The following is a 565,177-nucleotide window of genomic DNA, read 5'->3' as shown; positions in this document are numbered from 1 at the left end:
AATTTATAAGGAAAAAAAAGCAAAAGAGAGAGTGTGTGTGGCATTCTTGTAATTTGTAAGAGAGAGAGAGAGTTGGTAAGAAAGAGAATAGCATTCTTGAAATTTGAAAGAAAAAACAAGAGAGAGAGAGTTGGTAGGAGAGAGTGACATTCTTGTAATTTGAAAGAAAAGGAAAAGCAAAAGAGAGAGAGTTGGTAGAGAGTGGCATTCTTGAAATTTGAAAGGAAAAAAAATTAAATTTACTGTTAGATTCTATTTCTTGCCTTCCCAGGCCTTTTTTTCATACACATTCCAACTTAATGTATTTATATTGATAATATTTTATTATTTTATTAATATTAGGGTGATGGGTTTTTTGTCATGAGTTCTTTTTTCCATTTCTCTCTCTCTAGATCTCTCTCTACTAATATAATTTATAATAGTGTACAATTTTATTGATGCAATATATGGTTTGTTTAATTAAAGTTGACAATGGTTATTTCTTGTATTAAAAAAAAAGAAAATAAGAAAAATTCAAAAAAGAAGAAAAATAGATAAATAGTTTTGCTGAAAGGAGAGGCATGGTGACATGGCATGACCCAGCCAACTCTGTAACCGTTTACAAGAACTAATCTCGTACTCTCACTCCCCATTTATGGGAACATAAAATTCTCACTAGTCACTAGACTCACTACCACTCCTTTTGCGAGAAGGAAAAGGAAACACATTTTCTCAAACAGCTACACGTTAATGGAGATCATATTCAATCAATACAAAACTGATTTAAGAAGAAAGAAAATGTTGTGAGTTTCATGCCCTCCCTCTTCGTCCATAATGTAATTTTTGTTTTCCAATCCTATCCTTAAAAATTTTTTAAATTTGTTCTCTACTAACCATCATCATAGTTGAACCTTCTACAACTCTAGCCAAACTGTTGAGTCCTTATTTTTAAATTTTTGGCCATTTTAAACACAATAAGATGGTTGTACATCAAATCCAAATTTGACAAAATAATCCATTGTTTTTGCATTAAGGTAGACTTGAGCTCACCATTTCCATTAGGAGTAAAAATAGACGATGGAGAAGAAAGATTTTGGTGGTAATGTTTCAAATATGAAATATGCTATTTTTGTGGCTTCATGAATAATGAGGTAAAAAGTTGAAAATGCTTAGCAATGAAGCATAATAGGGTGCTCACGGTTTGGTTAATTGAATTGAGTTTTTGGAAAATCAGTAACTGATACCAAACTGAAGCCAATCCATTAACTAGTTGGTCAATTTGATTAACTATCGATTCAGATCATCAATTTTTTTATATTTATACTATATATAATAAATAATATATAAATGTAATAAAGAAATTCCAAAATAATATATTGATAATATAAAATATATAATATACCTAAATATACATGTAATATATATAAATATATGTTTGTCTGTCGGTTAAGTTTTTTGGTTTTAATGATCACCCCTACGCATAAAGGAAGACTAGAGAGAGGAGTTCGCTTATTGGCCATGGATTTTGGCTCCTACCAACAAGCCAAGCCAAACCTTTTCTTGTGGAAATTAATGACCCATTAATAGCATAAGCTTGAGGATTGTGGCATGGGTTACAACTGACACTTAAATTATATATATAGTATACTTGAATAACATGTGACTCAAGGTTGGTGATTGAGATGATAAATGAATTGCAAGAATCTCAATTAGTAGTGAAGTCATTGGTTAAAGAATGTTAAAATCTTGCCAAACAGTTCAAAGGATGGGTAACACAACTTGAGTACAAAGAAGCAAATCAGTTTGTTGATCAGCTAACCTAGTCATAGAAGTAGATGAATATGAAGAATGGTATAATGAACCTCCTCATTCATTAATTCCTTCGCTCCAAAATGACTTAATAGGTCGATTGTCCCTTGACTTATGTTATAGATATTATCAACACCCAATTTTTGCTTGGTCTCTTCACCCTACCTCTTTGTACCCTCTTCTTAGACCATGAAAACTTAGAAACACAACCAAATTGACTTGAGATTTTTCAAAACCCAAAATACCATCCTTTGACATAATCTACAAGACAAATAAGAACATTTAGATTAACATCAATGCCCGATCAGACACCACCCCTAGACTTGAAAAACTATAACTTCGCTACACATCAATTTTCATGACTAAACTCCAAATATTCAACGTTCATCATGCCAACTCCCTTTCTAACATTCCAATCTATATGATATTCAAACTATAACTTCTCAAAATCAAATCCAACACACCCATCACTTCAAGATCACTAGGAAGCAATCAACTAGAGAATCCCACCATAAATCTACAATGATCAACTATAAAAATATCAAGAATCCATTATGATGTCCCTAAAAAATTACCAAGATCGGCCGTATCTTTCTCATATCAAAACCATCCACTTGACTCCTCACCCTAATCCATGCCTACCTACCAAATTATAGCTCAAAATTCCCCCGTTTAACCCCCTATCAAGTCTATATCATATTTTAATAAATTTCATTAATTAGAACTTGTCATTCATCATCCCAACTTCATATGACTAATCAGATATTACCACCATGTTTAGAGACCCAAAAAACCTTAGTACATTAAATTTCATGACCAAACACCTCCATTTGACCGTTGAAAAAATAAGATTCTATTTTATGCACTTTCGTTGATTGAAAAACTATAAGCTAAGGCTATGATTTGAATTAAAATAGTCAATCTACACATTTTATCAAAGATCTATCACTTTCATTAGATTCAGGACGTTCAAATAAGCCAATCCACCAAATTTCATCCCACGATTCTCGCATTTGACCCTTTATCAAACAAAGATTATATTTCAGTAAATCTCATTTATCAGAACTTATCAGTCATAGATCGCCATAATTTCAACTCAATTAGACATCACCACTATATTAGGAGACACAAAAATCCGCAACGCATAAAATTTCATAACCAAATTCATCCGTTTGACGGTTAAACTAGAAAGATACAATTTTAACGCATCATATTAAATTTTCACATCATTTGTCCCAACTTTAAGCCTCAAAAGGATGATGGCTGATGGCAAACCCATTCTTGACCCATTAGAACACTTGGAAGAAGGAAATAGAGCTTAATAGTCCCAAAATGCCCCAAAACCCCTAAGATATCTCTACTTAAAACAAATAAAAGACAAAATAACATTTAAAAATTTCTCAAATTTACATATTTTACCACTAATAACCCTAAATACGAGACTGCCATGACAAGCATGCCCAAAGCTCCCATTGGACGCGCAAAACCCATGAAAAACACCCCAAAAAAAAAAAAAAAAAACGTTTCACCAAATAGGAAAGCTTAACTAGGCATCTATTTTTTTTCAAAAATCTTTGCATATTTGTGTGAAAAACCTCAGTTGAATCCCATGCATTATAGTTGAACTAATTCAAACTTGACCTCCCCTCCCAGTCTCTATAAATACTGATCTAATTCGAGCTCAAAGGGGAGAAGGGAGGAAACCTGAGGGAATCCCCTAGAGAGAGAGGGAGAGAAAGAAAAGAGCCTTCTCCTAGCCTATATATTGCCTCCTGTTAACCCGAAATTCGGAGGTACTCTGAACCTTAAATTTCAAACCTGCCTCCTCCATTTTCAAGCTGAAATTGTTGCAATCAGAAGTACTCCCTAGCTCAATAACCCATTTGAACTTCATTTTATCTCATCCTAATTGCTGGAAAACTTTTGACAAAATATATATGAAATGTAAGTTTTTTTTTTTTAGTTCTTCTTAGTTGATTGAGGTTCTGAAATTTTGGAGAACTATTGTTTGCAATTTCTTATTGCTGAGAATAGAGGCAGAGATGTGGGGGTCTTAGGGAAGTCAGTACCTAAGACCTAATAACATCATCTGAAAATTGGTCTTAGAAGAAGTTGAAAGCATGTTCCTCCAGATTTAAGAAATTCCTTCAACCATTTCTGTTTTTCTCCGAAAGAAACTAAGCATAAACAACTCCTGTATTGGGATGTTACAGTAGCTTAGAGAGAGGGGTGCCCAATACCTTCCCTCTCCCAATCCTTGGGACCCATAATCTCTTGGTTGTATGCATTTTCCATGGAAAATGGAATCACTATCAAAGACTTAAATTGAGTTTTTTAAATCTAAAAATGAAGGTCCATTTCCTCTAAAAAATTGGTGGCGACTCCACATTTTTTAGCCGACCATGATCTTCCCAGAGTTCAAAGCTGGCAACTCCACTAGGGACATTGAGGACCTTTATAGAGAGATGTTTGGGTTAGGGTTCAATGACTAAGCCCGATTCTCAGCCAAAACCTGCTTAATGACAGCACAATATGAGGGAGGTTTTTGGTGATAGGTCTGCCATGACTTATAGCAGGCTACAGGGGTGGCAAACACAAATCGCAAGGCTGCGATTCTGCTGTAACCTTCTTTATCAGGGGGATGGTCTCGCTTAAATGTTGCTTCACCTATTCAGTTCTAATCCTAACTTGATCGGTGAGCCAATTCTTCCCATTCCCCTACTTATACTGCCAAAAACATACCTCCTTCCATGTTTATTTTTTTTTTGATCAGCATTTCTTTTTCAACTCTTGAACAACAATGAAGCCCACCGACTATTGTATTGGTTTGCATTATAATTTTCTGATCAGCAATGTTGAAAATTTTATCAAACTAATAAAAGAATGAATTTTATATATGCAATGAAGTGCCAGTCAAAACCCTTGGTTTAGGCTCGTAGTTTGCCCCAACCTATTTTTTGGTCATTACATTACCCTAGGAACCCTTATTTTCCTAATGAGTGATCCAAGCAATTAGCTGATCTATACCCTAGGAACCCTTGTTTTCCCTAGGCAAACACTAATTCTTTTATGGTGTTCGTAAGCTTCCATGGCCCTTTATTTCATAATGTCTATTAACTTTTGCAATTATTTGTATTACTTTTCTTTATTGGAAGTTGATATTTTGAAATACCAGTGCTTTGTTATTATACAAAGTAGTATTAATTTATTAGATGAAGATCTTACATTATAAGAACAAATTTTGAATTCTAATAGGTCAATAAAGTTTCAGATATAAGGTATGGAAATCGTATGACTCCTCAGTCCTTGATTGCACAAAATAGCATGGGCATGTTAGGTAGCTAGCCCATTGCACTTGACTAAATTTCGGATTTCCATTGTTTTACAAGCACAAGGCAAAAAAACAGGTGCAAAGGGCATTTGCACCTGTGCACAAAGCACAATATGAGTCACACACCTTTTTGGCAAGGCACAAATATTCTAAAATGTTTAAAAAGAAAAGGCACAGAAAGTATACAATTCAAAATAAACTAAGAAAATATTAAAAATATTATTAATTAAAAAAGCAACTTCAATTTTAAAGTAAACATTTTAAAAATCTTATTAGCTAAAATTAAAATGCGTAACCATAGCATATAAAACATATTCAAATATGTCAAACTCTCAATTTCTTTATTTCTTTACTAATTTACTATTTCAAATAGATAATATGATCTTAAACATTATTTCATTACTAATTCTATGAGCCACTTTTGTACCAAGTCCTTTGAGATAAGCCAAACATCTATGTTAGGTCTTAAATTCTTAATTCCTACAAATAAATGGTTTTAAAATTTCAAACATCTTTTTAAAAATTTCTTTTATTATAAAGAATGAACGAACATCGTTAGCAAATAGGGGATTCTAGCATACCCTAGAATGTGCCTTGCTCATAAGCCTAAAATCCCTAGATTTCCTACACTTCATTGCACTTCCATTTAGTTTGTCTGTGACATGTGTCTTTAGGGATGGCAATTTTCCTTGTAAAACCGGGGCCCCACCCTGCCCTGCCCCGAACGGGGCAGGTTTTCCCGACCCTAGACAAGGACAGGGAAAATGTTTTTTTCTTGAACCGGGTACGGGGTGGGGACGGGTTTTGCATATAATTCCCCGAACCTGCCCCCGAACTCGAAGGTAAATTAGTAAAATATCTCTAAGTTTAATATTAATATTTAAAATATTTCTAAGTTTTCCCTAAATTCTTAAAATCCTAAGATCCCATAATTTTATTTTTGAATTACCCCTAAAGCACTATAATTCAATTCTAAAATACCCCCAAATTCCTATATCTTATGTATAAATTGTTCATAAAATAGATAATTTTTAAATAATTGCCTTGGAGTGGGAAAAATTCAAGGATTCCCCGTTCCCGATGGGGAATCGATGCCCCGCCCCGAACCTACCCCGCCACCGGAAACGGGATGAGTACAGGGCAAAGTATATTGACTTTGGGGCGGGGACGAGGAGGGGGTGTCCCGCCCCAAATCCGCCCTGTTACCATCCTAATGAGTCTCATAAGTGTCTAGTTTAAGGAAATTCATAGAAAACATGTCGATAAAAACATGAAACAATAACATTATTCATTTATTGATAAATGTTTATGTATATAAATATGATTGGAGATAAGAGCATACACTATCTAATAAATTGATCATTCAACACCAACAAAAAGAATACAAAGGAAATCCTTACAGAATCTATCTTGAATGATCACTTCTCAAACAATAAATTGATCATTTTTTTTTTGTTTTTAATAAATGAATGCAATTTTATTAATCAAAGAAAGAGTGTACAAACAACTAAGAGTTGGCACGATGTTGGAGTTGAGCATTAAGCAAATAAACACATTAGCTTAAATTACAATTATAAGGTAGCCCAAAAAAGGTCACCCCTTGTTTAGCCAACGAATCAACATTGCATTTGCCGACCTTCTAACCCACTAAAACCTAGGTACCATATTTCTTGTCAACCAATTAACTTTCCTCAAAATATTCCTGTAACCCCAAAAAACATTTCTAAAATTTCCAACTAGACCACTACCTTAGAGTCCCCTCAACTATCAAGTTTTCCACTCCAAGTTGACTAGCAACTTGTATGCCTTGTACTGCTGCTAGTATCTTGGCCCTTATAGAATCACCAACACCATATGTCTTGAGAATAAAGATAGGATGTTGTCATCCTTATCTCTCAGAATCCCTTCTATGCTTGAGGGCCCTAGATTACCTTGTCTGTTTCTGTTAAAATTCAGTTTTACCATTCCTTCTAGAGGGGGCTCTCATTCTACTTGTAGTCTATTCTTTGTGGAGGCTATGAATGCCACCACTGCTCAAATTCTCTTTAAATCATCAAAAGAGTAATCCACAAACAATTCTGAACTTTTCATCCAAGAGGTTGTCTTTGTCATTATATACTCCTTTACTTCAGTGAGACTTCTTTCATTTTCTTGAAAAATTCTAGCATTCATTTCCTCCCATAAAATCCACAAATTAGCAGATTTTATACATTTTCACATTAGTTTCCCTCTTTTTGTCAATCTCCCAAAGGTAGACAGAATAAAAAGCATATTTACTTTAGGGGGCAAATTCCACCTGCACCCAAATAATAATAAATTTATCAAATATTAATTAATAAAAATTATTGTAATATATAGGATCACATATATAAGAGCATCCAACATACCTTCAACCCAAGACGCAAATTAAAGATGAAAGCTTGGATCTAAGTCACTGGTGTATGAAATTTCATTAAGTTGAAGCTAGAACACCTTTCACCTAGAAAGAATGAAGATCCAACGATCTTCTCTCAAACAAGTCGGTGATTTCTTTCATGTAATCAAATAAAAGAAAGGCTCTGAAAAAAATACTCTTCCACCATTTCAATGTAGCAAATGAGAGCAAATCTTCACAAAAACTCTACTTGCCCTCTTTCTCTTCAATCCAAACCGTATTCTTGAACTTTCTCATTAGTTGAAGAGAAGGATAAGATGATGAAGTTATTTTGGTGCTGAAAAAAGGAAAGGATTATCTTCTTGTCGAATAAAGAGAATATAGTGGCCCCCACTTTATTTTAGTGATGATCTAAACTAAAATTGGTTGGAGCAGTTCAATTCCGACTAAAGACAAAAACTGTTGGGCTAGTCCAAAGAGTATGCCTAGGTTTTTTTTTTTTGTGTTTTTAGTTTGAGGCGGTGGTCTAGAGATGACCGCCCCCTTAGGTATGCCTAAGCTAGTGCTCCTTTTGACCGTTGGCTCTAAACCGCTGGATTAACCCAAATTTCTTGTAGTGTTGGGAGGATGATGCTGGATCTTTGCTAGCAATCCCCCCCGCTCTTCATCCAACCCCCATTGAAAATTATAGAGACATGCAACTTAAATATAATCAGTTTAGGTAAGCTGAGTATTGGATCTTTTGATGAATGCTAATCTGTTTTAACTCAAAATAAAGACAAATAGAAATTCTAACTAAATTAATCATATGGCCTACAAATGGAATTGTGGAGAAATTTGTGTGCTTATGAAGAAGCATTGTGGCAAAGACATCTCATCCATAGGCTATCTTATTTATTCTACCACTGGAGTTTGTGAATATGTATTGTGGCACAATCATCAAATTCTCTCCAAGTTGACTAATTCTCATTATTGTTCAAATATCCATGAGGATTGTTCTTACTTCTTACCTTGACTTCCATGTAATCATTTGGTGATGATTGTAGGATCTAGGGAAGGTTCCTACTTAGTTTAGCATAAGACATTCCTATGAACACACTGCAGTGGAAAGCATCTAATTGCAAATTATTTATTACTTCATTTTATTCAAGATATCAGTCGTTCTTAAATTCTGATATACAATATAAATAATAGTCAGTACCGCCAACAAGATTTTAGCCAAGATCATTCTTCATAAATTACATAGGATATCAAATACGCTAGCATTAGAATTTGTATTAATATGTTTTAAATCAGAAGAAAAATTATAACAGGATTACCTCATCAAGAAAAAGAACATCCGTTACTAATATTGATAAAGTGATCTTTAATGCCAAGAGAGAAAAACAAGGAGAAAAAATAAAGAGAGAGAGTTTTTACCTGTGTAAGAATTTCTATGGATTTCATCATTAAATAAAAGAAACTATAGTCGTATTATTCTCTCTTCTATACATTCTAAACTTAGAGTCATGTAGTGCAAACTTTAGTTATATCTATTTCTCATGCATGTATGTGAAATGGATAATTAAGAAAGACCAAAAACGAAAACACAAACACACACACACATAGACAAGTAGACACACAAACCCCATAGAGAGAGAGTCAGCTAGATTGGGTTGAAGGAGATTGAACTCTGTTCTTCTTAAATGCACCACTAGTGTCCAAGGTTCAAAATTTCAATACGTATCGGGCCGTATCGGAGCCTTCCCGATATGCCCCTATAGGGGGTGTTTCGGATCAGATTTGAAAAAAATTTAAAAAGAAAGAGAGAAGAAAAGTACCGATAAGGGCGTATCAGGCTTTATCGATATTTTGAACCTTGCTAGTGGCTGTACTATCATATTGCAAGAAGTACTTAAAAAAGGAACTGGAAATCAAGAGCTGATGAAAAAGTCCGTACTTAGTAAAACCCATTTAATATTTTGGTTCATTTGATTGTACATTTACCGATTACTGCTGCTCAAAATCTAATCAAAGAATAAAAAAACAAACTCCATAGCATCAAAGACCTCAAACTGTTTCTTGCTCCTCTATCTCCTCCTCTGAAGCTTTGCATCTAGTTAAAGGTCTGTAATAAGCAACACCAAAGCCTTTGTCCACTGACCTATGTACTAAAATGAAAATGACAGTAAAAGCCCTTCTTACTTTCAACATTTTGCATCGATAGACAAATATCAAATCCTGATGGTGGTGATAGGGCAGATGGAGGATAGGGTTTCCTAGCATTCAAAGTTTGGTGGAGGAAGAATGACAGAGAAGAAAGGGGCAGAAAGCAGGTTGTTCGAAAGAGAACGAATGAGATTTGTTGGGGAAAGAGAGAATTAGAAGGATAGAAATGGGTTGAGAGAGAGAGAGTTCACAGCAAAGAGAGGGCGCCTGCACAAAAAATCCCGTTGTAGAGAGTAACAAACTATTCCAGTCAGGAATTCCTAGTTTCAGGAACCAGTACAGCAAATATCAGGACAAGAAATCAAGAAGAAAGTCAAACAATTAATCCTCAAGAAATGATTACAGGAAACCAGGACAGCAAATATCATCAGAAGTTTCCACAATACTTTTAACAATCAAGACTAATGCTCCTTACGATTTGAAATTCAATACAAAGTCTCTTTCTGACCATAAACATTGATATCTTACCGTTGCAGTGAAAACCACAGAATGAAGGGTGAAATAAGCCTGATTTATTATATACACATCAATTTACTTGTATCTCACTACAAGCAGGATCTAGTTTAACTATTCCTCTTACAACCATATTTGTCCTCACTTGTTTGACATTGTCCCACTCACCAATTGATGCATAACAATTTGACATTAATATATAATTCCCACTATGTCTTGGCTCTAATTCAGTTAAGTAATTCATGATTCGCTTTGCTAGACTGATGTTACCCTGGTTTTTACATGCTCCAAGCAACATACGGTACACAATCACATCCGGGTTTATTGGCATTTTCTCCACAAACTCAAAAGCATCGTCAAGCAGCCCTGCTCTACATAGAAGATCTACCATACATCCATAGTGCTCCATCCATGGTGTTATGCTGTAGTCCTCTATCATGGATTTGAAACATTTACGCCCCTCATCCACCAAACCAGCATGACTACATGCAGATAAGATGCTAAGGAAGACGATGCAGTCTGGTCTGAAACCCTCCCTTTGCATCTGAGAGAACCGAAGAAGAGCAGGTATCCCCTTACCATGCAGTGCTAGACCATGTATTATAGTGGTCCAAGATACTATAGTTTTCTTCTCCATCTGCTCAAAAATTTGACAAGCTTTCTTGATGTTACCACATTTGGCATGCATGTCCATGAGAACGTTTTCCATACAAACATTCTCTTTCTTAAATCCATTTTTCTCAACATAATTATCAATCCAGTCCCCCGGCTCAAACCTTCCCAACTTAGAGCACATAGAAACAATACCCAACATGGTAATTTCATCAGGTCGTACTTTTGCACGCTCCATTTCTTTAAACAGAGCCAAAGCACCATCTGGGAAGTTACTATTGCTATAACCGTTTATGATTGAAGTCCACGAAATCACATTTTTCATAGGCATTCTTTGGAAAAGCTGATGAGCATTGAACAAACACCTGCACTTCGAGTACATGTCTATCAAGGCATTGGCAACGAATACATCAACATCAATGAGGTTTCTAAGAACATAACAATGCAGCATTTTCCCTTCTCTCAGCGCTATCAAAGAAGAACAAGCTGAAAGAATACTAACAACAGCCACCCCATTTGGTCTGATGCTGTCATTGATCATAGCACAGGCAACCGAGAGTGCCTTGTACAGGTAGCTCCTGTGAGCATAAGCGGCAATAAGAGCATTCCAGAGAACTGAATCTCTATGAGGGCTTTCATCAAATACCTGTTGTGCAGATTCAGGGTTACCAGAGACACCATAAAAATGGAGGAGGGCAGTCCGCGTAATTATTTCAGACAAAAAACCCATTTTGAAAACTTGACTATGAATCTCTTCTCCTTCCCGCATCCCTAATATTAGTCTACAAGCCTTGATGGCAAACATAAGGCTGTAACTGTCCACCTTCAAACCTTTCCTTCTCACATGGGCATATACCAGAATAGCTTCTTTGGGAGATTCTCCCTCCAAGTAACCTCTAATGATGGCATTCCATGTATAAATATCAAGTCCTTCAATTTGTTCAGCGATGAGACGGGCGATACATGTGGTTTCTACAAGGGGATTTGAGGCAAAAGAGACTACAAGCTTTGAGGCAGCAGGGAGATGGTGAATAAGTCCTGTGGATATCATTTGTGCATGTATTTGGCTGAGTTGGTCCTTGTCCCTGCATTTTTGCAAGAAGGAGAGAATATCCAAAGAAGGGTATTTGGTGGTTGGTACAACTGGGCGGAGCTGAGACTGGCTAGGTTTACATTGATGAGTGAGACATTTAATGACATTGGCATTTGAAGGGTTAAGATACGGACGATTTAGTGGCATTTACTTGCGAAGGTCCAAGTTAAAATTCAGAGAAGCTGAGAGAGTTATAGACGGCATCCTATCATTCCAACCAACAATTAAAAAGGTGAATACTACCAGACATTCATCCAAAATACGGTTTAAATGGTAACGATGGGAAAGCTGATTTATTACATCGAATTGACAATTAGCTTTGTCATCCTTTGGAATTTAAATTTTGTAAGAACTGACAGTAGATCTTGTACCCAATCACGACCCTGTGGCAAATGACAAACACAATAAGTACATTTAAAGAAAAATGTTCAGAATTGATTTGTGACAGATCATATTTGGCCAAACCAAATGAACACCGCTAGTGGCTCACTTTGGGAGTAAATATGGAGTACTAAAAAAAGGCACGGGTTAAATAAATAGGGTAAATTTGGAATGGGAGAGGGAAGGGGTTAGGTAACTCATGGGGCCAAGTCACACAAGGGAAGTCTAAAACAGATGCAAGTGGATAAGATTTGTTGGAAATGAAATTCCTTTTTAACAGTGTCTAAATCAGCAATGTAATTAACAAATGAGAAACAATAAGTAATAGCTAATGAGTAAAATAATCAAATACCACAAGTAAAATAGTACAGCAAAATTTTTAACGTGAAAAACCTCTCCAATGTGAAGAGTAAAAACCACGGGGCACTAACCCAGAAAATTTTCCATTATCAATAAGATAAATGAGAATTACAACCTCTCTAGTTCCAATTATAGACTAGCAACTTCAATAGACAAGAACCTTTCTTGGAATTACAAAATAATAATCAAACAAGATATATTTTAATCAATAAACATGAATAGGGTAAGTATGGAATGGAAAAGGAAGGGGTTAGGCAGCCCTCTCCATTTCTGGTAGATGGGGCCAAGTCACACAAGGGAAGTTTAAAACAAATGCAAGTGAATAAGATTTGTTGGAAATGAAATTCCTTCTTAACAGTGTAATGGAGAGGGAAGGGGTTAGGCAGCCCTTTCCATTTCTGGTAGATGGGGTCAAGTCACACAAGGGAAGTCTAAAACAAATGCAAGTGAATAAGATTTGTTGGAAATGAAATTCCTTCTTAACAGTGTAATGGAGAGGGAAGGGGTTAGGCAGCCCTCTCCATTTCTGGTAGATGGGGCCAAGTCACACAAGGGAAGTCTAAAACAAATGCAAGTGAATAAGATTTGTTGGAAATGAAATTCCTTCTTAACAATGTGTAAATCAGAAATGTAATTAACAAATGAGAAACAACAAGTAATAGCTAATGAGTAAACTAATCAAACACCATAAGTAAAATAGCACACCAGAATTTTTAACATGAAAAACCTCTCCAATGCGAAGAGTAAAAACCACGGGGCACTAACCCAGAAAATTTTCCATTATCAATAAGATAAATGAGAATTACAACCTCTCTAGTTCTAATTAGAGACTAGCAACTTCAAGAGACAAAAACCTTTCTTGGATATACAAAATAATAATCAAACAAGATATATTTCAACCAATAAACACGAGAAAGATCTCACCTAACAAACTGCCCAAACCCTCTCCAAGACTATTATTGAAGAGCCAAGAAAACCCACCAAAATCCTTGATGGAACAAGTGTAAAACAACAGTCACAATGGTTGATTGAATGTGCACTTGTTCACATACTAAGAAGCTTGAATCTCTTTTTATTCTCTTGTAAAAGATGAACATTTTCTTCCCACTCTCTTCTCTTTTTTCTTCTCAAAGAGGATACCAATGTGAGAATCAAGAATTTCAAGGGACTCTTCTCACCAAGACAAAATAAGGCTTGTTGGAAAAGCCAAAGGATAGTCGAGAGTGGGTCCCACCATCCACTAATCATGAAATAAGACAAGACAATTTGTTTCATTTTCACTAATGAGAGAACATCAAGAGCCTCAACATTATTTGTCTTTCTTACCAACTTTCTCAAGTTATGTGTTAGGCAGGAGACTCTAATGCATGAGTGGTTCCCACCTCCACATGAGTGGTCCCCACCTACACACAGGAGTGTGTAACTCCTAAGCCTGCAATGCTTCTACAAAGCTCACATTTTTCCCTTGGTAATGCTTTGATCATCATATCCAAACCATTCTTGTCGGTATGGATCTTTTCTAGTTGCACTAGCTTTTTCTCCAACACATTTCTAATCCAACGATATCTCCCATAAATGTGTTTGAATTTAGAATGAAAGCTGGAAAATTTTCTTAAGTGAATGGTACTTTGACTATTACAATGGACAATACACCAATCTTGCTGCAAATCAAGTTCTTGTAAGAACCTCTTCATCCACAACATCTCCTTACAAGCTTCAGTCACCACAATGTATTCAGCTTCTGTGGTAGATAATGCAACATATTTTTGCAATTTAGATTGCCATGAAATACCTCCCTCGGCAAAGGTAAATAGATAACCTGATGTGAAATTTCTAGAATCAATATATCCTGTCATGCCTGCATCTGTAAAGATTTCTAGCATTGGCTTACCATATCCAAAACTCAAACATACTTTAGAGGAATCCCAGAGATACCTGAAAATCCATTTCACTATTTTCCAATGTTCCTTTCTAGGATTAGCAAGCAACCTAATAACAACACCAACAACATGTGCAATGTCTGGTCTTATACAAACCATAACATACAACAAGCTACTAACTACTAAAGCATAAGGAACTTTCTTCATTTCTTCTTTTTCTTTTCCATTTGTAGGACTTTGTTTTGAGCTCAATTTAAAATGACCTACAAGATGAGACCCAACCAATTCTACCTTGTTCATATTGAACCTTTCAAGCACCTTTTCAATGTATCTCTCTTGTGACAACCACAACTTTTTGGTTTTTCTATCATGAAAGACATGGTTTTTAAAACCGACCCGGAGACCGAACTGGTCAGGGGTCCGGTTATCGGGTTGAACAATCCGACTATTCGACCCGAACAGTCGGCCTGTTTTGATAAAAAAATATAAAAAATTAAAAAATTAAAAAAATGGTCAAAGCTGTTCGAATGGTTCGAACATTTAATTGCCTAGTTCAGTGGTTTGCTGACCAAAATCAACATTTTTTAAGTAAATCCAATTCTGGGGTGAAAACGAAACCGGTCACTTTACCGGTTCCTGGTTTTTCCGGTCCGATTTGGTTTTGAAAACCATGATAAAAGATCTTCATGCCTAAGATTTGCTTTATTGGTCTTATGTTTTTCATAGAAAAAGACTTGCTCAATTCTTTCTTTAACCTGTCAATTTTATTAGCATCATGACCAACAAGCAACATATCATCAACATAAAGTAAAAGGATAATAAAATCGCCACTTGAAATTTCTTAACAAACACACAATGATCTGAAGTTGTTCTTGTGTGCTCATGATCCATCATAAATGGGTCAAACTTTTTGTACCTGGAGCTTGTTTCAACCCATACAAACTTTTCTTGAGTTTGCATACCATGTGTTCTTTCCCTTTTACTTTGAATCCGTTTGGTTGCTCCGTGTAAATCTCTTACTCCAAATTACAATGGAGAAATGTCATGTTCACATCTAATTGCTCAACTTCCAGGTCCAAACTTGCAACCAACCCCAATACAACACATACTGATGACATTTTCACAATGAGAGAAAAAATATCATCAAAGTCAACACCCTTCTTTTGCCCAAAACCTTTCACAACTAGCCTTAACTTGTATCTTGGTTGTGAATTTTTGTTTTCAGCCTTCAATTTAAACACCCACTTGTTCTTGAGTGCTTTCTTGCCTTTAAGCAATTTCATCAAATCAAATGTGTGATTCTCATGCAAGTAATTCATCTCTTCTTGCATGGTTTTTAACCACTCAACTTTGTGTTCACTAGATAACACATTTTCATAGCTTTCTGGTTCTCCTTCATTGATAAGCATAACAAATTCTTCAGGTGGGTACCTCCTTGCTGGTTGCCTCTCTCTAGTGGACCTTCTTACTAGTGGCATGTTTGGTAAATCTTGAGGGGGTTGCTCCCCCTTCTCATCATGCTATATGTGATCATCATCACTTACATTTTCTTGATTTTCTTTTTCTTCTCTTGCATCACAATGCACAACTTGAGGAGGAATTAGATCTAACTCAATTAGATCACTAGAACAAGGTTGTGGCTGTTCAACGTTGCCAATGTTTTCAATGGTTTAGTCTTCAAAGAAGACCACATCTTAGCTTCTAACAACTTTCCTCTCAATAAGATCCCATAACCTGTAGCTGAACTTCTCATCTGCATATCCCAAGAAAATGCATTACTTGGATTTGTCATCAAGCTTGGATCTGTTCTCTTTTAGAACATGCACAAATGCCTCTTAAGTGTTTATTGAAAACATCTTTTCCTGTCCACACTCTTTCCAGAACATTAACATTCAAGGGGGATGATGGAGATAAATCGATCAAATAACATGCCATGGACATTGCTTCTCCCCAAAAACTTTTTGGTAATTTTGTATGAGACAATATACATCTAATTCTTTCAACAATAGTGCGGTTCATCTTTTCAGCCACACCATTTTATTGTGATGTCTTGAGAATGGACTGTTCATGCTTAATGCCATGAATTCTACAATATTCCTCAAATGGACCAATGTATTCTGCACCATTATTCATACAAATACATTTGAGAGACTTTCCCGTCTCCCCTTTAACTTTGGCATGAAATTATTTAAATGTTTCTAAGACATCATCTTTGTGTTTCATTGCATATGCCTACACTTTTCTAGATGCATCATCTATGAAAGTGACAAAATAAGAGGCACCACCAACAGTTTTGAATTTCATAGGACCATACACGTCGGAATGAATCAATTCCAACACATCAGATTTTCTTTTGAAAGAATTTTTCTAAAACAAAACTTTATGTTGCTTGCCAACTAAACAATGAACACATTGAGTTAAAGGTGTATCTGTCATGTTGGGGAGGAGTTATTTCTATGTGAGAATTTGTAGGCCTTTTTCACTCATGTGGCCTAGCAATGTGTGCCATAAATCTATAGACACCTATTCAACTATGTTCATCTCACTCTTGCAAACATGTGTTTAAGTCTTGTAAAGAGTATAACACCTTCTTCCTCTTGCCACTAAAATAGAGCCTTTGGTAAGCTTCTAACACCTATTATTAAAGTGATTAGAATACCCTTCATCTAATTTTTCTAACGAAATTAGGTTGAATCGAAGGTCTGAAACATGTATCACATCCTTGAGAATCAATTTACAACCAGAATTTGACTTCATGTGTACATCACCAATCCCCACAATTTTTTATGTACCACTATTTCCCATCTTAACTACACCAAAATCACTAGATTTGTATGAAGTAAAGAAATTTTTCCTTAGGGTAGCATGGTAGGAGGCATTGGTATCAATTACCCAATTCATGTCATGACATGTGATATTAATGCAAGATTCTTCATAACCTGAGAATGATTAACTCTCCATCGAAAGCAAGTGTAGTGGTTTCTTTTTTTTCTTTTTCTTCACCCTTTTCTTTGTGTTCTTTCTTTAGTTTTCTGCAATTCTTCTTCATATGTCCCGACTTTTTACAATAGTAACATGTAATCCCCTTTCTGGACTTGGACTTTCCCTTGGACTATCACCCCTGATTTTCTACAACAAGTGTTTCACTTTGGGTTGAACCGGATGTCTTTTTTCTAGTTTCTTCATTCAATAAAGTTGTTGTAACTTGACTCATTGTGAAAACCCCATCGGATGCAGAGTTACTTAGAGACACCACCAATGTCTTCTAACTATCCGGCAAAGAGCTAAGCAACAACAAGGCTTGCAATTCATCATCTAACACCATTCTCATGGAGGAGAGCTGATTTACAATGCTTTTCATTTCATTTAAATGCTCCGCAATTGATATACCTTCCTTGAACTTCAAGTTCACAAGCTTTCTCATTAAGAAAGCTTTGTTTCTCATTGTTTTTCTTTCATATGAACTTTTTCCAAAGAGAGTGTGTTGAAGTTTCTGTAGAAATATGGTGAAAGACACTATCTTCTATCCATTGTCTAAGTACCCCCATAGCTTTTCTATCAAGTTTCTTCCATTCCTCAATGGACATCCCTTTTGGTTTGGATTCTTTTCCTTCAATAGGTCCATATAAGTCCCTACAATACAACAAGTCTTCCAATATCGGTTTCCAAATGGTCTAATTTTTTCCGTTCAGCATAACCATTCGATTTGTACCAACATCCATGATTTACACACCCCAAATTACTTCAAACAAAGCTCTGATACTACTTTGTTGGGAATGAGACACTTCTTAACAGTGTGTAAACACTATAAGAAAAGAGACCTGTAGCTATGGATAAAACCGTAGCTATAAATCTGAAAAACCGTCGCAGGCTATAGGCAATAGCTACGGTTTATGTCTGTGGCTAAAGCCAACTTCAATAATTATATGTGAAGTTTTATGATTTACACACCTAAAATTACTTCAAACAAAGCTATGATACCACTTTGTTGGGAATGAGACACTTCTTAACAGTGTGTAAACACTATAAGAAAAGAGACCTGTAGCTATGGACAAAACCATAGCTATAAATCTGAAAAACCATCGCAATGGCTATCGACAATAGCTACGGTTTATGTCCGTAGCTAAAGCCTACTTCAATAATCATATGTGAAGTTTTATCTACGATTTTCTAGGTAACCGTGGCTAAAAATTTGACACTATAGCTACGGTTTGCTTTACAACCATAGCTAATTGTTCATCTATAGGTACAGTTTCTAAATGCCTATTAGATCTATGGCTACGGTTATGAAATGACAGTAGATAAAAATATGAATCTATAGCTATAATCTACTTTGACCGTAGCTACAATTTAAAAACTATAACTATTTAGGTTGTCTGCTACTAAAATAAATACCTATAGCTACGGTATAAGCAGCCTGTAGCAAAAAACATGAATCATAGCTACCGTTTTTAACTATTTGTAGCTAAAATTGTTGATATATAATTGATGGCATTTTTTTTCCTGTACCAAATACAAGCACAATATATTCCATTCATAATAAAAGATGAAACTTGAATGCAAAGTCCAATAAAAGATTTTATAATGAAAAAATGAATTGTATCTCAAGGTGTTTTAATACATCCATGTGTTTAAAATCTATTACAAATTCAAGGTTCTTGAATACATGAAACTTAATCTGCCCCCCCCCCCCCACCCAAAAAAAAATGACTTGTAAAATTTGATTAAATTGGTGTTTAGTTGCGCATGTGAAGTATCTCCTTTAGCATGTTTGACCTATAAGAAAATACGAGAAAATAAGTTAGAAATCACATTTTTAGAGATATAAAATCATGTATGAAAATATAATTATTAACTATGCAATATAAACTTACCTACTTCATTCCAAGCCTAATGTTTAAACAAATTAGAAATACAAGGATTGAGTATCAACCACAAATTATGCATTGAGCAGAGGTGGCAATGTGTATTAATTTCTATTTTTCCAACGAATAATTAAAATCAAGTAGAGGACTTAAAAGCAACAACCAGAGGTGGACTCTTTGAGTGCACAAATGAGTGAAATGCAAAAAGAAAATAAACAATTGACATTTAGTTTTCCTTTGTGAAAATTCTACACTTACATAATTACATGGTATGAAGTATGCAAGGCAGAAGTATGAAATCAGTGGCTGATTAGCAAATCAGGGAGAGAAGGCTAACTTGATTTGACCTAAGCGGTGAATGAGTGAAAGTAGTGGGGCAGAGCAGCACCAGTTCCTTAAGTCTTAGTCGGAGCTTTCATTCTCTGTTTCAAGAAGGGAAACCACACAATGAGTTTTGGGTCTCAATCATACATCAATCAAAAGTGCCAGTTAGTACCAGCTGCTTTGTCTCTCTAACTTCAATTCTTTTCTGCCACCCTATAACAAACAATCTATACAACCATCTTTTGAATTGTAGAATGTAGATTAAGGCCTCATGAAGAAATTCTTTGAATTTTATAGCAACAAAATCTAACCTGAGCCCCATGCTCCCAGAAATTCAATTGCTCCAATCTAGATAACTAAGGTAGATGCTCTAACACTAACTAAATGCCCAAGAGGAATTGCATGAAGCAATGTTGCAGTCCACACGTGAAGCCTTGCACAACCACTGAGATTCTCCAAGCATGATGGAGTTGGGCCTTAATCAAGTATCCTACATCTACCTGCTTTAATCCTTTTTTTTTTATTATTATTTTTAATTTTTTTTTTTGGGGGGGGGGGAGGGGGGGTTAAAATCATCACAAGAACCTTGCAATCAAATCAAATAATTCTGGCCCATCACATTCTGCCCACATACCAACAACTTTAGTGCTATTTCTTTTGTCGTTCAAATCAATGGATGAGTCATGAGACACAACCACTCTTCGGCAGCATCCAAGAGTTCAAACTTGGCCATTGCGTATGGCACAAGCTTTTACCAAAAGCTGTTTGTTGAATTGCACCGCCAATAACTTCATTCCCCACTAGTGTTTTGCTTTTACCTTCCTCAAAATCACCCAAAGTAGAGCTATTGAGCCCATCTATATATTTTGTCCTTTTCTTTTCAAGTGTTGTTCCGTGATTTGCATGCCAACCTCTTGGCCTGTAAAGGGTCCTTTCCTAAAGCCCAATGAGGCTCACACATGCTAGCCTCTTGGTCTGTCAAGGCATATTGTGGTTTGATCCAATGTGGTCTTTTTGTTAGCCTGTGGGCGATGGTGGTCCACTACTCCACAAAATTCTCTCTTGAGGAACTAACAAGGTATCAATGAGATGGATGGGCTGTTGAGGAACTAACAAGTGAAGATGCAGGTTTGTGTGTTTTATGATTCCATAAATGCTGCTATAGGTTTGAGTATCAAACTACAATCTTTAATTTAAGTAGTTTTTTATAAGAGTTTGTGTGTTTATCCATTTATAGAAGTCCCAACCCAATAAAAATGCAGAGAGTGTGTGTTTATCTATTCAAAATTCAATATTTCAACTTTCCAGAGTGAGTTTGTTTTAACTTCACAAATACTACGTGGATGAAGAAGGTAAAAAATAAAATCAGAGAGTACGTCTTTATCCTCATGAGCAAAGCTCAACACAACTAACTACTGTTTAGAGGTTTAGAATTAGGATCATATTAGATTATTGGCATAACCCATTTATTTTCAAAACATCCCCTATTTGGTCCTACCCTTCCCCTTTAATCACAAACTGACAAAACTAAATTGCACATAACCCATTTATTTGCAAAACATCCCCTATTTGGTTTTATCATTTTTCTTGTGATTTAAGGAAATAAGGCCCATGACACTCCTTGCCAATAACACTAGCATTTCTCTTTAATGAAATATACTTCATTACAATAGCAAGCAAGCCAATTAGGTGGGATATGCAAGTATTTTCTTATTAGAAAGTCATTATTGTTCACTTAGTTGCTTGCAGTGGAAAGGAGAAGAAAAAAAAGAGATTAGCTTTTGGAAAGGGTGAATCCAGCTGTTGTGAAAACCATGCCATCTTATGAAGACTATTCCTAGCTTGTGTACATTGTGTAAGTTGGAATCAATCTTATTCTGTAGATGCCTAGGCTGGTAAATGTGGACTTTGTCTCTACGTTGAGTAGTTTTTTAGGATTGTCTCTACGTTGGTTTTCTAATATTTTGTTCATTCCTTTGGTACAACTTCATCTCAAATTATTGGAATGGAATTTGCCTCATATCACTTTGGGTTACCAAAGTGATATTCATCTATTCTTGGTACTATGTTACCTAGATCTTTCTAATACTCCCCTAAACCTACAACGATAAGCAAAGCCACAATTTTAAATTTAAAGAACATAATTCACATGGTGACAAGCGAATCTCTCACTTAAACCTAGAGTACTTGAAAATAGTAATCAATTTTTTTTATTAGAAGATAGTCTTCTTATGGTATCTTTGAAGGGCTGCCTACCCTCAAAAACAATTGATACTAAATTTGCTGCACCACTTGGAGTGAATGACAATCAACTTAAGCCATTATCCTGAAATACAAATAATACAAAGCTGGATTCCACACATGACGATGGGATCATTCTTGAACTGGGAAGCAAGAGTTAATAAATGTCAAAAGCAATTTGGCCAACTGATCACCCTCTTAAATTTCTCTCTTATTGTGGATAATTGATCCAAGGTGTGGGAAGTGGTTAGTTTGGGGTAAAGGTAACTCATGATCATCAATCTTAATTGACCTCCATCAATACACTCTTTTTACTAAAACTACAAAACATGTATTATGTCTATTAGTCCAACTTATCTTAAAGTCTTTTGATCTTAAACATTTCTTTGTTGTTCTAGCTTTGCATTTAGCTAAACTTTAGTCTTATCAATCAAAGTTTTATTGTTACCGATTAATAACTGATTAATAGAGAAGTACCACAAAGTTACCAATACCTCTATAACTAGTGGAAAGGTTTTGCCAAGTCCTGGTTTAACTAGTAGTTTGTCTAATTTATTTGAAATGCTAAGCATTTCTTGTCTTCCTCTATGTTGATTCAGATTTCAGAATAGCTGGAATTTGTAGTTGTGGTTGGCTAAGATTTTTTTTTCTCCTTGTCATTGCAATAATCCATTAATTTATTGAGTATAAGAAACAACATAGTAATTAGTAAATTCTATTAACTATTTTAGTTATATTCAAGTTTTCTTTGTTTGATCTGCCTTTGCATCTCTTATGTGGTCTGGTTTTAATTGAAATTCCCCTTCTAGAGGTCTTCCCAAAACAGAATTTTAATCTCAGAATAAACATCATATTAAATAAGATTGAGAAAGCAAGGGAGATTACCATGAATTTCCACGGGGAAGCCAACATGGTGCAAGGAGATAAGCCAACATCCCAACCATTTATCTATTTGCCATGAATGCTAATCACAGCTTGATGCCATAGTCTCTTCCATTGGGAGTCTCATAGCCACTTGCCTAACAGGGTGATATTCTTTTTCCTTACATTATATCCTCTGCCATATTTTTTCCTTTCTTTTTCAGATCTAGCCATAGGGGACAGAGAGAATAGATAAAATGGAGTCTATTTTTAAAATACTCAGTAGTTTTCCTTTTTTTATTAATAATTCTAAGAGGGAGAAAAGAACAGAGATAGGAAGGGAAGTAGAGAGAAATGACGAAAGTGATCAAAACTTCCCCAAACTAGCACATACAAGAGCATGACCCCAACACCCAAAGAACACCATGAGCTGTGGGTAGACCTCCGATATAAATTCTGTCAATGAACATCCTTTCATGCAAGTGAATCAACAAGAATGTTTGTTGTATCTTTGGACCCTATTGAATGAAAAGATCAAGCTAATGTCCAATGACCTATCTTCCTAGTTGTGATTTTGCAGCTACCAACAGCCCAAAGCCCCATTTCTTCTCATCAAGCCAATGATTGTTTGAGTCTTATTCCTAACTCCAACTTTGTGTATCTCGTAAGTCACCCAATCATCGAAGCCTTTGAATAAAGAAAGAAGCTCAGTCTGCGTTGAGTCTCCAAAACCAGATTGATCTCTTCAAAATTGAGATTGTTGTTGTCTTTTCCCTTTTTAGTTTCCCAAGTACAGGGGTTTCAATTCTTGATGAAATGGTAACTAAGTAAAGGTAAAAATAACGTTTTTTTTTTTTACAATTTAAGAGTGTCATGCTTTTGGGTAACTAAATGAGAGTAACTAACCATATAGGACATGTGTAACACTAGATAATCCCTTTAAATTTGGTTTAGCCAACTGAATAAATAAGGCTCTTAGATGGCTAACATTTCTTGGTAGGTCTTATTATCTTATCTCTTTGAGGGTCCATATATCAAAACAACAAAGTATCTAGTTCACTTTACATAACTAACACAGTAACACTTTCAATGATATTTTCCTGTTTCTTGCTACATCAGTGATTTATTGGTTATAGTTGGCTTTTCCGAGCTTATCATCACTTATTCAGTTACAAACTACCAAGACAAACAAACTTCCTGATGAAAAGAGCAAAGGAAACCCCCCCCCCCCCAAAAAAAAAAACTCTATTGTTTTTAAATTACTAAAATATGTGGCTATAATTATAGGGTTTGACTATACATACATACATATATATATATATATATATATATATGTATGTATGTATGTATGTATGTATATATGTCAAAATACTCAGCTGATAATGAAAAATAATACAACCCAATCAACCATCATATCAAAAAAGTAATAACCAATCAAGTGGATTTTTATCATGGTTTTCGAATCACTATTGACCCAGATGGTCGGACCGTTGCAGCACAGCCCAACGTGATTATATGGGCTGATGGGCCATGTCGGGCCTGGGGTTTCAGGTTAGTGGGCCGGGTCAGCATGGCCTGCTCTGTCGTATCATGGCACTTGTGGTCCGTGGGTTGGTATGGCCGGTGGCACAACCCATATATATATATATATTCATATATATATAATACATAGTATATAATATATTATATAAATTATAATTATAATAATATATAGTATATAAAATATTAATAAAATAAATATTTTTTTATTATACTATTTTATTTAATTATTATATATATAAGAAATTGTATACATCAAAATTCATATAAAATTAAAATTTGAAGTTTTTTTTTTCAATTTTTTAAAAGAAATAACTTTAGCCCAGTGAACAACCCGACCTAACCCAAGGCTATGATATAACACATTGTCTCAACACTATTTACAACACGAAACGAAAACGATATATACTATACTCAATACTCCCACAAGGCTACAAGCTTCCATTGGTGTCCCCTTTGACCACCTCCTTATATTTATAATTGGGATTTGTTCTCATAGAGTGCACTTCACACCAGCCTCATTGCACATCCCATCATGAATGGGGATCATCTCCCCATGAATAACAACAAACAAGTATAAAAGATGTTTCCGATGTGCGGTTGGTGTGAGACACACTCTGTGAAGAAAAAATCTAGACTCTTATGGTCAAGATTCAAAGGATCAATACTCTTGATATTGAAAAAAGAGAGTATTGAGGATCAAGCATGAAATAGTACAATATTCCTTTTTTTTAGTTTAACAATTTGCAAACTTCTATCTACACTTGGTTACTAATGTTTAAATGAAGCGTATTCTACATGATACATTCTGATAATTTTGAACTTGCTTATAGGATTTGTTTGAAAATTTTGTCGATTCTCCCAACAAAATAATTAAGACAGATCAAATGTTTACAATGTCATTTCAATTGATGCACTAATCAATGTCTTACTTGTAGCCGATCTTATGGTAACTTCTAAGTTCCACTATGATAGCACATATCTCCTTAAGCTCTAATTCTTTGTTGTTTTCTCAAATAGAAAATTTGGAACTTCAACAATTAAATGTGGAATAAAGTTATTCTTCATTCATCAATATGTAAGAACATCTGGAACCAAAATTTTAATTTTCTTTTAAATAATCAACATTTAAATTTCACTATTTTACAAGTTACTTTGTTATGCTTTTAAGTTAACAAACTTCCAAATTTTACATGAAAAATTAGTAAAATGTTAATACTTAGATATAGGGATTCCCACATTCAATTCCAAAGTGCATTGGTAATTATATATGCTTTTTTTTTTATTTACTAGTTATCGAATATAACCACCATAATTTAGAGGATTGGACTTGTAGCCATATATAGATAAGACTGCACTTACTTTATCTTCCAAAACTCCACAGTCCAGTCCTAGTTAGATGATGTAAAAAGTGACCCCACCACAATTCAATATTTTGCCACCTCACTCTAAAGCCTAGTTCATATGGATAAAACAATCATCGAAGCTGTAATGTTGCACCATCATGTGTTAGTAATTTTTCTCGTAGATGGGAAAGTTATTTGTCTAAATATGTGAAGGGTAATATGCCCAAGTAATTTTTCTCATAGATGAGAAAGTTATTTGCCTAAATATGTGAAGGGTAATATGCCCAAGTAATTGAACTACTCAGAATTTGTTCTTTTTCGTTGAACCCACTAATACCAAAACATTAACGCGGGTGAATTGGTCAACTCTCACACTAGCATTGACCAACTTACTCACCCATGTTTACTAAAAAATGGACAAGGCCTAAGTAATATAACTTGTAAAAATTTCATATATATATGCATTATATCATAGGCATATTGCCTTGCTAAAAATATTAGATAGAAGCATTGAGTTTACCACAATAATAATAATAGATGAACTCATTAGAATGAAAAAATATACTCTAAACAACCTTAGCTTATACCTAAGATGTGAAAATAGAAAGTAATAATTGAATGGTTAAAATACGTTCTCAATGCCAGCATGATATCATCTCCATCCTCTATATTTCCCTTTGAAAATCCATTTTTTGTTTTCTATTGTGTACAACAAAGAATCAATTTGTTGAGGTGAGCGTTTCAATTTTCTTTATAACCATGAATCATCACATCTCATGAGGTATCCTAGTTGGTTTTCCACTTAATTCCTCTCTGATTAATTTCAAAATATCCATGACCTGTGTCTGGACAAACATCACATACTAGAATCCAATATATGACTGCAAACAACAAATAAAATTATAAAGAAATGGTGTAAAAATTCCAACTAATGAAGATTCTACCACATTAGGCATTTGGATTTACTCATATAATCTATATGGCCTTAAAGCCCATTTTAAGGAAAATTTCCTTAAACTTCTAATGAAGCCAATTCTCCAAAAAAACTCTGTTGACTCAAGAGGTACACAAAACAAAGTTCACCTCCTTTAATCCTTTTGATTCCTACCAACTATGCCCATGCACTCACATTCTCTCGTCATGTCAACTATATAGGGAAATTGGTTACTTATTTTTATATTCTATTTTAAACCACAATGAACAATAACCAAACTTCAATCCATTGGTTAGCCAACTCCTAGTCCAGCAAAGCAAACTGAGCAATGCCAAAAAATAATACATAATGGGTTAGGTAGTCCTAGGTAAACACTAAAAATAATCCGAAGCACCTCTTGGTCCAAATTAACATGAACAAAGAGCTCATATGTGGTAGAGGTGGATCCAGAACAAGACTATGGTTGCACAAGGGCTCTGTTTGGCCTCTGGGTGCAACTATGCATATTATGCAAAGCATGCATTATACTACCAATATACAATGATTGCAATAGGATGGGATTTCTATAATGAAATTATGATTGGGATTTGATAGAATGTTATAGAAAACTTTTTTTGAGGCCTTCCTAAACCACCTTACAATAATCCATTAGATCAAGAAAACCCTAAATAGGACTTGAGCATCTTGATTCTAAAGAAACTACCAAAAACCACGGTTACATTGTTGTTAAATGAAAATCATCCATCGAAACATAGTTACTGAAAATGAAAACATCAATAAAACATCATTTTATTCTAATACTCGCTTCAACTCAGCAAAGTCTCATCCCAACTATTTGGGATTGATTATGATAGCACAGTTTTTGCTATTCAACCTCATCAAAGGCCATATCATCTATTAAATGATGAGTTTACAAATCCTTTCATACTACATTTAGCTTACATTATTTTCGACTTAGTTCTTATTTCCTTGACATGCATCCATTTTGAACCAACGTGGCTATAGTGTTTTTTTTCTGAAACAACTATTCTTCAAGAACCTTAATTGTATCGTCATACCTAATGGGATTAGAAAACCTTTTTTAGTGACAAAACCTACCATGTTATATAAACCCGTTCACATGTTTTCCCTAGAATACCATGTGAAGAGGCCTTTACTCTCCCTAAACTTCCCTTTCAACTTCACCCTTGCTAATCTCTTGGGGATGAAGTTAAACTAGTTCACAAGTACATTTATTTCCTATTTTAATTTTTTTTTGTTTCAATCATTCATTTCAAAGTTTCTTAACATGTCTCATAAGCTTGATCTCATGAAAATTCATCTTACTTTGTATATAACCTTGTTTTTTTGTTATAATAAGCATAAACATGATATTCTGTGTTCATCTTGTTTTTGTGACCTCCATTATTATATTTAAAGGTTTATTTTTCTGTAATAAATTCACCTCTTCAATAGATTAGGAACATCAATTTGCCTTAACTTTTCAACATTAATTTGCATTTGTTAGTTATGTTGTTTGAGTCTTTACTCATTGTATTGCTTGATTATTAGTTGTAAGAGCCATGTCACTATGACCTATATAAGATATTAAAATTCCAAAACTTAATTCAGGCATTCAATCCCAAAAATTTAATAGGTTTCCACTAAAAGGTGTTCAACACAAAATGAGGGCATAAAGCTACATGTTTGGTTACCTAGGTTGTTACAAAAGAAATGGAAAATTTTAAAAGAAAACAAAAGAAGATAGGGAAAAATAGCTTATAAAAAAAATCAAAGCAATAACCAATTTTTTTTAGTTTGGTTTTTTCTCAATTTTTGATTTTTTATGAGCACCCCTACACACAGGGCAACATCCATGCTGGCCCATGTGCATGGAATGTGGGCCGGCCCCATGTGTATAGAACACTGGGGACTAGTATGTAGACGCATTTGTTTTTTCACTTCATGGGGCTACACAACAGGGCGTAGCCCATTCCCTTTCCCTTAACCCCCCCAAACCCCTGGTGGCAACAGGATTTGATCTCAAGTCTCTATTCCGACGAGTTAGAGAACCTACCAACTGAGCCACCATCAGTTGGCATATGTAGACGCATTTGTGTTTCCAACAAATCCCGTCTATGTAGAGGTTGGATTAGTCCACTTATTGTCAAGATATTTTCAAATACCATTGGTGTTGGTGTTGTTACGATTTAGGGATGCCAATGATTTGAACGGATCCAATCCATTTCTACTTCTGTTTTGCGAGTATTTAGGGAGAATGACCGATACCCCTAGTGTCAGAATTTGTAGGTTTAAAGTGCATTTGGGTAGGTGCCAGCTCGGAATTGATGCCAATTCACGGGCGGGTATGGGTGCATAGAGTGATTTTTTCATCGTTTTGAATGTTTATAGCTATGCAGTGGGAATCGGATTTCTGCATTGGGTGTATCTATACTTCTCTGGAGTATTTATTACTAGTAGCTTAAGTGGCTGAATTGAAAAGTTTATTACTGTCTTTTAGGCTATATTTGGTTTAAAGAAAAATGTAGGGAAACCTATACAAGGTTTGTAAAGGCTTCCCTACACTTCCCTTCCTTTCCCTACCTTTTCCTTCAAACCAAATACAGCCTTAGTGAATAAGACTTTAAAGGAAGTCAGGGAATCTTTAATAGCTAAAGGTGAAGTTGAATAGATTATTATAATCTAAAATGTTTTATTAATCAAACAAACAGAGTTGGGAATGAGGTCTGTTTTGACCGATTAAAACCTGAACCAATTACTCACAGTTTACCTGTAATAATTTCATATGTTTTAAATTTTCATTTTATAGGGGATGTAAAATATTTTGAGAAGAGAGATCAATAATTATGGTTCAAGTTGGGTTGAGGAATTGTTAAATTTTGAATAGATTCGAGTCTTAACCTGAGCCCAATATAGTAGAGATTTTTTAAATTGGACAATCCAACTTGCACCTCTTACATTTATTATCGAACTAGTTAGGACCCGTGTGATGCATGGGAATTGTTAAAAGAAATTAAGGGAAAAAGAACCTTAGATTAAGTAGAAAAATTGATTATACATGTTGCTGATGTATCACGGCATTTTGATCGACTTGACCTAGAGACAAAAATGGTTCAGCCTTCCGAAATTCTAGATTCATTACTTACAAACTCTATAAGGTCTAGGCCAGGACTATATTTAGGTGCTTTTTATCAAGACCATCTAAAGTTCACATGTTATTTTCTTTCTTTTAACACATAGGGTTGTCTATGGTGAGATTGAATTGGCAAAACTTGAGAGCTGTTTTATGGATTGTCAAGATTCAAAGTATCGATAAAATATGACCAGTGTCAATACGAAGATCAGTAGTTTTAAATGAAGTTTTAAATGAAGGTGCAGAATATAATCATCATTATAGCCTTGTCCTAATCATGAGTTCTGCTATATGAATTCTACTCCACCATTGCATTCATTGTTATATTCATTATTAAATTATGGGCCATTAAATCATTTCTTATTATAACTCACATCCTCTTTCGGTTTGCTGTTGCTGATTCTTTTACCCCTCAATTTGTAATAGATCTGTCATGGATGTTATGGATGCAAATGGATTGGATTATATTTGACTTGAAGTATATATAAGTCTGATCGATAGAAAATTCATATGATCCAAATTTAAATTCGAATCTGTTAGATTCTCTAACTTCTTATACGAATGTGATGCATGGGAAAGCCTGATATTTAATATGATAATAAAGGGATTAAGTGGAAATGCAAACCCTTCTTTGACTTGCACAAACTGGGGTCCTTATCTACCCCATCCTAATAAACCTGTCTTGAAGTTTGCCAAAAAATCACTTTAGACCCTAAAGAATTAAAAGGGCAAATTATGCCCCAAACTATGATGGAAAGGTTACTTTGAGGCAAAAATTGATAACATTGCAGACATCATTTATGAATCCATTAAATAATACAAGTATGCTTATATGACACTATTCAAGTTTGAAAAAGCCACTTTCATTGTTAAAAAAAAATCTATTAGTTAAAAAATAAATAAATTTTAGGATAAATTATATATAGGTATCCTATACTTTGGAGTAATGGCACTTAAGGGCTTAAACTTTGAGAAATATAAACACAAGCCTAGCCATTAACATTCCATCAGCTATATTGAAGCATGTGATGTCATGTGCCCTTCAGACATTTTAAAATCCCAAAAGTACTTTCTTCTTCAACCTCTAGTTCAACCAAGCAATTATGGTTGATTGAGCTTTCATTCTCTCTCTTCCTTCTTCTTCTTCTTCTTCTTCTTCTTCTCCTTCTTCTTACAAAACTTATTTCTAGCATTCCTATCTTGTTCTTCTTTTTTGTCCCTTGTTGCATCGTACAATGTCCCTGATGAGACAGATTGGTGATGGTGCTAGAAAACCTTGTACCTCGGTGGTTGCAACTCTTCCCTAGAAGATTATGATCCTAACCCTTCTGTCCCCGAACAGAAATACCAAAGATGGTGTTGCAATATGCAATGGAACGAGCGGAGAGTCATGCCAAGTGTTAGACAGATTTGTATGCCCTTAGCTTCAATCAGTTTTGATGTACTTTTGATATTTAATGTAAATGAATAAAGTACATGTTTGATTCATGTTGTGTGGTATGCTTCTATGTAAGACTCTAAAACTAAACACTTAATGAGACTTGTGTTAGTTTTAAATGTTCACAACCGTTGGATAAGTCTGGGGAGATTTATCCTGCCAAGGCTAACACTGGTGTGCTGCCAACTGTTGGGTGGCTTGCCTCAGCCACCAGGGTGAGACCCAAGGCACACGCAATGTAGGATTACTTGAACCCTTGAACCAGATTAGATTTTCAGTATTGCCCTGGACCTTGGAGATTGATGGGCAAAACTGAAAAGTTACACTGACCCGTAGACCCGATTATGGTACTGCACTAGGTGTCGGATTGGCCTATCTTTGATATGCCAATCAGTGAGATCCTTAGCGGGGGTCAAAACCTGCGTATGTTGAGACAGTTTGAGAATTCATCTGAGTGGGTGATCATAGTGACGGGATCAGCCCCTTTGTCGGACAAAGGTAATGATCGATGATGCACTCTCTCTGATGAAAACCAAACTGCCGGCAGTTGATTTCAATCGTTGGAATTTTGTTTTGGAAAATTTATATATATGATATATACTTATATATGGTTTCAAAATGTTTGCAAATAGTTTTAATTCTCGGGATCCATGTGAATAGAGAGTGCAACACTGTTCCTTGCAGCCGAGGGAGAGGTCCTCTCTTGTCGGGCAGTGCTTGATCATTATGGGCTGAGAGGTTAAGTGTAAGGCCATTTATGATAATACCTGATGGGCTAATCTTGCATCTACCCATAATCCCTAGGTTTTTATAAGATGGCTTGGCCCTGACACCACTTAGTGTAAGTGTTGGGCCCACAGGGTCCATGTGATGGGCTCAAGGGGTTCACTGGGCTTTCCAGTGAATTCGGCTAGGCCTTATAACAGAGGCTGGGCCGAACCCATGTGGCTGATGTGTAGATCAATGCTTGGGTCCCACGCCATACAAAGAAACCCAACTAGGCAACAATTTGGAAGACTATTGAGCACTTAATACATAATGGGCCTAAAGCCCATTTCGATCTGGGCTGATTTGATCAGTCACTTAAAGGGGTGGATATGAGATTAGGTTAATCCCAAAAGCTGATCTAATATGCAAATAAGATTAAGAGGAGTCCTAATCCAAATACCGATTTGGATAAGGGCAACTCCTAATATGATTAGGAGGTTTTCTTAATCACTAAGAAGGAGGAAAACTCTAATTCGAATTACTTGAATTCAAATCCTAAAGGTTTTTTAGCAGATCATCCTGCATTCTTGAGATAAGATTTCAAATAACCCTAGAGAAGAAAATAGCAGTTCGCCACCTTCTTCTCTAGCATTCTCCTCTAGCAGCCGCTGCCACCTTTTCTGCCGGTTCGGGTTCTCAGTTAGAGAAAATCAAGAAAGGTTCTTGATTGTTCGTGTGGTGCTCACAGTCTTCCATCGAGTTCTTCAGAAGAACCTGGTTCGTGGGACGAACACTGCTGGTTCGACTCCATCATCACTGTGTCATCTTCAGTGGGAGCTGACCTTGGGATCTTCTTTGGGCATGAACACCAACGTTGGGAGATACTAGTTCTCTGGATCAGGTATAATCCCTCCCTTCTCTTTTGGTTCAAATCTGGTATGGATTGGTTTAAGTAGGACCCTTGAATTTTGATTCTAAAATCAAGGAATGCGATTCACAGTTGGAAGAAAGGTAGGAAATTTTTGAAATTCGCCCACCCATTCCGCAACAGTTTTGGCGTCCATACGATGGATCCTACCATTCCTTTCACCAAGTAGCTAGGTCAGTCGGAAATGTAGTAATGAGCGAGAGAGAGCTGCATGGGTTGATATACTGTTTGAAGATCTCTATGAGGACACCATTTTGCAACTCATGCAACAACACTCTCAACCCAACTAGCAACTAGACCTGTTCATGGGCCGGGTGGCCCGACGGGCCGGCATCGGGCCACCCAGCCCCCGGATGGGCTTGAACACCTATATAGGCCTGCAGGCTTAACCTCGGGCCAAAAAGCCCGACCCGCAATAAATTTGAGCCGGGCTTGGGATTTTCCAAAATAGTCCGGCCCGAGCCCGGCCCGGCCCAACCTATAAATAAACCTAAAAACCCTAATTGAATACCCCTCTTTTTTTCACCCCCTTCCCTTCTTTTTTCAACCGAATTCTTCTTCTCCACATCCTCTTTCCCTTCTTTATATATATATATATATATATATATATATATATATATATATATATATATATTTAATATAAATAAATTTTGAATTTATATATTTTTTAATGTAAATAAATTCTGATTTATATTGATTATTGAATGGAAAAAATTTTTAATTTTTTTTATTAGGTTGGGCTTCAGGCTCGGGCTCAGGCTTCGGGCTTTTTATTAGGGCCGGGCTCGGGCTCAGGCCTAACATATTTCTGTTAATGAGAGTAACCCATGAACGGGTCTACTAGCAACTGAGCAGTGTTCTCATCGGTGATGCCATGAAAAAAATGTTCATCACCGGTGGAAGTACGTAGTTTACAAGGATTCTCCACCACCTTCAACACTGCAACTGTACAACTGTTGGTGAGAGTGCTCAATGATTTTCTATAATAACTATTTGATTAGTTCTTTTCTTCATGGTTTCCTAGAGAAATGGTGAACAATAATTAGAAAATTACACATCTTTTAATGAAAACCAACTCTACATGCATTTGCTCTCATTTTCTTGAAAGTTAACAAAAGAAAGAAGACAAACCAAATTACTTAGACATAGACTGCATGCTCTATAAATCTATGGAAACTGCAACCTTCCCCTCTTCAACTTTTTGTGATCCCGTCGACCTCGCCAAGATCACAAATGAAGCACCTCCCAGAACGCTATTTAAACACCTTAGAATCACCACTTAGGCCTTAAATTCCAAAGATGGCAGTCCATTCTCCAACAGAAATTAACTAAGAGGTAACTACTCTGCCCCATATGAATTGCACAATAAAGTCCCATTTGCTTTTTAGTAAGTTACTTACATGGGTATAAGTGGTCTGATCGGTTCCTAAGAAATACTTATCCAGGTAAGTGCATTTATCCATGCTCTTTTATTTCCTAGGTAAATAAGTCAATGACCATTTTAACCATAAAAATCTATTATTAAAATGGGTAATTTTGTCAGTGTTGGCAACTTTCACTCTAGGTGGAAAAGTTATTTATCCGCCGGGAGATGGGTAGCGGGTAAGTGATATCGAGGAAAATAAATTCTTCCTGATCCTCACATAAATCTGAAAAAAGGACATGGATTTCTTGGTCAATGGGAAGCAAAATCCCCTCTCAAAATACCAAAAACGAACACCCCCTAGAGCCCATAAGCTCTAGGGGCGGAGACTTATTTGGCATCTCAAAATTGGGGTCCATATTCTTCCACATCGTTTAATCAACCCATTTGAAATCATAGAGCCCATAAGCTCTGCAGCAAACAGAGTTCCTTTATGCACAATCCTAAACCCATTAGGCTGCATTTGGAAATTATAAAAATAATAGTGTAAATGCAAATATGTAGAGTGTAAAATGGTTCATATAAATTGCAAAGTTGGGTTAGTTTTCCACTGACAAATTTACCTTCTTACCAAACTGACTTTTAGCTGTAATGGATGCAAATATGAATTTCAATAAAGCATATATATATATATATATATATCAAAAACTCACTTGAATGCAAATTTACTTTTTTCTTATTGATGTACTTTTACATCTTATTATCAATGTAAATATGCACTAGTCTGTCATTTGTCAATGCATAAATGTAATGTTGCTGAATACAGGCAAAAATGAACCAGAGTGCAAATTTACCCTGAATTGAGATTTACACTCCATTTGCATCATTTCCAAACGCAACCTTAAGAACATTATATGCTCTTGATTCAAACACATGGCTCTTTGGACAGCTTGTGAAGATCAGAGGAAGATTCAACAATAGCGTAGCCACTGTTGAGGCTAAAAGGTACAAGAGAATGAAGCTTGCTATTAATCTAACGACAAGAGTCAAGAGGGAAAAATCAAGCTCATTGAGTGCGAAATTAGATCAAATGACCATGTCTCCGAGAAAGTTTGCACTAACACCAATCCATTCCTCCATTAGAACCTTGAACGAAAACTATGGATCGGCATAGTTATCCATTATCTCCATGCTTTCAAGAATTCCATTATCTCCATGCTTTCAAAAATTCCAATACCTGAAGATGATGATGAAAATTTATCTTTGGAAATTGGAATCTCCAGGGGGGAGAGAGAGAGACTAACCATAATGTAAATCCAAGGTACTTAGTTGGCACATTTCAGAAGCTTAGGTAGTTGATTGAGACATTTTGAAGTTTGGGGACAAATTTATACTAGGCCCAAAGTACAGGGTATTAATGTCATTTACCCTTTTTTAAAATTGCACGGAAAGGTAGGAAAACTGTTACAAACCTTGTATAAGTTCCCGTCTTTCCCTTACTTTTCCCTAACCTTAGCTCCACCCTAGGAGTGGACTGAACTATAAAAATCCCCTTTAGTTTAGTAAAGGCCCAAAATTTTTTTGAACGGGATTCTAGCTTAAGACTATAGGTACAAAAAGCAAAGTTGGGTAGCAATTGGTGTACTTGCTATGGTTTAAGCATAAGGAAAGGCATTTCCTAAAGTAAAGAAAGACTTATTGAAACACACTCAGGACTAGACCAAAAGCTATTACTACTTATTTTGATTGGTTTGAATTAACCAATAACAATTCGATAGCTCCTTTCATCAAAGAAAAAAATCCCAATAAGAAAAAGAAATTTGCATAGAGAGAAAGACATAGTAGGTGTTTGGCATCAATATCGTTGCTTCAAAGCCATTTTTAGAAAACGGTGTTGTATGGATGAGGGTCTGCTGCACTGTTTTCTCAGAAAAGGGCTCATTTTTTGTTTGGCATTGATGCTACCACATAGGATATTTTTTAGGGAAACATCATTGGTTTTATTTGGTACCAATGTTGTATAACCGTTTTCAGCATTAGTCTACATTATCCAATGCTTCAGATGATACCACATTGGTGCCACGTCATTGTACCATTGGCAGCAACAATTCCAAAAAGGAGAAAACACTAAATTTGACGTTGTCTCAAACCACGCTTTCTCGATTCCCAAGGCATGGTCTAGGGCAAGGATTTTTTTGGAAAAACAGAACCAAACGTCACACCATTTTTATCCTAATGTGGTGCCTATGAGGCACTGTTTTCTAGGGCATCAACATTAATGCCATACATGGCAATAATGAGAAGAGAAGAATTTTGGAAAAAAAATAAGGGAGAGAATTTAGGAGAGATAAAAAGGAGAGAGAGAGAGAGAGAGAGAGAAAGAGAGAGAGGTAATGATCAATGAATGACAAGTAGGGGTGTAAACGAATCAAATTCAAATCGAATAAGGGAATATCCTAATTCGAATATGATTAGAAAATTTGATATCCAACAAATAATGAAAATTAATATTCAAATTTGAATTCAATTAAGTATTACAATATTTCATTTGATTTGAATTCGAGCAATTAATTATTTTAGGTAATTAATGAATATTTTATTTATATAAAGTATATAAATATATAAATTATTTATATAATTTAATTATTATATATAAATTATATAAAACACTTAAATATTTTATATATTTAAGTGTAAGAATTAATAATTGATAGAATTCGGATATTTATCAAATCGAATAAGGTCATATCTGAATTTTAATCCGATTAACTACTTGATATAGAAAATCTGAATTTAACCGATTAGATATTCAAATTATCTGAATTCAATATCAAATCTCGAATTCAAAAATACCATTAACACCCCTAATGACAAGCCTTTAGGCGTATCTAGATTTGGATTTCACTTTGGATTGAATACATCTTGGATCCAACCACTATTGAATTAAGATTAGATTGGATTTTATATATTGGACCAAATCGGATCCATTGATCCAAGCTTACTCACGACAAGGTAAAGAAAGGTAGAAGGCAACAAGTTCATGAGGATTATTGTTGTGGTAACACTTATAAAGAAGGAATGGTGGGTCGCATGGTGCCCGGATTAAGAAGAAAGATGGCCGACGTCATTCACTGGGGAGGGGCCTACAAGTATGCACAAGCAAAAACACTAAACCATTCTATATGCATGGAAATCTCGAGTTTAGATTCAGTGGACCCCTGGGTTCACGGGGTGCGTGAATCCTCCGATGAGAGGTGCGCACGTCATCCTCTATCAGTCTAACAGATCCGTTATGTTAAAAGTCATGTTAACGTAAGTTAGCCCGGTTCAACTTCATTTCGTTTTCATTTTCAGCCAGTTGAACGCACCTTCTGAAACAAAAACCCGATTGAAACCCCCCTCTTTCATTTTTAACATATCCCCATTTCATTTTCACCCAGCACTAGCTCAGGAGCAAGCGACCACCGGCGGGCGATTTCAGTGAGCCTGACAACATACACAAATACAGAAGCTTCCTTCTCATCAGTCCCTTCTTTCTCTCTCCTCTACCCTCTCTTCCCTCGTCCAAGAAGAATCATCGGCGTCAGCGTATTACTGTTAATCTTTTCGATGTGCATCGATGATAGTCTTGCGGGTGTCTTCACCTCCAAAGTCGAAGAACATATCGGAGACTAGTATATCCATTGGAGGTGAAAGTCACTCGCTAGATCTTCGTCGATTCCCTCTACAACGACTCACTCCAGAAGTTTGGTGAAAGCAATCTGCGAATTCAAAGCGTAGAGATGGACGAAAGATTTTACTGAAGTTTCTGTTTTGCCTGGGTAGGATCTACATGTTGTTAAATGTCAATGGATAATGTTCAATCAAATGCCTATAATTCTTCGAATTATTTTCTGTACTTAATGCTCCCGTATTGTTTGACCCATTGTCCCTGAGAATGACGTTAATTTTTTTTCTGAAGTATTTAAATGGTTCATAGATTTATCCATTTAAATGGATCAAAGTCCACCATTCCACCATTGGATGGGTTACCGAAGAGATCATCCCGGAAATTTCAAAAGTAATGATGTATTGGAACTGAAAATTTTGATGTATTCAGATGCAGAATGGAAAAATAATTGTTTTCAGAGAAATAATTGATTGCAATCCAAAAAATAGTGGTTAAATATTCAAAAGGTGATCACAATATTCTAACCATTTTGATTTTCATTACATTTATCTTATGAGGCCTATTAAAAGGTCTATGACTCTCGCCAATATTTTGCTGACTTCATTGATCTACTCTTCAGGCTCCATTAGTGCGCGGCAAATGGCTTTTTAAGATTTGAACTCTTGAATGAAAGTGAGGGTAGCGGTATTGGGTATTTGGAGGCCTATTAAACCGGCGGTGGAATCACCCTGGGTTCTCCAATTCAGTTCCAATAAATCATTACATTTGAAATTTCCGGGATGATCTCTTGGGGAACCCATCCAATGGTAGACTTTGATCTATTTAGATGGATAAATCTATGAACCATATAGAATTCAAGTTAAAATTCTCCCATTTTAGCTTTAATTTTCTTAAACTACTAGAAATTGAAAAGGAGAGAATGATAAGGTCCTTGTCCAAAAGCATTTGACAAAGTTATTTATTATTATATAATCTTTGGCATTTTTAACTGTTTTTCCACCATAAAAAAATTGTAAAATCTCAAAACAGTCTGATTAATTTTTTGGAATAGAAGGAACTGTAACCGGTTCAATCACTGGTCCCATTCATTCACCCAAGCCTTTGAGTTATCTCTAATTCAGAAAATGAGATGTATTACACCAACAATCACAAATATAGAATTAGGAACCTTGGGCCCACCTCATGATGCACGATCTGAAAGCTCCCTTGGACATTGTTCGCGTGACAAGCTGGATCAAATTGTAAAACAGAGATCAGAGAGACCAGGGTGGATGACCCGGGGAGATTGCTCTGATGCTTAATTATGTTAGCATTCTTGTTGTGATTGCGAATTAAAAGCTTGAATGCTAGAGAGCTAGAATGTAAATAATCATGTGTACCTTTGCCCTGGAGGGGTTGATGCCCTTATATAGTTGAGCTGTCGTGGGTCTCATGGAACGATTCCGAGATCTTCGGCCTAAGTAGATGAGATCAGTTTCCGCTTTAGACGAGGAGTAACGTATCGGTCAATAAAGTCTATCATTACCGCCAGATCCGGGCGGGGAGAGATAAGGCCTACCATTACGCAGCGTGATCCTGGGAGGTTTGAAGTCCGCTGAGAAGCTTTTGGAGTCGGTTATGTGTCACTTCGGTTCTTGGGCCCCGAACTGGCTTAGGTGTTGAGGTGCCTCTATATCGAGGTGACTCTATGCCGAAGTGACCGAACACCCGAGCTCTGAAAACTGTTGACTAGGCTCCTCTTGCTGAGTTGTCATCCTACTAGTAGATCGCGTCCACGTAACCTTTACTTACTAGGTCGTGCCAAATTACCCCTCATCAATTGCCCCCTACTCCTCATGCCAGGGGTCCTGACCCGGCGTGGGGAGTTCATGACGAGCCCAGGTGGATTTGGCACGATGTCTAGGAGGTACGGAGGGCGGACCTTTGGTTGGACCTGTTCGATCGTTTGGTCAACCAGGAAGTGACCCAGATTGCATATCAGGTACATGCGGACATCAAGCCGATTTTAAACTCTGCAAACGTCAAAATGTGCCACTCACTGATTTGAACCTCGAGTAGTGTGTAGCCAGTTTTCCTAGGAGCCATTGGATCGCACAGATCTTGGCCATTGATCCCTGGATATAATGGTTATAAATAGGGGCTGAAGGGCCCATTTTGTTTGCCACAAACCACAAATCTAAAGTCCTTGAGGTTGCATTCAAGTATCCCAGCTCGATTATCAGCTATTCCCGAGTCCGAGGTCATCTTGCTTTCTTCAGTCTTCTTTGGTGAGTTCGTCTTCCTTTGCTTTCGATTCCATTGTCCTTTCCATTAGCATGTCTAATTTTAGCTTAAATAGCCTTTTAGATGGGAGCGGTGAATCTGTCGGGGCCAAGGTGGGCACTTCAACACAGATCGCAGAGCCTCGTCTTGCCGAGGTGGGCACTTCGGCACATGATGTAGACTCCAGCCCATCCGAGGTGGACTCACCTCGACGAGAGCGAGAAGCCTCTGGAAAATCGGCCTCCACCTCACACTGAGGTCGCCTACTGGATAGCTTTGGCCTGTCTACAATGACAACAAACAGGCTCGTCTTTAGTAGCTCGGTACAGACTCCCTAATAACTTAGTATACAGTATGCCCTTAGGCAACTTTCCTTGGGATCACGGTCATGACAAGATCGTGGTCTTCGAGGAGTAGCTCATAGCTGGGCTATGTCTTCCACTCCACCCTTTCATAGTCGAACTCATTAAGTTTTTTGATATTTCCATAAACTAGATACATCTGAACTCCATCCACAACATCGTAGGTACCATTTCCCTTTTCCACGATTATAACCGACCTCTAGACCTCGACATCTTTTCTTCAATCCTCTCCATCAAGTAGAACTCGGCTTGTGTTCTACCTGAGCACAGGTGAAGTTATTACATGTCTCCTCATCCCGGGTACAAGCAATTGCATGAGCTCCCAAACAAAGTCCCGGCCTGGAAGAGATGTTACTTCGTGGTCCGTAACATTGAGGGGTGGTCATTCCCGATTCACTGGAGCCATCCAGGACCCCGTCGTCACATTGAACCCAAAAACACAGGAGGAAGTCCGATCTTAGGCGAAGCTCGGCCTAAAGTTCAAAAACTTCGTGACCGAGGAGAAGCACGTAAAAGCCAATCTAAGTCCTCTGGTAGGTTGCCAACTGTTGTACTTGTTTTCTTTGTTTTGTTTTACTTTGATGTTGCATCTAACTCGGTTCATCATCTTTTTGCAGCTACCATGACTGACATTCCCACCAACGAGCTTGCCTCCAATAAGGCTTGCCTCCAAACTGAGACCACCACCTCCAATGCCGACGCCACCGTCCTTGAGCACCCACTAGTCGTCGAACAGCCTCCCGTGATTGACTTGGTTAAGGAGGACCAAGGCAAGGCTACCCCATCTCGCATGCCCAAAGAAACCACATCTTCAGAGCCCCAGCACATATAGGCAACCACCACTCCGTTGAGTAGCGACGCTTTTGCTCGGAGCATTTTGACATCAAAGTTTGGTCTCCTCAAGAGCAAAGATGTGGTATTTTTCTAGGAGGTTGCTCGCTGGGCTGACTTGTTGGTCGCTCAGCTCGGGGCCAGAGTGGCAATGCATTGCATGGTGGTACATACTTATCATTCAGGCTACTTTATACTTAGATTTTCTTCATACTTATACTTGGTTTATTCTTTTGGCAGGTGAACTCCTCGATCCATGCCTTGGCCTACTAGTCCGTTGTGAACTTAAAGCGAGCTCTCGAAGCCGAGCAGTCCTCTTGAAGTGTCCACTCCAGCTCAACTTAGTTAGCAATGAAATCAACCAGCTGAAAAATGATGCGCAAGCCAAGAAGGAGTAGTTGACTTTGTTGATGGCGGAGAAGAAAGAGCTAGAGGCGGAGAAGAAGCAGCTAGAGGAGCGTGAGGTGACTTTGAAGAGAGAGAATGAGAACCTTGATGCGCTGGTGAAGGAGCGGACTGAAATTTTGCTCCTAGTGATGGAGGATGCCAAGGTCAAGGCTGTCGAGGAATACAAGTCTTCGGCAAAATATCGTGAGAAGCTGATCAAGGCCAAGATAGCGGACTATCGCAAGGGATTTAAGTTCAGCAGATGGTTGACCCGGCATGAATTTCCCTACCTCGACCTCAATGCCATCACAACATCCAAGATCACCAAGGAGATGGCCATCAAAGACGCTAAGGACCTAAACTCCGAGGAGGAGAGTGACGACGACCTTTTCGACGATGAGACAGCGGGTGAGGGAGAGGGAGCTATTGCCACCAAGAACCACATGGAGACAGATCTGCCCGCTGACACCTCTGCTGGGGATGAGGAGCCCTGAACTGACTAATGCCTCTTTTTTTGGACCACCTTTGTAAATACTCAATGTCCCAAGTCTCCGAGCTCGACTAAATAGTTGTAATCTTTTTGTTGTTGTTGGTTTTTTTTATGTACTCGAAGCGCTTTTTCAATGGAATATAAGTATTTTCCAAAACTCTTTGTGTGAAAAAAAATTTCTAAGTATAGATTACTCCCGAGTTGGCGAGCTAAACCAAATAGGAGCAAAATTTTTCGAAGTGTAGATTACTCCCAAGCTGGTGAGCTCGACTCGAATAGGAATAATCTAATTGTTATTGTACGTCGAGGTGAACAGACATTGTAGAGTACATGCCCAACCTGTTTGTGCCCGGGTTACTTCGCCTTGCCCATGCCAAAGCGACTGAGTTTTAATGAGCCCATGCCGAAGAGGCGACCGGGTCTTGAGCTACCTAAGCCGAAGAGGCGACTAGGACTTCTCTACCCCTACCGGAGAGGCGATTGGGTCTTATATCATGTCGAGGTCTGTTGTCAGCTTGACACCATAGCCCTTAGGCTTCTAGGAGTGACTTAAGGTCCTCTCTCCAATTCGTTGTCCATAGGATCTGTACCAACTCAATGATCCTATGGACTTAGTCATTTTTGTTTGCATTGAGGTTTACAAATAGTATCTCCTTAGGTTGTCAATGCTCCAAGCTCAAGGTACTTGTTTCCCTTCCATGGTCTCGAGCTCATACGTTCCTTCTCTGAACACCCGTCTCACCCGGTAAGGTCCTTCCCAATTCAAACCGAGCTTACCCATGCTGGGCTCAGGTACCATGACGTTACGGAGGACCAGGTCGCCGACTCGAAATAGTCACTTCCTGACCCAGGCATTATAATATTGAGCTACTCGCTACTGGTAAGCTGCAGTTCGAATGTGGGCCAGATCGCGTACCTCATCAACAAGGTCCAAGTTAGTTTTGAGCTCATCGTTGTTTATCTCTTCATTGTAAGCTTCGAGCCGCAACGTCGGTACTTCAATCTCTATCGAGATCATGGCTTCCGTCCTATATGTGAGGTTGAAGGGTGTCTCGCCGATCATGGTCTTGATGGTAGTCCGATAGTCCCAAAGGACACTATGTAGCTCGTCCACCCACAACCCTTTAGCTTGCACAAGATGAGCTTTCAATCTGCGGATGATAGCCTTGTTTGTCACTTTGGCTTGTCCATTTGCTTGTGGATGCACTACCGAAGTGAAGTTTTGCTTAATCCCCATCTCAGTGCACCGGTTCTGGAATTTGATGTCCTCGAATTGCTTCCCGTTATTCGAAATCAAGACTTTGGGCAATCCGAAATGGCACACGACGCTTTTCCAGAAGAAATTTTGCACATTCTGGGTTGTAATGCTTACCAACGGTTCGACTTCCACCCACTTCGTGAAGTAATCCACTGCCATGACCTAGAACTTTCTCGTCTCGGTTTCCGATGAGAGGATTAAGGATGTCGATTCTCCACTGTGCGAAGGGCCACGGGATAGTAAGATACTTCAAATCGGCAATAGGTTGATGGAAGATGTTGGCATGCCTCTAACATCTGTCGCATTTGTTGACGAGCTCAAGTGCGTCTGCCTTCATTGTGGGCCAATAGTAGCCCTGCCTTAATGCTTTTTGGGCGAGTGCTTTGCCCCCCAAATGTCCACATAATCCTTCATTGATATCGCGAAGTACGAACTCAGCTTCTGAGGATCGCAGGCAACATAGGTAGGGGAGCGTGAAGGATCTCCTGTACAGTCGTCCATCTATAAGGATGTATCGGGCTTATTGATACTCTACCCTCCGAGCTGCATTAAGTTCTGCTGGTAGGGTCCCGTGGAGCAGATAGTCAACGAGCGGGTCAATCTAGCTCAGTTCCTTTTGCAACACAGGAGCAACCTCTTCTACCCCCCCCAAGAATGCTAGGCCGAGACAGGTCCTCTATGTACACAATTCGCATGGTTTGTCACTGGTACTTGCTAGTCGAGACAAGGTGTCAGCCTCAGCATTCTCGGACCTTGGAATTTGCTTATGAAACAAGAGTTGAAGCCTGGTAGGATATCCCTGACTTTGGTTAAATAGGTCACCATAGTTGAGTCGCATGCTTCATAGTCACCATTAACTTGGTTAACTACCAGCTGTGAGTCACTACACACGATGAGAAGTTTTGTATCAATTTCCTTCACTAAGTTTAGCTCGGCAATTAGTGCTTCATACTCTGCCTTGTTGTTCGACTCCTCGAATATGAACCAGAGAGTGTACTCCAACTTCACCTCACTTGGGCCATATAGTATCAGTCCTACACCGCTTCCTCGCTTGTTGGAAGATCCAGGGCTCCTCATCCCAGATCGATACTGCTCTGACCGGGACCGGTGCTGCGCTGGTTGATGTCTCTGACACGTTATCAGGCTCAACCAGTGTGCTGAACATACATTTTGCTATGAAGGCCGCCAAAAATTGGGCTTTGATCGTTGGCCATGGCTCGAACCGGATGTCGTATTCGCTAAGTTCAATGGACCACTTCGTCAATCTCCCTAACACCTCAGGCCTAAGTAGGATGTGCCTCAGAGGTCTATAAGTAAGGATGACGATGGTATGGGCTTGGAAGTATGGGCGTAATTTCCGAGTTGCTACTATTAGCACATACGCCAGTTTCTCGATGTCGGGATATCTGGTTTTTGCATCCTACAACACTTTACTTACATAGTAGACGAGTTGTTGGACCCGGTCTACTTCTCTAATTAGTACTGAGTTGACCACCTCATCACTCGTAGAGAGATACAACTTCAACTCATCTCCTTCCTTAGCTCGGGTTTAGACCTGTTCATGGGCCGGGTAGTCTGACGGTCCGGCCCAGCTCGGCCTGACCCCCAGACGGGCTTGCACATGAACTTTAGCCCGCAGGCTTGACCTCGGGCCTAAAAGCCCGAGATTGACTATTTTATGAGCCAGGCTCAGGATTTGTCACAAAAGCCCGGCCTGATTCGACATTTTGTATTTTATTGTAAACCTTAGCCGATTAACCTTTCCTATTCCCTCTTTTCATCTTTTATCGTTCTCTCCTCATTCTCACTCTCAATAATCGGTGCTAATCCAAGCAAGTAATCACTGTTCTCAGTCTCAGAAGTGATAGGCAAGCTCAGGCACCGGTCATCTCTCTCTAGCGGTGAGTCTTTTCTCTCTCTCTCTCTCTCTCTCTCTCGTCTCTCTAACAGTTCTTACTCGCATGGACTCGCATATTCTCAGGATTCAAGAACCAGCAAACTCAGGCACCAGCACCAGCCGCGCCCCTAGTGAACTTAGTCGCCCCTCTCTCTGGTGGTGAATCTTCTCTCTCTCTCCACCATTCCTCTCTCTCTTGTCTCTCTCGTAGTTCTCATTCTCATGCATTGTTGCATATTCTCAGGAACCAATGAACTCAAGCATCGGTGATGGCAAACTCAGGCATCGGCGCCAGCCGCACCACTAGTGAACTCAGTCGCCTTGCATTTCATCCTCTGTTAGGCTGAGCTTCAGGCTCGGGCCCGAGCTTCGGGCTTTTTATGAGGGTCGGGCTCAAGCCCGAGTTGTAGGCCCATTGGTCGGGTCGGGCTTAGGATCGGGCCTAAAAAAATCTTGTTAATGAAGAGCAAAAGCCTGGCCCTGCCCGACCCATGAACAGGTCTTGTTGGATTAAAATCGGGGCAGTACTTAGGTACCTTTTCAACTCATCAAATGTGAGATGGCACTCTTCAGTCCATTCGAAAGTTTCATTCTTAATTGCCTTAAAAAAGGGGAGGCACTGACCTGCCAATTTAGACATAAATTGGTTTAGGGTAGCTACTCGGTTAGTTAGTCGTTATACCTCCTTGATTTTCTAGGGTGTTTGCATTTCTAAGATAGCCTTGATTTTATCCGGATTACCTTTGATGCCACATCGGTTCACTATGTAACTGAGGAACTTGCCCGACATGACCCCAAAGACACACTTATTTGGGTTTAACTTCATATTATATTTCCTTAAATTTTGAAAAACATCATCTAAATCATCAATTAAAGATCTAGAAAATTGGGTCTTCAGGACCATGTCATCAACATAGCATTCCACTTTATTGCCAATCAAAGGTTCAAAATTTTTGTTTACAAGTTGCTGGGTTGCTCCAGCGTTTTTCAAGCCAAAGGGCATAACTTTATAATAGTACAACACAAGTTCGGTTACAAAAGCTGTTTTATCTTGGTCGGTTGTGCCCATCCTAATTTGGTTGTAGCCGAAGTAAGCGTCCATAAAACTCAGCAACTCATGCCCTGAGGTCGCGCCTATCAGGTGGTCTATTCTTGGCAGGGGAAGCAATCCTTTGGGCAGGCTCTGTTCAAGTCGGTGTAGTCGACGCACATGCACCACTAGCTTTCTTTACAAGCATGGGGTTGGCAACCAAGCTCGAGTAATGGACCTCCCTGACGAAGTCTACAGCGATGAGCTTCCCGACCTCCTTAAGACTACTCTCCACCGCTCTAGGGTGAGGCCGCATTTTCTTTGTCTAACTGGCTTTACTAATGGGTCCACATTAAGTTTATGAGCTATCACACTAGGGTCGATTCCAAGCATTTCTGTTGCAGACCAGGCGAAAACATATAAATTATTAAGCAAGAAACTTACTAGTTATGTTCGGAGTGGTTCGCTTATCAATGCACTGATCTAGAGAGTCTTGATCGGCTCAGTCTCAAAAACTAGTATGTGGACTATCTCTTCCATCAGGGCAGCTTGCTCCTCGGTGTAGTCTGTTGGTTGATCTAATTTGACATCTTCTGCCGGTTTTGCCTTTCCCTTGAGGGCAGCCACGTAGCACTTGCGAGATTCAAGTTGATCGCCTCGTATGACCCCTACTTCGTAATCTGTCGGAAACTTCATCACAAGATAGTAAGTCAATACTATCGTGCGTAAAGCATGTGTAATGGGTCGACCTATAATTGCATTGTAAGGGAATGGAGTTGCGACCAACAAGAAGGTGTGCTCAAACTGTACAATATTCAGCCATGTGCCTGCCTCCACTAGTACTGTGATCCAACCTATAGGCCTAACTTCTTTTTCGTTGAACCCTACTAGTGGGGTATCCGTTGGTTTTAGATCGCTCTGTTGCATTTGTAACTTGTCAATAGTTCCTTTGAAGAGGATATCAACCGAACTATTTGAGTCCACCAAGATCCGCTTCACCTCGAAGTCATTGATGATCAACTTTACAACTAGGGCGTCTTCATGAGGATATTGAATCCCACGAGAATCATCCTCGGTAAAATAAATGGGTTCTTCGATCAGAGTCACTTGGGTGGGTTCTCTGCCACGTGCTCTAGTTCTTGGACTAAAGTCTGTCCTACTGCTGCTATACACCCTGCTACAATGAATCCTCTAGTGATCATATTGACCACCCCGCGGATCGGTCTTTCTTCTGGTAGCGAGTGAGGTGGCTACTCGTTCTGCCTGCTAGTTTTTGAGGCGTATTTCTTCCAATGTCCCTGTCAGTCCCCCTGTCTTTTCTCCTCATGCAAAATGTACTTCTTTAAGTACCCGCGATGGATGAGTTCTTTGATTTCATCGCGGAGGTTTTTGTAGTTCTCCATGCTGTGACCATGGTCCCGATGAAAGTGACAATAAATATTCAAGTTCCTAGTCGTTGGGTCTCCCTGTAGCCTGGGTGGTCATCTAACGATGGAGGAGTCTTTAATGGCCATCAAGATCTCTCCTCGCTTTGCATTAAGGGGAGTATAGTTGGTTCTCTCTACTGGTGGGGTTCTGGAATGCCGATTCATCCTGTAACTTCATGAGGGGCACTTGCTCTTTTTCCTTTTCTGCTTGTTGCTCGTTCCTTCTTCTTCTCTCTTTCTCTTTTCACCTTGCTGGTTGTCGGTCTTCTGGTTTATTTCCTCTTTTATGCTGATGAATTGATTGGCCAGCCTGAGGAACTCGGTGATGTTCTTTGGCTTGTTTGCCACGACATGCCACTTGAACTCCTTATGAGTAATTCCTTTATGTGCAGCGGTGAGGCATATTGTTGGATCAAGGGCTAGTATTTGCAGGCATGTCTCGTTGAAGCGCTTGATGTAGCTTCGAATTGATTCTCCTTCCCTCTGCACCACGTTCAGAAAGCTCTCTTGCGACTTCAGGCACTTCTTACTAGTGATGAAGTGGGTTGTAAACATGTCTGCAAACTGTGCCCAACTTCTGATGGAACCCGGCGCAAGGTTTCTATACTAGGTCCGAACTACTCCTCTGAATGTGGTGGAGAAATCCATGCACATGCAAGCCTCGTCGGTCCTGGTGAGATGCATTTGGGATTGGAATGCGTCTACATGATCGTTGGGGTCAAAAGACCATCATACTTGTCTAGTGATGGTACTTTGACCAGGAGCTCAGGTGACAGGGGGATGGCTAACTCAATAGAGCAGGTGTTGTTCTCGTGGCCACCAAGCTTATCTCCTCTCTTACTCGGCCTTGATCTACTGGATGGTTGGGCTTTGCTAGTGGGTTGTTCCTTGTTGAGGAACGGCGAGTCTTTGTGATATCACAATTGCTGCTTCTTTGGTGGTTCAGCGTTTGTACTGCCAGCCTCAGTGTTGTCAAGTATCTCAATCTTGCTCCGAATGGTGGGGCGAGGTGGTTCTTCTTGCCACTTCTTCTTCGCCGCGTGTACTGTGCTGGTTGTTGCGGGGAACCAAGGGGTCTCCTCTCAAGCTTGCGCCTTAGGCCCCGAGCAGACAATCTACATCATCTTGATGCGGAAAATGTTGACTGCACCTCTCGGGTTGGCTGGGTTCGGGCCTCTCCTTTGAGTTCTCTCTTCTGGAGGTCGGGGGAGTACGCCGATCACTTGCTATATCCCATGGCGGGGTCCATCCCGAGGGAGGGGCCGGTACCTGTGTCACCACAGGGAGGAGACTGGCGGACGTTCTAATGAGCCCAGTGCTAGTTCTGAGTCTGCCCTTGATGTTGATTTGTCAACTGGTTTGGTTGCAGTAGTGGGAACTGTTGCGGGTACTGTTGATAGAAATAGTACTACTGAAATTGCTGGAATTGGTGGATTTTTTGCATTTGAATCTGCATCATTTGGATGCTCTGGACGAGGTCGTTAAATTAGGAGTACCCAACCCCAAGGGGAATCATAGAAGGCTCCGAGAATGTGGCTTTCAGTTGGGGGAGCAGGACACTCACCTATTGGGTAGTGTGTGGCACAGACAATGATGGAACCCCGGAGACAGTCAAGGGGATGGTGAACTGGCCGATGGTCATTGAGGGACCTTGGGGAGTGACTATTTGCTGTTCTTGCCCCCCCCCCCCCCCCCCCCGAGTGTTCATGTCGCTTTTTCTGTTGTGGCTGGAAGATGCCATTGAGATTGAGATTGGGATTGAGATTGTGACTAGGATTAGGATGACCTTTCGATCATTTCCCACAGACAGCGCCAATTGATGATGCACGATCTGAAAGCTCCTAGTTGGAAGGTTGCCTAGACGTTGTTCGAATAGTGAACTGGATCAAACTACAAAATAGAGATCAGAGAGACCGGAGTGGATGACCCGGTGAGGTCGCTCCAATGCTTAATTTAGTATTCTTGTTGTGGTTGCGAGATAAAAGTTTGAATGCTAAAGAGCTAGAATGTAAATAATCGCACGTACCTTTGTCCTAGAGGGGTTGATGCCCTTATATAGTTGAGTTGCCATGGGTCTCACGAAACGATTATGGGATCTTCGGCCTGAGTAGATGAGATTTATTTCCGCTTTAAGCGGGGAGTAATGTATCAATCAATGAAGTCTATCGTTATTGCTCGATCTGGGCAAGGAGAGGATATGGCATGTCGTTACGCGATGTGATCTCGGGGGGTTCAGAGTCCGTTAAGAAGCTTCTAGAGTCGATTACATGTCACTTCGGTTCCTGGGCCTCGAACTAGCTTAGGTGCCAAGGTGACTCTATACTAAGGTGGCTTTGTACCGAGGTGAACGAACACCCGAGCTCTAAAAACTATTAACTAGACTCCTCTTGTTGAGTTGTCATCCTACTAGCTGATCAAGTCCACGTGACCTTTACTTCCTAGGTGGTGAAAAAAAAAAATTAACGTCATTCTCAGGGACAATGGATCAAACAATACCAATGCGTACATTATCCATTGACATTTAACAACATGTAGATCCCACCAGGCAAAACAGAACCTCAGTAAGAGCTTTCGTCCATCTCTACGCTTTGACTTCGTCGATTGCTTTCACCAAACTTCTGGAGTAAGTCGTTGTAGAGGGAATCGATGAAGATCTAGTGGGTGGCCTTCACCTCCAATGGAATATGAGTCTCTGATATGTTCTTCAACTCTGAAGGTGAGGACACCCTCAAGACCATCATCGGTGCACATCGAGAAGAGTAACAGTAATACGCTGACGCCGATGATTCTTCTTGGACGAGGGAAGAGATGGTAGAAGAGAGTAGAGATAAAGAGAGAGAAAGAAGGGACTGATGAGAAGGAAGCTTCTGTGTTTGTGTAGGTTGCCAGGCTCGTTGAAATCGCCCACCGGTGGTCGCTTGATCGGGAGCTAATGCTCGGTGAAAATGAAATGGGGAATAACTGAATAAGTTAAAAATGAAAGAGGGAGCTTTCAATTGGGTTTTGTTTTAGATGGTAGATTGAACCGGGCTGAAAATGAAAACGAAATAGAATTGAACCAGGCAAATTTACGTTATAATGACTGTTAACGTAATGGATCTGTTAGACTGACAGAGGGCGACGTGCGCGCCTCTTATTGGAGCCTCCGTGAACCAGGGGTCCACTGAATCCGGACTCGACAAATCTCGTAATACATTAAAACATCTTCCCATAATTTTAGGTTGCATATGATAGAGATATTCCCAATTTACAGCTGAATGATATGTGCCCAAGGATTTTGCTTGCAGCAGGAGATCCGGGCTCACAAGTATCATACAAAAGGAGTGTGTCAATTCATTACTGAAACCATTTCCATTTGGCATATCGGGTCTAGCTTCTACTTATGAATAATTTTAAGCTTTTTTTGGTGGATAAGCATAAACTGCATTTTATTGGCTTTTGGCCAATGCTTATTGCGCATAAAGTAGAGACCACATTTTTAAAATTTATGATTCTCTTAAAATGCCATTAATGCCTTCAAACTTAAGTAGTTTTAAATGACTATTAACACCTTTAACATTTTTAAATGTCTAAATTAACCCTCCAATTATTTGTTAGTACTTCAAAATGTCTAACATAGTAACATGTCCAAAACATACTTCCGAAACCCAACTTCCTTTGTTTTCTATTTGAATTTAACTATTTACATTAAAAAAATATCTAGATGTGATTCACTATTTATAGATAATTTTTAAGGATTATAGCTGATATGGGCAATTTTGAATCTTATTGTCAATAAAAATAATCTTTTTAACATACTTTCTATAATACAGTATTTTTTTTTAAATATAAAAAAAAGGATAAAAACAATGTTTATCTCCTTCCTCCTTTAGACCACCGAACAAATCTCCCCACCTTTGGTCTCTATCTTTCCCTTTCCTCTTACTTTCGATGGCCATGAAAGAACTTCATCGCTACTTCTTGAACCCTTGGCCTTCCTTTGGATTCCGTCGAAGCTTTAATTGCAAATTGGCTCTTTAAGCGGAGAAGATCTTCCTGATCCATAAGAAGGTGTAGGCCTTCTAACTCTATGACAAGCTTCCGAGAGTTGCCCTTATCAACTATAATCCCCAAAGAAAGCCCAATATATGAACAAAAGCCACGAATAACATAAACAGGAGGCACACCTATCTGTGATTTATCCTCTCACCATCAATCCTCCCTCTTCTCGCTACAGGATGTCTTGACACAACACAATCAATTGGCGCAACATCAGTTGCGAAACCGATCCTAGGAGAGCACCAAACATCATGGACAACTACAGCAGTTGGATTCCCCATATACGTCTCCGTGACATGATGGCTTTTCATCTTCTGTGTATTCCTATGCTTCTTTTTCCTCATCTTCTTCACTTACCAATCTGCTGAAGACGGAATAGCCTCCGGTGCTGATACCTGTGAAGTGGATGTGCATCCAGGTCCTTTGAATGTCGTAGATGTAAAGCTCTTCTTTTTATCCTTCAATGTCGAAGACATGTCGAAACCCTTCTTCTTCTTGTTATTGTTGGAGGTGAATGTGGATAGGAATAGAGAAGAAATGGAGGTTTTACCGCGAGGGGACTGATTGGTAGAAGATATTTGTGGGTTTGGATATGGAGCTATAATGGGTTGGTTCTTGGGTCTCTTGAATCTAATCTGCTTTGCTCTTGTTGGGTTTTCTGCAATAACAACCATCATAATTAAAGTAGAGATAGAGATAGAGATAGAGAGAGAGAGTAGAGGAGAATAGTGAAGAGTGTCTAATTAGTTTAGTTGCCCTTATCAGCTATAATCTCTAATTTTTAAGTAATGGGATTAAGTCCTCTCTCAAACACCGCCTTATCCCCACATACAATTATGGAGAATGGCCAATTTTCCATAGTATTCAATCATAAATGAATTCTGAAGCAATCTCAACGAGGAAGTTAAATCAGTATATATGCTTTGGAGATGAAATAAATAAGAAATGTATATTTTAATAGGAAAACATACAATTAGGGAAATTGCTATAAATCCTACAAATAAATAAGAAATGTATATTTTAATGATGCATATGATGAAATACATTACAATTAATATATTAGAATACACAGACACACACAGACACACACACACACACACACACACATATATATATATATATATATATATATATATATATATATATATATATATATATATATATATATATATATATATATATATATCAAACAATTTTATTTAGAAATACATTAGATTATTAAATATTTTGTAAACAATTTTTTATTTTTTAAATTATAAATATATTGTTATTTTATGTAAGTTTATATATATATATATATATATATATATATATATATATATATATATATATATTAAAGAGATAGAGGTGGTCTCCCCTTTCTACCACCAGTTTCAAGTCAACGGTTTGATCGTCCGGTTCAAATGGACGGCTCATTCTGACAACAAAAATTACAAGCAAAAAATTGAATGTATGAGGTCTATTAAGTATCATACATGCTATGCCATTTGAGCATGGGATTCATATGACCCAAAAATGGAACCGTTATGATCATTGGTTTTCGGGTTGACGGTTCAAACCGATGGCCCATTCTGACAAAAAAAAATTAAAAATAATAAACGGCCAAAAACCATTGAACGGGTCAACGGTTTGACTGCCCGGGTCAATGTGTCATTGATCAATTCAACTATTTTTAGCTAGGGACCAGGATTTGGATAAAACTAAACTAATTGCCTGGACAGTTCCCAATTAAAAATAAATAAAAAATGGTCAAAAACCATTAAACGGGTCAACGGGTTGATAGTTCAACATTCAATGGCTTTTTGCGAAGGACTAAGATTGGGGTAAAGTAGAATTGGTTGCTTGGATGGTTCTCGGGCTGAAATGTCTATCTGTCTAGGTCAACAACGGTTCAAAAACCATGTTTTTTTGTATTTTTAGATTTTCACTATTCAAAGATTTCTTATACTGTTTGTTTTATTTGAGTACGTGTAGTATGTTCCTTTTTTTTCATTTTCTACTTTTGTTATTTTTTTTTTTTTTTGTATTTGGTCTTCTTTTTCAAGATCCTCCAAAATGATCTAGGGTTTACCACAACTATATTTCTTCCCTTTTGTTTTTTCTTTGGGTTTTCTTATGCAATGTTTTTTTTTTCTATTTTCTTACAAGACGATCTACTTTTTCTCTTTCTTTGATTGCACTTATATTTAGCTTCATCTCAAAGTGGATTTTTGGACTCGATTTTTTGCTTTTTCCTTGGTTTTTTCAATTTGATGGATTTACCGCCAATTTTTTTTGTGTTTAAGGTCACTTTTGATTTATCTTTTAAGTTTTTTGAATCCCTTGCAATGTCCATCATTCCCATGACTATAATTACAAAATTATTTCATCTAATTATTGACATCTATAAAATGGAACCATTCTGGCCACCGGTTTTCAGGTCGACGATTTGATTGTCTGATTCAAACAGATGGTCCATTCTGACAATAAAATTTAAAAAATAAAAAATGGCCAGAAACTGTTGAACGAGTCGATCGCCTGGGTCAATGGATTGTTGGTTGGTTCAATGATTTTTTGCCAAGGACTGAGTTTGGGGTAAAATGGAACTGGTTGCCTGGACAGTTCTCGGGCCGAACAATCCTATTGTCCAGGTCAACTGGGTGTTCTTGCTGTAAAACAAAGGATAACTATGAAATAGAATTCAGAACTATCACTGAATGATTGTATATAAAAATGATTTGCTACAATAACATTTGAAAAATAAATAGATGATGTTCATTTTTAAGTCTTTATATAAGTTTGAAGACTTGAATAATTATAATTGCAAATTTTAATAATTGTCTTTTTTAATATAAATGTTGCAATTCCAGCATTCCGAAGGAGGGACCCTCGGATAGTTTTTATTTGTATAAATTTACTTATCGTGATTGATCATTCTTATCAATCATGATTACTAGAATAATCATTTATTTGGATGTACTTTTTTTTTAATAAATACTTTCATTTGGATGTACTCTCCAATCTCCGATAATTATTATTCATTAATATCACGATTGATTATGTTGCTGATATGTTAATGATTTATTTTATCTTTTTAAGGCAGCAAGATGCTCTCTACGTTTTTAACCAATAAAATTATCATGTATATTGTCTATAAAATTTATTCTTTCGAACATAATATAACAAAAATTATAAAAAATCACAAAACCTTTATGTAATCAGTTGGGTCTGAATTGGTTCGAAACAGCATGAACCGGTCTCGATCCTACGGTAATCACTTAACGACTGAACCACGGAAGCAGAACCAATATAATCCGTTCAATGTTCTTTCGGGTAGATCCGACCCATCGTTAACAGCCTCACATATTAATTATGTTAAGACATCTCTCCCGTCAGTTTGACGTTAACGGAAAAGGATGACGTCATGCTGTATAAATACAACAAAATTCCAATTTTGCATGGGATCAGAACCCTGAGCGTCATCAGGATATGGCTGGTGAGCGAGGTGGGCGAAAACTAGTTAAAGATGAAGAATTCCATAACTCACTAGAATTTCTCAGATGAAATTGTTCCGGAGCATGAACAAATCCTTCCCCTTGGTCTTCTTGCATACTAGCTTTTGAGTCCTGAATTGGACTCGTCATAATTCTCAGTCTCGGACATGTCGATGTAATTGAAGTTGGCTCAAAATCCTAGCTTCTGAGTTCTGACTTCTCTGAGGGAAAATGCCGATGAAGCAAGAGATTTGACAAGATACCTGAAGTCCCCAAATTCTCGGGCAATCTCCTCCAAGAGCTGAGTCACAGAGAGTTGCAGTCTAGAAAGCCAATGAAGCAATGTAGCATAAAATGTGATGGGGAGGACATCGAAAAGTGAATCAATAGAATAAGTATCTTAGAAGGGCTGAGACCCAGATCCGACAACTCAACGAGGAGGGAATCTCACTGGGTTTCACATCTCTCACCGACTCAGCTGATCCAATGCAGCAATTTTCATCCTCAGTTTCAACCCCTGGCAACTTCTCCCTAAACCCACCATATTTTGATGGCATTTCCTCCAATTCAGAAGGCAAAATGATTAACACAGTACAATGCACTGCCCCATGAATACTTCAACTCCCCATCTTCCTCCATCGCGGCCTCAATCTTCTCCTCTGCCCGAACTTTGCGTCGAGAGTAGAGACCTCCCTGGGCGCATATACAACATCTGGTCAGCTGCCCCAATCGCCTTAGCCAACGCAACTATGGAGGTCATTGCGAAAGCACAAAATGGCTGAGCGATGGATATTGGCAGGGTTGGATGGGTGGGAAGCCCGGCGGGGTTCACGGGTGAGGGGGTTTAGAGTGGGAGGATAAGATGGTAGACATGAATGAAGGTTTGGGAGGAGCAATCGAGGAAACAGGGTTGTTTTGAAACAGAGAAACAGAAACAGCATTGTTTGGAGTAAATAGAAGGTCCAGATTTCGTGGATTGAATATTCTGAAAATTACAGTGCAAATCCGTGTCAGGTGGCAGTGCTTCTTCATGCTCATGTCCGGCGTTGGAAGCAGGGGGAGAAAGAAGAAAGAAGACCAAGGGAGAGAAAAAACAAAAAATAAGAATGAAGAGATAACGGGAGTCCAGACTTAACGGCGGTTGGACTCTAAACCGAATTTCATTTTTATCTAAACGCTCTTGGGTTACACGACCCGAGTTCAAGGTTTCGTTCTTCGCAGTTCGCATAGACTAAGAGAACCCTCTCCCAGGACCGCACCAGTGTGAGTTCCGGCAACCAGAGCCGGCGGCGGTAAGACAAACGCACCGGCGGTGGCAACCAGAACCGGCGGTAAGGTCGTGTTCACCGACAGCGCTCGCTTACAGAGAGAGAATAGACAGATATAAAGGGTAGGAAACGAGGAAACTGTGCGCGGAGTGGTTTTGTTCTGAGTGGCCAAACCCCTAATCTCATCATCTGGAACTATCTTGATTTCAGGTTCAGACAGAGAGGTAGTGTGTTCACTTTTTCTTTTTCAAGTGCTTGCTTGATTTGTTTACATGTTCTCTTTACTAAAATTAAAAATTTATCGTCGGTCTTGGATTTTCATGAATTGTTATTTGTAATTTCATTGGCGTTTCTAGTGGTTGGCTGTGTTGAGGTTTTGCAAGAGGTCGGCATTCCTATCCAGGTTATTTGGATCGATAATCTGTTTTAAAGCACGCGTTCGTTTGCATTTGCTGGAACTAGGGATACTCATATCATGTCTAGAGTGATACAGTGGTACGATTTATAGATTAGAACAATGTGGTGTTTCCCCTGATCGCTTGTGAACCATTCTGTGGATGCAATCACATTTTCTCTGATTATGGGAACAATAGCTCGAACCAGCGGATTAAAGGCAAAAACCATTACTTATTCTTCTTCTTCATTGACAACAAAGATTTTATAAAAGGGATGGCAAAGATATAAAATAATTCCTAATTGAGAACATATTTCTGTTTCATTTTCTTTCTTTCTTTCTTTTTTGATAAGTGGAACATAGTATTGTATCATGAAAATTTACCATCAAATATATAAGCTTGAATCTGTTCTTGAAGGTTTTGCAACTCATAGAATACACCATCAGAATTTTCTCCGATTATTCTGTAGTGAATTGAGCAGAGCAATTGCGTGAAGATATTATTCTGTATGACATAATAGAATGTATTTCAAATACCAAAACATTGCTTCACCTTAACATTATGCATTTCAAGCCTGAGTACCTGAAAAGTATGGCCATAACACTTAAAATTTAATGGTATGACCAAGAAGAAAACTTAAATGTCCATCCTCATTGAACCTAAAAGCTACTCATGAATTCAATGCTATTATATGTGAAAGACATTGATTTTTATAGGAAACAACAGATTTTTATTGCTTTTAGAAAGTTAAACTTTTAATTGCAATGTTTAAATGCCTTGCATTCCCTTTAGGTAGTTAGCTTCGGCTAACCCCCTCACCCATTACATATTTCTTTCATTTGGTATGATACCCCAATACATTTGATTTTTGTATATCCTAGATTTTGCTAAACCATCAGCTAGGTGCTTAGATGACCTTGGAGCAGAAATTATGCTATTTCTTTTGTTGTTGATTGTTTATAATTACAAAAGAATGTGAAACTTTTTGTTACAGGGTAATTTGTAGGATTTTGAAATGAGCACTCAAGATGAGGATTGCATTAGACCATGTAATGAAGATGAAGATCGTACAAATGCTGAGTGCCAATCTGTTCATGATGAGAAAGAGAGTAAAATAGAAGAACCAAAATTGGGAATGCTATTTAAAACATTGGATGATGCATATTATTTTTATAATGAATATGCCAGAAGGTTTGGGTTTAGCACTAGAAAGAGCAAAGCACATAAAACAAAAAGTGGAATAACAAGAGATAAGATATTCTGTTGTTCTGCCCAAGGTTTTCGTGAAGAAGATAGACGAAGACTTAATGTAAGGCATCGTGACAATACAAGAACTGGTTGTAAGGCACACATGCTTGTTGTATTGCAAGAAAATGGCCAATACTGCATAACTCGATTTGAAAAGGAACATAATCATGAGATTGTAACTCCAAGTATGTCACACATGTTAAGGTCACATAAAAGAATGGCAATGGCCCAAACTGCTCAGGCCAATCTTGCAACTAAGTTAGAGGTAGCTTCAAAACCAATTATGGAATCTATGGCCAATCAAGTTGGAGTAGATGATTTGGGGTTCCCTCGTTATAATTATTTACGTACAAAGAGGGAGAAAGATATGGAAATAGGAGGTGCGGGAGCCATTTTAAAATTTTTTGAGAAATTACAAATGGAGAATTCTTCATCTTTCCACTCCATACAACTTGATGCTGCAGACCGAATAACAAATGCCTTTTGGGCAGATTCAAGAATGGTAGTTGACTACCATTATTTTGGGGATGTTGTTTGCTTTGACACTTCCTTCAGAATCAACCAAGATGAACGACCATTTGCATCGTTTGTTGGTGTTAGTCATCATAGACAAATTGTGATTTTTGGGGCTGCATTACTTTATGATGAGACCATTGAATCTTTTAAGTGGGTTTTTGAATCATTTCTAAATGCAATGGGTGGAAAAATGCCGAAAACAATCTTGACAGATCAATGTGAAGTGATGGAAAAGGCAATAAAACACGTTTTCCCAAAGGTTAACCATCGCCTTTGTGTTTGGCACATTTATCAGAGTGCAGCCAAACATTTATCTCATGTTTTCTGTGTTTCTAAGACTTTTGAGAAAGATTTTAGTAAGGTGATATATGATTGTGAAGAAGAAGATGAATTTCTCACAACATGGGAAGAGATGCTTTGTAAATATGATCTGAAAGAAAATACATGGTTGAAAGGGTTGTTTGAAGCGAAAGAGAAGTGGTCATTAGTCTATGGAAGGAACCATTTTTCTGCCAACATGGAAAGTACACAAAGGAATGAGAGCATGAATGGTTCATTGAGAGGTTACTTAAAATCATCATCGGATTTATCTTGTTTTTTTACCAATTTTGAAGAAGCAGTAAAAGACAAGCGTCAAAAAGAATTGGAAATGGACTTCAAGATGATTCAAAGCAAGCCACATTTAAATACACCTGTGCCTATGCTACAACATGCTGCAGAGATTTATACTCCCACACTTTTTAGGGAATTTGAGAAGGAGTATCTAAGTTCTTTACAATGTCTTATCAAGAGTAAAATTGAGATTGAAGCGGTGATTAATTACAAGGTAAGCATGTACGGTAACCATCATGAACATGTTGTGACATTTTCATCACCAACGTTAGTTTTATGTACTTGTAAAAAATTTGAGTTTGTTGGATTACTTTGTGCTCATGGGTTAAGAGTGCTTTTTGACAATCAAGTAATGCAACTTCCATCTCAGTATTTTTTAAAAAGATGGTCAAGAGATGCAAAAAATGGAAGTGCAATAGATTATCATGGTTGTGCAATTAAACTTGATCCAAATCGTGGGTATACTATGAGGGCCTCTGAATTGGTGAGAATTTCACGAGATATATCAAATCGAGCTGCAGAAAATGAAAAAGCATATTTGTATGCATTGAATGGCTTTCAAAAGATTCGTAGTGGGGTGGAGAAGATAATAAAAGAGGAAGTTTCAAATAGTGCAGAAACTGCTCTTTCTAACAATCTTGGAGATGCTTCAGATGTATGTCCACAACATGCTAGTCAACTTGGATCTTGTCATATGGTTGATAATTTACAAGGTGAGGGAGACAATGGGGAAGAAGAAAATGCAGCAGTAGCATCTGATAATGCCACAAACGTGGTGAAAGGACATGCAAGGAAGGATAAAAGTGACAAAATTGGCGTTGGTAGTGATAGAACAAAGAAACCTTTTGAGAAAAGAAAGAAAAGTAAAAATAATTCCCAACCTGAGCCACAAATCCCAGCTACTACAACCATGGAAGTTCAACCTTCATCTCAACCTGTTGTGGTATTATATCAAATCATACTTTATTTTGATTCTTTTTCTATTACATTTTTAATTATTTATTCTTTTACACTCTTGTTGAATAGGAATTAACTGGTGTTCATGCCAATATGGCACATAGTCTCGATCTTAATCGGTTTGCTAGTATATATCAACAGCATATAATGAATACCAACACACCTCAGTTGAGAATGACAGGGTTGCTACATGTAAGTTCTAACAATTCTGTATATTCTTTTTTTTTTTTCTATTTTAAATAACATTAGAGTTTTCCTTAATGGGTGCTGTATTTTTTTTGCAGGCTTCAATAGCTTCAGGCACAGTTGATGGTAGTAGTCAGATGAACCAGGTATGGGATTAAACATCAAAATAGTTATAAAATGTTAAATATTAGTAGCAGGGGTTGTTATATTTTAACTTTTTGTTATTTTTTGTAGGGATCTGTTATGAATGCACCACAATACTTTTTTGGCATAAATCACAATCAAGATTGCCAACCAACTTCTCAAGATAGATAGCAAGATCATTTCAAGTGACAAACTTGCCTACAGAGGAGAAACTGGTTTCATTTAACCCCAAAGTTACTGTGAACACTTCCCAAGGTTTCTGTTCATACTAATGATTTGGTTCTAATTTTCTGTTCATGTTAATGATTTATATTTCTTAGTATATTAGTCTTATTGGAGCATTTAGATGGATCATATACTAACACTTGGCATATATTGGTTGCTGCAGGAGATAGAAACTTGTTCCTTTGACAAGTATTTGTGAGCTTGGTTCTTTACTCTTACCCATATGAATCTCAGTGTGGTCATAATGGGTGAGCAAGTGGGTTTATTACTATGTTTATGGATGAATCTGGCAAGGGATTTTGTTTCTATCAAGGCACACAATTCAGTTCATAGCTATATTTTGGTTAAATCATTTCCAGTACTTGTAACAGATCACTTCTTACTGGCTCTGTAGATGATCTTCTTCATGTGGCCAAACCTTTACCTCATGTTCCCTTTCTGTATAGTTTGCAAACTTTCGTTGCTGCAGTTTTGTGGATGATCTGTAACAAGGCTCCTTGGATGATCTGTTTCCCTGTTCTATATCAAGGCTCCGTATACGATCTTCTTCATGTGCCAAACCTTCACCTCATGTTCCCTTTTCTGTATCTAAGTCTGCAAAATGTCGTTACTGCAGTTTTGTGGACCAATGGGGTGGAGTGTTTCTTGGGGGAAGCAGGGGAGGAATGGAGTACAGTGGTGGAACTTGGGAAAGGATTCATGTAGATATTTGTTGAAAATGGGCAACAGTAGCAAATAGTTCTTCAAGAATTAGACTGGATCCCTCTGTCTAGGTACCTCCTGTTGAGATTTTATCAACTGAAATTTGATGGTAGCGGTCATGGTAATCCAGGTCCCTTGGGTCTTTGGGGGAGGGGTTAGAGAAAAGGATGGTCTGTGTTGCTTTGTTTTTGGGTCCAGTGGTAGAAGGGGTTCAATTAGAGCTGAATTCCTTGCTGTAATTCCAGGATTGAGATTAGCAAGAGCCGAGAGGCTAGATTTTATCAACTGAAATTTGATTGTAGGCGATCATGGTAATCCAAGTTCCTTGGGTCTTTTTATTTTTTTTTTGGGGGGGGGGGAGGGGTTAAGAAAAGGATGGTCAATGTGTTGCTTTGTTTTTGGGTCCAGTGGTAGAAGGGGTTCAATTAGAGCTGGATTCCTTGCCGTAATTCCAGGATTGAGATTAGCAAGAGCCAAGAGGCTGGAATATGAACAAGTTGGTTGTGGAAGGGGATTCCAAGTTGGTGGTGGGATGGTTGATCAAACTGGAGTCTGTCATTTGGGCCTATAGAGAGGAAATAAATACGTGTAAATGGTGAACCAGTAACATGACTTTGAGAATACAATGGGCTGGAAAATCATCCAACAGATGAGGGGAACTCTGGCCAAGCAAGGGGTCAACGGAGATCAATTTAATTTGGCTCAGTTGTAATCTGTTTTTTCTTCTCTGTTTTTAAGTGAGAGGTTGCATCTCGAACCTAAGGGAATCTTGTACTGATTGTATATATCACTGAACTTCAATAAATTTTTTTGCTGTGCCCTATCAAAAAAAAAGTTGGGCTTAAGCTTGAGTTCAGTTGAACTACTCTAATGCATACTCATGATGGATGGAATAAGAAGGTTTATGAAAATGATGTCATTTCATGAAAAACTCTTACATTAGTGAAATTTGTCAAATGATGTGGCTTATGCTATGGTTATTTGAATACCAGACCAGCTCAGACATAAAATATGTATTGTCTAATTTGCTACTGTTGAGGGCAATTCAGTCACATCTATTTATTGTGGTATAACTATAAACAACAGCTGTTTGAAAGGGAATGTTTGGCATGCTTTTCAAAGGGACTTGGAAACTCCTTTGAGGATACTTTTGAATTACTTTACATCTTAAGGCCACCGGTGGAACAGTGGAGCTCAGGGTAGCATTTGGGAAGTGGTTCTGTAACAACTTAGAAATATGAAATAGAAACCATCAGTAGAAGTGATCAATTAAACCCAACTTACCTCTAAATGCACTAGAGATCACTCTTCTAGCCATTGACTACAGTTCCAAACTTCTGTCTAGTCTAGCAATCTTTATCACTCCTGAGTTTTATCTGGTTGGGTAGGGTCTGATCCATTCCAATTTTGAATCAATCAAAGTAATATAGAAGGGAGAAAACAAAAACACAATAAAGAGTTTGTTGTGTAGTCCATATATGTGGGCTGCCTTGTTAAACCATCTACTTTTAAGTAATACAATTGCTGAAATACTCATTGAGAAGACTAAATAGATATAAAAGTAAATAAAAGAAATATAAACTATTTATGAAGGTTCATGGATAATAAATTATTCCAATGTTGATTCCAATTTTGTGGTCATTCCAATGGTTCTTTTTTTTTATCAATAACTGTGAATTGTATTAAAATTATTAAAATGAAAAGTTACAGAGCAAGGGAGCTAAACAGTCTTAGCTCCCAAGAACAACCATTGAACACCAAAAAAACGATTACAATACAGCCCAAAATATAGAATTTCTGTTCACCCCTTGTCTAGCTAGACCATCTTCCAATGAGTTCGCACTTCTTTTTACCCATTTGTATTGAATTTCCATGTCCTTAGTCAGCCATTTAAATTTCCTCTTTTCATTGCTGTAATTCCCAAGTCTAGAGTTATTCTCTTTTAGCCAGTTTACCACCACTTCAGAATCTCCTTCTATGATCAGCTTGTTAGTTTGCATATCCTTGATCCTTTGTACCCCTTCAAGAGCTGCAAGTATCTCAACCCTCAAGGAATTTCCCACCCCGATTGGTTCAGAAAACATAGCTAACAAATTCCCCTATTCATCTCTTATTACTCCCCCTATTCCGGATGGCACTGGATTACCCATGCTGCCGTCAAAGTTCAGTTTAGTAAAGCCATGAGGTGGAGGGGGCCGACAAGAGTTTGAGGCCTTCTTTATTGGAGCAAGTTCTGCTTCTCCTTCCATTTTCTTTGCAACTCGTCAACTGAGAATTCTGCAAACAAAGCCAAGGTTTTTAGCCAGTGTATAACCCTAATATGGATGACCTCCAAAGTTACTTCCAAACTTCTCTCCTTATCTGAGAAGATCCGAGAATTTCTCTCCTCCCACATAATCCAATAGACTGCTGCCCTCATACTCCTCCACATAATCTTGGCCCTTTTTGTTGGCCAATTTGGCATAGAATTGAATAAGCTTTGCACATTTGAAGGGGGAGGGGGGGTCCACCTGCACCCAAACAGAGAAGTACACCATTCCCAAATGACTTTAGTAAACCGACAGGAAATTAGTAAGTGATATCCAAATTCACCATCAGCTTTACAGAGAACACACTAGTGAAGACAGAAACAACTATTGGGTATTTTTCTTTGAAGTAAATCTGTAGTATTAACTCTTTCCAGAAAGGCTTCCCAATAGAAATTCCCAACCTTAGGAGGTATAGGATGACACCACACCTCTTTAATAGGGAATGACAAGCCAGAGGAGGAAGATTGTGTTAGAGCTTTAAAAAAAGAGGCACAAGTGAAAGAACCCGAGGGAGTGAGAGTCCAAATTCTACTGTCTGCCTTTGTTGGCTCTAGGAAAACCCCTTCAAGAATGGATAACAAGGATAAAATACAATCAAGCTCTGTGTCCTTGATATCTCTTCTCAGGCCCAAGTTCCAGCTGACCCCAGAAGCAGAATTAGAAGGAAAAAGGAAAGAGAAAATCAATTCTTTTTTAAATGTGGAAAGAGCAAAAAGGCTCGGGAATTGGTCTTTTAAGGGAGAATCCCCGATCCAAACATGTTCCCAAAAATTAATTAGATTGCCTGGATGCAAGTCATACCTGATCCATGGATAGAACAAAGGCAGAATAGCTTGAATAACTTTCCTGGGAGATGCTCTTGTAGTCCTTGCCAGAATCCCATAATCCCAACCATTGTCTACAACCCCATGAATACTACCCACTATCAAAACCTTTTATCTGGCTTTGTGGGATCCAGATAAACTTTTTCAAGGGTATTCTACTACTCAACATGTGGGTTAGGCTCACAATTTCATCATCCCTTGAACCTCTCCGAAAACTGAAATCCCAAACTGGTGTCAACGAAGATTCCAAGGGGGAATAGAATTTTGACACAAGCTCTTTCTTATATCGAGAGATAGTGAATAAGAACGGAAAGAGGTCCTTCAAAGGAGCCTCTTCGACCCAAATATCTTCCCAAAGAAGAACTGAATTACTAGTACACTCATCATACCTGAGAAAATTGTAAAGTTGAGGGAGAACACTGTGAATTTCCTTCCAAGGGGTTTCCAAAGTTGTTCACCAAGAAACTCCAACATCCCATCCATTCTCCAATTGACCATGAATACTTCCTATCACCTCATGCCACAGTCTCTCTCTCTCTCTCTCTCTTTAATGGCCATCTCCATAACTATTTCCCCAATAATGTCGTATTCCTTTGCATTAAGTTCACTATTCCCAAACCTCCCTCTTCTTTACTTCTACAAGTCACCTCCCACTTCACCAGATGATCCTTTCTACTCTCTCCCAGTTCCCATAGGAAATCCCTCATCAACTTTTCTAGCTTCTTAGATTCCCTAGAGGGATTCTAAAGACTGACAAGAAGTAGGTTAGTAGGTTAGACATGATGACTCTAGTCAAGGTAATCCTACCCCCCACAGAAATATAATCCTTCTTCCACGTAGCCAATCACTTCTTGAACTTCTTTAATATTGAATACTAGAAACTACTTTCCCTAGGGTTTTCCCTTCAAGGAAGTTCTAGGTAGGTCATCAACCAAGTTACTACAAAGCACTCTAAACACCCTATAGTCGTATTCACCTCTCTATTATCCAAATTTATCCCTGCCACACTACTCTTTTCAAGGTTAACTCTCATATTGGACATACTTTCAAACATTTTCACTAGTCTTTAGATTTCTTGCCTTCTCAAGGTCCCCTTCACTGGAAACTAGAATATCATCTACAAATTGAAGATGGGTAACTAGCACTCCAACCCTGCCTACTTTTCATCCACTTATTAAATTCTCACTATCAACCTTTGAAATTATTCTACTTAACACATCAACTAACAAGGTGAAAAGGAAAGGCAAGAGAGGGTCCCCTTGCCTTAAACCCCTACAAGCTGGAAAAAAATCATTTACCACTCCATTAATCAAGATAGAGAAGTGATTGGAACTAACACAACCATGAATCCACTAACACCACCCTTCTCCAAACCCACACTTTCTTAGGACTTGTAAGCGGAATTGTCAATCTGCCAAATCATAGGCCTTTTCCAGATCTATCTTGCAAACAAAGCCCTTCTTAGATCTTCTCATTTCTCTCCAAGCATTCATTAGCTACTAAGGTTTGGTTAGTGATTTGTCTCCCTTGTACAAAAAGCCCCTTGGTATTTGTTGATTAAGGAGGGAAGAACATCTTTAATCCTCAAGGACAATACCTTAGCTAAAATTTTGTAAATACTGGTCATCGGGCTTATTGGTCTAAAATCCTTAGGGAGGATAGCATCAACCTTCTTAGGGATTAAAGCGAAGAAAGTAGCATTGACTCCTGGGCTTACTATATGATTATTTGCAAACTCTCTAAACACCTCACAAAGATCCTCTTTCAAAATCTCCCAATAGTCTTGATAAAAGGCCATTGTAAAACCATCTGGGCCCAATGCCTTAGATCTATTCATTAAAAATACTACCCTTCGAATCTCAGCTTCTTCAAAGCTTCTTTCCAACCAGGGTGCTTTTTCATCTCCCAAGTTTGGCCAATCCAATCCTTCTAACGGTAGCCTCTCATGCAAAGGTCTTCCATAAAAAGATTTGAAATGGTTGGCAAAGGTTCTAGCTATTTCCTCCTGATTTGTAATTACCTCCCCGTCTACTTCTAATTTGGCTATATAAAGTTTTTCCTTCAATGTCATTGGCCAAATCATGAAAAATCTAGTGTTCCCATCGCCTTCCTTAATCCATTGATGCCTTGTTTTTTGTCTCCAGCAAATCCCCTCCCTTAGCAACACATCTTCTAGGTCCTTCAACTGTCTTCTTTGCTCTCTCTTGTTCATTCAACAACCCTTGGGACTTCTCATCCAAAACCTCAATTTGAGTGATAAGGTTCAACTTTAGTTTCTCCACTCTTCTGAAATGGTCTCTATTCCACTCCTAAAGTTTGGATCTTAACCCCCATAGCTCTTGTGGAATCTCATTCCCTTCCTTCTTGCCCTGCTTAGCTCTTCATAGGGGTGGTAATGTTGACCCCAACCCATTTGATCTACCCGCTTAAATATCCACCCATACCCACCCATTATAGTAGAGGGTCAAGATGGGCCAAATGACCCATTAGGGTTAGGTTGGGGTTGGGTCAAGGGTACCCAGGAGGGTTAGAGCAAAGGGTTAGGATGGGTTGGGTCGAGGGTCAAGGTGGGTTGGGTTGAGTTTCATTATAGGGTTTGTAGTCTATTACTCTTAGGGTTCGAAAATCAAAACTTCTAACCTTTGAAGGCTTCTCAACTACGGTGTTTCTCCTTCGCCATTCTCAAATGTTTAGGATTTGAAACCTTTCACCTTCGTCAGTCTCAGGTAATGATCAGAGCTTAAAGATTCACTTGATCGCCACCTCTATTCTCCTCCTCCCCCCTCTTCTCAACCACAATGTTTCACCTCCACCATTCTCAAACGTTTAGGGTTTAAAACCTTTCACCTTTGCCAGTCTTAGGTAATAACTAAAGCTTGAAGATTCGCTTGATCATTGCCTCTCTTCTCCTCTTTTGCTCTCTTAGACATCGACACGCTGCTTGGTTCAGTTAGGGATCAGTCAAGATTGAAGTTGCTAAGGGTTAGGGTTTGGAAGCTCAAAGCTTCACTCAATTGTCGCTCCCTACTCTCCTCTTCCACCTTTGTTCATCGATCACCGCCTTTGTTCACCAATCACCACCAATGTTTGATTACCACCTCTATACCACCAACGACCCTTGCCTCTAGTTTACTAATTTGTCCAATTTTTATTTGATTCTTTGCCGGTTTTTCTGTAACTTCCATAATTTTTTGTTTTTTCCATTCTCTGTAAGTAAGGCTTTGGACGGTGCTTTGGACGTTGGATTTTTGCTTGGTGGAAGAACATCCTCCTCCTCCTTGGCTCCTCCCAATTTTGCATTTTCTACAATTTGTTCTATAATTTTTTGCAAAAATTTCTGCATTTTCTATATTTTTGCATTTTTCAATTTTTGATATTTTTTACATTTTGTGCATTTCTGTATTTTTATTTACAATTTTCTATTAATTTCTGCATTTTTGCAATTTATTTTGTACTTTCTGAATTTTGGCTCAAATATATATATTTTTGAATTTTTTTATCATTGTTTTCCTGAAATTCTACTTTGGTGTATGTATATTAAATTATTAAATTTTTATTAATTTCTGTATTTTTCTGCAATCTATGCATTTTTATATGAAATATATGTTTTCTTATCATTTTTATGCAATATCTGATTTTTGTCTGAAATATATATATGTTTTGAATTTTTTTGTAATAAATTTTTATCATTATGTATTTTTCCTACAATATTTGACTTTTTAGTTAAAATATATAATTTTTATCATTTCATCTACTTTTTATAATTTCTTTTTTTGGCTGAAAAATATTTAATAAAATCTGCATTTATAGGTGAGGGTATGGGTGAGGATGGGTAAGTGGGTCAATATGGGTGGATGAGGGTCAGGGTGTGTTCTGACCCATAAACTAAGATTGGTGATGGGTGATGGTGGGTTGGTGGGTCAATATGGGTGGGCTGGTATTCAACCATTACCAACCCAACCCAACCCACCCATTTGCCATCCCTATCTCTTCATTCCACCATTCCTTCACTTTAGCCTAAAACTTTGGATGTGTTAACCACATATTTTCAAATTAATGGTCTAGGGCCACTGTTAAAGGATTCTACACCCAACTTAATTGGCCAATGGTCAGGTGTGACCCTAGGCAAGGCTCTAGAGACCAGGTTACCCAATAGTTTTCCCAAGCTAAATTGAAGAGAAACCTATCTAGTTTCAAGCACAAAGGATTTTCCTGGAGGTTAGACCAAGTTAGTCTATGTTATAATAGTGGGATCTCCTTCAATTCACATTCTTCTATAAAATCATTAATCCCCTCCCACACACCAAGGACCATCCCATAAACCTTTAATTGCAAACAGCTCCTCCCACATTTGATTTCCATCTCTATAGGTGTTAGGGCCATACACATTAGTTACTACCCAAGTGAACTCATCCTTCCAAACCATCACAATTCCCCCCAAGGCTCTGCAAGATGGAGCTGAAGACCAGCTCACTCCCTTGGATCTCCAAAAACTTCTGACCCATCTTGCATTTATCTCAGACAACTTCGTCTCTTGTAGCATCACAATGTCAGGATTTTCCTTCCTAAGAAGATCTGTTATTACTCCTCTCTTCCTTGCACTTCCGAGGCCTCTCACATTCCAACTTAGGATTTTCATCATCACTTCTCTTTCAAGACCCTTCTTTCACCAAACTCCTATCCTTACCTAGATTTCTTCCTCCTATCTCCCCTTCCACTAAACTCTAGATCCTCCTCAATATCTGAAAGCATACTTTCCACCTTGGTTCTTTTTTTTCTTTTTGTTTTCCTTCTTTTTCTAAATTTTCCCATGGTATTTTTGCATCTTTTCCTTCCCCTCATTATGACCAATCTCCTTTATATTCTTCTCACTCATTGGAAGCGACTCTAACCCTTTGCCCTCATTTTCTCCTTCAGCCCCTGCCTACTTCCTGGCCAACTCCTCCTTTCTCATACTTCAAAATAACCCTCCCTAAGTCTTAGCTCCTCAAAATCTGAGCAAATTTACCTCCAAATGGTTTCTATCTCCTCTTCCATTTCCTTCTCTAACCTCAAATTCAGCCTTTTCTTTATCTTCCTCTCTATGGGACCTTCCTTACCAACCTCTAACTTATCACCACCCCCATTGTGATGAGATGCTGGGGAATCTGCAGAAGGCTCAACACAAGTCAATGCCATAAACTGAAAGGACACACATACCTTGGTGAAGACAAAACTAGGTAGAACTGGAAGGGCCTTGGGTTTAGGACTTCACTACTGAGGCTGAAAGCATCCCCCTAGTCAGACATTGTGGTGAGGTGGAATGGGTTAGATCGACAGTCCCTTCTAATCTCGAAGTGATCAGACCCTGTCTCTGTATCTCTCCTCCTAGCGTACTTTCACTGAACCCAGGGGAATCTTGTCTTTCTGAGCCAATCCCTGAACGGCGCTACTCTCTTTGATTAGCCCCCTCAACAAAGGATGGTATAACTTGCACAGCATCAGAAGCCAACATTTCAACTTTTCTACCTTTCACAACTTCGCCGTCACCAGATTTATCTTCTTCTAGGAACAAGTCAGTACTGAAGCTATCTTCATCCAATATAACCGCCTTATCCTGCAGATCGACACTGCCAAGACTAGCTGTGTCCTCCATGTCTGAATCTTCACTGGAAACCTTGTCATACTGTAGAAATAGTTAGTAGACACAAGTGTGAGGTTCCATACCCACACTTAGGCAGGAGTGTGTGTGGTTCCATACCCACACCTAGTTATTTTAATTCTTTTTTAAGTTGGGTCAGCTGGCCTTATCCATGTTATGTTTTGTTTTATTAGGACTAGAACTTGTCTTTTTATCTCCTATTCTTGTAAGGAAACTAAACTATATAATGAAATTTATGGGGCGGCAGAATCATCAACCGAACCCTTTTTTCTCCTCTCTTCTCTTCCCTCCCTCTTCCCTTCTTCTCTTCGAAGCTTAGTTCTTTTCTTTCTAAATTGTAGTAAGACATAAATCGACTAGCTTTCTTCAAGTTGGTATCAGAGCTATTGGTGAGAAAAACTAGGGTTCTCATGTAAGCCTGATCTGATCGGCTACATGAAAATCTATTAGATCAAGTCCTCTGCAGCAGCCGCGTGGTTCTTGGAGGTTACTGGAGTACTGAAGACTGCCCAAGTAAGTAAAAGATTCTTGGAGAATGATCTGATGACCAGGAAGAATCAGAGATCAGTTTCGATCAAGGTAGGGTTTTAAACCAAAGAGAACGATCAGAATTCTGAGAGAAAGAGTTCAGATTTGATCAAGGTTAAGGTTTCAAACCAAAGAAGACTACCAGAGTTCTTTTTACTGAGAAAGGTACAACCTTTAAGGTAACTCGATCAAGATTTCTTTTATGATCAGATTTCTTTACTGAAAAAGGTGCAACCTTTAAGGTAATTCGATCTTAGATAAATTTCTTTTAGCAGAAGCATAATAAATCTGAGATCACCTTGCTGTCTTTTAAAGAATCAATATTCTTTGCTGAAATCAGTTTCTGGATTGTTATTCTCTGGTGTTTCTGATTAAAGTTACAGTTCTGATTCTTATTCTTTGCTGAAATAAGTTTCAGGACTGTTATTCTCTGGTGTTTTTTATTAAAGTTACAGTTTTGAGAAGGAACTGCCGATTGAAATCAAGTTCTTATTCTTATTCTTTGCTGAGATCAGCTTCTGGATTGTTGTTAAAAGTTTTCTTGGTATTTCAGTAGAAAATTAGTTTTCGTCTTGGAGTTTTATGATCTACTTAGCATGGAAAAGGTTGGAAGTGAGGTGAAAACTCAAGGGGAAGTTTTTGCGACTGGTAACATGACTGAAAATTCGTTCCAGATTACCACTGTTAGGTTTGGTGGAACAAATTACTTGGAACGGGCCCAAAAGTGTGATATGAACTTGGAGTCTCTATCCAAAGTAATCAAAGATGGTAATTCATGGAGTTTGACAACCTCCTTGAGGAATAAATCAGCAATAAGTGAGGCATCCATTGTCTTCCTACATGCCATGAAGTGAGCCATTTTTGAAAATCGGTCTACGACCACCATTATAGAATCTACCTATCGCTGGGTACGTGGCAACCCACGAACGAAGTCCATAGATATATCTGCCCAAGGTCCTTTAGGAATTGGGAGGGGCATGTATAATCCAACATTAGTTACTATTCACTTAGAAGCTAGGCATATGTGACTATGCTCCACAAACCTTGTGATGTCTCTCGTCATCTTGGGCCAAAAGTAACTTGTTGAGATGAGATAAATTGTTTCGTCTCATCCAAAATGTATACAAACCATTGTGAATCTCTTTGACGATTTTTAGCCGCCATAAGCAATCAGGTATACATATGCGGGTCTCCTTGAATAGGAAGCCATCATATATCACAAAGTCTGTCCTACTATTTGCTTGCACTTCCTCTATGATACCAATAAAAGGGTTAGTGAAAAATAATTCACGAAAAGTATCAAACCCCGGTACCTGTGCTCAGAACGTGGATAACATGGCTCTCCTTAGGCTGAGCGCATCCGCAACTTGATTGTGCACACCTGACTTGTGTTTCAGCACAAACGAATATTCTTGGAGGTATCATACCTATTTAGCACGCCCTGCACTCAACTTATGTTGGATATCCCTTAATGGTGGTAATCCTGCCGGTAAATCTTCGGGAAACACATCACTAAATTCATCAAGCAAAGGCCTCACCTCCTCTGGAGCCTCCACACCTTTCAGCTCAAGCCCCTTGTTAATTAAAGCATACGCAACACTGGTCTCTTTTAAGGCACTTGTGAATTCAGTGATGGCAAAAAGGCTAAAACCCTCCTTGGGTTTCGGTTCAGTCTCTTGTGATGGACATAAGGTCAGCCTTTTCTCTTTAAACTCAAAAGAGTAGGTATTCTTTCGTCCATCATGGACTATGTAGCAGTCAAATTGCTACGGGCACCCAAGTAGCAAATGGAAGGCATCCATATATACAACATCACACCACACACGATTACTATAATTGTTGCCAATAGAAAAGCTCACTAGACACCGTTGTATGACTGAAACATCATTCTTTCTTTTTAGCCATGCAAGCTTGTAGGGGTAAGGGTGTTGTTGAGTTTTTAGGTTCAGATTGTGGACGACTACTTCTACTATAACATTCTCACAATTCCCACTATCAATTATAAGGCTTGCAACTTTCCCACCCATAGTACACGTGGTGTAGAAAATATTATTTCTTAGCCAATCCGATGATTCATCCCTAAGAGTTAGGAATTATCGCTGCATCACCAAGGCCTCTCCCACATCCCCATACACCATTTCTCCCTCAAAGGTTTTTTCATTATAAGAGTCAAACACGGGTGGGGCTGAACAGTCAAATGCTTCTAATTGGGTTTCACTCTCATCTTCTACAAACATTGCCCCTTTTCTTTTATCACCCCTCACACATTCAATAGATCTATGGCCTAGTTCACCACACTTAAAAACACTTCTGTCTAGGTGGACCCACCTGGTTTTGATTAGGTCCACGCCCTTGGTTTTTGGTTCTGCCCACGGGGCTATGGCTGAATTAGAGGCGGGTTAGGATTATTACGTGGGGGGTGGTCTAGCCACATCAGTTTGGGTTCGGCCCAATTGGTTATGTTGGTTGCTTTGCTTTTTTATGGTTAGAGCATGTTGATGTGCCATAAAAACATCATAGCAGTCAAATAGGTCTAATATATCCCAGATATTTGGTCTCAACCCACCTATATACCTAGCCACCAATTGGTCTTCGGTTTCAACTAATTCATTCCGGGCCACTAACAGATGAAACTTCTTTGTATATTCATCTACTGTATCAGTTCCTTGCTTTAGATTTTGCAATTCTTGATAAAGTAAACGAATATAATTATGGGATAGAAACTCCGACCTCATCTTTGCCTTGAGTTTCCCCCATGTCTTAATCTTTTCCTTGTCTCTTCTCTGTTGCATAACCTTCAATTGATGCCACCATGCTATTGCACGTCCTCTAAATTGAGTGGTTATTAAGGATACAATCTTATTTTTCAGAACTTCTTTGAATTCAAGGATTTCTTCTACCACGAAGAGTCAATCCATGAATTCTTCTGAAGTCATGCCTCCTTGGAATTTCGAGATCTCAACCTTGAGATCTTCTTGCCACCATCTCTGGTCACCACCCGCAACTACAGCCAATTTAGTTGCTTGTCTTGACGATGAAAGGGAACGTGTGGAGATACTTGCGTTGGAGTCGTTGTCCCCTGTTTTTGACCGGAAACGCAGCAATTTCACCTCCTTAGAAAGTGCCTCGACTTGTCTTCTCAACTCCACTATCTCTCCTTGTGTTTTGTTTTTGGGTTCCTACTTCATGATGTGAGCTACTTGTTTCTTCTTAGAAGTTGTTACAATCCATTTGCCCCATGTTGGTAGTATGGGATGCTAATGTGAGGTATCCCACATCGGTAGAATGGGATGCTATTGTGGGGTATATATGTGCTTGGGTTCCTTCCCTCTAACAGCTAGCTTTTAGGGGTGAGTTCTCCTAAGTTACGTATAAAATGGTATCAAAGCCTACACTATGCCTCCCAGTTGCAATCGTGCGGCGCAGGTGGTGATGTCGATATTGCAGTGTTTGGCTGGGACTAGGTGGACTAGTGCAAAGCCAGCCCGCGTGAGCGCCAGGACTGCGGAAGTGAGGTGGGATGTTACGATCCATTTGTCCCATGTTGGTAGTATGGGATGCTAATGTGAGGTATCCCACATCGGTAGAATGGGATGCTGTTGTGGGTTATATATGTGCTTGGGTTCCCTCCCTCTAACAGCTAGCTTTTAGGGGTGAGTTCTCCTAAGGTACATAACAGGAGCCATAATCCAAAGAAGGATCAACTTGAGCTCTGATACCAACTGACGTAGTACGGAAAGGAAACACGTGAGAAAAGCTTCAAAGAAAAGAGTAGAAGTCAAATTTTAGGAAGAAGAATTCTTCACTAAATAATTAAGAGAAAATTGATAACAAGAGAACTTCCTTAGTCTTCCCCTAGCTATATAGGTATACACCCTTATGACTCCTATTCCTAATCTGAAAACACTCCATAATAGAATCCTACTTAAAACTCCTTAAAAAGAAAATCCTAATCTAAGAAAACACTCCAAAATAGAATCCTACTAAAATCCTTCAAAAGGAAAGCCCTAATTGAATATAACTTCGAAATAATGCTAACTTGGTAAAACGAACTAAGATAGAAATCCTATGACGATGCTATGTCGGTAAATATTTATTAAGCTAGGTCGGTGGCGTTATCTCTGCTTCTTATGTGCCTTGGAATGGTCCCAACTTGCATAGAACTTATCGACCTTCTCCTGTACTGCATCACATCTCTAGCTAATTAGTATACTGGTTTAGATTTTGGTCATCCATCCACATCTGTTTTTCTACTATTTAAAGGTGGGTTTTGTGGAAATGTAATGGACCAAAAATAAACTTGCCTATGTTCAAGATATATGGGCATCTATACTCTCATTTTCAAGATGCTTTTTATTTTATTGTAATCTTCGATTTATATTTTCAAGGGAAATATTATAAATTGGCAGATCTGTAACTTAGATTTGCAAAAGTATAAAAAATGTTGTGCAAAAGGGTTCAATCCTAGGGAAGTAATACAACTATGTTTTGAAGGCCTTTTTTAGCCTGTTTTCTTCCATCTTGTCTTTTTTTTTTTCACACTACACAATGGTTTAGAGACAGGGCATTATTCTAGGCTTTCTTCTTCCTCATGTTTGCATCCATCTCCCCCTTCTTTAGCCAATGCCATCAATCGCTTCTCTTAGAATTTCCTACCCTTTTTTTGTGTTTTCTAAGGCCCTGTTTGGATAGACTTTTATAAAGTATTTTCATACTTTTGAAAGTACATAAGTACGAAAAGTACGATATAGTGTTTGTATCATACTTCATGCTTTTGGCAAAATAGTACTTTCGTTTTCATGCGAACAGGTGGTCACTGTGACCAACTTCCAATACAACTCTCAGCCCTACTCCAATCACCGCTACTGGAGTTACACCGCCGTCGCCGGTCTCAGCCACCAAACCACCGGAAACCGTCACCAGAAGCATGGATGAACATGCTTTTAACAAACAGGAAATGATTCTTTTGTTTCAGAAAGCATACTTAACAAAAATTTTTACCAAAACGGTTTTCAAAGAAAATACACCAAAGTAAAAACATTTTTTGTACTTTGGTACTGTTAAAAGTACAAAAGTATAAGTCTACCCAAACAGCGCCTAAAATTTTAGCATATTTTCAAAATCTGCAGGGGTGACTAGTACTCAAGTAAGATCATATGAAAAATTTTAAATGTAGGACTTTGATTTTTGTTCATTTCACTCCTGTCTTCCTTTTCTATTGTTTGACATAGGTGCTGATGGATTTTATTTAGAGTTATCTGATGAACTTCAGTGTTAGTGTTTTTTTTTTTCCTTTTAACTTTAAAAGATCAACTAGGTTATATTTGTACATTTTACAGCAGTTGATAGGCTTATGTTTAGATCTCAAATTTTCATTATGAGAAGGTTCTTTCTTTCTTTCTTTCTTTGTTTTTCCTTTTTTATAGTTGTTAGGTGGCTTTTATATATATTTTTTTATGTTGTATTATTATAAAAATCATTGGTGGCCATTCTCAAAAAATTGTTTGTTGAGGTTGCTGAAAAAGATTCAATATCCGACTGAAATTTCTTATTTGCAGAGTGGAATAACTCTATTTTGATCTATTAGGAGCAATATTGTCCGTAGTGAAGTAGAATCTCCTAGGATTAGCACCAATGGGAGCCATTCTATATTAAAATATTATATGTATATATATATATATATATATATATATATATATCATTTCTTGTGATACCTAAAGGTATAAATGATAATATTAAAACAGAATAAATATTTTTTTTAAATGAGGTTGATCCATGCTACGGTCATGACTGCTGGTAAATGTGCAAAACAAATATTTTTATATAAATTTGACCTTCGCTGGCAGTCCTGACCACTGGTAAATGTGCGAAATACATATTTTTGTTAAATAAGTTGACCTATGCTGGCAATCAAGACTGCTGCAGTAACATTTTTTTACCGGTGGTTCTGACATGACCACAGGTATAGTTCATAATCTAAGACATTGGTCCTGAGAAGACTGCTGACTTAGGATTTGGCTGGGCTTCCAAACTTTATGCCAAGGTTCCTGGCTACCTGACCCTTTCCTATTAGTCTTTGAGGGGGCATGCAGGAGATGCTAGGGTGAAGACTTCCTTAATGTACCATTTTAATGTCTTCTAATGAAAAGCTTCAGTTATTGATAAAAAAAGACTGCCTGTATGTGACTCTAGAATGGAAAAATTCAGACCAAGTGAAGAATTACAGTACTCTGATTCTCAAACTCTCCAATATCTTATGGATCTCTTCCAATAATAATGGTCTATGAGTCTCCCTCCATACAACTCTCTGAAAACCGAGAGAGAGAGAGAGAATGATTTGAGGACTCACAATTTATCAATGGAAGGATATAGTGGAATGTTGAAACAGGATATACCGAGTTGGCTTCATATGATTAGAATAAGTCTTTGTTGATATTTCATTGGTATTCTAATGGTACATGTATCGGTGGTTATCTATGCTCCACACCTCCAGTGTATGCATGATTCTGCATAGCGACTTATTTTATCTTTTAATGTTTTAATTAATACCCAACAGTTGAAACTTTTCAGGCAGCTTAGCAAGAAAAATATATTCCTAGATTTGTTGCTACTCACAGGCCTTTTGTTCTTTTATGTGTGCCATCACATCATGTCTTTAACTTTATTTGCTTAGCAAGGATGTGCAAGTTATGGAATTCAATAATTCATATAAATAGTTATTTTTTTTTTCTTTTTTTCTTTTTCTTTTTCTTCATGGGGCTACAGAACAGGGGTAGCCCATCCCCCTGGCTCATAACCCCACCAACACTGGTGATGGCAGGATTTGATCCCTACCATCTGCTACAATCAAACCTTACCATCTGAGCCAGTTGGTACTGCCGAATTCACCATCATAACATGAAACAGGGATTTTTCATTCAATTATCTCAGTGGTTCCACTCTAGGAATACTTGGAAAAGCTTACAGGTAAGATATTTAAGCAGAAAACTTCCTTGCTATGAAGTTCACCATAGGTTCAACTTGCCAATGTCAGCATCTCACTTGAAACAATATTTATATCATGAACATTGTGTTCTGAGTAGCTGAGACTATATTGATTGTTTTTACTTCTTGGACCTTTGGTTGTGGTCTATTAACATTTTCATTGTTTGCAATGGCTGTTTCCCAAAAATTCAAAAAAAAAAAAAAAAAAAAAAAACAAAAATGGCTGCTTCCTGAAAGAAGCCCGATGGAGTCTTACACTTACAGAGTCTCTACTCAAACAATTTCTGAAAACATACGACTTTATTAAGAAGAATAAGATACGAAGGTTAGAGAATGATAATGGAGAAGCGAGAGGGCAGTTTCCTTCCAGGGAGATGTTGGAGAAGTGAGGTGGTGGTTGAGGCGAAGAAATTTGTCTTAGAAGAAACCAAGAAGGTAAAAGTCGAAGCCAGCTAGTTCTGAAATTCAGGGAAGAAGGAAGAGCTTCCATTTACCTAATTGGAGAAGCAGTACAATGGCTGAAAGAATTCATCAGTGGGGCTCTGTTCACCATTAAGTAGGATAGTTGGCAAAACACATTGGAACTTCCAAGAAGAAGTTCCTTCCAGGGAGATGTTGGAGAAGTGAGGTGGTGGTTGAGGCGAAGAAATTTGTCTTAGAAGAAACCAAGAAGGTAAAAGTCAAAGCCAGCTGGTTCTGAAATTCAGGGAAGAAGGAAGAGCTTCCATTTACCTAATTGGAGAAGCAGTACAATGGCTGAAAGAATTCATCAGTGGGGCTCTGTTCACCATTAAGTAGGATAGTTGGCAAAGCACATTGGAACTTCCAAGAAGAAGGTATCAGATGATTCTGAAATACAACCAGAAAGGTTGGTTCATGGAGGTTTCATAATTTTTTGGTAGCAACAGAAAACAACTTATCTGTCTTCTAGAAGGAAAACAAGGTTGGGGATGGAGACCGACGGCACAAAAGTTACAAGACTTCCTGTCGTATAAAGAAGGTGAAGAAGCCAACTGTAAAATCCCCGAAGTCAACCAAGAACCCTCAGAAGTCATCTGACAGCTTTCATAAGGAAGGAGCGTCTGAGAACTGTGTGAGAGAGGAAGTCCAGCAGCACTTTTTAGTGGCTAGCCTAAGTAAGGTTCAGAGGTTGGTCTTGGAAAATGATAAAGGAGGTTGGGAACGTAGATTGATTTTAAAGGCTGGGAAGAAGGTATATAACTGGAATGTGATTGCAGATGCTATCATGGGGAACCCGAGGTAAACTCTAGTCTCAGTGTTTCCTTTTGATGACAGAAGAGCCATTCTGGGTAAAAGGGTTGAAGACGGTAAATTTTACAATAATGGAGACTGAACTCGGGGTAGTTTTAATAGAAAATTGGTTGTTATCCTGCAACAAAATGGAAGCAGAAGTTGGAGCTTTTGAGATAAAATTGTTTGGCTTACCATCCATACTGTGGAAGAAAACCTCCATTGAAAGAATTGTTAAAGCTCTGAGGGTGTTCTTTTAGAGTTCGATGTAGCTAATTTTCGGGCGGTGAAGATTAAGATCACCTGAGTAAAGCCAGACTCTTCCTCATTCGATTGACATCCTAGTCGATGGCCTCTGGAGCAAAGAGCAAACATGGAGAGGTGGGCTAGAAGTTGAATATGAAGCTGACCTGGCAGCTAAGAGTAAACGTGGTGGCAGAGGACTAGGAGAGGAGAGGAAACAAGAATTAAATGACTTGTTTAATATGAAAGGGGAACAATCGAGCATCGGGGCCCAATTTGAGGAGTCTGGATCTCCTGCCCACGAGAACTCTGCCCGTGCATGGAGAACATCTCATCCTCTGCATAGTATTATGCAGGGGGAGATGTTCTCAATTCACGGGGGTAGTGTATTGTGGGTAGGCATGGGTAGAGTTCTTGTGGGCAGGAGATCCGGAGTCCAATTTGAGGTGGACCTTGAAAAAGGTATGGACCCAACTACTTCAAATTTAGTGGGTGGTGTTGTAGGTCAGGGTGTGGGCCCAGTTAGAAACTATGGAGGGTCTGAGCAAGTGGGATTGTGTGACTCGTTACTTGGCTGATAGTAACCCACCTCTATCATCGTCCCATTGTGATTGAATTACTCATTCAAAGTAATGCCATTGAAAAATAAAGAGATTGTGGGTTTTACATGCTTTATATGTTTGATTTTATTTTTAATTTCTCATTTGGATATGCTTTACATCTTATATTTATGTATTTTAATTTTAGATAGTAGGTTTTTAAAACATTTATTTAAAATTTAAGTTTATATTTTTAGTAATATTATGTTTAATAATTTTTTGATATTTTTGCATTTTTTTGGCATTTTTTATTTTTTTTAATTATTTACCATTTTTTTAATTTTTGTGCCTTGCTTAAAAAGGCACATACTTCGCCTTGTGCCTCAAGCGCAAATTGAGGCGCTTTTAAAACAGAGTGGGTGATTAACCTAAAGAAGATCGTAGTTGTTTTTAAAAAGACAGTAAAAAAATAATTAGGATAAAAGTTGTCTTGTGGGCTTGAATATGGAAGAAAGAGAAGTTGCCAAAGGGGCTGAAATCTGGGGTTGTTGAATGGCCGATGAACTAACTATATGGGTTTACCTTCGAGGGATAATTGATAATCCAAGAGGCTACAATTTTTGGAATCCTATAATTGAGAGAATTACTAAACAAATTGGCCTCTTGAAAAATAAATTATTTGTCCTTGCCAATGTATTTTCTTTGAATGTTTAAAATTCCGGTCGAGGTTAGTAAGATTAGAAAAAGTGATGAGAGGTTTCTTGTGGTAACTACTAAAGGAGAAAAAGGATCATAATGTTGGTTGGGAAATGGGTAGAAGTAAAAGTTTGGAGGGTGTTTGAGAAATATTCAAGAAAAGGTACGTGTCTCTGCTTGCTAAATGATTTTGGAGATTGCCAATTGATAGGGATAAGTTGGGGAGTAAAGGTAACTCTAAGTATGCAAGAAGTTAATGATTGGGGTGCTGCAGTTTTGGTAAGGGCTACAAAAGCTTCTCCCTAGAAGTGTAATCCTTCCTTGTTACCACGTTTAATCACTATTCTAGTAATCTTGTAAAGTTTTAGGATCATATTTGGTTGGGCACCTCACCACTAAAAGAACAATTTCCCTCTCTTTATGCAAATTTTAACCGGAAGAATGAGCCTATTGCTTCTTTGTGGTCTCTTCCAATTCTAGTTCAAGGTTTGATTGGGATTTGGGGTTTAGAAAAGGTTTGTGTGATTGTGAATTGGCCAATGCTCTTTCCTTGATCCAAAGTCTTGAAGGGGTTTTTGAATTTGAACTCTTCAAGAGGTGATAGTAGAATTTGGACTCTTTCCCTATCAAGATCTTTTACTTGTGCCTCTTTCTTTGTGTTCTTGACCTAGACGAGTTATAGTTTGGGCATATGTTTTTCGGTAAAAGAGGTTTGGAGCAAGCCAATTCTGCCTAAGATTGAAGGTTTCTACTAGGAAGTGTTTCTAAAAAGAATTAACACCTATGATTAGGGCAGCAAATGGATTGGATCGGATTAGGTAAGGGCATATCCGATCTGATCCATTAAGAAAATCTGATTGATCTGGATCCAATAAGGATTTGTCGGATTTTCAAAAGCATTATTCAAATTCAAATTTGAATGTATTATTAGATATTTGATTTGATTAGAATTATACTTATACTATGTAACTAGTAGGGACTCGTGTGATGCACGGGAAAATCTGAAAGATTTAATAATTTTGTTTTTCATTTAATGTTGATTTATTAAAAATAATCATTGTTAATTGAATATGAACAAATATTTTTTAATAAATTTAGTTTTATTAATAATTTTTATTCTTTTTATTATTTTTAAATGAAATTTTGATTAATTTTAAATAAATAAAAATAATTATAAAAGCTAACATTTTTATTAATTTCATTAATAATTAACAATTATATAGTAATGACAACGGGATGGGTTCAGGGAAGGGCACCCCATCCCTTTCCCTGCCCCACAGTCAAGACACTTTACCCCATCCCTGCCCCGTCCCTAGTGTCACACGAGTTCAGGGCAAGGTAAACCATTCCTCAATGTCGGGTGAGTTCAAGGGCAAGGCACCCCACTCCTCATCAATGATGGAGAATCCTCGAATTTCTCTGCCCTGCCCCCAGTATTGGGCAAGTTCAAGTAGAGGCCTAAATTAAGTCGTATTGGGTTAGCATGACACGAACTACATGTGGCCCACACAAAGTGCGAGTTGTGCCATGCTGGCCCATGAGGCGTCCCAGGCCATGCCTCCCTCCTCTAGGATAATTTGGGGGGTCGGTTCGGCATGGCCCACGACTCGGGCCCGCATAGGCCCGTGTCATGTCGTGGGTTAGACCTTGGGCCAGGCCATGCCGCACACCAAGCCAAGCTCAAGGCAAGGCACCCACTCCTTGTCCAAGGTTTTTAAAATTGGACCAGATAGGGAACCATTCTAGGGTCGAACAATCTGACTATTCAGTCCGAACGGATGACCCACTATGACAAAAGAAATAAAAAATTAGAAAAATAAAAAAAAAGGCAAAAAACTGTTGTCCGGATTGATTGTTCGACCACGTAGGTCAGTGGTTCGCTAACCAAATAAACGGTTTTTGGACAAAAAACAGTTTTGAGGTGAAACGGTGTCCGTTTCCCAATTTTTTCAATCTAACCATCTAGTTCGATTCAATTTTGAAAACATTGTCCCCATCAACCCAATATTCAATTTGATGATAGAAATGATCAAAAGGATATATTGAGTATCAACCACATGGTAAATTTCTAAAAGTATATTAAATTGTCTTTAATATTTAAAAATGTAATTTTATGAAAATTTTAAAAATTTTATTGTATTTGTGTAATTTTGAAAATGTATTCAAATTTATTTAAATTTTTATTAAATAATTTATTTTCTTTTTAAATAGTTTACTTCCAGAATTATACTAATTTATCTTATAATTTCTAATATAAACTTACTACTAATTTTCTTTTTCCAATACTATTCTAATTTATTTTAATAATTTGTGTAATTATTTGTTCAAATTATAGTTTTCCATTTCCCATAGTCATTTATCTTTAATAATTTGCAATGAAAATTACATAAATTTTCAATGATTTTCCAAAATCTATCAAATGTAATAGATTTTCCTAAAATTTACAAAATATTCTAATAATTTTTAATAATAATTTAATACATTTTAAATAAACTTTCAAATACTTTATATATTTTAATTTCAAAAATGTTATTTTATGAAAATGTAGTTTTATGAAAATTTTTGAAAATTTTATTACATTTATGTAACTATGGGGATTTATTAAAATTTTTAAAATTGTTATTAAATATGTATTTTATTTGGTAGTTTACTAACAAAATTACACAATTTATCTTTTATTTTTTAATATAAATTAATCAATAATTTCATTTTCTAACATAATAATATTTTGTTCCCCCATTTGTATTTGGTTATTAATTATAACAATAACAATAACTAAAGTTTTATACTTTTTGATCATTGTTCAATATAATTCTCAATTTTATAGAAATTACTTAAAGAGTTTTTCAATTTCTATAAAATGTTGTTAATGAGTTAATTAATAACAATATTTATTAATTTTTGGTAATTTACTAGACGTACTAATAAGAATATTTAAATTTTGGTAATTTACTAACCGTATTTATTAACTTTTTGGGGGATGTATTTTAGGAATTAATTAGGGAGTGGGGCAACATGATACTTTCCTATTGGTTTAAATGAGATACCTTAGGAGACAGATCATAGGAATATTTTTAGGTAGTAGGGTGACATGGCTTAATGGGAGTGGTGGGAAGGGGAGAGGAGAGAAAGTCAAAGAAAATGCAAGGTTGGGACCCATGCTTTGTTAAGCGAAAGTTAAACAATAGAAATACATAAGAGTATATAATTGTTTTATATTTTAATTGTTTAGTAAACAATCCAATCAAACTCAATCCAAGTTGGTTAGTTTTCTCGTATTTCATATCGACTTTGGTTTAATAAATATATTAATATTTTATATTTTAAATTTAATTTTTAATACAGGAAAGTTGAAAAATTCTCATATTTGTTAGTGTAAAATATTTTATATCATAGATATAATTTTTGTAATTTATTTTTTAATAATATCATTGTAATTTATGAAATTTAATATTAATTTTTTAATTTAAATCTTTTGAACAAACAAACTAAACCAAAAATATACCAAAATTGATACAACCTGAGTTGGTGGGTTTTCGCTAATGGTCAATCGATTTCGAGTGACAAATTGCGGACTTGAACAGATCGATTTGGTTGGCGAAACAGCGTACAACTAAACTGAACCAATCATTGAACACTCATAATTTCAACTAAATTTATAGTCTAATCTCCAATAGATAACAATAGTTTAATATCCAGTAATTATTGAAAAATTATAACAAATGTACAGAATCATTGAAAATAAGTTTATAATGAAAATATAATAGATATATAATAAAAATACAATAATTATAAAAATATAATAAGTATTGAAAATATACTAAATTAGTCAATAAATAGTGCAATCTTAAATAATAGTTTAATCTCTATTAAGTATTAATCTATAAATTATAAAAAATATATATAATTAATAAAAAAAAATTTATAACAAAAATATAATAAATACGATATATTAAATTTCAAAAGTTAAACAATAGTTTTGAATCTCCAATAATTATTGATATTTTTCTATTAAATAACAAAAATAAAAATACATTTATTAATAATTATTGAAAGCGTATTTATAAAAAACAATGAATAATTACTGAAAATAAAATAAATATTAATTATAGTATATATAAATATATAATGAATATACACTATTATTTTGGAATTATTACTAATAAATATAATTTTGTTGATAGTTATTTTCTATAATTATTAATTGATATAAGTGAAATTAGTTATTTACAATATTATTTAGTTATTGAAATAATATTGTTATTTAAATTCTTTAAATATTAAATTATTATTAATATGAATATTATGAATTCTATTATAATTACTTTTGTACTTTGAAGAACTTTTTAAAATTTATTACATAATTTTGTTATTTTAAATATTTAAAATTTTGCTATTTTAAATATTTAAAATTTTGTCATATTAAATATTTCTTTATTTAAAATCTAGTTGGAATGACTCTATCCAACGAATATATGGCATTGTCCCAATCAAAGGTATCTATTTCCATTTCCAGAATTAAAAGAAAAAAATCGCCAACTGTACCTTCATTTTATTAATTTCATTACTAACAAACCACAAAACTTTTGAAATGAACAAACAGTTATAGCACTTAGCAGTGAAGTATGTTTATGCTTTGTATCTGGTATGCTTGAGCATCTCTAGTAATCTCAGTGCACATGCAAACATTTGAGGTGATGTTTTAAAGATTGCCTGTAATGCAAAAATGAAGGGTGCTAATGGTTCCTGAATGTAAAAGAATTATAAACACTGGGGTTTCTCTAACACACATAGCAGAAGTCAGTAGCTATGATGAGTGATTTAAGCACAAACATTAATTTGACCAAGTTGATCTAAGACTCAACATTAAGTTTATGGTCCGAAATGGCACAAATATGTCTGAAATTCTGCATATTAGAATCCTATACAGATTGGATCTTTTGAGATTGCCAAGTTGGTTCAAACCCCAACCTTGTGTTTCTGCTCTGAAAGGGGATCGGGCTCAAATCTCCTACAAATTGGATTATGGTTCCAAAAGCTGTAATCAACTTAAGACACATCCAAAATCTTTTCAAATTTCAGCAATACCACATCACATGATATAATAGAATAAGAAGGGGATTACTCAATAATAATGATACCATCCTGCTCTAAAACAAACAACTAGCATAGATGTCGAATTTTGATCTTAACAGGGAATCAAAATGTATAAAAGAATTTGTTGGGGAAAGCCATCTTGCAAGATCCTATTATTCCTATGTTCCTACCTACCTTTTGTCCCAAACCTTGTTAACAACAGAAGGGTGGACAGACAGCGGCAACTCTGGAAGAACATAGGAAAAGGTGACCTGGCTCCATTGAGGAATATCTGTACTGAATTTCCAGATTCTTTCAACCTGTTCCTTCACTGCATTATAATAAACTATAACTGACGGAAGATTTGATGGCTCTGGAAAGTCCATCCTAAAGAACAACATTCCTGGGTGACATTCATCAAACCATATTGGTGTGGCGCGAACGTAGCCATTGGGAAAAGGAAGAATAACACCACCGGCGAATAGCTTTATCATGAACCTACATATTTGCTTCAGAGGTATTGCTGTAATAAGGGTCCGTGTAAGCTTCCATTGACCGTAACTGCCATTTTTGTAGTCCTCAAGCATCCACAAGTTAAGGTAGGTCCTAAGTTCATTACAGTGAATAAATAGAAGACACCCACGAAACTTAGCTAAGAAACCATCACACCTGGTAATTCGGAGAGAACTCAAATTGGGTATCGGTAGATAGAATATGCACTCTTCCTTGACATCATAGGCAAGAATGCTTCCCGATTGACATAACCAATGAAGTGCTCCGTTCAGCTGAATTGCAGCAGGCATAATCGAGCTCAGTCCCAGCAGAACATCGGATGACAGAGGAGGAGACACATCAAACACTAATACCTTCCATTCCCAATTCACTGAAGAAAATGCCTCCACAACTATAGGCTTTCCTTGTGCTCCTGTAAGATTATCAACATGAACAACATAGTAATTCCCCTCAATTTCGTCCACAAAAAACCCAGTATGCACCACCAAATTTCCATGCCGCGTTTTGGGTACTGGAAGAATGACCCATTGCTTAGTAATGGGGTTACAAACACAATACAATGGGTAGTAGACGAAGGGACGAGACAGACTGCTGCTGCAGAGCATCAGTCCATGTCGAGTACCAACACATACAAGGACCCGGTAAGGAAGGAAATCCAGGGCATGAACTCGAATTCTAGAACCAAAAAATTGAGAAAAACAAACATATTCCAAACGCTTTGCATTGTAATCGACTGTATTCTGGAAAAACAATCCAACAAACCGTTCTCCCGGAAACTTGAACCGTCGACGAAGTCTATATTCCCGAACAAACTTCGGGTCGTTGATCAGATGGAACCAACTCTTGCTTACGCATTTCAATCGAGTAACATCGTTGCCGGGAAGTAGAAACAGAATCTTCCAAATGATACCAATACCCAGATCAATTGGAGATTGGAATCTTGAGGTACTCATTTTCTTGCTTTCTTGAATCACAACCGATTGCTGATCAAAAACTAGGAGAACGATGCAAAGAATTCAAGAAGCGAGATATAGCAAAATATTATTACATTCAATTACGCAAGAACATCGCTCGACTGTCTTCATTTAAGTTCTTGGGCGAAACAAGAACACCGCTCGGTTGTTGGCTTTCGATTTGTATTCTCACTCTTGAATGGACGAAGAACAGAACCGTTTGAGAGTATGTTTGTTTCCAGCGCGGGAATTATAGGTACCCTGTACGGCTGTACTTTACTTTGGGTGTCATGACGGCCTAAACTTTCACGTGCGACATTTTACCATCCTGAACTTTAATACCTTACACGTGAGTCCAAATCCGGATTTCCTACTAACCATAAGGGGGTGGGAGGGGAAGATACCTCACGTGTAAACTGTTGCACATAGGATTGAGGTCACATCAAAATGGAATAAGTATCACCAAGTGATTGGGTTAGTAGTAAAGGCAGCAGAATGGGGTTAGTAGGAAATCCACATTGCCAATTTTATTAAAATTAAGGTAAATTTCTTAAACTACCCTTATGGTTTATGGTTGAGTTAATTGACAAAGTGTATCATTATTGTTTGAAAATTGACTCATACTACCCCTATCATTTCAAACAATTGTCTAAACATTATCAAGGTCATTAAACATGGATGAAGATGTAATATGACTATCTTACCCTTAATTCAAACCCCTTCCTCTGATGGGAGTTGTGCCCGCTGTTGCCCCATTGCGAGCAATTGAGCGACTATGGCATCTTGGTTGGCGGTGACAGAACCATTGCCGGAGACACCATTGACTGATGGGAACTAACACATTCCCCCAACAAATGAGTATATGGTTTGCTTCTTGTTCAAATTCTGCACAGAGATGTGGCAGTGGTGAAGTCAGACGATACTCTGGCTGTTGATGAAGTCGAATCAAGAGAACCAATCTTCGTAGTTGCTGCATTGTCACCGGTGCCTTAGTTTAAAACCTTCCCCTCAATCTTCATTGTGGTTACAAGAAACCGCCACTCGAAAATTTTCACCAACGGATCTCGGATTCTCAAATGGCAAAAAGCAATGCTCTTCATCATTGTCATCATCATCAGATGAAGATGAAGTTGAGAAGCATTGTGTCACTGCCACCGACATTGTGCCACTAAACTGGGCTATGAATCTTGCTTGGGTCTTTGGATTGCACGTGAGGGGTACTCTCACAAGGGAAAAGCACCAATAGCAGCGATAAGCGATCGCGGTAGTGCTTAGTCCCAACCTTCGCAAAACTCAGGTGATCTGAAACCCATTTCTTCACCCTCTCCCTCTCGTTCTTTTCTTCGGTGTCACAAGGGAAAGCACCAACAACAACTGCAAGTGGTGGCGGTGGTGCTCAGTCCCAACCTTCGCAAAACTTCGGTGATCTGAAACCCATATTAGAAATGATCTTCTTGCCCGCCACTCGAAAATCTTCATCAATCAATCTCTAATTCTCAAATGGTGAAAAGGATTGATCTTCATCATTGTCATCATAATTGGATGAAGATGAAGTCGAGACCGGTGTTATGTTGCTACCACCGACGTTGTGCCGCTGAATTGGACTTAGAATCTTGCTTGTAATAGGGTCTTTGGGTCGCACATGAGGGGTGTTGGTGGCGATGCTTAGTCTCTTCACCCTCTCCCTCTTGTTCACTTATTCGATGTCATAGGGGAAAGAACCAACAACAACGAAAAGTGGTGGCGGTGGTGTTCAGTCCCAACCTTTGCAAAACTCCAGTGATCTGAAACCTAGATTAGAAATGATCTTCTTGCTCGCCACTCGGTGTTGTGTTGTTGCCACCGGCGTTGTGCCACTGAACTAGGCTTTGGATCTTGCTTGTAATAGGGTCTTTGGATTGCACATGAGGGGTGCTGGCAATGATGCTCAGTCCCAACCTTCGCAAAACTCGAGTGATATGGAATCCAAATTAGAAACGATCTTCTTGTATTGTTTAGATTTCATATGCACATTTATCGTCTTGTATTGTTCAGAAACCCAAATTGTTTGGTGATGGAGGTTCGATCCAAATCGCTGCTAAGGAAAATAGGGGAGGTGAGGTTGAAGAAGAAGATAAAGAAGGAGAGAGAGATGTTGATCCCCGCTCAATGCCCAGCGTTGAGAGGCCATTTATGGTCGGTGTCAAAGCTGAAACCTAGATTCATCCCAAGTAGAGCGTGCGGCAACAACGGACACAACTCCAGTCAGAGGAAGGCATTATCGGTCAGAGGAAGGGGATGAGGGAGGGGTAATATTGGGTTTTAAAAGAATTTTAAACGTCATTTATACGGGTTCTAACGAAATATTAACGGATGTTAATGGTAAGGGTAGAGCTAGTCAATTGTCAGAAACAGTAGGGGTAACACCAATCAATTTTTAAACAGGGTATACTTAGTCAATTAGCTAAACCATAACAGTAGTTTAAGAAATTTACCTTAAAATTAATGAAAATTACAAAAAATGTCCATATTTAGATTTTTTTTCACTATTTTTTGTTGTTCATTTTAAATGCTTTTATTTATTTATTTATTTATTGTTTAAAGAAGCATGTAAATGATTTAATATGGAAAGAAAAAAATAAAATAAAAGTTCAGTGAGTAAAAGAGTATCTAAATATAGGCACTTTTTTAATTTTGCCCTTATTGTAATGTCAATTTTAAGAGAGTTAAACTTAAATGTATATTTCTGAAATTCAAAGTACTAAAATGGAGTTCGGATCTGCTGACCAAACTCACTAAAATGTCCCACTAAAAAGTTCACCCTTAAAAAAGAAAAAAAAAAGTTCAGACCCTTGAATGCTACTATTTCCAAAGAAAAAGTATGTATTTATAATTTACTCTTTTTTTGTAAATGAGTCCAAATTGGCCAGGCCTAAATAAATTGGACCCACCTGAACTAGATATGAAACTTAGGTGGCATTTGATAAATTTGAAATCTGAAAAGTTAAAAAGACATCAAAAGTGTTTGAAATCTAAAAAGAGACAGTTGCTTTTCGACTTTTTAGAGGCTCTAAATAAAAAATGTTGTTTGTGTTGGATCAAACCTTCAGCATCTAAAATTCATTGATTTTACTATTTTACCCCTAAAATAGATTATTTGGTAATTTTGAGTTCAATTTGCATTATTTCATAAAAATAATTTATTAAATTCAAAATAATATTAAAAAATAAGGGGTCTGTTGCCGTTGTACGACGGGGATTCCAGCCTACTGTACTTGGGGATGACTGTGGCTACCGGGGCGACGACCTACTGTTTGCCGGAGGACTCCGTCAAGTTTGGTTGGTGACTGTTTGTGGTTACAGCCCCTTCTGGATTCCTCTCATTGTTAGAGAAATATGATTCTAGCGAGCGTCGCAGCTCCCGGACGTCGTCTTTGACCTCACGAACCTCTGCGCTGGTTTCCATGAGCCTATGCTCCAGTTCGTGGACCCTGGATGATAGCTGCTCCAGAGCTCTCATGACGGTTGGATATGATACCAAGTTGTTATGGGCCCAGGCGTAGGATCTCGTCACAGGTCGGTCCACGAGGAAAACCCTCTGTGTTCCCTTGTTCCTCCCTACTCTTGATGGACCTATCTAGGCGCCCTAATGGTGATTTGCTCAAGAGATCACCTAACTCTCTTTTACTCTCTTTCTTGACTGAATATTCGATATCCTCATTCAATAATGGTGTCTCCTTAAATAGGAGATTACAAGAGTCCTAATCTTAGGGAGTCTCCTTGCTGAATAGGGAGACTTCCAATTCTATCTTGCTAAGGATAAGATAAGCTAATCCTAATATGATAATAAAATAAACTAATCCTAATCTGATAACAAGATAAACTAATCATAATCTGATAATAAGATAAATTAATCCTAATCTGACAACTTACTAACAATATAAGATAAGAGCATTAGAATAAGATAAGAACAAACAAGATGATCTAATCTAATCTGGCGGTGGGTCAAGTTCCTGTCGTTGCCGGTGGCGATGGTACGTCTTTCCGAGGAATGAGTTCATAACACCCTTTCTCAAACAAAGAAGTAGAGGATAATTTTAGTCCAAGAAAAGTTTCAGATTTTATGTATTTTATGTAATAATATATCCAACATTTTCTATAAATTTCTTGTATTTTTTATTTTTATTTTATTTTTTGTTTTTTATTTTTAATCGAATGTAGATAGAAAATTCCAAATATGATTACATCATCCAAATATGTGATAATGAGATCGAGTTTTGAAGTTTCAAGCAATGTTTTGAAAACTTACCTAGAAACAAAAACGGTCAAGGCACTATTTTTCGGTTCCATGATTTAACCATTGGGTTAAATTGTTTGATCCATGGTATCATAAATAAATTAAAAATAAAAATACTTATAAATAATAAAACAATACCATAAAAGTTAAATAAAATATAAAAAAAAAAACATCGCCGGTAATGGAGGTATGACAGTGTTGGGTTCACACTAGTGGTCGCTATTGATTGTTGGTAGTTTGTAAATGGTGGTTGCCACTACAAAACCATGCACTCAACGATGACTCAAACTCAAAGTGAAAATTGAGAAATGAAAACCTTACATTTGTCAAAGGGGAGAATGAAAATGATTTACCTTCGAACCCCAATCACAATTATCAATTCGATGGAGACACCGGTGGGATTTCTTTTATTTTTTTATTTTTTTAATGTAGAAAACATAAAACATATAACCCGTTAATCGTTGTGTGGATCGAATGGTTTAACGGTTTGATTGCTCAGGCCAGTGGTTTTTTGACATTTCCAACATTTTTTTTTTTAAGAAAAGAGGTTTATAGTATAACTAGAACCAGAGACCTGAACGATTCCCAATTTTTCGATTCAATCGTCCAATCCGGTCCCGTTTTGAAAGCATTGGTTTCAAGTATCATTGACAACAAGGACTAAATTCAAAATTAAGTCCATAGTCTTATTCACATTTTTAATAATAGTTTAAATATAGAAGAATAGATGCATTCAATTTTTTTTACAATTTTTTATATTTTTGTGTGTAAAAATAATTTAATATATCACAGTTGCAGATTTTTTGTATTTTTATATTTTAGTATTTATTTATATCATTAAAGGTTAACACATTTAACCCAAGGTTGAACTATTTATTATTAATTTTTATATTTCATTTTTGGTTAGTTCTAAATTATGTATTTCATTTTTATTATCAATAAAAATAATTATTATTTATCCCACTTATTTTTTAATTTGATTAATAAAACATCTTAAATGTGTCTAATTATTTCTAAATTTATGTTGTAATATTCTATATTTATTTTCATTTTAAAAAAATTATTACTTACTTATGACTTCGTAGGTTAATCAATTTGATTTGGAAGGTTGAATTGCCAAGCCACCACTTGGATAAAAATGAATTTATTTTTTGAGTCAATTTTTAAAATATATGAATTTATATTATCAAAAATATTGCATAGATCTAATTAGTAGTATTTATTAGTTAAAAATAACTTAAAAATATAGGACTTAATAAGATAAAATGGGATTTAATACCTTAAGTACAAGACTTAATGGGAGGGGATTAAATGAGGTGGAAAGTAATGATTAAAGTGACATTTTCACCCCTTACAATTAGGAGTGAATTTGAGCTGAGCCAAGCCGAATACTCGAGACTCGAGATTGGCTCGGCTCGAGCTCGAATTGAGGAAAAGTATCTTATAAAAAAAATTATATATATAAAATATTTTTATTTGATATTTAAAAAATTAAGAATTATAATAATTAGTTATTACTATATATAAAAATAAAATTAAAAACTATTATTATTATATGTAGTTATTCGAGCTCGGCTCACAAGCCTTATGAGCCAAGCTATATTAGGCTCAAGTTGGACTCAATTATTAGACAAGCCTGTAAATTGGGCTCGAACTCGGCTTAAAGTTTGGTTGAAATAGAACCGAACAAAGCTCAAATAGCTCGTGAAGAGGTCGGCTCGTGGCCACCCCTACTTACAATTAGAGGGTAATTTTATAATAAAAGTTGAGATTAAAGTTATAATAAAATTACTTTTATATCTTTTCTCAAATAATAAAATAGAGGTAATTTTAGTCTAAAAAAATTTCATATCATTCACATTTTTATATATAGTATAAATATACATATTGTGAGTAATTACGTGACAAATTTCCGGACTTGGGCGTCGGTTTTGTGTTCAAACCCGGCCCGGCCAACGAACACACACGTAAGCCTACTTCACACGCAAACCGTGGATGCCTCAAGCGGTGAAGCCCATCAGCCGTCAGGGCCGTCCTAACTCCCAACTACTGACCAAGCAAAAGTAAGTACTTTCCATGTCATCGATCCGCTCCAAAGTAGATAAATAAATCAAATCCGTCGTTTTCCATCCAACCGCCGAAAATGCCTATCACATGGATCGGTGCTCTCAAATCCCGCCAACCCAAAATTTTGAAAAGACTATAAATTCTCATCATCTAATGCTTCTCTTCATCAATCTGTCCCTCTCGCAGCCTCGTTCTGTTTCTCCTGTTTTCCTCAGGATTCCTTCGTCTGCAACTCAGCAGCAACCATGTCTGGCCGTGGAAAGGGTGGTAAGGGATTGGGCAAAGGAGGTGCAAAGCGTCATCGTAAGGTGCTGAGGGATAACATTCAGGGTATCACCAAGCCGGCCATTAGACGTCTGGCGAGGCGTGGTGGTGTGAAGCGTATCAGTGGTTTGATCTACGAGGAGACTCGCGGAGTTCTCAAGATCTTCTTGGAGAACGTCATCCGAGACGCAGTCACTTACACTGAACACGCTCGCCGGAAGACTGTGACCGCCATGGATGTCGTCTACGCTCTCAAACGACAGGGCAGGACCCTCTACGGCTTCGGTGGTTGATCCTGCAATGTCTCCATTGCTCCACAAATCTACAACATCTTCGTGCCAGTCTTTTGTTCTTCTTGTACTTGTAAATTTGGAATTCTAATGATATTGTATTTAGACTCAACGAATATGCTCACATTTAAGACGTGATTTCAATGGGAAGTTGCTTTTCCTATACTATTGTTTCTTGATCTCATCTGCCCTGGAAATCCTACCCTGTAGCGAGTTTTTTTTTCAAATGTATTTTAATTTTCTCGGCTTGTTTTAGCACTTGGGAATTGGGATCTCTCGTGTAAGTGCAATTGCTGCTGTTGTCTAGTTCCTTACAGTTTTGCAGTTGTTACTGTCTTCGTCCAGAAGCTTGAAATCCCTCCAGGAAAATAATTGGAGGAAACAAAAGTCTAACCCTAATCCTGACTGTAGTTTTTGATTTAATTGTTCTCTGGTCTGTAATTATTGCTTTGATGTTTTGTATGCAATCTGAGAGTCGGCGGAAATTCTGGTCTCCTTCCAATTCTGCATTTTGGTGTTGTGCATCGTCCTCTTTGTTGCAATGGTAATTAGGGTGGCACCTCATCACAATTGCTTGAAGTTGCTCTTCTCCATTGGTGCTTTTTTCATCACCCTCGTGGAGTTGCGGTAGGAGTTAAACCGCTGTTGAGTGTAATTTGAAAGGCACAGATGCCCTTAAGTGTCATTTAATTTTTTTATCAACCACTAAACGTGACAAAAAATTAACATTACCAAATCTTTTCTTCTTTCATTAAGAAAAGCTCACATTTGAATGGGCATTCAGCGATCTCAACTTTCTTGAATTGAAGAGACAGATTTGGGATTGTTCTTTGTTTTTTTCAGTACTTAAATGGTTGATAATGAAAATTAGATGACACTTGAATTACATTTATATCTTTAAAATGCTAATTAAAATTTGGTTAATAGTAAGTTAATAGCATGTATTGAATTGTTGCAATTTAAAGTTTGGGGACCAATGTGACACTACTCTCAAAGTATAAGATACTAATTAGGAATTTTCCCTATTTTTTATTTTTTTCCACTGGGATGTTCTGGGGTTAGGTTGGGTTGATTTGAGTCATTTTCTTCAACCAATTTGACATGGCTAGTTTACTCATTAATTAAATCAAAACCGACTAAGCCTGAAGCAAAACCCATGCCAAATATGAAGGGTTAGCTTTACTAATTTAGTTGGTTTTTATATATATTTTAAATGAAAATATCTATTTATATTTAAATTTATTTCTTTTTAGTTTTTATGCAAAATCAAGATTTATATTTTAATTGATTAATTTTTTATACAAAACCTTTTTTTTTTGTCAATATATATTTAAATTTATACAAAACTTAATTAAATATTGTACCATTGTGGCATTGTAAATTGTCTTCCTCTTCCTTTGCCTTTGTATTCATGCCAACCATTTTAATGGATCAATGGTTCTCGACTGTGAAAGCAAACAAAAATGTTGGCCATGAGGGATACTGTCTCAAACATTGTCGGTTCGACGATGGCTGGGGTGGACAAGACCAAAGAGCATGTTCGTTTGTTCCTTTTTCTATCTATGCTGTCTGATTGAGTCGAATTGGTTTAGTCGGTTCGGTCGATTTGACATTTAATGTGAACACCCTATTTCCCACAACAGTTATTCGTGCATATTGTGTGCATTTCTAACCAAGTTTAGTCCTTGAAATTGTTGGCATGCGAAATAATACATAATTGTTTCATTTCATTGCACTTGATCTCCATCGTCTGAGCATTCTGTAGTCATTTCGTAGCAGAACTTTTTAGGTACATTTGAAATGTAAACGTAACCAAATATACCTGTAATCCTCTATCGGTTACAATTCGCTGGAATCCATTTAACCTCAGGTGCAACATCGACCATAACATATCTGGAGCCAAATACATCATAAAAAGTTTTAGATTCGCATACCTAGCCCAGGTTGGAGAAAAATGCAAAATAAAAATAAAATAAACGAAAATGAAAGAAACTTAAACAATGGTCGGGTGGTCGCCGGTGAGCCTTTCCTTCTGATTAAAAAATTTAAATGTGAAAAGAAGAGATGAGAAGGAGATCAAATCCGCCCCCATAAAATTATCCCTTACAACGTCCCACAGTACATTCTCTTCGGATGATGGCATATCATTTTTAATATTATCGTCAGGAATTGTTTCTAATACACGGTGAAAATATATTATAGGACTTTGTGAGGAACAATCTTGTGGGGGTCTGATTTGAGCTCATGAGGATGAAAGAGGAGGGGGTGGAGGATTCACGCAAAGGGTTACAGGAATAGAAAGGAAACGGAGGGCACGTGGTCTTAAGAAGTAACGGGACATGCCGTTAGCGCCGCACGAAATCAAAGTGAGAAGCGTGTGATAGGACACATGGCGAGGGTTTATTGTGTGAAACGTTTTTGAAAGTTCAAATCAGCCCCTTACAAGAGTGCCTCCCACAACGTCTCACAGTATATCCTTGCCCCTTACATGGCGAGGGTTTATTGTGTGAAACGTTGTGGGGGGCATTTTGTTCGGACTGATTTAGTGTCGTTTTTGGATCCTTTCTCGCCGCCTTAAAAGTTAAAAAAATTAAAAAGTACATATTTCCACGTCATGGATCCATTCGAAAATTTCAAAGTAAATCATCTCCGTCGATTTTCCATCCAACCACCGAAAGTTCCTGTCACAAGGATCGACCCCCTCAAAACCCGCCAATCCAAAATTTGAAAAGACTTGTATTAAACTCCCATCATCTCATCCCTCTCCTCCATCGCCAAGTCTCTCCCGTTCGAAGGTTCTCTGGCTTCTCTCACAGTCTCACGGTTTCTTCGTCCGAAACTCAGCAGCAACAATGTCTGGTCGCGGAAAGGGTGGTAAGGGATTGGGCAAAGGAGGCGCAAAGCGTCACCGTAAGGTGCTGAGGGATAACATTCAAGGAATCACGAAGCCGGCCATTAGGCGTCTGGCCAGGCGTGGTGGAGTTAAGCGTATCAGCGGATTGATCTACGAGGAGACTCGCGGGGTCCTCAAGGTCTTCCTGGAAAACGTCATCCGTGACGCAGTCACCTATACTGAACACGCTCGCCGGAAGACTGTGACCGCCATGGATGTCGTCTACGCCCTCAAGCGACAGGGCAGGACCCTCTACGGCTTTGGTGGTTGATCATACGATGACTCCGCTGCGCAACAAAGCTGCAACATCTTCGTGCCAGTCTTTTTTCTCTTCTTATTCTTGTAAATTTGGAATTCCAAGGATTTTATTATGTCGACTCAATGAATATGTTCGCATTTTAATTCATGATTTCAATGAGAAGTTGGCTTTTCCTACTACTGGATCTTCATCTCGGTCTTCTCTGATTTCTGAGAATGTGCATCTTCTTTTGTAATGTGCTCGGCTTCTTTACCCTAATGTTCCCGTATAGATGATTGAACCCATTCAGCTCATTTTAGATTTTTAGTAAATGTTTTTAAACGAATGTGCAACTATCTGTTTTAATTCTCACTGTAACTGCAAATAAAGAGCTTTCGCCTCAACCCATTTTAGATTTCCCGAACAATACAGGATCTGGTGCACTTCTTCTGTTGTCTTGTTCGTTCTGGTTTGTAGTTGATTATATCTTCGCACTAGTTTAAAATTTCTCTCTAACTGAACAATGAGCGGAGTAGGAAAGAAAACCTAGCCCTAACCCTAAGTGTAGTCTTTGATTTAATTGTTCTCTGATTCAGTCCATAATTATCCACTTGATGAGTTGTCTGCAATCTGAGAGTAAACGACGTTGCTTGGCGCCCTACAATTCGGCATCTTGGTGATGTGCATCCATCTTCTTTCGTTCCAATGTTTATGGTCGGGTGGCACCTCAATTTCAAGAAGGCGCTCTTCTTGAGTGGAGCTCTCGTCATTGCCCGCGTGGAGTTGCGGTGGGTGTTCATCTCACTCCTTAGAACCTTGCCTTAAATTTCTGATTTTTTTTGAGTGACTTCAATTTCCGATTTGGTTTCTTCTTTATCAGTTTCTTTAACCAGTTATAGTTAGTGAATTTTCTCGAGGCTCTTCTGCTATGAAGAATCATGGAATTGGTCAAGTCTCATCTGTAACTGCTAGGGGATTTTAAAAATTGTGTCATTCGGATGCTTCGTGTCTGCTTTTTGCCTAATGGGTCAATTCTGAAGTTGGTTTTAGATTCAGGGAGATGGAATTGATCAGAGATGACCTGTTCGAATGACACACGACTATATCTGCTCACCGAAGGAATTGGGGTGAGATTGGATTTCATTTGGGTGCTTTACTCTGACCGAATTGCTGATTGCTGGTGTATTGGTAATTGGTTCTGGTCTGATGGCCATATGCTATGTGTCACGGATACAATGGATCATGGCTTCTCTAAGATTGATGAGAAGATCGTTTGTTTTGCTTTTGCCTATTTCCCTGTTTTGGAGTGAGTGGTCTTGTTACAGGTTCTATTTCCATGTGATCACCTTGTATGTTTTTGCTTGGATGCTAATTCTGGTAAGCTCAATGTTAAATACAGAAGAGGAGAAGCTGAACAATATGATGCACGATGTTTCTAGTAAAGAACTCTATACAAAACTTTGGCAGCAGTCTGGTCTATGGTGGTCCACTCCTGCTGTTTGATATCCAGTATTTGACCTGGAACCGTGGGGCTCTGTATTGTTGATGGAATGCATTATGATGGAGCTTTTATTAAGTTGTTATTCATATCATGCTCAATGAATTGCTTGTGGAATTTTAGCAACAGATTTGAAGTTATGTGCATCAATCTCTCCCAAATTATTCTTCCCTTCTTTCTCCCCTAATAATTTTGTACCTCTCATCTCTCTTTTCTATCTCCTCTCTCTTTTTGGTTCTCTTTCCTTCTCTTTCATCCATTTTCTCTCCTCTATACCTCTCTTTCATTCGTTTCTCTTTCTTCTCTCTATAATCCATTTATCTCTCCTCTTATTTCTTTTCTCCCTCATTCAGTTCTCTTGATTCTCTCTCCTTTGTCTTCTTTTTCTCTCTAACCTTTTAAGACTAGTTGTATTTGGGTTGAACCAATGTACCACTAAGTCAGCCCTGAGTCTATTCATGTGGAACTGTTGGTTGTTGGGGTTGTTGCACCCCCCCCCCCCCCACACACACACACACATTTTAACATTTTAAATGGCTCCGGGAGTCTTGCTTTTGAGTTTGCACTTCTATTGGAAGTTACTTGTTCTGACTTGTAATTTGAGTATGAATGAACGAAATTCTCCTTTTATGGCTTAAAGAAACCAATGAAACTTTAAAACAGCCCAGGCTGTTCTTTACCAAACCACCAAAGTTTTCTCCATGCATTTGCAAAGGTTCAAATATTCAGAAGGTCAACAGGGGTTGATTAAGTTGAGTTGGAAACCCATGTACACCTTAGAATTATGGGTTACTAATGGATCTAGGTGGTTTGTATAGGCTGGCTCTCAACCCACATCATTTCCCACTCCTAGATGAAAAGATGGTAGGTAGATGGACATGGTTTTAGGGGTGAGGTGCCAATTGGATCAGTTTTGGTTCTCATTCCAAACCTCATCCTTTGGCTGTGTTTGGTTGCAATGCAAATAAATTTGCACTGATGCAAAACCATGGCAGTGCAAATGATTTGAGTGTAAGTTCTGACCATTTTTATTTCAAATTTTAGCTTATTTTGTTTGATTGCAGTACAAATAAAGTAAATTTGCTCAGCAGTACACTCCCATGCATTTGTACTAGTAAAAATAAATTTGGTCAGCAAGCAAACACAACCTTTTTTCACTAGTCCAAAAAATGATACTATCAAAATAAATTAGTACTATGAATCCAGCATGACCTTTGATTAATACCTATTCTTAGTGAATGCTATATTTTCATATTTTTTAATGGTATCATGTCATAAATATTTATCATGTTGTGTATAAATAATTTTATTGAGAGTAAAGTTTGGTGTTGAAAAAATGTACAACTATTATCAGGTTTCTAACAAAATGAGATTTACGAAAAAATGTACATGCCTTGATTGTTTTTTTTTTTATCAACAACACTTTCATTAATTCATCAATAGAAGATTTACAAAAGGAAGACAAACACGCTTATCTTTCAAGAGTAACAAAGAACCTCAAGAAAAGGAAAAAAGAAAGAGAAAAGAAAGAAAGTACACTAAAGTTACAGCTTGGCCCAAAATAGTGAATCCCTTTCTACCCCTTGTTTAGCTAAACCGTCAGGTAGGGAATTAATCGATCTTTTAACCCAACGTATGTTAATTTCCATCTCCCGCACCAGCCACTTCTACCCCTTGTTTAGCTAAACCGTCAGGTAGGGAATTAGCCAATCTTTTAACCCAACGTATCTTAACTTCCATCTCCTGCACCAGCCACTTAAATTTTCTCATCTCTTATTGTACTTCCATAAGCCATTGTGATCTTTAAGTAGCCACCCTATCACCACCTCTGAATCTCCTTTAATTAAGAGTTTCCTGATGTTCAACTCCTTAGCATTTTGGACTCCTTCCATAACTGCAAATATCTCAATTCTAAGGGAGTCACTCACTCCAATTGGGCCTGAGAACATGGCAAAAATGACCCCGTTTCTATCCCTAAAAATACTCTCAATCCCCGATTGTCTCAGATTTTCCCTACTACACCCATCAAAGTTTAGTTTCACGAATCCACTAGGTGGAGGGGTCCAAGTCACACTCATTACTGACTTAGTTTGTGTGCAACTTGCAATTTAACCCCACTTCCTCAACATGTCATCCACAGTGTAATCTATGAAAAGCTCCAAAGATTTCAACCACTATATCGCCTTAATATGAATGATGGCCCTCAGATCTGCTGCTCCTCTCTGAGCTTCTGAGAATATCCTAGAGTTTCTTTCTTTCCAAACTGTCCAACATACTGCAGCCCTTAGTCATCTCCACATTGTCCTTCCCCTTTTCATTTGCCACTTGAAAAAAGAAGGGTAAAGAAGGCTTTACAAATCTGATGGGGGTTCCAACAACAACCAAATAGGGACAAAGCCCATTCCCAAATTGACCTAGCAAAATGGCAAGACACCAGTAGGTGAAAACTAGTCTCCCCATCCGCTTTACAGAGGACACACCACTGAGGTGACAAACAAGTATTGAGTCTCTTCTTTTGGAGTAAATCACCAGTGTTGATTCTTTTCAGATAGACTTCCCAACAAAAACTACCAATCCTAGGAGGTATTGCTTTGCACCAAACCTCATCAATAGGAAAATGAGGGACTGTAGGACTGGTGGACTGACTTAAGACTTTGAAGAAATAAGCACAAGTAAAAATGCCATTGGGAGAAGGTGTCCAAATTCTAGAGTCCGCTCTAGTGGGGTCTAAGACAATGTTGTCAAGAATTGCAATAAGGCTCAAAATGATGTCAAAGTCTGAGTCCCTCAAATCCCTTCTTAGACCCAAGTTGTACCCAATCCCAGAAATGGAAGAGGACGGGGTGGTAAAAGACGAGATTGGCTCATTTTTCAAATAAGAAAGAACAAACAAAGAAGGAAATTGATCCTTTAGAGGGGCACTCCCCACTAGGTTTGTTTCCAAAATTTTATGGAATTACCATAATTCAAATCATACTTGATATTATAGGAGAAAACTAGAAGTAGGTCATGAACGGTTTTCTAAGGAGAATTGCTTGTAGTCCTAGCTCTGATTCTAACATCTCATCCATTATGCTCTAGCCCATGAATACTTGCCATTATTCTAACCCAAAGCTTCTCCTTCTCCATTGGGAATTTCCACAACCACTTTCCCAATAGAGTCGTATTCCTTCTCCTAATATTCCCAAGCCCCAAGCCACCACATGTCTTACTCCTACAACTATCTCCCAACTCACTCTATGATCCCTCTTTTCCTCTCCTGGTTCCCACAGAAAATCTCTCATTAATTTCTCCAATGTACTAGCAACCTTGATTGTGGTTGCAAGAACTTACTTTGACAAATTCCCTCTTGCTCGATTCATTACATACCTAGGTTGTGTAACATGGTCCACTCTCTTATTCAATTTGCTATTTCAAACTTGGGTTCTTATGCATCAGATGTGGTTCCCTTTTTTTCGAGGCCTTCCTTGCTTAATATGTATATGAACTTTAAGTGTTTTTTTCTTTGTAATAAGCTTGTTTTTTTTTTTTTGTCAGATGCTATTACATGATCTAGACTGATTAACAATCATATATTGCTGATAGGCTAGTTGATGAACTTGCTAATTAGAGTCCCAGTTTATATACTGTATATTTAGATCACCAAAACATGCTAATAGATATATTTTATGAAGCAGAATGATTTCCTCCCACGTGCCATAAATTTGCTTCCTGTGCAAAAGAGTTATCAGTTCTTGTGTGTCTGACTGTAGCAAAAAAGGATTTGAGCTCCTGCTCCTTCGCGTTTAAGAGTCCCCCATAGATTGCTTTAATTTCAGATTCTCTGCTTCCCTCTACCTTCATTCGATAACCATTTGTAGAAACAAGTTCGCCTGAACTAGTAAATGCACCAATGTTAACAGTTGCAGCTGATGTAGTTGGGTTGTAAGAGTCATCACTATGTATATATTTGGAGATTGACCCTTGGCTCCGTCAGAATTCAGAACCTTTTGATGCAACCATCTCAACTGTAAGAATTATCACTATTCCAACTCTTGAACTGCTGATATATAGGTCTAATATTGATGAGGCTCTATTTTTTCAAATATCTTTTTATTCCTGCTCACCCAAATGTGTCTAAACCTTTTTGTAGTTTGAAAAATGGAAACCACTCAACCATCTAGTAATAGTTTGATACAAATTTTCTAGGTTGAACCCCATCTTTGCTACAAGCCAAATTGCTCGAGAAATTAATCAATGAACAAAGATATATGCTCTTGTGTCTTCTTCATTGCCATAGAAGATACATGAGCTATGCTTTATTATGGCTGAAGGGGAAATCCATCATATGGATGGTTGAACCATGCTGGATGGTAGGGTGAAATTTCAAATTTTTTTTTTCCAAGAATTGCCTTCCCAGTTTTAGAAAAACTGTATTTTTCAATGATCATTCTTGCACCAAAATGGATCAGATCTGAAACCAAAAGAAAGGGAAAATAATACTTGATACAGAATCCACATGTGCAGTTCCCAAAGTGGTAGTTCACACCCAAAGAAGGTACCAAGACCAGTTTGAATTGAAACCGGTTCAGCAACGCAGTCCTTCAACAAGAACTACAATTCAACAATTTGGATCAAGCAAGGGGTGTGAACACGAATTAGATCTAATGTTTTATTGCAAAAATTAGATATCAAAACTGATCCCTATCAGTCCAAGAACTGGAGGCTGAACTAGGGTTTGGGCGGCAAGAGCAAAAGGAGAGAATTGAGAGTAGATGAGATGTTTGGAATAGTTTGCCCCCTCCTCCTCTTATAAGCCTTGAGGATCAACACTCCTAGTCCAATTAGGAGGAGTCTTTGATCCAAATCTTTATTTGGATCTGGACTCTTTAAGCGGATAAAACTTATCCTCTTATTCTATTGCTGATCTAAACCCATATCCATACCCATATTTTCCCATGTCACGTGACTGTTTAAGTTGTCATGTGACATCCTGATTAACCCAATTAATCATGGGTCTTAGGCCCATTAAGCAAGTGGCTCACGTCCCCAATTAGTTGCTGGCCAATTTGGCTCCCTTTGTATGGCATAGGACCCTAACAATGACTTCACATAAGCCTATATGTGTTTGGCCCATCTTCTATGAAAAAGTCTGGCCGAATTCACTGATAAGCAAAGTGAACCCATGAGTCCATCAGTATGGGCTCTTAATGGGCCCAATATTTACATTAAATAGTCATTGAATCTAGCCATCCTATTAAGGCCCAAGGACCATGGACTTAAGTGAAATATAGCCCATCAGGTAAAACAACCCTAAATGGTCTCTTGCACTTAACGTCTCAGCCCTTAATGATCAAACACTACCCGATAGGGAAGGACCTCTCCCCTAGCTGCAAGGTGCAGTGTTGCACTCTTTGCTTGAATGGACCCATCAGAGAGAGTGTAGTCCCAATCATTCACTTTGTCCGACAAAGGGGCTGATCGTGTCACTATGATCACCCACTCGAGTGAATTCTCAAACTGCCCCAACATACCTAGGATTTGACCCCCAAAGGATTTCACTGATTGGCATATCAAAGACAACACAATCTAACACCCAATGCAGTACCATAATCGAGTCTAGGGGTTAGGTGTAATTTTCCAGTTTTGCCCTCCAAGGTCCAGGGCATAATTGGAAAATTGTTCGAATTTAGTATTTCAAACAAACACACACTACATGTACTTCGAGTCTAACCCTGTCAGCTGAGACAAGCTACACCAACCTACTTGGTAGCATATTAGTGTCAGCTTTGGCAGGATAAACTTCCCCAAGTCTATCCAATGGCTAATAACATTCTAAACTAACATGAGTCTCATAAATGTTAAGTTTAAGGGTAATTACACATAAACACACCAAATATAACATGAATCAATTATGTATTTTATTCATTTATATGTATATCAATTTGATTAGAACTAAGGGCATACACTGTTTGACAATGGCCCCATTTGGTTCATTGGAATAGGGGTTTGAAATCGGAATCGAAATGGGTTTTGGTTGGGTGGAATTGGAATCCCATTCCCATTCCTACTGGAATGGCATTCCCCTGTTTGAAGGAATGACCATTCCCTGCCCTCCCTTGGGGAATCAAATCCCATTCCTACTGATTCCAATTCCCATTACCATTCCATTCATGTATGAACCAAATAGGCTATGGGAATGGGCGATTCTGATTCCGACTATGAACCAAATGGACCCTATGTTTTTGGATTTCAATTTAACTCCTGTAGGCAGAGCTTTCCAGAGTAATTTCTAGAGAATTACTTGGTGAAAACAATCAAGGATGAAAGAATAAACTCCACACTGAGTGTTTGGAGTTTGTGTATTTATATCATTTGTTGTTTGTTACAACTGATCTGATTTCACAAGATAAGGAGTCAATGTACAATAAGGAGTCTGAGTACAAAGGATTCTAAGCAGATAAGATTGAGAAATGAGGGGAAGATACTTACATGGGGCTGTCCTTGAGTTGGGATTCACCATGTGCAACCGTTGCAACTTTACTCTTTAACACCCTCCCTCGAGCTCACTATGGGAGAGGAAATACAGAGCTTGAAACTGATGAAGGGAAAATGTGGGCTAGCTAAGGGCTTATTGAAAATATTTGCAAGCTAATCCTTGGTAGAAATGAATTTAACATTGAAAGCTTGCTTCTGAACTTGGTTACAAAGTGCACATCAATCTCAATGTGTTTGGTGAGAGGATGAGTGATGAAGACACTAAGAGTTCATTTGGTTTGTAGTTGGAATTGAAATCCTTCGAAATCAGAATCGAAATTGTTCATTCCCATAGTTTGTTTGGTTTAGACAAGAATGGGATTTGGAATTGGAATCAACAGGAATAGGATTTCATTCCCAAGGGAGGGGCAGGGAATGGTCATTCCTTCATACGGGGGAATGCCATTCCAACAAGAATGGGAATGGGATTCTGATTCCGCCCAACAAAATAGTTGGAATTAGAATAGCCCATTCCAATTCCAATTCCAGACCCTATTCCTATGAACCAAACAGGGTCTAAGCTCATGAAAGAGAAAGCGAAGCCAAACAAGCTTAGACCTGGCCATGGTGATGCATTGATACTCAAATTTAATGCTAGAAAGAGAGATTGTCGCTTGCTTGTGAGATCACTATGAAATGAGATCATTCTCCATAAAAACACAAAAACTCACCATGTGATTTGTGGTCATTTGGGAAACCATCCCAGTTTTCCATTAAAGAAGGCATGAAGTCGTAATGAAGAACAAGGAGTGATACAAGGTTGTAGTCAAGAATAATCTTTAGATAGCACAAGATGTGTTTAACAGTGATCCAATGTGTTTTAGATGGAGCATGGAGGAACTGGCACACTTGTTTGTAGTGAATGAGAATATATTGAAGTGAGCACCCACCATATTGTGATATCTAGTGACATCATCCAAAGTACTTCCATCAAAATGAGAGAGAGGTAGAGGGTGACATAGGAGTGGACATTGGATGAACACCATCTAAAGAGAGCCATTAAAGGAGATCCAAAGCATACTTGCACTATGATATAAAGAGGTCGGGGGATGTACATATGGCTTGTATACCAAGAAAGTAAATTAGTGGCTCAAACTCCTTTAGAGCGAAAGAAGAGCACATGGCCTTCATAGGAGAAGGGAAGAATGTAAATGGTATAATCTCCTTGGTAAGAAAAAAAGACAAAACAATGACGTATCAGATTTGGAAGATGGAGAAGTTGAACTTAGCAAAGAAAGAACTTGGAGTACCAAGCTTGTGGTGCTTGCTTCAAGCCATAGAAGGATTTTCAAAGATGACAAACAAAGTGAGGCCATTAGGGGCCAACAAATCCCAGTGGTTGAGACATGAATTCATTCTCATGAAGGTCACCACGTTAAAAGTTGTTTTATTCATCTAGTTGGTGAATTGTCCAACCACAAGAGATGAAAAAATGAGAATTGTTGACCTTATGTGTTTCGTTGATAACAAATTCATTGAAGGTACTAATGGTGTGGTTTAAGTATACAACTATCTTAAGTAAGCTTTTCTAAGCCTAAATTCAAAGAAAGCATGTGTGCTATCATAAATGAAGAAATGAAAGACTAGATTGGCATGTTTTGAAGTTTGGGGACCAAAGTGATACTAGGCCCAAAGTACAAGGTACTAATCTAGCCCCGTTAATGATTAATGCACATGAGCATATTTGTAACAACTCCGAATCAGGCACCAATACATGGTTATAACAAAAATATATATTATAAATGAATATATGCATTATATATAAATGGATATACTTAAAATATATAACATATAGTATATTATTTATTATTTATAATATAACCTAGTAAAATGGCATGTACGATGCACATGATATTTGATATTGATGATGATGTTTGACTATGCTTTTATGTCTTGAGCACATGTGAAAGCTTACATATTACTTAAGTCTGAAAATAATTGTATAATACATAAGAAAAGACTTCTCACAAAATGCCAAATCAATGATAAAACAAGAATTTTCTCAAGTCTTAAAACATGGTAGTTGCACATGCATCATATTGAAAATCAATGCACTAAATCAATAATATAATTGCCTTTAACAACATTACATGCAAACAAGGTTCAAAATATTGATATGCCCAATACGTCGATAAACGCATATTGGGAAGTATAAGTAGTTTCTTTAGTTTTTTTTTTTTTAATCTAGTTTAGAGGGCTGGTTTAAGGTCTGTCCACCCCCTGAACCGATCAAAACCCTGATACACCCTCTATAGGGGCATATAGGGCCGATATGTATCAATATTTTGAACTTTGCATATTGATTCAATTCATTCCAATGAAACACAAAATTCACATAGAATTGATAGAAATGCCACTCTTAACCAATCTCCTTTTTTTGGGATTGTCTAAAATCTATGAAAATAATTATTATTAATGGCTAGAAGTTGTTAGATATATATCTCAATCATCCCGGCCCTATTTAACCAATTAGACATCACTATTGTGTTCTGAAACCCAAAAAACCCCGAAATGTTAAATTTCATGATTGGATTCATCTATTTGACCATTAAACTAGAAAGATATAATTTCGAAACACCAGATTAAATTGCCACATCATCTGTCCCAACCTGAAGCCTCAAAAGGGTAATGAATGATGTCAAATCCATTCTTGACTCATTAAAACATGTGGCCCAATGAAACAAAGCCTAATAGACCCAAAAATCCACAAAACCCCAAGGTAACCCTACTTAAAACCAAGAAAAGAGAAAATAGCATTTAAAAGTTCATCAAATTTACACTTTGTACCACTAACAATCCTAAATACAAAACTGCCATGACAGACACATCCTGATCTTCTATTAAACGCACAAAACCCATGAAAACCACCCCCAAATCAAAGAAAATGTTTCACAAAATAGGAAAGTTTGACTAGCATTTATTTATTTTTTAAAGAATCTTTGGTTTTTTGCATGAAATACCTCTTTTGAATCCCAACCATTGTAGTTGAACAAATTCTAACCTAACCCCCTCCCTTTCTCTATAAATATTGATATAATTCGAGCTCAAGAGAGAAGAAGATGGAGGAAACTTGAGGGAGGTCCTGGCGGGAAGACAGGGGGGAGAGAGAGAGAGAGAATGAGGAGGGGTATTTTTGACTTTAGGCCACATCTGAAATGCGTTTGAGCGCATTAAGTGACGAGCCTGAGTCTTAAAATTTCAGATCCGAAAAAACTTTTCAGATGCAACACTAAACAAATGTGGCATTTGAAAAGCAACATTTTCAGATTCAGATGTCTGAAAATTGCAATCAAACGCCAACTTAAGTTACTAATTTTAAGACGTTCAATTAATTTTGCCATGACTAAGTCTATAGAAAAGTTACTAAACCAACTTGAGGTATGACAAAATTGTATGGGTTACTGGTCTTGTTCCTTTTGTTGAACACCTTACTTACACACTGTACTTGATAAAATATCAAATTAATATTTTTTTGAAAAGAGTTTGAAAATAAAATTATATAATGACATGAGACATTTTCGTATTCTCTTAAGTTTTTCTCCCCCTCAGATCAACATATACTTAAGAGTCTAATTTTATTAAATATTAACCAAGAATTCGTGAATAAACTTATTATGTATTCCCTATCACCATTCATGTCAAGGGCGGGCTTCAAGAATCATTATCGTCGTTAGCATGGAAGATTTACGTAGCTTCTAATTATAAGTCCTAGAAGAAAGAAAAATTCCATCTAGTTGTACTATTACAATGCTTACAACAAAGATAAAATATATTAGTTCGATCTGAGCAAAAAAGAATGAAACGAGTAGTTTTAAAATAGAAATGAAAGATAAATATAAAAATTAATAAATTAATATAGGGGTTGAAAATAGCTGAATTGAATCAAGTAAAAACCTTAAAAAAACAAGATTTATGGTGAAGGGAGGGAAGGGGGTACATCAATGAAAGTTGAGTAGTTGACGGATAAAACTTAATAAAGGAAACTAAACATTGAGGTATGAAGTTTTGAATCAAGAATGCCATTCATATAAAGGAAATTAAACATCAATATCAAGTTCATACTTTTAATTAATTGATCATTCTTGGGATGAATCTGGTCCAGATTTGTTGTAAGAAAAAAGTTGTATTGCCTTTTTTTGCATAGTTATCTATTAAAATATTGAGAAGAATGCGCCAAACTTTAACCAATCCATACTTTCACACATACTAGAGCAATTGTGGTAGACTAAGCATAATATCCACCAAATTGCTCACACGCAACCCAGAAAATTAAGTTTTGTTTCATCTTACAAAGGAAGAAGATGATGCACAATGTTTTATTTTAAAGGGTAATTTTGATATTTTCAAAAATTTTAAGTCATACATGATATCACGTGATAGATATAATTGATGTCCAATTAATGACAGGTAAGTTGGCATATTTTGAAAGTTTAGGTATTGGAATTAGGGGTGGACTTGAATTGAGCCGAGGTGAGTCGAATACCTTGCTATACGAGCTCGGCTCGCCAAAATAGTGTTAGGGTCGAACTTGATTCGTGCTAAGAGACATGAGCTCGAATTCGGCTTGGTTCAAAGTTTGCAAGTTTGAACTCGGTTCACCTTGAGCTTGACTACAAGCCAAGTTTCTTATAAAAACTAAAAATTGTACATATAAAAATATTTACATACAAAAAATAAGAATTATAAAAATTATTTACTATTATACATAAAAATAAAAATATTATATATAAAATCATATAAAATAAAGATTATTTTATATATATATATATAATACATACATACATACCACCCCTAGAATGACACATTTTGAAGTTTAGGGACTAAAGTGAGACTAGGCCCAAAGTATATGGTACTAATCTTTGATTTTCCATAACAAAAAAAATATTCCGACTAGGGGTGGCAAGTTCTCATCCCATACGTTAAATCCACCCATTATGTAACCCAACCAATCCACCCAATTACTTAAATGGGTTGGAAATGGGTTGAATCACCCATTGGATCAATTTAAGTGGGTTGGGTCGGGTCATGGATATCTATTGGGTTAACCACTAATGGTATAAGTGTGAATTTCTTAGCCATTTTTCTTTAATTTTCTTTATTTGAGTGAAACAATTTATAATTAATGCATTTTTCTAATTAATTATTGATTAAAATTAGTTTTAGTTAAAGTCAACACAATTCACCCAAATCAACATGAATTCAAATTCAATCAAATGGTTCAATGGCATAATCTAGTTTGGATAAGTTGGTTCACTCATACCTGATTGGAACTAACCTAGATCCAATCAAATTCATTCAACTGCCCAATTTGGATTGATTTTATTTTGGCCCAAATGGTCCAACTGTGCCCAACCTAAATCAACCCAAACAACCCAATAATCTAGGCTGACCCAATTTGGACCAACTAGATCCAACACTATGTTAGATTCTTTAGGCACATCCTAACTCGACTGATTTGGACCGGTCTGGGCCAGACTAACTCAACCCAAGTCTGGGTGGCATGGTTGATCCATCTCAAACCGATTTTAGTTAGTCGACCTGGTCCCAAATATGAACCCATGTCAACCCGATTTAGATTGGTTCGGATTAAATCAACCTAGTTTGAATGTAAATGGACCCGATTTAGATTGGTATGATCTGAATCCGAATAGTTTGACCAAGCCCAAAACCCAAACCTACTCAAATAACTCTAAGTGATTAATTGGTTTTTATTTTCTTTGTGTAAATGATAACCACTATTACCATTAAACCATGACCAACTTATTTGTTAAAGGGAGTTGGCTTTTAGTTTTGAGTTCAAATCTGTCCCCCACATAGTGTGCCACAAAATCATCGCACAATACATCCCAATTGTGTATTGAGAACATCTTCCAATTACAACTATAGGAGATGTTCTCAATGCACACTAAGATGTGCATGTAAGAAGATTTTGGACGCATTGTGTGGGGGCAAATGTGAACTCTTTAGGTTTAAGTACCATAACCTAAGTTGTTACAAGGTTATGAATTACCCGGACTGTGAGTCAAGACAGAATTGAAGTTCAACCCAATCCCAACCCACATCACATACATGGTGAGATGTGAATATTGGTAATGTGTTGATGCAACTTTTGAATTTTTGTTCTCCATCACTACTAGACTGTTCCCTCGAATTCGGATCTGCTAAAGCTAAACACTCCCATACGGCTGCAGTGACTGGTTGGGATGAGCTGAAATTAGCCTCCACGAAATAGTTTCCCACAACGTCCCACAGCCCATCTCTGCCGCATTTTGGGAACATCTCTCCACGACAATATCAATAATGATGAGGCATCATTGAGAGATGTTTCTAATGTATGGCGGGGATGTGCTGTGGGACGTTTTGGAGCCTGATTTGAACTCGGTTGGGATGTGGTGCGAGCGTTGTACTGATAGCTCTTGACGAATTGTAACCAGCTTCTCATACCGCGCTCCTTGTACCGACCTCACATCCACATCCACTATTGGGAACATCTCATCTTCCGTATCCGATGTGCGCGTGTGACGCGCTGTGAGGTCTGCGTGCGGAGCAGATCATTCGTGCAAAATGTACATACTTTCCACGTCATGGATCCATTTGAAAATTTCTAAGTAAATTATCTCCGTCGATTTTCCATCCAACCGCCAAAAGTTCCTTTCACATGGATCGACTCCGTCAAAAACCCGCCAACCCAAAATTTGAAAAGCCTTTATTAACTCCCGTCCTCTCATCCCTCATCGTTATTCTCTTTTTTGTCCGAAGACTCTCTCGCTCTGTCTTCCGCTTCTCTCAGTGTATTTTCGTCTGCAACTCAGCAGCAACAATGTCTGGTCGTGGAAAGGGTGGTAAGGGATTGGGCAAAGGAGGCGCAAAGCGTCATCGTAAGGTTCTGAGAGATAACATTCAGGGCATCACCAAGCCGGCCATTAGACGTCTGGCGAGGCGTGGTGGAGTGAAGCGTATCAGTGGTTTGATCTATGAGGAGACTCGAGGCGTCCTCAAAATCTTCTTGGAGAACGTCATCCGCGACGCGGTCACCTACACTGAACACGCTCGACGGAAGACTGTCACCGCTATGGATGTCGTCTATGCCCTCAAGCGACAGGGTAGGACCCTCTACGGCTTCGGTGGTTGATCATGGAACATCTTCGCTTTGCAAGAATTCTTCTGCATCTTTATGCCAGTCTTTTGCTCCTCCTGTACTTGTAAATTTGCAGTTCCAAGGATCTTTTTATGTAGACTCAACGAATATGTTGGCATTTTAAGTTACCATTTCAATGAGAATTTGGCTTTTCCTACTAGTTTCTCTTGGTCTCATTTATTCTGAAGATTTTCCTTTGCGAGTTTTTTTTGCTAACGTGCGCATCTTCTGTTCCAATTTGCTCGGCTTGTTTACCATGGTATCCCTGAATATTGTTTTACTTTGAATACTAATTACTCTTTTGGCAAAATTTGGGGCATTATCAATAATAAGCTCGTCTCACATTCCAATGTGAGTTCATCGTCTCCGCGAGAAAGATCTCTTTTCGGTGTGCGCCGATACTGTCTTCCTATTGAAGTTTGAAGTCCCTCCACTAGAAAAATAGAGGAGGAATCAAAACCTAACCGTAACCCTAGCTCTACTTGTAGCTTTTCTTTTAATTGTTCGCTGGTCCTGTCTTTGACTATTGGCGCAGTCCAATCCGGTATACTCGCTTCTTTTGCGCTTGAGAATCGAGTTTCTTGTATTTATTTTCTTTTTTTTTTTTCTTTTTTTTTTTTTTTTTGAGAAAAGGTAAGGTATTTCTTTTCTTCATGTCATTGTTTGGAATGTAGAACCAATTAAATTTAGTGATTTCTCTTCAAACTCTTTGATTTGTGAAGAATCATGGAGTTGGTATGCTTGTGACTGCTAGGGGGTTTAAATTGGGTCGGTTTGATACTTTGATCTTCTTAATGGCCTGGGTTCTGGATTTTTGTCACTAGGGAATCATAGACATAACTAGTTGTTCTATCGCTGCTGAAGTTGATTTTAGATCCGAGGGAGATAGAATCTATCAGAGATAACCTGTTTAAACATGTGACCAGGCCTTAATTGAAGGAATTGGAGTGCGATTGGATTTAATTTGGGCACCCTACACTATGAATCTGACTGAACTTCTGATGAAATTTAAGCATAATTGAAAATGGGGGTACGGCCTGTGACAAGTGGCATGTCACGGTTGCAATGGATTATGGTATTTGTCTAAGATTGATGTGGAGATTATTTGTCTCACTTCTGCCTATTTCTATGGATTTTGAAATGCATGGATTTGTTAAAGATTCTATTAACATCAGATCAACCCATATGCTTTAGCTTGGAATGTCAACTCTGGTAAGCTCAATGTTAAATGTAGAGAAGGGAAAGAAGATGAACAATATGATGTAGGGTTCAAGTGTTCAACTGTGATACTGGAAAGAAGAGGAAAGATACAACTCTGGTGATGAGTCATGATCAGAACCTTCAAGAGTGCCTGGATATACAGCTTTGTCTGGTGAGTCAGACTGTTAAAGTGTTAGTCCTAAATATCATTCTGAAACTAGTACATAAGCTACAATTTTTCTGGATTCTGGCTTTTAGTTAGGGGCTCAAAATGCTTCAACATATTGTTGATATTCCCAAACAGTTTATTTATATGATTATTTATCTCTTGTTTGAACAATAAGAAAGAAGGGAGAAGCCCAATGGGGCTGATAACGCCTCTTGTCACATTTGCCTTAAAAAGATTTCAGTCATTTGCATTTAGCCTATTTAGGAGTTTTTAGCAGGTGACCATTTGTGTATAACCATTGGCTTCTATAAATTTATTGGAGTAGGTTCTGGTATTTGGCTAAGCGAGACCTGCTTCTCGGGTATCTTCCATGTAAGGAACTGAAGGTGAGAAAATATGAACTTCCATGCTACAGAATGGTGAACTACCAATATCATGCATTTTTACTACCAAAATACGTCTTTCTATCTTAGGCTTTTTGGGTCCATTGTACCTAATGACAAGTTCTGTTCTCTGCCAAGGATTTCAAGAGCGGTGCTTTCAATGCAGTGTACTTCACAAGAGATAGGCCTTTTACCTCCCAGGCAACTCTAAGCCTTGTCCCAACTAGACTTGAATGTTTTACTATTCTGTTTTGTTTAGTGCTATATTGAAGGAAGTAATTTGAAATTCCTAGTGTTCAACTGTAGGGGTGGATTCTAGCCGAGCCGAATATTACTAGGTTTGAGCTTGCTCGAAACTATTCTACAAGGCTCGAGCTCAGTTCGAGCCAGAACCTTGAGCTCGAGCTCCACTCGAGTCAAAAGTTCATAAGCTCGAGCTTGGCTCGGCTCGGTTTGTTTTATATTTTATAAAAATATTTTACTATATATTTTATTATAAAAATATTTGATAAAAATAAAAGTCATATATAAAAAACTTTTTTATTTTATATTTAAAAATTAAGAATTATAATAATTTTATTATATATATAAATATATAAATATATATTCAAGCCAGCTCGTGAGCCTTATGAGCCGAGCTCTAATAGGCTCAAGCTCGGGTCGTTTAATAATTGAGCCACTATATTGGACTTGAACTCGACTGAAACCGAACTGAACTTGAACAGCTCGTAAAAAACTCAGCTCGTTGCCACCTCTATTCGACTATCTAGTAGTCAACCTATTAGTCAAATGAGGTTTGATGGTCAAACTAACCACTTCACTAACTACGTTAATATTCATCATGTTGTCACTTGGGATGACAAAGCAACAACTAGGTTGACTTCTTGAGTAACAATCAATCGACCTATTCAACCATAAGGTTATCTTAAAACTTTATTTTTTTGCATATTAAAAATAGTACTATACATGTTTTTATTTGGGTACATTTATTTTAGTTGCTTTAAGCATTTGTGATGTAGATTGTTGGTTTTCTTTTTTTTTTTTTTATCAGTAAAGTAGAATTTTGTTGAGAAAACAAAAAATGATGCTTTTATAAAGTATTTACATGTTTCTATACATAAGTAGAGGTCCAACCGTAACATAACATTTTAACGTGTTTCCTCTCCCCTACTCAACCAAGGGTGGATAAGCTGTGGTTCAGACAATGACTTTGAGGAGGAGAGTCCAGACAACATTTCAAGTTTCAGAAGTTTGGAAGATGAAGGATCTCAAGAGGATCATGACAGGGAGTCCCTAAACTTGGACTACCTATTCCATGGAGATATGGTGGGAGAACAAGAAGGGAACGAGGAGGCAGGGATGCACAACACAGAGGCTGAAAACAGAGCGAATCACATTCAAAGAGGTGGTGGTGGTGGGGTGGGGGGGGAGGGAATTCTGGTGCCCAGAACTGGAAAAGCCTCTCCCAAGTGCTAGTGTTGTACGGAAAACCAAGGTGTTAGCTTACGTTAACCCAAAACTGAACAAGAATACATCACAGAATGGTAAACATTCGGGTAAGGGGAGTAGTCTTTGTGAAAACAAAATGACGGGGAATTTTTCCCTCCAAGACGAGGAGACAGAAAACTCCGACTTTGACATACAAGGCTTGATAACCAATTGTCCTCCTATGATCCCAAATTCCTTTGCTCAGCTGAACCCAGGTAACCGTACTAACCCTGTTCCTTTAGTTTTGCTACTGATGCGGCTTTTGTTTCCCTATTTCCAGATTCCATTCCTAGTCCAGTCTAAGAAGTCCATGAGAATGAGGCCACACTGAGTTCTCAGGGAAAGAAGGGGGGAGAGGTGAGGATGGAGGAAACATTAAGGGAAGAAAGAATATGGGGAATCATTGAGAGTATAATGGGTGAAGTCAAGAAATGTGAGCTACAAAGGAGAGATACGAATGGGTCTGAATTGGTGTGCAATGGGGAAAATGAGGTTAGAATGGAGGAGATGACTAATTAAGGAGAGAACAAAAATGAAAGAGGGAAGGAGACTAGGAGGGAAGATTAGATAGCTGAATTTGTTGGAAAGCTGGGGTGTAAACTGAAGAATCCAAATGACTTATAAACATTTCTAATAAAAAGAAAGGAGGAGAGCAAGATTAAGAAAAGAAATTGAGTGAAGTGCAGAGATTAAAAAGAGATATCAAGGGGGATAAGAAGTTTGGGTGAGAGGGGATAGAAGGAATGGATTCAAATAGATATCTGGTGGTTCTTTAGGGTTAAATTCTAAAGTTGATATGAGAACCCTAAGCTGGAATATGAGGCGTTTGGGTAGTGCATGGAAGAGAGCAACTATCAAAGAAGTGATTAGGAAGTTCAACCCAGATGTGGTGTTAATCCAGGAGTCCAAGAGAATGGACTTTGATAGCAGATGGGCAAAAAATGTCTGGAGATCTAAGGGGATAAATTGGGTGATTACTCCATCTTGGGGAGCCTTGGGTGAGATCATTACATTGTGGAAGGAAGATGTGGTGGTAGGTCTGGAGCAACTGATAGGGGATCATTCAATTTCTATGAAATTCAGGCAAGTGGAAGATGGCTGTGAATGGGTACTAACAAACGTATGTGGCCCTAGTGACTATAGGAAGAGGAAGAGATTATGGGAAGAATTGAATGATACTAGGGGCCTATGGAAAGGACCTTAGTGTGTGTAGGGGGGGATTTTAATGTAGTGAGAATCACAGAGGAAACCAACAATCCCAGACAGAGAGTGACAATCATCATGAGAAATTTCAATCAATTTGTGGATACTTTTGAGCTTAAGGAATTCCCGATCCAAATCAATATTTACACTTGGTCCAACCTTCAATCTAAACAGATTGGGAGGAGCATTGGGGGAACCTAAATTCTAGGGCACTCCCTAGACTCACTTAAGACCATTGGCCTATAGTGTTGTGTAAGGACTTAAGAGGAGGTGAACCCGCTCCCTTTAGGTTTGAGAATATGTGGTTAATCCATTCGGGATTCATAGAGAATATTAGAGAATGATGGGAACAATACAACCCGTTAGTTGAATGGGATGGGATGAGATTCCACAAGAAGATTCAATTCCTAAAATCTCAAATAAAGGAGTGGAACCGTCTGGAATTTGGAAGAGTGGAGGAAAGAAAGAAGCTTCTAATGGAGCAGATTGAGGAATTGGACTTGAAGGAGGAAAGGGGTTCCTTTGGAGAAGAAGACAGAGAATTGAAATGGAGGGCTAGAAAGCAGTTCGAGGATCTTTTATTGTAGGAAGAGATAAGTTGGAGACAAAAGTCTAGATGTAAATGGTTAAAGGAAAGAGACAAAAACACTAGATTTTTTGACTCTATGACAAATAGTAGAAGAAGGAAGAATATCATTTCTAAGCTAGAAGTTGATGGAGTTGTTCTTTCCCATCCAACAGAAATAGTAGAGGCTTTTGCAACCCATTTTAAATCAATTTTTCAAAGGCCTCTAAATGAGAGGATTTGGGTGGAGGGGCTGGAATGACCAACTCTTAGTTTAGAAACTAGAGTGGGGTTAGAGAAGAACTTTGACTTAGAAGAGATAAAGGAAATAATGTTTTCAATGGATAGGACGGATGCTCCAGGCCCAGATGGATTCACAATGGCATTTTATCAGGATTGTTGGGATATTATGAAGGACCTAGTGTTGGTTTTTGAGGAGTTTCACATAAATGGGGTCATTAATCCGGGCTTAAATTCCACATTCATTGCATTGTTCCCTAAGAAGAAAGAAGCATCACAACCAAGGGATTTTGGACTAATTAGTTTGGTGAATAGTTTGTACAAGATAATTACAAAGTCTTGTCTCTAAGAATTAAAAAAGTTCTTCTAGCCATTATCACACCCAACCAAGGAGCTTTTGTGAAGGGAAGGCATATCACTAATCAATTTTTGATTACAAATGAGAGCTTAGAGAACTTTATGAAATCCAAGAAAAAGGGAGTGGTTTGCAAACTAGACTTAGAGAAGGCTTATGACCTATTTGACTGGTCCTTCTTGATAGAGGTAATGAGAAGTTTTGGCCTTGGAGACAGATGGTGTAGATGGATATAGGGTTGTATTAGGAGTTGCCATTACTCGATATTGGTGAATGGAACTGCGATGGATTTCTTTCTGGTCATGAGAGGAATAAGACAATGTGATCTATTCTCCCCATTTCTCTTTACTCTGATTGTAGACGTCCTAGGGGAGACTGATACATAGAACTGATTCTAGGGACTAAATAAGAGGATGGAGAGTTGGAAGGGGGGAAGTACCACTTACACATTTGTAGCTTGCAGATGACGCAATCTTGTTTTGTGAGGGTGGGGATCTAAATTGGATCAGAAACAATACAACTCTTTGAGCAAATGTCTAATCTTAAAGTGAACTTTGATAAGAGTTGTGTGGTGAGAGTGAATTTAGAGGAAAGGGAAGTAAGTGATTGTGCATGTGTGTTAGGGTGTGCTATCTCGGAGTGGCCTATCACTTATTTGGGCCTCCCCCTAGGAGATAACCTAGGAATGAAAGCTTTTGGAACCTGGTAGTAGAGAGATTTGAGAAAATGCTTGCTTCTTGGTGAAAAAATTAATGAGGGATTTTTATGGGAACTAGGAGTGGAGAAGAAAGACCATAGGGTGAGGTGGGAAGTGGTAAATAAGAGCAAGAAGCTAGGGGGGCTTGGAATTGGAAATATCAAGAAAAGGAACATGGCATTATTGGGGAAATGGTTGTGGAGATTCTGGTTGGAAAGGGACAAATCGTGGACGAAGATTGTGGCTATCATACATGAACTGGATGAGAATGACTAGGATCCTAGAATTTTGGCAAGGACTACTGCCGCATCCCTGTGGAAAGCCATTCATGATCTGCTTCTAGTTTTCTCCCCTTGGATTAGATACGATTTGAACTCCAGTAATCGAATAAAATTCTGGGAGCAAATTTGAGTTGGGAACCTACCCCTAGAGACTAATTTCCCTCATTGTTTGCTTTGTTAAATTTGAAAAATGAACCCATTTCGTCATTCTTAGTTCCTTCTGATTCTTCTTTTAGGTTTGGGTGGAATCTGGGGTTGAGAAGGGCAATAAGGGATACAAATTTGGGGTGTATCTCGTCTTTGCTAACCTTCCTTGGAAATGTTTTCTTGAACTCTAGTAAGGGAGACACCAGAATCTGGACCCCTTCCTCATCTAACACTTTCTCTTGTGCTTCATTTTTTGAGACATTATTTCAACCTACTACTCCGCTTAGGTTGTCATTCCCTATTAAAGAGATTTGGAACAAAACCATTCCTCCTCGGGTTGGTAGTTTTTGTTGGAAAATTTTCCTTGAAAGAGTTAACACAAACAACTTGCTTCAAAGAAAGAGGCCCAACTACTATTTACTTCCCAATAGGTGTATTCTTTGTAAAGCTGATGGGGAACAAGTTGTCACATTATGGTTACTTGTCTAGTTATTAAGACTGTTTGGGAGTGGGTATTTTCCCTTTTTGGGTAAACTTGGAATCCCCCTGTGAGTGTGCAATGCTTGTTCTCTCCTTCATTCTTTAGATGGCCTAAGAAAAGGGGGAAGGTTAGTGGAGAAGCATTAGGGCTATAGTGTGTTGGTCAACATGGGAAGAAAGAAATTCATGAATTTTTTCAGATAAGGAAAGAACAACAAAAAACCTAATAGACTTGATACATTCAAGGGTTGCTCACTTGCTGAAATCAATGGGGATATTCTCTGAATTCTCTATGGCAAACTTGCTGAGAAAATGAAAAGATGTTGTTACTGCTGCTCTGCATAAAAGGACCTATAGCCCCTCTTGGATCCCCCCTCCCACCGGATTCATAAAATTGAATTTTGATGGATGTAGCTTAAGGAATCCGGGGCCTTCTAGGATAGGGGGTGTTTTCAAGAATGAGGAGGGGTATATTATTGCCATGTTCTTTGGGCCAATCGGAGAGGGTGACTCTCTTAGGGCCAAAATTCTAGCAGTTCTTGGAGGAATCCAAAGAGCAAGAGAATTAAGCATTAGATGTTTAGTGATTGAAGGGGACTCGGAGGAGGTGATTAGGTGGCTGAAAGGAGATATCAGTGGCTTGTGGAGTTACAACAATGAGAAGACAAAATTTAATTCGCTGAGTAAGGACTTAGAGGTGCAATACAACTGGGTGAAGAGAAGTTCTAACTCAATGGCTGATGGATTAGCTAAGCAAGGGGTGGCTAAGGATTCTTTATTTTGGGTACATTTTTAGTATCTTCTTTGTCATCTTGATCCTAAGCTTTTTGTTATTAAATAAAAAAAAACACTTATTTTTAAGCACTCCAAAACTTGGTGTAAGTGCAATTAACATTATATTTTTGTCTATATTTGCGACCATTGAGTGGTCACCTATAAGAGTGGTTTGAGCCTTTTCGTAGGTGCTTAGGCTGGTTTGTATTAGCTTTAGACATTATGTAGTTGTTGGGCAAATGTGCTAACAATTGGAGATTTTCAAGTAGGGGAATCATGGAGTTACCAGAAAAAATTTTAGGGAGTCATGGACCAATTATTTTACATCTTCAAATTCAATAGGTTGATTACATTCTTATTCTTATGTTATTGGAGGTTTTGTAAGTTTTTTTTTTTTTTTTTTTGGGAGGGGGAAGCATGTCTTGAACCTTAGAGCTATACTAACAAGTTTCGTGATTCCGTTTATGCAAAAGTGTGATGATTTGAATAGACAGTAGGGAGGTGGGAGGGAATTATTAGAAAATTGTGCTTCTTCACTTGACTGTATTGGAGGCTTCCTTTTATCTACTTGGGTCTGCTGAGGGGCAAAAGAATATGTTGTGTCAACATGGCAACTTGTTTTGGATAGAATTGATTGAAGGTTGGTGGTCTAGAAATGTAGATATATGTATTTGGGTAGTCAAGTCATGCTAATTAAGAGTGTGTGGGCAAACTTATTTAACTTTTATTGTTAAAAATTCTAGCTGCAGCATAGAAAAAATAAATGATTTAGAGGAACTTTCTATGGGAAAGATGTGTTGGGAGCCATTTGGTTAACTTGGATTGGGTGCATAGACATAAGAAGATGAGTTTGTTTGGTTTTAGAATCAGAGCTTTTAGTAAGCAGCTCTTCGGTTAAATGGTTATGGAGTTTTGGGTTGGGGAGGGAGGTTCTGTGGAGGGAGAATATTTTGAGTGGGATTCAAGGGAAGTCTTGATGTCATTTGAGGTTTTTGCTAAATTTAAAGTACGCGAGCCTTGCCCAAGGCTGTGAGTCCATTTGGGAGGGCTTATGCAGTGAGTGAGCTATGTTGACAAAGTTGCGTCCCAGAAGCTACTTATGATAGTTTCACTAGAAAGTCGATTTTTTGGGTTCATTTAAGCCTGATTTTGGCTTTCCAGATTTATACCAAACAGCGATTCACAACTTTCTAGGTTTGCATTGCCAGAAGCTTCTGCGTGAAAGTGCACCCAAATAGGCACTTTATAGGCTTAGTTCTAAATTAAGAACCATTAGTCAATAAATCAATAATTTACCATGTGGTTTAGTGTTTTAAATATATAGAAGACCTTTATTTGATTTGGAGCTTGAGGATTGCATTTCTTTGCTATGTGGACTTAGAAGATGAACAAGTTCTCCTTTGGTAGAAAGAGTGCTACAATGGTTGTGTGGCACATTACAAGGATTGAGCGTGGAAGGGATCAGAAGACATTAGAAGGAGGTAATGGATAGACTGGATCTAGTCCTAATAGCCATTGCATTTGTACATTATGAACATCTCACTGGGGAAAACAAGACGTTCCCGATACATGACCGCAAAGGCTATTGGGACCTGATTTGAACTCAGTAGTGGAAAGAAGAGAAGGTTCATGGATAAAGTTGCAGCCCAAAGTCTAATGAATATTAAGTATAAGAAAGGGGGAAAGTGGTGGAAATAGATTGACCAGAAAGAGACAGTTGCAAAAGGAGTTGATTGGCAGTATATTGGAAAAACATGAACCTTGCCTGATGGAAAATTTAGCTAGAAATTTTGTCATCTAATTTTGAAGGTGGAAGTAAAAAGCCGAGGAGAGATGGAAAGGAATAGTGAACCAAACAGTGCAAGAGACGCCATTGTTGCATGAATTGGAATTTTCAACAAAAAGTGTGGTAGAGAAATGGATAGGCAACAAAATCTAGCTTATAACTAATAAACATTATATCAGGGTTTTGTCTGAAAGTTTATAAAAGAATCAAAGAGTATAGAACAAGACCAATGTAGGAAAAAGAGAAATCAGCAGGTAGGGATGGGGAGGATGAGTTTGATTCTTGGAAGGATGAAGAGATAATGTTCGATGAAAGTCACAAAACACATGAAGTGGAGGGCACAATTGATGTAGAAACATTGGCAAATACTGAGGAAAAAGCTAGGAAATTTTTGGGCCTGTGCTTTATAGGAGGGGAGGAATTTGCAAGGACAAAGTTAAGGGAACTGGAAGATAAACACGGCAGACCTTTGAAGTTCAAGGAAAATAATCTGGATCATGAGACAGTTTTCAGCTTTGAAAGAAGCAAAAACAATCAAAACAAATTGGGTGCAGGTGCAGGGGAAGGGGATGAGAATTATAGGAATGATGATATGGTTGCTAAATTAGAGAAGATCAAAGATAACTCGTTTGATCAAAACAAGTTTGAGAAGATTTCTAATGCAGTAAGAAGGTTTGTAATTAAATGAAATCATCACTCTATTAAAAGTTTTTAAAGTTTTTGCCAGATTGAAGTAGGGTGTTTTTTTGGGGTAGGGCCAAGTAAGAAAGTGAAGAAATTTAACAAAGAGGAACAAAGAGATTTATTTTCAAGTGTCTGAACTAGTTGATTAGTTGAGTAAGTTGGCAGGAGTCTTTGTAGGTCTCGATCTTGGTTGTGGTGAATTGAGAAATTTTCTATCATATTTTTTTTCCTGTATTTTGGGCTATGGAAGATTGATCTAGAAGAGGGAGGTGGGCCCAAAGTTGTTTTTGATGATTATTTATCACCTCTCTTTAAACTGTAATGGTCAGTTTACAATTGCATTACATTTCTATTATATGAAACCAGGTAGAAATTTTTGACACTAGGGGGGTTTGGGAAATCCTGTTCTCCACAGGGTGGAAGTATTTGCTAACTTGCTTGAAGCATCTATCGAGTATCAACTTTATTTCTTTTTATATTTATAGGTCAAACCAATTAAACTTGATTGGGTTCAAGGGTGTTGAAGTTTTGTGACATCAATAGCTATCGAAAACTACAACCGAAGGCCGAAGCTGATGTCAAGGTTGACAATGGGGCAATTTTGAGGGAGAAATGATTGTTAAGGCTTACTTTGGAAGGAGTACAAATACAAATGTGTACAATACAAATATATAAAAAATAATGCAAAATACAAGGTTTTGCATTCTATAAATTTGTATTCGTACTCCTTCCAAACTAAGCCTAATACATAAAAAAATGTGGAATAAAATGGTGTTATGGGTTTGTTAAAATGGAAACTGGAAAGCCAAACTAAGAATGGAAACCTAGAAATTATTAGAGAAGTAGAAGTGAAAGAGAAAATGAGAGGGATAAGAAATATCTGATTGCACTAGAAATAGAGTTGTGTTGTAAAGCATTGTAGATGATGTCATTTATGGTGCAAGATGTAGGATTTTGGTAAAGTAGCCATTTACTTTACGAAAACGATCACATTTGGAAATCAGGAGATCAACAAGATCAACTGAGTTGTGTACAAAATTCTGATGCACGATTGTTTATTTGTGTTTCTTTTAAACTTTTAATTTAAGACACAAGTACAATTAACCCCTACACATGATAAATCACCTCTAAGAACAAGAAGCAATAAAAGTTGTTTTAACCACAATTGACTTTCACAAAAATCAATTGAGGTGGCATCACTTTTGGTTGAATTAGTCTCTAACTAAAAAGTTGTCCTTATATGATGCTGACATGGCAGTATTTTTTGAGAAAGTGGCTACACTATCAAAGACCTATTTTTTTGTTAAGAAAATCCAGTTCATCCTAACCAAGATCTCATTTGGCTAGGATCAAGCTTTTTTTATTTTTATTTTTTTAAAATACTCTACAACCCAATGCAGAATTCTAAATGACAGCCCCCCTAGTCTACCTGTGAGAATTTTGCATCAATTCACGGTCAGGATGCATCCCCTGTACGGTGGGGCTACAAAATCTGGACCTGGATTGATCAGTCAATCTCCCTTTTTTTTGGGTACTTGTGTTCTTGGGGATAGACAATAGGGGTAGCCCATCCCCACACTCTGGCTTAGACCAAGCTTGGGTAATAGCCTATATGTTCCAAGAAAGAAATATGAAGAGTGTTCAAGTCTGTTAAAATCATAGAATTCTTTTTTGCTTGAATCTAGAATCATAGGATTGCCTAATGGGAAATGGACATAGAAAATATTGTAGCTGGATCTGGTTAGGGCCTTAGACACAGGCTTGGATTTGGCTTACTAAGGTGCCAATTGATAAATCTGAAATCTGAAGTCTAAAAAGTTTAAAAAAATATTAAAAATGTCTAGAATATGAAAAGAGACATAGATGCTTTTTTACTTTTTAGAGGCCTCTGAATATATAAGCTTGTTTGTGTTGGACCAAACATTTAACATCTAAAATTCCTAGATTTTACTATTTTACCCTTATAATAGACAACTTAGTAACTTTGAGCTCAATTTGTATTATTCATATAGCATCATTTATCAAATTCAACTCTAAACTCTCTTTTATTCTCCTCTCTCCCCTTCTTCTCCTTTTTCCAAATGCCTAGATTTGTTGTTCGTCTTCTTCCTCTTGTCATTGAATAGAGAGTCGCGAGGAACTATGGTGGTAGATTTAGTCAGTTTGCTTCTATCGGCCAATCCCAACAACACCAGTTTCTCTTCCCGGAATCGCACTTGCAAGGGAGGACGTTCGAAGCTAAGGTGGATCGGCCAATCCCAAAAACCCTAGATATAGTGGGGAAAATCAAATCAATAAGGAGATTTGATTTGAAGAATAGGGAGTAGAATGGAGATTTGAGTTTCAAAGCCTAAAGAAAATAGTAGAAAACAAGAGGTAAAATGAGGGACAATGCGGGGCATTTACAAAATTGTAGAGGCCTATTTTTGTCTTTTAATACGGTCTAAAATGCATCTAACCTCGTTAAGAGGCCGACCGACCTCTTTCGATTTCATATCTGAAATGGGGTTTCAAACCTATAACTAGATTGGATTCCAAACATGCATAGCATCTAAAAAGCAACATTTTCAGACTTTAGAGGCCTGAAAAGAATTATCAAATGCACCCCAAGTCAATATACTCCTACTTTACTCTTTCTTTATTGTTTCTTATCTTCATATTTAAGTTTAGGGAAAATTCCCGATTAGTATCCTGTACTTTGAGCCTGGTGCCATTTTGGTCCCCAAACTTTAAAATGTAATAATTTAATACCTAAACTTTCAAAATGAGTCAATCCAGTACTTGTTGTTAATCGACCTGTTAAGTGGCATTTGAAAAGACACAAATGCCTTTCGAATGTCATCTAATTCCCTTTATCAAATGTTGATAAAAAATGAACAGTCCCAAATCTTTGCCTCTTCTATTCAAGAAAGTTGGGGTCACCAGAATGCCCAATAAGACGTGACCACAACTTTTTTTAATAGAGAAGGCAAGGATTTGGTACTATTCATTTTTTGTCAATGTTTGAATGGTTGGTAAAGAGAATTAGACAATATTCAAAGAGAATATGTATCTTTTCAAATGCCACTTAAGTTTATTTTTAGAACTTGCTCTCTTGTCAATTTTGACAAGTAGCATGGCAATTTTAATATTCTTTAGGGGTGATTGAGCTTCTATTAGAACCGATTTGTTGGCAATGCTACTTCTCTGATGGAAAAAGCATGTAGCTTGTAGAGGAATAAGGAAGAAAGTAATAAAGTGAGAACGGAGAGAGTGAGAGACTATTTCTTTTTTTCCTTTTAACCAGCAAAATGACACAAAGTAACATTCTATCCAAGGATCAAGGGCAGTGATGAGTGTTGACACAAAATGACACAAAGTTACTTGTGACACGGACTTGCTAGTTTACCTTTCCTGAGCCCTAAGTGCTTGTTGCCTGTTGTTGGGGAACAAAATCATGTAGATTGGGCTGGGCAACCTGTTTTACAAATGAACATGCCAGTGTTTGGGTTTTCCTATGAGCTTTAAGTATTACCATGAAGGTAGTGAACATTATTTACATAAGCTACATTGGTTTGGGGTGGAAAATGGAACCGGGGTAAATTTTATACCCCGGTTTGATATAATTGGCATTTGGTAAACATGTAATTTTACACCAAAAATCGTTGTAAAATTATATTTTAAAATTTATTTATATTGATAATCGAAGTAATAAATACATCAAAATTATCAGTGTAAAAGTTTACCACTCTTTCTTCTTCTTCTTCTTCTTCTTCTTCTTATCTCTCACTCTCTCTCTCTCTTCTTCTCCTTTCTTCTTCTTCTTCTTCCCCCCTTTTTTTCTTTCCGTCACCGCCGTTGCAACCAGTTGCAATGGCAAATCTAAACCCACCTTTGAAGAGAGAGCTGGAGAGGATCCATAACAGAAATCGTCTTCGAGCAGTACCCCAACCTCGTCTTCCAAAGGGAGAGTTGGAGAGGACCCAGATATGAACCGCTGCTTCCAGTTGAAAGTTGGTTTGTTCAAAAGGGAGAGGACTAGAAAACAAACATCATCTCTCTCTCTCTGATGAATCTCCAGCTGCAACAAACCGGAAAGTAGGGTAACCTCCATTTACGTTGATGTAACCAAACAGGACGAGTGTAAATGGGCACTGGTCGGCCCGTATTTTACACTCTCACCAAACTATTGTGTCTCAACTTCATTGGTGTAAAAATGCATTCACACTGGAAACAAATGCAGCCATAGTGAATTTTTTTTTTCAACCAAGTATTGCTAATATCACGTTAAAAACTCCATTCTCTTCAAGACAGATCCAGTACTTCAAACCCATCCATAACCCTTTCCAACATTTCTTGAAACCCTTTTGGAAGAACAATCATATGGGGCAATAAGGTGAGCCACCCATCATATGCCCTAATTCAAAAAGTTTTGCTTCAAATTCAGATCCAAGGTTCAAAATATTGATACATCCGATATGCCTGTATGTTGGACAGTATTGATAGTTTTTTTTTTTAGTTTTTTTTTTAGTTTTTTTTTAAATCTGGTTCAAATAGGCCAGTTTAAGATCTATCCACCCCGTGAACCAATTGAAACCTCAGGGGTATATCAGAAAGCTTCTAATACAATACATATCAATTGATACAACCCGATATGTATCAATAGTTTAAACCTTGTTTGAACCTGCCAATAAAACATGTCCCAATACCCTACAACGAGATCCCAGTTGTTCTGGCCGCTCCTTTTGTGACCGGGTTGGTTTGGTGGTAAGAGCTTAATGTTGAGATGAAACAAGATAATTTCTTTTTAGATTAAGGTTTAAAAATTCTATGGGCCATTTGGAAGGCTAGATTTAGGTTGGTTTTTGAGAGAAAGCCTTTTTCACCCACTTCAGATTAGAGGTGTAAAGTGGGCCATGTTGGGCTGGCCCAGCATGACCCAGCACGGCTCGTGGACGGCCTGCCCTAAAGGTGGACCATGCTGTGCTGGCCCACGGGTTGCCACTGGCTTTGTCGTCCTCCTTGGTGGAAATTTTGGGGGTCAGCCCAGCATGGCCCACGGCCCAGGCCCATGCAAACTCGTGCCATGCCAGGCTGGGCCACAGGGCGGGCTTTGGGCCAGGGCCAAACCGAGATAGACTCACTGAATCTAAATGGATCAAATCAAATGTCATATCAGGGATTCAAGATCATTGGATCAGGATTTAGGAAACAGGATAGAAAACGAATAATAAATTAATAACAAATTTATGATTACCCAATAACCCAAAGAATAAATAAATAAAAGTATAAAACAATTCAAATAGGAATTTAAAAATCTTATTTCATTTAAATTTGAATGAATAATGATACAAATTACAAAGCATACAATTATACAAATATTGAAATTATGAAATATACAATGGTTGGATACTTCATAAACTTCATACTTGGATAGTTGGATGAATGAAATGTAAAAATGGAATAAATTAATAAAATATAAAAAATATAATATAGAATTATAGACTATATAGACTATATAGTTACAAATTGAAAATACAAAACTACATTAATAGAAAATAAATTAAATTAAATTAAAACAAAATTTATAATAATTTGACAAAATAAAAAATTGTGGGTTATTTGTTAAAATTTACAATTTAAAGAAAATTTACGTATATATTATGATGAAAGCATTCACACACACTTTCATCATCTCCTTCAAGTGAAAAACCAAATTTCCGGTGTATGTAGTACTGCAGTACTGTAGTAATTTAGTATCATGTCCTCCTTTGTCTTGTAATTATAAAGTTGTAATCTATATTCTGCGTCATGATTAATAATTGCATCTAGCCAACCCTGGTAGGCTGGTACAGTGGTAGTGTTGTAGTGTGCACTAAAACAATTAAATAAGACTCCAATGGAAATATAGCCTATAGACACCGGCAGAGTTATTAGATCATGGATCACGTGCCATGGCGGGATTGGCGGCGAGAAATGTTCTCCAAGACTCTGACTTCTCCCAATATTTTTAAAATTTATTTTCCATTATTTCAAAAATTCATTTAAATTGTGGGTTATTTCTTCTTCCTTCTCGTTTGTGAGAAAATGTTTAGTCAAATGGCCAGTACTACCCTTGCTACAATAGCTAAAGTCTTTTCTACATTTTTGGCAAACTACTCTTTTCCCCTTCCCCTCAACATCCTCTATTTTAAATATTCTCCAAATTAGGCTACTAAACTTGGGGTTTTGGGAAGAGTTGGCCATTTTTTTCAAATTCTAAAAAAATAAAATTAATTTAATTGAACTTACCCCAGAATCCCGTATTGCCGATTCAAAATCCCAACTTGATTTTAATGGTTAAAACCTTTCAACGTGACAACGTCCAAGGATCCAAGCCTCCCAAATTGCTAAATTGGAGAATCAGACAATTAGCCAATTAGACTATGAAACTATTAGAGTTCACTCAGATGGCAGAGAATGTATGAGAGACTGAAAGAGACTGAGAGAGGAAAAATTGAAGAAATTAAGAGAATAAATTAATAAGAGAATCGTTGAATTAGTGTGATGAGAATGGTGGAGGATAGGGCTCTTTATAGAAATTGAACATAATTCAATTGCCCAAAATACCAAAAAAAAATTATCTATTATTTAGTTATTGGGAGGGATATTTTGGTCATTATAAAGTTACTTATAACTTTACCCAAAATGTCCTGTCATTTTTTCAACCCTCCATAATCAAAATATAGAAATACCACCCTAATATGACTGTTTAGAGTGGGATTTATCAAAATGGCTCAAAATATTACCCCTGTGCAAGAAATAGGAAATAGACTATCTTGTTGAGAGTGGGATTTGAACCCACGCCCTTTCGGACCAGAACCTTAATCTGGCGCCTTAGACCAACTCGGCCATCTCAACTTTTGTTGCGTTCTTTTTCACAAGCAACTTCAATTTTTTTTATCCCTGTAAAATAGACTATCTTATTGAGAGTGGGATTTGAACCCACGCCCTTTCAGACAAGAACCTTAATCTGGCGCCTTAGACCAACTCGGCCATCTTAACTTTTGTTGCTTCTACAAGCAATTTCAATTTATTTTAGGTGTTACTAGAATCCCAAGGACTGATGAATTCATAAACCATCTATAGTCCTTCCAAACATAAGGTAATCCTTCTGGAAGAAATCATATGGGGCAATAAGGTGAACCAACCATCATATGCCCTAGTGCAAGCAGTTTTGCTTGGAATCCAGACCCAAGGTTCAAAGTATCAACACATATGTTTGCATATTAGGCAGTATTGATAGCTTTTTTTTTTTTTAATCTAGTTCAGAAGGATTGATTTAAGGTCTGTCCATCCTCTGAACCAATCGAAACCCCGATATACTTATGTAGGAGCATATCAAGAATCTCCTAATACAATACGTATCAAGCGATACATGCCGATATGTATCAATACTTTAAACCCTATCTGAACTTACTGCCAATAAAACATATTCCAAAACCCTTTTGTGACCGGGTTGATTTGGTGGTAAGACTTTGATGTTGAGATGAAACAAAACTTTTTAGATGAAGGTTTAAAAATTCGGGGCCATTTGGAAGGCTAGATTTAGATTGGTTTTTGAGAGAACCTTTCTCACCCACTTCAGCTCATGTAGCCCAAGCTAAATCAAATTGGCTCAAAATGTTTATCCCTCTGCAGGAGAATGGAAAAAGGTTATCTTTGTTGAGAGTGGGATTTGAACCCACGCCCTTTCGGACCAGAACCTTAATCTGGCGCCTTAGACCAACTCGGCCATCTCAACTTCTTTTGTTTGGTGTTTTACAAGAAATTTCAAATTATTTTAGATGTTACTGGAAGTGAATTCTAGGGAGCTTGACGACGAAGTAGAGATGTTTGGGCAGAAGGAAATTGAGCCAATCGAGTTAAAAAAAAACAAAAAAACAATTTATACATCTGCTGCAGCCTTTGAAGTTTGAACCAGAGAACAATAAAAGGTGGGTCGTGAGATGAAACCCTTGTCAAGCTCTCGAGAAAATGAAGGATTGGACTGGGTGCCTTCTATTACAGCATTAGTCCATCCTAGGCTCCTTTGGCTTTTAACTTTGGGTCCAACTGGTAAATCAGCTTGGCCTAGAGTTGCACAGAGCAAAATTCATTGTGAACTCTTGGAATTATGGGCTTCTGCGATTTATAAGTTGCTTACAAGTGGATGTGGCTTCATACGAGAAATAAAAGTTACACATAATAATAGAATCAACATCATAAATTAATCAGTCTAAAACATGGAAATTCTGGAACTTGAAGTTGCTTACAAAGTGGTTGAGGCTTCATACCAGAGATTCAAATTACACAGAAAACAAGAATATCAAGAGATCATGCATTAACCTGTGAACTCTGGGAACCTGAAGCAATTTTCAAGAACCCAGCCGATGACATCATCACACCGGGCAACCAAAATTGCTCAAACATAAACGATTTCATGCCATGAGAGAACATTCAGAAGACATTGGGATCCAAAATGCGGTTTAACAGAAATATTTTCAGGATCCCAAGTCCTTTTAGGAATATATAGGATCCCTGTTACAATGGAAGAACATGGAGACTCTGTGACCAACTGAATCTAAGACACTTCCAGGTTTAATCGTATTGGATCTCATTTCTAATAAGGAAAATCGCATCTTGTCTATGATCGCAGTTGAGGATTTTTGGTCTTAACCGTGAATCAATCACTAATTGAAGCGTGCCCTGAAAGGGATCAAATTTCCAAACAGGATCTTGTATTTCTTCATTTCAAAACAAGACTACCAGAACAAGAAAAATATGCTTAAACTTCTTGTATACAGATAGAGAAACATATATTAGAGAACAGCAGGGGAATCCTGTAGAGAACGCATTAAGCCCTCTCCCCTCTAATTCTTCGTGCAAGCTGAATGTCCTTGGGCATAATTGTGACTCTCTTGGCGTGAATAGCACAAAGGTTGGTGTCTTCAAACAACCCAACCAGATAAGCCTCGGCGGCTTCCTGTAAGGCAGAAACTGCGCTGCTCTGGAACCTAAGGTCAGTCTTAAAGTCCTGAGCGATCTCACGAACGAGCCTCTGGAATGGAAGCTTTCGAATCAAAAGCTCGGTACTCTTTTGGTACTTCCTGATTTCCCTCAGAGCCACCGTCCCAGGTCTGAACCTGTGGGGCTTCTTCACCCCGCCGGTCGCCGGAGCCGACTTCCTGGCGGCCTTGGTTGCTAATTGCTTCCTTGGGGCCTTCCCTCCAGTCGATTTTCTTGCTGTTTGCTTGGTTCTTGCCATTGCCAACGAAAGATACAGAGAAAAGATGAAGAAATTAGGGTTTGTATCAGGTGAATGAGTGAGAGAATGAAAATCTGAAGCGAGTGATCAAGGCGATGAGAGGAGGGAATTGTTATATAGGCGGGGAGTGAAATTTTTGAAACATTGGTGAAAGTGGCGCCAGTGCTTTCAGGCCGTTGGATTTGAACTGGCACTACTGGTCAGGATTCGTTTTCTTCGAAGCACACGGATCATGATCCGGGACTTAAGACTTCTCCCTCTTTTCGGGTTTGGGCTTTAGGCCTTTGGGAATTGGGATTGAATTCACATATGTCCTGGCGCCCCACAAAAGACCCACAGAACGCAGATGTGATATCTTTGGGACTTGCCACTTGTTCTACTGTCAGAGGATCAGAACCTACAATTTGATAGGTCCTACATGAGAGAAGGGAGATCAAATCAGCCCCCACAATGATCCACAGCACATCCTGTTGTGTATTGAGAACATCTTCGGATGATAATATCAGAAATGATATGTTATCATTAGAAAATGTTCTTAATACATGGTGGGGATGGAGTTCAAATCAACCCCACAACATCCCACAGCACACTCTCATCGTGTATTGGGAACATCTCTCAATGGGGATGTGCACAGAAATACAAAATTAGACTGGTATCAAGAATAACAAAGAAATGTACATTATATTCTTTCAGAAAATATCTTGCCACGTGGTTAGATTTTAAAATAAACCACATGGGTAGACAATTTTAATATTAAAAAATAAACTTCAATTTTTGTAGAAAACAGAAATAAAAAGTAAACCCTAGGCTGACACATGGACTAGAGAGATTGTATACATGGTTAATTCAATACTTCCGTCTTGGTAGGTTGAAAATAGAGTGTTAGGCATGCTGCTGTTAAGAGATCGGACTCACAAAGGGTGCCTCACACGCACATCCTACCATGTATTGGGAACATCTCCTGTACTTTTAAGTTATTATTCATGGGAGATGTTATCAATGCATGGTGGATGTGCATGTAAGACGTGCAAGTGTGAGGAGCAATCCCGTCTCTCCTGTTAAGTAGCCCGTACCTCACACCGACCACACAGCATGTTCCGATTGCATATGAGAGACCTTTCCCATACTTATATTTATTATTTATGGGGAGATATTCCCAATATAAGGTGGGGTGTGGCTGTGAGGTCAGTGTGAGGCGTGATCAGTGAAGAATAGATCCCAATTCCCTTAGCAGTAGATATGTCATGTCATTGGTGATTGCAGCTATCTTTAAAGAGACCGGATCTGCTCCTCACACAGGGTGCCTCACATGCACATCCTATCATGCATTGAGAACACCTCCCATACTTATAAGTTATTATTCATGGGAGATATTCCCAATGCACGGTGGATGTGCCTATAAGGCGCCCCTGTGTGAGAAGCAGATCCCGTTCCATCTTTAAACTCTTGTAATTTACCTTGATTAGCACAGATAGTTTGAAACTGAGTACGAGTGCTCTTTCCTAGCCAAATCCACAAATTTCTTAGGTTTGGACATGAATTTTGTGTGGGCTTGGCCTGGCCCCTCTTAGACTTAAAAAACCGTTGATTGGGCTTAGGCCCAATTTTTTAGGCTTGGAACATACATATTGAAAACTTGTAGGTCTAGAATCCCAGTTTGTGAAAGGAAGACCCAAGCTTATATCTCAGGTTCTTTATTAATAATTTAATTATAATGCACCCATAACAAAACTGTCCTACTATAAATAAAAGACCCTTTCTTTACCCAAAGAATAAAAAATAAAAAGAAAAAGAGACCACCTTCGCTTCCTTAAAACCCCACTTTGCCTCTATAACGTCCTACTTCAAAAATTATTAAAAATAAATAAAAAAACAACTAAATGAAATTCCAAGAAGAAAGCAATATGCAAACAAAATAAAATAAGATCAAAGAAAAAGAAGTGTTATCCAAAGGAAGCCAAATTCAAGATAATAATGCCAAGCCAATCGACTGATTATAAACGGCAGGTCAATATATGTAACTCAATGTTCAAAGAAACCAAATTAGGTAACTAAAAAATCAAGGTATGAGAACAATGACTTTATAATAGGACAAATCCACTTTTAATGAGCCAATTCTCTTTTTTAACTTATTGTAAATATTTATAAGTTAAATTTTAAAGATAAGAACTCAAGAAGCCCTTTTTTTTTTTACTAAAAATACTTATTTGGTGACTCAACCCATTGGATAGGGATTAGGGAGAGATTCTATAAGGCTATGTTTGGTTAAGGGAAGATTTTGGTTAGATAGGAAAGTAAGGAATGAGATACGACAAGAAAGAGAAAATGGGTGGAAATTTTTCATGTTCCATCATTTATAGTTGCAAAAGGGAAAATAGTGGAAACATCAATCCCAATAACATACAATTAACTAATTAAGATATTTTTTTGATAGTTAGTATTTTATTTTATTTTATTAATTAATTAGTTATTTCCATATTTTCTTGTTACTTTTAAAATTTTTAATTAATTAATATTTTCTATTAATTGTTTATTTTAATTTATTTAATTCAATTATTAACAAATCGTTAGTCTAATATTAACTCTTAAAAATACAACATAGGTGTTTTTTTTTTAATGTTAAACAAGTTTGTTCCACCATTTCAACTTTTTATGTCAAACAAGTTTGTAATTCATTTCTCAAGAATTGAAAAATGTAACCTCACCTTTTTCCCATCCCATCTCATGACATCCAAAAAAACAAACATTGGTAGGGAAGAATAATTGAGAATATTCCTTTTTTACACTTCCTGTAACACAAATTAAACACAACCTAATATAAGGAATATAATACAGTAGAGAAGGTATTTGGCACGAGATCAGATTGGTGCCCCAAAAGTGTCCCACATGTACATCGCAGCATGCACTGGGAACATCTCCCGTACTTATCATGGAAAGATGTTTCCAATACATGAGTGGATGGTGTTGTGCGATGTTCGTGGGACGCCCTCTGTGGGGCGCCAATCTGATCTCATTTGGCACTGCATGCTTGCTGAGTTCACCTTCAGTCAGGGCAAAGCCGATTCAAGCACCCTTTACTGCCTTGCATTGAGAATACCTCCATGCTTGTATGCTTAATTTTATGAAGAGATATTCCCAATACAAGGGTGAAAATGGCTGTTAAAACGGTGTGGGCACAGCTTTGCCCTAATAGAAGCCGATCTCACGCTTGCCTTGTTAAATTAGCCTCTACTTTTTATAATCTCAATAATTTTAATCAATTTGAATTTTGAAAGAAAAATGCAAATGCACAATTCTAATAATTAAAGCTAAGGTAAAAAGAAACACAATGAGTAGAGAGTTCATTTAATTATATTTAACTAAGGTTCTCTCAAACCATATTTAATCCCAAGTCTCTGCTTAACCCACCAACCTTAGTGCCAAAAGATTTCATCCCAAATCTCTGTTATACGAGCCGAAGATCACACTAATTGAGCCTTAGTTGGTGGCTAACCAAACTTTTGGACCACTATTTGGCCTTGTTCATTTTTTAAGAACCTATTTTTCTGACAAGTGCATTTATTCATGTTCTTTTTTTGTTTAATTTGTTTAGGTAAATATATCTTTTTTTTTAATTTTTTAGGTAAATATATCTTATGGGGGGCATTTTTTTTACTATTTTAATTTTATTTTTCATTTACCCTCTATTTGGGAAATTCAGTTTACCCCAAATCTATCACTTACCTAATTAAATGATGACTATCAAAATCAATTTTGCCATAGATCCCACATATTTCTTAACTAAGAATAAGAATATGGATAAGTTGGTTAATGGGAGCCACAATTGCATTGACCAACTCCCCCCTCCAAATCCCCAAAACAAATGGGGCCTTTATGTTTAACATGAACCATTGGTTGGCCAAAAGGAGTTGCAAAGGTGTTTAATGCAAGTATCAACAAATGGGTAACAAAAGGCTACAACTATTTTTCTATACAAAAAAAAGGCACAACTATTTATGGTCTTGAGCAGTGTTTTTAACCCATCGTGGACCTAGCTGGTTGAATCATTCGAACCATCATTCAGCTAAGATTTTGGATCCAGTTTGAGTAAAACATGAAGGGAGGCAAAAAATGTTGACTTAATGAAAAACCATCCAATCTAGACGGTTGACTGTTGACCAGTTTGACCTGGTGGCTAAGTCATGGGTTGCACACTAAGTGTGTATGCAAAGTTTGGGAGGCCATAACTTTGCACTCCGATGCCTGATTGAGGTGATTGTTTTTTTTTTTATTATTTTGAGTAACTTCTCGAGATCTATATGTCCCAAGGGGTCGTCGATGCCTTGCCTTGCTACTTTTTTCCAAAACACCATCTTTTTAGTATCAAATTACAATTTTTAATATTTTTTACAAAAAAAAAATAAGAGAATTAAAAAACTTAATTAAATATAAAATAATACATATATTACATATAGAACATAATTATATATTATTTGTTGATAAAATACATGTTTATACATACCTACACACGCAAATACATGTTCATGTATTGCTAATGTGGTACAGTCTGACCCATTTGACCCAAATGGTTGAACTGGTAACTTGTGACCCATAGACAAAAATGATTTGGCCTCAGGTTGGTTTTTAAAACACTGGTCTTGAGAAGGATGGACTGAATATAACAAACCTTCCATAGACAAAAATGATTTGTGTGTGTACGTGTGTGTTTGCATTTGTATTTTTTCCCCTTTTTACGTGAAATAGCTATTCTCAAACTTAAACACGAAATTTCACGCTTGTTAGCCCAATATTTTACCCATTTGTTGGTGGCTTCCAACGGCATAAAACATAACATTATAATTGGTATTGATGAACAAAAAAAATGCGTTTATTCTTGGAAGACTTAAGTGGCAAAAACATGATTAGGAGAGAAAGCAGTAATGTTTGCTTGGTGTCATTTGCCTATTGCTTCATCTCTTAGAGTTAAAGAAAATACCAGTTGAACTGCTTCCCTTGTTGTTGAGACTGAAACCCACTAAAATTCAGCATGTGAGAATGAATCCATGACCGATTCATTTGGGGAGCTGAGAGCTGAGATCTGAAGGGGATCCATAGTATGCCAATTCACGGGGGAACTCAAAAGGGCAAAAAAAAGGCCCAATTTCGGTCTCAGAGGCAAACCCCTTGTTGTTTATTGTGGCTTGTTTTCTTTGTTCTTGCTTTCCATGTGTACATTTGTCATCCATCTTTGATGAGAAACTAAGAAGAAAGCCAAAACTCTTCATCGTCCATGTCCTCTGCTATTTTAGAAGCCCAAAAAATGGAGCAGATAGAATTTGAAAATCATGAAAAATTTGGAATGGGTTTTGAAGTTATGGGTGATGGTGGTTGCTACATTGTCCAAGTTGGTCCCCCTTTTCTTTTCCAATCCTTCTTTTTCTTCCCCCCTTTTGCTGGTCTTGAACAAGATTATTCTTGTTTTGTTCATAGAAAAATCAATGGGAATGGTAGCATGGTAAATTTACAAAAGCCGTTAATATTCTAACAATAGATTTCTAATGGGGGGCTCTCTAGGGCTATATTTGGTTTGAAATAAAAGGTAAGGAAAGGAAGGGAAACATAGGGAAATCTTGTAAGGGTTTCCCTACATTTCCCTTTCATTCCCTACTTTTTCCATCAAATTAAACACAGACTGAGGTTTTAAAGAGTGAAGATGAATTTAAAAGAAATGGGAAAATTAAAGGTAAATTTCTTAAATTATTCTTGTGCTTTAGCTAATTGACTAAATTTACCCTTACTGTATATATTGTCTTAAAGTACCCTTAAATTTTTCGATGATTATCTAAAACCTCCCTCACAATTATCTGACAATCAATTAATCCCATCGACCAACGGTTTTTTGCTTTAATTTTTTAAATGTTTGTAAAAGTGAGCCCTCTCAGTCCTAGGAGCGACAAGTGTAAATATCTCATCAAATAATCGCAAGTTTTTCATTTTTTAAAATATAAATATATTTATTTATTTAGAAATTGCTCAGTTGTTATCATTAATTTTTCTCGTCAATATTACATTTGTCAGTTCTTTTCATTAATTTGGCCAAAACGTAAAAAAGAACCAGTACAAATACAATGGGATCTTCAATCGGATCCTATGCATCTGATTTAAATTTGTGATTGATGTTTAAGAGAGAGAGACAGAAGAATATCTATTATTTCAAAATTTATATCGCATCAATTATAAATGTTGGCAACAAATAAAGAAAAACTCATAGGATGTATTATAGATTTTGCCGAATTACAATTTTTGAAAAATTTTTAGATATTTCAATTAGATAAACTGAGCAAATTAATTTAATATAATTTAATTAGTTATCTTCATTTATTTATGTTAACTTAATAATTTGAATATGATAAAATTAAATAATTTATTAACTCAGTTAATCTAATTAAATATTTAAATTACATTAATTACTTAAAAAAAAAATTACAATCACAACTGATAACTTTAAAGTAATTAATAAATTCTTTAAAAAATACATTAAGTGAAATTAAGTAGCTTAATGTGCTTTTAAATGATAATGTTCCTTAGCTCAAAATAGGCTATAATAGAGATATTGGAATTATTATTATTATTATTGGATTATCTATTTTTAATTAATTTGTTTGTAAGATAATATATCTAGAGATGTAAAACTGGTCGTATTGGGCATGACACAATGGTATGCCATGCTGTCGATGATCCGCATGCCGGCACAACCCAACACGACCCATATATATATATATATATATTATATAATATATTAATATATATCATTTTATTTTCAATTTTATTATATTATTTCATTTTATCATTATATATATAAACAATTGTATACATCAATGTATTGTAGATTTTGCCAAATTATAATTTTCAAAACTTCTTTAGATATTTCAATTAGATAAACTAAACAAATTAATCTAATATAATTTAACTAGTTATCTTAATTTATTTATGTTAACTTAATTAATTGAACATGATAAATTAAATAATTTATTAACTCAGTTAATCTAATTACATATTTGAATTACATTAATTACTTAAAAATTAAAAAATAATTTTACAATTACAACTAATAGCTTTAAAGTAATTAATAAATTCTTTTAAAAAAATACATTAAGTGAAATTAAGTAGCTTAATGTGCTTTTAAAGGATAACTAGTGGTGGACCCTGTGTTGCAGGGACTATGAGAAGATAAAGTAATTTTCAAATAAATAATTTTATGGGTGGACTACTTAAATGTGAGTTTGGCTTCGGTCCGTACAAAGCCCGTTCGAACAACATTTATAGCCTTGCATTGAGAATATTTTTGTACTTATGTGCTTTATTTCATTGGGAGATATTCCTAGTGTTAGGTTGGAAGAGGTGCTCGAACAATGTATGGGCTTGCAATGACTGAAGTCGAACTCCTTAAATGTACCCTTAACTTTCAAACTCTACTTATATATACCTTGTTGATCAGCCCCATTAATACCTCGCTTGCCAATATTACCCTTACAACTAAAAACCAAAACCAAGATGGGCTTTTGGTAACAATATTCTAAAACATGTTTGTACTTTTATCTTATTTGTGTTTTCCTGAGCGCTGCATTCATATTTTTGGCCAATTCTATTGCTAAAAAACATTGAATTAAGGGACTTATAGAAGACTTTTTTGTTGGGGTCATAGCAAAACTTGGAGACAACAAAAGCATCTAATGATCGACTAGAATGGATGATTGAATTGCCAATTTTTCACAACAATAAAATATCGAAGGTCAAGACATCAAGCAAAACCATATAAAGGAAGAGAAAATGAAGAGATTGAAGGTTTTGAGGAAGAGGGTAAGTGTGAGTTACGAGATTTCTTCTTGATTTCATTGATGAGGAATTCACCCATCATAGAGTGAGAGAAACACTCGCATAGAGGCGAAAGGAAAACTCACACATCACTGAGTGAGAGAGAAATTGGAATATTAATAAACCTGTATAGCAGTAATTTTAATAATTTGTGCATTCATTGTTATTTAAGCATTTACTAATAACTAGTAATTAAGCACGTGTTGCACGTGAGATATTTCTCTTCATATTAATTACTTGAATTGTACAAATAAAATTTGAAAATTAACAAAAGTAATAATATGATTAGAAATAAATTTAAATGCTTGTAGTAATGTGTGCATGCATTGCATGTGGAAATCTTAAATTACAATAACAATTACTATTATTATTATTATTAAATTTTCTATTCCATTTGTCATAAATAAAAATAATTTTTATTTTAACAATTATTTTATTTAATATGACAAATATATAACATTAGAAATATTTAACCTACCACCTAAAAAGAAAAATAGTTTGATTTCTTGGTCAACACTAAATTTTGTATTACATTTCCATCATTGATAAAATTATTTCTTATGTATAATACATATTTTTTTCAATATAATGAATGTATAACATTAGAAATGTACCCAATATTTTTATCTTTTATAAATATATAGCAACAAAAAAGTGCCCCAATTTTTTTTTCTAATTTTTTCTTTATTTTTGTGATTCTTTGTATTTTTTATTTCTAAATATTTTCTTATTTGATTATGACATCATTTCATTTCTGGGATGATTTTAGATTTGACATTCCATTTTCATCAATAATAAAATTACTTATTAAATATAATAATTATTTTTGTTTAGTATAATGAATATATAATATTAGAGATATACCCAATTCTTTTTTTTATATTGTGATATTTTATTTATTTTTAATTATTATTTAATTATAGCATTATTAGTTAACTCATTGACTCAAATGGTTAAATTGCTTATCCACCACCAAGAGGGAAGAAAATGGTTTTGTTTTCAAATAACTTTTCAAAATATTTATTTTTATGCTATTAAAGTTAATATTATGGATTTAATTAGTAGAATTTAATGATGAGATTTTAAATATATGATTTGATGAGAGAATATACCTTAAATATTAGATTTAATGAGAGATAATATGAAAAATAGTTTTATTTCCAATTGGTTTTAAATTTTATATTCTATTTCCATCATCAATTAAAGCATTTCTTATTTATCATACTTATTATTGTTTAATATGTTGAATATATTTTGATAAAAGTGTCCCCATTTTTTTATATATTTTTTTTTGCATTTCATCTATTTTTGAATTTTATTATTTATTTGTGGAAACATGGATTGACCCATTTGACTCAAAATGGTTTAATTTCTTACCACCACCCAACACTATATTTTTAGGTATATTTTAAAAGTATAAGTTTTTATGTTATTGAAATTACTAATTTATAAAGTACGGATTTAATTAATAGAATTTAATGACGAGAATAAACAAAAATGCCTTAAATATATGATTCAATGAAGGTAAATGCAAGTCAATAACTTAAATGTTGGATTTAATGAGATATAATTCAATACATTGAATATCTTAATATTACCTTTTTCAACTCATTTAATATCAATAACTGATTACCCTAATTTCCCTCTTGTTTTATAAATAAATTTAAATATGGAGGGGTAAGCTTTATCTTGAGAAAATTCCAGAAATATTTTTATGGTTATTCATGCCTTTTAAAGTAGTATAGATAATAAGTGTTCTAAAAACTGATCCAAAGGCTGAACCATTTTTGCCTTCAGTTTGAGGATCAACAGTTCAACTGTCTGGATCAAACTGGTTAACCACAATACATTAGCAACATGTATAATCAATTGCTCTATCGATTATAGGGTTCTTTTTCCCTCAATTTCTCTTAACAATGCCCGTGTATCACACGTTCCCACAATAAAAAAACTTTATACTTACAATACCGAAGGAACTAAGAAGGCTTGAGGACTAATGGGTTAGTAAATTGGAATTCTCGCAATGACTTCTTTGGAAGGTAAACTTAGAGGCCGAGGATGACTTCAATCACTTGTGGGCTTGGGCCAATCCATGCATTCTTCTTCAATCAGTCACAAATTGTAGTAATAGTATGTTAAGAGCAATGGTTTGACGCTTTTGAGGTTTCTTTTGGGTTCATAGATTTAGGGACCCAATTCTCACTTACGATTGGTTGGGCATTTCATTAATTTTAGGGCGTTAAGATTCATCGCTATTAGGTGCTTTAGGAATGGATTTGAATCCAGGTTATCATCAAAAGACTTATTAATTATGGACAGAATATTGCAGCTTCAATAAAAAAGGCATGGATCATTAGATCATATATATAAAAATGTAAATTAAATACACCTGGCAAATATTTTGGACGGAAAAAAATTATGATTGCCCCATCAAATGAGTCTAGATCTACTGATCACATCACAGCTACACATTGGGAATCATGTGTGATTGAGTGAGTTGAATTTGGTAGTGTAAAATTACTGTACATTTTATTTTCTCAAGTGGAATGTAAAAACATGCATAGAATAAATGGATAGAAGATTGAAAATGAGAAATTCCATTACCTTTTTGTCTGCACTCTTCATAGAATAATAGAAGAATAGAACCATGACTTTACTGGATCTTCGTGTCGTCCATTATAATATTGGGGATGTGGGATATCTTGTTTCACTCCTCTCCTATCTCCTTTTGGCAACTTTTCTTCAAAGCTGGACAGTGCCAGATGCTCAATTCTTGTATCATGGTGAGATGTTGTAGTTCTTCAGGTTCAGGCAGAGAAGCTATGAATTTCCACGATCTGACTTTTAATGTTCGGAGCACTGCCAGATTTTTCAATCCTCTGGGAAGTGACCCAGCACGCGATCCACCAGAACCAGAAAGAGTCAACAACTTGATGCTGTTAATTGGTTGTAATGATTCTAAAATATGGATGTCCCCTGTTTTCTCCTCTATCTCCAACTCCTCAAGGTCTTCTGGAAGGCATGATGAAGATGAGGATGCTAGTTGTGGACAGTTTTCTATAACTAATGCCCTTAGTGGTGCTGCAGCTGACATGTGAACCAATGCTTTCAACGAAGAGCAATATCGAAATTTCAAGGTACGAAGACATGGCATAAAGGTAATGGCGGTAGTAGTAGTAGTAGTCGTCTCTCCACCTTCCTCTTGTATTCTAAGGCTCCATTCCTCTAAGCTTGGCATATCTGAGATTGAGATATAATCCAACTTGGGGAACAATAACATTTTATTCTTCTCTTCATCATTTCCTTCACTCGCATAAGTGGCAGTTCGACCTGTATTATTAGTATTGATCAATCCAAAGAATTCCAGATTCATGCACTTAACCTCATTCCATTTCCGCAATGCAATCTCTTTAAGGGATGGCAGTTTTCCCAGAGAAGGTGGCAATTTCTTACAATTTTTAAAATTAAAAAGCTGTAGACAGACAAGATTAGGCAACGCAAGTGATTCATCCAGTTTGGTAACTTACTACCAATGTATCCATATATTCCCAATGTCTCCAAGCACTGAGGTGGTTCCAGAGCTTCGAGTACACCCTCCATTCTCTCCACTGTGTCATCATCTTTATAACTATCTTCATTGAAGGATAGCCATAAATGACAGAAATGTTGCTTCTTCTTCAAATCGGCCATGCTAGCCTCATTCTTGTTTGATACTTTGCCCAGCTCTTTTATTTCTAAGTTCCCTTTGAGGTTGTTGAGGTCATTCAATTCTTCAATTTTACATCCACCATCAGAGCCCTCATCACTTACAACAAACTTGGATAATGTATGCAATGAGCACAATCTCCCAATACCTTGTGGTAAGTGTTTTAGATTAGTAGTATCTTCAATTCCAAGATATCTCATTTGTGTCAATTTTCCAATCCCTTTGGGCAATTTCTTCAATTGTTGACAGTGATCAAGATTTAGACTCTGCAAATTGTATACATCACAAATGGTTTCTGGCAATTCTTTTAATTCTAGCTGATTAGACAAATCTAGGAATCTTAGATGCATCAACATTCCCACCTCCCATGGTATTTCCTTAATGTCCCCTATTTCCAGTCTTAGTGCCCTTAGGCAAGTCAAATGATGGAATAAATCGGGTAATGATATTTCAACACGAAAAGGGGACAAAGATAGTGTTCGTAGTTTCTCTGCTTTGCAAATCACTAGAGGATGAGCAGGCTTTGTAGACTCGGGATATGATGCCAATTTTAAGCTTAGATGACGAGCTTTGTTAAAGTTGAACAAGTCTTGTGCATTAATGTTATCATTGATCTCCATTTCTATTGCATAGCATTCATCTTTTGTGAGAAACTGTGCAAAAGCATGCACAATATCATGCATCTTGCACTGTTCTATGTTGCCATTTTCATCTCTCACAAAATCCTGAAAAAATGCACGATTGGCCAGCTCATCAAAATAGTCTTCACCTAACAACTCTGGTGTTCTTCCCATATGATGATGACTGGTATTAGTACTCTTGAGGAATCCTTGTGCCATCCACAACTTGATGAGGGTATCCTTTTCCATCACATAATCTTTAGGAAACACAGCACAAAATGCAAAGCATCGTTTTAAGTGGGGAGGCAAGTCGTAATAGCTCAGTAATACAGCTCCATTAAAATCATCTTGTTTAGCTTCTAGTAATTCCCATGTATTACTTTCTAACACATGTTTCCACTCGTGTTCAAATGGCTTTTTGTTGCGGAAAAGACCACCTAAAGTCTTTGCAGAAAGAGGTAAGCCTTGACATTTCTTTGCAATTTTCTTGCCTACCTCTTCCAGTTTTGCACATTCTTCTTCTGTCCTCCCATCAAAAGCTATACGACTCAACAACATCCAGCAGTTTTCGTCTGATAGCATACCAAGACGATGACTGTATGTTGTGCCCCTCATCTCTGCAACATTCTGCTTTCGTGTGGTGACCACAATTCTACTTCCTAGTGAACCTTGATTCAGGGAAATTTTCAAGTCCTCCCATTCTGATTCTTTGTCAGACCACACGTCATCCAGAACAAGTAGATAAAGCTTTCCCTGTAAGGAGTTTGTGAGTTTCTGGTGCAACACTTGCCATTCAGTATCACCTCTGAAATTGATATTTCCTTCTACAGCTTCAACTATTGTTTTGGCAATCTTGGCCTTATCGAAAGGCTCAGAGACACATACCCAAATTCTCACTTGGAAATGAGTTGTGATTTTATGATCGTTGTAGATTAGCTTTGCAAGGGTTGTCTTGCCTGAGCCCCCCATACCATAAATAGAGATGACGGGGACTGGATGAAGGCCTATTTCATGTTGTCGACTGCTCTGATTACTCACCAACTTACTTATTATCTCTTCCTTCTCTACATCACGACCAACTATTTCTGATACATCTACTTGAGAACTTGTTGATCTAGCTCGCCCTACAATCTCGTTTATTCTCCTCCTATTACTAGTAGCAGTTTAAGTAAGCTGGTAATTAACTCTGTCAGTTGCAATTGTAGCAAGTCTTTTCCTGATCTTCTTCATCTTAATACCCATGTTATGGCGCAAATGTATGGGATTGAAACAAAAGAAAGGAGGGAACAGGTAAGTGTTGCTTACCTTCTTCATCAAGCTAATGCAAGAAGCATTATCATATCTCTTATTCAATCGTGATATCTGATGTTTGGTATTCCACTCGTCCAGCAGGTCATCAATGTCATAAGTTGCATCTTTGATATTTACTAACCATTCTTTCACAGCTTGGTTGCTGACTTGCTTTTCCTCTGCATCCTCAATCACAGCCTGAATTGTCCGAAATGTGTTAGACAGTCTATTTACTTCATCTCCAACACTTGAAATCAGTCTGCACTCTTCTCGGAGCTGTTCAAGGCCCATGAAGGCCAATTGATCCAAGGCAGTAGAGACCAGGAATTCAGCCATGCTTTCTGATCGATCAAGATGTGAACAAGGAAGAACGTTAAGGGAGAAGTTTAACAGAGCAGAAGGTCCGAACTTGTGAATGGAAGAAAATTAGACCTTGGTGAGTCGGCACAACAAATGGGAGTGTAAAAGGGACGTCAACACGGACGGACGCTGAGAATTCAACACGCCGTCGTGTTCCGCGTGGGACATCCATAATAACTCCAAAACCATAAGTCTAAAATTCATTTTTGATAGATAAAGTCTTTTAAAAAGAGTAAAAAAGAATTGTTTAATGATAGAGTCTTTGGAATTTGGAACGGAGTTCAGGTAAGCATGTGATACTGGTTTCCAATACGGGACCGGATCTGTTCCTCACACGGTGGATGTGCCTGTGAAGCGCCCATGTGTGAGGAGCATATCCCGATCCAGTTGATACTTGGTTGTTGGGTCGGATTCAGATGGGTCTGATTCGTTTACTAAAGACCCTAATCCAATCCGAAATCTGATATCAGACTTGGATCGCATTCAGTTTTAATCAAAATCTTGTTTGAAATGAAAAACAAAATGTTTTAAAAAATTATATATATAATTATGTTACATATACTACTAAATAATAATAATTATAATTAATAATAATAATAATTTATTCAATTATTTAGATACATGTAATATTTAGGGAAATTTTCTAATAGGTACCTTGTAATTTAGGTTGAGTGCCAATTTAGTACCCAAACTTTAAAATGCAACAATCTAGTATTCGAATTTTCGTTTTGCAACAATCTAGTATTAGGTGTTAACTCACTGTTAAATGTTATAGGAAAAGACACAAATGCCCCTTAAATTTCATCTACTTTTTTATTGTTCACCGCCACTATTGATCATTTCCTTAGTTGAACACCGCCATTGTTTCCCACCATTATCTGAAGACAAAAAATCAAAACAGAGCTAATAGAATTGTCTTTTGCTGCATTGTCGAGTTCAAGTTAGGACATAACCCAAATGCTTCATTAAAAACCAGAACAAAAGACAAACACACCAGAAACACAGATGAATTCATCAAAGACACATAAGAAAAAACCAAAGAAAAACTGAGCTAAGAAACAGAACTAAACACCATAACTAACCATAGAGCTGGCTACCATGGTTTGGACTTGTGCCCTAACAATCAACATTACATATAAACAACAATCATTTGCCACGGATACAGTGTTAGTGATAGAGGCCCATCTCATTATGGAGACCCATCTCACCATATGGGCCACAGTTCATAGGAAGCAAGAATTCAAGAGTCCAAGATCATTCAAGAATTCAAGATCACTCAAGAATTCAAGAATCTAAGATAATATAAGAAACCAAGAGTTCAAGATAATCCAAGATTCATACCAAAATTAGGATAACCCATGCATGGATAAGATCTAGGAAGATCGGACGGTGGAGATCAAGTCAAAGAAGATTTCGATCCAAGCAAGGCAACATCAAGAAGAGTTCAATACTAGCTACAAAATGTTTAGATCAACTACAAATTTTCTTTCCAAGTTATTCTACAATTTCCAGATGTATTATAAATATTGTTATTTCAAAGCTAATAAACACAATTCAGTTTTTGCCAACTTTTCTCTCTCCTTTAAGAGATTCACGTATAGCTTCGCTACGAAGCAGGTGTTCGCACAGTGCTTGCATAGCCAGCCCGGTTTAGTGCTTCCACGCTGCATCAGTTAGACGAATGTCATAGGAAACCAAGATCAGTAATGCCAAAGCGATGAGATTCAACATGGCCGCTATGCCACTATGAAACTCCTCCTCCTCTATAAGAATGAGACCGTGAAACTCATATGCCTGTACCTTTGCAAAGCTACAGAGAGAGAGAAGAGCCCCAAGATAAGATAAGAGAAATAGAGAGAGAGAGACCTGATCACAGTGGTGAAGTCTACTTCTTTTCTAGTTATGGAGGAGGAATTCGCTCTGAAGAAACATCAGATGACCTTATCACATTCAGCTACCTTCATTTGTTTTGACCACAGGTAGGACTGGGAACATTATTAGAGTTGAAGCGGGAAGTAGAACATTTGGATCAGTAGGTACATCTCGTTGTTATTTAGAAACACCAGAAGAAGTTGAGGGTGTAGACAGGAATGGAGATGAAACTGAGGAGAAAACAACAAAGACCACCAGCCCACCGCCTAACACCGAGTATAGGGTTGTCGTCCTCATGCTCGGAGACAATGAGCCAACATTCATCACAAATCCTGTTTCTTCAGCCAACATCAGTAGCAGTTATGAACAGTTTTAATAGTTACTTCTGCTCCATCGCTGGGAATCTATGAGCCAAAGAAAGAGATCTAGAGCTTTTAATTAATTCGAGATCTATTAATTAATTCGAGATCTAGAGCTTTTAATTAATTCGAGGGCATTTTAATTACCTAAAGAAAAATAACCCAGTTTATCTATATTTTTTAAGGATAATTTTGATATTTTTAAAATTCTTAAATGAGGTCAAGTGATATACATAACTACAGTAGATGCTAGATTGGTGCAAAATGAAACTTCAGATATTAAATTATTGTCACATTTTAAAGTTAGAACACTAAATTGACATTCAGCATAAAATATAGAATACCGATCTAGAATTTTCCTAACATTTATTCAAAATATGTCTAAAATGATCATCTCGGCAAGGTTTCATTCAAAACCCTACCGAAATGCCATTTTACATTTGCTTGCCCTTTTTTCTTATCATTAAAGGGCAAAGTCTGAAACATGGGAATGGGAAAACAAAGAAAGAAAGACCGACTGCCAACCTCTGACAGTGAACAACGAACTATGATTCTGTGAACAGAGAAAGAGCAACACCAAATAGAGAAAGAAAGGTCAATGCCGTCCATTTGTTCGTTTGTCAGCAATTTTTCATAGTCACGGGCCTAACCGTTGTTTTCTCCTTATAGAGACAGAGGTATATGTCCTCATTCTCTCTCCTCTCTTGCCTATAGTTTCATAGGATACCAATAGTGCCCTTTTCCCCTTCGGTTTCTTTTGAGAAAAAGACGGACCCCTCCCCATTAGCTAGTTGAGCTAGTATATCATTACTGTTTAAAATTTGACTAATGCTCCGCTCCTCTTATTATTTTTGACAATTGACTAAATCTACCTTTACCTTTAACCTCCGTTAATATTCCGTTAAAACCCATGAACACGTGACGTCACATGTTTAATTTTTTTAAACCCAATTCTACCCTTATTCTCTTCCTCCAGACCGGGCACACCCTTCCTCCTCCTCCTTCCCGGTCTCTATCAAAACCAGATCATCTTCCTCCCATAGTCATTAATCCTGACTTCCGAAGCTTATTATCCCTCTCCCATGTCTGCCAGAGCACCGACTGGGCACCACCTAAGCAACAATGAAAGCTTCAGTACAGACGAGACAAGAGGAAGAGGGGGAGTTGATCACACAAAAAAAAGAAAGATTCTGTACAGACGAGACGAGATGGAGAGGGGGAGTGCTCTTAGTAGGGGATTTAGTTTATGGGGTTTAGGGTTTTTTATCACGATTGCAAGGATTTGATTCAGTTGTCTTCGAGCAAGAGAACAGAGAAGCTTTGCAAGCATGCTAATTTTTTTGCAGCTTAAAATGTAAAGCTGAAGAAAAAGTGGAACCCATTAGATGATGGATCTCCATCTCTAAAATCAGAAACCAAGAAATGACAAAAGCCAACGCACATTTATGAAAAGGCCATTAAGCTCCGCCGTTGCTTTGCTGTGTGTTTTGGTCGGGCCAAGTGACGAAGAGCAGTGGAGGATCTGTCGGCTTTCGAAGAGCTTCAGTAAGACGAACAGGGGAGATCCGCCGCTTGGTCTGGCCAAAACACACAGGAAAAAAAGAGAAGGGCAGATCCGCCACTGTTCTCCACCGGTGGTTGCCGCTGTGCAGAGTAGTGGCGGATCTGTCGGCTTTCGGAGAGCTTCAGCAAGATAAACAGGGGAGATCTGCTGCTGCTCAATCTTCCGCTTGGTTTGGCCATAACGCATAGGAAGAAAAAGAAAAGGGCAGATCCTCTGATGTTCTCCGCCGATGGTTGCTGCTATGAAGAGCAGTGGTGGATCTGCTGGCTTTCAGAGAGCTTCAGCAAGACAAACAGGGGAGATCCGCCGTTGCTCGATCTGCCGCTTGGTCTGGCCAAAACGCACAGGAAAGAAAAGGGCAGCTTCGCCGGTGGTTGCTACTATTGCTGGAGAAGGGCAGATCTGCCGCTGTTCTTCGCCGGTGGTTGCCACTGTTGCCGGAGATGTTAGGATTAGATCTTCTGTTAAAGACAAGGTCCTGTTTCTGTCGTTTCCAGCACAACGATCACAGGGGTTCACATCACTGAGTTGTCTTTAATTTCACTGGAAGAAGAACAAGAGGTGGGAATGAAATGGTAGAAAGCGGTGCTGCTGATGGTACAGGGAAGCCATTAAATGGCGCCCATAGGGAAGTCATGAAATGTTGGAAAGCTGTCCTCCACTCGCAGCAACCGCTGTGGATAGAAGGCGCTCCTCCCTCTTCTCTTTCGACAGATGGGGTGTGTCCAAGAGTAGTTAATTAAAATCAGGGACAAAAATGTAATTTAATATAGGGGTAAAATGGGTATTTATACCAAGCTTGGAGTAATTCCAATAGGTGACAAAATAAAAAAAAGTAGACTAAGATGGTTTGGTCGAATCCAAATTTGTTGACAACAACACATTGTTCACCATGTTCATCCTGCTAACATTAGGAATATTAGTGATATAAAGTAAAAGAGATATTCCCAATGTGTGGTTAGGCGAATATGGTAAGCAAGTGATGTGGTTAGCATATCTGAACTTGGTTTGGTCGTGTGAATAGAAAACCACCAGAAGCTCTAGTTAGAAGAAGTGATTTGCTACAAATAAATAGAGTTAGAAGAGCTAGGGGTAGACTAAAAAGGACATAGACAAAAATAGTAAGAAATGATTTAAGCACTAATAACAATGGATATGATTTTAACAGATTGATAAAATAGGATTCATGTAGTTGACCCCGTCTAATTGGGATAAGGCATAGATAATGATGATGATGATTCTATAAAACTTACACATAGTAACATAGTAACATGTCCCATACCAAGATGAAAATCCTAGGAAAATATTTACAAATTATATTTTTTCAAATAAATTATTTACCTAAATAATATTAGCTTGCAAAACTATTCCAAACAACATTAAAACGATAGGGATCAATTTCAAGCTTCTCATTAAAGAGGACATCTACTAGGATATTCTCTTTGTTTGAGAAAGTAATAGATCCCTTCACATTGGCGACTCACTTGATTAATTCATTACTGCTGCATCATACCTAGGTATTGGCCTAAAAAGGGTCTTACTACTAGTTGGCATATTAAGGGCACACAATTCTAGGATCTAGTAAAATTCCAATATTAGGTCTAGGGATTACATGCAACAATACAGTTCCCTACTAATCATAAAGTCCAAGGGTTATCTAGAAATGGTTCATTTCAGTGTTTCTATAACGCCTCTATGCCTTCCTAGGGCTAGGGTCTAACCCTAACAGTTCACTGACTAAGAACATGTTTGGTTTGTATATTGAAGAAGATACCTCAGGTCTATATAGAACAAGGGTTATACACAAAAACATATCTAAGTAACTAAACTATGAAATACTATTTATTCATGATAAAATAGAGTATACAATAGATATTAGATACTAAGGGCATACATTGTTAAACAAAGACCATTGTTGATAGCTGGATTTAATGTCCAACTTACAAACTAGAACTTAACAAAGTATAATCATTTACAATTAGACCTTAACTTAGGGGTACACGAAACTGCCGTAGCAAAGGTAAAGTAGATCACTCCCCAATATGAGACAAATGTAAACAAGACATGGCCAAACAATGAGTCGAAACAGTTAAATTTCTATAAACAAATGTAAATGAATCTTGCATACATGTTTGGTTCCGTGGCAGTTTCTTAAGGGGGCGTTTATCAAATAAATGTTTATTTAAATGTTTTTTCCCTTTTATTGTGAGACATTTTAAGGGAATTTCAAAAAAACACCCCATAAAGTTACTTTCTATATCACCATTAATAAACGTTTCTTGAGCTTTGTCTGTTTAGTGGGCATTTCAAGAAACATTTCTTGATACTTGAGTACCATTAAATCGATGTATCAGTCCAAATTACTTATGCTTGCCAATAATATCTGAATTTGAGATCCAATGGTAGATATTCTATGAAAATCAAATCTAATGGTCAAAATCACTCATATATGTCCTGAAAGTGTAAAATTGATATCCAATAGTATGCAAATTACTTACAATTGAACATTGACCTTGGGTTGGTTTATTTACAATTGAATTAAAGTATCAATAATTCCATTGCTTGGTTCCTTTATTCAAGTTCCAACATTAGTAATCCTTTTGGAGGAAATTTAAACAGTCAAAGGAAAGCCCATTTAGCTTGATACAAATATGTACTTTGTAAATACATACAAATTGAATCAGAAAACAAGACTTTTTTTTTGCAATAAATAGAAATAGAATAGTTTATATTTTACTATTTTTAGTATTCCAAGAATAAAATTTTATGTAGACAAACACCATAAGTTTTCTAGAAGTTTGTTATGTAACCTCAAAATAATTTCTCTCTCAACTTCCCTCACAATTTCAAAATCAATCAAAAAAGAATGAATTAAAATTTTAATTCTACTAATTAAATTTTAGATTCTACTTCACTACAAAATGAACCTAAATAATTGAATTTGAAAGTTGAGAAATTGGCCCTCCAAACTCAATAATCCAATTTTAGATTCTACTAATTAAATTTTTGTACACGCACCATTATGATGGAATATTTTTTAGCTCAACCTATATCATCCCAAGAATTAAAAATTTCAATCCAACGGTTTTTTATCTTTAGGATTAGGATGATATGGTGAAAACTGGACTTGTCCTCCCAAAAAAGAACACGTTCACGAGCCATCCACTTAAAAGTAAACAAGCATACCCCACCAATCATGGGCATTGTCCCATCTGACAAATGACACCAATCCGACTGTTGAAACCTGAAAGAATTGCAACCTAGAAAGTTGCTCCCTTGGCGAATGTACCTTGCGGCAATGGCGTGGCAGAATAGGAGAGGTCGACGGCTGGTGAATGTATCACTGAGCCGATGGAGGAAGTATCACAAGTGATTGAACGGTTAGGGTTTCTGGACTGGATTTGGTTTTATTGTGATTTTTGATGGTTTGCAATGCATTAGATGGCCACCACATCAGCTTCCACGTTGATGCCACATAGGATCTGCGTTTCAAGAAATGCCAGGCCATTGGAGGAAGTAAGAATTTGTTGCTTCCCGTATCGGCTCTAGACACAAAATTCGAGGCAATTATGTTTCTTTGAACCAAATAGTGGTTCAACCCTTAATAAACACCCATACCCAATGGCACAGACATGCCAATGCTTTTTCAAAAAATGCCCACAGAACCAAACATACCTTGAATGTCAACCATTGAAAGTTCACCAACAAGTTTATGAATTTGTGGCTAATCATAATGGAATACTGAAGACTAACCACATCATTTATCTATTGATTGCATAGAATAATTAGAAATTAACATTAGAGTTTGCTACATAAAAAAACATAAGAAAGGTCTTGATGTGAACTTGTTTGAGTAAAATAGGGGTTTTGAAATGAGTTTCTTAAATAAAATAGGAATCTCTTTGTTATACAATGCATGCCCTCAACTTCAATCAATTGATAGAATTCTAACTTTTGTTTATTAAATGAAATCAGATCATTATTATTTCATGTGTATTTAGACATATTTCTATGTATTAACTCTTAAACTAAACATTTATGAGATTTATGCTAGTTTAAAATATTCTTAGTTGTTTAATAAACTTGGGGAGTTTATCATGTCAGGATTGATACCGATGCATTGTCAATTTGGTATAGCAATTTGTCTCAAGAATTAGTTGTCAACAATTGATTTCAATGTGTTTTGAAATTTATTTGCAAAATATATTTATAAGTAGTTTATTTTTTGAAAAATTTTGAAAAAGGTTTTAGTCTCAGGATTCATCTGACTATAGAGTGTGGCATTGCATTTTTTAGCCAAGTAAGAAATCATTACCTATGAACTGTGTAAAAATATTATGGGCTGAGAGGTTAGGAGAAAAATACCCTTTGGCCAGAAGCCTAATGGGCTTATTTTTCATATTAATTTATTAGCTTTGAGCTAATAGAATGACTGAAACCAAAGTCTAGTTGTGTTTAAGTGTTGGGCCTATTCTAAGCCCATTTCAATTGGATTAGAAGCTCACTAGTACATCTAATGAATTCAGCCCCTAAACTAAACAGATGTAGACGCTATGTCTATGATTAAAACACTTCAACACAAGGGGCTTTGGGTAAATAGGGATGAAGAATAGGGATGGATAAGTAGGTAGGCAACTTGTTGTCCACCAAAGAATGACGAAGAAATTAGAAAGAAACAGAAGAGAGGGTAAAGGACAAAGAGACAAATAATCTAGAAGAGGAACAAGAGAGAGGGGGTAAGAGAATATTTACTAACAATGTTCCAGATAGATTGGTAAAATTAAACACACCAAAAGAAACTCCACGATAGTCTAAAAATTTTAGAAAAACTCAAATACCGTAGCATACTAAGATAATTAAACAACTTATGGTAATACCAAAAACACGCAAAACAATCAAATTTTGAGCCTTTGAAAAAGAAAAAAAAAGAAAAAGTAAATAATTTGCACCTCAACTTTTCAAAATTCTAAAATTCAACATAGGTAAACACATATTGAAGAAGTATGATATAATGAGGTGACAAGGGAAGATTTTGCCCCATTCCAAGAGAACTTGTAGTGAATTAATGGTTCACGGTCATTATACATTTTGACCGTTGGACATACTAGCAAACATTGAGCTCCCAGTGTCCACCAAAGTTAGTCCAACTATGACAATTGAGGCTTTTCTCTCTCCACCATTTGTATTTACTCCTATAGCTATTAAGGCAACAAGCTCCCTCTTAGAATTATTCATCACATTTCTTCTATTCTTTCTAAATTGCACTAAATATATACTTCTTGGATTGAAGGGAGTAGAGGTGTAGGCCCATGGGCTATGTCGCCCTCCCTAGTGAAATTTTTGAAGGTCAACTCGGCATGGCCCACAGTCCAGGCTTATGCCGTGCTACGGGCCTGGGTCGGGTTAGGATATAAGTCGTGTAGGGCTGGGCCAAACCGGGCTAGACTGTGCTTTTTTGCCTTTTTTGTTTTTGAAAATTTTGATTCATTTTCTAAGTAAAAGTGTAAAACTAAAATATTTAACTTTCCTTTGAACATTGGAAATTGGGAACTATTTAAAAAATTATGAAATGAGAAATCTATGTTATCTAACACATAAAGGAAAAAAAAAACTTAACCAAATTGAAATAATAATGACGGAATAACAAATTGGAAGAAAAATAGGAATTTTATTTTATTTAAATTTGAACGATACAAATTACAAATACAATGATTGGACCATTGGATACTTGGATGAATGAAATATGAAAATGGAATGAATTAATAAAATATAAAAAATACAATATAGTTACAAATTGAAAATATAAAATTATATTGTTAAAAAAATAAAAATCAAATAAATTAAATAAAATTTACAATAATTCGAAAAAAAATTCTATACAAGTAGTCAACTTCATGAATCATGACTTTCATCATTTGCTTTAAGTGAAATCATAGTTGTCAAGGTGTCGCCTAGGCAATTAGGTGCCCTTGGCTGGGCGCCTCACCCAAACGCCTTGACTTTTAGCAACTAGGCACCCTTCTAGGCGACAAAAATGACAAGGTAGGCGCCTTTTATAATATCATTTATATTGTTGTATCTTATTAATGTATGTGTTAATACATTTTATTACATGCTATATATATATATATATATCAATTATACTTTGTTTGAGTGTTTTACTATTGAAATTTAAAAGATCAAAGGGTTTTGAGAAGAGAAGAAGAAAGAAAGAAAGAAAGAAAGAAAGAAAAGAAAGAGGAAAGAAAGAATAGAATAATAAAGCTATCTTTTCTATTTTCTCTCTCTCTAATTAAATAAAACAAAAACTCCATCCTTTTTTTTTTCTATTTTACTTTCCATCTTGAATATTTATCATATAAAGTTGATAACCATCTTTAGTTGCTAATTAATATGAATTTTCTCTATTAAATATTTATTATAGTAGTATTATTTTTGAAAATAATGAAATTAATATATGTAAAAGATTTTTATCTTTTAGATGTGATGATTTACCACATTTTTAGAGGAAATTTAATGTTTTTAATAAAGAGAATTGCTATTTTTTCAATTAACATACATGCAGAATGGTATATAAAACTAGGAAACTAGCCAAAAGTCAGATCTTTATATTATAATTTTTTTATCACCTAGATGCCCTAGTGTTGCCCAGAATTGCATAGACACCTTGAAAATTGTGGGTGAAATATCCAGTTATGTATCATGCCCTCCTTTGTCTTGTAATCTATCTTCTGCATCTAACCAATCCTTGAAGAAAAACACATCTCTATGTTTTCATCGTTCATGCAACTTCTCTTGTTGTCCAACACCCTGGTACCTGTACTAAAACAAAACTCCGATGAAACTATAGACACCAGAGAGATTAGTAGATTACGTGCCATGGCGGCGAGAACTGGATAATTTTTTGAATGTTCATTCCACCAAGTTAAAATATCAAAATTATTTGTTCCCTCACTTAAATTAGAAAAATTTATTTGTAAATAAAAATTATGTTCAGCAAATGAACTTGTTATAAAAGTAGCAGATTTCTGCTTTCTACTTATTAAATAAAAAAGTTTTTCTCTTCTACTAGTGGGCTCAAGATCAGAAGTAGAAGATATTGTACAAGTTATAGGAATATTTCCTACAACATAAGATTCATATAAATTGTACATTTCAAATAACAAATTATTAATTTCTTCTTTTTTATTTCCTATATCAATATTCATATTTTCACAATATGATTCAAGTAGAATATGTAAACCATCTTTCCTAATCCTAGGGTCTAATATTGTAGCTAAACAATAAAGGGGAGAAACATTCTCCTAATATTTTTAAAATTTATTTTCCATTATTTCAACAATACATTGAAATTGTGGATTATTTCTATATTTTGCAAAAAAAAATCACTAATTGCCATTAATTGATAAGGTAAATCTCTTATACAAACTGTCATTTCCCGATCTTTTTCAACTATCATATCATTTGCCATTTTTGAATTATAAAAATCAGTAACAATTTGTTTATGAGAAATACAACTTTCTAACATAGCATATGTAGAATTCCACCTATATTTTACATTTAATATAAAATGTTTATATTTTAATATATATAATATAATTTCTAATTTTAGAAATATGAGTAGAAATAGTATTAAGGCATCTTGAGTACATAAATTTAAGATGTGATATGCACATCTAATATGAAATAATTTACCTTTTAAACATGGTCTTAATTGAGATTTTAAAATATTTGTTGAATAATCATTATTGCTGGCATTATCAAAACTAATAGAAAATAATTTATTTTCCATAAGCATGCAAAGTATTTATAATACTTTAGCAATAGCTAGGCCAGCATGTAGCCCTTCAAGCCTATTAAAACCTAACATTGTTTTATTCAAAAGCCAATTTTCATCAATGAAATGGTCGGTAACACAAATATAACTTATATTAAATTCAGAAGTCCAAACATCCGAAGTAATTGCAATTTTAGAATTAAGATTTGATAATAAAGAAATTAAATTTTGTTTATATGAATAAAAATTTTTTAAAGCAACCGACCTAATAGTATTTCTAGAAACTTTTTTATATTGTGGGTTTACAGAATTACACAACGATTTTTCAAGTTTTGGATCTTTAGCTAATATAAATGGTTGTTCTACATGTGCAATATACTTAGATAATTCCTGTATCATTTTTTCTTGTGAATATTTAAAAGTACCAAAACTACTGCCCTCCCAATTTGTGTTTGAGTTGTTTCTCTCCCTTCATCTTCTTCCTTCTCATGTGTGAGTAGATGTCTGCTCAAATGACCTGTACCACCCTTGCTACAATAACTAAAATCTTTCTTACATTTTTGGCAAATTACCATTTTCCCCTTCCCTTCAATATCCTCTACTTTGAAAATTTTCCAAACTGGGCTACTCAATTTAGAGGCCTTCCTTTTTTCCCTAGTATCAGTACCGAGGGTGAAAGTTCCACTTCCATCGATATCGATTGCATTAGTGCTAATACTATCATGATGTGATTGAATATCATCAATGGTGAACATGTTGGGGAATTGGTTTTCGGAAGAGACAACCATTTTTCTTAATTCTAAAAAGATAAAAATAAATCTAATTCAACTTACCCAGATTGTTGATTCAAAGTCCCAACTTGATTTCAATAGTTGAAGCCTTTCAACGTCTAAGCCTCCAAAATTGAGATACTTGAGCTGGTTGAGCAAGCCTTATTCTTGTTGAAAGTTGAAACTTCAATAAATTTGAGACTTGAGAATTGGAGAATGGAGAATTAGATACTCAACTAATTAGAATTACTCAGATTGTAGAGAATTGAGAATGTATGAATATGAAAGAGAGAGAGAGAGAGAAGAGATTAAGACAATTGTTGAATTGGTGTGATGAGATTGGTGGAGGATAGGGCTATTTATAGGAATTGAGCATAATCCAATTGCCCAAAATACCAAAAAAACTAGTTGTTATTTAGTTGTTGGGAGGGGTATTTTGGTCATTGTAAAGTTATTTATAACTTTACATAAAAGCCCCCCTAAGTTGGTTGTTATATAGTTGTTGATGTGCACTTATGTCATTTTTTCTCCCCCATAAGCAAAATACATGAATACCCCCTAATATGGTTGTTTATGACTGCTGGGGGGGGGGGGCAACGACTATATTTTAGACGAGTCGCGTTTGGCCCACTACAGGCCCTGTGGGCCATGCAATGTTGGCCCATGACGAGCCTTGTTGTGGGCTGGGCCGTGTTGGCACGACATGAACATTCGTGCCATGTCGTGCCGACCCATGGACCTCGAACCCTTGGCCCGGCATGGCACAGACCTTCATGCTGGGCCTAGCACAGCCTATGGGCCATCATGCCATACTGAGCTGAGCTGTGCCGGGCCGCGGGCAGCCTAACCCCGATTTACACCTCTAGAAGGGAGATCTTTACTTCCTAAGATATGATTTGCACCTTTAATAAGATCCACACATAGGATTCAACACTAAAAGGAAAGCAATCATTTATTGTTGGGAAACTAACAATTTATAGGCTTTGGCATTTGCGTCATATTTCCATTCCATACCCTGATAATGATTTAACTCCTAAATTGAATTTAGATTAGAATAGTATACTAAGAGACTTCTTTCCCCCTATTTAGATGTTGAAGATGTAGCTTGCAGTTGATAAATTTTTACATAATGCTTCTGTTCTGGATACGTGGATTTTGCTTGTTCCCAGATTTCAAATGTTGTTTTATCCCACATGAAGGCTTTCCTTACCAATGGGAAGCAACAAAAAACTCAGCATGCAATCGTTACAAATAAAAGGACTTGTCTTGGCACATGGCCAAGAAATAGAGGGAAGAGAGTATGTAGGACTGTTCTTAGATTAGTTTGATGTAGTTTTCTTGTGATCGAACTAGAAATCAACAAGAAATAAGTAGAAAAACTAGATTGATTTGTCTTTAGGCCCACAATATTTGCTCTGATACCATGTTTTCTTGATTAAAAATAAGAACATGAGAAAAAGAAGAGGACGGAAGAGAGAAACAATGGTTAAAGAGTCATAAGATGTGTTGGTGACCAACTCTTCTATTTATATCAAGGCCACATAACTTAACAATAAAAAGAATGTAAAAAGACTATAGTGCCCCTATGACACATATTACATAAACATTAGCATATTTAACAAAGGTCAAGTCCAAGTTCAGTGTTTCTTAAAAACATCCATTGATTGTATTTGGGGTATAATCCTAGTAGACCAGACAAGTTGCTCTACTTGCCAGCACATCAGTGCCAACCTTGTTAGGATATACTTTTTAAATTTATCGAATGGTTGAGAACTTTCTAAACTAATAGAAATCTCATAAGCATCCAGTTTAAAAAGTAATTCATAGAAACACACCAATTTGAAACATAAAACAATGGTGTACTAATATTATTAATACATATAAGTTAGTGTACATAAATCTGATTGAAGCTAAGGGCATACATTGTCTAATAAGAGGTCACTTCACTCGACAATAGTTTGACACCAAACCATGGCTAGCCAAGGACTCATTAGCAAGAACCTAACAATCTAGTGCCTTATCAAGGATAAAAAAGGAACAAGCAAAATATAATATTTTCTTGCTTGCCATATAGGCAGCTTCATTAATTAGCTTGACGATCAATGAAAGCAAAATGAACTTGCAAGTTATTACACCTACGTAGAATGTCCTGAAGCTCAAACCATGTTTTAGGCTTGCAATCAAGCTTTGAAGATGGGCATGAGACAAAGAGACTAATTACAACTTTCCACCATTACCAAGGAGATGTTAAGGATTTTCATCAACTTTGTACCTTTCTTGATTGCCACTGCTTCATGCATAAAAGAAACTTTCTTGATTGCCACCACTCCAGTCCCTCAAAACCAAATCAAAGAACCACAACCCTCTTTCAAAAATCCCACATCTAAATCAAGCTTGAACATCCCCAGCCTTAGATTCCAAAAAATTCTTTTCATCAACTCTTGTCACTCTACCAAGAATTGTTCGAAGTTGATGGATCTTTTCTTTTCGTCTTTACCCAATACCTATTAGTATTAAAAATAATTGAACATAGCTTAGGACAACCATTATTAAATACAACATCGTTTTGAGACTTTCAGATGAACCAAAGCATGCAAGCTGAAAAGTCTAGCAGATTGGTCTTTAGATTCATTCTTCTCAAGCCCAAAGAAATCCTTTAACACAATGAACCCATTAGCTCCACCACATAGAGAAGGAAGAGAAAATGTTAATTATGATTGTGTTGAGATTTGGAAGTGAGTATTGTAACAAGTGAATCAAATTTATGTCACAACTTCTAATTTGCACAACAAGGGAGAGTGGATTTCATTAGTCTAGTCTAAGGTTGCATCTTTCAGCTATTTAGGCGGTTCTATCCTAACATGAATATTTTTTTTCCTTGTATTTGAAAATGCCATATAAACATCAAAACAATAAGGTGTTCTTTAACATATGTTTTTTCAAAAAAAAAAAAGAACATATTTATAGTTTGATTTAGAAAAGTAACCTTATTTTCAAAACCAACAACTAGATGATTTGTAAAACAAAGACATCTGTGTATGACATACACCCCAATATCTCATATAGACTCTCATACAAGTACTTCTTTAAATCCCCTTTACATAGTCACATTTCATGGATTTGGGTACAATGTATAAATAAAAAAATAAAAATAAAAAATATTAATTAATATCAATTTGTTTGGAAACTATATCTAAATATTATAAGCTTCATGTTACATAATATCAAACCACTAGAGAGAAACATGTTTTTAAAACCAGCACAACTAGGGAAATGTGGTTGAGATGTAGTTGCAATCTATTGATTAATTTGAAACTTTAATGCAGCTTTGAGTTCGAAAGAGTACAATTTAGGAATTTTGAGATGCTCTGGCTATTGACGGGAAGGGGAAGGGGAATAAAATAAAATCATGTCATTTCTGGGTGCATAGTGACTGTATGTGACTTGAGTTTCTTAGTATTTTTGTATATTTATTCTATGAAGTGTGATGAAAACACTGAGTAAATGGAAAGGGAATTGAATGGGGGGGGGATTTCAGTTACCTTTCTATGCGCAATCTGCATAGAATAGACTTTGCTCCATCATAATTTATTGGATCTTTCTACCATTGATTTTAATATTGGGGATGTGGGATATCTTCCACTCTTCTCCTACCTCCTTTTGGCAATGTTTCTCCAAATTGGGACAGCTATTGATGCTCAATTTTTGTAGTGTGGTGAGATGTTGTAGATCCTCAAGTAGAGATGTGATGTATCCCCAAAATTCAATTTCTAATGTTTGGAGCATTGTGGGATTATTTAAACCTTTAGGGAGTGACCTAACATATGAGACATAACCACCATTAAGAGTCAATGACTTGATATTGTTAATTGGTGGTAATGATTCTAAAATGCGAATGTCCCCTATTTTCTCCTCTATCCTCAACTCTTCAAGGTCTTGTGGAAGGGATAATGAAGATGATGCCAATTTAGGACAATTCTTTATAACTAATTCCCTTAGTGGTGGAACAGTCGAGTTGTGAACCAATGCATTCATGGGGGAGCAATAGTGGAGATGCAAAGTATGAAGACATGGCATAAAGGTAATATTAGTCTCTCCGCTTTCCTCTTGTATTCCCAAATTCCATTCTTCTAGGCTTGGCATGTCATAGATTGAGATCTTTTCCAACTTGGGGAACAATACCTTCTTCTCTCCATCATCGCTTGCAGTGCAAGTGACAGCCACACCAGTATTATTGAGTCCAAAAAATTCAAAATTCATGTATATAACCTCTTTCCAACCACCTATTTCAATCTCTTTAAGGGATGGTAGTTTCCCCAAAGAAAGATGGCAATTGCTTACAATTTTGAAAATTATTTAGGCACAAAATGACTAGATTAGACAACAATACTTGGTTCATCCAATTTGGTAACTTAGTTCCAATGTATTCACATATTCTCAATGTCTCCAAGTATGATGGTGGTTTGAGAGCTTCGAGTACACCCTCCATACTCCTTCACCATATCGTCTTCCTTGTAATAACCTCCACCAAACCATAACTCTAGATGACGGAGATGTTGCTTCTTCAAATTGGCCATGCTAGCCTCATTCTTGTTTGCTACTTTTCCCAAGTCTTCTATATGCAGCGACCCTTGGAGGTTGTTGAGATCTTTCAATTCCTCAATTTCACATCCCATTCCTACTCCACTAAAACAATTATTGCCAACAATAAACTTGCATAATGTATGCAGGGAGCTTAATCTCCCAATTCCTTGTGGTAAGTATTTTAGTTGAGGAGTTTTTTTAATTCCAAGATGTCCCAGTTGAGTCAATTGTCTGATCCCTTGGGGTAGCTTTTGTAGTTTTACACAATGATAGAGGTCCAAAGTTTGCAAATTGTATAAATCACATATAGTTTATGGCAGTTCCTTCAGTTCACTTTGATCAGACAAATCTAGGTATCTTAGATGCATCAATTTTTCCACTTCCATTGGTAATTCTTTAATGTTCTCTGTTCCCAGATGCAATGCCCTTAGACAAGTCAAACAATGGAATAAGTTAGACATGGATATTTCCACCTTTGAAGAGGATAATAATAGTGTTCTTAGTTTCTTTGCTTCATATATGACTGAAGGAATAGGCTTTGTAGACCGATGATCCAATGCCAATTGTAATCTCAAGTGACGGGCTTTGTGAAAGTTGAAGTTTTGACCATCGCCATGGTTGATCTCCATTGTTATTGCATAACTTTCATCTTTTGTGAGAAATTATGCAAACTAATGCACAACATCATGCATCTTGCACCATATTATGTTATTGCCATCATCATCTCTTTTGAAATCTTGAAAAAAATGCACGCATGGCCAATTCTTCAAAATACTCATCACCTATCAACTCTGGTGCTTTTCCAGTAGTACTAGTACTACTAAGGAAGCCTTGTGCCATCCACAACTTGATGAGTGTATCCTTCTTGATCTTATAATCTTCTAGAAAGATAGCACAGAATGAAAAGCATCGTTTCAAGTGGGGAGGCAAGTCGTAATAGCTTAGTAACACAGCACCATTAAAAATATTTTGTTTAACTTCTGGTAAATCCCACATACAGCTTTCTAATACACTTTCCCACTCTTGTTCAAGTGGCTTTTTGTTGCGGAGTAGACCACCTATGGTCTTTGCAAAAAGGGGTAAACCTTGGCACTTCTTTGCAATTTTTTTGCCTACCTCTTCCAGTTTTGCACAATCTTCTTCTGTCCTCCCATCTAAAGCTATATGACTCAACAACCACCAACAGTTTTCATCAGAGAGCATACCAAGAGGATGACTGTATGTCATGCCCCTCATCTTTGCAACACTCTCCTTTCGTGTAGTGACCACAATTCTACTTCCTTGTGAACCATGATTGAAGGAAATCTTCAAATCATTCCAGTCTGTTTCTTTGTTAGTCCACACATCATCCAGAACAAGCAAATAAAGCTTCCCCTTTAAGGAGTTTGTCAACTGTTGATGCAATTCTTGCCATTCAATACCATCTCTAAAACTGGCATTTTCGTCTACAACTTTAACTATTGATTTGGCGATTTTGTCCTAGTCAAAAGGATGGGACACACATACCCAAATCCTCATTGGAAATGAGTTATGACCTTATCGTCATTGTAGATTATCTGTGCAAGGGTTGTCTTGCCAGAGCCCCCAATACCAAAAATAGAGATGATGGGGATTGTATGATGAGGGCCTATTTCCAGTTGTTGATTGCTCTCTCTTACTAACTTACTAATTATTTCTTTCTTCTCCACATCTCGACCAACAATTTTTGATGCATCTACTTGAGAGCTTGTTCTAGATCGTTTTGGGTTCTCGTCTATTCTCCTCCTAGTTGTAGTAGTTTCTGTAAGCTGTTTTCTCTCTTTGTCAATAGCAATTTTGTCAAGCCATTCCCTTATCTTCTTCATTCTATAACCCATGTTATAGCGCAAAGGTACTGGGTTGAAACAAAAGCAAGGAGGGGTCAAGTAGGTCTGACATACCTTCTTCATCTGGCTAAAGAAAACGCTGCCACCTCCGTTCCTCACCTGTGATACAAGGGCCTTAGTGATCCATTTGTCCAATAGGTCGTCTGTGTCATAAGCCAGGTCCTTGAGATCCTGTAACCAAGCCTTCACTGATTTGTTGGTCACTTGCATCTCCTCGGCGTCCTCCAAAATAGTCTGGATTTTGGTGAATGTATTGGACAGCTGTTGAGCGTCTTCTTTGAAGTTCCAAAGCAGTGTAAACTCTCGTTGGAACTGATCCAAGGTCATTGATCCCAATTGCTTCAAAACAATAGAGACCAGCAATTCTACCATACTTGTTTACTTTACTTAGTAGATCGATGGCACAAGTAAGGCAAGACCGTGTTCCAATGCACAAGAAGTGAGATCTACGATTTTCTATTTGATGTGTTTTAACCACCCTGTTCCGTGTGAGGACCACCTAAATTAATCCTTGAATTTTTTTCCCTTTCACACACACCCCATTAATAAAATCCCTTTTTTGGCCAAATCAATGGGTGTGGGAATTGATTTTATGTGAATGCTGAAACAAACCAGTTAACACTATACCAACGAGAGCCATCCCTCAATTGATGATCCTTGAAACTGGACTATCCAAATCGATACACGCGTTTCTGTGTATCTTTTACTTGCATTAGAAGATATGGATGTTTTTATAAGGAGTGATTACATTCGATTTTCTAATAGAAAAGAAACTGAATTTTTGAATTGATTGTGGGTGAATTTTAAAAGTCGGCTCCATGTTTAAGTTTTGATTGAGGGTGAATTCTAAGAAATTACAGAATTCTAAGGAGTCAGAAAGTATTGTGTTCTATAATATAGATTCTTTTAGATAAGTATATATTATAGATTGGGGTCATAATTTCTCTCTCTCTCTATAGTTCTATCTTTACAAGGCAATGACAAACCCCTGCCCTGTTCTCTCAGTTCCCACTCACTACCTCAAACATCCAAGGCAAAGAAACGAAAATGCAAGGAAGTCCCACAGAAGGGAGACAAAATTAATGCGGACACCGATTCCTTTAATTAGGGCTGTAACAACTCTCATAAAGTTCGATACTTGATTTCACATTATATCCTCTTATCACAGATTTGATGTTAGAACAGAGGTGAATTGGGGGAGGAAATCCAAGTATTCAAGAAACAGAGTCCAAGTATCAAGTAGGATCTGCGATTTTAGTTTAGGTCAGAATTCTGAATTCCATTGCAGATATATAACAATTTAAAATTTTAAACATGTTCACATGTAACACTAATATCCGCCCATCCATTGGCATCAAACACCTGCCACAACTGTACGGTGTAATTAAGATTTATAGGATAGGCTGAATAGTAAAAACCCCTTTTTTTATATATTTTAACACACTTTGTTCCGCATGGGGACAACCTGTTTTCTTCTCTTTGAGTCATAATAGCTGGGAGTCATAATTTCTGTCTTATTTTCTATCAGAAAAAAAAAGAAAAAATACGGATAGGCCTAATGCAGATTTCTGATTTTCACTACAAAATTATAAACATTCAGAAGATCAAAAAACCATACTCTGTGCACCCATACCTGCCCATGAATAGACATCAATTCTGAGCTGACACCTACCCCAAATGTGTTTTGAGCTTACAAATTCTGCCCCTGGGGTTATTTGTCATTCTCCAAAAAAATTCCCTCTCATTCTCACTCGCTACCTCGAACATTCATGGCAAAGAAACAAAACTACAAGGAAAGTCCCACAGAAGAAACACAAAATTAACGCGGACTCTGATTCCTTTAATTGCGCTGTCAATAACTCTTATAAAGCTCGGTTCTCGAACAACTCCCGTAAAGTTCGACCCTGATTCCATATTCTACCATCTTCGTCATAGATTTGACGTTACAACTTGTATCCAATTAATAATTGGATGTATTTATCCCCCATCGGTTTCAGTTAAAACTCGATCTTTTGTGAGAAAGACCCTTTACTTTCACATTTCTATAACGATCCATTTCCATTAAATTGAATGGTAGAAGAAATTAATTTACAAAAATATCCACGGGATAAACTTCTATAAAATGAAAATTACAAAAAAAATTATCATAAACGATGTAGGTACTTATAGCTTGGGCCAATGGCACGCACACGCATGGCAGAAGGCGGTGCGTAGAGTAGATCCAATGAGAGCGCGCGTAGAGCAGAGGCCGATGTGCGACATAGGGCCAATAGCACAAATGCACGCGGTGTACTCGAATGGCTGTGCCCTCAGAGGCGGACCACATCTTGGCCATCCACATCCTCTTACCTCCAGGCGGTTTCAAGTATAAATAGGGGTGACACCCCAAGGTGAGCATCTAGACTCTTTACTGCTAAGGACTTCCTTGCTTCCCTTGTGGCCTCGTTTGAGCATCCCAACCTCAGGCCTCGTCCACCTCTCATCCCACTCATACTAACTTGACCGTCGGAATCCCCGCCTTGGGCCAGTACTTAGAGCCTCTAACGTTCTCTCTCTTTCTCTCTCTACAGGTATGACCTACCAGCCCTCGGCCATAACGGACCTCGGACTGGGCTCAGGAACTTCCTCGCCCTGGACCACCTCAAGAGACATTGTCCTCAAAAAAGTTATGGTGACTGAGCCTGGTATTGGCAAACTCGGCCCCAATTGGGAAAGTCCCTACAGAATCAAGCAAGTCATTAGCCCCGACACATTTCGGCTTGAATATTTGAATGGAAGACCAGTCCCTCAGACATGGAACTCAGAGAATCTTCGAGTGTATTATCAATGAATGCACTCCTTGGTGACCAAGTAATGAATAAAGTGCAAAGTCCCCCCCCCCCCCCCCCAAGCTCCAACTTTTAGTGTATAAGTTCTTACTTCGCTAACTGCCAGGACCCCTCGGCCACACAACCAACCGACGCATACAAGCAAGTGTGGCACATAATTGTTCTTGATGATCTGGGAATTAAATTGCCACAAGCACCAATAATTTGATGTGGCAACATTGGAACAACCTTTTTGGCTTCTAATCCTATCTTTCATGCCAAAACACGACATGTAGAAGTTGGCTTCCACTTCTTACAGGATTTGGTACTTAGCAGAAGAATTGATGTGCAGTTTGTGTCCTCGGGAGATCAAGTAGAAAATGTTTGAGTGGTTCGCATTTTCAGTAGTCAAAGCTCAAGCTGTATGTTCTATTAGACCGTTCGCTTGAAGGGGGCGTGTTAGATGACACATGCATGAGGATGCAAATTGCTTCCAGTTTTTAAAACCAACCAGCTCCAAATCGACAAGATTAGGGAACAGCATTGGGTTCATCCAATTTGGGAACTTGCTACCAATGTAAGACCCTATTTTCAATTTCTTCAGGTTTGAAGGTCGTTCGAGAGCTTCGACTAGACACTTCCTTCTCTCTTTCGCCATGTCATAAGCTGCATCTTTCACAGCTTTGTCATTGACTTGCTTTTCCTCTGCATCCTCAAGCAAAGCCTGAATCGTCTCAAATGTGTTAGAGAGTTTCTGTGCTTCGTCCCCAACACCTGCAATCAGTCTACAATCCTCTCGGAGCTGTTCAGCGCCCATGGAGGTCAGTTGTTTCAAGGCAGCAGATACCAGTAATTCTGCCATATTTTCTGATCGATCAAGATGCGAGCAGGGAGGAACATCAGGGGAGATTCGGGAGAAGTTAAACAAAACAGAGCAACAGAAGCTCCAAACTGCTGTGCCTTTTCTTTCTTTTATAGCTGAACTCTAGACAATGCAACGGATCGTTGAATATTTGGAAAAACTTAAACCTTGGTGGACTAATTAGAGTTGGAAGATTTTCTTTATAGAAATGAACACATTTTATCAATTTCTGATATAAAAAAAAAATGCTAATCCAACGGTAACGGTAATCGTGTCGAATTCGGATAACGTCCCGCTACACCTAAACACGATTGGATTACACCTAAACACTGTAATCTCATGTTGGGCTCAGATCACTAGACCAGATTCAGATTAAATCTAGGTTTTGCTTGAAATGAAAAACAAAAAGGTAGAAAAAATAATTACTTTTTAACTAATACATATATAATAAATTTATATAAATATAAATATTGAATTTATCAATGCTACCAGCAACACACGATATCTGAAAAAGAAAAGAAAAAAAAACTTGTGACCAATCAAGCAACCATTATCATAAAATGTTAATAAATCAGATGGTATTTATCAAAATTCATGGGTGGATTGATTAAATTAACATGAATCTAATTATTAATGGAATGCAATTTCTAACATGAAACGGAAATAAAAGAATTGAATATTAAATTGGGTTTTATACTTTTCAGTGTTTTCAAGTTCATTAAAAGCCTGAGTAGGAATTGGAAGTAATATGGAGGGAGTGCACATGATTCGCTTGTGTGTAATATTTGGAGTGCTGTCACATGGACAGACAATTTTTATTGTAGAATCTGATCAGAAATTGTTGCATGTGCGATCCATAATGTCTCACATCATAACATTATGTAGATATTCCCAATGTATGATAAGATGTGTATATGAAAATAGATTCGATCTCCGTCCTCCTCATAACTTAGCAAATATATGATTATAATCGCGGCCATGTGAGGTTCCTTGATAAAAAAAAATTACTATATAAACTTAATATTTAAAACCCCAGGGATGATTAATACAATTTGTTTTGATTATTAAATGGATAGACATTTGAGATCGATCTACATGCTAACTGAGAAAAGTAATTTATAATGTCAATGCAGCAAAAGCGACCCATGACCTCCCTCTAACCATAAACTAATGATTCTCGTAACTTATTTAAATCCAAATTAAAGCAATAAAAAATGTTATTAAAACATTATCGATCCTGACGATTTACAAATTCAAATTTGGAGCAATAAAAACTGTTCTTCTCGCGTGATCTCTTGATTCCTTAAAAGGATAATCAATCGGTGCTAACGCCTTTGAATTCATAAAATCCAAAGCAATTGAAAGTAAGTGTTAATAAAACCCAATGAACACTGGAAATGGTATTCCTCACATGATATCTTGATTCTTGGCCATTCGAAACATAGTCAATTGGACTGTCAAAGCTTTGGATTCATTAAATGCCGTTGTACAACATCGAATATGCTACGAATCAGATTATTATGAAAACACTTTAGTTTGGACAATTTTGAAAAGCTTTCCAACAGATTCATTGTTAAGTATATATCTTGCATGATCAGTTTGTGCATGCAATTCTTTATTTCTTCTCCCAATCAACTTTGAGACGAGACACTATAAGACCAAATAGCATGTGTTCCTACATACTTGCATATAAACTTGCTTCTAATCCTAAGTTTTGAAAACTTAAAAAATAAAACAAGTGTTGCTGCCAGTAATTATATTTCCTTTAGCCGAGGGCTGGTAGGTTCAAGGGCTGATGTGTCTGAAGGCACGGCGTTAGTGCATGTTTTCCGGTGGGGTGGCAACAAACATTGTCACTTGGTGGTTGTCGTATGCAACATGGCGGAAATGACAGGTGAGAAGAGAGAGAGACAGAGACAGAGACACAAACATGACGTTGGTGCTTGCTTGCCGGCGAGGCGGCGACAGACATTGTTGCTTGGTGGTTGGAGTATGCCGCACAACGGAAATGATAGGCGAGAAGAGAGAGAGACATAGACAAAGACATGACGTTGGTGCTTGCTTGTCAGCAAGGTAACGACCGGCGTTGCCGCTTGGTGGTTGATGCAGGTCGCATGGTGGAGATGACAAGCAAGGAGAGAGACACAGAGACACAGACTCACTCACTCACAGAGAAGAGAAAGGCAGAGACAGAGACACTAGGGGAGAGGTTATCAGTTGGAGGATGACTGACGCCAGAGAAAAGAAATGGGAACTGTGGTTGGTGCCAGCTACCGAATTGGCCACATGGGATTGGGGAATATGAAGACTCGAAGAGAGACTAAGAGAATGAGAAATGGCAGGTATTAGGTTTAGGGTGGCACCAAGCAATGGAGGAAGAACTCTCGGCCTTGACTCATACTTATATGTGGGACCTCACCACTATTCTGCCTGGTAAGCATGTTGTAGGCTGTAAGTGGGTGTACACTATTAAGTATTTACCTGATAGGAGTGTTGAGAGGTTAAAAGCTCAATTGGTTGCCAAGGGTTATTCATAACTGTATGGTATTGATTACACAAACACCTTCTCCCATTTTGCCAAAATTGTCTCTATTCGTGTTCCGATCTCCCTTGTTGCTATGTATGATTTGCCCTTGTTTCAGTTTGACATCAAAAACACCTTTTTACATGGTGATCTCCTTGAGGAAGTATACATGGAGCAACCACTAGGGTTTGTTGCTTAGGGGGAGGGTGATAAGGTATGCTTACTTAAGAAGTCTATTTATGGGCTTAAACAATCCCCTTGTGCACGGTTTGGTAGATTCAGTGAAGTGGTGAAGAAATTTGGCATGAAACAGTGTTAGATTGACCATTCAACATTCAACTATGAGTCCAACGTTGGGAAGATTTTATTGGTGGTATGTGTATATGATATTGTTATCACTAGTAGTGATAGGCCAGGGATTGACAGGTTGAAGATTTACTTGCATGATCACTTCCAAACAAAGGATCTTGGCAAATTAAGATACTTCTTAGGGTTAGAAGTAATGAGGTTTGAGAATGGTATTAATCTGTGCCAAAGGAAATATGTTCTAGATCTAGTAGAGGAAACATGTTTGTTAGGTGCCAGACCAACTGAAACACCCATGGAACTGAATGCCAAGTTGAGTAATGATGAAGGTGAGAAGTTTGAACATCTTGGAAGGTATAGAAGGTTGGTAGGTAAGTTGAATTACCTAACCATCACTTGGCTCGATATCTCATTTGTAGTCAGTGTAGTGAGTCAATTTATGCAGAATCCTCAAATTCCACATTGGGAGAAGGTTCTAAGGATTATACGATACTTGAAGAGAGCTCCAAGTCATTGTTTGTTATATAAGAGTGGAGGAAGTCTTGAGATAAAGGGATACATAGATGTTGACTAGACCGGTTCCATATTTGATAAAACATCTTATACAGGGTATTGCAGTTTTCTTGTTGTAAGAAGCAGACAGTGGTAACAAGAAGCAGTGTAGAGGCTGAATATAGAGCCATGGCACACACAACATATGAACTAGTGTTGTTGAAGCATCTCCTAGAGGAAATGGGGTACTCGATTGACACTCCTATGAAGCTATATTGCGATATTCAAGTTGCAGTTCATATCTCTAATCCAGTGTCTCATGAAAGAACAAAGCATATAGAAGTTGATTGCCTCTTTCTACGTGAGAATGTGCTTAATGGAGTGATAAGTACAACATATGTGAACATAGGAAATCAATGGGCATATCTGTTTACCAAAGGGTTGAGTCGAGGAAGAGTGGACTACATATGTAACAAGTTGGGACTATATGACATACTCACCAGTTTGAGGGGCTGTGTTAGAGTCGGTTGTGGAGGGGTAGTATAGGCTTTGTACATTAAGTTATATGTTGGATGTAATTACAATTAGATCTTAAGTTAGTTGATGTGTCTCTCACTTAAGTGAGGGCATAACAATAATTCTGACTTGTTTAAAAAGGTATAAATAAAGTCTATCCAGCTAGAGAGATAATTCTTTCTTCTCTAGTTCGACCTGAACATTTTTCTCTTCTCTTCTATTCTCCCTATTGTTTCTATATGTTCTTCAACTTCAATTTTCTTACGTGCTTAATTTTCAATATCTCTTACATTTTTGTCATAAGATGGTTGCCCTTAGAGTCAAATCCACATTTTCATGCTTGTTATCTCAAAATTTTACCATAATTAATGGCCCCTATCTATAAAAAATCTACAATCCAAAAATTAAATAATAATAATAATAATAATAATAATAATGGCCCCTAAATAATAATAATAATAATAATAATAATAATAATAATAAGGGATCTTTTGTTTTTCTAGGGTTTCTTTATTTTGGTATTTGAAATAGATGACTTGAGAAAGATTTCTTCATTTCATCAAAAACTGATTAATTTATACAAACTCTCAAAGGGGCAAAAGGAAGGAGGAGACATCAATCCAAGTGAGATGTTGGAAACATGTTGTGTAGAAGGAGAGGAAAATAGAAGATAGAAAAGGCAGCTATGGTAACTAGTTTTCTGGTAGCTCCTACTAATAGATCTGCTAGAGCCTAGAAATACTAGAAGGAAGAAAAAATGTGCTAGAGGGAAAAAGTAGGGGTTGCAGGAGGTTTCTGTATATAAGAGTTGGATAAGCAAGTTAGTGGTTTGGTAGTAGGTGCAAAATTGTTTTGTGAGAATAGATGTGGTGGGCATGGATCAAATATTTTAATGCCTTCATTTGGTAGTGTTTTTCTTGTTATGTTTTTGAACTCTTGAGTTCAATTAGTATTTTGTGGGTTGAATATATATAGCATTTATATGCAGCAGGTTTAACCGAATAAAATTGAAATATTGAATTCTCAAAATACTCATGGTTGGAAATTCCTTTGAACAGCTCACGGCTGAGAGCCATGAGTGCAATGTTACAACAGCCCACCCACTTTTCAAACCGCCTACATCACCGTTCACCACTATAGGTATTGTGCTGAATAGATGACTAAACCGAAAATTGTTGTCCATGTTCAATATAGAGCATTAGAAGAGTCTTTTTTAATGATGAATCCCTCAAATTTACATAAATCAATTGACCTTTTTGTGAAAACTGATACACTCAAGTTTTATTGGTTTGGGTTGATTTTTTTAATTTGGTCAGACGATTCAAAAGACTTAAATTTAAAAATTTAATTTAATTTTAAAAATTATAGTATAATTATTAACAGTATAATTTTAAAAAGACTTAAATTTCATATTAAAAATTATATTTAAAATATGAAATATTGATATAATCCATGGTTAGGTCGTTCGATTTTGGTCGGTTTACAAATGGACAAAGTGAAATTGATCCAACTTGGTCGAATTAGGAAAATTTTGAACCAAATCTGACCTAAAATACTAGAAAACCAACCAACTCAAGTAGAGTTGATCGGGTTGGCCGGTTTCATCAAGTTGATGAATAAACCTAACTGAATTTGATTATTGTTATTTTTGTATTATAAAAAATTAATTAAAAGTAGTATATAAAATATGAATAATTATTAATTATTTAAAAAGTTGAAAATATAAAACAATTGTATACTCTTATGTGTTTCTAGTAAGGTCATTTATTAGAATGCACCTTACAGTTTTAATTTTACTACAACATCTCATATATTTTACAACTTATTTACTAAATCAATCTTTCATAAATGAGTGTTTGTTTTGCCATTAGGCCCATGATTTTTTATTTCAAAAATACATTTAACACTTTTTTGTACATAAAACAAAATTGACCAAATATAGCCAAGGGAGTAGTTGTTCGTGTCTTATTAAGGGAAAAAATGGTATTTTTATTTTTATTTTCTTTTGATTAAATTTATTTAAATGAGAATTAGGGTCAATACTGTCATTTTCCACTATCATCTAATGGAAGAATGATTAAATCCATTGCAAATTATAAATAGTGTTTTAGTAAAATACTAACTATAGGGTATATTTTAGTAAATCCATGAAATTATAAGAGGTATTTTAGTAAGTGACCCTTTCTATTATTTAGCTTTTGCTTAATAAATCTTGTGCATCACACGGGTCCCCACTAGTCAATCATAATATTGTTTATAACCGCTTCCTCCTCATCTACAACTTCTACACATGCTTTTTCTCTTATTGAAGCTCCATCCACTACATCACCATCTGACTCTCTTGAACCACCCATTTTTCCTACAAACACAGTATCATCCTCTCCCCTCTCTCCGAACACACTCGCTTGAATCCATCATGCATGCTGTTACCCGATCCCAAGTTCGGACATGCACCGCCTCCTTAGCCACACATTACCCCTTCCTCATTCCTTAGTTTCCCACTTTGCTTCTCTTCCCACAGAACCATCTTGCTTTTCCCAAGTTGTTAAGTACCCTGAATGGCATGAGGCCATGAGTCTTGAATTTAATGCTCTAATGAAAAATGGAACTTGGGATCTCATTCCAATAATGACCCATATGAACATTGTTAGGTCAAAATGGTTGTATCATCTCAAATACAATGTTTATGGATCATTGCAAAAATGTAAGGACCGGTTGATAGCTCAGGGAGTTAATCAACAACATGGGGTTGATGTTGGTGATACCTTCAGACCTGTAGTTAAATTTACTACTATATGGGTTGTTCTCAGCATTTGCACTCACTCGACACAAGCCCATTAAGCAATTAGATATCTCCATTACTTTTTTACATGGAGATCTCGTTGAAGATGTTTACTTGAAGAAACCCTAGGGCTTTGCTGACCCTCAATTTCTCAATCATGTATGTTAGTTAAGAAGAGATCTCTACGGTCTTAAAGAAACTCCAAGGGCTTGGTTTCATAAGCTTTATACTGAATTAATTGACATGGGTTTTCATTTCAGCTCAAGCCAATTCTTCTTTATCTTTATATCGACACAATGATGTTACTATTTATCTCTTAGTGTATGTCGATGACATTCTTGTTACCAACAATTCTTCTACAACACTTTCTTAGGTGACAGAGTGTGTTGTTGTAGCCTATGCTATAAAAAATCTTGGGCCCTTGCACTGTTTTCTAGGCCTCAAAATTTATCAGTCACCAGAAACTCTCCAGCTTTCTCAGAAGAAATATATAATGCATGGATTTTCTACTTTGCTACTAACCGTCAGCATCCAAACTTGATGGCTTTCCACACTCAAATCCTTCAAAATACAGTACGAACCTTGTAATATGCCACCCTCAATCGGCCTGGGATCTCTTTTGCAGTCAATAAAGCTTTTCAATTTATCCAACAACCTACCGATCTCCACTAGAGATATGTTAAGCATATTCTCAGATATTTTTGAAAGTATTGGTTCTGTCCTCGAACTCGCCACCTCCTCTTCACTCTTATTGACTACCTACTGTGATGCTGACCGGGCCAGGATGATCGATCGTAGATCTACCGGAGGACACGTTTTCTTCCTTGGTGCTAATCCAATTTCTTGCATGGCATGCTAATAAATAGGTCATCGAGGCGCGCTCAACAATTGAGGCTAAATTCTGTGCTCTTGTCGGCACCATTGCTGAAGTTGTATGGCTACAAACTCTACTTTCTAATCTAGGTGTTTCCCTTCCTTCACTGCCCATCATTTGGCGTGCCTCGATGACCTATTTATTAGCATGCCAATCTCATCCGTCATCCGTCATGCTCGAACTATACATATCAAGGTTTTTCATTTCATCAGGGATCGGGTTGTTCACGGAAAGTTGTCTATCCAGCATATAAGTTCAAAAGATCAAATTACTGATATCTTCATCAAAAACTCACTTAATGTCGTTTCTCATCCATTGATTTTGGAGGGGGGTGGGGGGGTGTTAGCATAGAAGAATCCTATCAGGACTCTTGCGATAAGGAATAAGCTTGTATAGGATAAACATGTTGTACAGATAGAGTCTAAGCCATAGTTGAACTGTGATAGTATATTAGCATTAGGAAAGCTCTTTTGTACTATATAAATACTGTATACTTAATGAATAGATCATCAATCTCTTCTTCATTCAACATATTCTAATATGGGGAAAAGGAACCTTGGTTGCAAATTGAAATTTGATGTCTCATGTATTAACCAGAAAATTTTCATAGTAATGGTATTGAGGTTAGAACCTTGGGTGTGTTTGGTTGTAATGCAATTTTATTTGCATTAGTATTATACAAATGCATGGGAGTGCAAATGAAGAAAATGCAAATTTTCATTTAATTTTGTTTTGGATTTTACTTTATTTTACTTCATGTCTTAGTTTACTTCATTTTTACTGCAATCAAACAACATAAGCGAAAATTTGACACAAAAATAAGCCAGAATTTACAATCAAACCATTTGTACTGTCATAGTTTTGCATCAGTACAAATTTATTTGCATTGCAACCAAACACAGTCTTGTTCTTTAAAAACACAGCATCATTTTGAACCAACAAAAGAAACCATGTCAATGCCAATGTAGTAAAAGAAAAATATGTATGTTTTTTCCACGTTCTCAATGCGTAGATATCAAGCCCAGCTTGAACAATGTTGTGAAAAGCCATTAGACTCATCTACGAATCTCATCGGAATGCTGGACCCAAACCAAATGCAATGTCTTGTGTGACAAAAAGATCATGGGAGATAATATTCCAATTTCAAAATTGAGTTATGTAGTAAACTCACATTGACCTGACTCTATCTGGTTAGGGTCAGATCAGCCTTAATTGAGTCTTGGGTTCGTTTTGGGTTGAGGCTAATCCATGCCGGACCCGACCAGTTGACATCATAGTAATGAAACATTTATAACTATTGCCTTAGTTGGTTATTAATATGTGTGTGGTGGGGTGGGCCTTATTCCATTTAGTTGGGTTGGCTTACGGTAACTTTATGAGCAAAAGTGCAAAACCCGTAAAGAACCTAACCCATTGGCTATTAATATCTTTCAATGATGGCATCATCTAACTAAGAAACAGTCTCTAGTATTTATCGTATGTTGGGTGGCTTACACCACTAATCTCATTTAGGTTGCATTAATTATCTTCTTTTTTATGTTAAAAACTCCTTAAAATAAAAAATATCAAATACAGCCTTGGGAATTTTAATTTTAAGATATAATTAAATGTCACACCTCAAACTATGAAGTTCTCCATCATTGTTGATGAAGGGTGATTTGGCCCGACCTCATAAATGCGTGACACGTTTACGTGACTCGACATGAATAACAACTTGACATGAGCAGATCGATACGTGGACATGACTCAACGTAGCTGACGACTCAGCAAGTATCAGCTCGCCTCAGAATGAGCTCGGGTACAATGATGTCCCGAGCTGAAGGTACTTCGGGTTGAGTCCATCCCAGTTCGCGGACTAAAACAACCAAGTTCACGACAGTCTAGATCCAAGCAAATGAGCCACCTCAGGCAGAATCACCTCGACATGCCACCAGCAGCTCGACACAAGTAGCTCACCACAAGGTAGCTTGCTATAGGGTTCATTATCAAGTAGCCCCGATTCCCGCGAGAAGCTTCCTGTCTATTGTACCTGTCAACCTTGAAAGCTGCACCCACGTCCCTTGCCTGGCGGCATAGCATATGCCAACTTTGAAGACTGCACTCATTGTCTCTCACCTAGCGGCATCGTGCTTGCCAACCACGGAGGTTGTCTCCTGCCCAAGGAGAAACCTCCCAAGCCTCATCCTGTAGCGGGAGAGAGCTAGTAGCTCCCACCGCCTTGCGGCGACAAGGCTGATCAGAAGACACTCACCCCGCCAAGGCCGGTCCGCCCCAGCACGCACAACCAGAAACCTCATTGACAAGCAACCAATTCGAAGTCCTAGCCGTGAGCTCTGAATGAGATCCTTCAGTTCGCGAAAGTCAGTACCAGCCTGATTCTCACCAGGCCAAGACTCGGCCTGATAGCACTAAAGCAAGCAACACCAACACGGATTTATCCAAGAGGCAATGAAGGCGGCGTCCTAAGGTGCGCTGTGCGATAATTCCTGAACAGCTCACAGAGCCTAGCCAACCCAAGCAACCCAAAGGTAAGACGGGAGTGAGCCCGGGTGTCGCGGAGACCACCCCTCTTCTCTCGGTGCCATCTCCCCTCTCTCCTGACCTCCTGATAGCTCCCATGCCAAAAGACTTTAAGGCACCTCCTCTAGACAAGTACGACGGGTCATTTGACCCAAACGATCATGTGGACTCCTTGCAGTCCCAGATGCACCTCATCAGAGCCAGTGAAGCCTGCATGTGTGTCGCATTCTCTACAACCTTCAGAGGAGTAGCGCACACATGGTATCGAAATCTCCCATCCGAAGCAATCCAGAGCTGGGCGTAGTTCTTACAAGCCTTCACTTTACACTTTGTTACTAACAAGAAGTGTCTGAGGTCGTAGGAAAGCCTTCTTAGCATAGTCTAGAAAGAGGGAGAATCCATCCGGAGCTACATCAAACGCTTCAACGACACCTGCCTCTTGATCCCAAACCTGGACCCTACGGTGAGACTTGTCGCAACAAAGAGAGGAGCCACTCATCGAGAGTTCAAGTGGCACGTAGTGGTGAACAAGCCCAAGGACATCACTTCTTTCCTAAAGCTCGTCGACCAATTCATTGAGACTAAAGAGTAAATGAACCAAAAGGTTGGAGCTCCAACGGAGAAAAGGAGAGACGATGACAGGGCACACCATGGAAGCGGCAAGAGGAAGAAGAGCAAGTCCCCAACCAGGGGAGATGGCAAGTCAGGTTGGCACCTCCGAACTCCTCCAACTGAAAGGACAAGTTACACCCCTCTCAACACGAAGCGAGGGGAAATTCTAATAACGATTAAAGACGCTCCGTTTGTAAGGTGGCCACCCCGGATGAAGGGGGACCCCGCTACCAGGAGTAAGAATGCATATTGTCATTTCCGTAAGGATCACGGTCATAGCACCGAAAATTATAAAATCCTTCGCGACAAGATTGAGGAACTTATCCGTCGTAGATACATAAAAAACTTTGTACAGAAGAGTAATACAAGTCAGGCATATTGACAAGGGGAGCAAAGGAGAGATGCTCCCGAGTCCAGTAACCGACAGAATGAGCAAAGACCACCACTCGAAGGAAGGCCAGTCTGCGGAGTGATTAACACGATTACTGGCTGATCCATCGTTGCGGGCTGCACCTCGGCAGTTGGGATGACCTCGGTCTGTGAATTGGAGCGTGAAGGACAGAATCCGCCGAAGTGTCCACGGCCTGTGAACCCCATATCCTTTACCGAGGATGATGCACGAGGGGTCTAGTATCCCCACGATGACGCGCTGGTCATAAGGATGAAGATCAATGACTTTGAAGTCAGGCACATCTTGGTGGATTCAGGAAGCTCGGTTGACATCCTGTTTAGGAGCACCTTCGACAAGCTGCAGCTCAGAGAGAGCAACCTCCAGCCTGCAAGTACCCCCTTAGTAGGCTTCAGTGGAGAAGAGGTAAGGCCCCTTGGCCGGATCTCGTTGCCCATGGAGATTGGAACATGACCAGCATTGTGAGGTTTGAGCACGCCTTCCTAGTAGTTGCGACGCCTTACCCATACATTGCCATCATAGGACAGAACATCACCCACGCACTTCGTAAAGTGGTATCAACCTACTACCTGACAATGAAGTTCCCCACGGACTTCGGGATAGGGGTAGCCCGGGGTGACCAGCTCGAGTCCCGGAAGTGTTACGTCGCAGCCCTCAAAGGGAAGGCCAAGCTAGCAGAAAGCGTTGAGCTCGAACGACCTGTAGAGTATCCTGAAGAGCGAGCTACACCAACCGAGGGAATGGCTCTCGTCCCGACTTTAGAAGATGATCTGACCAGGACACTCCAGATCGGGGTCAAAGAACCTCTTCGAACTCAACTGGTAAGTTTACTACTAAAAAATTTAGATGTATTTGCAAAGTCCGCGGTAGAAATGCCTGGCATAGACTAAAGAGTAATAACTCACAAGTTAAACATTGATCCCCTAGTCAGGCCCATTAGACAAAAGAAATGCAACCTTCCCCCAGAACGCTGGAGGATAGTCGATGAGGTCGGGAAAATTCTTGCAATCGACTTCATCAGGGAGGTCCATTACCCGAGCTGGGTGGCTAACCCCGTTCTAGTAAAGAAGGCCAACAGTAAATGACACATATGCGTCGACTATACCAACCTGAATCGGGCCTGCCCAAAGGACTGTTTTCCGCTCTCCAAGATTGACCGTGGAGTGGATGCGACCTCAGGGTATGAGTTGTTGAATTTCCTGGATGCATACTTGGGCTACAACCAAATCAAGATGGACCCCGCTGATGAAGAAAAAATGGCTTTCATTACTGAACTAGGCCTGTATTGCTATAAGATCATGCCCTTTGGGCTAAAAAATGCCAGGGCAACCTACCAAAGACTTGTGAATGGAATTTTTTAGTCGTTGATCGACGACAAAGTTGAATGTTATCTAGATGACATGGTCGTCAAAACCCAATTTTTGAACTATTTAATAAGTGAATTGTAGTGTGTATTTGAAGTCCTACGCAAGTATAATATGAAACTAAATCCTAACAAATGTGTCTTTGGTGTCACCTAGGGAAAATTCCTAGGTTACATAGTTAGCCGACGTGGCATCGAAGCTAACCCTAAAAAGATAAAGGCTATCTTGGACATGAAGCCCCCTCGCAAGTTGAAAGAGGTCTAGAGGATGAATGGTCGTATGGCCGCCCTGAGCCGCTTCATGTCCAAGTCAACAGACTGTTGCCTAATATTTTTTAAGGCAATTAAGAAAAGCAAAGAATTTGAATGGACCAAAGAATGCCAGTTCACCTTTGATGAACTAAAGAAGTACCTGACCAGCATCCCAGTTTTGTCCTGACCTGAGGAGGGTGATGTTTTAAAGTTGTACCTCTCTGTGAGCGACGAGGTGGTTAGCTCGATACTAATAAAGGAAGTAGATCGGGTCCAAAGACCTATCTACTACGTGAGCAAAGTTTTGTAGAGAGCCGAAACTAAGTACCCAGAGATCGAGAAGTTGGCGTATGTGCTAATCACAACAGCTCGAAAGCTTCAGCCATACTTTCAAGCCCACACAATCATCGTTCTTACCAACCAACCCCTGAGGCAGGTCTTGCTCAAGCCTGAGGGATCTGGAAGATTGACGAAGTGGGCTATAGAACTTAGAGAGTGCGACGTCAGGTACGAGCCCCAAACAACAATTAAGTCCCAAGCCTTGGCCGACTTTGTAGTGGAATGCACTTTCATCACTACAACCTCCGAATTGATGGAGATTGAGCACGTGAAGGAAGCCTCAACCAGCGCGGAACCAGTCCCGGTTAGAATGAAGTTGACCTGGGATGAAGAGCCCTAGATCCTTCACGTAGACGGTTCGTCGAACCAACAAGGAAGCAGGGCTGGAGTCATCCTGTACGGACCAGGCAGAGCAAAACTGGAGTATGCACTCCGGTTCGAGTATGCAACATCCAACAATGAGGTGGAATACGAAGCACTGATAGTTGGGTTCATGCTAGCAAGCGAAGTACAAGCGAAACACCTTGTCATCTACAATGACTCATAGCTCGTAGTCAACCAGATAACTAGCGATTACAAAGCTCGCGACCCCACCATGGACGCCTATCTAGCCAAGGCCAGGGAAGTTCAATGCGGCTTCCAATCGTACTTCATCAAACAAATTCCAAGATCCGAGAATACTGAGGCCAACACATTATCCCGGTTAGCCAGCACAAGCAGCAACTCCATGAGGACTGTGTTTATATCCATCATCAACCCGCTATCGACCTGAAGTACCTCACCAACCCATGGCCCTTCGCACAGTGGAGAATTGACATTCTCGGACCATTCCCACCAGTGACAGGACAAAAGAAATTCCTAGTGGTAGCAGTGGATTACTTTACAAAATGGGTGGAGGCGGAGCCTCTAGCGAAAATCACAACTCAAACTGTACAAAACTTTTTTCTGGAAGAATGCAGTATATCACTTCAGACTACCCCGAGTACTTATCTCTAACAATGGCAAACAGTTCGAAGATATCAAGTTTCAAGACTGGTACACCAAGATGGGGATACAACAGAACTTTACTTTGGTAGCACACCCTTAAGAAAACATGCAAGCCGAATTCAAAAACGGAGCCATACTTCATGGACTGAAAGCTCGCTTAGCCCGAGCCAAAAGACTATGGGTAAATGAGTTGCCCAGTGTACTATGGGTCTATCGAACCACCGTCAAAACCGCCACAGGTGAAACCCTCTTCAACCTCACCTACGGCACGGAGGCGGTAATCTCGACCGAAATCGAGGTACCTACATTACGCCTGGAAGTATACGACAAAGAAGTGAACAATAATGAGCTATGCACCAACCTCGACTTGATAGAAGAGGTATGGGACCTCGCGTATATCCAGACCGCAGCCTAGCAACAAAAAGTAGCTCGATACTATAACAATCGGGTCAGGAAGTGATACTTTCGTGTCAACGACCTGGTCCTTCGGAAAGTAATGGTGCCTGAGCCCGGCGTGGGTAAGCTCGAACCGAACTGGGAAGGTCCCTACCGAGTGAAACGAGTGCTCAGGGAAAATACGTACGAGCTCGAAATGTCGAAAGGAAAGCAAGTACCTCGGGCTTGGAACATCAGCAATCTAAGGCAGTACTACATGTGACCGTTGAACCAAGGGAGCGTACTGAGAGTCGCTCCCAGAAAGCCTAGGAGTAGACGAGTCGCCCCCAGAGTCTAAGGATTGACGAACTCGTCACGATATAAGTCATAGTCACCTCCTTGATATGGGCACCTAATCCCTAGTCTTCTCCTCGGCATGGGCACCTAAGTCTCAGTCGCCTCCTTGAAATGGGCACCTAAGTCTCAATCACCTCCTCGGCATGGGCACCTAAGTCTTAGTCGCCTCCTTGGCATGGGCACCTAAGTCTCAGTCGCCTCCTCGGCATGGGCACCTAAGCCCTAGTCGCCTCCTCGGCATTGGAACCTAAGTTCCAATCGCCTCCTCGGCATGGGCACCTTAGTCTCAGTCGCCTCTACAACATGGGCAAAGCTTAGGAGTCGACTTTGAGTCGCTCCCAGAACCCAAGGGCCAAGGCGACGAACTGATAAAAACCTCGGCATTGTACAAACTCCAGTCACCTCTACGGCACAGGCAAAGCTTAGGAGTGGACTCCAAGTCGCTCCCCGAGCCTAAGGGCTACAACACCGAACTAACGGAAACTCCGACAACACATAAGACCTCGTTGCCTCGAATCGGTGTAGACAGCTCGGGCACGAACCCTACGATGCCTACACCACCTTGGCAATGATCGTCGTCCAGGTCCGTCAAGGGACCAATATTCGAACTGGCTCGTATGCAGACGACTCGAGCTAAATAACTTAGAAAATTTCCACTAAGGTTACCCTTACTCGCTACCAAGCTCGGTAACCTTATAATTCAGGGTAACTCGTGCAATCCGGAACAACGATCCCTACTTCAGGTACCCTCACTTGTTTCCAGCTTGGTAGCTCGACAGCCCGGGTAACCTATACTTGTACCACTTAGATAAAAAAGAATCACTCTAGGAAAAAACAACATTTCATTAAGTTTCCAAGATCTTTTTACAAGAAAATCGGGCTCAACAGCACGGGAAAGTACATTCATAATCCAAAAAGGAAAAGAACAGAAAGACATCATACGGGGGGATCCACCACTTCCACCTCGTCGTTACCTTCCTCTTCTGATGAGTCGGGCTCCTCGTTTGCTGCATCTGTTGCCTCCAGAGCTAGGCCCTTCATCGTGATAGCCCTGAGGTCGAGGTCAAGAAACTTCTTCCGAACCAGGTGTCTACAGAGCTTGAACCCGGAGCGGTAAGAACTTGTGTCATACTTGACCTAGAGATCGCAGAACTCCGAAGACTCCTTCAAGCAATCTACAGCCTTGACCCTCTCCTCTAAACGAGCCTCCTCAACAACGATGTCAAAGTCCCGAGCTCGCTCCTGGATCATGGCTTCGAAGCTCTGAATCTTCTATTGGAGTTGTGCCCTCTCCTCGGCCATCTTCGCGGACAACTCCTCCTCCCTCGCGGTCATAGCGGAGACCTGCTTTCTGAGTTTGGCGTTCTCCTCGGTCAGTGAAGAGATTTGTCCCTCTTGCTCCTGGATCAGCACCTTCTGGGCTTCATTCCCCTTCTTCGCCTGAAGTACTTCACCCCGAGTTAAGCCTAGCTCGCGATGGAGGTTTCATGCCTTCACCTTAGCGTCCCGAGCCCGGCTAGACTAGATTGTGGACTGACATGCCAGTGTGTGAAGTGCAAAGTTCACCTGTCAAAGGAAAATTGAGGTCAAAGAGAGAGAGAGAGAGAGAGAGAGAGAGAGAGAGAAGAAAGAAGGGAGAAGGAAGAAAAAGAACGAAGTACTTACGATCATGCAGTGAGTGGTGGCCAGCCCCAAAAGCCGCTTTGGGACTATATCAGTCCACCGTGCGACCTCATCCGGGAAGACCGCGCCCCGGCTCTTCCGCACCGTGAGCACATGGTTTGTGATGCTCTCTCCTTTGGTAGCGAGAGCGAACTTTGACTCGACAGCGACAAGAGGCTCCTTTGAAGATGACTCAGGTACATCCTCCGGTCCCTGAGGACTAACTCCTCCTTACCCCTGTCTATAATTTCCACCTCGGGGACCGCGGGTTGAGCCTCCTTGGTGGGGAGCTCGGTAGGAACTGGCTCTGCGACCTGGGCCTCGGATGCCCTGAATGTTGAAGCTTCGCCCAGACGTAACCTTTTCGCCGCTCTCTTCTTCCCCTTCTGGGAACTCATCAAAAGACTTTGTGCATCAACCTCTGGCATCATAGCTGTAGGAAGGCAAAAGAAAAGTTAGCACGGGCTATCAAAACCTCAAAATTGTGAGAGAAAACCCAAAGTGACCTACTAGGACTTAAACCAGCCTGCACGAGCTTATCTTTGGTGAGGTAGTCCACGTAGATAAGGCCGAGCTTTGCCCAGGACTGAAACGCCTCCCTCGTCTCCAGGTCCAGCCTAACACTATAGTCCTGGATGGCAGCCCTCTAGTGAGTTGGAAAAGGCCATCCCCTGGGGTTACGGACCATGAAGTAGTCCCATTTCCAGGCTGGGATTTTATTTATCTATGGTAACGCTGAAGTGTTTTAGGACCTCTACGATCAACGGGTGCAATGGAAGACGGAGGCCAACCACGAGCTGTTCAAATATCACAATCTCATTGTGATTGTGCTCCCAAGGAAAATTGCCCCTTGGGAGACTGTAGGAAAGCTCCCTCGGGAGGTTGTACCGAAGTACTAGAGTCCGAAGCCTGTCTGGGGTCATCGAAGAAGGACCAAAATTGTCTGGCTCCCGACCTCAAGGAGAAGCGGATGCTAGGTTACCAGAGGCCTCTCGATCCTTCGGGGGAGACTGACCCCTTGGGAAGACCGTGGGCTACCCTTGAGCCCGAAGTAGCCTCATCTTGTCTACTGACCTGGGCCGAGGTACCCACCTTGGCCTCATCCAAAAGGCTATCAAAACTAGAAGACATAACCAAACTGAATTGAAGGAAAGCAAAGAGATTCACCAAAGAAAGACGACCGGACTAGAGAAGAGATGAAAACTGGAAAGACCCGAGCTAACAAAGCTAGAGCGTGGCCTTAAGTCGAAGGCAAGAGCTTTTGATGTGAAAAATGAGTCTCGGAACCCCCTATTTATAGCCACTGTATCAAAGCAACAACGGTCCAGATCAAAGCAATCTGATAGCTCACAAGAAAACTGGTTGCACGACCCTCAAGACCAAAGACAATTTAGCACGTTTTTTGGTGTTCATGGGACTTATAGTTCGTGTGACGTCCGCGCGTAAGCCACATGTGATCTGATGGGGTGGCCTAAACTCCGAGCCAAATCCATTTGTCGCATCATGAAATCCCCGGGCCAGGTTAGGATCCCTAGCTCGGGGAGTGGGGGCAATTGATGAAGGGTGATTTGGCCCAACCTCATAAATGGGTGACACGTGTACGTGACTCAACATGAATAACAACTCGACATGAGTAGATCGGCACGTGGACATGACTCAACAAGTATCAACTCGCCTTTTAATGAGCTCGGGTACAATAATGTCCCGAGCTGAAGGTACTTCGGGTTGAATCCATCCCAGTTCGTGGACTAAAACAACCAAGTTCATGACAGTCTAGACCCAAGCAAATGAGCCACCTCGGAGACGACTCACCTCGAGCAGAATCACTTAGGCATGCCACCAACAGCTCGACACAAGTAGCTTGCCACAAGGTAGCTCACTACAGGGTTCGTTATCAAGTAGCCCTGAGTCCTGCGAAAAGCTTCCTCTCTATCATACCTGTCAACCCTGAAAGCTGCACCCACGTCCCTTGCCTAGTGATGTAGCATCTACCAACTCTGAGGACTGCACTCATTGTCTCTCACCTGGCGGCGTCGTGCCTGCCAACCACGGAGGTTGTCTCCTACTTGGCAGGACCGTAACCTACAACGGTCGCATTGGCCCACCTACTCCCTAGTCCTGACGACGATAGCCAATCACTCCGAGACGTTGCCTAACAATAGATTGACAGAGATTTGGAATCAGTCCCCTCAAACCTGCTAGAGCATTAGTATGTAAAGACTTCAACCCCCCCCCAGGGGCCAAGGTATCGCATATTCACCACTCCCTAGCTTTCTCATCTTCTTGCAAACTCATTTTCTTCCAGGTTGCAACTAAGTACTAACTTAAGCATCAGAGTGTTCCCGCTGGGTGAGCAACCCCAGGTTCCTTCATCTCTCTTCATGTAGGAATTTCTTTCCCGTCGCCAGCTAGGAGCTTAGTCGCTTCCTGCTAGGAGTGGCCGGATTGTGCATCCTCAATTGTCATTTTAAATTGATGGGCCATCAATAAGATCAATTACCTGATTGTGGTCACAGAAACCTGGCTTTGGATCTATATTCCTTAATGGTTTCCGATAGTCATTTAATATAATCGTGATATTGGTAAATGAATAGTTCAGTTTGATCTAGAAAAAGATTCCATGTTTATCAAAACCAACAAAAATAAAACAAAAATATCTATGTATGGCTTATATCCCAATATCTCATATAAACCCTACGAAGCTCCTTTACTAACCAAAAACATAAATTAAAGAATATGGGTATGATGAGGGGTAATTTGGCCTGACCTATCAACACTCGGACACATGGAAGTGATTTGTTGACTAGATGACAATTCATTGTTCTTCGCCACTTTAACAGGGTAGGTCAACTAAGGTACTTTGGGTACTTCGGCCAAGATCGAGTTCCGAGTAGTTCGTGATGGTCTGACCTGCCAAGGTGACACATAGCCAACTTCTAAAAGCTAGCCGGTTGTATCTGACCTCTCTGGGATCATGCCATACGTCTACAAACCTTATCCTTATCTCGCCCCGATCGGATGAACTCAATAAGCTTTGTTAGCTCACACAGAGTCCTCTTCCGAGTGCAAAACAAATTCCTATTAGCACGGGCCGGGGATCTTGGAGGTGTTTTGTAAGACCTATGGCAGCTCACTCATATAAGGGCATCAACCTCAACATTATAGGGTATGCGTGATTATTTGCTCACTAGCCTTCTAGAATACAAACTTTCAGCTCACATACCAAATTATTAACTTAAGTATCGGAGCACCCACATCGGGTAAGCCACCTCGAGTTCTCTGAGCGTTATTCTCTTGCAATTTGACCGGCCAACAAAGCAGACCGACGTCCAATCTACCCTCCAATTAGGAGCATTCAGATTGTGCACCATCAGGGTAAAATGTAAAATAAATAAATAAATAAATATATATATATATATTTATATGAATTAAAAATTAATATCCATTTGTTAGGAAACCCCTTAATATTTTAAGCATTGCATATGTTACATAATATGAAACCACTAGACAAGATTGTGTTTTTAAAACCATAAATTCAAGAAGGCATTTCTATTATTGCCATTGAAAAGAAAAATACAAGATAACCGAAAACTTGTTTCATGTGGTTTTGTTCATGTGTTTTAAACCATTGAGTAGTTTATGTAAAACAAGATTGAAATGTAATTACAATTTATTTATTATTTGAAATTTTATTTTACTCTAATTTAGAGTTGAAAAGACGACCGTTTTGGTTCGCAGGAGTAGGGTTCTAGAATTGGACTGTTTGGTTGGAAAGAATTAAAATTCCATTTTCATTCTTGTTGGAATAGAATGCCAAATAATAAAAAATAGAATATTTTTATTAGTGATGAAAATAAAATGCCAAATAATAAAAAATACAAAGAAATACAAAAAAAAAAGATAGAGAAAATTTTGGGCACATCTAATGCTATATATTTATAAAAAAATAAAATATTGGGTATATTTCTAATATTCAGCATTCATTATATTGAACAAAAATAAGTTTTATATACAAGAAATAATTTTATCTATGATGGAAATGTAATACAAAATTTAATGTCAACCTAGAAATCAAGAAATTTTTATTTTTAGATGGTGGGTTAGTGGTTTGAGTCAAATGATACCATAGGCAAACAAAAATTTAAGTGTAATAAGTAAAAAATATTATATATAATGTAAATTAAATATATAATTTAAACGGAAAATTATTGTCAATGTCAATTGTACATTTAAAATTAAGATGTAGATTGGTCTAAAAAGCAACAAAACTCTGACAACTGGCTCTACATTTCAAATTATAAAACCCCCCTCTGCCATGTTATCCTTATGTGGTTGTTGCCAACATGAGACTCTTAGTCCATGTTGGATACAACAAAAAACCTATACTAAAAATAGGTTTTCAGTTTCTCTCCCACTCCCACTCCCTTTGTCTTTCAATCTCCCTCCCTTCTCTCTCACTCTCACAGTCATCTCTCGATCTCCCACTCTCTCAACTTTGGTCTATAGCCAAATCAAAAATCTCTCTCTCACCCCCTCTCTCTCTCTATTGTTCTCCCTCAATCTTTCTCATTCTTCTCCTTCACTCTCCCTCTTGGTCAATATCTCCTTCTCCCTCAATCTCTTCCATTCTCTAGTTGGTGTAAAGATCTCATTATTACTTGAAAAAGGTGAAGAAAAGTAAAGAAAAAATGTATTATATATGCTTTTTATTATATAAAATGTATTTTTATTATATAATACATTATCAAGTCGGGTTCAGGCTTAGGTCGGCTTTTATGAGAAAACTCGAGTCCGGCCCGAAAAAAAGTTGGACCCGATATTTTAGGCCCAAGCCCAAGCCTACGGGTCTAAAATCTTGTCCAAGCCCAACTTTGATCGCACTAGCCTGTCAGGCTACCCGACCCATAAAAATATCTAATTAAGAGTCCCATGTTTGCAATAGCCACATAAGCTTCCGATGACATGGCAAGGGATTTTATAATTTGAAATGTAGAGCCGGTTGTTAGAGCTTTGTTGGTTTATGAACCAACTTGTAGACTAATTTTAAATGTACAGCTGGCTCTGATTATAATTTTCCCTAATTTAAAAGAAAAGCTATTTTCTTATCTAGATGATGGGTCAATGATCTAATTTTTCAAAGAAACCCATGATGTCATATAATTGAATAATAAATATTTAGTTTATTTTTAATCATATTGTTACTTTTGTTAATTTTCAATTTATATCTTAACTATAATATATCTAAAATTCAGGCAATTAATATGAAGAAAATTTTCTCACGTGCAAAACATATGCTTAATTGCTTGTTCCATCAAATGAGACAATGCCATTTCACCGGGCACTAGGAATAGGTATGGGATTCCAATTCCAGATCCCCTTATTCCCACAAAGTAAAAAAGAAGTGGGTCGGGTATTTCGGGGGGAGTGTTGGCTGTTATCAATAGTGAATAGGTGTTTGTGTTATAAAGGATATGATTAGAAGCTAAAAATGATCAAAGAGGAGAGTTATGTGAAATTATTTTGTGCATCATTCCCATTATAGTTGGGACAATGTTTATGGTGAGCATGTAATTTCTTGTTCTCTATTTTTGTGTTTTTTATTATTAAAGGTGTCAATTGGACTGGATTTGGTCCAACCCAATCCAGTTCAATGTTAGTCCCCTTACAAATGGATTGACCCAATCCATTCCAAATCTAATACAAACCAAATCCAATCCAATCCATTAAAATGTAAGTGGATTGGATTGGATCCAATCCAAACCGAATGAAATATAAAAAATTATATAAAAAATAGAATACGTAAAAATTTACAAAAATATCTTAAAATGAAGAAAATCTGAAGATTACTAAAATATACCCTTTTGGCATTGAAAAAGCACTTTCATAAGTGCTTTCATAGAAGTGCTTTCAAAAAAATGATTTCATAAAAGTTCTTTTGTAGAAGTACGTTTACAGAAATGCTTTCATAAAAGTACTTTTGTAGAAGTGATTTTATTAAAGTGCTTTTATAAATATGCATTCTGTAAAAGTACTTTCATAAAAGTACTTTTACACAAGTGCTTTCGTAACAATACTTTTCATAAAATTAGTTTTATAGAAGTGTTTTTGTAAAAATGGTTTCATAAAAGCACTTTAATGAAAGTGATTTGAAAATTTTAAAATCCTATTTTTCCCCTCCCATGTTCTTAATATGAAACCTTGTTTTGAAAATTTAGAACTATAATTTCAAACTAGACATGACAGGAACAGAGCATCATAGTGAACGAATCTTATTTGAATAAGTGAATGCATCTTCTTAGAATTACACCATTGAAGCTCAAAATTACCAAAGAAGAAAAGTTCTTTCCTAAATCAATAATTAAAAAATCAACACCACAAAAAAAAATGAAGGGTAAAGAAAATCTGAATCTCCACCATTGAGTGCACTCCATTACCCATAAAAAATCCACATTCACTCTATTTCATATTCAAATTCATTATTGCAAACTTAAACAGCAATAAAAACATTTTTATCCAAATTATGCCATTGATAACTGAACTAAAATCACAAAGATTGAGAGAGGAGTGACTTCCAGAGAAGTGACACTTTGGAATGATAGTCCTATGGTAGAAAAGGCCCCAACTACTGGATGAAAAACAGAGAAACTAATCAGTTTAAACTGACCTAAATGTAGCTGCAGAGTTGCACCTGCACTCGCGGGTACCATGGTAAAAGAATGAGGAAGAAAAGAAGAAAGGTAGACTACCTTTCCCTACCTTTTCTTTCAAACCAAACACAGCTTTACTGTTCTTCATTTTAACCCAATTTTACTAGGAAGGGAATACCCCTGTACTTTGACCTCTGCAAAAACCTTCATGCATGTTTTCAGTAAAGATGCAAATGTGTAATGCTTTTTAAGATGAAGATTGTTTTATTTAAGTGGGTTTCATTATTCACTTCATCAAGTAAACAATAAAGGTCAAGTTCAGATTGAACTTAAACCTCCCCTGTTAGTATAAATGTCATATTTGAGGAATCTACAAAGTGAATAATAGTGTTCACTAACAGGGTTTAGTTATAATTTCATTGTTTCCATTGCAGGACGGTTAACAGAAAGGGAGTGTTTGTTTATTTAGGCTGTGTTTGGTTTGAAGAAAAAAGTAGGGAAAGAAAAGAAAAGGTAGGAAAACCTTTACAAACCAAACATGAGGGAATGTTTACTATAGATTTTCCTATCTTTCTTTTCCTTTCCTCACATTTTCCTTCAAACCAAACATAACCTTATTTGAAAACCTTTGCAAAAGAATTGATTCTTATGTTGTGGTTGTGCAGTGCAATGTATTTTTTATTTCAAAAAACTGAGGGTGTGTTTGGTTCATAATCAGAATGGGAATCAGAATTGGAATGGTCCGTTTGGTTCAGATAGGAATGGGAATGAGAATTAAAATCAACAAGAATGAGATTTCATTCCCAAGGGAGGGGCAAGGAATGGCCATTCCCTCAAATGGGGGAATGCCATTCCAGCAGAAATGGGAATGGGATTCCAATTCCACCCAACCAAACAGCAGGAATGAACCATTCCAATTCCGATTCCAGATTCCTATTCTCGAAAACCAAACGGGGCCTGAAATCAGAATACAAATACAAATACGTACTGTGCAAATACATACAAAATAATGCAAAATATAAGGTTTTGTGCTCTACATATTTGCATTTGTACTCCTTTCAAACTGAGCCTAAATTTCTGATTTCAAAAACATGCTTCCCCTCTAATATTTTGATATTAGATAGGAATTCTGATCAAATGGATGTTTAGATAATCTTTCTTTTCGGAAGGAGTGCAAATATAAATCTATAGAGTGCAAAATCTTATATTTTGTATTTGTATTGTATATATTTGTATTTATATTATTTTCAGGCTAAGTCTTATTTTTTTATGAGCAAATTTTTTAAAATACCCCTATGATTTAGGAAATTGGCTAGCTGTACCCTACGATTTATATATTGTCTCAAACTACCCTCAAGTTTTTTGATAGTTGACTACCACTATCCCGACCGTTGGCATCTTTAAATGTTTCATTACAATCCTTTTATGATCAATTTTAGCCTTCTTTAGCTGGAAGAGTCTCATTTTTGGGTACTTCTTTTTTGGGTTACCATATTATCCACCTTGCTGTTGATCAGAGACTGCAGAAGCAGAAGCAAGAAGTGTGGACGAAGTCATCCTCCAATGTGGAAGCTCACTTCTTTGAAGAGGTTGGGATACACAGGCATGGGTTATTCAGGAACGGAGGTTTGGATGCCAGTAACTGCACATAGGCCTGGGTTATTCAAGAAACTATTTTCGTAAGCCATGTTGTCGAACTCGGTTGGAATCTCCCGTCGGTTATTGGAAGTGGTGGCCATGTTGTCGAAGAAAAGCTGCAACCTTTCAGGCTTAGGCCCCGTTTGATGCATTTTTCCATGTGAGCTGTCAGCTGTTTAAGTGCCCAATAACTCATATTTTAATCTTTTTTTATTTGATTGGAAAAATATTTTGCAGCTAAAAAAGATGTCCCAAAAAGACACGCAAATCCATTTTAATATTTTTAAGAAGTTTCAAATAAAGCTTTTTGATTTTTTTTGTCGTGTGAAGATATGTCTTAATTAAACGGCCTTTAACTGTTAAGATCTTAATGTAAAAGCTCGCATCATCTTTTGGCTGTCAGATTTGTCAGAAAACCTTTTAAAAAAGACTTGCCAAATGACACTTTAACAAACCTTTTTGTTTATTATCACTCAAAAATTAGAATCCTAGGTTTTCTTTCACATTTTTTGCATTAAATTCACTAATCGGTTCAGCCCAGCCATTCGTCGAGTCGTTGAAGCAGGAAATTGCAAAATTTTTTGGGAATTTATTTACCATTTTCCCTTTCTATCTCTTTACGTAGAATACTTCAGTATTGCTTCTTCTCTTTATAAGTTTTTTGAACTCACCCCGGTTTGATTCAGCCGTGTCATGGATTAATATCTGAGAATGCGGGATTTTAATTAGTACCTGCACATGGATTTTGTTTACAATTTTATTGTTATAAAACAAATCACCTTTTTGTAGAGTCAAGAATCTAAAGCATGATTTGGGGTTAATAAACAATGAGTTAAAAAAATAAAAAATTGATGGTTGTTCCTTGGGAATTAGCAGAGGAGAAAAAGATAGGAAGAAACAACAGTGCTAATGTTAATTTGATTAAAGGAGTCGTGCAAGATTTTTTTATTTTTATTTTTTTTGAAAAAGAAGGCAATAACATGGTTCCATTCCATTAACCTCTGAGTAGCCCCGTTTTGGAAGCCGGAATCTTCTTGGACCAGACCCAATGCATTGAGATATCTATAATCTTTTTAGTATTTTAATCTTGTTGGCTGATGGTTTCCAATTTTAGATTTGAAATATAATTCGGTTGGGTTTTATTTTAAAATTTTGAGAAATAGTGAAAAATAAATTTGATATTTTACTTTTTTTTTCCATCAATATTTAACAACGATGACAATTGCTAAAATACTTGAAAGTACCAAGACAATATGTAAGCAGAGTTAATTAATCAATATTTAACAACGATGGCAATATAGAGATTTTGGAGTATATATATATCACGCACCATAGTCCATTATCAAATCTCAATGAAGTGAAACATGTTTTTGTTTTTTGCCTTGAGAATTGGGCTATTTTTTAGCTGATCTGACATTTAAAAAACAATCATGTTGAAAAACACTCGCTTAAAAAGCTCAAGAAGTAACACTCGAGTAAGAGTAAGATGGTTAGAACTTGGAAGTCATAATATCAATGCTGACTTTCTATGTAATGGTTGATCTTCTATGCATAAGGAATCCCTACCAGAACCAAATAGAACCCAAAATGTATTCAATTGGGGTTATCTCAAAAAGAAAAAGTTTTAAAAAGACAATAAAAAAGTGAGGCTAGTTCCTTGATGAATTTTAGCAGAAAAAGAGGTGAATAAGACAAATTGAGACAGAACAATTGCCCAGAAGGGCATAAACTACAATCTACATGTAAATCCTACCATGTAGAGGATCTGGACTCCAGAAAAAGGATGGCTATTTGATCAAACCGAGAAATACCTTCTCCATAAACAAAACAGAACAAAATTCACTCACTCTTGGAAGGGGAACGGGGTTAAGTCTGTGATGCCCATCTTGAAGGCTTAACAAGAAAAATAAGAGCATTCAGCAAAACACTAGAAGGAAGAAAACTGAAATTCTTATCATATCCAAGATAATAATCTGTGTTGATATTACAATGTTTCAATTATGCCACAAGAATCAAGTTTGAAACATCAAACCCTAAATACATTCACCGATATCAGCATTGCCGAAGCTCTTTACTTCAGCATTGCGATACTCTATCCTCTATAAAACTTCTCCGTGATCATATCTGAAGCCATGAATGCTCCAGCTGATCTCTGCAAAACTAGTACCTCAATACAAGGACCCAAATAATTAATCCCATCCCTTCCCTCCTAATATCTATGTTCAAAAAGAAACTCTTTTCCATCCTTACAGCCTTTGTCTTCTAGACAAAAAATATATACTTAATTTTTCTTCCCTGTAGTTGTTTTGCTTAGTATCATTGTGTTCTATGACTCAAATTGCTTGCCTTCAAAGGTCTGTCCCAAGCTCCAATCTTTGGGTGCAACATTGTAAGACACAACAGTGACCCCATCACTAGTGGTGACTTCAAATGACAGTGGCTGGTTTTTCAAATCAGCAGTTACATGCCAGTTTTGCCCCCAATTCCTCCCCATTGGAAGCCACCCTGTTCTTGACCCCTTAATTTTCACAGCCACTACATCACCAGCACCAGCAACATTACTGATCAGCACCGAATAGAAGTAACCCGATCCATCAATCCGGAACCGGATCCCACCCTCCTTTCTGCACTTCATCCTGAAACCACCAAAACCAGTAATGCTTAAAGATCAGAACCCTTAATTCTATCAACATTTTTTTTTTCTAAGCTTAACTAAGAACAGTACAGAAAACTTTTTCCTCTGAGGGGGGACACTTGATAACTGCTAAAATTGGTAGTGAAAATACTGAAAGAATCCAAACCCAAACATTCCTTGAATTAATCACCTCAATGCCTGTTCTTATATGCTGAACGAGGCATTTTTCAAATTTAGAGATTTTCAGCTCAATCAAACACCACCAAAATCCAAGTATATAAATTAAGTAAATAAAATATCCATAAAAATAAAATAAAACATATTTTGATAATGAAAAAGTATAAAAATGAAAAAAAAAATAGAAACACTTCAAAATGGTTCCATATTTGCAATGAAAATTGAGAACCGTCCATTACAAAGATGACAAAATGGTTCTAGAAAAGGACAAAAAAAAAATCCACTTAATGAATGATTAATGACCTCTGACATCATCCGGCATTCAGCTCAGCTTTTCGTTTTTACAGCTATGCTGTTTGTACTTTTTCTTACCAAAAGTAGGCCCGATTCCGTGATGGTAAAGGCTTCAGTCGTCCACTGTCTTTCGATTCTTCCCGGCTAAGACTATCAAGGGCAGGTTGATCAATCCACGCCACAGTGACCAAAATACCCTTGAGTCATTGTATCTGAATGGGATAAAAGAGTACTTTGGTCAAAGAATGTGGACCCCAGCAATGTACTTAATTCCTTTTCTTTCCCGTCGGCAACCGGTGTACTTATTCTGATCCAAGGGATGATTGATTTTTGGCACTGTTGGTTCACCGTAAATAAAGAATAGTAAAATCTCTGAATTTCCTGGAAAGTTCAAAGATGCCTCGTGCAGAAAGGGCCCACCAATTTAAAACAGTAGGATTTCAATGACAGAGCCATCTATACCGAGGAACCGAGTTAATGATGACTGATGGACGTGGAGACAATTGGCTCATTTCCAGTTAAAAGGAGAGAACCACTTGTTGAAGACTTAAATTACTAGAATACCCCCAAGTCAACAATATAATAAGTCATTATAAAGGGTATTTTCGTCAGATAAAAGAATAACTACGGTGTCCCTCCAGCCCCACGCTAACGAGGAGACAATAAACAGGTCGAGTACACTTTTCTCGTTCAATGCGCACGCTCCAGGCTCCAGCGACCGACCGGAGCCGGACGCGGATAGACGAGGTCGGGGTAGAGTTATCTTTGTTACCAAACGGGAAAAAGTTTCAGAAAAGCAAAGCATGGGGAGATCAATGATGCGTAGATGCACATACTTTCCGACAGAACAGAACAGAAGTTCGAAGGCGTGATCGTTAGACCCTATGAAGCATCAACGGGCAACCGAGACAGCCGGTTTAATATTATTTTTTGCTTTCTGTGACTAATGAGTCCTAACTTCTACGGTCGCTCCGGTCGGATCTCGATCCACGGTTCTAATCAACCAAGCAGATACAGTGATCAAAGTAACCCCTTTATCCCATTCAGGATCTCAGCCCGACCCCCAAGTGGCGGCGATTGGCGAATCACCGCCAAAATTGAAGCGTTATAGAAGGGTATTCTGGTAATTTGAACTCAAGCAACCGACATGTGGCGAAAAACACGGGTCTGATTGGTCCAAGAGTCTAACAAGTATCAATAATAAAAAAAGTACGCGCACGATAACGACCCTACGCACTCCTACCGGCGTAAGTTAGCAAAAGAAAACGAAAGAATCCAACACCGAAGGCAGTGGTGCAAGTTAGCAAACAGAGGAGACAAAGAAGGAAGAGAAGAGACGGACTGAGGGAGAGGTGCGGTCTGCGGTGTGTACCTGCGATACTGAATGGGCATATTGGCAGCTTTCCAGATAGCGATCTTCTCGAAGGCCTCGATGGGGAGGACGAAGTGTTTGTTGGGAGGATTGCAGTGGCCGCCACCGTCGGACGGCAGGCCGTAGTTGGGGGCGCAGAAGTTGGTGGCGGTGACAATGATGGAAGTCCCCGGGATGCACCACCGCAGGTCTTCGACGCAGCGGAGCTCGAAACAGGCGCCGCAGATCTGGCCGCGCTCGAAGAGGACGGTGCTCAGCCCGACGGTGGCCATGCCGTAGCCGCTCTTGACCAGGTCCCCGTAGCCGCAGGCTCCTCCGACGTCGTCCCTAGGGTCGGACGCGGCGTAGTAGGTGGCGCGAGCGGATCTCCACTCGGTCATTGTGGATGGAGAGGAGGAGTATGAACGTGGGGATGCAGAAGAGTAGACGGCATCAGCTACTCTCCATGACAGGACCACTGCGTATAGAAATGGTAATGTGTGAATGAGTTTTGCTGACATTTTTGTTTGTGCTCTGTTTCCCTGCTCTTTCTTGTTTTAGTGGTTTCTGTATTTTGTGTGTTTCAGAGAGAGAGAGAGAGGGGCAAGCACTAGGGTCTAGGGACTATAGGAAGCTTCGAATCGTGGGTTTTGAGGTTGATTTAGTGGATGGGCTTGGATACTTGGGCTTATAGCTTTTGGTCCACTGGATTGACCGATTATTCTATTATAATTATAAAGGCTTATCAGTATTATAAGGCGGTTAAATGGGTAGGACGAGGTGGACGAACCTGATTTGACCCGACAACATCACAGCTGGTCTGGTACTAAGTACTAAGAAACTACAAACCTGCTCAGCCCACTAGCTGGATATCGACCCTGCTTCACGTACCTGATATTTAGATGCTGGAACAAGATTGGCTGATTGGTAAGGTTTGCAGATGGGTGTAGGGGAGATTGGGATTGAATCCTCTTGCACTGAACTGAGCAAGGATTAGATGGGATCCGTATTTTTACAGCGGGTTGTGGAACGAATGATACAGTGTCCATGAATTTATCATCGGATCCACATCAACATTTGAAGAAAGATCAGTGATTTTTTTTCTGTTTGGTTGGCTGATTATGCCGATTTTTGAGAAATCAGCAAAAAAAATCAATCCTTAAAATCGGCCTGGGTGAGGGACCATCATAACATTCGATGATTTCCCGATTTTCAGGCGATTCTGAATTTTGTTGGGTGAGGTGGCATCCTATGTATGGGCGAGGTGTGCTTTTATGCTTAAAAATCAATATTAAACATTCTCAAAAGTGATATTTAAAATATCGGTTGATATAAAGGAAATGATACCAAATCACAAATTAAAAGATAATTTTTGGAAAATGATTGATTTCAGTAATCATCGATTTTAAAAAAATCAGGTGTGAGGTGTATCATCACGGATGCCAAACATCACCCTTATTCTTGGTTCTACAGCCCACTGAACAACCATCATGTTCAGTTAATCCGAATTCACCTGCACTGAATTGGGGTTTATAAATTTGGGAGATGAAATACCCCTGTTGTGGAGCTTTATAGAGCAAAAATAATAAGAGTAAATCTCTTAAATTACCTTTATTGTTTGCGAAATTGACAAATTGTATCTTTACTGTTTACATATTGTCTTAAGCTACCCTTAAGTTTTCTGATAATTGACAAGCTGGTAAACACTAACGAAAAAAATGAAATATTGAATTTGTCATTCATTATTCATCAAAATTTCAAAATAAAACCTAACTCATGAAAAACCCCTGATTTCCAATTTTTTTCAAATACAAACAAGAGTTTTGCAAAGAGGAACACCATACTCCTGTCCCACCCATTTACAAGGAACTTACAGAGTGGAGCCAGCCCATATCGTTCTTCGCCATCATGGGTTTCCTTGGTGAAGATCTTCATGTGCACCATGCAACGCATTAACCTGTGCAGATGTCGACCGGTTGCACAAGAATTTGAGCCCCCAGTTCAGAGAGCGTATGGTCCTCCACGAATCAAATCTTCAACCCAGTTACATATACTTTGATAAATGCTTTTGGCATCAAACTGTGTGAGCCTCCAGCGAACTTTGACCCATCAACCAAATCTCCCTTACATTCAAAAATATCCTTAAGAACATTTTGGCTCAAAAGAGTGTAATGAGGGCCCCTCGTCTCCGTGACTCTATACCTTACTGGCGATGGCGTCCATATTGACCCCTGTCTCCGTCTATCTATGCAGATATGTTGATTCACCTAGCACTTGAAAAGACCAAATCTTCCATACATTTAAAAATATCTTGAAGAACATTTTTGGCTCAAAAGATTGTAATGAGGGCCCTTCATCTCCTGCGATTGCAGGGATTCGGTTGTTCGTTCCTTTCCTTCTTTTGGAGCATCGATCAAATCAAAGTGGGGGCCTTGATCGGTACTTTACTAGTGGCATGTTTGTTCACCAATCGTACAGGTGAGAGGTTTAATTTCTTGCAAAATATCTATTCAATTATTTGATCTAATCTCTTTATTCTCTTTGAATCCTATATGGGTGTATGTGAGTTGTATTGCAGGGGTCTCTAGGGCTCTTAGCGATTCCATTGGCACTGCTAGTTCTTAACGATACCAAAATCACCACCACCAGTGCAACTTTCAACAGCGGCAGTGAACAATAAGGGTATTGTAGAAATTTTAAAGTGATATCACATGTAAATGGAGCATGATGGAAAATTAATGACAATGGGAGTTTTAGACAATTGTCAGAAAATTTAAGGATAGCTTAAGACAATATGTAAATAGTAAAGATATATTTTGTTAATTTCATAAACAGTAGGGGTATTTTAAGATATTTATCCTAATAATAATAATAATAATAATAATAATAATAATAATAATAATAATAATAATAATAATAAATACATAGGAGTACAAACAGACCCAATACAACTTTCTGATTTCCACTGCAGAGCTATAAACATTCAAAATGTCAAAAACCACCACTTTACACACCAATACCCATCCGTGAATTAGCACCAATTCCGAACTGGCACCCACCCCAATTGTAATTTAAGCCTAAAAACTCCCTAATAAATAAAACTTTGTTTGGTTTTATTTTATGCTTACATTGCATCACACAGTAATAGTAATCAGTGTAGGTGGGTCCCAAATAAAATATTCCAAGTATATAATGTAAAATGATATCTGAAAATTTCTTTAACAATCAATTAGTATGATATCATAAATGTGATAGTCAATCAGGTGTTATTTATCAAAATTCAAAGGTGGGTTTGATAGACAATGTCTATGACATTCTTACTAATAATTATCTATTTTACTGTCATTCTTATTAAGATTATAGTATCAATAAAAGAAGCTTTAAGTTCTTATTAACATAGATAATCATGCATCAATAAAATCGGGTCAGACATGATTATTATCCAGATTAATTAATTGTGACGGTTCTGGGTCTATTTTGCCCCGATTAATAAAATTGGTCGAGTCTGGTACACCCTGTTGCAAAGCAGACCCGACCCATTGATAGTCCTCTAACCCTATATGTGGTCCCTATTTTGTAACAAGGGAAAATTAAAATAAAAGAAATGAGGTTTGTTTGGATGGTTATGGGAAGTTAAATGATGTGGACTCCACTTTATAAGAAAGACAATGTAAAGAGAAGGAAGGTTATTTGTTTGGGAGTAGTGAAATATGAAATAAAGTGATGTGGTCATTTATATGACATAAAATTAAGGAAGAATGTGATGCAAATTCTGCATCAGTTTTTGAGAAATTTATACCACTTCAGGTTAGCTCCGCAATCACAGCCTTAGCTATGGCATATTAAGTAGGGCTGGCAATCTTGACCCCAATCCAATTTTACAATTTATATGGACCAATTTACACTCTACATATTTGCATTACACACTCTATATGCTGCAGCCTGCAGCTTTAGTTACATTCATGTCATGGATAATTGGATAGCCAACCAACAAGCATGTGATTACACAAAAAGACTTGAAAGCATCTGGGCTTGGCTCTAGTTGTTTAAGATGATTTGATAATAATGCTTTGCTTGTCGTGAAAATGTACATTTTACAAAGACTTTGGAGGAAATTTACTTGCCTTTCATCTTTCCGTTTAGAAACCTTGTGTAAGTGCAATAACTCGACTAACCAAAGGTGGAGGTAGTATAGAAACAGCTGACTGAATTTCCTGATAGATTGCAACCATGCAAGAGCAGAATTATGATAGAGTATAGATTATAAGAGACATAACATGATGGACTTGAGGCCAATACCACCTTAGACAGGCCCACTGACTCATTGATCTGGACTGTTATATCAGAGGAAGCCACCCCTTTGATGTGGCACAAGCCCATGACCAACTTGAGGATTTTCTGATTTTCTCCTCTCATTTTACAGGTAAAACTTGGAGTCTAAATGTAATAAACTAACATAAAAAAGGAAATAAAACAGATAATCAGCGGTTACATAGGGATTGGAATATACCACAATCAAGAAGCTTTCACTCTAACTGTCTAAAGAAACAAATCTGTGGGATGCATGGCTGGAGAGGTAGGCCCATGATGAATACAGAAATAAATTTAGCAATCTAATAGAGACTCAAGTGCACAAAGTGGATTAGATGAATAGCTTGGTTCTCGAACTTATCTGCGTATTTAAGTATCTGCAAATTAATCAAAATACATAAAGAAAAGAGAAACAATTAAGAGACCAAGAATTCAAAGGTTTCCTTATTACATCAAAGATACAAAATACAAAAGGGTTCAATTATCTGGTTCAAAGATTTGACCTCAGACAAATGAGTATGACCATAATCTCTTGCACCACCTACTGTGATTGAATTGTCAAAAAGGTGCTCCACATGAGAAGGAAAGGAAAACTGTTTTGAGTATACGATCTTGGCATTTATAGTGTTCTAAGTATATAGTCACAAGGGGACCAGGATGTACATTTTTCATGGTAGCAACTGTGGACATGCATTTCATTTAATAGTCATCCATTGTTATTTACAACCTAAGGGTGTGTTTGTATAGACTTTTGTTTTTGTGTTTTAAAAAGACTAAGAGCAGAAGCTTGCATTTGGACTTTGACTGTGTACTTTGCAATGTGAAGCCCATTTGCTAACATGGGTTTTTAGAACAAGCCCGAATCTCTTGCCTACGTTTATTGCAGTTACACATGAAGAATATCTCATCCTCTACATAATATTATGTAGGGGGAGATGTTCCCAATTCATGGGGTGGTGTATTATGGGTAGGCGCGGGTAAGATTCTCGTGAACAAGAGATGCAGATAACATGCTTCTTACAATAAAAAGTATGAGTAGGAATTCGGATACAGTGATCAACTTCCATACTTTGACATCAGACCACACATGTATTAACCATTCAGAAATGCAATTTGGAAATCTCTAAAAGCCACAAGGTACAGACATAATATGACATTATTTCTGTACTTTCAAAACTCCATGTGTCCTTTACAAGTTTGCCTCGTGACATCTCTAATTATGCCACATGTCATGCAACTATGCATTTTTCTATTTAGTTGATCTTTCTGCCATATGGGCATATCTTTGAGGTTTAGAAGCTTTGAAGGTAAACCAAAGAGTGGCATATGACCCACACATAACATGTTGGCTTTGGACTTTTGCACTTAGTGAATTACTTTAAAAAAGTTTACACAAACAGTACTTAATATGACCACATTAACATTCCAATATTGTTTAGCTTACATGACAATGTGATTGCTTTTGGGTGTTACTTTTTTATTTGTCAGCAACACAAAAATCGATTCATTAAATTAAAATGAAGATATACAACAATAAGTTGTGGGCAGAAACTTTTGGGTGTTACTTTTTCTTTCTTTTCATTTCTCTTTTTACATCCTAACAATCAACTTCTCTAGATCTCTGAAGTTTCTCTTCCCGTGCCCGTTTGTGTCTGAGGATCCAGAAGCTTAGATATCATAGTGAGTTTTACAAGATGGTAAATAATCAGGAATCAGTGTTACAAGATGCTAAACATCCCTACAAGGTTGTTTGTAATCTTAAAATGATCTTAAAGATTGCTTTTATCGTTTGGATGGCAGTGCTGAAAACGCTTGACAAAAGACAATCTAATTAAATGAGGTCTGGATATATCTGATACCATCTCATGCTTTGTAATTGCAATGAGCAGTCTGTTAATCACTTTTTTTTTTATTATTTTAAACGTTTATTTATGCATTTTTACTTTAAACGTTTTCTTTTTTTCTTTTTTTTTTGCTTTAAGCATTTCCTGTTTTTGTTGTTTGGTTGAGCTTTACTTTAAATGTTTTTTTTTTTATTTTTAATTTTCACCTCAGATTAATGCTCATTAAAATGTGACACATCAGCATTTGGTTTCAAAAAACACTGGGGCATTGAAAGAAATGAAAATTTGACATTTCCCCAAATGCTCCATGCACAAAAATCATGAAACCAAACAATTGTTTCATTTTGCTTCATATGCAATAAACGCCAACACATATATGATATTGATATAGCGACATTCTTGCAATAAACACCAATGGAACCAAACACATAGATGGTCTTTTTTTCCTTAGACTGTACATTGGTTGTCTCCTAGGTTTGTAAATAAAACCCCTTGGAAAACAGGTAATTGGAGGCGATTTGGACTCTTTGGGAAGATATGGTCTTTCTTTCTATTTTATCAATTTTTTATAAAATGGTCCCATAAAATGATAAAGGATGGATTGGAGATTTTGAAATATTTATACATACACATGACCGTCCATGAGAAGTTAACTAGCAGAATGCCAAAAGGGGTAAAGCGGTGGAATTTAAAAGTTCAGGGTGGGTCTTTATTTCAAATGAAAGTTGTGGGGGTAAATTTTGACTAACCAAAGTAGATGGTGGTAGATTGAAATTCACCCTACAAAAATAAGGCCATTTTTTTGGGTTAAAGAGGATTTATTGAAGGGTTAAATTAACTACCCTAACAAATATAAGGCCATTTCTTACAATTACGAAATTCTACCTAAATAACCCCCTAGATGCTATTGAAAATTGGTTTCTTGGGAGACAATAGATATTTGCATAAAATATTAAAGAAAAAACAAAAAGAATTCAGATGCAATCCTCAACCTTAAATTGCAGAAACAAAGGAATGAACAGAGTGGCACACTTTTAATTCAAGCAAAGGTTGCATTATAATAGAAAATAGTAAAAGATAAACCTGGCACACTTATAAAGCTCTGAGGGATACGATATGCAAGAGAGATTAGTTAAGACTTGACAAGAGCTGCCCAGAGAAAGCTTCTAAATCTTGTATAGGTTTTCCTATCTATTCCTCCAATAACATGATTAAAGGTTAGACACTTGGCACCCATATATTAAGACAATTTTCCTTACAAGAATTTACAATTTCATATTAAGACAAATTCAAATTTGTCTTTATGCAAGTGTCGTGTGTTAGTTGAAGTAAATGAGGAGTGGGAAGTTTCCGCTCTCATTCAGTTTATACATAGAACTAAATGTTTTGAAATCTAACCCACTTTGCAACTCAAATAATTTTCGAAACTTTGTGAACTTTATGAACTTTGGGAACTCAGAGAACGTTGGAAACTCACAAATCTGAGGGAATTGTGCAACTCTTCAACTCAGAGAAAACTAGGAATCAAATTCATTCAACCCTGTAATCTGAATCGGGTCAGTTTAATTTCTGTTTAAATTTTGAGTTTGTGACTTAAAAAAAAAATAGGAAGTGTGCATTTACTTTTCAGTCGTTTGCTCTGTTTAATGTCTGATAATACTAAAATACTTAGACTTTTATTTATTTCAGTTTTGTAGTTTTGTAGTTATTTGTAGAAGGATCAAGTTTCTTCCTTTTTAACATCATGTTAGGTTTCCTCTTTCAGAGAGCTATGAGGATTATAAATACAAGAATTCAGAAAACGAGTTAAAAAAAAAAAAAAAAAACTGAACAGAAAACAAAATGAGCGACGACAGAGAAATTTTCAGTTGTATTTATATTAGTTTTCTTTCATTTTTTAGTTTTTCATTTAATTCATCTCTACTTATTTTATATTTTTTTATTATATTTTGTTGAAATGGGTGATAAAGCACCCATCTTTGAAATGGCGAAGTCTAATGCTTTCGTCACTCTAACAAGCGAACGAAATGAGAAGCGGGTAAAGAAGATGACGTTATGGGTTATCCGGGTCGGATGTATTACCCATCTGGACAAATACCATGCAGACCCAGTTTATTAATTGCATATTAATACGGGTAAACGAGCCGGATTAATAATTAACAATACTGTCAAAAATTACTGTTAATAATTGACACATGGTTGATTAAGTATTAATAATAATTGCCATACAACAAATGTTATTTCCGGAATTAATTAACAGAAAATATTATTTCAGGAATTAATTATTATATAAACACATGTTATTATAATTAGTGTTAACTAATATTGTAATAATTATTAACACATGTGATTATATTTTTATAAATTAATGTAATTACTGTAAAAGTTAATTATTATGTTAGTAATTATTGTATATTTTTCAGGGAAAAAGTTAAAAATTGAAAATGATAACTAATTATTTTGAAACCTGAAATTTCAAAATAATTATTGAAAATTTCTGAAATTTGTTAATGGTTATTGAAATTACTTATTTTAATTATTGTCATGAGTAATTATTTTCAAAATTTAACATTTTTTAGAAATTAATATAATTAATTAATTACCAATTAATAAATCCAGAATAGGTTGATTTTAAATATTGTTTTGAAATCTGAAATTATTGAAAATAAAAAATATTAATATCAAAATACAAAAAATTAAAATAATTAATGTGAGAATTAGTTAGAATAGTTCTAGTAATTAGTGAAATTAGTAGTTTTAAGTTCTGAAAATTCTGATGATAATTGGTTTTAAATATTGTTTTGAAATCTGAAATTATTGAAAATAAAAAATATTAATATCAAAATACAAAAAATTAAAATAATTATTGTGAGAATTAGTTAGAATAGTTCTGATAATTGGTGAAATTAGTAGTTTTAAGTTTTGAAAATTCTGATGATAATTGGTTTTAAATATTGTTTTGAAATCTGAAATTATTGAAAATAAAAATACTAAAATCAAAATATAAAAAATCAAAATAATTACTGTAAATTGCTGTATGTTGCACTGTTAAATAATAAATGCATTAATTTTAATGTATTTATAGTAATTTATAGTTAATTATCATAAATATTAAGTGTATTTTATAAAATACTGTTAATTACCATTTAAAATACCATTAATAATTAATACAATGGTATTTGTTCAATGCAACTTTCTGTTAATTAATAAACACCAAAATTATAGATAAGCACAGAAAATTGTAAATAAATAAAAAATACAGGAAATTTTATAGATGGTAGAAAATAGAAAAATGTAAAAATAAATTAACTATGTAACAAAAACAGACATTATAAAACCATCTAATATATATATATATATATTAAAATTTTCAATTATTCATAATTCTTTTACTAAATGAATTACAAAAATTATTACTTCATTAAATATGTATATATATTATTTTTAATTACTGTTAAATGTAATTAAATGTATTTTTTGGTAATTAAATTTACTTTTATGATATTTATAGCTTACATTATAATTACTGTTAAAAATCATTGAGTTACAATTATAAAAATATATTAACTTTACAAATAGTAATGTCTTTAAATAAAAAATAATTACTATTAATTGTTATATGATGCAATGTTAATTATTGAAGTAATATTAATTAATGATTTATAATTAATTAATTGCATTTATTAATTACTATTAATAATTAATTAAATCTATTAATTATTGATATTTAACACTACCTGCATTTTTCAAAAAGAGATGAACCTTATTTGATATCTAGCAAAACAAAACCTCCCATATTTAGAATAGAAAACACAACACCATCTATAGGTTTCGTACACATTTTCAAAAATTTGCTTTGTGAACTAGGAATTTCAAAGAAAGAACTCAAAGAACTTTCAAGGTGTCTGCCAAACTCTCTAGTTGTAGTCTCCCACTTGAAAGAAGTTAGACAACTCTCCAAATTCAGTAGTCTACTAATAAAAAAATTCTGCAACAAGTCTGCTACTCGGAGAACTCTCAAGTTAGTAAATTCTCTATTTTTTACTTATTTCAATATCTGATTATAGTTGTTTCAATAACTTTATAGTAGTTCTCTATTATTTCAATCCATGTTTTAATGATCCCTAACTATCGACAATCATTTTTACCCAACTGTAGCGGCCTAGTGTTAATAGTATAGATTTGGTTTATGCTTTGCCATCAGGTTACATAAACTGTTGCGTCCATTTGACATTTTATTTCAATAGATGTTATAATGACCACCAACCAAGGACAAACATTTATGACCAACGATTGTTCCAATCTATTGATAGGATAGAGTTCATACTCATTCGACAGTTTATAAATAAGGTCATGACCAGTTGATGATGTATTTTCTTCTTCACTTTTTGTTATACCTTTTCTTCTTCATTTATTAATTTTTTCATTCTAGCCCCCTACAGTCAGACATGTGGCCCATCTACATTCAAATAACTGTCATTCCAAAGATTTAAACAAAATGGACACGTGTAATGGTAGTTCAAGAATAGAGCCCACTAACATGCAGAGTGGAGCCCACCACCATGTAGAGTTGTGAGAAGTGGGAAGTTCCCACTTTCAATCCTTTCCTAAAAAAGGGAAACTGTGCTATTAATTACTATTAACTACTAAACTAGTTAATCAATTCCAGCTATTGATTACTAATAATAATTATTGTTAACTACTTCTAATTAATTAATTGCATTTATTAATTACTAATAATAATTGTTGTTAATTACTAATTAATTACTATTAGCTACTTCTAATTAATTAATTCCAGCTATTAATTACTAGTTACTTAATTGCTGATAATAATTAATTAGTGATAATTATAATAATTACTGATAATTTGTTACTGAGAATATTGCTCATTATTAATTCTAAATGATAATTAATAAATATTTTCATAATGGTAATTAATAATTTGCAAATAATCATTTTATATTTAGATTAACTCATATTAATTATTGTGAAAATAAATATTTAATTTTAATTATTTATGTTATAATTATTATCAAAAATTATAATTCATACATTTATATGAAATAATTAATTATGTTATAATAATTAATATAATTATATTATTATTATCAATAATTATAATTAATTATTACTAATGCTAATGATGATAATTGTTACTTCAGAATGTTAATTAATTAATGATAATTAATAAGAATTTTAATAATGTTAATTATTAATTGAGATATAATCATTTCATATTAATATTAGTTCATATTAAATATTTTATAAATATATAATTAGTGTTACTTATTTACATTGTTATTATTACAAGTAATTATAATTAATACTATTATTATTCTCCAATAAATACTTCATTTAGTGAAAGTTAAATTATAAAACTTTCAATTATTCAATATTGTTAAACTTAAAGAATTATAAAAGCAAATATTATTTTATGAATTAACTAAAAATCATAATTATAACAAATTAATTACTTCATAAAAATGGAAATAATAATAATAATAATAATAATAATAATAATAATAATAATAATAATAATAATAATAATAATATACTTATTAATACTACTGATTTCATAATTATTAATATACTATTAATCTATTAATAATACTGATTATTATTAAAGAAATGTTAATAGCAAAATTTAATTACTTAAAATAATTTTCTGAAATTACCAGTATTAATTCAGATAGATAATTAATTATTAATTTTAATTTCTTAAAATCATTATTTACTGAATAATTTTAATTACTCTTTGATTTAACGACCTTATTTTTGAATAATTGGTTTTTTATGTTCAATTTTTTTTTTGCAAAAATCCAAATAATTTTTCATTTGCAATGCTAACCATTTTATTTTTCTCTTATTCAGTTTTCCAAAAGGTGAAGATAAATAAATTAATGATATTTACCTATTTTTATCAAATTATGTCTTTATCAAGATGTTGTCATTCATGATGACGATGATGATGAGTCAACTTTTTGAAAGAGAGGGGTACTAATAATAATTAATTTCTAATTAATTATTTTAGCTATTAATTACTACTAATAATAACTCATTGATAATAATTTCTTATAATAATTATTGCTAATACATAGTTATTGACAATTTTTCTCATTATTAATTCGGAATGATAATTAATAATGATTTTCATAATGGTAATTAATAATTTGGAAGTAATCATTTAATATTTATATTACCTCATATTAATTATTTTGAAAATAAATATTTAATGTTAATTATTTATAGTAGAATTATTATAAAAAATTATAATTCATATATTTATATAAAATAATTAATTATATTATTATCAATAATTATAATTAATACTTATATGAATTAATATAAGTATATTATTATAATTATCAATAATTATAATTAATTACTGATTATAATTACTTACTAATAATTAATTCCTTAAAAATCTATGAGTATTCTAATTGACTTGAATTTGACACATCAACATGCCCAAAATTATAATTTCAACCTACATTTTATATTTTTGTCTCCCAATTCTCATAATTCAAACATACCATTAGGTTATGTATAGGTTTCCCTACCTTTTTTCTAAAGATAAATTCTAGCCAGTCTACGTGCACCGTGGGGAGCTTAGAGTTAAAATCCGTAACGATGATTGACCAAAAGAAGTGTTGCCACCTAATTTGGAGGTGACTTCCATACTCAGGATGGTCCCATTATTCTCTTTTCCTTCATGTTTCTTCTGTTGGATGGGCTTTGGAGTCCTGACTATACTATCAATTGATTATAGCCATACATGATGATGATTTGATTGTAGTAATATATTTTTCATCTCTTACTTCAGAGGATGGATGCATCTATAATTGTTGTTTGGCATGGATTGTTTTTCTTAGCAGCTCTTTGAATGATTTTTTTCCTTCTTTGCCTCTTTGAAGGGGTATCATTTAAATGCCTTTTATCCATTCATATGTCCCTAAATATTAATCAGTATTAGTGATATTGTTGTAAACATCCATCTAATTTTACCATTTTATAAATAGATTAATGATTTCAAAGTTACTAATACTTTTTTGGGGGTGAATTGCTCAATAGGACATTGATTTTTCAAATTAAATGATACTGTAGTTGCCCCTTAGTATGGGTCATTGTCTAGATAAAATATGGTAAGTCTCTTAAATCAAATAAAGAGCCAACCCTAAATGTCTATTATAAATAATTAAAAAAATGATATAATTCAAATTAAATCAAATAGTTACTTGCTGAAAATTACCGGATTAAGTAAATAATAATAACAATCAATTATTTATAGAAATAATTAATAGTAATAACAATCATCAAATACTTAATTAAGTAAATAATAAAAAATGAAATAACAATCATCAGTTATTATTAATGTTTATTCAAAGCATGCCCCATAATAATTACTGAATACAGTAATTAAAACTTAAATAAGAATCAATATTTATTAACAATCATTAAAATTGTTAAGCCAAATCATTAATGTTTATTCTTAAATGCAAAATATGAATTAACAAATCTATTATATAATAATTATACTCGATTGGAAAAAATTATTTTAAGTAAATATTTAAATAATTACAAATTTAGTTATTATTATCGCTATATTACAAAAATTTTAAATTAAATAATAAAGTAAATTAATAATAATAATTAGAATGGTTAAATTAAAGTAATAAATGGTTCAAGTTGAATTTAATGACCCGTATAATTTTACAGGTTTGACATGTAAGGGTCAATTTATATGGACCCATAGACTGTATAGATGTCTAAAAAAATGACAGTTTATAAATAATAATAAAAAGTTGTATTAAAAATCATTAATATTTATTCATATATATATATATATATATATAACTTCCCCGTACTTAATACGGGGTCATTCACTAGTTTAGAAGAGTAAACTGACGAATTCCATCTTACATCTAACTGGGTTCTTTGTTGGTTGTGTCACTGTTTTACTAACTCAAAAATTGGATTTCACTCAAGGGCAGTTTTTCCAATTTATCGTTGACCTGACTGGTTGGACAGGTGACCGATTACAGTACTGGTTTGGGTCAACCTTCAGTTCACTATTTAAAAAATAAATAAATAAACAAAACTGTTAATTCAAAAATAAATAAATAAATAAAACTGTTTATTCGATCAATAAATAAAACTGTTTATTCAATCAACTTCAGCTCATTGGGCTGGTTTTAAGTCACCAGGCCCAACCCTAATAATTGGCTTAAGGCCGGAACCTGGATCGAGTCTTAGATCAAGCTTGATATATCCTCGGGCTTAGGCTGGGCTCAGGTTGGTCAATTAGGCTTAGACAATGACAGGCCTATTAGTATTACACCCAAATATTAAGAAGTTGCATGAACCTACTTATTATCAATAATTAAATTTTTAATAAAAAAATTTATATTTTGCATATATGTATGCATGCATGTGTATATTTATGCACAGGGGTATTAATTAGACTGGATTTGGTCTAATGCGATCCACTTCAATATGAATCCATTACAAATGGATCAGGTCTAATCCAATCTGATGAATACCTTGGGTCATTTTGGATTGGTCCAATTCAATGTTTGGACTGTTCAATTTGTTTAAATTGGTTTTAATTTAGATTTGTTCCAATCCAAACCTGGTTCATTGACACCTATATTCTTATTTTCTATCAATGGACTGTATATTGGTCCAATCTGACCCAATTCAGTATAAATCCATTACAGATGGATCAGGTCCAATCCAATTCAATATATACTTTGGACCATTATGTCTGGATTAGCCCAATTCAATATGTCTTATTGGTCTAATCAATCTATCAAAATTGATTTTGATTTGGATGGGGTCCAACCCAAAACCGACTTGGGAGTTGGGATACTAGGCCCAGCCCAGCCAAAAGAAAATTAGGACAATCCGGGGTTTTAGGCCCAGGCCTAGCCCAAGAACTGAAAAATTAAGTTGTCGTGTTGACATCCAAATCCAATTGCATGGATGATTGAACCGATGATCATTGACCCGGAGGAGAAAACGGTTCAACCTCTAGACTGGGTTTTGAAACACTACTCAACAGATCATTGAGTTGAGTTGAGTGGGAGTTTCCCCTTTCCACAGTTGATTCAGGAAGTGGACGAGATTTTGTTGACCAAATTGAGTGAAGTAGGCCTAGTTCCAAGAGAACTCCATGAATTAGAACGTGGGTTTGCTAGAAATACCATGATGATATAGCCTCTAGGAGCCTCATATCTAACTACACCAAACATCTGTCTCCAATCAACAAAGGAAAAGGAAAAGGAAAAGGTCAAGGCCTCCTTCCCTCGTCCCACATAAATGCCAGATTTGAGGCTCCAATGAGCAGAACCACATGTCACCATTTATCCTGGGTTTGATGCTGTGTGCTACTTACTTGTTAGCTTCAGACTCCAGACATTGGTGAATTAGCCTAGCCCAGTGATTTATCAGGTCCATAGTGCCACAATGCATATGGCATACAGGTCCTATCAGTCAGTGAGAACATGGAAGCATAGGTAGGTATCCATCATGCTTCATGCCAACAAGATTCATGCATCTTCAGACTTCGGATACCAGACAACATAAGGAACCAGGAACTCCTCACATTGGAAGGGTCAACCATGAGGATTTTCAGGTTTCAGATACTATCTTGGTCTCATTTTGCTCTAATAACTGCTGCATGCCCAGTTCTTTTGAAGGCTGGAATAGATTAGGGCTGCAAATGAATCAGTTTGGACCGAATATAAGATAGACCAAATTTGAGTTGTTTATATTCCAATTCAAGTCGGGTTTGGATTGCAATCTGAGGTTGAATATCATTAATAAAATAAAATAAAAATGATCAAAATATTGTATACTATCAAGATAATATACCTTTAAATTGAATGGAATTGGATTATATTGGATCAAACAGGGGTGGATTCATATTCATACCAATTTATATGGATCAATTTTGGATCACCCTCGACCCGACTGAATTCAAATCGAATTCAGACAAACAGATATCATTTGCAGCCCTATAATAGATTGATGACTAAGAGAGTGACCTAATGTTAGGAAGCTGAAATAAGGGTTGGCCAGACGCCAACTGGTTTTTGAGACCTTACCAGTCCAAGCTCGGTGGGTAACTGGGTTGGGCCAGCCATGTTAACAAAACCAGGTCACATGCAGCACACAGAGAGCGACGAGAGGGAGAATTTGGAAAAAGCGTTTTCAGTTTTTGGCCACAGAATGCTAAGGAGCAGTGTGTGACTCTTAAGTTGCCAAGTTTGCATGCTGGAAGCAAAATACATGACCAATTTCTCATGTCGTGGGCCAAAACAATGTTTCCTGCAATAAAATCAGCCTTGTCAAATCATAGCTTCTGTCTATTTTTGGTTTTGATGCTGAGAATTAATTCTTTATGCTGTATTTGGTTGCAGTGTAAATTTACTTGCACTGATATAAAATTATGGCATTGCAAATGTTTAAGTGTAATTTTTGTTTTTGTTTGATTGCACTACAGATGAAGTAAAATATGACCTAAGTTAGAATAAAGTAAAATCCAAAACAAAATTAAACCAAATTTTGCATTTTTTTTTTCATTTGCATTCTCATACAGTTGTACTAATACAAATAAAATTGTACTGCAACCAAACACAACCTTAGCTCTTACTTGAATTTGTTGTTATGAGCAATAAAGCATGGCTGAGCATTTGCCAAAACCTTATATCATGGATTAGGTAGGATAATGTTCTGAACATGTAACAGAAAAATTTGGTCACAACTCCCCAGTGATCTCCAACTCATCTGACCTAAACTTTTGTAACTGGAATTAGTATCTGTCTGATCATTTTCAGTTAGTAGAACTAAATTTTGGAACGTGGGATCTCCTGTGCACGAGAACTCTATCCACGTCTACTCATAATACATTATTCCCCTGAATTGACAACATCTCCCCCTGCATACTATAAAGGAGGATGAGATATTCTCCATATGTAATTGCAATGTTATATGAGCAGTTCTTGTGGGCAAGAGATCTGGACTCAAATTTTGGAAGATGAACATCTAAAAGTGGAACTGGCTAAACACCACCGTATATCCTAGAAAAATCATGTGGACCCAAATATTTATACGTTTTAGATACTATTTATATATATTATAATTAATTTATATTTTTTTTATTGCATGTGTATTCTGTTTAATATGACATTTTAAGTTGAAGTTTTATTTTGTATTATATCTAACAGTTAAAACCTTTTCTATCTAAATCATATAATTCTTAATTTATATTTGCTATCTTTTTGTAATAGAAACTAATGTATGAATGTTTAAATGAATATTCTCATGTTCAACTTTTTTCTTAGAACCAAGTGAAAGCAAATAAAAAAGAATTTGGAAATTTTCTTACTTTTATAGTATTAATAATTTCTATTTTACCTGTTTTTTATATTTGATTTAAAGAAAATCACACCTACTGTTTTTATATTGTAGATTGGTAGGTCCCATTGTCACGTGTCATGAGTGAACATATGAATGCATCGAGATGATATTCTAACATGTACATAAAGTGACACATTAGTATTATAATATTCAATAAGAAATAGAAAAGTCAAAAGAATTTTTTTCTTTTTGGATTGAGATAAATATTATGAGAGATCTTTTGGTCTAACCAAATAAATTATAAATAATCAAATTTTATTAAAATTTGAAGAATATAATAGATTATTATTAGAAGAGATTTGAGCAATGTACGGGCTGGTGTAAAAAAGATGCTCATATTTATTATATAATTTTTAAATTAAAAAAGTACAAAATTTAGAAGGGTTGAAAAGCAATATGAAGAGTCTGGTGTGGACAGTATATATATATATATATATATATATATATATATATATATATATATATATATATATATATATATATATATATATATAATGTTGCGCAGTTGAAGCATACACCTTGCCAACTTGAGATATGAAGCGGTGAGGGGGATGAGGCATGGCTGTTTTTGGCTCCACCTTGCCTCAGCTTCTTCTAAAAACACTGATTGTAGCTGCAAGGGGGATTCTCTGATTTGAGAATTTCAACAATATCATGCTTGAGTTAAGGTTTGAGCTCATTGAAAATTTAATAAAATTTCAATCCAGTCCAACCCAAGTTGGTGCTCTACTTGTAAGAGGGCTCAGGGATCATACACACTTGTGTAACTCCTGAGTCCATTTAGGTATGACCTGTTTATGGAAGTTCATTAACCCTCTCTACTTGAACGAAGTGGGATGGTTCTCGGGGCGATGTCCTATAATCTTGTAGTCTTACTGCTTCGACTTGTTTTTCTATACACGCTTGCCAAAGCCTGCTTAGTTCAAGATTAAACTTGGTACACAGAAGAATAGAGATTTTTTATTAAGTATAGTTCCAGAAATTAAACTTCAGGAGAAAAAATAAAATAAAATAAGATAGCTGACATTAATATTGAAGATTACAGATATCGATACTGAGGAAAAAAAAAGATTAGAGAAACAAATAGAGGGGAAAAAGGGAAAAAAATTGCAGGTACCCAGACCTCTGACAAGAGTTTATACTTTGCACAGTTATGGAAAGGAAAAAAACCGAGATTTACAAAGCAGCAGAGGTGGTTGCTTGAACCCTATGTTTCCCCCCATTTCCATCTTAACTCATGACCATCCAACTGCTGAAACTACAATAATCCAGAGACACTTCTCCTGGACCAGCTCCCAAACTGTTAAAAGGAAAAATGTCCTGTGTAGATAGAATATATGGTTAGAGACCACAAGAAAATGCCTACAAACACAGCCGAATCCTTTGTGTCTCCCTTTCTTCTCCAATGATCCCTGATGATTGAGCATCTCTTTCTGTCAAACATCTTTTATATGGCACAAAACCCTTTGTGCACTTGTTAGGGATGGGTTTGAGCACAGAGAAAGCTGATGTTTCACTTGGTTTCAATAGAAAAACAGAGGCTGGTTCTTTCTTAACATCCTCAGAAGAAGGCTCTTGATTTTGAAAGTCAACAACATCCTCATTCTTCTCACCTACCCCAGCATCATTAGTTGAGGAAGTATTGGAACCAGTGCGAGACTCTTCCCTGTTAATGTCCTTTTTCGAAGTTTCTTCCAAACAAGTATCAGGATATGTTTGTATTGAGTTGAGGTTGAAGGATGGCATCACAGGATATGGAAGACCTCCATACAAGGCCCACCAAGGTAGAGTAGAAGAAGTGGCTTCTACTAGATTTGGGTCTTCTTTTTGGAATGGCATGCAGTAAAACATTGGGGGAGCTCCACAAGGCCATGGACTCCAAGCACTTCTGCTTGCCTCCATGGAGAAGTTTATCTGTGTAGAGTTCTGTTGTGGTGTTTTGCCGGGTTTCTCATCATTCTTGTCACTGTCCTTGCAGCTTTCAGAGGGCGGTGTTTTTCTACTCCCAAGATTTGAAGAAGATGGCCTGTTGGAATCAGTAACCATCACTGTCCGCCCAAAGAGCTTAAGACTTATCATGGATGCTTCAGAGGTTGCGCCTTCTTTATCACATGCATCGTCTTTGGAACCCCAATCAACTTTCTGGAAATTAAGATTGACAAACAAGAAAGAAAAATGAAAGACGTATTATCAGGACACCACTTTCCAAAGATCATTATAAGGAGGTAAATAATACAAAACTACTAGGGAGTTCTTACCGTGGAAAATTGATCTTGTGGGCTTGAGGTAGCAGTTACTGGGACTGATGATGGATACCCACTATCTTCCTCCACCGATGAAGTGGATGGCAGGTTTCCATTCTCTTGTTCGGCAAGCACCAAGCTGCCAGGATTTGCATCGGCAGCAGATGAAACTGGTGATGGACTATCATTGTGTGGATTTGAAGCTACAGATCCAATTGTATCTGAAACAACTGTAGATAAAACTGATTTTGGAGACTGATTTGCTTCTGAAGTTGATAAATTAGGAGATCTGGACCTTTCTGGTTGCTCTGGAACTGAGATCCCCTTCTGAAGCGAGTGGACCAGTTTGCGAGGATAAGGATGCATGGGTTTCCTCTTCGGCCGAGGAGGAGGAATCTCAATTGGCTTCACAGAGCTTGCATTGCTTCCAGTTGACTCCCGGACCACCTGGACCATGAAGATACAACAGAGAGATGAGAGACAAATATACCAATTCTTAAAGAGTTAAACCCGCATAAGAACGCTTTGCACGCCTTGGGGTTATGATTGATTAACTTACTTTAAGGATCTGAGGAACAATTATGGTAGAAAATAGGTACTGGAAAAGGGCATTTAACCTTGGAGAAAAATTTCTGGGCATGGCTTCGAATCTGAACAGCAGTCTTTGTGCCCACATGTTCTGCAGAAATAGAGTGATTCCAACTTGAGATAGACAGGAAAGAAGGATAACAGTTGCAGGGGATATAAAATTCTTGAGCAGGAAACTAATCCAGAGAATAACAAATCCTGTAGAAGCTTACCTTCTATACGGCGCCAAGCACGGCCATACAACTTTAAAGCTTCCAGGAACTTCTTATGCTCCTCCTCCGTCCATCTTTCTCGCTGTTTGGTAATTGTGTAAGGCTTCCTGACCTATTGAAGCAGAAAATAGAATAACAAAGAAACAAAGGAACATTAAGTAAATAACTTTAGATACAGTACTTCAAATGCAGTAGATTTTGTAGGGCATATGAAGATTAAAACCTTGGGTGGAAATTCATCTCCACATGAATAGATCTCCTTTAGTTGGACTCCATTCAATGATTGTGCACCCACATCCAAACAAGTCTGGCTCCTTGCCATGGTAACTGTATTTGAAGTTGAGCATCCACTATTGTCCTAAATACAAGGCAAAATGAGTAATCCAGTAAGAAACTCTATATGCCATTAGACCAGCAAGAATTCTATTGAATTTAAACAAGGCTGTTAGCAATGCCACATCAGACTACTGAATTCAAAGCAACTGAATTAAAGATTCCTTATCATTAGAAAAATCCGTTAATAGATCTCCACCTATGGCTATGATTATCATAAAACTAATGGACCCCAAATTTCAAACTTTCACTATCCTTCTGCCATAACTCATGAAATTCCATCCCGCAAGCCCCCCCAAAAAAGCTGGAAATGGAAAAGCAGCAAGTTCCCAGTTGCAAAATCTAAAACATCATTTTATTTTGTTTAAACTTCATTTAATATGCATCTAAAATATTCATAAAGACTAAGGCAACTATAATAGGAAACAACGGATTTAGAAGCAAATCTGTACAAAACAATGGATTAATGTAACTCTTATCCTAATTTTGGGACAATAATGAGGTTGCCGACTGTTACGTGAAAAGGGTATAAGCATACATTTCCAAATGTTGCAAACAATCACTCCTTGACCATATCTACCTAGATTCCAAAGTACATGCTAAATTTAAGCATTTAACTAGAAACAACTGAAAGTATGAGAATTTCAAGACTGCATACCTGAACAGTCATTGCAGCAGAGACCTCGGATCCCGCCAGTACTGAAGATAACCTTCTTGTCCCACAGAAGTTCTAGTGTCTTCGTTACCCAACTTGAATCAATGGAAAAAGTTCTGAAAAAAGTTATCTTTCTTCTAAACCTTTTACTCTTATATTCCCTTCCACAGATTCCACGGAATCGCAACACAATGTGCAAAGAAAAGCTCAACGCTTCCAAACTTACAGATTGGTTGCAGAAATCTTTACTCGGCAAAGAAATTCTTTACAATTAAACAGGGAAACCGAAAAACCACTTTCCCACCACAATCAGTGGACCAAAACCACAGAAGGTCCAAAGCACAAAAAATTAGGTTCCTTTCTTCTGTTAATTTTTTCCGAAATCACAGAACCAGAGAACACCTTATTCATCTTTAACATTGATCTACAAAAAAAACGACTTCACCACTTCCTTGTATCAAATTTCCTCCCAGTTAAACTTCCCACAAACCCTATAAATGAACAATTTCACCAATCGATCAAAATAAACCCGTGTCCTGTCACCAGAATCCCACCTCCAAACATTCCAGTGATTAACTTCACCAGAACCCCTTCCTAGAACAGCAGAAACCAACAAAAGCACTGATTTCCACCGCAAAATTTTAAAGAGAACACAAGCAACAGAAAAAAATCTTACAAGCAGAAAAAACACAGAAAAAGAGAACTATGAATCAAACTTAGCTTCGCAACTCATAACGACATTCCACCCCAACCAAGGAAAAAAAGACAGAACCCGACTCTCCAAACGAGCTTTTCTTCCAAGAAAGCCACACTAGACGAATCGATCTTCAGAAGCAGCACTGAACACAGCAAAATGTTCTTCCAAAACACCCCAAAATCATTCCTCCTTCCTTCGATCCATCCCCCCAAATTCGCCAAAAACCCAAAGCCACGTTCCTGAATGCTCCACCAGGAAAAAGAGAAAGAGAAGTGAAGAAGCGAGACTGTGACAGAGAGAAGAAGCAAGAGGAAGAACAGGAACAAGAGAAAACCAGAGAGAAAGAGAGAGAGGGATAGAGAGCAGAGAAAACAGAAAACAGAAAACGGAGACAAATGAAACTTGGCTTTAGAGGAAAAAAAGAAAGCAGGGGGTGCCACGTCAGAGATGAATTTTTTATTTAAGAAAAACTCATAGAAATTTCGAGAAATACATGGAATCTTGTGGCTCACGTCGCACTGGTCTACCCGACACGTGGCGTCCCGTTGTCGTGTCCCCCGCTTTTTATTTCCGAGCTTTTTATTTTTGTGGGAGGCAGCGTTCTTAGACCGGATAAATCCCCCGATTAATCTCCATTTATTTAATATTTCTTGCTTTAATCCATTAAAAAAAATCTAAAATATCTCCAGCCTCTAAAAAAAATAAAAGAACCCGCGAGAGCGAAAGTTCATTGGCCCCGATTAAAAGCGAGCCCCTTTCTTCTACGCTTTTCTCCACGTCAGCAGCACTCGCCGCCCATATTTATCGAGACGCCACGCGTATTTTAGCGGGAGCCCGGAGACCCTTTTGGAGAGAGAAAGTGAGGAGAGAGAAAGAGATATGGATGGTTATGGACCACTCGAATGGGCTGAATGGGAATTAAGAAATCAGAAAAATCGAGAGCCACATGTTTTTAGGGTTTGGGGAAGGAAGAAGCGCATGTGAGGTTGATTTTAATAAAGCGCTTACGGAGCTTGCCAGGTGTCCTCAGGGTGGAAGGTTCCAGTCAAAAATAACTAAATAAATAATTAATGAAAGGCGGATAATTTTCTAAGATATTCCAATTTCGTCTCAATTGGTGGACTCTACTGTTATCATCTCCTTTTGTCGCTTTGGGCTTTTATCCGCTGCACCCGCCGGATACGGTATTAAGACCCACAAAATATAATAAACCTTGCGATTAGAGATGTTGGCTTGGTCGAAGGCTTTGGTTATCGCATTAGTTAAAGGTTGGGAGTTAGGACAGTAGGTAGTGTCCTAAGCCCTAACTCCTAGCTTATTTGGTTTGATACGTCAGTGCGTGAATGGACGGTGATGGCCCACCACCCAAGTGGGTCCTACTGGGTAGATCTACTGCTCTCTCCACGAAGCCCTTTTTACTAATTTTATTGTCTTTTGTAAGGACAAAGAAAAAGGTGTACCTAAACCGCCGGATTTGGATAAGGAGAGAATTTGATCGTTGGATTGGAACCTAAGTCATGACAGCGTGTATGGCAGGAACTGTTGGAAATCTGGGGCAGCCCTAGAGATATTTATGTTTTTATAATGTTGATAGTATAAATGTAGATCTACGGCGTAAGGTACCACTATTATGAAGCTATTTAGCTGGAGTTGAACAGTGTGGTGAGACGTCAGCAGATTTTTTAGATGCTAGAGATTTCGGTATAGCGCTTGTGCACAGTATGATATAGAAATTACTTTTGTCTGTTTGCCAAGAAAAATAATTAATTATTTATTAATTTTGCAAAAATTAAAGATTCCGAACTAGTGACTTTCAGTTGGCTGTGGGACCCAGTGGCACTTTTCCTTTTAAAAGGGCAACGTGACGCTAATATGTAGCTCGGTTCGTGGTTGGCGTAAGAGAGCGAAGATGAGTGAGCCCACGTGGGGAGCTTCTATTGGCCGTGCGAGTTGGCAAGATATTAACGCAATAATAATTTTAAATTCTTGACGCCACTAGAATTGCAACACTTGGGCCTAAGTGGTTGGTGGGGTGCGGTGAGTGTGGGTCCCAGCTTTGACAATAACTTCAACCGCATTTTGTAGTGGATCTAGCCAATGCTTACATGTGGCCAGCAATGGATTGGTAATGGCTTATAGACCATAACCCGCCACGTACCCAATAACCGATATATCCCATCCTGATGGTGGGGCCCACAGTCAACACTGACATGGCGCAAATTTATTGCGGAGTTGTGCGGTTTTAGGATTTTCAAACCGAGCAACGTGCGGGATTGGATCAGTACTGCACGCGAAACGCGCTACAGACAACTTGATCTCCCTGTTGCTGTTTATGAGGTAGGGAAACAGCACCAACCCAAACCCGAACTGATTATATGAAGAGGGTATATGGAAATGGAACCGAACCTGACACATGCCAAATGTACTAATATCTAAGGGTGTCAATTAGACTGGATTTGGTTCGATCCGATTCAGTATAATGTGAATTCATTACAAATGGACCAGATTCAATTCAATCTAATAAATATTTTAGATTAATCCAATTCAAACATTTGGACCGTTCAATCTGTTTAAATTTGTTTAAATTTACGTTAATTTTAATTTAAATTTGGTCCATTAACAACTAGATTCTTATCTTCCATCAATAGATCAAGTATTGACTCAATCCAACCCAATCTAATATACATTCATTATGGATGGACCAGATCCAATCTAATACAATCAATACTTTAGACCGAACCGACTAGTCCAATTTAATATATCTTATTGGTCTGTCTAATCCATCCAAATTGATTTTAGTTTAGAAGGGATAATCCAAAACCGGCCCATTGACACCCCTGTATTAAATCTCTGTGTTTACTGCATGGGCTCAATCATTTTAATCCAAACCTGATGAAGGATGACTACACTCTAACCTGATAGTCCCATGAATCCGACCCACCGGCATCCCTGTGTCTACTGCACTTGAGAGCAAGATTTATTTGTTTTTTATCTGCTAAGTACACAATTGCGATGCAAGTATGCAACCAAGGTTCAAAATATGTTACGTGATTGATTCAAAGGGGCGAAATACATAGAAAAAAACGTAAGTCAGAAGACTATTTTGATATTTTCCATAGAATATGGCCATTTAACCTAAGGTGGCGTTTGGTTCTATCAGCTTTTTGAAAAATAGTAACAAAAGCATTAATGTATACTATTTGATTAAATGTTTTTTTCAAAAAAGATAAAAAAAAGTTATTGCCGTTTTCTCAAAAATAGACCCATCTAACAAAAGCCATTTTCCGGTATAATGGCTGACATAGTTCTAACGTGATACCATTTCCTAAGAAAATGGCAATGGAACCAAATAGCATCATGATTCATGAAACATGAATTGTTGTTTTTTCCAGAAGACAAAACACCACTGCATTGAAAATTAAATACAATAGAACCAAACACCTCCTAAGCCTTTGTATTTGGTGTATTAATGACCCTAAACCAATACGTATAGATTGATACAGATACATTTCAACATTTTAAACCTTAATATACCAACTCAGAGGTGTCTCAATTGGTATATTAATTGCTTCGCTATAGCATAAATGCGGATTCTACTTCTGCAACCACCGACTTTGGGGAAGAAGTAAAGAACAGGAGGCTAGCATGAATGATTGAGTGGCGGTGGGGCCAAATGAGTAATATTATGAGAAGGGTGATGTTGCAAGGAGACCTTGTACATACAAAGTCATTATCAGATAGTACATGGAAATCCTGTTGTCTGTATGAATTTGTAAAGATGCCTCTAGTTTGCACCATGCTTAATGGTAGCATTGGTCTTATATTTGTCAAAATATCTGGCAAAGACCAGGTGTCAAACACTATAAGGCGTGTGAGGAAAAGTTGATAACGATATTGATTGTAACTAGCGTTTCTATTAATTAAAACAAAAATTCATTTATGCAAGATTAGAATTAATGATTTTATTAGGAGAACCCGCTGGCTGTATTGGAGATTTGAAAACCAAACCCGTTTTTTTTGGGCCATGATTCGTAGGAAAGAAAAAAATAAGAGAGAAAGAGACTTGACAAATTTTGTACAATTTTTTAAGAATTTTTTTCTTTTTTTTTTTCATTTTCTATCAAATCAAGCACAGCCTTAAACTTAGCTGTGTAAGTTGGGCCCCAACATTTGTGGGGCCTATTCAAATTTTAACAAATGCCTAACGGGAAACTGCCAAGGGCCGGGTAGGTCGGACTTGGGTAGGGTTGTCAACGGATTGGGTCTACTGACCTGATGGAACTGAACTGATCGAGCCAATTATGTTGATTCTGATTTTGTGGTTTTGTTCCTTTTAATAATTGGGTCGAGACTGGTTCTTATTGTTCTGAACTAATATATAAATGCCTCCTTTTGTTTAGCTTTTGTTATATTTTATATCCAAAAAGGATACATTTCATAGTTTGTGTATGATAATTTTGGTTAAAATATTTGTTTCATCAATATGTCATTTTCATTAAGATTATATTGTCAAAATAAAAAGTTCTAAATTATTATTATCATAGGTAATTATAAAACTCAGGTATATTCAGGTCTAATAAAATCTGACGACCCAATTCTCCAAATTAATAAATGGGACAATTTTGGGTCTGTCATATAGAACTGATTAATAATCCATTCCGAACTGGTAAAGTGTGTGTTCAATCAGACCTAATCCATTGATAGCTCTAGATTTGGGGGGATTTTTATTTATAAAGCTACACAACAGCTAGAGGTTAAGGAAGAGGAGAGATATATAGAAAGGTTTTTTCTTTGAAATTTCAATTTCAATTATATTTTTGGCTATAAATTATGGGAACAAATTTATGTGCATGGATAAGGCTGCTGCATACATGGGCTGCTCCAATTTCTACTTTCATTACAATGACGAACCTTTTAATGATGTTAGTAATAAGTGAGAAATTAATTCATTGCTCATATATCATTTTCATGCTTTTAAAACAAAAAATCAATCTGTTCTATCATATGAGACTAATCCATTGCCCTACGAGATCACTTCAGTGGCCTTTATATTTTTGTTGATTTGAGATTTGATACATTATTTAATGGTCCAGATTAGTTGAAATCTCACCTATCAGAAAGAGAGAGAGATTAATTGAAATCTGAGTATCACTTAGGGCATGTTTGGAATCAATGTGGTTTTTTCAGAAAACAATAACATTCAGTGCCTTGAAGGAGACTCGGTGTGAAAATCGTGCCTATTTGGTTAGATATATTTTTCCATAAAACATTTTCTTAGATCATGTCTTGAAAATTGGGACATGGTCAAAGTTAAGAAGGATAGGCTCTTGACCCTACAGCCAGTGAAGCGGTTACTCTGATTAAACTTCAAAATCCATGGTCAGATCCGAAACACAAACGCATATGGTGATGTACACCCAATGGGAGATATACAGTGAAATCCACGCACTACATTATCTCTTTAATGAAAATGCTAGCTCCTTTTGTGCTAAGTAGGGCTGTAAAGGGATCGGATTTGGCATTATCGGAATCTGATTCCAAATTCATTTGGATGTAAATAATTCGGGTTGGATTCAGATTTATCTGACTTTAATTCTTCTGGTTGTCTTAAATAATAAAAATAAAATAAAAAAGTTAAAAGTCTGTTTCGTTCATAATTGGAATCGGAATCAGAATCGAAATGTTTTAGAATCAGAATCGGAATGATATATTCCCATAATCTGTTTGGTTCAGATAGGAATTGGAATGGAAATAAAAATCAGCAGGAATGGAATTCTATTCCCAAGGAAGGGGCAGTCTAGGCAGGGAATGGACATTCCCTCAAATGAGAGAATGCCATTCCAGCAGGAATGGTCTGAATCAGAATAGCCCATTCTGATTCCGATTCCAAACCTCTATTCCGGTGAACCAAATGGGACTGTTACTTTTTAAGTTATAATAATAATAATAATAACAATAAATTAATATAAATATGAAATATTGAATTTATATATATATATATAGTAGTCTGTTGACAACCCTAGTGCTAAGAACTTGATCTATAAGGTAATTTAGAGCTATTCTTAGGTTTTTTGAAGTATTCTCCATGCAATATAATTAGCCTTATAACTACAAGGTGCCAACTGATTGGTTGGTAAGGTCTCCGACTGATTACATGGGATTGAATCCCACTTGCATCAGGATTGGGAGTTATGGGGTTGGGAGATAGACTATCCCCTTTGTATAACCCCATCAAAAGAAACATAAATAAAAAAAACTACTAAAATGGCCTTACAACAGTTTTGTACTCTTTGAATTTAATGCCGCAAGGTGTATGTATGGTTCGGTTTGCTATTCAGGCTCAGTTTGGAAGAAGTATAAATACAAATATGTAGAATGCAAAATTTTATAGTTTGTATTATTTTGTATGTATTTGTAAATATGTAAATACATACATAGAGAATGCAAATATGAAAAGAATATAAATACAAATATGTACAATATAAATACATACAAATACAACTTATTCAAAAGAAATACAAATACAAATATAGAGAATGCAAAGCCTTGTATTTATTCTCTCTCTAAACTGAGACATAGCATTGAATATTGGAAACAAATGAATAAAATTGTGTTGATAAAATATAAGTGAATAATTTTGACTACAACTATGATTGCTAAAGTCCAAGCATTAAATGTTTAAAAAAGTTAGGGGTGTCGAATGGGATTAATTCTTGGAAACAGTGGCAGAGGCCTGCGGAATAGACCCTTAAAATTAATACCGATGGGCCATCAAAGGCTTGTGTGTAGGTATTGGATTGGTTGCTAGAGAGTACCATGAAGGAAACTACATCCATAACAGAGTTGAGTTTTTTGTATCTCACCTCAGTCTCATCAGGAGGTAGAGACTATAGCACCAGAAGAGGTTAGGTATCAGGCTGTATGGGTGTCCTGTTTTGATAGAAAGTGATGCGGAAGCAATTCTCACTTGTCTGCTGAACCGGTTGGTTCACCCGCTTGGAGGATTTCGTCTATAGATCTGTAATTGAGGATGCTCTAAATCCTTTAGTTGTAATTGAGGAAGCTATATAAAAGAATACATTTTCGTAATGCTTTTCCCATTGTATGAAACAACCCTACGGGCTGGTATCAGAATAGATATGTTGGTTTGGTACCTCATCTAAATTTGCTAAATTGGTTGAAAGCTAAGTACCTAATTTAGATGGTTGAGATTAAATGATTGATCTTAGGAGACCATTTTGATGTTTCAAATCTTTGGCTTATATATATATCAATAGAAGTCTTGGTATGGCCATGATTAAATCTTTACTCTTAGGCAAGCACTTTTATAGCCTGGATATTTTGGTAGCTTTGTATGTTGTTTGGATAGTTCAAGGATTAAAATATCAATATGATAGGAGCATCTCATATTGATGTTGGTGTACCTAGATACACTTGGACACACTGATATATAATTTTTTTTTAAAACATTTAAATAATGTCTTTAAAATCAGATTACACGGGGAACCGTTCTGGGGACTGGTTCTCAGGTCGAATGGTCCAATTGTCCAATCTGATTGAATGGCCTGTTCTAACGAAGAAATTTAAAAACAAAAATGGCCCAAAACCATTGTCTGAGTTGATGGTTCAACCGCCTGGGTCAGTAGTTTGCTGATCAAATCAATGGCTTTTGGCTAAAAAAAGAGTTTTGGGGTAAAATAAAACCGATCAAGAAACCGATTCCCAAATTTTCTGGTCCTACTGTCAGATCTGGTCCAGTTTGAAAACACTGCATTTAAAAGGTAGGTCATAGTTCTCTACAACTCTGCCCCAACCCCCTAGTCGTTATAAAATAAAAGCAAAAATATTAAAGGATTAAGTACACTCTAACCCAATGCAGAATTTTGAATTACAGCCCCATAATCTACTAATAGCCCCCTATAAACTGCATCCTGCCAATGGATTTGATTTCAATCCACAGTCAGGATTCATCACCTGTTGGGGCTAAAAAATTCTAAGCTGAATTGATCAGTCATTCTCCCAAATATTAAAAGGGGTGACCCGGTGAGCATTGACCATATGATGTACACCACTTTGATAGATAAGACAAAATCTCGGTACATTTGGATGGGACTGATATATTTTGATAGTTCAAATTTTGTACATCACTTTATATGCATTAAATGCTTTTTTCAGAAAACTTAATCAAAACATTGGTACATTGCTTTGGATGGCCTTTTTTTTTACCTCACCATTTTGATAGCCTAGATTTTTTGTATATAGGTTTTGTAGATGTCCTAAATTAGTTGAATTGTAGAATATTTTTTGGATGGTTGAGATTATTATACTAATTTTAGCCAAATATAACCTTAATTTGTGTTGATAAGTCTTAAAAATTGCACAAAACCCCAAATCGTAGCCAGTATTTTGGGCTTACAAGAGTTTTGATTTTAGCTTATGTTCTGATAATAAAGGAAAATTACGATTAAAATGCTTTTTATTACACTTGTAAATGCGCATGTGCTTTGCATGTGGTAATTCTACATGATGATAAAGATGGTAATAATGTATCAAAAAGTTAAAATAAATATGCATTTCAATTTTTATATGTTTTTTGCTTTTATTATTAATCGGATGCATATTGCAAAATCCAAATATAATTATATAAACATTTCATCTAAATATTTAATAATTGAATTGAGTTGCGAAATCTCAAGCATCATTAACAGCTCTACCTACTTGGTTAGATTCTTCTTTTTATAATATTTTATTTTTTTATGTTTTTTCTATTCATATATCAAAGAAATGTAAAATTGAAATAGAGGGAGGTAAAAAGTAATAATTCAATTTATAATTTAAACCTCACAGTTAAATAGAGACTAAATTCAAAAATTCCGATATGTTACACTTACTTTTTGTTTAATATGATAATTAATTAATATTATACATGTGTCTGAATGTTTTTTTGCAACATTTATGTATTTTATATTTTATTAATTTTTTTATTTAGTTATGACATTAAATGTTAACACATTTGACCCAAAAGTTGAACTATTGATCTTTGTCAAATAGTAAAGTAATTTTATTTTTGGTCAAGTTCTAAAGCATGTATATCATTTTCGTTATCAATAAAAATCATCCTCGTTTATTACACTTACTTTTTTAATTTTATTAATAACATATCATTAATAAGCCTAATTTTTTCTATATTTTTATAAATTTCTATTTATATTTTTATTTTAAAAATTTTATTACCTAACTATGACTATATAGGTTTATCAATTTGATTCGGATGGTTGAATTGGTTAGACACCACTTAATAAAGAATGGTTTTGTTTTTGCGTCAATTTTAAAATATATGGATTCATACTGTTAAAAATATCGATACAACTTAAATAACTTATTGGTGAAAAATAACTTAAATATAAGATTTAATAAGAAAAATGGAAGCTAATACCTTTAAGTATAAGATTTAATGAAAGGGGATTAAATGAGGTGGAAAGTAATTATTGAAATTACAATTTCAACCCTTACAATTAGAGATATAACAAATAAATTAATATGGGAATTTTAGTAGCCATCAAAAGTTGACATTAAAGTTGTAATAAAATGACTTTCATACCTTTTATCAAACAAAGAAATAGAATGTAATTTTAGTAAAAAAAAAATCAACTCTACATCAACACTTCTATATATAGTATAGATGTAAATCTTTTTTCTTTTGTTCATTTATCAAAAAACTGTAAGATTTAAATAAAATGAATTGAATGAGGTGAAAAGCAATAGTTCAAGTGACAAGTTAAACCTTATAATTAAATAAAGACTAAATTAAAAAATGAATATTTTAGCCAATGTTTTAAAAATCGGACCAGATCGGATAGTCGAACTATTTGGCCCAAGGAATGGTCAGGTCATCGGTTCTGTTTTGACCATGAACCGCTATTTTACAAAAAAAGAAAAAAAAAGAAAACCATTGAAATGGTTAGGGAACAATTGATCCGAACAGTTTAATTGTTAAAATGTTCGACACGGTTAACGATTCTCGCATTGCTTTCAAACTAATTCAATTTTTTTATTTATTTTAAAATAGAATTTGGAAAATAAAAAAATGATAAAAGAAACTTTCATATCTCAAAATCTTGTTTGATTATTCCCAATAGTCAAAATTAGTTAGGGTTTTTAGTTATTCCATTTTAATTTTGAGTTTTCTTATATCTGTGATTCTTTTTAAGTTGTAACAACAAAAAAATTGCAACTCCAATGAAAAAATTGAAAAATTAATGCAAGAGATGAGAGATTAAACATCGATCTTATATAGATCTGAGATACTCCAATGAAGCAAATGATATAGGATTCAGGAGAGACTTAAAGAGATTAAGAAGAGGACAAGTGGTGTTGTAGCTGCAATGATAATGAATAAGGAGATAGCCACCGCTGTCAATTCCTTCTTCTTCTTCTTAGGGCAAACATTTTTGCAACAATGCTCGATGAACATGGTAACAACCACCTCTAGCGATGCTTTCTTCTCTTCTTCTTCTTCTCTTTCTTTTTTTCTCACTTTTCAACTTTAACAAGGTGTCTCCTTCTTAGGGGTGATCATTTCAGCTCGTCCTAACTAGGAAATTCCAGGTTTGGGCCCACATGTATATATATACATTATTTTACATTATTTTATATATTTTATTTATATATATATATTATAATATAATATGTATAATTTATATCATATAATAATATTTAATATAATGTAATGTATAAAATAAGTTTATATGCATGTTATATGTCATTTAATATAAAATATTATATATGTATGTAATGTTTTATATATGAAAGACATAGACTCGGCCCAATCCAGGCCCGTATATACCTAGGATAGGGCTTTTATTTCAAACTTGGAACTTCAGGCTAGATTGGGCTCGGGCCTAGGCTATAACCATTATCATAAGTGCAAACCCGGACCGGCTAGGCCCCACCCATGATCAACCCTACTCCTTCTCAAAGTCTCACAATCCCCTCTCATAATAATGTGTATATATATGGTGGACTTTAACCTAATCCTTACCTAATGGTCAAAATAGAATGTTACATTGTATTTTACATCTTACCAGTTTAACATGCTCAAACCGGATGGTTGAACCATTGACTCTAAAACCATAAGCCAAAGTGGTTCTATTTGGGTTAGTTTTTAAAGCCTTGATTTTAGTAAAAGAAAGTTCCATAATCTTATTTATATTTTTAATGGTTGTGTAAATATAGAATTAATATGTGTTCAAAAATTTCTATAATTTTTTTTTTGCGTTTTTGTGTGTAAGAATAATTTTAATATGCCACACTTAATTTTTTTTATTATGATAAATACATGATATTATACATGTGTCTATTTTTTTTTACAAAATTTATGTATTTTTATGTTTTATTAGTTTTCATTATTTATTTATGACATTAAAGGTTAACAAAATTAAATTATGTATTTCATTTTCATTATTAATAAAAACAATTCTTATTTATGTACTTATTTTTTTAATTTTATCAATAAAATATCATTAATGTGCCTAATTTTTCTACATTTTTATAATTTTCTATATTTATTTCTATTTTAAAAATTTTATTACCTATCTATGACTTCATATATTGACCAATTTGATTCAGATGGTTGAATTGCTTAGCCACCACTTGAATAAAGAATGAGTTTGTTTTTAAGTCTGTTTTAAAACATATGAGTTTATATTGTTAAAATATTGACATAGATCTAATTACTAGCATTTATTTATGAAAAATAAATTAAAATATAAGGTTTAATAAAAGAAAATGGAATTAAATACCTTAAGTACAAAACTTAATGAAAATTGATTAAATGAGGTGGAAAGTAATAATTGAAGTTACATTTTCAACCCTTACAATTAAAGATGGAATAAATACACAAATATGATCATTATTGTAGCCATTAAAGTTGACATTAAATATATAATAAATTTACTTTTATACCATCTCTCAAACAAAGAACTATAGAGTAATTTTAGTCAAAAAAAATTTCACACTACATTTACACTTTTATATATAGTATAGATTTTTGTTTATCACAACTTAAAAGTTAAAAAGTAAAACTTATCCAAACATAGTCTAATTTGTCTTCTAAGGTAGACAAAGGCATGTTTGGATCTTTGAAATGTCGCACCTGATCAATAAATATGAAGTTGTGCAAGGTCCGATGTGGTGAAGAAATCCATTTCCATGGAACCAATGTAAACATGACATGTGGCATAATAGAGAGTTTTAAGCACTAAAAGTGCACTAATCAGTACCTATTGCCTAGTGGGATCATCGTGGAGCACAAGTGGATGGAACATTCTAGAAGTTAGGGTTGGACAAGAGCCCTATGGGATAAATTGAGAGATGCCATTTAGGGTTGGACAATGAGTGTTGCAGTGTTGCAAAATAACACTACAACACTCATTGTTTTGTTTTTTATGGATAAATTAATTATTAATTAAGGCCTTATTTGAGGCATTTTTCGTGTAGGTTATTGGTTATTTATAAGCCTATGCATTGGTCTTTTCTCATTTGATTGGGGAAAGATCTATCCATCAAAAGATGATGCCTGGAAAAGAAGCATGAAGCCCATTTTGAGCTATTTTCGGGAAACTTGAAATGTAATTTTTCGATTCGGGAAACTTAAAACTTTGAAATGCAAATCTTAAACATTTAAAATGTCAGAAACTCCTATTTTATACACCAATGCCTGCCTGCGATATATGGAGTTCACATTGAGAGATTGGTCGATTGTGGGTCCAATGTAATTTATGACTGGTATAGAACATGATTATTGGTTTTATAACCTGCTAAACAGCTATTGCATTCAAATTAATCGTATCTCAAGTTGTTACAAGGTTAAATTGTCATTTTAGAGAAAAGGATGAGATTTAGGCCCTGTTTGCTTTTCGGTAAGTTATTTATTCGGGTAAATGCACTTATCCAAGTAAGTGTTTTCCAAGAAAGACTTAGTCAGGTAAGTCATTTACCCATGTTCTTTTATTTTCCATGTAAATAAAGCAATGGCTATTCTAGTAAAAAAAATCCATTATTACAAGAGGCATTTTTGTCCCATTCAAATGTTGGTAACTTTCTTCCAAGGTGGAAGAAGGAGATGGGTATACTTACTCCGACAAGCGATGCCCAGAAAAATAAACTTTACTGGTCCCCACATAAACATGAAAAAAGAAAAGAGATTGTTGGTCTAATCAAAATCCCGTTGAGCAAGTTTCCCCTTTCAAAATCCAAAAATCGAATGCCCCCTTATTAACAAAATCCAAATGCTGAGTTGTTAGGATATTAAGTTACTTAGGTTTTCGCTTTCATTTTATGACTACGAATCTACATGTACTGCAATTGTGGGACACTCGTCTTACAAAGTTGTTTCTCGATTCTTCCCAAAACGGTTGATCAATTCAATTCATTGTCAAATTTCAAGGCCTTCCATATGCAACGACCAAAACATATCAGTTGCGGGTATGTCTAATAATAGTATGGATCACTAACTTGATTTCTTTTGATTGGGTTTGGAAGCCCATTTTCAATATCTTGCTCGTAACAGATTTGAAGTCGCTTTCAACTTCTGTCTGTTTTCTCTCGTCATTTTGTTTTTCTATGTAAGTTGCAAGTCCCAAAGGTTGGTGAATATTGATCCCTTGTCCTTTAAAATCTTGTCCTCAACTTACATTTGTGACACAAGACACATTGTAAGTCTAGCCATTAGCATTCCATTAGTCATCTAGAGTTACTTTGGCATATTTTAGACCATTTTGCTCTTTCCTTTATGGAGTCTCAAAAACATTGATTCTTGCCTCTTTCCCATTTTTATCCATTAATCATGTCCATTTTTATGGTTTTACAATTTTATTCTCCCATCTTCAAAATATGAATGGTTCTTTTAGTAAATTTATCATTCATTGTAATGTCGGTTAATAGACTTTGACTTGAGTGTTGATTTTTGAATGTATTGAGCAATGTTTTAAAACCCGACTTCAAGTCAAAACTAGTTTGGCCACCGGTTTCTGGGTCAGCAATTCGATTATTTGGTTCAAATCAATGTTCTATTTCAATTTAAAAAATGAAAAAAAATAATTAAAATAAAAATAATAACAAACCACCATTCAGGTGAAACAAGTCAACAATTCAATCACCAGGGTCAGTAGGTTGTTGATCAAATCAATGGTTTTTTACCAATGACCAAGTTACGGGTGAAACATAATCAATTTCTTAGATGGTTTTTGGGACGAACAATCCAGCCGTCCAAATCAATGACAGTTCGAAAACCATCACTCCTCACTAGCCCCAAACTAAAGCCGTACAAGATGACTAATAAAGATTTATATTTCTTGACAAGATGTTTACATCCATCAAACATGCAAACTATATTTTGTCACTGTATTAGGGAAGGCAACAAATGTGCAGACAATCTTGCCATTATGGGGATTGATGATAGCAGGTTTGGCATGTTTGAAGGTAGTTCTCATCTTTGGAATGTTCTCCATGTTGTTTATGGACGAGTACATGAGAATACATGGTTTTTAAAACTGACTCTGAGACCGAATCGGTTACCGGGTTGAATGGTCTAACTATTCAAACCGAATGCTCGGCCCATTCTAACAAAAAAATAAAAAATAAAAATAAATAAATAAATAAATAACGGTCAAAACCGTTCAAATGTTTCAAACAGTTAATCACTTGGTTCAACAGTTCACTGACCAAAATCAACGGTTTTTGGGAAAATCCGGTTTTTGGGAAAACGAAGCTGGTCACCTGATCGGTTCTCAGTTTTTTTTATCTGACCATCTAGTCTGGCCCAGTTTTGAAAACCATGTGGGAATACCTACTCTTCTTATTGGTTGATTCTTTGTTCTTTTGTGTATGTTTGTAATACTTATTTCTTTGTTGGGTAGGGTTGAGTGTGCTAAGAGAGAGTTTTGTTCTACTCTCTAGGTTTGGGGCAAGGTGGGCTACATTCTCTCCTATATTTATTTTATTTTCTTGATTTTTGACAATGATTAATAAAATGGATAAATTACAAAGACCTTCTGGGTTTTACCTTTTCTTTAAATTATAAAATCATCTTATCTTTTTAACACCTAACAGCTTAGCGCTTATGAGATCCACCTCTCTCTTTCTCCTATCTTCACTGGAAACCCCTCTTTCATTTTTTAAGTTAAATATGGCAATAAAAATTGGCTCATAACTTTCTCCATTGCCAACACAACCTAGAACCTCCACAAAACAATAGCCACCACCTACTTCATTTGCAAGAATGTCGTACCCTTTCCTAAGCCTATCTTGAGTCATTACTTGGAATACTAGGTAAGTGTACTGATCCCTCCCCATGAAGATCCATTTTTTCTTGACTTTGTCTTTCTAGCCACTGTTTTGGTCAGAAATACAACCAGTCTAAGCCCCACAAAGCCTCCATCATTCCCCTAATTAAAAGAATTATAGAAAAGGGAAAAGACGATTTTTCTTATTCTCTCTATCCTACTTGGGAAAATATGGCTTAGATGCTTAGTTGCAATGAAATTTATCTTTGTTTGGATTTGGTAGAATTTCTCATGTTGGGATAGGTTGCAGTGATGAGTATCAAAAGTTCATTTAGGTGGAAGAAAAAAGACCCCAAAACAGGGGAAATGATGGAAGATAGAATTTGAGAAATCGATCAAAATGTCTAGGGTGGTATGAACAAAGCTATGCTAATTTCAGGAATTGATCTTTGTCCCTCTCGATTTTGTTTGATTAATTAATCGTTTTTTTTTTCTTTTACAAATTCTCATACAATGCAACGAGGGTCTAAAAAACATAACATGAACTTAGAAAATGATCTATTTAAGATTGAAGAAAGTAATCTATTTTGTTCGACTAGTCATCTTGATGTTCTCAACAATTAGATTTTTTTTTTCATGCAGGGATTCACGGCATTCAAAATATTGTTCCTTTAATTTTACAGATGCCTATATAAACTATGTAGAAGCATAAGCGGTTAGCAAATTTTCTTTTGATCAGATGTCAGTGGTTAAGGGATTTTAGTTCTAATAAGGAAACGTGAACCAGTAATAGACTATGTCAGTATTTGAGTTAAAAAAACTGAGGTCATAACATGTCCTACAGCAGACTCTGTCATCACGTTGTTCCTAGGAATGTCAGTGTCTTCCACAGTCACACTCTGATCACCTTTGATGTTAGTGGTGTCAACGTATCCCTTTTGATGTTGCTTTGAAAGTAGGAAGAATGAATGGAGGAAGCTTCATAGCTTTTGGTCGATTATCTACAAATACCCATTATTTAATAGTGAAAATTTTATTCCTTATATTTTGATATTCGCTCACGCTAATCTTAAATATTATATCTATCCACATAAGGTCATACCATATATTGTCATATACCCACAACGTCACAACTATCTTTACTAACTAGACCAGCTCTCTCGTTTTGGGTCACCACCGACTGCACCATAGCAGTTGGACTACCTTCATGGGTCTCTCCAAGCACTAGGTTTTCTACAAGACTGCATTGTGGTAACATCTTTGGGTAAAATGGGTTTATCTACAAGCTTGTTAGAGACTAGGAACACATCCCCATATGTGATCCACTTCTTTTCCAGTGATAATCAAGGTATTTTTGGCTCAGTTAGGTTTTAAGAGAAAATGGCAAGAAAAAGAAAATAGAAAATTTTAAAGGGCTATTTTAGTATTTTCTGTCATTTGACTTAATGGCTAATGGGTTCTTTGTCTAATGACTAAAGTTTAGGGTGGTCTTTATTGCAAATTAAAGAATAGGGGGTCTTTGTCACTAACCCCATGGTATAGGGGGTCTTTGTAATATACCCAAATAAAATTTTAGAGGCCTACCCATCCAAGTGGAGTAATGTTTGGGGGCAAAACAAAAATGTTTACATCCACCACCGGAGATGATCAAAATAACACATTAATGGTTGAAAGGTAGTAAAAAGCCCACCAAAATTACATTGCTTTCTCAATACTAAAGCTATGTTTTTTCGTTGTCATCAAACTCTTTCTACACTAGTTCTACTAGAGGCCTAAAAAGCGAAGAAATTTAAAACAATTAGGGTTATTATCTGAAACTCTCCTCCACTTTTTCCCATTTCACTTAAATTTACCTTGACATTTCAAAAGACTCATGACACCCGTGTTAGAGAACTTTTGTTATCTAAAATTTATCAAAAACTTTTCTTCGAGGTCACTAATGAGGGGTGATTTGGCCCTCCAATGACCTAGTGACACATGGCATTTGTCCTCACTGCATGACATTTCAGCACCACATGGACAATCACAAATCTCACTAAGTCAAGAAGGCACACCTTGGAACTAGTCTGAGCACCACGCGTACAGCTCGAGCACCTTGAAAGAGCGGCTAGCAGCACCTCATCCAGGGTTGAGTTGTTGCTGGCCTAATTGTGGTCCAAGTGGCGACCTACGTGACGTGTTTGTCGACCTCCTCTACGTGCACCTTATCACTCTCGAGTCCTCTGGAAGTTAGCCTCCACATTGTTCGCTCTAGAGGCAATCAGATAAGTCCTTATTGCTTCACACGGAAGCCTAGTCTGTGCACAAAACTACCTCCAAGGATGGCAAACTGGTGAACCACATCCTCCTAGAGAGCTCTAACGCGCTGCGTGAAGCTCACGGTGATCGACATTATAAATGCCTCTCTTTTAACCTCACGAGGTACGCACATTTTTGCTCTTAAAAAGTTTACTATCTCTCTTGCTTATTAAATTATTGAACTCTTTGCTGACTTAATCATTGGAGTGCCCACCCTGGGTAAAGCAACTCGAACACTCTCGTCTCTTTCTTTGCAGATTATCTAGGAAACCTACTCAATTCGACATCTAAGCTATCTGCTAGCAAGGAGCACTAGGTCGCACATCATCAATTGGCATCATTTGTGGGAACTCGCTACAAAAAGATAAAGTTCTCACCCATTCTCTAGGTTCTAGATTAATGACTTCACCAAGCAACAACAATTGAACCAAGGAAACCCTTGTAGGAGAGTAGAATAAAAAAGACCAACCCAAACAAGCTTTAGCGGTCTTGACTAGACAAAATCTCCTAGCCTTGGTTGTGAAACCACTCCTATAGTTCGAGCCGCCTATGACTCTTGTAGGAGTGGACGACCAGCAATTCCAGGAGTTGATGCAGTACAACCATGGCACCAACCTATGAATGTAGAATTGAGAGGGGAGCCTTGCCATGATGGTATGGTCTCAGGTTCGCTTGCAACAACATGACAACCCACTGACTTGCAACGTGATTAACATGATCACTGGTGGGATGGAAGTAACAGGTTCTAGTACTCTGACTAGTTGAACTTTAGTTTGCAAGCTAAGTCGTAAGGGAGAAAACCTACCAAAAGGACAAAGAGTAGAAGAGGAGATCTACTTCACCAAAGACGACACACATGGGATCCACTACCCTCATAATGATGTCCTCATAATTAAGCTCTTGATCCATGACTACGAGGTAAAAGGGATACTAGTCGATTTTGGTAGCTCGATAGACATCATGTTCCTTAAAGCCTTTGAGCAAATGGAACTATAGAGGAAAGACCTAATGCTAGCCAATGTGCCCCTTGTTGGTTTTGGCAGTGAAGTGACCCGAGCTCTTGGGCAGATCAACCTGTCCGTGATGGCAGGGACCACACCAAATAGGACGAGGTTTCAACATGAATTCCTAGTATTGGAAACAATGTAACCTTACAATGCTATTTTGGGCCCACCAATCCTACATGCCCTCAAAGCGGTGTTATCAACATACCACCTCACAATGAAGTTCCCCACCAACCACGAAATAGTAGTGCACGACAACATGCTCGAGTCTTGGAAGTGCTATGTTTCGGTATTAAGGGACAAAGGGAAGAATGTATAGATGGACCTAGAACTGCTCCCAGAAAATGACGATGAAACAACTTACCCTAGTGTCAATTTTTGATACCGACACCATGAAGATAGTCCAAATCAATTTTCGGCTTAAGGAACCTCTATGCTTCGAACTGGTGAGATTCTTAAAGTTGAATATTGATGTTTTTGCATGGTTGGCTTCTAGCATGCCCAGCATAGACCCCTCTATGATAACCCATAGACTGAATGTAAACCACTTAGTCAGACTGATAAAATAGAGGAAAATAAACTTCACCCAGCAAAGGTAGAGAATAGTAGATGAGGAGGTTGGGAAGCTAATTCATGAGAGATGTTGAATATCCGAGCTAGATTACTAACCCAATTTTTGTGAATATGACCAACGACATGTCGTACATGTGCATTGACTACACTGACCTCAACAAAGCCCAACAAAGGATAGTTTCCCATTTCCTAGGATAGATAGCCTGGTAGATGTGACTTCAAGGTTCAAGTTGTTGAGCTTCATGGATGTCTACTCTGGTTATAGCTGAATCTAAATGGATTCTACCGACCAAGAAAAATGTCCTTTGTCACTAAGGCATGTATTTACTATTACAAGGCTATGCCCTTTGGCCTAAAGAATGTTGGGTTGACCTACTAGTGTCTCATTAAAAAAAAAAATTCTCCCCTTTGATTGGTGACCAAGTTGAGGTGTATGTAAATGACATGGTTGCAAAGACTAAATCGTCTAAAGCTCTAATTGCTGACCTGACCAGTGTCTTTAACATACTTAGAAAATTTAATTCAAAACTCAACAATTCGGTGTCATGTTGGGCAAGTTCCTTAGATACATAGTGAACCGACAAGGCATTGAGGCCAACCTAGAAGAATCCACGTAGTTCTAGACATGTGACCTCCTAGGTTAATAAAAGAAGTACAAAGGCTAATAGGTCAGATAGCCACCCTGAACCAATTTGTCTAAGTCAGCTAGGCAGTGCCTTCTATTCTTCAAGGCCATAAAGAAAACCAAGGCTTTGAATGGACTGAAGAATGTTAGCTCGCATTTGATGAGCTGAAAACATACCTTAAATCCCCACCTTTTCTAACTAAGCCAGAACCTAGAGACAAGTTAAAACACTACCTCTTTGCAAGTGACGAGGTAGTCAACTCAGTTTTAATACGAGAGGTGGACAGAGTCCAACGACCGGTTTATTACATTTGTAAGGCCCTACATGCCACCAAGACTCAATATCCTAACATAGAAAAACTGGCATTTGTCTTGGTGTTAGTGGCTTGGAAGCTGCACCCTTATTTTTAGGCCCATACCATAATCATCATAACCGATCGACCTCTAAGTCAAGTTCTTTAGAAGCCCAAGGTCTTGGGGAGGTTGATGAAATGGGTAATCGAGCTCAATGAATACGATATTCGGTTTGAGCAACGCCCAATGAACAAGGTGCAAGTCCCAGTTGACTTCATTTACGAGTTCACATTCAGCACACCGACTCTTGATGTTGTAGAGCCTGTGACCACTTCGGAGGCTACTACTAGTGCAACACCCAACCCTACCTGGGACGAGGAGACCTAGATCCTCCATGTGGATGGATCTTCCAACCAACACGAAAGTGGAGTTGGACTAATCCTCTATGGACCAAGCGGAATGAAACTGGAATACGCTCTCCAATTTGTGTTTCGAGCATCAAACAATGAGGTTGAGTACGAGGCACTCATTATGGGCCTCTCTTTGGCAAAAGAGGTCGGTGCAAAGCACATCATTGCGTGTAGTCACTCACAACTAGTGGTGAACCAAGTGAATGAATAGATGAGGCCTAGGAGCCCACCATGTTGGCTTACTTGGCCAAGGTTAGAGAGCTCTTGCCAAACTTCTGCTCGTGGTACATCTAGCAGATCCCGAGGTTTGAGAACGCCAAGGCCAACACACTCTCCAAGTTGGCCGATGTGATGGAAATAATTAGGAGGACATCTACATTGAAGAATTGCCATACCCAAGCATCGAGAGGGCAATAGAAGTGGTAGCCCCATATTGGTAGTAGAACCGAGCTAGATGAATCCACTCATTGAATATCTGCACAATGAGACCCTACCAACTGACCGTAACACGGTACGGAGGGTAAAGTGGTAGTCAGCTCACTATGTTCTCATAGGCTAGCTCACAAGATCCATGAAGGTCTTTGTAGCAAGCACTTGAGGGGTAGAGCATTAGTCCAAAAGGCATTGTGACAAGATTATTATTAGCCAACAATGAAGTCAGACATATTGGAGTTAATTTTAAAGTGTGATAGGTGTCAACAGCATGCTAACATACCACTCCAGCCCGTCGCTGACCTGAGGTACCTGACTAACATGTGGCCATTCACATAGTAGGGGATAGACATACTCGGTCTCTTCCCACCTGTGGCTAGCCAAAGAAGGTTCTTAGTGGTCAGAGTGGATTATTTCATTAAGTGGGTAGAAGTTGTGCCATTGGTATCCATCATAGACCACAACGTCCAAAACTTCTTCTAGAGGAACATCATGTATTACTTTGGACTTCCAAAGGTGCTGATATCAAACAATGGGAAGCAGTTAGAAGACATTAAGTTCTAGAACTATAGCATCGAGATGGGCATTCAATAGAACTTCACTGTAGTGGATCATCCCTAGGCGAATGGATAGGTTGAAGTGACAAATAGGGAAATACTACAAGGACTTAAAGCTCGACTCTCCAGAGCTAAGAGTCTATGAGTGGAAGAGCTACCTAGTTTCTTGTGGGCATACCGCACGCCAACTTTCTTGAGATTGAGGTGACATCCTTACAATCGAAAATCTATGATGAAGAGGCTAACGATGATGAGCTATAGATAAATATTGACTTGGTGGAAGTGGCCCGAGACTTAGCTCGGTACCATAATGCCCAAGTTAAGAGATGTTGGTTTCGAGTTGGCACTTGGTAATCAGGAAGGTTATGGTATTTGCACCTGGCTCGGGAAAGCTGAGACCAAACTAGAAAGGCCCTTATAGGGTCACCAAAGTGATAGGACATGGGACCTATGAGCTTGAAACCTTCGAAGGGAGGTAGGTCCCCCGTGCATGGAACATCGATAATTTATGAAGATGCAACATTTGAGGCTCATTGCAACTTCAACCTTTGTGGAACTAGACCTTGGACAACCATGCTTCCGCCTAACGACCACCTACTTTGGTGACCAAGTCAAGTCGACTTACACACCTTGGCTAAAGAGTAAAGGGAAAGCCAAATTGCTTTTTCAACTCTAAGGCACCCCTAAGCCAACATCAAAACATGTTAGCAATAGGTGATCGATCCATGCAGGTCGGCCCCCATCTAAGCAACTCGACAACATTTTGACTTCACCCAAATTTTAACAAGCCAATTCGCTCTAAGCATTGTGGCCTATGTGTACGTCAAACACTTTGGCTGATGTTTTCTAACTTAGCCAATTTATAGAAAGCCATTTTGCTTTCTACACCTTGGTCAAAACAACCTGGAACCTTGGTAGATGTGCAAACTTGGCCAACTTCTTACTCATCTTCCTCGTCAGCACCCATGCTAACATCATTCTTGTCACCCTCTCTGTTATCCTCCACCTCATTTTTAGGCTCCACATTGACCTCATTAGATACCCCTTCGAGGACCGGCTTAAGGGATGCTTGCACCGAAGTCTGTGTAAGTGGAGTGACTTGAGGAAGTAGTGGCATAGTTTAAAGTTGTTCTTAAGGGCAGGCACAACGAACTCCACTCTTGAGGTATTCGAGAAAATGACAAAACTCCTTGATGGCTACATCCCTGGTACGATGGATGCCCTTAGAGTTCACTCCTACACCCCAATGGTTAAGATGGCAAAAGTCCTTTATAGTGCTACACTCAACTGCTAGACTCTTCTGGATTGGGGGGGGGGGGGGTAAACATGATCAATGCCTAAAAATTGGTTGAACTAGTCATTCTGGGCCAATGTTCCACAATGAGCTACTCCCTTCGCTGAACCAATCTTGAGTCGGGAGTGGGTGCAATTGATGAGGGGTGATTTTTCCCTCCAGTGACCTAGCGACATGTGGCATCCATCATCACTACATGACACCTCAGCACCAAATAGACAATCACGAATCTCGCTAAGTCAAGGAGGTGTACCCTAAAACTAGTCCGAGCACCTCGTATACAGCTCAAGCACCTTGAAAGTGCAACTAACAACACCTCATCCAGGTCGACCTATTGTACCTCAGTATTGGTCCAAAGGACATCGGCATGAGGAATGACCTCCCTCGAAGACTTGCCGACCTAACTGAGGTCCAAGTGGGTAATCTGCATGACGTGTTCACTGACCTCCTTTGTGTGCACCTTATCACTCCTGAGTTTTCTGAAAGTCAGCTCCCACACCGTCTGCTCTGGAGGCAACCAGATAAGGCCTTATCACTTCACACGGAAGCTTAGTCCATGTGCAAACCACCTTTGAGGACAACAGATCGGTGAGCTGTGTCTTGGAGATCTCAGACGCACTACGTGAAGATCATAGTGACCGACGCGTATATAAATGCCTCTCCTTCAACCTCACGAGGTACACACGATTTAGTTCTCAAAAAGTCTACTATCTCTCTTGCTTACTAAATTGTTGAACTCTTCACCAACTTAAACATCGGAATATCCACCCCGAGTAAAGCAACCCAGACACAATAATCTCTTTCTTTGCAGCTCAGCTAGGCAACCTACTTAGTTCAATGTTCGAGCTGTCTACTAATAGGAAGCACTAGATCATGCATCATTAGTCACCATTATTAACCATTAACAAAAATCGCCCAGTTTGGCCAATAATTGTTTTTAATGACAAAACTTACCCTGACCATCTGTTAAATAATTATTAAAAAGAGAAAATAGGTAAAAAACAAAAATATTTCTTCTTTTCTCCTCTTCCAACCCTAAACTCCAAACCCATTTCTATGATGAGATGAACCCTCTGAATCTCATATGGAGGGGCAGTTTAATAAATTTCACCATCAGCACAATTTTCATTCATGGCGAACTCAAGGAAGGGGTAGAATAGTAAATTTATGAAAAATGTTCATCTCCTCTTTGACAGGGAACTAGGGTCTATGGAAAAATGCTTATTTTCCTTCAAACCAAACATAGTTTAAGAGAAATGTGAAAAGTGAAGGTGGAGCTTGATAAGTTGATAATGGTAGTAACGGAGGAATAATCTATGAAAAATCCAAAATTGCTCACAAGAACAATATTACTAACTTTTTTTCTTGTATTACAAGAAAATTCCAAGTAATGGTAGTACAGGTTTGTAAATTTGAAACCGCACAAAAGTTCTATCAAGCAACTTTAACAGTTTAGGTTGATTAGTATTTGCTAAATTTTTGCCTTTAGAGTGCAACTTTAACAGTTTAGGGTTGGAATTTTGTCAAAATTTCAATAAATCCGATCCAAAGCCTGAAAACATAAAATGTTAATTTGAATCAACCCGAATTTCACCCTTAAGATTCAAAGGGGTTGAATTTTGGAAAAGCCCAAATTTCTATATTATGATCTTATGAACAATTTTTCTATATCATTATATAAATGAATATTATGTGGAAGCCAATTAGAACATGTTTGGTTTTGTGGGCATTTATTAAAAAAATGCCACCACATCAGTGTTATTTAGGCAATGACAATTATTATGAATGAAACCATTGTTTGGTTTCAATATTTATTAAATAAACATTAAAAATTAGAAAAACTTGAATTAATATGCATAAGCCTTATGGGAAACATCAAATTCTGGTTTCTCCCAACATCCTAAGATGAGTTTATGAGGTGTTGATTGAGATGCCCAATAAAACAACAACAGAATAATAATAAGATAATACTAAAATAAAAATGATATTTTTTAATAAAAATATTTATCTAAAAGCATCCACTATAAACGCCCACAGAACCAAGTGCTATCAAAAGAATCATGAAGTCCTTGTGGCTTTGCACAAGATTCATTTTCACATGGTGCATGGCCGTTGGATTCCATATTCTTGCACAATTCATTATCATAGTACGATTAGTCTTATCTAAACATCTGGCAGAGGTCACGTGGCAGACTTTACAAGATGAATGAGGAAAAGCTAATAAAGTGTTGATTGTAACTAGCATGACAGCGAAATTGATTGTAATTATCATTAATTTGAATAAGCCCGTGGTATCTTGGTCCTTTGGAGATAGGGGTGTGAATTGGAATGGATTTGGTCCAATCCTATCCGGTTTAATGTGAATTCATTATAAATGAATTAAGTTTAATCCAATCCATTGAATATTATGAATCGTTTTGGATCGGTTCAATTCAATGTCTGGACTATCCATTCTATTCAAATTCATTTTGATTTAGATTAGTTTCAATCCAAATCTAGTCCATTGATACTTATATTCTTATCTTATATTAATGGACCAAATATTGGTTTAATCTAATCTAATCCAATATAAATTTATTATAGATGAATCAGGTCCAATCCAATCTAATAAATATTTTGGACTGAATTGGTCCAATCTAATATGTCTTCTTGGTTTGTTAATCCGTCCAAATTGATTTTGGACGGGATGGGTTCCAATCCAAAACCGGTCCATTGACACCCTTACTTGGAAAGCTTCAATTTATATTTGGCATCCATGTTCCATTTACCTATACTCCATTCTCTTGAAAATCTAGACTAGACTAGAAAGATAGAGAAGGATAGTTTGTTAGCTCAAGAGGATAATTAAAATTTCAAGAAAAGATAAAATCTAGATTTTGATAACTATATGCTTGCAAATGTGTTAGTTCTGTCATATTAATTAGGTACAAGTACCTTGGGCAATCATGCCTTTTATTTTGTTGAGATTAATCTCATTTAAGTTTGTTATTCATTAAGGCTATGTTTGGTTTAAAGAAAAAAGTAGGGAAAGGCAGAGAAATCTTTACAAACCTTGTATGGATTTTTCTACCTTTCATTTTCCTTTCCCTACTTTTTCCTTCAAACCAAACACAGCCTTAGAAAAATAAATTAAGTTGAAGGGTTCCACTATGATACAGAAAAGATATGATATCTAAAAAACGTCTGACCAATCAATTGGAATCATAGACTTGATAGTGAATCAGGTGTTATTTATCAAAATTCATGGATGAGTTTTTGATTGATGGAAACTCTTTCCATATCATAGATTTTCCCCAAATTTAATTTTGTTATTGATGACTTTATGTCATATACAAGGATGTGACCCACATCATCCAACGTCTTTATAGAGAGCCTCTTATTTGAATTAAGAAACTGAATTAGAAAAATATAGGTCCAACATCATTCAATGTAAGTAGTTTTTTTTTTTTTTAATAATGGTGACTATATTCTTTTGGAAGTTGAGTTAATAATTCTCACCTTCTATGTGAGAGTGAAAAAACCATATTTTTGTTATGACCAAAGTGGCTGAAATGGAGGAATTTTTACTTAGGGGGTGTTTGTTAAAACTGAACATTGTCTCTAAAAAGCAAAAAGGATTTGAATGTGGTTCTAGACTACTCTAGATATTCAAATTATACTTTTCCACTTTTATACATTTGAATGCAATTAAACTATTTTAAGAAAAAGTCCATTTACAAATTTAATTAACCCTCTAAAATTTGAGGAGACACAACAGTATAACGTTAAAACATGGAAGTAAGGTCAACACTCACCAATTTACACATTGCTGTTGTCAGCTCTCTAAATGCAAAAGGAAATTTAGTAGAAAGAAAAGGGTTTTGAATAAGAAGATTAAAGAGTGGTGTTTGTGTCAAAAGTATACTTTTTAGGGTTAATTTTGAGGAAATTTATTTAAAAAGCCTCTTGGCACATTCAAAGAAGAAGTGGCCTTTTAAGTAGCTAAGTGGCAATCTTACAATCAAGTTTTTTTTCTTCTTTTTTTTTTTTCTCAATGGTTACACCAAATGAGTTGGGACCTTTTAAAATCTCAGACTTCAAATGTCATTTCAGTTTGAACATTTGATAATGTTCAAATGGAGTTTGACATTAGGTTGGATCATTATCTCTGAAAAGTGATAATAAGACTAATTTGGTAAAAAGTGATTCATATGTGGATTGGTTCAAACAAATTTTAAATGACTCGTAATGACTAGATGATTTAGGGCTGAAAATGGTATCTGTTGGTCTAAATTCGAATTTGAATTGGATCTGATTTCAATTATTTATTTATTTGTTTGATTAATTAATCTATTTATGATTATGTCAAATATGTATAAGCCCTTATCTGATATTCCGTCCAATATAATTATATTTAAGAATATGCTCTTATATCTGCATAAGATTTGTATTGTGTATATTAGCAAAGGTATTTGAATTGTTATATGTTTAATATATAGTCATTCGAGTCTTGTGAAAATTATTTTCAATTCATTTATGATCAGTTTTACTATTTTAGTTCATTGTATTGACATTTTATCTTAGTTTATTATTCTTTAATAATAATTATCCAATATCAGTTTGAGTTTGATCATAATCTAATCTAAAATCAATGGACGAGATTCAATTTGAATCTAAATATTGACAAGTCAAATTAGATCAATCCCTTTGCAGCCCTAATCAATTAGACGACTAGGGATTCAGGCCCACCCTTTGTTGTGCCCATGAAGATAAACTATATTAAACATCAAACATTAGCTGGATTGAATTCACTTTTGCTCCTTGAAAAAAGAAAGTTCAATTTTGTTCCGTAGAAAGTAACAAAACAGATTTGCTCCTCACAGAGTATGCCTCACACCAATTTCACAGTATATCGCAGTCTTACATTGGAGACATCCTCCCATGAACAATAAAATCAAGTATGGGGGATGTTCTTAACACACGGTTGATAACACTGTAAGGTTAGTGTGAGTAGCACTAACAAATCCGGGTTAAAATGAAAGTCCCTCTCATCCTAATAATACTCTGGATTGGCCACCACCGTCACCATCATTGATAAACGTCAGATCTTTCTCCTCCCCCTTCCCTCATTTTTTTCTTTTCTTTTTTTTCCTTTCTCTCCTTTATTTGTTTTCCTCTTTTCTTTCATTCCTTTCCGTTCTTTCTTTTTCAACCGACAATCACTCATAAAAGACTAAGACTAACAATATCTGCCCTATTAGTGTAGGGGTATTTTTGTCTTTATACCTTGATTGATGTTGTTGATCTGTAATGTTGTGTTGAAACATGTGCTTTTAACTTAAGTAAGGGCACATAGGTCTTTTCAGTCATGTTTAATAATAGTATAAATACTTAATGGCTGACTAGGAGAAGTCAAGTTGACTCTTTCAGTTCGAACCAGAATTCTCTCCTTTCTTTCTCCCTTTCTCTTTTTCTTTATCACTTTTTCTTCTTCTACATAATTGAACTTAGTCAGGCCGAACTCTAAGGCAGACCTGAATTATAACATGGTATCAGAGCCAAGTTAAATCTGCCTTAGTTTCTGCTTGCCTAGGGTTCATTCTCTACGCACCCTATCTAGAGTTTTCCTCTTTTTTTTTTGTGTGTTCGATTGGAGATAAGGGAAAGGGCTAAAAAGGAGTGATCACCCTCTTCCCTTGGGACTCTCTATGCCTCTAGTTAGGTAGTATGTGGTCGGTTGCTGTGAATTCTGAGATCCCCCTCTCGTAGTAGAGGAAGAATAGAGGGTCGAACTATGTAGGCAATAGCTGTTGTGTGTGGTTGTTGTGTGGACTGCTCTCTTGCTTGCATGGGTGTTACTTCAGCGATAAGGTAAGAGATTTCAGTATAGGAGGTGTGTTTCAGACCATTTGCTAGGGTTTTGGCCAGTAAGAGCTAGGGTTTATGCTGGTTTCTTTGTGCATTTTGAAGGAAGAGATATGATCATATAGTGGTGAGATTTCAGGTAGATGTAGGAGTAGGGTTTGTGGTGTGAGCACACTTTTCAGCAACAATAAGTGCTGAAATCACTGTAACAGGTGTGATCGAGGGTTTGTGGTGTAAAGAGCACACATTCCAACAACAATTAGTGCTGCAATCAGTATAATAGTTGTCACCTAGTGGTGTGTAGTGTGCAAATCTCAGTGATAATAGAATTCAACAAATGTGCAGAATTGGTGATAACATAATGGGAGACAACAATGATTATAAACCTAGTGTGATGGTGCCTACAGACTACCTGAGTGTTCAGATGACCATCATTAAGTTAAATGGAGAGAATTATGTGCCTTGGGCTAAATCTGTTGAAGTCTTTCTGAAGGCGAAGAAGAAGGTAAAACACATCAGAGAGGAGAAATCCTCCTCTGACTCTCACGAGTATGAAGATTGGGAGCAAGAGGACGCTCAGATCATCACATGGTTGTGGAACAGTATGGAACCCAGGATTAGTGTGAACTTCATGTTCCTTGATACTGCCAAAGATGTGTGGGACCATGCGAAGAAATTGTATTCAGGGTAGGACAATACAACCAGGGTTTATCAGCTTTATCAAGAGTACTTTAATCTACAACAGGGAAATCAGAGTCTTGAGGAGTACTATGCCAAATGAGGAACATACATAATGAGTTGAATGTCTATCATTCTCTCACTTCTGATGTCAAGATTCAACAACAACAGAGAGAGTAGCTTGATGTGACTAGATTTTTGGTGGGACTAAAGTCTGAATATGAACTAGTACGGGCTCAGATATTAGGGGGATCAGCTCTTCCATCCCTAGAAGAGGTATTTACTCGACTTCGAAGGATTTTTATTGGATCTGCTGAGAACTCTAATATCTCAAATAGATCTGCCTTTGCTGCATCGAGAGGCCGTGGTGGTAGAGGTGGAGATCAGAGAGCTCAGTCTGGTCGTGGTGGTGGTGGTGGTTCTGCATATGGCCGAAGTGGCAATGGTGGGTCTACTTATCATGGTGGTGGTCGTACTGGGAGCACAGATTCAAGGGGAGCCCATGGTAGAGGACGTAGCCCAGGGCCGAGGAAGTGCACTCATTGTGGTATGGATGGACATACCATCAACTATTGTTATGATTTACATGGTCCTCCATCAACCTGGGCCAATCACACCATGACCGGTGACTCAAGTTCCAACTTTAGACAGGAGAATCCTTCATCTGACCAGTTGCCTCCTACATCCACGGATGGTCCCATGAAGGACATGGTGAATGTTCCCCGTGATGAATATGAAAAGTTTATCCAATCACAGCTGAACACGGTGACTTTTGCTCACTCGGGTATGGCTTGTCTGGCATCTACACCCAATCCCTGGATCATTGACTCTGGAGCCTCCGATCACATGACTGGAATTCTAGGTGTGTTTTCCTCCTTATCTCATTGCTCAACATCACAGTCTGTCACCCTTGCTAATGGTTCCACATCCTCAATTTGTGGTGTTGGTAATGTTGACCTAGATCCTATATCCCTCTCATCAATTATGTATGTTCCTAAATTGTCTTTTAACCTTATGTCTGTTAGTAAGCTGACCAAATCACTTAATTGTTCCATTACCTTTTATCCTTCTATGTGTGTCTTTCTGGATCTCAAGACGGGGATGGTGGAGGGCATGAAGCAGGTGGACTGTATTATCTTGACGGTAATGGTGGTAGAATTTCAATAACTCTCCATTCATCTCTTTCTCCTCTCCAGTGGCACTGCCAATTTGGTCATTCGTCGCTCAAAGTCTTGAAGTCCTTGGTTCCGTCCTTGAGTGAGCTTTCTGTTTTGGATTGTGAGTCGTGTCAGCTTGGGAAACACCATCGTGTTTCCTTTAGTTCTAGGGTTGATAACCATGTGTCGAGTCATTTTTCTTTACTTCATTCAGATGTTTGGGCTCCTTATAAAGTAATGTCATATAATGGATATAGATATTTTATCATTTTTGTGGATGATTTTTCAATGATGATGTGGCTCTATTTAATGAAAGAAAGAAGTGAATTGTTTACCATTTTTCAAAAATTTTATGCTGAAATTCATAACCAATTTGGTACCCACATCAAAGTTTTTCCTTCTGATAATGACCGCGAATATTTATCCTCATCATTTCAGGAATACCTGGACCAACACGGCATTATACATCAGACCTCGTGTACCTACACCCCACAACAAAGTGGGGTGGCTGAGAGAAAGAATCGCCATCTCCTTGAAACAGCAAGATCCCTAATGCATCGCATGCATGTTCCCAAACCTTTTTGGAGTGACGCAGTACTTACCTCTTGTTTTCTGATTAATCGGATGCCCAAGTTCATCCTTGATGGTCAATCTCTGTTTCAGGTCTTGTTTCCCACTTTGTCTCCATTCCCTCTTACGCCGAGAGTTTTTTGGTGTGTCTATTTTGTCCATAATCTGGGTCCCAGGAATGACAAGTTTGATGCTCGTTCTCTCAAGTGCATCTTCCTTGGCTATTCTCGGACCCAGAAAGGGTATAGGTGTTACCATCTTGGTTCTTGATGGTCATTTGTGTGTGCTGATGTCAGTTTCTTTGAATCTACTCCGTTCTTTTTGGGGTCTAGTGATGCTTCTTCCTCCTCATCACCTCCTCCTCTTCCACTTCCCGTTGTCGATCCTCCTCCCTTTGTTTTAGTCGTGACCAAATCCTTGCCTCCGGTGCCACCACCTGTTGAATACCCACCTATCTGTCATGTGTATACACATCGCCCACGTGCACTAGCTACTACTCCTCCGGCTACATCTCTGTCGACGGGTCCAACACCAAACCCCCACTTAGCATCTGAGATTGATCTACCCATTGCTTTGGGGAAAGGTAAACGTACTTGCTCCCTTCATCCCATTTCTAATTATGTTTCTCTTACTCACATTTCCGCTTCCCATCGCCTATTTGTTACCTTGTAATCATCAGTTATTGTTCCTAAAGATGTCCAGGAAGCCTTTGCCTCTCCAGGGTGGTGTCGTGCCATGGAAGAAGAACTCTCAGCCCTTCATCATAATCATACTTGGGACCTCACTGCTCTTCCTCCTGGGAAGCAAGCTATTGGTTGTAAGTGGGTTTATACAGTTAAGTATCTACCTGATGGTAGTGTTGAACGCCTGAAAGTGCGATTAGTTGCAAAAGGGTACTCCCAAACCTATGGCATTGACTATACAGAGACCTTCTCATCGGTTGCTAAGATAGGGTCAGTTCATATTGCGATCTTTCTTGCAGTCATGTATGAGTGGCCACTATATCAGCTTGATATCAAGAATGCCTTTTTGCATGGTGACTTACTCGAGGAGGTCTACATGGAGCAACCTCCAGGGTTTATTGCTCAGGGGGAGGATGGTAAGGTGTGCAGACTAAGGAAGGCTATATATGGGCTTAAACAGTTTCCTCGAGCATGGTTTGGTAGGTTCAGTGAGGTGGTAAAGAAGTTTGGCATGAAACAGTGCAAAGTTAACCATTCTGTATTTAGTCATGACTCTCCAGGAGGAAAAATACTGTTGGTGGTGTATGTAGATGATATTGTTATTACTGGGAATGATAACATTGGTATTGATAGGCTGAAGACTTATCTACAGTATCATTTTCAGACAAAGGATCTGGGTAAACTGAAATACTTCTTGGGGATAGAGGTAGCGAGATCCAAGTATGGGATTAACCTGTGCCAGATGAAGTATGTGCTTAATTTGCTGGAAGAAACAGGCTTGTTGGGTGCCAAACCAGCTGAAACACCCATGGACACAAATACCAAGCTAAGCAGTGATATGGGTAAAGTGTTTGAAGACCCTGGCAGATACCGGCGACTTGTGGGCAAACTGAACTACCTAACCATTACCAGACCAGACATCTCATTTGCAGTTAGTGTGGTAAGCCAGTTCATGCAAAAACCTTCGATTCCTCATTGGAATGCGGTTATGAGAATTGTCAAATATCTAAAAGGGGCCCCGGGTCATAGTCTGATATACAAGAGTGGGGAAAAACTTGAAATAGAAGGGTATTTTGATGCTGATTGGGTCGACTCTATGTCTGATAAGCGATCTACTACAGGCTATTGCACATTTCTGGGAGGTAACCTAGTGACATGGAAAAGTAAGAAGTAGACGGTTGTGGCAAGAAGTAGTGCAGAAGCAGAATATAAGGATATGGTGCATACCGCTTGTGAATTAGTGTGGCTAAGGAACCTTCTACAGGAAGTAGGGTACAACATTAACACTCCAATGAAGCCCTCTTGTGATAATCAGGCTGCAGTTCATATCTCCTCTAATCCAGTGTTTCATGAAACAACCAAGCACATTGAGGTTGACTGTCACTTTGTGAGGGAGAAGGTGTTGAATGGAGAGCTAGACACTACACATGTTAATACAGGAAATCAGTGGGCTGACTTATTTACAAAAGGCTTGAGTAGGGGAAGAGTGGACTACATATGTAACAAGCTGGGAGTATATGATATATACTCACCAACTAGAGGGGGAGTGTTAGCGTAGGGGTATTTCTGTTTTTATACCTTGATTGATGATCTGTAATGTTGTGTTGAAACATGTGCTCTTATCTTAAGTAAGGGCACATAGGTCTTTTCAGTCATGTTTAATAATAATATAAATACTTACTGGCCGACTGGGAGAAGTCAAGTTGACTCTTTCATTTCGAACCAGAATTCTCTCTTCTCTCTCTCTCTTTCTCTTTTTCTTTATCACTTTTTCTTCTTCTACATAACTGAACTCAGTTAGGCTGAACTCTAAGGCAGACCTGAATTATAACATGCCCTAATATATTAAAAATGCCTAACTGTTAGACATGGATGGTCGAACATACCTGCTGATGTAGAAATCGATGGTCATAATGATTTCATTTTCAGATCGATTTTTAAAACTTTGCTTCTTAGAAACAAGCAAGCATGGCTTCACTATACAAATCGATTATACCTATAATTTAAATGGACCAAAAGTTTTTTCATAATACTACCACTAACAGCAAGAACATTATAAACATGTTAACTTGAAAAAAGACCTAAGAATGACCTAAAAAAAAACCCTAAGAATGAAAACTCCCACTACTAAGGTGGTGTTCGGTAGTGTGGATGTACCACAAGATAATATGTTTTGAAATGTTCCATGCCAAAACCAATCATTCGGTTGTACTGTGGTGTGGACTGAACTACACTACAAGGCAAAATATTTTCCATGCACGGTTATTTCTCATAGACAGTCCATTGCTACTGTAGACATTTATCTCCAATCTCACCCCATGCTTTGCACTATTCTATAGTGTGTCCAAGGTTCTAAATATCGATACGCCAGTAGAAGTGTATTGGATAGTATCAATACTTTTTTTATTTTTTTAAACCGGTTTAGGGGGCGGTTTAAGGCTTCTCCATCCCCTGAATCGATAGAACCCCAATACACCCTCTATAGGGGCTAGACCTATTCATGGGCTGAGTAGCCCGATAGCCCGGCCCGCACCCCAGTCGGGCTTGGTCATGTAATTAGGCCTGCAAGCTTGACCTCGAGCCTAACACAGTAAGCCCAACTGTGTCAAATCCCGAGCCCGGCCTAGCCCGATTCAACATTATATGTTTTATAAAATACATAATATGTATTTTATATATTATATAAAATATATAAATAATATAATATTTATTGAAATATATACATTTTTTATTTTTTTCTTTGTAATTTCTCTCTCTATTCAGCCACTTCAGTAGTTGTAACAACATGGGCTAAATTTCGAGCTTGGGCTCGGGCCTTAGAAAAATCTGTTAATACAAAGTGAAAGCCCGACCTATGAACAAGTCTAATAGGAGTGTATCTGGATGCTCCCAACAAGATACGTATTCGTCGATACGGGCCGGTACATGTCGATACTTTGAACCTTGAGTTTGTCTTTCCATGCTTTGCACTATTCTCAACATATTACCGTTGCCATTATGCTTGTCATTGTGAAGCTCGCCTCTACTACCTCTATTTTATGTCATGCACCACTGCTATTCCGAACACCACTACATCACCAAACCGTCAGCTATAAGTTATTCATCTCCATTTTCCATTGTAATTTTGTTTTAATTTTCTTGTGCATTATTTCCCCCTCACTGGTTGGTTTCATTGGCCGTTACAAGGCTAGCCATTGCTGAGTAAAAGCTTGCCATCATTCACCATTTCCTGTCGTCGCCTGCCCTTGCAACAACTATCATCGCCACCGGTAAGAATTTACGCATCTGCTACTATAAAAATTACTTGGATTTTGCAGTGCCTATCAGGTGCAAGTCTGCACGGTTAACTTGGATTTGATTAGATTAATTATATCCTTTGCTGTCTACAGGATTAGAATCCCCAACGTAAATGGCTCAATAGAATATTTTATAGGAAACAAAAAATAAATATGTTTAGAATATTATCAGGAACTATAGAGTTACACTCATATGTACAAATTCTCCTTAGGCTAAATTTGGAAAGAATGCAAATACAAATATGTATAGTATAAATACATACAAAATACAAGATTTTGCACTCTACAAATTTATATTTGTATTCCTTCCAAACTGAGCCTTAGAAGAAAGTATTTTTAAATTGATGCACAAGACTCCATTTGTATTCAGTGTAATTTCATTTGCACTAAATGCAAATACATTAATGGAGTTCACATAAAAAGGTTGCAAATTCTGATTTTTGCTTCAAATTCTAGTATACTTTGCTTTAGTTTTTATGCTAATTCTTTACGGTAGCAAAACAAATCGAAGTGATAATAGAAATTAAAATGATTAACATTTTGAAGGGTGAAAGCTCATTATATTAAACAAGATATTCATGTCAATGGCAATTTAATAATATTTCTCTATTATACATATTACAAAAAAACAAATGATTGTTTTTTATGATTAACGGTATCGATCATCTCAAATTTTATAAGTGAGATGCATGGAATCATAACACAGGATAGAACGCCTACGGAGATGTGGTGTCATTCAATCCACATATCTTTGTCCATAATGTAGAATAACTATCCTGGTGTGGAGTGGTGTGTTTTAACTCACACCATAGGTATAGTGTGGATGAAAACATGCCGCCCAATTTCTCATCTATGCTATAAAACACCCCCTAAATCTCAACCCTAAGAATGAAAAATCTCACTACTGAAACTCATTCTTTGTGAATAGGGTCGGAGCAATCTGCATTGAAAATCCTTATAGTAGTTATTTAAATCCCACATATATTTTGCCCCTCTTACCTATGTTTCTTATCTTTTGGCTCCTACTATCCATATTTATTACCCTTTGGCCCCCTCAATAAACAATCCTAGCTCCGCCCCTGTTTGTGAACCAAATTTCTACTTCTTGAATTGCATCATCCGTTGTCTTCTACACCTCTTGTGAAAAAAAAAATGGTAAAGTATGCTTCTACCTTTGTTATTGTTGTATTTTTTTCTGTTTAATTTAGTTTTATCAGAATACAAACAAAATAGCTCCAATGGTAAACTCTGTTTGCTATTCTGCAATTCTACTACTATTTTTGCTTTTCTTGAAGTCAAAACCTTCTAAAACACCTGTAAATCCAAGTAGGTAAATCATGGAAAATACTTTCGTGGAATGTTCTATTTTGACGAAGTAAAATATTTCTTCGACGTTAATATTTTACTCCCGTTTGATAAAGACTTGTTTAAACTCTAAAGTTCAAATAACCAAAAGCATGTCGAAACCAGAGACATTAAAGGCGATAGTCAGTTAATGAAATTTGGTTAGCAAAGGATGAAGTCTGTTTGAAAAGAGTGAGCTTTGATTTGAAGAGTGAGATTAGACAAGGACTAATAAATATTAATATAATATGTCCGCATTGATGCATGTACATATGCGGATACATTAATACATCAATATTTAAAACATTTAATAGTTTGGGATGACAAATCCCATCCCTCTGTAGCTTATCAAATAAAAATAAAATAAAGAAAAAATATATATTTATATTGATGCACCTAGATATGTATGGATACATTGATATATCAATATTTAAAACATTTAATAGTATGGGATTATAAATCCCATCTCTCTGTAGTTTATAAAATAAAAAAAGTAAAGAAAAAATATGTTTGTATTGATGCACCAAGATATGCATGGATTCATTGATACATCAATATTTAAAACATTTAAATAGTTTGGGATGATAAATCCCATCCCTTTGTAGCTTATAAAATAAATAAAAAAAAAGTAAAGAAAAAAATATATCAATCAAATTGATAAGCATTATATATACTCAATTTTGGATATCAGTTGTATTAATATTTTAATAAATGAGATTAGGGTTTTATTTAGAAGTTGAAAAACAACGAAAACATCTTCTCTTCAAGGAGCGAGGTAATGGGTCCAATGCTCATTTGGGAGGGCCGAAGGACAACGGCTTCTGGCTTCCCATGTGGGCCCCACGCATACCAGCTTATAATATATATTTGGTCAAGAATGTGACGGTTCAATTCTACCATCTGTCAAATCATCTAAAGGGATGTCTACCAGGTCTATTTGGAGAATTTCAAAGCAGAGCTGAACTAGCTTAACTAAATCTTCAACTCAGCCCTCTCAAACTTTCTTTTAATTATTTAATTTGTGCAATATTTTGATATCTTTGTAGGAATTGCTAGTAAGCTTTTTTACACGGTATTTTTAAGAAAAGAAAAGGGATTATAGTTGATAAGATCAAATTTTGGGTTTTATTATGAATAAAAATAATATTTTCTATATAGATTTTAGAATAGGGTAATTTTTTTTTGAAAAATATCAAAATGGGGTTAAAATATTATTCATTTCCTTCCTCCTTCAGACCATCGAACAAATTTTCCCACCCCTGATCTCTATCTTTTTCTTTCCTCCTCTTCCTCCTTTCGATGACCAAGAAAGAGCTTCATCACCACTTCCTGAACCCTTGGCCCTCTATCTCTGTGTGAAGCTTCCAAAACCTCTCTTTGATTTATCCTCTCACTATCAATCCTCCCTCTTCCCGCTACAGAACGTCTCGACACAACACAATCAATTGGCGCGGCATTGGCTGCGAAACCGATCCCAAGAGAGCACCAAACATAGGGACAACTACAACAGGAGTTGGATTCCCCATAGACGTCATCTCCGTGACATGATGGCTTTTCTTCCTCTATGTGTTCCTCTGCTTCTTTTTCCTCACCTTCTTCTCTTGCCAATCTGCCGAAGACCGAATAGCCTCCGGCGCCAATATCTGTGAAAGGATGTGCATCCAAGACCTCTGCATGTTGCAGATGTAAAGCTCTTCTTTTTATCCTTCAATGCTGAAGACTTGCTGTTATTGTTGGAGGTGAATGTGGACATGAATAGAGAAGACATGGAGGTTTTACCGTGAGGGGACTGATTGGTAGAAGAGATTTGTGGGGTTGAATCTGGAGCTGGAATGGGTTGGTTCTTGGGTCTCCTGAATCTAATCTGCTCTACTGTTAGTTGGGTTTTTTACAACAACCAAAGTAGAGAGAGAGAGAGAGAAAGAGAGACCGGAGGCAGGGGTGTTACTTGGACTAGATTTGGTCCAATTTGATCCAGTCCAATGTGAATCTATTATAAATGGACCAGGTCCAATCCAATCTAATGAATGTTTTGGACCAATTTGGACCAGTCCAATTAATGTTTGGACCATCTAATCTGTTGAAATTCATTTTGATTTAGATTGGTTTCAACCCAAATTCGGTCCATTGATACATATATTCTTATCTTATACCAATGGACCAGATATTGGCTTAATCCAACCCAATCCAATATAAATTTGTTATGGACGAACCAGGTCCAATCTAATCTAATAAATATTTTGGATTGGATTGGTCCAATCCAATATGTCTCGTTAGTCCGTTCAATCTATCCAAATTGATTTTGGACTGGACGGGGTTCAATCCAAAACCGGCCCATTGACACCCTTAACTGAAGGAAAATAATGAAGAGTGTCCAATTAATTTGTGTAAAAGAATATATGGAGGCTTAAAGAGAAAGGAGATGAATAGTATTTTTACCCTTTTTTTTATATATTTTTAAAAAAATTAATCTATTTTAAAAATTATATTAAAAAAATAATTGATAATAAGAACAAACTATAATCCAAAAAAAAACATGAACAGTCCATCTCCATGGGGAACCTATTAACAGTCCATCGTTCCAGATATTGATATTGATAACTGGGACCTCAGAGAGGTTTAATCATGCCTCCCTGCACCCAGATGGGCTCTGATGCTGTCAACAGTAGTATGTGTGGAAAACTGGAAGCCACAATGCGATACCCTCGTGGCAGAGTTCATATCAGCTATGTTCATTATTGTTGTGATGAATTCTTGCAACCACCTAATTTCTGCTGTCTTAGAGCCCTTTCTACCTGACACGCTAATGTATATGAACTAACCTGTCACATAAAATAGTGGTGAAGACATTATTGTATGGACTAACCTATCACATAGAGAGACATGTAGACAGCCAAAGTTTTCTCCCATTAGTCCTATAAAACACGGACACATTAGTAATCTACCCATAGCAAATCCCTTAGTGCTTCACTGCGTTGTATTTCAAACAAATGGGATCCAACCCATGGTCTATATATTGGGCGGTTATAAGAATGCTCCACTATTTTCCCAAACCAAAGTTGCTTTTGATTGAACATTTTGGTAGAACCTTCCATAAACCTGAATTTGTGTGTGTATTTTTTGTTTTTAATTTTTCTCTGCTTGTTAGGATACACTAGGGGGTTTAATTGAATTGAGTTGAATCGACTATTAGCCTATTCAATCTTGACTTCACTCAAAACATTGCAACTTAAACTAAGTCTGGATAAAAATATATTGCAAGAACACTGACTCTAAGACTCAGTTTGGAAGGAATATAAATACAAATACATATAACAATGTTTTGCATTCTACATTGTATTCCTTCTAAACAGAGCCTAAATTTATTTATTATAAACAGAAATTCCTATATCCCTACTACAACCAACAAAGAACTTATGAATTGCATACGATCAGTTGATTAGTCTAAATTGTACCCTGAGCTTATATATTCATTCTGATATCACTTATTGTGCAGAAGCATGATCACCATAATCTGTGCATTGCAAGAAAGAAAAACCTACTCACCAAGAAAAGAACAAGAACATCAGACTACAATGGTCATGAACTTGTGAATCGACATTTCCAACAGGCCAATTTCTTTGGTAATTTGCCGATCAAATGATCTATTATGTTACAAATCTTAGGTAGGAGTCCCACTTAGCAAAATAATGAAAAGAATCATGTTTCAAGCAGCCCTTATGCCTTGAAAAGTCATTTTCGCTTAGTCTTTTGCTTTTGGATTTTGATGGAACTATATTATTTATATAATCTTATATAAATGCCTGACTTGCAGTATGGAACTCGTTTATTGTAGTAGTCTTATCAAAGTCTCTGGCAAACACCACACGTCTAACACTATATGGAGTGAGGAAAAGGTGATAACGATTTTCTTTTTCTTTTGTATTAATCACTATCTACGGAAAATATAATAGCCAGAAAATCGCACCATCACCGGGACAAATCATTCATCAATTGGGCTACACCTCGGTGGTGGTGATAACGAAATTGATTTTATCCATTCAAACAAGACATGTACGCTCCATTTGGATAAATTTTTGCTTTTGATCGAGTTTTGTTTTGCGAAAAATAAAATTGAGCAAAAAAAAGTGATTTAAGCATTTGGTAACAGTCTGGTTCAAGCCTTGTTCTTTATTTTGGTAGCCCCCCACGAATTTAACAAATTTTCTACACCTTATTTGCGGAAAAAGAAAGAAAAAAAAATATTGGGATTTTTTAATTTGATTTTTTTGCTCTAGTTAACCTCCACGGCTGGGTTTATTGATAGTGGCCTTGAAAATTTATCAAGGAAATGTGATTTTAATTCCCTGTACTCATACTGATTTTTCTTAATTTGGTTGCAGTGCAAATTTGAACCAGATATAAAGTTTCCACCTGGTTTAGTTTTGCAGTTATTTGTTTGCAACTTCGATTTGTAGGATTCCTACGTGATATAAAATTTGTACTTGTCTCATTTGCATTTACTAGCAGTGTAAATTTTGCATTTTAGAAAGTGATAAAAATTTTGCACCATCTTCCTCCTACCTCAATTCTCTCTCGTAGTGAAGACCACATCATGAATTCATGATCATCTTACTTCCTACCTCACTCCCAAACAAAAATGTCCCTCCTACCTTCATCCTAAATAAATAACCCACCTCCTAGTCTCCTACATCCATCATCTAGCAATATAAGCTAAGATCACACAATTTTACATGTTTACTTCCTATTTAATTTTTCCCAAAGGCTCCATTTGGAAGGAGTACAACTATAAATATGTAGAGTGCAAAACCTTATATTTTGTATTATTTCGTATGTATTTGTATTTGTGCTCCTTCCAAATTGAGCCAAACCAACCAGACAAGGCCAAATCTGAAACAGAAGCAAACAAGAATTTATACAAGGCCTATTTGCATTTAAACCACTGCAAACGAAATTTGCATTGCTACTGATAAACACGGTAATTTGAGTTATAATATTTACTGAAGGCTTTTGTTGTAAAACTAACTGGTACATAGCTTATTTAGGCCATGTTTGGGAGTGCCTATGTTAAAAATAAGTGCTTATTCCAATAAGCACTTATTTGCATTTGTCACCCAATTTTTTCAAGCGCTTATTTTAAAAACTAAGCACTTATTTCATATTAGGTGTTTGGTAGTCTTTTCTCCAATAAGCACTTAAATAAACGTTTGTGGGTATTTTGTCCTTCATTTTCTTTCAAATTTTATAAAAACACTTTTATGAAAGTACTTTTATGAAAACACTTTAGTAAAAACATTTTTACAAAAGTACTTTGATGAGAACACTTTAACAAAAACACGTTTACAAATGTAATTTTGTAAAATTACTTTTATGAAAGTATTTTTACGTAAGTACTTTTATATATATAATACTTTTATGTAAGCATTTTTGCAAAAGTACTTTTAGAAAAATACTTTTATAAAATTCAACTCGAGATATTATATGTAGTATTTTAAAATTTAACTAGGGATAATTTTGCAAGAAAAAAATGAATAAATCCTCATTGTATAAGTACTTAAAAAACTGGAAATTTGGACTTAAAAAATAAGGTATTATTTAAAAAAAAAACACTTATTTTGGACTTATTTCTCAAACACCAATAAGTGTTTAATGGTATGATCATGGTCCAAATAAGCACTTATTTTTAAGCATTCCCAAACATAGCCTTAGTTTGATACATGAAGCATGTATGAGTGATCATTGGTCACCTGCATAATGAGCCCTGAGCCCCATAAAAACAAATGCAATAATCCCCAAGGTTCAAAGTGTTGATAGTACACAACATTTCAAAATTTGGGCATACAATATTGTATCTTTGGATTCTTGATAGGCTGAATAGATCAAGATAAGGCATCTAGTCGCTTTTAGGGGGCATTCTTTTTCTGGATTTTGAGAGAGGGGAAAGTTGGTCAATGGGATTTTGATTCCCATTGACCAAAAATCATATGTTCTTTTTTCAGATTTATATGGGAACCATCACTTACCCGGTGGGTAGATAACTTTCCCACCTTGGGGGAAAGTTGCCAACACTTGAAAGGGACAAAAATGTCCCTTGTTAACAATTACCTGGGTAAATCTTTCCTGGTTAACAATTACCTGGGTAAGTGCATTTACCTGCTGGTAAATAGCTTACCGAAATATGAACAGGGCCTTAGAGGTTAATGCCTAAGGTCAAACATGTATTAATATTTCCTTTTTCTTAGACAATGCCTTATTTTGACGAAAAAAAATATTTTCTTTCTTTAATATTTTCTTCTCCTTTGAGAATGATGGTAATAGATGGTGGAACTTGGGGTTGCAAGAGAATGATCTATGATTTGAAGAGAGAGATTAGGGTTTTGTTTAGAAGTTGGAAATGACCCAATGCATTTATATAGTTATGCCCGTTTATGGAGGTGTTATCTATGCCTTATTTAATTTAATGTGGCACTATGATGTGGAGCAATCCTAAATATTTTTAGGACAAAAGCCTGTTTTTTCGAAGAGCAAAGTAAATCTCCAACAAGATTGGATGAATTTTGTGTCCATTTGTAGGAATGGCAATGGAATAGATTCAATGAGGGTTTTATAAATTCTAGACCCTTCTTATCTTCCCAAGCCTTCTAATTCATACCTTCCTCAAAACCCATAGTGGGTCCGATTCCAAGATTCAAACCTCCCTTGCACATGAAAATGCAAAAGCTTTCCCATCCATCCTCCTTCCATTTTAGGGTGGGATGGGCTAAGTTGGCGGATTCAGTCTAGAACCTAGATATAATTTTCTATTATCTATAAGAAATAAACAAGAAAATTAATATGAACAAACATCAAAATTTCCAATTATGTGATTGAAACATATATAATACACAAAAATTATTTAATTATTATTTATATAAAATTCAAAGCACTATTAAATTCAATGTATATATCGGGAGTTTAGCTTAATACCAAATCCCAACGGTACCTGTATTGGTTGTAAAATCCCAAAACCTATCTCTGCCCCAAAATCCATTCTTCAAAAAAAAAAGAAAAAAAAAATAGAAAGAAGCACCAATCCAGTTGGGTACCCACCAGATAGGGTGGAAATTGCCATCCCTACCCGTTTAGGAGAGCTGAAGTATAGTGCTTCTAGCTTTTCAGGTGGAACCTCCAGACCCAAGGTTTTAAAAACGAACCGGAAGCAGAACTGGTCAGGGGACCGGTTTCCAGTTAAGCGGTTCAACCATCTGGGTCAAACGTTTTGACCCATGACATCATAAATAAATTAAAAATAAAAAATATATTTATAAATAATAAAAAATAACATAAAATTAAATAAAATACAGAAAATAAAACTATTTAAATACAAAAATAATAAAGTACAAAATACATAGAAAATATAAAAATAAAATACAGAAAAATTCTAAAAAATACAGAAAAAACACAAAAAAAAATAAAAAATAAAAACAGAAAATTGCAAATAAATAGAGAAAAATACAGAAAAAATACAGACTAAACCATCTGTGAACTAGGGATCAAACCATTCCGTTCTGATTCCAACTGTGAACCAAACGTACCCTAATATTGCATACTTCCAGCTTTTAGACTAATCTCTCTGTTATAGGACATAACATAAAAAGAAAAATTTTTTATATTAGAGCATAGAATGTTACACAGCAGTAAACTACCGTATTCAGAATCATGAAGACCTGGAATATGGGGGAGAGATAGCCAATCTGCATACTCATTATCATAGATGCAGAAACATATACAATACAGTGCACCACGAACTACAAGATGCAACAAGGATCGGTTATTCAATTTTTCCATCATCTTGTGGTAGATGTAAAGGAGAAAGCGAACATCATCAGCAATTCAGCAGCTGCACAGACCATCAATTCAGACAATGGCCTGTATGTCCAAAATTCAGGATCCTGAAAGTGTATACGAGATATATCAATACCAAGCAAACAACATGTAGAGAACAACGTCATAAATGCACCAATTGTATAACCAGTATCCACAAAATTCTGCATCCAGCTACAAGGAAACAAATCAGGTAAAAAATTGGAACAGGATAATAATGTAAACATGATTGAACTGCTAAGCTTAATATTTCTGCAAATACACTCCATGTAATTCTTAATTTCTTGCTTTTTGTATTACATTTTGAAACAAATTAAGAATATGTGATCTGGTTCTTCTGGCTTTAAATAATATATAGGTAATTAGATATTAGTTCAGTGGCCTGAAATTCAGAAACAGGTTTTAGAAATCAGGACTAGAACAAAGAGAAGGTGCAGGAGGTTTTGATCAACTCAGTCACAGTTAGGGTGGGGCACAAATGCACAATGGGTGAAAACAAGATAGACATCAGGGATTTCAACATGGATGACATCATTAAGGGATGCTTCAACATGTTATCATCTTTACAATAACTACAGCTTTTGAATCTTGGTCTCATCCTTCCATGAATGACATTAAATTCAATTTCGATGGTTTCTGCATACTCCCAGGAAGATCAAGGATGGAAAGAGATTTCACAGATCATGATGAAGAAATACAACTGCCGCAACTGTTACTGCTCGACTTACTGCAAAATCGCCGGCCGCCGTTAGAAGTCGGTTGCCGGATCTATTACTGCCGCAACCGTTACTGCTAGACCTGCTGCAAAATCAACGGTGGCCGCCGTAGACGAAGCTCACCACCGTCTCCGGTCGCCGTGAATCACCGTCGGTCGCTGTGTATCGCCATCTGACGCCGTAGGTCATGGCCGCCGCAGGTGGGGTGTGAGGGCTTAGAGGAGAGAAGGGTTACAAACTTAGAATGAAAATGGGGTTCTAACACTAAACATTCGTAACGTTCATAAGAGGAGGGAAGGGTTATTTTATTTTTTGTTTTTTTGTTTTTTTTAAATTAGGGAAAATAAAAAGTGATAACCCGCGAACAGCTACCCGGGTCGAACAATTTAGCAGTTCGACCACCCGGGTGATCGGTTTTCTGACTTTTTTAATGATTTTAAAGACTTACCGGTTTATAATATTACTGGACCCGGGGGACTGATCGGTTACCGATTTTTTTGGTCTGACCGTCTGGTCCGGTCCGATTTTGAAAACCATGTATAGACCAACTTATAAGGTAAGTTTAGTAAATCAGAAGAACTGAAATCAGCTTTCAATCAATCATAATAATTATTTATGGGTAAAATAATTAAACTACACCTATGTTTTAATAAATAAAATAAAGAATAGGGTTTTTACCGTTCATTCCACTCTAGAAATCCTATTTCAACCGTACAATTCAGGGTAGGTGGTAGTTCGGAATTAATGCTAATTCACAGGTGGGTATGGGTGTTATAGGTGGAACTGTATATAAATTTAAATTGTTGTAAATCTGCAATTCAAATCTGAATTCTAATGTAGAGTGGAGTCTAAAAATCCCTTAAACATATCCTATTATTTGAAAATTTAAAAAAAATCACAAAATATGATGAATTTCCTGACAATTGACAAAATCCCCCTGCATCAGTGCATCGTGATGTCACATGATTTGTATAAAATTTTTTAATTTCAAAATTTGCTTTCATTCTTCTTCAATTTGTCAAAATAAAGCTCTTGCCAATTCCTTTTTTTGTTTTTATCCCCAACATCTGAATGCAAAATCTAGGCAAATAAACCGTTGTGGGATTGCCATGAAGGGATCTGGTTTTATTTCTACATGCCCAAAACTTCAATAGCATTTGTTCAGACAGCAAGTCCATGAGAAGCAGGAAGGAACAAGCGGTAATGTGGTTAAAGGTGGGGATTCAAAGATCAGAAAATAGAAAAGAAAAAGTCTCAACTCTAAAGGGTCCTTGAGGCACGAAGCTAACAAGGTTTACCTCGTGTTTTGCATCTCTCGACAGTGAATATAAGGATAAAATGGATCATTCAGATTCAATCCGACTTCACTCGCAAGTCGTAACTGTTCTCATTCATGCAAGGCACTGTTCCTCACCAGGAATCTTAAGAATTGAGTTATTGACAAAACCTGAATTGTGCAAGGGAGCTCAACCTGAATTTTTTTGGGTTGCAGCGGTCAATCGAAATGGCAGTGACATTACTGACCGGGTTCAGTGGGATGGGCCGGTTGTAGGTTGCAGGGCAGAGAGGAGGAGGGGGAGGAGATCCGGCCGGGGGGGGAATGGAGGTGCTTGTGGCCGCTTTTCCTCATTGGGAAGGAATACTGTGGGATCCAACTAACCTCAAATTTGATGGGGAGATTTTCCCATTACCCTACAACCGTTGCTTGCTCCCTTAAACAAGAGGAAGGTGATTCTGGTAGGGATGCAAATGAATCCGATCAATTCATTCTACATTGTCGGATTTGGATACACCTGTTTCGAATGTCTGGATCAGATAATCATCTATCCGATTTGGAAGGATCTGGTCCGATATATATTACGTATTTATTTATTTATATATATTATATATGTATATATGTTATTTATTTATTCATAAATATATTATTTATATTGTATTTTTTAAAATTTTTATACTATTTATTTTATATATATGTATATATATATATATATTGATGAAAATAGTTGAAAAAATACTTGTATTTTTTGTTTTTTATTTAAATAGTTATATTTTCTTTTCCTTTTAATAATTTGTTAATTTTTTAAAAAGATAATTTGGATTGAATGAGATTTGGATATCTGACATCTTGATTGGATTCGAATTCAAATAGGTATTTATGAGATCCGATTGATCTTCAAATCAGATCAAGTCAGCCCTATTGTGTTTCAGATTAGATTCGAATATACCCTAATTCAAATCTAATTTGAACCATTTTCATCCCTAATTGAAGGAAGCAATTGAAACCAACATAATGTGCTTTGGGTTGAGCTCCCTTGCACAATATCCCTCAACCGATTGTAAGATGTAACTAGATTATGGATATGTATATTCAGATGTTACTATTTTAAAATTTCAAAGAAAAATGAAGGATAAAATAGTTTTTTCATCTTCCTGTTAATGAATAATGGCAACTGCCAATTGTCAAAAAACTTATGAAGTTACTTTAAATCCTCATTCCTTAATTGGATTTTGAGAGGAGGTAAGTTGGTCAATGGGATTTTAGTTCCCATTGACAATATATCTATGTTCTTTTTCCAAATTTATGTGGGGTTCATGAAAGATTTATTTTTCTATGTAATAATAATCATTTCTTATGTGGATAATAAAGTTAGCACTTGGATGGGACAAAATTATCCCTTTTAATAATGATTTCGTATGACTAAAATAGTTATTGTATTATTTACTTGGAAACTAAAAGAACATAGGTAAATGCACTTATTGGGATAAGTTAGCATAAGAAGCCTAAATATTTTTTCAAACAAGGATAAATTTTATTTCATTTACTAAAACACAAATCATTTAAATATATTATCCATCATTTTATCTCTATCACTCCCAAACGAACCCTCAACCATTTGAACCAACTTTTTTGCACACTATTTAAAAAAATAGTAAAATAAACAATAAGAATAACATCAAAAAGATTTCTGATTTCCACTAGTCATAAGCATACGTCAACAACCCACACTCTATACACTAACACCCGCCCATGAATTGGCATCAATTTCAAGCTGACACCTATCCTAACAGCACTTTGAACTTATAAATTCTGACCCTGGGCTGAACCATCATTCTCCCCTTCATTATGTCCCCCTAATACCAAGTTCAAATCAGCCCCACAAGGATAGCCTCACAACGCTTCACAGCACATCCTGCCATACATTGATAACATTTCCTGATGATAGTATCAGAAAATGTGGCGTGGGACGTTGTAGGTAGCCCCTTGTTGGGGTTGATCTGAAGTTCAGCCAGCAGCGCTCCGCTGTTCTCAACGGTCATAGTGTATCAGACCGTAGAAGCCACAATGCCATGATGCCATGGAGAAAAACTTTAGCTGTTGGGGCCGACAGCCTCCACTGTCACGTTATTTTGAGAATGGATAAATTATATATTAATTTATTTTTATTAAATATCAAAAACATAGGCGTGAATAGATAAGAACGTGCCCAGTATTAACCCGTGTCATGGCGCTTCTGAGTTCTGGCTAAGCTCATTCACGTCAGATTTGATCACGTGAGCTCATTCACGTCCGTACTTTTTCGTAAATTCTTGCAACAAACTGGAAAATTCTGCCCGGTGCTCTTTGCCTGACACGTTAGTCCGTATCAATTTCATAAAACAGCAACAGTGCCTAGAGCACAACGACTGTACGGACCAACGAGGTAGACAGCTGAGACTGTCAAGCGTGGATAGCCAAAGCCTTTTCCTGTGAAACAGGGATACACTGCTATAGAGTTACCTTTCCCTTCCCTTCTCTACTTTTTCCTTCAAATCAAATATAGTCTTAGAAAATAATAAATGGGATCTATGTTCATATTTTATTGAATAGTCCTAAGAATTATTCCAACATTTTTTTTTCCTCAACCAAAGTTGCTTTGGTGAGATAATTTTTCTAGATTGAACCTTTTAGCAAAACCATCCATGGCAAAACCTTTTTTTTTATTTTTTGCTTATTAGCTACACAATGGGAGGCAGCCCATCCTCAGCAAACCCAACTTCTACAGCAAGATATGATCCCAAGTCTCTAGTGGTACAATCAGTAAGAGAACTTATCAACTAAGGCCCTTACCATGTTAAGATGATGGTTATAGAAAACTAGAGGAGAAGTTTTGAGGGATATTTAAAAATATTGTCTTTAGATCGTTATTTGTCCCTCATTCCGTTGATTGAATTGGTTATTGGGTTATTAATAAATTCATTCTCATGATATAATAGAACTTTGGATGAAAAGTTGCAACCAATAAAGTTGAAGAATTTCCAGAAAAACCTTCTGTGATAATTTAGATTAAGAAAGACAAGAGTGTTTATGCAGTGGCTTTGAGTGAAAAACTTGTTTGAAAACCAGCATGATTTACACCCTTTTATAAACTTTATAGTCATTGTTAAAAGGGGTGTATCTGTTTGAATAGGCTTTATGTATAATCACAAAATTCAACTTTGTGGATGTTCACAATTAGATAACAGTTATTAATACGATTACATGATGTCTCTTGATCACATTTGATCAAGTCATGACCATTGGATTTTAACTTAAAACATCAATGGCCATAATTAATCCAATTTTCCAAATTATTTAGATGCACTCTTATGTGCTGTACATTTAGCTCAGATACGATTTTCTAAATCATCACAAATCATAATTTGTGATTTGAAAATTGTGGTTTTTTGAGTACAATGATTTTTGTGCATCTCTTCTTAAATTGTGATTTACAAATTAAAAAATTACAATTTTTTTCACAGCATGATTACAATTCTTTTGCATTAATCAATTAAACACCCATTGAATTTAATCTCCAATGACATTAAAAATCCAAACCCCCCCCCCCCCCCTTGTGCCTTGGAGAAGTCATTTTCGCTTAATTTTGGGCAACTGGATTATGATGTAACTTCATATTTATATAACCTCAACGTCCTTTCCAGTACACCTGGAAAAAGACCAAAAGTCTTAACGCTATATGGTGAGTGAGGAAAAGATGATAACGAAATTGATTTTATCCATTGAAACAAGACATTAACTTAGGTCCCGTTTGGATAAAATGAACTTTGTTCTCTGCAAAATAAAAATGACCCGAAATAATTTGGTAACAGTTGCCCGAAGCATTGTACTTTATTGTGATAGTTTTCTAGGAATTTAACAAAAATTTTCTACACCCTATTACTTTAAAAAAATAGGAAAAACAAATAATGGGTTTTTATTTTAAATTTAATCTTTGCTCTAGTTAATCTTCACAAGATGGCTTATTGACAGCGGCTATGAAAATCTTTAAGAGAATATGACTTTAATTCCCTGCACCAATATTGATGGTGCGCAATCCAGCCGGTCCTAGTTGTCAATGACCTTGCCTCTAACTGAAGCAATAGGGGTCTGAAGCGGAGAAGAAGGTGAGGAATCTCCGGGGAGGAACCCGATGAGATTGCTCCGAAGCTCAAGTTAGTATTCTCTCAAAGGCAAGATAAAACTAGATGGCACAAAGTTATCACATACCTCTCTTCTTGGGGGGAAGGGGGTCTTTTATAACCACTTTGCGCACTCACTCCTAAGCTTCTATCAGGTCGGGTATGATTACCCCTGCGCTTCTGCCAGTTCGGGTGTCATCACCTCTGCTGGGACAGAACCGCCACTGCTCTCTTTGTCGGAGTCGTCAGATCCCAAATCAGTCAGGTGCGCCGCCTCATGATACGGACTCCTTCGGTGTTAGGTACGGTACGGTTGTTCAGTTTGGCGTCTTGGAGGCGAAGTGTTGGAGTGGAGTGCGAAGTGAAGTCTTGAGTTCGGATGAAGGTGTGGCCCGAACTACCATGGGGCGAGCCAGTTCGGGTTGTTTCGTAAGGCTCGGGGTCTAAGGGAGAGCTCAGTTTCCTTGCGGGGAGTTTGGGCTCCTTGTAGGGAGTTCAGACCGCTGGTTCCTCCTTTCGGAGCTCGCGCCTTGGTAGTGCTGTTGTGCTAAGCTGTTGACTTTACCACGTGTTGAGTGGTTATGAGGTCAGGCCAAATCTTCTTTCATCAATTGCCCCCCACTCCTTGCGCAAAGGGACTTGTCCTGGCGCGGGGAGTTCGCGAGGTGGCGAGTGGATTTGGCTCGTACTTCGAACCGGTTTTGACTGATAGCACAGAGTGCACGTTCGTCAGGATATTTCCAGGTTTCTCGAGCACCAAAAAGTCGGGAAACGCACCAATCCGTCTATAAATGCTGACAGACGTGACAACACACGTTTATTTCAAAATTCAAAAACCGCACCGCTGGGAGACGTGACAGCGAGCGTCTTTTCAAATTTGAAAAAATGCGTCGCCGCCGCCTTTAATGCGGGGAGACGTGTGCTGACACTCTTTCAGTTTTCAAAAGACATGCGGCCAGTCACGTCTCGGTCTCAGGAGACGTGCGGTCAGCGCGACTGCAGGCTGTTGGATTTGCTTTGGTCAGAACCATTGATTTTTGTTTACTGTGGGTATAAATAGTGGGGGACCCCAGTCGCTTTGTCACTCCTACATTTTGCTTCTTGAGCTCGCGTTCAAGTCTTTAGCTCGCGTTCAAGTTCCCGTAGTTTGTTTGCTTTTTCCGAGTGAGTACTTTTCCTGGAATCCCTCAATAGACCTACAGTTCTTCGAGTGGGTCAGATGCAGGTTCTATGAACCGAGCCGCATCCCTCAATAGCCCTAGTGAACCCGAGGTAGAGCTCGAGGAAAAGCTCGAACCCAAAGGCCGAGTCACCTCAGGTAGTTTGGCGTTCTCCTCCCATCAAGGTCGGACGTTAGACAAGTTTGGGTCCTCGACCATGACGCCTGAGGGGCTTCACTCCCTTATTACCCAGTTCAACTTGCCTAGGGAGTACACCTATTTTATACCCTCGGGCAGTTTCCCTTGGGAACACGGTCCTGATGAGATCGTGATATTCCGGGAGCAGCTCGTTGCTGGGTTGCGCCTGCCTTTCCACCCCCTTATTGTTGAGGTTATGAACCACTTCGGTGTTACTATCGGTCAGCTTCACCCGAATTCTATTCGTAACTTGGTGGGGACAATCTCCCTATTTTGCGAACAGATCTTGCCTTTAGACCTGGAGATTTTTTCTTCCATTCTAATGCTTAAGAAGCAAGCGGGTCCCCTTCTCGAGTGTAAGTGGGCGTATTACCTGTCTCCTCGCCCAGGGTTTAAGCTTTTATATGATCTTCCCAACAAGGTCCTGGCGTGGAAACGAGACTACTTCGGGGTACGAAGTGCATTGGGGTGGCCGTTCCAAACCGAGTGGGGGATGGCTGCCCCTGATGCTGGTGTTACGCTTGATAGGGAGACAGCGAAGGGCCTCTGAGAATGGGCACGGCTTGGACTAAAATGCCACCATTATCTAACGGAGGCCAAGCTCATCGAGGCCGGTCTGAGTTCGGGTAGGTTCCTTACTCAAAGGCTTGCCTTTTGTTTTGTTCTGTTTTTTCGTTTTCCTGATGCTGAGCTCCTTTTGCAGGTGTGATGGACTCAAAGAAGACTCGTGGTGGGAACCTGTTTCACACCATGAATAGGAGGAAGCGAGTCACCAAACGAACTCGTGCCGAGCTGCCCCGAGATGCGGAGTCCGAGATACTGAACTACCCGTTAGTGGATCCTTCCAAGGAGCCCGAGATGGCCCCTCCAGTACAAGAAGCGGTAGGACCCCTTATGCCGAGGCTACTTACACGGGGGCTCCTGCTTACTCTAAGTCTGCTTATACGCGAGTTGGGCCTTCAGGCTCGGGAGCCCAATGCGAGTTCAGGAGCGTGTTGTCGTCAAACCACGCTCTTCAGAAGAGTAGGGAGGCCATTTACCCTGAGGAGGTCACATCATGGACCGAGCTTCCTTTGAACCACGTAGCTTGTCGTGCTGCCACTCATGCCATGGTGGTAAGTCAGCGATTTCTTGTCAGGCTCTTTGCTTTTATCTTTCTTGCTATCGTTCTTTTGATCATTTGTTATTTTTTCCTTTTGGTAGGTGAATTCTTCTATCCATGCCTTGGCGGCCCAAGTGGAAAGGAGCTCGAGGCAGGCGCGAGCTGCCAAAGAGGCTTCCCGTGCTGTCGAGGTGGCTTCTTGAGCTGTTGAGGCAGCTTCTCGTGCTACACAGGCCAGGCTAGCGAGGTCTTAGAGAGATACTGGGGCCATGGGAGTTGTGGTGAAGCATATGGCGGACCTGAGGCTGGATTTGCAGCATCAGGTTGAATACCTTCAAGAGGATATTAGGGAGAGGACGTAGATCTTTTCTCAAGGCATCGAGGATGCTAAGAAGAAGGCCGTCGATGAATATATCGCCTCATCACGGTTTGATGACTTGATGGTGGGCTCGTACAGAAGGGGCTTTAAATTAAGCCGATGAATGATCTGGAATACGTATCCCGAGCTTGATATTAGCGTTATAACCACTTCACGCATTACTCAGAAATGGCCAGTGCTGCAAATAGTGAACCAGACTCTAAGGATGAGGCAGGACCTTCGGGTATCGTTGAAGTGCCTTCTGATGGTGATGAAGTACCTCCGGGCCTGTGAGCTTGATATGTATATATTTTTATTATTAATATTATTTTTTTGGAAATGTACACTCCCTTATTTTGCAATGGAATGACTTTCTTTTGGTTAAGTGTTGGTTGCTCTCTCTCTCTCCCACACTAACCGTATTTGTCGCACTGACCATATGCCCAATCTGTTTTGCCCGGGTTACTACACTTGTGCGGCCTGTTTTGCCTACGCTTGCCTATGCCGAGATCCTTGTTAGGTCGGCATTCTAGCCTTAAGTCTCTGGTAGCAACTCAGTCCACTTCGCTTTGTGATCTATAGATAGTATTGTCTCAAGTTAACGATGTTCCATGCTCGGGGTACTTGTCTACCCTCTAAAGTTTCGAGCTCGTATGCCCCCTTGAGCACTCCCTTTACTCGGTAGGGCCCTTCCCAATTCAGTCCAAGTTTTCCCATGCCGGGCTCGGGTGCCATGATCTTACGGAGAACCAGGTCACCGACACGGAAGTTCCGCTTCTTCTATAGCATTATAGTACCAAGCTACTCTTTGGTGGTAAGTTGCGGTTTGGATGTATGCGAGGTCTCTTACCTCATCCAATAGGTCGAGGTTGGTATGTAACTCATCTCCATTTGTCTGATTGTCATATGCTTCTATTCATAGTATAGTTATTTTGATCTCCGTCGGGATTACCGCTTCAGTGCCATAGATGAGGTTAAAGGGGGTTTCTCCTGTGGCGGTTTTTTCCGTGGTTCGGTGAGCCCATAGAACACTTGGTAGCTCGTCCGCCCACAACCCTTTAGCTTGGTCTAGTCATGCTTTCAGTCCACGGAGGATAGCTCTATTCATTACTTCTATCTAACCATTTGCCTGCCGGTGTATGACCGATGTGAAGTTCTACTGAATTCCCATATCTTGGCACCATTCCTGAAACTTGATATCCTCAAACTGCTTGTCATTGTCGAAGATCAGTACCCGAGGTAACCGAAGCAACATACTATGTTCTTCCAAAAGAAGTTCTATACGTTTCGAGTTGTAACTCTTGCTAGAGGTTTAGCTTCTATCCACTTTGTGAAGTAATCTACCGCCACCACTAGGAACTTCCTCCCACTTATTGCTGGCGGGAATGGCCCTAGGAGGTCGATGCCCCATTGCACAAATGGCCATGGATTGGTGAGGTACTTGAGGTCGGCGGCAGGCGGATGGTGGATATTGGCATGATTCTGACACTTGTCGCATTTTCTGACAAGCTCGACGGCCTTTGCCTTCATCGTTGGCCAATAGTACCCTTGTCGAAGTGCCTTTTGGGCAAGGGCACTGCCTCCCAAGTGTCCGCCGCACAGACCTTCATGAGTGCCGCGGAGTACGAGCTCGGCTTTGGCGGGTCGCAAGCAACGCAGGTAGGGGAGCATGTAGGACCGTCGATACAACCGCTCATCTATTATGACATATTTGGTTGTCTGGCAGTGCACCCTCCTGGCTGCATTGCGGTCCGCAGGGAGAGTTCCATCTAGCAAGAATCTCACGAGTGGGTCGATCCAACTCAGCTCTGCTTCAAGGACGGGAGCGACCTCCTTTGCCCCACCGAGAATACTAGGTCGAGGTAAGTCCTCTATGTACACGGTTCTCATGGCGTTATAACTCATGCTGGCTAACCGGGACAGGGCATCGGCCTTAGTGTTCTCTGACGTCGGAATTTTCCTGATGAAGTGTGACTGGAAGTTGAGCAAAGCCTTTTTTACTTTTGCTAGGTAGGCGATCATAGTTAGCTCGCGTGCTTCGTATTCGCCTGTAACCTGGTTGACCACAAGCTGGGAATCGCTACAGATAACTATGTGTTTTGCTCTTACCTTTTGCGCTAGGTTCAGTCCGGCTATCAAGGCCACATACTCCGCCTCGTTGTTGGATGCCGCAAACTCAAAGCATAGTGCGTATTCCAATTTCATGCCACCCGGGCTGCGCAGCACTATTCCAGTCCCGCTGCCCTACTGGTTCGAGGAGCCATCTACGTGAAGGATCCAGGGCTCCTCATCCCAGTTCGCGTTTGGCCTAACTAGGAGAGATGCCACCTTGGCTGCTACTTCATGGGGTTCAGACTCTATTGGCTTGGGAGCTCCGGGCTCAACCGAACTGGGAATCTCGGGCTCAACCGGCTTAGGGACTTCGAGGCTGAACGTGCACTCGGCAATAAAATCTGCCAAGGCTTGGGCCTTAATAGAAGTTCATGGCTTATACTAGAGGTCATACTCGCTGAGCTTGATGGCCCACTTCGTTAGCCGACTGGAAACCTCGGGCTTGTGTAAGACTTGCCTTAGAGGTTTGTTAGTCAAGACGATGAAGTGTGAGCTTGGAAATATGGGCGGAGTTTCCGAGCTGCAATTACTAGTGCGTATGCTAGCTTTTCTATCTACGGGTATCTCGTCTCTGCTCCCTACAAAATTTTACCAACATAATAAATGGGTCGTTGGACCCGATCTACTTTTTTTATTAGTACCGAACTGACCACCTCGTCGCTTGCCGAGAGGTACAGTTCTAAGAGCTCACCCTCCTCGGGCCTAGTTAAGATTGACACACTAGCGAGGTAGGTTTTTAGCTCGTCGAATGCGAGCAAGCAGTCTCAGGTCCATTCGACCCCTTTGCCTTTGATTGCTTTAAAGAAAGGCAGACAGCGGCCTGCCGATTTGGACATGAAGGGGCTCAGAGTGGTTATGCGGCCGTTTAGCCTCTGAACCTCTTTTACTTTCTAGGGTGGTTTCATATCTAGGATGGCCTTTATCTTGTCCGGGTTGGCCTCAATACCGCGCCGGTTGACAATACCGCGCTGTTTGGGTTCAGTTTCATGCTAAATTGACGTAGAATTTGGAAGACAGAATCTAAGTCTTGTATTAATTATTGTGAAAACTGTTTCTTGACGACCATGTCGTCTACATAACATTCTATTTTCGTGCCAATTATGGGCCGAAACAGCTTATTCACAAGTCTTTGGAAGGTCGCCCCAGCATTCTTTAGTCCAAAGGGCATGACCTTGTAGCAATACAGGCTGAACTCGGTTATGAAGGTGGTATTTCCCTCATCGGACTGGTCCATCTTGAATTGGTTGTAGCCCGAGTAGGCATCCAAGAGGCTTAGCAACTCATGTCTTGAGGTCGCGTCCACTAGGCGATCAATTCTAGGGAGGGGGAAGCAATCTTTTGGACAAGCTCAGTTCAAGTCGGTGTAGTCGACGCACATGCGCCACTTTCCATTTGCCTTTTTCACCAGCACTGGGTTGGCTACCCAGCTCGGGTAATGAACTTCCCTTATGAAGTCTGCTGCGAGGAGCTTTTCAACCTCCTCGTCGACCATCCTCCAGCGTTCTGGGGCTAAGTTGCACTTCTTCTGTCTAATGGGTCTGACTACAGGGTCAGTATTAAGTTTGTGAGTTATAAGGCTAGGGTCAATACCGGGCATATCGGCTACGGACCATGCAAAAATATCTAATTTGAAGTAAGAAACTCACCAGTTCGGTTCGTAGAGGTTCTTGGACGGAAGCACCAATCTGTAACGTTCGAGCCGGGTCCGTGGCTGAAGTTGGGATTGTGACTATTTCCTCTGTGGGCGAAGCTCGTTCCTCGCCTTGCTCCGTAGGCCGCTCCAGTTCGAGGTCGTCGGCCGCCTTCATTTTTCCCTTCAAGGTAGCAACATAACACATGCGGGACTCAAGCTGGTCGCCTCGCGCTACTCCCACACCGAAGTCTATAGGGAACTTCATTGCCAAATAGTAGATGGAGACCACTGCCCGTAGGACATGTGTGATTGGCCGCCCTATTATGGCATTGTATGGGGAGGGGGTCGCGACCACCAGGAAATCATGGTTAAGTCTGATCGCACAATGCCATGTGCCAACTTCCACAGGTACTGTTATTTTCCCGAGGGGCCTGACTTCCTCTTCGCTGAAGCCCACCAGAGAAGTGTTCGCGGGCTTCAACTCGCTTCTCTACAGTTGAAGCTGGTCAAATGCCAACTTGAAGAGCATGTCTGCCAAGTTGCCTGAATCCACAAGTACGCGCCTGACTTCAAAGTCACTGATTTTTAGTTTTATGACAAGCGCGTCATCGTGGAGGTAGTGGACCCCTCAAACATCGTCTTTCATGAAGAAAATCAGTTCTTCCATCTTCAGCCTCTTTAGAGGGTTCTATTCTTCTCGGGCCACTTCGCGAACTGACGTCTGGGCCGCTGCCGAGGTACAACCTACTACCACCGAACCTACCACTATCACGTGGATGGTTCCCTGAACTGGTCTCTCTTCCGGAGGCTGTCTTTGCGACGGTTCGGCTGTCCTACTGCTAGATTCAGGGGCATCCCTTCCGTGCTCCCCTTGCCGACCTGTCTTATTGTTATCATTATTATTATGCTGTACAAAATTTCTCAAGTACCCGCGATGGTGAGTCCCTCTATCTCGTCTCGGAGATTATTACACTGTTCGGTACTGTGACCGTGATCTCTATGGAAATTGTAGTACAAGTTTTTATTTCTCTCGTTTGGGTTCCCTTTTAGGCGAGGTGGCCATTTTACGTATGGGGCATCTTTGATTGTCATCAAGATCTTGGTCCGCCTCGTGTTTAAGGGTGTGTAGTCTGTCCCAGCGGTTTGGAGGGCTCGCCTTCCCTCTTCCTTTTCTTGATATCGATTTCAGTCCTTTGGTTGATCTCTTCCTCTGTTCTCATTAACTTATCCTCGAGCTTGAGGAATTCGGCTACGGTCGCGGGCTGGTTAGCTACCATGTGCCATTTGAACTCCTTGTGTGTTACTCCTCTCTTGGCCACCGCAAGCTGCACCGCTGGGTCCAGTCGCGGTATCTACAAGCACGCATCATTGAACCGCTTGATGTAGCCCCGTATGGACTCTCCTTCCCTCTAGACTACTCCGAAGATGCTTTCCTCGGTTCTGGGGCACCGCTTGCTAGTAACAAAGTGTGTAGTGAAGACCTGCATGAACTGGGTCCAGCTTCTTATCGACCTGGGGTCCAGGTCCCTGTACCAAGTGCGAGCCACCCCCCTGAAGGTGGTGGTGAAGGCCACGCACATGCACAATTCACTGACCCTAGCTAGGTGCATTTGGGACTGGAAGGCATCGACGTGGTCGTTGGGGTCGAAGGACCCATCTTACTTGTCTAAAGGGGGGAGCTTGAAGTCTCTGGGCATGGGGACTGCAAGGAGTTCTGATGAGAGGGGGTAAGGAACTGAAAGAATAGGGGTAGCTTTTACCTCGTCCGAGCTTGTCTCTTCTTTACCTCTGAGCTCGGGCAAGACACGGGTGGTAGTTCGGTGACTTTGCCGGTGTCTCATTGCTGAGTGGGCCTAGTACTGGCGCTACTAGCCTCTGTGTTGCCGAGCTCGATGGGCCCAGACTGTTGGTGGTCCGCCACTAGGACACTGAATAGATTCCCTGTTAGCGGGAGCTCAGACTTGGAGTGCCGAGATACTGACTTGGTGGGCGAGGTTCCCGACCCGCCGGCGAGCTGCGAGGCAGGGGTGATTTTTCTTTCCCCTCGGCCCGGGGATGAGGCCTGGCTCTTGGGGGGGTTCTGAAGTTGGGAGGCTTCTCCTCGGTGATGGCGTCTGCCCTGAGGGGAGGGATTAACCGGCTTTTGAGCAGGGTGCAAGGTGGAAGCTGTGGTTGGTTCAGAGGCAGTTGGGGGAACAACTGCTGATAGTGATACTGAGAGATGTGGTGCAGTACTTGGTGTTGTTGGAGCTGATGCTGCTGGAATTGTTGCATTTGGGCTTGCATTGCCCGCATGCATTGCATCAGGTCATCAAACTGGTTCTGGCTAGTCGCCAGAGGGACAACAGTTGGTTCGGTAAAGGTTGATTCGATAGGGAGAGGAAAGGGGACGTTCATGGCGGGAAGGTTTACGGGCACCACTGTTCGTGGTGCATTCAAGATGGGGATGCCATCCACCGGAAGGGGGATGGTGAACTGTCCGATGCACACCACGGGGACTTGAAGTTGTTCCCCGGTGGTGTTCATCTCCATGCCACGTCCGGCATTACTGGAAGAAGCCATGAGTGTTGAGGTTTTTTGGAAAGAAGGGGTTATGAGAATTTTAGAGGGAGGCTTTTAGAAGTGGATTCCCACAGATGGTGCCAATTGATGGTGCGCAATCCGACCGGTCCTAGCTATCAACGACCTTGCCTCTGACTGAAGCAACAGGGGCCTGAAACGGAGAAGAAGGTGAGGAATCTCCGGGGAGGAACCCGGTGAGATTGCTCCGAAGCTCAAGTTAGTATTCTCTCAAAGGCAAGATAAAACCAGATGGCGCAAAGTTATCACATACCTCTCTTCTTGGGGGGAAGGGGGTCTTTTATAACCACTTCACGTACTCACTCCTAAGCTTCTGTTAAGCCGGGTATGATTACCCCTGCGCTTCTGCCAGTTCGGGTGTCATCACCTCTGCTAGGGCAGAACCGCCACTACTCTCTTTGTCGGAGCTGTCTCTGTAACTAGAGATGGCGATGGCGGTGGCAGGTGGCCGTTGAAGTGCGGCTGTCAAGCGTCAGATCCCAAATCAGTCAGGTACTCCACCTCAGGATACAGACTCTTTCGGCGTTAGGTACGGTACGGTTGTTTAGTTCGGCGTCTTGGAGGCGAAGTGTTGGAGTGGTGTGCGAAGTGAAGTCTTGAGTTTGGATGTTGGTGTGGCCCGAACTGCCATGGGGCAAGCCAGTTCGGGTTGTTTCGTAAGGCTCGGGGTCTAAGGGAGAGCTCGGGCTCCTTGCGGGGAGTTCGGGCTCCTTGTAGGGAGTTCGGACCATTGGTTCCTCCTTTCGGAGCTCGTGCCTTGGGCGTGCTGTTGTGCCGAGCTATTGCCTTTTCCACGTGTTGAGTGGTTACGAGGTCGGGCCAAATCTTCCTTCATCAAATATTAATTTTTCTTAGTCTATGTAGCCTAACTTTTTTTAGGTTGATACAGAATTTGCATTCCTACCTGATATAAAATTCCTACTTTTTGTCTCATTGCAATTAATAGCAATGCCAATTTTGCATCTCAAAAACTGATGCAAAGTTTTCACCATCTTCCTCCTACCTCAATTCTCTCTCAACTATACTAATTTGCATTTTCACTTCCATCCTCACTCCCAATTATACCATTTTGCTTTTTTACTTTCCATAAACAAACAACACAATGTCAAATATGAAGCAAAAGTAACCAAAATCTACACAAAGCCTTGCACTCCCATGCACTTATACAAGTGCAGATTTTGTGGAGGCATGAGTGGCCATTGGTAGCAGTTAATAAGGCTCCATTTGGAAGGAGTACAAATACACATATGTAGAGCGCAAAACCTTATACATATTTGTACTGTACATATTTGTATTTGTACTGTTAGGCATCCCTACTTGTACTGAAAATGGGTTGGATACACACCAAAGATCCAAACCAAACCAATCTCAATACATCTGTTTTGACTATCCCCACTATCTTGGATTTGGAGGATCTGTTTAGATAATAGGATCAGATATAGATTTAACTCCATCTTATCTGATTATATTATAATATATTGATTTTAATATACATATATACATGCATACATACATACATACATACATATAATAAAACAAGGAAGCTTAGAAATTTTCTCCTATTTTGATTTTTTTTAAATTTTTTTAAACCTTTTCATTTTTGAAACTACCAATTATTAACTCTACTTTTCCCAAAAAATTCATCCTAAAATCTCTTTCTCTCTCTCCCCCCCCCCCCCGCTCCAATAACATAAATAATTTAATATACTAAAATTTCTCCTAAACAACCTCCCCCATTATCCCCAACTTTGTCATAATGTATCTCTAATTTAGTAGAGAGTTTCTCTCCTAAATATTAGGAATTATTTAAATATTATAAAAACAATTATATAATAATTTTAAAATATTTATTAAAAAGACAAAAATTAATTATAATCGATTTAATAATATTCATATTAATAATTATATATTTTTATAAAATTCATCATGAAATATGTACAAGCAATATAAATTATGAATTAATGCTTTATTCAATCTAAATGTTATGCAAATAATAAAACTCTAACGTTAAAAATGAAATTTTATCTAAATTTTTTTAAAAACTAAATATCTTAAATAACAAAATATTAAAAATAATATTTAAATCAATTAATAATATATTTTAAATAGTTACGAAATAACTTTCAATTATAATAAATAGATTAAGATTTTAAATATTTAGATAATAACTAAATATTTTAAATAATGAAATATTTAACACAACTAGATTTTAAATAGTTAAAATAAAAAATTATGTATTAATAGTACTATAATTTTATAGATTATTAAATTTAACAAGTAATTAATATTTTAAAATTTAAATAATGATATTTTTTTAATAAATAAATAATATTGTAAATAACTAATTTCATTTTTTATCAATAATAATTTTAAAAACTTAATCTTTATTTATCATATATTTTCCTATACTAAAATTAATATTTATTGTATTTTAGTAATTATTTATTGCTTTTGTGATAAATATATTTTCAATAATTATGTATAAATCTATTTTTCTTTTGTTATTTAAAGAAAATTTTTAATAATTATTGGAGTTTAAACTACTGTTATTTAGCTTTTATATTTAAGTGATTGTGTATTTTTCTATAAATTTTTAATAATTATTTGAGATTAAACTATTGTTCATGGGTTGGTCCAGTTCAGTTGTAGGTTGTTTGGCCAACCAAGTCAACCTAGTCAATTTGGGGGGTTGGTCACTTAGGTTATATCAGTTTGGGTCAATTTTCAGTTTGGTCGGTGAGTTTAAAAATTTTAATTTAAAAAATTACAATGGCATTATTCAAAAAGTAAATTTAAAAAATTAAATTTATGATATAAACTATTTTAGCCTAAAAAATATTAGAATATTTCCTCTTTTCTGTGTTAAAAAAATATATTTAAAATATAAAATATTAATATATATCTATGGTCGAGTCATTTGATTTTAGTCAATTTAAAAATAGCCAAAGCGAAACCGATCCATCCCAGTCGGATTGGGAAATTGTTGAACCAAAGCTAATTAGAAATACTAGAAATCGGGCTGGTCAACTTCATTAGTTTTATTCGGAATGGCAATAGGGTGGGGCGGGGATGAGGGGATGAGGAGCCTCTCCCCATCCCCATCCCCGCTAACGGGGACAAAGTTATCCCCATCCCCGTCTCCACGGAGATCTCCACACCTTGTGATTCTTTATAATATCAACCATTATGTTTTTGTTTTTTATTTTGTTTAGAAAAAAATAAAATAATTTAAATTTATAATCCTATTAGAAAAGATTAAACCGTATTCAATCATATTTTTAAAAGTTGCCATCCATAAGTTTGATAAATAAGCTTATTTAAAATTAGTTATTGTTATTTTTGTATTGTAAAAAGTTATTAAAAGCAGTATATAAAATATATATGATTATTAATTATTATATAAAACAATTGTATACTCTTACATATTTCTATTATTTATCTTTAACTTAACAAATTCACAGGTCCCCGCTAGTTATACATAAAATATAATATATATATATATATATATATAATATAAATATATAAAATAGATTCAATATTTCATATTTATATCAATTCAATATATACAAGTTACAAGTTAAGAAAAATAATTTTTTTTTGAATTGTTTGGTTTAAAAATATCAATTCGGATTGAATCCAAATTCAATCCGATTTTGATAAGATTCATTTTAATCTGATCCCAGAATTTTAAATCTGATCGCAGTTTAGATTCGGGTTTCAATTTTCATTAATCGGATTAGAGTGGGATGTTACAAAATCCAATCTATTTACAGCTAGCCTAGCTCTCTGGGTCTGTATTACATGTCAGATTTTCAAACTTTTGTTTTTTTCATAAGGATACACAATACCAAAGCCAGTTGGCACCGTCTGTTCTAAACAAATCTTTCTCGGGGCATACTTGTAATATTATCATATCATCATGTCTAAATTTCTCAAAGTGTTCACTACAATCGCATTATTTTATTCATCTTATTAGGTCTGACAGTAAAAATTGGGTCGGTTTTGGATCCATTATTGCAGATCCTAAGTCGTTCAAGACTGGTTATGCAAATTCGGGAATCGGGACTGAGAGTCTGACTGACCAAATCCGGGCAATTGACAGCACTTATACCCACTAGAGTTGTCAATTAAGAGTTTAGATTAGCCCTCCATAGGGTGTGCAGCCCACATGCGTCCTACAATCCTACGTGTACATCTCAGTGAATTCACATCAGCGCCTTACAGTCCCTCATAATACATCTCAATCATATATTAGGGAATATCTTCTAGGAGGCTCTAATATCAACAAAACTAATATTTTTAATAAAATTTTGAAAAAAAGGTTAATTTTTTAAAAAATAATATCAAATAAGAGCAAAATTAATGTTCATCTTCTTCCTCTTACAATCATTCATTAGCGCCGCCTCTACCTCTACACAACACTGCCACCTCCACCTCCACCTTCAGAGGTAGAGGCGGCTGCGGCAACACTAGTCTACCATCCACCAGTGTCGTCACCACCTCTACCTCTGCCCACCTCTCTGCCTCCGCCTCTACCCAACACTGTCACTTCTATCCACCTCTGGAGGTGGGCAGAAGTGGCGGCGTTAGGCAAAGGCGGAGGCAGAGGTGGGAGGGGGTAAGAAAGGCATTGCCAGAGGTTGCCAGAGGCGGTAACAGGCGGCGGCACTAATGAATGATTTGTAGGAGGAAGAAGATGAACAATAATTTTGCCCTTATTTGATAGTATTTTTAAAAAGCTAACATTTTTTTGAAATTTTATTGAAGAGATTACTTTTATTGATATTAGGGCCCAAAAGTTGCCCTTATCTGCTATAATCCCTATCTTCTAATGATAAATCAGAATTTTACAGTGAGTGAAGCATACTTTTCCCTATTTTCAATGCACGCTGAGCGTACATGTGGGGCACGGGTTGGGCGCTGATGTAATTTTCATCTCAGGGTGCATTGAAAATATATCTTATATTTGTCATGGAGATATATTTCCAATGACACGAGATCTCCTACCCATGAGAACTCTACCCACGTCTATTAACAGCACACTACTCCCATGAATTGGGAACACCTCTCCGTGCATAATACTATGCAGGAGGATGGATATTCTCCATGTGTGGCTGTGATGTTATGTGGGCAAACGTGGGCAGAGTTCTCGTGGGGAGGATTTTGATGGGGTTTGTTAATTATGTGGTTTAATTAAGTTGTTGGAGGGATATTCAAAATTTCGAGAATCTCTCTCCTCCCTCTCTTATTTTTGTCTTTTTGTCTTCCCACTTTTAAGTGCATGGGAAGACTCTTTGAACAAGTGCATTGTTCTGAAGAGGCTCCTGTCTGAATGGATACCTCTGTGCCCATTCGGGTCTGAGAACACTCTATAAGAGGAGTGTTGGCTGACTCAGTTTAACACACACAACTTTTCAACTTTGTCTTCTCTGTAAATTTGAGCATTAGTCTTCTGTGGTTCATGTAGATCTAGTAAGCGAGTGCACGCCTACTAGTGGCCTATGGGTTGTTTTATCTTAACGACCGATTTGCGATCACCCGACTGCATCGTAGGGGCAAATGCAGTTTTAAGGAGAGTGACTAAATGGCACGATACAACCCTCCTCCATGCAATTCCCAATTTCAAGATTCTGCAACAACAAACTCCTACAAGTTCCGGTTTGGGCATTGATGTAATTTTCATCTCAGGGTGCATTGAAAATATATCTTATATTTCTTATGGAGAGATATTTCCAATGACGCGGGATCTCATGCCCACGTCTATTAATAGCACACTACTCATTGGGAACATCTCTTTAGGATGAATATTCTCCATGTGTGGCTACGATGTTATGTGGGAAAATGTGGGCAGAGTTCTAGTGGACAGGATTCTGATGGGGTTTGTTAATTGGGTGGTTTAATTAAGTAACCCAAGGTTTGGGTTTGTTACAACGTACAAGTCTAAATTGTGCTAAGGTGGGATGGATTCTAATGGGGTACGTGGAATTTGATTGAGATCGAGTTGAGACAATCCATATTGCATGTGTGGTCTAAACTAGACTTGTTCATGGGTCAAGCCAGTTCGGGTTTAGGCTGGGCTTTGCCTCTTTATAAACAGAAAATTATTAGTCCCGAGGCTAAGCCTGAGCTTGGCCTAATATGAAGCCTAAAACCTGGGCCCAAGCACGACTTTGATAAGTATTTTATAACATATTAATTATCTATTATTAACAATATACTATATATTATATAATATTTTATACATGATACTTTTTGTGCTATTAATTTTATTATTATATAATGTATTATGTTTATTCACATATATATTATATTTCTGTTATATATTTAATATTGTTGGACCAAGCTCGGGCCGGGCTTATTTGAAAAAATCCAAGTTCGGCCCAAAAAATAATCAGGCCTAAATTTTAGAGCCCAAACCCAAATCCGTATAACGGGCCGAACTGGACCACCCGTTGGACTACCCGGCCCATAAATAGGTCTAATCTCAACTGGGAACGACAATGTAACAGTTGAGCCTTCGGTTGGACGAGACGGGGGTTCTTGCGTTGTCGTTAGATTCGAGGTTAGGATTCTTGCCCACATCAAAATTCTCAACCACTAAAATTTGGACACTTGGCGACGTACGTTGTGACAGTTGGGCCAGTATCTAGTCCCATAAACTAATAACTGCAGTTTGCCTTTTGCATTTTTGGAGCTCTACCACGAGGTTCTTACATGTGGCTTCGCAAGGATGAGGAAATATTTAGGGGCCATAATCAACCACGTGGCAAAAGAATAGTGGATGTGCAACACCTTTTATTGGACCCCACAGTGAACAGAGACTTGGCTAACGAGCATGGATTCTATGAAAAATGACGAATCCATTACACAACCCCTTTGTGCAACTCCCTAGATTCCTTTACTCGAGATAAGGTGGGACCATTATGTTTAATGCCCAAAAAACTTGTTCACAGCTAAATTTTCCATCTGACGTGGTACGCATTATGGTGTGGGTTAATTTCATTGGTCAAAACTAGTGCAAGATAAAGTAAGTATTAATTACATAGATATATGATATTTGGAGAATTCAAGTTAGTATCCCGTTTATATATCATTAGTGCAAAGTGCATACCATGCACATATGTAGGCAAATATTAATTATATGAAAGAATATAGCATTTGGATATTAACTTTATAATTTGCACTGAATTCAAGTGTCCACTTTATTTATATAGAATAGATAGACAAGAATACACTCAAATAAAATATAAAAGTCAAAGAAAACCCGTTGGTTAAAATATTATTTGTCAAAAATGATAATATTTAGGGGGTGTTCTTTTTTGGGATTTTGAGGGGGGAAAAAGTTGGTTAATGGGATTTTGGTTTTTATTGGTCAAGAATCTTATGTTTTTTTTTTTTTCAGATTTATGTGGGGATTAGAAAAAATTTATTTTCCTGAGTACCACATATCCGGGTAAATGATACACATCTCCTAGATGGATAAATAATTTTTCATTTAAGGGTAAAGTTGTCAACACTTGAATGGGACAAAAATATCTCTTTTAATAATGAATTTTTATGGCTAAAATGGTCATTGCGTTATTTATATAAAAAATAAAAGAACATGAATAATATTGTATCATCTTCTTATATTTGAACTGAAAATTGATAATAGGTCTGATTAGGTATAAAGTGGCTTATAAGTGGCTGATAAAAAAAGCTTTTCTACTTTTCAGGGTAATAATAACAGATTTCAGTTTTAGCAAATGCCATCCATGGCAAACTTGACTCCTTTGAGGAATCATTTATCCTTGTTTTCTTCAAATACGTTTGGTCAAAATTGGAATTCCTCTAGTTTCTTGAGTCATTTGTTGACTACATGTATGTACCCTACACGGTTCTGCCCCCAAACAACATATGCCACAAGTTATGCCTAAAGGATCAGAATTGTACCATTTAGATTTAATGAAAGAGAGAGATAGTTGGGTTTGATACTACTTTTAATAAAGGTAGCTCCTAAATGGATGAAGCATCCATGTCAGATACACGTCAGAGTATGACATTCCATGGATTCTTTAACTACACTTGTATACCACATCTTTTTTTTTTTCTATTTTCTTGTCCAACATCATTTCTACCTTTTTCTATGGGCTTAAAGTTTTCAAATTCAACAAAATACAGACTATTTTAATAGATTATACATTGATTCAAGCTGCAGCCATGTCTGCGACTCCTTGTTTCTTCATATCGCCGATTCGAGCTATTGGACATGCATTGGATTCTGATTCCTGTGTCCCTATTCATGTAACACTATTTGAAATCAATAAGAAAATCATAAAAACTGAGAAGAGAAAAAAAAAATAGAAATAAGTATAAAATTATAAATATTGTAAGTGGAATGGAATTTTTTGAGAGTCAAGAAAGAGAAGAGTATGATTGAAGGGTGCATGATACTAATGGAAGTCCTTAAGAAAATGAAGTCATTTTCAAAACAGATGTAGCACAATTGTTGGATAATATGATATTGTTCAATCGTGTGCAGATGCCTTTGGCTTGTACCCTTGGTCCATGTATATCTATATAGTTTTATTAGATGACTCATCAAACACTATAATCTCTGCAAATCCACCTCTTTCGTTGTTTGGGTGGTTGCCCAGGCCCACTACTTCTAATACCACCACAAGTCTCAAGTGACTCAAGCCTGGAAAAAGGGAATGGCTTCATATATGAAATTGCTGGGATGTGGTATCCTTAGGTCACAGCAAACAAAACAGTGTTTGGTCCAGCATAGTCTGGTTGGTATGATTTGATCAGTTGTTACTGTATATTCTGGCTCATCCTGATTAATATAGCCGTGAAAAACGTAATCGATCCATTATATTAAAAATAGAAGAAAAGAAAGAATGGTTGTAATTGGCTTCTCTAGTATTATTGTTGAGATGTAGTGATTGTCTTTATCGTTATCAAACTTCTGTCGGAGGGTTAACTCTACATCTGCATGATCTTTAGCCACTTTAATAGCCCATTGCTAAGGGTGTCAAATTGGATTGGATTTGGTCCAATCCAATCCAATGAATATTTTAAACTATTTTGGGCTGATCCAATTCAATGTCTGAATCATTTAACCTGGTTCAGAATTGTTTTAATTTAGATTGGTTTCAATCAAAATCTGGTCTTTGGACACCTATATTCTTATCTTATATCAATGAATCAGATATTGATTTAATCCAATCTAATCTAATATAAATTTATTACTGACAGACCAGGTCCAATCCAATCTAATAAGTATTTTAAACCAAATTGATCTAATCCAATATATCTTGTTGGGCCATGCAATCCTCTAAATTGATTTTGGACTAAATGGGTCCAGTTCAAAACTGGTCAATTGACACCCTTACCATTGCAGAAGTTTATGCACCTCCATCACTGTTGTAATACTGTTGCACATAGAGTAGCAAAATAAGCATGCACTATCCGAAGCATTCATATGTGCTCTATTTCACCAAATTTCTTCATCATCATCTCTGATCATCAACCAGTAATATAATTATTTTCTTTGGATTATCTTCATAATAATAATAATAAAAAAGAAGAATGAGATAAATCTGCTATTATATGTCCATTGGCATGGCCTTCGGCTAAAACCGTGAACCAAAGCCCTCGATCTATTACCGTGGATCCACCTTAAATTGGATGAAGCCCAAGGCTATGCCAACCAGCATGGGAGATTTTACCTCAAAGAAAAGGGATTCTTGACTTGAACTCCACTTTTCTAGAACAGTTAAACATGCATGACTTTTTTGTCACTGGTGTTTTCATCAAGTCAAAGTTAGCTATCATAACACAAGTGGTTCATATGTACCATTATTATTTTTAAGTCAAAAATACCCCTGATTTATTTTTTCCCCAATTTCATGTTCACTCATCTCACAACCCACTCATATTGGTTCAATTCAAGTAAATGGATAAGCCTATTTTTGGAGTTTGGGTCATCAAGATAGAATATAACATTGCCAAAACCTAAAGTTATGATTGATTTGATGGAAAAAAGTAGGGAAAGGTAAAGAATCTTTTACAAACTTTATATAGATTTTCATACATTTCCCTTTCTTTTCCTACCTTTTCCTTCAAACCAAACATAGCCTAATGGAAAATGTCTAAGGGTACGTATTGAAGTAAAACAATAACTTGAAATACTCAACAGTTAATAATTTGTGAATTGAAAGAACTACTGTTATGAAAATAGGACTAGATTGGACGATTGGACTGTTTGACCAGGGAACCTGTTATGTTTTCAGGTATGCTTTTGGACTAGACCTGTTTTTGAAAAAAAAAGTATTGAATTGGTTAGAGAACTGGGTGGAAAGATATGGATATGCTTGGATACATTATGGAAACTTCTATTAGTCTAATAAATACATTAATAACACCAAATTTAAGGTTGAAAACACATGAAATGGTAGAAATATATGGATACGCTTGAATACATTAGGAAAACTCCTATCAATTTGACAAATACATTAATAACACCAAATTTAAGATTGAAATAATAACAAAGGAGGTATAAATACATAGGAAATGGATATTTTAATGGTGTGTGTGTTTATGTATGTATTGTGTATATATATATATATATATATGCATTACAATTAATATAGCATGATACATAGATATCATATAATTTTATTGATAATGCATCAACAAAGAGTACACAACACATTATATAGATCTTTACAAATTACTCAATGAAACCATTATTATGTTATTATTTATTTAAGTTAAATAATAAAATAACCATAAAAATATATAACCTACCTAAAACATACACTAGACTTATAAGAATATGGAAGATCCCAGACACAAATCATATGTAACTATTGTATTTTAATTACTAAATTAATTATTGTTTATTTTATTATTTTTACTTTTTAATATTAACAAAAACAATTGAATTAATATTAAATTCTCAAATGTTATTAAAAAATATTTTTATTTTTGTAAATAACAAATATGTTGTTATTTAATGTAAGTTAAGATATTAATAATTTATAAAAACTTATAATCTTAACATAAAAATGTATTAAATCTATTAAAAATTCTAAGATGTATACCATATGCAAATTCATAAATTTTAATTACTAAAATATTTTTTCTACTGTTAGTTTTTTATTTCTATAATTTTCTTGAAAAAAAATCATTTTTGATATAAATGTGAAATAATGGATTTGATAGATTATTCATTTCATTAATGTTTATAAAATACTAATTTTGAATATTATTCTTTTAATTATGAATGTAGATATACATTATTATTTATTTGGATTATATATGAACATTAAATTAGATAAGATTTATTTTATTTCACTTAATAGCATGATATGGGAAGATGGTCTAGTGGCATAAGACCATATTTCTATTTCAAGACACCCCATATTGGGCGTATCATATCAATATTTTGAATCTTGGGATTGACAAAGTGAACTCAATGTTTCATTACAATCAAGTCTTCTTTGATTTTAATACATAGTTTAAATTACCCACATGCATGATATACATGTTTTGCATATTGCACAATCTGAAAGACCAAAACTCCAATTTTTTTATTTTTCAGCCTAATGTTTTCATGATATACATGATAGGATGGGTTATAATGTCTAAACATAAAAGCATATTAAAACAGCTCTTGTCAATCAGAATTCAGAAAATAATAATCAAATCAAATACTTGAAAAATTACATATAAAATAATAATAATAAAACAATTACGAAGCTGCTCTTACATCTGGCAGTCAGGGCTCAGGAGCCACACGAGGGGTACTTGGGTTTCTCTCTCTCTCTCTTGCGATTACGCGTCATTTCTGTGAATTATGGAAAATGTTCGAGGACATGGCCCTGTGATTGCATATTCCAAAAGTTATCTCTTACACTTTTTTGTATAGAAAATAAGATTGATCAAATAGAACCGAATAGAGCGGTTGCTCATGCATGCCTTACTAAGTGCAAAAATCGTATTTTTATTTTATTTTCTTTTTTAATTAAACTTATTTGAATGAACATTAGAATCAAAACTGTCATTTTTCATTTTCATAAAAGGTCAATCAAGCAAATTCATTTCAAACTATAGGGGATCTTTTAGTAAATGACCCTTTATATATGGATGTTCCAACCATGGTTTTCAAAACTGGACCAGACTGGAAAAACCGGGAATCAGTCACCTGACCGGTTCTGTTTTCTCCCAAAACCGTTGATTTTGATCAGCAAACCGATGAACCGACCAATTAACCGTTCAAACTGTTTTGATCATTTTTCAAATTTTTAATTTTTTTTTTATTTTTTATCAACATGGGCCGACCGTTTGAGTCGAACGATCGGACCATTTGAACCGGTAACCGGACCCCTGACTGGTTCGGTTTTAAAAACCATGGTTCCAAACTAACAGAAGGGTAATACTAATGGAAGTCCTTGCGCTGATGAAGTCATTTCCATAATAAGTCAACTGTTGGATACTTGTAGAATATGATATTGCTCAATTTGTCTACATGCATTTGGATGTACCCCTGGTCATAGTTTATTGGATGACTCATCAAGCACTATAGTCTGTGTAAACCCACCTCTTTATCTGTTGTTTTTGTTTTTATATAAGTACCTTTCTCTTTTGTTTGGGTGGTGGTCACAGGCACCCAGATTTTAATACAGCAGGTCTCAAGTGATTTTCAAGCCTCGAGGTAAGGAGAGTTTTTGAACAGTTATAAATGGACAGTTTCTTAACTGTTATAAATGGATAGTTTTTAGAGTGAGAATAAAGGACATATATACTCTTTTTTATGCTGTTATATATTACTTAAATAAAAAATAAAAATATCTAATGAAAAGTCCAACAAAATGGGACTATTCTCATCAATTAGAAATACAAAGATAAGAACAATGTGCATGCTTATGGACCCATTGTTCAGAAGGCACTAGATTAAATCTATATAATTGTAGGCTCTCCTTGGTAATGTCATGACATGCACTCTGCTTTGTTTTCACCAGAGTCCCTCCAATGTGTATTTATAATATATTAATATAATATATTAAAATCAAGGAAATAAATAATAATAAGGCTATATTCGTTATATCACCTTGTTTACTTATATATCTGTTGATGGATCTGTTCGGACATAACTTTTTGCCAAAACTTGAATAAGCCCAATTGAAGCCTCAGAGCTCAATATAGTGTAAGTCAGGCCCAAAACCCAGCCAGTAAGGAGAGCTATTTATTGATTTTGGAAGATTTTTGTTGTAATAGTTGGCAGCCTGACCATTTTTATGAGACCTGCCTACATTCAATGCTCTGATAAGTTGGAATATTTTGAAAGCCGATGCAAATGGAACATTCTAGAATTTTGGAGAGCTGTACCCACATTAATGCTGGTGAGAAGTTGGAACACTCTAAAATTTGAAAAAGCTGGTGCAAGTAGAACATTCTAGAAATTAGAGCACATTGGCCTTGCAAATTAAGTTTTGAATATATATATATATATATTTTATCTTTGATTTCAAAACTTAATTTGCAAGGCCAATGTCATTTTAAGAAGAATCCAATAAAGGATTTAATTTAGAACTGGCCTCAGGTTGAGAAATTGTCGAAAATTGAATGGACCTGGCCCGAAGGCCGAGGCCCAATAGTGTAAATTCTTCTACTTGGGTCAAAGGATCTCTGTAAGACTGTAACTTACCAAGAAAAGAGTGCCCTCAGTTCCTTATGTTGAAATAGTGGAATCCTTCTTAAAGGTTATCTTCATTTTTGTTTTTTTTTTCATACCGAAACATCTCAGCTATTATCTCTGCCCCTTCTACAGTGAATTTATTTTCTTCCTTTTGTAGTTTATTCTATGTAAATTTAAAGGAAACAAACATTATGAAAATTAACAAAATATAGTTAAAATATTTCAGCCTGTCCTTTTTTATGAAACAAATAATATGAAAATGGACAAAATATATAGCCCAAATATTTGAGTTATATTTGGGGATGTACTACCCCCGTTGGGTGTAGTACTTCATTGATTGTATAACATTAAGATAAGTAGTGCCTAATAGGTAGAAAGATTTTAATGAAGACCTAATATCACAGTTATAACCCTTGCTTGTGTAAATCAAGGAAAATGGTAAAATATATACAATTTTGAACTTGGACAGGTGTTAGCTGTTAAAGCATATAAATTTGCCACTTGTATTATCAATCAAGCGGAGTATTCTATTATCATTGAGGGTGATTCTTGTCATCTCTTGCTTCAACAAAATGGTGGAAGTTTCATAGAAACTGAAAAGTGTTATCTCTAGTTGCTTGCGGAGGAGAGTTCTGTTCAATGGAGGTCTTCAGTACCAGCACGTTTTCAGGGAGACTAATTAGGTGGCGGACTGGATTGCTCATGAAGTTCTTTTTTCTTCCCCTTCTCTAGACTTTAGTATCTCCTCCTTTTCCTCTTTCCCTATTCTTATTTATTTAGTTCATTTTTGGCTATGTACTATCCCCGTTGTGTGTAGTACGCTTCTAAACTTAAAAAAAAAAAAACGAAAAGAAAACAAGCCTATACACAAATCAAGCCAAATCTAAATCTCCTCCCAACAAAAAAATGTTCCAACATTCTAATATGATCTGTATCCACACATCTCATACATAGTGGGAGATCAATTTTGGTGAGATATGTAAACACAGATCATATTGAAATTGTGTTGGGACAGTTATTGCTGAGAGGAAATTGCAAGTAAAGCTGTCAATGGATTGCAAATCCAATTACAATCCAAACCAATTTCTTTTGAAAGCTAAACCAAATTAAGATGATCCAATCCAATCCAAATTTCATTTTAATACAATCTAATTTGTTACAGTATTCAGATGTCCATTAAATTAATTAAATACAATATATGATGATTCATTCTAATAGATTAAGGGGACAATTCATACTGGGACACATAAGTGGCCAATATCACGGTGGCATTTATATGGCAGTTAATTATTATTAGAATAAAACAATAATTGAATCAAGTTTTATCGATTTATCTTTTTGGTTCAGTAAACCGAATTAAGATCTCAATCAATACTTTCCAACATGATCCATTTGCACATCACGTGCATGATAGGTCACAGTTCTGTGGTGGGTTCCAATCGTTATCACATTTTATTGTAGCTCTACGAGATCTCAAGGAGGCATTGAATGTTGTTATGTAATTTACATGCAAAAAAAATGAGAAGTAATATTGGGCCCATAATATGGGAGGTTTTCTATATTTACGTGATACTGACTTATCACAATAGTGATTAATTTAGGCAACAAACAGATATTCTAAGGGAATCAATTTGGCCAATGTCTTAAAAAAAAATCGTAAATCAAATGGTAAAGTGAATCACCAAATCAAGCTGATCACTAAGTAATTTTAACAACATTTTCTGTTCAAGATTGATTTGTTAATTTACGTTGAAGTTCATTAATATTCAAATTAGATCCAAAATTAATGTTTTTGTCCATTGTAGATAGAATTTGACTGGGATATACCTAAGTTCAAGATTGTTCTATTAATATTCAAATTCAAATTCAAGTCTTTATCAGATCGATATCCAACTTGAATGAAATCCAAATTTTGTATATATCTCTAATAAATTGAAATAAAATGATCAAAAGGTAAAAATTATGAATAAAATGAGCTAGAAATGACCCTTATAATGAAAGTGAAAATGGTTGTATTTATTATAAGGGAGTATTTTCAACCCATTTTAACGAACATAAATGACTCTTAGTTTAGCTAGGTATCATTAGATATCGAGGCATTTCAACTTACCTAGTAGTTTTTCTTTTTTTTGTTAGAAATGACTCAACTCTCCGTTTTCACTTTTACAAAATGCAGAAAGGAACAAATCTGAAAGGAAAATGTTTTCTAGATAAATTGCCTTTTCTAAGGGATCCTTTTTTACTAAAACATGCTGACCTGACAAGACAGCTGTACAAGATTCAAGATCTCAACAAACTGACCTCCCTGCCACCTATAAATATGTAAAATCTCTCTTGTATTTATCATATGGAAATAATGAATTTTCTTTGGTAACTCTGTTTTCGTTCTGTTGAAACCTCATGGCAACCTACTTCCTGAGTAGAGTCTTTTCTTTTGTCATCGCAGACCTCCACGGTTTGTCATGGGACAGACTCAGCCATATATGTTTGTCACTAGGATAGATTCAGGCATATCTGTTTGTCAGCATAAATATGCATTGGACAGAATTACTGAAACTGGAATGCTTGAATCTAATACAGTATGGCATCCCATTAAACATCAACGGCATTTCATAGATATGGATAACCTATTATTAGAAGATCTTTTGCAATATAGAAGATTGGTGGGCTGCCTCATGTACTTGACCATTACACAGCTTGAACTCAGCTTTCCAGTTCATGTGCTTTCACATTTCTTACATGCCCCACGAAAGGAACACATGCGGGCCACCAAGAGGATAGTTTGCTATATCAAAGGTATTCCAACACAAGGCATATTCTTCTCTTCCTCTCCAGCCTTATCCCTTCATGCTTATTGTCTTTCACATTTCTTACATGCCCCACGAAAGGAACACATGCACGCCACCAAGAGGATAGTTCGCTATATCAAAGGTATTCCAACACAAGGCATATTCTTCTCTTCCTCTCCAGCCTTATCCCTTCATGCTTATTGTGATTTAGATTGGGCCACGTGTCCTTTAATGTGTCACTCCACAATTGGATATGTTATTATGTTGGAAACACCTGTCCTCTTTCGGAAGACTAAGAAACAAGCAATAATCTCCCGTTCATCTGCTGAAGCGGAATATCGAGATATGGCAATAGCTACAAGCGAGTTGATTTGACTACTACATGTTCTTCGTGACCTTACTCTTTCCTTAACACAACCCATTCAACTCTTTTGTGACAGTCAAGCAACCATACACATAGCAACTAATCCTGTGTTTCATGAAAAAATGAAACACATTAACATCGACTGTCACTTTATCCAAAAACATGTACAGAAGAAGACTATTCAGCTACAACATCCTTCTACCAAATCCCAACCTACCGACTTGTTCACCAAAGCTCTCGGGGTAGACCAATTCCATTTTCTCCTATCCAAGTTGGGAGTATCAGACTCCAATTTGAGGGGGGGTGTTAGTAAGGACACGCAACAGTTACGTGGTTAAAACTAAAACATGCTGACCTAGAAAGACAGTTGTACACGATTCAAGATCTCAAAGAACTGACCTCCCCGTCACCTATAAATATGTAAAATCTCTTGTATTTATCATATGGAAATAAAGAATTTCCTTTGGTAACTTTGTTTTCGTTCTGTTGAAACCTCGATCCAACCTACTTCCTGTGTTGAGTCTTTTCTTTTGTCATTGCAAACCTCCACGGTTTGTCATCCTCTAGCCCTCTCTTCAATTTGGTGGAGGGGGACGAACTTGCCAATCCAAATGGTTTCAGTTAAAGATTTGTCAAATTTTAAATGGGCCCATCTCAACTTCCTAAGTGTTTGGTCCAATATTGTATAAATTTTCTACATGATTACCCAAATCATCTCACCTCTAAATTCTAGAAACTGAGAATAAAATTGAGACTCTGAGAGCAGACTCAAGGGACCTTTGGATTTGACTAGAGACCGCTCAAGCTAGTATGATTCCCTTTATAAATTCAAAACATATAATCTTCCCGTCCTCCATAACCGTCAGTCAAAATTTCATGAAAAAGGATATCATCGAACATGGAAATTTGCAGAAGAGGAAGTGCCTATTCGCCCTCTCCCTTCCTTCCCCCCTCCTCTTCCTCATCTTCATTTTGTCCTTTCTCCCAACTCTCACACTGTAATATTAATCCCTTCCTTGGACCCAACCCAATCCCAGTAGAGCCCGGGTCAAACCAATGGTGTCGCTACGCGTTTCGTGCTACATGCGTTTGTCACACCATGATAGAATCTTTACTTTATATATATATAATACATGGTAATAATGAATAAAAAGGCAACAAATTCTTGACAAATCAACTTACTCTTTATCACTGACCTTGTGAAGGTGCTTCCAGCACCATTCCTCGAGGGTCGAAGAAGAAAACCGCCTGGATTCGAGAAGAGTGTGATACCATTTTGGTATCAAAGCCCTTCGATCCGACGGAAGAGCAAATGGAGGATCTGGAGCAACGACTCATTAGTGTTGAGCGTGAACATGCAGATCTCACTCGAGGTCAAGTTGAGCTACATAGAAAAATGGACGAGGTGTTCAACAAACTCCATAGCTTGAGTTCTTCGAGAGGAGGCCAGCCACCTCTAGCACCACTGGTAGCTGTCGGATCTTCTCACGCACGATCTGAGGGGTCCAACCAGGGGGGAGGATATCATATTAGTTTTCAGAGAAGGGTTAAGGTGGAGCTGCTTCGTTTTGACGGAACAAATCTAGACGGGTGGCTTCTCTTAATCAATTAGTATTTTGAGTTGCAAGAAGTTCCGAAGGAGCAATTGATATCAGTGGCGAGCCTGGGGTTTGAGGGAAAGGCTATTGAATGGTACTGCTGGTTTAAGGGCTTCCAATCGACCTCTTCTTGGGGACAATTGGTGACTGCTCTCGACAGTAGGTTCAACGGACCTTTGGAGTTGAACCACACTAGAAGGCTAGCAAAGCATACCCAGACATCCACTGTACAAGAATACTTTGAAGACTTTCAGAGGATGTCGAGCTGAGTCAAAGGACTATTAGAAGAGTTCTTAGTCGGGTGCTTTGTGGCAGGACTTCGACCGGATCTCGGAGTTGTGGTAAAAAATTTTAAGCCTCCTTTATCGAGGGCAACCTGATTAGCTCTCCTTGAAGAAGAGGAGTGGAATGCACAACAGAAGCTACAAAGGGTGGATCTAGGGTGATTCTGACCCACTTCCATTAACACTACCAACAATAAGCTACCGGAGGTGAAGAAGATATCTCCAACTGAAGTTTAGGAGAGGTGCGCCAAGGGACTTTGTTATAGTTGCGATGAACAGTGGCATCTACAACATAGGTGCAAGTCCCAGAAGTCGTTGTGGATGGTAGGCCCATCTGAGGAAGATAGTGAGCCCATGGAAGTTCAAGAAGGTGAGGAGACTGAAAACCCACATTAGTTGGAGTAGGTGGGGCCCACACCATGAGAATAAGAGGTAACATCTGGAACTACCCAGTTTTTGTGTTGATAGATAGCGGGTCAACAAACAACTTCTTGGATGCCCACGTATTGTAGAAAAGGTCATTTACCGATCACGACTAAGAAGCCTTTTCACATGATAGTAGCTAATGAGGAGAAACTCTGTGGGGCGGGCCGATGTCTACAAGTGCCCATTAAATCACATTGTTGGGGTATGATGCGGTTTTGGGGGCCTAATGGTTGAGAACCCTTGGCCTAATAATTTGTGATTTCTCAAATTTAAGCCTACAGTATACAACTTCCATGGGAACTTACCAATTCAATGGCCTGAAACAGTCTAAACCCAGGTATTTAGAAGTGGGGGTCCGCTGATAAGGTGTTGACTAAGGCCCAACAAGTATGTCTATTACAATTACAAGGCCCAAATGGAATGGGGAAGACTGAAGTGATGGACTCCCGAGTCCAGCAACTCTTAGATGAGTTTGAAGAAGTTTTCGAGGAGCCTAAGGGCTTACCCCCGAGAAAGCATTGTGATCATGCCATAATTCTAGAAGAAGGTAAGACCCTTTACTCTTAGTACCAAATGCTATAAAAGGGTATTTTTGAAATTTTCAAAAAATATATCAATCACTTGATGTCACATTTGAATGGAATATGATGGAAAGTTAATAATAAGATAGATTTTAGACAATTGTCAAAAAAAACTCAATGATACCTTAAGACAATTAAATGGCCATTGCTTCTTCTTGGGACATTACTAAATATTGGTTATGGCTATATGGAGTTTCAGGAGGTGAATTGGATGCAGACTAACCTTCAATAATTTTAGCAGGAAGTGGCGCTTTCACACTTGAATCCAATTTCTTACACCTGTCGGTTTATGATGTTAAAATTACACTAAGCAATGCCTATTTTCATAAAGCTTGCCATTTGAGAATGTATTATGTGGCTAGCATTCTGTGGCTTCTTGCCAAGCACCTGTAAGATTCATGAATCACAACTTATCAAATCTCTTTCCCAACAACCCACCCACAGCCCCACAACTCATCACTCTCTAGTGCAAAACCAAATGTTGGGTTGTCCTGGTCAATCTTGAATTAGGTAAAGAGTCTGACATTTATCCCTCATTAGACACTTTTATCTTACAAAAGTAGAAAAAACGTTTTCACTACCTAATCAGAGGGAATGCATCCGACCAAGTGCTTAACTAATTGTAGACTTTAGGATTTAGGCTGAGTCTAGCAATTAGGGTTTAATGTTTTAAAAATAATTCATTTCATGAATCACTAGGTGGTCAGATGCATTTGTCAAGCCATGGTGGGAGGGAAATAAAGTTCTACAAAACTAATCCATCTGAAACAAATAATTTCCTTTGGGTTCAATGAATTTCAGTGTCTATTAGGAAACAGCCACGGCTGTCGGTCAAAAATGGAAAAACAAGAGTGCTGGGAGCATTTTTTTCCCCATTAGGGGAGGATTTACCAAGTGGGATGAAACTTGCCACTGTGCCACATGAAGGGAGGCTGCTCTGGTCATTAGTTCTTTCTTTTCTCCATTTATCCGCCACATTATTTAAGGTTCATAAAACCCAGGGTCACTTCCTTTAAAGTTTCAATCTTGATGATCAGGTCTATATAGGTGCTATGATCATTGTGAATTAATAGATCATTTGTTGAATCCATTCAACTATCCTCATCCGATTTGGCTTTGTCCCAGGCATTTCAATTTTGGTCTAATTGTGCTAAGAGAACAGACATACAAATATAGAGTCAGATCACTAAAGAGGCTAGTACAAATATAGAGTCAAATTTAATTTTGCCCAGTTAAATAATAGTACATCTTATCTCACTGCTCGTGTATGAAAACAAAATTGGTCCTATTTTCATTTTAGTCTGTTTCGGATAACTGTCGTTCTAACACCGGTGAACTGGTCCAATTATTTTGGTTAATGCTTGAGATTGATGACCATGTTAAATTGGTAATCCACCTAACTCTGTCGCCTAATAGAATGGACTTGGCATAAGGAATTTATGGGTGGGTTTCACTTTCTGTGCTCTTCATTATTACCCAACGGTTACCCTATTTTATTGACTTATGGCTGGTGTGGTTAAGGGTATTCATGCGTTGGGTTGGGTTGGGTCGGTTTATTGGGGTTTTTCCAACTGATTCGATCTGGTCGGGTTACCTGAGTTGAAAACCGAAACTGACCCACTGATAGGCCAAATCAATTTGATCGGTTTGAGTCGAATTGGGTCAGTTTTGATCGATTTCGGTTTTGCTCCTGTACAAAATGACACCTAATTGAATTCTAATTGTAATTGCCTAATGGGTTGCCTATTTGGTTTAAAAGATTATAGAAAGTTAGAAACTATGATAGATTGCCTATTCTAATTGTAATTGCCTAATGGGCCTTCTAGTTCTAGTATAAGACTAGTTATAGTTAAGTAGGAAACTACTCAAACTAGGAATTACCGAACTAGCGGTTCGGGTCGGGTTGGTTTCGGTTTTCACACAAGAAAACCGAAACCGACCTGATATATCGGTTTATATATTTGCCCAACCCGAAATCGACCGATACTGATGAAAACTCGGCCGACTCGGGTTGGTCGGTTTGGTCGGGTTGGGCATTCTTATGAACAGCCCTAGGTGTGGTGTAAAATAATTAATCATAGCCTATAAAACAGATATAAATTCAAATAATACTATCTCATCTTGAGAGGGGTAGATTGGCTAACTGGGTAAGATTATGTAAGCAAATGAATAGCTTCTACCTAAAACTGAATGGAATCAACCAAAAACCGGCCTTCAAGTGACTTATTCAATTTGTTATAGGATAGGGTCTGGTTTCTAAATTCTTGGAAACTAATCCAAATTAATTTAAAGAACCAGCCTTGATTAGCCTTGGTGGAACTGGCCTCAAAATTGAATTTGCCACAAAATAAACCCCAAATAATGTTGAGGATGTGAAGATTTGAATTCAAGTACTCATATTTACAAAGGACTTAGTCTCACTTGACCATTGAGTTACTTATAAGTGATTTGATCACTTGTTTTCATTTTAATATATGAATGAGTATAATAAGTAATGTAAAATATAATATTTACAAAATTTAAATTATAATAATAGTTTTAAACCATACGGTAATATATTGTGATAATTTACCTATTAAATTATTTAATCAATAAATATAAGTTTTAAACTATATATATATATATATATATATATATATATATATATATATATATATTTAAAATCAATTTTTAAAAAACATGTTTCATTTCTTTCTTTTTCTTTATTTTTTTTAAGTGGATAAGGATAGAAGAGGTTCCAGAGTAGACCCTAAACTGACGCAGGAACTAGTGGAAACTAAACTTGGATATTGGAAACTAAACTTGGATATAAGCTTATTCCTGTGATCTTTTATTATAAAGAAACAAAGCTTGACAACTTCTTTCTCATTTCAAAAAGGCTACGGTATTGATTCAATGCACCTAACACCTATGAATTGTGAAATAATTGTGAAATATCTGAATTGTAGACTTAGGTTTACAAGCCATGATCCTATGCTCTCTCTTTGCCTTTAAGAGTTTTAGTTTGACATTCTAAAAGTAGACAAAGATTTATGTGCATTTGAAAGTTGTCCAAGGGAGATGTTTCATGGCCCAGAGGACATTTTTTCTGATGACCTCCGCCACACTTTAGAAAAGTTATTTGCTAAGGTTAAATCTGGCATTCCTTATTTTAAGAATTTATTTTAAGAATTTATTTTCTTTTAACAGTAAAAAAAAGATAAATTCTTAAAATAAGGAATGCTATTTTTTGCTCCTATTTTTTGCTTTCATAAAATAGATAAAAGATTTTTCAAGCCGAAACATTCCAATTACTATTTTCACGAGTTCGAATCTGCTGACCACACAGTACATTACTGGCCACATTCAAACATTGATTATACTTTACATCACCAATATTCCCCAAATATAATTGGATGAACGTTGCCAACAATTTGTTGTGGTCAATAGATCCAAACTCTATTTTTTTTCATCTCTATTTGAGAGAATTTTATTTTTTATACCTTTTAATTAAAAGAAAAAACTGCTTATTTTATAGATGAATAACAAAGCTACAAACACCGAAAGTTAAAAGAGAATTTAATTTGAACTTTTCATGAAAACATGGATGTTGTGTTTTTATTATTCAAGGTTCAAGGTAGGATACACACAATTAGTACTTAGGTTTTCCTTTTTTTTTTTTTTTTTCAAGTTTCAGGAACTGAGCCACGCCATCTATAGGAGGTGTATTTTCATTCATTCATTCAAAAGTTGCAAGATGTTCTAACTTGTAGTAAAAGCCGGTATGCATAAGGCAAGGAAAACAACATCGTCACTGAAAATTTTTAGACTAATATAACTTAGTATAAAAGCATGTGTGCAATAACTAAATAACCATATATGATACATGATATTTGGATTTGACTTTTATAACATGCTTAAAATTTAGGAAAATTGTCAAAAATTCATCATAAGTTTTCAGCATTTCTCTTAAATTCATAACTTTTTAAAATGTCTAAAACTCACCATACCATTAACTTGATGTTAAAGAGACTAACGGCTGTTAATATATTACTATTTTAGCCTTCATAGAAAAATATAAAATATACATATATTTTAATATTTAGACATGAAAAAAAAGACACAAAAATTACAAAAAATATACAAAGTTATAGAAATTGCACACAAAATAAAAAAAAATTATTTTCAAATTATAGAAACTATAGGAATTGAAAAACAAAATCAGAAAATAAAAATAGTGGAAAAAACACCAAAATTATAGAAAAATACAGAAATTGCAAATAAATAACAAAAAAATACAGGAAATTTTATAGATTGTAGAAAATAAAAAATGTAAAAAACAGAAATTATAAAAAAATATTAGAAATTATAAGAAAACACTAAAAATGTAAAAAAAAATGAAAAAGACCCTTTCCCTCTAACTTGCCATTTAAGGGTGATTTGGTTATAAAAATTGTTATTTATGCTGACATGGACACCTTTGTTAAGAAACATTAATGGTGCACTAGCAGAAGGTGAGTTTTGGAAAATAAAAACTTACTGACATGGTGAGTTTAAGAGAAATGCTGAAAACTCATGATGAGTTTTTGACAATTTAGGCAAAATATTCAAGATGTAGCTGAGATCGGATTCAGTCCTCACACCATCTTTACAATCACTTGCAGTTGTGCATTTAGAAAATCTCCCTATAAAGAATGTCATTGGATCCCATTGATACAAGTCTGACTCAACCCAAAGTCACTCTCACCCAAACCTAGCTAACCTAACCTAACTAACTGGAAGAAGACTATCGAACTTGACCTAGTACATCATGTGAACAGTACTCTTATTGAGGCTATACATTTACAACTAGCGGGGACCATGTGATGCATGGGATGGGGCACCCCTCCTTGTCCCTCGCCCTTGTAAGTCAAGACACTCTATCTACTCCATCCCCCCCCCCCCCGACCCCAATGGTCGGAGAGGTTCATGGCGAGGCATCCATTCCTCGTCAGAGATAGAGAATCCCCAAATTTTCCCCACCGTGAGGCACCATTAAAAAATCTAATTTATGGATATTTTACACATAGGATTATGGAAATTTGGGGGTATTTTAAGGATTGGATATGACAATTTGAGGGTATTTTCTAAATGAAATTATGGGATCCTATAGGAGTATAAGAATATGAGAAAAACTTTGAGATATTTTAAAAACCAATATTAAGTCTACGGATATTTTACTAATTTACCATCAAATTCAAGGAATCATATGAAACCCCATCCTTAATTTGGGGCAAAAATATTTTCCCTGTCCCCACCCGGTCTCTACCTCATCCCCATTTAAGATTTGAGAGAACTTGCCCCATTCAAGGCGGGGCAGGTCCAGTTTTATTGGGAAAATTGCCATCCCTACAGTTCTAATGATTTTCTATAACTTATTAACCAATAGTAAATTAAATAACAATAAATTATATTATCTTATGATAATTTACAAAAAATATTGAAATTGATATTGATTAGTCTTAATGTATAGTAAATTAATTATTTACAATAACAATAAATTAATGTAAATTATTTACTTTTTAAGCCTATATTATCTACTATTAATCAATGTAAATGTAACTATGGTAAATCACATTATTTTAATTAAAACTAAGCCATTTGTTGTTAATTAATGTAAAACTATGCATGGTCAATGTGGATAGACTTAATAATTTCCTAAATTATTTATTGAAATAACAATAATAATTGGTTGTTACTTAAATAATTATGAAACCATTTCTGATAGGTTAATTTCCTAATTTAATTTTCCTAAACTTTTTAATAATTATTTAGTTGAATAATAATAGTGGATTATTATTTAAATAGTTTTAGAGAATATTTTTCATAGATTAATTTTTTTAATTTTTTTATTATTTTAATTACTTATTTAAAAAATAATTATGGATTATTAGTTTAATAGTTTCCCTAAATAATTTGATAATTGTTTACTATAATTATTGATTTTATAGAAATTAGTAAATTATGCCAATTAGTAATATCTTTTATCAATAAATTATTATTGTAAAAATTTAATCAGAATTTATTAAATTAAAATAATTAATGTAAATTATGCTAAACATTGAAATTTTGAACATTTATTAATAACCAAAAATTATTAAACGATGGATTGTTTATTAATTTTTGGTAGATTATTATATTATTTAATATTTGTTAAATAATGGATTATTTCTGAAATAATTATTTCTTAATTTTTGGTAGAATATTTTCTAAAATTTTTAATAATTTTCATAGCTAATGGATTATATAACAATAGATTATTATTTAAGAATAGATTATTTAACAAAAATGGAAGATGCCACGAATATATAGGAAACATCGGATTTTCCTTATTCCCCTCTCTTTGCTTGAAATCACATCTATAGATATATAAATATTGTTTAATTTGGAAAACAAAATTTTAATAAATTATGGCCCTATTTCATGGGAAAGAGGAGAGAATAGAGGGGAATTAGATATAGAAGTGAAGGAGGTGATAAAACATATGTTGAGCTAATTAAGGAGAAAAGTTAGGTTGTTACAGAAAATGAGAGATGAGTTGTGGAGGGAGAGAGAGAGAGGGAACCCAATGGAGAGGGAGAAGAATGAAGAGGTAAGGTGACGTGGACCATGTTGCTATACATTTGTAGATGGTCAATGCCATTATGCCAATGGATTGGATGTTGGGCTGGCCCATCTCTAACCTGAACCTGACCTCATACCGATGTGATTGTTATCCAAATGAATCGTATGACATGGATCCAGCGTTGGCAGGGATCCAATTTCCTGTAGTGTCATCATCCATTGGGCATGGTGATTGGTCCGTAGCTACCAACGAAGTTATAAAAATACCCTCGTAATGCTTTTCCAAATCGGACTAATAGCCTTATCTCTTGTTCTGTTGGCAACCACATCAGCAAGCTTAGTGTCATGGATATCTAACGACCTTTCATCATTGGCCTTTTGAAGGGATGAAAATCCAATCCAAACCATCCGATAGATAGACAAACACAAACTTCTGCATTGACCAGGTACTGATATGCTAAAACCACATCTCCTCCCCACTTGGGCTCAGGCCGGGCCCTTCATAAGGGGTGGAGGCCCACCAAAATGTACTAGAACAAGAAGAGCAAATATGGGCCTGAATCTCTTGCAAGCAAATCTGTTCACACGGCATCCAGCCAATTCATTTGTGTCTGGATGATCATACTTGCAGTCTGTATGCAGAGCACAGTATATGGTAATATGAACCACATGAACTCTGTGGCACCCTCAATTATAACATCTGTAAAGCCCAAATCCACGGGCACTTTCAGGCCTTATAAAACACTTCAGCTTCACACCCAAATCCACATGAACTCTTGTGGAGTTCAAATCTGCTGACCACAATATATTGCTGGCCACACCCAACCCACCGCACGTTGTGAGTATCAGTAACCATAATACAACTTGTATTCCATATGTGCGACTGGACGAACATGGTCAGCAGACCCACAGTTCAGATCTGCTGACCACAATACATTTCTGGCCACACCCAGCCAGTTGCATATTGAGAATATCAGTGACCACAATACAATTGATATTCCATATGTGCAGCTGGATGACTATGATCATCTCTAATCACCACACCGACTCCAGCCTTTGCGATAGAGGCAACCCCATCATCCACCTTTACCAACCCACGGGCGGGTTTTTTTCAGTCATCCTGAATTTTTTCATACAGGTTTATAAATTGAACCCCAAGGTCGGTGCTAGTATTTAGGGTCTGAAAACTAAGTATTTGTAGTTTCATATCATTTTCACGATTGATACAGTAAACTGATGCAAATGAAATTGTATAAATCCTAAGGACAATCCAAATCAAGCTTATCGAAATATAATGATGCATGTTTAATGCATGGACATGGCGTGAGATGTATGAATGGAACAAACAAAATATGGGGTTTGAAAGCCCTTCCAAAATACAACTTTTTCCTTTACCTGCTTCTCAATAATAAACTCCCTACTAAGAAAATGTTAATTACAAGAGGGATGGATATTGATGGGTCCTTTAAGATTTGTGGGGATAAAGAAGACATGGACCATATCTTTATAAATTGTCTGGTTGCCAAACAATTTTGGTTGGGTACTAGAGACCCAGTTAAGGTTCTTAGTGACCTGAATGGTTCTGTAATGAAGGTGGGGGATCAATTAATTGCCCTTATAGAAAGGATAAATTTATTTCATTCTCTGGCAACTTTGGAAAAACCGTAATGATGGGATTTTTAACAAAAGAAATGTGGCTCCTCCCATTATTATTGAGAGAGCACAAAATTCCTGGGAGGAGATATAAATTAGTAAGGAAAGGGATGTAATTGATCAGAGGAGAAGATAAATTATTCCTCTTAGTTGGTCAAGTCCTGGATTTGAGGTCATTAAAGTCAACTTTGATGCCTCTTGTATTAATGGGAACTACTCGATAACTTGTATAATTAGAGACCCATATGGGCCGAATATTGGATTTCGAGGCTTTTAAATTAGGCATGTCTATTGTCAATGTGGCAGAGACATGGGCTGTGTGGGAAGCTCACAATGTTGCTCTTAATTTGACTAACAGGTCTATTATCATTGAGGATGATTCTAAGCTGGTGATTGACTATCTGAAGGGTGCTACCAACCCCCCATGGAGAGTGAAGCCGATTAATGATGGTTGTAGGTTGCTGTTTGAGATGCTTCAAGAAATGGTGGGCTACCAACATGTCTTCAAAAAGGGGAATATGGCTATAGATTGGCTTGCTAATCATGCACATTCTAAAGAAGTCTGCAATAGTTTCATTCCTAGGGATTTAAATGATATCTGTTGTTGTGACTTTTGGGGACGTGCTACCCCTAATTTGTGTAGCCCCTTTTGGTTCTATTAAAAAAAAAATCAAGCTTATACAAAGCAAAGTAAGCATCAGGCCATAGCTTGAACCTTTTTGAGTGTTGTAAAAGTTTATATATTAGATAAGGTGGTGCAGTTCACTCCAACCCCAATAATTTTGAAATTCGGATTAGTTGAACACTTTGACTATTTAGCGGACTGTGAAACTAATGATGAGATTCCATGCAATAATAAATTTATGGGCCCTACTTTAAAAGGTACGGGCCACATATACTTTATTATTGGCATGGAACCTCATCATTGGTTCCACAGCCCAGTGAATAACCTGAAAGGATGAGAGATCCATCCCATGGACGCCCAAAGATTGCGGAATAAGGGGCGAATTTCAAAAAATTTTCTCTCCCTTCAACTGGAAATCACATTCCCTATTTAGAAAATCATATTTTCAAGGATCAATCTTGAACCTTAAACTGAACCAGATCTGAACCAAAAAGAATGGGAGAGAATAATACCTGATACGGAGAAATAATATCTCCCAACAAAGGTGTTCACGCCCAATGAAGGATCTAAAGACTGCTCCCACTGAAGATGGCGCAGTGCAGGATGGAGCAGAATCAGCAGTGTTCTTCCCCAAGAACTCTGTCCTTCGCAAGAAACAACAGGATGGAACGTGAGCACAGCTTCCTTTTCAATCCTTTCTCAAAGAACTGATGTCAAGATCCAATCTTGACTTCTCCCACAGCTAGAGATCGAACTAGCAAACAGGGCGGCAAGAGCAGGGAGGCGGCAAGAGAGTATTCGCAGGGTGTAGAATTCTCTCTTCTTGATTTCAGCACTAAAGAGGATCTGATGTGTTTCTTGGTCTCTCTCAAGGCTGCCGCCCCCTCATTCTTTTTGTTACCTTGAAAAAAATCAGCTCCTAATCCCATTAGGAGGTGCTTATCCAAATCATATTTGGATCAGCCTTCTCTTCTAGTGATAAGGATAAACCCTTATCTTATCTGCAGATTAGATTAGCTTTATCCTAATCCCATTAGGAGGTTTCTAGATCTGAATGGACTCTCTGAGTGGATAGGGTTAAGACCCTATCCTATCTGCTAATCTATCTCAGAATTCGCCCCTTTAATTAACTAAATAAATAGCCCAGTTCAAAATGGGCTTTAGGCCCATTAAGCTTATGTGCTCACTCAACCTTCCTAACTGCTGCCCAGTTGAGCTTCCTTGTATGGCGTGGGACCCAAGCATTGATCTACACATCAGCCACATGGGTTCGGCCCAGCCTTTGTTACAAGGCCTGGTCGAATACACTGTTAAAGACAGTGCACCCCCTGAAACCCATCGAATGGGCTCTATGGGCCCAACACTTACCCTAAGTGGTCCCTGGGCCAAGCCACCTTGTAACACCCAGGGACTGTGGGCAGATGCAAGATTAGCCCATTAGGTATTAGCCCATTAGGTATTATCCTCAATGGTCTTACACTTAACCTCTCAGCCCATAATGATCATACACTGCCCGACAAGAGAGGACCTCTCCCTCGGCTGCAAGGAACAGTGTTGCACTCTCCACTTATATGGATCCCGGGAATTAAAACCTTTTGCAAACATTTTAGAAACCATAATATATATACTTTTATATTTCATATAAAATATACTTTGCAAAACAAATTTCAACGGTTGAAATCGGCTGCCGGCAGTCTTGATTTCCAACAGTGAGAGCACATCCCCGATCATTACCTTTGTCCGACAAAGGGGCTGATCCTGTCACTATGATCACCCACTCAGATGAATTCTCGGATTGTCCCAACATACCCAGGTTTTGACCCCCGCTAAGGATCTCACTGATTAGTACATCAAAGACAGCCCGATCCGACACCTAGTGTAGTATCATAATCGAGTCTAGGGGTCGGGTGTAACTTTTCAGTTTTGCCCATCAATCTCCAAGGTCTAGGGCAATACTAGAAATCTGGTCCAGTTCAAAGATTCAATTAATCCCACACTGTATGTGCCTAGGGTCTCACCCCGGTAGCTGAGACAAGCCACCCCAACCGACTTGGTGGCACCACAGTGCTAGCCTTGTCAGGATAGGTCTCCCCAGACCGACCCACTGGCTGTGAACATTCTAAACTAACACGAGTCTCAATAAGTGTCCAGTTTAAGGGTATTACACAGAAACATACCAAGGGAACATGAATCAAATGTGCACTTTTATTCATTTACAATAAACTCATAAAGTACATCAATTTTGGTTGAAGTTAAGGGCATACAAAACTGTTTAACATAGTCAAGGCTTTTGGCTAAACCTTGCTCATAATTTTCGGGCTGCAACTAGATTGGATTGAATTGAATATAACTAGAATCATATTTTCTTCGTTAGATTCAAATCAAATTTGGCATTATGTATAATAAAAAGATAGACTGATTTTTATAAATTAAATGAATTGAAAATAAACTTATATGCAATTTGAACCTGTGGCTTATTGGTAAAACTACAATTTGAAATCAATTGTATTAAATGGATTGTGGATCACCCTTAAGCAATTTGAATTTGGACAAGCTGATGGAATTTGCAGTCCTACCCAACTTCAACCAGTCAGCGGGTTATCCCTGGTCAACTAAACATTGAAGTATGGATCATACATCCTTTGGTTTATTAAAGGACCCTCTTCAGTAAGACCTTTTAGGATTCAACAATAAAACATTGGTATATTATAAAATATATGCATTAGAATACATACTAATAAAATAAATCAATATAAATAAATACAATTTTTTTGTCTAGACAGTTTCCTTGTTAATTAGATGATAGCCTTTTAATGTAATTCATACTTTCATAGCTTTCAAGCTAAGCACTTGTCACTTAGGCTATGTTTGGGGTTCAGCTTTTTGTTTCTCTCTTATTTTCCATCAAATCAAACACAGCCTTAGACAATGCCTTCACAGACATATCTAATGCCTTCAAAGAATCAATCCTTAGCTTGGACAATGCTGCATGTTTATCAAACATCTTGAATAGAATATTAGCAGAGTAATGTGTGTGTTTTAATAAACTTTGCATGTAAAAATCATTTACATTGTAACAGAATACTGGGTGAGACAGCTCCAACCCAATCTTTGATCGTGTTGGAGTTGTTTTGGGCTCGATTTGAATTTCAAGGCTTGAAGTTGGGCTGGACCTGTTTAGATCTTTTCCCAGCCAAATTATATCGTAGCCTGAAATAAATATCTAGATTTTTTGTATGGATAAGGATACAAAGAAAGCCAAGTTATTTCTAGGCTTGTTAAATTCAACCCAAGTTCAATCCAATAGTTATCCAATCTTTAGTGTTTGAATCCAAACCGATTTGTGATTCTAAGGTGTGAATTATACCAAATGAATGTAATCCGTTAGATGGCTTGAAGTGTTCAATCAAATCCAAACTTAGAGAGGCCCAGCCTGGGTTAGAAATGATCTGGCTATCATATGTGTTCTCTTTCCCCTTCTTATGACAAAAGCTCCAAACGGGATATTGATATTAGTTTGAGGCTTTAATCCAATCCAATTTGATTAGCTTATTGGATACGCATTGGAATTAGAAATCTAATTTCACTGGATTGGATTAGTCACGATTGATTAATTTTAGGCCCCGTTTGTTTTTTGGTAAATTACTTATCCGGGTAAATGTAGTTATCTAAGTAAGTTTTTTTTTTTGGGAAACACTTACCTGGGTAAGTGCATTTACCCATATTCTTTTATTTTTCATGAAAATAAGGCAATGACCATTTTATCCATAAAAATCCATTATTAAAAAGGGCATTTTTGTCCCATTCAAGTGTTGGCAACTTTCCCCCTAGGTGGGAAAGTTATTTACCCACCTAGGAGATGGATATCATACCCAGGAAAATAAACTTTCCTTGGTCCCACATAAATCTGAAAAAAGAACATGGGATTCTTGGTCAATGGGAACCAAAATCCCATTGACAAACTTCCCCCTCTCAAAATCCGAAAAAAGAACGCCCTCTTATTCCTAACTGTTTCTCTTGCCAAGTTATCACAACTTTTTATAAATGACTTCATTTTTTTATCCTATCCTTTTTAATTTATCCGCATGCATCAGCATATGCATTTCTGCCACATTCACTTTTTGAATTGTTGTTTCTTGACTATACAACACTTTGCTCCATACAATATAACTAGCCTTATGACTGTTTTATAGATTTTGTACAAAGGCTTGTGCGTCAAGGAGATCTTGTCACAAACTATGTTTGGTGAAAAGAAAAAAATATAAAAACCTCTCCAATTTCCTAACAATCCTATTAACCTCCCCTATGTTTTCTCCCAAACAAAAATTACCCTTATAGTTTTGAAAAAGGTGCAAATACTTCCCTTTCATTAACTTTTTTGAACAAAAAAAACTGATGTAATGCAGTAATTTTTTTTTTTAAATACCAAATGTACACTTACTAAAATATCCCAAAAAAACATCATATTAACTTCTCTGGAAGAGTGAGAGAAACAGTTTCTTTAATTGTACTCTGTGTGAGGAGTATAAGATAATTTATACAGAGTACAATACTAAGGTGATAAATATAAAGAAAGTAAGAGATAAATACAAAGATAGATAAGGGATAAATACAACAGTTGGTGATAGAGTTTGAGTTTATCTCAAACAGTTGCAATGAATATCGGTTTACACACATCCCCTTCAAGTTGAAGGTGGGGGACCCACGTTCAACTTGGTATGCAGTAGAGTGAAGCTAGGACCAGGGAGTGCTTTGGTGAGTATATCGGCTGGCTGATGGGCAACATAGAGAGCCAAGTGGAGGTAGGCATGCATTACTAGGGTACAAACCCCATGATGGTTTCTCCATCAAAAGCTAGAAGAACACAAATCAACAATTGTCCATTAGGCCTATGCATCAGTTGGTAAGTTCCATGTCTTAGCAACTTCCCCATTATATTACAATGTGATTTTATGAGAGAAGGATGACGTGGTCCAATTGGAGTAGGAAATATCTGAATGAGGAGGCAAGAGAGAGTGTGAGAGGATGACTTGAGGAGAAACCGAGAATGGGGCAATGGAGAAAGAAGAGAGGTTATTTGACATGGCCATCCTTATTTTGATATATACTAATGGATTATGTAATGATTGACGAGACAAACCATGAAGGTATGAATTTCTCTTTAGTTTTCATCAACTATGTAACCACCATACCCTATCCATAAGTCCATTGTAGCCTTCTTTCTTCAGTTAAGAATCACTCTTACTAGATGTCAGCACCCGATTTTTGTTCGGTTCGTCACCAAGACTTCAACTCACCCCAAATTCTCGATCACACCCTTTTGATCCTTCTAAAACACCCAAAAACCTAAAAATCCCAAATTTCAGCTCAAAAGCCCCTAAATCCACTGTTAAACCTACTTGATACCTATCTGATGGCCCCCATCGACTCCCACTTACACCTCAATCATCATGTCTGACACCACGATCAGACGCCGGACCTCCCAAAATACCTATCCATAAAATTTCAGCTCAAGATTCCTCCGTTTACGCCTTCATCAAGCAAAGATTCTATTTTGATGCCTCTTGTTAGCCTAAACATTCAGGCCAAGATTCCCTTGATCTTAACATATCCAAACCAATCAAACCACATTGTTAAACTCCAGTTACATCAAAACACCTGCCCATAAAGTTTCAACCCCGAATTCCCCCATTTGTCATTCCATTAAACCAAGATTTCATTTTGGATAATTTTGTTGACCCAAATTCCCACAATTTTACCCTACCAATCAACTAAAAATGTCCGAAAACCCTACCCTATGAAATTTCATCTAAAACAAACCTTGTTTGCTCCTCGATCACACAAAGATTCCATTTTGAGCCCCTAGATTAATCGAATCAAGCCCATTTCAAATCTTTCTGATCCGAGACCATTTTGCCCAAAAATCCCCACCATTGAACCAGAAGACCCCATTTGACCCATTTTCTCAAAAATACAAAGTACCCCTCAAAACCCCAAAATTTCAAAATTGCCACTAGCTCTATTATAAATACTGATGATGCACGATCCGTTCGGTCTTAGCTATCGGTAACCTTGCCTTTGATGGAGCTGAAGATGCCTGAAACAAGGAAGAAATAAGAGATTTCCGAGGAGGAACCCGGTGGGAATACTCTGAAGCTCAAGTTAATACTCTTGAGAAGGCAAGGAAAATAAGGGATTTTAAGACCAGAAAGCACAAATATCGCATACCTCTTTTCTTGGGGGAAGAAGGTCTTTTATAACCTCTTGGTGCACTCACTCCCAAGCTTCTGCTAGGTCAGGTGTAACCGCCTCTATGGGGGGTAGACATAACCGCCACTGTCCTTTCTATTAGGGTCATCCCTGCAACAACTGAGATGACGGTAGTAGGTGGCCGTTATAGTGTGATTATCATATGTCTGATCCTGACCAGTCAGGCGTGCTGTCTCAGAGTACGGACTTGTCAGGCACGTTTTAACAATTGCACGACCTGGGGCCGAGGTGTCGGAGTGGTGCACAAGGTGAAGTCTTGAGTTCAGATGAGAGTATGACCCACTGTCCCGAGGTGCCAGGGTGTGGCCCGGACTGACTCGAGGTGGGCTAGTCCGGGCTTTGCCCCTCGCAGGTTTCCTTGTTTGCCTCGGGGTTCTTAGAGAGAGCTCGGGTTTCACCTCTCGGGAAGTGTGGGTTCCTTTTGGGGAGCTCAGGCCTCTTCTTGGAATATGGTTGTTGCTATGTCACTGTGTCGAGCTAGCGTTCCTGCCAAGTCACACCGGGTTTCTTCCACGTGTCGCACAGCCAAGGGGTCGGGCCAAATCTACCTCCATCAATTGGCCCCCACTCTCCATGCCCGGGGTTTTGACCCGATGCGGGGAGTTCACGGACTGATGGGTGGATTTGCCCCGTGGCGTGTTTCGTCCAGTTCGGAGTGGCTCACAATCCACCCAATTCGGTAACTTACAGGTAGTATCGCCTTAGGTTGACGATGTTCCATGCTCGGGGTATTTGCCTACCCTCCAGGGTCTCGAGCTCATACGCTTCTTCGAGTGCTCTCTTTACTCGGTAGGGTCCTTCCCAGTTCGACCCGAGTTTGCCAACACCGGGCTCAGGTACCATGACCTTGCGGAGAACCAGATTGCCGATGCGGAAGTTTCGCTTCTTGACTCTGGAATTGTAGTACAAAGCTGCCCTTTGCCGGTACACTGCGGTCCTGATGTATGCGAGGTCACTCACCTCGTTGAGCAGGTCGAGGTTGGTACGTAGCTCGTCATTATTGGTATTGTCGTTGTTTGCTTCCAATCGAAGTGAGGGGATTTCGATTTCGATTGGGATGATTGCCTCCGTGCCATATGTGAGGTTGAAGGGAGTTTCTCTGGTGGCGGTTTTCTCTATAGTTCGGTATGCCCATAGAACGCTGGGTAGCTCGTCCACCCATAACCCTTTAGCTCGGTTTAGCCTAACCTTTAGTCCATGGAGAATAGCTCTGTTCGTGACTTCTGTCTGACCGTTTGCTTGTGGGTGCGTGACCGACGTGAAGTTTTGCTGGACCCCCATGTCTTGGCACCATTCTTGGAATTTGATGTCTTCGAACTGCTTGCAATTGTCGGAAATCAGTATCCGAGGTAGCCCGAAGCGGCACACTATGTTCTTCTAGAAGAAGTTCTGGACGTTTCGAGCTGTGATTATTACGAGAGGTTCAACTTCAACCCACTTTGTGAAGTAATCTACCGCCACTACTAGGAACTTTCTCCCACCCGTTGCTGGCGGGAATGGCCCGAGTAGATCGATGCCCCATTGCGCAAAGGGCCATGGGCTGGTGAGATACTTGAAGTCGGTGGCGGGTTGGTGGTGAATATTGGCATGCTTCTAGCACTTATCACATTTCCTGACTAACTCAACAACGTCTGCTTTCATTGTTGGCCAATAGTACCCTTGTCGTAGTGCTTTTTGGGCGAGGGCCTTGCCCCCCAGGTGTCTGCCACATAGGCCTTCATGAATGTCGTGGAGTACAAGCTCGGCTTTGAGAGGTCACAAGTAGTGTAGGTAGGGGAGCGTGTAGGATCTTTGGTACAACCGTCCGTCTATTATGACGTATTTGGCTACCTGGTACTCTACCCTACTGGCGGCGTTGCGGTCTGCGGGGAGGGTTCCATGTAGCAGGAAGCTTGCAAGCGGATCGATCCAGCTCAGCTCTGCTTGGGCGACAGGAATGACATTCTCTGCCCCCTCGAGAATGCTAGGCCGACGTAAGTCCTCTATGTACACAGTTCTAATGGTGTTGTCACTGGTGCTGGCTAACCGGGATAGGGCATCGGCCTCAGCGTTCTCTGACCTCGGGATTTGCCTGATGAAGTGTGATTGGAAGTTAAGTAAAGCCTCCTTTACTTTTGCTAAGTAGGCGATCATAATCGGTATGTAGGCTTCGTATTCGCCTGTAACCTGGTTGATCACAAGTTGGGAATCGTAGCAAATAACTATGTGTTTTGCTTTTACCTCTTGTGCCAGGGCTAGCCCGGCAATCAACGCCTCGTATTCTGCATCATTGTTGGATGCCACGAACTCGAAGCATAGTGTGTGCTCCAGTTTTGTGCCACTCGGGCTGTGAAGAACTACACCGGCTCCGCTGCCCTGCTGATTTGAGGAGCCATCTACGTGAAGGATCCAAGGTTCTTCATCCCAGTTCGCGCTTGGCCTAACCAGGAGAGATATCGAACTAGGTGCAACCTCACGGTGCTCTGACTCAATTGGCCTGGGAGCACCGAGCTCACCCGAACTGGGGGCCCCGTGCTCAACCGGGCTAGGGACTTCAGAGCTGAATGTGCATTCCGCAACAAAGTCCGCCAAGGCTTGGGCTTTGATGGCAGTTCGTGGCTTGTATTGAAGGTCGTACTCATTGAGCTCGATGGCCCACTTCATCAATCGACTGGAGACCTCGGGCCTATGCAATACTTGCCTCAAGGGTTTGTTAGTGAGAATGATAATGGTATGGGCTTGGAAGTACGGGCGGAGTTTGCGGACCGCAAGGACCAGCGCATAGGCCAGCTTTTCTATTTTTGGATATCTTGTCTCTACTCCCTACAACACTTTACTAACATAGTAGATAGGTCGTCGAACCCGATCTACTACAGTATTGAACTGACCACTTCGTTGCTTGCTGAAAGATATAGTTCTAGGACATCACCCTCTTTGGGCTGGGTCAAAACTGGGATAGTGGCGAGATATCTTTTGAGTTCATTAAACGCGAGCTGGCATCTTGGGTTCCATTCGAACCCTTTGCTTTTCATTGCCTTGAAGAAGGGCAAGCAGCGGTCTGTCGATTTGGACATAAAATGACTCAGAGCGGCTATTCTCCCGTTCAACCTTTGAATCTCTTTTACTTTTTGGGGCGGTCTCATATCTAGGATGGCCTTTATTTTGTCCGGATTGGCCTCAATACCGCGCCGGTTGACAATGTACCCTAGGAACTTACCCGAGGTGACACCGAAGATACACTTGTTTGGGTTTAGTTTCATGCTAAATTGGCACAGAATTTGGAAGACAAAATGCAAATCTTGTATTAATTCATGCGAAAATTGTGTCTTGACGACCATGTTGTCTACATAACATTCTATCTTAGTACCAATTAAAGGTTGAAACAGCTTATTCACAAGCCTTTGAAAGGTTGCCCCAGCATTTTTCAGTCTGAAGGGCATAACCTTGTAGCGGTATAGGCCGAACTCGGTTATGAAGGCGGTTTTTTCCTCGTCGGCCAGGTCCATCCTAATTTGGTTGTAACCTGAGTATGCATCCAGGAAGCTTAGCAACTCGTGCCCCGAGGTCGCGTCCACTAGGTGGTCGATTCTAGGGAGGGGTAAGCAATCTTTCGGGCAAGCTAGGTTCAAGTCGGTGTAGTTGAGGCACATGCACCACTTGCCATTTGTCTTTTTTACTAGAACGGGATTGGCTACCCAGCTCGGGTAATGAGCTTCCCTTATGAAGTCTGCTGCAAGGAGCTTCTCGACCTCCTCATCGACCTCCCTCCATCGTTCTGGGGCTAGGTTGCGTTTCTTCTGTCTAATGGGCCTAACTATATGATCAGTATTGAGTTTGTGAGTTATAAGGTTAGGGTCTATGCCGGGCATTTCTGCCGCGGACCAAGCGAAAACGTCTAAGTTATTGAGTAAGAAGCATACAGTTTGGACCGCAAGGGCTCCTCCAGGATGCACCGACCTGAAGTGATCTGGTTGGGTCCTCTGCCGAGGCAGGGATGGGAACAGTCCCCTCCGTGGGCGCAGCTCGCTCATCGTTCTATTCCACGGGTCGCTCTAGCTCGAGGTCGCTGGTCACCTTGGCCTTTCCCTTGAGGGCGGCGACGTAGCACTTGCGGGACTCGAGCTGGTCGCCCCACACTACCCCAATGCCGAAGTCCTGGGGAACTTCATGGCTAAATAGTAGGTGGACACCATAGCCCTTAAAGCATGGGTGATTGGTCGACCTACTATGGCATTGTATGGAGAGGGAGTCGCAACCACCAAGAAGTTGTGCTTGAGTCTTACCGTGCTATGCCACGTGCCGACTTCCACAGGGACTATGACCTTTCCCATGGGTCTGACCTTCTCTCCGCTGAAGCCGACCAACGGGGTGTTCGCGAGCTTCAAGTCACTCTCTTGGAATTGGAGTTTGTCGAAGGTCGCTTTGAAAAGGATGTCTACCGAATTGCCGGAGTCAACGAGTACGCACCGGACTTCGAAGTCATTGATCTTTACCTTTATGACAAGCGCGTCGTCGTGGGGGTAGTGAACCCCGCGCGCATCGTCATCGGTGCAGAATATGGGGTCTTCCATCCTCGACCGCTTTGGGGGATTTTGTTCTTCTCTGGCGGCTTCACAGGTTGATGCTTGAGCTGCTGCCGAGGTGCATCATGCTACAATCGATCCTCAAATGATCATATGGATCGTTCCCCGAACTGGCCTTTCCTCCGGGGGCTGCTTTTGTGACTGTTTTGTTGGCTGGTTGCTAGATTCGGGGGCGTCTCTGTTGTGCTCCCCCTATTGACTTGCCTTATTATTATTATTATTATTATTATTATTATTATTATTATTATTATTATTATTATTACTATGCTGTACAAAATTTTTTAGGTACCCGCGACGGATAAGTTCCTCTATCTCATCGCGGAGATTCTTGCGATCTTAGGTGCTATGACTATGGTCTCTATGAAAGCTGCAGTACAAATTTTTATTCCTCTCATTCGGGTTCCCTTTTAGACTAGGTGGCCACTTCACGTACGGGGCGTCCTTGATCGTCATTAAAATCTCTGCCCGCTTCGCGTTCAAGGGCATGTAGTCCGCCGGATCTGCCATGGGAGCTCGGAACGGCTGGCTCGACTTCGCCCCCCGAGCTGAGTCTTTCTTCCTCCTGTCATCTTAGTTGGGAGGTTTGCCTTCCCTCTTCCTTTTTTCAAACCTGCCCTCAATTCTTTGGTTGATCTCCTCCTCCGTTCTTATGAATCTGTCCGCGAGTTTGAAGAATTCAGCTATGGTCGCGGGCTGGCTGACCACCATGTGTCATTTGAATTCCTTGTGCGCACACCCCTCTTGGCTGCCGTGAGCTGTACTGCGGGGTCTAGGCGCGGTATCTGTAAGCACGCATTGTTGAACCACTTGATATAGCCCCGGATGGACTCTCCTTCCTTCTGGACTATCCTGAGGAGGCTCTCCTCGGTTCGGGGGCACCGCTTGCTGGTGACTCCCCTGAAGGTGCGGGCCGGGGGCCAGGTTTCTATACCAGGTGCGGGCCACTCCCCTGATGGTGGTAGTGAAGGTCACACGCACGCAAGACTCACTGGCCCTCACTAGGTGCATCTGGGACTAGAAAGCATCAACATGATCACTGGGTCGAAGGACCCATTAGATTTGTCTAGTGGGGGGAGTTTGAAATCTTTGGGCATGGGGACAATGAGGAGTTCTGATGATAGGGGGAAGGGACTGAAAGAATAGGAGCAACCTTTACCTCGTCTGAGCTTGCTTCTTCTTTACCTCGAAGCTCGGGCAGGACGCGGGTGGTAGTTCAGCGACTTCATCGGCACCTCCGTTGCTGTTTGGAAGGTCTAGTAATGGCGCTGCTTGCTTCAGTGTTGCCAAGCTCAATGAGCTCGGACTGCTGGTGGTAGTCTGCTGCCAGGGCGCCGAATTGGTTCTTCGCGAGCGGGAGACAAAACTTAGAGCGTCGAGGTAGTGCTGAGTTGATTGGCTGGGAGGTTCTCGATCCGCTGACAAGCTGCGAAGCGGGGGTAGTTAGTCTTTCCCTCCTGCCAGGGGATGAGGCCTGGCTTCTGGAGGGGTTCTGAGCCTGGGAAGCTTCCCCTCAATGAAGGCACCTGCCCTGAGGAGAGGGCTTGACTTGCCTGACAACAGGGTGCCGAGGTGGGAGTTGTGGCTGGTTCTGAGGCAGTTGGGAGAATTGTTGTTGGTAGTGGTATTGAGAAATGTGGTGTAGTACTTGCTACTGATGGAGTTGGTGTTGTTGAAATTGCTGCATTTGGGCTTGCATGGCCCGCATGCATTGCATCAAGTCATCAAGCTGGTTCTGGCTGATCGCCAGAGGGACAACGGTCGGTTCGACGAAGGTTGTCTCAATAGAGGGGGGAAGGGGAACATTCACAGGCGCCACTATTCGTGGCGCATTTGGGCTAGGGGTTTCGTTCGCCGAGAGGGGAACGGTGAACTGTCCTATGCATACAGTGGCGGGCTGAGGGTGTTCCCCTACAACATTCAGGTCGGCATTACGTCTGTCACTACCAGAGGAAGCCATGAATGCTAAGTTTTCTTTGGAAGAGAGTTAAGGTTGGGGGAGGCCTTTTGAAGCGTTTCCATAGACGGCGCCAATTGATGATGCACGATCCGGTCGGTCTTAGTTGCCAGTAACCTTGCCTTTGATGGAGCTGAAGATGCCTGAAACAAGGAAGAAATAAGAGATTTCTAGGGAGAATACTCCGAAGCTCAAGTTAATACTCTTGAGAAGGCAAGGAAAATAAGGGATTTTAAGACCAAAAAGCACGAATATCGCATACCTCTTTTCTTGGGGGAAGAAGGTCTTTTATAACCACCTGGTGCACTCACTCCCAAGCTTCTGCCAGGTTAGGTGTAACCACCTTTGTGGGGGGCAAACATAATCGCCACTGTCCTCTTTGTCAGGGCCGTCCCTACAACAACTAAGATGGCGGTAGCAGATGGCCATTACAGTGTGATTATCATTTGTCTGACCCTGATCAGTCAAGCATGCTGTCTCAGAGTACGGACCTGTCAGGCACGTTTTTACAGTTGCACGACCTGGGGCCGAGGTGCCGGAGTGGTGCACGAGGTGAAGTCTTGAGTTCAGATGAGAGTATGGCCCACTGTCCCGAGGTGCCGGGGTGTGGCCCGGACTGACCCGAGGTGGGCTAGTCCGGGCTTTGCCCCTCGCGGGTTTCCTTATTAGCCTCGGGGTTCTTAGGGAGAGCTCGGATTTCACCTCTCGAGAAGTGTGGGTTCCTTTTGGTGAGCTCGAGCCTCTTCTTGGGAAGCTCGGGAAGCTCAGGCCTCTTCTTGGGGAGCTCGGAAAGATCGAGCCTCTTCTTGGAATATGGCTGTTGCTATGTCATTGTGTCGAGTTGGCGTTCCTGTCAGGTCACACCCGGTTTCTTCCATGTGTCGCACAGCCAAGGTGTCGGGCCAAATCTACCTCCATCAAATACAAACCTAAGTTTTCAATCCTAGGTAATCAACTGTTCACTCTCTTCCTCTCTTCGACACAGAGGAGTGACATGAACCTCTCCTCTCACTCTCCCTCTCTTTGTTTTCCTCCTCTTCCTCCTCCTCCTTCTTCTTCTTCTTCTTCTTCTTCTTCTTCGTTATCTCTTTCATTCCGTACCAGCACCACTGCATGCAGCCGTGGTAGGTAGCTTTCTCTCCCTCTTTCAATTTCAATCCCTCTCCTTCTATTCATCCTTTTCTTCTTCTCTTCTTCTTCTTCTTCTTCGTCCTCTTTCTTCTAATCCAAAGAATTCCAAAAATCCCAAGAGTCCTAAGAATCCCACAAATCCATTAGAATCCTGTTTTCAAACTATTCATCTTCTCCGTTCGAATCGAACCAGCAGCGGGGTAACTCTTTCTTTCCTCCAACCTCTCTTACTTTCTCTCTCTCGCCCTCTCCTTTGGTTCATTTTTAGTCCACTGTTGATCCATCCACCCTCTCAGTTCTCTCGAGGAATAATAGGGAAGCTGTAATGGTAGAACTCCTCTATTATTCACGTTCGATCCATCCTATCTCCTGATAAAAACCTGCTATCCCAACCTCACTAATCCTCTTTGTTTCCCTGCTATCATCATCTCCTGGCTCCTTCTCCATTTCAGGTTTCCCGTTTGGACAGGAACTAGAAGCAACATCGGCAGTGATCTCGCCAGACAAGCCAACCCGACCCTCCATTACCGGTTGATCCCAATAACGTAGATTGCTCCGGTGCTGGAGTTGCATCTACTCAAAGACGAAATATCTAAGGTTGAAATAGGCTAGACCCCCTCCGTTTTCTACATTGATAACCAGTGGAGAAAACCAGACCACAATCGCTTGAGATCCGGCCCTCGATCATTGGGTGAAGTTCATTCTCCAACTCCTCTTTGCATTCATCAGCGTTTTGGGTCAGGCCCAGTGAATTTCAAAGCTAAGTGACTTGCAACAGTAGAAGTTCTACCGAAGTTCTTTCTGTATTATGTTAGTCGACTTTAGGTTTAGACATAGCATGTAATTCCCCTCCTCTTTTATAATTAGTTGGTTTCTAGTCTATTTCTTTTGCATTGGTCTTGGATGGAGGTTGAGGAAGGGGAAGAAGGCTGATGGAGGTGGTAAAACCAGCTTTTGTAGTCTCTCTCTCTCTTTCCCTTCCTGATTCTGCCATTTTTCGTCTTTTTCCTCTTCTTTTCCTCTGATATTTATCTTATTTCTCTATGTTGATTGGTCTATGTGATTGTTGGGTGCTCACTGCTCAGATTAAGTCTTCTTATGGTGTTAAATTTCTTTGTTATAGTTAGGGGTTGATTTTTATATATCAATTTCTTAACGTTTGAATCCATGGAGTGATAGATGTATCTTAACCTCTTAACCTTTAGTTCCATTCGGTATGATAATATATACTAGAGTAATAGATTTGTTAGATCGGGTTTTGTTTACCTTTCACTCTAATTGACATGTTGAGAAGATAGGTTCTTTTCGCACACCGTAAAACTAGTTAGCATGTTTTTGTTGGATTAAATATTTTCACTTTTCCTCTCCCATTGAGTCTTATCCGAATTAATTTAGTCGGTGCCTCGAGATATAGAATCACTTTTAAATCGAAATGAATTTTGATGTTAATCTTAGAGGTTTCATCATCTCCATTTCCATATCTGATAGGTGGCGACTCCAAATCCTACCCAAGTGAGCTGTTTTCCCGACGCTCACACCAGATGTTGCCGCCCAAGCCGAGGTTCAAGAGTAAGTTCGATCATCTCTCTATTTTTTTTTATTTATTTATATTGCATTTATACAATGTTCTTTCAAGCTTTAAATTCCTATGCAAGTTTTTATTTATTTTTAATGCAATTTGAAAAGTATTTATGATAAAAATTAGAACCCATGTGCCAAATATATTTTCTGAAAAGAAACTCAGTATGTCATTGGGAGAGGAGGATGATCAAGTTGGGCCTAACCCAAGCCCTCCCAAACAAGTCCTTAATGGTTAAAATCGAAATTCCAACTCACTGTTTCAGCCCTCCCAAACAGATCCTTAATGAAAATTCCAAAACCTGCAAACCCTAAGCATCTAAAATCTTTCGTCCGATCGTCCTTCAAGTCTCTCTTAAATCTTGCCTGTCTGCTCTGCTCCATCTCCGTCGTCTACTCATGTGCTATTATATTGCTCTCCATTTTCCAGTCTCCACTTTCTAATCACCGTCGGCGGCCTGCTGCAACCAAGAGGTCCAAGACTCAGTCTCCAACTCTGCGAATTGGCAACGGGAAATTGACTTGAGGTTTGAACGATCATCACCGCCTCCCTGAGTTTGTTGGTTGCTTTTCACTGCTGCTTGTTACTGGTAAGTGACACTCTATTGTCCACTGTCATTAATCATCATGTGTTCTATTTCTTTGTTGTTGCCTTGTTGGCTTGTTGCACAACCACACAACCGAACCACCCTGCTCACATGGAACCTTAGAGAATTTCCCACATGGGAGGTCTTCATGTTTACAACCTTCAGAATCAGCGATCCCCTTTTTTCTTTAGGCTGAGGGGAATTATGGTTAATACATTATGCCACATTTCAATTCAATCTCTGTATTTGTAATTTAGAGACTTGAATTTTCCGAGAAGTCATGCTATCTTGTGTCTTTTGGGAATGCTTTTTTTTTCCACTTTTTTGGTTGATTTCAGTCGATCACCACGACCACTGAACCACTAAAACTAACAATGTGAATCTAACCAAAATTGGTTACAAGTTGATCACCACCACCACCTGAATTTTTAGTCCATCACCACCACCACTGGTAGTCTAACAGTCTTATAAGGAACAACTTAACATTTTTCTCTTAATACTATTAGGCTTCCCATGTTAACAGAAATTTATAATAGGTTTATGTATGGATTTACTCTTACGGGTTACATGTTATCTATTTGATTAGAATAGGATTATCTATGTTAAAAATTTCCAGGAGTCGGAATCCTATTCCAGCCGGTTAAAGCAAGAAAGAGGTACATGACACAAAACCCCTTCAAACCCTTCTCTTTACTCGATTCCAAGTTTTCAACCCTCCCTCCCTCCATCTCTTGTCACTCCCTCCTTCAGCGCTCGACTCTGAAGAACCGAGCTGAACTGAACTTTGGCAAGGTAAGCCGCTGCCAGTTCCTCTCACTTTTTTTTTTTTTTTTTTGAGAAAGATAAAGTAAAATTTATTCAAAATGAAAGAAAAGTATACAAGAGGCATACAAAAATCTTTACCCCACAGAAGCCAAGAACGAACCACTTACAACTCGAGCCCAGAGCTCAAGGGTCACAAAACAACATAAACATGCACCAGCGAGGAGATCTGAAAACCAAACTCCTCAGCCAAACCTAAAAACTCAAAACCTAAGAGACCTCCAAAGGAAGAAAGAGCAACCAGATCCTCAATTTAACAGCCCAAGCTATTTCTTCCTCTACCTCTTCTACCCCTTCCCCTGATGCCACGGGCTCCCTGAGGAGGGGGGTAACAACCAGTAGTTCATAACATTCCCTCAACAGTTTGGATTTCCTATTTCCGACTGGCAGAACTGATGGTGTAGAAGACACGTCTGACCAAGAACTTTCTTTCTCCAAATCTGACTCCGGTTCTGAGCTCCTTGCAAACTGAGGGTTAAGATCCTTTGCATCATGGATGAAAGAGGAGCTGATCCAATCTCGCAACTGAGGCTCTTGCTCCGTAGAGAAGGATACCCCCATAAGCTTCTCAAAATCGAAAAAATTCTCCACTTGACTTTCAACGATTCCCTGCTCCACACAACCTTCTTTCTCTTGCGAGACCATCCCAGCCTTCCGCACCAAGACCCCCTCCGGGTTGGAACTGTCTCTGTCCAAGGGAGGGCTAAGTGGACCATCCCAGCCTCCCTTTCCAGTTCTCTCTCACTCTCACCTTCTTCCTCCCCTCTCTCTCACTCTTTTTTCCCTTCATCCCGTGTTGCAGCTGATCAGATCACCAAGGCACCATTGTCAAGTGATCTAGGTAGCACTGTTAATAGTCCCTGCAAACTATTAACAGCAGCACTGATCTAGGTATTTCAACTTTGTTTAGAGTCTTGTAGTTTGTTTGGAATATAGAGTCCCGTCCCTGCAACCTAACAACAACATCAATCTGGACCTAAAACCCTTTTATTCTTGAATTTGATCATTTATTGCAAAGTTTGCAATCGTTAATTGTTCCTTTGGAAATCCCTGAAAGTGCCTAATTATGTATCCTCAATAAACCTGGATTCCCAATAAAAAATGAGTCTGGATCTGTTATCATCCTTGCATCCATCTCAAAGTCCGTGAATGAACTAATGACAAAACTGTTTCCCTGCAGTCTTAATTGGGTCATCTGCCCTTCAATTTAATTTCCATTACCTTGTATGGTAGACAAAATCTAAAACAAATAGAGAGATAAGCATGGATTCTAAATTATAGGGCAGATCCAAACAAATCACCTCATATTAAAGTCAATTCAATCATGTTGTTTTAGTCCAAATATACAGCTCTTCTGTGCTACTACTCTTGCATCCTTCCAAATTAATAAAGAAAACCAAAAAGGCTGGCATGTAAAATGATGAAACCCAATTCCAAAGATTTCTAGTAGTCTTAACTATGTAGTAGACTACTACAGAGACATAGCTAGAGACCAACAACTGCTTCAAAAGAGACTAAAGAAAAGTCCTCCGGAGTGGAATGATCAGTTCACTCAAACAGTGAGAAGAATAAGTAGAGGGCTCAATATCCCTCATCCAAAGATCCCAAGATCATAGAAATTGATGCTAGTGAGATTGGATATGGAGGAATCCTAAAGCAACATAGGAATGGAAGAGATGAAATCATCCGGCTTACCTCTGGTACATGGAATAAAACCCAAAAAAATATTCTACTGTCAAAAAGGAAATGCTAAGCATTGTTTTATGCATCTCAAAGTTTCAAGGAGATTTGATAAATTAACATTTACTTTGCAAATGGATTGTAAATCTGCAAAAGAGATTTTGGAAAAAGATACCAAAATTTTGGTTTCCCCAATGACAAGCTATTTTATCTGTATTTGATTTCAAAATTAAATATATTAGAGGATCCGATAATGCTCTGCTAGATTTCTTGACCGAAGAATTCCTTCAAGGACATCTAATTAAAGATGGCTAGCAGGAGACAAGATCTCCCTCCAAGTCCTAATCAAAGGCATCAAAGAAGGACTAATCAGTTCAGCCCACGAACTTATTAGTTCGGGTCAAGCTCTACTAGGACTAGTCAGTCCTCCAGTGCTTCTCCCTTAATTAGGGAACCTTCTCCGGCAATTGCTGAGACTAATTCCAGCCAGTACATAACCAACTCTACAGATTTTGTGGTAACAATATCTCATGAAGAAGTAGCAGCGGTATCCTCTCATGTAAATTCAGAGGGTGCCCTACAATATCTCGACTTAGAATACCTTGATGGTAATCACTTCACAGTATGTGGTCTAAATAAAGACTAAAAATACTATAAAGAAATTCTCCTTCATACGGGTTCTGCTAGAACTCAGTACTACTACAGGGACTCTAGTAAATCAGAAATAACTTATTCAAAGCTAGTAATAGTTAAATTCATGACAAAGGCATCATGGGTTGACTCCATCTAACTGAAACTCATCACCAAGCCAATAGATAGGAGACCCAGAATGTTCAATTACTAAGATTATCAGGATGCTTGGTATAAGGTATTTTTCGTTCAAAATTCTATCTTCAAGCATTCATGGTTCATTCGGTTCTCTAAAGAGTTCAGGGCCCATGTCCATATTGGGTCTATGTTTGGTGGCCTACATGGGGAGCTTTAGATGATATCTTTCTCCAAAAAGAATTATTAGATAAATATACAAAATTTGGACAAGGAAGAAGTTATTTAGAATTTGAACATATAAAACAGTTTGAATTCTTCAAAACATATCACCTCCCTTGGATCTTGAAATGGAGTTACCATTTGGATGTTTCGTGGATGCCTCTATCAATTGATAAAATCATTGAAATTAAGTGGTGGAATAAGTTTGACCTCACGTCAACTCTTAAGCTAGTAGAGGAAGACGAGGTTTTTCAAACCTTGTTCCAGTCCTATATGGAAAAGCTAAAAAGCAAGTTTCCCGACTTGGATCCCATTGAGCTCGAAGAGATGTCCCTTCGGTTCACAGAAAAGATGAAAGAAAAAAAAAGGCAAGGGATTTAACTCCGGTTTTGAGATTGCCAACCTCTTGCTTTAGGTGTATCAAGGTAGGGGCTGAGAAGAGGTTTCTTGAACCTTTTTGATAATTTCATTGTATGATATTATATTTTCTTTTTTAGACAAATCTTTTTTAGATTTTTGTTTTTTATTATTTTCTCTACTACTCTGTATTGCCATAAGTAGATAACTCTTTTTGGTTTCCTCATCAGGAATATCCTCTAGTATTTCTAATAAATGTTCTTCTTCTAGAGAGGTCATATTAATACTATTTGAATCAACTTCTGTACTGGTTTCATATTTACATGTACAGGGACCTTGGTTGTCACAACACTCTTCTAGCAAGGTAGAGGTAGAGGTTTCTCTTTCTCTTTCTTCTTCAGAGGTGACCTCTTTTATAGATTCACCTAATTCATTAACCTTTTTTAGGCTTTTAAAGCATTTGTTAGCAAAATGACTTTTTTTCCACACTTAAAGCAAGTGGTGGTTTTATAATCTCTTTTATTTTTAAAAGATTTTGATTTTCTTTCTTTTCTCTCAGGTTTTCTTTTGTGAAATTTGGATTTTCTCCTTTTATGTGCTGGTTTAGCATTGGTATGGTTTCAAATGTCGCGAAGTGTCGCTAATGTCGCCCGACATATGTTGATGTCAAGGTTCACTGACATGAAAATGGATGGTAATATAAAAATTACATTATTTTGGTCGACATTTCCTATATTTCGGAAATGTCAACCAAATCAGTCCAAATAACAAAAAAAGCAGTTTTTCCTATTATGTCGATAGGATGTCGATAATGTTGACTAATGTACATTAATAATATATTATATTAGTATATTATATTATTATAATACAGTATATTAATATAAATTATTCCATTAATAATTTCTATTTAATATTTCAAATAAAATATTTATAAAAAAGAATTAACAAAATATAAAAACAAAAGAATAAATTAATTACTTTATAATATAGAACATAAAATATTTTTCAAGTAATAAAATATTAACTAGTTAGTATTTTTTTAAAATATTTTTTAAAATCAGAAAATGTTTATTAAATTTTATAATAAATCATATTCTACATTTAATATAAAAAATCAGAATAAATTTATTAAATTTTATACTAAATCATAATTTATTATAAGTTTAGTACTAAAAATCATAATAAATTCATTAAGTTTTATAAGAAATTAGAATTTATCATTATCTTAATACTACAAAAAGGAGAATCAGTTTATTAAATTTATAATAAAACATAATGTATTATAACTTTGATATTTAAAAAATCAGAATAAATGCATTTCTATTTACTAGTGTGAAATAAATATATTAGAATTTATAATAAATCATAATTAAAAATAAGAAAAGAAAATATCAGAGAACCTTGTAAAAACATAAAAATGCATAATAAATCAGTAAATCGTCATTTACTAATTTGTTATTTATCTTAGTTTCTTAGCTTTATATAATGGTTGGGAATAAAGATAGTAGTTTAGAAATATGTATTAATGCTTCTTTTATCATTTTACAAAATATCATTGCATATTTCCACATATTTCATAATATCTCCACAATGTCTCTAATTTTTACTATATTTCCCCTCGACATTTTTGACATATGTCCTATATTTTGGTAAGCGACATTTCCATCGACATCAACATTTTAAACCTTGAGCTTTGGTGGGTTTAAGACCTACCCCAAACTGGTAGCAAAAATCTCCTAACTCTTTTTTGGAGTTAGCTCTATCTTTTGATTTGCCTTTTTAGGCGCAAGTCATTGCAGAAGTCATGTTCTATCTGCTTTACTATCTGGACTAGATATCTAAACATATAATGGGTATATTGGATTCCCCCTCCTCCTTGACTTCTGAGGTGGTTCCTGACCTTTTCAGCGAATAATGGGGGAAGCCCTGAAATAAATTGTTCTTTCCAATAGGGTTCTCTTGAATTAGTTAGCCTATGTACTTTGGACAGAAATACATCCTTATACCATCTAAAATCAGATAATGTTTTACACTTAAGATTGATAAGCTGTTCACTAAGGTTGCTTCTTTTTCAATATGATATCTTTGGTTGAATTAATGGTCAATATGGTTGGCCCACCTTAATTTAGACCACACACAACATCTCAAAGCTACTGGAATCCAGATCAAGTGTAGTACTAACGCAGTTTTCTCTTCTTATCTTAGGAAAATTATGTTCTGTCAGCTAGGTTGTATTTTACAAGTTCTACAAACAATAGCACCTTCTATTTGAAGAGCAATCCATGGAAAATAAATGTTCTATCTGAAGAATTTTATACGGTTTGATATTCAATACAATACTTTACTTTACCTTTTCATAAAAAAATTATGCTACTCAATGGAATTATTAAACTAAAACAGCAAAATTATAAATAGTGGAGTCCAACGAACTCCAAGAATTGGCAAATATTGCAAATGTATGTAGGGGAAGAAGAGATGGTTCATTACTCAGGGGAAGAAGAGACACACCTCATATAAGGGCTGATTGCATTGGCATAATTCAAAAAATGCATAATCTAAATGATGGAAACAAAGTTCTTGCTGCTCCTCTAGTAGAGTGTCAGAGTGTAAAAACTAATTGTTTTTTCTTGAGGATAAAGTTAAAAACAAGGGGAAGGGATTCTCTTAACACAAGTAAAGAGTCAAGAAATATTTTTCCTTTTTTCTATGATAGAACTTTGGCCTTTGTGTTACTTGATGTATGATAAAATAACCATGACTTATATTCTAGCAGTAAATTCATTTTTTTGTTGCAGTAAATTACGGTTTGAGGAATCCTCAGACCAAACCAAACTGTTTTAAGTCCAGACCAGATCAAACCGCCAACTTTGGTTTGGCTCGATGTGGTTAAATGGTCTAGACCATATAATGGACACCCCTACTCATATTAGAGAATTAGCTACACTTTGGGATGTAGGTTTGGCTCTCTCCCAACTAAATATTTTGGTCTGCTTCTTGGAGCTCATTATAGGTCCAACTCTCTATGGGATTTGGTCATGGAGCGATGTAAGAAAAGGCTTTTTGGGTGCAAGGGGAGGTTGCTGTCCAAAGGGGGAATCGTTGTTTTAATTTAATGTGTTCTCTCTAGTCTACCGATTTATTACTTCTTAGTTCTCACTCTTTTCTTTGCTAACCGTAGTTGCAAAATCCCTAGAAAACTTAAGAGATCTCTTATAGGAGGGCCCTAATGAAGAAAGAAAGCTTCATTTGGTTGTTTGAGATTCCATGTGTGAACCAAAGGAATTTGGTGGAGTGGGTTTTAGAAAGTTGAAACTGATGAATGATGCTCTTCACTGCAAATGGTTATGGAGATTTGGGAGGAGCCTAATAATCTCTGGTGCCAAGTCATTCAATGTAAATATGGTAGTTCCTTAATGAATTGGGCTCCACTTCATCCACAACAGTCTTATGGCATGAGCATTTGGAAAGGAATCATGGTTCGGACTGCTTGATTTCCTTTATTCCAGGATCACATTTATAGTTGGTGTGCAAACCAGCCATTGGTAGAGAGGCCTTTTCAACTCTATTTTTATTTTTTTGGACAAGTAATTGAAATTTTATTAAAAAATTAAAGAGGAGCAAATACAACATAACAAGGGGAGGGATAAAATCCTTAACCCTCCCCAAGATAAATCTTATATTACAATATTGCCCAAAGCATATTGGCTCTTTCCACCTCTTGTTTTACATGTTTATCCACAAAGGAGTTAGCACTTCTTTTAGTGCACTGAAGCTTAATTTCCATGTCATGAGATAGCCTTTTATACAATTTTTTCTCATTTGAAAACTTCCAGAATCCATTCTCTTCTTTTTGAAGCCAGCACTTCTATGGGCAACCTGGGAGTGGCAGGAATTGGGGGAGCAATCAGAAATGAAGAATACAAGATATTGGCTCTATATTCAGGGCCAATTGGTTTCAGTGATTTAAAAGGCGTGCCTAGGTGCACAGGTGAGGTGCATTTTAGTGTAGGCGCCTTGCCCAGGTCCTAGGGGCAACACTTTCAAAAGGTGCATGTCTGGTGCACCTTGCCCTTGGCCCAGGCGTGTGCCTTTTGAAAATTGTACTTTTTTTGCTTTTCTTGAACCTAGTGGCTGGGCTGGGGGCTCTGCTCCTGGACCTCCGACCACACCCCTGGAGGCAAGCCCAAACAAGTCCATGTTCAGGTCTTAAATTCTTAATTCTCACACAAAAATAATGATTTTATAATTTTAATTGCCTTTTAAAAAGATATTTTATTAAGATATTTTTTGTGTGAGAATTAAGAATTTAAGACCCGAACATGGATATTTGATTTTATTTTTAAATTTTCATTTGAATATGCTTTACATGTTATGTTTATGTATTTAATTTTAGATAATAGGTTTTTTAAACCATTAATTTTAAAATTTAAGTTTATATTTCTTATTAATATTATGTTTAATATTTTTTTTATTTTTTGCACTTTTTGAATTTTTTGGAAATTGTTTTGAATTTTCTAACATATATATATTTATTTATTTTTTTTTTTAGCATTTTTTTATCACCTTGATCAAAGATTTGCCTTGCTCAATATCTCAGTGGGTAAGGCTGTATGGTCTTCTGTTATGGAAATGCTTTACCTTTTCTCTCAAAAAAAAATATAAAAAAATTGGGCACAACTCTAATATTGTATATTCATTATATTAAACAAAATAAACATGGCAAATAAGAATGGTTTTATGGACACAGAAATAAAAAAAAGATGTAGAAAATTTTGAAAACATGTTATTTACTGTCATCATCATCATAAAAAATTGCCATGTGCAAAGCACGTGCATACTTGTGAGATCCAAATGAGGCTACAGGGTAGTTAGAATTGTGTCTCCCTTAAATATGTATTTTGCAACAAAATTTGTTTTTATGCACTGAAAGTGGTTATGGGGAAAACGTATATGCGGTTATGTTCATAGCCATTCTTTAGGCATCGAACTACCTATTTCCTATAATGGTGAAAGAAAAGATTAAATATTTCTTCCTTTTTTCACTTTTGGGAAGCAGCATAAAAGAAAATATGTTTAGACTTAGATCAGTTTCTGTCTTTCTGAGTAGTTTCAACTGGTATAATGTGTTTTCATGAGGTGCAAGGACAAAGTAGGGAGGACCTGCATGATTTTCTTTTTAATGCAAGATATTGATATAGTCACTGTATCGGTATATTGTCCTGTAAGCATGTCTATATGGTTTCATATAAGAGCTGGAATGCTTTTACATAAAAGAGAGGATATCTGTTTTGTTGTATTAAGTTGCTGATGACTTGATGTACATCTTTAATTCTTTGTAGGTGACAGTTTGGACTAGCCTCAACAAAAGGAATTATAGAACCTTCATTTGCACCAAGTATTGTGACTAGGTGGCTTGCAGTCACCATGTCCTAAACCATTTCCTTCTCATGCAGTTCCGCAGTTACTTGTTTACTTAACTATGAAGCTCCTTACTTTACTCAGAAATGTCCGTGCCCCTCCAACTCTCCCTAAGATAACAGGTCCTCTTCAATTTCGTCTGTTTCAACCTGATTTTGTTCCTAGAGATCCCAAGTCCAAGCCTAAGAGGTACAAGTACCCTGCTTTCTATGATCCATATAACCCTAAACCCCCACCTTCTGATAAGATCATTCAGCTTGCTGAACGTATTGCTGCCCTACCCCCTGATGAACTGAAGCAGATAGGTCCAACTCTACAAAACAGGCTAAGGCATCCCAAAATGCAACCGATTGCAACGGAGGGCATGGACTTGGGTCAGGGTGGTCCAGCTGCTGGCTCTGCGAAGGCTGAAGAGAAGAAGGTGGAGAAGACAGCTTTTGATGTGAAACTGGAGAAATTTGATGCAGCAGCAAAGATCAAGGTGATCAAAGAAGTCAGAGCATTTACCAATCTAGGGTTGAAGGAAGCCAAGGACCTAGTTGAGAAGACACCAGTCCTATTGAAACAAGGGGTCACCAAGGAGGAGGCCAATGACATAATTGAGAAGATAAAGGCTGCCGGTGGTGTTGCAGTAATGGAATGAGCCTCACATCTGCAGCTGTTGCTGATTTTTGTTCTTAAGAGGCTCCGTATTTTTTAGGTAAGAGCTAACAGAATTTTCCAGCGATGCAACAGGTAAATTATGCTGCCTTCAGAATGAGATAGGCACCATTGTTGGAATTCCTAAGGCCCGTTTTGTTTGCAATGCAATTTGATTTGTACTGGTGCAAAAGTATGGGCATGCAAATGATTTGATTACAAACTCTGATTCCTTGTTTCAGTTTTTGCTTTATTTTTTTTATTTGGATCGAGTATGAAGTAAAATAAAACCTGAAACAAAGCCAAGTCAAACACGAAGTAAAATTTGCATTCTTATTTGTACCCATACATTTGTATCAATACAAATAAATCACACCGCATACAGAGCATAAAGATTGTTAGTTGTTGACTCATCAAATTTATCATTTAATTTAGGGGGCGTTCTACAAAATAAATGCTTTTGTTTTTAGAATCTTCACATCAGCAAAAAACTTCGTTTTGTTTCAAAAAAAGAATACATGTTTTTTAACGAACAAATTATTGGTTTTTAAAATAAAAATAAATTTTCTAGTATAAAAGTTTATATGATTTATGAAACATGTTGAATAAATAGACAAAAACATGTTTTTGTAGCTAGATTCAAGAATATGTTTTTGATTTCAGTTTTGAGAACAGAAGTAAACTAAAAACATGTTTTTTGTACTTTTGTTTTATGAAACAAAATGTTTTGAAGCAAGATGATTTTGATTTGTTTTAGAACTAGCAACAAGAAAAATTATAGTTGCAGAAGCGCTTAAATATTGACAAATCAATTTTGTTTGTTGGCACATTCTATCAATCAGTTTGCAGCCCTATTTAGAGGATTAGGGCTTCACGACCCACCATTTGATGTGCCCCATGAAGATAAATTATACCGAATTTAGATCTCCTACCATAAGAATCTTACACACATCTACCCACAGGACACTATAGTTGTATATTAAAAAGTAAAAACATCTTTTCATAAATAGTAACATATAAATACGGAAGATACTCCCAATGTACGGCTGTAGTGTCCTGCGATCCATCATTTGGTGTGCTCCACAAAGATAAATTTATACCGAATCCAGATCTCCTACCCACAAGAATCTCACACATCTATCCACAAGACACTACAGTTTACATTAAAAATATCTTTCCATGAATGGTAATATGTAAATATGGAAGATATTCTTAATGTGCGACTGTAATGTCTTACAATCCACCATTTGGTGTGCTCCACGAAGATAAATTATACAGAATCCAAATCTCCAACCCACAAAAATCTTACACACATTTACCCACTGGACATTACAGTTATACATTAAAAATCTCTTTTCATGAATAATAACATGTAAATATAGAAGATATTCCCAATGTATGACATAGTCATGTAGATAGAAAATCCGAGTTCAACTATACTGAACATCAAACATCAGCAGGATTGGGAATGGCTTCAGCTTTCTCATTTGTGCATTATTTTGTTATTCGTTATATTTATAAAAATTCTAATGAAACTTTCATATATTTAGCTTGATTTCCGTCATAATAAATCTACGCAAAGGCACCAATTAACAGTCGGCCTAGATATTCTTAATGTGGAAACCCAAACAAGTTAATCATGCTTCCCAAGATCCATATGGTATCTGATGTTTTCAATAGTGGTATGCGTAGCAAACCGGAAGCCTCAATGTCATACGGTCATTGCAATTCAAGCAGAGTTCACATCAGCTATAATCATTGGTGTGGTAAATTCTTGCGACCACCCAAACAGATGAATCAAATTAAAAGATGAAACTGAATCTGAATTAAGAATTATGCTTTTAAAATACAGGATCATGATCCATGGATGAATGTATAAACTGGTAAATTATAAGCTTTGCATCAAAAGGGTACACAGAGAAGCTAATCCTTTATTCACAAATTACTCGAACCCAATGACAGAAAAGAGTAGTTTTAACTAATATTATTTTATTTATTATTTCAAACATGAAACATGATAAAGAATACAATATATATATATATATATATATATATATATATATATATATATATATATATATATATATATATAAATGTTTGATTCTAGACTTGAATCAATTCTGGACAAGTAAGAATGATAATCAATCCAATAATTAATCAAGACAAAATCATGGAACCAAAACCATTATAATTATGTTCAATCAATTTAACTCTATTAAAATAGACCCAACCTATTGGTTCAGCCCTAGTTTTTCTTAAATAAAATAAATAAATAAATAAAAGTCTGTTGGGATGGGACTGGTATAGGCTATCTCGAATTAGACCCGACCAGTTGACAATACTAAATATTGGGCTCAAGGGGAGAGAATAATTTGTTAGTAAATTATTTTTAAATAAATAAATAATTTAGTAAAATAAATAAATAAATGTTTATTGAAATCTATCTCTTAATGCCACATCTCTTTTATTCTATCGATTTATTTTATTTAAATAAATAATTTATTTAATTTATTAAATAAATAAATGTTTAGATAATAATAATAAAATAAATAAATGGATAAATAAAAGTTGAAATAGAGAATATGAAAGAGAGAGAGAGAGAGAGAGAGAGAGAGTTGACAAAAAATAAGAATGACATTTTATATATATGATGTCATAATCATAAATAATTGTATGAGGCACTACTGTAATTTTCGAATGTCATTCAGCCAATTATATAAGGAGATTTGTCTTATGGCGTTGTTGTAATTTTTTAATATTATAAAGGCAATTATATAGGAATGTTTGTTTTATATGTGGCATTCTTGTAATTTTAAAGAGAGGTGGAGAAAATAGAGAATAAAGAAGATAAAGGAGAGAGAGACATGTTTAATAATCTAGTGAACAAATATAAAAGTGTCAACCTCACAATGCTATGATACACTCTCCCAATTCTTCAAGTGTATAGATGGACTAGGTCAAATTTGGGCCATGCCCATTCAGAATTTAACAAATGCTCAAATTGGGAGCACACCACTTGTAAGGCTGCAAGCATTATTCATTTGTCCAAATTTGAATTCAAATTGGCACTAAATCTCATTAAGGGTGATCCAAATTTGATTCATTTGCAATTGGATTGTAATTTATATTTTATGTATTTGTAAAAGTTTGTCTGAATGTTGTGTGTTACGTTTTTTTTAACGTTTTATTAAATTGTCATAAGTTCAAGTATCATATATGTTATTTTTTATTCATTTTGTTTATGAAATACAATATCTAAGTCATTTTTAGTTCATTTTATTAATAATCTTTAATATTGATCATTTTTAGATTAGTTTAGGTCAAATTTCTTAAAGTACCCTTATGGTTTAGGAAATTGACTAATTCTATCCTTATTGTTTACTTATTGTTTTAAAGTACCACTAAGTTTTTTGACAATTGACATTATCATTAAGCACTAAGAAAAAAAATGAAATGTCAAATTTACCCACTACAATTCCTCAAATTTTCAAAATAAAACCCAACTAGTAAAAATTTTCAAGAAGATTAATAAGTGGATCGCGACCCCTCACATAGTTTTGCCAAAGCGATAGCAGGTCCATAGTAGTAGGAGGGACATTCCTCATGAAAAAAAAACAAAGTGTCAAATTTACTCTCTACTATTCCTCAAGTTTTTAAAATAAAACCCAACCGATAAAAATTTTCAAGAAGATGAATAAGAGGATCGGGACTCTCAGCTAGTTTTGCCAAAGCCATAGCAGGCCCGTAGTAGTAGGAGGGACACTCAACGTTTAGATGATGTAAATATTTCTTGTTTAATAAAGAACGACAAGATATAAACTGTAGAGATGGGTAAAATGGTTGTGTTGATGCAGGAGATCAACTTCTATCAGGGAAAATGTGTGCCCACACCGTTCTAACAGCTTTTTGCAACCTTGCATTAGGAATATCTCCAATGAAATAAAGTACATAAGGCCCTCCTTCAAAGTATTGATCTCCCCCGATTTCTCCAAACTGATTGTAAGATCAAAGAACCCAGAAAGATAGATTTTATTTAATTACAGAGTCTGATTGTAAAGGCAGTTTGATCAACTTGATCAATTCATGTTATTGGTATTTTCTTTTTGCTTGTAATTAGTTACCACTAGTAAGATCAGATCCATGATCTATTATGCCATCGGAAGTGGGGCGACTCCTTTAGAACATCGCAGCTCTGAGGTTGATTTCTGACTCTCGGGTTATGAAATCGTTCTGATGGAAGCTATAAAAGTCTCTCTGCAAATTATCTTCCTATTGATCGCATGTGTTACTGTCGGACTTGGCGCATCCGGTGCACTCTATTGTGAGTCGTTTGGCGAATCATTGGAGGGACGATGGATCGATCGTTTATGAGAAGGACTACAAAGGTGTATGGAAGCACGCAAAGAGGGAGGGGTATGATGATTATGGGCTTCTTGTGAGTGAGAAAGTGAGGAAGTATGCCACAGTGAATGAGCTTGGCAAACCTGTAGACCTCAAGGATGGTATAGCTGTCCTATAATTCGAGGTTCGTCTTCAGAATGGGTTAAAATGTGGAAGAGCATACCTAAAATATCTGTGATCTCAGGAGATTAGGGGTGTCAATGGATCAGTTTTGGATTGGACATTGGATGGACCAATAAAACATATTGAATTTGGACGGACTGGACGGACCAATATAACATATTGGACATGGACCTGGTGCATCCGTAATAAATTTATATTGGATTGAGAATTTAAACCAGGTTTAAATTGAAACCAATCTAAATTAACAAGAATTTAAACAGATTAGACAGTCTCTGGACCGGTTTAAAATATTCATTGGAGTAGATTGGACCAGGTCCATTTGTAATGGACTCACAATGGACTGGATCGGATTGGACCAAATCCAGTCCAATTGACACCCTTACAGGAGACTGTTTGGAAACCCAAGGAGTTTGACAAAAGTCTCCGTACTCATGTTTGGACCCGACATGTGTGGATCCACAAATTAGGTGAATTTCATTCTTAGGCACATGAAGCCCAAGAGTGGTAAATTCATTGAACACCACCTCAAGTACCCTCCATCTGTTCCCTCTGGTGAACTATCCCATGTTACACTGCCATACTAAAATCTGACAATGAATTGAGAATTTTGATTGATGGGGAAGAGGAGGCAAATTTCTTGTCAGTTGAAGATTTTGAACCAGCACTGATCCCTCCCAAAACCATTCCAAACCTAGATGATAAGAAGCCAAAGGACTGGGATGAGAGAGCCAGAAGCCAGAAGATTGGGATGACGAAGAGGATGGTGAATGGGAGGCACCAAAGATTAGGGAATTAACTGTTGGTTTTTAGTTATTAGACTTCTGGAAAATTTTGATCAGTAGCAACTATCGCTGAATTCTTGATTTAAAGGCCCATTTTAACTAAATTTTTGAGCTTTGTTTTGAAGATACTTCAGTTGTGTAGTATAAATGAGAAATCCTGTCATTCTGTGGTTCTGATGATCAATTCCATTATCATCTTTGAAAGAAGAAGACACTTTCGTAAAATTCTCAATACATTGAGATATTTATTAAAAAAAAAAAAAGTTATTGCTTCTAATTCAATATGAATTGAATTTACTAATGCTTATTTCTGCAATCTTGCTGGGAATACCACCACTTTTTATCAAGCATTTCAATGGATCGGTGCCTAAAAGACTCATCGTCAGAAGTTCGACCGGGAAAAGTTAGCCTGTTAAAGTAAAAAAGAATGACAAAAAATTCTATTTCCATAAGGGTTGGTAGAGATTTGTAAAACATCATTCTTTGGTGTGGGTGGATTTTCTAGTTTTCAGTTACGACGGGAAGTCCAAATTCAGAGTCAAGATATACGACAGAAGTTCTTGTGAAAGGGAACTGCCTATAGCACGGAGTAGCAGTAATTCCCATCCAAGGAAAGAAAAGCGAGGTAAAGAAATGGCCAGAGTCACCATGGAAGCCGTTGTTCAGAACCACAGTACGAGTGTTTCCCACTCAAATTGTTAAGAAGCATGTACAACATCTGCCAACTCATCCAAGGATGCCAATCTCTTGTTGTTATCCCTTAATTTATCTGTAACAGACTTCCAACTGTATTTATCTGTGCTCTACGTTTCCTACATACTTAAGTATCCTATGTATACTCAAACTCTAAGTGCATTCATACAGAGGCATAACCTCAAATGAATATAACTTCATCCTTTCAATTTATCTGTTCTGATTCAAATAAAGAAAAGCAAGGCACATCAATGGTCAGAGCCCGCATTAAAGTAATTGCTCATATTTATGAGAGTGCAAGTGATTCTCGCCCAAAGAAAGAAAAGCAAGGCGATGCTATAGCCAGGTCCACCAAGAATGCTGTTGATCGTGCTTTGAGAAAGAGTTATTCTCACCCAAAGATGGACAAGCATAGCAAAGCAATGGCCAAATCCACCATGAAAAGTAGTTGTTTCTAGCAAAGGGCACGATAAGAAGAAGAAGAAGAGAGAGAGATACTTGCCTATTAACGATGGTTTTGAATTTTTTAAAAGGGTATTTTAGGATTTTTAAAAAATATATTAGTCATATGATATCATATGTGAATGGAGTGCAACTGAAAATTAACGGCAAAGGAGGTTGTAGACAACTTTAGGGTACTTTAAAATAATATGTAAATAGTAATTAGTCAATTTCCTAAATCATAAGGGTACTTTAAGAAATTTGTCCATTAATTTATTAACACTATTCAATATCGGATGGCAATCCAAATTCGATTTGAATTCAATATAAATCTAATAAATAACCTTTGATTTGAATTTGTATATAAACGATTAAAATTTGAATCTATATAAATGATTTGAATTTTAATATAAATAATTTAAATTTGGATCCATATAAATGAATTGAATTTGAATATAAACGATTAAAATTTGAATCCATACACATCTGATTCAATTTTATCCATTTGCAACCCTACAACCACAGTGTGTTGCCTCAACTGAATATATTGGATGACATTTAGACTGTGTTTGGTTGCAGTGCAATTTTATTTGCACTAATACAAAATGAAAAGAATGCAGATTCTGGTTTAAGGCATTGTTTGGATATGTTTCTACTTCTGTACTTTTAAAAATATCAAAATATAAAATACTTTTATGTTGGTGTTTTATGCTTTTTGGATAAAAAAAAAATTGAAAAGTACACTTTCCAAACAGAAGTATCATTTTCTGTTTGACAAAAACACATCTGTTTGTACTTCTAGTGACGGTTTCTAGTGGTTTTGAGGTTTGAGACCGGTGATGGCAGTCCAATTCTAGTAGTGGCAAGTGGAGGTAGGGTCAAGAGTTTTATCGAAGGATGGTCACACATGACCGTACATTTGCATGAAAACGAAAGCACAATATCACCAAAAAACACAAAGTATAAAAAACTGACTTCGTGCTTTTGGGATTTTTCATACTTTTAAAAGTATGAAAGCAAAAAGTATAAAGTACACAATACAAATGCTATATCGTGTTTTTTGTATTTTTATACTTTCAAAAGTATGAAAATACTTTATAAAAGTATATCCAGACATATTTATCAAAAAAAGTATATCCAAACAGGGCCAAATTTAGTTTCTGATTTTACTTTAATCTGCTTCATGTTTTATTTTACTTCACTTGTACTGCAATCAACTAAAATAGTGCAAAACTATGAACAAAAATAAATCAGAATTTGCATTATTATAATTTTGCATCAGTACAAATTTATTTACACTGCAACCAAATGCAGCCTTAGGGAGAGATTCGACAAAAATTTTAGAGATACCACCTGAAAGCCGCTGCAATCTGCTAGTCACCGACCTGCCATGGATGATGCTTTCTTTGTAGGAATCACCTCTCCTGACCCCATTAAATCCCTGAGCAGTGAGCACCACCCCCAATTCCACTCTTAAATGTATTTGAAGTGTTTACTCTATTAGCTTAATGTCTAGGTCATTGTTACCTTTTGGTTACATCTACATGCTTTTCAAAGTGCAACAACCATTCCTAAAATGTAAATTCTTGTTTCCCAATAGCGATAAATTTCACTTGATTATATCAAATGGTTCTGTCAACATACAATTCATAATTCTTATGTTTTGAGCTATGTTATGCTCTGTAGTTTGTTGGTATGATAAGTGAAGTGTTTTTCAGAACACCCCATTGATGATAGGGATGAAGGATGATTATGGGCCTAGATGGGACGAGTTTTGACGCTATTAATAATCTCTAGGCCCGGAAATTTGCAGGTCGAGTTGGATTGAATCATAAATAATCATTCTTAACTGATGGACGGAATTAGTATTGTATCAATTCTTGAACTGTTTTCAGGCTGATGCTCACCTGATTATGCATCTGCTAATGAAGTGCCTTGTGCCTTGTTTGGTATCAAGCCATTTCGTGAAGATATTGTGCCATGCCAGTGCCACATGGGCATTTCGACTCCAGCATTTGAAAATCTATTTGGTTTAAGCCGTTTTTTACAAATTCGGCCAAAAAACATTAACGCCTAGAGTTTGGAAGACTTGCAACAGATGTAGGGGTGCAACTTGGGTTGGCCCAAGTTAACATTTTACACTATTTTAGGCTCAAGTTTTGGGTTGGATCATTCAAGTTTTGTCAAAACCCCAACTCTAACCTGCCCAATTTGCACCCCTAAACAGAGCAAAATTGGAAAAAGTTGATTCTTGCTCCATTTGCCCATTGTTTATTAAGGGATAGAAGTGGCCACGAGCTGAGCTTCTCATGAGCTATTTGAGCTTAGTTTGTGAAAATCTTGACTCAACTCGATTTAAACCGAGCTTCGAGCCGAGTTTGAGCTTGATGCATAGCTCGTTTGCTAATTGAGCCAACATCAAGTCAAGTGAAGCTCAACTCGTGAGTTTTGCGAGCTTTGTATAATATAAATAATTTTTATTATATACATACATACATATATATATATATATAATAATTTTTATAATTCTTATTTTTTTGTATGTAAAATAAAAACAATTTTTTATTTGTATAATAATAAATAATTTTTATAATTTTTATTTTATTGTGTAAAATAAAAAATATTTTTATTTTTTAGAAAAAACTTGGCTTATAGTCAAGCTTGAGTCAATCCGAACTTTGAACTAAGCTGAACTGGAACTCAAGTCTCTAGCTAGAATCGAGCTCGAGCTCAAGCTCAAGCCTAAGACTATTTCAGCGGGCAGAGTTCAAATAGCCATGTATTTGGCTCAGCTCAGCTTGAAATCACCCCTACTAGCAATGGCATTTGCCGAGTAGATACTATGCTTCGTACCACCCCGATGATCTCTATTATAGTCCAATTTCAAACAAAACTCTACCTTGTCATTACAAACCTTACCCCTACCATTAGGAGATTTAACGCTACTAGTGACTAAAGGTACATCTCTAATGTTTCCTTCAAGGTTTTTCATCTCCATTTCTATGAAGCGACTTCTCTACTTTGACCTTTTTTCTCTTTGAAAGAACTTTTCTTTTCTTTTTGCGAAAGGCCAAAGAACCCTTGTTTTGTGCACTGCTATATCGATGATAAGGAACACTTTGTCGCTGCTATTAACCAATAATAAGCCTTCTACCAAAAAAAGTGAATATTACAGTAGGTATTTGGCATTGATGCTGGGAATACTGCACCATTTTCTCATAAAATGGTGATGGGCGTGTTTGAGATGCAAGCACGGTTTTCTATTATTTTTTGTTTGGAAGCAGTGTTGCACTGGTTTTGTTTGGTACTAATGCTGTAGGACTATTTTCAAAATTGATCATATTATCCAACGTCCAAGATTATGCCACATCATTCATTGCATCGCTGAGCTGTTTTTTGAGAAAACGTCAAATTTGGCGTTGCTTCAGATCACACTTTCCCAATTTCCAAAGCATGGTCTGAAGTATTTTTTATGGAAGAACAATACCAAATAAGATGTCGTTTTCTGAAGCACCTCTTTTTCTTATGTGATGCCTATATGGTACCGTTTTCTTGCCATTTATGGATTGTCAGACATGGGTTTATTTGAAGTTAGCATTCTCACTTTGGTTGTGTTTTGTGTAGGCCTGTATATTTCGAAGCCACGATTGAAGAATGTAAGCATTCTCACTAGGGATGGTAACAACTAGGGTGGGTTTGGAGAAGGTTTGTTAAATTCTAGACCCTACCTGCCTCCCTAGACCTCCCAACCTGTACTTTCTCCAAAACTCATAGCGGGTTGGATTTTCAAAATCCCAATCTTCCTCACACATGAAAATGCAAAATCCTCCCTAATCCTACCCTCTTTTTATTTGAGGGTGACATGGGTTGGATTGGTAGGTTGGGTCTAAAATCTCAATATAATTTCCTATTATTTGAATAGTAGGAGTGCAACTTGGGTGGATCCAACTTGAGTCTGAATCAACCTAGCCCAAAATTTTACATGGGCTAGGCTTGGATTTTTTATCATTGGGCTGGGCTCAGGCCAAAGAATTTGAGCATTTTTCACTTTTTTGGGCTAGGCCCGGGCCTAGCCCTTAGTAGCCCAAACCCAATATGAGGCCACCTAGACCTTGTCCCAACCGAAGCTCGACTTGACTATACACATTAGTATATACATATACATATATATGTACTTACATGTATACATATATACATACATATATACATGTTTGCAAAATGTATACATACATGTATAATTTTAGAACGAGTTCATCGACCAACCCGAGCTTGGCCTGGGCCGAGCCCAACCTGAGTGCATCAAATTACAATGTAGGCTGGACTCAGGTTGGGAAGATCAAGTTTCACCTTGGGCTCAAGCTGTAGGCCCAAATCTTAGGAATGGGCCTGGGTTGACTATAAACCCAACTCAACACACCCAACTTGCATCACTAATTCACTATATACAAGTAATAAGCAAGTAAAATAGCATGAACAAACACCAAAATTTTCAATTATTTGATTAAACATGTAAAAAACACATAAATTATCAATTATCTTTCACATAAAATTCAAAATATTAATACATTCAACACCTGGTACATAAGTTCATATGCCTAATGCGGTAATGCATGCCTTCCAATAATATGCAGGTTGGGGAGGGTTAGGTTTAGCCTAATACCAGTACCCTACCCATACCCATATGGGTTATGAAATCCCAAGACCCATCCCATCACCAAAATCCATTTTTAAGGAAAAAACCCTCCCTGTTGGGGCGGTAATCACAGGTAAAGTAAAAATTGCCACCATTAATTCTCACTATTTTTATGGACGTTAATGCACTCTCATCGTTTTTATGAAATTAGTGCTTTGAGCATTATCATTGTTTGGTTACTAATGCGTTCGCATCCATACAGTTTCCTTTACATCGCATAAAAAAAAACATTTGTTATATTTATGCGTGAAAAACCTAACCAAACAAGAAGTAAGAGAAAACGTTGCAACAACTCTAACCATTCACGCTTGAAAAAACATTTGTTACATTCATTCCTTCATTCATCATCATCGTCTTCTTCTTCTTCTTCTTCTTCTTGGTAAAGATGGGCCTCAAAGCATATTTCTCTTCCCGTACCTCAAAACTTCTTCTACAAAAATGGCCATATGTGATTGTGACGACAATGAAAAACACATATTTGTCTTAAAATACCCAGTTATCTGCTTATGAAATATAGAATTTATTTCTAGAAATTATTTCTTAAAATACCCAGTTATAGACACAGATTGATAAATTTGTAATATCTTTTCTAGAATTCATAGTAATGTCATTTTCATAGTAATGTCTTCATATTGTCACCACCTAATCCTTGATCACTTGAGGATCAAAATAAAACATGCAATCAATAAAACAAAAGACTAATATGCCATGATGCAACAATACTTGCAAGTAATAATGGCTACAAATCGATCCCTATTACGTGCAAATGGTTCTTTTCACACATCAATATGTTTGCCACTATCACGGTGGGAGCAAAAACGATTTCAGGTGAACCTGGCTAGAGAAAAGGTGAAGTTAAAATATAGCACATCATAGATATGGTGATGAAACAACATACCTATTGATGCATTCCTGGCCAAAAATGTCATTGGTGCTTTCTACCATTCGCTCGCCGTCCAATTGGAGCCAAGGGAATCCCTCATCCCTCTAAGATTTGTAATGGAAAATCCTTGATCACTTGAGGATCAAAACACAACATGCAATCAATAAAACAAAAGACTAATATTCCATGAAGCAACAATACCTGCAAATAATAATGGCTACAAATCGATCCCTATTTCGTGCAAATGGTTCTTTTCGCACATCAATATGTCTGCCACTATCACGGTGGGAGCAAAAACGATTTCAGGCGAACCTGTCTGGAGAAAAGGTGAATTTAAAATAGAGCACATCATAGATATGGTGATGAAACAACATACCTATTGATGCATTCCTGGCCAAAAATGTCATTGGTGCTTTCTACCATTCACTCGCCGTCCAATTGGAGCCAAGGGAGTCCCTCATTCCTCTAAGATTTGTAATGGCAAATCCTTGATCACTTGAGGATCAAAACAAAACATGCAATCAATAAAACAAAAGACTAATATGCCATGATGCAACAATACCTGCAAGTAATAATGGCTACAAATCGATCCCTATTTCGTGCAAATGATTCTTTTCACACATCAATATATTTGCCACTATCATGGTGGGAGCAAAAACGATTTCAGGTGAACCTGGCTGGAGAAAAGGTGAATTTAAAATAGAGCACATCATAGATATGGTGATGAAACAACATACCTATTGATGCATTCCTGGCAAAAAATGTCATTGGTGCTTTCTACCATTCACTCGCCGTCCAATTGGAGCCAAGGGAGTCCCTCATTCCTCTAAGATTTGTAATGGCAAATCCTTGATCACTTGAGGATCAAAACAAAACATGCAATCAATAAAACAAAAGACTAATATGCCATGATGCAACAATACCTGCAAGTAATAATGGCTACAAATCGATCCCTATTTCGTGCAAATGATTCTTTTCACACATCAATATGTTTGCCACTATCATGGTGGGAGCAAAAACGATTTCAGGTGAACCTGGCTAGAGAAAAGGTGAATTTAAAATAGAGCACATCATAGATATGGTGATGAAACAACATACCTATTGATGCATTCCTGGCCAAAAATGTCATTGGTGCTTTCTACCATTCGCTCGCCGTTCAATTGGAGCCAAGGGAGCCCCTCATTCCTCTAAGATTTGTAATGGCAAATCCTTGATCACTTGAGGATCAAAACAAAACATGCAATCAATAAAACAAAAGACTAATATGCCATGATGCAACAATACCTGCAAATAATAATGGCTACAAATCGATCCCTATTTCGTGCAAATGGTTCTTTTCGCACATCAATATGTCTGCCACTATCACGGTGGGAGCAAAAACAATTTCAGGTGAACCTGGCTGGAGAAAAGGTGAATTTAAAATAGAGCACATCATAGATATGGTGATGAAACAACATACCTATTGATGCATTCCTGGCCAAAAATGTCATTGGTGCTTTCTACCATTCGCTCGCCATCCAATTGGAGCCAAGGGAGTCCCTCATTCCTCTAAGATTTGTAATGGCAAATTGGAGGAGTTCGTTGTTGAACGAAAATGTTTGGTAGGGCTTTTTTTTATCATTTAGTGTGAAATACCCATTCTCTCATGTGGGAATCATTACATGTGTTCGTTAATAGGGGTTAATGTTGTGGGAACCGTGATTTCCTTGGGAACGCATTCTTTGGGAGCATCAATTTTTCACTCCCAAAGAATGTGTTCTTTGAGTGTTGTTCTCATGTAAGAACATATTGTTTTTTTTTTTGTTTTTCTTATACCAAATACATTTATGCACCATGAGAACACCAAGAACGCACAAAAGGTTCTTATGGAACGTTGCCAAATAAGGCCTTTATGGCTTGCACGCTTTTCTGGAGAGACATCTCTTTGTAAGGATACCTTCATTTGGGTGACTAAGAGCATTCTATAAATACATTGTTGATCAACCCAGTGGTACAAAACAAACCATCACACAAACACTTTCCTTTGACCATCATTTGTCAATGTATCTGAGTATCTTTTATTAGTGATTCGTGGATGTCTAGTAAGTGAGTGCATGTTTACCAAAAGCCTACAGGTTGTTTCATCTTAAAAGTTGATTTACAATCACCCAATTGCACTGTAAGAGGCAAATGCAAATTTAAGAGGAGCGACCAAGTGACATGGCATAGCCTATTTCATACTATAATTTCTTAGTTTGTTGTCAACTATCAGTACCGATTCTACAACATTGCTGCACTCCGAGTTCAGAAAGCGCTAAATTATAAGTTCCATTCTCTAGAGATAAGTGTTTCTTTGCAACATGGGCATCATTATCTACTGCTCTAAGGATTGGTCCTTCACAACCGGTCCTTTATATGGCTGCCTTATTGATAGACATTGCTGCATCTATATTAATTTTAACCTCTCCCGCTACTGATCTAATCCATGAGTCCATAGTTATAGTAGTAGAAGTTGTAGGAGTGGGTAAGGAAAAGGAAGTGGCTAATAAATAAGAACTCAACATGTGTGTTTGCTCTAGAAATAACACCCATAGGATTGAATGAGAGACCTTCAAATATTAGTTCATTTCTAGCTTGCCACATCTACTGAAGATAAAAACTATTTAAAAATAAACCACTGCCTTCCTCATGAATAGACCTAACATATTGCCACCAAAAGCAAAAGTTTGACATGTTCTAGAACATAAATTGATTGGTTTAGAAATGTAGTTGTAAACTAAACCAAATAACTTTACTTCAAAGTAGGTTAAGAATAGATGTGTTAAGGATCCTTGTTGTGTTGATGCATTGAATTCCAATTGAGATATGCTCCATAACCTTGCTCCATAACCTTACTCAAAAAGAGTTGAGAAAAAACCTGAAAGCAAAATTTCATAGTGGTCTGTGGTGGAAGTTGATTGACTTAAAGAGATAAGTGGAGATTATGGATAGGGCGCACCACATAGTATGTGTTTAGTTTTGTGGGCGTTTATGGATAGGGCATTTATTTGTATTTTTTCACTTTAAACGTTTATTTATACTTTTTCATTTTAAACGTTTATTTATACTTTTTCACTTTAAATGTCTTTTATTTTAAACATTTCCAGCTTTTTGTTGTTTAGTTGAACTTCACTATAAACATTTTTACTCTCTACCTTAGATTAATACCCATTAAAGTGTGTCACATCAGCATTTGGTTTCAAGAAACATTGGGGCATTGGGGCAAATATGAATTTGACATTTCTCCAAATGCCCCATGCACACAAGTTTCAGTTTTCTACCATTTATTTGATAAATGGTGAAACCAAACAGTTGTTTTATTTTGCTTCATTTTCAATAAAACACCAATGCCTATGTGGCATTGATGTAGTGGTATTTTTTCAATAAATGCCAACGGAACCAAACATCCCATAATCTAATATTATTTGCACAAGTTGTTTAATATGTCATATAATATGTGTTAATTGAGCAACACTCATGAGATTTCTAGCTGAATATTTTATTGGTTGAATTCAAGTTCAAAAAGCTAATCAAACTAAGTGAATCGATACTACATTTTTTTGCAACTAGTTCAAGGGGCCAGTTTAGGGCTCCTCCACCTCGTGAACCAGTCAGACCCTCAACACACCCATTGTGGGGGCATATTGGAAGGGTCTCGACATGATACATATCGGCCGATATGGGCTGATGTGTATCAATACTTTGAACCTTGAGGAAAACCTATACAAGTTTTGTAAGGGTTTCCCTGCCTTTCCTGCTTTTTCCTTCAAAGCAAACACAACTTAAATGTTTCTAAAAGCCACTCTACCAAACAAAAGAGTAAAAAAGCATACAAAGACTCCTATGATGTCAGCACTTGTCTTCAGCGGCAGCCTTCCACTAATCCAATGCCTAAAGGAGAATCAAACCTCATTTGACAGCGATTGCTGGTTTGTTTTGTTGGACATCAAGACTGAGTTCTCTTCTTTTACCTCTGTTTTGTGGTGTTATTTAACTGTTAACCGTAAAAAAAAAAAAACTTGTTGCACACTTTCTAGCGCGTCAAGCTTGTCCAAAGGGCACCTAGTTTAGTTCTGAGCCCGCTTCCTCGTTTGGCTAGTTGTAAGCAGTTGAGAGGTCCTTTGTTTTGTAACACCCCTTTAATCAATGCATACGGCCCTGTTTGTAACACCCCTTTGATCAATGCATACTACCCAAAAATAAATAATTCAAAAAAGCATGTCTAAATTGAATTCAAATAAACATTCACCAGAACAATTAAGATAAAGATACAACTGAAGCTCCACAGAAACAACAAGAACTTCCAAAAAATGATAGAAATGCTCCTCATAATTTCCGATTGCATAATCATAAATATATTTAGACCCTGTTTGGTTCATGGGAATAGGGGTTTGGAATCATAATTGGAATGGGCTATTCTGATTCCAACTGTTTGGTTGGGTGGAATCGGAATCTCATTCTAATTCCTGTTGGATTGGCATTCCCCTATTTGAGGGAATGGCCATTCCCTACCCCTCCCTTGGAAATGAAATTTCATTCTTACTGATTTTAATTCTTATTTTCATTCCTGTCTGAACCAAACAGACTATGGGAATGGATCATTCCAATTCTAATTCCAGAGAATTTCGATTCCGATTCCGATTTTGGTTCCAACTACGAACCAAACGGATACTTAGGTTTTTATGTTCGACATAATTTACCTTAGATTTTGACTAGAACATGGAAATTCTATTCGGTATCAAATAGGAAAAACTAAAATTTTGCATATACAAAAGCCTAAAGCAAATTGGAATGAGAATTAAGAGAAGGCAACAATTAATTTACCAATTAAGATGATAGTGAACAAATTAAAATAAAAGGGAGCTTAAGCAGGATTAAAAATTATAAGAAACCACTAAGTAGATCAAGAAGATGGATTGTTGAAGAACATGTCTGCATAAGAGTCAACGCCTACAATGTAGAGAGCGTGGCAACAGTTCTGGTAGTCAGGGAAGCCCCCTCCTTTGCCAGGGAGATCGTCCTTCATGCTCGTCCTTTTTCCAAGTTTCTAGGGTTTTAATTATCTGTGCACAAACGAAAGTGACAGATCCACGAAGAACAAGGAGTTTAAGTTAAAAAAGACAAAAAAAATAAAAAGATTGCATGAGAAGAATACCTTTAGAAAATAGAAGAAAGTGGCTAAATGACAAGTTTGCCAACCACTTTTACTCACCGTCAACCGTCGTCGATGAACCTATAACTGGGTGTGCCACTACCTAATAGATAGGTTTCAATGAGAGGAGATGAAGGTATAACCCATGTGTGGGGGTATTTTAGGTATTACAAGAAAATATTAGGGACTAGTTTGTCTTATTTTTTGAAGTACTAAAAAAAGCCAAATTTAAGTCAATTTTTTAAAGTACATTAAAAAAAGTACTTCACTTTTTTACTAAATACAAAAAACCACCTAATAACCACTTAAAAGAAGTACTTGTTAAAATAATTACTTATAATTGTTTTTAAACAAAGGCTACATATTACAAAAAAAATCATACAATATACTACTTTGCCAAATAAGAGGGATTTGGCACCTAGAAAAAGAAAAACAAAAAATAAGAGGCGTTTGGCACCTAGAAAAAGAAAAAGGGGTTTTACTGTAAAAAATTTTAACTTGCATTCAAGATTACCTAAGAGAGACTTTTGTAGACGATTGACGATCTTAATTCATTTCAACAAGCATGCTCACCGGCTAATCTGACTTCGCATGGCATCTGCAACATCATGACGCACACGTGACTTCTGATGGTTGAATCGTAACGGACTCCATTTCTCTCACCTCACGTTCCGACGATCGGTATGACGGTGTGGGCCCCTGCCATCCCCTTGGCTCACGGCTCACCCCACAACGGAAGGACGTGCTTTGGTTTTGCTCCGTCAAGCGACACGTAGCACCACTCTCTCCAGAACCTTCGCGTGATACTGAAGCAGCTTTGCAACATGTCTGAATACAAAATTTCCTCTCTTGAACAGCATTACATGTGCATCACACACCATAAATCTGGAGCATCATATAAGTCAAGTGGGTCATTTTGATTAAACTGGGTCCTACCCATAATATTCCAGATCTATGGTGTACCAAGCATCTGTAAACTATACAGGAAGTAGTGAAGCACACTTCACTTCACGACAGGGAGTCAAATCCGGCGGGATATTCCGTTACTTTTGTCTCCGACGGTGATTTCTCATTTTCTCTTATTATTACTAAGTTTCAGTCCTTACAAATTCCATTTCAGTCGATAGAAAACAAATTCCATCTCTTCTCGCCACCCACTCTGCTTCCCAACCATTCACTCTAATGGCCACTGCTACTCTGATCCCTACAGAAACCGATAAGCTCTCCAAGCTGCGTTCTGATGTTGCAGGCCTCAATCAGATCAGGTGCTCTGTTTCATTCCTTTCTCATTTCTTGAATCAGACTCCGTGTTTTCATGCTTCTTTTCATTGTAGATTCATGAACTGAGTAGCTTAAGTTTCCGATCCTTTGTTTCTGATTAGATGTTGTGTATGTTGGACTTCGAGATCCTGGATCTGAGATTGGTTTCCTTTCCTTGGTTGCAGCGAGAATGAGAAATCTGGATTCATTAATCTCGTGGCCCGTTATCTCAGGTAGAGCTAAAGGTTTATTCCAGGCTTTGTTTTAGACTTTTAGGTTTTTAAATTCGTTAGTAAATAGTTGGTCTTTTCTACTTAAGTTTTCTGAATTCAGATACATTGTTTATAAATTTCTCGTTTTTGTTGGCCTTATTTGTTTCTTGAATCCTTCTGTTACTTTTCTCATTTTGGATTGGATTCTGCATTTGAAGTGGCGAAGCACAGCAAATTGAATGGAGTAAAATTCAGACTCCCACTGACGAGGTGGTCGTTCCATACGAGACCTTAGCTCCTCCTCCTGAAGGTATGTTGTAATTTTTTATGGATGCAATTTTATTTTAGTTAAATAGATGTATCAGAACTCGCATTGAATTCCATTCCATTGATTCAGTGCAGTGATTTTATGAGAATGTTCTGATGTTATGGATCAATGCAGATCTCTCGGAAACTAAGAAGCTGCTAGACAAACTCGTCGTGTTGAAGCTCAATGGAGGTTTGGGCACTACTATGGGCTGTACTGGTCCCAAGTAATCAATCATCTGCTAGTCTTCATTTTTCACAATGGCAATTGAAATGGTTAATATGGAAATTACAAATGTACTAATATTTCCAAGGGCTGTTTTCTTCTTTAGTGGAGAGATCGCAGTTCGCGCCTCTCCAAGGGCTGCTTGTATGTGCTAATATTTCCAAATTAATAAAAATTTCACTTATTTATCAAAAACAAATATGGAAATTATAAGTGATCTCTTGTTCTATTATAAGTTTCTTTCTTTTTGAAGGAGATTTTGAGATGATAGCAACACTACTGATCTGATACAGAGAGGTTTGTGTAGATCATGAACGACAATTATTTTTTGTTCATCAGTCATGAATGAGACTCGTTAAAGCAGAACAGAAAATAAATCACTTTATGGGGGCTCATGGATGGGAGACTTGAAGAGGAAATATCTGATTAGGTGTAAGGTCCTTCATAGTGAGCCTTTTTCAGAAGGGAGAAATGGTTGCCTTTATGAAATCTATTTTGGCAGCATGTATATAGATTTGAATTGTGTTGCTTATTATTGCTTGTATGTTACATCAACTTGAACAGAGGAGTTATTGCATTATTTTGCGTTCTGTAAGGCTTATATAAGATTTAACGTTTCAATCATCTAATAATCGCGATGGTGAATACCAAAGAAAAAAAAATAGTTGAGATGGTCGAAGTGATCATCTGGAACCTTTCTCAATGAAGACATAGGTATGTGAACCTAATGAGTGAGGTAGTCTGCCTTCAGAGCAGTAGACCATGCATATACAGTCCCATCACTCTCCTCTTGTACTTTCTACCAAGTTTAACTGTTGACCGGATATCGAAAACACACAATTATCTTATTTCTTAATGTCTGCTTTTTTTATTTTTTTTCCTTGCCATTGACTTGATAAGTTATATGTAACTTTGACACCTTGTTTTTAATGCAGGTCTGTAATTGAAGTTCGCAGTGGATTGACTTTTCTTGACTTGATTGTTATCCAAATTGAGGTCAATTTGTCATAGTTTATTTATTTCTTTGACTTTTTGCTTAGGTTCTTCGTATTTGCATTGCCTTTTCATATGTCCTGACGATTTATCTTACACTAAAATACTAAATATATGTATTACAATTCTTTACAGTTTCTCAACTCCAAGTATGGATGCAATGTTCCTTTGGTTCTAATGAATTCATTCAACACACATGATGATACCCTAAAGGTTTGTGATATCATCTTTTCTTATTTCAGATTTTCCTCTGTTTTGTTATTCAAATCCTCATCAAATAAACTTGTCTGGTGTAGATTGTGGAGAAATACTCAAAGTCAAACATTGAGATTCATACTTTTAATCAGGTTTGGAAGTCTAATATTTGTGTAATTGCTTAAATGCCTATTTCTGGTTTTTTATGGAAATGGTTACTTATACCTTTTAAATGGCTAACAATTGGTCTGGTTTCTCTAGAGCCAATATCCTCGGTTGGTTATTGAAGATTTTGTGCCACTGCCATGCAAGGGACAGACTGGAAAGGATGGATGGTATGCCACTCTTAGTGCCCTTGCATCCTTTCAACTGCTATGGATTTAGTACAAATTCCTCCCTCCCTGATTTAGAATTTTTTTTTTCTATTTCTCCTTGTTTTGAGAGTCCATATTACATTCACTTTGGTCATTATATTGGAAGCTTAAGTAGTTGAATTCACCGCTATGGTTCTTATGATCTTATATATTGGTACTAATTGAATAATGCTACATGCAATTTTTATGTTATAACTTTATCTCATGCAATTGTATAACATTTTGAAGGTATCCTCCTGGCCATGGTGATGTTTTTCCATCCTTGTCGAACAGTGGGAAACTTGATGCCTTCCTGTCTCAGGTAAACACATTTGTATGTTTGTCATTTTTTGATGTGCAAATTTACTTTTGATATGGTCTAATTATGTTGCCATCTTCTTTCTTGAATCTCCGATATGTTATAGTGGAAAGACTTAATACGTTGATTCTTTACTCAATATAGGGTGTTTTTGCTTTTTCTTCCTGTCAATATAGGGTATTTTTTCTTTTCTCTGGTATTGTTGACCTCTTTATTTAGTTGTCACCTGAATCACTGACCTTGATATATTATAAAATTAGTTTTATTTTATTTTTCTTTATAATATATATGTTTGATTTCATTCTTAATTCTTGCTATCCAGGGTAAGGAGTACGTTTTTGTTGCCAACTCAGATAACTTGGGCGCTATTGTAGACTTGAGTATCCTTTTATGACCAATATGGATCAATTATTTCTACTTTATCCTTTTCATTTTTTTAAAGCTTTCCAATGTTCCATCATTGACCTATTAATTGCACTATATGCTACACTATCAAGAACCAGTCTTTTTGGATGCATATCCCTTTACTGATTTTTATAGAAATCTTAAATCACTTGGTCCAGAACAAGAATGAGTACTGTATGGAGGTATGTAATGGTGTTTTTTTTCTTTTTTAATTTAATGTGACTATCCAGCTTCAAATTATGTTATTAAACTTTCATGCTTATGTAGGTGACGCCTAAAACCTTGGCAGATGTAAAAGGTGGTACCCTGATTTCATATGAAGAAAGAGTTCAGGTATATGGTAGTACTTAAAAGTTACTACTACTCATCTTTCATCGACAACCCCTCATTTATGCTCCTCTAGAAGCATAGGAGAACAGATTTTATAAGAAAATGCCTGAAGAAGTTATAGTTTTATACTTGATCCTATATGGTTTAAGCTTGAGGGAAGTTCTGTTTTATGCTGCTTTGGGATATGTTACTCATTAAAAAATGAAACATGAAATTAGCTTATGTTTCCATAATTGCTCATGGCTGGTATCATTATTGCATATCTGATATTATTTCTTTTTTTTCATGCAATTATGCTTAAGTTTCTTTTGGGTTTTACTCTCTGATTTTTTTTTAACTCTTTTGGTGAAACCTCTCTAGCTCCTATTGAACTGATGTAAAATCTTTTTCCTTGAATGGCTTTGTTTTTATTATACCGTCAAAACAATTTGCATCATTCTAGAACCTCAACAGAATATACAGCTTATAAATTTATCTTTGGTTTCTTGTTAAAACCATATGTACCTAGGTTCTTGAAATAATTATGGGTCAAATTATTTATCATTCATACATGATAAAATAAGTAATAATGTGAAGTACTTGAAATACTCCTGTCAAAATAAATTTTACCCTTGGAAGAATGCTTTATTTTGATATTCTCTTAGTCTAATTTTGTGTTTGCCTTTAGTACTCTTAATTAGTTGTGCTGCATATATTTGACATGAGCCTTAAATGATGTTTACCTTTCTTTTGTGGTATGCAGCTCCTGGAAATTGCCCAGGTTCCTGATGAACATGTAAGCTACAATTTAGTTCACTTTTCTTTGCTCTACCTTTAACATAGTGTGGGCAGAAAATAGTACTTTCTGGCAGATCTTTTACATTTTCCATTTTCTTCGAGGACATAATGCCTGGCTACTTTATAATATTATGCTTTTCTTGTCTTCCATTCAGGTAAATGAGTTCAAATCCATTGAAAAGTTCAAGATCTTCAATACAAACAATTTGTAAGTGAGCCAGGTCTCTTGTTGAAGTAGGTAAATTCATGTAAGCAAATATGTAGGAGCACATGCATATAATATCAAGTAGTAGTGCCTATGGCAACTATTAGTGTGATAATAGTTCAAACTAGTTCATATATGCGATGATATACTGATGTCTATTCTAAACAGGTGGGTGAATTTGAAGGCTATTAAAAGGCTTGTGGAATCTGATGCACTAAAAATGGAGATTATTCCTAACCCTAAGGCAAGTCTTGTTTTCTTTTCCAATTGATTAAAGCTTTTACTAATATGTAATTTTAACTGGCAAATTACTGATGTTTCCAGGAAGTGGATGGGGTCAAAGTTCTTCAGCTCGAAACAGCAGCTGGTGCAGCAATTCGGGTACTCTGTCAATACATCATTGTTCTACCTATACAATTCCCAGTACTTCTTTGTATGTTATTGATTTTTCTTTTGATTACCTTCTGTCGACCAGTTCTTTGATCATGCCATTGGTATTAATGTTCCACGATCTCGGTTCCTCCCAGTGAAGGCAACATCTGATTTGCTTCTTGTTCAGGTTACACAGATCTTTGTTACGATGAATATTGAGGCTGTGAATATTATGCCATCTAAAACTTGTATGCATTTCTACAGTCTGATCTTTACACGTTGGTTGATGGCTTTGTCATCCGAAACAATGCTAGAAGCAATCCTGCGAATCCCTCTGTTGAACTGGCCGCCGAGTTTAAAAAGGTAACATATTTAATGACTAGCTTCTATTAGTTGCATTTTAGTTTTCAATTAGAGTACTGATTTTTATTTTATTATACAATTCAGGTTGCAAACTTCCTTAGTCGCTTTAAGTCCATCCCTAGCATCATTGAACTTGATAGCTTGAAGGTGACTGGTGATGTATGGTTTGGATCTGGCATTATACTCAAGGTATTGGATGCAACCCTCTTGCTTAATTGGTATGTCTTTTTGTGGTGTGGTTGTTACAAGTTACACTAGGATCTACCATGTACCAATGAATTGTAAAATCTTGTCCTGACATTCTGTTATTACATATGATCATACACTATATCATTGATTTATTATAGGTGTTTTTTGAAGGTAAAACAAAATTTATTAAAAGAAAAAGAAGAATACAAAGGAAGATGACAAGATATCATCTGAAAGGAGAAAATGGAAAAATAAACACCCCATCCTTGAGCAAAAACCTAATTCCATACTCTCAAAATCGCCTATAAAACCAGAACACCTCTGCATGGTAATTCTAGTTGTTTTGGATTCTGGAAAGGCATGGATATGATAGGTTCCTAAGAAATGCGTGAAAGGGAACATTTATCAAAAAAAAGGGTGAAAGGGAACTGTTTAGAAGTTGCCTCGTGGGGCATTGCTTAAAGGGGGGTCTTCATGCTAGGGTGGTTGAGATCTGGTAACTGGGGATCTTTGGGATTGGTGGTGAGCTGTTTCGTGTTTGTAAATGAGCAAGGGGGTGGGTTTTTTGTTGCTATTTTTCTATTTAGGATCCAAGTATTTTCAGTTCTTATCTAGATAGTTCGGTGGTAACTGGTTACAAGCAGGGCAAGTCCCAACTTACAAGGAATTCCACATTGACCATAGAAGGTGAACGCAAAGGCTATTAGATGAGGCAAGGGGTATGGGAGGTCCATGGAAGCTAGCCTTATGCTTAATGATGTGCTTTACCTTTCGAAACGATGAATCCATGTTTTGAGATGGATCTCCAGGGATCAAAGTACAATAGCTGGCAGGTTAGAAACTTTTTCATCATGCCCGTCTTCAAGGAGAAGATAAATTGGGCTGAAAGAAAAATGATTCCTATTTAAACTAATTTAATCCTTTAGTCTTGCTCATCATCATCATAATCATCATGAATCCTGTTTCACAATTCTGTTCTGTTTATTGCCATATCCAAACAATAAAGTATTAAAAAAAATTCTGAAGATAACCAAACTCTAAAGCACATCACACAAATGGTTTATTATTATTTCAAACGTCTAGACATCATACCATTAGGTGCCGCATAAGACAACTGAAGTGAAAAGACCCCTATGCACACAACCCAATGTAAAAGCTGTTTGAAGTTAAATATGCTCAACCAAATATGTTTTTTTTTTTTAAATTAAAGTCAAATCGCATGTGCTGCTTATGTGGGATCGAAATGGGGATGCAAGACCACAGTTGAGCGTTTCACTTGCGAACATGAAGACATTCTCATGTCAGCCTTAAAAATAGTCTAAAAGAAGAAAAAAAATCCAGCTTTAATACAATGCTGGGTACGACTCCATCAGTAGGGTTCTCGGGCATCCTTCCTAGAATGTCAATGGATGCCTGTCTTGCTCTGTCTTTTGGAAGGAAATGGGAAGCAAACATGATTTTGTATGTCACTTTTTCCTTTGGTAAAGATTTCCTTGCTCTTTGTTCTGAGTTGATAAAAGATTTGAAATAAAAATGGACATTCATGTCTTGAAATTGAAGCAATCGAAAATTCTGATATAACAACTTTAAATTCATATGGTTTCTTTATTTTCATTTGGGTGCTCTGACCCAACCTTCAATTGGTAGCTATGACAAATATGTTATTGATCACTATCAACTGTCCCATATAGATCTAACACTAAGGAGCCTAAAACCACCATTAATTCGTCCACCTATATAGCAGGGTCCTGGTTTGATGAGACGAAGCACTTAAGCTAATTGGCACTCTTCAATTGAATGGAGAGTAACTAAGTGATAAATTGTTCATTGAATGCATATGTTCACTGCTACTTGTTCTGAACTTTGAAATCTTTTTCTTTTTCATTTACCAACTAATGGCGTTTTCTTGAAGGGAAACGTCACTATTGCTGCAAAACCTGGTGTGAAACTGGAAATCCCCGATGGCGTTGTACTCGAAAACAAGGTAGAAACTGGAAATCCTGGATTATTTCCTTTCTTCTCTCTTTCTCTCTCTCTCTTTGCATAACTGCAGTTTTTATTGCAACATTCAGGTGATTAATGGCCCCGAGGACATCTAAGGATCGTTTCATGATATTTTGCTAGTATACCCATGTTGAGCAGTTGAAATCCATATGCTAGTTGTGTGGTTCTATCTTCAATAGACTAGTTGTAGGATTTTTGACGAAATGTTATGGTAACCAATAAAGATTTTGTTGTAATATTCGTGATAATTTGTGAGTTATTACACCGAAAACTTCCCGAGGTTTTGTTGTAATATCGGTGTGGCTTGCATATTTTCATACATTTGGGAGCATGGAGGCGTTTACGTGGACCCTAAGGGTCTGTTTGATTGCTGAGAAAATTGGACTGAGAAAGGATGGGATGAGAAATGTTAGGATGAGAAGGGGAAAATTTATTTTCAGTTAGTTAATGTGTTTGTTTGCTGAGAAAATTTTTGTGAGAAAATCTACTTTCTAGTGTTTGTTTTGCAAGAAAATTTATAGGAGAAAAATCATGCTAAACTATAAAAATGCATGTAATTTACTTTTATGACAACTTGCACCCCTCAAAGATGACAAGTTGCTTGCTCTCAAATGTTTCAACAGAATTTACATGTGCATAACCAAATCTCTACATTCAACCATCAGCAATTCCTTGTAGGTTATTTTTTCCTTTCTCTTTTCCATAAATCATTATTTGCAGTTCTTAATGAAGATATGTGTTATTTGAGAGAGTATCCAGTGCAAGAAGAATCAATTACCTCCGTGGAATAAGGGGACAAGATGAGAAAATGGGAGAATATATTTGTTGTTATAGTGATTTTATATGTTCCATAGCCCGTTTGTTGAACAAAGTTATTTACCTTGGGATCCAAAATTCTATTTTGATTTGCTCCCACTGTCATGTTTTTTTAAATGAATTAATTTTCTATTATCTTCATTCTTTCTTTTCTATGCTAAAAGTTTCAATTTTCTAATTGACTTTGCAACCATTGAGGCCATTCAAAGCATAGATTCATACATGAGCAAGTTCAATATGATGAGATGATGAAGCTGCCTCAGAAAAATTCATCATTTCCATGAGGATTACTGAGACTACATTTGTGCGATTGTACTTTTTAAAATGTGATCAGAAAGTGCCAATGTAGGAAATAAATCTATCCACAATTTTTAATAATAAATAAGTTTGCAATCTGGAAGTGAGGATAACTGAGACCACATTTGTGCAATTATACTTTTTAAAATGTGATAAAAAAGTGCCAATGTAGGAAGCAAGCCTATCCACAATTCTTAGTAGTAAATAAATCCATGTTCAATTTGACATTGTTATTTCTCTTAGGCTTCTCTGCCTAAAAACAACAGTCTCCAGAAAACGTGGAAAGTGGCAATTGAAAAGAGTTAGTTTCTTCCTCTTGTAAGGAGTTTCTCATATTAGTTTATGGGCCTCTCCAAATTATTTTTGGTGATTCTCACAATGCAATCTGAGTTCAAAAAAGAAATGTTCATTTTTCTTATATGAGAAAGAAGATATGTTTCAATTTTTCACTCCACTGAAGTAGATAAGCATCAATATCTTTGGCTTGGGTCCAAAGGAGTTTTGCTTTGTTGAACAGGGAGATATTTGCATAAGTTGGAACCACCGTAGGAAACAGATAAAATACTGTAATAGTCTTATAGAGATGAACTCCCCACTAGGATGTTAATGGATATTTAAGCTCAATGTTGACAAGAATTTGTTTGTATTGGTGATGAGCTTGTTAATCTTATTATTTCCCACATTTAGAGATGTAAATGAATCCACAACAAAAGCTTCCAGGAATACTCTGCTCTTTGTTATGTCTCCTGTTTCAACTTTCAATTCAAGGATAACTCTTAAGTTCCATTATATGAGTAAAGAAATTTAATCATCCAGAGTAGAAGACTAGCTAGTAAATACACTGAGAATATGAAACAATCAAAGTGTAGATTGAGATCACACTACCCCATGTTATTGCTAATGCATCTTTAGAGAGTATTGTAAAAGCATGTTCTGACCATAGGGAGTAGTTTTAATATTTAATATATACTATTGCTACAAGTTGCCTCCAATTGCTAAAATTTTAATCTTTAGAGAATATTGGAAGAGCTGATCAATCTTAAAGAGAGTACAATAAGAATTGAGATTCATATGGGGGCAAGTAAAATCAAAATAATCTTCTATCAAATAACTGTATTTGGGATTTCTAATATTATTAGGTTAGTGATGTGAGAAACCACCCTGACAGGATGCCAATGACAAGACAATTAAATAAGAAATGATTATTTATTGTGTAATGTAGAGAATTTCAGACTTAGTTATGGTAGGTAGGAAACCAAGACCAGTAGTAGGAAGATGACACATTGAAATTATCACAACTCATTGTAGTGAACAAAATAACTTAAGTTGGGCTCTATATCCACAGGTTTCGAGTCCATCAACTTATAATTCACTTAATAAATGCCGTCCTATCACATTGAAAGCAAGCTATACCCCATCATCTGTGAAGAGAGGCAAGCACAGGGAAGAATTGAGATGCCTTGTACCAGTGGAAGCCTTACTGACAATCACAATCTTATCATTATCAATTTATAATCAAATAGCTTAGTTAATATTCCCTGGATAACCAAAGATTTTTCCAATCTCCATATGTAAATACCTCTACATAGTTTCTGAAAAACTTTTGCCATTAGTGAAGAAGAGCCATAAATATTTAAAGACAAAGAAACAAACATATCCAATAGGGCCAGGGGTTTCAGAATAAGGAAGCCATTAAGGATTCATTCTTCAATTACAACAGAAGGGTGGAACTTATAAATTCCCAAAGAGTAATAGTACACGATTGCGAAGTACTGGAAGCACACATTAACAAAAGAAAAATGAAAAGAAGAAAAAAAGGAAAAACATCAATATGGATTAAAGGACCAGAATCAAATGGTAAAGTAAAATAGACAAAGCTAGTTAGGGTATATCTAACTACTGTCTGAATGAAGAAGATGTCTAATCGAAATGTGGGTGAGATTAAGAAACTGTCTGCACAGGGTACCTACCAATGCAATCTTCCCAGGGACCCTTGGGAGAAGGCTTTATATGCCGAAGAGCTTCCCAGACAGCACTGTTACACTTGAAACCACTTCCGAATGCAATCTGCCACACACGGTGGCCCTCGCGCATCCTCCCCTTGGCCTCTATGTATGCCGGTTCATACCAAATGGAGCTTGACGATGTATTGCCGAAACGGTGGAGGGACATCCGAGAAGCCTCAACATGTACCGGCATCAGCTGTAGATTCTTCTCCAGTTCATCAATCACAGCCCTTCCTCCGGCATGTATGCAGAAATGATCGAAAGCCAGCTTGAAGTCTGAAATGTATGGCTTCACCTTTGCATTGAACAGCTTCTTCGCCACTAGAGTTGCAAAGAAGAGAAGCTGCTCACTAATTGGGAGGACAAGAGGACAGAGGGTGGTAATGTTGGTCTTCAGAGCTCTTCCAGCAGTTGTTTGAGCAATTTTCTTAGTTTTTTCTTTTCTCACCGGAGTTGCACTGTTTTGGTGCGATCCCGTTCACTTTATTTTGAGATACTACGTCCTTCTTATTTCTTATACTAACAAACAAACACAAAAAATAAAGAATCATTCAAGAATATTCTCTTTTTTCATCCTTTCTCAACAATCAAAGACATCCATATCTCAGCTTGATTTTAAAATTGTTATCCATTCCATTATAAAACCATCTTTGGAAGAAGCTCGGCGCAGACACGTATATTGGTCTGAAACTCGGAATCCAACGGATACCTACACTGAGCCCATTTAAGAGTTGACTCATGAAAAAATTATCTTTTGATAACATGGGTTCTGTAGCTTCATTTTGGGCAAATTTCTTAAATTATCTCTAATGTTAAGAAATTGATTAATTTTATTCCTACTGTTTCAAGATTATTTTAAAGTATCTTTATTTTAATTGTCGCTATTATTAATTTAAGTGGTAATGGAGATACACGAAAAGTCATTTTTGCCCTTACATTAAAAGATAATTTACTGGTAGCTTGCTGGACAATCTCAAGTTCTATCTGAGTATTCTTGGCAAAACACTGAAGAGATGTCGGTGGTCAGAGGAAGTGGGGTCGTACATCAGTTCAGGCTCCAGATTTGAGTTCGAAGCTTGTTGAACGATCTCAGCTCCAGATCCGAGTATTCGTGATAAAATCCCTATTTTCCCGAGCATCAGAGAGATGGTGGTTGGAGGAAGTGACAGAGCGAAAGAGGGAGAGAGACAGAAAGTATAGAGAGATTGGGGGAGCAAGCAACAAAAATACCACTGCCACTTGAAGTTGCAATGGCGATGGCGTTGAAACCTAATACGAGCCTCGTCGAAACCCATGTACAAGCCAACATAACGGAGAGTGGATGCTTGGTGACGAAGGCTTCCGCAGATATGCTAGGGAGGGGGATGACTCGACGTTGGCATGACGGCGGTGACCGGTAAGAAGAGAGCTTCTCTCTCTCTCCTCTCCCTTCGTTCTATCTCCCTCTCCCCTCTTTCATCACCGCTGACTGTTTGTCTAGAGGCTAGAGCCTAGAGCCATTTCACACGTGTAGAGGACTGAAGAAAGGGGAAAAACAAAAGAAAATAGATTGTCGATGCCACTGCCTTGTCATTTAAACATAGGCTCCATAGTGCCCTAGCTTTTCACCCTGGGGAAATTAATGACGTTCCATCAGCAGATGGTTGAGTGATCTCCCCGGCGCTCGATGATTACCAATTCTTGTCCGCCCCATTCCTTCGACCCTACCGGCTTTTTCGCTGTTGTTATCGAGACAAACACCTTCGTCTTCTCCGATGACAACGACGATGACGAAGAAACCACTATAGTGTTTTGTGGTGGGTAGACAAGTTGGTTCACCTTCATCTTGAAAAGAGAGAATAGGGGCGTCCGGGTGGGGGCACCTCCCAAACCCATCGAAAGGGGAAGAAGGAGGGGGGGGGGGGGGGAGAGAGAGAGAGGGGTCGGAAGTGGAGGGGGTTATCCCTGCCGCTGGTAAGGATCTAGTCAGTTCGATTTGCCGCTACCGTAAGGAGGTAGATGGCAAGGGTAAAATTGGGTTTAAAAAATTATACGTGTGTACAATTTTTGGTGGAATATTAATAGATGTTAAGCGTTGGGTAGAGTTAGTCAATTGTTAGAAACAATAGGGTATGATAGAGATAGAGTTGGTCAATTTCTTAAACCATAGGGATAGTTTAAAAAATTTCCCCATTCATTTTTAGTTTTTATTTGATGGTGACAAGAAATCCAAGAATTTTAGAAATGTTTGATGGGTGATTTGCGATGTTAAATTGGTCTTCACATTCACTTTACATCCTTTGCCGCCATACATTGGGAAAATATCTCCCCATGAATAAAAATATACATGTATGGAGACCTTTGTGTACTCGAAGGGTTGTGAGGTGGGTGTGAAGACCAATTTCGTGAGGAAATAGGATTAAAAAAATGTATGGTGCTAGAAAGACATTAAACCAAATAGCTGGGATTTCTTGCTCAAGAGCCTCCTCATGCCCATCACATGGCATGTTAAAGTTGCACTCTTTTTTAGGGTAAATTATAGATAGATACCTTTATTTTGGATAGATAGCTTTATTTTGGGGGTAGTGGCAAATAGGTAACCCTAAACTCTTAAAAAATAGGTACTTGGGTTCATCCATTAAATATTATATAATGTAAAAAATACCATTCATGTGTATTTTTGAGATCATTTTCAACTAAGTAAATGCCTCCCCACGATTAAGGGTGAGCAAAAAAACTGAAAAACTGAATTGATCGAATAAATCGACCAAAACCAAATCGATCGGCTCGGTTTTGGTTTGGTGTTTTTAAAAAACTGATGGTACTGGTTTAGTTTCGGTTAACCAATATAGAAAACCGACAGTTAATCGAACTGATTGGTATACATATATTTTTTTATATTTTATATTATATGTTATAAATTAATAAATATGCATTATATATAAATATATATTTATAATATATGATATATTATTTATTATTTAAATATAATATTTTATGTATATTTTTTAATTTTTATTATATATTATAAAAATTTAAAAACAAAAAAAAAATCGATGAACTGAACCAATGGTTAATTGAACCGATCAATCAATTAACTGAACCGAACCAATGGTCCATCCAAAACTAGTTTTGGTTACTAGTTTTCCAAAAACTAGTAGTATCGGTTTGATAAAAAAAAGCCCCATGGTTTGGTTAACTGAACCGTGAGCACCCCTACCCACGATGACGTGCTCACATGGACAACAAATAGCAAATTCAAAATTTTCGATGATAACATTCTCTAGTAATGATTTTACTCCTTAGAGTGATATCAAAAAATACACAAGAAAGGTATTTTAGATATTATGTAATATTAAATGGATGGAATACTAATGGATGGACCCAAGACAACCACACCAAGTAATTAAACATGTCATTAACTGCTAAGCCAACACTCATTTTTGTGATAATAAGTGAAATACATTAACATTTATTCAATTTAGCGTTCACAACCAATTCAAATAAATAACATATATTATATTCAACCACTCCAACTATAAATTAAAAGGAATACTATTCAACATTAATATTTTATAAACTAATAGAACAAATAATCTATCAAATCCAAAATTTCATCACAAAATTATTTTTAACCACAAGAAATTTATTTGAATAAACTATTAATAATAAAATATTTATTTTAGTACTTAAATTTTATAAATTTGCACAAGATATGTATCTTAAAAATTTTATAAATTATTAATTAATATTTTAATTTGTATTAAATAAAAATGTATATATTATTTACTATTTATTTAAGAATATAATATAAATGAATCTACATTTGTATAAAAAATTGATAATGTAAAGAAATAGAAATAATTATTTTAGTAATTAAAAATCATGAATTTACGTATAGTATGTATCTTTGAAGTTTTAGTAGATTTGACATATTTTAAGATTATATATTTTTGTAAGTTGTTAATTGATATTTTTTATTTAACATATTTATTGTTTACAAAAATAAAAATATTATTTACCATAAATTTGAGAACTAAACTTTTAGTTGTCTTTTTTAGTTAATGTTAAAAATTAAAAAAATTATAAAATAATATAATGGTTGCATATGCTTTTTTGCTTGGATTTTAATAGAAAATAAAATAATAATGGTTGTGTATGTATTAATTTGTAAAAATCTATATAATAATCTATGCATCCTATTATAATAATTGTAATAAATTTCTTCATATATACCATAAAAACATTTTTATGTATTTATACACTATTTGTGATTATTTTGACATTAAATTTAGTGGTATTAATATAATTTGTATGCATTTTCCTAATGCATTCAAGCATTTTCATATTTTCATTTGTATCCAAACTGTCGAATATAATACCCAATATCAATACTTTAATCATTGATTATACATTTTTGAGTATTATGAATTTCCAATTTCATAATAGAACCTAAGAAAATATTAATTGTAATTTCATGAGATGTGTTAGTTATATATTTATGAGTTAGTCAATGAAAAGGTACAATGAAATTACAAAGATGCACACATTCAAGGAAACTCATATAAATGATAGGCCCATTTAGTGTTTAAGTTCCTCTCAGATTCTACATGACCCCCCATCTTTCCCCTCTTGACACTGTTCTAAAAACCTCTAAATTGGTGGTGACAATTGGGCGGGTTGGGTTGGGTTTGGTTTGGGTTGAGCCTCAATCCAATCCATTTAACCCACCAACTCATTAATGAACCATTTATATAAAATTAAATGGGTTGGGTTCAACCCAAACCCACTTTAACCCAATCCAACCTGCCCAAATAATCTTATATTTATGTACTTAAAAAACAAAAAGCTAACTCCCTCTTAACAAATAAGTTGGTCATAGCTTGGTGGCAATAGTAGTTGCTATTTATACAAGTGAAGGTTCAAATCACATATACATGTATGATATTTTTACACAAGCATCAAAGCCATTTAACTATGTTCAGGTTTTGGATTTGACGAGTCGCTTAGGTTCAAATCGGTCATACAACTTGAACTATCTAATTGGATTGTCTTTGAGCTAATCATTTCAAGAGTTGTTGAACCGTTTAAATCCGAATCGATTCAGTCGGACCAGACCCCGATCGACCCAGACTGGTTTGATTTGGTCGAGCCAAACCAGACCGGTTCAACAAGTGGTGGATTGACTTGGGTCGGCTCATATCAGGTTTGTGCACAGGTTTGGGACCAAACTGATTAGCCCAAAGCGGGTAAAGAGAAGTAAATTAGACCGGACTAGATTTAGGTCGATTGTATGGATACGAACCAGACCAAATGATCCAAACCGTGCAAAGCAAATGGGTGGGTTTAGGATTCGAACCTGCCCGATCCGACCCAGATCGGCTTGTCAAGGGTAGAGTTGAGCTGTGTGAATGATGGTTGGTCTAAACGACCCAAATTGGGCAAAGCAAGTGGTGTCGAACCATCCTGTCCGGGGTTTATTTCGGATTCAAGTCGACCCAGATCGATATATGTTGAATCGGGTTAAATCGCGTTGAACTGGTTTGGACTTGTCAACTAAATTTAAGCTGTAATTAATAGATAATTAATACATTAATTATAAATTATTTAATTCAAATGAAGAAAATAAAAAAAAAAGCTAAAAAATTATTACTTTTATCTGTAATGGTTAAACCAATGATTATCCACTACCCAACCCATTTAAATAGGTGAATTGAGTGATAGTTTGATCACACAATCCACCAAGTAAATGAGCAAATTGAATGGATTGGGTGGATTCAGCGGATTGGGTGAAAAATTGACACCCCTAAATTTAATTACTAAAAATTAAATAAGACTTCGAGTATGATGAAGACCATCCTAAATTAAGCACCCATAAATATGAAGCACTTATGTATTTATATGTATAGAAAATAAATCAATACTTTAGTTATACATGTCAACGACTAATTTATTGGCTGATAACTACAAATAGATTTAAATAATTAGTAAAACAAAGTTACAGACATTGGCATTTCAGTGAAACCCAAAAATTTAAATCGATTTGACCTTGATATGTTAGCTAAGTGTAAAAAATTTTAAATTCTCATTTGAATTTTTTATAAACAATTCAAATTCTGATTTGAACTCTAGATCTACAATAATTCAAATTTATAAATACCTACATTTATAACACGCATACCCACTCATGAATTAGCATTAATTCCAAGCTGAAAGCTATCCCAATTGTACGAAACTAGGACTTCTGATATGGACTGAACAATAAAAATCTAAAAATCCCCAAAAAACTTTGAATTGTGCTAATATGTTAAATCGTTAATTGTCAATTATCGATTCAATGTCTGAATCATGACTTTTGTGCGAAGAGCACTGAAAGAGGGACGTTGAATTTTGATCACATCGGAGAAATCAATAATTTTTTATAAATGTGTTGGCCAATGCTTCTTTTTAATTCATAATTATGGTGGTTTCAGTTTTATTGAAGCTTTTTCTCATACTTCCGTCACAGCAGAAAATAAACTTCAATTATTACAAAATCGGCCAAATTGTGAAATTCCAAGAAGCGCTTGATTTTTGTTAGCCAAACACCACCTATAGGGCATATCTTCCAGGTGGATACCAGCAATTGCAGACCATAGTTTTCTATATTTGTACTATCGCTATCTTGTGAGCATTTCATTATCACTGCTAAGTAGACATCCTGTTCATTAGCTCCGTTTGTTTTCCGTGCAAATCTTAATCAGATAGAAATTATGCATCGTTTTAATTTGGTATCTGTTTATTTGTAAATATATATAGTTTACACATATATCTGATACAAAATTTGTATTTTTTTGTCTAAATTGTACTTATCAACGGTATAAATTTTGCATTTCAAAAAGTAATACAAAATTTGCACCATATTCCTCTTACCTCAATTCTCTCTCATATATAAAGTGGGTTTTGGGTTTTGCGTCATATTGCTTCCTACCTCATTCCAAACAATTTATCTTCTTCCTGCCTCACACCATTTTACTTCCTATTTTACTTATTACTAACAAGTCAAATGTGAAGCAAAAGTAAATTAGAATACACTCTAGGAGTCAGGCCTTTATGTACTCCCATGAATTTACACCAAATGCAAACCAAATTTATACTGTGACTGAACCTAACGCTGCCTTACGATGTTATTCACAGAGAATCCATAAAAAATATGAAGTTTTTATTTTATTTATTAGACAAAAAAAAAACTTATTTTTCCACAAATTTTCAGAGCATCAAACTGGGGACAGGGCTTGACAACTTCTGCAGTTTGTGTAAATAATTCCAGAAATATGCAAGACAGATTGATTGGTTTGCCTATTACAGCTTTGTCTTGTATCGCCAACTATCCTTGCATCCAGCTCATCAATGAGGTCGCCTCGTTTTCCAGGTTGACTTTTAGAAATTCATCCTTTACTGCTACGGTGGCTCAATGCTCATGGGAGAGGCTTGTGCCAATTACAGAGCCTTTGGCAAATTAAACTTTCACAATCTCAGACTCCTGTACAAGATCTTGATCCAACATCTTCCCGAAAGCAAGAACTTAATCCTCAATTAGTAGAATAACTAAAGAGATGGATAACTAACAGCACAAACTGCAAACCATTAGAGACCTATTTTATCTCCACAAAGCACTCTAATTTCTAACTATTCATCTGTTGACCCTGAATCTCCAAACATGCCGCTTAGAAATGAAGACCCAACATCTAGAACAGATGCAGAAGAATCTCCACCGCCACCGCCACCACCACCACCACCACCGTTGTCACCTCCTGTGAGGTTCTGCATGAAATCCTGGCCAAGCTGTTCAGAAGCACCAGTAATGAATCCTTGAATCGCAGCATCCATCAAAGCATTACCAGTCCCGTTTGGCCCTGACTGCTGCATGGGCTGTTGCGTAGCCATATTCTGGTTATATGCGTAGCAGTTTGGCTGTGGAGGCCCATTACTGAGCCCTGCAGCTCTGGGAGCCTGGAGCTGAGGCTGAGCTTGAAATTGAGACTGAGCCTGGAACTGGGGCTGAACCTGAAGTTGAGGCCGAGCCTGGAACTGAGCTTGAGCCTTGTATGGAGGCTGAACAGCTTGTGGGAATGACTGGTATTGTTGGATCTGCACGGGCTGAGACCTTTGAATCTGAGGTTGAAGGGACAGATGGGTCCTAGAAAAAGCACAATTCAGATGGGCATCGAATTCGCACATACTGCACCGGTAGAGCCAGTGGTTGGAGCCCATGGTTTTACATATATCGCAGGAGAAGCCTTTGTTCTGGTAAGGAGGGAAGAAGGCCAGATGAAGGGTGTGAGGGTGGGCATGGTGGCTGAGTGAGAGCGGCTTGGTAGCACAGAAGATGTGGATGTCGAGGCTGCAGGCTCCACAGTGGTAGCTGAAGCCGTTGCCTTTGTGCCCACAGGCATCGCAGTTGAAGACACCTTCTGGGTAGGCCGGTAAAGAGAGGAGGGTGAGGGCGTGAGTGGGATCGGCTGGGTGCTGGATGAGCTGAGGCATCTGAGCGCATGAGACATGGAGGATGTAGTTGCAGGCTTTGCAGGAATAGATCCACCCGGAGGGGCTCTGCTTGCAGCCTGAACATGAAGCCAAGTTGGAGTGCTGTTGCTGGAGATTGGAAAGCTCTAAAGGATGAGGATGGCTGAAGTGTTGAATGTAGGGATCGTAACACAATTTCCCCATCTCTCTCTCTCTCTCTCCGACAGTCCGACTCTCTGTCTCTCTCTTTCTCCGATGAAGGGATGATAAAGAGTGAATTGCACGCTCAGTACAGAGAATGTCAAAGTCAACGAAACGCGCTTGCCTGTCTATTTCAATGCGGGAGATTCACGGATACTGCTCTAAATGAAAGGGTTGACTATGCCACCTTCAAGTATTGACAATTGGATTAAACCTTCGTATTTGAGTGCTGGACCTTGGGCTGCAACTTAGGGGGCAAATGGACCCGATATTATCCGATTTGAATTTGAATCTATCCATTTGTGTTGAATTTGGATATCCTTCTTGCGCATTTTCAAATCGAATTGGATTAGGAAATATGATCCATTCGCCAATGGTGGAATTTATTGCAATTTACAAATCAAGTTAGCTATACACCACTCAAAAGATCGATTATGATACTAATTAGCCAATGGGGGGCAAAATTAATAAGTAGGTGTTTGGCACGGGAGATTTGTTGAAGTGGCAGTCACGTCACATTATTATATCTATATCTATATATATAGCACGGCCCACATTAGCATTACTCTCCTTACTTCATTATTCCCACCCTATTTTTCTTGATTCTATCTTCTCTCCCCTTTTCATTACTTTCATTAAGTCATGTCACCATTCCTAACCCCAATTACTTAAAAATATTCCTACAATCTCTCTCCGAATTTATCATGTTACCTCGCTTTCCAATCAATTTCTAAAATCTCTCCCACAATTTAAATCTACTCTCTCTCATTTAAAATATTCATATTAATTAATATATAGTTAAATATGATTAATATTTAGTACTCCAACCCATATTTAATGACTATTAACCAAAAATTAATAAATATAGTTAGTTAATTATCAAAAATTAATAAATATTGTTATTAATTAACTCATCGTTACTTTTTAAAGTATTTTGGGTAAATACTGTAATATTCATGTTAATTAACAACATTTTATAGAAATTGAAAACTATTTAACTAATTTCTATAAAATTAAGAATTATATTTAACAATTACCAAAAATATTAAATTTTAGTTACTACTACTATTATAGTTAATAACCAAATGCAGATGGGGGAATAAAATATTATAATGTTGGAAAATAAAATTATTAATTAATTTACATTGGAGTGGGTGCCTTGCCATGAATTCACCCGATACTGAGGACGATGCGAGGAAATTCGAGGATTTCTCATTCCTAACAAGGAGTGGGTGCCTTGCCCTAAACTTCCCTAACACTAGATATGAGGCAGGGATGGGGTAGAGTATCTTGACTATAGGATAGGGACATGGATGGGGTGCCCCACACCATTTTCATTACTATATAATTGTTAATTATTAGTGAAATTAATAAAAATGTTAGCTTTTGTAATTATTTTTATTTATTTAAAATCAATCAAACTTTCATTTAAAATAATGAAAATAATAACAATTATTAAAATTACTAAAAATGTTTTGTAAAATTAAATTTATTAAAAAATATTTGTTCATATTAAATTAACAATAATTATTTTCTATAAATCAATCAACACTAAATGAAAAATATAATTATTAAAATATTAAATACTAAAAAATAATAAAAAAATAGACATTTTTTACTTAAACAAAATAAAAAAGATCAAAAAAATACTAGCCCCGAACTTAATATGGTGTCATTCTCTAGTTAGCAATTAAAATGGAATCCACGAAAAAAACATGTTCGGAAAGGTGTTTTACAATGAAACGGTCGAAAAATGATTTTGCATTGGGATTCACAATTATACTTTTACTTGAAACACTTGTTTTGACGTTTCTTGAGTCACCCCACCGATTCAAGAATGATAGTCCTATATATATGTAGGTCCCATTGTAATCTGAATTGGCAATTAGTCACATCGGATTTAATTTGATATGGTACATCACATTTCATTATAAACCCAACTATCCTAAAATGCTAAAAACCCCACTAAGAGGATTTTTCTTCCTCTTCCTCCTCATTTCACTTCTTGCTGCCATGAAGTTCATTGGCCTCAAACTTTGCCGATTTGGAGCTCAAGTCGGTTTATTGTTAAAAGGACTTATTGCCAGTTTGAATATTGCAAATGCCAACCACTTCTTGCCATTGTAATCCCAATAACTACAAGAAAACTAGTCTATAGCAGTGGATTTATCCACCTCTAAAGTACGAGATATCCGCTAGTACATGTTTTTTAGCGGCAGTTAAACTTCTGTTGTTGAAAGTCATGTTGGTAAAAGAAATTGTAGCAGATAAATCATCCATCGATAAAATACAGGCCTTTAGTGGCGAGAATGCAACAAATAGCAGAAGAAATATTTAGCAATAAGAATAACTTATGACAAATACTTATGCTACAGTGGTGTTTATAACGACAATTATTATCCACTGCTATAAATTAATTTGTGGCATATAACAATAGTTATATCTGCCACTACAAACTAATTTTTGTCATATATTCTACACATAGCGGTGGTTATATCTGCCTTTATAAAACACTTTTTAGATTTATAGCAATAGATATGGGTGATTTATAACCATTGCTATATCAATATCTACAAATCAATATAAATACTCAACATACGGATTCATAATTTGTAATGTGCAAAATTCCATATTTTTGTATTTTTAACTTAAATTTATATACAATATAACTAGTTGTCATGTTATATATTAGACCAAGGAAATGTAAAAATTATGGCTTTTTTAAATCATTCTCCCATATGCCTATTCTTAACCTAAAAAAAGAATAAAAAATTTAAAATTAATGTTATATAAACTAATTTATATATGAAACATCATTTGAAAGTAAGTATAATTAAAATATAACTAACACAAAATGATGACCTCATGATACTTGCACCAATTATATATCCAATTGTTTTAAAACGATCATATGGTTGAATTAAAGTTTCTTTGTGTATAATAGGTACATTAATAGATATTGCCCAAAAATCCAGACCTAATTTAACTCCTCTTACTTTTGTCAATTGATCTTTATTCAAAAAAAAAAAAAATCTCTCAAACTACAGTGATTCCAGAGTTTCTAAAGCTTTTGAGGTAAATGCTTGTTTGTATATATTAAATCTCAATATCAAAAAATAATATACATGTATTGTCACTACTACATTTGTTATTTTACCATTCCAACATAAAACCATTGTGTAAATAAGAAGAGTTAGAAAATAATAAACACTAAGAAATAATATTGAAAGTTATTTTTTCAATTAGAGAGGAATCTAGTAATGCTAGAAATTTAAAACAAATACCTCATATAGTAATGCTATATAATGTTTAATAAGATCAACAAATGGTGGAATAGCATATAATGATGTGAGACCAAGTTAGTAGTTGTGTTATAAGAACAGTAAGGCAGCTAAATCAAACAACTCCTACACACAAAAGGATTCGCAACATCCCATATTCTTTCATCCACCTAACTATCCATAATCAATGTTTTAAAAAACGACCAAGATATCCCTTCCAGGTCATAAGTCAACGGTTTGACTGTTTGGATGATGAAATAAATGTAAATAAAAATTAAATAAAATCATAATGGTAATGGTTCCATAAGCATACAATAATTTACATACATCACAAGAAAAAGACAGAATTGGATCTATATACACATCACAAGAAAATATCCACTAAAAAGTTAATCTATGAGTATCAGTTCTCATAATGATATAGAATTTTGAGTCTTGGGAGTTTTCACTTTACTTTTTTGATTTTCTGTCAGTTGTCATTTCATTTTTAATAGAAAGAGGAAGTGGGTGTGTATCGGTTTGTGGTTGGGAAATTGGGAATTCGTTTTAAACTTGCAAACCATTGTCCTGGTTGAATGGTTCAGCGGTTCCAATGGTCAGGTCAACAGTTTGCTAGCTTTTTCAACAGGATAGGAGGTAATTGGAGCCGGATTAGTGACCCGTTTTCACATTGAACGATTCAATCGTCCGACTCAATGGCGGTTTAAAAGCATTGCCCATAATAGTGGGTTAAATATTCTCAATAAACCTATTCTCTTTTGGTCAAATAATTTTTTACTTGAAGTAGCGGATGGGTCTAAATTGTTGAAACATTTCAAATTAATTGATGATAACCTAGCCGTAACATATATCAAGAGTGTTAAACCCAACCAACCATCTATAAATCAATACTAATATACTCACGAGGCAACAAGCCAATTCAACTCATCAAGTCATCTTGAAGAATTGAATAGGTTAAATTATATGTTAGGACATCAATCACAAAACTTTCATGATAGTTGTTTTCTAGGCCTATTTTCCTAACCCTAAGAATTAGAACAAATTAAAGCATATGATAGTAGATTTCTCCTAAAAATGTTAGATATCATTCAACCTTGTGCAAAGGTGATGAATGACATATAGAGTTAGTAAGGAGTTAAGTAGTAAAACATAAAATTAAAGGGTAATAATATTATTATTTGGATAAATTTCTTAAATTACCTCTATTGTTTAGTTAATTGACTAACTGTATCCTTACTATTTAATTATTGTTTTACACCAATGTTATTATTTCTAATAATTGACTAGCTCTATCCTAGCATGGTTAATGTTCTGTCAAAATTTCATACACACACCACAATAAATTATAAAGACTCCTTATACTTTTTTTTGCAACAAAAAAAACCCCGCCCCTGTTACTATGACCATAAGACAAAGACCCTCTTCCGTTAGATTTCGTTCAGATCCACGACTACCCTGATAACTATTCAGATCATTCGTAAAAATACATTGTATCTTCCCTAATCTCACGATACATAAATAGTAGCGGTGCTAATCCCTCCTATGTCAGATTTCTTGACATTTCTCTCTCCCCCGATGTCTCATCTTCCCCTTCCCGTTTCTCTCCTCCCATTTCTTCTTCGTGCCTTCCCCTTTCCCCTTGTAGAGAAACATCTGCAAAAACCGTCTTTTATGTGTATGTCCATCATGTTTGATTTCATTTTACTTCAGTAACACTCCAGTCGTTCTACTCCCTCACTAGTTTACCTGTTGAAATTATTTTGCCTCGACCGAAAAGTAGTGCTACATGGTAATTGCAGATGTTTTACTAAGAAAGATAAACATTCCCCCTTACTCATCGACGAAGAGAGGAAGAAGACGCGGTTTTGTGGGCAAGGAGCAACGATGGAGGAGAGAACAAGGAGGACATGGTCTCTCTATCTTCGCTCAAGTCCATGCTTGGGGACGACTGGTATGTGAACGGTAATGGAAACCCATCTCACCACGACTTACAGAGCGTCCAAAACTATCCAGAACTCAAAGATATTGCTTCCCCTTCGAACCCTACTGCAGCCAGTCGACTCTTCATCTTCCTGTTCTCCGTCGTCCATGTTTAACCTCGACCCGTCGCAGGTATAGCCGTTCTTGCGACCTAAATCTTGCTTGTCGTCGCTTCTTAACATTGTCTACAGCAACCCCTTCACAATGGGTTCGACTTGGGTTGCGACCCCGGATTTCTCGCACCATTGCAAGGGAACCAGACTTCGAGTTCCTCTGTTCTCATGAGCAGGGGAGCAGGTGTTTTGAATGGGTTCGGCGGGTTGAGTTCGCAGGGTCAGATGGATACTCCCGATTTTTGTTCTAATTCACAATTTCCGACCACCCGATTGCTACCCTTGGGCGGAGATAGCACCTCTGTGGGTACCGGTTTTAATACGGCTAATATCGGAGGTTTTGAGGGTTCTGCTAATAACCTGTTCCTCAACAAGTCTAAAGTTTTGAGACATCTCGAAATTTTCCCTCTTGTCGACACACAGCCCACCCTGTTCCAGAAGAGAGCTGCTCTCCGGCAGAATTCAGCCGCAGTGGACAAAGGGGGCAACTTGGGGTATTTTGGTTCGAAAGGTGGTCAAGATTCAGCTAGGGTTGAGGGGAGAAAGGACAAGACGGAATTGGAGGAAAAACAAGAGAAGAAGAGGATGATGTGGAGGAGGAGGCAAGCGTCGACGGGTCGGGTTTGAATTACGATTCAGACGAGGCTATGGAGAATAATAAAGTGGAGGACCATGCAAAGGACACTGGAAACAGACTCGAACACAATCAGCACCTGCCACCGGTACCGATCAGAAGGGGAAAAAGAAAGGGCTTCCTGCTAAAAATCTCATGGCTGAGAGGCGTTATAGGAAGAAATTGAATGACAGGCTCTACATGCATAGGTCTGTTGTTCCAAAGATTAGCAAGTTGAGAATCTCCAAGGTTCATGTTCATTTTCTTATTTTTTTCTGGCAAGATCTACTTTGGTTGTTCTCTCCAGGTAAATGCTTCACTCTATGTAGGTGTTGAAAAAGATGAATAATATATTTTTACCAATTGTTCGAATATTTATTAGAAGAATAGTATGGGAATTAAAAAATATGGAGAAATACGGATACATACGATGCAGAATTTGGGCCCCACAACTAGCCTTTGACATCAATTCACGGTCAGAAGTAAATTCTGAGCTGGGCTGATTGATACTTTTCCTAAAAAATATTGTAACGATGGATTTCAACGCTAACGAAAAGAGGGTTTGTCTGATGGTCATTGTAGAGGAGGGTTTTGTGACAAAACAAAGTAAGGGGTCTTTGTCACAGAGGAGAGTCTTTTAATTTACCCTAATTTTTTTTAAAACTTAATATAACCTTTTATCCCTTCCTTCTCCTTGATTCTGATTCTTCTTCTTCTCCACCGTCCCTTTCCCCGGTGGCAGCTACATCGAACCACTCCCCGACGACAACCGGCGATGCAATCGTTCCACTCCCCGTCTATCACTATGGTAGAGCCGAAGAACTGTTGGAATGTTCCAGATTGTTCCTCTGCAGATTTGACTCCAATCCCGTAGGCTCACTAGAATCTGGAGAAGAAAACGCCTGTCTGACTCTCTTTCTCTCTCTCTCCGACAGGTTCAATGAGACATGGCTCTCCGATCGTTTCTTCACCGACGGCTCAACTTCCCCTGTCGCCGAAACTCATCTCTTCATACTCCCCTATCTCTCAACCCGTACTCTCTCTCTCACACACACAATACCTCAAGATAAACAACGCCAATTGTTCTTTGTTGCTTTCTTCTGTCAAGGCGCGAAACACGACAACAAGAAACATGTCCGATCAATCGAACGTCATCAGTCGTCGGCAACATATTGACACTCCCGCATCTCTCTCTCCGACGTCATTCTTGTTTTCCTCCAAACACCAAAAGACTGTCTCAGAAAGACGGTTACCATGAACGCTATAGTGGAAGAAAAGGAAACCATCGGGCTCAGCCGATCGTACGTGATCAGAATTAATAGCTTAGATATTGCAGTATAGCTCTTATTTCTGGTTCGGTTAATCCATGTGCCAAAACCATGAATGCATGTTTGATATTCCAATGTTCTTTGCTTTCATCTATTATTTTAGAATATCTTTAGCTCAATTTGTTATTTAATGAGAAGAGCTTAATCATGAAAAAAGGAACTGAATTTGGTGGGGTTAATCATTAACGTGGAAGTATCACCTTCTCAATGGTTTTGTCTCTAAAAATCTTTTCCGTTAACGTGGAAGACTTCCGAACTTCCATCAGGAATAAGGGCATGGTATTCGCAAGTATTTGTTGATATTTTTTAGATCATGAGGTTGGATAGAAAGTTTTTTGGTTGGATCGGTTGATGTTATGCTTTCATTTTCTTTCTAGAAGGAACGAAGAAGCATTGGCTCGGGGATCAACTGTTTTGATGGGGACACCACTTCAATGCTCCCCCGTTTCCGCAGTTTTGTTCAGTGAGCTTTTGCTTAATTCCATTTTTTACCCGTACTGGTGGATCAGATTTAACGACAAGCTGCAATCCCCCAGCTTCGATGTCTCTGTGGAGGGGACCCTTGTGTTTAGCTAGCGGTTGTCGTGGGGGGACGTTGCCATAGAGCCCATCTAAACTTACTATGGTCATTGAGATATCCAACCAAACTAGAATAGTCCTCCATTGCCTCCAACAACGAGCTAGCAAAGAAACACAACCCCCAATATATTGCACGAGAAAAAAAAAAAAAAAAAGGGATTGCATAAATTGACTAGAGAGAACATCATCTCCAATCACGATCCCAAAGAAAGAAACCCCAGTTACATATGGATAATACCACAAAACTGCTTGCCAAGAAAGCATCCGAGTATTCTTGTCAGTAACCCAAAACCAGCAAAAGAAATAAGGGTTAAACGGTATTCGAAAATCTGAATTCCAATTCGAGAACTGTGGCAAATGGGAATTGTATTAAATTTGGATAATTTGAAAATCGGTAGACCAAGAATGATGCATTTTTAATCACTGAGCCAACTTTTATTTCATGTCAATAAATGGGATACATTAAATTTTACTACTTAATATCTATATAAAATCTCAACAACCAAAATATATTTATCTTCAACACTTCCAATTACAAATTAAAAAGAATAATATTTAAAATTAATATTTTATAAATCAAAAGAATAAATAATCTATCAAGTCCACATTCATATAAAAAAGTTATTTTTTAATTTAAAATAATTTTAAAATATTAATAATAGAATGATTATTTTAATACTTAAATTTACTAATTTGACATGATATATATCTCAAAATTTTTATAAATTATTAATTAATACTTTAATTTGCATTAAATAATGATGTATTTATTATTTATAAAACTAAAAATATTATTTATAAAATGTTTAAAAATGTAATATAAATTGAATCTATCAAATACACTAATCTATATTTATATTATTTTTTTATTTTAGAAATTTATAAAAAATATTAATAATGAAATAATTATTTTAGTAATTAAAATTTATGAATTTTCATATGATATGTATCTTTGAAATTTAAATAGATTTGATATATTTTAAGTTAGGATTATATATTTTTATAAATTTTCAATTAAATTTGATTTGTATTTTATAATAACATATTTATTGTTTACAAAAATGAAAATATTGTTTACCAAAATTTTGAGAATTAATTTTAGTTAACATTTTTGTTAATGTTAAAAATTATTAGTAAAATAGAAAAAATGATATAATAATTGAAATAAAATAATTGCATATGTTTTGTGCCTTGGACTTTAATATAAAATAAGATAATAATGGCTTTGTACATGTATTAATTTGTAAAAATCTATATAATATGTTTCTTGAAATCTTAATTGATGCATATCAATAAAATTGTATGATATCTATGCATTCTGTTATATTAATTGTAATATATTTTTCATATATACCGTTAAAATATGCAATTCTTATGTATTTATACAGTATTTATAGCCATTTTAACATTAAACTTATATATATAATATATGTATGAAATTAATATTCATTTTTCTAGCGTATCCAAGTGTTTTCATGTTTTTCGTCTGTATCCATATATTTTCAAAATGTATCCATATCCAAGTTATCCGATATGATATTCAATATCAATACTTTAATCATTGCATACAGTTATACCTTTACCCTCCTTTTCTTGTAAGAAAAGATATCATTTCATCTCTTGAAAAACCTTTTTTTTTTTGTGAAACATCTCTCGATAACCACCCAATTCTTTTATCTCTTGAGTCTCAAGTCTTGAATCTCGATAAATCCTCTTTTTGTCTTTCTCTCATCACTCCACTGTTTCATCTCTTAGTAACTCCTGTTTTTCCTCTTTTCATGTCTTGATGAGCCCACCTTTGTCTATCTCTTACCCTCCCATTTTTACCTTCCTCTTTCCTTCTTTGTTGCAGTTCCAATAAAATCTCAACTCTTCAATCCCTCATTTTTTTTTTCTATGCTCAAGCATGGCTGTCAAAAGACTTGGAACTGAATCAGATGTATGCCGAAGAAGATCATAAGTTGGTTGTTGTAGATTTTTATTTTTCTTTTGTGTTTTCTATTTACTTAGTTTTATTTTCCAACAAAGATAACTTTTATCGAAAACAAAATGATGAAGTACATGAGAGGATTATGAAGCTTAGAGCAGCTTGGAAAAATTACAAAGGCAAACAACTACCATCATTAAACAAGCTTTCTCTAAAAACTCCTGATTTTGCTAGGCTATCAGCAACAGTGTTTTGCACCCTCCAGACCGGCTTTATATTCATTTAGACTAAGATATTCCTAGCTTCAGCTATCAAGTGTGCTAGTCTTCAAGATCCTCCTTCCTTCTCCCTTAACCATGCTATAGTATTTGCAGAATCCCCTCTAATGGTTAAAGAAGATAAACCTAGACGTTTGGCAAGGTGAATTCCTGTTAGTGCAGCCAAGACATGCATTTGTAGCATCTACCCTCCCAATTGGACCACTATAATCCCATCATATGCTCCCCTTTTCCCCTCCAGGCCAGCTTTATATTAATTTAGACTAAGATATTCCTAGCTTCAGCTCTCAAGTGTGCTAGTCTTCAAGACCCTCCTTCCTTCTTCCTTAACCATGCTATAGTATTTGTAGAATCCCCTCTAATGGTTAAAGAGGATAAACCTAGATGTTTCGCAAGGTGAATTCCTATTAGTGCAGTCAAGATCTCTGCATTTCTAGCATCTGCCTTCCCAATTGGACCACTATAATCCCAGCATATACTCCCCTTTCGCTCTCAGATTACACACCTCCAATTCTTGCCTGACTTGGAGCCTTGGACACTACGATCAAAGTTTAGAGTCATCACTCCTTCAATGTCTTAGGGCCTGTTCATTTGCTCTAAAGTTTGGCATCTGAAAATGCAATAATTACATTAAGAGGTATATTGGTATTAGTGAATTTTTCTTTCATTTGAACTTTAAATGCAGAGAATGTTATTCTGAATTCTGAAAATTATCAAATATCCATTTTGACCCCATGCATAAGAGTTTTTGTTTCTCTTTTTGGGAGTATCATTAGAAAACAAAAAATTGTATGATTGCACTTTAAATGATAAGAGATGAGAGGAAACAAACAACCAATTTTCTCTTGAAGTTAAAAGATTCCTCTTAAGAAATAAGAGCTAAAAGAAAACAAATAGGCCCTTAGTCTTACATTCAGTAGGAGTTCAAATTTATTTTAACAATTTAACTTGCTTCTTTTTGTTCTTTAATATCAATACAAATACGTCTATTAACCTTCCAAATTCAAATAAATTCAAATATTTGATTAAATAGTCGAATTTGAAATTGGTAATGAGTTTCAGATATCCATCAGATATCGAATTAAATTTGATTCACCATTTGAGTGATTGAACTCAGATTTGAATATGGTTTGATTCAATTCAAATTCCTAAGAAGAAACATGACAAACCTCATTACTGATCACCACCAAGAGGCTCTCATTCTAATTCTTTACAAAACTTTGCTAACATGCACCAATATCACAAGAAAGGAAGAGACCCACATATTTGGGATGTGAGAGGAAAACTTGCATGTAAAAATGCAAGAGGAAGTCTCACAAGAGACAATGGAGGAAAGGGCACCGCCCCTATAAAATCATTATATATATATATATATATATATCACCTTTGTGATACTGGTATAATGGTCAATCTTTTCTTATTATTCTAATACCTAAAATTAAGAACCTAGTTAATATCAGCGACTTCAGACTAATTATCCAGTGATTGGCCTTTGAACTTTACCTAGGAATTCAAGATCTGATAAGAAGTCCAACACTCCAACCTAGTCATTTTTGACTTGGATGATCTGTATGAATAATCAAATTGAACATGGAAAAGGGAAATCGAGATCCATATAGTAATCAGAACAGATATCAGATACACCACATTAGCACTGTTCTTTCCAATTAAGATCCAGGTCCAATTATGGTTTACATGTGTATATTTTGCTATATAATGCTTAAGCTATATTTTCCAAAAGACAAGTTGATAGTTATGGGTAGATTCTTATATGCAACTTTTCTTGAACCTTCAGGGAAGTAGTTTCATTAAAGATATAATCTATTCAATTGACTGAACAGCAATGGAGATTAACTACATATCATACAAATATAAATTTACATGTCAGAACAAATCATTTCCTCATTGAATAACTAGGATACATGCTTTGAGGTGGTTGCCCGGTTTAAGCATCTCTTTCTGTATCTCCATGCCACTTGAATACGGGTTGCTGCTCGTCCCCTCCAATAGGGTGACTCATACCTGTCGTGAAGAGAATACGAAATTAATATACGAGACATGTGGCTTTTAAACAATCTGATTAAATCGTCTCCCTTCCTTTTCTCTTCAAACAAGAATTTCTACAATACATGGCCGTTGTTCTACAAGGGCTCTTAGGGATACATCTGAGAGATGGTGCTTACTTCAACAAGGACATAATACTAAGGAACTCTGCATCTCACGAGAATCAAGTAGCACATATATGGTGAAGAGTATCCAGAATAAATGTTGTAAAGAAATTGCAATGCATGCCTTATGCCTATTGAAAATCAGTGACACATGATGCTTGTTAGTTAACAATGTAGCAGAATGAAGACCAATCATGTTTACATTACCAAATCAAAGGGGTGGAACTATTGTACAGCAGGTACTTCTGTAGGATAAGTATTGGAACTATTGTACAGTTTCGTGTGATTGTTGACTATTTCCAGGTTGGAGTGATTGTCGTATGGTTTGTATGTACTTGATAACAAAAGTACAGATGACTAATTCTTGTGGGGTGCAATTAGTCAAATCTGCCGCTTTTGGTCTGTTTGGACTTGATAACAAAAACTAAAAGCAGTAGTAGCAAGCAGCTAATAATTTGATTATCTAGATCCAGAAATGTTGGTGCTTTAAGTGTAACAATCAACTTAATGGAAACCAAAGATTCAATAGTATTTTGAATTCCTGAAGGACAGCTTGTATTCAGCAACGGTGGAGAGAATGAGAGTTACCTACAGTTTGTATTCAGCAACGGTGAGAGAATGAGAGTTACCCAATATTTACCATACCACTTGATGGATTAAACTACTTTGGGTGGACCAATGGTGTAAGCTATTAGTAGGTGGAAGAGGAAAATTGGGAATTGGGATGTCCAGGGGGATGGTGTTCATTTCATGTACCTTTTAGAAATTGATGTAAATATAAAGCGGAACACACCCAAGAATTTTGGCTGTTCTCTCAATTTTCACCACTTCTTTCTCCTCTTCATTTCTTAAATCTAATCAAACAGAAACTAAATTTAGGAAGAAAAGAAACCTTGAATCAGGAGTTCTAAATCCCTCTAGTGTCCATGCAATATTGACCCTTACATATTTAAGATCAACAAAAAATTTATGATCTTTTTTAATTATGATGGTATCCACGCATATTTTCTGTTACCATAACGTTATTTGGACGTTTCCTAGGAAACCAGGGAAACATATAGATCCTTACCTGGGTGTCCAATTTGCTCTATTGCTTGATTGATTTACCGAAACTGACTATGGCCTTGAAATGGTTGGCTATTAAGTCACTTGGCAGTGGCACTTAACATATTGTGCATGGTATAAAATTTCATTTCATTACCTTTAAATGTTTTGTCCATTTCTTGTTTTCTTCTTTGCAATTTATTTTGTTGTTTCATATAAAAGTAAATATAAAAAAGATGTAGATGGGGTTAGCACATAGATAACCTTATGGCTCGTTGAACACGTGAGTTCCGCAAAAATCTTGCATAGAGATTTGTGACTTCTTCTAAATCTGCAGCACGGAGTGAAAATGCTTCTACATTAGTTGCACACCTCACTGTCCTGTTGGAAAGCAATCGGTTTCCTGTCATCTTAATTTTCTGCCCATCTGTCATAAAAATAAAAGAAAAAGATAATCAGTACCACTTTCACTAACCTGAAAATATTATAGCAATTCAATGTTAATTAGAATAAACAAAACATATATTATATTGAAACCTATTAAGGGGCATGCTTGAAATTTGAATTATACAATATATAAGTCAATAGTAAGGGGCATGAGAAACAAGAAAGATTCTCAACTGCTATTCTCACTGTCTTCTACTTCTTGTTCTTCTCAAGGTTCTTCCTAGTTCAATCTCAAGCAAACTGAAACTAGACCTATGAGATTATACTGTGACAAGAAGGATGTAACTAACATTCTTATAACCCAGTCCAGCATGACCATACTAAAAATGTGGATTTGGATTATCACTTTACACAGGAAAAACTTCTTGCTGGACAAATTTACAGCTTACATTACAACTAAATTATAAATAGTTGACATCCCCACAAAAAGGAGTTGCAGAAATCTATTTATAAGAGATTGTTAGAAAGTTGGGCATGAAAGATATCTGAACTCCAACTTCAGGAGGATTGTGGCATTGTGGGGGAATGATTGGGGATCTCTATATAGTAAGACTGATCAAGCATTAGTTATTGAAAGTGGCCAAGGATTAATAGGAGGTAAACAGTAAAAGGAGAGAGAGAGAGAGAGAGAGAGAGAGGTGTTAGACAGTCTTGTATGCCCTTAGCTTCAATCAGATTTGATGTACTTTTGTTATTAAGTGGAAATAAATTAAAGTGCATGTTTGATTCATGTTGTTTGGTACAATTCTGTGTAAGACCCTAAAACTGGACACTTATAGAAACTTGTGTTAGTTTTAAATGTTCACAGCCATTGGATAAGTCTGGGGAGATTTATCCTGCCAAGGCTGATACTGATGTGCCACCAAGTGTTGGGATGGCTTGTTTCGGCCATCAGGGTAGACCCAAGGCACATGCAGTATGGGATTGCTTGAACCCTTGAACCGGACCAGATTTCCAGTGTTGCCCTAGACCTTAGAGACAGATGGGCAAAACTGGAAAGTTACACCTGACCCCTAAACTCGATTATGACACATCACTAGGTGTCGGATCGGGCTGTCTTTGATGTGTCAATCAGTGAGATCCTTAGTGGGGGTCAAAACCTGGACATGTTGGGGTAGTCTGAGAATTCATCTAAGTGAGTGGTCATAGTGACAGGATCAGCCCCTTTGTCGGAGAATGGTAATGATCGGGAATGCACTCTCTCTGATGGAAACCAAACTGCCAGCAGTTGATTTCAATCGTTGGAATTTTGTTTTTTGCAAAATTAATATATATATATATATATATATATATATATATATATATATTTCAAAAGATTTGCAAAAGGTTTTAATTCCCGGGATCCATGTGAGTGGAGAGTGCGGCACTGTTCCTTGCAGCCGAGAGAGAGGTCTTCTCTTGTCGGGCAGTGTTTGATCATTAAGGGCTGAGAGGTTAAGTGTAAGACCATTTAGGATAATACCTGATGGGCTAATCTTGCACCTGCCCATAGTCCCTAAGTTTTTATAAGATGGCTTGGCCCAGGGACCACTTAATGTAAGTGTTGGGCCCATAGGGTCCATGTGATGGGCTCAAGGGGGTCACTGAGTCTTTCAGTGAATTCGGTTGGGCCTTGTAATAAAGGCTGGGCCGAACTCATGTGGCTCGTGTGTAGATCAGTGCTTGGGTCCCATGCCATACAAAGAAGCCCAACTAGGTAGCAGATTGGAAACTGGTTAAACACTGAACACTTAATGAGCCAAAAGCCCATTTCGAATTGGGCTGATATGATCACCTGTTCATGGGGCGAATCTGAGATTAAGGTTAGTAAAAGGATTGGGTCTTTAACCTTATCCACTCTAAGAGACCAAATTCAAATTAGATTTGAATCTGGTAACCTCCTAATAAGATCATGAGTTAACTAACTTAATCTGCAAATAGGATTAAGATTAACCCCTAATACTGATTTGGATTGGGATAACTCCCAAAATATTGGGAGGTTTCTTAATCAAAAAGAAAGAGGAGAAAACCCTAACAGAAATATCAGATTTTGAACTAGGGGTTTTGAATAAGCAAGAAACGCATCCTGCAATTTGAGATCAGATCTCTCACAAACTCCAGAGAGAAGAGACAGTTCTGCCCTCTTCGTCCCTGGATTTCTCCTCCTTCAGCCGCCGCCACTCCCTGTTGGAAGATTGGATCTTTGCAGCAACAGGAAGTCAAGAAATCAGTTATTGACAACAGTCTTGCAAGAAAGACAAAAGGATTCAGTGTTTAAGGTTTCCAGAGGGTTCTTGTGAAGAATTTAGTGTGTAGGACGCACCCTACTGGTTCCGTTCCATCCACAGCTGTGTCATCTTTAGCAGGAGCGGATCTTGGTTTCTTCTTTGGGCGTGAACACCAACTTTGGGAGATAATATTTCTCCGGATCAGGTATAACCCTTCCTGTTTCCTTTTGGTTCAGATCTGGTTTGTTTATGGTTCAAGTAGGATACTTGAATAAAGTATTCTAAATTTAGGGAATATGATTCCTAGTTGGAAGAAGGTAGGAAATTTTTTTGAAATTCGCCCCCATTCCGCACCCTTCTTGGCGTCCATTAGATGGATCCTACCATTCTTTCAGTGGTATCAGAGCCACAGGTTCGAATCTTGAACCAAAAGAAAATCAGATCTAACACTGCGCAGATGGACAGAAGATGTTCTGCCAAGATCTGCGCAGATTGCTTTCTTTTTTTTCAAGAAATGGTTTCTTGTGAAGGGCGATTGATCTGAAATTAATTTTGTTAAATCCAAAATTTATTTAGAATTGTTCTTTATTTATTTTGATTTAATGGACTGTTCGAACCTGGAGATCGCAGTGCAGTTTTGGCGCAGATGGTCTGCGCACCCTTTTTTATTTATTTTATTCAATTCGGTCTGTAAATAATTTTATTTTTATTTTTCTAGACTGAATGTATAGGATTTGATCAAGAATGTAATTAATAATACAAATAGGATTTCTGTTTTTTATTTATTTTCTTGATTAAAGAAGAAGGAAGAAGATGGCGGCGCTGGAGATTTGCAAATGGAGAAATCGCCACCTGCGATTTACAGTTTATGAAACTGTAACATTTGTGATTAACCTCTGTTTTGCAGGTGGTACAAACAATCCATATTTGATTTGTGATTGTCTAAAATCAAAATTATTAATTTCAGATCTCTAATGAATTAATTCTTGAATTGAAAATAAGTTTTTGGACCATTTCGGACTAGATTGGACCAAAACTGTTTGGACCGAATTTGAGATTCGAAATGGGTTGTTTTTCAGTCCATTTTTCTCACACTTGTTATTCCAAATATGATGTTCAATTACAGGGATTAATTCGGCCCACCTGTAAAGCCCAGTTTTAAAGGGTTAAAACAACAAAAGCCCATTATTGTGAGAAAAGTTGTATGGGCCGAACTGCTAACTGCTATTCAGCCCATACACCTAGTAGACATTAATTGTTAATGCTTTAGGTTTTTAAATGGGCTATTCGATGGGCTTTACAGTAGTTAATTGATTGATCAATTCCTCCTTTACATGTGATGTTTGGATGTTTGATGTGCTACGACCATGGGCCATAAGTACTTGGCCCATGTTGACTCGTTAGTGGCTCTTGCGCTCACCATGGCTGAATGCACATCATTGCTATGGTGTCCCTTAAGGTCATTGGATGATCCCCTCTCTACTTGGTGGGCCCCACAACCCTAAAAAGGGATGCATATGGAACCCCTAGTCGATTGAGGCCCACCAGAAATCTGACTTTATGAAAGTCAGTGGGAGCCACTTTGGTTTGACCTAAATTAGAACTAGGGCGTAATTTTGTTCCCTCCAGCAAATATGAGTGCATGTGATAGGGAGATCCATATGATGGACTCTCTAAGGGCCTTCTGTCATTAGCATGATGATGGGTCCATCAGTAATGAGGAAACGCACCACAAAATTGGGCTATCCATTTGCTGTTGGATCTGTTAGAGTGTTTCATTAGATGATAGGGGCGTCATAGACCGATGTGGGAGAGGCTTCACCAGAAAATGGGAACTCTCTCACGGTACCTTGGCGTAACCGAAATATGATGGGTGTGCACTCACTGGACAGAAAGGTTTACCTGAAAACGGCTCTGAACCTTGTCTGACAGAGGCCAAAGGAAACTCATCTGATGAGTGGATATGATCCGTCACAGAAAGGTGGTGGGGTTATACAGCTGAAACAGTTGGCTTCACGCACCCTATGTGATTTCCCACATTTCCAGAGACATTCCGTCGTCTCCGTCACTGAGAAAGGAGGGAAAATCTCAGAGATGAATAAATGGGAATGGAACATAGATTAAAAGCCATATCTATGTAGGTAACATGAATCAAACTAAGGTTGTGGACTAACGTTTTTGCTATTTTATCAGAAAATGGCAAACGGTCAATTTGCAAAGCCTCTAGATGATAACAAGCTTAAGGGCCCAAACTATGCCGACTGGTACAGAAATCTTATGTTGGTCCTAACTTCTGAAAAGTTAGATAAGGTGGTGAAAAATCCTGCCCCGGAATGTCCGGGTGATAGGGCTTCTGAGGCTCGTAGGAGGGACTACCAAGATTGGGAGGATAAGAACTCCCTAGCCCGCTGCTTTGTCATTGCCTCATTGGACAACTCAATACAGAGGCAGTTCGATCATATCGAACTAGCCAAGGACATATTGGACAGTCTAAGAACAATGTATGAAGAGCAGAACCGTTGTACTCGACAGAAGGTCCTAAAATTGTTCATGACCGCGCAGATGTCCAAAGGGCAGAAAGTTCATGACCGTTGTCTTCGGATGATGGGATATATTAACGAACTCGAAGCTCTTGGATCCGGGCTAGATCTTGGCACGCAAGTGGATGCCATCCTGATTTCTTTGCCCTCTTCCTTCAATGCGTTCACTATGAACTACAATATGAATAAGCTGAATGTCAGTGTCCAGGAACTCAGCAATATGTTGCAGAGGGTCGAGGATCTTTTAAAGAAGGATGAGCTTGTGGTTATGCTTGCTGAAACTAACAAATCGGGCAAGAAAAAGAGAAAGGCAAAGAAGCCCCAGAAGAAAGCTGCCAAACCCAAGAAGCAGAAGAGAACAAGGCATCTGATGTCTGTCACTTCTGCAAACAGACCGGCCACTGGAAGAGGAACTGTCCTGCCTACCTGGAATCTAAGAAAGGTAACATCGAAACTTGTGTCATAGAAACTAATATGTTAGTTACTTCTGTGTCCTGGTGTGTTGACTCCGAGGCTTCAACTCATGCGTGTAACTCACTGCAGGGGTTCAAAGTTAGCAGAAGATTGAGTGATGGCGAAGTGACACTATTCTTGGGAACGACTGCAAGTGTTGCAGCTACGGCGATAGGAATCGTAGAATTAGTTTTTAGAGAAGGAGTCCTTGTACTTAAAGATTGTCTTTATGTACAGAACTTGAGAAGAAATTTAATTTCTGTTTCTAAACTATGTGCTGATGGATATACTGTTTATTTTAGTAATATGATTACTATTAAACGGAATAACAAATTCATTGCATGCGGAGAACTGGAGAATGGTCTCTATGTTCTACATCCTTCTCTAGAAACTAACCTAACCAAAACTACGTCGGTCGAAAATCCCAAGAAAAGGAATCGTGATACAGTTAATCCCATGTGCCACTGGCATTACCGACTTGGCCATATCGGTGTTGACCGAATCACAAGACTGGTAAAGGATGGTCCTTTGGATTTTCTAACCGTAGAAAATCTTCCCACTTGTGAGCCTTGCCTTCAAGGTAAGATGACTAAGCGGCCATTTGACGGTAAGCCTGAAAGATCTGGAGGCACACTTGACCTAATACATACTGATGTATGTGGTCCCCTGAGTGTTAGGACACGGAATCAACACGTGTACTTCATCACCTTTACAGATGATTTTTCACGATATGGTTACGTGTACCTAATGAGACACAAGTCTGAATCCTTTGAAAGGTTCAAAGAGTTCAGACAGGAAGTCGAGAAACAGTTAGGGAGAGAAGCTAAGGCCCTTCGATCGGATCGAGGTGGCGAGTATCACTCTGACGAATTCAGGGACTACTTAAAGGACAATGGGATAGTGTCACAACTAGCTCCTCCTGCTACACCTCAACTCAACGGTGTTTCAGAGAGGAGGAATAGGACCTTGTTGGACATGGTTCGGTCACTTCTCGTACGCTTAGAATTACCCACATCCTTTTGGGGATATGCATTAGAGACTGCTATCTACGTGCTGAATCGAGTTCCAACCAAATCAGTTCCGAAAACTCCATATGAACTATGGACCGAAAGGAAGCTAAGTGTAAGACACTTGAAGATTTGGGGTTGTCCTACACATGTTAAAAGAACAAGTGCGGAAAAGTTGGAGTCCAAAACCAGTCGTTGCCTATTTATAGGCTACCCAAAGGATTCAGTGGGTTATCTATTCTATGACCCAAGTGAGTAGAAAGTGTTCTGCAGTCGAAACGCCCAATACTTAGAATCCGAATACATCATGGACACTCACCGTTAGGAAATAGTTCTTGATGAGGAGAGCTCAGGAACAGTGGGAGATGTCCCACAAGTTCCAGGTAGTGACCAACCTAGAAGGTCCACCCGGGTATCCAGACCACCAGTCCGATATGGTTATGACCAGGATACCTATCTGGTAGAAGCCTTGACTAGTGAAGAGGATCCCGTGATTTACGCGGAAGCTATGTTAGACATAGATTCCCAGAAGTGGGTGGAGGCCATGAGAGCTGAGATGGACTCGATGGAGACCAATGAAGTCTGGACTCTAGTAGATCCGCCCTCCGAGGTAAAAGCAATTGGTTGCAAATGGATCTACAAGAGGAAGAAGGGACTCGATGGCAGGATTGAGACCTACAAAGCTCGCTTGGTGGCGAAAGGGTATACTCAGAAAGAAGGCATCGATTATGAGGAAACCTTTTCGCCCATGGCCATGCTTAAATCCATTAGGATCCTGTTAGCTGTAGCAGCATATCATAACTACGAGAGTGGGCAAATGGATGTCAAAACTGCGTTCCTGAATGGAGATCTTAGTGAAGATATCTACATGTAGTAGCCGCAAGGCTTCATTGCTGCTGGTCAGGAACAAATGGTATGTAAACTCAATAGATCCACATATGGACTTAAGCAGGCTTCTAGGAGTTGGAACATCCGTTTTGATCCTGCCGTCAAAACGTTTGACTTTGAGCAGAATCCGGATGAGCCCTGTGTTTATAGGAAGTTCAGTGGGGATAAGATTACCTTTTTGGTATTGTACGTGGACGATATCTTACTAATTGGGAATGATGTGGGCAGGAGCATTGGACTGCTGTGAAGAACATACTTAAATACCTTAGAAGGACTAAAGAGTTTTGTCTGGTATTCGATGGTAGTTCACTACAAGTTCTGGGGTATACCAATGCCGATTTTCAGTTGGATCCAGATGATAGAAAGTCTACATCTGGGTATGTTTTCACAATAGGATTGTGTGCTGTTTGCTGGAAAAGCAGCAAATAGGGGTCCACTACAGACTCCACAACCGAGGCTGAGTACATTGCCGCAAGTGAAGCTGCCAAGTAAGCCGTGTGGATGAAGAAATTCATACACGAATTGGGAGTGATTCCGTCTAGCACATACCCATCCCGTTGTTGTGTGACAACAATGGAGCGATCGCTCAGGCTTAAGAGCCTCGGGCCCACTCGAAGTCAAAGCACATCGAGAGGAAGTACCATGTACTGCAGGAGATCGTTGGTAGAGGTGACGTCCTAATTCAGAAGGTAGCATCAGCGGATAATGTGACAGACCCATTGACTAAGCCACTGACACAGAAGGTGTTTGAGAAACACGTGGAAAGTATGGGACTCCGGCTTGTACCAGATTGGACCTAAGTGCAAGTGGGAGCTGTTAGACAGTCTTGTATGCCCTTAGCTTCAATCGAATTTGATGTACTTTTGTTATTTAGTGGAAATAAATTAAAGTGCATGTTTGATTCATGTTGTTTGGTATAATTCTGTGTAAGACCCTAAAAATGGACACTTATAGAAACTTGCGTTAGTTTTAAATGTTCACAGCCATTGGATAAGTCTGAAGAGATTTATCCTGCCAAGGCTGATACTGATGTGCCACCAAGTGTTGGGATGGCTTGTTTCGGCCATCAGGGTAAGACCCAAGGCACATGTAGTATGGGATTGCTTGAATCCTTGAACCGGACCAGATTTCCAGTGTTGCCCTAGACCTTGGAGACAGATGGGCAAAACTGGAAAGTTATACCTGACCCCTAGACTCGATTATGACACATCACTAGGTGTTGGATTTGGCTGTCTTTGATGTGTCAATCAATGAGATCCTTAGTGGGGGTCAAAACCTAGACATGTTGGGGCAGTCTGAGAATTCATCTGAGTGGTCATAGTGACAGGATCGGCCCCTTTGTCGAAGAATGGTAATGATCGGGAATGCACTCTCTCTGATGGAAACCAAACTGCCGGCAGTTGATTTCAATCGTTGGAATTTTGTTTTTGCAAAATTAATATATATATATATATATATATTTCAAAAGATTTGCAAAAGGTTTTAATTCCCGGGATCCATGTGAGTGGAGAGTGCGGCACTGTTCCTTGCAGCCGAGAGAGAGGTCTTCACTTGTTGGGCAGTGTTTGATCATTAAGGGCTGAGAGGTTAAGTGTAAGACCATTTAGGATAATACCTGATGGGCTAATCTTGCACCTGCCCACAGTCCCTGGGTTTTTATAAGATGGCTTGGCCCAGGGACCACTTAATGTAAGTGTTGGGCCCATAGGGTCCATGTGATGGGCTCAAGGGGGTCACTGAGTCTTTCAGTGAATTCGGCTGGGCCTTGTAATAAAGGTTGGGCCGAACCCATGTGGCTGGTGTGTAGATCAATGCTTGGGTCCCACACCATAAAAAGAAGCCCAACTGGGTAGTAGGTTGGAAACTGGTTAAACATTGAACATTTAATGGGCCAAAAGCCCATTTCGAACTGGGCTGATATGATCACCAGTTCATGGGGCAAATCTGAGATTAGTGTTAGTAAAAGGATTTGGTCTTTAACCTTATCCACTCTAAGAGACCAAATTCAAATTAGATTTGAATCTAGTAACCTCCTGATAAGATCAGGAGTTAACTAACTTAATCTGTAGATAGGATTAAGATTAACCCCTATCCAAATACTGATTTGGATTGGGATAACTCCCAAAATATTGGGAGGTTTTCTTAATCAAAAAGAAAGAGAAAACCCTAGCAGAAATATCAGATTTCGAACTAGGGGTTTTGAGTAAGCAAGAAACACATCCTGCAATTTGAGATCAGATCTCTCACAGATTCCAGAGGGAAGAGACAGTTCTGCCCTCTTCGTCCCTGGATTTCTCTTCCTTCAGCCGCCGCCACTCCCTGTTGGAAGATTGGATCTTTGCAGCAACAGGAAGTCAAGAAATCAGTTATTGACAACAGTCTTGCAAGAAAGACAAAAGGATTCGATGTTTAAGGTTTCCAGAGGGTTCTTGTGAAAAATCCAGTGTGTAGGACACACCCTGCTGGTTCCGTTCCATCCACAGCTGTGTCATCTTCAGCAGGAGCGGATCTTGGTTTCTTCTTTGGGCGTGAACACCAACTTTGGGAGATATTATTTCTCTGGATCAGGTATAATCCTTCCAGTTTCCTTTTGGTTCAGATCTGGTTTAATTATGGTTCAAGTAGAATCCTTGAATAATGTATTCTAAATTTAGGGAATATGATTCCCAGTTGGAAGAAGGTAGGAAATTTTTTGAAATTCGCCCACCCATTCCGCACCTTTCCTGGCGTCCATTAGATGGATCCTACCATTCTTTCAAGAAGGAACAGAAAGAATAGAAGAAATAATGGTGGGAAGAAATCCTAATCTCACCCATTAGCCAACCATGCATATATAGCTAATATAAAATAGCATACAATTACAAGAACACCCTCCTCATGTATACTTGTGTTGTAGAGACTGTAATCAGTCCTACTGTAGATGAGAATTCAAAAAGAGAAATTTCAGAAAATAGAAGAAGAAGAAGAAGAAGAAGAAGAAGAAGAAGAAGAAGAAGAAAAGAAAGAAAGAAAGAAATCGCAGAGAGGAGATTTCAGAAGAGTGTGGGTCAGTTAATTATTGCCGCCCCACTCAGTTGCTATTTATATTTATACTTAAAACATAGTATACTTACAATATTGTCTCTACTCTTAACACAAATAAACAGCAGCTAACATAACTGAAATAACTAACTAACACTACTGTTTGCTGAAATGGGGCTGTCGAATGAGAGAAGAAGAGGAAGAAGAAGAAGAAGAAAAAATGAGATGGGCGGCAGAATAATGCTCAGCCAGCCCTAATCTATTATATATAAGGACATTACATAATGTTACATAAATAGACAAGAATGCCCCTAATTAGTGATGGGACACCTAGTAAAAAATAAACACTAAATAAGATTAGGCCCAGTAACTAAGGCCCAATAACTAATGACTTAAAACCCACCAAAGATAAACATACAAATTAAAACAGCCGAACCAACACTACCCTTCAAGCTAAGCATGGATGTCAATCATGTTTAGCTTGCCATGTAAGTCCACGAATTTCACTGTAACTAGCCCTTTAGTCAGAACATCTGTAATCTTCATCTCGGAGGGAGTATAAGGAATGCAGAGTTCTCCTGAGACAATTCTTTCTCTAACAAAGTGACGGTCTATCTCAATATGTTTCGTTCTATCATATTGCACTGGGTTATTTGCAATGTTGATGGTAGCCTTGTTGTCACAGTACAACCTGAGAGGACACTCAATCTTTATTCCAAGTTCACCAAGCAGGATCTTAAGCCATAAGAGTTCAGCAACATCATGAGCCATAGCTCAGTACTCGGCCTATGCACTAAATCTAGCAACCACATTCTGTTTTTTACTCCTCCATGTAACTATATTTCCTCCAACAAAGGTACAGTACCCAGAAGTAGACTTCCTGTTCCCAACAGAGCCAGCCCAATCTGCATCAGTATATCCTTCAACTTCAATTTTACTGTTTTTCCTGAATAGAATCCCTTTCCCCGGGCAAGACTTCAAATATCTGAGGATCCTTTCCACAACTTTCATGTGAGGGATTTTAGGAGTGTGCATGAACTGACTGACAACATGTACAACATAAGCAATGTCAGGGCGAGTGAGGGATAGGTAAATCAACTTCCCCACCAGCTTTTGGTATCTTTCCTTATCAAAGTAGTCCTCTCCTACTAACATTTGTAAACCATGATTCTGTTCTATTGGAGTATCGGCTGGCTTACACCCCATCATGCCTGTCTCTTGAAGAAGATCAAGGTTGTATTTCCGCTGACATATATAGATGCCCTCTTTGGATCTTGCAACTTCAATCCCAAGAAAGTATCTCAGTTGGCCCAGATCTTTGATCTCAAATTCAGCAACCAAAATCTCCTTTAGTCTTTTAATCTCTTCCTGATCATCCCCTGTAATTACCATATCATCCACATAGACAATAAGTGTCGTAAGTTTGCCATTTCTCTTCCTTATGAATAGGGTATGATCTGCCCCACTTTGAGTGTAACCCCCTTTCTCAAACCAAGCTCGAGGGGACTGCTTAAGGCCGTATAGGGCTTTTCTCAGTCTACATACCTTCTTGCCAAAACCATAACCTGGTGGAGGATCCATGAACATCTCTTCATGCAGGTCGCCATTCAATAAAGCATTCTTCACGTCCAACTGATGTAGCTCCCATGAGAAATTTGCAGCTAATAATAATAGAACTCGGATTGTGTTGAGTTTTGCCACCGGAGCAAAGGTTTCTTTGTAGTCAATCCCTTCTTTTTGAGTAAACCCTTTTGCTACCAGTCTAGCCTTGTACCTCTCAATGGACCCGTCCTCCCTATGCTTCACAGTGAACACCCACTTGCATCCAACAGTGCCTTTACCTTCTGGTAGATCCACTAATTCCCAAGTCCTTGCTTTCATTAAGGCTTTCATTTCTTCGTCCATAGCCTCTTTCCATTTTGGGTCAGATACTGCCTCAGAATACCTGGTAGGAACATGCATAGAAGATAGAGCAGACACAAAAGAACAATAACGAGGAGACAAATGTGAGTAAGACACAAAATCAGCAATGGAGTATCTGATAGCACAAGAACGAGTAGACTTACGAAGGGCAATAGGAAGATCCAAGTCAGAGGAACTGATATGATTACCTTGAGTTTCTGAGACAAGTTGATCCGAGTCCAATTGGTCACTGTCATGAGTTAGAGGACCCTTTTTCCTTCTGTTGTAGGTGATTCTGATATCTCTTTGCAGCCTGCTGGAGTCTTCAGTAATATTTGCGACATCACTAGTAGTAGCTGGTACAATGGTTGCCTCACTAGATTCACCCGGGATACCACAACTAGGTGGATCAGGAGGAGAAGATGGAAGGCCTGAGGTCGAGAGAGGTACAAAGAATGGGGGAACAGAAGAATCCTCTTCCATCCCACTAGTCTCCCCCTGAAGAGGATTCTGGGAAGAGTGAAAATAGGATTGAGACTCAAAGAATACCACATCCTTTGTGACATATTTTTTCTTGGTGACTGGATCATAACACTTGTATCCCTTCTGAGTAGGGGAGTACCCCAAAAAGATTCCCTTTGTAGCCCTAGGATCCAATTTGGTCTTCATTGGATCCTTGACATGTATAAAGCATACACAACCAAAGACTCTCGGTGGAAGAGAAAAGTCAGGAAGATGAGGGCAAAGAACAGAGAAAGGAGTTTTCATCCCCAATACCTTGGATGGCATTCGATTTATCAGATATTATGCAGTAAGGATTGCTTGAGACCAATAGCTTTTTGGAACTTTGTGCTGAAATAGTAAGGCTCGAGCAGTCTCCAATAGGTGCCTATTCTTGCGCTCAGCAACCCCATTCTGTTGGGGGGTACTAGCACAAGATGACTGATGAATCATTCCAGCATCCTCCATAAACAGATTCAAGGACCTTTCAAAGTATTCTACAGCATTATCTGACCTGAATTGTTTGACCTTCGTACCAAATTGTGTTTCAATCATTTTGCAAAATGTCATGGTTACCCACGACACTTCTTCTCGTGCTTTTAATAAGTAGATCCATGTGCACCAAGAATAGTGATCAATAAAACTGATAAAGTATCGAAAGCCATCAACAGAAATAATGGGAGAGGGGCCCCAAACATCAAAGTGGACTAAGTCAAAAGAAGCTCGAATTTCATTACTTGAAGTTGAATAAACAGTTCTACATTGCTTTGATAGTTGACAGACTTCACAAACTAACTCTTGACTTGAAACACCTTTGAATAATTCTAGAAACAACACTTCCAATGATGAAAAAGGTAAATGACCTAGCCTAGCATGCCACAGATGTAACCTAGCTATTGACTCCACATTGGACTGACTACAAGTAGCAGATGTTTGCAAGGCCGAACTGATGTCTGCATCAAGGTAGTAGAGACCTCCACACTCATGACCGCTCCCAATCGTTCTCTTCGTCTATCTGTGCTAAAAGACACAATGAGTAGGAAAAAAGGTTATGCTACAATTCAAATTTTTGGTAAGCTCTGAAACAGATAAGAGATTTGAAGAAAGATTGGGAACATGCAAGACAGATTTTAGTGAGAGGTCCTTGCTTAGGTCAACCACTCCTTTCCCAGAGATGGTAGAGAGAGAACCATCAGCAGCCCTCATTTTATCTTGGCTAGACATTAAATGATAGGAAGAAAATAGAGAAGACATGTGTGTCATGTGGTCAGTTGCACCAGAATCAATAATCCAAGAGGCAGGATCAATAGTACTAGTTGCACTAAAGGCAGAGACAATACCTGATCTGGCAAGGGAGGAGGATGGAAGAGAATTGGTCCTTAGACGGGCTAGGTCCCGGCTAAGTACCCCTACCTCATCGGCAGTAAAACCTGAGGACCCGGTTCGAGGGGAATTAGTAGTCTGTCCCATGGAAGAGGAAGTAACTGTAGATGAGTGTTTTGAACCATCATCACTTTGACCCGTAGCCAAATTCACACTTGCAGATTGACCCTTCAGATGCTTCTTATCTTTCCTCAATGCAGCTGGCTTCAGATGCGGATGGAGAACCCAACAGGTCTCTTTCACATGCCTTTCCCCTCCACAGTGGGTGCACTTCAGATGTCTCTTGTTAGAGTGCCTGTTTCCCCTTTGATTTGTAGAGATTAGGGCCGAATGCTCCATAGACTGTTCAGCTAGTTTTGTTTGAATATCAACCTGCACCTCTTTTCTTCTCACTTCTTCATTCCTCACAAGGTAGTAAACATGATGTAAGTCTGGCATTTCATCCCTTCCCAGAAATGTTGGCAGCCGTGGAGAAATGTTGAACAGTCCTAGCTACTCTTGGAGCCATTGAGGCAAGTAGCCAGGACATAACTGTAGCATTCTCTTTGCGCCAAGCTGCATATTCAGCACTCCCCACTTCTGGTTCCTTCTTCTGCCCATCCAAGTAACCAGTGAGTTCACGGGATGTGATGAAAAGTATGGCTGAGACAGACCATTCTCTGAAGTTGTACTCATCCAACAACACACTTGTGATCTGTAGGCTGTGCAGATTTGGATTCTCCAGATTAGGAGACCTCCCACAAGCCCTAACACCTCTAGAAGACACTTCCCCGGATATGGAAGACATCTTCACTTACTTGTAAATGTCAAGACTGTAAACTCAATATATAGAGAACTGTTTCACACTTACGGAACTTGCTGCACTGTAAACTCAGTCCTGAGAACCCGACACAGAGCTGAAACACCGAGTACTACACTGCACACTGTGCCCTAATTACTGCTGTCACAGATTATACTCTGTTGTGCTACCTTCTGCTGTGTTCTAATTACTGCTGCTGCAGCCTGCAACTTGCTGTGTTGGCTTCTACTGTGTGCCAAGCACTGCTATCGCAGGTTATAACCTCACCCACGAACAGTTCTAGGACTGCTGAGATTAGTCCTTCCGCCTAGATCTGTTCTACACAGATCTATCTTAGCAGAATGGCTACAGTCTGCTGTACTGCGTCTATTAGGGCATCAACCTCTGGGTCTAACTCCCCTTGGGCCCTACAACCAAGGGAAACCCTAGATGTAAGTCTAGCTGTGTTCTACGACCAACCCTAGGGTTTCTTTGCAGCAACCAAAAAGAAAGATGGGAGAGTTACCTACGAGTAGAAGAAGAGGTGGCTGCTGTAACCAGTCAAAAGATCAGTGCTCTGATACCATGTTTGCTGAAATGGGGCTGTCGAGTGAGAGGAGAAGAGGAAGAAGAAGAAGAAAAAATGAGATGGGCGGCAGAATAATGCTCAGCCAGCCCTAATCTATTATATATAAGGACATTACATAATGTTACATAAATAGACAAGAATGCCCCTGATTAGTGATGGGACACCTAGTAAAAAATAAACACTAAATAAGATTAGGCCCAGTAACTAAGGCCCAATTACTAATGACTTAAGACCCACCAAAGATAAACATACAAAATAAGACAGCCGAACCAACAACTACTAATATGCTAACAACAACATAAATAACATGCTAACTAGCTCTATACTCCCCCTCAAGTTGGGAGTAGATATTAATCATTCCCAACTTGCATGCATCTGTCTCCAACTTGGTCTTTGGCACTACCTTAGTGAAGAGATCAGCAATCTGCATGTCAGAGACAATATATGGAAGACACATTTCTTGAGAGGCAACTCTCTCCCTAATAAAGAGTCGATCCACTTCAATATGTTTAGTTTTGTCATGTTGAATTGGATTATGGGCGATGTTAATAGTAGCTTGATTATCACAATATAGCATCGGGGGCCTCTCATAAGTAATGCCCAATTCCTCAAATAGGGATCTCAACCATAATACTTCAGCTACACCATTTTCCATAGCCCTGCATTCAGCTTCCACCCTAGAATGAGCAACAACATTTTGCTTCTTGCTTCTCCAAGAGACAAGATTTCCTCCTACAAAAGCACAATACCCAGTGGTGGATCTCCTATCATCAACACACCCAACCCAATCAACATTTGTGTAGACTTCTATTTTCATGTGACCATTATCTTTGAAGAATATGCTTCTACCTAGACATCTCTTCAGATAAGCAAGGATCTTCTCAACTATAAGAAGATGAGTGTTTATGGGGGAATGCATATATTGGCTAACAACACTGACTGCATAAAAAATCTTCGGTCATGTGAGGCAAAGATAAAGGAGTTTCCCAACTAATCACTGAAACATAACCTTGTCTTCAAGGGGCTCTCCCCGTTTTGCACTTATCTTATGATTTTGTTCAATTGGTGTGTTAGCAGGTTTAACATCTAGCTTCCTAGTTTCATGCAAGAGGTCGAGAACTTACTTCCTTTGGGAAACAAAAATCCCATGTTTAGACTGTGCTACATCAATGCCCAAGAAATACCACAGTTCTCCCAAATCTTTGACCTCAAATTCTTAGTGAAGCAACTGCTTAAGAGAGTCAATCTCACAGGTATCACTCCCTGTCACCACAAAATCATCCACATATACAACAAGAAGGGTTAAGGAGGAATCCTTTCTCTTAATGAAAAGGGTGTGATCTGATTGAGCTTGAACAGATTGACGTCTGATTTGGATTGTACATAGCCAAAATCTTTCCAAAGCAAGTCTGAATCTATCAAACCATGCCCTTGGAGATTGTTTCAGACCATACAAAGCTTTCTTCAACTAGCAAACTTTCTTACCAAAGGCCAAGAGAAGTTAGCATTTAGAAAAGCATTCTTAACCAGGAAGTAACTCCATATACACCTCCTCCTACAAGTCACCATGTAGAAAAGCATTCTTAACATCCATATGAAACAGAGGCCAAGAGAAGTTAGCAGCAAGAGACAGTAAAACCCTGATGGTATTCATTTTTGCAACTGGTGCAAAGGTCTCCAAGTAATCAATACCAAAAGTTTGAATGTATCCCTTAGCCACCGGTCTAGCTTTATATCTTTCAACTGTACCATCAACATTATACTTAACTGTGAATATCCACCTACACACAACAGACTTCTTCTCTCTTGGTTGATCAACTAGTTCCCAAGTATCATTCTTTACAAGGGCATTCATCTCAGCCTTCATTGCTTCCTTCCACTCAGGGACAACAATGACCTCTTGAACTGTTCTAGGAATCGGAATGGAAGCAATGGAGGCTAAAAAGGACTTATATGATGATGAAATGTGATCATAAGAAAGGAAATGAGAGATACAATTGGCAGAGGATGAGGTACACTAATGTTTCCCCTTACATATTGCAATCGGAAGGTCAAGGTCCTCTAAGGATGATTGAGGCACAGTAGTGGAAAAGGGTATATCATCAATAGTAGGAGTGGGTATGTCATCAGTAGCAGGAGGGGGTAAGGAGGAGGCAATACCTGAATCTGGTGCCGTAGAAGAGATAGGAACTAGCCTGGATTGATCATTACTAGAACCAACTTGCCGCCACCATCTTCTGTGAAACACCCTCAATTCTTTATACTTTTGACAACTCCCTTCAATACACTCCCCTCCACTTGTAGGAATAGACAAAGGAACATCTTGAGCAAACACACCCTACTCACCACTCTCCCCCTGAGGTAAAACCCTAGGGTAATAAGGGACATCTTTAAAGAAGGTGACAACCATAGATACTGTTATGATTCGGCCTGCCTTGGAGTTCTATTTGTCTGAGATCAGTGACGTAGAAAGGTGGAAGAAAGAGAGAGAGAGGAAAGGAGAAAGTCTAGTTCGAATTGGAAGTCAAAAAACCTAACTCCCATTCGGCCATACATGTGCTTTTATTATTAAAATAATGGAAAAGACATATGTGCCCTTATTTAAGTAAGGAGCATTGGTTCTAACATAATATTATAGATCAACAACCTTAATATAAGTATAAAGACAGAAATACCCCTACACTAACACTCCCCCTCAAGCTAGTGAGTATATATCATATAATCCTATCTTGTTACATATGTAGTCCACTCTTCCCCGACTCAAGCCTTTTGTAAATAAGTCTGCCAACTGGTTTCCTGTATTAACGTATGTAGTGTCTAGCTCTCCATTCAGCACCTTCTCCCTCACAAAGTGACAGTCAACCTCAATGTGCTTGGTTCTTTCATGAAACACCGAATTAGAAGAAATATGAACTGCAGCCTGATTGTCACAATAGAGCTTCATTGGAGTATTGATGTTGTACCCTACTTCCTATAGTAGGTTCCTTAGCCACACTAGTTCACAAGCAGTATGCACCATAGCCCTATATTCTGCTTCTGCACTACTTCTTGCCACGACTGTCTGCTTCTTACTTTTCCATGTCACCAGGCTACCTCCCAGGAAAGTGCAATAGCCTATGGTAGACCGCCTATCAGACACAGAACCGACCCAGTCAACATCATAATACCCTTCTATTTCAAGTTTTCCGTCACTTTTGTATATCAAACCGCGACTCGGAGCCCCTTTTAAATACCTCACAATTCTCAGAACTGCATTCCAATGAGAAATCAGAGGTTTCTGCATGAACTGACTTACCACACTAACCGCAAATTAGATGTTTGGCCTAGTAATGGTTAGGTAGTTCAGTTTACCTACAAGTCGTCGGTATCTACCAAGGTCTTCAAACACTTCACCCATATCACTGATTAGCCTAGTATTTGTGTCCATAGGTGTTTCTGTTGGTTTAGCATCCAACAAGCCTGTTTCTTCCAGCAAATCAAGCACATATTTCCTCTGGCACAGATTAATACCAAACTTAGATCTTGTTACCTCTATCCCCAAGAAATATTTCAGTTTACCAAGATCCTTTGTCTGAAAATGATCTTGTAGATAAGTTTTCAACCTGGCAATACCCATGTTATCACTCCCGGTAATAACAATATCATCTACATACAACACCAACAATATTTTTCCTCCCGGAGAGTCATGACTGAATACAGAATGATCAACTTGGCACTGTCTCATTCCAAACTTCTTTACCACCACACTGAACCTACCAAACCATGCTTGAGGAGACTGTTTAAGCCCATATATAGCCTTCCTTAGTCTGCACACCTTACCATCCTCCCCCTGAGCAACAAACCCTAGAGGTTGCTCCATGTAGACCTTCTCGAGTAAGTCACCATGCAAAAAGGCATTCTTGATATCAAGCTGATATAGCGGCCAATCATACATAGCTACAAGAGAGATCACAACACGAACCGACCCTATCTTAGCAACTGGTGAGAAGGTCTCTGTGTAATCAATACCATAGGTTTGGGAGTACCCTTTTGCAACCAATCGCGCTTTCAGGCGTTCAGCACTATCATCAAGCAGATACTTAACTATATAAACCCATTTACAACCAACAACTTGCTTCCCAGGAGGAAGAACGGTGAGGTCTCAAGTATGATTATGATGAAGGGTTGAAAGTTCTTCTTCCATCACACGACACCACCCTGGAGAGGCAAGGGCTTCCTAGACATCTTTAGGGACAACAACTGATGATAACAAGGTGACAAACTGGCGATGGGAGGTGGAAAGTTGAGTAAGTGAAACATAAGTAGAAATGGGATGAAGGGTGCAAGTGCGTTTACCTTTCCGCAAGGCAATGGGGAGATCAAGCTCAGATGCAGGGTTCGGGTCTGGAGCCTGATCTGTCGACGGTGATGTAGCCGGAGTAGTAGCTGGTACGCGTGAGCGATGTGTATATACTTGACGGATAGGTGGGCGTTCAACAGGTGGTGGCATTGGATTTGGTCACAGATGGAACAAGGGAAAGAGGATCGGTGACGAGAAGTGGAAGAGGAAGAGATGACGAGGAGGAAGAAGCATCACCGAACCCCAAAAAGAACGGAGTAGACTCAAAGAAGGTGACATCAGCACACACAAAGGACCGCCGAGAACTAGGATGGTAACACTTATACCCTTTCTGGGTCCGAGAATAGCCAAGGAAGATGCACTTGAGAGAACGGGCATCGAACTTGTCAATCCCGGGACCCAGATTATGGACGAAGCAGACACACCCAAATATCCTAGGCGTAAGAGGAAACAGAGACAAGGCGGGAAACAAGATCGTAAACGGAGAATGACCATCAAGGATGGACGTGGGCATCTGATTAATCAGAAACCAAGAAGTAAGCATTGCATCACTCTAAAAGGGTTTGGGAACATTCATGTGATGCATGAGGGATCGTGTTGTTTCCAACAGATGGCGATTCTTTCTCTTAGCCACCCCATTTTGTTGTGGGGTGTAGGTACATGAGGTCTGATGTATAATGCCTTGTTGGTCCAGGTATTCTTGAAATGATGAGGATAAATATTCACAGCCATTATCAGAACAAAAAACTTTAATGTGAACACCAAATTGATTACGAATCTCGGCATAAAATTTTTGAAAAATGATAAACAATTCACTTCTTTCTTTCATTAGATAGAGCCACGTCATCATTGAAAAGTCATCTACAAAAATGACAAAATATCTATATCCATTATATGACATCACTTTATAAGGACCCCAAACATCGAAGTGAATCAAAGAAAAAGGACTCGACACACGGTTATCAATCCTAGAACTAAAGGGAACACGATGGTGTTTCCCAAACTGACACGACTCACAATCCAAAACAGAAAGTTGACTCAAAGACGGAACCAAAGACTTCAAAACTTTTAGCGACGGATGACCAAATCGGCAGTGCCACTGGAGAGGAGAAAGGGATGATTGGAGAGCTGTTGAAGTTCTTCCACCACCGTCAAGGTAATACAGTCCACTAGCTTCATGCCCTCCACCAATCTTCATCCCCGTCTTGAGATCCTGAAAAACACACATAGAAGGATAAAAAGTAATGGAGCAGTTAAGTGATTTGGTCAGTTTACTAACAGACATAAGATTAAAAGGCAATTTAGGAACATACAAAACTGAGGAGAGGGATAGGGAAGAAAACACCACAGATTGAGGATGTTGAGCCATTAGCAAGGGTGACAGATTGTGATGTTGAGCAATGAGATAGGGAAGAAAACACACTTGGAGTTCCATTCATGTGATCGGAGGCTCTAGAGTCAATGATCCAGGGATTGGGTGTGGATGCTAAACAAGCCATACCAAAGTGAGTGAAAGTCGCCGTGTTCTGCTGTGATGTGGATTGGATAAACCTCTCATATTCATCATGGGGAACACTCACCATCTCCTTCACGGGACCATCTGTGGATGGAGGAGGTATCTGATTAGATGAACGGTTCTCCTGTCTAAAGCTGGAACTGGTGTCACTAGTCATGGCATGATTGGCCTAGGTTGAGGGTGGACCATGTAGATCATAACAATAGTTAATGGTATGTCCATCCATACCACAATGAGTGCACCTCCTCAGGCCTGAGCCACGTCGTCTACCACCACGATTATAAGTAGGCCCACCATTGCCACTTCGGCCATACACCGGGCCACTACTACCACCACGGCCAGACTGAGCTCCTCGAGTTCCACCTCTAGCACCACGGCCTCTCAACACAGCAAAGGCAGATCTATCTAAGATATTAGAGTTCTCAGTAGATCCGATAGAAGTTCTCCGGAGTCGAGCAAATACCTCTTCTAAAGAAGGGAGAGCTGATCCTCCTAGTATCTGAGCCCGTACTGGTTCATATTCAGATTTCAGTCCCACGAAAAATCGAGTCACATCAAGTTGTTCTCTCTGTTGTTGCTGAATTCTCTCCATTTAGTTTAATGGAGGTCATCTAAACATTCAGGTAGTCTGTAGGCACCACCATATTAGGTTTACAATCACTGTTATCTCCCATTCTGTTATCACCGATTCTGCACACTTGCTGAATTCTATTATCACTGAATTCTGCACACTGCACACAACTGGATCACACTCATCACACTGATTTCAGCACTTGTTGTTGCTGAAAATTGTACTCTTTACACCACAAACCCTACTCCTACGGCTACCTGAAATCTCACCACTATATGATCACAACTCTTCCTTTGAATTACACAAAAAAACAGCATAAACCCTAGCATGCTACTGTCTGAAACCCCAACATATGATCTGAAACACAGTTCCTAGTTGATCCACAACAAAAATCATGCATAGAAATCTCTTACCTTATCACTGAAGGAACAACCACACGAGAAGAAAACCAGTCCACACAAGACACCCATTGCACCACATGAATCAGCCCTACATTGATTAGGGGAGGGCTTAGAAACAACAACAACCGACCACACAAGACACGACTGGAGGCATAGAAACCTCCAAGGGGACAGGGCGATCACTCCTTTTCAGCCCTTTCCCTTATCTCCGGTTGAATGCAGGAAAACCAAGAGAAACCCTAGATTGGGTGCGTAGAGAATAGAAATCTAGGCAGATTCAAGTAGCTCTGATACCATGTTATGATTCGGTCTGCCTTGGAGTTCTATTTGTCTGAGATCAGTCACGTAGAAAGGTGGAAGAAAGAGAGCGAGAGGAAAGGAGAAAGTCTGGTTCGAACTGGAAGTCAAAAAACCTAACTCCCATTCGGCCAAACATGTGATTTTATTATTAAAATAATGGAAAAGACATATTTGCCCTTATTTAAGTAAGGAGCATTGGTTCTAACATAATATTACAGATCAGCAACCTTAATATAAGTATAAAGACAGAAATGCCCCTACGCTAATAGATACAACCTTTTTGATTTTGTGCATACCCTAGGAAAATACATTTGGCAGCCTTAGGATCAAATTTTGAATGGGCAGGCCCAAGGATTTGGACAAAACAAGTGCAACCAAAGGGTTTTGGAAGAATAGAGAATTGCTCCTTATCAGGATACAACAAGTTAAAAGGAGCTTTCATGTCCAAGACTCGTAAAGGAGTCCTGTTAATGAGATAAACAAAAGTAAGAGTGACATCCCCCCTAGAAATGAATAGGAATGTTAGTATAAAGCATGATGCTTCTTGCAACTTCAAGGATGTGCCTATTTTACCTCTCAGCTACACCATTCTGCTGAGGTGTATGAGGACAAGTGCTCTGATGAATCACTTCATGTTCAAGGAAAAAAGAGGATAGGGGTTTTGCAAAATATTCTTTGGCATTATTAGATCTGAGATTTTTTATTTTAACCCCAAAATGAGTTAGGATCATTTGATGAAAAATGTGGGTCAAAGTGAGAACCACATCTCGAGAGCGCATGAGGTAAACCCATGAAAACCAAGAGTGGTCATCAACAAACAATAGAAAGTATTTTACCCACCCATAGTAGGAATATGATAAGGCCCCAAACATCAGTATGCACAATTTCAAAAAGAATAGAACTTATTTTATTACTTTGTGAATAAGTTGATCTACAAGCTTTGCCAACTCACAACTCTCACACTTCAAACTAGACACTTGGATTGACTCAAACAAATTAGGAAAAACACTCCTTAAAGACATAAAAGAAAGATGGCCCAATCGATTATGCCAAAGCATAATCTGACTCACAGACTATGACACAAAAGACTTCCCATCTTCTTTCCTCTTCCTAGGTGGAGGTTCAAGCAAGTAGATCCCGTTCGTCTCACGGCCAGTCCCAATCACCTTCCTTGTAGCCATATCCTGGAAAACACAATGATTAGGGAAAGAGGTCACTGAACAGTTCTGGTGTTTAGTGATACTACTGACAGAAAGTAGATTAGTGCTTAGTTTAGGAACATACAGATTTGAGGATAAGGAAATGGCATTAGAGACATTGATGTCTCCCTTGCCTGAAATAGGGGCAAGAGAGCCATCAACAATAGACACTTTGTCTTTGCCTAAGGACAAGCAATAGGTGTGAAATAATGAAGATAAACTGGTCATATGATCAGATGCACCTGAATCAATAATCCAAAAATGGATAGTGATACCTGGGGTAAAGGCATGATAGGTAGTGGCCCTTGTACCTGATTGAGCAAAAGCAGAGGTGGGAGTAGAATGAGATTGTCCAAAGTAGCTAACTTCACTCTCCAGCTGAGATAAAGCAGCCCTAACAGCAGCCAAGCATCAAGAGAACTGGATCTAGTGTTGGGAGTGGATGGAGCTCCTGTGGTTACAGCTGTGGATGAAGCTCTTGTGGTTATAGCTGAATTAGCATTTCCCTTCTTGTTCCTAAGTCTTTCTGGAAATAGCTGAGGATGAAGCTTCCAAAAAGTGTCCTTAGTATATTTTGGCTTCTTACAATAGTCACAAAACACATCCCTCTTTCCATCCTTCTTTACATCCCTCTCCTTATCACCTCTAGGTTTTGGTTTTATAGTTGCTAAAGCTGGTTCCATAGATGGGATTTGTAGCATAATTTTCCTTCTACTTTCCTCACTATGTACCAGACAGAGAGTAGGCTTGAGATAAAGAGACACTATCTCTAGTGAGAAGCTGCTGTCTTTCAATGTCATAGTCAAAGTTTAGCCAACCAAGAACTCAAACACCCTATTTTTCTCAATCAATTTCCTGAATGTGACAACATCCTTTTGGCTCTCCCACTCAATAGTCTCAAGATGATCAATCTCATACCACAATGATTTCAAGGTGGAGAAATATACTGACACAGGTTTCTCCCCCTGTTTAAGATTATTCACCTCAATTTTCAGTTCATAGGCTATAGCAACATTAAGGGGCTGAGAATCGGTGTCTTTCATATTGTCCCAAATCTCCTTAGCTGTCTTTGCCCAAAGATAGTTTCTACTGATATGAGGCTACATGGAGTTGCATAACCAAGTCATAACCAAACAACTTTCTTGAACCCATTTAGCAAGGGAAGGGTCTTCCTGTGCTGGTTTCTTTGTATCTCCCATCACATACCCCAGCTTTCCCCTCCCTCCAATGGCCATCTCAGCTGATTGGGCCCATTCCAAATAGTCTGTTCCATCAAACTTGACTGTAGTAATCTGAAATGAACTGTTATAAGTAGAGTTTACAACTCCTATAAGTCCTCCATTTGGTTTATTCTCATTTCCGGCCATTTCCATGCTGAAATGGACAAAGAATAATCACTGAATGGAGAGTACAGTACTGTCCAAACTCCTTTTCTAAACAGAAATTCCAGGTACTGTCCAAACAGCACCCAAAGGAAGTAGAAAACTTCGGAGGCCTTTTTAGAAACACAAGGTGGGCAGTAGAGGAGACCAACACTGCCAAAAATAATACAGCCCAGAAAACAGTCCGTACAGAAGCCCTAAAACAATTCAAGAGAATAGCCAACCAGCTGCACTGATTCCAGAGAAATTTCAGCCACTTGACAGTCCAAAAAGTATAAAAACAACCCAGAAATTTCTGGGCTAAAGCAGTCTAAGAAAACAGCTGAACAGCTGTACTAAATCCAGAGAAATTTCACACTTAACAGTCCAAAAAATATGAAAAACAACCAAAAAATTACTGGGCGCCACTCAATCTCTGATTTAAGCTCTAAATCAGAAACCAACCTGCTTTCTCCAATTCTTCTTGGTCACTGGACAGCTCTCCAAGAGATTTGAATCTTGGGCACCTTCTTCGATCTCCAATGACCTCCAAGAACCAGGCAACTCAAGCTGAAACTTCCAGCCCTAGAACAACTCTCATGTAGTCGGCTGGACAAAACCTACATGAGAGCTCAAGCCAGGTTTAGGCCTGATCTGATACCAAGTTGTCTGAAAGAAAGAAGGTTCAGACCTGTTTAGTAAGCAAAAGAAAACTAGAAACGAAGAGAAGAGGAGAAGAGGAAGAGAGAATAGAAGAGAAAGAGGGGTTCAGCTAGCTTAGTCTGCCACCCCAAATGATATTTAAAAGTAGGTCTTCAACATTAAGTGGTACAATGACAGGAATGCCCCTATCACTAGAAACAACAGAAAAAAAAGTTCTAACAGTATTCTAACAGTACTATAGACAAGAAAAAAAATATGAGCAGGTGGGGACCACAAGCTGGTCAATCATTTTCTCTACTGTCCCATTGAACTTTGCAAGTAGAATATCCCTTTTCTACATGGCCATTTCAGCAATGAATAAACAAAAAACCTATGAAAGTAGAGATGCAGGTCCAAAAGAAACCCTAACTTGATGGAATATGCATGGGATAGCATGAGAATCCAATTTCCCACGGGTGGGAGACAGATTTTGGACAAAGCACTGACAACCAAATACACGAAGGAGGGGTATAAAGAAGAGGGGCCTTAGGGAAGAGAAGTTGATGTGGGGCTTTGTTCTCTAACCAACGAGAGGGCATTCGGTTAATGAGGTATGTAGAACAAAGGACAGCCTCAAACCAAAAACATTTGGGGACATTCATATGAAGTAGTAAACCCCGAGCCACTTCAAGGAGGTGTCGGTTCTTCCGTTCAACCACACCATTTTGTTGTGGTGTGCAGGCACAAGAGCTACGATGAAGTGAGCCATGTGAAGCAAAGAACTCCATGAGATCACTATGAAAAAACTTTTTTGCATTGTCTGACTAGAAAATTTGTATCTCAGTCTGAAATTGGGTGAAGACCATCCGCTGAAAGTCTTGGATAATTTTTGGTACTTCCTCCCGGGTTCGCATTGGATATACCCAAGTATATCTAGAATAATCATCAATGAAGGTAATGAAGTTCTTATAGCCACTCTCAAAAGGTAAAGTAATAGGGCCCCATACATCAGAATGAACAATGTGAAAAGGAAACTCAGATTTACTATTTTTTCTGAAGAAAATGAGTTCTACAATGCTTGATTAACTGACACGTTTGACAAAGAAATCAGAAACAAACATTGACTTACACAGTTCTGGGAATACAACTTTCAAGGACTCAAAAGACAAATGACCAAGACGGCAATGCCCCAGCATGTGGAGTCCAACCATACGTCCCCTACCAATCGTCCTCCCCGAGAACAGATCCTGAATCAAACAATAAGAAGGGAAAAAGGTCACAACACAGTTTAAGGAGTTAGTAACACTACTAACTGAGAACAAATTCATGGGAAATTTTGGAACATGAAGAACATCAGTAAGTGTAAGACCAAGAGGAAGAGAGAGAGTTCCTTGACCAGCTATGGAAGTATATGATCCATCAGCTAGTCTCACCTTGTCTCTTCCAGAAAGAGGGTGGTAGGTTTGAAAGTAAGAGGACATACCAGTCATGTGTTTTGATGCTCCAGAATCAATGATCCATGAAGAGTCAAGGTTGTGAGAAGCAACATGGAAAGCTGTGGCAGGGTTACTTGATGTTGATGCAAATGAGGTTGTGGGAGGAGCATCCATCTGACGAATTGCTCTACCATAGAGCTCTAGATGGTCACGGAAGGAGTTTACAATATCTTCCCTTGGGTCAGATCCAGAGAGATGTGTTTGAGTCACAATAGGAATGGGGGGCTGATTAACCATGTTGGCCATGTGGTGTTTCTTTGTACCTTGCTGCCCGGACCTTTCATTCACATCTGAGCCTTGCTTCTTAGTCAGATCTTGAGCCCATTTTGGTTTACCATGGAGATCCCAACAGGTATCTTTGGTGTGTCGGGGTTTCTGACAATTAGTGCACCACAATTTTTCCTTATCTTCTGTTTTTTTTTGGAGATCCCCTCTCCTGGAAGAAGATCCCACACTAGTAGAGACACCCCCTTTTGCTGCCAACACAATTGCATCCCCACCAGTGTTGTTCATCAAGTTCCTTCTACTCTCTTCAGATTGAACAAGAGCATAGACTTCTTGAATTGATGGAAGATCCTTAGAACTGAGAATTTGTACTCTGATAGACTCATACATAGGATTTAGACCATGCAAGAAGGCAAACGCTCTTTGCTGTGAGACAAGCTTCTTGTACAGTTTGGCATCCTCATCACACTTCCAATCAACATTCTGGTAATGGTCCAATTCCTTCCAGACAGAGGTCAAGTCAGAGTAATATATTGATAAACTTCTCTCCCCCTGTTGACAAGTAGATGATGCTACTTGCAATTGATAGATCTTGGCATAGTGTTGTAGTTCTAAATATGTGGATTTTGCTTGTTCCCAGATCTCATTTGCAGTTCCAGCCCACATGAAGTTCTTTCTTATTTGTGGTTGCATGGAGACCAAGAGCCAAGACATTACCATACTGTTCTCCTGATCCTATCTATCATATTCAGCATTCCCAGAGGGTGGTTCTTTGATTCTTCCATTAATATAGCCTATTTCCCCCTTGCAGTGATGTATAATTTGATCCCTCTTGACCATTCTAGGTAATTTAATCCATCAAGTGGAACAACAGCCATAGGGAAGGATAGGTCACCACCCCCACTCATTCCATTCAGCATTGTGGAGATTCTAGATGTGGCTGAATCTTCACTATTCATGATTTCAGGTTTAAGAACATACAACACCCAAAGCACACTGCCTCACAGAGCTGCTACAGAAAAGAGATCTTATGTCCTTCAGTCCACAAAAGAAGAACTTGCTATTTTAGGATACAACTAGGTACTTCTGACCTACGGTTAGGGCTGTTCATAAGAAGGCCCAACCCGACCAAACCGACCAACCCGAACCGACCCAACCCAAGTCGGCCGAGTTTTCATCAGCACCGGTCGGTTTCGGGTTGGGCAAAATCATAAACCGATATATTGGGTCGGTTTCGGTTTTCTTATGTAAAAACCGAAACCGACCTGAACCAAACCGAACCAATTAGTTTTCTAGTTCGGTAGTTCCTAGTTTCCTACTTAACTAGTCTTCTACTAGAACTAGAACAACCCTATCTTCTAGTTCCTACTTAACTAAATTGTATCTATCCTAATTTTTATAGTCTTTTACACCAAATAGGCAACCCATTAGGCAATTACAATTAGAATTAGGTGTCCTTCTAGTTCTAGGCTTCTCTATCATTTTTGTACAGGAGCAAAACAGAAACCGACCCAAACCGACCCAACCCGACTCAAACCGACAAGGTCGGTTTTGCCTATCAGTGGGTCGGTTTCGGTTTCCACCTCATGTAACCCGACCAGGTCGGGTTGGTTGGGAAAACCCCTGTAAACCGACCCAACCCGACCCGTGAACAGCCCTACCTACGGTTTCACAGAGAGCTAAGAACAAACACTGTTGCTGCATCACTTGGACTAGTATGTATGACCTACAATTTTTGTAGGAATCCAAAGAACAAACATACAAACATTGCAATGCAGTACATAACCAGGTCTGTATGACCTACGGTTTTACAGTTTTCATACAACTTCTTAGTAGAAAGAAAGATACAAGGTGATAGTTCACCACACACATAATCGGCTGACACCAACTTCAGGGTAGCCAAACAGTCATTGAGATCAACAATGTAGCCGAACAGCAAGAACAGTCAAGGAAAAAAAAAACTTCAGTCCATCGACAATGTAGCCGTCGAATAGTAGTGATACAGAAGAGGAGAACACCACATTCGGATTTTTAGGGCATCAACAGTCCATCGAAGGGTGCAAGAAGAAAAACAACAAAAAAACAACTTCAGTTGAATACCAGGGCACCCGAACAGCAGATGGACACTTACTTCTTCAATGCCAGCCTCTCTGCAAACCAGAACCTCCTCTTCGTACATCATGTGACAGCCTCTCTACAGCTGAGCAATCAAGGAAAACAGCACCTGGGCTGGAATATGAAAAGACTCTGTACCAGAACTCTTTTCTGCGCTAGGAAGATGAACAGTCAGGCCGGCACCTTCTTCCTTCTTGAAGTCGAGCATCAGGGATACGACTTCTAGGAGATGAAGAGGCAACCTACTCGGCATTGGAGAATGACCTCAACTAATTTGTTTTAAGGCCTGGACGGACTTGCTCTGATATCATGTTGAGAAAGAGGAGAGGAGGAAGAGAGGAAGAGAGAAAAGAAGAGAGGACTGAATGCCTCAAAGAATACTTCAGGTGAGTGAAGCAGTTGCTATTTATACTATATTGGTCGTACAACATAAAGTATGGAAAAATTACAGAAATACCCCTGTGGTACTAAATTTGTCTGTCAACACCATCAGTTCAGGAGGTGTATGCCTTAGTACAGTCAGAAGAGAGTAGAAGAAGTGTGATGAATGGTGTAGAAGGGGAGTCAGTTGCCCTAGTTGTCCAGGGAAATTTAGATACACATGTCGGAGGTGGTTTTAAAAAGGTTGACTCTCAGAAAAAAACAGATGATAAAAGCAAACTTTGGTGCACTCACTGCCAGAAGGCACGACACACGAGAGATACATGTTGGGATCTCCATGGAAAACCTAAATGGGCATAGGATTTGGGTAAGAAGTCAACACCTAATCAAAGCAAGAAACCGGGCCAACAGAATCAAAAAAGGTATAACTCAGCTAATATGACGTTGACAGAGACTAGTCCTTTGGTAACTTAGGAGAGGCATCCCAGTTCTGACCCTAAGGAAGATATTATCAACTCCTTTCGTGAACATTTGGAATTGTATGGTAGGACTCTCTGCCAGATGCATTCTGGTCCTACTCCTTCTACCTCGTTTGCGTTTACATCAGGTAATGCTGCCACAGCCTTCCATGTGTCATCTCATACCACTGATTCTCCTTGGATTATTGACTCTGGAGCCTCAAACCACATGACCGGTAAGTCAAATTTGTTTCAGACATATAACCTTCTCTCTAGGAGAGATAAGGTAAGACTGGCTTATGGTTCTTTTTCTACCATAGCTGGCCGAGGTACCATACCTCTCCCACTTGGCCTTACCCTTCCTAATGTATTGCATGTTCCGAAATTACCTATTAATTTGTTGTCCATTAGTAGTCTAACTCACTCCTTGAACTGCTCAGTCATTTTTTTTCCGTCTTCATGTGTGTTTCAGGATTTGGCCTCGGGGAAGACGGTTGGTAGAGGAAGCATGGTGGATGGTCTCTACGTGTTAGAGAATAATGCTGGTCTTGTGGCTACAGAGTCCATGAGTTTGTCAAGTGAGAGTCAAGCCTATTTATGGCATAGTCGTCTAGGTCATCTTTCTTTTGAGTCATTAAAAGTTATGTTTCCAAAGTTGTTTGAGTCCTTGTTAGTGAGTTAGTTACAGTGTCAGACTTGTCAATTGAGTAAGCATTGTAGAAGTTATTTACCTTTGCGAAATAAAAGATCTGAATTTTCATTTCATATTGTTTATTCTGATGTTTGGGGCCCTGTTACTCTACCTACTGAGGCTGGCTATAAGTACTTCATTACCTTGATTGATGATTATTCAAGATACACTTGGGTATACCCTATGCGATCTCGGGATGAAGTGCCAAAAATTGTGAAAGATTTCCAACGCATGGTGTTCACTCAGTTCCAAATGGAAATCCATATCTTCTAGTCGGACAATGCGAAGGAATAATTCCATAGTGATCTCACGGAGTTTTTTGCTTCGAGTGGGTCACTTCAGCGAAGCTCTTGTGCCAGGACACTCCAACAAAATGGTGTGGCTGAACAGAAGAACCGCCACCTTCTCGAAGTAGCTCGTGGCTTATTAATTCATATGAATGTGCCAAAACGGTTTTGGATGGATGCAATCTTGTGTGCTACATACATCATCAATCGCATGCCCTCTCGGCTACTAGAGTATAAGGCTCCACATCAGGTTTTGTTCCCTACAGCCCCGTTGTCCATTCCGATGCGTGTTTTTGGGTGTTATTGCTTTGTCCATAACCTGTCCCCTACTCGCGGTAAGCTTGATCCTCAGGCTATTCCTTGTGTTTTTCTTGGTTACCCTTTATCTTAAAAGGGCTATCGCTGCTAGGATCCCACCACTCGCAAGTACTATGTCTCTATTGATGTATCATTCTTTGAGAATCAACCTTTTTTCTCGGTTTCTCCTCAAGGGGAGAGTAGGTTAAGGAGAAATAGGTGACTCAAACTCAATTACCTCCTTTACCCGATCCTCCTCCATTTCAGGTTTTTCATCGTCGCCATAAAAGCCAGTAAAGTTCAAGAGCCATGGAACCTGACACTATGCAACCAACATCATCGGATTCACCCGAGGCAGATCCGTCTCATCAGCCAAGTACACTTGCTCCTGTTGATATGTCTGTTCCTCTAAATGTTGATTAACTTGTCATCAATGATCTTAATATTCCTATTGCTAAGAGAAAGGGTGTTAGGTCTTGTACCACTAATCATCCTATCTCTAATTTTGTGTCCTATGATCATGTTTCACCTTCATACCGTGTCTTCCTCTCTTCTGTGGACAGTATCCCCGTTCCTAAGAATGTGGCAAAAGTTGTCTAAACCTGAATGGACGGATGCAATGCATGAAGAAATTGATGCTTTACACAAAAATGGCACTTGGGAGTTGGTAGACCTTCCTAAAGGGAAGGAACCAGTGGGTTGCAAGTGGGTGTTCACAGTGAAACACAAGGCTGATGGAACTGTTGAAAGGTACAAGGCTAGACTGGTAGCAAGAGGCTTCACACAGGTATATGGAGTGGAGTATGTAGACTTTTGCTCTAGTAGCCAAGATGAACTCTATTAGGATCCTTCTTTCATTGGCAGCAAATCTTGACTGGGAACTTCACCAATTGGACATAAAAAATGCTTTCTTGAATGGTAACTTGGAAGAGGAAGTGTACATGACCCAACCCCTTGGGTTATGTGCCAAAGGCAGTGAACAAAAGGTGTGCAGGTTAAAAAAATCTTTATATGGGTTGAACAATCACCTTGAACTTGGTTTAGTAAGTTCCATTTAGCAGTTCAACAGATGGGGTTCAAACAATGCTAGTCAGATCATACTCTGTTTGTGAAAAGAGGTGAAGGTAAAATTGCAGCCCTTATTGTGTATGTGGATGACATAGTGATCATAGGAGATTGGGAGGCTGAGCCACTCAATTTGAGGTGAAAGATCTAGGCCCTTTACATTCCTTGGAATTGAAGTTGCCCGCTCTCGCAACGAAATCTTTATTTCCCAACGGAAATATGTACTAGATCTACTAGAAGATACAGGCAAGTTGGGGGTAAAACCAATTGATTCACCAATTGAAGCTAATCATCATCTGGGAGACAGTCAGGATGAGTTTTTGAAAGATGTGAAGAAGTTTCAGAGACTCGTGGGGAGACTTGTGTATTTGTCTATGACCAGGCCTGATATTGCCTATGCAGTGGGAGTCCTTAGTCAATTCATGCACAACCCTAGGACAACTCACTTTGAAGCTGCAGAGAGGATCTTGAGATACCTCAAGAAGTTTCCTAGAGCTGGTTTGTTGTTCCAAAAACATAGTCACTTAAAGGTGGAAGTATATACAAATGCAGATTGGGCAGGAACAACAGTCAATGACCGAAAGTCTACCAGTGGGTATTGTGCCTTTGTAGGAGGAAACCTGGTCACATGGAAAAGTAAAAAACAAAGTGTGGTGGCTAAATCTAGTGCTGAAGCAGAGTATAGAGCAATGGCTCATGGGGTTGCTGAAATCATGTGGATAAGAAATCTGTTAGGTGAACTGGGTTTCGAAGTGAGCAAACCTATGTCACTCTATTGTGACAATAAAGCTGCCATCAATATTGCTGCTAATCTAGTTCTGCATGATAGGACGAAACACATTGAAGTGGACAAGCATTTTATTAGAGAGAAACTTGAAAATGGAGAAGTGTGTACACCATATGTCAGCTCAGAAGAACAACTTGCAAATATCTTTACCAAAGGTCTTCATCATGTACGGCACAAAGATTTGTGTGACAAGTTGGGCATGATTGACATCTATGCTCCAACTTGAGGGGGAGTGTTAAAATCATTTAGTTTTGGTGCTAGGGTCTGTTTGACTTTTTAAAGTGGTTTTTTATTTCGTTTTTTCTTTTCTGTTATGTCTGTTATTGTACTCAGGGGCACAAGGGTCTTTTCCCTTGTTATTTCTGCTGCCCTATATATATTATAATAAAGGCTGGCGCCACCAGCACTGTTACATTGAAAATACCCTCTCTTCTCTTCGCCCTTCTCTCTTCTTCTTCTCTTCCCTTCTCTTCCTCTTATTTCTGGCCGGCAATACTGTCAAGAGTTTCCTCTTCTTTAGAGTATGTACCTCCTCTTCATGTGTACTCTTATGCTCTCAGATCACTTAACAAGATGTGGAGAGATTAGAAACTGTGTTAGGTTGCCCTAATACAAACGTGAGTGCCACCCCACCCTACTATTGACTTCTCAAAATCTCTCTTCTCTACTTCTTACCTTTCTTCTAAATATCTACAAGTTTCCATGGTAGAGCTAGAAACCTACTAATTTTAAGCTTCCTTTCAGTCTCTTTTCTTGAAGAAAAGTACTGTAAGTGGGAGCAGGAAAAAGAAGCTATTTGGGATGATTGGGTAGAACTAGAACCCCTCTCTATACAATAGAATTATAAAACCAAAAAACTAATAAGGAAAAGAGAGTACTGACCAATGCAATCTCAAATCACTAAAATTTTGGATCGAGTATCGATACTTTGAACCATGTCTTTAACATTAGATTCACTAGGTTTAGGGACTAAACTATTAATGTATCTCCACAGGTCCTAGACAAGAACTCTCCCTTCTCTATAAATATTTTGGCATTTATAGCAGAAAATAATAAAAAACCACAACTCAATTTAATGCCAGAAGAATGCTTCAACTATTAGTAGCAGGTAGTGACAAAAAATAGCAGTAACAGATCAAATACCAAATCTAGTAGAATATAAAGTCCAAAGCAGCAGCCGATTAGAAAGACCTTGGTGGAATCAGTCCAATAAAGGAAATAACATGGTCTTCTACCAAAAATGAGAAGCAGAGAAAAGCATCAAAACCCTCCAAATCATCGAATTGATCTCGGATCAAACAATAGAAAAATAAAGATAAGTCTGAAATGACACAAAATCCAAGGCTTTATGTGGATCAGACTACTTACTTTCAGAATCAAAGAATAAGAGTGAAAACAATACTGCAATTTGCAGAAAAGAGGAGAGAACTTTGGCTGATCGATCCATCACATATACTGCTTTAGAAAGCTCCAAAAAATGCACAGAACTTCTCTTGAAATCCTTGAATACTGATCAGTATCATAGATTTTAAATCTTCAATGAAAAGCCAATAGTGACTTGCTCTGATACCATGTCAGAGGCAGATCATGCAAGAAAGAAAACATGTCTTTTGGGCATGTCTAATGCAGACCAATCCCCAAAAGAGTAACTTATATTAATGAATTAAAAGAATGAGAAATGACCATTATGTCCTCTTACAAAGGCAAAGAATGTGTTTTACATAATTGTACATGTACAAGTAATGATACAACAATACTCCAAGTCCGTAAATAAAAAAGAATACAGAGTAAAAACACAATCAGACCATAGATTCTATACAATTAGTTCCCATGTAGTTCAAATAAAAGTTCAATTTTCATTATTTGACTTTGTTTTTAACAGATGTCTTTCAATTTGCAGTTTCATTTTGAACCAATTGATTAGAGAAATACTAATATTTCCAAATTCAAATTGTTAGAAGCCAGACAACTGAGAATTCTGCAGAGTACACACTTAATTTTTGTTCAAGATGGTCAAATATGGTTCCTGCCTTGGAGTTTCAAATTGAAAAAAAAAAAAAAAACATTGTTTGTAAACCTATTCTATACCATGGTCCTTAATATGACCATGGTCAGGATTTGGGCGGATGAAAGAGATACAGCTCTCTATTAATCTATGTATTAGCTGAAGGGAAAGTGCAAATCAAGAATAAGAATTGTACCTTTGCTCACTGAAGAATTCTCAAGACACCATATAAGAAGCTCCTCGCCACAAACATCTCCCTCTGATAAGGGGACTACACTCTGATCTTCTTCAATGCTCTCCATTTGCCCCCGGACAATAAAAACCATTTTTTCAACTGGCCTACCAACAGTTAAAATGTGGCTTCCTTCTATGTATATCCTCTGTCTTAGTCTCTCACGGATGGCATCTAAGATGGGATCCTCCATTAGGGCAAAAATCCGAACCTGACAATCAATATAAGTACATATATTCTTAAAACAAAGACAAGAAGTTAACATGAAGATTAAAAAACTGTAGAACAATAATGCTGAGAGTTCAGTTTACAGGCATAATCATTGTTTATGTACCGCTTTAATAGTCGATGTTTTAGTTCTTTTAAGATGCTGTTCTTTTTAAGTGTTTTTTTCTAAATATGGGTGGCCAGAGGTATTATTGTTTGGAGTTCATATTACAGCTATGATTATTGTTTATTTACTGTCTTTATAGCTGATATTTTTGTCTTTTTCAAGCTGCTGTTTTTTTTCTTATAATGTCATCAACTTCACTGAAGCCTTGTCACATCTGTATGAGGTTGGCTACATGAATCCTTTTACTCCATTCTGTTCTGTTTAGTGCAATATCCATTGTTAAATTATAGGTGCTTAAATTATTTCTTATTACTTCCATCAAAGTCTATTTCGGTCTGTCCCTATCTCTCGTAGACCTTTAAATTAGTAACAAATCACTTTTTCTAACAAGTGCTGCAAGTGGTTTTCTATGCATGTGAACAAATCATCTCAATATACTTTGCCTCAAGTTGTCACCTACTGGAGCTAAGTCCTTTTAGCCAAAGTGGTATTCACTTATCACATAAAACTCCGGATACATCCATCCAATATTCCCATCCTGCTCTACTTCCATGGGTGATATCCTCATCAATCTCACCCTTGTTATGAATAATTGAACCAGGTTACATGAAAAAGGTTACATTGAGTTATCTCTTCATCTCCAATCCCAAGTGTATCCTGATTTGCACTCCTATTATCAGTAAATTTACATTGCAATGTTGTTTTACTCCTTTTTTTAAAACAACTGTTCTCTCAGTGTATTTTTCTTAATATGGGTGGTTGGGGTATTGTGGTCATTGTCCACATTCTTCTTGATTATTAAGATGAGAGAGATGAGAGAGAGAGAGGATCTCTTACATTCTTCTTGATTATTAAGTTATTTTTCTGACTTATAGTCCAAGTTGGTATCAGAGCACGACCATAGTATTCATAAGTGAATTCCATGCAGTTCTAGGACCAGCAGACTGCATGGGGAATTGAAAGTATCTGTTGATCTGTATTTTTATGGTCTGTTTTTTGAGGATTTTTTAGAGATCTGATTTTCTGCCTAGGGAGAAGACTTGGAGTGTAGCCCAAAAATCAAGAAAAAATAGAGAAAAAGGGGCTGTTGATAGATGTTATTGTATGTACTGTACACAGATTTAGTGCCTGCAGGGGTATTTTTGTAATTTCTATACCACTTGTGTTGTACGGCCAGTATAGTATAAATACAAACGCTTCACTCGCATGAAGCAAGTTCTTTCGAGGCATTAAGTCCGCCAGCCTCTTCTCTCTTCCTCCTCTTCCTCTTCTTTCTCTTGCTCAACATGGTATCAGAGCGAAACTGTCCAGGCCTGGAAAACAACCAGCTGAGGTCACTATATTCCTGATGTTCGAAGGCAACGAAGAGAAATCATTCTCCAGTGCTGCGGTTAGTCTCCAATGTCGAGTAGAATCAGCTTGACTATTCAACTTCCTAGAGCAGAAAAGGGTTCTGCTACGAAGTTTTTTTTTTCATCGTCCAGCCCAGGTGCTGGTATCTGTAGTTGCTCGGCTGAGAAGACTGTAGAAAACTATCACCTGATGTACGAAGAAGGGTTCTGGCTTGCAAAGAAGATAGTGTCCAAGAGTGTACTGCCTATATCCACTGTTCGGGTGACCTGGTACTCAACTGAAGTTTTTTTTTTTATTGTTCTCTTCTTGCTCTCTTCGATGGACTGTTAATGCCCTAAAATCTGACTAGGGTGACTGTTCGGCTACATTTTTTTTTCTCTACTCTTGTGTGTTACTGTTATTCAGCTACTCTAAGTAACTGTTGATGCCCTAAACACTCAGTGACTGTTCGGCTGCCCTGAAATTGGTATCAGCCGATTAGGTGTGTGGTGAACTACCACTTTGTATTTATGTTCCTACTGGAAGTTGCATGAAAGTTGTAAAACTGTAGGTCATTCAGACCTGGTTACACTGCACGTGCAGTGTTCATATGTTGTTCTGTGGACTCCTACAAACTGTAGGTCATACAAACTAGTACTGCAGCTGCAGTGTTTGTGCTTGGTTCTCTGTGAAACAGAAAATCAGCAAGTGCCTAGTTGTGGACTGTAGCAGCTCTGTAAGGCAGTGTGCCTTGGATTTTGTGTACTCCTAAACCTGGAATCATGAATAGTGAAGATTCAGCCACATCCGGAATCTCCACAATGCTGAATGGAATGAGTGGGGGCAGTGACCTATCCTTCCCTATGGCTTTGTTCCTCTTGATGGGATAAATTACCTAGAGTGGTCAAGAGGGATCAAGTTATACATAACTGCAAGGGGAAAAATAGGCTATATAAATGGAAGAATCAAAGAACCACCTTCTGGAAATGCTGAACATGATAGATGGGATCAGGAGAATAGTATGGTTATGTCGTGGCTCTTGATCTCCATGCAACCACAAATAAGGAAGAACTTCATGTGGGCTGAAACTGCAAATGAGATTTGGGAACAGGCAAAATCCACATATTCTGAACTACGACACTATGCCAAGATCTATCAACTACAAGCAATATCATCTACTTGTCAACAGGGGGAGAGAAGTTTATCAATTTATTACTATGACTTGATCTCTGTTTGGAAGGAGTTGGACCATTACCAAGATATTGATTGGAAGTGTGATGAAGATGCCAAATTGTATAAGAAACTTGTCTCACAGCAAAGAGTGTTTGCCTTTTTGCATGGTCTCAATCCTATCTATGAATCCATCAGAGTACAAATTCTTAGTTCTAAGGATCTTTCATCAATTCAGGAGGTCTATGCTCTTGTCCAGTCTGAAGAGAGAAGGAGAAACTTGATGAACAACACCGGAGGGGATGCAATTGTGTTGGCGGCAAAAGGGGGTGCCTCTACTAGTGGTGGATCTTCTTCCAGGAGAGGGGATCTCCAAAAGAAAACAGAAGATAAGGAGAAATTGTGGTGCACTAACTGTCAGAAGCCCCGACACACCAAAGATACTTGTTGGGATCTTCATTGGAAACCAAAATGGGCCCAAGATCTGCCTAAGAAGCAAGGCTCAGATGTAATTAAAAGGCCCGAGCGACAAGGTACCAAGAAACACCACATGGCCAACATAGCTACTCTGGATCCGACCCAAGGGAGGATATTGTAAACTCCTTCCGTGACCATCTGGAGCTTTATGGTAGAGTAATTCGCCAGATGGATGCTCCTCCCACAACCTCATTTGCATCCACGTCAGGTAATCCTGCCACATCTTTCCATGTTGCTTCTCACAACCTTGACTCTCCATGGATCATTGATTCTGGAGTGTCAAAACACATGACTAGTATATCCTCTTACTTTCAAACATATCACCCTCTTTCCGGAAGAGATAAAGTGAGACTAGCTGATGGATCATACACTTCCATAGCTGGTCAAGGAACTCTCTCTCTTCCTCTCGGCCTTACACTTTCTGATGTTGTTCATGTTCCAAAATTTCCTATGAATTTGTTTTCAGTCAGTAGTGTTACAAATTCCTTAAACTGTTCTATGACATTTTTCCCTTCCTTTTGTGTGATTCAGGATCTGGTCTCAGGGAGGACGAGTGAAATGTATTTGTGGCATTGTTGCCTAGGTCATTTGTCTTTTGAGTCCTTGAAAGTTGTTTTTCCAGAACTGTGTAAGTCAGTGTCTGTTTCTGATTTCTCTTGTCAAACGTGTCAGTTAAGCAAGCATTGTAGAACTCATTTCCTTCAAAAAAAAATAGTAAATCTGAGTTTCCTTTTCACATTGTGCATTCTGATGTGTGGGGCCCTGTTACTTTATCTTCTGAGAGTGGCTACAAGTATTTCATTACTTTCACTGACGATTATTCCAGATACACTTGGGTATACCCAATGCGAACCCCTGAGGAAGTACCAAAAATTATCCAAGAATTTCAGCGGATGATCTTCACCCAATTTTAGACCGAGATACAAATATTTTAGTCAGACAATGCAAAAGAGTTTTTTCATAGTGACCTCACGGAGTTCTTTGCTTCAAATGGCTCACTTCATCGGAGCTCTTGTGCCCGATGAAGTAAACCAACACCTCCTTGAAGTGGCACGAGGTTTACTAATTCATATGAATGTTCCCAAACGATTTTGGCTAGAGGCTATTCTTTGTTCTACATTAACCGAATGCCCTCTCGTTGGTTAGAGTACAAAGCCCCACATCAGCTTCTCTTCCCTAAGGCCCATCTTCTTTCTATCCCTCCTCGTGCTTTTGGTTGTCGGTGCTTTGTCCAAAACCTATCTCCCACCTGGGGGGAATTTGACTCTCGTGCTATCCCGTGCATATTTCTTGGTTACTCTTTCACTCAAAAGGGGTATCGTTGCTTTGATCCTGTTTCTCGGAAATTCTATGTCTCCATGGATGTTACTTTCTTTGAAAATGAGCCTTTTTTTCCTGTTTCTCCTTAGGGGGAGTGTAGGCATGAGGAGAAACTGGTTCAGTTTCCTTCTCTTCTTGATCCTTTGCTATTGGTTCAGCCTCCTTCTCTTCCCGATCCTCCACATTTCCGTGTCTTTTCTCGTCGTCGCAAAGGCCAACCAAATTCAAGAGTTGTGGAGAATCCAGAAGCTGTACCTCAAGTGCCATCAAACTCCTAAGGGGAAGATCATACCCACTCAGGTAACTTGACTCCCAATGATGTTCCTGACTCCTCTATTGCTAATGATCTTGTCCTTCCTATTGCCCACAGGAAAGGTGTTAGGTTGTGCACCACTAAACATCCCATTTCCAACTTTGTTTCCTATGAGAACATTTCACCCTCATTTTGTGCCTTCCTTACCTCCATTGACAGTGTCCCTATTCCCAAGAATGTGGCAGAAGCTCTTTCAGTACCAGAATGGACAAATGCCATGAAGGAAGAAATTAATGCCCTTCATAAAAATGGCACATGGGAACTTGCTGATCTTCCTAAGGGAAAGGATCCAGTTGGATGTAAATGGGTGTTCACGGTCAAGCATGGGGCTGATGGAACCGTGGAGAGGTATAAAGCTCGTTTAGTGGCAAAGGGGTTTACTCAAGTATATGGACTTGATTATGCAGAAACTTTTGCCCCTGTTGCCAAGATGAACTCTATTAGAGTTCTTTTCTCTCTTGCTGCTAATCTGTATTGGGATCTACATCAGCTCGACATCAAGAATGCCTTCTTGAATGGTGACCTTGAAGAGGAAGTTTATATGGTTCAACACCCCGATTTTCTGGCTCAAGGAAATGAACAGAAAGTGTGCAAGTTAAAGAAGTCTTTATTTGGGCTGAAGCAATCACCAAGAGCTTGGTTTAGCAGATTTTATACTGCAGTTCAGCAGAGGGGATACAAGCAATGTCAGTCAGATCACACACTGTTTGTGAAAAGGGGAGAAGGTAAAATGGAAGCCCTAATAGTATATGTGGATGACATAATTGTTACTAGTGACTGGAAGGATGAAATTCAAAGTTTGAAGGGTTTCCTTGCCACTCAGTTTGAAGTGAAAGATCTAGGACCTGCTAAATACTTCCTTGGAATTGAGGTTGCCCGATCAAGAAAGGGTATCTTTATCTCCCAAAGGAAATATGTCCTATACTTGCTTAAGGTCACTGGAAAGATTGGGGTTAAGCCAGCTGACTCTCCCATTGACCCCAACCATAAGTTAAGTGACAGCCAAGGTGAACCTCTTAAAGATGTGAAGCAATTTCAGAGGCTTGTAGGGAGATTGTTGTACCTCTCTATGACCCGTCTAGACATAGCATATGCTATTGGTGTCCTCAACCAGTTCATGCATGCACCTAGGACCATTCATCTTGAAGCAGCAGAGAGGATATTGCGGTATCTTAAGAAGTTCACTGGTGCTGGCTTATTATTCCAGAAGCATGGACATTTTAGAGTTGAAATTTATACTAATGCGGATTGGGCTAGATCTCAAAGTGACAGAAGGTCTACTAGTGGTTATTGCACCTTTGTAGGAGGGAACCTTGTTACTTGGAGGAATAAGAAGAAAATGGTGGTGGCTAGATCCAGTGCTGAAGCTAAGTACCGTGCGATGGCACATGGAGTAGCTGAAGGTATGTGGATAAAGAATCTGTCCGGTGAGTTGGGTTTTCTAGTGGACAAACCCATGACTTTACTCTGTGATAACAAGGCAGCTATAAGTATTGCTGCTAACCCAATACTACATGATAGAACAAAGCACATTGAAGTTGACAAGTACTTCATCAGAGAGAAAGTCATCACAGGTGAAGTATGCACTCCATATATCAGCTTTGAAGACCAACTAGCAGACATCTTTACAAAAGGGCTAAACCATTCTAGACATCAAGATCTCTGTGACAAGTTGGGCATGATTGATATCTATGCTCCAACTTGAGGGGGAGTGTTGACAGATGTTATTGTATGTACTGTACACAGATTTAGTGTCCATGGGGGTAGTTTTGTAATTTCTATACCACTTGTTTGTACGGCCATTATAGTATAAATACAAATGCTTCACTCGCATGAAGCAAGTTCTTTTGAGGCATTAAGTCCGCCAACCTCTTCTCTCTTCTTCCTTCTCTTCCTCTTCTTTCTCTTGCTCAACAGGGGCGATTTTCAATTTTTATTTTTAATTCCCTATAAGTCTACTAGGAAGTGTTGCATAGTTGTTTCTCTTTTTCAGTTTCTTCTTCATTCTTTTATTTTTCTTACACTATTTTTGAACTTTATTGGTAATTTTTTACATAGATAATCTATTGGTACTGAATCAACCTAATCTTTATTGCGACAAGGCCACCATCAATATATAACATAATCCTATCCAACATGGCAGCACTGAGCACATTGAAGTTTACAAACATTTCATTAGAGAAAAAATGGAGATGGGTGTAATATGTATACCTTATATTAATTCCACAAATCAGTTAGCCAATGTTTTCACAAAGGGTATAACCACCAAGCATAACAGTGAGCTATTTAATAAGTTAAGAATAATTGATACTAATAACCCGACTTGAGGGGCAGAACCCCTGGCCCAGCTGCTAAACACACAAAAAGAGAAACAGAAAAAATGCACAGATTTCAAAAGGCACATGCCTGGGCTGAAGCACAAGGCACACTTGGCATGCACCTTTTGAAAATACTCTACCTAGGACCTAAGCGAGGCGCATACCCTAAAACAAGGTTTTTAAAAACCAACCCGGAAACTGAACCACTTTGCTCACCGGTTTCCAGATCAGTGGTTCACCTATGACAGTGACGGCGATGACAACTTCCTTCTCTCTCTCTCTATCTATCTATCTTCTATCTCACAGATCTCAGATCTGAGGTCATGTCTCAGTCCTTCCCCCATCTCTCTATCTCTTTCTTCTTCTCCGTTAATAATATTAAAAAATGAAATAACTTTTTATTAAACCGCAAATCACTGTCTAGGTCAAATGGTTTAGAAGTTCTATAGTCTGGGTCAGCGGTTCTGTGACCAATTCAATGGTTATTTTTTCAATAAAAAGAGGTTCAGTCTAAAAACGGACCCAGATATATGACCAGTTCCTGGGTCAGATGGTTCAACCATCCGGTCCAGTCCTGTTTTTAAAACAGTGCTCTAAAATGTGCCTCATTTGTGTGCCTAGGCACACCTTTTAAATCACTGGGTGAGATGATTACAGACCACGTAAGAAAGATTGAGAAAAAGTTGGATGTGGAAATGATGACAGAAAAGGATGTTCACATAAGAAAAACATTGGGACTCTTTCTATGTAGGAGAGAAAAACTTGTAAGAAATTATTTTATGGAGTTGGCAAAGAAGAATGGCTTTGGTTGAATTTTCTGGTGCGGAATGGTAATTTAAGGTGAAAATTGGACTCTTATGAGGGTGCAAGGTGTTAGGTTGTGAGATGTTCTGTTTTGAAGGGTGGCTGGTTTTGGGGGCTGCTTTATCTTTGTTGAAGATATCTTATCACCTATTGTGCTCTCTTACTTCCTAATAATTTTTATTTCTTTGTTTACTACATAAAATGTTCAGTCTAATAAAATTAAGGAGTTCGCACCTTTACTCTACACTTCTCATTCTTTTGTCTTCTCTATTCATTCTCATCTCTAAGATTCCAAAGTAGTTATCAAAAAATTTCAATTATATTATTTTCCAACAAATTAAATTTGTTACCAATTCCACACAAGACGAATACATAGGATGGGGGAACTGACTTCTACAAAGTACCTTTGGTTGTGTCAAAAATAAAAGTGTTGTATTCCATATTTCCATCATATGATAAACAAAATCATAGATTCACAATGATATACTATAGTTTAAAGAAATAAATATAAAGGGATCAAAGCCAATGAATCTAGTCAGTGACAAAATAAAAAAATCCACTAATCCTTTTCTTGCATTGCAGTATATGAACCTCACTTTATTAAGAAACTTAAAGAGATGACGGCATATATCTCTTTGGAGATCCTCTGGCAAATTATCCAGCAACATTTCTTCATTTACACCTTGTGTTGCAGCCCAATTGAAACGTTCGGATTGTCGTACTTGCCTACATTATATAACAGCTACATAAGATCCACAAAAATACATTGTTCAATCTAGAAAAGCAAATTCATACATACAAAACTTCTATGTTGATGTGTCAAAAATTTTAGAACAAGAGATTCCAAATCGGCCATCTCTTTCCAATTGTGATTCAGCCTTTAAACTATGGTGATTTAAATCTTGACACATCAGCAAGTTCAAGCAGTGATTTAAAAGGCACACCTAGGTACAGAGGTGAGGTTTATTTTAGGTTAGGCGCCTTGCCCAGGTCCTAGGTGTAGCACTTTCAAAAGGCACCCGCCTGGTGTGCCTAGGCATGCACCTGATACACCTTTCGCCTTAGCCCAGGCATGTGTCTTTTGAAAAATTTACGCTTTTTTGCTTTTTTTTTGAACCTAGCGGCTGGGTTGGGGGCTCTGTCCCCAAACCCCTGACCATGCCCCTCAAGGCAAGCACAAACAAGTCCATGTTGTTCATTTGTTTATCTTAATAAAATATCTTCTTAAAAGGCAATTAAAAAATATAAAACCATTATTTTTAGTGTGGAAATTAAGAATTTAAGACCCTAAAATGGACTTGTTTGGGCTTGCCTCAAGCAGCGTGGCACAAAGTCAGCTCGTAGAATCAGGAATGTAATATGTTTTACATCACATTAGCTACTTGAGTAATGCAATTAAGGAAAAAAAATAGATTATGGATTTTACATGCTTGAAAATGTTTTATATGTTTGATTTTATTTTTATATTTTCATTTGAATACGCTTTACATGTTATGTTTATGTATTTTAATTTGAGATAATATATTTTTTAAAACATTAATTTTAAAATTTAAGTTATATTTTTATTAATATTATGTTTAATATTTTTTATGTTTTTTGCTTTTTTTTTTAATTTTTTGGCATTTATTTTTGAATTTCTTGACATGTTTTTTATTTTTTAGCTTTTGTTTTCGTATTTTTGCACCTTGCTTCAAAAAGGTGCACACCTCGCCTTGTGCCTTGCAACTTGCGCCTTGGGTGCAAATTGGCCGTTGCGCCTTTTTTGTGCCTTGTGCTTTTAAAATACTGACTTCAAGTTCTAAGCAGTGGCTTCGAATTCCCCATTTGCACAAATAGGAAAATAAAAAATAAGCCCTCATAGAGTAGTCAATAGTAGATTTGGGTGACTATTTTGTGAAAGAAGGGATTGTATATAGTCATGTTAAGACACTAGTGTACAGAAGTAGCATTGAATTATGTTTTTATTTTATGTAGGTACAAATGAGCATTTCTGTAATTTTATACTACTACATATTTGATCTCTCTTCCATATTTCAATAAATGGTCATTATGGGTGAGGATCAACTACTCTAGATACCTCTTCATATCTTTCTGTGGTTTCTGTATTTCTTCCTTCTGTCTAGTTTGTGAACTTATTTTTAGATAATACCCCCTTTATGTTTTGATCTGTATGGAGTAACTTAATCTGGTAACAGAGTTGATTAAGAGGTCAATAGGAGAATTTTAACAGATACATATAGCTTATGACTGATAGAAGCTTGATACTGAGAAGCGGCTTCCCAATATTAGCACTTAATCTGTGCTTGGGATCCTCAAGAGTATTCACAAGTTTAACTCTTACTTCTCCCATGTCTTTCAATAGATAGTTTCACTACTATAAATATCCCTTTCTTGTATCAAGCTACATTGATTCCTAAGAAACTTCAAGTAACTAAAATCCTTATTTAAATTCAACAGTCAAAACTTCAATTTGGCTATTTCTGAAGGGGATTATTACCTTTGACAACAAGGTCATCATATGTATAAATTAAGAAGTAATTATACTTCTCTCTGTTTTGATATGGAGGGTATGATACATATGTATTAATGGAATCCCACCTCCCACCTGTTTGCATAGCAACTCCAAACCTCTAAAACCAGGATTTTGGAAGGCTTTTAATCCATGTATGGATTTTGGAATCCCACCTGTTGCATAGCAACTCCAAACCTCTCAAACCAGGATTTTGGAAGGCTTTCAATCCATGTATGGATTTCTTCAACTGACTTAACTTACAATCACCCAAAGACCAAAAATTAGGTCATGGTACTCTATATAGTTCTTCCTATAGATCATATTCAGAAAAGCATAAGACACTATTTAATTCAAATTCACGGAAACCCCTCCTAAAACCTATATCCCAATCAAATCCAGATCTAGAATGATGTAGGTCAGGAAGTAGGACTACATTTGTCGTACTCATAAATGAAGAATAATCCCAGCACGAGGAATCAGGGAAAATATTGCAAGTTTCACTGCAACATCATCCACAATATGAACAAATGTCAAGAGCCAAAAAATGAGATTGAAACCCTCATTAGGTGAGGGAACTTGAAGGTGTACATCCGCAATGACAAATAGGTTGGCTTTTCCTCAACTGATCCAACGTCTAACCAACCTACAATAGAGGTCATTGTGGTGATATCTAGTGGACCAGCTTCTGGAGAGGAAATCTCCACAACATGTAAGGCTTATGTCCGACAACTCTAGATGAAATACAGCCTGTAGAAGAAACTTAAGTTGGACAAGGTGATCACCTTCTCCAGCAATCATTTGGTAGGGATTCATACACCCCACGACGATGCATTGGTGGTCCTTGGTCGTGACGATGATCACCAACTATGATGTCAAGAGGATTTTGATAGATAATAAAAGCTCAACAGACATTCTCTCAGTAATGCTTTTAAGAGGGTGGAGCTAGCCTAGATTGGCTTCAACTCACTGACATGCCCCTTGTCAGGTTCTCTAGTGCAAAAATGAAGCATGAAGGGAAAATTACCTTTCCGGTCACAGCTTAGGAGAAACCTCGTTAGTTTACAACTATGACAGTGTTCTTGGTTGTCAAGGTCACCTTGTCTTACAATATCACTATTGGATGACCTATACTCAATGCAATGAAGGCAGTAGCCTCCACCTTGCCATGAAATTATCAACTGACCATGGGACCAGACAGTCTGCAACAACTAGTAGGTGGCTTGTCAGTGTTCCATTGCTGCCTTGAAGGGAAAGACCAAAGAAGGATTGGAGGTTGATGGCTTAGACATTCATAACAAATTGAATGTCCAAGATGACCTACACTCGTTGTGCTCCTGAATGAAGACGAGCTTGAGAAGACAGTCTAGATCGGTTTCTTATTCCAAGATGACCTCTGCTCTAATTTGGTAAGTTTCCTTTGAACCAACACCAATGCATTTTCCTGGCCTGCCACTAGAATGCCAAGGATTGATCCCTTGGTCATAACTCACATGCTAAGTGTGGACTTGAGCCCAAATGACACAATATTAGAGTATATGCTAAGGTTCGGTATTTGAGCTTCAAATAATGAAGTCAAGTATGGCGAAGGCACTCATAACTGGGATCTCCCTAGCAAAGAAATTGCAAGCAATCCGATTAGTTGTCTTCAGTGGTTTCAGTTGATTGTCAACTAGGTTAATGGAGTGTATGAAGCCAAAGAACAAGCCACGTCAAAGTACCTTGGTTATCTCAATAAACCTTGATCTCGGTAGGTCAATGTTTGTGGAGGAGCTTACTCACCTCAGTATTGAAGAAGTGCCAAATTGTGCCATTTGCCCAATTGAAACTGGATCGAGCTAGATAGATCCTATGCTAGAGACACCATGTGAAATACCTTAGAGGGTATTCTTGGCAATCCAAAGACCTTGGGGGCAATTTGATAACTCCTTTGGGTGAGTTAAGAGTAGAGGTGTAAAGTGGCCCATGCCCGCGCAAAGTGTGGGCCGTGTCATGCTGCCCCGTGGGCCGTGCTGCCCTCCCCAGTGAAAAATTTGGGGGTCAGCCCAGCATGGCCCACAGCCCAGGCCCGTGCCGTGTTGCGGGCCGGGCTAGCTCGTGGGCTGAGCCTTGGGCCAGGTCAGGCTGTGCATCGGGCCAAAGCTATTTGTTTAAAAAAGAATTGACGAAAAACTTAAACTTTTAATTTCATATGAATTTTGTGTATACAATTGCTTGTGTATACAATTGCTTATGTATACAATAATTAAATAAGTTAGTATAATAAAATTAAAGAATATTATTTATTTTATTAATATATTATATACTATATATTATTATATAATTATAATTTATATAATATTATATAAATTGTAGATGTTCAAGACTGCTATCAGTCTTGAGCACTAATAAATTTCAGTTTCGAAAAAGGAGAGAAAGTATGGAGGAAAGAGGAGAAAGAGTAGTGAGAGAGCAGTAGAACACAAGATTTGAAAGGAAGGACAGAATCTCAAATGTACTGCTGCCGCCACTTCTATTTAATATTTATAGGTTATGCTAGTTACATCAAAGGACAAATCTGCCCTTGGTATTTACATAACACATAAAACAATATAAAACTGAAATATAAATAACAACTAGAATAACAAATTGACCATCAGCTAACCCTAGGATGACTAGGTACATTCTACCCTACGGACAGAGTGGGACCACAGCTGTGGGGCCCACATCAGTGTTCTCTGCATAAATATATAAATATATAAATATATAAAAATAATATATATGGGTTGTGCCACGCAGCACGGCCCGCTCAGTGGTGCCAGGCCTGGCACGGCCCGTGGACCGTCATGTTGGGCTGGTCCAAGTTCGTGCCGGGCTGCAGGCGACACGACTTGATTTACACCTCTAGTTAAGAGGAACATTATACCCAATAGTTACATGTCAACCAAGCTACTGGGACCATTAATACTAAAATGCTTAATTGGTGTAATAGTTGGCCATGTGGAACTAGCTCATGCATTGTGGGGTGGAAAAGGCAGTCCTACCTTGGAAACCATTACCAAGCTTGCCACCCCTGCACTTAATGGCTCCACCTATAAATAGGCTAAGAAGTAGAACGTTTGATTGTCTCTAGACTCTTCCTCTCTACACTCCTCTACTTTCTTTCTCACCTTGGCACACCTTGGTGCACTATCGAGCTCCTCAACTTGCCTTTTCTCCTTGGCTCAACTAACTTGACCATCGTAGTGGCCGCCCTTGAGTCCATAAACCGGGGTCTCTGATGACATTTTCTATGTGCAAGTGGGACCGACCATGATCTTTAACCTCTGTTTCCAGTTTTACCATTGTTACAGAATGTGACACCAAGAACCATGATAATAGAACTAAACTCATAAAGAAAACGAAGTAGAAGAGAAGAGAAAATGAGAGGCAGAAGTGGCAACTCCTATTCATTATTTTATCACGGCAAACATAACTAAAGATGAAAGGACGATAATGCCCCTATGTCACTAAACATGCACATTGCAACACTTTAAAACAAAAACAAGTCCATAAGTAACCTCACCTAAATAAGGAATCAACTCCTAAACAACTGTAATAATGCTTTCCTAATGCTACTTAAATGAACTTAATATGGAGTTAAAAAAATTACTAAAAATAGTAACTAGTAAATAAGTTCTCTTGGTTACTAAAAGGTTTCACTACAAAAGGTATAGCAAATGGTTGAAAATTTATCTCTAGTTATATCTTTTGTTAGTGAAACCTCAGTAATGAAGAAAACCAATCTAAAAAAGAATCTTCATGACCAGGAGGAGCAAAAGACAGTTAGTCATTGTTCAATGAGGTGCTAAAGCTGAATATTATTTCAAGTTAACTGTTGGAGAGCCTATAAGTCTCTATCCAAACAATAGGGCAACAATCAATATGCAAAAAAATCCAATTCATCATGATAGGACCAGTCATATAGAAGTTGAAGAACAATTCATTTCTGAGAAGATTTCCACTAAAAAGATAATAGTGTTGTTATGACTAGTAATCATCTAGAATTATTATGAAATGATTGATGTTCTCCTCCTTTAGGAGGATGAGGCAAAGACAAAGGAGAATGCACAAGTGACTTCTTGATGTTTTTGTTCCTTTATGTTTTGTTTTTGTATTAGGGCACCTATTCAAAGGCCTCTTTGTAATTTTGCGCAATATGTTAAATGTAAGCTTTCTAGGTGTGAACAGTAACACACCTGTCACTCTCTTTTCCTTCATCTCTATATCTTCTAACTTGGTATCAGAGCATCGTAAGATTGAGGAAACCATCTGCTGCTGGTCATGACTCATAGATAGACCTACTGGCGTTAGCATGCTGCCAGTTGACGTCAGCAATTCATACAGTTGGCAGCATCCACATGGGTTTCTAATGCATATTGATGCACTCCAGTTTTAGAGGAATTTTGGTATAGGTTTCATGGTGGTTTGAAGCTGTTTTATATTTTTCTTGGATTTTTTGGATGGAAATTGGCTAAAAATCCATATTTGGAGCTTAGGGATTGCATGCTCGTATGGTGGGTTGGCTGCTGTTGAAACCTCTTGTGTCTTCTTGGGATAATCTTCGGTCCAAAAGGGGTACCGTTGTTATGACCTATGTTTTAGAAAAAGATATGTGTCCAAAGATGTCATTCTTTGAGTCTACTCCCTTCTTCTCCTCCCATCATCCTTCTCTTCAAGAGGAGAATGTCAATGAAGATTGGACTCCTTTTTGTATGTCAATTCTTCTTCCAAAAACAATAGATATTGTTAGTTCTTCTTTTCTTCCTCCTCCTCGTGGTGGTAATAGTGTTCCTCTTGTGCTTCCTCCTATTCCTCAGTCTTGGCACTACTGGTTCGTTAAACGAAAAAAGAGGATGACTCCAAAAACTGAATGCCCATTACAATTTGACTTCTTGGATTCAAGTAAATTGGCTTCTAAACCTCTTCCTGTTTCTAATCCTTGTGTTGAATTTGTTACTGAGCTTCCTAGTGTGGGTTCTGACCTTGACCATCATATTGCAATTCATAAAGCAAAAAGTACATGTACTAAATATCTTATCTCAAATTATGTCTCCTATGAATCCTTATCACCTTCTTATTCTGCCTATATCTCTTCCATTGCTTCTGCTTTTATCCCTCACATTGTTATTGAGGCAATGCAGTTCTCTCATTGGAAGGATGCTATGAACCAGGAAATGGAGGCACTTGAAAAAAAAAACAAAACATGGGAAATTGTTTCTCTCCCAAAAGGCAATGTTCTTGTTGGATGTAGGTGGGTTTACATTGTGAAACATAAAGCTGATGGATCAATTGAAATGTATAAAGCTTGACTTGTGGAAAATGGGTATACTTAGTCTTATGACATTGATTACCAAGAAACATTTGCCCTAATAACCAAGATGAACTCAATCAAAGTTATCATGTCCCTTGCTGCCCACTATTCTTAGCCCATGTATCAATGGATGTTAATAATGCCTTTCTTAATGGCAACCTTCAGGGATAAGTTTACATGGAACTTACTCTAGGAATGAACATGCTTGGGAGTGAAGGGAAGGTTTGCTTCCTGAAGAAATCCCTTTATGGCCTTAAACGGTCCCCTAGTGCTTGGTTTGACAAATTCAGAAAATTCGTCTTGAAAGTAGGCTTCTCACAATCTCAATCTAAGCATACCTTGTTGTTTATCATGAGATTAAATGGAAAAGTGATTATGTTGATAGTATATGTCGATGATATTGTTATCACAAGGGATGATATCTCTGGAATTGTTGAACTGAAGTATTGTCTTGCTACTACATTTTAAATTAAGGACCTTGGAAATCTCCAATATTTCCTAGGGATTGAGATTGCAAGGTCAAAGTGGGGCATTTACATTTCTTAGAGGAAATATATTGTTAATCTACTTTAGAGGGTTGGTAAATTGGATTGTAAACCAGTTGAAACTCCCAATTGATCCCAATCATAATTTGGGTGTTGATGATGGAGATATTCTTCTTAACAAGGGTGTGTATCAAAGACTTGTCAGTCGCCTTCTCTACTTGTGTCTAAGTAGACTTGATATATCATATGTTGTAAGTGTGGTCAACTAATATATGAATAAGCCTATATCATCTCAAATGCAAGTAGTGAATAGAATACTTGCATATTTGAAGGGGTGTCCAGGAAAAGGAATGTTGTATTCTAATCATCGGCATCTGATGGTAGAGGCCTATTTTGATGTTAACTGGGCAGATTCTATTGATGATTGGTGGCCTACTTCTGGCTACTGTACCTTGGTGGATGGTAATGTTGTATCTTGGAGAAGTAAGAAACAATCAATTGTGGTTCAATCTGGTGCAAAGGTAGGGTACAAAGCTATGGCTCATGGGGACCCCAAACCAGCTTGACAACAAAAAAAAACAATTTGGGCATGGCAAATATCTATGCTCAGCTTGAGGGGGAGTGTTGACAATGTAAGGGCATTTTTGTCCTTTTATGTTTCTTTTGTATTAGGGTGCCTATTCAAGGGCCTCTTTGTAATTTTGCACAATATGTTAAATGTAAGCTTTAACACTTCTAATGGAAAACCAAATATAAATCCAAACAAGACCAATAAAAGGAAAACAAAAGTAAACCAGTGTAAATAAATGCTACAATTTAGATACTAAAATTCGATAGAAGAGGTAAATGACTGAATATTAGCAGAACAAGCAGATATTTTTGAGGAAGAAGAAAAAAAAATTAATATAAAGGTACCGAATCAGGAATACCTTCTTAATGGTAGAGGCAAACGTCTATGACTCATCCACTTCTCAACATCACGACGCCTTAGCTGCATTTCTAGTCCCCTTAACAAATCAAAATTAAGAAAATATCAATTAAGTATTAGGATAAATTACAAAATCTAATTGAAAGATAAGATTAAAGCAACACTCAGAAAACATTATATTTTCTCTTATATTCTTTTTGTAGATTATATACTTAATGGATCAATGAGAAAACAAGGACAATAAAGGATTCATGAAACCAGTAGATCCTGTTGGTAATACTATTTCATAAGAAAACTAGAGGTCGCCCTAGAATTGCAAAATATAAAGAGGATCTACTTTCCATTCTATCACCTTAGAGACGACCTAGAATTGCAAAATGTAGCATCCCTTTGAATAAACCTTCTATTAGAACCACCTCCCACTCTTGACTCTCCAATATTAACACTAAAATGTCATTTCTTAACCCGACATCCATCGATGAATAAATGCTTCGGTTCTTGAATTAGTAAGATGTCCTTTTTCACTTCTTCACACCACATTTCTGGCATGTTCATCTTTAGCAGGATTTCTTAGCACCTTGTGTTCAAAGATAAAATCTCCATAGTTAATCTCAGCTTTAGGTGATTACAATTATTTGTAGTTGTTGAAATGGAGCACAATTAAGTTTTTCCCCTTCTAAAACCTTTCTCCTTCCTGGTTTCTTCTTCACTTGTTTTTTCACCTTTTATCATTATAATATTATATTTTCATTTCTGCATTGAGGTTGGCACCAGAGCAACACTGGAGATCCTTCCAACTAACAGGAAATTGTTGATATCACTAGCTGTGGCTGTATGGATGACATCATCAGCCCTATGGTTAACCACTAGCCCAGTCTAAGAAATCTCTATATTCCAATAGAGAATGAATTCAGGGACTTCTTCATGAGGATTATTTAGTGATTTTATCTGAATAAAAGGTAGTAGAACATTGTGTATCTAGACTTCTTTGGTTGAAGAATCTAACAGGAGAGTTGGGGATTATTTTTCATTCACCTATGAAACTGTATTGCGGCAATCAAGCTGTGTTTAATATTGCCTATAATCCAATCTAGCATGATAGGACCAAACATATTTGTTGACAACCCATTTTTGCGCTCTTTGGTCTTTTTGCAGTGCTTCAAGATCCAAGCATGCTTCAGCTAACCTCTCAGTCGACCCAAGGGCATTTTTGGAATTTCACAAAAGTTTGAACTCTACAACCAGCACATTAGGTACATAGAGCCCTAAAATCCAAATCCAACGAGACCATGATCATCCAAACCAAACACCGTTTACCCCTTCATCTTAAGACCCAAAGCCAGAACCAATTCTAGTCATCTAATTGGATCATTTTGATCTTGAACCTCATATCACGTCGAATCAGAAATCTGAAACCATAGGTACATAGCGTCAAAAATTCCAAATCCGTCGACACCAAGATCACCTAATTTCAATACCGTTTACCCCTTTCATCTTAAGACCCAAAGTCGGAACCAATCCCGATAATCGGGGTCATTTTGATTCTGAATCTCATCTCCCATCAAATCAGAAATCCAAGATCACAGGTATGTAGAGCCGAACAATCCAAATCCGAGGGCATCCAAATCACCGAAATCCGACATCGCTTACCCCTTCATCTTAGGACCCAAAGCCAAAACTGATTCCGATCGTTTAACCGGGGTCATTTTGATTCTGAATCTCATCTCCCGTCAAATCAAAAATCCGAGACCATAGGTATATAGAGCCCAACAATCCAAATCCAATGACACCATTTACCCTTTCATCTTAAGACTCGAAGCCGGAACCGATTCTAATCGTCCGATTGGGATCATTTTTTATCTTGAACCATATGCTACATGAAACCAAAAATCCAACCTTGTAGATGCCTAGAGCTCCAAATTCCGAGTCCAAGGATACCAAGATCGTCCAATTCCGACACCATTAACCTTTCCATCTTGTAACCCAAATCTAGATTTGATCCAAGCCCTCCATTTGGAATCCTCTTCACTACAAATTCGAACCTAGGGAACCTCACGACCAGATCTTTCCCTCAGCCTCCAGAGCCATCTTAGAATTTAAAATTTAACCAGATAAGGAGCCACAATCAATTAAGCCAATCACCTAAACTTGGAATGCTAAATTTAGGTAAATTGGTGAAATTTTCCACCTATTGTCTTGATTGATTGAGAGGATCTCTCCCAAAGCTATCTTGGTAGCCCCTTTCCTCAATCAATCTCCCTCCAAAAACCCTTTAAACCTTTAAACCTCAGCCATATATCTCCTAAATCTCAAATCTCAGCCCTCCATTCCCTTCTAGAATCTTCCCCAAAAATCTATAAATACCCTCCTTTTCTCACACACAAGGACACACATTCTAGCCTAGGGAGAAACCCATGCAAGCACACTCCCACAACCATTAGCCACATCCTTAAGCTCCCTCTCTCTTCCATCCACATCCTACACTTCGAAAAAACTCTTTTCTTCAACCCACACACATCCTGGAAGCACAAGAAACACCCCTTGGACGCTATGAAGCAAAGCAAGGAGAATGCTTGAGATCAAACAATGCAGCAGTGGTATGACAACTCTTATGTCAGTCTTTCTATACCATTTGGGCCACAACCAATAGTTCTATCTACCAAAAAATCTGAATATTTCCATAAGAATGGAGAGAGGTTTTGAATGTATGAATGATGCTGAAGGGTCATGCATCGAGTGTCAATTAATCATAAAACTCAGAGTTACAGGATACGGTGGTAGATAGTTATAATGGTTTTCTCTCATTCTTGGATTTTTCTATGGGTTTACTTAAATAACTGAATTTTCACTCAAGCAATCACAAACAGAATACCAAGTAAGTCATCTTCTTGTAATGTAAAATGTTGATTACTAGTGAATTATCTTGCATGTATTAGTAGATCCACTTGCTGGATTGGAAAGTAGCTTGGTAATCCTATTTTGATCAACATGCACTCTCATTCTATTTGTTCATTTTTCTTTGCATGAATAAATAGGCATCAGGATTTTGCATGATAATGGTCACTTTCATCACATCTTAGTTGTAGGATATAGAATTACTTCTTACCTAAACTGCCGGTAGTGGATTTACATATTGGCATTGTTAATTAACTGAATATTAGGATTTACACTCTTTGATGGAAATCTAAACTGCTAGTAGTGGATTTCAACTGTAACTAAAATTGTTTTTGCAAAATGTATTTATATGAAAAAGTTTTGCAAAAAAAGGTTTTAATCCTGGGATCCACCTGAGCAAAGAGTGTGGCACTGCACCTTGTAGTCAAGGGAGAGGTCCTTCCCTATCGGGTAGTATTGTGATCATTATGAGCTGAGAAGTTAAGTGTAAGAGACCATTACAGGGCTGATTACCTGATGGCTTTTATCTCACTTAAGTCCATTATCGTTGGATCTTTATAGGGTGGCTGAATCTAGGGATCATTTAGGTGTAAATATTGGACCCAGACTAAGCCCATGCTGATTGGATCAAGGGTTCACTGCTCTGAGCAGTAAATTCGGCCTAACCTCTTTTAGAGGTGGGTCCGGACCCTTATGAACTTGAGGGAAACCTTTGTGGGGTCCCACGGCATACAATATCAGGCCTAAAGTGGCCATGCAACACCTAGGGTCGTGAGCCTTTGAATAAAATGGGCCAAAGGCCCATAATTAATAAGATTAATTAAGTAGTCACATTACAAAATATGGGTCTGGTATTGTGTATGCAGCACTTATCCTCTCAAGGGGATAATGTTTAATTGTTAAATGAGTCCAGATCTAATTCAGATTTGGATAATCTCCTAATTATATTAGGAGAGTTCTCCATTAAGAGATAAAAGAAGAGGGTGAATTAGACTTGTACACCTTTCTCTTTTGTTCCCTCTTCTTCTCTTTTGTCTCCCAAGAAACGCTATCGCGACCTAGGCTTTCAAGAATTGATTTTGATCAGTTTTATTCTCTATATTTTTCAAGAAAAATACAGGAGAATATCAGGCTCAATTACCCTACTCAATCCAAGCAAGTTGGAAAGTAGATTTGCTGAAATCAAGTGTTGTTGAATCGGTCCTCTGTACATTGCGCAATCTTCAGTTGGAGGCTGGTTTTAGGACTGATATTGGGTGTGAACTTCCACCTTGGGAGCTGCGAATTGTGGTCTCCGTATCAGGTATCATCTCCCTTCTCCTTGGTTTCAAATCTAGTCCAATCGATGCAAGAACGATCCTGAAATTTTAGATTTCAAATTTATTGAGAAATCGGTTCCCGAAAAGGTTAGAAAAAATTTTGAAATTCCGTCCAGCCATCAAGCATGGTTCGGCCTGAAGGGATGAGATATCCATCGTATGGATGCCCGAATCTTGCGGAATAGAATGGGTGAATTTAAAAATTTCTCTCCATCCTACTAGGAAACGTATTCCCTTATTTTAGAAAAATCATATTTTTCAAGGATCAATCTTGAATCAAGAACCGAACCAAATCTGAACAAAAGCAGTAGGAGAGGGATATACCTGATACAAAGAAATAATATCTCCCAACGAAGGTGTTCACACCCAAGGAAGGATCCAAAGACTGCTCCCACTGAAAATGGCGCAATGCAGGATAGAGCAGAATCAACAGTGTTCTTCCCAAGAACCTAATCCTTCGCAAGAATTAGCAGGATGGCACGTGAGCATAGCTTCCAATCAGTCCCTTCACAAGAAACTGATACCAAGATCCAATCTTGATTTCTCCCACCTAACTGGAGATCGAATTGGCAGGTGAGGTAGTGGCAGGAAGAAGGCGGCAAGAAAGAATTTCGCAGGGTTGCTGAATTCTTCCTTTTGTGATTTCAGCTCTGAAGAGGATGTGAATGTATATCTACTAAAGGCTGCCGCCCCCTCCTCCTTTTATAAGCTTAAAGGGATTAGCTCCTAATCCCATTAGGAGTTGCTGATTCAAATCATATTTGAATGTATATCATACTAAAGACTAGATCAGCCTTCTCCTAACCTCATTAGGAGGTTTCCAGATCTGAATCACATTTAGATCAGGACTCTCTGAGTGGATAGGGTTAAGACCCAATCTTATTTGCTAATCCACTCTCAGAATTTGCCCCTTATTTAATTGATCATATCAGCCCAGTTCGAAATGGGCTTTAGGCCCATTAAGGTTATGTGCTCACTTAACCTTCCAAACTACTGCCCAGTTGGGCTTCCTTGTACGACATGGGACCCAAACATTGATCTACACATCAGCCACATAGGTTCAGCCCAGCCTTTGTTACAAGGCCTGGCCAAATACACTGTTATGGACAGTGCACCCCCTGAAACCCATCACATGGGCTCTATGGGCCCAATAGTTACCCTAAGTGGTCCCTGGGCCAAACCACCTTGTAACACCCAGGGACTGTGGGCAGATGCAAAATTAGCCCATCAGGTATTACCCTAAATGGTCTTACACTTAACCTCTCAGCCCATAATGATCAAACATTGCCCGACAAGAGAGGACCACTCCCTCGGCTGCAAGGATCAGTGATGCACTCTCTACTCACATGAATCCCGGGAATTAAAACCTTTTGCAAACGTTTGAAAACCATTATATATATACTTTTATATCTCATATAAAATATACTTTTATATCTCAAATCTTGTTAAGGGCGTTTGATCTTAAATTAATTTTGTTAAATCCAAAAATTTATTTAGAATTGTTCTTTATTTATTTTTTATTTAATGGACTGTTCGAACCTGGAGATCGCAGTGCAGATTTGGCGCAGATAGTCTGCGCACCCTTTTTTCTTCCTTTTATTATTATTCGGTCTGTAAATAATTTTTTTTTTTTTTCTAGACTGAATGTATAGGATTTGATCAAGAATGTAATTAATTTATAGAAATAGGATTTCTGTTTTATTTATTTTCTTGATTAAAGAAGAAGGAAGAAGATGGCGGTGCTGGAGATTCGCAGATGGAGAAATCGCCTACTACGATTTACAATTTATGAGACAGTAACTTATGTGTTTAACATTTGTTTTGCAGGTGGTACGAACAGTCCATATTTTGATTTGTGATTGTCAAAAATAAAAAATTATTAATTTCAGATCTCTTTTGAATTAATTCTTGAATTGAAAATCAGTTTTGGACCATTTCGGACTAGATTGGACCAAAACTGTTTGGACCGAATCTGAGATTCGAAGGGGGCTATTTTTCAGTCCATATTTCTCACACTGATTATTCCAAATCTGATGTTCAATTACAGGGATTAATTCGGCCCACCTGTAAAGCCCAGTTTTAAAGGTTAAAACTGCAAAAGCCCATTATTATGAGAAAAGCTGTATGGGCCGAACTACTAACTGCAATTCAGCCCATACACCTAGTAAACATTAATTGTTAATGCTTTAAGTTTTAAATGGGCCATTCGATGGGCTTTACAGCAGTTAATTGATTGGATCAATTCTTCCTTTACATGTGATGTTTGGATGTATGATGTGCTGCGACCATGGGCCATAAGCACTTGGCCCATGTTAATTCGTTAGTGGCTCTTGCGCACACCATGGCTGAATGCACATCATTGCCATGGTGTTCCTTAAGGTCATTGAATGACCCCTCTCTACTTGGTGGGCCCCACAACCATGAAAAGGGATGCATATGGAACCCCTAGCCGATTAAGGCCCACCAGAAATCTGACTTTGTGAAAATCAGTGGGAGCCACTTTGGTTTGACCTAAATTAGAACTAGGGCGTAATATTGTTCCCTCCAAGCAAATATGAGTGCGTGCGATAGGAAGATCCATTTGATGGACTCTATAAAGGCCTTCCGTCATTAGCACAATGATGGGTCCATCAGTAATGAGGAAACACACCATAAAATTGGGCTATCCATTTGCTGTTGGATCTGTTAGAGTGTTTCATTAGATGATAGGGGCGTCATAGACCGATGTGGGAGGGGCTTCACTAGAAAATGGGAACTCTCTCACGGTACCTTGGTGTAACCTGAATATGATGGGTGTGCACTCACTAGACAGAAAGGTTTACCTGAAAACGGCTCTGAACCTTGTCTGACAGAGGCCAAAGGGAAACTCATCCGATGAGTGAATATGATCCGTCACAGAAAGGTGGTGGGGTTATGCAGCTGAAACAGTTGGCTTCACGCATCTATGTGATTTCCCACATTTCCAGAGACATTCCGTCGTCTCCGTCACTGAGAAGGGAGGGAAAATCTCAGAGATGAATAAATGGGAATGGAACATAGATTAAAAGCCATATCTATGTAGGTAACATGAATCAAACTAAGGTTGTGGACTAGCGTTTTTGTTGTTTTATCATAAAATGGCAAACGGTCAATTTGCAAAGCTTCTAGACGATAACAAGCTTAAGGGTCCAAATTAGGCCGACTGGTACAGAAATCTTATGCTGGTCCTAACTTTTGAAAAGTTAGATAAGGTGGTGAAAAATCCTGCCCCGGAACGTCTGGGTGGTAGGGCTTCTGAGGCCCGTAGGAGGGACTACCAAGATTGAGAGGATAAGAACTCCCTAGCCCGTTGTTTTGTCATTGCTTCATTAGACAACTCAATACAGAGGCAGTTCGATCATATCGAACTAGCCAAGGACATATTGGACAGTCTAAGAACAATGTATGAAGAGCAGAACCATTCTACTCGACAGAAGGTCCTGAAATTGTTCATGACCGCACAGATGTCCAAGGGGCAGAAAGTTCCTGACCATTGTCTTCGGATGATGGGATACATTAACGAACTTGAAGCTCTTGGATCCGGGCTAGATCTTGGCACGCAAGTGGATGCCATCCTAAATTCTTTGCCCTCTTCCTTCAATGCGTTCACTATTAACTACAATATGAATTAGCTGAATGTCAGCGTCCAGGAACTCAACAATATGTTGCAGAGGGCCGAGGATCTTTTAAAAAAGGATGAGCCTGTGGTTATGCTTGCTGAAACTAACAAATCGGGCAAGAAAAAGAGAAAGGCAAAGAAGCCCCAGAAGAAAACTGCCAAACCCAAGAAGCAAAAGAACAAGGCATCTGATGTCTGTCATTTCTGCAAACAAACCGGCCACTGGAAGAGGAACTGTCCTGCCTACCTGGAATCTAAGAAAGGTAACATCGAAACTTGTGTCATAGAAACTAACATGTTATTACTTCTGTGTCCTGGTGTGTTGACTCCGGGGCTTCAACTCATGCGTGTAACACACTCCAGGGGTTCAAAGTTAGCAGAAGATTGAGTGATGGCGAAGTGACACTATTCCTGGGAACGACTGCAAATGTTGCAGCTGCGGCGATAGGAACCGTAGAATTAGTTTTTAGAGAAGGAGTCATTGTACTTAAAGATTGTCTTTATGTACAGAACTTGAGAAGAAATTTAATTTCTGTTTCTAAACTGTGTGCTGATGGATATACTGTTTATTTTAGTAATATGATTACTGTTAAACGGAAAAACAAATTCATCGCATGCGGGGAACTGGAGAATGGTCTCTATGTTCTACATCCTTCTCTAGAAACTAACCTAACCGAAACTATGTCGGTCGAAAATCCCAAGAAAAGGAATCGTGATACAATTAATCCCACGTGCCTCTGGCATTACCGACTTGGCCATATCGGTATTGACCGAATCACAAGACTGGTAAAGGATGGTCCTTTGGATTTTCTAACCGTAGAAAATCCTCCCACTTGTGAGCCTTGCCTTCAAGGTAAGATGACTAAGCGGCCATTTGACGGTAAGCCTGAAAGATCTGGAGGCACACTTGACCTAATACATACTGATGTATGTGGTCCCCTAAGTGTTAGGACACGGAATCAACACGTGTACTTCATCACCTTTACAGATGATTTTTCACGATATGGTTATGTGTACCTAATGAGACACAAGTCTGAATCCTTTGAAAAGTTCAAAGAGTTCAGATAGGAAGTCGAGAAACAGTTAGGGAGAGAAGTTAAGGCCCTTCGATCGGATCGAGGTGGCGAGTATCTCTCTGACGAATTCAGGGACTACTTAAAGGACAATGGGATAATGTCACAACTAGCTCCTCCTGCTACACCACAACTCAACGGTGTTTCAGAGAGGAGGAATAGGACCTTGTTGGACATGGTCCGGTCACTTCTCGTACGCTCAGAATTACCCACATCCTTTTGGGGATATGCATTAGAGACTGCTATCTACGTGATGAATCGGGTTCCAACCAAATCAGTTCCGAAAACTCCATATGAACTATGGACCGGAAGGAAGCCAAGTGTAAGACACTTGAAGATTTGGGGTTGTCCTGCACCGTTAGAAGAACAAGTGCGGACAAGTTGGAATCCAAAACCAGTCGTTGCCTATTTATATGCTACCCAAAGGATTCAGTGGGTTATCTATTCTATGACCCAAGTGAGCAGAAAGTGTTCTGCAGTCGAAACGCCCAGTTCTTAGAATCCGATTACATCATGGACACTCACCGTCAGGAAATAGTTCTTGATGAGGAGAGCTCGCGAGCAGTGGGAGTTGTCCCACAAGTTTCAGGTAGTGACCAACCTAGAAGGTTCACCCGGGTATCCAGACCACCAATCCGATATGGTTATGACCAGGATACCTACCTGGTGGAAGCCCTGACTAGTGAAGAGGATCCCGTGACTTACGTGGAAGCTATGTTAGACATAGATTCCCAGAAGTGGGTGGAGGCCATGAGAGCTGAGATGGACTCGATGGAGACCAATGGTGTCTGGACTCTAGTAGATCCGCCCTCCGGGGTAAAAGCAATTGGTTGCAAATGGATCTACAGGAGGAAGAAGGGCCCTGATGGCAGGATTGAGACCTACAAAGCTCGCTTGGTGGCGAAAGGGTATACTCAGAAAGAAGGCATCGATTATGAGGAAACCTTTTCGCCCGTGGCCATGCTCAAGTCCATTAGGATCCTACTAGCTGTAGCAGCATACCATAACTACGAGATTTGGCAAATGGATGTCAAAACCGTGTTCCTGAATGGAGATCTTAGTGAAAATATCTACATGCAGCAGCCGCAAGGCTTCATTGTTGCTGGTCAGGAACACATGGTATGTAAACTCAATAGATCCATATATGGACTTAAGCAGGCTTCTAGGAGTTGGAACATCCGTTTTGGTTCTGCCGTCAAAACATTTGACTTTGAGCAGAATCCGGATGAGCCCAGTGTTTACAGGAAGTCCAATGGGGATAAGATTACCTTTTTAGTATTGTACGTGGACGATATCCTACTCATTGGAAATGATGTAGGAATGTTGACTTCGGTCAAGGTATGGTGTCATAGCAGTTCTCCATGAAAGATCTTGGAGAAGCCTCATATATACTGGGCCTTCGACTCTATAGAGATAGATCGAAGCGGATAATCGGATTATCTCAGGCTGCTTACATTGACAAAATTGTCAAAAGGTACAGCCTGGAAAACTCCAAGAAAGGAAATGTTCCTTTCAGACATGGAGTAACTCTCTCCAAGAAGATGTCTCCCAAGACTTCTGAGGAGATTGAGGGCATGAGAGACGTTCCCTATGCCTCAGCCGTAGGGAGCATCATGTATGCCATGCTGTGCACTCGCCCGGACATAGCTTAGGCGGTGAGTGTGGTAAGCAGATTCCAGGCTAACCCGGGGCAGGAGCATTGGACTGTTGTGAAGAACATACTTAAATACTTTCGAAGGACAAAAGAGTTTTGTCTGGTATTCGATGGTAGTTCACTGCAAGTTCTGGGGTATACCGAAGCCGATTTTCAGTCGGATCCAGATGATAGAAAGTCTACATCTAGGTATGTTTTCACGATAGGATCGTGTGTTGTTTGCTGGAAAAGCAGCAAACAGGGGTCCACTGCAGACTCCACAGCCGAGGCCGAGTACATTGCCGCAAGTGAAGCTGCCAAGGAAGCCGTGTGGATGAAGAAATTCATTCACGAATTGGGAGTGATCCCGTCCAGCACATCACCCATCCCGTTGTTGTGTGACAACAATGGAGCGACCGCCCAGGCTAAAGAGCCTCGGGCCCACTCGAAGTCAAAGCACATTGAGAGGAAGTACCATGTACTGCGGGAGATCGTTGGTAGAGGGGACGTCCTAATTCAGAAGGTAGCATCAGCGGATAATGTGGTAGACCCATTGACTAAGCCACTGACACAGAAGGTGTTTGAGAAACACGTGGAAAGTATGGGACTCCGGCTTGTACCAGATTGGACTTAAGTGCAAGTGGGAGCTGTTAGACAGTCTTGTATGCCCTTAGCTTCAATCGGATTTGATGTAGTTTTGTTATTTGGTGGAAATAAATTAAAGTGCATGTTTGATTCATGTTGTTTGGTATAATTCTATGTAAGACCCTAAAACTGGACACTTATAGAAACTCGTGTTAGTTTTAAATGTTCACAGCCATTGGATAAGTCTGGGGAGATTTATCCTGCCAAGGCTGATACTGATGTGCCACCAAGTGTTGGGATGGCTTGTTTTGGCCATCAGGGTAAGACCCAAGGCACATGCAGTATGGGATTGCTTGAACCCTTGAACCGGACCAAATTTCCAGTGTTTCACTAGACCTTGGAGACAGATGGGCAAAACTGAAAAGTTACACCTGACCCCTAGACTCGATTATGACACATCACTAGGTGTCGGATCAGGTTGTCTTTGATGTGTCAATCAGTGAGATCCTTAGTGGGGGTCAAAACCTGGACATGTTGGGGCAGTCTGAGAATTCATCTGAGTGAATGGTCATAGTGACAGGATCAGCCCCTTTGTCGGACAATGGTAATGATCGGTCATGCACTCTCTCTGATGGAAACCAAACTGCCGGTAGTTGATTTCAAATGTTGGAATTTTGTTTTGCAAATTTAATATATATATGTATATGTACGGTTTCAAAAAGATTTGCAAAAGGTTTTAATTCCCAAGATCCATGTGAGTAGAGAGTGCGGCACTGTTCCTTGCAGCCGAGGGAGAGGTCTTCTCTTGTCGGGCAGTGCTTGATCATTAAGGGCTGAGAGGTTAAGTGTAAGACCATTTAGGATAATACCTGATGGGATAATCTTGCACCTGCCCACAGTCCCTGGGTTTTTATAAGATGGCTTGGCCCAAGGACCACTTAATGTAAGTGTTGGGCCCATAGTGTCCATGTGATGGGCTCAAGGGGGTCACTGAGTCTTTCAGTGAATTCGGCTGGGCCTTGTAATAAAGGCTGGGCCAAACCCATGTGGCTGGTGTGTAGATCAATGCTTGGGTCCCACGCCATACAAAGAAGCCCAACTGGGCAGTAGGTTGGAAACTGGTTAAATACTGAACACTTAATGGGCCAAAAGCCCATTTCGAACTGGGCTGATATGATCACCAGTTCATGGTGCGAATTTGAGATTACTGTTAGTAAAAGGATTGGGTCTTTGACCTTATCCACTCTAAGAGACCAAATTCAAATTAGATTTGAATCTGGTAACCTCCTGATAAGATCAGGAATTAACTAACTTAATCTGCAGATAGGATTAAGATTAACCTCTATCCAAATACTGATTTGGATTGGGATAACTCCCAAAAATATTGGGAGGTTTCTTAATCAAGAAGAAAGAGGAGAAAACTCTAGCAGAAATATCAGATTTCAAACTAGGGGTTTTGAGAAAGCAAGAAACACATCCTGTAATCTGAGATTTGATCTCTCACAGACTCTAGAGAGAAGAGACAATTCTGCCCTCTTCATCCCTAGACTTCTCCTCCTTCAGCCGCTGCCACTACCTGTTGGAAGATTGGATCTTTGCAGCAACAGGAAGTCAAGAAAGCAGTTCTTGACAATAGTCTTGCAAGAAAGACAATAGGATTCAGTGTTCAAGGTTTCCCGAGGGTTCTTGTGAAGAATCCAGTGTCTAGGACGCACCCTGTTGGAAGATTGGTTACTTCTTTGGGCGTGAACACCAACTTTGGGAGATAATATTTCTCCGGATCAGGTATAACCCTTCCTGTTTCCTTTTGGTTCAGACCTGGTTTGTTTATGGTTCAAGTAGGATACTTGAATAAAGTATTCTAAATTTAGGGAATATGATTTCCAGTTGGAAGAAGGTAGGAAATTTTTTTGAAATTCGCCCCCATTCCGCACCCTTCTTGGCGTCCATTAGATGGATCATACCATTCTTTCATCCAACACCTAGTGCAGTATCATAATCGAGTCTAGGGGTCAGGTGTAACATTCCAGTTTTGCCCATCAATCTCCAAGGTCCAGGGCAATACTAGAAATTTGGTCCGATTCAAAGATTCAATTAATCCTACATTGCATGTGCCTTGGGTCTCACCCTGACGGTTGAGACAAGCCGCCCTAATAATTGGCAGCACACCAGTGTCAGCCTTGGCAGAATAAATCTCCCCAGACTTATCCAATGGCTGTGAACATTCTAAACTAACACGAGTCTCATAAGTGTCCAATTTAAGAGTATTACACAAAAACACACCACAGGAACATGAATCAAATATGTACTTTATTCATTTACAGTAAATTCATAATGTACATCATTCTGATTGGAGCTAAGGGCATGCAACTGTCTAACACAACCACCCATCAGATAGATTCTAACCGTATTCCAACACATAGTCCATCACTTAGGATTTCGTTAGCTTTAATTTCTATAGCAAATAATTAGTTTTTAGTTCATGTATCCTCCACTCACTTGTTTCAATGATAGATTATGACTTGCATGATTTACCTAGCTATTTGAACATTCTCTCTTCATTTGATATTGTCATTTCTTTAGTTTATTTCTTTTAGTAGTTTTAATATTATTTGTCCATTACTATTAAAGTGGGTGCTAATTTTTAAGGCCCAAAATTATTAAAAATCATCCTTGGAACATTGGTGAAGTAGAGATTGGTTTAACCGGGCGTGTGCAGGGTGCCTAACACCTTTCCTCACTTTACCTTGGTCCTTGAACCCATCAAACCTATATCCCCATTGGGCAACGAGTCACCAAGAAAACAAAATGTTTTCTTCAAAATTTTCTAGAACATGGAATTATTTAATAAACCTTCAAGAAATCATCAAAAGAAGTATAGTTGCACACTTGGGCTGTGTTTGGTTTGAAAGAAGAGGAACAGAAAGGAAGGGAAACCTATTTTATATGAGCCACTGCTACCACTGTTTAAAGTTGCATGAGCTTAAAATTTCCCTTCCTTTTAATAGGAGAAAATTAAGAGACTTTAATAAGTATCCTTTTCTTCATTCCCCTTTTATTCTTTTATCCATCTTCTCTTCATTAAATATGCCACTTTCCATATTTTAGGAAAATATTTTAATAAATTTATAAACAATAGCAAAGAACTTTATAAGTCAAATAGGATAAAACTATGAGACTTTAATAAGTTCCTCATTGGTTCTTTTAGGAAAATATTTAAAAAAAAATATGAGAATTTAAAAAAAAATGAAAAGTTTTTAATAATATTCTAAAGTTTTAAACCAAAATATAATTTATCAATGAAATTAAAACATCACTGACATCCAAAAATTTTGGAGATATTTGGAAAAAAAAGATTCCCAAAAAACTTTGCATCGTCACCTAGAAAAAGGGGGATATTCAAGGGAAATTTCACCAAATATTGCCAATATTCAAACCATGCTTAATCCACAATGCAAATGGAAGGAAAATGATAAAAGAGTAAAAACAAAAAAAAATCAGGATGCGAACTCAAATCATTTACACTCTCATACATTTGCATCACCGCAAATGAAATTGCATAGCAAACAAACAAGGCCTATATAGCATAATATGTAGCAATATTTGTCTTTTAGGTAATGAATAAACAATTAAAATTTTTCATTTCAATATTACCAACTCGTGATGGTTCAGTTAGTAAGTTCTCTGGCTAGTTGTAGCAGAGACATGGGATCAAATCCTGTTGCCTCATGGATTGGGGAGATTATGGATTTGGGGGATGGCTATCCTTCATTGTGTGGCCCCTTGAAAAAAGAAGTTCTAGGTCTGATACCCAGAGAACCCTACAGATTACAGGATCTACAGGTTTTTTTTTCCTGCTTTCCAAGTTTCTAAATATGATAAATCTTTGCTATCGTTCAATGTTGCATATTGGGTGTTGCTATGAGGTGATACAAAAACTCTACTTTGGGGCTAACATTGACCAATAACCAGTAAATAAACATCTTGTAACTGAATCCTTTCAGATACTCTTACTGTTTTGCCCTATGAAACCAGTCAAGTAGAAAACATCCCTTGTGTCTACTCCATTAGATTAAAACCTAATTCAACTTCCCTTTTGTCCCATTTTAATAGATTTGCACTACAGTAATTCTTCTCGAATTCCCACTTTCTTGTGCTTGGGTTTTTGTTAAGTATTCTGTGTGTATTGATAAAGGTCCCCTCATTCTTTAACCAGCAATTTAGATCCTTTAACTTGAATCCTAACATGACATTGCCCAAGTCATATAATACTTGTACCATTCAATATAAACCCTAGACAAACCAAATTTCATGGTTGCACATGCTTTCCTAGACTTTCATAAACCACATTTGTTAAAAATAGTCTATCAGACCTCAAGGAAGCATCAGTAACATAATTCAACATTAAATGAGCTTCTTTAACTACTTGTTAATTTCTTTAAATTATGAAAATTTTCCTCAAACTCTCAAGCCTGAATTTCAATTAAAAAAATGAAAGACTTTTTCTACATTTATGTTACGTATCCAGTGACTTTTTTCATTATCAATCCAATAAATACAGTACATACCTCCTTCCAAGGGCTTGCAAATAATTCTGTATATTTCCAATCAGTAATGCAAAAAGTAAGAGGCCAAGTCCAATAATTGCCATGGTAAAAAGAACTTCCCATACAAAATCACTAGGAACTTGGTTTCCGGCAAGCGTGCTGATTTGCTAATGCATTACCACCAAAAAAGAAAACATAGTTCCAATTAGTAGTATGTGCGATAAATAGTCAAATGGCAAATAACAAAATTCTAGGTAAGTAATATTTAGAAAAAAAACACTCTACTCATTCAGACAACTTTATGTTTCAAACCATCAAACAAATATAAGAAACTAAGGTTAACAAACAAAATAATATGCTGCAAATTTGTACAATGAACTTAGTCAAAACTACATGATAGAGTGAGCTCAAGTAACATTTGAACCTCATAGAAATGTGCAAATTATTCTAATAGATCAACCAAACAATCTATTACACAAAAAAAAGCTAAAACATTAACCTGGTCTAAACACATAAACAGACATATGAAACTAACACAAACCGTATAGACGACCCAATCTTGAGACATTTGCTCCTATAGTTAAGATGACTTCAGTCAGGGTTTTACTTTCTCTAGCAGCTACTTTTGACTGGCCCCTACACAAGTTCGATGTTAAAAATGCCTTCTTGAATGGAGAACTTCGTGAAGAGGTCCATATGTCTCTACCTCCAAGAGTGTATGGGAAAGAAATGAAAGGCAAGGTGTGTAAACTACACAAATCTATTTATGGTCTCAAACAATCTCCTCGGGCTTGGTTTGAGAGATTTCGGGCTGCTCTTGTCTCTTTTGGATACATTCAAACACAATCTGATCATACACTGTTCTTGAAGAGAAATGACTCTCTAGTGACCTTCTTGATTGTTTATGTTGATGCTATTGTGGTCACGGGTAATGACATTTAAGAGGCCAGTAAACTAAAAGCATTTCTCAACTCCGAATTTGAAATCAAAGATTTGGGAGGTCTTCGGTATTTCCTAGGCATTGAAGTCGAGTTATTGATGTGAGATGGATCCAGAAAAAAGGAGGTTCCAGCTATAATCCAGAAACGATTCGTGTATATATTTCACAGAAACGTGAAATCAGAGTAGGTAATAAAGTAGTTGGAAGACATGGGAATAAAGGTATCATTTTAAAAATTTTGCCTAGACAAGATATGCCTTATTTGTAAGATGGAACACCTGTTGATATCCCTATGGGGGTTGTGAAGGGAGGGCCCCAATTGGTAGAAAAAAACCCACAACCCTTTGGGGTTATTCATCTTCGGATTCCTATCTAATGATCCAAGAAGTAATCCTGGACATGAGGATTAAAAAAAAATAAGGGGTTTCTCATTTTCCTTAATTTATTATTTATTTCTGAATTTTCTTATGATTTTATCTATTCCACACATTTAACTATGATAAAAGGTAAAAGAGGCTCAAGATCTTTTTAGAATTCGAAAGAAAAATCTCAAGTCATCAGAGGAAACAGAAAGGGAGGGATTCGAACCCTCGGTACAAAAACTCGTACACTCGATCTAAGGATGGTATATTCATATCTCAGCACAAATATGTCTTTGATCTTCTTGCTAAAACTGGTAAACTTGGAGCTAAACCCATCTCCACTCCCATTGATCCTAATCATAAGCTTTCTGCCACAAATGGTGAACTTTTGTCTGATAAGGGAGTGTTTCAAAGACTGCTTGGGAAGCTGTTATACCTTTGCATGAATCGACCAGATATTTCCTATACAGTCAGTGTTATTAGTCATTTTATGCATTCTCTCAGAGATACTCATCTAGCTATTGTAGAAAGGGTTCTATGCTACTTGAAAGGTACTCCAGGGAAAGGTATTCTATTTGCTAAGCATGGTTGCATGAAGTTGGAAGCCTTTATTGATGTAGATTGGGCAGGATGTATTGATGACAGAAGGTCCACCTCTAGTTATTGTGCTCTGGTTGCTGGGAATATTGTGTCTTGGAGGAGTAAGAAACAATCAGTAATTGTCGGAATTACTTTGGCTACGATCCCTTCTAGAAGAATTGGGGGTGGACTACGAGAAACCAATGATGCTCTATTGTGATAACCAAGCTGCTATCAACATTGCACATAATCCTGTTCAACATGACAAAACTAAGCACATTGAGGTTGATAGGCATTTCATAAGGGAAAGAGTCTCTTCAGGAGAAGTTTGTTTACCATTTATCACATCAGAAGAGCAACTGGCTGATATATTGACCAAGGGAGTTCCCCAGGGGGAAATTGACACACTATATAAGCAAGTTGGGCATGATTGACATCTATGCTCAGCTTGAGGGGGAGTGTAAAGAGACTGGGCCGAATGGGCCCTAACAACCTTTCGTGTGATATCCTTTATTTTATCTTTTATTTTATGTTGATGGGCCTCACTTAATGGGCCTGTTATTTGTTCTTATTTTATTTTCTTTATGTAACTGCCAAGATGGCCGCCCACTTAAGGGTATACTTGTCATCATCAATATTTTAGAGATTAATAAAATAGGGTTAGAGGAGAAGGGTGATTAATTTGACCTCTTCTTCTTTTACCTCTTCTCTTCGCCATCTTCCTCTCTTATATAGATATTCAGATCTGTTCTATTTTGCTAATCACTAAGTTTAATCTTGATATTAGAGGACTGATTTACATCTAATTTTATTCACGCTGAATAAACAAATAAAATTTTGGACGAAATAGATACAACCCAAAAAAATTTTTAGTTTATTAATAAAAATTGAAATTGCACTTAATTATGTATTAAGATCCATTTAAATTATATTTAAAATGAATAGATAAGTAAAAGTTATACAATAATATAATATTTAGATTTACTACAATAAAAATTATATTGGGACTAACTATACATTTTGAAAGTAATGCTTGAGTTGGACTTGGACTACATTGACTTAGTCAAGAATGTTAAAGGGTTCTTTCTGCTACAGTTTTGTTTAACAAAGCCAGTGCACCACATGGGTCCCAACTAATAATTTATGTCAAAAATGAATTTTTCTTATTTTTTGGAAAAGATCTGAAAATTTAAGAAAGTAATTTATTTCATATATTCTAAATTGATTTTCATGTTATGGAAAATATAAGATGGATTTACCAATGATATATCAAATTCATGGATATCAAACAGCAATTTAATGTATCTTGTAGTGAATTTTTAGTAGATTGGAATGCTTAAACATTTCCTATTGCATTAATAGTAAAGTTATTGTATGATATCTAGATGTTCTAGACTCCCAATATTGTTCATTGTAATGTATCTCTCCATATAAACTACTAAAATGTGCATTTGTCATGTATTTGTACTTTATCCATGGTTATTTCATCTTTAAATTTATTGTCATTTATGTATTTGTGGGATTTATAAGAGTTTCCCCAATGTATTTGAGCATTTCCATATCTTTCCATTGCATCCATGTGTATCCAAAATTTTGAACCTTGAGTTAAACAACAAATCTTAAGAAAGCAAGATTTATAAGAATTATCTATTGCCCAGAACACAACAAAAAATGAGTGACATATATAGATTGACTTAAAGATACAAGAAGCACCTGGAAACCCCAAAACAAGGAATATATATATCTTGTAATGATACTGGATTTCCCAGTAATATTAACAGCTTGGATGTAGATTCCGTAATTAAAAGGACCATCTTTGGAAAAACAATTATTTGCATCTGTATGGTTTTTCCAGTCATTCCATTCTAGTAATGGCTCCATTTTTGGATCACCATGCCCACAATCTATGAAGTCCCTGCAATAACCAACTCGAGAAGAATCCCCCATTCCATAAGAATCACATGCATCTCTAAGGCATTGATTCACCCTCTGAAAAAAAAATAGAAAGAACAAATTAGCATACCAATTTCAGCATAAATGTTCAAAATGATTAAAATAAGTCATTGCAAATTGTCTGACTCAAAGCAAGTATACAAGTAACATGTAACAAATTATATGTGGAAAAAGAACAAATATAGAGCTAGAGGTATCAAATGCATTAGGGTTGCATAGTGCTGACAGGTCCGGATTCATTCTTTTTTTCTTATTCTTTTTTATGTATGTTCTGAATTTGTTATTAGGCCCATGGGCTATTTAGTTTATATTGAATTTGTTATTAGTTTCCTCCTCGTTAAGGGAATAAGTGTAAATTGTCTTCTCCCGCATTTTTCCCCTTATACTATTCGTTTCAGATTTCTTCTCTTCTCTTGTACATTGCATTCTTTCTTGAACGATATCTATTGTGAGTTCAGTTTATTTCATACCTGAGCATTTTGAAGTCTTCTTGGTGTGAACTTCATGCAAGTTTCAGATCAGACAATAATTGCATGGAAGAAAGAAGGCTGAGCAATTATTTACATTTGGCCTAATTCTTAGTTTTTGGAGTTCTGGTTGCTGCCCAAGGTAATGTTCTTGGAGAATTTCCTAGAAATAAGAAGAATCAGAGAAATAAAGGGAGTTTTTCAATTGGAAGGATACATTTTTATCTTTTGAAATGGAAATTGACATTTATTCAAGTTATTTTTCTTCTATAAGAAGATCAATTTCCACAAGAGTAAGTGTAGAGATCTCTGCAGAGATCAATCTAAGATTTGTTCTTCCCAAGTTAAGGGCTAGGGTTTCAGAGATGGGACTCTTTCTAGAGTTATTTTTATTTTGTGACTTGATTTGATTGGGTGTCTTTCACATTGTATGTGAGATCAATCTAAGCTGGAAACCTTTCTTGTTCTTTTTGAGAGATCGGTTAAAGAATCTCTCCTTCCTAGAGTTACCAAGTTAGATTTTCCCTTGGGAAGACCTTTTGTTGCCCAAAACTCTGATTTATACAACCCATAAGTGTTTACTTTTCATTATTTTGGTGTTTCGAATTGTTTGAAAAAGACATGGAGGCTAGTGGGAGTAATCAGAAGTCTACTGGTGATACTAAGATGGTTCTGGGAGGATGCAGTGATGGAGCAAGGTGTAGCTGAATGCTTTGGCTGTTTAGCAGGCTGTTCTACACAAGTAACAAAATACATGGGGCCTGCACCTTTCACAGCGGGGTCCCTGAATTTTTTACTGGTGTGGAACTTCATCATTGGTTCCACAGCCTGCTGAACAGCCAAAGCATTCAGCTAATCCGAATCTGCAGTGATGATATTCTTATTAATAAAATATGGTTCCAAGAGAAACTAGAGATCTCCAAAATGTAGAGCAGATTTCTACAGCAAGACTAGATGGCACTAACAACCTAGAATGGTCTTAGCCTATAAGAATTGGCAATGGTGAGCATGGAAGACTAAGTTACATCACTAGGAGTTTAGTACAGCCTAATTCCAAACCCTAGTTATCCCCATTAGATGCAAGAAAACTATATGGTTATGCTGCGATTGCTTAATTCCATTCAGCCACACATTAGTGTCAGAGTCAGATCGAAAAGACAAAGAGAGAGAAGAGAATGCAACAGATTGGTAGGTGTGTCACATGGTCACTGTTGATACCCTAAAAGAGATATTTATATTAAAGAAAGTAAAAGGACAAATCTGCCTTTAGTGTATAGAAGAAAGAGTACATAAAATAGATGTACAACAAAAGAAGTAAAAGTACAAAAATAGTCTTGTGGCTAGATCTTCTCACTACCTCTACACTCCCCTTGAAACTGATGCCTAGGAATAAGCATCAGTTTGTCCATGAGAAATAGATGCCGAGCCCGAGTCATTGCTTTAGTTAACAGGTCTGCCAGTTGGAGCCTAGAGGAGACATGAGGAAGAGATATAATACCCTCAAGAAGAAGAGCGTAGATGAAGTGGCAATCAACTTCTATGTGTTTAGTGTGCTCATGGAAGATAGGGTGGGAGGCAATTTTGGTTACATTGACATTGTTTGCATAGAGAGGCACAAACGGTGATGGTTCATTAAGCATGTCAAGTAGAAGAGCCCGGAGCCATATGATTTCACTACACACAAAAGACAGCTTTGTATTCAGCTTCAATGGAAGATTTTGATATAGTAGTTTGTTTCTTACACTTCCACAAGATAAGAGAGTTGACTAAGAATACACACCAGCCAGTAGTGGACCATCGGGTGCTAAGGCAACCAGCCCAATCAACACCAACATAAGCCGTAAGGTTAATAGGGGATGAAGAGGAGAAAAATATCCCATATGATAAGGTGCCTCACACATGTCTAATGATCCGATGAACTGCAGATAAATGAGGTTGTCTTGGAGAAGACATGAACTGGCTCACCAGTTGAACTGCATATGATATATCTGGCCAATTCATGGTGAGAGAGATTAAACTGCTCACTAGTTGACAATAAAGGGTAGAATCTTCAAGGAGAGAACCATCATCTTTGCTGAGTTTAAATTCAATTCTAGTGGGGTGTCCACAATCACGGAATCACTGAGATTGGTCAGTTTAACTAGATCAGCTGCATACTTTTGTTGGTTAACAAAATAGCCCCAAGAAATATGTCAAAGACCCCAAGTCCTTTATCTTAAAGGATTCACCGAGTAACTATCGCAGCTCAACAATTCCTTCTACATCATCCCCTATAAAAATCGTCATAAAGAAGTAAGATCGTCACTCCCTGCTTTCGCCTTAAAGTCAATAAAGAATAATCCGAAGAACTCTGGATAAATCCTGCATCAGTGATAACAAATCTGAACTTCTCAAATCAGGCTCTAGGAGCTTGCTTCAAACCATAGAGTGACTTCTTTAGATGAAAAACAAGCTGCATGTTTGTACAATATCCAAGAGGGGGCTTCATATAGACTGTCTCCTTCAACTCCCCATGAAGGAATGCATTCTTTATGTCCATTTGAATCGATTGTCCACTGCTTAGCTGTAGATATAGCCATCAGAAGTCGTACAGTGGTCATTTTTGCTATAGGAGCAAAGGTCTCCTCATAGTCTATCCCATATTCCTGTTTATAGCCTTGTGCAACCAACCTAACCTTGTATCTGTCTAGACTCCCATCAGATTTCATTTTCACAGAGTAGAACCATCGGCTCCCTATGAGAGATATCTCAGGTGGAGCTTTGACCAAGTCCCAAGTGTCATTCTTAAGGACTCGGATCTCAAAATTCATGGCATCTTTCCAATGTGGTTTTGATACAACCTGCTGGTAAGATCTGGGAATGTCCGTAGTAGATAAAACATCAAAGAAGGATCTATGGTCCGGTCAAAAACCATAATGGTTATGTGGGCGAGAAATTCTAGAAGAATGACGTAAAGTGGGTACAATGGGTTCAAGGGGTGGATCAGGTGCACTTACTAGGGCAATTGGAGTGACTGGATCAGCAGTTGGTGGTGGAGCAGGGGGGACATTGAGACTGAAGAAGATTGTTACTTCCTGTAGGTCTAATGTTTCTACAGAGGTGGCATGGGTATACTTGAGGTACCTGTAAAATCAAAATTGCGTAACAAGGAAGTGGAAGGAGTTGGGAATTTTACAATATGTTCAAAAAAGGACACGCTCTCAAGGAAAACTACATTACGAGAGATTCGAATATGTTAGACCAAAGGATCATAGAAAAGGAATCCTTTATGTTCAGAATTGTACCCCATAAAGGCACACAAAGCTGTTTGTGTGGTTAACTTTGTGCGTTCATGAGGTGGAAGGTGAACAAAACAAGCACAACCAAAAACCCTAATTATAGATAGATCTGGAGGTTTGTGGAAGAGAGATTGGAAATGAGAAGAATTATTTAAAACAAATGAAGGAAGACGATTTTTGAGATACACAGCATTGCTGGCCGCCTCCACCCAAAACCAAGAGGGTACATGGGAATCTTGTAGAAGTGTTCTGACTACACTCAAAATAGGCTCATTCTTTCTTTCTGTTACCCTACATTGTTATGGGGTACCTGGATAGGTTTTCTGGGATTGAATTCAATGTTGTTTTAAGTAAGTTTGGAAATCCCTATCAAAATACTCTCCCCCTGAATCCAATCATAGCACACATATCTGAGCATCAAATTGAGTAGTAACATAAGCATGAAAGTGCTTAAATATAGAGTAAACTTCAGATTTCCTTCGAAGTAAATAAATCCAAGTGAATCCGGTGCAGTCATCAATAAAGGTTACAAACTACTTATAACCCAGTCGTGAAACAACAAGAGATGACCAAACATCACTATATATTAAATGAAAAAGAACTATAGCATGCTCAGAGTGAGAAGAAAAAGGTAAAATATGACTCTTACATAAACCACAATTAATGCAATTTTTATTAACATTCTTAAAGGAAATAACAAAAACAGGTAAGCTACCAGAAGCAAATAACTGATCAAGTTTCTTAGAAAACAAATGGCCAAGGTGTTTATGAAGGGATGAGGGATCCATCGTATGGATGCCCAAATCTTGTAGAATAAAGGGGCGAATTTCAAAAATTTATCTCTCCCTTCAACTGGGAATCGCATTCCCTATTTAGAAAATAACATTTTCAATGATCAATCTTGAACCATAAACTGAACCAGATCTGAACCAAAAGGAGTAGGAGATGATTATACCTGATACGGAGAAATAATATCTCCCAATGAAGGTGTTCACGCCAAAAGAAGGATCCAAAGACTGCTCCCACTAAAGACGGCGCAGTGTAGGATGGAGCAGAATCAACAGTGTTCTTCTCCAAAACTCTGTCCTTCGCAAGAAACAACAGGATGGCACGTGAGCACAGCTTCCAATCAATTCTTTCACAAAGAACTGATGTCAAGATTGAATCTTGACTTCTCCCATAGTGTTGGAGATCGAACTAGAAGTCTGGTGGCTGTAGGAAGGAGACGGCAAGAAAGATTTTCACAAGAACTGCAGAAATCTTTCTTCTGTGATTTTCAACTCTGAAGAGGATGGGAGTATCTGTCTCTAAAGGTTGCCACCCCCTCCTTTTCTAATCCTAGAAGATCAGCTCCTAATCCAATTAGGAGCTGCTGATCCAAATCATATTTGGTTCAGGCATCCTTTTAGATGATAAGGATAAACCCTTATCCTATCTGCAGATTAGATCAGCCATCTCCTAATCTCATTAGGAGGTTTCTAGATCTGAATCATATTCAGATCTGGACTCTCTAAGTGGATAGGGTTGAGACCCTATCCTATCTGCTGATCCATCTCAGAATTCACCCATATTTAACTTATTAAATAAGCCCAGTTCGAAATGGGCTTTAGGCCCATTAAGCTTATGTGCTCACTTAACCTTCCTAACTACTGCCCAGTTGGGCTTCCCTGTATGGCGTGGGACCCAGGCATTGATCTACACATCAGCCACATGGGTTCGGCCCAGCCTTTGTAACAAGGCCTGGCCGAATACACTCTTATGGGCAGTGCACCCCCTGAAACCCATCAAATGGGCTCTATGGGCCCAACACTTACCCTAAGTGGTCCCTGGGCCAAGCCACCTTGTAACACCCAGGGACTGTAGGCAGATGCAACATTAGCCCATCAGGTATTATCCTCAATGGTCTTACACTTAACCTCTCAGCCCATAATGATCATACACTACTCGATAAGAGAGGACCTCTCCCTCAGCTGCAAGGAACAGTGTTGCACTCTCTACTTATATGGATCCCAGGAATTAAAACCTTTTTGCAAACTTTTTAGAAACCATAATATATATACTTTTATATCTCATATAAAATATATTTTGCAAAACAAATCTCAACGATTGAAATTGATTGCCGGCAGTCTTGGTTTCCATCAGTGAGAGTGCATCCCCGATTATTACCTTTGTCCGACAAAGGGGCTGATCCTTTCACTATGATCACCCACTCAGATGAATTCTCAAACTGTCCCAACATACCCAGGTTTTGACCCCCGCTAAGGATCTCACTGATTGGTACATCAAAGACAGCCCAATCCAACACCTAGTGCAGTATCATAATCGAGTCTAGGGGTTGGGTGTAACTTTCCAGATTTGCCCATTAATGTCCAAGGTCCAGGGCAATACTGTAAATCTGGTCCAGTTCAAAGATTCAATTAATCCTACACTGTACGTGCCTAGGGTCTCACCCAGGCAGCTGAGACAAGCCACCCCAACCGACTTGATGGCACAACAGTGTCAGCCTTATCAGGATAGGTCTCCCCAAACCGACCCACTAGCTGTGAACATTCTAAATTAACGCGAGTCTCATTAAGTGTCCAGTTTAAGGGTATTACACAGAAACATACCAAGGGAACATGAATCAAATATGCACTTTTATTCATTTACAATAAACTCATAAAGTACATCATTCTGATTGAAGCAAAGGGCATACAAAATTGTCCAACAGCTCCCACTTGCACTTAGGTCCAATCAGGTACAAGCCGGAGTCCCATGCTTTCCACGTGTTTCTCAAACACTTTCTGTGATAGTGGCTTCGTCAATGGGTCTGCTACATTTTCCGCTGACGCTACCTTCTGAATCAGGACGTCCCCTCTACCAACAATCTCCCGTAGTACGTGGTACTTCCTCTTGATGCGCTTCGACTTCGAATGGGCTCGTGGCTCCATAGCCTGAGCAATGGCTCCATTGTTGTCACACAACAATGGGATGGGTGATGTGTTGGACGGAACTACTCCCAACTCGTAAACGAACTTCTTCATCCACACAGCTTCTTTGGCAGCCTCACTTGCGGCAATGTACTCGGCCTCGGTCGTAGATTCAGCAGTGGACCCCTGTTTGCTGCTTTTCCAGCAAACAACACACGATTCTATCGTGAAAACATATCAAAATGTAGACTTTCTATCATCTGGATCCGATTGAAAATCAGCATCTGCATATCCTTGGATCTGTAGTGAGGTACCGTCGAATACTAGACAAAACTCTTTTGTCCTTCGAAGGTACTTAAGTATGTTTTTCACAGCAGTCCAGTGCTCCTACCCTGGGTTGGCCTGAAATCTGCTTACTACACTCACTACCTGAGCAATGTCAGGACGAGTGCACAGCATGGCATACATGATGCTCCCTACGGCAGAGGCATAGGGAACGTCTTTCATGCCATCAATCTCCTCAGAAGTCTTGGGAGACATCTTCTTGGAGAGAGTGACTCCGTGCCTGAAAGGAACATTTCCTTTCTTGGAGTTTTCCATGCTGTATCTTTTGACTATTCTGTCAATGTAAGCAGATTGGGATAATCATATTATCCGCTTTGATCTATCTCTATAGAGTCGAAGACCCAGTATATAGGAAGCTTCTCCAAGATCCTTCATGGAGAATTGCTGTGAAAGCCATACATTCATCGTAGTTAACATTCTGACATCATTCCCAATGAGTAGAATGTCATCTACATACAGAACCAAAAAGGTAACCTTATCTCCACTGTACTTCCTGTAAACACAGGGTTCATCTGGATTCTGCTTGAAGTCAAACGATTTGACAACAGAGTCAAAACGGATGTTCCAACTCCTAGAAGCTTGCTTAAGTCCATAAATGGATCTATGTTTTCCTGACTTATAACAATGAAGCCTTGCGGCTGCTACATATAGATATCTTCAGTAAAATCTCCATTCAGGAATGCAGTTTTGACATCCATCTGCCAAATCTCATAATCATGGTATGTTGCTACAGCTAGCAGGATCCAAATGGATTTAAGCATGGCCACAGGCAAAAAGGTTTCCTCATAGTCGATGCCCTCTTTTTGAATGTACCCTTTTGCCACCAGACGAGCTTTGAAGGTCTCAACCCTAACATCGGGGCCCTTCTTCCTCTTGTAAATCCATTTGCAACCGATTGCTTTCACCCCAGAGGGCGGATCTACTAGAGTCCAGACTTTATTGGTCTCCATTGAGTCCATCTCTGCTCTCATGGCCTCCACCCACTTCTGGGAATCTATGTCCAACATAGCTTCCGCGTAAGTCACGAGATCCTCCTCACTAGTCAAAGTTTCCACCAGGTAACTATCCTAGTCATAACCATAACGGCCTGGTGGCTTGGATACCCGAGTGGATCTTCTAGGACTATTTCCTTACGATGAGACATTTCCCACTGCTCCTGAACTCTCCTCATCAAGGACTATTTCCTTACGATGGGTGTCCAGGATATAATCGGTTTCCAAGAACTGTGCATTTCGGCTGCAAAACACCTTCTGCTCACTTGGGTCATAGAATAGGTAACCTACTGAGCCTTTTGGGTAGTCTACAAATAGGCAACGACTGGTCTTGGATTCCAACTTGTTTGCACTCGTTCTTTTAACGTGTGCTGGACAACCCCAAATCTTCAAGTGTCTAACACTTGGTTTCTTTCCGGTCCAAAGTTCATATGGAGTGTTTGAAAACGATTTCGTTGGAACCCGATTCAGCACGTAAATCGCAGTCTCTAATGCGTAACCCCAAAAGGATGTGGGTAACTCTGAGTGTATGAGAAGTGACCGGACCATATCCAATAAGGTCCTATTCCTCCTCTCTGAAACACCGTTAAGTTGTGGTGTAACAGGAGGAGCTAATCGTGATACTATCCCATTGTCCTTTAAGTAGTCCCTGAATTCTTCAGAGAGATACTTGCCACCTCAATCTGATCGAAGGGATTTAATTTCTCTCCCTAACTGTTTCTCAACCTCTTGTATGAACTCTTTGAACTTTTCAAACGATTCAGACTTGTCTCATTAGGTACACGTAACCATATCGTGAAAAATTATTGGTGAAGGTGATGAAATACACGTGTTGATTTCGTGTCCTAACACTCAGGGGACCACACACATCACTATGTATAAGGTCAAGTGTGCCTGTACATCTTTCAGGCTTACCGTTAAATGGTCGTTTTGTCATCTTGCCTTGCAGGCAAGGCTCACAAGTGGGAAGATCTTCTACAGTTAGAAAATCCAAAGGACAATCCTTTACCAACCTTGTGATTCGGTCAATACCGATATGCTTAAGTCGGTAATGCCACAGGCACATGGGATTAACTGTATCATGGGCTCTCTTCTTGGGGATTTCTGCCGACGTAGTTTCGGTTATGTTAGTTTTTAGAGAATAATGTAGAACATAGAGACCGTTCTCAAGTTCCCTGTATGCGATGAATATGTTGTTTTTTTTAATAGTAATCATATTACTAAAGAAGACAGAATAACCATTTGCACACAGTTTTGAGATAGAAATAAAATTTCTTCTTAAATTTTGTACATAAAGGCAATCTTTTAGTACAATAGTTCCTTCTCAAAAAAGTAACTCCACGGTTCCTATGGCCGCGGCTGCAACAGTTGTAGTAGTCCCCAAGTAAAGCGTGACTTCTTCACTCATCCTTCTGCTGACCTTGAACCCCTGTAGTGAGTTACACGCATGAGTTGAAGCCCCGGAGTCAATACACCAGGACGCAGAAGCTACCAATAAGTTGGTTTCTATAACACAAGTCTTGAGATTACCTTTCTTGGATTCCAGGTAGGCAGAACAGTTCCTTTTCCAATGGCCGGTCTTCTTGCAGAAGTGATAGGCATCCGATGCCTTGTCCTTCCTCTACTTCTTGGGTTTGGCAGCCTTCTTCTGGGGCTTTCTCTTTGCCTTCCTTTTCTTGCCCGATTTGTCAGTTTCAACAAGCATGGCAATGGGCTCATCCTTTTTAATCAATTCTTCGGCCCTCTACAACATATTGCTGAGATCCTGCAAGCTGACGTTCAACTTGTTCATGTTGTAATTCATGATGAATTGATTAAAGGATGGAGGCAGAAAGTTGAGAATAGCATCGATCTGTGTTACCAGATCCAGCCCGGATCCAAGAGCCTCCAGTTCGTTGATATAACCCATCATCCGGAGACAATGTTCGTGAACTTGTTGGCCCTTGGACATCTGCACGGTCATGAACTGTTTCAAGACCTTTTGCCGAGTAGAACGATTCTGCTCTTCGTACATTGTCTTGAGACTGTCCAATACATCCTTAGCAAGTTCGATCTGATCGAACTGCCTTTGAATTGGGTTGTCCAAGGAGGCAATGATATAGCAGTAGGCAAGGGAGTTTTTCTCCTCCCATTCTTGGTATTTTCTTCTCCGAGCCTCAGAAGCCCTATCTCCCGAACGATCCAAGGCAGGATTCTTGGCTACCTTGTCCAATTTCTCAGAGGTTAAGACCAACATAAGGTTCCTATACCAGTCAACATAGTTTGGGCCCTTCAGTTTGTTGTCATCATGTAGCTTTGCAAATTGTCCGTTTGCCATTTTCTGATAAGAAAGCAAACATCAGTCCACAACCTAATTTGATTCATGTTCATTACATAGATATGGATTTTAATCTACGTTCCATTTCCATTTATTCATCTCTGAGATTTCCCTCCTTTCTCAGTGACAGAGATTATGAGTTGTCTATGGAAATGTGGGAAATCACATAGGGTGCATGGATCCAACTGTTTCAGCTGCATAACCCCACTACCTTTCTGTGAAAGATCATATCCACTCATCATATGAGCTTTCCCTTTGGCCTCTGTCGGACAAGGTTCAGAGCCATTTTCAGGTAAACCTTTCTGTCTAGTGAGTGCTTACCCATCATGTTCGTGAACGCCAAGGTATCGTGAGAGAGTTCCCATTTTCTGGTGAAGCCCCTCCCACATCGGTCTATGACGCCCCTATCATCTTATGAAACATTCAGCCAAGCCCAACAACAAATGGATAGCCCATTTTCTGGTGCATTTCCTCATTACTGAAGGACCCATCCTCATGCTAATGATGGAAGGCCTTTAGAGAGTTCATCATATGAATCTCCCTATCACATGCACTCATATTAGCTAGAGGGAACAGTAAATTACGCCCTAGTTTGATCTAGGTCAAACCCAAGTGTCTCCCACTGACTTTCATAAAGTCAGATTTTGGTGTGCCCAAATCAGCTAGGGTCCCACACGTAACCTCTTCATGAGGTGTGGGGCCCACTACTGAGGGAGGTATCAGATGACCAGAAGGGACACCATGGCAATGATGTGCATTCATCCATGATGTGCGCAAGAGCCACTGTCGATTGAGCATGGGCCAAGCACTTATGGCCCATGTACGTAGCACATCACACATCCATACATCACATGCAATGATAAATTGATCCAATCAATTAAATATCTATAAAGCCCATTTGGAGCACATTTTGAAACCATAATATTAACCATTAATATTATCTAGGTATATGGGCTAAAGAAGGGTTGATTGCTTCGACCCATATAGCTTTAAGTGTTAAGTGGACTTTTAGCAGTTTTAACTATTTAAAGCTGGGCCTTTACAGGTTGGGCCGAATTAAGCATTTAATTAATTTTCAATCCTCAGGCCCATTAGTGAGAAAATTAGGGCTGACTTTTAGCCTAGATCGAACCATAGATTGGGTCCAAATAATTTGAACCAATCTTGGTTCGAATGGGTCTAGGGTTTGATCTTTAATTAAATCTTTAATTCAATAAAATAATCTGAAATTAAATACTGATAAAAGAAAAACAATAATCAGTCTCCTAGGGTTGTTCGCACATTCCATCCTGCAAAACAGAGGTTAGATCACTGGTTGCAGTTTCATAAACTGCAAATCGCAGATAGTGATTCTCCCATCTACGAAATCTCCTTCTCTGCGAGTTCTCTTTCTTTGCACCGCCATCTTCGATCCAAAATAACATAAATAGAAATCCTAATTTCTATTAATAATTACATCAGATCGAATACCTAAACATTCAGTCTAAAAAATAAAAAATATATATTTTACAAACCAAATGTAACAAAATAATCCATAATCTGCAAAATCGCAGGTTCCCTGCGCAAATCAAGAATTCAATCTCCTCTTGTACAAACAGCCCATAAATCAAGAAAATCATAAAGAACAACTCTAAAAAATAATCAAATTTATATAAAATTAATTTCAGATTATTCGCCCATAATTTTGGGAACAAATTTCCCAAAACCCATATCTGCGCAAATTGGGTAGAACGCCTTCTGCCCATTTGCGCAGGTTCAGATCTGAAACAAATTGGTTCAAGATTTGAACCTGGCTCTGATACCACTGAAGGGATGAGGGATCCATCGTATGGACACCCAAATCTTATGGAATAAAGGGGCGAATTTCAAAAATTTCATTTCTCCAACTGGGAATCGCATTCCCTATTTAGAAAATCACATTTTCAAGGATTAATCTTGAACCATAAACTGAACCAGATCTGAACCAAAAGGAGTAGGAGATGATTATACCTTATACGGAGAAATAATATCTCGCAACGAAGGTATTCACGCCCAAGGAAAGATCCAAAAACTGCTCCCACTGAAGATGGCACAGTGTAGGATGGAGCAGAATCAGCAGTGTTCTTCTCCAAGAACTCTGTCCTTCGCAAGAAACAATAGAATGGCACGTGAGCACAACTTCCAATCAATTCTTTCACAAAGAACTGATGTCAAGATCGAATCTTGACTTCTCCCACAGTGCTGGAGATCGAACTGGATGTCTGGCGGCTGCAAGAAGGAGGCGGCAAGAAAGATTTTCACAGGGACTGTTAAAATCTTTCTTCTGTGATTTTCAGCTCTGAAGAGGAAGTGAATATCTGTCTCTGAAGGCTGCCGCCCCCTCCTTTTCTAATCCTAAAAGATCAGCTCCTAATCCAATTAGGAGCTACTGATCCAAATCATATTTGGATCAGACATCCTTTTAGATGATAAGGATAAACCCTTATCTTATCTGCAGATTGATCAGCCATCTCCTAATCTCATTAGGAGATTTCTAGATCTGAATCATATTCAGATCTGGACTCTCTAAGTGGATAGGGATGAGACCCTATCCTATCTCCTGATCCATCTCAGAATTCACCCATATTTAACTTATTAAATAAGTCTAGTTCAAAATGGGCTTTCGGCCCATTAAGCATATGTGCCCACTTAACCTTCCTAACTGCTGCCCAGTTGGGCTTCCTTGTTTGGCGTGGGACCCAAGCATTGATCTACAAATCAGCCACAATGGTTCGGCCCAGCCTTTGTTACAAGGCCTGGCCGAATACACTGTTATGGACAATGGACCTCCTGAAACCCATCAAATGGGCTCTATGGTCCCAACACTTACCCTAAGTGGTCCCTGGGCCAAGCCACCTTGTAACACCCAAGGACTGTGGGACTGTGGGCAGATGCAAGATTAGCCCATCAGGTATTATCCTCAATGGTCTTACACTTAACTTCTCAGCCCTTAATGAACAAACACTGCCCGACAAGAGAGGACCTCTCCCTCGGCTGCAAGGAACAGTGTTGCATTCTCTACATATATGGATCCTGGGAATTAAAACCTTTTTGCAAACTTTTTAGAAACTATAATATATATACTTTTATATCTCATATAAAATATATTTTGCAAAACAAATCTCAATGATTGAAATTGGTTGCCGGCAGTCTTGGTTTCCATCAGTGAGAGTGCATCCCCGATCATTACCTTTGTCCGACAAAGGGGCTGATCCTGTCACTATGATCACCCACTCAGATGAATTCTCAGACTGTCCCAACATACCCAAGTTTTGACCCCCACTAAGGATCTCATTGATTGGTACATCAAAGGCAACCCAATCCAACACCTAGTGCAGTATCATAATCGAGACTAGGGGTTGGATGTAACTTTCCAGATTTGCCCATTAATCTCCAAGGTCCAGGGCAATACTGGAAATCTGGTCCAGTTCAAAGATTCAATCAATCCTACACTGTATGTGCCTAGGGTCTCACCCTGACAGCTGAGACAGGCCACCCCAACTGACTTGGTGGCACAACAGTGTCAGCCTTATCAGGATAGGTCTCCCCAGACCGACCCACTAGCTGTGAACATTCTAAACTAACACGAGTCTCATTAAGTGTCCAGTTTAAGGGTATTACACAGAAACATACCAAGGGAGCATGAATCAAATATGCACTTTGATTCATTTACAATAAACTCATAAAGTACATCATTCTGATTGAAGCTAAGGGCATACAAAACTATCCAACAGTTTATGCCACAAATGCCAATCATTATTACAACTGAAAGACTCAAAACCAAAAGTAGTAGAAAGCAAACAAGAAGTAGAAACATGTGAAGCCTTATTCTTCTCAAACTCCAAAGCAAATAGTCGTCCCAGTCTACGCCCCTTCCCCTTCACCTCCTCGGTTTGTCGGTCCTTTATCAAATAACCATCAGAAGTAAATGAGACAATGCTACCTTCCTCTACAAGTTGGCCAACAGAAATCAAATTGGTGGTGAGCTTGGGTACAAATAAAGTTTTGGATAAATGAAACAGAGATGACTTAGAAGTAGATAAATGAAATGGAGATGACCATCAGAAGTACTGACCGAGTGCGGCCCCTATAATATGGTTAGAGGCTCCTAAGTCGATATACTAGAGGTGATTTGGTGAGGGACAATAGGTCAGTGACTTACCAAACAGACCAATAGCAGAGAAGATTGAGGAGATGACCAAGGACAAGAGTTGTCAAATCCGTTCTTCAGACATGCCACCAAAAGTGTCATTTTGGCCAACCACAGAAGTAATGGAGGATGAGGCATCTAATCCATCTACAATAGTCTGATAGGCCTTGTAGATTACTTTCTTCCGATTGGATCCACCGCTTTTCTAAGGCCGAGTAGGGCATTCAGTAATGATATGGCCGAACTGCTTGTAATAAGTGCATGTACTCTTTTTCTTACAATGGGAGACACCATGGACAAATTCCTTACATTCATAGCATTGTACTTTAGAGAAGTCCTTCCCCTTTGATCTTGTTGCCAGGAGGATAGTATCAATGTTAGAATCTTTTCTCCCATCCAGAATAATCTGTGTAGCAAATCTAGCTTCAGCTCTCAGAATTTCCCCAAGAATAATATCCAAGTTAGGAAGTGTTCCTCGGTTCAGGATATTTGATCTGACAACTTCAAACTCAAGCCTGAGATGCATTAGGAAATGCATAATCTTCCTTCTATCAAAGTGCTCCTTTATATACTTCATGCAACATTCTGATAGATCCTTTCCCATGTGAACTAACTCATACTTTGTCCAGAGATTAATAAACCATGCATAGTATTCCTGGACCATCCTTTCTCCCTGGTACTATGAGAAGATGTCAACCTCTATCTGGTATTGTCTAGAGGTGTTTGATTGCTGATATACATTCTCAAGATACTCATACATCTCATAGGCAGTCCTGTATCCTCTCATAGGGATTGCAATGTCAATTTCAACTGATCCTAGGATCCATGATGTGATTTTCGCATTATCAATCTTCCACTAATTATGACCTTAATATCTGAATCATCAGGTTTAGGAACTAATCCATCCAGATATCCCCAAAGACCTTTTGCCTCAACATGAAATTGAAAATTAAACTTCCATAGTGCATAGTTCGTACCAATAAACTTAATAGAGAGAACCTCCATCCTTTCTAATGCCATTGAATCACAAGAGATAGAAAACCACACTTCTAAGCAAAAGATATGGTTCAAACCAGAATAATGAAAGAGATACCTTTCAACTAATATCCAGAAAAGGAAACTATAAGAGTCTGCCAAACTCAGAAGTGGCTCAAAACCCTTCTTAATCAAATCTGGTCCAATCCAAACCAATTCAAATAAGTAGATCTGCTCTGGGCAACACCAGATCTAAAGTTTCAGCCTGATCCAATGTCTCTACAAGAAGATCCAATGAAAAAAAAAAAATCTGATGGCACAACAGTCCAAAAAAATGTCTATAGCATTCTGATCAAGAATGCCCTAGAGGAGGGATGCAAGGGCACTCGAGAGCCTCTCAAATACTGTTAGGGAGTACTCTAGATAGCTGAAAAGAAAAGAGTTCAAAATAGGTTATACGCAGATCTGATCGTGACCTGCTCAGATACCATGTCAAAGTCAGATCAAAAAGACAAAGAGAGAGAAGAGAACACAGCAGATTGGTAGGTGTGTCACATGGCCACTATCGACACCCTAAAAGAGATTTATATTAAAGAAAGTAAAAGGACAAATCTGCCCTTAGTGTACAAATCTGCCCATGTCTATAATTTTTACACTATTTCCATACAATATTTCCAACATTTCTGAAATGTTACCTACATTTGGATGACCAACATTTCCACTGACACCAACATTTTAAACCTTGAAGGTTAGGTGGATAGGATACCTATAGATAATGGTAGAGAGAAAGAACCATCCACTAAGGTTGTGTTTGGTTTGAAAGAAAAGGAAAAACCTAATACAAGATTTCTACAGGTTTCCCTACCTTTTCCTTCAAAGCAAACACAGCCTAAGGGAGCAAGAGAGTGACCAATAAGAAAATATCGTAACAAGCCTTGAGGTAAATTGGATTTGTTGGGTATTTAGAATGTATAATGGTTAAGACATTGAATAAAATGTAATGATCATAGGCCACCTTCACTCTTTTCTTTTCTTAGTCTCAAATTTCTTCTTTCTTCTTTCATTAACAAACACAAGGAAAGTATATGTGGGGCTTACCTGAGGAAGTAGGTTTATTGTTTTGACCACCCAAACTGAATTATCATGAAGTACGTGCTGGACTTATAGTTGCAATGTAAAAAATGTGGAGTAACAAATAAAAATATGCAAATCTCTGCCACAAATAGCATTCAATCATAATATAAACAAAAATAAGCACCTTTTCCCTAGGTGTATCATACATTCCACAAATTATTTATTAGCTATTAAATCATCCCCAGCATACACTTAGATTTTGTAAATATCAATATGATAGCTGAATAGAAAAAGATATTATCAACAAAGCCAATTGCCAAATGCATAACCATCCAATTATCTCATGAGAACAGCTTCATGGCTTCAGTATTTTAATGTGCATAAAGATATAGAAAAAACATGTATTCGACAATTCTAGCTGTTCATATCAAAAGTGACGCAACCCACCTGTAGCCCAAATAGGTACCAACACGATCCTACAACATGTCCAGCCAGCATGAACACAAGAAGATTGATTACAAAGTTGGCCCATGCTGATTCGAATATGAAGCCACTTGATGATTGACCAGCAAGCAAAGGCAAGCACCTGAAAAGCCTGGGTATGTATTGTAAAAGAATCGATGCTCGTAATAGATTTTTTGCATAATTTGCTGACCCAACATACTTGGGAAATACAAGCAATATCAGGATCTACACAAAAGGAGAACACAAAATTAAAGTACAGAACAATATGTCATAAAAGGGAACAGAAGAAGAGAATGTTGAGAGTTACTATTATAAGGACTTGTAGAATTAAGTGTTGTATTGTAATTTACATATATTAGTATGAATATTGATGCAGGAATTGTGATGTTTTAGTATCAAAAATATGATATTAGAAAGGTAGAAGAAGAGAAGTAAGAAAGAGAGAGGAAGAGATGAGAAGAGAAAAAAAAATGAGAGGGAAAAAAGTTCTGTATACCAGCCACCTTATTAAGTTTTATTGTTAGACAGTTTTGTATGCCCTTAGCTTCAATCAAAATTGATGTACTTTATGAGTTTATTGTAAATGAATAAAAGTACATATTTGATTCATGATCCCTTGGTATGTTTCTGGGTAATACCCTTAAACTGAACACCTATTGAGACTCATGTTAGTTTAGAATGTTCACAGCCAGTGGGTCGGTCTGGGGAGACCTATCCTGACAAGGCTAACACTGTGGTGCCACCAAGTCGGTTGGGGTGGCTTGTCTCAGCTACTGGGGTGAGACCCTAGGCACATACAGTGTGGGATTAATTGAATCTTTGAACTGGACCAGATTTCCAGTATTGCCCTGGACCTTGGAGATTAATGGGCAAAACTGGAAAGTTACACCCGACCCCTAGACTCGATTATGATACTGCACTAGGTGTCGGATCGGGCTGTCTTTGATGTACCAATCAGTGAGATCCTTAGCGGGGGTCAAAACCTGGGTATGTTGGAACAATCCGAGAATTCATCTGAGTGGGTGATCATAATGACAGGATCAGCCCCTTTGTCGGACAAAGGTAATGATCGGGGATGCACTCTCATTGATGGAAACCAAGACTGCCGGCCGCCGATTTCAACCGTTGAAATTTGTTTTGCAAAATATATTTTATATGAGATATAAAAGTATATATATTATGGTTTCTAAAATGTTTGCAAAAGGGTTTTAATTCCCGGGATCCATATAAGTGGAGAGTGCAACACTGTTCCTTGCAGCCGAGGGAGAGGTCCTCTCTTGTCGGGCAGTGTATGATCATTATGGGCTGAGAGGTTAAGTGTAAAACCATTGAGGATAATACCTGATGGGCTAATCTTGCATCTGCCCACAGTCCCTGGGTGTTACAAGGTGGCTTGGCCCAGGGACCACTTAGGGTAAGTGTTGGGCCCATAGAGCCCATTTGATGGGTTTCAGGGGGTGCACTGTCTTTAACAGTGTATTCGACCAGGCCTTGTAACAAAGGCTGGGCCAAACCCATGTGGCTGATGTGTAGATCAATGCTTGGGTCCCACGCCATACAAGGAAGCCCAACTGGGCAGCAGTTAGGAAGGTTAAGTGAGCACATAAGCTTAATGGGCCTAAAGCCCATTTCGAACTGGGCTATTAATTTAGTTAATTAAAGGGGCGAATTCTGAGATGGATTAGCAGTTAGGATAGGGTCTTAATCCTATCCACTCAGAGAGTCCAGATCTGAATGTGATTCAGATCTAGAAACCTCCTAATAAGATTAGGATAAAGCTAATCTAATCTGCAGATAAGATAAGGGTTTATCCTTATCACTAGAAGAGAAGGCTGATCCAAATATGATTTGGATAAGCACCTCCTAATGGGATTAGGAGCTGATCTTTTAAGTTAACAAAAAGGAGGGGGCGGCAGCCTATAGAGAGACCAAGAAACACATCAGATCCCCTTTAGTGCTGAAATCAAGAAGAGAGAATTCTGCACCCTGCGAATACTCTCTTGCCGCCTCCCTGCTCTTGCCGCCCTGTTTGCCAGTTCGATCTCCAGCTGTGGGAGAAGTCAAGATTGGATCTTGACATCAATTCTTTGAGAAAGGATTGAAAAGGGAGTTGTGCTCACGTTCCATCCTGTTGTTTCTTGCGAAGGACAGAGTTCTTGGGGAAGAACACTGCTGATTCTGCTCCATCCTGCACTGCGCCATCTTCAGTGGGAGCAGTCTTTGGATCCTTCCTTGGGCGTGAACACCTTCGTTGGGAGATATTGCTTCTCCGTATCAGGTATCATTCTCTCCCATTCCTTTTGGTTCAGATCTGGTTCAGTTTAAGGTTCAAGATTTATCCTTGAAAATATGATTTTCTAAATAGGGAATGTGATTCCCAGTTGAAGGGAGAGAAAAATTTTTGAAATTCGCCCCTTATTCCGCAATCGTTGGGCGTCCATGTGATGGATCTCTCATCCCCTTCATTTATACTAATGATTAATACATGTACCTCACTAGTAAAAGATTATGAGTAGAAAAAACTACCTCTAAACTGGTAGCTCTAAAATTCCCCCTCAAGTTAGGCATAATTAAAAGAAATGCTACGCCTGTACAAGTTGTCTTCCATCCTAATCCAAGATATACCATTGACTAAACAATCAGAAGTCTCTATATGTACGAGTGTTCGGCTGATAAGAGTTCTTATTAGCCTATACTTAAGTTTAAGTTATCCTGTACTGGGCCTGTGTTAATGGGCCTAAGCCTGTCTAATGTTTTAAGTTGTCTGGGTGTCCCATCACTAATCAGGGGCATTCCAGTAATTCCTTGTATCATTGTACTACATTCTAATATAAATAACAGTATTGTCGACTGAGCTATTCAGTTCGACATTCACAGTATTTCAGAGGTCTTCTTCTCTTCTCTACTACTTCGAATACAGCTCCTAAGCTCACATAGTATCAGAGCATTAGCTTCTCCCTAGTTTCAGCTGGCGCACTCTCTCTTCTCTTGCTGTCTTTTCATCTTCTTTCTTCTTTTCTGGGTTGCTGCAGTGAAAACCTAGGGTTGTAAGAGAACAAAGCAAGTTCGAACCTAGGGTTTCCCTTGGTTGTAGGGCTCAAGGGAAGTAAGACCCAGAAGCAGATGTCCTACTAGGTTATTTCCAGAAAATAGTAGCTATTTGGCTACTAAGAGAGGTCTGTATAGGACAGACCTAGTTGATGACTGATTTCAGCAGTCCTAGCACTAGCCGAAAGGGAGAGAGCTTCTTCTACAGTTGCAGCTTCGAAGCTCCAGCAAGACTTGCACAGCACAGTGGTAAAGTGCCCTAATTTCAAGTCGTTTATCAGCCCAGAACCTCTCACTTGCTGCTGTACCCGAACTGCTTCAGCTCAAGTGAAGTCCACCTAGCGAGCTACCAGCACCTGATTGTCCAGCACTGTGAACACTTCGGCCAGCTCTAAACAGAGCCATCTACTCTAAGACTGAAGTCAGGATGTCCACACCATCCGGAGAAGTTTCCTCTAGAGATAACAGCTTGCAGATTACAAGTGTGCTGTTGGATGAGTATAACTTCAGAGAGTGGTCCATCTCAACAAGACTTTTCATTACTTTCCGTGATCTCACAGGCTATTTAGATGGGTACAAGAAGGAACCTAAGGTCGGCAGTCCTGAGCATGCCATATGGCGCAAGGAAAATGCCACAGTCATGTCTTGGTTGCTGGCCTCCATGAATCCTCGGGTTGCCAGAACTGTTCATCATTTCCCTACAGCTGATAAGATTTGGAAAAAGGTATCTAAGACCTACGGCCAGAAAAAGAACAATGCTAGAATCTACAGATTGAACCAAGACATTGCAGCTCTAAGGCAAGGAGATATTACGGTTGCAATATACTTTGCAACTCTGGAAGGCCTTTGGGAAGAGTTTGATCATCACTTGATATTGGATTGGGAAAATGCCAGGAACAAGGAGAGACATGATAAGCAAATTGAAGAGAGCAAAGCATTCAAGTTTTTGGCTGGCCTAGACCCAGTGTATGAGGGTATAAGGTTACAAATTCTAGGGAGAGATGAATTACCGGAGCTACACCATGTCTATTACCTAGTGAGAAATGAAGAAGTCAGGAGAAAGGAGATGCAAGTTGATTCTCAAACACAGTCAACTGAACTATTTGAAGAACACTCAGCCCTGGTCTCCACTAAGGGAAACAGATATCCAAACAAGAAGTCCCTCAAGTGCACCCATTGTGGTGGTGAGAAACATACAAAAGAAAAATGTTGGGTCCTGTATCCTCATCTGAAGCCAACTGCATTGAGAAAGGACAAGAGACAACATAAGGGTCATACGGCAAGTGGGAATCTTGCCACCAACAACAACAGTAGTGACAACTCACAAAGTACTCCAACAATGTCTTCTTCATCCATAGGGCAGGTTGCTGACTCCTCTTGAGTTGGTACTTTGGGCTTCACGGCTAGTGAGGTAGAGGTTCTCAACCGGGCATTATCCCGTCTAAAAAACAATTCTTTTGCTTCCACCTCTCTTGCCAGATCAGGTACAGTCTCTGCCTTTAGTGCAACTAGCTCCATTGATTCCACTTCTTGGGTGATTGATTCCGGAGCAACTGACCATATGACACATATGTCCTCCTTATTCTCTTCATATCATTTGTTGTCTGGCCAGGATAAGATGAGAGTGGCTGATGGGTCTTTCTCCACCATCATTGGAAAGAGGGTGGTTGACCTAAGCAAGGACCTCTCTCTTAAATTAGTCCTACATGTTCCTAGTATTACCTCTAATCTTTTGTTTGTTTCAAAGCTTACAAAAAATTTGAACTGCAGTATAACTTTTTTCCCTACTCATTGTGTCTTCCAGGACAGATTGACGAGGAGAACGATTGGGAGTGGTCATGAGTATGGAGGCCTCTACTATTTTGATGCAGACATCAGCTCAACCCTACAAGCTTCTGCTACTACTAGTCCGAAAAGTGTGGAGTCAATAGCTAGGCTGCACCTGTGGCATGCTAGGCTAGGTCATGTGTCTTTCTCTTCATTAGCAATGTTGTTTCCCGAATTATTTAAGGGCATTCCAAGTCAAAGTTTAATTTGTGATGTGCGTCAAATGTCAAAACAATGTAGAACAGTGTATCCAACTTCTAGTAATGAAATTCGAGCTCCTTTTGAGTTGGTTCATTCTGATGTTTGGGGACCTTCACCCATTGTTTCCATTGATGGATTTTGTTACTTTATCAGTTTTATTGACCATTATTCTCGGTGCACATGGATTTATCTGTTAAAAGAGCGAGATGAAATACCACGGATAACTATGACTTTTTGCAAGATGATTGAAACACAATTTGATAAGAAGATTAAGCAATTTCGGTCAGACAATGTTGCTGAATACTTTGAAAAATCCCTAAACTCTTTCATGAAAGATGCTGGCATGTTACACCAATCATCCTGTGCTAACACCCCTCAGCAAAATGGAGTTGCTGAGAGCAAGAATAGACATCTATTGGAGACAGCTCGAGCCCTACTATTCCAGTACAAAGTGCCCAAGAAATACTAGTCCCAAGCTGTATGTAATCTTAGGAGCTGTACTCGAATAGCAAAAGAGAGAAGAGAAACTCTGAAATGCAGTGAATGTTGAACTATACTAGTCAGTCGACCATGCTATTCTTTATATATGAATGTAGTACAAAATACAAGAAATTATTTGGATGCCCCAGATTAGTGATGGGACACTCAGATGACTTAAATCATTAAACAGGATTAGGCCCATTAATACAGGCCCAGTTACAAGATAAGTTAAACATAAGTATGGGCTAATAAGAACTCTTATCAGCCGAACATCACTCTAACATTCTAACACTCCTCCTCAAGCTTAGCATGGATCAATCATGTTTAGCTTGCCAAGTAAGTCCCTGAACTTTGTTGTTGACAGCCCTTTAGTTAATACATCTGCAATCTGCATCTCTGATGGAGTATAAGGCACACAGAGTTCTCCTGAAAATAATCCTCTCTGACAAAGTGTCGATCAATTTCAATATGCTTTGTCCTGTCATGCTGCACGGGATTGTTGGCAATGTTGATAGCAGCTTTATTATCACAATACAACCTGAGAAGACCCTCAGTTTTGATACCAAGCTCATTAAGAAGAGTTCTGATCCATAAGAGTTCAGCAACTCCGTGTGCCATAGATCGGTATTCTGCTCCTGCACTGGATCTAGCCACAAAATTCTGCTTCTTACTGCGCCATGTGACTAGGTTTCCTCCCAAGAATGTGTAGTAACCTGAGGTTGATTTTCTGTCTCCAACAGACCCAGCCCAATCAACATTAGTGTAGGCTTCAATTTCAAGTCTGTTGTTTTTCCTGAATAGAATTCCTTTCCCTGGGCAAGTCTTCAAGTATCTGAGAATTCTTTCCACTGCTCTCATATGAGGGGTCTTTGGTGAGTGCATGAATTGACTGACAACATGCATTGCATAAGCAATGTCTAGCTGAGTAAAAGATAAGTATATCAATTTTCCTACCAATTTTTGGTACCTTTCTTTATCACAGTATTCCTCACCCATTGATTTTTGTAATCCATGGTTCGGTTCTATTGGAGTGTCTGCTGGCCTTCTCTTGATCTAGCAACTTCAATCCCAAGAAAATATCTCAGATTTCCCAGGTCTTTGATCTCAAATTCCGAAGCTAAGAACTCCTTCAGCCTCTTCATCTCTTTAACATCATTTCTAGTAATCACCATATCATCCACATAAACAATAGTGTTGTAAGTTTGTCATCCTGTCTCCTTGTAAATAATGTATGATCTGCACTGCTCTGAGTGTACCCCACTTTCTTCATGGCCATACAAAGTCTCTCAAACCATGCCCGGGGAGACTGCTTCAAACCATATAATGCTTTCCTTAGTTTACACGCCTTCTTTCCAACATCATATCCAGGTGGGGTTTCCATGAATACCTCTTCATGAAGATCACCATTTAGGAAGGCATTCTTAACATCCAGCTGATGGAGTTCCCAAGAGAATTTTGCTGCTAGTGACAGTAGAACCCTGATTGTGTTGAGCTTTGCTACTGGGGCAAAGGTTTCCTTGTAGTCAATTCCTTCCTTTTGTGTAAATCCCTTTGCCACAAGTCTGGCCTTGTACCTCTCAGTTGACCCATCTTCCCTGTGCTTTACTATGGATACCCACTTGCACCCAACAGTGCCTTTCCCCTCTAGCAGGTCCACCAATTCCCACATTCTTGCTTTCATTAGGGCTTTCATCTTTTCATTCATGGCTTCTTTCCACCTTGGATCAGATGCCGCCTCTGAGTACCTAGAAGGGACACATATAGAGGAAAGAGCAGATACAAAGGAATGATAGGCAGGGGATAAGTGTGAATAAGAAACATAATCAGCTATGGGATGCCGAGTGGTACAACAACGAACAAGCTTACGGAGAGCAATAGGAAGATCCAAATCTGAATTGAGTGAGTCAGAATTACCTTGGATTGCAGAGACAGATTGATCTGAGTTCAACTGGTTGCAATCATGAGGTTGAGGGCCCTTCTTCCTTCTACTGTATGTATCTCTTTCTCTTGCCTACTGGAACCTTCAGAAGCTTCAGCTGAATCTGGAGAAGTAACTAGCATATTGGGAGTCTCACAAGGTTGACTGGGAATGTTACAGCTAGGAGTAGTGGAAGGTGATGAAAGGGGAACAAAAAAGAAGGGAGAATGAGAATCCTCTTCCAACCCACTAGTCTCCCCCTGAAAAGGATTCTGAGAAAACTGGAAATAGGGTTGAGACTCAAAAAAGACTACATCTCTGGTGACATTTTTTCTTGGAGACAGGATCATAACACTTATACCCCTTTTGCGTATGAGAATACCCCAAAAAAATTCCCTATGTAGCCTTGGGATCCAGCTTGGTTTTCTTTGGATCCTTCACATGTATGAAGCATATACAGCCAAAAACCCGAGGGGAAAGGGGAAAGAGTCTTCATACCCAGTACCTTAGATGGCATCCGATTTATCAGGTATGATGCAGTGAGAACAACTTGAGACCAATATTGCTTGGGCACATTATGCTGGAAAAGTAAAGCTCGAGCTGTCTCCAATAGGTGCCTGTTCTTGCGCTCAGCAACCCCATTTTGCTGAGGGGTGTAAGCACACGATGATTGGTGTAACATGCCTGCATCTTCCATGAATGAGTTCAGGGATCTTTCAAAGTATTCAGCTGCATTGTCTGAACGGAATTGCTTAACCTTCTTATCAAATTGTGTTTCAACCATCTTGCAAAACATCATAGTTATCCGTGGAACTTCATCACGTCCTTTTAACAGATAAATCCAAGTGCACCGAGAATAATGGTCAATAAAACTGATAAAGTAACGGAAGCCATCAATGGAAACAATGGGTGAAGGACTCCAAACATCAGAATGAACCAAATCAAAAGGGGCTTGAATTTCATAACTAGAAATTGGATACATTGATCTGCATTGTTTTGACATTTGACACACATCACAAATTAAACTCTGACTTGGAACGCCCTTACATAATTCGGGAAACAACATTGCTAAAGAAGAAAAAGACAAATGACCTAGCCTAGCATGCCACAGGTGCAGCCTAGTTATTGACTCCACACTTTCCGGACTAGTAGTAGCAGAAGCTTATAGGGCTGAACTGATATATGCATCAAAATAGTAGAGGCCCCCATACTCATGACCACTCCCAATCATTCTCCTCATCAATCTGTCCTGGAAGACACAATGAGAAGGAAAAAAAGTTATACTGCAGTTCAAATTTTTTGTAAACTTTGAAACAGACAACAAATTTGAGGTAAGACTAGGAACATGTAGGACTGATTTAAGAGAGAGATCCTTGCTTAGGTCACCCACCCCCTTTCCAGAGATGGTAGAGAGAGACCCATTAGCTACTCTCATCTTATCCTGGCCAGACAACAAATGATACGAAGAAAATAAGGAGGACATATGTGTCATATGGTCAGTGGCTCCGGAATCAATCACCCAAGAGGTAGAATTAATGGAACTAGTTGCTCTAAATGCAGAGGTTGTACCTGATTTGGCAAGAGAGGTGGAAGCTAAAGGATTCTTCTTCAGACGGGCTAATGCCCAGCTGAGAACCTCTACCTCACTAGTTGTGAAGCCCAAAGTACTTGGTCTAGAGGAGTCGGTAGCCTGCCTTGTGGTGGAAGAGGACACTGTCTGAGTACTCTGTGAGTTGTCACTACTGTTGTTGGTGGCAAGATTCCCACTTGCTGTGTGGCCCTTATGTTGCCTATTGTCCTTTCTCAGAGCAGCTGGCTTCAGATGAGGGTACAAGACCCAACATTTCTCCTTGTGTTTCTCACCACCACAATGGGTACACTTGAAGGACTTCTTGTCTGAAAATCTATTTCCCTTAGTGGAGACTAGGGCTGAATGTTCTCCGGATAGTTCTGTGGACTGTGTCTGGGAGTCAACTTGCATCTCCTTTCTCCTTACTTCTTCATTCCTCACCAGGTAGTAGGTATGGTAAAGCTCAGGTAATTCATCTCTCCCTAGAATCTATAACCTTATACCTTCATTTACAGGGTCTAGACCCGCTAGAAACTTGAAGGCTCTGCTCTCCTCAATCTGCTTGTCATGCCTCTCCTTATCCTTGGCATTTTCCCAATCCAAAATCAAGTGATGATCAAGCTCTTCCCAAAGGCCTTCCAGTGTTGCAAAGTATGTTGCCACGAACATGTCTCCTTGCCTTAAGGCTGAAATATCTTGGTTCAGCCTGTAGATTCTAGCATTGTTCTTTTTCTGGCCGTATGTTTCCTTTGTACATGTTCCTTCTAGGTACTCAGAGGCAACATCTGATCCAAGGTGGAAAGAAGCTATGAATGAAGAGATGAAAGCCCTAATGAAAGCAAGAACTTGGGAATTAGTAGACCTGCCAGAGGGGAAGGGCACTGTTGGGTGCAAGTGGGTATTTACAGTAAAGCACAGGGAGGATGGGTCAATCGAGAGGTACAAAGCCAGACTTGTAGCAAAGGGATTTACTCAAAATGAAGGAATTGACTACAAAGAAACCTTTGCCCCAGTAGCAAAGCTCAACAAAATCCGGGTTCTTTTGTCACTAGCAGCAAATTTCTCATGAGAACTTCATCAACTGAATGTGAAAAATGCGTTCCTAAGTGGTGATCTTCATGAAGAGGTATTCATGGAACCTCCACTAGGCTATGATGTTGGCAAGAAGGTGTGTAAACTAAGGAAAGCATTATATGGTTTGAAGTAGTCTCCCCGGGCATGGTTCGAGAGACTTTGTATGGCCATGAAGAAAGTGGGGTACACTCAGAGTGGTGCAAATCATACCTTGTTTACAAGGAGACAAGATAGCAAACTTACGACACTCATTATTTATGTCGATGATATGGTGATTAACGGTAATGACTTGCAAGAGATAAAGAGACTGAAGGAGTTCCTAGTTTCAGAATTTGAGATCAAAGACTTGGGAAATCTGAGATATTTTCTTGGGATTGAAGTTGCTAGATCAAGAGAAGAAATCTACATATCTTAGCGGAAATATGTGCTACATCTCCTAGAGGAAACAGGCATGATGGGATGCAAGCCAGTAAACACTCCAATAGAACAGAACCATGGCCTACAAGAATCAATGGGTGAGGACTACTGTGATAGATAGAGATACCAAAAATTGGTAGAAAAGCTGATATACTTATCCCTTACTCAGCCAGATATTGCCTATGTAGTGCATGTTGTCAGTCAATTCATGCACTCACCAAAGATCCCACACACGAGAGCAGTTGAAAGAATTCTCAAGTACTTGAAAACTTGCCCAGGGAAGGGAATTCTATTCGGAAAAAACAATAAACTTGAAATTGAAGCCTACACTGATGCAGATTGGGCTGGGTCTATTGGAGACAGAAAATCAACCTCAGGTTACTGTACATTTGTGGGAGGAAACCTAGTCACATGGCGCAGTAAGAAGCAAAATGTAGTGGCCAGACCAAGTGCAGAAGCGAAATATCGAGCTATGGCCCACGGGGTTGCTGAACTCTTATGGCTCAGAACTCTTCTTAATGAACTTGGCATTAAGGCTGAAGGTCCTCTCAGGCTGTAATGTGACAATAAAGCTGCCATCAACATTGCCAACAATCCCGTGCAGCACGACAGGACAAAACATATTGAGATTGATCGACACTTGGTTAGAGAGAGAATTGTCTCGGGAGAACTCTGTGTGCCTTATACTCCATCTGAGATGCAAATTGCAAATGTATTGACTAAAGGGCTGGCAGCAACAAAGTTCAGGGACATACTTGGCAAGCTAAACATGATTGATATCCATTCTTAGCTTGAGGGGGAGTGTTGGATTGAAGTATATTTATGTATGCGTGTTCGGCTGATAAGAGTTCTTATTAGCCTATACTTAAGTTTAAGTTATCTTGTACTAGGCCTGTGTTAATGGGCCTAAGCTTGTTTAATGTTTTATGTTGTCTGGGTGTCCCATCACTAATCAGGGGCATTCCAGTAATTCCTTGTATCATTGTACTACATTCTAATATAAATAACAGTATTGTCGATTGAGCTATTCAGTTCGACATTCACAGTATTTCAGAGGTCTTCTCTTCTCTACTACTTCGAATACAACTCCTAAGCTCACACAAGATATACCATTGACTAAACAATCAGAAAGTTGGTCACTTGGTTTCACAAAAGGTAGCCAAATTTCTCCACTTGTGATTCTCTCCTAGATAAAATATACATCCACCTCCATATGTTTAGTACAATCATACTGAACTAGATTATTAGCAAATGTATATCCTCTGTAAGGAGAGTATCCTGGGGCCTGATGGCTTTTTGAGTTATTTTTATGTTCATGGTTGGGAGATAATCAAGAAGGATGTGTTTAGGCCATTCTCTTTTTCTTTCAAGGAGGTGGTTTTCCCACCAGTTACACTTCCTTTTATCACCTTGATCCCAAAGTGCCAGAGCCCTGAATCTTTCTCAGATTTTAGACCAAGAAGTTAGGTTATTTCTATTACAAAATTTTTCGAGGCTAACCACTCTGAGTATAACTAATTTAATCCCCAAAATCATTTTGGAGGAGCAAGTGGATTTGTAAAAGTAAGGAGAATATTTGATAACGTCACTCTGATGCAAGAGCTTGTTTTTGACATTGATAGAAAGTTGATTGGTGGTAATGTGATTCTCAAGCTTGATATGGTGAAGGCATATAATTGTATGTGATGGCAGTTCCTGGTGTAGGTTCTTAGTCAGTTTGATTTCAACAAGATTGGGTTACTCTTGCCTCAAAGATCTTAAATAATTGCTGGTTTTCTATTATATGGAATGGTACAGTTACAGGCTACTACAAATCTTCGTGGACTGCAAACTTGATTACTAATGATCCCAATCTGCAATATTCTAGTAAAAGGAGATCCCTATGATCAATTACTCTCTTTATGCCAATGATACCATTATTTCCACATGAGGAACCAGGTATGCCTTGACTTGAATCATGAATTTTTTTTTTTAAATGTTACCCACGAGATTCAGGTCAAGAAATAAACATAAACAAAAGCAGATTTCATATGTCTAGTAAAGCTTCTAATTCCAGGTTTGTTCATAGTGTGACAGGGTTTGTTCATAAGAGAATGCCTTTCACATATCTTGGGGTTCCTATTATGAAGGGGAAGATGAAGTGTGCTTATTTCAATAGTTGAAAAAATCCAGAACAAGGGGGCTAGTTGGGAGGGTCGTTATTTGCCTCATGGTGGAAAGCTTGTTCTTATTAGGCATGCTCTTAATAGTATGCCAATTCATGTTCCTGCTGCTGTGGCACTTCCCAAGGGGGTGATAAGAAGAGTGGAGCACATTTTGGCTAACCTCTTGTTGAGAACTAAGAAATAGAAAGAATGCATCACTGAGTTTCCTGGAAGAATATTTGCCTTCCTATTGATGAAGGGAATTTCCATGTAAGAAGTGTTGAGGTGTCAGTCATGTTTTCAGACTTAAAGCACTTTGGACGGGGTTGTTTGAACAGCACGTTTAAGATAAGTTTTTCCAATCCAAATATCTCAAAAATAGAATTTCTACATCACCTTGAAGCCTTCCAGGGGTAGCAAGATCTGGAGTGATAATTTCAGTTATATTGACAAGCTTGTTTCATTCTAATTGGCTGGTGAGTGTCGGTAATATCTCATTACGGTTGGATAGGTGACTATACTTAGGGCCTCTCACTGATTTTGCATCCACTGTGGAAGATGTGGATGTAAATTTAAGAATCAAATTGCTCCTGTTGCTATTGCCAACAGGGCTCTGAAATGGCTTAAAACAATCTCCTAAAGCCTCGTTTGAGAGATTATATAAAGCAATGAGAAGTGTAGGATACAAAGTGGTGCTGACCACACTTTGTTTTAGAAAAGAAAGGATTAGATCAATGCTTTAACTGTATATGTTGATGAAATGGTGCTTACTAGAAATGACTCGAAGGAGATTCAAAGGTTGAAAAACTTCTTAGCCTCAGAATTTAAGATTAAGGACTTGGGTCAGTTAAGGCACTTCCTTGAATAGAGGTGATGAGGTCTAGTGAAGGAATCTACATATGTCAATGGGAAAATACATTGGACCTATTGCAAGAAATAAGGAAACTTGGAAGCAAAAAAAAAAATGAAACACCACTGAACAAAACCATGGATTATAGGAGGCCCCGATATTGCACATGCAAAGCATGTTGTAAGTCAATTCATGCATGCTCCTAGAGTTGCTCATGTGAAAGCTACTGAAATAATTCTCAAATATCTCAAGTCAAGACATGTCCAAGAAAAGTATTCAAGAAACATGATAAATTTGACATAAGAACATAATCAATAATGATTGGGTAGGATCTATAGGGGACAGGAGATCTACCGCTTGGTATTGTATATTTGTTGGTAGGAAACTTGAAATTTGGAGAACCAAGAAACTAACGCTGAGTATAGGGCCATGGCTCATTGAGTAACTAAGTTATTATGGAATTCGATTCCATTAAGAGAATTGGGGATGGGGATTTCACCTCCTCTAAAGTTGTATTGTAATAACCAAGCAGAAACTAACATGGCTAACTATCCAGTTCAGCATAATAGAACCAGGCATATGGAGATTGTTAGACACTTTGTTAGAGAAAAGATGGTAGTTGGAGATTTGTGCATTCCATACACTGTAGATGTGCTCGCAAATGGGTTATCTAAGGCGAGGTTCATGAACTGTAATGCAAGTTAGGCATTGATAGATACCTATCCTCAGCTTGAAGGGAAGTGTTGTAAGGAATAATAATAATATGGGACTGGGCCTTTTCTTTTAAGTTTCTGTTATATATGTTTGGTTCTTATTGGGTAAATGTCTGCATACAACTAATCCAAAAAACTGACTCTAGCAAGTATAGCAGTTCCATTAAGGAAGCATAATTCCCTCATAAGGAAAGAGAGTACAAAAAAGAAAATTTGTGTTTAACAAAAGAATCCCCTATCCAAAGATTTTCTCAAAAGTCTCTCTATCCCATGTCTTCAATCTGTCCTTTATGAATTTTCTTGAAGAATCTCACACCTTTCCATCTATATTCTTCTTCCACCACACTGTTACCACCTTTCCAAACCCCGGATGCCCAAACCACATATTTTCAAATCTGAAATGTGTTGGGCACAACAACAATATTAATAATTGTCAGAATGCTACAGTGTGTTCGGCTGATAGGGTCTCCTATTAGCCCATTCTTATGTTAATTTTATCTTGTAAATGGGCCTTTGCTAATGGGCCTAATCCTGTTTATGTTTTAAGTATTCTGGTTGTTCCATTACTAATCAGGGGTATACCAGTAATTTTATTGTACTTTATACTTCACTTATATTTAAATAAAGGCCTGGTCGACTGCTAACTCAGTTCGACATTCTCTGCATCTAAGAAGTTCATCTTCTTCTTTACTACTTCAAGTTCAGCTTCTTAGTTTACATGGTATCAGAGCATTAGCTCCATCCTGGTTTCAACCGGTGCACTATCTTCTCTTGCTGCCTTCCTTCATCTTCTCCTTTCTTTCTGGGTTGCTGCAGTGAAGACCTAGGAGTGTAAGGGAACTCAGCAAGTTTGAACCTAGGGTTTCTCTTGGTTGTAGGACTCAAGGGAAGTAAGACCCAGAAGTAGATGTCCTACTAGTTTTTTAGCAAGTAGTAGCTATTTGGCTACTAAGAGAGGTCTGTACAAGACAGACCTAGTTGAGGATTGATTCCAGCAGTCCTAGCACTAGCCGAAAGGGGGAGGGCTTCCTCTACAGTTACAACTCTGGTGCTCCAGCCAGATTTGTGCAGAAAAGTGGTAAAGGCATAGCCTCCTCTACAGTTGCAGCTTCGGTGCATCAGCAAGACCTTTACAGAACTGAGGCGACTTCAGTTACAGATCATTTCCAGGTCGGTTATCAGCCCTTCTTCTGGTTCAGTTACAGACCTTCATTTGCTACTGTACCCGAACTGGTTTAGTCTTAACCTTCATCAGCACTACTTCAGTTCTGTGAACTGGTTCAGTTACAGACCTTCATTTGCTACTGTACCCGAACTGGTTTAGTCTTAAAGTGAAACCTATCCGGTGTGCTACCAGCATTGTGAACCCTGTGACCACTTTGGCCAGCCCTAACCAGAACCACCTACAGCACTGTGAACAGACTCTTTGACCGAAGTAAGGATGTCATCACTTTCTGGTGAAGTTTCTTCTAGAGATAATAGATCTGTTACAAGGTCCTCAAACCTGTAGAACCCTAATCTGCATAGCTTGCAGATTACAAGTGTGCTATTGGATGAGTATAACTTTAGAGAATGGTCAGTCTCAGCAAGACTGTTCATTACCTCTCGTGACCTCACAGGCTATTTGGATGGAGACAAAAAGGAACAAGAAATCAGCAGCCCTGAATACACTGTGTGGCGCAAGGAAAATGCCACAGTCATGTCTTGGTTGCTGGCCTCCATGACTCCTCGGGTGGCCAGAACTGTTCATCACTTCCCTACAGCCACAAAAATCTGGGAAAAAGTATCTAAGACATATGACCAAAAGAAGAACAATGCCAGAATCTACAGGCTGAACCAAGACATTGCAGCCCTAAGGCAAGGAGACATGTCTGTGGCAACATACTTTGCAACACTGGAAGGCCTCTGGGAAGAGCTTGGCCATCACTTGATATTGGATTGGGAAAATGCAAAGGATAAGGAGAGGCATGACAAGCAGATTGAGGAGGGCAGAGCCTTCAAGTTCCTAGCAGGCTTAGACCCTATATATGAAGGTGTAAGGTCACAGATTCTAGGGAGAGACGAATTATCTGAAATTCATCATGTTTAATATCTGGTGAGGAATGAAGAAATAAGGAGAAAGGAGATGCAAATTGATTCCCAGACACAAGCAATAGAACTATCTGGAGAACATTCAGCTTTAGTCTCCACTAAGGGAAACAGATTTTCAGACAAGAAGACCCTCAAGTGTACCCATTGTGCTGGTGAGAAACATACAAAGGAGAAATATTGGGTATTGTACCCTCATCTGAAGCCAGCTGCTCTGAGAAAGGACAAAAGGCAAAATAAGGTCCATACGGCAAGTGAGAATCTTGCCACCAACAGCAGTAGTGACATCTCACAGAGTACTCAGCCAGTGTCTTCCTCCACCACAAAGCAGGTTGCTGATTCTGCCGAACCAAGTACCTTGGGCTTTACAGCTAGTGAGGTAGAGGTTCTCAGCCGGGCATTAGCCCGTCTAAAGAACAATCCTTTAGCTTCCACCTCTCTTGTCAAATCAGGTACAACCTCTGCATTTAGTGCAACTAGTTCCATTAATTCTAGCTCTTGGGTGATTGACTCAGGGGCCACTGACCATATCACACACATGTCCTCATTGTTCTCTTAATATCATTTGTTGTCTGGCCAGGATAAGATGAGAGTAGCTGATGGGTCACTCTCCACCATCTCGGGAAAGGGAGTGGTTGACCTAAGCAAGGATCTCTCTCTTAAATCAGTCTTACATGTTCCTAGTCTTACATCAAATCTGTTGTCTATTTCAAAGCTTACAAGAAACTTGAACTGCAGTATAACTTTTTTTCCCTCTCACTGTGTCTTCCAGGACAGATTAACAAGGAGAACGATTGGGAGTGGTCGTGAGTATGAGGGCCTCTACTATTTTGATGCGGATGTCATCTCAGCACTGCAAGCTTCTGCTACAACTAGTCCAGAAAGTGTGGAGTCAAGAGCTAGGCTGCACTTGTGGCATGCTAGGCTAGGTCACTTGTCCTTTCCTTCTTTAGTTATGTTGTTTCCCGATTTATGTAAGGGAATTCCGAGTCAAAGTTTAGTTTGTGATGTGTGTCAGATGTCAAAACAATGCAGATCAATGTATCCAATTTCTAGTAATGAAATACAAGCCTCTTTTGATTTGGTCCATTCTGATGTTTGGGGTCCTTCACCCATTGTTTCCATTGATGGCTTCCGTTATTTTATCAGTTTTATTGACCATCATTCTCGGTGCACTTGGATTTATCTGTTAAAAGGACGTGAAGAAGTTCCATGGATAACTATGATGTTTTGCAAGATGATTGAAACACAATTCGGGAAGAAGATTAAACAATTCCATTCAGACAATGCAGCTGAATACTTTGAAAGATCCCTGAACTCATTCATGGAAGACGAAGGCATGTTACATTAGTCATCATGTGCTTACACCCCTCAGCAAAATGGAGTTGCTGAGCGCAAGATCAGGCACCTAATGGAAACAGCTCGAGCTTTACTTTTCCAGCACAATGTGCCCAAGCAATATTGGTCTCAAGCTGTCCTCACTGCATTATACCTGATAAATCGGATGCCATCTAAGGTGCTGGGTATGAAGACCCCCTTCTAGATTTTCCTCTTCCCCCACGGGTTTTTTGATGTACATGCTTCATACATGTGAAGGATCCAAAGAAAACCAAGCTAGATCCTAAGGCTACAAAGGGAATATTTTTGGGGTACTCTCCTACACAAAAGGGGTATAAATGTTATGATCCTGTCTCCAAGAAAAAATATGTAACCAGAGATGTAGTTTTTTTTGAGTCTCAACCATATTTCCAGTCTTCCCAGAATCCTCTTCAGGGGAAGACTAGTGGAATGGAAGAGGATTCTCAATCTCCCTTCTTTTTTGTTCCCCTTTCATCAACTTCCACCCCCTCCTTCATCACCTAGCTGTAACATTCCGGGTCAACCTAGTGAGACTCCAGCTTCAGCTAATGTTTCTGATGACTCCAGCAGGCAAGAGAAAGAGATACTCACATACAGTAGAAGGAAATGGGCCCTCAGCCTTATGATTGCAACCAGTTGGACTCAGATCAATCTTTCTCTGCAATCCAAGGTATTTCTGACTCTCTCAATTCAGATTTGGATCTTCCTATTGCTCTCCGTAAGCCTGTTCGTTCTTGTACCACTCGGCATTCCATAGCTGATTATGTCTCTTACTCACATTTATCACTTGCCTATCATTCCTTTGTGTCTGCTCTTTCCTCTATATGTGTCCCTTCCAGATATTCAGAGGCGGTATCTGATCCAAGATGGAAAGAAGCCATGAATGAAGAAATGAAAGCCCTAATGAAAGCAAGAACGTGGGAATTGGTGGACCTACCAGAAGGGAAAGCCACTGTTGGGTGCAAGTGGGTATTCACAGTAAAGCACAGGGAAGACGGGTCAATTAAAAGATACAAGGCCAAACTTGTGGCAAAGGGATTTACACAAAAGGAAAGAATTGACTACAAGGAAACCTTTGCCCTGATAGCAAAGCTCAACACAATCAGGGTTCTACTGTCATTAGCTACAAAATTCTCTTGGGAACTCCATCAGCTGGATGTGAAGAATGCTTTCCTAAATGGTGATCTACATGAAGAGGTATTCATGGAACCCCCACCTGGATATAATGTTGGAAAGAAGGTGTTTAAATTAAGGAAAGCTTTGTATGGCTTGAAGCAATCTCCCCGGGCATGGTTTGAGAGACTTTGTACAGCCATGAAAAAAGTGGGGTACACTCGGAGCAGTGCGGATCATACATTATTTACAAGGAGGCAAGATGGAAAACTTACAGCTCTCATTGTTTATGTGGATGATATGGTGATTACTGGAAATGATGTGAAAGAGATGAAAAGGCTGAAGGAGTTCTTAGCTTCAGAATTTGAGATCAAGGACCTGGGAAATCTGAGATATTTTCTCGGGATTGAAGTTGCTAGATCAAGAGAAGGAATCTACAAATGTCAACAAAAATATGTGCCAGATCTCCTAGAAGAAACAAGCATGATGGGGTGCAGGCCAGCAAACACACCAACAGAACTGAACCATGGATTACAAGAATCAATGGGTGAGGAATACTGTGATAAGGAAAGGTACCAAAATTTGGTAGGAAAACTAATATACTTATCCCTCACTAGGCCAGACATTGCCTATGCAGTGCATGTTGTCAGTCAATTCATGCGCTCACCAAAGACTCCTCATATGAGAGCAGTGGAAAAATTCTCAGATACTTGAAAACTTGCCCAGGGAAAGGAATTCTATTCAAGAAGAACAGTAGACTTGAAAGCCTACACTGATGCTGATTGGGCTGGGTCTGTTGGAGATATAAAATCAACCTCAGGTTACTGTACATTCTTGGGAGGAAACCTAATTACATGGCGCAGTAAGAAGCAGAATGTTGTGGCTAGATCAAATGCAGAAGCTGAATACCGAGCTATGGCACATGGGGTGGCTGAACTCTTATGGCTCAGAACTCTCCTTAATGAGCTTGGTATCAAGACTGAAGGTCCTCTCAAGTTGTATTGTGATAATAAAGCAGCTATCAACATTGCCAACAATCCCGTGCAACATGACAGGAAAAAACATATTGAAATTGATCGACACTTTGTCAGAGAAAGAATTGTTTCAGGGGAACTCTGTGTGCCTTATACTCCATCAGAAATGCAGATTGCAGATGTATTAACAAAAGGGCTGGAAACTACAAAGTTCAAGGACATACTTGGCAAGCTGAACATGATTGATATCCATGTTTAGCTTGAGGGGGAGTGTTAGAATGCTAGAGTGTGTTCGGATGATAGGGTCTCCTATTAGCCCATTGTTATGTTAATTTTATCTTGTAACTGGGCCTTTTCTAATGGGCCTAACCCTGTTTATGTTTTAAGTATTCTGGTTGTCCCATTAATAATCAGGGGTATACCAGTAATTTAATTGTACTTTATACTTCACTTATATTTAAATAAAGGCCTGGTCGACTGCTAACTCAGTTCGACATTCTCTACATCTAAGAAGTTCATCTTCTTCTTTACTACTTTGAGTTCAGCTTCTTAGTTTACAATAATAAGGGTAAAATACTTTGTAGAGGAGATGGGCCAAATGGCCCATAGGCTGTCATTCTATGTTATGATTATGTTTTCCTCTGTAATGGGCCTTATTCTGGGCCCATACTCTTATATACTCTGTTTTTGTAATTTCTTGCCCACCCAAGGGCCTCTCTGTAATAATTCAAAGATTAACTTAATAAAATGTTTTAGAGTGTTAGACGGAGGTTTAGTTCGAACCTCTCACTCTCTAACTCTCATTACCACCAGCTCTCTCTCTCACATCTTCTTAATCTTCTCTTGTTTGTTTTCTAGTTTTACATCTAATCTCAAGCAGTTCTATACTTCAAGAGGACTGTTTTCAACTTGGTATTAGAGCAGGCCAGAGCTTGGCATGACCCTCATGTGGTTCTAATCCAGCCGATTGCATGAGGATGTTCTAGGGTTGGAAGTTTAAAATCATTCGCCTGGTTCTTGGAGGTCACTGGAGGGTGCCCAAGTCTCTACCCGCTTGGAGAATAGTTCGGTGACTAGGAAGAATTAGAGAGAAAGATGTTCGGCCTGATTTGAAGCGCAAATCAGAGATTCACATACTATAAGTTACCACAGTTATTGCTGGGTTATTTTCTTTGCTTGGGAGGGTTGTTAAAGTCCTCGAAAACCCTCTTCATTCTGCCCTACTGTTCGGCTGTTGCTGGACTGATTCAACTCAGAGATTTCTGGGTTATTTTGGGGAGCAGTTCGGCTGTTGTTGGACTGTCAAGTTGCTGAAACTGGTTTGGACTCAGTGGTATTAGTCTCTAATTCAGCCCAGCCTTTTCTTGGACCTATACGAAATACTATTGAAGTGGTTTCTACTAGTTATCAGTAGGGTGTTAACTACGGCACACAGAGTGTTTGTTAAAAGGCCTCTTAAGGACTGTGGACTGTTATTTCTTCTCCTTGGGACAACGGTTGTTGGGGACCTGGAATACTTTGTGTTTGGAGGTCTGCTAGTTGCCCCTTGAAGGCTGAAATAGTATTTCTTCTTCTAGAAAGAGCTGCCACCGAGCTTGGCTGTCATGGTTGTCAAGACTGAACTGATTTTGTGAGCTGTGTGATGTTGCCGATTCAGCTCAAACCAAGTTCATCAAGAATCCCTGCACTTTGAGAAACTTATTAAAACCCTAATTGGAACCTTTTCTTGATGGACTTCTCAGACCATGAAAGCAAAAGTGCTGCTGAATATGGACAGACTTTGAGAACCCCAGCCGATTCTATGTTGGCTATAACTACAGTTAAACTTGATGGGACCAACTACTTGGCATGGTCACAATCAGTGAAAATCCATATTTGTAGCAGAGGAAAATAGGGGTTTGTTTCTGGGAGCAAGAAAGCTCCCCCAGAGGACGATCCATCTTATGAGAGAGGGATGCAAGAGAACTACACAGTGATTGGGTGGCTTGTGAATTCAATGCAGCGACAGATTAGTCAACACTATCTTTGGATGAACTCGGCTAAGGAAATCTGGGATAGTGTTGCAGAAACCGACTCCCAGAAATTGAATGTTGCCAGAGCCTATAAACTGAGTGATGTGAAGAATCTAAGACAGGGGGAGAAATCCCTTGCGGCATACTTCTCAACCCTGAAATATTTATGGCAAAAGATTGATCCGATAGAGGCTGTAACATGGGATACCCCCAAAGATGCTAAAACATACAGGAAACTAGTTGAAAGGAACAGGGTCTTTGAGTTCCTAACTGGGCTAAATCATGAATATAAAATCACAAAGCAGAACATTTTGTCCAAGGAAAGTGTTTCATTGTCGCAAACATATGCTTTGGTCAGCAGTGAAAAGAGTAGAAGACAAGTACAAGTTCAAGGAGTTGGCATCAATGACCATTTTGCAAATATGGGGGTTAAACCCAAAGGGGTTATAGGGGCTCCCAGTGGCACCAGAAAGAAGGAGGTGGTCTATAAATATTGCAAGAATCCAAAACACACCAAGGACAAGTGCTGGAAATTGCATCCCAGTCTTGTCCCTATTCGGTTCCAGAAAAAAAAATGATAGTAGAAAGACAGGGAGCGCAAATGCAGCCATGGGTACAGATACAGAAGTTGAGTCTGCCTGTGCACAGTTGACAGCCATGAAAGCTGAGTATGAGAAGTTTGGAAAGATGATCAGCCATCTTGAAGGTGTAATTTCATCATCCAACCCTTCTGAAAATTCAGCCACCACCGCATTTGCTCACTCAGGTATAAGAGCTTCTGCTAACCATGCATCCGCCTCAGGTAATCCTAAGACCCCTTGGATCATAGACTCAGGTGCTTCTGATCACAAGACCAACCTTTCCACTCTGTTTGTTTCGTATGATTTGCTTCCTGGTCGAGACAAAATCACCTTAGCTGATGGTTCTCTTGCCTCTATTTCTACAACGGAACTGTCAAGGCTACAGACTCCTTACTCTTATCTTCCACTCTTCATTTACCTAAATTAAATACCAATTTATTATCTAAGTAGCTTGACCAAGTCATTGAATTGTTCTGTAACCTTTTTCCCTTCTCACAGTGTGTTTCAGGACCTGGAGTCTCGAAAGGTGATTGGGAGTGGCCATGAAGCAAATGGAATATACTTGCTCGACATTCCTGGCCAATGCATTGATCATCCCAAGAATGCTGCCTTTGGTTCTACTTCTTCAGAGTCTGTCAGTCGAATTATGTTGAGTCATTTTCGGTTGGGTCATTTACCTTTTTCTGCTTTAAGTCATTTACTTCCCAAATTGTTTAAGGGAGTCAGTGTGTCCAGTCTCAATTGTGATTCATGTCAGTTGTCAAAGCATTGTTGAAACAATTACCCTGTGAGCAATAAAATATCTTCTTTTCCTTTTCATATTGTGCACTATGATGTGTAGGGACCTTACCACTTATCTTCTATGGGGGGCTACAGATATTTCATCCTATTTATTGATGACTTTTCTAGATTCACTTGGATATACCTAATGAAATCCCGTGATGAAGTCCCAAGACTTGTGAGGCAATTTCATGAGCTTGTTTTAACTCAATTTGATAGCAGAATTAACATTTTCAGATCTGACAATGCAAAAGAGTATTTTGAGAAGAGTTTATCCTTGTATCTCTCTGACATGGGGATTATTCACCAAAGCTCCTGTGTTAGAACCCCTAAACAAAATGGAGTTGCTGAAAGGAAAAATAGACATATTGTTGAAGTTGCAAGGAGCCTTTTGTTTTCCTCACATGTTCCCACAAGATTTTGGGGTGATGTTGTTCTTACTGCTACCTATCTCATAAACCATATGCCATCCAAGGTTTTAGGGTTTAAATCCCCCTTCAGTCTTCTTCATCCAGACAAGGATCTCTTCCCAATTCTAAGTGCCTAGAGACATAAGTTTAAACCAAAAACCCACAAATGCATCTTCATTTGTTACTCCCCCACACAAAAGGGTTATTGTTGTTTTGATCCAAAGGCTGGAACTCGACATGTCTCTATAGATGTTATCTTTGATGAGCTTTCTCTTTTTTATGGTTCCTCTCAGGAAAGACATTGTCAACAGGGGGAGAGTCTGTCACAAGTATTTGCTCTTCCTCTTCCTGTCCCAGTTGAGTCACTTGACAAGCCTATATCCTCACCAAATGAATCAAAGGAGGATCAGTCACTTCATTCCTCTTGCCCTAGTGCCCCTATTTCTTTACCTCCTTGTCCTACCCATAATCGCAAAGTGTATCAAAGGCAAAGATCCAGGAATGAGCAAGTTGTTTCCCTTGCACCAAATGAGACTCATACATTCCCAATCACAGATGAGATAACAGGTACTGCTTCAGCCTCTTTGGAACCATCTTTCCCAGATCTTGATGTCCCCATTGTTGTTAGGAAAGGAAAGCGGAAGTGCACTGCACACTGCATTTCTAAGCACCTTTCTTATGATCTACTTTCTCCTTCATACTTTGCCTACCTCTCTTCAGTTGCTTCTAACCCCATTCCTAGGTCTGTGTCAGAAGCTCTTGGGATTCCAGAATGGAGAGATGCCATGAAGTCTGAAATGGATGCTCTACACAAAAGTGATACTTGGGAGGTGGTGGATTTGCCTGAAGGGAAGGACCCTGTTGGGTGCAAGTGGGTCTTTACAATTAAATACAAGGCTGATGGGACTATTGAGAGGTACAAGGCCAGACTTGTTGCAAAAGGCTACACATAGACATATGGGATTGACTACTTGGAGACCTTTGCCCCTGTTGCCAAGATGACATCTGTGAGGGTTCTGTTATCTCTGGCAACTCACTTTGATTGGGCTCTTTATCAGTTGGATGTAAAGAATGCATTTCTGAATAGTGACTTACATGAGGAGGTCTACATGTGTCTCCCTCCAGGAATGTATGGGAAAGATATGCAAGGAAAGGTATGCAAAATGAAGAAATCACTTTATGGCCTCAAACAGTCTCCTAGAGCTTGGTTTGAGAAATTTAGAGTTGCACTTAAATTCGGCTATGTTCAGACATAATCAGATCATACTCTCTTTGTGAAGAAAAGTGGATCTCTAGCAGTGTATCTCATTGTGTATGTTGATGACATTATAGTGACTGGTGATGATGCCTCAGGCATTCGGGCCCTTAAGTCTTTCCTCCGTACAGAATTTGAGATTAAGGATCTGGGGGAGTTGAGATACTTCAAGTTGATAGATCCAAGGATGGGATTCTTATTTTCCAAAGGAAATATGTCCTTGATTTGCTGTCTAAAACTGGAAAAATGGGTGCTAGACCAGTTGCAACTCCCATTGATATGAGTCACAAACTTTCAGCTTCAGATGGAACATTGTTGAAAGACAAAGGGGTCTTTCAGAGACTTCTTGGGAAGCTCTTGTACCTGTGCATGACTAGGCCAAATATTGCGTATGTTGTCAGTTGTATTAGCCAGTTCATGCATGCTCCTAGAGATACTCATATGGCAGCAGCAGAACGAATTTTGTGCTATCTGAAAGGCTCTCCAGGAAAAGGAATTCTATTTACCAAACATGGTCATCTGAAACTTGAAGCCTGTACCGATGCTGATTGGGCTGGAAATATTGATGATAGAAGATCTACTTCAGGGTATTGCAGTTTGGTGGCTGGTAATGTTATCTCTTGGAGGAGTAAGAAACAATCAGTTGTGGCCCGATCCTCCGCCGAAGCAGAGTATAGAACCATGGCACATGGAGTCTCTGAATTGTTGGGGCTAAGGTCCTTAATGGAAGAACTTGGGATTGATAATGACAAACCCATGATGTTGTACTGTGATAATCAGGCTGCCATCAACATTGCTCACAACCCAATACAACATGATAGAACCAAACATATTAAGGTTGATAGACACTTTATTCGAGAAAGAGTCTCTTCCGGTGAAGTATGTCTTCGATTCATTACTTCTGAAGGACAATTGATAGATTTCCTCACCAAAGGTATTTCCAAGGCAAAGCTTCAACATGACACTGGCAAGCTGGGCATGGTTAACATCTATGCTCAGCTTGAGGGGGAGTGTAGAGGAGATGAGCCGAATGGCCCATAGGCTGTCATTCTATGTTATGTTTATGTTTTCCTCTGTAATGGGCCTTATTCTGGACCCATACTCTTATATACTCTGTTTTTGTAATTTCTTGCCCACCCAAGGGCCTCTCTGTAATAATTCAAAGATTAACTTAATAAAATGTTTTAGAGTGTTAGAGGGAAGTTTAGTTCGAACCTCTCACTCTCTAACTCTCATTGTCGCCAGCTCTCTCTCTCTCTCTCATTTTCTTAATCTTCTCTTGTTTGTTTTCTGGTTTTGCATCTAATCTCAAGCAGCTCTATACTTCAAGAGGACCGTTTTCAACTTACTTAAATGTAACCCTAGGTTTTGTGAAATGGACTAAGTAATACCCACTGGTCTCAATAATCCCTTAAAGTACCCCTAGGTTTTTGAAAAATTGGGCAACACCTTTATCTCTTGACAGAATAGCAAAAATGTCTTTTTCCCCCTATTCCTTTTTTTTTTTTTAATTTAAAAAACATGACCAAGCACTGGCTTTACCCATTTCAGGGCTCATCTGTAAAATTTCCAAAGAGAAATCTACCCACCATAAATCTAAATCTACCAACTAAATCTTTCAGGTTTATAGTCTGTGTCATCATGAGATTTCATGGTAACCTCTCAAGATTGACAAGATTTAAACCTTGAAATGGATCTAAAGTAATCCAAAAATAAAAAATGACTCCACTTGAAATATCTACTGTAACATAGACACTTTCATACACTGGCACATTGGTCTCGACCACCACATGGTTCCAGGTATATTCCTCAAGGCATGAAATCATTGCCTTGAGTGTCATCCTCCTTGCATTGTTCCAATAAACAATGACCCAATCAATGCTTCTGAAGGGTCCATTTGTTTGATCCAGTAGAACAATGCTGACCCCTTTATTTTCTTCCAATGTTGACACTACTCAGCCCATCCTTGACAAACTTGAAAGGAATGAAGGCACCCCCAAGAAAAAAGGTGTTTGAGAAATAAAGCTGCATTTAGTCTTGAGCCACAATTCCTATGTAGTCCATGTAACAATTTATGATTTTGCTCTGTCTTAAACCAGGCAGCTTTTTATATAAATTCAGGTGTTACTGAAGCCGGTGGCTTTCTTGTAGCAAAATACTCACACTGAGTATGTGCTCCAAACACAAAATCCCAAAACAATGAACTTCAAGGAAACCCAGATTTTAAGATCAGAGATCAATTATAGATAGAAATTTAGGTCTTCAATTCACAACGAAACCATGGTGAAGCCATATTTCGCCCCAATAGGGGAATCACAGAAATCCAATAACAGTATCTTCTTTGAGTTGGAATACAGGCACCAACAAGATTGAAGACATGAAGATAGTTGTTAGGCATCAAGAACAATGGCTATTCACCTTTCCCTTTTCTTGTTCTTGCAGGTTCAGCATACTTACACAATCCGTAGACACTTTTTTCTACCTTGTTGTTTGCAATGGCTGAAAACAAATTATGGAATTTATGTGAAACACAGAGAATGAAACAAAGAAATAACAAAAATAGACATAACAGAGAAAAAGAAATAGAAACGAACCCTCTGCAACTTGTAAAATCTGAAATCCCCACTTAAGTGGAAACAGAGCTGAGGACTTGGGATCAAATCCTTGAAAAGTTGTCACCACGGGGTATGGAGATGGAATTTGTTGGTTTGGGGATCAAATCAGCTTGTAAAATGGGAAAAATCACTGAAATCCCCACTTCAGTGAAAGTAAAGCTGAGGACTTGACCTCAGTGCCACCGGGCAACGCATGGATACTTCTGGCAAGGAATACTGTTTTTTGTGACAGTGGATAAAACCATTTTGATAAATAAGGTTGGTGATGAGGGGAAATGGGGCTTTTAAAATATTATTACAGTCACGTGCTATCACAGGTGAACATAATGTAACAGAGTGCTAACGGAAGGCTGCGTTCATCCTATTATCAGAAAAACTGAAGGTACCTTAAGGGATTATTGAAACCATAGGGTATTACTTAATCCATTTCACAAAACCTGGGGGTATTTTAAGTATTTTACTCTATTAATAAACTAAGTGATAAGTGGGAATAAATGTAGTGCATAAATGAGATTCTCAATATTTGTAATTATGTACTACATAAAAATTTCCCCTATGAAAGCTAAACAGAAAGAAAAAAAGGAAAAATATTTGCACAAATGTACACATGATACCATGTAACACAAACAACAATAAAACCATAAAACCATCAACTCTGAAGATAGATTTAATTACACAGACAACAAATGATCACACCAAAAAGGAGTGACTTGGTACAAATAGAAGGATCTAAAAGAGCAAGGGAAATATCAGAGTAAGTATGGGAAGAAGTGATAAGGAATGATCTGATGACTTGCAATTTAACAATAAACATGGATCTTGATAGAGCACAATGGCAAAACAGTACTAGCATAGCCAGCCCTAAATAATTAGGACTAACATAGAGTTGAGTTTGAGTTTCTCATTTGTTAATCAAGTAGTTGTTTCAAACCAGGGAAAAAAGTCTTAAACAAAAGTGTGCATTCTTCAATCTCCCTATGCAACAATAGACCTTTCAAAGTTGGGTGCCATATAATTTCCCACTTCAGACAACCTATCCTCCTAATGTCAGACAAAAAAAGAACTGTCCCCATATTTATGGGGAACATCCACAGGAGATTAAATAAAAGAAGAGAAGCAACCACCTTCACTAGATCTTGCTGCATGAATAGATAGTAAATGTGTTAGAAATGCCAAATGACACAATAATATCTGCTCATTAAATTTACAAATTTCCATAACATCTTTCTAATGAAGTGTAAGAAAAGCTTTCAATTCAAAAGTTTTTAGTTATACATGGTTTAAAATGTCCCTAAATTTCCTAATATTTCCACACATTTCCATTTCCATGGGTAGTGACACAAAATTTTACTGGAACCGACATATTCCCCAGTCGACATTTCCACTGACACTAAAAGAAAAGAATCATGAGATAGAACGTTACCTGAGGAAGTGGCAGTACCACAACTATATCAAGTAAAAAGTAGCCTACAAGGTAATGGAGAGCAATTGTCTTCGGATCATCAACTAATTCACCAGCACCCACAACTCTAGATTCAGGAGCAACATAAGCAAGCCTAAACTGAAAAAAAAGGAAGAAAAAATGTTATATATAAGATTTGAACTGTCTCCCACAAAAGTTAATGAATTGAAAAAAGATATTTCTTCATTACACTTCCGTTGACATGGAAAGCCAACTTTAAGACAGATGTACTAGATATGCATTAATACACCAAAAAAAGAATCAGGATCTGCTTGCATACACTTGGCACAAGCTCCTTTTTATCAAAATAATAAAATAACATATTTACCAACAGAGATAAGATAAAATCATAAAAAGTATGAAAGGACAAATTATCTTATGCAAAAGGAGTTACGTACAACCCACACGAAAAACTAAAAAAAATGCAAAAGTATCATTGAGACTTTAGAAAACAATCTGACACAACAAAAAACCCTACTGTTCTATGCAAAAGCAATTAGGTACAACCCACAAGAAAAAAAAAAACTAAAAGAAAACTGAAACTACCATCAGGAGCTTAGAAAAAAAAATATGACAAAACAAAAAAGTTCTATCTAAAGTTATAGATGCAATTTCACCTACCAATATTATTATTTTGTTGTGCTAATACAAATAAAGATAATGAGAATATCATAGCATTCTTGCACTGCAACTCCCAACCAACAAAAATATGCAAGTGAAAAAAAGAAGACAGGCAAAAGAAAAAGTACCCTAGTCCACCTCAGTTTGGTTTTAACCTATAGCCCAGTTACTGGACAGATAGACCAAAGTCATCTGAAATCTGTAGTATTATTGTTTTAGTTGGTGAACCAACAGACCCAATAGATGCTATAAACATAAATCAATCATAATGGAATGGAACTGAATTTCACAATGCAATAAGCAAGGGACCATGGTATTTCAATGACATGGAATCTTATTCTGGATTGGATAGTTTCTCATCCAGAGAGTTTTTTCTGACATTGTCATTAAGGATAATGAAGTGATATTTTTCATACAACTGGTTGATAATAAATTTTTGGTCTATTCTTGAGAGTTTTTATTAATGATAATAAAGTGTTTTTTTCTGTTTCTTTCTTCTTTTGAACTTATTGCATACAATTGGGTGAGATGGACATGTTACTTGAAGACACTATTATTGAATTTTTCCATCACCAATAATTTTTTTTTAATTTACTATGAAAGAATATATGAATATGTGGAAATCAAAACTACTAAGAAAGGATCTTAGAATCTGCTAAAAAATGCAAAGATCTAAGAGAGTAGCTTACCTGAAGTAGCATGTGCAATAAGTAAACAAAATCAGTCAAACTTCTAAGAACCACAAGTGTTTTCGTCATGGGCCAATTAAGAACTATGCATTTGTACTCCTAGGAAAAAAATAGAATTAAAATTAATAGAAAAGAAGAGCAAATATAATGTACCTGCACAAATATAACATGGAAAAAAACATGGTCCAAGTTTTCTATTTTATGGGAAAACGATACTTCAAAAAATGCAAATATTTGCGGGAAACTTTGTAGGAAATTTTGAAATGGCATTACCAATTTGATGGTATTAGAGTCAACAGTACAAGGGCACTTTGGTCATTTGACTATTTTGTCTGGGTTTAAGTTGTGTCCCATACTTAATGAAGGACAGATTTGTCTTTTGCAGTCTAATACAAAGAGTATAAATATAAGGTAGGTTGGATGAGAGGGATTGACTTTTCCTCTTCTCAGACCAAACCCTTTCTTCTTCTCCTCTCTTCTTTCTATTATTCTTCTTCTTTCCTTCTTACTTATCTTAGACCTAGGACTGTACTAGTGTTTTTTTTCTTTCCTTCCACCTGGGAACACCATATCAGAACTTCTTTTTGAAATAACTCCCAAACTAATTGGAGGATCGATAAGGGACCAAAAAGTGGTCATTTTTCCTTATTGGAGGTAACTATGCCTCCAGCTGCTGTGGTATTGATCATTGTGGTGGTTTGCTAGAACTCTCTAATCGATGACTCGAAGAGGGCTGGTGGTGGACAGGTGTGAACAGAATCCTCAAGTCGGCTGATAGTGTAGCGTCTTCTTTCTCTTTTGGACTGGATTTCATCCATGTGGCAGTGTTTATTGATAGGTATGCGTATGGACTGTTTATATCTCTGTTTATGTCTGAATATGTGTGGTATGAAAAATCCCTTTTCCTCATTTGAAAAACCCTTCCTGAAAGTTCCCATCAATGGGATTAAAGACAAAACCAATATGGGTATGAATTAAGAATCCAACAATAAGATTGGCTAGCGGAAAGCTCATTTTCATCCATCACTTAAACTGGTCCAAACGGAGAGTTTCATGCAGAGTGCAGTGTCGAAGTAGAAAATTTGATCTCTAAGTGGTGATTAGTCAACCACCTCTTTACCCAAACAACTTTTTACCAAGCGTGCCTGGAATCCGAACTCAATCTGCTGATCGGTCAAATGGCTGAAGGCGAAGTGGGGTGGTCCATGTGAAAGCCGATTAGAACAGGGGATTTCTGGTAACTTGGTTTGAGAAAGGACCGCCGCCGCCGCCGGAAGTTACAACGGCAACGGTGATTTAGTTTGAGCAACAAAAAAAGGGAGATGCTGGGGTGCAAGGAGAACGAGGCGATTGAAGGGATGGGAGATCCATCATATGAATGGCCGAACCATGCAGGAAGGTTGGGTGAAATTTCAAAAATTTCTTTACTCCCATTTGGAAATCCTATTCCCAATTTAGAAAACTGCATTTTCAAGTTCGTTCTTGTAACCAAACCGGACCAAATCTAAAACCAAAATAAGGGAGGGATATACCTGATACGGAACCCAAGCAAAAATGCTCCACCCAACGTAGGTGTTCACGCCCAAAGAGTGTACCAAATCCTTGTTAGACAGTTGCATGCCCTTAGCTTCAATCAAAATTGATGTACTTTATGAGTTTATTGTAAATGAATAAAAGTGCATATTTGATTCATGTGCCCTTGGTATGTTTCTGTGTAATACCCTTAAACTGGACACTTATTGAGACTCGTGTTAGTTTAGAGTGTTCACAGCCAGTGGGTCGGTCTGGGGAGACCTATCCTGACAAGGCTGACACTGTGGTGCCACCAAGTCGGTTGGGGTGGCTTGTCTCAGCTACCGGGGTGAGACCATAGGCACATACAGTGTGGGATTAATTGAATCTTTGAACTGGACCAGATTTCCAGTATTGCCCTGGACTTTGGAGATTGATGGGCAAAACTGGAAAGTTACACCCGACCCCTAGACTCGATTATGATAATACACTAGGTGTCGGATTGGTCTGTCTTTCATGTACCAATCAGAAGATCCTTAGTGGGGGTCAAAACCTGGGTATGTTGGGACAATCCAAGAATTCATCTGAGTGGGTGATCATAGTGACAGGATCAACCCCTTTGTCGGACAAAGGTAATGATCGGGGATGTGCTCTCACTGTTGGAAACCAAGACTGTCGGCAGCCGATTTCAACCGTTGAAATTTGTTTTGCAAAGTATATTTTATATGAAATATAAAATTATATATATTATGGTTTCTAAAATGTTTGCAAAAGGGTTTTAATTCCCGGGATCCATATAAGTGGAGATTGCAACACTGTTCCTTGCAACCGAGGGAGAGGTCCTCTCTTGTCGGGCAGTGTATGATCATTATGGGCTGAGAGGTTAAGTGTAAGACCATTGAGGATAATACCTGATAGGCTAATCTTGCATCTGCCCACAGTCCCTGGGTGTTACAAGGTGGCTTGGCCCAGGGACCACTTAGGGTAAGTGTTGGGCCCATAGAGCCCATTCGATGGGTTTCAGGGGGTGCACTGTCTTTAACAGTGTATTCGACCAGGCGTTGTAACAAAGGTTTGGCCGAACCCATGTGGCTGATGTGTAGATCAATGCTTGGGTCCCACGCCATACAAGGAAGCCCAACTGGGCAGCAGTTATGAAGGTTAAGTGAGCACATAAGCTTAATGGGCCTAAAGCCCATTTCGAACTGGGCTATTTATTTAGTTAATTAAAGGGACGAATTCTGAGATAGATTAGCAGATAGGATAGGGTCTTAACCCTATCCACTCAGAGAGTCCAGATCTGAATGTGATTCAGATCTAGAAACCTCCTAATGGGATTAGGATAAAGCTAATCTAATTTGCAGATAAGATAAGGGTTTATCCTTATCACTAGAAGAGAAGGTTGATCCAAATATGATTTGGATAAGCACCTCCTAATGGGATTAGGAGCTGATTTTTTTTCAAAGTAACAAAAAGGAGGGGGCGGCAGCCTTGAGAGAGACCAAGAAACACATCAGATCCTCTTTACTGCTGAAATCAAGAAGAGAGAATTCTGCACCCTGCGAATACTCTCTTGCTGCCTCCCTGCTCTTGCCGCCCTGTTTGCCAGTTCGATCTCAAGCTGTGGGAGAAGTCAAGATTGGATCTTGACATCAGTTCTTTGAGAAAGGATTGAAAAGGAAGCTGTGCTCACGTTCCATCCTGTTGTTTCTTGCGAAGGACAGAGTTCTTGGGGGAGAACACTGCTGATTCTGCTCCATCCTGCACTGCGCCATCTTCAGTGGGAGCAGTCTATGGATCCTTCCTTGGGCGTGAACACCTTCGTTGGGAGATATTACTTCTCTGTATCAGGTATTATTCTCTCCCATTCCTTTTGGTTCAGATCTGGTTCAGTTTAAGGTTCAAGATTTATCCTTGAAAATATGATTTTCTAAATAGGGAATGTGATTCCCAGTTGAAGGGACAAGAAAAATTTTTGAGATTCGCCCCTTATTCCGCAATCTTTGGGCGTCCATGTGATGGATCTCTCATCCCTTCACACCTGACCCCTAGACTCGATTATGATACTGCACTAGGTGCCGGATTGGGCTGTCTTTGAAATGCCAATCAGTGAGATCCTTAGCGGGGGTCAAAACCTGGGTATGTTGGGACAATATGAGAATTCATCTGAGTGGGTGATCATAGTGACAGGATCAACCCCTTTGTCGGACAAAGGTAATGATCGGGGATGCACTCTCTTTGATGGAAACCAAGACTACCGGTAGCCGATTTCAATCGTTGAGATTTGTTTTGCAAAATATATTTTATATGAGATATAAAAGTATATATAATATGGTTTCCAAACGTTTGCAAAAGGTTTTAATTCCCGATATCCATGTGAGCAGAGAGTGCAACACTGTTCCTTGCAGCCGAGGGAGAGGTCCTCTCTTGTCGGGCAGTGTTTGATCATTATGGGCTGAGAGGTTAAGTGTAAGACCATTGAGGGTAATACCTAATGGGCTAATTTTGCATCTGCCCACAGTCCCTGGGTGTTACAAGGTGGCTTGGCCCAGGGACCACTTAGGGTAAGTGTTGGGCGCATAGAGCCCATGCGATGGGTTTCAGGGGGTGCACTGTCCATAACAGTGTATTCGGCCAAGCCAGTTGGACAGTTTTTGTATGCCCTTAGTTTCAATCAGTTGTGATGTGCTTTTGATATTTAATGTAAATAAATGAAGTACATGTTTGATTCATGTTGTGTGGTATACTTCTGTGTAAGACCCTAAAACTGGACACTTAATGATATTTGTGTTGGTTTTGAATGTTCATAGCCATTGGATAAATCGGGGGAGATTTATGCTGCCAAAGTTGACACTGGTGTGCTGCCAACTGTTGGGGTGGCTTGTCTCAGCTGCTAGGGTGAGACCCAAGGCACATGCAATGTAGGATCAATCGAACCCTTGAATCGGACCAGATTTCCAGTATTGCCCTGGACCTTGGAGATTGATGGGCAAAACTGGAAAGTTACACCTGACCCCTAGACCCGATTATGGTACTGCACTAGGTGTCGAATTCGGCTATCTTTGATATGCCAATCAGTGAGATCCTTGATATGGGTCAAAACCTGGGTATGTTGGGACAGTCTGAGAATTCATCTGAGTGGGTGATCATAGTGACGGGATCATCCCCTTTGTCGGACAAAGGTAATGATCGAGGATGCACTCTCTCTGATGGAAACCAAACTGTCGGCAGTTGATTTCAATCGTTGGAATTTTGTTTTGCAAAATTTATATATATGATATATATTTAAGTATGGTTTCAAAATTGTATACAAACGGTTTTAATTCCCAGGATCCATGTAAGTGGAGAGTGCAGCACTGTTCCTTGCAGCCGAGGGAGAGGTCCTCTCTTGTCGGGCAGTGCTTGATCATTATGGGCTAAGAGGTTAAGTGTAAGGCCATTTGGGATGATACCTAATGGGCTAATCTTGCACCTACCCACAGTCCCTGTGTTTTTATAAGATGGCTTGGCCCAGGGACCACTTAGTGTTAGTGTTGGGCCCATAGGGTCCATGTGATGGGCTCAGGGGGTTCACTGGGCTCTCCAATGAATTCGGCCAGGCTTTGTAACAAAGGCTGGGCCGAACCCATGTGGCTGGTGTGTAGATCAATGCTTGGGTCCCACGCCATACAAAGAAGCCCAACTGGGCAACAGTTTGGAAGACTTTTGAGCACATAACCTTATTATTAAGGGGCAACTCCTGATATGATTAAGAAGAGTCCTAATCCAAATACTGATTTGGATAAGGGGCAACTCCTGATATGATCAGGAAATCCTTTTCTTAATCATTAAGCAACTGGAGGAAACCCTAATCGAATTACAAGAATTCGAACCCTAGAAACACAGAACATGCAACCTGCAGTTTTGTGAGATAGGATCTCAGAAACCCTAGAGAAGAAAAGCAGTTCGCCCTTCTTCTCCAGTTTCCTCCTGTTGTAACCGCAACCATCTGTCATAGTTCATTTTCTCTACCAGAGAAAGATCAAGAAAAGTTCTTGATATCAGTTTTTCTTGAAATGCTGATTTGGTTTGGTGCTCATTGTCATACAAAGGATTCTTGTGAAGGATTCAGGGTGTAGGACACACCCTGCTGGTTTTGTTCCACAGTTGTTGTGTCATCCTCAACAGGAGCAGATCTTGGTTTCTTCTTTGGGCGTGAACACCAACTTTGGGAGATATTATTTCTCTGGATCAGGTATAATTCCTCCCTTCACTTATGGTTCAGATCTGGTTCGGTTCTGGTTCAAGTAGGATCCTTGAATCTTGATTCCAAAATTAGGGAATGCGATTCCCAGTTGAAAGGTAGGTAGAAAATTTTTGAAATTCGCCCACCAATTCCGCAACTGTTTTGGCGTCCATTTGATGGATTCTACCATCCCTTTCAAGGCCTTGTAACAAAGGATGGACTGAACCCATGTGGCTGATGTGTAGATCAATGTTTGGGTCCCACGCCATACAAGAAAGCCCAACTAGGCAGCAGTTTGGAAGGCTAAGTGAACACATAACCTTATTGGGCCTAAAGCCCATTTCGAACTGGGCTGATTTGATCAGTTAAATAAGTGGTGAATTCTGAGATTAGATTAGCAGATAGGATTGGGTCTTAACCCTATCCACTCAAAGAGTCCAGATCTAAATGTGATTCAGATCTGGAAACCTCCCAATGAGATTAGGAGAAGGCTGATCTAATCTGCAGATAAGATAAGGGTTTACCCTTATCACTTAAAGGGAATTCTCATCGAAATATGATTTGGATCAGCAACTCCTAATAGGATTAGAAGATGATCCCTTTAAGGTTATAAAAGGAGGGGGCGGCAGCCTTTTTAGACACTTCACATCCCGTCTTCAGAGCTGAAATCACAGAAGAGAGAATTCTGCATCACTGCGCTAAGTCTCTCTTGCCGCCTCCTTCCTGCCGCCGCCATATCTGCCAATTCGATCTCCTATTCTCAGTGAGAGTGATCAAGATTGGATCTTGATATCAATCCTTTGTGAAAGGGCTGACTGGAAGTAGTGCTCACATGCCGTCCAACTGATTCTGGCGAAGGATCTGGTTCTTTTGAAAATGCTACTGATTCTGCTCCATCCTGCACTACGCCATCTTCAATGGGAGCAGTTTTTGGTTCCTTCCTTGGGCGTGAACACTTTTATTGGGAGATACTATTTCTCCGTATCAGGTACATCCCTCTCCTACTGCTTTTCTTCAGATTTGGTTCGGTTCTTGGTTCGAGATTGATCCTTAAAAAATATGGTTTTTCTAAAATAGGGAATACGATTCCCAGTAGGATGGAGAGAGATTTTTGAAATTCACCCATTCTATTCCGCAAGATTCGGGCGTCCATATGATGGATATCTCATCCCTTCAATCCTCCCTCCACTGAAGACGACAGCTTAGGATGAGGTAGGATCAGCAGGTAGTTCTTCACCAAGAACTGGTGATTCTTCAACAAGAATCGAATGGGACAATTAGCACAACTTCTAGATTGTCTCTTCTGGCAAGAAACAACATCAAGATCAAATCTTGATCCAATCCAAGAACTAGAGATCGAACAGGGTAGGGCGGCAAGAGTAGGGAGAAAAAGAGCAGAAGGCAAGATCAGTCTAACTGAGTTGTCTTCTCTCTATATTGAGTGAGTGTCTTTTTCAGGTCCGCCCTGCTCTCTTATTTATAGACCTAAAGAGACAACTTCCTAATCTCATTAGGAGTTTCCTGATCCAAATCTTTATTTGGATCTAGACTCTTAAAGTGATAAGGATAATCCCTTATCTTATCAGTACTCTTTGATCTAAATTACAAGTTCCTTTGATCAGCCTTCCTAATCAAATTACGAGTTCCTTTGATCTAAATCTTTATTTGGACATGTACTCTTTAAGTGGATAAGGATAATCCCTTATCTTATTTGTTGATCCAAATCCTAGATCCGCCCCTATTTAATTAATCTAATTAACCCAATTCGAACTGGGCTTTTAGGTCCATTAAGCTTTCAGGCTCACTTCCACTTTAATGCTAGCTAGCTTGGCTCTCTTTGTATGGCATGGGACCCTAGCACTGATCTACACATCAGCCACATGGGTTCAGCCTAGCCTCTGTTACAAGGCCTGGCCGAATTCACTACTAAAGACAATTAACCCCTGAGTCCATCACTATGGGCTCATAATGGGCCCAACTATTACACTAAATGGTCCTTGAGTCCAACCATCTTATGAAGGCCCAAGGACTGTGGCAGATGCAAGATTAGCCCATCAGGTATAATCCTCAATGGTCTTACACTTACCTCTCAGCCCATAATGATCTAACACTGCCCGACAAGAGAGGACCTCTCCCTCGGCTACAAGGTGCAGTGTTGCACTCTCTACTCACATGGATCCCGGGAATTAAAACCTTTTTGCAAACATTTTGAAACCATAATATATATAAGTATATCTCTATATAGATATATTTTGCAAAACCAAATTTCAAACACATTTGAAATCCACTGCCGACAGTTTAGGTTTCCATCAGAGAGAGTGCATTTTCCTGATCATTCACTTTGTCCGACAAAGGGGCAGATCCTGTCACTATGATCACCCACTCAGATGAATTCTTGGACTATCCCAACATACCTAGGTTTTGACCCCCTCTAAGTATCTCACTGATTGGCATATCCAAGATAGCCCAACCCAACACCTAGTGCAGTATCATAATCGAGTCTAGGGGTCAGATGTAACATCCCAGTTTTGCCAAACAATCTCCAAGGTCCAAGGCAATACTGGAATTTTGGTCTAGTTCAAGGTTTCAAGAAAACCCACACTGCATGTACCTCAAGTCTCACCCTAGTAGCTAAGACAAGCCACCCCAACCAACTCGGCAGTACATCAGTGTCAGCCTTGGCAGGATAAATCTCCCCAGATCCATCCAACGGCTGTGAAGATTCTAAACTAGCATGAGTCTCATATGTGTCCAGTTTAAGGGTATTACACAAACACACCATAATAACATGAATCAAATATGTACTTTATTCATTTACAATAAATGTCATAATGTAAATCATGCGGATTGGAGCTAAGGGCACATACACTGTCTAACAGCGATGAGATTCCAACAATAGCTATGGTTTCTATAGTGGAGGAAAGAAGTTTGAGGGGAGAGAGAAAGAGAAAGAAAGAGGTGGAGAGAAATTGCCGCCGCTCTGCATTCCTCTTCAAGTCGAAGACGATAAAGATTTCTGAGAAGTCTTATTTTTAGCAGAAACATAGCAACTGCTACAAATAAGGAAAGGGGATTCCTCTCACCTCATCCATACTCTCTAGATTCCCTTCTAGTTTTCTCTCCCTTTCTCACTCACACACAGCCTTTCTCTATCCCTTTCTTTTCTCTCACCCATTCCCCTGTATTCTCCCACCTCCGCCACCGCCACTACAAATGACTACATAATAGAGCATGCCACCCAGCTTACAGATCTTAACAACTGTTCCAACCACTCTGTCGTTTACCTCTGTGAATTCAACTGTCAAACTTGAACCAATTAGATCCAAAGATGAATCCATGAACCAAACCTCAAAACCTTGGATTCGGTAAAGTTGTAATGCATGTCTAGGCTAAACCAGTTTGAAACCTCCGACTTACCATCGATCCTCTGTTCTATTGCCATACTGGAACCAGTACCTGACCCAAGACTTTGTCTCTTCCTAGCCCCATTCGATCCTCTACAAAGAGCATCAGATAATCTTCCAATGGCTCAAGGACGATGAACATCATGTCCTCATTCCAAAACGGGTTTAAAAGGCTTCGGTTTGGTGTAATTATGGTAGTTATAGTCCTCAGCACCTGGTATTTCAGTTCAGCAACCTAAAAAAACCAAACATAAACTTTTGCATTTTAGTTCCTCCATCTTCTGTTTACCTCTATGAATTCAACCGTTAGACTTGACCTAGATTTTATTGGCACTAAGTAAAACATCAATTGCAACGATGGCCATCTAAATCATCATACACCCAAGAGCTCAGACGTCGGCATGGAATCCGTATTCATCCCCATGAGCAACTTCAGGTGCGATGAAGATTGGCCTCCTGGCAATAGATACGCAGTTTACAGAAGAGGATGAAAGGATGGTAGGATCCATCGTATGGACGCCATAAAGATTGCATAATGGGTGGGCGAATTTCAAAAAAATTTCCTACTTTCTTCCAACTGGGAATCGTATTCCCTAATTTAAGAATGCAATATTCAAGGATCCTACTTGAACCATAATCGAACCAGATCTAAACCAAAGACAAAGGAAGGATTATACCTGATCCAGAGAAGCAGTATCTCCCAAAGTTGGTGTTCACGCCCAAAGAGGACACCAAGATCCGCTCCTGCTGAAGATGACATAGCAATAGGTGGAATGGAACCAGCAAAGTGCGTCCTACACACTGAGTCCTTCGCAAGAACCCTTTGGAAACTCTGAGCACCAAATCTTTTCAGTCTTTTCTACAAAACTGATGTCAAGAACTGATTTCTTGATTTCTTTCTTCTTCAAAGATCGAATCTTGTCAGAAAAAATGGCGGCGGCTGGAGGAGAACTCCTTAAGTAAAGATGGCTGAAATCGCTTCTCTTCTCTCTGGAGTGTGTATGAGATCCTATCTCAATTCGCAAGATGTTCTCTTGCACAAAACCCTAGGTTCAAAATCTAATTTTGATATCTTAGGGTTTCTCCTCTTTTCTTCTTGTTTAAGAAACCTACTAAGGAGGAGTTATCCCAATCCAAATCAGTATTTGGATGGGAGGTGATCTTAATCCTATCTACAGATTAGGTTAGCTTACTCATGATCTTAACAGAAGGTTACCAGATTCAAATCTAATTTGAATTTGATCTCCCAGAGTGGATAAGGTTAAAGGCCCAATCCTTTTGCTAACTTTAATCCCAAATCCGCCCCATAGATGGGTGATCATATCAGCCCAACTCGAAATGGGCTTTTGGCCCATTAAGTGTTCAGTGCTTAATTAGTTTCCAATCTACTGCCCAGTTAGGCTTCTTTGTATGGCGTGGGACCCAAGCATTGATCTATACACCAGCTACATGGGTTCAGCCCAGCCTTTATTACAAGGCCTAGTTGAATTCACTGAGAAGCCCAGTGAACCCCTGAGCCCATCACATGGGCCCTATGGGCCCAACACTTACATTAAGTGGTCCCTGGGCCAAGCCATCTTATAAAAGCCCAGGGATTGTGGGCAGGTGCAAGATTAGCCCATCAGGTATTATCCCAAATGAACTTACACTTAACCTCTCAGCCCTTAATGATCAAGCACTGCCCAACAAGAGAGAACCTCTCCCTCGGCTGCAAGGAACAGTGTTGCACTCTCCACTCACATGGATCCCGGGAATTAAAACTATTTGCAAACATTTTGAAACCGTATATATATATATATATATATATATGTGCAAAAACAAAATTCCAACGATTGAAATCAACTGCTGGTAGTTTGGTTTCCATCAGAGAGAATGCATTCCCGATCATTACCTTTGTCCAACAAAGAGGCTGATCCTGTCACTATGATCACCCACTCAGATGAATTCTCAGACTGCCCCAACATGCCCAAGTTTTGACCCCCTCTAAGGATCACACTGATTGGCATATCAAAGACAGCCCAATCCGACACCCAGTAAAGTATCATAATCGAGTCCAGGGGTCAGGTGTAACTTTCCAGTTTTGTCCATCTGTCTCCAAGGTCCAGGGCAATACTGAAAATCTGGTCCGGTTCAAGGATTCGAGTAATCCCATACTGCATGTGCCTTGGGTCTCACCCTGGTGGCTGAGACAGGCCATCCCAACACTTGGTGGCACACCAGTATCAGCCTTAGCAGGATGAATCTCCCCAGACTCATCCAATGGTTGTGAACATTTAAAACTAACACGAGTCCCAATAAGTGTCCAGTTTTGGGGTCTTACACAGAATTATACCAAACAACATGAATCAAACATACACTTTATTTATTTACACTAAATATCAAAAGTACATCAAATCAGATTGAAGCTACGGGCATACAAAACTGTATAACAGAGGGATGAAGAGTAATATTGGATTTTAAAAAAAATTATACGTCACGTGATGTCACATGTGTACAGATTTTAACAGAACATTAACAAACCTCAACAACAGGGGCAGAGCTAGTCAGTTGTCAGAAATGGTAGGGTGGCTTAAGACAATAGTTAAGTAGTAAGGGTATAGTTTGTCAATTAGCTAAACAGTAGGGATAGTTTAAGAAATTTGCCCTTTTTTATTTTTTGATAAGTAACTTGTAATTTGTAAATTTCATTAGAAAAGCACAAAATAGAAAATCCAAAAGTACTTCACAAGCATCAAAACAAGAAAGGCTCGCAGCCAAATGGAGCTCTCAAACAAGAAAAATCATGTTATAGATTACAAGTCACAACCCAACCCTAGGCATCCCTCCTTTTCTTGACGAATAATAGAATAATAGAATACATATATTTCTTTGAGCAGCAAAAAGGATTTATTAAAAATAAAGGTTAAAACTTAATACAACTGTTGTAAGATTCCAACACCCTTCAGTAACAATTTTACAAGTTTTCCCAAAAAGAACTTGGCTATCAACTCCCAGTTTAGCTAGTACATCCACTACCCCATTGGCAGTTCTTCTCTCACCTATCAATTGCTTTGCGATAAAGTTCAGACCTGCACAAGAATTCTATTAGAATTAGAGGAAGATTAGAGGAGATAGAAGAGAGAAGAAGAGAAGAGAAGAAAAGAAAAGAGAAGGAGAAAACTGGTTCAAACAAGAGAGAAGTCACTCTCTCTAGTTGGCCAGATTATATTTATATGTTTCTATTAAATTAAAACAAAAGACTATTATGTCCCTACTTAAGTATGGAACACATCGCTTAACATAAACATTACACATCAGCTTAAACATAACTATAAGGACTAAACTACTCCCATACAGTTGACACTAACACTCTCCCTCAAGCTAGTGAGTATATATCATATAGTTCCAACTTGTTACATATGTAGTCCACTCTTCCCCGACTCAACCCTTTGTGGACAAGTCTACCCATTGACTTCCTGTGTTAACATATTCAGTATCCATCACTCCACTAAGCACCTTCTCTCTCACAAAGTGACAGTCATCTTTTATATGCTTTGTCCGAATGTGAACTGCAGCTTGGTTGTCACAATAAAGCTTCATTGGAGCGTCAACTGAATATCCCATCTCCTGTAGAAGATTTTTCAACCACACTAGTTCACAAGTGGTATGTGTCATGGCTCTATATTCAACTTCTACATTGCTTCTTGCCACAACTGTCTGTTTCTTACTTTTTCATGTCACCGAATCACCCCCAAGGAAAGTACAATAACTTGTAGTGGACCTTCTGCCAAATACAAAACCAGCCCAATCAGCATCAGTGTATCCCTCTTTTTCAAGATTTCCTCCACTCTTGTATATCAAGACACGACCAAGAGCTCCCTTAAAATAACTTACAATCCTTAAAGCTGCATCCCATTGTGGAACCTAAGGTTTCTGCATAAACTGACTCGCCACACTAACTGCAAATGAATATCTAGCCAAGTAATGGTTACGTAGTTTAGCTTACCCACCAACTACCTATACCTTCCAAGATCTTCAAACTCCTCACCCATATCACTGCTCAATTTGGTATTTGGTTCCATAGGTGTTTGAACCAGTTTGACACCTAATAACCCTATCTCCTCCAACAAATCAAGAACGTACTTCCTTTGGCACAAATTAATACCATGCTTAGACCTTGCTACTTCTATCCCCAAGAAGTATTTTAATTTACCAAGGTCCTTTGTTTGAAAGTGCTCTTGCAAAAAGGTCTTCAGCCTATCAATCCCCAATCTATCACTGCTGGTAATGACAATATCATCTACATACACCACTAGTAAGGTCTTCCCAGCATGTGAATGATGGTTGAATACTGAGTGATCAACCTGATACTGTTTCATACAAAACTTCTTTATCACTTCACTGAATCTATCAAACCATGCACTGGGGGACTATTTAAGTCCATAAAGTGGCCTTCTTTAGTTTGCACACTTACCATCCTCCCCCTAAGCAACAAACCCCAGCGGTTGCTCCATATAGACCTCCTCAAGGAGATCACCATGTAAAAAGACATTCTTGATGTCAAGCTGAAATAGAGGCCAATCATACATAGCGGCTAGAGATATCATAACATGAATTGAACCAATTTTAGCAACAGGAGAGAAGGTTTCCATATAGTCAATACCATATGTTTGGGAATATCCTTTGGCAACCAATCTATCTTTCAACCGCTCTACACTACCATCAGGTAAACACTTAACAATATATACCCACTTACAACCTACAACATGCATACCAGGAGGGAGGGTGGTGAGATACCACGTATGATTATGAGCTAAAGAAGAGAGTTCTTCTTCCATTGCATGGTGCCACCCTGGAGAGGAAAGGGCTTCCTGGACATCCGTATGAATAGAAATAGAAGACAACAGAGAAACAAACTGGCGATGGGAAGCAGAAAGGTGAGAGAAAGAAACATAATTAGAAATGGGATGAAGTGTGCAACTATGTTTACCTTTCTGCAAAGTGATAAGAAGATCAAGGTCAGAAACAGGGGGTGTGGCTGGTGTGGGAACAACTACCAAATCTGTCGGTGGTGACGAAGCTAGAGGAGGAGCTAGTGCATATTGTCGATGCGTGTACACTTGATGGATGGGTGGCCATTCAACAGGAAGCCACATCGAAGGCAAAGACTTAGTCACAACTAGAACAAGTGGAATGAGGTCCTCAATGAGAACTGGAAGAGGAGGAGGTAAGGAAGAAGAAGGGGCATCACCTGACCCAAAGAAGAACGGAGTAGACTCAAAAAAAGTAACATCAGGACACACAAAGGAATGTCGAGAACTAGGGTTATAACACTTATACCATGACAAGGATGATACACTTAGTGAATTGTGCATCTAATCTGTCCATTCTAGGTCCAAGATTATGAGCAAAACATACGCACACACGAAAAGAGTAAGAGGAAACGGAGACAAAGTAAGAAACAAAGTGGTGAAAGGAGAATGAACTTCAAGGATGGACGTGGGCATCCGGTTAATTAGGAAGCAAAATGTAAGCACAACATCACTCCAAAAATGTTTGGGTACATTCATATGGTGCATAAGGGACCGAGCAGTTTCTAAAAGATGACAAGTCTTTCTCTCAACTACCCCATTTTGTTGTCAAGTGTAGGTACATGAAGTCTGACGGATAATGCCATGTTGTTCTAAATACTCCTGAAATGGTGTATAAAAGTATTCCCGACCATTACTAGAATCAAGAATCTTAATGTGTATACCAAGATGGTTGCAAATTTCAACATAATTTTTTTTTAATGGAAAACAATTCACTGCTTCTTTCATTAGGTAAAGCCACGTCATCCTTGAATAATCATCAACAAAAATAACAAAGTATTTGTAACCATTGTATGACATTATTTTATTAGGACCCCAAATATCTGAATGAACTAAAGAAAAAGAACTCGACATACGATTATCAACCCTAGGACTAAAGGGAACACAATGATGTTTCCCCAACTAACATGACTCACAATCCAAAACAGAAAGACTACTCAACAGAATAAGTGACTTCAGTGCTTTAAGCGATGGATGACCATGTGTATAGTGCCACTGAAGAGGAGAGAGAGATGTCTAAAGAATTGTTGATGAACCACCACCACCATTAAGATAATACAGTCCATCAGCTTCATGCCCTCCACAATCTTCGTCCCCGTATTGAGATCCTGAAGAACACAAGAGGGGTAAAAGGTGATAGAGCAATTAAGAGACTTCGCTAGCTTACTAACAAACATAAGATTAAAAGGGAATTTGGGAACATACAAAACTGAGGACAGGGATAAAGGGTCTATGTCAACATTACCAACACCACAAATGGATGATGTGGAACCACTAGCAAGGGTAATAGAATGTGATGTGGAGGACTATTAAAGGGAGGAAAACACACCTAGAGTCCCAGCCATATGATCGGAAGCTCCAGAGTCAATAATCGAGGAGGTGGGTTTGGATGTCAGACAAGCCATACCTGAATGTGCGAGAGTAGTTGTATTCTATTGAGAGGTGACATGGATAAACCATTCATATTCATCACGTGGGACACTCATCATCTCCTTCCCGGAGACAACGATAGATGTAAAGGGCATCTTATCAGTTTGTTGGATATCTTGTCTTGAACTACCATCACTAGCAACTACATGATTTGCCCATGTTGAAGGTGGGCCATGCAAATCTTAACAAAAGCTAATAGTGTGCCCTTCCATACCACAATTTGTACACCTCCTCAAACCATTACTATGTCCTCTACCACAAGCTCCCCCTGAATCTCAACCTCCAACATGTCCACCACCACAACTACGACCATACATGGATCCACTACTACCACTATGACCGGGCTGAACTCCCCGAGCTCCACCTTTGAAGACAAGCAAGCACCTCTTCTAGAGACAGAAGAGCTGACCCTCCTAGTATTTGTGCTCTCACTGGTTCATATTCGGATTTCAGCCTTACTAAAAATCTGGTCATATCTAGTTGTTCTCTCTATTGTTGTTGAATCTTAACATCAGAGGTGAGGGGATGGTACACATTCAACTCATTACGAAGGTTCCTCATACTAGCATAGTACTCCTCAATACTCTGATTACCCTGTTGTAGATTAAAGTACTCCTGATAAAGCTAATACACTCTAGTAGTATTGTCTTGTCCCGAGTACAATTTCTTGGCATGGTCCCAAATCTCCTTGGCTGTACCGAGGAACATAAAATTCACACTGATCTTGTGTTCCATACTATTCCATAACCAGGTCATAATCCGTGCATCTTCTTGTTCCCAATCACCATACTCCAAAGATTCAGCAAGAGGTTTTTCTTTTCTTACAAGCTTCATTTTCTTCTTAGCTCTAAGAAAGACCTCTACAAAATTTGCCCAAGGCACATAATTCTCCCCATTCAACTTGATAGAAGTCATCTGAACATTCAGGTAGTCATTGGGAACCAAAACACTAGATTTGTGTTCACAACGGTCTCCCATATCTGAATTCTCCCAATTTTTTTTTTTTTTTGTATATCTAAATCACTTTTCACCACACTGCACATTAGTGAAACCACCTACAGTCACAAATTTCATCAATACCTGTTGCTGATTTCTTCGCTTTCAGCACCACACAACTACCTGAATACACACCATAGCACTAGCAACTCACCAACCACTTGATTCACACTGAAACACACATATGTCCCACCTGTCTGATCACCAAAAACCATCCTAACACTCAACTGTACACTGCACCACCTGAAACAGCCCCCTTCGTACCATCGGTTAGAGGGCTTCCTACAAACCACCACAAACACCCACTAAACCACTGACAGGAGGCATGAAAACCTCCAAAGGGAAAGGGTGATTACTCCTTTTCATCCCTTTTCCCTATCTCTAACGGATGATGAAGAAAACTGTAAAACCCTAGGCTGAATGGTGATAGGACAGAATTCTGGGCAGATCTGATTTTTTCACAATGACTCTGATACCATGATAAAGTTCAGACCTGCACTAGAATTCTGTTAGAATTAGAGGAAGATTAAGGAGATAGAAGAGAGAAAAAGAGAAGAAAAGAAAGGAGAAGGAGAAAAGTGGTTCAAACAAGAGAAAAAAAGTCTCTCTCTCTAGTCAGCCAGGTTATATTTACATGTTTCTATTAAATTAAAACAAAAGACTATTATGTCCCTACTTAAGTATAGGACACATCACTTAACATAAACACTACACACCAGCTTAAACATAACTAGAAGAACTAAACTACCCCTATACAGTCGACACTAACACTTTGAAATAACATCAATTTCCCCAAATGCATGTCTACATTTCCAAGGTGCTGCTTTAAGTTGCTTTGCCCAATGAATTACTAGCTGTGAGTCACCCTCCACTTCCAAATCTTAAAGACCAAGCTTCTGTGCTAATATCAAACCTTGTATAAGTGCCAAAATTTCTGCCTTAATTGAATCTCCTAAGCCAACTACACCTGAATACAGTACCACCATCAATACTTCATGATCTCTAATCATTCCCCCAATTGATCTGGCAGCACCAGCATTGGTATTTATGTTAGGGCAATCAGAAAAATAAAGTAAAAATACAATATTTCCCCTGCTGCATTAAGGTGAACCTAAGACAGCCTTTAAACATATACAAACCCTTTCTTACCAGTCCTCCTAAAATCCTCTACCTCCTCATTTGCTATTACAATTTGGTCTAATTAGGGTGTTTGATCCACATGTTTTTGAATCTAAAAGGGGTAGGACCATAGGTCATCTCATCCAATTTCAACACTAAGGGACAGTGAGCAAAAATTGTCCTTGCCATGGCTTTCACCATAACAGATCCAAAATACACCTCCCAACCTTAAACAAAAATGCATCCAACTTACAACATAAAGTGTTTGCTTGCAAATTGGACCATGTAAATCATTCATTCTGCAAGGGGTGGTCCCTTAGCAAACAATCTGAAATGAATTCACTGAAATTTGTCATGCTTTTAGTAATTATAGAAGCGCCCACATTACTGTAAAAACAAAAACAGGTGACATTGAAATCCCCCACCAAACACCACGTACCCTCACACAACCTGCTAACACCATATAGCTCCTCCCACAAACCTTCCCTCTCTCTATAAGATGTAGAGCCATATACATTTGTCAACCACCATTTTTTTCTCTAAATTTCACTGTCACCATAAAATTCCCCACTACTTCTTTAACAAACTCCACTTGACTCTCATCCCATGGTGTCAAAATTCAACCCAAGGCACCAAGAGAGGGGATGCAAACCCAAAACTAATTCCTCAACCCTCAAATACTTCCTAACCAAAAATATTGATTTTTTTTCTATTTTTGCTTCTTTAAAAAAATAATGGATGGTCTCAACCTCTGCAAAAAATCCTTCACAACTCACTTTCTCGCATTACCAAGACTTCTCACAATCCCACTAACCATCTCTATTGAAAGTCACTAGACCCCCATACCCTCCCACCAATTTTGGTCACCAACTTCTACCCTTCTACAAGTAAAAGTTTTAACTATTCCAAAACCCAAAGAAGTGAAAATTTCCACTTCAGAATGCCTCTTTTGAGGTTTTGTTTCAGCCCTGGGTTAGAGAAGAGAAGAATGAAGAGAAATGGGCGTCAGCACAATTCTGTCCAGCAGAAAATTGTTATTTACATAAATTTTCAAAACTGACAATAAAGTGACAAAACTGCCCCCTACTTCGGTGGTAGCTAGTAAAGATTTGAAATACATAACAAGTACAGACCCATACAACCCAACAAAATAAAAAATATATATATCACAGATAGATAAAGGGGCCAAAACCCACATCTTTAGGTCTGACAACACTCCCCCTCAAGCTCAAAATAGATATTTATCATGCCCAACTTGCATAGAAATTCTACAAATCATAATCTAGTAAGACTCTTGGTGAACACATTAGTTAGCTTTCTTGCAAAAGGCATGTAAGGAACACAGAGGTCTCCAGAAACAATCTTTTCTCTCACAATGTGTCTATCGATTTCAATATGTTTAGCTCTATCATGTTGGACTGGATTATTAACAATGTTAAGTGTTGCTCAGTTGTCACACTAAAGCTTTAGAGGTCCAATCACACCTGTCTCCAACTTATTTAAGAGTATCCAGAGCCAAAGTAACTTGCTCCATGAGCCATGGCCATGTATTCAATTTTAGCACTTGATCTAACTAATACAGATTGTTTCTTACCTCTCCAAGTAATAGGATTACCACTTACAAAGGTACAATATCCAAATGTAGACCTCCTATCCCCAAGAGATCAAGCCCAATCAGCATAAGTGATCCTATCATGTTTCTTGAAAAATAATCATTTTCCAAGACATGTTTTTGAGGTATCTCAAGATTCCTTTTACTGTCTTCATGTATGAAACTCGAAGAATATGCATAAACTGGCTAACCATATGAATAAAAATGTAGTGCCAAGTCTAGAGAGATACAAGTAGAGAAGTTTGCCAACAAGTCACTGGTACCTTCCTCTGTTTGTGTAAAGTTCTCCACTTTGTAGCAATCGATGATTCTTCTCTAATAGGAGCGTCTACGGGTCTGACCCCTAATTTTCATGTCTCCTTCAACGGATCCAATGCATACTTCCTTTGGTAAATATAAATTCCCTCACTGGATCTAGCTACCTTTATTTCCAAAAAAATACCTTAGAAGTCCTAAGTCTTTAATCTGAAACTTTGAGGCTAAGAAACATTTTAACTTATAAATATCCATTGGATCAATTCTAGTAACAACCATGTCATCAACATATCATATTGTCAAGGTGACGCCTAGGCGACAAGGCGGCCTTGGAGGCTCGCCTCACCCATCGCCAAGCAGTTTTGTGAACTAGATTATAAAATACTTTTATATTTTTAATTTTTTGATATTATAATTATAAAATAGATATTATTAATCTAGAATATTCATTTTATGTGTTTATATACTAATTTCTTTTTATTATTTTCTTATTTTGTTAGGGTTTAATCAACGCAAACATTGCTAACTGCTGTGTTGAACCCATGGTTCAAAGCATCAATACACCTCTGTGTGTTGACAAAGGTGCATCGTTACTTATAACGATACTCCCCCTATTTTTTTTATTTGTTTGGTTTTCAATTTCATTTTTTATAAATATATATATATATATATTATTTAAAAAAATGGGTTCCCAAAAACACTTGTAAATAGGTATCAGGACCCCAAAGATGCAATACAATACACCCAATACAGGGCATACCGTATTGAAATTTTGATCCTTGATTGAGCCCTCAAAATTTTCAAAACCTGAACCAATTAACAAGGGAAGAACTTAAAATTCTGTCTAATCAACACATTTTCTTCTTCCACATCTTCTTCTTCTTCCTCCACCTTTTCTTTTTTTCTTTCCTATAACAAAAGTAGGGGTTCAGCCCCTATATTTTTTTGAGTTTTCTTTACTTTGTTCTTTTTCCTCTCATAAAATGTTGATTTTCTAGAATGAAACAAGAAATTTATATATGTCTTATGAAATTATGAATAATTATTAAGGAAAGATGGTTATGGAACCTAGGGAACTACCCTAGGATATATGGTTTAATTTAAAAATAATCCATCACCTAGGCACCCGCCTAGACGACTAGGCGACAAGGAACCCCACTGTCGCCTAGTCTTGCCTTGGCGCCTTGAAAACCATGCAACATATACAATCAATGATGTTAGGTTTCCTCTGTTATTTTTATGGAAAAGTGGGATTGGCACTACTCTTCTAGTATCCTACAGTTTTTATTGCCTTGCACAATCTTTCAAGCAGGTCCTTAGGGATTATTTAAGTCCATACAAGGCCCTCTTTAGTTTACAAACCTTTCCATTCATGTCATACATGTTCCCAAGAACTTGTATATTGGGTAAAGCATTTTAAATGTGGACAACAACCCTAATGGGAGAATATAATAATCTTTTTATAAAGAAAATATGTTAGTTTGTGTGTACTGCTAAGATACTTGGTCATTTAATAAGAAGATATATCAAGTATTCAACCCATGATCAACATCATTCCATTGTTTGCAAAAAAATGCTTTTGGAAACAAAGTAAGCAATGGCATACCTCCTTTGCAGAAAGCAGGAAGAAAAACAAGGGGTCTACAAAAATCGCCACTAAGCAAGAAATGACAAAAAACTGATTCCATTGCTGAACAATTTTAGTATGAGGGTTCATAACACCAGGTATATATGACTGTAAGAGGGTACAAATCCTCCTTGTCTGACTCTTAGCATCATCATAGAAAGCATTATGAAACTGCAAATGACCACATATAAAAGCAAATTGCATGAATCAGATAAATTACCTGAATGATACTACTATAGATGTGAATCAATTGAGAAATAAAAAGGGTCTACTAATCACAATATAAGAGATTGAAAATGGGAACTAGAATCAGTCTTTCTGACCTCTAGAAAACCAATACAAGAACAAATAGTCAGAGCACATGAGGATTAAAAAATCACATACACTGTATTCATCCTAGAAAAAACAAACAATTGGATCACACAAAGACTAAATACTCACATGTAATATATTCATTACAATGATTAAAATAAGTAATCCCTTCTCAAGATGATTAAATAAAAAGAAAGACTATTAATATGGGCCCTTCCAAATATTTGCTTGTAATTAAGGATTGTGGACCAAAATCCTCAGGTGGGGCCTTGTTCCCACTAGGTCCTTTTTTGTGTCCAACATCTATCTAGACAATTGAAAACAGTTTTTAGACATCCCATGGCCGTCTCTATTGATATGGGGCAGGAGAGGGATTTGCGGATAATCCCCCTCCCCCTTAATCCTCCCACTCAATTGAGTAAAGGAACCTATTAGCTTAGAACAGGTAGGGTTTTCCTGAAAATTGGATCATGTGAAATTAGCAATAGCCTTGGCTCCCTCAGCTTACAATTGTTAATAACTTTTTATCAGCACCGCAATTGTTAATAAATTGATTGAATTTTCTCATTTTAGTTGTTACAATTTGATTAGAATCATTTGTTTTGTTGGCATATCTAATTGCATTCAACTATTCACCCCCTGCCCCCCAAAAACAAGAAATGAACCCCATTGCCCCTCCAACAAACCTTTGATGGCATAGAGCTCCTCCAACAACTCCCTCCTCTCCCGATATGAATTTGGACCATACATGTTTGTTCTCACCCATTCCCTTCCATTATTCACATTCTTTAGCTTATGGAGTCAGCATATCTCCCTATAGTTCCTCTATACCTTCATACATCTCCATTTTCCAGATTGATGTTATTTCTTCAAAGGCTCCACATGATGATGCCAGTGACCAGCTTAGATTCCTTTCTGACCATATAATTCTCCTCAATCTTGCATTTCTGTTTAGCTAACTTTGATTCCTGCAAGTCCCCACCCCCCACCCCTTCCTTTCTTTTCTCCCAGTCCCCTCATTTTTGTATTCCAAATCACTCTTGAGTCATCCTTCCCTGACCTTGATATTCCCATTGCTGTTAGGAAAGGAAAACAGAATTGCACTGCTCACTGCATTTCCAAGCACCTTTCTTACAGGTTCATTTCTCCTTCATACTTTGCCTATCTATCTTCTGTTGCTTCTAACCCTATTCCCAGGTCTGTGTTAGAAGCACTTAATATTCCAGAATGGAGGGATGCTATGAGGTCTGAAATTGATGCCCTGCACAAGAATGACACATGGGAAGTGGTTGATTTTCCTGAAGGGAAGGATCCAGTCGGTTGCAAGTGGGTCTTTACTATCAAATATCGAGCTGATGGCACCATTGAAAGGTACAAGGCTAGGCTAGTTGCAAAAGGCTATACATAGACATATGGAATTGATTATCTGGAGACCTTTGCACCTGTTGCCAAGATGACATCTGTGAGGGTTCTTCTATCTTTAGCTGCTCACTTTGACTGGCCCCTTTATCAATTGGATGTGAAGAATGCATTTCTGAATGGTGAATTACATGAGGAGGTTTATATGTCTCTTCCTCCAGGGATGTATGGAACTGATATGAAAGGAATGGTATGCAGGCTGAAGAAATCCCTTTATGGACTAAAACAGTCCCCTAGAGCATGGTTTGAGAGATTTAGAACAGCACTTGTTAACTTTGGTTATGTGTAGATACAGTCTGATCATACTCTTTTTGTGAAGAGGAGTGGACATCTGGCAGTATACCTCATTGTATATGTAGATGATATTGTAGTGACTAGTAATGATGTTTCAGGAATTCATGATCTAAAATCTTTCCTCCATACAGAGTTTGAGATTAAAGATTTGGGCGAACTGAAATACTTCCTCGGCATAGAAGTTCGATCCAAGGATGGGATTCTTATCTCCCAAAGGAAGTATGTTCTTGACTTGCTCTCTGAAACTGGAAAGATGGGTACTAGACCAATTGCTACTCCTATTGATATGAGTCATAAACTCTGCCTCAAATGGGACACTGTTAGAAGACTTCTTGGGAAACTCCTGTACCTATGCATGACTCGGCCAGATATTGCATATGCAGTCAGTTGCATTAGCCAATTCATGCATGCTCCCCGAGACACTCATATGGCAGCAGCAGAGCGAATCCTACATGTTATTTGAAGGGCTTCCCAGGAAAGGGAATTCTGTTTGCCAAGCATGGTCATATGAAACTTGAATCCTACACCGATGCTGACTGGGCCAGAAACATTGATGACAGAAGATCTACTTCTGGGTATTGCAGCTTGGTGGCTGGTAATGTTGTTTCTTGGAGAAGCAAGAAACAATCGGTTGTTGCTCGGTCTTCAGCTGAAGCAGAATATAGGGCCATGGAACATAGAGTTTCTGAATTATTATGGCTAAAATCATTGATGAAGGAACTTGGAGTTGAACATGACAAGCCAATGATATTGTACTGTGATAATCAGGCTGCCATCAACATTGCTCACAATCCAATGCAACATGATAGAACTAAGCATATTGAAGTTGATCGACACTTCATTAGAGAAAGGGTCTCTTCGGGTGAAGTATGTCTTCCTTTCATTTCATCTGAAGGACAGTTGGCAGATTTTCTCACCAAAGGCATTCCCAAGGAAAAACTTCAGCATGATACTAGCAAGCTTGGCATGATTGACATCTATGCTCAGCTTGAGGGGGAGTGTAGAGAAGATGGGTCGAATGGCCCATAAGCTGTTTATTCTTTCTTACTGTTTATGTTCTTTTCTATAATGGGCCTTATTCCAGGCCCATCCTTTCTATGTTATGTTCTTTGTAATTTCTTGCCCAACTAAGGGCCTCCTTGTAATTATTCAAAATTATCTTAACAAAATAGTGTAAGGGTGCTGAGAGGGAGTAATGTTCGAAACTCTCACTCTCAAAACCCTCATTGCCGAACTTTCAAGGTCTGTTTTCTTCAGTTTTCTTCAATCACCAAGAAAGGAGGAAACCCTAACAGAGAATTACAAGAATTCGACCTAGGGTTTTGCAGTCAACTCTCTCTGCAATCTGAGATAGGATCTCATCTCCCCTAAGCTGAAAACTGTATTCACACCACTTTCAACCTTAGGGATCTCCTCCAGCCGCCACCACCTTGCTGCATAGTTCAAACTCCATTGAAGGGAGAATCAAGAAAACTGTTCTTGATATCAGTCTTTTCTGAAAGGCTGATTTGGTTCGGTGCTCTAAGCCTCCAACGAGTTCTTGTGAAGAGTTCAGTACGTGAGACGTACACTGTTGGTTCTGCCCCACCATCACTGTGTCATCTTCAACGGGAGCAGATCTTGGATCTTTCTTTGGAAGTGAACACCGACGTTGGGAGATTTTGATTTTACGTATCAGGTATAACTCTTCCCCGGATCTTTGGTTCAGATCTGGTTTGGTTTAGTTCAAGTAGGATCCTTGAATTTTGATTCTAAAATCAGGGAATACGACTCCCAGTTAGAAGAAAGGTAGGAAATTTTTGAAATTCACCCACCTATTCCACAACCTTTTTGGTGTCCATACGATGGATCCTACCATTCTTTCAGATGTTTGATGTGTTGTGACCATGGGCCATAAGCACTTGGCCCATGATGATTCGTTAAGTGGCTCTTGCGCACACCATGGCTGAATGCACATCATTGCCATGGTGTCCCCTAAGGTCATTGGATGACCCCTTCCTTTCATGGTGGACCCCACAACCCTGAAAAGGGACGCGTGCGGAAACCCTAGCCGATTTGGGCCACCATAAATCTGACTTTATGAAAGTCAGTGGGAGCCACTCTAGTTTGACCTAAATTAACAAGGGCATAATTTTGTTCCCTCCAGCAAATATGAGTGCAAGTGATAGGGAGATCCATATGATGAACTCTCTAAAGGCCTTCCATCATTAGCACGATGATGGGTCCTTCAGAAATGAGGAAACGCACCATAAAATTGAGCTATCCATTTGCTGTTGGGTCTGTCAGAGTGTTTCATAAGATCATAGACCAATGTGGGAGGGGCTTCACTAGAAAATGGGAACTCTCTCACGGTACCTTGGCGTAACCTGAATATGATGGGTGAGCACTCACTGGACAAAAAGGTTTACCTGAAAACGGCTCTGAACCTTTTCTGAAAGAGGCCAAAGGGAAACTCATATGATGAGTGGATATGATCCGTCACAGTAATGTGGTGGGGTTATGTAGCTGAAACAGTTGGCCCTACGCACCCTATGTGATTTCCCACATTTCCAAAGACATTTCGCCATCTCCGTCACTAAGATAGGAGGGAAATCTCAGAGATAAACAAATGGAAATGGAGCATAGATTTAAAGCCTTATCTATGTAGGTAACATGAATCAAACTAAAGTTGTGGAATAACATTTTGTTGTTTTATCAGAAAATGGCAAATGGACAATTTGCTAAATTGCTTGACGACAACAAGCTTAACGGCCCAAACTAAGCCGACTGGTACAGAAACCTTATGTTGGTCCTGACTTCAAAAAAATTAGATAAAGTGGCAAAGAATCCTACACCGGATCGATCGGGAGACAGGGCTTCAGAAGCCCGCAGGAGGGAATACCAAGAATGGGAGGAGAAAAATGAAAGGATGAGAGATCCATCGTATGGACACCCAAATCTTGTAGAATAAAGGGGCAAATTTAAAAAAAAAAATTCTCTCCCTTCCACTGGGAATCGCATTCCCTATTTAGAAAATCATATTTTCAATGATCATTCTTGAACCATAAACTGAACCAGATCTGAACCAAAAGGAGTAGGAGAGGATTATGCCTAATACAGAGAAATAGTATCACCCAACGAAGGGTGTTCACGCCCAAGGAAGGATCCAAAGACTGCTCCCACTGAAGATGGCGCAGTGCAAGATGGAGCAGAATCAACAGTATTCTTCTCCAAGAATTCTGTCGTTCGCAAGAAACAGCAGGATGGCACGTGAGCACAGCTTCCTATCAATTCTTTCTCAAAGAACTGATGTCAAAATCGAATTGACTTCTCCCACAATTGGAGATCGAACTGGCAAATAGGGCGGCAAGAAAGAATTATGCAGGGTTGCTTAATTCTTCCTTCTGTGTTTTCAGCTCTCAAGGAGGATGTGAATTACCTCTACCAAAGGCTGCCGCCCCCTTTTTCTCTTCTAACCCTAAAGGATCAGCTCCTAATCCAATTAGGACTTGCTGATCCAAATCAGATTTGGATCAGACATCCCTTTAGGTGATAAGGATAAACCCTTATCTTATCTGCAGATTAGATTAGCTTTCTCCTAATCTCATTAGGAGGTTTCTACATCTGAATCACATTCAGATCTGGACTCTCTGAGTGGATAGGGTTAAGACCCTATCCTATCTGCTAATCCATCTTAGAATTCGCCCCATATTTAACTAATTAAATAGCCCAGTTCGAAATGGGCTTTAGGCCCATTAAGCTTATGTGATCACTTAACCTTCCTAACTGCTACCCAGTTGGGCTTCCTTTTATGGCATGGGACCCAAACATTGATCTACACTTCAGCCACATGGGTTTGGCCCAGCCTTTGTTACAAGGCCTGGCCAAATACACTGCCATGAACAGTGCACCCCCTGAAACCCATCAAATGGGCTCTATGGGCCCAACACTTACCCTAAGTGGTCCCTGGGCCAAGCCACCTTGTAACACCCAAGGACTGTGGGAAGATGCATGATTAGCCCATCAGGTATTATCCTCAATGGTCTTACACTTAACCACTCATCCCATAATGATCATACACTGCCCGACAAGAGAGGACCTCTCCCTCGGCTGCAAGGAACAGTGCTGCACTCTCTATTCATATGGATCCCGGGAATTAAAACCTTCTTGCAAACATTTTAGAAACCATAATATATATATTTTTATATCTCATATAAAATATACTTTGCAAAACAAATCTCAATGATTGAAATCGGCTACCGGCAGTCTTGGTTTCCATCAGTGAGAGTGCATCCCCGATCATTACCTTTGTCCGACCACCCACTCAGATGAATTCTCAGATTATCCCAACATACCCAGGTTTTGACCCCCGCTAAGGATCTCACTGATTGGTACATCAAAGACAGCCCAATCCGACACCTAGTGCAGTATCATAATCGAGTCTAGGGGTCGGGTGTAACTTTCCAGTTTTGCCCATCAATCTCCAAGGTCCAGGGCAATACTGGAAATCTGGTCCAGTTCATAGATTTAATTAATCCTTACACTGTATGTGCCTAGGGTCTCACCCTGGCAGTTGAGACAGGCCACCCCAACCGACTTGGTGGCACTACAGTGTCAGCCTTATCAGGATAGGTCTCCCCAAACCGACCCATTGGCTGTGAACATTCTAAACTAACACGAGTGTCATTAAGTGTCCAGTTTAAGGGTATTACACAGAAATATACCAAGGGAACATGAATCAAATATACACTTTTATTCATTCACAATAAACTCATAAAGTACATCATTCTGATTGAAGCTAAGGGCATACAAAACTGTCCAACAAAAAAATCCTTAGCCCGCTACTATATCATAGCCTCTTTGAAAAATCCGATACAAAGGTAGCTCGATCAGATCGAACTTGCCAAGGACATATTGGATAGTCTGAAGACTATGTACGAAGAGCAGAACCGTTCTACTCGACAAAAGGTCCTGAAGCAGCTCATGACCACGCAGATGACCAAGGAGCAGCAAGTTCATGACCATTGTCTCCGGATGATGGGTTACATTAACGAGCTGGAGGCCCTTAGGTCCGGGCTGGATCTGGTCACATAGATAGATGTCATTCTTAACTCCTTGCCTCCGTCCTTCAATCCGTTCATAATGAATTACAATATGAACAAGCTGAATGTCAGCATTTAAGAGCTCAGCAACATGTTGCAACGAGCCGAGGAACTGATTAGAAAGGATGAGTCGATAGTCATGCTTGTTGAAGCTGGCAAATCTGGCAAGAAGAGGAGGGAAAAAAGGAAAACCCAGAAAAAAGCCACTAAATCTAAGAAACAAAAGAAAGACAAGGCATCCGATGCCTGTCACTTCTGCAAGCAGGCCAACCATTGGAAAAGGAACTGTCCTGCCTACCTGGAATCTAAGAAAGGTACTCTCGAAACTTGTGTCATTGAGACTAATCTGTTAGTCACTTCTGTGTCTTGGTGTGTTGACTCCGGGGCTTCAACTCATGCGTGTAATTCACTACAGGGGTTCAAAGTAAGCAGAAAAAATGAGTGAAGGGGAAGTGACACTTTTCTTGGGAACGACTGCAAGTGTTGCAGCTACGGCAATTGGAACCGTAGAATTAGTTTTTACAGAAGGAGTTATTGTACTTAAAGATTGTCTTTATGTACAGAACTTAAGAAGAATTTTGATTTTTGTTTCTAAACTGTGTGCTGATGGATATACTGTTAACTTTAGTAATATGATTACTGTTAAACGGAATAATAAATTCATCGCATGCGGAAAACTGGAGAACGGTCTCTATGTTCTACATCCTTCTCTAGAATCTAACTTAACCGAAACTACGTCGGTCAAAATTCCCAAGAAAAGGAGTCGTGATATAGTTAGTCCCATGTGCCTGTGGCATTACCGACTTGGTCATATCGGTGTTGACCGAATCACAAGACTGGTAAAGGATTGTCCTTTGGATTTTCTAACCGGAGAAGATCTTCCCACTTATGAGCCTTGCCTCCGAGGCAAGATGACAAAACGGTCATTCAATCAGAATGATGTACTTTATGAGTTTATTGTGAATGAATAAAAGTGTATATTTGATTCATGTTCCTTTGGTATGTTTTTGTGTAATACCCTTAAATTGGATACTTAATGAGACTCGTGTTAGTCTAGAATGTTCACAGCCAGTGGGTCGGTCTGGGGAGACCTATCCTGATAAGGCTGACACTGTGGTGCCACCAAGTCGGTTGGGGTGGCCTATCTCAGCCACCAGGGTGAGACCGAAGGCACATGCAGTGTAGGATTAATTGAATCTTTGAATCGGACTAGATTTCCAGTGTTGCCCTGGACCATGGAAATTAATGGGCAAAATTGGAAAGTTACACGCAACCCCTAGACTCGATTATGATACTACACTAGGTGTCAGATTGGGTTGTCTTTGATGTACGAATCAGTGAGATCCTTAGCGGGGGTCAAAACCTGGGTATGTTGGGACAGTCTGAGAATTCATCTGAGTGGGTGATCATAGTGATAGGATCAGCCCCTTTGTCGGACAAAGGTAATGATCGGGGATGCACTCTCTCTGATGGAAACCAAGACTGCCGGCAGCCGATTTCAATCGTTGAGATTTTTTTGCAAAATATATTTTATATGAGATATAAAAGTATATATTATGGTTTCTAAAATGTTTGCAAAAGGTTTTAATTCCTAGGATCCATATGAATAGAGAGTGCAGCACTGTTCCTTGTAGCCGAGGGAGAGGTCCTCTCTTGTCAGGCAGTGTTTGATCATTATGGGCTGAGAGGTTGAGTGTAAGACCATTGAGGATAATACATGATGGGCTAACGTTGCATCTGCCCACAGTCCCTGGGTGTTACAAGGTGGCTTGGCCCAGGGACCACTTAGAATAAGTGTTGGGCCCATAGAGCCCATCTGATGGGTTTCAAGGGGTGCACTGTCCATAGCAGTGTATTCGGCCAGGCCTTGTAACAAAGGTTGGGCCGAACCCATGTGGCTGATGTGTAGATCAATGTTTGGGTCCCACACCATACAAGGAAGCCCAACTGGGTAGTAGTTTAGAAGGCTTACTGAGTACATAACCTTAATGGTCCTGAAGCCCATTTCGAACTGGGTTGATTTGATCAGTTTAAATGAGGGGCGGATCTGGGATTAAATCAGTTAATAGGATTGGGCCTTGACCCTATCCACTCAGAGAGTCCAAGATCTAAATAAGATTTAGACCTAGGAGCCTCCTAATAGGATTAGAAGAGGACTGATAAGATAAGGATTTATCCTTATCACCTAAAGGGATGTCTGATCTAAATGTGATTTGGATCAACAACTCCTAATTGGATTAGGAGCTGATCCTTTAGGGTTACAAGAAAAAGAAGGGGCAGCAACATTTTGATACAACAGAAAACACATCACCAAGTTCTCTAGTCTTCAGAGCTGAAATCACAGAAGAAAGATTTCTGCAATCTCTGCGAAATACTTTCTTGTTGCCTCCTTCCTGCCGCCGCCAGACCTCTAGTTCGATCTCCAACTTTGTAGGAGAAATCAAGATTCGATCTTGATAGCAGCCCTTTGTGAAAGGACTGATTGGAAGCAGTGCTCACGTGCCATCCAGCTATTCTTACAAAGGATCAGGTTCTTGGAGAACGCTGTTGATTCTGCTCCATCCTGCACTGCGCCATATTCAATGGGAGCAGTCTTTGGATCCTTCCTTGGGCGTAAACAACTCCATTGAGAGATAATATTTCTCTGTATCAGGTATAATTCTCTCCTACTGCTTTTGTTCAGATCTGATTCAGTTTATGGTTCAAGATTGATCCTTGAAAATAAGATTTTCTAAATAGGGAATTCGATTCCCAGTTGAAGGGAGATAAAAATTTTTGAAATTCGCCCACCTTATTGCGCAAGATTTGGGTGTCCATACGATGGATCTCTCATCCCTTCACCCGGGGTTGTCATCTAGAGGTAATCCCTAATATTTGAGTGGCCACTCCCCTTCTCACACCCCAAGTATTTGAGTGGCCACTCCCCTTTCTCCGGAAAATAAGCCTTCATTCAAATTGATAATCAAGTTGGAAGCCCTCTCAAAAGGATCACTGCCAGTTTCAAATTTTCCACCCATCTCTAAATTCCCTGTCCAAAAGACTAGGATATCATCAGCAAATTGTAAGTGCATGACCAAATTTCTATCCCTCCCAACTGACCAACCTTTAATCAGCTGCAAACTATTGGCTCTAGAGATCAATTTGCTCAAAACTTCAGCTACCAAGGTGAAAATTGTTTCACAAAACCCAGAAAAAACAGATACACATGACACCCGAGAAAAAGAAAAAAAATAGAGATAAAGAGAAGCAAGCAAAGGGGACAGATAGATTTACATGGTTCAGCTCATAGCCTATGTCCACGGGTGAAAGAGGAGCAGAAATCCACCATGTAATCAGCAATGGACAATAATACAGAGTTGTGCACTCACAACATCACTTATAGAAAACCCTAAACCCCAAATACACCCAAAATCACTATCTTCTCCCATAAGACAAAGACTAAGTATACAGTAGAGAGGAAACCCCCTAAGTAAATAAGGTTCAGACCCGTAAGATGAATATGGATCCTGTCCTTAGCACTACAGGGACAGCCCAAGCCCTATGCTTCCACTACAAACTACTATGAAAATTTTCCTTTGGGTTTTTCTCAACTTAATTCGAAGCAGATCACAACAAAGAATTCAAGGCACAACCATAACAAAAACGAAAGGTGATAGTGGGCCACCTTGCCTAAGACCTCGAGTGTCTTCAAAAAAATCTACCACCGACCCATTAACAAATATTGGGTAATGACTTGATGAAAGCATCCTCTAACCCATTTACACCACAACAATCCAAAGCCACAATTCTCAAAATGTTAATTAAAAACCAATCCACAAGATCGTAGGATTTCTCCAAGTCCAACTTAACCACAATTCCCTTCTTTCTTAATCTCTTCTAGGCCTCAACACACTCATTAGCAATTAAAATCTGATCTTGAATGAAGGCCCCTTGATACTGAGAAATTAGAGATGGCAATACCTTTTTCACCTTAAGGGACAAAACATTAGCAATGGTCTTATATATGCATGATTTGCATAAGGGTGTATGGGAAAAGAGTGGGAAAAGAGAAAAGATCCCCTAAACTATACGGAACTTATCTCTCCATATACTCTCCTAATCGAAGGGTGTATGGGAAAAGAGAAAAGAAAAAAAAAAGAGAAGGGAAATCCAGCTCTGATACCAAGAAGTAAATCAGTCCTCTAAATTGGTGGAGAAGGAGGTCGAGATAGGAAAGCCTCTAGATTTAGTTTGTTGGGGAGGGGAAGGCTTGGCAAGAATAGCTTTTAAGAAGGTTGAAAAAAAAAAGAAAATAGAAGAGAATAAGAAAAGGGAAGAGTATTTAGAAAAAGTCGAGGGGTGGGACGAGGAAGTGGGAGAAGAGGAGGGACTGGAAGAGATTGACTGATCTTGGGATTGGTGGGAAGACAGGGAGATGGGGAGGAAGATGTGGTTCCTTAGCTGGATTGCAAGGGGTATGAGAGAAGGAGGAGGGAGGAGAATGGGTAGAGCATTGAATATTTGATAGTAGGAATGGGCAATCTGATCAAGCCTCCAAAGCTGATCCGATTGAAAACTTCTGGAATTTCCTTGATTTCCAGCCTTGTAATGCAAAACCCTTTTCATTTTTAAGCTTGGAGAATGTATTTGGTATGTCATCTAGACAACCAAGGGTGATAGGATGTAATATTTTTTCTTTTAATGAAATTTTTGCTTGATTCTTAAAAAAAATGCCTGCCCGGTGACCCACTTTGAAAAATTGGGAACTTATATCTACTTTTTCCTTGACAGAATACACTTTTTTTGGATGGGTCCTTCTCATTGATCTTTTTGTAACATTTAATTTTTTTACTCATTAAATATGCATCACCTATCAAAAGAAACTAGAAGCCCTGTAGTATTATCACAGATAGATAGCTATATAATCAGGTTCTTTGTTTACTTCATCTACATTATGTCTGGACCTCATTTAAAAAAGTCAGACACATAAATTATTAATATGGATGCACATAGATTTTGTAGATGTAAGTACGAAAGCATAAATATGGAGAGCTGAACTGTAAGGGACAAGCACCTTTGAGTTCTTTTGTTGAAATCCACTGAAATTGTATGTTGGACATGTTGTGCAGTAAGGATCATTGCATACTCCCAATGACCCGGACCTCAACAAATGTTCATTCTTGCGGGCATAACTTTCATCCATCCATTCTTTTTTATCCCTTCCATTAAATGAAGGATAGTGTTCGGCTGTAAGTATTGATATTTTGTCATCAATTAACCCATGCATTGGTCGATTAAAGTTCTCAGGTTTCCGGCTGATATATAAAGGACCACTCATCTGCACAAAGGGAGTTCTCCTTTCATTCCGCAAAGGACCAGTATAACCTACAAAGTTATTTTCACCTTCATTTAAGTGCACAGAATTCATTGTTATAGACATGGATGCACTCCTGTTCCTTAATGAAAATCTTGGGAATTCAACATCCAAGCTTTCATCCAATGACTGAGAATCAGTTTTTGATAACATGGGCACTTCATCTTTTTCATCACTAGCCATTTCTCAGGGACTAAACCTGTATTAAAAAGTTGAAAACAAATAAGCAAAGATCCAGATTCCTCTATTCTATCCATTCAACATTTGAAGCAGCTGCACATTTTAATGTATTAATCACCAAAAATATTAATAAGGCAATGGAATTAAGTGTTTCATAGCAGATTTAACTGACCATATGGTTTCAAAATTTAGCAAGTGCTGTCAAAGCAAACTGACAAGATTTTAATAAGATAAGGGAGCAAACATTTTCAACCAGTGTCTGGCATGCATGCCTGACAAGAGGTATGGGTCAATACATATAATGATGTTATATGTTTAATAGTTACATGCACCCGCAATAAAGTTGTAAACAGGTGACCTTCTAAATAAACTTTTTTTTTCTTTTTGATAGTAAAGAAAAAGATACAACCTCAAGTGATCAGATATCACCAAAATAAAAAGAAAAGAGTCAAGGAAAATTTATTCACCACCAAGACAAAGCCATCAAACACCCAACACAAACAATAATAAGAAAAAATACAACAGACCTCAACTCTCCTCCCCCAACCATCCATGCCAAACCACCAGAATTTCCATCCACCTCTCAAAGGCCTTTTATTTCCAAAAATTGGATTTTTTTATTTTTGATTACACGGGGCAACATAAAGAGGGTAGCCCATCCCCAAAACCCATAACATTACCTCCATGCCGCCCCCCGCCCCCGAACCCTCGTGATGGTGGGATTCTATCCCAAGTCTTTTCTACAACCAGCCAGAGGCCTTACCAGAACTTCCATCCACCTCTCCAAGACCAACTTTATAAACCACTCAAAAAATAATAAAAATAAAAAATAAACCCTTCTGAACCCCAACCTCTCACCAAATCAACTCCACCTTTTAGTATCAATTTTTGCAACACCTCATTAGAACCATTATATAATAAGTGTGTTTTACATTATCTTTTAATTAGGGGTAACAATGGTAGTTTTCTCCATTCCAAGATAGGTGAATGTGTGGGACAGATACCACACTATTGATCATTGCCCCAATCCCTCTCTTCTCTTAATCTCTTCTCTCCTTCCTTGGACAGTATCCCAACTGTCATCTTCATGCTTCTACTTGGTATCAGTCTATCAGAGCCTCCAAGCTTAGAGCACATGCCACTATAGATCCTACACCTATTACTAGTAAGGGGAGATTGCTGACATCATCATGCTGTACAGGTGATGTCATTACATTTATCGACTACTGGTACAGTGATAATCAAGGGGACCTCATAACCTGAACGAGGTACATATTTTTTATTGAGTTTTTTCCTGTGAAATAAGGAAAATTTTCAGATTTGAATTTCTGATTGAAGGATGCCTAATATAAATAATCTGTTTTATTCATGTTAAGAACCATGGAAACTTGAAAGTTAAAGTTTGTATTCATGTAGATCGGGTAGATCTATTGTTGATAGAATATCTACATCAAGATATTATTTCATTTGGAGGAAACCTAGTTACATAGAGGAGCAGAAAACAATCAATGACAACCTGATCAAGTGCTAAAGTAGAACATAGGGCAATGACTCTAGGTTCTTACAAACTACTATGGTTAAAAGACATTACTCCAAGAACTAGGGTTCCCAATCAATGATCCAATGAGGCTGGATTGTGACAACAAAGCTACTATCAACATTGCACATAACTCTGTCCAACATGATAGAAAAATGCATATCAAAGTAGACATGCATTTTGTTAAAGAAAAGTGGCTATTGAGGAAGTCTGCTTACCTTGTGTTCAGACAGGAGATCGATTGGCAAATATTCTAACTAAAGCAATTTGTAAAGCAAAATTAACTAGTGTTCAGGGCAATCTGGGAATAATAATGTTATTTTTCTATCATAGTATAAGTGATATGTGTGGAACAGGTATCACATGATTGCCTGCCACAAACTCTCTCTTCTCTTTATCACTTTTCTCTTTATTCTTCCTTAGATAGTATCCCTACTGTCTTCTTCATTCTTCTACTCATCTCTAAAATAAAGCCCTTGCATACTCCATATATGCCCACCCCCCCCCCCGAAATCATCTCAAGAAAATTCATTGGACTACATAATGGAATCTGTATGTGTAATGTTGGAATTCTTACTTCTTTCTCACCCAATTCAAAGAACACTTTACTAGCATACTCTTCCCTTCCCCGAAAAGAACAAAGGGTTTGTTTGGTTCTATTCAGAACCGAAATCGAAACCCTTCTGAGTTGGAATCGGAATGGTCTATTCCCATAGTCTGTTTGGTTCAGACAGGAATGGGAATGGGTTTCCGATTCTGCCCAACCAAATAGTTGGAATTGGAATAGCCCATTCCGATTCCGATTCCAGACGATCCCTATTCCCGCAAACCAAATGCGACGAAAGTCTATTTTTGCCAACCTCAACTCCTTTTTCAATTAGTTTGTTTAAACATACTATCTTGTTAACCTTAGAAACTCCATCAGCTATATCATCGTCATCTCTAGTCTCTTCTTCTGCTACTTCCTCCAAATTCTAAATGGATACTTTTTAAGAGATTTATGTTATTATTCTAGCTTACTTATTTCTAGCTATTCTAGATACTTATAGCTTCTTCTTTTTCTTTGTGTTGGGAAGAAAGAAGAACGACTGAGTCTAACTATGTTAACCAATTAGCTGGTATTCAACAAAATTCACCCATGGTGTCTTTCTGATTGGTCCAAGTTCTTCTGATATCATACCTTTCCAACATCATAGAAATTCCCTTGCATATATAATTTGGTGATTGATATAAATATTATAAAGGGACACATGCCCCTATACTTTTTGTCTGCTTGCATTACTGTTTCTCCTCTCTTCTCTTTATTTCTCTACTTCTCTTCTTCTTCCTCTCACTCGCAATCATATAAAGTTAGAATCAAGAAAAAAATTATATTCAAGAAAAAAATAAATAGGTATTAGAGAAATTCAAAAAAGTTGTCAGGTGAAACCCATGCAGTTTTAGGATCAGCAAACTGCAGAAAAAATGGAGTTGATCAATCTATAATGAGTTGCCAGGTTTTTTATGGTTTTTAAAGAATAAAGATAAGATTCATTGCTGCCAAAAGAAGGAGACCAGGAGTTTCTACCAAATAATCAAGAAAAAGGAGAGAAAAAAGGTAGGAAATTTTTTAGATGCTGATTGATCAAGATCTTAAGCCACACTCTAGTGTCTTTGGGTTTATTTATAGTGGGTGATTTTGATTTGATTTATTTCTAGGGCCTCTGAAATGAGTGCCCAATTAATATCTGTTTCTACCAGTGCACAGATAGGGGTTTCCCTCCCAGGGTGCAGTCTAGGATTGAACCTGCAACTTGGTTCCTTTTTAAGGATTATTTTGGGTTTTCAAGTTTTTGTGATTTTCCGTTAGCTATGAATCTCATTTGAGGTGATTCCAAGGTAGGCACTGAACTAGAGATGGTTTCAAGTGATGCTGGGGAAAGCCTCAACATAAAGATAACCACTGTGAATCTCATCTTCGACAGTCTTGCCAGGGGCAACCCTGGGCCGGAAGACTTAGTGATGAGGGCAGATTTGGCCCTCCAGTAAAATTGTGACACGTGGCACCTCGTGACAACTAGGAAAACACCCAGCCAATAAACTTACGAAGTTGGTGACCCACCCGGGCACCTGTCTAGCCGGCCTGGCGCGACCTGCGCGCGGCCTGACACGCGCCTGCACGGCCTGACGCGTGCCTGCGCGACCTGACGCGCGCCTGCGCGGCGCGCGCGCGGCCTGCACGAACTGTGCGCGGCCTGACACGCGCCTGCGCGGCCTGACGCGTGCCTGCGCGACCTGACGCGCGCCTGCGCGGCGCGCGCGCGGCCTGCACGAACTGTGCACGGCCTGTGCGACCTGGCCGACCTGGACCAGCCTAGCGCATGATCCGGCCAAGGCGCCAGCTTGACGACCTGATCTAGACACTGACCCGCCGACTGACACAGGTGCCAGCTTGACGACCTGATCTAGGCACTGACCCGCCGACTGACACAGGCGCCAGCTTGATGACCTGATCTAGGCACTGTCCCGCCGACTGACACAGGCGCCAACCTGACAACCTAGCCTAAACACTGACCCGCCGACTGACGCAGGCACCCCTCTGACAACCCGGCCCAGGCGCCAACTTGGCCGCCTGACACAAGCGCCAGCCTGACGACCTCGAGGAGTTCACCACCGTACCCCGGTTCTGACCGGATGCGACAAGTCTTACCGTTTGGAGGCTTTTCACCCACCTAACCCGCGAAGACTCCGGTATATAAAGACATCACCCCCCAAAGGGGAAGGGGATGGAAAAGAAAGGGAAGTAACCCTGCTCTCTAGCTCTCTCATATTATCTTCAAAGCTCTCTACAATAAGAATGCTAACTTAAGCATCGGAGAGCCCCCACCGGGAAAGTACCCCCGGGACCTCTGATTCAGTTCTCGCAGGTCCTTCAACTCTCACCGCCTACGAAGAGGAGGAAAAGATGCAGTTCTCGGAAGTCCCTCAGCTCCCCCCACCTACAAGGAGGAAGAGATGGAGTTCTCGGAGGTCCCTCAACTCCCGCCACCTACAAGGAGGAGGAAAAGATGGAGTTCTCGGAGGTCCCTTAGCTCCCGCCACCTACAAAGAGGAGGAAAAGATGGAGTTCTCGTAGGTCTCTCAGCTCCCGCCACCTACAAAGAGGAGGAAAAGATGAAGTTCTCGTAGGTCCCTCATCTCCCGCAGCCTACAAAGGAAAGAAAACCGCCTCATGCTGAGGGCAGTCGGATTGCGCCGCACCAGGGAGCTCCAACATTCTCTAAGGCATCGACCGCCTAGTAGGGAGTTCGCCACCAAGGCAGTTCGCCCCCAGGCAATTCGCCACCAGGGAGTTAGCCTCCAAGGCAGTTCGCCCCCAGGCAGTTCGCCCCCAGGCAGTTCGCCCCCAGGCAGTTCGCCACCAAGCGGTTCGCCCCCAGGCAGTTCGCCCCTAGGTAGTTCGCCACCAAGGCAGTTCGCCCCAAGGCAGTTCGCCCCCAGGCAGTTCACCACCAAGGCAGTTCGCCACCAGGCAGTTCGCCACCAAGCAGTTCGCCCCCAGGCAGTTCGCCACCAGGGAGTTCGCCACCAGGCAGTTCACCCCCAGGCAGTTCGCCACCAAGGAGTTCGCCACCAAGTAGTTCGCCCCCAGGCAGTTCGCCACCAGGCAGTTCACCCCCAGGCAGTTCGCCACCAAGGCAGTTCGCCCCCAGGCAGTTCACCACCAAGGCAGTTCGCCACCAAGGCAATTCGCCCCCGGGTAGTTCGCCACCAGGGAGTTCCCCACCAAGTAGCTCGTCACTAAGGTACGCCACCACTGGGTCGAATAACGAGGTACTTTGCCAAAAAATTTTACATCACAAAACATTGGTACGTGGCCGAAAATGGTTACATCACTTAGGATGAATCATTAGGGATAAATCCGGTAGATTTCAAGTAGCCATAGCAGCCTATATATTGGATATACAACAGTCCCTGTCGCAGAAGCAGAAGCAGCAGTTAACATCCGAGTTACCCATTGGATCTATTACTCACACATGGTTACGGGAGGTGATTCAAAGCTAATAGTGGAATACTAAGAAATCAGCATAAACCCATGTCATGGGACATGAAACTCTCCACCATGAAAACCAGGCAACTCCTCCAACTTTGAAGCTGTCATCATCGAGTTGAGAGCTCAATTCTTGTGCTAATAACTTAGCCAACTTTGCAGCTGATGCAAAGGTTTAATTATACTGGGACAAAATCCCCTTATCCTTCTTTTACTATGTCACATATAACGACAATGTAATAGGTGAGATACGCCTCAAATCAGTTCATATAACAAAACAAAGTCTCATTCAAATATTAAAGAAAACAGAACCAAGAGGAAGAGATATGCATTATTAAATGCATGAAGAATGAAAGATAATAGATAAAATTACCAAAGAGAAACCTGCACAATTTTCAACAGCAAATCAATAAACCGTCTGTAATTAACTTCCACTAGAGCTAGTCAGCTTGGTTCACAAACCCAGTGTTCTCCGGAGCAACCCTTCTGAGATGATTAAAACTTCGCTCTGAATTTCCCTCGCTAGTTGCTCTAGAAGAGACAAACAGACAGACAAAGAGGGAGAAAGAAAGGCAAGTGGGTTTGGAATTTAAGGAAGCCTGTACCGATGACTCTACTCTGAAGTCCGAAAACAGTATAAGAACACTAGCGAGCCTCTCTCTCTCTCTCTCTCTCTCTCTCTCTCTCTCTCTCTCAATTCGAAATTCACAAATATTGCCTTGACTTGACGCTTCTCAGTTCTCACGTTTCTACGCGCAGACTCTCCGGCATTCAACGGAAACAAGTAGAGCAGAGGTCCACTGGGGCCGATTGTATTCACATCTGCTGCACACTTTACGAAACCCCAATAATACACGGACAAGTCAGCGATGGAAATAAATATAAATGTATTTAAATCCTTTAAAATTCTGACCCGTCAGTATTTGATTGGAATTCGCGAGAGAGAGCGTGGTCACAACGTGCTCTCGGCGGTATGTGCTAAAGAAAGTGTACGACGGGCTTAGTAACCCAATCACAAGAAAACACGTAACTCATCATAGATGCATCAACTGTAAAGCATACGAGTCCGGCTTCCATTAGAGCAGATTTCATGGACTTCACATCTGTACCCACAGAACGCGCCCAAACGCCCCACATGCATATTTCACCGTGCATTGAGAATATCATGTCAGATGTTGTCATTCAGATATTTTTCCGATACACGGACGAGACGTTTTTAAGTGCATTTGTGGGGCAGATGTGACTTCAACTTCATGCGTGCGGTATGAAGATGTGCCACGTGTCCTTGATACATGTGCGTGTTTGAAACGTGCGAGGTGGGTCTCTTCATTCCTTCCACTCCTCTCTGGCCAAACTCCTCTCACTCTCGGTTTCGCACAACACCAAATTGAACCCACCCTTTGTACTCCCACTCTCTCCCTCTCCAATCGGTGGCGACCAACACCATCATCCACAATTAGACTCCAAGTATTCATTCTTTTCATTTTCTTATTCCCAACACATTGCTTCTGTGGTCGTGTAATTTGAATCTATTTTAGCTTCTATTATATTACAATAATCAAAATACCTATATAGTTTTCAAGTTTTGTGCATATAAATCGATTGGAATTACAATCACACCACTATTTCGTCCTCCAAGCAATCCCTAAATCTAATTTATATAATGTTTATTTCAAGTGCAGGATGAGCTATGTCACAGTATTCCCTTCGGTTTCCTATTTGATGAAAGAGAATTTGGCCCTCTAGTCATAGCATGCCACATGGCATTTTCGAGCCACGTCAAACGTGATATACCTTGGAGGAGACTCTCAAACCTCAGGCAACTCGAAGCTATGTCAAAAATCGAACCTAATGACCTGATCACGACCGAGCTTGGAACCTCGGCGTCAAGGGCGACCTCCCCCGAAGACCCGACCAACTTGACTGGGGCTAGTGGCTGATCTACTTGACGTAGCGACCGGTCTCCTTCATGAGTGAGTTATTGTCTCCGATTTCTTCGAGATCACAACGCCTGACCATTAGACCTGTCTCTCTACATTGCTCACATCGGAGTTGATTGGACAAACATTATCCCTCTACGTGGATCATGTTTTCCAGCTAAGAAATCGCCTTCCAATATGGTGGATATGGATTCCCAGAGATCTCGAATGCATTACGCAAAGCTCTCGGTTCCTTATACCTATATAAAGGCGTCCCCTCTCTCATAGAAGGTACCCACAATTTAGCTTTCACAGCTTTCTTACTTTCTTGCTTTCTAGCTCTCCAAAACTCTTCACTGACTTAAGCATCAAAGTTCCTGCACCAAGAGAGCATCACACTCTGATCTCTCTTTTTAGCAACTCACCATTTGAACTATCACCCAATATGGAGCGAACATATCACGAACCATTAATTGGCTCCATCCTATGGGAAATTGATACAAAAAGTCAAGTTCTCACATTTTCACTAAACGAGTAATGGCATCTCCAAGCAACGCCAACAACAACAACATCCAGGTTGAGGACATTGCACTTAGAGGGTAAAACTAGTTTAAGTCGAACATGGAGAACCCATCCGTCATGATAGGACAATTCACTATCCCTCTTACTCTGCCAGGCATCACGGCCACCATAGGATTGAACCTCCCTCTGTCCTCTCAAACTATGCCTCTCCCAACTATTTAGCCCTCAATGGTTCCTGATGAAGGAAGATTTGGCCCGACCTCGTAACTACGCAACACGTGACAAAGGCGATAGCTTCGCACCACAGCCCGCCTAAGGCACGAGCACCAAAGGGAGGAACCAGTGGTCTGAGCTCCCTACCAGTAGTCCAAACTCCCTACTAGGAGCCCGAACTCTCCCTTAGGCCCCGAGCCCAACCCAAAGGGCAATAACCCAAACTGGCCAGCCCTATGGTAGTTCAGAACACACCCCTTCGAACAGGCCTGCCCTATGGCAGTTCGGGACATACCTCCGAACTCAAGACTTCACCTCGCTCACCACTCCAGCACTCACGCACCTGTCTGACTTGGGATCTAACGTTTGACAGCCGCACTTCAAACGGCCACCTGCCACCACCATCTCCATATTACAAAGACGGCTCCGACAAGGAGCAGTGGCGGTTCTGTCCCAGCAGAAGGGATGACACCTGAACTGGCAGAAGCACAGAAGTAATCATACAGGACCTGACAGAAGCCCCGGAGTGAGTGCGCGAAGTGGTTATAAAAGGCCCTCTACCCCCAACAACAAGGTATGTGAACTTTGCGCTATCTGGTTTTATCTTGCCTTCGAGAGAATTCTAACTTGAGCTTCGAAGCAATCTCACCGGGTTCCCCTGGAGTTCCCTCATCTTCTCCATTTTAAGCTCCCCGTTGCTCCAGTCAGAGGCAAGGTTGTTGACAGCTAGGACCAGCCGAATTGCGCACCATCAATTGGCGCCGTCTGTGGGAACGCTTATAAAAGCCTCCCTCTAAAACTCTCATAACCTCCTCTTCTTCCAAAAAACCCCAACACCCATGGCTCCTTCCAGCAATGTCGGGCGTGGCACAGAAACGAACACCACCAGGGAACAACTCCAAGTCCCCGTGGTGTGCATCGGACAGTTCACCATCCTCCTCCTGGTGGATGGGATCCCCAGCTTGAATGCACCACAAGCAGTGGCGCCCCTAAACCTTCCTGCCCTGAACATCCCTCTTCCACTCCCTATTGAAACAACTTTTGTTGAACCAACTGCTGTCCCACTGGCGACCTGCCAGAACCATTTGGACGACCTAATTCAATGCATGTGGGCAATGCAAGCCCAAATGCAGCAATTCCAACAGCATCAACTCCAGCAGCACCAAGTACTACACCACTTCTCTCAACACCATTATCAGCAGCAGTTCCCTCAGCTACCCCTGAACCAGTCACTACTTCCACCTCGACACCCTGTTCCAAAGCTGGTCAAGGCCTCCCCTCAGGGTGACGCTCTCACCGAGGAGAAGCCTCCTAGCTCCATAACTCCCCTAATAGACAGGCCTCATCCCCAAGTCGAAAGGAAAGAAAAATCACCCCCGCCTCGTAGCTCGCGAGCGGGTCGAGAACCTCACCCACAGAGTCAGCACCTCGGTGCTCCAAGCCTAAGCTCCCGCTCACAGAGAACCGGTTCAGTGCCCTAACAACAGACTACCAACATTCCGGGCCAATCGAGCTCAGCAACACAGACGCCAACAACGCCAGTACCAGGCCCGCTCAACAACGAAGGTGCCGACAAAGTTTTCGAACTGCCACCCGTGTCCTGCCTGAGCTCAGAGGTAAGGAAGAGACAAGCTCGGACGAGGTAAAAGCTACCCCGATTCTCTCAGTTCCTTCCCCCTCGCACCAGAACTCCTAGCAATCCCCATGCCAAGAGACTTCAAGCTCCCACCTTTGGATAAGTATGATGGGTCCTTTGACCCCAACGACCATGTTGATGCTTTCCAGTCCCAAATGCACCTCGCTAGGGCTAGTGAATCATGCATGTGCGTGGCCTTCACCACCACCTTCCAAGGGGTGGACCGCACCTGGTACCGAAACCTAGCCCCCAAATCAATAAGAAGCTGGACCCAATTCGTGCATGTCTTCATCGCACACTTCGTTACCAACAAGAGATGCCCCAGGATCGAGGAAAGCATCTACGGAGTAATCCAGAGGGAAGGAGAATCCATCCGGGGCTACATCAAGCGGTTCAATGAAGCATGCTTGCAGATTGCGAGATTAGACCCCGCAGTACAACTCGCGGCGGCCAAGAGAGGAGTAACACACAAGGAGTTCAAATGGCACATGGTGGCTAGCTAGCCCGTGACTGTGGCCTATTTCCTCAAGCTCACGGACAAGTTGATGAGAACAGAGAAAGAAATCAACCAAAGAACTGAAGGCGGGGTCGAGAAAAGAAAAAGAGAAGGTGAGCCCTCCAACCCAGGCGACAGAAGAAACCGGGCCCGAGAGGCGAAGCCAAGCCAGCCGCCCTGAGCTCCCTTAGCAATTCAAACGGATTACACGCCGTTAAACACAAGGTGGACCGAGATCTTGATGATGATCAAGGATGCCACATACGTAAAGTGGCCACCTTGGCTAAAGAGTAATCCAAACGAGAGAAATAAAAATCTATAATGTAGTTTTCATAGAGATCATGGTCATAGTACCGAACAGTGCAATAATCTCCGGGACGAGATAGAGGGACTTATCCGTCACGGATACTTGAGAATTTTTGTACAACATAATGATAATAATAATAAGACAGGTCAGCAAGGGGAGCACGGAAAGGATGCCCCTAAATCCAGCAGCAATCCGGCCGAAGCCTTGTAGTGACCGCCTCCAGAAGAGAGACCAGTTCGGGGAACCATCCATGTGATAGTGGGAGGTTCGGTGGTAGTAGGGTGCACTTCGGCAACAGCACGGACGTAAGTTCGTGAGGCAGCCTGAGAAGAACAAAACCCTCCAAAGAGGCCGAAGACAGAAGAACCGATCTTTTTCACGGAAGACAACACGCGAGGTGTACACTACCCCCACGATGATGGGCTTGTCATAAAACTAAGGATCAGCGACTTCGAAGTTCGGCGCGTACTTGTGGATTCAAGTAGTTCGACGGACATCCTCTTCAAGTCGGCGTTCGACCAGCTACAATTGCAGAGAAGCGAGTTGAAGCCCACAAACACCCCTCTGGTGGGCTTCAGCGGAGAGGAAGTCGGGCCCCTCGGAAATATAACAGTACCTGTGGAAGTCGGCACATGGCCTTGCGTGGTCAGACAACCACGATTTCCTGGTGGTCGGGACCCTCTCTCCATACAATGCCATAATAGGGCGGCCAATTACGCATATTCTGCAGGTAATGGTCTCCACCTACTATCTGGCAATGAAGTTCCCCATAGACTTCGGTGTGGGGGTAGCGCGGGGCGACCAGCTTGAATCCCACAAGTGTTATGTTGCCGCCCTCAAACTAGAGCGGCCTACGGATCAGGGCGATGAACAAGCTTCACCCATAGAGGAAACTGTCGCGATCCCGACCTCGGCTACAGATCCGGCTCGAACACTGCAGATCGGTGCTTCCGTCAAAGAGCCTCTACGAACTGAACTGGTGAGCTTTTTACTTCAAAATTTAGATATTTTTGCATGGTCCGCGGCCAATATGCCTGGTATTGACCCTGGCCTTATAACTCACAAACTTAACACTGACCATGTAGTCAGACCCATTAGACAGAAGAAACACAATTTAGCCCTGCAACGCTGGAGGGCGGTCGACGAGGAGGTTGAAAAGCTCCTTGCAGCGGACTTCACAAGGGAAGTTCATTACCCGAGCTAGGTAGCCAACCTAGTGCTGGTGATAAAGGCAAATGGCAAGTGGTGCATGTGTGTCGACTACACCGACTTGAACTGAGCTTGCCCAAAAGACTGCTTCCCCCTCCCCAGAATTGACCGCCTAGTGGACGCGACCTCGGGACATGAGTTGCTAAGCTTCTTGGACACCTACTCAGGCTACAACCAAATCAAGATGGACTAGTCCGATGAGGAAAAAACTAGCTTCATAACCGAGTTCGGCCTATACTACTACAAGGTCATGTCCTTCGGACTGAAAAATGTTGGGGCGACCTTCCAAAGACTTGTAAATAAGCTTTTTCGGCCCTTAATTGGCACAAAAATAGAATGTTATGTAGACGACATGGTCGTCAAGACGCAGTTCTCACATGAATTAATACAAGACTTAGATTCTATCTTCCAAATCCTGCGTCAATTTAGCATGAAACTGAACCCCAACAAATGTGTCTTCGGTGTCACCTCGGGTAAGTTCCTAGGGTACATTGTCAACCGGCGCGGTATTGAGGCCAACCCGGACAAGATAAAGGCCATCCTAGATATGAGACCACCCCGAAAAGTAAAAGAGGTTCAGAGGCTAAATGGCCGCATAGCCGCTCTCAGCCGCTTCATGTCTAAATCAGCAGACCGTTGTCTCCCTTTCTTTAAGGCGATCAAAGGCAAAGGGTTCGAATGGACCCAAGACTGTCAGCTCATGTTTGACAAGCTAAAAAGCTACCTCACCACTGTGTCAACCTTAGCCAGGCCCGAGGAAGGCGAGGTCTTAGAACTGTATCTCTCGGCGAGCAACGAGGTGGTCAGTTCGGTACTAATAAAAGAAGTAGATCGGGTCCAACGACCCGTCTATTATGTTAGTAAAATTCTATAGGGAGCAGAGACGAGATACCCGCAGATAGAAAAACTAGCATATGCATTGGTAATTGCAGCTCGGAAGCTCCGCCCATACTTCCAGGCTCACACCATCATCGTCTTGACTGACAAACCTTAGGCAAGTCTTACTCAAGCCCAAGGTTTCCGGTCGGCTGACGAAGTGGGCCATCGAGCTTAGTGAGTACGACCTCCAGTACAAGCCACAAACTGCCATTAAGGCCCAAGCCTTAGCAAATTTTATTGTCGAGTGCACATTCAGCCTCGAAGACCTTGGGCCGGTTGAGCCCGAGATTCCCAGTTCGGGTGAACCCGGAGCTCCCAAGCCAATAGAGTCTGAACCCCGTGAAGTAGCAGCCAATGTGGCATCTCTCTTGGTTAGGCCAAGCGCGAACTGGCATGAGGAGCCCTAGATCCTTCACGTAGATGGCTCCTTGAACCAGCAGGGCAGTAGGGCTGAAATAGTCCTATGCGTCCCGGGTGGCACGAAATTGGAATATGCACTACGCTTTGAGTTCGCGGCATCCAACAACGAGGTAGAGTATGAGGCACTGATAGCCGAGCTAAACCTAACGCAAAAGGTAAGAGCAAAGCACATAGTTATCTACAGTGCTTCCCAGCTCGTGGTCAACCAAATTACGGGCGAATACGAAGCACGCAAGGTCTCCATGATCGCATACTTGGCAAAGGTAAAGGAGGCTCTGCTCAACTTCCAATCACACTTCATCAGGTAAATCTTGATGTCAGAGAACACTGAGGCCGACGCCCTGTCCCGGTTAGCCAGCACAAGTCACAACGCCATGAGAATCGTGTACATAGAGGACTTACCTCGGCCTAGCATTCTCGATGGGGTAGAGGAGGTCTTTCCCATTATTGAAGTAGAGCCAAGCTAGATTGACCCACTCATGAGCTTCTTGCTAGATGGAACCCTCCCTGCGGACCGCAATGCAGCCAAGAGGGTGCAGCGCCAGGCAGCCAAATACATCATAATAGACGAACGGTTGCGGTCCTACACGCTCCCCTACCTGCGTTGCTTGTGCCCTGCCGAAGCCAAGCTCGTACTTCATGACACTCATGAAGGACTATGCGGAGGACACCTGGGGGGCAGAACCCTCACCCAAAAGGCACTTCAACAAAGGATACTACTGGCCCACGATGAAGGCAAAAGCCATCGAGCTCGTCAGAAAATGCGACAAGTGTCAGAAGCACACCAATATCCACCATCAGCCTGCTTCCGACCTCAAATACCTCACCAGCCCATGGCCCTTTGCGCAATGGGACATCGACCTCCTGGGGCCATTCCCGCCAACAACAGGTGGGAGAAAGTTCCTAGTGGTGGCAGTAGATTACTTCACAAAATGGATAGAAGTTGAACCTCTGGCAATAGTGATAGCCCGAAACATACAGAACTTCTTTTGGAAGTGCATAGTATGTCACTTCGGGCTACCTTGGGTACTGATCTCCGACAACGGAAAATAGTTCGAGGATATCAAGTTCCAAGAATGGTGCCAAAATATGGGAATTCGTCAAAATTTCACATCGGTCGCACACCCGCAGGCAAACGGTCAGACAGAAGTAATGAACAGAGCCATCCTACGTGGACTGAAAGCACAACTAGACCGAGCTAAAGGGTTGTGGGTGGACGAGCTACCAAGTGTTCTATGAGATCACCGAACTACAGAAAAAAGCTGCCATGGGAGAGACCCCCTTTAACCTCACCTACGATACTGAAGCGGTAATCCCAGCAGAAATCGAAATACCTACATTGCGACTAGAAGCATATGATGATCAGTCAAACGGAGATGAGTTACGTACCAACCTACCTATTGGATGAAGTAAGAGACCTCGTGCACATTCGAATAGTGGCCTACCAACAGAAAGTAGCTTGGTACTACAATGCCAGAGTAAAGAAGCGGAGCTTCCGAGTCGACGACCTGGTTCTCCGTAAGATTATGGTGCCCGAACCCGGCATGGGCAAACTTGGACCAAATTGGGAAGAGCCCTACAAAGTAAAGAGAGCACTCGATGGGGCATACGAGATCAAAACCTTAGAGGGCAAACAAGTACCCCGAGCATAGAACATCAACTTAAGGCGATACTACCTATAGACCGCCAAGTGAAGTGGACGAAATCGCTACAAGAGCCTAAGGGCCAGGATGACGAGCTAACGGAGGAATCTCGGCAAAGGCAAGCAAAGAAAAGTCAGCCAAAGACTCAGGCAAAGAGGAGACTTGGAAGTATTAAACATCGAAATAGATCGTGTGAGTGCAGCAACCCAGGCAAGAAATAGATCGGGCATATGGTCAGTTCAGAAAATATGGTCAGTTCGGGAGATAGAACAACCAACACTTAACCAAAAGAAAGACATTCCATTAAAAAATAAGGGAGCGTACATTTGAAAAAAAATTTGCATTTCACTAGCCCGGAGCTACTTCTTCATCATCAGAAGGCACTTCAACGATACCCGAAGGTCCTGCCTCGCCCTCGGAATCTGGCTCACCATTAGCAGCATTGGCCATCTCCTGAGTTATGCGCAAAGTGGATATGGCACTGATATCGATCTTGGGGTACATGTTCCGAATCATCCACCGGCTTAGTTTAAATCCCCTTCTGTATGAGTCAACCATCAGGTCATCAAAGCACAGCGAGGCGATGTACTCATCAATGGCCTTCTTCTTGGCATCTTCGATGCCTTGGGAAAAGATCTGCGTTCTCTCCCTTATGTCCTCCTGAAGGTATTCAACCTGATGTTGCAGACCCAGCCTCAGGTCCACCATGTGCTTCACAACCACCACCATGGCCTCGGCATCCCTCTGAGACCTCGCCTGCCTGGCCATAGCAACGTGAGCTACCTCCTCAGCAGCACGAGCAGCCGCCTCAGCAGCTCGGGTAGTCACCTCGGTAGCATGGAAAGCCTCTTCAGCAGCTCATGCCTGCCTCGAGCTCCTCTCCACCTGGGCCGCCAAGGTATGAATAGAAGATTTCACCACCAAAAGGAAAGAGCAAGTGATTAAGAGAATGACAACAAAAGGGATAAAAAACAAAAGCCCAACAAAGAAATCTGACTCACCACCATAGCATGGGTAGCAACACGATAGGAGATCTGGTTCAAAGGAAGATCGGTCCAGGCTGCGATGTCCTCGGGGAAGGTTGCATCCCTACTCTTCTGAAGAGTGTAGTTCGGCGACAGCACGTTCCTGAATTCCCCTTTAGCTCCCGAGCCTAAGGGCCCAGCTCGTGTATGAGCGGACCCAGAGTAAGTGGGAGCACTAGAGTAGGCGGGAGCCCCCGTGTGAGTAGTCTCGGCATAAGGGGCCCTTGCCGCTTCTTGCATTGAAGGAGCCACCTCGGGCTCCCTGGGCGGATCCTCTGACGTGTAGTCTGGAACATGAGGCTCCACATCCTGGGGCAGCTTGGCACGAGTTCGCTTGGTGACCCGCTTCCTCCTCTTCATGCCTTGGAATAGGTGCCCACCGCGAGTCCTCTTTGAGTCCATCACACCTACAAAAAAGAGTTCGACATCAGAAAAAATGAAAGAACAAAGCGAAACAAGAAAACCTCTTAGCAAGGAACCTACCCGAACTCAGGCCGGCCGCCATAAGCTTGGCCTCCGTCAGGTACTGATGGCATTTTAGCCCTAGTCGTGCTCATTGCCAGAGGCCCTTCACCGTCTCTTTATCAAGCGGGACACCGGAGTCAGGGGCGGCCATCCCCCACCCGGTCTGAAAAGGCCACCCTTGTACACTTCGCACCCCGAAGTAGTCCCGCTTCCACGCTAAAACTTTGTTAGGAAGTTCATGCAAGAGCTTAAAACCTGGGCGAGGAGACAGGTAATACGCCCGCCTACTCCCGGGAAGAGTACCCGCTTGTTTCTTAAGCATTAAAATAGAGGAGAATATCTCCAAGTCTAAAGGAAAGCCTTGTTCGCAAAAAAGGGAGATTGTTTCCACCAAGTTATGAATGGAGTTTGGGTGAAGCTGGCCAACGGTAACGGCGAAGTGGTTTATGACCTCGACAAGAAGGGAGTGGAAAGGCAGTCGCAGCCCCGCAGCAAGCTGCTCCCGGAATATCACAATCTCTTCAGGACCGTATTCCCAAGGAAAGCTACCCGAAGGAATGAAATATGCGTACTCCCCAGGCAAGTTGTAATAGGTAATAAGGGATTGGAGCCCCTCAGGCATCATGGTTGAAGGACCAAACATATCTAACATCCGACCTTGATGTGAGGTAGACGCCAAACTGCCCGAAGCGGCTCAGCCTATGGGCTCAAACTCTTCCTCAAGTTCTACCTCAGGTTCGCTAAGGCCATCGGGGGATGCAACTTAGTTCGTAGAACCTGCATCTGACCCACTTGAAGAATTGTTTGAGCTATCCAAGCTAGACATAGAGGAGAAAAGGTGGATTTCAGGGAAGTACTCACCCGAAAAAAGGTTTGAACAAACTTTGGAAACCGGAACAAGCAAAAAACCTTAAACGTGAACTGAAAGCCTGGACGCGAGCTCAAGAAGCAAAACGCAGAAGTGACAAAGCGATTGGGCTCCCCTACTATTTATACCCATAGTAACCGAGAACCAATAGTGTAGATTAGAGCCAATCTGATGGCCCGCATTCGCGCTAACCGCACGTCCCCTGAGACCGAGACGTGATTGGCGCACGTCTTTCTGAAACTGATGAAACGTCAGCACATGTCTTTCTGAAACTGATGAGACGACAACGCACGTATTTTTTGAAACTAACAGAACGACCGGCGCATGTCTCCTCGCCTTTCAAACAGCAGCGGTGCATTTTTTCAAAATTGAAAAGACCCACTGTCACGTCTCCCAATGGCGCACTTTTTTGAAATTTGAAATAAGCGTGCGCCGCCATGTCTGTCAGCATTTGTAAGCAGGTAGGCGCGTCTCCCGCCTTTTGGGTGCTTGAGAAACCCAAAGAACCCTGACAACGCACCTCACGCTATCAAGATTCGAAGTACGGGACAAATCCACTTGCCACCTCGCGAACTCCCTACGCCAGGGCAAGACCCTTAGCACGAGGTGTGGGGGGCAATTGATGTAGGAAGATTTGGCCCAACCTCATAATTACGCAACACGTGGCAAAGGCGATAGCTCGGCACCACAGCGCGCCTAAGGCACGAGCACCAAAGGGAGGAACCAGTAGTCCGAGCTCCCTACCAGCAATCCGAACTCCCTACTAGGAGCCCGAACTGTCACTTAGGCCCCGAGCCAAACCCAAAGGGCAGTAACCCGAACTGGCCTGCCCTATGGTAGTTCGGGACATTCTTCTGAACTCAAGATTTCACCTCGCTCACCACTCTAGCACTTTGCCTCTAGGACGCCAAACTGAACAACCGTACCATGCCTGACACCGAGGAAGTTCGTATCCAGCTACGACGCACCTGACTGACTTGGGATCTAATGCTTGACAGCCGCACTTCAAACGGCCACCTACCACCGCCACCTACCACCGCCATCTCCAAATTATAGAGACAGCTCCGACGAGGAGCAGTGGCGGTTCTGTCCCAACAGAAGGGATGACACCCGAATTGGCAGAAGCACAAAAGTAATCATACATGACCTAACAGAAGCCTCGGAGTGAGTGCACGAAGTGGTTATAAAAGGCCCCCTACCCCAAACAACAAGGTATGTGAACTTTGTGCTATCTGGTTTTATCTCGCCTTCGAGAGAATTCTAACTTGAGCTTCGGAGCAATCTCATCGGGTTCCCCCCAGAGTTCCCTCATCTTCTCTGTTTCAGGCTCCCTGTTGGTCCAGTCAGAGGCAAGGTCATTGATAGCTAGGACCGGTCGGATTGCTTACCATTAGTTCCCGTAGGGATTGATACCCGTCAGTTTTATGAGTTGATGCAGTATGTGTGTGGCATAGAACTACGGATGCAGACGTAGGAAGGTTGTTGCACAGTGATAGTCACAATGCCCGACCAGTTTGTGCTTGGCATTTGTAGATGCCACAGGTACCTTAGTAGTAGACCGTTGTCCAAGCCCTGCCCCAGTGATGATTGCGAACCATAACCAACAGCTCAACAAGTTAGACTGGGCTCAGAGCCAAGTGCTAGCTCCTCCCTATGACCAGAACTAAGGCTCATACATCCCATTCAAAGAAACTAGCCAAGCTAGCTCAATGGCTAACCCCACCGACACGGGTGCAACGAAGGGATCTTGCAAGAGACACCGTCGATGCTCCCAACAAAACCCAGGGAAGACCCGCTTCGCCCCAAACAAGGGGAAAGATGCGAAGAAAGAAGAGATCAGTCATGTTGCCACTTCATCTGCTCTGCACGCCACTCGCGTATCACCGTTGACGGCCAAGATTCTTATGGCTCCTCAGCCCTGGGACTTTAAGGCGCCTAACCTCAAGTCTTATGATGGCACCACTGGCCCAATCCACCACTCGATAGTTTCCAGACCTAATGCAACTTTATAGGTGCCAAAAGTGAGCTTGTGCATGGCCATTCCAACAACATTTTGAGGTACAACTCAGATGTGGTACTTTGGGTTGGTCGTGGGCTCAATCAAGATATGGAACCAGTTCATAGATTCATTTACCACTCATCCCATGACCAGCAAATGGTGCCCAAGGTCTATAACTAGTCTCTTGAATGTAGTCCAATGACCTAACGAAAAGCTCAGGGATTACATCAAGAGGTTCAACCTAGAACGACTCCAAATCCTAAACCTTGATCTCATTGTCCAGCTCACTACAGCGGTTAATAGTGTCTGACACCCCGACTTACACTGGGAGGTCAAGTTAAACCAACCTACCTTAATAGTGTCTGACACCACTTGGATCCTGGATTGAGCTAAATGGGAAGAGGAATAGATCGAAGGACTACCAAGGTAGTAGTAAACAAAAGAAGAGGAGCAGGTCTCCCGGACGCAGCAGATTGCCTCGTAAACATAGCAACTCATCTTACTACAAAAGCAGGTCTTCATGGAGAAGCAACATGTCATCAAGCCAACATTCTTGAACTCTACTCGTCAAGGCCAACAGGTCATCAAGGCGATCTTGACACAGGTCGGCCCTACTCGAAGCAGTTCGGCTTAAATTTTGACACAGCCGAAATTTCAACGAGGCCAGTTTGTTCTTTGCATCTTGGCCCCTAGGCAGCTCGGCTTGTGTTTTGGACTTAACCAAATTTTCAACAAGGCCAGATCGCTCTTTGCATCTTGGCCCCCAGGCAGCTTGGCTTACATTTTGGACTTGGCCAAAATTTCGATAGGCCAGTTTGCTATTTGCATTTTGGCCCATAGGCAGCTCGGTTTACATTTTGCACTTAGCCAAAACTTCGATAGGCCAGTTTGCTCTTACCACTACAACCTTCGAATAGCTTGGCTTTTCTTTTGGACTTAGTCATTTTTCCTAAGATAAAGAGACAACAAATGGAGAAAGAAGGATTCCACTACTTAAGTAAAATGGTTTACAAAATCCAAAAAAATGGTAGAAAGGTCTTGGGTACACAGACTTGAACTACATCATTAGCCGCTACACTTCCTATTTGAAGTAGCCCTCTTCAATGCCATCTTTGACCCCATCATCGTCATCCTTCCCTATCTCATTCGAGGTGTTAGGATCCACATCGACCTGGTCGCCTAGGCTATCTGGAACCGACCTAATAGATATGTGACCGAAATTGAAATTGTAGTGAAGAGACCGAGATAATGATAGCACAACCTAAATCCCTTTTTGAGGTTAGGCATGGCGGCTTTGGCCTTCTCACGCTCATACTTAGGTGAACGACGGAATTCTTCGACCACCACCTGCTTGACCCAATGGATGTACTCGAAGTATTTGCTTCATCTCTCCTCGAGTTGGCGAGCTTGTTGCTCCACCTCGACTGTTAGGCTAGCTATGCTGCCCCTGGCCTCATCTAGTTGGCACGTTAAGTTAGTCGATGCATCAAGGAACCATTGGCAATCTTCTTGAGCTTCAAGCTGAACTTCCTCTAACTGAGATTGAAGGGCCCCCATGTTTGACTTGATCTTTAGGGCACTCCATTCCAAATGGATAGCTCGGTGAAATAGGACCTAACCCATGCATTTGGCTTCCAAGAAGGGGTGATTAGTGAAGAAATAGGCATGCATGCAAGCCTCCAAAGTGCGAAAGCACTTATCAGTAACGAGTGATGGATCATCATTACACCAAGCTCGGCAACGGCCTACTCGTTGTAGTACTTAGCATCTTCAGGGAGGGGAATACCATCGCTCACTTCGGGAGCGACATGAGGATCTCATACCTGATCTGTAGTAATAACCTTCTAGTTTGAGTTATAGATGGGGCTGTGTAAGCTGGAGCCCTTGAGGATGGAGCCGGGAGGTGTGTGTACGTCTCCGATAGAGTGATTTGGTTTGGCCTGGCATAAGAGGTAGGGTCGGCAAACATAGGATTTCCGCCCTCCTCGTCAATGTCCACCATGTCGGGCTCCCTCGCAGCTGGCCTTCTCTCTGTTGTTTCCTCTGTTTCCGATGCATGCGAACACTTGGCATCCCTCCTTTTCTTCTTCGAAGCTCTCTTCGTGGTGGCCAGAACGGACGTAGTACTAGACATGTCTATTAAAAGAAAAAAAAAGCAGTCAAATCAACAAAACAAGAATGCAATATGGGCGGCCTAGTTACGGGACTCAGACCAGTCTGAACAAGCATCGATTCAACCAGAAATTCGTCAACCAAGGATTGTTGTGCTACGTGGAATCTAACTTCGTCTGCCATTGCCTCATTGAACTCGACATTTAGGACTTTCCTCGGTTAAGTTCTCCAAGTGGTATCCATCAACCAACCATTCTCCTAGGATAGGATGAAATTTCTAGCCTTATAGTTCACCATGCGCAAACTGTTTTAAATTTGAATTCGTCACATGTGGATTGTTCAAATTTTGGATTTGGCATGCACGGGCTGCATGCTATGCTCAAATTTTGAATTTGGCGCCTACGGGTAGTGTGCTCTATTTGAAATTCAAGCTCACCTCAATGCATGCTTCATTTTGGGTTTAATTGTACTACTTTGAACCAAAATTCTTATTTTCCTCTCTACAAGCAAAAATGGGACTTCATAAGGCTGGACTGAACCAACTGAACCGATTACTTCAGGCCAAAAGATCTTTAGAGAACTATTCTCTTTGCCAAACTGACCTTGACTTGGGAGTGGGGGCAATTGACGAAGGAGAATTTGGCCCTCTAGTGATGACACACCACATGGCACTTTTGAGCCACATCAAATGCACTTCAAATACACCTTGGAGGAGACTCTCACACCTCGGACGACTTGGAATTACATCGAAAATCGAACCCAATGACTTGATTATGGTCGAGCTTGGGACCTCAGCATCAAGGGTGACCTCCCCCCAAGACCCGACCGACCTAATTGGGGCCAATGTTCAACCTGCTTGACATGGTGACTAGTATCCTTCATGAGTGAGCTATTATCCCAACTTTTATGAGATCACAACGCTCGACCGTTAGACCCGTCTCTCCACATCATCCACTTTGGATTTGATCAGATGGACATTATCCCTCTATGTGGATCACATTTTTCGGTTAAGAAATCACCTCTGAATATGGTGGACATGGATTCCCAAAGATCTTGAATGCATTTCACAAAGTTGCCGGTTCCTTACACCTATATAAAGGCATCCTCTCTCTCATAGAAGGTAAGTGCAATTTAGCTTTCACAACATTCTTTCTTTCTTGCTTTCAAGCTCTCCAAAACTCTTTGTTGACTTAAGCATCAGACTGTCTATACTGTGAGAGCATCCTAGACAATCTGATCTCTCTTTCTTAGTAGTTTGCCCAGCCGACCTACTCAGCTCCCCATCTGACTTATCATCCAGTAGGGAGCGACTAAATCGTGCACCATCACTATCTATTAGGCCAAGAAACAAAGACCTACTTCAATTCAGTAAACGGACTAACAAAATTAAAGGCTTAATTAATTAATATTAGATAATAATCCAATCCAAAAGTTACTCAAGGAAAATGATAGACTCACCAAATGGAGTCTCTTAGAGGGAGAGAAGACCCAAATCTCCAAGACAAGGTCAGAAGAATGATCCCCACTTATTAAACATGGTGGTACATTACGCAATGGTCTTCACATGTAATTGGTAATAACTTCAACCATGCTTGTGAAGGGATGGGAGATCCATCATATGGATGGCCGAACCTGCAGGAAGGTTGGGCGAAATTTCAATGTTTTCTTTACTCCCATCCGGGAATCCTATTCCCAATTTAGAAAGCTACATTTTCAAGGCTCATTTTTGTAACCAAACCATACCAAATTTGAAACCAAATAAAGGGAGGGATATACCTGATACAGAATCCATGCAAGAATGCTCCTCCCAACGTAGGTGTTCAGGCCCAAAGAGTGTACCAAATCCTCCATCCACTGAAGATGACACAACTTAGGGTGAGGCAGGATCAGCATGTAGTTCTTCACCAAGAATCAGTGATTCTTCAACAAGAATCGAATAGGACAGTGAGCATAACTTCTAGATTATTTCTTATCACAAGAAAAAATATCAAGATCCAATCTTGATTGAATCCAAGAACTGGAGATCGAATAGGGTGGGGCGGCAAGAGCAGGAAGAAAAAGAGCAGAAGGCAAGAGTAGTCTAATTGTGTTGTCTTCTCTCTGTATTCAATGAATATGTCTTTGGAGGTTTGCATTGCTCTCTACTTATAGCCTTAAAGAGAAAATTTTCTAATCTCATGAGGAGTTTCCTAATCCAAATCTTTTATTTGGATCTGAACTCTTTAAATGATAAGGATAATCCCTTATCTTATCTGTAGATAAAGATTAGCATTCCTAATCAAATTAGGAGTTCCTTCGATCTAAATCTTTATTTGGATCTGGACTCTTTAAGTGGATAAGGATAATCCCTTATCTTATTTGTTGATCCAAATCCCAAATCCGCCCCTATCGAATTAATCTAATTAACCTAGTTCGAAATGGGCTTTTAGGCCCATTAATCTTTTAGGCTCACTTCCACTTTAATGCTGGCTAGCTTGGCTCTCTTTGTATGGCGTGGGACCCTATCATTGATCTATACATCAGCCACATGGGTTCAGCGTAGCCTCTATTATAAGGACTGGCCGAATTCACTATTGAATACAGTGAACCCCTAAGTCCATCACTATGGTCTCTTAATGGACCCAACATTTACACTAAATGGTCCTTGAGTCCAGCCATCTTATGAAGGCCCAAGGACTGTGGGCAGATGCAAGATTAGCTCATTAGGTATAATCCTCAATGGTCTTACACTTAACCTTTCAACCTATAATGATCAAACACAGCTCGACAAGAGAGGACCTCTCCCTCGGCTGTAAGGTACAATGCTACACTCTCTACTCACATAGATCTTGGGAATTAAAATCTTTGGAAAACTTTTTGAAACCATATATATATATATATATATATATTGCAAACAAGTTTCAACGGTTGAAATCAACTGTCAGCAGTTTAGTTTTCCATCAGAGAGAGTGCATCCCCGACCATTGAGATGAATTCTCGGACTATCCCAACATACCCAGGTTTTGACCCCTGAGTGGGTCTGATCCTGTCACTATGATCACCCACTCAGATGAATTCTCGGACTATCCCAACATACCCAGGTTTGACCCTTTAAGGATCTCACTGATTGGCATATCAAAGATAGCTCAATCCAACACCTAGTGCAGTATCATAATTGAGTCTAGGGGTCGAGTGTAACATTCCAGTTTTGCCCATCTATCTCCAAGGTCCAACACAATACTAGAATTTTGGTTTGGTTCAGGGTTTCAAGAAAACCCACACTACATGTACCTCAGGTTTCACCCTGGAAGCTGAGACAAGCCACTGCAACCAACTTGGCGATACATTAGTGTCAGCCTTGGCAGGATAAGTCTCCCCAGATCTATCCAGCGACTGTGAAGATTCTAAACTAACACGAGTCTCATATGTATCCAGTTTAAGGGTATTACATAGAAACATTCCATAATTACATGAATCAAATATGTATTTTATTCATTTGCAATAAATGTCATAATGTACATCATGCTGATTGGAGCTAAGGGCATACATTGTCTAATAGTTTTCTGGTTCAATGATAGATTGGAAGAAGACATGGGGAAGCTGGCATGGATCATTGGAAAGGCGTTTGGCATTGAACACAAAAGATGGAAAAGGTCCCAAGAGATGGAAAATGAATATCTTCATAGATTTGGGCAGAATAGTCACAGGAGATGGAAAAGGTCAAATTCTTTTTCTTGTCGTAACAAATGGATTGTTGCAAGAACTTGAACTTACTACTGTTAGCAGAACTTTTAGGTTGAAAAGTAACCCAGAAATCAAAAGGAAGAAGAAGAGAAAAGAAGAAAGATGAGAATAGAAGGAGGACAAGAGAGGAATGAGAAAAAAGTACATTACTGCCACCCTAAGCAGTATTATTTATATGTTTAACATAACATTAGGTAAAAGAACAAAAAAATGCCCTACTACCTATAATAGTACAAGAAAACAAGCATAAAGTAAAAAAATAAACAACAAAAGACTGAACTTATGGGACCACACATAAGTGTATCAGGTCAGGTCCATTGTATCACTTCATCATTCTCAACTTGCACAAATCTGATTCCAATTTGACTTTGTTGAATGCTTTGGTGAAGAGATCGACAAGCTGCATATTAAAGGTGACATAGGGCAAGCAAACATCTTAAGAAGCAACTTTCTTGTAGATGAAATGATAGTCAAATATGTTTAATTTTGTCATGCTGGATGGGGTTATGAGCAATATCAATAGCAACTTGGTTATCACAATATGACCTCAATGGTTTCTCATACCCAATCCTTAGTTCCTCAAGAAGGGATCTCAACCATAACACTTTAGCCACACCATGAGTCATGGACTTGTATTCTACCTCAACACTTGAACGGGCAATAACATTCTACTTCTTGCTACTCAATGACACTAGGTTACTTCCAACAAAAGCACAATACCCTCAAGTTTATCTTCTAACACATCTGACCTAATCAGCATCAGTATAAACCTCAATTTTCACATGATCATTATTTTTAAAGAATATACTACGACTTGGACATTTTTCAAGTAAGCAATGATTCTTTCCACAACCAATAGATGAGTGGTTCTAAGAGAATGCATATATTGGCTGACAACACTAGCAACATAGGAGATGTCAGGACGAGTGAGACATAGATAAAGGAGCTTTTTGACTAATCGTTGGTACATGGCTTTGTCTTCAAGTGACTCACCCCTTTTAATACTTATCTTATGATTCAATTCAATAGGTGTGTCTTCTAGTATCCTCAAGGAGATCAATGACATATTTCCTCTATGAAATAAAAATACCATGTCTAGAGTGGGCCACTTCAATCCTCAAGAAATATTGCAGGTCACCAAGGTCTTTCACTTCAAATTCCTTATTAAGCAATTGTTTGAGAGAATCAATCTCATCAGTATCACAATCAGTCAAAACAATGTCGTGAACATACACTACAAGAAGGGTGAGAGAAGCACCACTTTTCTTAATGAAGAGAGTGTGATCGGAGTGGGCTTGTACATAACCAAACCTTTCAAGAGCCAATCTAAATCTGTCAAACTAGGCTCTTGGAGATTTTTTTTAAACCATATAGAGCTTTTTGCAATTTACAAACTTTCCTCCCTGTAGCTTCATCATAAAACCCAGGAGGTAGCTCCATATACACCTCTTCCCGCAAATCTCCATTAAGGAAAGAATTCTTGACATCTAGTTGGAACAGGGGCCATGAAAAATTTGTTGCAAGGGATAGTAGAACTCTAATGGTATTCATCTTGGCAACAGGTACAAGGATTTCTAGATAG

The 565,177-nt window shown here is 38.4% G+C and overlaps 13 protein-coding genes, 7 long non-coding RNA genes, 3 other non-coding genes and 4 pseudogenes across 38 annotated transcripts; 11 read left to right on the top strand and 16 right to left on the bottom strand.

Moving 5' to 3' along the window:
* Window positions 1-10,227: 10,227 nt before the first annotated feature.
* Window positions 10,228-14,687, bottom strand: LOC148855491 (pentatricopeptide repeat-containing protein At4g38010-like). Its single transcript, XM_088984915.1, has 3 exons — window positions 14,254-14,687; window positions 12,011-12,064; window positions 10,228-11,851 (listed from the first exon to the last, which is right to left on the bottom strand). Exons 1-3 carry the CDS (start codon window positions 14,685-14,687, stop codon window positions 10,228-10,230), a joined length of 2,112 nt encoding a protein of 703 aa, XP_088841041.1.
* Window positions 14,688-43,036: 28,349 nt separating this feature from the next.
* On the bottom strand, window positions 43,037-43,579 carry LOC148855490 (uncharacterized). Its single transcript, XM_088984914.1, has one exon. The coding sequence runs from the start codon at window positions 43,577-43,579 to the stop codon at window positions 43,037-43,039; it is 543 nt and encodes a 180-aa protein (XP_088841040.1).
* A 12,902-nt stretch (window positions 43,580-56,481) lies between these two features.
* On the top strand, window positions 56,482-62,406 carry LOC148855489 (protein FAR1-RELATED SEQUENCE 5-like). 2 transcript variants are annotated; one of them, XM_088982528.1, is made up of 7 exons: window positions 56,490-56,777; window positions 56,910-57,048; window positions 57,943-60,267; window positions 60,351-60,473; window positions 60,566-60,613; window positions 60,702-60,866; window positions 61,000-62,406. In XM_088982528.1, exons 3-6 carry the CDS (start codon window positions 57,964-57,966, stop codon window positions 60,780-60,782), a joined length of 2,556 nt encoding a protein of 851 aa, XP_088838654.1. In that variant the 5' UTR covers window positions 56,490-56,777; window positions 56,910-57,048; window positions 57,943-57,963; the 3' UTR covers window positions 60,783-60,866; window positions 61,000-62,406. The 2 variants fall into 2 exon arrangements, with proteins under 2 accessions (XP_088838653.1, XP_088838654.1); XM_088982527.1 differs by lacking the exon at window positions 56,910-57,048 and having other exon boundaries at window positions 56,482-56,777.
* A 31,195-nt stretch (window positions 62,407-93,601) lies between these two features.
* On the top strand, window positions 93,602-94,155 carry LOC148855488 (histone H4). Its single transcript, XM_088983124.1, has one exon. The coding sequence runs from the start codon at window positions 93,684-93,686 to the stop codon at window positions 93,993-93,995; it is 312 nt and encodes a 103-aa protein (XP_088839250.1). The 5' UTR covers window positions 93,602-93,683; the 3' UTR covers window positions 93,996-94,155.
* A 2,561-nt stretch (window positions 94,156-96,716) lies between these two features.
* LOC148855487 (histone H4-like) lies at window positions 96,717-97,323 on the top strand. The gene has a single exon (XM_088983123.1). The coding sequence runs from the start codon at window positions 96,845-96,847 to the stop codon at window positions 97,154-97,156; it is 312 nt and encodes a 103-aa protein (XP_088839249.1). The 5' UTR covers window positions 96,717-96,844; the 3' UTR covers window positions 97,157-97,323.
* Window positions 97,324-97,789: 466 nt separating this feature from the next.
* Window positions 97,790-98,805, top strand: LOC148855486 (uncharacterized). Its single transcript, XR_016112601.1, has 2 exons — window positions 97,790-97,911; window positions 98,523-98,805. It is a non-coding gene; the product is annotated as an uncharacterized LOC148855486 (long non-coding RNA).
* Window positions 98,806-111,869: 13,064 nt separating this feature from the next.
* On the top strand, window positions 111,870-112,435 carry LOC148855485 (histone H4). Its single transcript, XM_088983121.1, has one exon. The coding sequence runs from the start codon at window positions 111,958-111,960 to the stop codon at window positions 112,267-112,269; it is 312 nt and encodes a 103-aa protein (XP_088839247.1). The 5' UTR covers window positions 111,870-111,957; the 3' UTR covers window positions 112,270-112,435.
* Window positions 112,436-129,525: 17,090 nt separating this feature from the next.
* On the bottom strand, window positions 129,526-129,606 carry TRNAL-AAG (transfer RNA leucine (anticodon AAG)). The gene has a single exon. It is a non-coding gene; the product is annotated as a tRNA-Leu (tRNA).
* Window positions 129,607-129,669: 63 nt separating this feature from the next.
* TRNAL-AAG (transfer RNA leucine (anticodon AAG)) lies at window positions 129,670-129,750 on the bottom strand. Its single transcript has one exon. It is a non-coding gene; the product is annotated as a tRNA-Leu (tRNA).
* Window positions 129,751-130,408: 658 nt separating this feature from the next.
* On the bottom strand, window positions 130,409-130,489 carry TRNAL-AAG (transfer RNA leucine (anticodon AAG)). Its single transcript has one exon. It is a non-coding gene; the product is annotated as a tRNA-Leu (tRNA).
* A 959-nt stretch (window positions 130,490-131,448) lies between these two features.
* LOC148855481 (histone H3.2) lies at window positions 131,449-132,077 on the bottom strand. Its single transcript, XM_088983120.1, has one exon. It carries the CDS (start codon window positions 131,990-131,992, stop codon window positions 131,582-131,584), a length of 411 nt encoding a protein of 136 aa, XP_088839246.1. The 5' UTR covers window positions 131,993-132,077; the 3' UTR covers window positions 131,449-131,581.
* Window positions 132,078-142,253: 10,176 nt separating this feature from the next.
* On the bottom strand, window positions 142,254-150,471 carry LOC148855480 (putative disease resistance protein RGA1; annotated as a pseudogene). Its single transcript, XR_016113224.1, has 2 exons — window positions 146,583-150,471; window positions 142,254-145,803 (listed from the first exon to the last, which is right to left on the bottom strand). The product of XR_016113224.1 is annotated as a putative disease resistance protein RGA1 (transcript).
* Window positions 150,472-162,591: 12,120 nt separating this feature from the next.
* On the bottom strand, window positions 162,592-168,282 carry LOC148855479 (putative disease resistance protein RGA3). Its single transcript, XM_088984913.1, has 4 exons — window positions 167,932-168,282; window positions 164,284-164,952; window positions 163,524-164,227; window positions 162,592-162,850 (listed from the first exon to the last, which is right to left on the bottom strand). Exons 1-4 carry the CDS (start codon window positions 168,280-168,282, stop codon window positions 162,592-162,594), a joined length of 1,983 nt encoding a protein of 660 aa, XP_088841039.1.
* Window positions 168,283-194,871: 26,589 nt separating this feature from the next.
* On the bottom strand, window positions 194,872-198,714 carry LOC148855478 (expansin-A13-like). The gene is made up of 2 exons (XM_088941099.1): window positions 197,416-198,714; window positions 194,872-195,573 (listed from the first exon to the last, which is right to left on the bottom strand). Exons 1-2 carry the CDS (start codon window positions 197,913-197,915, stop codon window positions 195,264-195,266), a joined length of 810 nt encoding a protein of 269 aa, XP_088797225.1. The 5' UTR covers window positions 197,916-198,714; the 3' UTR covers window positions 194,872-195,263.
* LOC148855477 (uncharacterized) lies at window positions 197,751-200,155 on the top strand. The gene is made up of 3 exons (XR_016094840.1): window positions 197,751-197,887; window positions 199,767-199,872; window positions 199,973-200,155. It is a non-coding gene; the product is annotated as an uncharacterized LOC148855477 (long non-coding RNA).
* Window positions 200,156-215,904: 15,749 nt separating this feature from the next.
* Window positions 215,905-220,411, bottom strand: LOC148855476 (protein REVEILLE 1-like). Of its 2 annotated transcripts, none has more exons than XM_088941644.1 (6): window positions 219,005-220,411; window positions 218,237-218,371; window positions 218,014-218,125; window positions 217,831-217,892; window positions 217,229-217,660; window positions 215,905-217,112 (listed from the first exon to the last, which is right to left on the bottom strand). In XM_088941644.1, the coding sequence occupies exons 1-6, from the start codon at window positions 219,014-219,016 to the stop codon at window positions 216,333-216,335; spliced, it is 1,533 nt and encodes a 510-aa protein (XP_088797770.1). In that variant the 5' UTR covers window positions 219,017-220,411; the 3' UTR covers window positions 215,905-216,332. The 2 variants fall into 2 exon arrangements, with proteins under 2 accessions (XP_088797770.1, XP_088797771.1); XM_088941645.1 differs by having other exon boundaries at window positions 217,773-217,892; window positions 219,005-220,078.
* Window positions 220,412-255,585: 35,174 nt separating this feature from the next.
* On the top strand, window positions 255,586-260,609 carry LOC148855475 (uncharacterized). Of its 2 annotated transcripts, none has more exons than XR_016112244.1 (4): window positions 255,586-255,852; window positions 259,538-259,664; window positions 259,856-259,937; window positions 260,424-260,609. It is a non-coding gene; the product is annotated as an uncharacterized LOC148855475 (long non-coding RNA). The 2 variants fall into 2 exon arrangements; XR_016112245.1 differs by having other exon boundaries at window positions 259,538-259,706.
* A 3,062-nt stretch (window positions 260,610-263,671) lies between these two features.
* Window positions 263,672-266,306, bottom strand: LOC148855474 (uncharacterized). The gene is made up of 2 exons (XR_016112246.1): window positions 264,633-266,306; window positions 263,672-263,972 (listed from the first exon to the last, which is right to left on the bottom strand). It is a non-coding gene; the product is annotated as an uncharacterized LOC148855474 (long non-coding RNA).
* A 55,212-nt stretch (window positions 266,307-321,518) lies between these two features.
* Window positions 321,519-333,996, top strand: LOC148855473 (uncharacterized; annotated as a pseudogene). 5 transcript variants are annotated; one of them, XR_016113400.1, is made up of 5 exons: window positions 321,524-321,698; window positions 322,158-322,396; window positions 323,194-323,274; window positions 323,714-323,873; window positions 333,056-333,996. The product of XR_016113400.1 is annotated as an uncharacterized LOC148855473, transcript variant X4 (transcript). The 5 variants fall into 5 exon arrangements; XR_016113401.1 differs by lacking the exon at window positions 322,158-322,396 and having other exon boundaries at window positions 321,521-321,698; XR_016113399.1 differs by having other exon boundaries at window positions 321,524-322,545.
* An 11,046-nt stretch (window positions 333,997-345,042) lies between these two features.
* On the bottom strand, window positions 345,043-346,466 carry LOC148855472 (uncharacterized). 2 transcript variants are annotated; one of them, XR_016113183.1, is made up of 3 exons: window positions 346,352-346,466; window positions 346,166-346,254; window positions 345,043-345,336 (listed from the first exon to the last, which is right to left on the bottom strand). It is a non-coding gene; the product is annotated as an uncharacterized LOC148855472 (long non-coding RNA). The 2 variants fall into 2 exon arrangements; XR_016113182.1 differs by lacking the exons at window positions 346,166-346,254; window positions 346,352-346,466 and adding an exon at window positions 345,805-345,943.
* Window positions 346,467-346,533: 67 nt separating this feature from the next.
* Window positions 346,534-347,360, bottom strand: LOC148855471 (uncharacterized). Of its 2 annotated transcripts, XR_016113181.1 has the most exons (4): window positions 347,249-347,360; window positions 346,888-347,006; window positions 346,713-346,787; window positions 346,534-346,615 (listed from the first exon to the last, which is right to left on the bottom strand). It is a non-coding gene; the product is annotated as an uncharacterized LOC148855471 (long non-coding RNA). The 2 variants fall into 2 exon arrangements; XR_016113180.1 differs by lacking the exon at window positions 347,249-347,360 and having other exon boundaries at window positions 346,888-347,240.
* Window positions 347,361-351,845: 4,485 nt separating this feature from the next.
* On the top strand, window positions 351,846-359,760 carry LOC148855470 (UTP--glucose-1-phosphate uridylyltransferase). Of its 2 annotated transcripts, none has more exons than XM_088983062.1 (21): window positions 351,846-352,224; window positions 352,405-352,452; window positions 352,650-352,741; window positions 352,874-352,964; window positions 353,899-353,959; window positions 354,092-354,169; window positions 354,253-354,303; window positions 354,413-354,486; window positions 354,754-354,826; window positions 355,146-355,203; window positions 355,364-355,410; window positions 355,496-355,561; window positions 356,301-356,333; window positions 356,491-356,543; window positions 356,709-356,784; window positions 356,865-356,921; window positions 357,016-357,099; window positions 357,177-357,275; window positions 357,360-357,464; window positions 359,377-359,448; window positions 359,537-359,760. In XM_088983062.1, the coding sequence occupies exons 1-21, from the start codon at window positions 352,142-352,144 to the stop codon at window positions 359,561-359,563; spliced, it is 1,428 nt and encodes a 475-aa protein (XP_088839188.1). In that variant the 5' UTR covers window positions 351,846-352,141; the 3' UTR covers window positions 359,564-359,760. The 2 variants fall into 2 exon arrangements, with proteins under 2 accessions (XP_088839188.1, XP_088839189.1); XM_088983063.1 differs by having other exon boundaries at window positions 351,970-352,224; window positions 356,709-356,788; window positions 356,869-356,921.
* Window positions 359,761-362,522: 2,762 nt separating this feature from the next.
* Window positions 362,523-363,311, bottom strand: LOC148855469 (3-ketoacyl-CoA synthase 4 pseudogene; annotated as a pseudogene).
* Window positions 363,312-363,668: 357 nt separating this feature from the next.
* Window positions 363,669-369,477, top strand: LOC148855468 (uncharacterized). Its single transcript, XR_016112583.1, has 2 exons — window positions 363,669-363,983; window positions 369,075-369,477. It is a non-coding gene; the product is annotated as an uncharacterized LOC148855468 (long non-coding RNA).
* Window positions 369,478-369,744: 267 nt separating this feature from the next.
* On the bottom strand, window positions 369,745-371,699 carry LOC148855467 (uncharacterized). Its single transcript, XM_088983064.1, has one exon. The coding sequence runs from the start codon at window positions 371,273-371,275 to the stop codon at window positions 370,235-370,237; it is 1,041 nt and encodes a 346-aa protein (XP_088839190.1). The 5' UTR covers window positions 371,276-371,699; the 3' UTR covers window positions 369,745-370,234.
* Window positions 371,700-376,373: 4,674 nt separating this feature from the next.
* On the top strand, window positions 376,374-378,764 carry LOC148855466 (transcription factor ICE1-like; annotated as a pseudogene). The gene is made up of 2 exons (XR_016112987.1): window positions 376,374-377,566; window positions 378,195-378,764. The product of XR_016112987.1 is annotated as a transcription factor ICE1-like (transcript).
* Window positions 378,765-383,005: 4,241 nt separating this feature from the next.
* LOC148855465 (putative cyclic nucleotide-gated ion channel 20, chloroplastic) lies at window positions 383,006-545,107 on the bottom strand. Of its 3 annotated transcripts, none has more exons than XM_088982291.1 (13): window positions 544,533-545,107; window positions 538,113-538,611; window positions 525,933-526,124; window positions 504,704-504,802; window positions 503,355-503,492; window positions 474,485-474,727; window positions 457,273-457,548; window positions 453,700-453,845; window positions 437,991-438,068; window positions 429,332-429,461; window positions 420,632-420,878; window positions 384,848-385,010; window positions 383,006-383,393 (listed from the first exon to the last, which is right to left on the bottom strand). In XM_088982291.1, the coding sequence occupies exons 2-13, from the start codon at window positions 538,593-538,595 to the stop codon at window positions 383,285-383,287; spliced, it is 2,304 nt and encodes a 767-aa protein (XP_088838417.1). In that variant the 5' UTR covers window positions 538,596-538,611; window positions 544,533-545,107; the 3' UTR covers window positions 383,006-383,284. The 3 variants fall into 3 exon arrangements, with proteins under 3 accessions (XP_088838417.1, XP_088838418.1, XP_088838419.1); XM_088982292.1 differs by having other exon boundaries at window positions 544,622-544,830; XM_088982293.1 differs by lacking the exon at window positions 538,113-538,611 and having other exon boundaries at window positions 544,533-544,667.
* Between the last annotated feature and the right edge of the window lie 20,070 nt (window positions 545,108-565,177).

The sequence above is a fragment of the Nelumbo lutea genome, chromosome 4, assembly GCF_056320005.1.
Source record: "Nelumbo lutea isolate HS-2025 chromosome 4, American lotus-T2T, whole genome shotgun sequence".
Classification (NCBI taxonomy): Eukaryota; Viridiplantae; Streptophyta; class Magnoliopsida; order Proteales; family Nelumbonaceae; genus Nelumbo; species Nelumbo lutea.
This window is presented reverse-complemented; position numbering and strand designations above follow the sequence as displayed.

Coding starts and splice junctions, on each gene's coding strand:
- LOC148855470 (XM_088983062.1), top strand. CDS start 352,142: ATGGCCACTGCTACTCTGATCCCTACAGAAACCGATAAGCTCTCCAAG. Junction 352,965..353,898: donor ATGGGCTGTACTGGTCCCAA/GTAATCAATCAT, acceptor TTTTTAATGCAG/GTCTGTAATTGAAGTTCGCA. Junction 356,334..356,490: donor CCCAGGTTCCTGATGAACAT/GTAAGCTACAAT, acceptor TCTTCCATTCAG/GTAAATGAGTTCAAATCCAT.
- LOC148855479 (XM_088984913.1), bottom strand. CDS start 168,282: ATGGCAGAATTACTGGTATCTGCTGCCTTGAAACAACTGACCTCCATG. Junction 164,228..164,283: donor TAATCTACAATGACGATAAG/GTCATAACTCAT, acceptor CCTTTTGACTAG/GACAAAATCGCCAAATCAAT. Junction 162,851..163,523: donor CCAGAGTTGATAGGTGATGA/GTATTTTGAAGA, acceptor TAATTGTTTTAG/TGGAGTAGGAATGGGATGTG.
- LOC148855487 (XM_088983123.1), top strand. CDS start 96,845: ATGTCTGGTCGCGGAAAGGGTGGTAAGGGATTGGGCAAAGGAGGCGCA.
- LOC148855485 (XM_088983121.1), top strand. CDS start 111,958: ATGTCTGGTCGTGGAAAGGGTGGTAAGGGATTGGGCAAAGGAGGCGCA.
- LOC148855476 (XM_088941644.1), bottom strand. Junction 217,893..218,013: donor TGCTTGGCGCCGTATAGAAG/GTAAGCTTCTAC, acceptor CTATTTCTGCAG/AACATGTGGGCACAAAGACT. Junction 217,113..217,228: donor CACAAGATCAATTTTCCACG/GTAAGAACTCCC, acceptor CTTAATTTCCAG/AAAGTTGATTGGGGTTCCAA.
- LOC148855465 (XM_088982291.1), bottom strand. CDS start 538,595: ATGGCTAGTGATGAAAAAGATGAAGTGCCCATGTTATCAAAAACTGAT. Junction 438,069..453,699: donor TTGCAAGCCCTTGGAAGGAG/GTATGTACTGTA, acceptor TGATTTGTTAAG/GGGACTAGAAATGCAGCTAA. Junction 385,011..420,631: donor GAATTCTTCAGTGAGCAAAG/GTACAATTCTTA, acceptor TTTTTATGACAG/ATGGGCAGAAAATTAAGATG.
- LOC148855467 (XM_088983064.1), bottom strand. CDS start 371,275: ATGGGGAAATTGTGTTACGATCCCTACATTCAACACTTCAGCCATCCT.
- LOC148855490 (XM_088984914.1), bottom strand. CDS start 43,579: ATGGCAGTGGATTACTTCACGAAGTGGGTGGAAGTCGAACCGTTGGTA.
- LOC148855488 (XM_088983124.1), top strand. CDS start 93,684: ATGTCTGGCCGTGGAAAGGGTGGTAAGGGATTGGGCAAAGGAGGTGCA.
- LOC148855489 (XM_088982527.1), top strand. CDS start 57,964: ATGAGCACTCAAGATGAGGATTGCATTAGACCATGTAATGAAGATGAA. Junction 60,474..60,565: donor GAATGACAGGGTTGCTACAT/GTAAGTTCTAAC, acceptor TTTTTTTTGCAG/GCTTCAATAGCTTCAGGCAC. Junction 60,614..60,701: donor GTAGTAGTCAGATGAACCAG/GTATGGGATTAA, acceptor TATTTTTTGTAG/GGATCTGTTATGAATGCACC.
- LOC148855491 (XM_088984915.1), bottom strand. CDS start 14,687: ATGAAGAAAGTTCCTTATGCTTTAGTAGTTAGTAGCTTGTTGTATGTT. Junction 12,065..14,253: donor CTTGATTTGCAGCAAGATTG/GTGTATTGTCCA, acceptor TTGGAATGATAG/GATGCCGTCTATAACTCTCT. Junction 11,852..12,010: donor TTTAACTTGGACCTTCGCAA/GTAAATGCCACT, acceptor GCAAAAATGCAG/GGACAAGGACCAACTCAGCC.
- LOC148855481 (XM_088983120.1), bottom strand. CDS start 131,992: ATGGCAAGAACCAAGCAAACAGCAAGAAAATCGACTGGAGGGAAGGCC.
- LOC148855478 (XM_088941099.1), bottom strand. CDS start 197,915: ATGTCAGCAAAACTCATTCACACATTACCATTTCTATACGCAGTGGTC. Junction 195,574..197,415: donor ATGCCCATTCAGTATCGCAG/GTACACACCGCA, acceptor TGGTGGTTTCAG/GATGAAGTGCAGAAAGGAGG.